The sequence below is a fragment of the Chiloscyllium plagiosum genome, unplaced genomic scaffold (assembly GCF_037043375.1).
Source record: "Chiloscyllium plagiosum isolate Xiang-an unplaced genomic scaffold, Cpla_swu_hap1 HiC_scaffold_5, whole genome shotgun sequence".
NCBI classification, from domain to species: Eukaryota; Metazoa; Chordata; class Chondrichthyes; order Orectolobiformes; family Hemiscylliidae; genus Chiloscyllium; species Chiloscyllium plagiosum.
In genome coordinates this window covers 67,607,472-68,143,965 of record NW_028270143.1, presented here as the reverse complement: position 1 = coordinate 68,143,965, position 536,494 = coordinate 67,607,472, and the positions used below count along the sequence as shown (strand labels likewise).

Below are 536,494 nucleotides of genomic sequence, written 5' to 3'. Positions count from 1 at the left end.
CATGGAAAATGTTGGCTGTCCCTGTCTTACCCTCCTTTCCCTCCTTCTCTGACCATGAGACACTCCTGAAAGTCCATCTAACAACCCGGGTGAGTGCTGGGAGTTGCTCCCTTTGGTTATCACAGATAGATTCCTATGGCTAGTGCTGGGCTAGTTTGCTCACTGCCTCAGACCATGTATGCTGTCCCAATTTTAAACTCATGGCATTAAAATAAAAGATGGGTTTTTGATTGCACAGTGAAGTAGGCCACAAGCTTGACAAAATGAGACCCAGCTGCCTTGTGTGCAGTTCCTGTCAACACTTATTCTCCCTGATCAGCTCGCATCTGTTTTCCATTATAATACGCAAAATTGTGATCTGTCTTTGTTTTCACCTGCAGGAAGCTATTTATTTGATACACTATAAAGGTATGAATTTTCATATGTTAGTGCTTGTAGAACGCTTGCAATAAATATATTAAATGCCTATTGTTTTGAGATAATGTTTATACCAAATGATAAGGGAATATTAAAAGCCCATCATTTGAAACAGCATTTTCAGCTTTGTCCAAATGCGATCATCCAGATTGCAAAGAAAATGTTACCTTCACTCTCTATCCTTCATCCATATCCTTTAAAATGTTCATTTATACATATTTCTTCAGTTATAAAAAGTTCTCTCAGGTGTGACTTGAACGCATGCTCATGACAAATGTATCCAGTGCAATGTCAATTGTATCTCTGCATCTGCCCCTGAATTTGAGACCAGCATCATATATCAATCAGGTGGAAGACAATGACCAAACCCTTCATACAAGTCACTAAATAAATAAAAGTTAGATTTGCTACTCTAGACTGAGTATTCAAAAACTTTCACATAAAAGCATTACATTGCATCATAAACTCATAGAGTTATTTACAGCACTGGATGTGACTTTTCAACCAATGAATCCATGCCAGCCCCACATAATGCAGTCAGTCCCACTCCCCTGCTTGTTATTGAAAAAGATATTTTCTAGATCAACCAGTCATGTTATTACACACCCCTGCAGCAGGTGGGACATGAACCCAGGTCTCCTAATGCAGAGGTAGGGGTACAACTACTATCATTCAAGTCTTTATCTAATTTTTGTTTGAAATCATTGTTCTTTTCTGTTTCGACCATCCTCATGGGCAGTGAGTTCCAAGTCAGTGCCATTCACTGCTTTCTCACATTCTCTGCATCTCTTGCCCAAAACCTTCTGTATGTGTCCACTGGTAGTTGTATGCTTGGACATTGAAAACAGTCTATTTCTTGTCTACCTCATTCATAGAGGAAGTACTCATTTAAAGTTATTCTTTCTAATGTTGTTTCACTTTAACATTGGTAAGTTAATGCTGTCTGTAATCTTGTGGAGCATGTGGAGATCCAATTTAACATACTTACCAGATGCAATTGGTACCATTTTGGTGCAGCCTCTCCTGCTTAGAGTCTTGGAGATCTACAGCACAGAAGGAGACCCTTTGGTCCATCAAGTCTGCAACAGTCAAAAACAATCAACTACAGATATTCTAATTTCATTTTCCAGCATTTGGCCCATACCTTGATGACTCCATTGTCTCTCTTGAATGAGAGATCAGACTATGGTCGTTTGAGACTATGACAACTTTTGAAAGATTATCACCAATACCTCCACTTTCTCTGGAGCTGCTTCTTATAAGAACGTAGGATATAGGACATCAGGGTGATGGGTCTGGCAGTTCCACGGTGGTACTGTCACTGGATTAGTAATCTAGAGACCCATGCTAATGCTCTGGGCTTGTGACTTCAAATCACACAATGGCAGATGGTGAAATTTGAATGAACAAATATGGAATTTAAAAAGTTAATTGATTGTTGTTAAAACCTCTGGTTCATGAAGGTCCTTTAACAAAACAAAAGGGCCAACTGGCACCAACAATGCCACACATAGCCCTACAGACACTGCAAAGTCAACATTACCAATAATTAGAGGCTTGTGCCAAAATTGGGAGATCTGCCCTATGGACTAATCAAATGACAGCCTGGTGTAATGACTCTCATGGGATCATACATTATAATGTCCCAGCCAACCCTGTCACCACTCCTGGGTATGTCCATAAGACGAATAGTTAAAGGGGATGACACAGTGGTATACAGTCAGGAGGAAGTGGAATGCCCAGGATTAACTCTAGAACCTAGGATTTCTCTTGGCATCAGGCCATTTGTTGACAAGAAAACCTCCTGCTAATGATCATCTCACACACTTGCCCCGATAAAACAATACTCCTCCATGTTGAACACCACTTACACCACTTGTAGGATGTACTGGTGTGGGCACACAATATGGTCTGGGTGTGGGACAATGTCCATCACCAAGAATGGCTCATCAGTGCCGCTATCCACCAAGCAGGCTGAGCTGTCAATTCATCCATTTTCTAATGAAGATGTGCATTTGCACAAAGAGCCTCTAAACTTGTCTTTCTACAAGTTTTCACTCTTCTTATTTGATTCACTAGTGCACCCTTTTTGCATCCACTACCCCTGGCTGTCACAATCTAGCTATTACCTGGGTTCCTATCCACGTGATTGTCTTGCCCTTACTTTCTTCACCAACAACTAAAGCCTCCATATATGAACCCTCCAGTCCCACAACGGCATCTCCACTATTTACTTTAAAACACTCTCTAATGTTCTAGTTATACAATTTATCAGGTCACAAGCTCCAGCATAGTTCAGATGAAGGCTATCCCAATGGTACACTTTCCCCAGCACTCACGCCTCTGAACCATAAACAGAAACAGATTTCTTCCACAGCAATTTACAAAGCATTCATTTTTCTATTCTAATTTATCCTATGTCAGTTTACTCATACCTTAGGTAGTATTCTAGAGATGAACACCTTTGTGATTTGACCTGTTAATTTAGCCCCAACTGCTCAGGCGAACTCAGCAGGATCTTTTTCTTAGTTCTATCGATGTCTTCGCTACTCACATAGACCATGGCAACTGGATACCTACCCTCTGACCCGAAGTTCCTCCAGCCCCAAGGAAATGTCCTTAACTTTGGAACCAGGCAGCTCCAAGGAACAGGACCATGGCCTGAACTCTCTAGGCCTTCAATACAGCTACTTCATTATTCTTCCTGTTTGCATTACATTGTTGTGGTCAATTCTCTATCGCACTTTTCAGTTACACTTCTCATCTACAAAAGCTTAATGAACCAATATATAAACAGTTGAACAACTGAGCTGCTCCATTGTTACCTTTCGGATCCCCAGACCTGTGTCACTTGCAGTCACATCCCCTATCCCTGGCCACAGATCATAGCAAAAATACTGTGAGTATTCTTTCAAATGACCACTTGCAGTATTTGCCAGCTTGACCAGTATTTGGTAACGAGGAAGGGTTTTGAAGTAGCTCACTGTCACCAATCCTCTTTTCTCTTGGTCTTAGCTAATGTTTCATGGCAGAGGAGAAACCACCATGAAATATCTATCAAAGAAGCACTGTTCTCAAGGAACAAGATTTATTTCATGCTTGCAGCTATATGTATATTTGATCAGACATAATTTCTAAAAGCTGATACAGGTACGCCTGCTCCTTTGGAAGCTATACCTCACCTCCAGCCACAGACATCAATAGAACGAGTGGTTCCAATGAAACATGAAAATTAACTCCTTCAGAATCATTATCTTGTGTAACTGTACCTAACCTAATGGGTGTGACTGCCTTCTGAAACAAATTGTCCAGTTAACTTGCTCTTCCTTTGAGTCATCACTGTCTGAAAGGTAGGCTCAAGTTCAGTTTTGAGTGAATGCTCCTTAAGCTGCAGATACTTCCTGTAGATGTGTTTGTTGTGGCTCCCACTTGCCCTGCCTGCTGACAGCACCTAATCCGCCATTTCTATTTTCTTATTTTTGCATTTTCAATTGGTTTATGCACAGTACATGCTTATGTTCAAAGATCAGAAAAGGTTTTTCATTTCTCAGATTTCAAATTTATTTAGATTGCAATAGGCCTTTAGTCAGTCCTTAGAAATGTCACCTCAGACAGAGGAAAGTCAGCATTTCAAGGCTGTGAAGATTCTAAGCCCAAGGATGTTCTGGGAATATTCCAGGAATTAGTATCCTTAGAATAGAGCCATCTGAATTGTAAGAGTCTGATGGAGGAAGTAGAAGGACTATTAAGTTGGGGTGGCAATGGTCTCGTGGTATTATTAGTGGAATATTAATCCCGAAATCCAGATAACACTCTGTGGACCCGAGTTTGAAATCTGCCATAGCAGATGTGGAATTTGAATTCATTAAGAATCTGGAATTAAGATGACCACGAAACTCTGTCGATTGTCGGTAAAACCCATCTGATTCATTACTGTCCTTTACAGAAAGAAACTTCCATCCTCGTGGTTTGGCCTACATGTGACTCCAGACCCACAGCAATGTGGTTGACTCTTACATGCCCTCTGGGATGGGCAGTAAATTCTGGCCGAATCAACGACACCTACTTCTTATTAATTAATTTTATTTAAAATGTACTTGCATTGTGTGAGTATAGATAGTAAACTGCCTGAACTGGTTGAAGTTGTCCAAGTTATCCAGTTGCCATTTGCCCATGAGTAACTGATCAACAGAAAGCTCACTAGGTTCAATGAGAGAGAATAGGGATTGTCTTCTTTCCTCAGAAAGTTTTCAAATTAACATGCCAAGCGAGCCAAAGCTCTTTGTGGTTCATGGGTGGTTGGTAATCTGCTTTGAAAGGTATTCAGAAGGTTTTGTATATCCATACAATTTAACTCCTCTGAGAGTGAGGTTGGATTTTGTTGTCTTCCAAACCTCACCACCATATTTCTCTGCTTTTCTTCCTACTCATCCTTCTCTAACATAAATAGAATAAAGAATGTAGTCCTCTTTGGGAAATTGATGCCTTGGCAGAACAACAAAGTAAGTTTTCAACTTGCTACTTAGATGGCATGAATCAGCCATCTTTTATAGAAACTATGATTATCGTTCCTGTTTTTGACTTTTATTTTAGCTTTGTTGGCATCACAAACCATCAAAATTCTCAGGCACACCAGTCTACCAAGTACTTCACTTTGTTTTCAAAGTAAGGACAAGATTTCTATGATTTTAACCTATGCATATATTTATTACTCCCTGCAGTTACAGTCAAGATATTCAGCACATATGGTCTTTATAAGATTATCAAGCAGTTCCAGAAATTGTTCCACATTTTCTTGCTGCCTTTGCTAGCAATTATGCAAGTCAGGGAGCAAAGGGTAAGTAAACATTGGCAGACACCATGTACTGCAACCTGTAACCAAAAACATGGGCTTTCGTGACAGTTGTTCAAAACACTAGTCCCAGTGCATCCTTTTTCCCTGTTAAATGCTTTTCCTGTGAAACAGCCTGGGGGATAGAAGGCAAGAAGGGAGAAGAAAGATTTCTATATGATAAGGCATTCCTCCACTGAAATCAAGTTGGCATTCAAGATCAAGATGAAGCTGAATAAAAGTTTCGAGCTGGCTAAACTTGGTACATTTAACCTCGAATGATGGAACTTAACTGCAAACTCATTTCACTTCTGATCAGAGTAGTGTGTGACATTATCATCCTGGAGTAGCCAGCAACATCAATATTATATACAAATTGGTGAGAAAAGGAAGTGTCTTTTAAGATTTTGGTAAATATTTGTAATCAAAGAAGAATAATGTCACAGGAAACCTACCCAAATGTACAGGGTATTCATGAGTGCTACATCAAGTGCTACATATAATTTTGGTCTCATTTTTTAAGTAAGTGCATTAGAGAAGGCTCATTCTACTAATGTTGGGGATGGGGTGGGGGCAGGTAGTTTATGAGGAAGCTTGGATAAGCTAGGTCTATATACATTGGAATTTAGAAGAATAAGGAGTGATGTTACTGGAACATATAAGGTTGTGAGGGCACTTGAACACCGAAAGGATGTATCCTCAATGTAGCACAGACTTAAGCACTTTTAAAAGGAGACAAGAGATTGAAGCTTTTTATCTTATACTCATCAACACTAGGATGCAAGAAAGACAGACTTGAAGAAAGGGACACCAACTTATACAGCGTGAGAAGAGACAGCTGATCGGTCGAATCATCATTGGCACAGCAGCAATAGGAAGCATTATCTGTCAAGGCAGGTAGAATCTGATTGGTCAGGGTGTTGCCATGGGAATGTAGCAGAAATTGGCGCAGTGCAAGGGACAATGGAAACTGCTAAACAGATAAATTAACAATGTGGAACTTAATCACAGCTATCTATTGCAACAAATATCACAGATTAATATTAAAAGATTATCACACAAAAAATGTGAACAGTGCATAAACTATTATATTAGTGTATAATAATCCTGACTGAATATTTGTTACATTCATCTTCTTCAATGAAGACACAAAACAATTCTAAATGGAGATGGGCTCAAATCTTCCTATCAAATAGTCCTGGGAATGCTTTCATTCTGAATCCATAGGAAAAGAATTGGGGAAAGAGAACCACGTTGTCCTTTTTAATTGCCAAAGAATATCTCAGGTTTATCTGGAAGATTGTAAATGTGCTTGTAATACCAAAAAAGTGAAAATGGAAACATTGAACCTCCTGGTGGTTCTTTGAGTCGTTCATTTGGACCTTTGTTTTTGGACAGCAGTTTGAAGGCTCTGGACTCAGTGGCAATTCCAACTAGTGCTGTTGTCTGACCAGGCTGACACCACTTGCTGTTGTTCACTTATTTACGCATCTGAAGGGCGAACAAAACTGCCACACCCAGCTACCCCATCAAACAACACTACCTATTGGCCCCATCATTTTTCTATGAACCCTTGACTAGTTGGCAGGCTAAGCTAATGATTTCAGATAGATTTTGGAAGTCCGGTGAGATGATACTTTGTTACTGTACCTAAGTATAGAACCTGAAATGTCTACAATCTGTTGCACAGTGCTTTAATGGCAACAGACTGTGTATGTTTGAACTAGTTCTCTGGATCGATCTGCTGTTGAGTTTCCTGCATATGTGCCTGGAACTGTCACATAACTCAGAGTGCATTGGAGCACTGAAAAGTCTTTCCTTGTAGTTCTAACCAAAATATTAGGCTGCCTTTTCTCTTTGGATGTTGACCAACCTGCAATTTAATTCCACATTTTGTGTCTTACTTTCAGCATTTAAGATTTCGCTTTACATTTATTTAATTAAGGGCCTGAATCTTCCAATCTTGGTCTGAATCCCTATGTCTGATTCAGGTCCAATTAAAAACTGGCAGCTTACTTTTGGTGCCATATTTTGGGTTCACTTTAAGGCAAGGAGCCTTCTCAGCTTTAGTAGCAAAGACGTAGTCAGGAGTTGTCACAGGCAGCTGATGAACTGGAGCTGATGAAGGGAGTAGATGATGGCAATGTGGTATTATACAGATTAGTAACCCAGAAAACCAGGCACTGATCTGAAGACGCATGTACAAATTCCACACTGCAATTTGAAGTAAAAAAAAATGGAATTAAAAGTCCAAAAATGACCATGAAATTATTTCTCTAAAAATCCATCTGGATGACTAATATTCTTCAGGGAATGAAATCTGCTCTCCTTAGCTAGTTTGGCCAATGTGTGACTTCCAACCGTCAGTAATATGGTTGATTCTTAACTGCTCTCCGAAATGATCAACCACTAAAACGCATCAAAGAAATGAAACCAGGCAGACTACCAGGCACCCACCTAGGCAGATAAAATGACAAAGGCAAAACTTAGTCCTGACATCTCTGCAAAGTCCTCCTTACTACTGGGAGCTAGTGCCAAACTGTGGTGAGCTTTCAAACAGACTAGTCAAGCAACAGCCTATTGATTCCACAGAATCATATCATACAACAGTGATCATAGTACATCATTGTCATAACAAACAGAGAATGCTGGGGAAACTTGGCAGGTCGCAGCATCTGTGGAGAGAGAAAAACAAAACAAGGCATTCCTGTTCCTGTACTCAAATCCTCTTACTATGGCGGTCATTATACCATGTACCATCTTCACTGCCTGCTGGTGTACAAGGCCACTCAGGTCTCATTGCAACTCCCTCTTTCCCAATCTATCATCATTCAGGTAACAGTTTTAATTTTTCTGACAATCCCTGCATTAGGACTTATGCACAGTCTCAACATGCAACTGTAATCTTCACTGCAGCCACAGCTAACTTACTATTGACAGACCTGAGCCATTATTCAGAGTTCAGTCTGAGCAATAGTGACATTTTTTGCCTCCGACAATTAGTTTACCGATATCAAGCAACAGCTACTGTTAGGGGCTGTGCAGCAAGACTGGGTGTGATTTGACTGAGAGTTCAGCAAGCATGCCAGCTAAGATATGGAGAACAGGCAGGATTCCTGCTTTATTGATAATCTTCAGGGTTGTATTTCCTTGAATTTAGAAGGTTAAGGAGTGATTTAATCCAAGTTTAAGATATCAAAGGAAGCAGGTAAGATAGGTAGAACTAAGTAATATCTGCTGATTGTGGGGTGTAGGGCATAATTACATAGACTAAAATTTAAAGTCTAATTTTTCAGAAATAAGGTATGTTTTACACAAATGGTGGCAGAGGTTTTGAACTCTCTTCTGCAAAAATAGTGGATATTAGAGATGAATTAATGGAATTCCATTAACCAAAGATATCAAAGATTTAGCTTTAAGATAAATCAAATAAATACTTAGGAGGATTGCCCTATTGACTTATATCCACTTGACACTGAATTGAAGATGCTGAAAATGTGTTGCTGGTAAAGGTCAGGCAGCATCCAGGGAACAGGAGAATCGACGTTTCGGGCATAAGCCCTTCTTCAGGAATGAGGAAAGTTTGTCTAGCAGGCTAAGATAAAAGGTAGGGAGGAGGGACTTGGGGGAGAGGCGTCGGAAATGTGATAAGTGGAAAGAGATCAAGGTGAGGGTGATAGGTCAGACTGGGGTGGGGGCGGAGAGGTCAGGAAGAAGATTGCAGGTTAGGAAGGCGGTGCTGAATTCGATGGATTTGACTGAGACAAGGTGGGGGGAGGGGAAATGAGGAAACTGGTGAAATCCGAGTTCATCCCTTGTGGTTGGAGGGTTCCTAGGCGGAAGATGAGGCGCTCTTCCTCCAACCGTCATGTTGTTGTGGTCTGGCGATGGAGGGGTCCAAAGACCTGCATATCCTTGGTGGAATGGGAGGGGGAATTGAAGTGTTGAGCCACAGGGTGGTTGGGGTGGTTGGTCCGGGTGTCCCAGAAGTGTTCTCTGAAACGCTCCGCAAGTAAGCGGCCTGTCTCCCCAATATAGAGGAGGCCACATCGGGTGCAGAGGATGCAGTAGATGATGTGTGTGGAGGTGCAGGTGAATCTGTGGCGGATATGGAAGTTTCCTTTGGGGCCTGAACTGTTCAACCTCCTCGTGGGAGCACGAGGCGGCGCCGATACAGTCATCGATGTAGCGGAGGAAAAGATGGGGGGTGGGGCCAGTGTAGTTGCGGAAAATGGACTGTTCCACATATCCTACGAAGAGGCAGGCATAGCTGGGGCCCATGCGGGTGCCCATGGCTACTCCTTTCGTTTGGCTACTCCTTTCATCTACCGCAACTACACTGGCCCCACCCCCCATCTTTTCCTCCGCTACATCGATGACTGTATCGGCGCCGCCTCGTGCTCCCACGAGGAGGTTGAACAGTTCATCCACTTCACCAACACCTTCCACCCCGACCTCAAATTCACCTGGACAGTCTCAGATTCCTCCCTCCCCTTCCTCGACCTTTCTATTTCTATCTCAGACGACCGAATCAACACGGACATCTACTACAAACCGACCGACTCCCACAGCTACCTGGACTACACCTCCTCCCATCCTGCCCCCTGTAAAAACGCCATCCCATGCTCCCAATTCCTTCGACTCTGCCGCATCTGCTCCCAGGAGGACCAGTTCCAAAAACGTACAACCCAGATGGCCTCCTTCTTCAAGGACCGCAATTTCTCCCCCGACGTGGTCGACGATGCCCTCCACCGCATCTCTTCCACTTCCCGCTCCTCCGCCCTTGCGCCCCGCCCCTCCAACCGCCACCAGGACAGAACCCCACTGGTCCTCACCTACCACCCCACCAATCTCCTTGTACAGCGCATCATCCGCCATCATTTCCGCCACCTCCAAACGGACCCCACCACCAAGGATATATTTCCCTCCCCTCCCCTATCAGCTTTCCATAAAGACCACTCCCTCCGTGACTCCCTCGTCAGATCCACACCCCCCACCAACTCAACCTCCACACCCGGCACCTTCCCCTGCAACCGCAGGAGGTGCAAGACTTGCGCCCACACCTCCCCCATCACCTCCCTCCAAGGCCCCAAAGGAAACTTCCATATCCGCCACAGATTCACCTGCACCTCCACACACATCATCTATTGCATCCTCTGCACCCGATGTGGCCTCCTCTATATTGGGGAGACAGGCCGGCTACTTGCGGAGCGTTTCAGAGAACACCTCTGGGACACCCGGACCAACCAACCCAACCACCCTGTGGCTCAACACTTTAACTCCCCCTCCCACTCCACCAAGGATATGCAGGTCTTTGGACTCCTCCATCGCCAGACCACAACAACACGATGGTTGGAGGAAGAGCGCCTCATCTTCCGCCTAGGAAACGTCCAACCACAAGGGATGAACTCGGATTTCACCAGTTTCCTCATTTCCCCTCCCCCCACCTTGTCTCAGTCAAATCCATCGAATTCAGCACCGCCTTCCTAACCTGCAATCTTCTTCCTGACCTCTCCGCCCCCACCCCAGTCTGACCTATCACCCTCACCTTGATCTCTTTCCACCTATCACATTTCCGACGCCCCTCCCCCAAGTCCCTCCTCCCTACCTTTTATCTTAGCCTGCTGGACAAACTTTCCTCATTCCTGAAGAAGGGCTTATGCCCGAAACGTCGATTCTCCTGTTCCCTGGATGCTGCCTGACCTGCTGCGCTTTACCAGCAACACATTTTCAGGTCTGATCTTCAGCATCTGCAGTCCTCACTTTCTCCTCACTGAATTGAAGATGCCCATTATTATTTTACTTGGGAAACTTTAAATCAGAGAAAAGCAACATTTACTCTCTATCAATCCGGCCTCTATTGAATCCTGTTCCTGTGTGAATGGATAGGATTCTCATTGCTGAACCCATTCTTCTGCCATTATTTTTATTTCTTAATACTGATATTATAATTTACTTTGAATTCATGATCAAATTTAAAAGTATTTTCATTACTTGATCATTCCCAGGTCATTAAAAAAATGCAGAACTGTGTGATGATCAGTGCTGAAGTTTACCAGCCAACAACAACACTTTGCTAAAAATGCAAAGAAATGCAGATGTAGGAAATTGGAAAATAAAACTGTAAAATGTTGGAAGTACTCAGCAGGTTAAGCAGCTTCAATGTAAGGAGGAACAGAGTTGAGTTTCAGGCTTTCATCAGACAATAATTTTGCCAGTTACTTTCATTCAAGTGAATGGACTTCAGAAGTTGTTTGCTCATCTGAAAATAAAGTTATTTTCGAGACATTGCCACTCTGCAAAAGTTTAGTCATTTGATGTGAAAGGACTGTTCTGATTTTCAAGGATCCATTTGAAAGGGCAAGCCTTTCAATAATTGTGCTCTTTCAAAAATGAGTACAAATAGGAGTATTTCACAAGTGTGTTTTCAGCAATGCTGCGTGACTGCATGCATATATTTTTAAAATCACTGGTTGATGAAAAATGCCTTGATATAATCTTCATGCATTACACTCAAAACCATTCTGGCACATTCTGGACATTGAAACATCAAAATAATGACTAAATCTGAAAGAATGTTCAGCATAAAAATAACTAAAATGAATACCATGTGTGTCCTCTGTCAATTTTAAAATATTCTGAATGAATTGGACATATATCACAGTTATTACCTCTTGCCTTTGATTAATGGCTTCTTAGAAATCCTGTTGCTTAACTACACTTTTATATCTATTCAGAAACTGAGATGAATGCTTTTAGAATTAATATTAGTATTGCCAAACTGGTGTTAGGAAAATGATTTACTTTACTTCTATTTGAAGCAGTGATTAAAGTGGCAGGGGAGGTCAAACTTGTATAATATGATTCCTTCCCTGTCTTCCTCAGTAAGATGAATTATTAGCCCTTACAGGTATGAAATGAGAGGTTTGTTTCTACCAGCCAACTGGAGAATTCTTGTCCTAACTTGGTGAGCTTATTGTTTCAGTTCACTTGTCCCCTACAAACTATCCGAACATTTTCTGGTAGATGCTAGCAATAAGGATTCTGGGAAATGGAAAAAAAGCATTAACCCAATAAGTTCACCTTTACTTGATAGCACTTCACTGCACCTAGTTAGAAGATATCACAATTTTTTAAGGGCAGATTTAGTCTACTTCAATATAAGAGAGAACTTGTCTTTCAATGGCTATCTTTCTGGATTAAGTGGTGATAGTTGCTTCATTTATGTGGTATTTGTATTACTTTTCCTGACATTCTACTGTGCAATAACAAAACCTGGAAGTCAGAAATAGTATCCTCCATTGTGACTTGAATTTTATGTTCTGTTTTTTTTCATGTAACTAACATCAACTAGAAAGTGTACAGAAATAACTAAATATCACATTCAGTTTTTGAAAAACATATAGGTTTGTCATTTTTAAGTTCAGAGACTCACACAGAGGGGTTTCTTCATTTGCTCTTGGAGGCTCATTAGTTCAGTCGGCTGAGAAAAATGGCTCCGGCTGAAGCACCAACAAATAATGCATCAAAGACCTTCCTAATATGGCAGAATACATATGCTGATGATGATGATGATGATGTTGATAATGATGACCCCATTCACTAAGTGATTCTTCAATCACACCAGTGGCAAAGATCGAGGAATCTCTTGGCTAACTTCTCTGCATTTGGTTTCTGGGATTAACTAAATGCTGCTGTTAAAGTGTCTCTGAGTGGTATCACCAGGTTACGATAGATCACACTTGTCCTCCTGGATCGAGATGTGAATGTTGTTCTGGTGTATCATGTCATGGGGCCAGTTTTCACAGTACTTCAGTCAGCTCACTGGAGAGGTACACTGTTCTGTGTCTCTTGAGTCAGTTTAGTACTTTCTCCACTCCTGGGAAAGCCTCTCTATCTCTTTCCATTTCTCCTTCAGAATGTTGACACGGTACTGTAGATCTGCTCAGGCTTTTTTTCTCTGAGGTTGTCTATTGCTGCTCAATGATCCAGAACGTTCTGAGTTCAAATCTCACTCAAAGAATTGATTACAAAAATCCAGCCTGATACTTCAATACAGTACTGTGGAGGTGCTATGTTTGTTGTGTAGCTCAACTTTCGCACTGTTTAGCCTCATAGGAGTGCATGGCTTACGTCCAAAGTCTTTTTTCATGCAAGAACTCTTTATTTACAGCTACATCTGTGCATGGTTTTACAGTAACTGCTTCCTTCAAGATCTCTTTATCTATTCATGTGTGATTATGACATTATTATCAGTTATGCCCCTGATATCAATCTCTTAACTCTACATACTATGCTGTTGGAGAGTCTACATTTTGATTGAGACATTATCAGAGGTCCTTTTCTCTTGGACATGAACAAAAGATTCATGACACTATTTTAAAAAAGATTATCTCTCAATCAAACATCACAGAAGTAGATATCAGCTTCACCAACTCAGTTGAAAGCAACTGGCAAAATTGGTTGTGTTCCTGACTAGAATCACCTCGATTTCTTGAATAGCATAATTAACAACTTCTAAAATATAAGGTCCTCATGCTGACCTTTTCTTCAGCTCAGGTATGAAACCCTGGAAATCTGAGCTGGGTACTACAGCTCAAGGAAGTTTGGATACCACCCAGTGGAAATTCCAAACACCTCTCTTCATGTATCTTCCAGTTTAGATGTTAGGATATTAAAATACGTCCTTATACATAAACTTTATTCCCACTTTATCCATATGGTTCAGACATGCACATCACACAAAAGTCCAGAATACCTGAATTAATGTACTCTCCAAGTCAGTAAAGCATCATATCTTTACTATCAGTCTTTATTGGTTGTAGGAAGGGTGAATGGCCATCATGTCTCAAGGTTCACCACTTAACCTGAATAAAACCTGTTGGCATCCTAAGATTCTCTAAGTTGTATTACATGGACTGTTCCTGGTTTAGTCCACAAGTCACTAGATGCACCCATTCATTGCACTTGTACCAACAGTACATTTTCCTGATTACTCCAGGATTTGCAGTAACACGTTATTGCAATCACAGAGACTTGGTTGAAGGAAGGGCATGATGATTAGCAATTAAATGTTCCATGATATAGATGCTTCAGACAGGACAGAATGGGAAGTAAAAGGGGATGGAGTTGCATTGCTGGTCAAGGACGAAATCGCGGCTGTGCTAAAGGAGCACACTATGGAGGTCTTCGGTAGTGAGGCGTTATGGGTGGAGCTGAGAAATAAGAAGAGAAATATGGGGCTGTATTACAGGCCTCCCAACAGTAAGCGTGAGGTAGAAGAACAAATCGATAAACAGATTATGGAAAGATGTAGAGGCAATAAGGTAGTGGTGATGGGAGATTTTAATTTTCCCAACATTGACTGGGATACACTTAACGTCTGGATAGGGTAGAATTTGTAAGAAGTGTCCAGGAGAGTTTTCTAGAGCAGTATGTCAATATTCCGATGAGGGAAGGGGGCATATTGGACCTGGTACTGGGGAACGAGCCAGGTCAGGTGGTAGAAGTTGTGGTGGGGGATTTCTTTGAGAACAGTGACCACAATTCTGTAAGTTTTAGAATACTCATAGATAAACAAAAGATTGGTCCTAAGGGAAGAGTACTAAACTGGGCCAAGGCCAATTATATCAAAATTAGGCAGGAGTTCAGAAATGTGGATTGGACACATATCTATTTGCAGGGAAGTCCACATTTCAGATGTGGGAGGCTTTCAAAGATAGTGCAGGATAGGCATGTCCCGTTGAAGGCAAAGGATAGGAAGGGCAAGATTCGTGAACCATGGATGACAGGAGAAATTGTACGACTAGCCAAGAGGAAAAGGGAAGCGTACATAAGGTCTAGGCAGCTAAGAACAGAACGGGCCCTGGAAGAATATCAGACGAGTAGGATAAGTCTTAAACGAGGAATCAAGCGGACTAAAAGGGGTCATGAAATGACTTTAGCGAGCAGAATTAAGGAGAATCCCAAAGCATTTTATTCTTATATAAGAAGCAAGCGGGTATCTAGAGAAAGGATTGGTCCACTAAAGGATAATGAAGGAAGGCTGTGTGTTGAACCTGAGAGAATGGGTGAGATTCTGAATGATTACTTTGTATCAGTGTTCACTGAGGCGAGGAACATGATGAATGTTGAAATTAGAGAGAGAAGTTTGATTAGTCTGGATAACATTGACATAAGTAGGGAAGATGTGTTGGGTAGGCTAGAAGTTATTAAGGTGGACAAATCCCCAGGACTGGATGGGATCTATCCCAGGTTGCTGAGGGAGGTGAGAGAGGAAACAGCTGGGGCCCTGACAGATATCTTTGTGGCATCCTTAAACACAGGTGAGGTGCCGGAGGACTGGAGGGTTGCTCATGTTTTCCCCCTGTACAAGAAGGCTAGTAGGGATATTCTGGGTAACTACAGACCAGTGAGCCTGACGTCAGTGGTGGGAAAGTTGCTGGAGAAGGTACTGAGGGATAGGATCTATTTATATTTAGAAAAGAATGGGCTTTGCAGTGATAGGCAACATGGTTTTGTGCGGGGGAGATCGTGCCTTAGCAACTTAATAGAGTTATTCTAGGAAGTGACCAAGTTGATAGATGAAGGAAGGTAGTTGATGTCATATGCATGGACTTTAGTAAAGCGTTTGATAAGGTTCCCCATGGTAGACTAATGGAGAAAGTGAAGTCATATGGGGTGCAGGGTGTTCTAGCTCGGTGGATAAAGAACTGGTTGAGCAACAGGAGAGAGAGAGTAGTAGTTGAAGGAAGTTTCTCGAAATGGAGAAAGGTGACCAGTGATGTTCCACAGGGGTCAGTATTGGGGCCACTGTAGTTTGTAATATACATAAATGATCTGGAAGAGGACACTGTTGGTATGATCAGCAAGTTTGCAGATGACACAAAGATTGGTGGAGTAGCAGAAAGCATAAGGGACTGTCAGAGAATACAGAGGATATAGATAGACTGGAGAGTTGGGTGGAAAAGCGGCAGATGGATTTCAATCCAGACAAATGTGAGGTGATGCATTTAGGCAAAACTAATTCTAGAGCGAATTATACAATGAACGGAAGAGCCTTGGGAAAAGTTGATGGGTAGAGAGATCTGGGAGTGCAGGTCCATCGTACCCTGAAGGTTGCTGCACAGGTGGATAGAGTGGTCAAGAAGGCATATAGTATACGTGCCTTCATTAGACGGGGTATTGAGTATAAGAGCTGGCAAGTTATGTTAACATTGTACAGGATGTTGGTTCGGCCACATTTAGAATACTGTGTACAGTTCTGGTCGCCACATTATCAAAAGGATGCTTTGGAGAGGGTGCAGAGAAGATTTACGAGGATGTTGCCTGGTATGGAAAGTGCTAGCTATGAAGAGAGGTTGAGTAGGTTAGGCTTATTTTCATTAGAAAAAAGGAGATGGGGGGGGGGACTTGATTGAGGTTTACAAAATCATGATGGGTATAGACAGGGTGGATAGAAACAAGCTTTTTCCCAGGGTGAAGGAGTCAATAACAAGAGGTCACGCTTTTAAGGTAAGAGGTGGAAAGTTTAAGGGGGATACACAAGGTAAGTACTTCACAGAGGATGGTGGGCATTTGGAATGCGTTGCCAGCAAAGGTGGTAGAGGCAGGCATGGTAGATTCATTTAAGATGCGTCTGGACAGATGTATGAGCAGGTGGGGAGCAGAGGGATACAGATGCTTAGGAATTGACCGACAGGTTTAGACAGTACATTTGGATTGGTTCAGGCTTGGAGGGCCAAAGGGCCTGTTCCTGGGCTATAAATTTTCTTTGTTCTTTGTTGTTCTATCTCATGATTTCATTCATTGCCCTTTACCATTCCTCAGCATCCCCTTACCTGGCTGGAGTTTTATCATCCTCAAATACAGTCCTGTTCTTTTGCCTTTATTGATTCAAGGTTGTGTGGCCTGGGGAATGTTAATCAGTTCCACTGCAGTGAGGTGTCTTTCCATTAACACAATTAACTCTACTGCATAAGCCAGGCTTCTTGCCCTACCATAGAGGACTGGCTAAATAATGGAAGACAGAGTGGGAACAAGGCGGCCATTTTCAGGATGGCAACCTGTAACTAGAGGAAAGCCACAGTGATCAGTGCCAGGACTGCAAGTACAGTATGTAAGTACAATATGGATTAATAATCAGGGTGAGGAAAATAAATGTACTATATCCAAGTTTGCAAAAGAAAAATAAGTGGGAAGGCAAGTGGTGAGGAGGCAAGACTGCGGAAGGATATGGACAGGTTAAATAAGTGTGCAAAAAGTTAGCAGAAGGAACATAACAAAGCAAAATGTGAGGTTATACACTTTGGCAGGAAGAATATTAAAGCTGAATATTTATTCAAATGGCGAAAGACAACAGAATGCCACAGCACAGAGGGATTCGGAGTTCTGATGTATAAATCACAAAAACCTAGCATTCACATTCAGCAGGTAATAGTGAAAGCAAATAGAAAGTTGGCATTTTATATTTCAAAGGGAATGGAATATTAAATTAGGGAGGTTTTGCTAAAACTATATAAGGCACTAGATAGATCACTGTTGGAATACTCTGAACAGTTTTGGGCCTTTTCTCTAGAGAAAGATGTACTGGTATTGGAGGCAATCCAGAGAGGGTTCATTATGCTGACCCCAGGTACAGAGTGACTGCCTTATGAGGAGAGGTTGAGTAAATTGAACTTGTGCTCATTAAAGTTTAGAAAAATGTGAGGTGATCTTATTGAAATATTAAAGGTTCTTGCAGACTTCACAGTCTAGATACAGAGACATTGCTTCTCCTTGTGAGAGAATGTAGGACCAGAGGGAATAATCTCAGAAGAAGGATTCACACATTTAAAACAGGGGAGGAATTTCTTCTTTGAGGGAGGAGAAAATCTCTGGAATTCTTTACAGCAGAGGGCTATTGATGTTAGGTCCTTAAGTATGTACAAATCTGAGAGAGACATTTTTAATCAGTCAGGGAATCAAAGATTATGGGTAAAATGCAAAGTGGAGTTGAGGATGATCAAATCAACTGTGATCTCAATGAGTGGCAGAGCAGACTCTTTGGGTGGAACAGGGGTAAGACCAGAAAATGTAGGAGCAGAAGCAGGCTATCCACCCATCGAGTCTGGATTAGAAGGGCTTGTTGATTAACAGGAGAAAGTGAGGTCTGCAGATGCTGGAGATCAGAGCTGAAAATGTGTTGCTGGAAAAGCGCAGCAGGTCAGGCAGCATCCAGGGAACAGGAGAATCGACGTTTCGGGCATAAGCCCTTCTTCAGGAATGAGGAAAGTTTGTCCAGCAGGCTAAGATAAAAGTTAGGGAGGAGGGACTTGGGGGAGGGGCGTCGGAAATGCGATAGGTGGAAAGAGGTCAAGGTGAGGGTGATAGGTCAGACTGGGGTGGGGGCGGAGAGTTAAGGAAGAAGATTGCAGGTTAGGAAGGCGGTGCTGAGTTCGATGGATTTGACTGAGACAAGATGGGGGGAGGGGAAATGAGGAAACTGGTGAAATCCGAGTTCATCCCTTGTGGTTGGAGGGTTCCTAGGCGGAAGATGAGGCGCTCTTCCTCCAACCGTCATGTTGTGGTCTGGCGATGGAGGAGTCCAAAGACCTGCATAACCTTGGTGGAGTGGGAGGGGGAGTTGAAGCGTTGAGCCACAGGGTGGTTGGGTTGGTTGGTCCGGGTGTCCCAGAGGTGTTCTCTGAAACGCTCCGCAAGTAGGCGGCCTGTCTCCCCAATATAGAGGAGGCCACATCGGGTGCAGAGGATGTGGCCTCCTCTATATTAGGGAGACAGGCCGGCTACTTGCGGAGCGTTTCAGAGAACACCTCTGGGACACCCGGACCAACCAACCCAACCACCCTGTGGCTCAACACTTCAACTCCCCCTCCCACTCCACCAAGGATATGCAGGTCTTTGGACTCCTCCATCGCCAGACCACAACAACACGACGGTTGGAGGAAGAGCGCCTCATCTTCCGCCTAGGAACCCTCCAACCACAAGGGATGAACTCTGATTTCACCAGTTTCCTCATTTCCCCTCCCCCCACCTTGTCTCAGTCAAATCCATCGAATTCAGCACCGCCTTCCTAACCTGCAATCTTCTTCCTGACCTCTCCGCCCCCACCCCAGTCTGACCTATCACCCTCACCTTGACCTCTTTCCACCTATCGCATTTCCGATGCCCCTCCCCCAAGTCCCTTCTCCCTACCTTTTATCTTAGCCTGCTGGACACACTTTCCTCATTCCTGAAGAAGGGCTTATGCCCGAAACGTCGATTCTCTTGTTCCCTGGATGCTGCCTGACCTGCTGCGCTTTTCCAGCAACACATTTTCAGCTTGTTGATTAACAGTCCATTACCAGCAACACCACAATCCTGCCTGGGGAGATTTGTCAGGATAAAGCAGTTGCTTGAACCTATGCCTCAAGATCTAGGTTGTCCCCTCCCATATGATCTAATGGAGCTTTTGTACGGCCCAACAGACCTCTTACAGAACTCTGGGTCTGCATGAGTTCTCTAAATTCGACCCCCAGAAGGATTGGCCTCTTTTTCTTTTTTAGAGATAGTGATCCCATTTCTGTTTTAGATTAGATTAGATTAGATTCCCTACAGTGCGGAAACAGGCCCTTCGGCCCAGCCAGACCACACCGACCCTCTGAAGAGTAACCCATCCCGACCCTTTTCTCTCTGACTAATGCACCTAACACTATGGGCAATGTTACCCCGTGTTTCATTGCCTTATGATCCCAGAAACTTCATTCCCTTAGAAATGGTAGCCCTTGAAGAATTCACATTCTAAACATCAAGCAAGGCCAGACAATCTGTCTTTCAATTTTTCCAAAACTGAGCATATTCCAGATTGTACTGTTCTTGAACCTCTCATTCTCGTGGCTGGGAAAAAAAATTACTAATTTTCTGATATTTACAGCTTCCTAAGCCAAAGGGCAAACATTACCTCTCTTGGCTGTGAAAGAAATTATAAACCCTACTGCACTTAGAGTCATAGAGTCATAGAGATGTACAGCATGGAAACAGACCCTTTGGTCCAACCCGTCCATGCCAACCAGATATCCCAACCCAATCTAGTCCCACCTGCCAGCACCTGGCCCATATCCCTCCAAACCCTTCCTATTCATATACCCATCCAAATGCCTCTTAAATGTTGCAATTGTACCAGCCTCCACCACATCCTCTGGCAGCTCATTCCATACACGTACCACCCTCTGTGTGAAAATGTTGCCCCGTAGGTCTCTTTTATATCTTTCGCCTCTCACCCTAAACCTATGCCCTCTAATTCTGACTCCCCGATCCCAGGGAAAAGACTTTGCCTATGTATCCTATCCATGCCCCTCATAATTTTGTAAACCTCTATAAGGTCACCCCCCAGCCTCCGATGCGCCAGGGAAAACAGCCTCAGCCTATTCAGCCTCTCCCTGTAGCTCAGATCCTCCAAACCTGGCAACATCCTTGTAAATCTTTTCTGAACCCTTTCAAGTTTCACAAAATCTTTCCGATAGGAAGGAGACCAGAATTGCATGCAATATTCCAAAAGTGGCTGAACTAATGTCCTGTACAGCTACAAAATGACCTCCTAACTCCTATACTCAGTGCTCGATCCAATAAAGGAAAGCATACCAAACGCCTTCTTCACTATCCTATCTACCTGCGACTCCACCTTCAAGGAGCTATGAACCTGCACTCCAAGGTCTATTTGTTCAGCAACACTCCAGGACCTTACCATTAAGTGTATAAGTCCTGCTAAGATTTGCGTTCCCAAAATGCAGCATCTCGCATTTATCTGAATTAAACTCCATCTGCCACTTCTCAGCCCATTGGCCCATCTGGTCAAGATCCTGTTGTAATCTGAGGTAACCCTCTTCGCTGTCCACTCCACCTCTAATTTTGGTGTCATCTGCAAACTTACTAACTGTACCTCTTATGCTCGCATCCAAATCATTTATGTAAATGACAAAAAGTAGAGGGCCCAGCACCGATCTTGTGGCACTCCACTGATCACAGGCCTCCAGTCTGAAAAACAACCCTCCACCATCACCTTCTGTCTTCTACTTTTGAGCCAGTTCTGTATCCAAATGGCTAGTTCTCCCTGTATTGCATGAGATCTAACGTTGCTAACCAGTCTCTCATGGGGAATCTTGTCGAACGCCTTACTGAAGTCCATATAGATTACATCTACTGTTCTGCCCTCATCAATCTTCTTTGTTACTTCATCAAAAAACTCAACCAAGTTTGTGAGACATGATTTCCCATGCACAAAGCCATGTTGACTGTCCCGAATCAGTCCTTGCCTTTCCAAATACATGTACATCCTGTCCCTCAGGATTCCCTCCAACAACTTGCCCACCATCGACGTCAGGTTCCCTGGCTTGTCCTTACCACCCTTCTTAAACAGTGGCACCACGTTTGCCAACCTCCAGTCTTCCGGCACCTCTTCTGTGACTATTGATGATACAAATGTCTCAGCAAGAGGCCCAGCAATCACTTCTCTAGCTTCCCACAGAGTTCTTGGGTACACCTGATCAAGTCCTGGGGATTTATCCACCTTTAACCGTTTCAAGACATCCAGCACTTCCTTCTCTGTAATCTGGACATTTTGCAAGATGTCACCATCTATTTCCCTCCAGTCTATATCTTCCATATCGTTTTCCACAGTAAATACTGATGCAAAATATTCATTTAGTTTCTCCCCCATTTTCTGTGGCTTTTAAAAAAGCCATTGATTACATAAGAAGCATCACTAAAAACAAGAAGTTTCACAGTGTTCGCATGTTCTAATGATGGAAACTTCAAAACATAATGCTCCATTTTTAATTGTCCATTGTTTTGTTCATTCAAATAATATTTTTCGTGTTGGGAGTTTTCACGATTGTACTCATCTCAAAAATTGGCAGCTGTCTTTGTTTTGATGCCCAGCCAATTCAGCTGTTCAATTAGACTTCACAATTCCTACATTTCAGGTTTTGAAGCCACTTTACCATTTGTGAGGCCCTACTTTGACTAACAGCAATTGAGATAACATTTTCCAAATAGCATAGTGTGAACATTGATCCATTCTGCCTGATTTCCAATCCTACATACCAAAAAGTCCCAGTAGTCTGTCTTCCAATTTAGAATTCTGCTCTAATCCCCAATTATGACACCGATTCCAAGATCATTCCTTCTACCCTTGAACATAATCTTCTATCTGCATCATAAAGATATCTGAAAGCAGCTCCTCCTGATGGCAGCAGGGTCTACATGCAATAAAGGCAGCCCAATGTTAATAAGACAGACCTTACTGAGAATTACAAAACTCCAGAGCATCATTTAGGCCCCAGACACATTTATTTCATTTCCAAAGTATTCCCGCTACATTTGGTGCTTCTTTTGGAAGACGAGGAAACATTTCCCTTTGGAGTTGCTCTGCCTGTAGAAATTCAACTTTACTATTAGTTGGTCCATACTACCAGACATTGGCTGCTAACAAAGCCAAACTTATTTTCAAACTTGCTTTTCAAACTAGTCCTTCCTGATGAAGGGTTTATGCCTGAAATGTCAATTCTCCTGCTCCTCAGATGTTGCCTGACCTGCTGTGCTTTTCAGTGCTACACTTTTCGACCAGGAATTGTTTTAACCTTTCCAATATTTGTTCTAGTGATGCATGTTTAACCGCAAAGTTAACTGTCATCAAAATTACAAGTCTGGCCATAGTTTTGGCACAGTCGAATAACTTAAATGCTGCCTGATCTGCTGTGCTTTTCTAGCACCACACTCTTGACTCTAACCTCCAGTATCTGCAGTCCTCACTTTCACCCAATAACTTAAATGCCAGCATGGACTGGGTAATTTCTAAATGACTTTTCTGCAGTCGTGCATAGAATCTACTGAATTCCATTATGTACTCTTCTATGGTACTATCCTCTGTCTGCCTAAATTTGTCAAAATCTGACCATATCTCATAAGTAGTCAATAAATCATCCTTTGATAAATTTGTTCATGAATGTTAACAATTTGTCTAAACCTTTTGCTGTGTTTAAATAATCAGGGCTCTAATTCCAAACAATAGACAATAGACAATAGGTGCAGGAGTAGGCCATTCTGCCCTTCGAGCCTGCACCACCATTCAATATGATCATGGCTGATCATCCTTAATCAGTATCCTGTTCCTGCCTTATCTCCATAACCCTTGATTCCACTGTCCTTGAGAGCTCTATCCAACTCTTTCTTAAATGAATCCAGAGACTGGGCCTCCACTGCCCTTTGGGGCAGAACATTCCACACAGCCACCACTCTCTGGGTGAAGAAGTTTCTCCATCTCTGTCCTAAATGGTCTACCCCGTATTTTTAAGCTGTGTCCTCTGGTTCGGCACTCACCCATCAGCGGAAACATGTTTCCTGCTTCAAGAATGTCCAATCCTTTAATAATCTTATATGTCTCAATCAGATCCCCTCTCAGAATTCTAAACTCAAGGGTATACAAGCCCAGTCGCTCCTGTCTTTCAGTGTAAGGTAGTCCCGCCATTCCAGGAATTGACCTCATGAACCTTTGCTGCACTTCCTCAATAGCCAGAATGTCTTTCCTCAAATTTGGAGACCAGAACTGCACACAGTACTCCAGGTGTGGTCTCACCAGGGCCCTGTACAGCTGCAGAAGAACCTCTTTGCTTCTATACTCAATCCCTCTTGTTATGAAGGCTAGCATGCTATTAGCCTTCTTCACTACCTGCTGTACCTGCATGCTTACGTTCATTGACTGGTGTACAAAAACACCCAGATCTCTCTGTACTGCCCCTTTACCTAAAATGATTCCATTTAGGTAGTAATCTGCCTTCCTGTTCTTGCTACCAAAGTGGACAACCATACATTTATCCACATTAAACTGCATCTGCCATGCATCTGACCACTCACCTAACCTGCCCAGGTCACCCTGTAATCTCTAACATCCTCATCACATTTCACCCTGCCACCCAGCTTAGTATCATCAGCAAATTTGCTAATGTTATTGCTAATACCATCTTCTATATCATTAACATATATTGTAAAAAGCTGTGGTCCCAGTACTGATCCCTGCGGTACCCGACTGGTCACTGCCTGTCATTCCGAAATGGAGCCGTTTATCACTACTCTTTGTTTCCTATCAGCCAATCAACTTTCAATCCAAGTTAGTACTTCTCCCCCAATACCATGCGCCCTAATTTTGCTGACTAACCTCCTATGTGGGACTTTATCAAAAGCTTTCTGAAAGTCCAGGTACACTACATCTACTGGATCTCCCTCATCCATCTTCAGTTACATCCTCAAAAAACTCCAGAAGATTAGTCAAGCATGATTTCCCCTTCATAAATGCATGCTGACTCTGACCTATCCTGTTACTACTATCCAGATGTGTCGTAATTTCATCCTTTATAATAGTCTCCAACATTTTTCCCACCACTGAGGTCACTAACTGGTCTATAACTGGTCCCACTAACTGGTCTATAATTTCCTGTTTTCTCTCTCCCACCTTTCTTAAAAAGTGGTACAACATTAGCCACCCTCCAATCCACAGGAACTGATCCCGAATCTATCGAACTCTGCATCCACACATCCACGATTTCTCGATACACCTCCTTCAGTACCCTGGGATGTAGACCATCAGGCCCTGGGGACTTATCAACCTTCAGACCTAACAGTCTCTCCAACACCAATTCCTGGCAAATATAAATTCCCTTAAGTTCAGGTCCTTCAGCCACTGCTACCTCAGGGAGATTGCTTGTGTCTTCCCCAGTGAACACAGATCTGAAGTACCAATTCAATTCTTCTGCCATTTCTTTGTTCCCCGTAATATATTCCCCTGTTTCTGTCTTCAAGGGCCCAATTTTAGTCTTAACCATTTTTTTGCCTTTCACATACCTAAAAAAGCTTTTACTATCCTCCTTTATATTATTGGCCAGTTTACCTTCGTACCTCATTTTTTCTCTGCGTATTTCCTTCTTAGTAATCCTCTGTTGTTCTGTAAAAGCTTCCCGGTCCTCCGTTTTCCCACTTATCTTTGCTATGTTATACTTTTTCTCTTTTAACTTTATATGTTTCTTAACTTCCCTGTCAGCCACAGCCACCCATGCCTCCTCCTAGGATCTTTCTTCTTTTTTGGAATGAACTGATCCTGCAACTTCTGCATTATACCCAGAAATATCCGCCATTGTTCCTCCACTGTCATCCCTGCTAAGGTATTGCACCATTGAACATTGGCCAGCTCCTCCCTCATAGCTCCATCGTTCCCTTTATTCAACAGAAATATTGTCACTTCCGATTGTATCCTCTCCCTCTCAAATTGCAGATTGAAGCTTATTGTACAAAAGAAATCTGCTTTTTATCCTCTGTATGGTAATGAAAGTATGAAGACAATGCCTCTTTTCCTCTTTGTGAATTAATTCAGGTCTGCAAAATAACTTCATTCTTCCTCTGGTCAGATGTTTATTTTCAGAAAACAAAAGGTAGGTAATTATGCCCCAAAACTTTACATTTTCATGCAACCATGTCTGCCACCTCTGCTACACATCACAAGATAACTGTATTTAAATAATTTCCAAATCACACTTTTAGTGGAAGCTTTATTTCAGTTAACCACACAGCATAAAATACCCTCACTAATTACTAGCTCCACATATTGATACAAACATTTTTACCCAGTTCACTCTTACCTAATGTATCTGTCATCTGTTCCTCGATCTCAGGAATCCCTTCAGACCTAATTTGATGCTAAAATATCAAATTAGGCAGATCTGGCAGAGAGGATTATAAATTGTTGACAAATCCATTGGATTGTCCTTCTACTAAACGTAATGGAAGAAAAATTTAGGGTGGCATGGTGGCTTAGTGGTTAGTACTGCTGCCTCACAGCACCAGGGACCTGAGTTCAATACCCACCTCAGGCAACTGTCTGTGTGGAGTTTGCATGTTCTCCCTGTGTCTGTGTGGGTTTCCTCTAGGTGCTCTGATCTCCTCCCACAGTCCAAAGATATGCATACTGTAGGGAATCTAATCTGATGGGTTTTGTGAAATCTGTCTTGTCAGATTTTCCCTTTGGAATTTTGCCTAAACAAGGCAATGAAGAAAAAAAAACTACCTTTGAATTTGGTCCTGGCCCTTCCAGTATAGCTAGCGTCTTTGAAGAATATAACAGACTTCATTCCAAAGAATGAAGCAGCATGGTGGCTCAGTGGTTAGCATTACTGCTCACAGTGCCAGGGACCCAGATTCTATTCCCGCCTCGGGCAACTGTCTGTATGGATTTTGCACATTCTCCACGTGTCTGTGTGGGTTTCCTCCCACAGTCCAAAGATGTATAGTTTAGGTGAATTGGCTATGATAAATTGTCCGTAGTGTTAGATGCATTAGTCAGGGTGGGTTGCCCTTTGAAGGGTCGGTGTGGACTTGTTGGGCTGACGGGCTTGTTTCCACACTGTAGGGAATCTAATCTAGTCTAATAACTCCATAGAACTGCAGTGGACCATTCAAATACTTATCACAAACTGAAATTGCTGGTGAAATTCAGCAGATCTGCCAGCATCTGCGGGAAGAAAGCAGAGTTAACATTTTGGCTCCAATAACTCTTCATCAGAACTCAGACCTTTACGCTCAAGCCACTGTTAATTTAGTTTTGACTGATCAATGTCATTCTAATTAGAGAACAATAAGTCAGGTAAATAGTTAAAACTGTTCATGTCTGCCAAGCACAAAGAAATGGACCATTTGAAATGTTAACTTCCATCTTATAAATGATAAATTAGCACAATGCCTAGAATAGAAAACATGGCACATTTCTGAACAGTTTATCGACATACCAATATGAACTATGGTTTTCAGCTGTTACAGCTGCTGACAGGGAGAATGATAGCCTGAATTTTACTGTTTGCACCTGCAACACATTTACTCAAACATTCTGGACCCATGAGGAGAGAATATTATGGAGTGCAGCAGCATTCAACGAGCTAATCACAGAGGAATGGCTTCTTACTGAGAAATCCCTGATTTATTTTAATCCATTGAGCATTAATTTTGGTCCAACTGGGGTTAACACATAATTTACAATTTGTGTGTGAACATGTGAATTGACATCTAATCTGTCAAAGATTATATGTCTCGATTTCTTTGTTTCACACAAGATGTCCTACAGTGCTGTTACTAGAATACATTTACCGAAGTGCCAGAAATCAAGACTATACAGCAGACTGTTTTATAGATCTAAACCCCCTGATAAATGGAGAGGTTTTGTATTTTATCTGTTCATAAAAATTGTAGAAGCTGTTTTTCATCCATACAAACTTATGGAGCAAACCAACTCTATTTTATGAAAAAATTGAAGTTTTATTATTTTTCAAATAATTTCTCAAAAGAAAAAAATAATATTCTCAAAAATAATGAACTACTGAAAGTTACATTGCAAGAAAGATTTCGGTCTGCCTCGAAGATAAAAGCAATCTTGCAACAGTAATAAAGCACAATACCATTGTGGTTCAAAACACAGAAGCTTACATTTCCATTGACAGTGCCAATGGACATCTGATAGAAAAGGAGGAATGTTTAGGTGTTGAAAGGAAACTATTCAGCACGTAGATACTCTGCAAAATGTGCTGTTTCCTTCAGAGCAGCACTAAATATTGAAAAATGTGTGCTGTGGCTTGAATGGTATGATGTGGCAGACAACTGTTGTGTGCGTTGCTATGTGTATATTCTAAGTGTATGGGTTTTTCTAGGACTTACATGGTCTAATGTGCGTGAGAGTAATCATCTTCTGTTCTAATGAAAAGCGTCTTGTGGAGTTAAGAATATGCACTTTGGTATATATCTGAGCCTGTTTACAGGACACAAAAATAAGCTATATATTATTACAAAGTTTGTTAAGCGTAACTAGTCTTAGGTATGACTCCCCTGAGATCTGATGTTTTATTCTCCCACTAAGTGCTGTTGACATCATGATAGTAGGTGGTGCTTATTGTACTGAATCAGTTCTTAACCCTTTCAGACCCTTATAGAAACGTAGGAACAGGAGAAGGTCATTCAGCTCCTCAAACCTGTTCCACCAGTCAAGATATCATGGCTGAACTGTGGCCTAATTCCATATACTTGCTTTTGGTCCATATCCCTTAATACCTTTGCTTAACAAAAATATGTTTATCTAAGATTTAAAATTAACAGCATACAATTGAAATGATCAAGATTGCTGAAGTCATCACCAGAGTTTGTGTGCAGGATAGTGTGCATATTTCAAGTCATTGCAGTTTAAAATGGGTGCAGAGCATGATGATGTGGAAAGCTGTAGAAAGGGAGGAAGAAAAATACAGCCACGTGCAGAAAGTAACCTGAGCAAGTGACAGGTGAGAAAACAATACATCATTGGAACATTGAAACAAGGAACTATTTGCATTCTAAGATAAGCCTGAACTCAAAACCAAGTACAGGATTCAATAATGTTTTATGCAGTGACTTAGGACATCACTGCTTTGTGGCAGATCAGGCTGAGTTAAAAAAAAACTTCTTTTCTCACTAATCACCACCTTCTCGAATATTAGTCACTATTAGATGCTTGGAATGTGTGTGCCAGACCACACTTGAGCTGAAGAATAGAATTCAATGCAAATGTGGAACAAAGGACAGAACTTGCTTTCACCATAGTCTTAGCATGAAACTTCCAGCTCAGCATTGGGGATAGCATTTATTCCTGACTTCTGGTAAAGCTCATAGGTCAGTCACCTTCTTGGCATAATGAAAAAGCTTCATAATTAAAAAACACTATTTTTTTCATTATTCACAGCTTAATTAAATTATATTCTCAGAAACCTGCCAGCCATTACTTTTGTTAGACAAATAACCTGGACAACCATCAAATACTTCGAGTCACAGAGTCATAGAGATATACAGCATGGAAACAGACCCTTTGGTCCAACTCGTCCACCCGACCAGATATATCCCAACCTAATCTTGTCCCATTTCCCAGTACTTGGCTCATTGTCCTCCAAACCTTCCGAATCATAAACCCATCCAGATGCCTTTTAAATGCTGTAATTGTACAAGCCTCTACCAATTCCACTGGCAGCTCATTCCATACTCGCACCACCCACTACGTGAAAAAGTTACCCCTTAGGTCTGTTTTATATCTTTCCCCTCTCACCCTAAACCTATGCCCTCTAGTTCTGGACTCCCCCACCCCAGGGAAAAGACTTTGTCTATTTACCCTATCCATGCCCCTCATAATTTTGTAAACCTCTGTAAGGTCACCGCTCAGTCTCCAACGCTCCGGGGAAAACAGCCCCAGCCTATTCAGCCTCTCCCTGTAGCTGAAATCCTCCAACCCTGGCAACATCATTGTGAATCTTTTCTGAACCCTTTCAAGTTTCACAACATCCTTCCAATACGCGCGAGACCAGAATTGCACATAATATTCCAAAAGTGGCCGAACTAATGTCCTGTACAGCAACAAAATGACCTCCTAACTCCTATACTCAGTGCTCAATCCAATAAAGGAAAGCATACCAAATGCCTTCTTCACTATCCTATCTACCTATGACTCCACTTTCAAGGAACTATGAACCTGCACTCCAAGGTCTCTTTGTTCAGCAACACCCCCCAGGACCTTACCATTAAGTATATAAGTCCTGCTCTGATTTGCTTTTCCAAAATGCAACACCTCGCATTTATCTGAGTTAAATTCCATCTGCCACTCCTCAGCCCATTGGCCCATCTGATCAAGATCCCATTGTACTCTGAGGTAACCTTTTTGCTGTCCATTACATCTCCAGTTTTGATGTCATCTGCAAACTTATTAAATATACATCCTAAATTCACATGATATATTCCAATTGCCAAATTTTGTGCATTCCCTTAAACTGGCCATATCCCCTGTAATCAGTTTATCATTCTCACCTCTGCCTTCCCACCTATTTTTATGTCATCTGTAAACTTGGTGATAGTACCTTAACCTCCCTCATCCAAGTCATAAATATATATACTACATAATTATGGTCACAGCACTGATCCCTGTGGCACACAACTAGTTACTTGTCATCCTTCAAATAACCCACTTCTCACAAATCATTGTCTTCTATAAATTAGCCAATTGTGCATCCATGTTTATATACTATCGCCAATAGCACTGGTCCTTATTATATTAAATAGCCTTACATGTGGTACCTTATCAAATACCCTTTGGAAAGCCAAACATATTACATCCAATGTTCTCCTTTAACTATCCTGTATGTTGGCTCCTCAAATAATTGCTTCTCAACTTGTTGCATTTCAGTCAGGAGAGGAAATTGTTGAGGAAGACCATTCCATTGGGAAGCTGATTCAGCTGTTGAAGGCCACTTAAGGGTCACGTTCCGCATTGCTACATGGCATTGTAGAAATGGCAGGGAGTGCCTGACTTTAGGAGGACCAGCAGAAGGTTTCTGCACCCCTTGTGCCTTTGGGCCGTTGAATGTAATCATGGTTGTTCTGATAATCCTCAATTCCACTTTCCTGTCTTTTCTCTGTTGGGTACCCTGGGACCCAGAATGAGAATCCCCCAGTGGCTAGCGCCAACACTGAAATACCTTGGCAACTATGGCATCACCCTTCTCTTGGCTGCCTGATTGATCCTGGTGATTTGATACTGCTTAGTTCGAGTCCGGGGCTGTTAGCTACAGCTGGCACCCCTCCCAGTAGCACACGGACATGCAAAGATATCAATTAGGAGCAGCAGAAGGCCCCTCAAGCCGGGTTCACCATTTGGTAAGGTCACAGCCAATCCGATTATGGCCTCAATGCCATATAGGTGTCTGTAGGTGACTTAACAGAGACATACAAGATGATCAGAGGATTAGATAGGATGGACAGTGAGAGCCTTTTTCCTTGGATAGTGATGGCTAGCATGAGGGGACATAGCTTTAAATTGTGGGGTGATAGATATAGAACAAATGACAGAGGTTCTTTATTCAGAGAGTAGTAAGGGCATGAAATGCCTTGCCTGCAACAGTTACGCCAAAGTTACGGGCATTTTTTGGAGCAACTGAAGAGCTACTCCAGTAATAAACATATGGATAATAATGGAATAGTGTTGGTTAAATGAGCTTTAGATTGGTTTCACAGGTTGGCACAACATCGAGAGCTGAAGGGCCTGTATTACGCTTTAGTGCTCTATTTTCTTGTCTTTGCCTCCCTAGTCAATCAAGTTTCTATTTAACTCAGTCTTGAAAATATTCAATTACCCTACCTCCACTCCTGTCCAGGGAACAGAGGCCCATGACTCTGGGAGAGAAAAAATTCTCATCTTAAATAGGAGATCTCCTATTTTTAACTTGTATCCCCTAGTTTTCATAGAATCCCTACAGTGTGGAAACAGGCCATTTGGCCCAACAAGTCTACACTGACCCTTTGAAGTCAAGATTAGAGAGGTGCTGGAAAAGCACAGCAGGTTAGGCAGCATCCGAGGAGCAGGAAAAATCGACGTTTCGGGCAAAAGCCCTTCATCAGGAATGTTAGGCACTTGTGGCGCATTGACAGCGTCCCTGCCTCTGATCTGAGCAGATCTTGACTTCAAGTCTACAGAAGCGCTTCACAGGAGGCTCCCAAGCACTGAGGATGTCACCTAGACAGGGGACGAAACGTTTGCAACAAAAATTTCCAGCTCGGTGAACAGAACCATAACAGCAGTAATAATCACTGAGTCACCATCTTGCCCCAAGTTTTAGTCTTAGCCACAAAGAAAAACATCATTTTAGCATCTTTACTGAACTGACATTAAATGTAGAGACTGCTATCCTGCACTCAACTGTGCAGGACCGACTCATGTTACACTGTGGACTGCCAGATATGTGTCAACACTGGACTACAGTGGGTTTTGCACAAATCAAGAATTTCAGTGCAGGCTCACTTACAACACCACCAATATTTGTAAACCCATGGCTTTCTCCCATTAATCTGCCCAGGAAAATGGACAAAAGTTACTCAAATCAAGGAGTCACTAAATGGTTGAATGTCAAGCTAAAACATTACCTTTCAATTATCCCCATCTGGAGACATGCAGTTTGTAATAAGCTCACCTCTGCCATTCCTATAAGTGCAAAAAACCTACTTGACATTCTTCAGTACTAACTGTAAGCATCCATACTTGAAATATTGTAACAAAATTTAATTTGTGAGAGTAAATTTACATTCTACTTTTACAAATTTATTCTTTCACAGTTAGTTGACATTGCTGGATGCTTCAGTAATTGTTGCCTTATCCTTGTTACCAATAATATCCAATACCTGAGAAAAAATGAAAGATTGGTCATTGGCTGTGGCAGGATGTTTTATTGTTGAAATGATTATTATCCCAGTGACATCAAAAATCAAGCAAACCTTAAACTTCAGATTCAATCGAAGTCATTTTGGATAAAAGGGAAAGACTAATGATAAAAACTCCAAACAGGAGTGGCGCCTACTTCAAACTCACAGAATCTTGAAAAGCTGACATTGACATAAATCTGTGACTTTATCATAGTGTAGGGACAGCATGGATGTGTCTAGATTTGGCTGAGCCATTGAAATCCCGTGGCCAAACGATAGAACTGTAAATTATATATACGGATGTAGAGCTACTGTAGAATGATATGTGTCTGATATGCTAAGTGGGATCAATCCCATTGAATGAACTATGCATCAGGGTAAGAGGTTGTTACAATATGTAAGAGGGCACTGATTTAGGCAGGGTTTGGGGAAATCATTGTGATGGGTATAATTTCATGGTAGTTTTAAGAAATATGGCATTGGCAGAAACACTGGCACAGTATGAGGTTTCTCTGAAATTAAATAGAGATTTAAAGTGGAGCAACTAAACCAAAGGATCAACAGTAACAGAAGCAACAACTTTTCAGAAGCAGCAATTCAAGGATTATCACAAAACCCAAGGCAGCTGATTGTGCTTCTGAGGTGGCAACTTAGCACTGAAGCTTTCACAGCAGCTTATGTTTTTTGGATATAGTTAAGCAACAACCCGAAAGGGAGATTCCTGCTGAGTAATGGGCACGGTGATGCACCAATGCTAGAGTTGGTGCATTTGTCTGCAATGCACATACCAAATATAGTGCATATGCAAGAAGACAATGGTGATGTGTGAAAGGGGATACATGTTGAATAGGGAAGATGGTAAGCTCCAGACAATTAGGGACTACTGCCACAGTCAGTCCAGGGGTTGGGCCATTTCAAGTTGGAGGGTTGGCCATGGTTAGAACGGTCAAGTTGCCAGTAGTAAAGCCAAATTTATCGAGTTAGAGTTAGGGTTAGATGTGGATTAAGTAAAGTAAGGTAAAGTGAAGTTAAATGAAATGAGTTAAAGTTGAGTTTAAATTAAATAAGAAGTAAATGTTGCAAGGAATGTATGTGTTATAATAACTATTGGTACTTGAAGAGTTAAAATAAAGAAGAGTTTGTTTCATTAAATTCTAACTTGGTTCCCTGCCTTTTGTCTGTCACACAAGGGAAGAATACTTGGATAAAAGGCTTGAGTACTCCTCTCAGACAATATCAGTCAGCTGGTTGGTCCAATTCAAGCCCAAAGCTCAGCAATGTTTCAGTCCAGGGATTAGGTCAGCGCCGGAAGTCAAACAAAATCAGTCTGGCTTTGCTGCTCAGCCAGTTGGACATAGATTGCAAATTAATTCTAGTGGGTGTATTATGGCCAGTTGGAGTGTTGTGCAAAGGCAGTAAGGGGGAAATAGACAACAGTTGAGGCTTAAAGCAGCTCATGTCTGGGGGTTAATCTGGTTGAAATTTGTTAAAGCCAAGAGGGTGGTGCTAGAAAAGCACAGCAGGTCAGGCAGCATCCGAGGAGTGGGAGAATCGATGTTTCGGATATAAGCCCTTCATCAGAAATGAGGCTTGTGAGCCAAGGGGATAGGCAGATATATGGGAGAGGGGTGGGGATGGGGGGAATGTAGCTGAGAGTGCGATGGGTAGATGAAGTTGGGGTAATGGTGATAGAGTCATAGTGCCATAGAAATGTACAGCACAGAAACAGACCCTTCAGTTCAACTCGTCCATGCCGACCAGATATTCCAACCCAATCTAGTACCACCTGCCAGCACCTGGCCCATATCCCTCCAAACCCTTCCTATTCATATATCCATCCAGATGTCTTTTAAATGTTGCAATTGTACTAGCTGCCACCACTTCCTCTGGCAGCTTATTCCACACATATACTACCCTCTGCATGAAAAAGTTGCCCCTTAGGTCTCTTTTATATCTTTCCCCTCTCACCCTAAACCTATGCCCTCTAGTTCTGGACTCCCCGACCCCAGGGAAAAGACTTTGTCTATTTACCCTATCCATGCCCCTAATGATTTTATAAACCTCTATAAGGTCACCCCTCAGCCTCCGACGCTCCAGGGAAAACAACCCAAGCCTGTTCAGCCTCTCCCTATAGCTCAAATCCTCCAACCCTGGCAACATCCTTGCCAATCTTTTCTGAACCCTTTCAAGTTTCACAACATCTTTCTGATAGGAAGGAGATCAGAATTGCACACAATATTCCAAAAGTGGCCTAACCAATGTCTTGTCTAACTGCAACATGACCTTCCATTCCTGTACTTAATACTCTGACCAATAAAGGAAAGCATACAAAACACCTTCTTCACTATCCTATCTACCTGTGACTCCACTTTCAAGGAACTATGAACCTGTACTCCAAGGTCTCTTTGTTCAGCAACACTCCCTAGGACCTTACCATTAAGTGTACAAGTCCTGCTAAGATTTGCTTTCCCAAAATGCAGCACCTCGCATTTATCTGAATTAAACTCCATCTGCCACTTCTCAGCCCATTGGCCCATCTGATCAAGATCCCTTTGTAATTGAGGTGTGTCGAAGAGGAGGGTGGAACAGATAGGTAGGAGGGAAGATGAACAGGTAGGACAGGTCAAGAGGATAGTGCCGAGTTAGAAGGTTGGATCAGGGATAAGGTGGGGGGAGGGAAAATGAGTTGAAACTTTATTGCTGGAACAGCACAGCAGGTCAGGCAGCATCTAGGGAACAGGAGATTCGACGTTTCGGGCACAGGCCCTTCTTCCTGAAGAAGGGCCTGTGCCCGAAACGTCGAATCTCCTGTTCCCTGGATGCTGCCTGACCTGCTGTGCTGTTCCAGCAATAAAGTTTCAACTTTGATCTCCAGCATCTGCAGACCTCACTTTCTCCTCGGAGGGAAAATGAGGAAACTGGTGAATTACACATTAATCTTGTGTGGTTGGAGGGTGCCAAGGTGATCTTCCTCCAGGCATCAGGTGTTTAGGGGTTGGCGATAGAGGAGGCCTAGCTCCTGCATGTCCTTGGTAGAATGGGATGGGGAGTTAAAGTGTTGGCCCATGGGGTGGTAGGGTTGCTTTGTGCATGGGTCCCAGAGATGTTCTCTAAAGCATTCTGCAAGTAGGCATCCTGTCTCCCTAATGTAGAGGAGACCACATCGGGAGCAGCGCATAGAGTAGGTGACGTGTGTGGGATTGCATTTAAACCTATAATGGATGCAAAAGGCTCCTTTGAAGCCTTGGGCGGAGGTGAAGGGAAAGGTGTGGATGCAGGTTTTGCACCTCTTGCAGTGGCAGGGGAAAATGCCAGGAGGGGAGGGTGTGTCGTTTGGGGGAGGGTGTGTTGTTTAGGGGAGGGGGGTGGGGGGCAGTGGAGTGGGGTGGGGAGGGGTGGACCTGATAAGAGAGTCATGGAGGGAATGGTCTTTGTGGAATGCAGATAGCAGTGGCAAGGGAAATATATCTCTGGAAGTGGGGTCCATTTGTAGGTTGCCGAAATGGCTGAGGATGGTGCGGTGCATCCAGATGTTGGTGGGGTGGAAGGTGAGGACCAGGGGGCACTGTGCTTGTTGCAGTTGGAGGGGTGGAAATCGAGGGCGGAGGTGCAGGAAGTGGATGAGATGCACTGGAGGGCATCATTGACCATGTGGGAGGGGAAATTGTGGTCTTTGAAGAAGGAGGCCATCTGGTGTGTTCTTGGTCGAACTGATCCGCCTGGGAGCAGATTTGGCTGAGGTGAAGGAACTGGGAATAAGGGATAGCGTTTTTAAAGGAAGATACGGGGTCAGAGGCATATTGAAGGCAAAGGCTTCCCAGGTAAAACAGGGACATTGATAGTTGCTTAATGGAGCACAATCAAAACAGGGAAAAGAATAAAGGATTAACCGGGAAACAAGGATTGTGAAATAGTGGGGACGATGCATAGGGCAATTTCATGGATCACACAGAGAGGCTGCAACACTGTAGCAAACACATGTTTTGAAACTCACAATTTTATCCAAAAATCAGATGTGCAATACAATTTTGATTTCAAGATGGCGATACCCAAAGTGGGAGTGGTAACCCTTTATTTTTCTGAAAGGGGTAGAGCTAATTGCTGGACAATGTGACTCCAGTAATGAGGAGTCCAGTATTTCAATGTTTATCTGCCTTCAATTCCCACTAACAAAACATGTCTACACTGCTCATGATCCAATCTGTGTCTATTGTGGTCTTGAGGAATTCATACTCAACATATACACTGGTGTGGTAGAAGGAGTTGGCAGGTCATGTTGTGGCTGTACAGGACATTAGTTAGGCCACTGTTGGAATATTGTGTGCAATTTTGGTCTTCTTCCTATCGGAAAGATGTTGTAAAACTTGAAAGGGTTCAGAAAAGATTTACAAGAATGTTGCCAGGGCTTGAGGATTTGAGCTATAGGGAGAGGCTGAACAGGCTGGGGCTGTTTTCCCTGGAGCGTCGGAGACTGAGGGGTGACCTTATAGAGGTTTATAAAATCATTAGGGGCATGGATAGGATAAGTAGTCAAAGTCTTCCCCCTAGGTTAGGGGAGTCCAGAACTAGAGGGCATAGGTTTAGTGTGAGAGAGGAAAGATATAAAAGAGATCTAAGGGGCAACTTTTTAATGGTCTGTTTCCGTGCTCTACATCTCTATGACTCAATGACTCTATGCCCTCGGTCTCCTTTCCATTTTGATTGCATCTCAGCCCCACAGTCTTGATCTCTGGTTGCCTCATGTAGAGGGCTGGGGTGGAGGGGTGGGGGGTGAATGATGGTGGGAGATGTGAATGGGAGTAGACCGATCAGTGATATCCTCATGAGGTTCAGACAATGGGAATTTGAGGGGATAATTGACCTTCTTTTCTCTGTCTTTTGCAGCTCCATACCTGTTTTTTTTTAGAGAGGGAGCATGACAGTATCCACTTTTCTGCTCAAAGCCTTCTGTGGCCAATGTACTCAGCGAGGACTGGACTGCATTATTATCCCCCAAAACTACATTTCATTTCAATATAGAGTCACAAAGTTATCGAGGTCTACAGCATGGAGACAGGCCTTTCGGCCCAGTTTGCCCATGCTGCACAGTTTTCGCAATTAATCCAGTCCTATTTGCCTGTGTTTGGTCCATATCCCTCCATACCCATCCCATCCACATAACTGTCTGAATGTTTCTTAAGTGACAAAATTGTAGCTGCTTCCATTTCTACCTCTGGCAGTCCATTCCAGAAACTCACCACCCTCTATGCGAGATAAATTGCCCCTTAGGATCCTTTTGTATCTCTCCCTTCTCATCATCAACTTATGCCCTCTAATTTTAAATTTCCCTACCATGGGGAAAAGCTGCTGGCTATCTACTTTATCTATGCCTCTCATGATTTGATTTTGTAAAAAGAGTTATCCCTCAAACAGGAACCACTGGCCACTTATCCCAGTGCTGCCTGTGAGAGCTTGCAATTCACAAATTGATTTCCACACACCCGGTTTTGATGCCCCTGTCCCAGCACCCCAGGCAGTCAGTGATGCCCCTCCCCAACCCCACCTCCAGTCTCCTCCACTCCAGGGAAAAACGCTCCAGTTTATCCAAATCTCTCCTTATAACTTAAACCTTCCAGTCCAGGTAGCATCCTAATAAATCATTTCTACGCTCTTTCCAGATCAATGATATCCTTTCTATAGGAGGGTGACCAACACTGTGGCCTCACCAATGTCATGCACAGCTGCAACAAGACGTCTCAATTCCTATACTCAGTGCTCTAACCGATGAAAGCAGGCAAGCCGAAAGCCTTCTTCACCACCCTGTCTACCTGCGACTCCACTTTCAAGGAGCTATGAACCTGTACCCCTAGATCTCTTTGTTCTATAACACCTCCCAGCATCCTCCCATTGACTGTGTAAGTCCTGCTCTGGTTTGGCCCACCAAAATGCAACACCTTGCATTTGTCTCAACTAAACTTCATCTGCCATTCCTCAGCCCACTGGCCCAGTTGATCAGGATTTCACTGCATTCCCATTCTTTACTGTGATCCACAAACTTACTAACCATATCTCCTAAATTCTCATCCAAATTATTTATATAAATGATGATTAACAATGGACCCAGCACCAATCCTTGCGGCGCACTGCTGGTCACAGCCCTCCAGTCTGAAAAACAACCTTGTACCACCACTCTCCATTTTCTATCATCAAGCCGTCAATATGTAATTTCATTTATTCAGTTATAGTGCCCTTTTATTTAATTTGGTTTAATTTGGCTCCATTGATTGAGTTAGATTTAAAGCTGCTTTATAAGAGTACCTCATTATCAAATTGTAACCTGATCTCATGAAATACTGAATTCAAGTGGTAATCTAATTGAGACCCAATGACCCTTCAGGTCTATAAGAGTCAATGCACAATAGACAGTCACTCAATGGACACAAGGTCAGTAAGCTGTGCCATCACGGCTGGAGTATCCTCATACACAAGAACAAAGGTGGGAGGATAGTCTGGTGTCGTACAGTTGGGAAGCAACTGGGGAGTTCTGGCTGCCTGCTCCATGCCAAGACCACCTTGACACTATTTTAAGGAAATATAAATTAGGTCAGTATTACTGTTGTAGATGGAAAGAGTAATGACAAATCATAAAATAATCCAGCAATAATAGATGCCTCTAAATTCCTGGGATATTGTGGCAAGAAGCTGTACTCTGAAGCAACACAGTATTGCAGAATAAAGAGGAGCACATGTCAGTTGGTGACTGGTCAAAGTGTGAGGCCAACCTCTCAGGCTGTAACGTAGAGCTTAATGGGGAAAGATGACAGGGCTAAAGCAAACCATTCAGTGGATTATGTGCTCTCATTTACTGTTATTACAGATCCCCTGAAAGTGAAGGGATCTTTGCATGGTAATGAAAAGACAAGCAGAGACCTGATATCCAACAGCATAAATTAAACCATAATGAGAAGAAAATATCTCTGGGTAGCTCCATCGCCCAGGAAGTGGGCTGGTACAAGGTTATATCTGGCCTCTCTGGTGAGGTGGCCCTTTGCTTTTCCTTCTTCATGCGTTATCTCACATTCTGAGACAGCTCCTTATACACCTTACTTCATCACTATCCTTGCAGTACTGTAGAATTAAATGAGCCTTAAGTGTATTCTTAAAACATATACATCCTCAGTGACAAAGCAAGGAGGTTTCAAACTTAACATCCCATTCTGCTCTGCAAACATGACAAATCGATATGTGATGTAGCCATTACCAACCTCATTCTCTTTGATTTTCTAGCATGATTTTGAGAACGTTATACCTGGGACAGACCTTTCCTTCCTGAGTTTTCAGATAGGATAGATTCTGCTATTTCTCCCATAACGCGCATTTGCAGGGTGCACCAATTGGATATCACAGGCTCTGGTTCCTCCTTCAAACCTTAGCAATAACCTCAGTATTTCCAAGATAATTCTGTAATTCCTTGACTCCCACCCTCAATGTATAGTGTAGGTTCTTCCCTTAGAGATGAGGTGAGCTAATCTTTTGATTAGTGAACTGTGCTGATTAACAGTGAGGTACCATGATATGACAAATGAAGATTAGCAATCCTTCCCAAGGCTATTTCTGAGAACATTCTCAGATCCTAATGGTATATTAAGACTACAAGGCCAGTTAGAACACTGGAAGTGAATTGATAATTTACAGAAGTGCTGAATATACACATTGCTGGAACTTCTGTGCCACCAGGGTCCCGTTAGAAAGGTTATTCCTTCCTCACCCTCACCACATCTCAGTGCTGCCCTGGCATCCACAGCTTGGGTGTAGATAAGACCATAAGACCATAAGACGTAGGAGTGGAAGTAAGGCCATTCGGCCCATTGAGTCCACTCCGCCATTCAATCATGGCTGATGGGCATTTCAATCCACTTACCCGCATTCTCCCCTTAATTCCTTGTGACATCAAGAATTTATCAATCTCTGCCTTGAAGACATTTAACGTCCCGGCCTCCACTGCACTCTGTGGCAATGAATTCCACAGGGCCATCACTCTCTGGCTGAAGAAATGTCTCCGCAGATCTGCTGAGTGCAAAGACCTAGTGACTTTGAAAATTGGTAGCTAAATTCTGGGGGCTCTGGACATGGAGGGCAGGAGTCTACTGAAAGTTTCCTGTTAAAGAGAACCATTACTATGGATTGAAGTTGAGTGCACATGTCTACACTGATGACACACAAGTCCAAGTGCATTTCTGGCAGCCACTGAGTGTTTTGCTGAACCTGGGTCTACAAGATGGCTGCCCCCTTTCCATAGAGGCAGTCATGTGCCTCCATGTCTGTGCCTCCATAGTAGTTGTACACTTTAGCAGGAAAAATATTTTTAAAAAGACAGTGTGAGGAACAGTGGAAAAAGTGCAGAATTCTGAGATACAGTGTGATTTACACACTCTAATTCATGAGTCACAGCAAGTAATTAAGAAAGCTAATGGAGCGCTTTCTTTATTATTGAATGTAAAATTAAAAATGTTATTCTATACAGCACTGGGGAGACCACATCTTGAATACTGTTTGTAGTTTAGATCTCCTTATTTAATGGAAGGTGTAAATGCATTGGAGATATTTTGATAATCGAATGGTGGAGCACTGTACCTGTATTTTATAATCTTATAATTCAGAAGCAGTTTACTAGATGATAACTGGAAAGAGTGGGTTGTCTTATGAGGATAGATTGAGTTTGTTTCCATTGGAATGCAAAATAGTGAGGAATGACTGAGATGAGGAGTAATTTCTTCTCTCAGAGGGTTGAGCCTTTAGAACTCCTTGCTACAGAGAGCTGTGGGACAGATACTTGATGTACATTTAAGGCTGCAATTGATAGATTCTTGATCAATCGGGGAAATCAAGGGTTAGGGGAAAGGGCAGGAAAGTGTACACAAGGAATGTCGAATCAATCATGATCTTATTGAACAGAGGAACAGGTTTGAGTGGCCAAATGGCTTACTTCTGTTCCTATTTCTGATGGTCTTATGGTTTTCTGGACTTGATTGAAGTGTGTAAGATTCTGAATGGTCTTGACAAGGTGGATATGGAAAGGATGTTTCCTCTGATAGATTAGTCGAGAAATAAGGAGCACTCATTTAAAATTAGAGGTCACACTTCTAGGACAAAGATGCAGAAATGTATTTTGTCAGCAGGTTGTCTGACTTCAGAAGGTCATGGAGATAGGGTCAATGAATATTTTTGAAGTGGAAACAGAGAAAGGTTTGTTAGGAAGAGGAATCAAAATCTATCAGAAGTAGATGGGAATGTGGAATTCAAAAGCAAACAGATAGGCACGATCTTCAATGTTGAATGATGCAGCAGGCTCAAAAAGCCAAATGGCCTACTTCTACTCATTTTTGTATGTTCGTACATCGACTGAAGATAAATGGATTCATCGGGGGTGGGGGGGGGGGGGGGGGGGGCGGGATAAACAGCAGCAAGGTATCTGGATAAAAACCTGAGGAGTGGGGCCCAAATCAAATAGGAGAGGAGCTGAGAGGGGCCAACCTGAATCCTGAGGCTGAGCTCTTGAGGTGATGTCAAGCTTCAAAGAGTGATGTAGGACAAAAGTATAGGCTACTTGGGACCCAGCTTTAGAGACTGAATGAGCAGTTTGGGAAGGGAGACACAGTGTAATATCCATTTTTTGTTGTTTGTAGTTTAAGAATTGATAGAGAGAGAAATCTGATTTAGTGAGTAGTGGGCAAGATTGAGTAATTAGTTCCTAGTTTATTGTATGTAGTTGATAAGGTTCACAATGGCAGGAGATCCTAGCCCTATGGAACACTCCTCCTGCAGTATGCGGGAATCAGGGGGGCTTCCAGTCTCCAAACATTTGTTCAGCTGCAGCTCCTGATTGACCACATGGAGTGGCTGGAGTTGTGGAAGGACTCATCTTGGAGCTTCCACAGCTGGGGACATCATGGATAGTACGTTTAATGAGCTGATCACACCACATTTCGGGGCTACGCAGGCAGAAGAGCATTGGGTGACCATCAGGAAGACTGGTAAGCTTGGGTAGGTAGTGCAGAAGTCCCATGTGGCCATTCTCCTCTCAAACAGATGTATCCTGTTGGATACTGTTAAGGGAATGGTTTCTCAGGGGAGAGCAGCAACAGCCATGTGTATGGCAATACAGTTGGCTCCGCTGTACAGCAGGGGATGAAAAAGACTGAGAGAGCTTTAATTATAGGGGACTCAATTGTCAGGGGAAGTTCTGTGACAGCAAACGAAACTTGAATGGTGTGTTGCCTCTCTGCGGCTAAGGTCAGGGATGTAGGACATTTTGAAGGGGGAGGATGATCAGCTAGCAATCGTGATACATACCAGTCTCAATGACACGACTGAAGAAAGAAATAAGGCCCTGCAACAGGAATTGAGAGAGTCAGTTGTAGATTAACGAGGAAGACTAAAAACATTGTGATATCTGATTATTTCCAGTATAGGAATAGGAAGATAGGTCAGATTAACACTTGGCTAAAGGGATAATGTAGAATTAGATTAAATTAGATTACAGTTTGGAAACAGGCCCTTCGGCCCAACAAGTCACACCGACCCGCCGAAGCGCAACCTACCCATACCCCTACATTTACCCCTTACCTAACACTACGGGCAATTTAGCATAGCCAATTCACCTGACCTGCACATCTTTGGACTGTGGGAGGAAACCGGAGCACCCGGAGGAAACCCACGCAGACACGGGGAGAACGTGCAAACTCCACACAGTCAGTCGCCTGAGGCGGGAAGTGAACCCGGTCTCTGGCGCTGTGAGGCAGCAGTGCTAACCACTGTGCCACTGTGCCGCCCACAAAGGGATGGCTTTAGATTTTTGGATGATTTCTGGGGTAGGTAGGACCTGTACAAGCTGGATGGTTTGCACCTGAACTGGAATGGGTCCATTTAAAAAAAAAATTGAATGGAAAGCTCACCAAGTGCCATGGTGGGACTTGAATGTGTGTTCCCAGCACATTAGCCCGTGAGTCTGGAGTACTGACTGGAAATCTGTCAGCAGTAGTGTTCTGCAGGAATAAGTGCTGGGCCCCCTGTTGTGTATAGTATATAAATGATTTGGAAGAGAATGAAGGTGATCTGATTAGTCAGATTGAGGGAACTGCAGACAGTGAAGAGGATTGCAGTAGGATCTAGATAGGCTGGACACTTGGATGGAGAAATGGCAGATGGAATTTAATCTGGACAAATGCGAGAAGACTTTAAATGGCAGAACACTTAGAAGTATTAAGACACAGGGGAATCTAGGCATACGGGTCGACAGTTCCCTGAAAGTATTGGGTGATCATTAGGAAGACTGGTAAGCTTGGGCAGGTAGAGGGATCTAGAGTCTAGATTAGAGTGGTGCTGGAAAAGCACAGCAGGTCAAGCAGCATCCGAGGAGCCGGAAAATCGACATTTCGGGCAAAAGCCCTTCATTAGGAATAGAGGCAGCATGCCTGCATAGTGGAGAGATAAATGACGGGGGGGGGGGGGGGGGGGGGGGGGGGGGGGGCGGAGAAAGTAGTATAGAGTACAATAGGTGAATGGGGGTGGGGATGAAGGTGATAGGTCAGAGAGGAGGGTGGAGTGGATAGGTGGAAAGGAAGATAGGCAGGTAGGACAAGTCATGAGGGCGGTGCTGAACTGGAAGGTTGGAGCTGGGGTGAGGTGGGGAAGGGGAAATGAGGAAACTGGTGAAATCCACATTGAAGCCAAGGGGTTGAACCACTTCTATTCCTGATGAAGGGCTTTTGCCCGAAACGTCGATTTTCCTGCTCCTTGGATGCTACCTGACCTGCTGTGCTTTTCCAGCACCAATCTAATCTAGACTCAGGTTTCCAGTATCTGCAGTCCTTATTTTTACCAGGTAGAGGGATCTAGACGTACGGGTCCACAGTTCCTTGAAAAGTGGCAAAACAAGTGGATAAGGTAGTTAAAAAGGCATATGGCATGCTTTCCTTCATTGGTCTGGGCATAGAGTACAAAAACTGCAACAAACATGTTGAAGCTGTCTCGAATTTTAGTTAGACTGCATTTGGACACAGTTTGCTACACTACCAGAAGGATTTGGAGGCTTTGGAGAGGGTATATAAAATGTTTACTAGGATGTTCGCTGATTTGGAGAGATTGAATAGGCTTGGTTTATTTTCACTTGAATGCCAGAGGCTGAGGGGGTGAACTGATAGAGGTGTACAAAATTACAGAATGGATGGTCAGAGTCTTTGTCTCAGGATAGAAACATCAATTACTAGGGGCCATGGATTTCAGGTAAAAGGGGGAAAGTTTAAAGCAGATGTGCAAGGCATTTTTTTTTACACCCAGGGTGGTAATTGCCTGGAATGCACTGCCACAGAAAGTGCTGGAAGCAGATGCAATAGCAACATTTCAGAGGCATCTTGACAGATACATGACTAGGCAGGGAATAGAGAGATATGGACCGCATAGGACCAATCATTTTTAGTTTAGAAAGGTGTCATAAGTTGTTGGGCTGAAGGGTACTGTTCTTTGTTCTACACATTCAGTGACATTATCGCTATGGCACTGCCTTTATACAGCACAGCTGTGAAAGGAACATTAATGCTGAAGGGGGTGCGTGGGTGGGTATCTAGACTGAAAGGTTGAGTCTACAACTCTGCGTAAAGTGCTGCATGTAGTTACCTTGCAGCCTCATCTAAAGCACAAATGTGGAATGGAAACTAAAACTGGCTGCCACCACAACTGGAGTGGTCAGAGCAAGTGATTTATTTCTGTCTGAGGGAGTGGGCTCTACGTGTGAGCAATGTAAGGCCCTTCAAGGGGCAATTACATTAATCAGGTACTGACAGTACAGAGCAAAGACATCTGTAATCACAGAATGCTGCAAGTGAGCTGCATTCAGTGACTAACTGTGTGGGATACAAATTCTGGTTATAAGCAATCTTGTCTAATTGGTCATTACAAATTGATCAGAGTCATCTCTGTGAAGCAGAAGTAATCACAGGCAACATTAAAGGTGTCATCTGAGGGCTACAAGTGACAAAGATGATCCATGGTCTCACAGGCTGCATAAGAGCATGGAGGAGATTTCCTCTCACCTTGAACTGTATGTATTTGCTGGCATGCTGTAATATGCAATGCTGCCTTTCTGAGGTAATGTGGAGTCTGGGGACTTAAGGTTTCAGCAATCTTACCGCATTTACAATTTCCTACTGTATTTGTATAGCATGGCTTATGTTGCATCCATCAGAATATTATCTACGATGTCAAAGGTCCATGTACACATATCCCATGATTCTCCTAATTAAAGTCTATCCTGTGTTACTGTATTGAAGACAATGCTTAGCTGCCACTTGCATGTGATGCGAGTGCTGACAGTCCACATTATTAAAAACCTGAAACAAAATCAAAACATGCTGGTGAAACTCAGCAGCAAGTGTAGAGTGAGAAACAGAGTGCTCAGGGTGACCTTTCTTTGGAGTTGACTTTTTTCACTTAGATCCTGTTGTGTTTCTGATAGCCCTCACACAGGTTCATTAGAACCATGTCCAAGGGATCCAGACACCGCAGTGGTCATCACTGCTATGGAGAAAGTGAGGACTGCAGATGCTGGAGATCAGAGTCGAAAAGTATGGCACTGGAAAGCACAGCAGATCAGGCAGCATCCAAGGAGCAGGAGGGTCGACATTTTGGGCATAAGCCCTTCATCAGGAATGTTGGGGAGGGGCGAAGGAGGGGGTGGGCCTGAGAGATAAATGAGTGGGTGGGGGTAGAGCTAGTGGAAGTTGGCTGGAAAAGTTATAGGTAGATACAGGTGGGAGGGGGGTGATGGTGACAGGTTACTGGGGTGGGTGGAGTGGATAGGTGGGAAGTAAGATGGACAGTTGGGCCAGTTCAAGAGGGCAGTGCTGAGTTGGACGGTTGGATCTGGGATGAGGTGGGGGATGAGGTGGGGGAGGGGAGATGAGGAAACTGGTGAAGTCAACTTTGATGCCGAGTGTTTGAAGGGTCTCAAGATGGAAGATGAGGCATTCTTCCTCCAGGCGTCGGGTGGCTTGGATTTGATGGTGGAGGATGCCCAGGACTTGCATGTCATTGCTGTGGTCACACTGCAAAGAAGATGCAGAGAGTTTGAGTAGTTAGTAAATGCAGAATAAGCAGAAATCTGCTGTGGCTGCTCAGAGCCCCCACAAGAAGACGTTGCAGTTGAAGATCCTCTCAGGTTGTGGACAGGAGGCCCAGAGCCTATTGACTGCAGTGCCATTTAGATTAGATAATGAGATTTTATTGTCACATGTAGTCGACTACAAGAGTACAGGAGTATAGTCAAAAGTGTACGGGGTTGTCAGTCTTCAGCCCCATCTTAGAATGTAGTTAGAATTAAATATAACAGCTGAAATGAAAGAAATAGAAAGGAAAAGAAAATATTCTGAAGTGTGAGGTGCAAAATTACAATTGTATGAGAGTGTCCCAGGACACAATCACAGAGCTGTGCTATCTAGTGGTGCAGGACTTAGATGTGAAAGTGTGAGTGACCATTCAATCCTGCTGGCATCAAGGTGGCAGCTGGGACATACTTTCATGCAATGAGTTGCTTCCAAGGATCCACTGGGACCTGTGTGGGATCTCTCTACCCTCAGCCCATGATCAAGGCAGTCAGTGATGCAGTTTGTACCAGGTCACAGTGCTTCATTCTTGTTTCCCTGTGACGGGATCAGTGCTGCAACCCGGGCAGTAGGCTTTGCTAACATAGCTGACATCTCTCAGCTTCAGGTTCCTATAGCCTATAAACACACCTCATTGAGAGGACCATAGCATAATGTGGCAGATGTCAGCAACAGAAAAGGATTTTCTTCAGCTCTGCATACAAATCATCTGTGTTCATTGATACCATACCCTTGCTGTCTGTATCAGGAATCCTGGAAGGTGCTATGATGCTTAATTCCTTGATAACTTCCAGGTTTCTGCTTCATTTCAAGGACTGAATGCCTATCAAGGCTGGTTAATGGGGGCTAAGGGCTACCTGCTGTCACAGTGGCTGATGACTCCATTGTGCAACTGCCTGACTAAGATTGAGCAAAGATAAATGCAGCTCATTGTCCCCCCAGGGCCACCATGGAGCAGTTGTTAGCTCTCTTGTAGATGTAGTTCTGATGCTCGGATCAGTCGGGAGCAAACACTGGTGTACTCTCCAAACAGAGTATGCTACATAAGCCTTGCATGCTGTGCTCTGCTCAGCTGCAGCAGGCAAAGAGAGGAGGTGGCTGATGCTGGAGAGTTGATGGTGCAGCAACAATCTTTTGAGGAGAAAGATGAGGACATTGAGTGTCAGGACCACCAGCTTCAGAATGATGGAGTGCTGAGTATCAGGCAAACAAGCCAGACAAGACTTCATTGACAATCGGTTCCAATAGATCTGTACTAGATGAAATCATTGGCTATAAATTTGTTGTCATTCAAAAAGTAAGCAGTCCCTGTTTCGTTCCAGAGTAAATGGAACTTTGTTTGATGATTCCAGTGAGCTGACAGGTAATGCAGGGCAAGGCTTGACATGGATGGTGTGAGCACACAGTTAGGCGTAAAATGAGTGAGTGCTAAGAGATCAAGTGAGCAGTCCTGAGATGCAGTCTGGTCCAACTATTGAACTGCCTTCCTATCCATGCATGCTAAGTGTCTCTGCTGCAGCGTCCTGAATGCTGTGTGCCCTGCTATTTCATGAGAGGCCTTTTGGTGCATCAAAGAGATACCATGGGTGGTTGCGATGGGTCGGCAGATTCCAGATGTCAATATCTGTAGATGAAAGGTATGCATGGCTAGTACCTGTGAACCCTGTAATGTTGTTGCCTGGTGTCCATTATGGACGGTGTTAAGCGGTGAGCTAAATCCACCAGATACATGCTCTTGTTTCCTTCTTGAGTCCTCCAGGGATCTTGCTTGTCTGGTGAGTTTAGCAAAATGGGAGGTTGAATATTAATTTTTTTTTGTAAATTGTGTTCTTAGAAGGCATTTAACAAGCACTAATCCCCGTCAATTGGCATCTCACTACTGTCAAGTGAGAATCTGGCTACATCACAAATTGAAAGGCGGCGCAAGATGATCTTGATGTTAAGATGCACTATTCACTCAGTTCTGCCACAAATTTCACCACTGGGTGTGACATTCAGATCCCTGTAATATTTCACCCACTGTTCTTTCAGTTAATTCTTATAAAGCATAATTGAAAAAGTATTTACAAATTAATTATGGGATTCAAATCACTTCTATGACTTGTTTGAATGGGAAAGAGAGTTTTAGAGGAAAGGTTTAACCCTAGCTGCAGCAGGAGTAGAGGTGGTAGGCAGTTACAATTAATGCAATGATTTACCATCTCTAATCCCACCGGATACCTACCAGAGATGATATTTTCAAGGCAGAAGTAGATCGACACAGAATATCAAGATTTTGAGGAGTGTGAGAGGTAGTCATGAATGTGGAGTAAAAGAGTATGATCTTATTGAACAGCAGAGGACAGTTCAAGGGGCCAAGCAGTTTACTCCTATTCCTAATTCATACATTAATTGTTTTTTGGTTGTATAGAACTTGATCACTTCTTCCACTTGCCAACCAATCAGCATCTGCTCTCATGCTTACTCAATTTTGGTTAATTCCTTGAGTATGTATTCTTGCAAAATGTTCTGATTAATTCAAGGTGAAAAGAACTTTGGACCCCTGGGAAAGTAGCAGAATCCTATTTTAAGTTTTCAGATGGAGCTCCAGCAATGTGGTTGACATCAGTGAATCCTCCAATATCAATTTCCTGATTGTTACCATTGACCAGAAACTGAACTGGAATTGCTATATGGGTCAGAGGCTAGGAATCTTGCAGTGAGTGACGCACCTTCTGACTTCCCAAAACCTGTCCAAAAATGGTGGGGAGTATGAAGGAATGCGTCCCGTTTGTTTAGATGCGGGAAATTCTGAAAACACTGACACTCAGTAGCAACGGTGTATACCACCTACAAGATGCACTGTAGAAATTCAACAAGCCTCCTTATACAGCACCTTCCAAACCCACACCACTTCCATTCATAAGGACAAAGGCAGCAGATACATGGGAAAACCACCACCTGCAAGTTCCCCTCCAAGAAACTCATTATCCTGACTTGGAAATATATCACTATTCCTTTACTATCACTGGGTCAAAATCCTGGAATTTCTTCCCTCACAGCACTGTGGGTCTAACTACAGTACACTGCAGCAGTTTAAGAAGGCAGCTCACCACCACCCTCTCAAGAACAACTAGGGAGGGCAATGAATGCTCGCCAAGCCAGCAAAGCTCCATCTCATGAACAAAGTTAAAAATCATACAACACCAGGTTATAGTCCAACAGGTTTGATTGGAAGCCATAGCTTTCGGAGCGACGCTCCTTCATCAGGTGATTGTGGAGGGCTCGATCGTAACAGAATTTATACAAAAATTTGCAGTGTGATGTAACTGAAATGATACATTGAAGAATTGATTATCTGTTAAGCCTTTCATCTGTTCGAATACAGTGATAGTTTCACTTCTTTCATGTGTAAATCACAAAACCCTTTCTTTAAAAGTTTTATTCTCGGGCTAACTGTTAACAATGGTGATAGCTAGACAATATGTTGACATTGTTAACAGCTAACCCGAGAATGCAACTTTAAAAAAAAGGGTTTTGTGATTTACACATGAAAGAAGTGAAACTATCACTGTATTCGAACAGATGAAAGGCTAACAGACAATCAATTTTTCAATGTATAATTTCAATTACATCACACTGCAAATTTTTGCTATAAATTCTGTGTTACGATCGAGCCCTCCACAATCACCTGATGAAGGAGCGTCGCTCCGAAAGCTAGTGTGCTTCCAATTAAACCTGTTGGACTATAACCTGGTGTTGTGTGATTTTTAACTTTGTACACCCCGGTCCAACACCGGCATCTCCGAATCATCTCATGAACAAATCAGTGTCAAGGATTCCTGATGAAGGGCTTATGCCCGAAACATCGATTCGCCTACTCCTCGGATGCTGCCTGACCTGCTGTGCTTTTCCAGCATCACATTCTCGACTCTGACTCTGATCCCCAGCATCTGCAGTCCTCACTTTCTCTCATGAACAAATAAAGAAGATCTCTGTGTTAAAGATATTTACCCTACTACTTCTTGACCAGTATGACAGCAAAGCCATTGCAGCAGTAATGTTATAAACCAGCACTACTTGGGAAACATCCATTGTTGTGTCAATGTACTAAATATATATGGCCCAGTATTAGGTGGAAGTAATGAAGAGCCGTAATCCTCTTCTGTCTAATTTATTATACATGTGAGCCCTTTAAACAGTTGAAGCAATTCTCTAAATATCTTGATCAGTGCGTGCAAGCTTCCAGATGGCCTGCTATATGTGTGGGAGTTCACCCTGAATGCAAACTTTAATTAATTCCAGACTTTCTGACAGGAATAGGCTTGTGTTAAAAGTCAGTGGGCTCTTCTACTACTTACCATTCCCATAAGAACTGGACATATCCAAGAAATCCTACTGAAAGAAGGCAGAATTTATTTCACATGTGGGCATCAAGAAAGTAACATTTCACAACACTCGTTAATGAGAATAAATAATTATTGTGGAGAATGTCACAAGAATCATGATTGAGCATCACTTATCACATACAAGATATCTACAGTAAGGCAATGCTGCATACTTAACATATTATGCAATCTAACGCCGTGACTCAGTCAACAGTTTTAGACTATAACAGATGTTACTTTACAATAATTACTGAGTGAATGTTCATCACAGTCAAAATGTGTTTCAGAGAATTTAGTGCGAATATCATTGGCATTGTGACTGGAGAAAATGTTATGAATGGATACTTAACCTCATTTTTTGATTCATTCACATGATGGGGGCATCGCTGGCCAGGCCAGCATTTATGGTCCCATGTGTAACTGCCCAGAGGGCAATGCTTCCCCTCCCTCTTCTGTGTACTGTTGTTTTGTTTCATTATGATAACTCTGCACAATTCAAAATTAATAAGTTTTGAGAAGATTTGTAGCTCAGGTTGAGGTTTTGGATGTAGGTTTGCTCACTGAGCTTGGAAGTTCATTTCCAGACGTTTTGTCACCCTACTAGGTAACATCTTTAATGGGCCTCAGGCTAAGCACTGCTGAAAATTCCTGCTTTCTATTTATATGTTTGGTTTTCTTTGGGTTGGTGATGTCATTGTGGTGAACTCACTTCCTATTCCTGTTCTCAGGGTGTGGTAGATAGGGTCTAACTCAATGTGTTTGTTGATAGATTTCCAGTTGGAATGCCATGCTTCTAGGAATTCTCGTGCGTGTCTTTGTTTGGCTTGTCCTAGGATGGATGTGTTGTCCCAGTCGGAGTGGTTTCCTTCCTCATCCATATGTAAGGATATTAGTGAGAGAGGATCATGTCTTTTTGTGGCTAGTTGATGTTCATGTATCCTGGTGGCTAGTTTTCTGCCTGTTTGTCTAATGTAGTGTTTGTTACAATCCTTGCATGGTATTTTGAAATTGACATTAGTTTTGCTTGTTGTCTGTATAGGGTCTTTCAAGTTCATTAGCTGCTGTTTTGGTGTGTTGGTGGGTTTGTGGGCTACCATGATGCCAAAGGGTCTGAGTAGTCTGGCAGTCATTTCAGAGATGTTTTTGATGTAGGGGAGAGTGGCTTAAGGTTTCTGGCCGTGTTTTGTCTGCTTGTTTGGGTTTGTAGCTGAGAATTCGGTGGACTGTGTTCATTGGGTACCCATTCTTTTTGAATACATGGTATAGGTGATTTTCCTCTGCTCTGTGTAGTTCCTCTGTGCTGCTGTGTGTGTTGGCTCATTGGAATAATGTTCTGATGCAGCTTCGTTTGTGGGTGTTGGGATGATTACTTCTGTAGTTCAATATTTGGTCCATATGTGATGTTTTCCTGAAGACGCTGGTTTGAAGTTCCCAAACAAAGACACGCATGAGAATTCCTTGAAGCATGGCATTCCAACTGGAACTCTATCAACAAACACATCGAGTTAGACCCCATCTACTACCCCTGAGAAAAGGAACAGGAAGTGACTTCACCACAGGAAATGACATCACTAACCCAAATAAACCGAAACATATAAATAGAAAGCAGGAACTTTCAGCAGTGCTTCGCCTGAGGCCCACTGAAGATGTTACCGAGTAGAGTGACGAAACGTCTGGAAATGAACCTTCAATCTCAGCGAGCAAACCTACATCCAAAAATTCAAAATCGTCAATCCTAGACACAATTGCACTACTTACACGGTACGTAACAAATGATACTAGTGATGCCTCAAATGAAGTTACAAATGCGCAGTGATCTTTAATTTCTTCATGGAATGGACATAGTGAGTTGTAGGAGCTAAGGTCTCTGTAGAATATGGACAAATTGGAGTTAAAAATAAAACTCTGGTACACGGGAAGGCAGCTGTATAATGGTGCTTATCAGTTGTTTGAGCAGATGCTTGCCAACTGGTATAAGTGTCTGGAATACAGTTGATTGTGTTTCATTTCGACCTTACACGTTCTCATCTTTCCCTTCATTCTTGTATTCTTGCTATTCAGACAGAGCACAGACAAGCCCTACCTCTTTTGGCATGTTGAAGTTGGTAGATCCAGACAGATTGATGTCAGGCATATAAATGTAGTAGTAGAAAATTAAAGAGAACAAGCAGAGAAGGAGAAATAAAACAAATGCAATGTCCTGGAAAACCTTGTATCAAAGGATTAAAAATAATGTTCTCAAATCTTAATTGCGTGATGATACTTATGTTGCTGTTTATAGGTAAGTAGCATTAAAGGTAATTTTCCAATATTACTTGCAGAAATTCATTTTTTCCTGACTTAGTGCTAAGTATCTGGACAACATTCAGATAATAGGACTCAAGGAAATCACTGAAAGCATTCTACCTAAACTGAGAAAATGATCTTTCTGATCGCTATCAAAGCAAAACTACTTATTTATCAAATATGCTACTTAACCGGTAAAAAGTAGAACATATTATTAATCTTTGACTGTAAACTGAATCTGACCTCTACCAATATTCAAATCTGTGCACAGAAATGAGGACATTATGATTAATCCAGCAGTTTTCCGGTCACATATTTCTATGGAAGTGTTTTCCAAATATTGAATTGGATTTATTTGGCTGAACGACTGTAAATTTTGAATGAAAACAGTTTGCAGAGCTCTTTCCCACAAGCATTACCAGGAGTTTCCATTATCATCATGGGAAATTCATCATTTTTCTTTCTTTTCACTCTACCCTTCAGTATCTGACTTATATCTCACTCTTTGGGCCATTTGTCATGTGTGAGACAGTTGTGGTTGGGTGCAAGGGCTGTTCACCCAAGAAGAGCTTTAGAATCAAGTCTTATTCTGGCCTGGCCAATTATTACATTTGCATACTTCCAACAAGAGACTCACAAATAGAGTGGGACATAAAAATTAGGACTATTTAATATGAAATATTAGAAACTGCAGGCAACATATAAATCTGGTTGGAAAATATGTTTGCATTTACTGACTAGGAAAATGATACCTTTCACTAATGATTATTTTTAACAGCACAAAGATAGTAACAGCAATTTATGATTCTTTCAGACTTCAGTGGATTCAAATTTTGCAGCAAAATCATCTTTAGCTGCAGCCAATAAAATTCATAGAATCATAGATGTTTGCAGCATAGAAGGAAGTTATTTGGCCCATTCAATGCACAGTCTAATACCACTGCTTACCTTTCACACCAGAACTCTTGTTTCCAGAGGCAGCCTGGCTTTACCCTCCTGCTGTCCCTATTAAATCTCCTCACAGCATTCTCTCCCTCTGTAGAAATAATAACAATAACCTGAAAGTCTTCTCAGAGCTGTGGATTCAAATTCCTGTCAAAAAATGTGGTGCTGGGAAAGCACAGCCGATCAGGCAGCATCCGAGGAACAGGAGAGTCGATGTTATGAGCGTAAGCTCTTATGCCCGAATCGTGAACTCTTATGCTCCTTGGATGCTACCTGACCATCTGTCCTTTACAAGAACCACACTTTTTGACTCTGATCTTCAACATCTGCAGTTCTCACTCTCTCCTAGCTTCAAATTCCTGTCAAAGTTCTGCTGAACTCTGATGTACACTTTAATGTCTTCCATGTAAATGGGTACCCACACAAAACCCAATGAATCATCTTGTGGACAAATTGTTTAAAAGTTAGTTGTTGTTTTCTTTCCCATGGTGTGACAGACAATCCTGATATCCAGAATATTCCATTATAATTCCACAGTTGTAATCATATATCATTATGTAATTTTCCATCTTCAGAACTATCTAAAGATCCATTATTTCAATTTCAAATATGCTGTTGGAAATTTCACTTGGCCTGAGAAGAACAGTTTCCCTGATTTGAAAACTGAAAACAGAAGTATAAAGTGCTAAATAATATTTATGGTTTTATTGTATGAAGTCCCATCCCACATTGCTTCATTTCATAATAATATTTGGTAAGACTTTCCAAACTTGTGTTTCCTTGCTACTTGTACACAAGCATTTATGAGTGAGGTAATTTGGCTGTGCAGTTACAAAATGTTGACGAGCTGTGTGAAGCTGGACTACAACTATATCCAGGAGTGAAATTCTCCAAACATATAGTTACTGACAGGTAACGTACACTAATCTCTCTCACTACGGAAAGTTGCCCAAGAGTAAGCATGCCTACTAAAGCAAAATGTTTTGTCAATTTGAGATCTGTTGTGTGTATAAAAGGTCTGAAAGGATTAATACCAAAGAGTGCGATAAGCAACACCCTCCATGACAAAGTCATATGAACATGTGGGCAGAACAACTGAGGATTTCGAAGGGCCGAGACGTAACATCTGGTCTACCTCAAAGTCACTCTAACAGCGTCTTTCATATCAATGTCACTTGTAACTATATGCAGTAAGCTGTACCTTGTTATCTATGAGAGCCTCTTGTAGTTAGACCAGGTACTCCTTTCCCACACCAGACCAGCAGCCCAGTAGTTTCCTGCACATGAAGAAGATGATGGCAGCAACCTTTATGATGGTCAGCAGCTCATACAGTGTAGCAAGCTGATGTACCCATACAATAAGCTCCTATTGGCCTAGATGTGATCAGGCCCAGAAACTGATTGAATTAAAATTGTCCACATAACTTTAGGAGACTTCTGTGCTGGAGGTTCCTGGACAGAGAGATCCTGTTACAAACCTGTCCAGGAATCCATGAGCCCAGTAATGTAAACATTCTTCATAGAACCCACACTTCCTTTTACAGCAGTAAGTATGCTGACTGTAAGTTAAATATCCAGCAGCATAGTCCAGCATCTCTAAAAGGGAAAGCTTGTCAGGTGAATATGGGTTTAGGGTGGCAGTCAGTTAAGGGGCTAGAGTGCTAGGTGGGTGAGGTGGGGAGGCTGCCAGGGAAGGTATGAGTGTTTAGGGTCAGCTGAGGTTTGAGTGGGTGTCAGATGTAGCACTGTGTTGGAGAAGTGATCAGGGCTGTGGTAGATCCAATAGGGGGAGGGGATTGCAATCTGGGAACCATCAGTGTAGCTGGAGATTGAGGTCTGAGCTATTGGGAGTCAGGCCAATGCAAGGATGGGGGCAGGGGGGGGGGGGGGTTGCCTCTGGGGGTGTGCCACCTGTAGTGGAGCATCCATGGTGAGTGTTATTTCAGATCCGGGGGTTGTCATGCACAGTGAGGGGAGAGGGAAATGTCAGACTGGGATCTAGTCATGGGGGATGGGTGCTGGTCCCACAGATGGGAGATGGTGTGAGTTACGGAGGAATCAGGCTGGACTACATGGAGGGGCTGTGGGGGTGGAGTTGATGGGTCAGACATGATTGAGTATGGTGTGGTTTGTTCCATGGGGTTGGGTGGAGGATGCAGTGTCTGGTTAAGTGGATAGTTGTTAGGGCTCCAGGGAGGGGAAGTAGAGTCAGGGGCCAGTAGAGTGTAGCTGGGGCTAAATAGTTAGGTGAGGGGTGGGTTTGATAGTTAATCAAGAATTAGACAAGTTTTTGATGTATAACTTTTCCAGATCACCACTGTGATTAAATGCGTCAATACTATCTGAATCCTCCAACTTGAGTGGACTTTTCCAGATGTTTCCAGATGCAGGGAAATTGCCTCTTGAAAAATTCAATTCATCATGTACTTCCCATGGAGTCAGCTGCATGAGATTCCACATGGTCCTGACAATCACCTCCAGTCTACACTGCTCCAACAATATTCTGGTTATCAGCGATCTCTGTGTCATTGTCACTACATTTTAAAAAATGCCTTGGTTGTGTTATGATCTGGTCACTATTTGGTTGAAAACTGCCTCTGTCTGTGAAAGTAAATGTTCTCAGTAATAACGGGGGTTTCAACTTACTAATACCTTCTTATCATTAAATCTGAAAACACACAAGTTCTTACTGAAATGCACAAGTGTCCATCAATTGCAAATCTGGCTGTGGACAGGTTAGCTGGCAATACTATTAGAGCTCAGCAACATCAGTAACATGGAATTACAACAATGTGCTATATCATGCGAATTTTTGAGTGTTGCCTTAAACTCTTAAACTATATCCAAGTTCTTGAAAAGAAGAAAGCCGATAGTAGTGATAGGACATTGTATCCAACCGTCTCCATTATTGATAACATTTTATCTTATGGAGTTCTGTCACCATTTTGATTTACCTCAAATTTACACAAACAAGCAGATAAAATCGCTTTGGCTGTTAATTATATTGTGTTAATTTCATGGAAGAGCTGCTCTACTCATGTTACGACATTGAGCAGTAAGAGCATGTCCTTCATCCTTCCCACCCAATCTTCAACTGCAAAGATGCACAGAAAATAGAAAAAGCTAAGCTATCAAGAGAATTTATAGTATCATGGTACAATAATTGGGCCTTAAGAGTAGAATTTTTAGGCCTACTCCTTGCATCAGAAAATCAGATCAGCTCCCTGAGAAACTGTGCTCAGTTTTCCTGTATTTGCTATGCTTCAGCATTCTCATGCACTCAAGTGTAAAAATATGAAAATCTCTCTTGTAAAATCAATCTTCTTGTGTTTGTGTGTGTGTGTGTGGGGGGGGGGGGGGGGGCATGTGTGTTGTTTAGTATCTTTGTGAGCATTATTACAGTTCAATTCTATTCAAAGTATACAAAATTAATATCATTAGCAGAATATAAAGAACCTACAATGATTAAAATGAACTGCGGCAGGGGAGGCTGCTGTGATTTGCAAAGTGGAAAGTTACTGGAGTCGCCTTTGTTTTGATTTTTTAACTCAGCATTCGACTGCCAGGTTTCCCAACTAATTAGAATCGGCAAGCATGATGATGATCTTCTCCTGACCATGATACTCTCAATGAAATGGGAGCCTAGTAGGCATCAAAATAAATGTTGTGTTGAACTGTTGGCAGAGGTTTAAACTGACAGTCCCTCATGAGATACTAACAGGTTTAGAACATAATTGCTAGTGGAGTTGGCTTGATATTGCAAATCAATCTGTTCACCCACGTTATGGTACACTTTTGGAGCAGATGGGATTTGATCTAATCCACAGATCAAGTGCCAAAACATTAATTTATATGGAGGATGCAGTATTAGAAAAGTTACAAAGTACATTGAAGGTGACAAAGGGGTAATTTAAAAGATTTTGTAAACAGATTCCAACAGAATATAGGAATCAGAAGAATTTTAAGACTGTGATAAGACAAGAACAGTCATAGGTTCAACCATAATTTTGGCAGGAAGATTTATTAAGAATGTAGCCACAAAGTTTTCCTCACAAAAAAAATGCACAAGGGGATATATACTTTTTATAGCCTGTAAAATTTGCAATATGCCTTTTTTTCCTGTGAAGAAGCAGGAAGACTTCAACTTGGTTGCAGAAACCAGCATGAAACCACCATTTTCAATAAAAAGTAGACAGAAGATTCCCAGCTAGAAATACATAGATGCTGCACTGTTATAAAGCAAACTTAAAAGAAGTAAAATATTACAGCATTGCCATAATACAGAATTGAAATCTGTACAAGAAGAGAATATTACACTGTCACACTAACCTAGATACTTAAAATTTGCAGCCTAATGAAGTGCTGTAACATTTCTACTTTATAGTTTAAAGATTTGAAGATGCTTTCAGACAAGACAATCAAATGTAATGATTTCATGCAAGGTCACAGTTTTAAAGCCATCAACATTTTCTCTATTGCAGAACCATTCAATCTTTAAGGTAAACAAACCAAAGCAGTGTTTAATTGCTTCTGATTCAAAATAGCTTGAAACAAACGAGAATAAATTGCAAAATTAGGAAGAAATAAAATGAGAAATAGCATTAACATCCAGATTAAATTTTACAGAAGGGCAAAACAGAACAAAGGATTGAACCTCTTGCAGAAAACATTTCTTAAGATAAACCGCAAGTTAAAGAAATAAAGTCACTATTATATTCAACAGTCTCTATCAATTATAACAGTTGAAATTATAAATCACTGGAATATAAAAAAAATCTTTTGAAGAAGATCTAATAATGCTTGATAATTACTTTAATCTGAGAATACATTTTATTTTCGAAAGGGCAACATTTGGCAGAAGGGAGCAACATCCAAAGGAATCCATAGATAACCTAATAATGGGAGAAAGTGAGGACTTCAGATGCTGGAGACCAGAGTTGAAAAATGTGATGCTGGAAAAACACAGCAGGCCAGGCAGCAACCGAGGAGCAGGAGAATCGATGTTTCGGGCATAAGCCCTTCTTCAGGAATCTAATAATGATCTGGACAGGATATTGGAGAACTGCAGCTATGCTTTGAAATCAGAATTCACAAGAGACAGAATTTTTATTAGGACTACTGATGTGTTTTTGCTATTTTGTTATAATCCGAGGAAGATTTGCCTTTGAGGATAAATATTTAAAATGTGCTGGAAGCAGAACCCAAAAAGAATCACATAAAAAATCCTGAGAATGGTAAGACAAGCTTATTGCAGAAGAGCAAAATAACCTATCTATTTAACAGACACATACAATAAGTCAATACAAAGATAGGCCAAATAGCAGAAAGAAGCAGTCTTTGGAACTGTGGAACAAAAAAGCCACACAAACACAAGTAGTTGGGGGATTCTCTAGTCCGAGGTACCAGGATCAAGGATGTCTCAGAGAGGGTGCAGAATGTTCTCACGGGGGGAGAGGGGCCAGCAGGAGGTCATTGTCCACATTGGAACCAACGACATAGGAAGGGAAAAGGCTGAGATTCTGAAGGGAGATTACAGAGAGTTAGGCAGAAATTTTAAAAAGAGGTCCTCGAGAGTAGTAATATCTGGAATACTCCCAGTGCTATGAGCAAGTGAGGGCAGGAATAGGAGGATAGAGCAGATGAATGCATGACTGCGGAGCTGGTGTATGGGAGAAGAATTCACATTTTTGGATCATTGGAATCTCTTTTGGGATAGAAGTGACCTGTACAAGAAGGATGGATTGCACCAAAATTGGAAGGAGACTAATATACTGGCAGGGAAATTTGCGAGAGCTGATCGGGAGGATTTAAACTAGTAAGGTGTGTGAGTGGGGTGGGGGGGGGGGGGGGGGGGGAGCCCAGGGAGAGAGTGAGGAAAGAGATCAATCTGAGACTGGTACAGTTGAGAACAGAAGCGAGTCAAACAGTCAGGGACAAGATTAGATTACTTACAGTGTGGAAACAGGCCCTTTGGCCCAACAAGTCCACACCGACCCGCAACTCACCCAGACCCATTCTCCTACATTTACCCCTTCACCTAACACGATGGGCAATTTAACATGGCCAATTCACCTAACCTGCACATTTTTGGATTGTGGGAGGAAACCGGAGCACCCGGAAGAAACACACGCAGACACGGGGAGAATGTGCAAACTCCACACAGAGAGTCGCCTGAGGTGCCCGAGTCTCTGGTGCTGCGAGGCAGCAGTACTAACCACTGTGCCACCGTGCCGCCCACAAGGTAGGACTAATAAATGAAACTGCATTTATTTCAATGCAAGGGGCCTAACAGGGAAGGCAGATGAACTCAGGGCATGGTTAGGACCATGGAACTGGTATATCATAGCAATTACAGAAACATGGCTCAGGGATGGGCAGGACTGGCAGCTTAATGTTCCAGGATACAAATGTAACAGGAAGGATAGAAAGGGAGGAAAGAAAGGAGGGGGAGTGGCATTTTTGATCAGGGATAGCATTATAGCTGTGCTGAGGGAGGATATTCCCGGAAATACATCCAGGGAAGTTATTTGGGTGGAACTGAGAAGTAAGAAAGGGATGATCGCCTTACTGGGATTGTATTGCAGACCTTCTAATAGTCAGAGGAAAATTGAGAAACAGGAAATTGAAATTGGTAATTGTAAATTTGTAAGGTGATTTCAGTTATCTGTAAGAATAATAGGGTGGTTATGGTAGGGGATTGTAACTTTCCAAACATAGACTGGGACTGCCATAGTGTTAAGGGTTTAAATGGAGAGGAATTTGTTAAGTGTGTACAAGACAAATTTCTGATTCAGTATGTGGATGTACCTACTAGAGAAGGTGCAAATCGTAACCTACTCTTGGGAAATAAGGCAAGGCAGGTGACTGAGGTGACAGTGAGGGAGCACTTTGGGGCCAGTGATCATAATTCTATTAGATGTAAAATAATGATAGACCAGATCTAAAAGTTGAAGTTCTGAATTGGAGAAAGGCCAATTTTGATGGTATTGGGCAAGAACTTTCGAATGCTGTTTGGGGGCAGATGTTCGCAGGTAAAGGGACGGCTGGAAAATGGGAAGCCTTCAGAAATGAGATAATGAGAATCCATAGAAAGTATATTCCTGTCAGGGTGAAAGGAAAGGCTGGTGGGAATAGGGAATGCTGGATGACTAAAGAAATTGAGGGTTTGGTTAAGAAAATGAAGGAAGCATATGTCAGGTATAGACAGGATAGATCGAGTGAATCCTTAGAAGAGTATAAAGGAAGTAGGAGTATACTAAAGAGGGAAATCAGGAAGGTGAAAAAGGGACATGAGATAGCTTTGGCAAATAGAATTAAGGAGAATCCAAAGAGTATTTACAAATACATTAAGGACAAAAGGGTAACTAGGGAGAGAATAGGGTCCCTTCCTGAAGAAGGGCTTATGCCTGAAATGTTGATTCTCCTGTTCCCTGGATGCTGCCTGACCTGCTGCGCTTTTCCAGCAACACATTTCCATCCCTCAAAGATGAGCAAAACGGCCTTTGTGTGGAGCCACAGAAAATGGGGGAGATATTAAATGAGTATTTTGCATCAGTATTTACCACGGAAAAGGATATGGAAGATATAGACTGTAGGGAAATAGATGCTGACATCTTACAAAATGTCCAGATTACAGAGGAGGAAGTGCTGGATGTCTTGAAACAGGTAAAGGTGGATAAATCCCCAGGACCTGATCAGGTGTACCCGAGAACTCTGTGGGAAGCTAGAGAAGTGATTGCTGGGCCTCTTGCTGAGATATTTGTATCATTGATAGTCACAGGTGAGGTGCCGGAAGAATGGAGGTTGGCTAAAGTGGTGCCACTGTTTAAGAAGGGTGGTAAGGTCGAGCCAGGGAACTAAAGACCAGTGAGCCTGATGTCAGTGGTGGGCAAGTTGTTGGAGGGAATCCTGAGGGACAGGATGTACATGTATTTGGAAAGGCAAGGGCTGATTAGGGATAGTCAACATGGCTTTGTGAGTGGGGATTATGTCTCACAAACATGATTGAGTTTTTTGAAGAAATAACAAAGAGGATTGATGATGACAGAATGATAGATGTGATCTATATGGACTTCAGTAAGGCGTTCGACAAAGTTCCCCATGGGAGATTGATTAGCAAGGTTAGATCTCATGAATACAGGGAGAACTAACCATTTGGATCCAGAACTGGCTCAAAGGTAGAAGACAGAGAGTGGTGGTGGAGGGTTGTTTTTCAGACTGGAGGCCTGTGACCAGTGGAGTGCCACAACGATCGGTGCTGGGTCCTCTACTTTTTGTCATTTACATAATTGATTTGAATGCGAGCATAAGACGTACAGTTAGTAAGATTGCAGATGACACCAAAATTGGAGGTGTAGTGGTCAGCGAAGAGGGTTACCTCAGATTACAATAGGATCTTGACCAGATGGGCCAATGGGCAGAGGAGTAGCAGATGGAGTTTAATTCAGATAAATGTGAGGTGCTGCATTTTGGGAAAGCAAATCTTAGCAGGACTTATATGCTTAATGGTAAGGTCCTAGGGAGTGTTGCTGAACAAAGAGACCTTGGCGTGCAGGTTCATAGCTCCTTGAACGTGGAGTCACAGGTAGATAGGATAGTGAAGAAGGTGTTTGGTGTGCTTTCCTTTATTGGTCAGAGGATTAAGTACAGGAGTTGGGAGGTCATGTTGCAGCTGTACAGGACATTGGTTAGCCCACTGTTGGAATATTGCATGCAATTCTGGTCTCCTTCCTATCGTAAAGATGTCGTGAAACTTGAAAGGGTTCAGAAAAGATTTACAAGGATGTTGCCAGGGTTGGAGGATCTGAGCTATAGGGAGAGGCTGAACAGGCTGGGGCTGTTTTCCCTGGAGCGTCGGAGGCTGAGGGGTGACCTTATAGAGGTTTACAAAATCATGAGGGGCATGGATAGGGTAAATAAGCAAAGTCTTTTCCCTGGGATCGGGGAGTCCAGAATGAGAGGGCAAAGGTTTAGAGTGAGAGGGGAAAGATATAAAAGAGACCTAAGGGGCAACCTTTTCACACAGAGAGTGGTATGTGTATGGAATGAACTGTCGGAGGAAGTGGTGGAGGCTGGTACAATTGCAACATTTAAGAAGCATTTGGATGGGTATATGAATAGGAGGGGTTTGGAGGGATATGGGCTGGGTGCTGGTTGGTGGGACAAGATTGGGCTGGGCTATCTGGTCGGCATGGACGCGTTGGACCGAAGGGTCTGTTTCCATGCTGTATGTCTCTATGACTCTAAGTAGAATTCAGCTCTGACAAAAGAATGCTGCATCTATAAAACAGTAGCCACTTCCAGAAGTTAAGCAGAAATAACAGAAGTGGTGGAAATTACACATGTAAAGAGCTCAATACAGTGGAGCAATTCCTGCTGGAATAAACGCCAAAGGCATTCTGAGGGAAAATTGGTGATTCAATGAACTTGCTTATGTCAAGTGGCATCTCAATAAAATTATGTACCATCACCTATGTCTCTCTTTCTATCAATGTTCAAAATGGATGGCTTCCTAACAGTCATGAACAGTGATCTTCACAACAAGATTATGTTTGAATTAACTTGACATAAATGAATTCATGGTTCTTGGGTGCATTATTGCTTCATCTAGTCCATAAATGATACTTCACATTCTTGACTGTATATGTTTATCTTGTCTTAGTAGAGAAAAAGTCATGACAAACAAAAGCAGGATTCAACCATGGCTGCTCGAGGTTGCTAATATCTGAAAGGGTTAATATTGGAGACAGCATTAATCTAATCTATTGGCATCACACAGTCTTGGATGGGGAAAGAGACCATAAGACCATAAGACCATAAGACATAGGAGTGGAAGTAAGGCCATTCGGCCCATCGAGTCCACTCCGCCATTCAATCATGGCTGATGGGCATTTCAGCTCCACTTACCAGCGTTCTCCCCGTAGCCCTTAATTCCTCTAGACAACAAGAATCTATCAATCTCGGCCTTGAAGACATTTAGCGTCCCGGCTTCCACTGCACTCCGTGGCAATGAATTCCACAGGCCCACCACTCTCTGGCTGAAGAAATGTCTCAGCATTTCTGTTCTGAAATGACCCCCTCTAATTTTAAGGCTGTGTCCACGGGTCCTAGTCTCCTCGTTTAACTGAAACAATTTCCGAGCATCCACCTTTTCCAAGCCATGTATTATTTTGTACGTCTCTATTAAGTCTCCCCTTAATCTTCTAAACTCCAACTAATACAATCCCAATATCCTCAGCCGTTCCTCATATGTTAGACCTGTCATTCCAGGGATCATCCGTGTGAATCTCCGCTGGACACGTTCCAGTGCCAGTATGTCCTTCCTGAGGTGTGGGGACCAAAACTGGACACAGTACTCCAAATGGGGCCTAACCAGAGCTTTATAAAGTCTTAGTAGTACATCTCTGCTTTTATATTCCAACCCTCTTGAGATAAGAGACAACATTGCATTCGCTTTCTTAATCACGGACTCAACCTGCATGTTTACCTTTAGAGAATCCTCGACTAGCACTCCCAGATCCCTTTGTGCTTTGGCTTTATTAATTTTCTCACCATTTAGAAAGTAGTCTATGCTTTTATTCTTTTTGCCAAAGTGCAAGACCTTGCACTTGCTCACGTTAAATTCCATCAGCCATTTCCTGGACCACTCTCCCAACCTGTCTAGATCCTTCTGTAGCCTCCCCACTTCCTCAGTACTACCTGCCTGTCCACCTAACTTCGTATCATCGGCAAACTTCGCTAGAATGCCCCCGGTTCCCTCATCCAAATCATTAATATATAATGCGAACAGCTGTGGCCCCAGCACCGAACCCTGCGGGACACCGCTCGTCACCGGCTGCCATTCTGAAAAAGAACCTTTTATCCCAACTCTCTGCCTTCTGTTAGACAGCCAATCCTCAATCCATCCCAGCAGCTCACCTCGAACACCATGGGCCCTCACCTTGCTCAGCAGCCTCCCGTGTGGCACCTTATCAAAGGCCTTTTGAAAGTCTAGATAGACCACATCCACTGGGTTTCCCTGGTCTAACCTACTTGTTACCTCTTCAAAAAATTCCAACAGGTTTGTCAGGCATGACCTCCCTTTACTAAATCCATGTTGACTTGTTCTAATCAGACTCTGCTCTTCCAAGAATTTAGAAACCTCATCCTTAATGATGGATTCTAGAATTTTACCAACAACCGAGGTTAAGCTGATTGGCCTATAATTTTCCATCTTTTGCCTTGATCCTTTCTTGAACAAGGGGGTTACAACAGCCATCTTCCAATCATCCGGGACCTTTCCTGACTCCAGTGACTCTTGAAAGATCTCAACCAATGCCTCTGCTATTTCCTCAGCCACCTCTCTCAGAACTCTAGGGTGTATCCCATCAGGGCCAGGAGATTTATCAATTTTAAGACTTTTTAATTTTTCTAGCACTATCTCTTTCGTAATGGCAACCATACTCAACTCAGCCCCGTGACACCCTTTAATTTTTGGGATATTACTCATGTCTTCCACTGTGAAAACTGACGCAAAGTACTTGTTAAGTTCTCCTGCTATTTCCTTATCTCCCATCACTAGGCTTCCTGCATCAGTTTGAAGTGGCCCAATGTCTACTTTTGCCTGTCATTTGTTTCTTATGTACTGAAAGAAACTTTTACTATTATTTCTAATATTACTGGCTAGCCTACCTTCATATTTGATCTTCTCATTTCTTATTACACTCGTTGTTATCCTCTGTTTGCTTTTGTATCCTTCCCAATCTTCTGATTTCCCACTGTTCTTAGCCACTTTATAGGATCTCTCTTTTTCTTTAATACATTTCCTGACTTCCTTTGTCAGCCAAGGTTGTCTAATCCCTCCCCGGTTAATCTTTCTTTTCTTGGGAATGAACCTCTGTACAGTGTCCTCAATTATACCTACAAACTCCTGCCATTTTTGCTCTACTGTCTTCCCGGTTAGCCTCTGCTTCCAGTCTATTTTAGTCAGTTCCTCTCTCATACCCTCATAATTACCTTTATTCAACTGTAACACCATTACATCCGATTTTGCCTTCTCCCTTTCAAACTCCAGACTGAACTCTACCATATTATGGTCGCTACTTCCTAAGGGTTCCCTTACTTTAAGATCTTTTATAGAGTCTGGTTCATTGCAAAGCAGTAGGTCCAGAATAGCCTGCTCTCTTGTGGGCTCCATGACAAGCTGTTCCAAAAAGCCATCCTGTAAGCATTCCATGAATTCCCTTTCTTTAGATCCACTAGCAACATTATTTACCCAGTCCACCTGCATATTGAAGTCTCCCATGATCAATGTAACCTTGCCTTTCTGACATGCCTTCTCTATTTCCCGGTACATGTTGCGTCCCTGGTCCTGACCACTGTTAGGAGGTCTATACACAACTCCAATTATGTTTTTTTTGCCTTTGTGGTTCCTCAATTCCACCCACACAGACTCCACATCATCCGACACTATGTCATTCAATACCATAGATTTAATTTTGTTCTTAACTAACAAGGCAACCCCACCCCCTCTGCCCACCTCTCTGTCTTTTCGATAAGTTGAAAAACCATGGAGGTTTAACTGCCAGTCCTGACCCCCCTGTAACCAAGTCTCTGTGATGCCTACTACATCATAATCATTCACTATTATCTGTGCCATTAGTTCATCGGCTTTGTTATGAATGCTACGAGCATTCAGGTAAAGTGCCTTAATGCTAACTTCCTTATCATTAGAGATGTTGGAAGTCATATGTCCTAAGTTATCCTTGCTTTTTACTGCATTCTCAGTCTGCCTCAATTTTAAATCCGCCTGGAAACATGCTATCCTGAGGAGTCTATCTCAAGAGGAGTCTATCTCAAGATCCTGATGCAAACAATGTGTCATAATGTCTCTTGATAGTCTGAAGTATTATGTCTAACTAGGCAATTAACTTGTGTGCATTGCGAACATGCAATAAACTTATCTTTTACTGTCACTCAATCACTATTCACCTAGTAGGTCTTCAGACTCAAAATGGGAAGGAGAATCTCTGAAGTACATCATTACCCTGGTCATGATATTTTGATTTAATTCTCATGTGTTTGATTGACATTTTGATTTTTTTTTGTTTCAATATCACATTATGAGCTGTCTAACCTGCTTAACTTTATTTAACAATACAAAAAAAGGGTTGGAAGACGCACTCTATTCCCTCCTCCCATCACAGGTATTAGCTTGTAATAGTTTATTCTGCAATGTAACATCATAGTGATCAGCAGTGGGCACTATTGCTTAAACTCTACAAGGTAAAAACCAGGGAAATGAAATCCCTGGGACTTAGGTGAAAAAAATTCAGACCACAAGTGTGTTTACCAATTTAAGTGCATTATTTTTAAGAATATATTCTGTCAGTCTAGTAGCTGCAAGGCATAGCAAGGCAGAAACATCACTTCAGGCTAAAATTTTCTCTTCAGACCTAGTAGGGAGTGTATGAGAAACAATGTGAATGAGTAAGAGCTTAAAAACTAGTCAATTACTGAGCAATTACTGAGTCCCCAGGAAGATAAATCTACTGGGGAAGTCTTAATTCAAGGTTTGGTGGGAGGCAAATATTTCAGATCTTTATGAATAAAGATAAATATGTCTGTTAGGCATAAAGAAAAACCTCAGATTAATGGTGCAAACGGTGAGGCTGAGAAAGATAGAGGTTAGGGAGGAAATACCATGTTTCAACTAGCATCATTAGTGAATGCACACCACAGGGAACTGCTGTAGCAGCAAAGTCAATCAGCTATAGATTTAATTTATACAAAAGCTGCAATGTCAGAAACATCATGGGGTAGATTCAATGCTACAAAAGAAGAACTGAAATGATAGAGAAGGTTGAGTCTAACAGTAAAAGAAAGTTAGATGGTTTTAAAGTCTGTGACATTAACAGGATTTCAATAAAAAATAAATCATGATTTTGGCAAAAAGATTTATTAAGGCCACAGTTATAACGATTTATTTGGAAAATTGCAGAAGGAGATGTGTATTGTGTCTTAAGCCAAGAAATGGAGCAATGTGTCCATTTTGTCTGGGAAAATGCAGGAAACATTCATCTTGGCTGCCAAAGATCAGAAACCACCATACTGATCATGAAAAGTAGGAAAAACTACCTAGTAAGTGGTACAGAGATAAGGCATTGTTACTTGACACAATTAATGGTTTAAAATAACAGAATAATGCAGCATTGCTATACTGAACACTTTAAAAGTTCAGAAAATAAAGCAGTTTAAACAGCACTGACTTACTGCAGCATTAAATGCTTTGAAACTCAAAGCACTTCAGAATTTAAAATAGTTTGAAAGAAAGAAGAATAAATAATCACATTAGGAAGACATGCAGGACAAATAATAATGTCACAGATATTTAATCTCAGAGATGAACTGAATAGAATACAAGACTGGACCATAATGCTAACTCTGCATAACTGGAGCAGGTAATAAGGGGATTTGATGGATGTTGAGAAACTGGGAGAATGGGAGCAGTCTTCCAAGGAGCAGGAATCCTCAGTGTGCATGACAGAGCTCAGCTGCTTAAGTGCTGCAACCCAGCAACAGATAAGAGCTGGGAGCAACAAAAAAATCCTTGCCTGAATAATAATTACTGGTGAACACACCCACAATGTGTTTATATTCAGAATGGATTTGTGGCTGCCGTGCTACTATGTTGATGGTGAAGGGAAGCGTTGGATTGCCAAGACTTGTACGGATGTTCAGGCAAGGTTCCAAGATGGTTTTAGTGCCAGTGATGCCAATGTATTCCAGGATATCCAAGCGGTAGCAAGTAGCTCAGGCTATAAGCGTGGCAGCATCTGGCTAGCATAGGATGAGAGAGGCACCATAGTGGTGGGGTAGGCAGTTAATGAGGTCACTTTGGGATAATTGTGCAAGAAAACCCATTCGACCTTGTGGGGAGAAACCCTCCATCAATACCAAGGAAAAAAAAATCATCACATTCAGCCCGAGGTCTTCTTTCTTCTCTTTCATTCTTTATGATGTCCCTTCAAAACTATCTTTTTGACCAAATCTTTGGTCATCTGACCTAATGGCCTCAATTTTCTGGTCAGTGGTAAGACCATGACAGTTGAAACTGTGGCTTTACCTTCAGCAACCCTGTAGCTGGGACTTGCTGCCCTAGCAGAGAAACTACACCATCTGTGGGGGGGACCATGAGGAGCAGTGGCAAGGTGCACAAGTATTGAGGTAACAACCAAAGGAATGCCCTTTAGTGGGCTGAGGTGTCTTAAAGCTTTCAAGCATTTTTAACTACAGGGCGAACCCAGTATCCATGGAATCATTTTCTGCTCTTTCAGTTATCCACGGTTTACTGCGGACAGAACATATTGGAGGGACCTTCCTGAACCAGGGACCAGGAGGCTGCCGGGGTTGGGGGTAGGTACGTTTCCCATTTAAATGTATGGGTTTGCTCCTATCTGCAGTTTCGGGCTTCCACGGTAGGTTCTGGAATGTATTCCCCGCCGGTCTGGGGGTGGACTGCTGTATATTTAATTCTTTAGAAACATCTTTAATTGCTTTGAGTTAACTTAATACAGGCAAGTGTGGGATAAGTTTTAAATTGAATTCTAAATTATTCAAAAATTGAGTTTCATTGAGGTTTATAGTTTACAGAAAAGATTATCGATTGCAACAGCTTCTCTGGCTGGTTTGAATGCTTTCAGTCTATAGTTTCCCTATTGAAAGGAGGGATGGTGGGAAGGCTGAGAGAGGTTTAGGATGTAAATGGATATTATGGGTTGGGAGAGTGGGCTTCTGGGGTGAAGATGGAGGCAACGCTAACTTATTAGCAGTTTAGAGGAACAGGATTTTTTGCCCATCCCTAATTGCCTGGAGGGTTACGAATCAACTACGTTGCTGTGGTTCTGGAGTCACATGTAGCCATTCCAGTTAAAGATAGTAGTTTCCTTCCCTAAAGGGCATTAGATTTTCTGACAATCGACAATGGCCCCATGGACATCATTAGACTCTTAATTCCAGAAAGCTATTGAATTCAAATTCCACCATTTGCTCGGAAGGTGGGTGGGAGTCCTGATGGGAAAGGTAAGCACGCAGGCGGAGGCGGAGGCAGTGAAAGAAAAGTTTGGTGTCGCGACACGTATTGAATTCATTGATCCCGGAGCTTAGTGGGATGAAGCTGAGGCCTTTACTGAGGTCTGATTGTTCATCCTCAGTGAGGGGGAAGTCTTCAGGGAGCTTCACCATCAACATCCAGTCCCTGTACACATCCATCCGCCATGATGAATGCTTCCAAGCTCTCTGTTTCTTCCTCTCCCACCGACCCAACCAAAATCCTTACACTGACACACTCATTCAATTGGGTGAAATGGTCCTCACCCTCAACAATTTCTCCTTCAAATTCTCCCACTTCCTTCGAACCAAACTGGTAGCCATGGGCCCTGCGTGGGCCCCAGTTATGCCTGCCTCTTCGACACATACGTGGAACAGTCCACCTTCCACAGACACCAGCACCATTCCCCACCTTTTCCTCTGCTACATTGGTAACTGTATCGGCGGCACCTCATGCTCCCATGAGGAGGTTGAACAGTTCATCAACATCACGAAACCCTTCCGCCCTGAGCTCAAGTTCACTTGGACCAACTCACATACTTCCCTCCTGTTCCTGGCCCTCTCCAGCTCCATTTCCGGTGACTGACTCAACACGGACATCTACTTCAAACTCCCACAGCTACCTGCTCTACACCTCCTCCCATACTCCCTCCTTTAACAATGCTATCCCTTACTCTAAATTCCTCTGCCTTTGCTCCATCTGCTCCCAGGAGGAGCAATTCCACTCCAGAACATTCCACATGACCTCCTACTTCAAGGACCGGAATTTCTCCTCCCACATGGTCCAAAATGCCCTCCAGCACATCTCCTCCACTTCCTGCACCTCTGCCCTTGAACCTCATCCCTCCAACCGCAACAAGGATAGAACCCCTGGTCCTCACCTTCCGCGCCACCAATCTCAAATACAACACATCATCCTTCACGAATTCCCCCACCTACAGTCAGGCCCCACCACCAGAAATATATTTCCCTCCCCACCCCTTTCAACATTACCTTCACTACACTCTCGTCAGGTCTAAGCCCCCCACCAACCCACCCTCCACTCCCAGCACCTTCCTTTGCCACCACAAGAGGTGTAAATCCTGTGTCATTACCTTTCCCCTTATCTCCATCCAAGGCCCCAAAGGATCCTTCCACATCCAGCAGAGATTTTCCTGCACATCCAAACACCTCTTTACTGTGTCCATTGCTCTTGATGTAGTCTCCTCTACACTGGGGAGACAGGACGCCTACTTGCGGAGCATTTCAGAGAACATATCTGGGACACACGCACAAAACAATCTCACCGTCCTCTGGTCATAAACTTCAACACCCACCCCTCCACTCCACCAAGGGGATGCAAGTCCTGGGCCACCTCCACCGCCAAATACTAGCCACCTTAAGCTTGGAAGAAGAGCACCTCATCTTCCACCTTGGGACCCTCCAATGACATGGGATCAATGTCGACTTCACCAGTTTTCTCATCTCCCTTCTCCCATCTTATCCCAGATCCAACCCTCCAATTCAGCACCGCCCTCTTGAACTGTCCTACCTGTCCATCTTCCTTCCCACCCATCTGCCTCCACCCTCCCAGCCCCACCTCCCTCCCATTTATCTCTCAGCCCCCTTGGGCTCCCCCCCAATATTCCTGATGAAGAGCTTCTGCCCAAAATGTCGACTTTCCTGCTCCTCGGATGCTGCCTGACCAGCTGTGCTTTAACAACTCCACACTTTTTGACCGTTAATCTGGAGGCCCAAGAAATGTTCTTGGGATGCAGGTTTGAATCCTGACACATCCAAATACCTCTTTACTGTGTCCATTGCTCTTGATGTGGTCTCCTCTACATTGGGGAGACAAGACGCCAACTTGCAAAACATTTCAGAGAACATCTTTGGGAAACACGCACTAAACAACCTCACTGTCCTGTGGCTAAACACTTTAACTCCCCCTCCCACTCCACTAAGGACATGCATGTCCTGGGCCACCTCCACCACCAAATGTTAGCCACCCCACGCCTGGCGGGAGAACACCTCATCTTCCACGCTGGGACCCTCCAACCACACGGCATCAATGTAGATTTCACCAGTTTCCTTATCGCCCCCCTCCGCCACTTTACCCCGGATTCAACCCTCCAACACGGCACCATCCTTTGAACTGTCTTACCTGTCCATCTTCCTTCCCAACTATCCGCTCCACCCTCCATTCCCATCTATCACCATCACCATCCTCCCACCTTCATCAACCTATTGCATTGCTAGCTACCTTCCCCCTAGCCCCACTCCCTCCTATTTATGTCTCAGCCCCTTCATCTCCCTCCCCAACCCCACATTCCAACACCTTCCCCCCCCACATTCCTGATGAAGAGCTTATGCTCGAAATGTCAACTCTCCTGCTCCTTCGATGCTGCCTGACCGGCTGTGCTTTTCCAGCACCACTCTTTTTGACTCTGATCTCCAGCATCTGCAGTCCTGACTTTGCCCTCTAGATTACCAGTCCCACATTAATACCACTTGGAAATGAATCTCTGCCCATCAGAAGGTTAAATCTTGCACATAAGTGCCACACATCATGATCTCCCCTGAGACCCGATGCACAACAGTAAATGTCTCAAAGTTTACCTCTAATTCCATTAAAAGATCTGTGACAGTATATCTTCAAGTGGCTCAATGTCATATTTGGTTTTGTAATGCTCCCGTGAAGTGCCTTGGGGCATTTATTATAGTAATTTGGTTTCAGTTGTAAAATCAAATCAATAAATAGTTGTTGTCAGCCAAGGTTGTACTAGTTTTTTTGTATTTTTTTAATTTCTCAGGGAAATGTATGTTTGTTGAGAATTGTGAAGGTTTCTTTTGTAAAAAGTATTTACCATGTTAATCCTTTTTTTAAACTAACATAGTAGAGCAGTGGCACCATTGCTCTCAACTTTACATTATGAAGTTAAAGCCCACATGTCTATTTCGAGGTGAATTAAAATGGGTAGAGAAAAGGATATTCCGTGAACAACCTTCATCAATTCCACCAACAGCCCATTCTTTCTGGGCCAGGGTAGAGGAGTTAAAATCAATCACACAGCTTCAGCTGTATTCTCATGCACTCTCCAGTTTGTCACTCCTTCTGCTCCAGTACTAACTCTCATCATCCTGTAACCAACAGCCCATAGCTCCTGGCCTTCCTGCCTGTTCCCCTAAACTGCACACAACAAGATCCAAACTGAAAACTCACATCTGCAACTTGTTTTGTGACCCTTGGACCACAACAGCACTGCAGGAGATCCCTTAGTAATACTTTGTTTCATTATATTCTAATAATTGTTCATTTTTAATGGCAGACAGCATGCTATTTCTCAAAAAAAGATTGTTTCACAGAGATTAGCATGGATACAGGATTGGCTAATTAACAGGAAGCAGACAGCCTGGGTAAGTGGGTTATTTTCAGATTGGCAAACTCTAGATTCTGGGGTCCACAGGGATTAGAGCTGGGGCCTCAACTATTTACAATCTATATTTGCTGATGATATAAGGATGGGGGAAAGCTTGTCCTATAGAATGCAAAGAGCTGGAATTTATGCTCCCTGATTGGCGGATTGAAGGCAGAGGTCACATAAAATCCAGCCGGTGGCCTTTCTGCCCATCTGCCCTGACCTGTCTGAACTGTTTAGGGGAAGCATCAGAAAGCTGGCCCATCATTGGGCCTGTTGAGGCCTTTAAGGGTTCAATTGATGTGAGAAACATGGTAGCTTTAGCTGTATGGGGTCAGGCAAGAGGGGGCATGCCTTTCTGAGGTTCTCTGTACTTATTTCACTCCCCTTTATCAGTCCCTGGCCCTCCATTTTTAGAACCTTGACCCTAGATTGCCCTGCAAGTGCCTTGATGCGGTGAGCTGTTTGTCATCTACAAGTGGCCAATGGTCCCAGCTGGCAATATTGGGATCACAGAGCCACCAACCAACCTGACCAGTCAGCAGACCTCTAGGACAGTTCCTGACAACTACATCTATAGGAAGTGTTTTCAATTGCAGCTCCTGTCAGATCACATGCGGGTGAACGCAGTTAGGAGAATGCAAGGGCATCATAGACAGGAACTTTAAAATGTGATCATACCCAAGGTTCAGGCAGATAGATGGCTAACCACAAAGAGGGTCAGGCAGACAGTGCAGGAGCCTCCTGTGGCTATTCCTCTCTCAACCAAGTAACCCGTTTTAGGTACTGTTGGGGGGGAGGGGTGGGGTGTGGGGAATGGCTATCAGGAAATGGTGACAGCAACTGTCAGAGCAGTGACACCACAGCTAGCTCTGTGGTACAGCAAGGAGGGTCAAAGTGCAATAGCGCAGTCATAATAGGGGACTTTATAGTAAAGGGTGATTCTATGGCTGCGAAAGAGACTCCAGGATGGTGTGTTGCTGCCCTAGTACCAGGGTCAAGGATGTCTCTGAGTGGGCACCAGGTATTCTGAAAAGGGAGGGCGAGTAGCCAGAGGTCATGATACACATTGATATTCACGACATCGACAGGAAGAGTGACGAGGTCCTGCAAAGGGAGTTAGCTAATATTTTGAACACAGGACCTTAAGGGTTGTAATCTCAGGATTACTTCCTGTGCCACATGCCAATGAGGCTAGGAATAAGTAGATAGTACAGTTTAATACATGGCTACAGAGCTGCTGTAAGAGGGAAGGGTCCAGATATGTAGACATGTCTTCCAGGCCAGGTGGGAAATGTAAACGAAGATGATTACACCTAAACTGGAGAGCCACCAATATCTTGGCAAGGAGCTTTGCTTGTGTCTCTCAGGAGGGTTTAAAGTCGTGAGGCAGGGGTGTGGCAACCATTAGGTAGCAAGTGAAATGACTGAGGAGGAGCTAGAGACTATCGTCAGTAAGGCTAAGAGGAAGAACAGATAGAGAGAGGTTACTGAACCCAGTAGGACTGGTGGTCTGATAAGTACTTTTTTAATGAGGAGGATGACAAGTAAGGCTGATGAACTTAGAGCCTGGACTATTACATATAACGATGATGTTGTAGCTAAAACAGACTTGGTTGAGAGAGGGATGAGATTGGCAGTTTAATGCTCCAAGATTTAGATATTTCAGGTGCAATAGAGAACTACGTAAAAGAGGTGGGAAGTTGTGTAAGTGATTTGGGAGAATATCACAACATACTGAGGGAGGACACTTTCCTAATCATTTATTTATTTCATAAACAATAAGGGACACAGAACTGATGCCTGTGGTATACCAGCCTTGAGTTACATAAATAGCTGAGAGTGTGGTGCTGGAAAAGCACAGCCGGTCAGGCAGCATCCGAGGAGCAGGAGAATTGACATTTTGAGCATAAGCCCTTCATCAGGAATGAGGCTTACGCTCGAAACATCGATTCTCCTGCTCCTCGAATGCTGCCTGACCGGTTGTGTTTTTCCAGCACCACACTCTCAACTCTGATCTCCAGCATCTGCGGGCTTCACTTTCTCTGTACATAAATAGCCTCCTACACCTCCCTCTGTCTCCTATCACTGGGCCAATTTTTGATCCACCTTGCCAAGTTACTCTAGATCCCAAGTGCTTTTACCTTCTTTAGCAGTCTCCCATGTGGGACCTTGTCAAAGGCTTTGCTGAAATCCATAAAAAAGACATCAACTGCACTACTCTAATCGACACACTTGGTGTCCCCTTTGAAAATTCAATCAAATTTGTTAGGCATGACCTCTCTCTCTTGCTGGATAATCAGAATGGCTTTGTCAGAGGGAGATCAGTATTTTTGACAATGATCACAAAAATCCTACCAACAGTTTTCAGATTTTAAAAAACCAACTTAAAGTGAAACAATTTCAGGATACACAAGATTGGGTTCATGTCACACTGGTAACATGCAGGTGAAAGAATTGACCAATCTAAAGGCAGGTATGGAATAGGATTTGACTAAACTTAGCTGAAAAAACAGAGGGAACTGATCATTGCCTTTACACCCACTAAATCATTCTGGAGAGCATGGATGAACCTGAGGAATATCCCATTGTCACACTGCGAGAAGATGGAGAGAAGTTTGAAGCAATTATAGCAGGTCAACAACATTAACAAATGCTCGTTTCAGGAGCAACTATTGCAGCCACATCTGATATGCAATGTGGCACCCACCATCACAGTGCCCAGCATTTTGTGACATATTCTAACTATATGTTCCACAAGTGGACATTGGTCTGAAATGTGCTGTAAGTTAATCACTTAAAGAAACTCGAAATACAACACAATACTTCACAGTAGCAAATGAAGAAGAACCAACCAAGAAATAATACTAAAGAAGCTTCCAATGTACCATCCATGGTAAACACAAGAATGTCAATCAAGTCCATAAGCAAGATTACAGCTTATAAACCCCAGTCAGATCATACATCTGATAAATTCGGCACACCACAGGGTGCCATCCAAAAAGCAGAAACTTCTACCTCTATCCAAATGATATATCTCAAAAGGAGTGGACAACATGCATTATGCAAGATTTGTGCAAGTGCAAGTATTATCCCTTTGCACATCTTACATGAGATGTACTTCGGGGTGTTCTGGTGCGGAGGGATCCGAGTGTCCTTGCTCATAAGTCACAGAAAACCAGCATGCAGGTGCAACAGATAATAAAGAAAGTGAATGGAATGTTGGCTTTTATAGCTAAACGAATAGAATATAAAGGTAAGGAAGAATTGTTGCAACTATACAAGACATTGGTGAGACTGCACCTGAAGTATTGTGCACAGTTTTGGTCTCCTTATTTGAGGAAAGATGTAATGGTATTGGAGGCAGCTCAGTGGAGATTAACTAGATTGATCCCAGAGATAAGGGGTTTGTCGTATGAAGAGAGATTGAACAGTTTAGGCCTTTACCCACTGGAATTTAGAAGAATGAGGGGAGATCTAATTGAATTATTGAAATGATAAAAGGTATGGATAAAATAGGTGTGGGGTGGATGCTCCTTCTTGTGAGGCATTCAGGGACGAGAGGTTACAGTCTTAGGATAAGGGGGAGGAAATTTAAAACAAAGTTGGGAAAAAACTACTTTTTCCAAATGGTTGTGAGTCTGTGGAATTCGCTACCCCAAAGTGAGATGGATGTTGGGACAGTGAGTAAATTTAATAAGGCGTTAGATTGATTTTTAATTGGTAATGGATTGAAGGGTTATGAGGAGAAGGCAGGAAAATGGGGGTGTGGAGCATATCAGCCGTGATTGAACTGAGGAGCAGACTCAATGGGCCAATTGACCTAATTTTGCTCCTATATCTTGTGAACTTATGAAATTAGTGCAATGTGTCACAGTCCACACAGTCTCATTTCAATGGTCTGATATCCCATTGACTGCCATTATCCATCTTATATGCCAATAGAGATCCTCAGGATGGAGATAGGAAGCTTTTTACAATATTGAAACAGATGGACCACTATTATTGATCCACCACCATGTACAGAGCTCCATATTCTTATGATCCACAAAGAGCTGAATCCATCACTTGCAACACCAAAGATTTCAGGCTATAACATCAGTCCCATTCCTTTTGACTAGAGCTGAGCAGGGCAGGTTCACCAAACTATGACAGATGAGGGCCAGCAGCAGCAGCAGCAGCTCAAAAAGATCATTGTCAGCAGGTGGACAGAAAACATGTAACAGGTCCACAAGGTAGCATGTCTTTTTGGCCATTCAGACATTGCTAAGACTCTCCAAGAATGTGATCTTTCAAGATAAAAAAAAGGTAATATTATTAGTTTACATCATGACATTCTAGGGGCCATCTATATAAAGGTCACATTGGTGCAGTAATATTCAAGAAATTGATGAATGATTAAACGGTGCAGATAATAAGGTCATTGATCAACTAATCGAGTGATGTGAGTCTCGTCAATACCATCAACTTCAACAATCAAAAGAACTTATCATTCCACACAATAGTTTTTCTGAGTCACGATGCAAGATTAACTCTGATATTTCTGTGTCCATAGAAACCATTACATTCTGGTGATTAAATATTCTACCAAAATTTCCTTTAGTGCAACTACTTAATTATGCCATTAGAGCAATGGTTGTTGGTTCAAATAACCACTTCATTCAGTATGTTAAGTGCACATCAACTCCACAGTACACTTGTGCACCCTTCAAAGACACACACAGGAAATGGAGTGTTCAATATATAACTCCTCTCCTCACCACCTTCAGTCAAACAGTTTTACAGTTTGTATCGTAAAATTCGTGATCACTAAATGCAAAGCGACTTGCCAAAACTTTTGGATAACCATGTTAAATCTATGTCCTACTCCTTTAAATAACTGTTTATCTTCACCAACAGCTGACATGTTTGGGAGGCATATTCACACAGCTCTTCCCTCCTCTACTCTCAAAACCTAACATCATGAGCACATTGTTTGAAAAAAGGGAGAAAACAATGTAATAACATGATCAACAAGCATGCAGACAACTACCTCAATTTGACTGAAGATAAAGCATGTGAGTTCAATACTTTCATATTCTCATGGGTTCATGGAAAGACGCACCATTGCTGTGCCTAACCTAGGTCACAATGAGCAATAGTCAAGATCTCAGAAGAAATAGGTAACATATCCACAATGGTTAGCACTGCTGCCTCACAGCGCCAGAGACCCGGGTTCAATTCCCGCCTCAGGTGACTGACTGTGTGGAGTTTGCACATTCTCCCCGTGTCTGCGTGGGTTTCCTCTGGGTGCTCCGGTTTCCTCCCACAATCCAAAAATGTGCAGGTTAGGTGAATTGGCCATGTTAAATTGCCCATACTGTTAGGTGAAGGGATAAATGTAGGGGAATGGATCTGGGTGGGTTGCGCTTCGGTGGGTCGGTGTGGACTTGTTGGGCCGAAGGGCCTGTTTCCACACTGTAAGTAATCTAATCTAATCATATCCAAACTGCATATCATCAGCCCCCATTTCACAGGATATCATACTCTGGCATAAAGTTACTTGCCTCATCTTCAGTTGCTCTCTATGAAATGGAGTCTGTAGTCAATTTTTAACATGTATGTAATGTACACTAACACCAGTAAGCATTGAATCCAAACTATCCATAGCTTTGTGATATCATGCCCTTGTAAACATATAGGATTGTAAATATACTTTGTGCGTGGGAAATCATGTCTCATAAACTTGATTGAATTTTTTGAAAAAGGAACAAAGAGGATTGATGAGGGCAGAGCGGTGGACAAGATCTATATGGACTTCAGTAAGGTGTTTGACAAGATTCTCCATGGGAGACTGGTTAGCAAGGTTAGATCTCATGGAATACAGGGAGAACTAGCCATTTAGATGCAGAACTGGCTCAAAGGTAGAAGACAGAGGGTGGTGGTGGAGGGGTGTTTTTCAGACAGGAGGCCTATGACCAGTGTAGTGCCACAAGGATCGGTGCTGGGTCCACTACTTTTTGTCATTTATATAAATGATTTGGATGTGAACATAGGAGGTATAGCTATTAGGTTTGCAGGTGAAATCAAATTTGGAAGTGTAATGGACAGCGAAGAAGGTTACCTCGGATTACAATGGGATCTTGATCAGGTGGGCCAATGGGCTGAGAAGTGGCAGATGGAGTTTAATTTAGATAAATGTGAAGTGCTGCACTTTGGGAAAGCAAATCAGACCAAGACTTATACACTTAATGGTAATACTGCTGAACAAAGAGACCGTGGAGTGCAGTTTCTTAGCTCCTTGAAAGTGGAGTCGCAGGTAGATAGGATAGTGATGAAGGTGTTTGGTATGCTTTCCATTATTGGACAGAACATTGAGTATAGGAGTTGGGAGGTCATGTTTGTACAGGACATTGATTAGGCCACTGTTGGAATATTGTGTGCAATTTTGGTCTCCTTGCTATCAGAAGGATGTTGTGAAACTTGAAAGAGTTCAGAAACGATTTACAAGGATGTTGCCAGGGTTGAAGGGCTTGACCTATAGGGAGAAGCTGAGCAGACTGGGGCTGTTTTCCCTGGAGCATCAAAGTCTGAGGGGTGACGTCAAAGAGGTTTATAAAATCATGAGGAGCATGGATAGGATAATCAGACAAGGTCTTTAGGTCTTTTCCCTGGGGTGGGGTTGTCCAAAACTAGAGGACATAGGTTTAGGGTGAAAGGGGAAGATTTAAAGGGACCTAAAGGGCAGCTTTTTTCACGCAGAGGGGCGGTATGTGTGTGTAGAATGAGCTGCCAGAGGAAGTGGCAGAGGCTGGTACAGTTGCAACATTTAAAAGGTATTTGGATGGGTACATGAATAGGAAGAGTTTAGAGGGATATGGGCCGGGTGCTGGCAGGTGGGACTAGGTTAGGTTGGGATATCTGGTTGACAATGACGAGTTGGACCGAAGGGTCTGTTTCCGTGCTGTACATCTCTATGACTCTATGTCTGACTCAACAGAAACCAACTATCCATGATTTCTATGAAATGAGCTAACATAAAGCCAACAATAGATGGCATCAATTTGCTCCTATAACAGGGACATTAGCCTTGCCTTAAAACAATCGATGTTGCACTCAGAGTTAATTTTCTGTAAGGCAGTCATCGACAGCGTGTGAGGCATCCTTTTGCATGACATTTTAGTCATTGTGATGTGCCTACAGAGCCCTGTTAAAACTAGCCCATAAAGCCTGCAAAAGTATAGAAATAATTTAAATGAAGTGAATCAGCAAAAATTTGGCAGATGAAGTATAATGTAAGAAAGTGAGATTATCTAGCTTGGTCCAAAGAATAAAACCTCAGATTATTTAAAAGGAAATAGACAGCAGAATATGTCTATGTATTGTGACCAGGTAATCTCCTACATCAAACACAAAGAGTAAGCTTGCAGTTCCTGGAAATAATTAGATTGGCAAACAGAATGCTGGCCTTTATTACAAGAGGGATAGAATTCAAATGAAGGGACATTTTACAGGGTTTTGTTGAGGCCACAGCTACAGCAGATTATACGCTTTGGTCTACTTACTTAAAAATGGATCTTTTCTGTTCATCCTTTGAGGAGAATGTGGCCATATTCTTCAGCTGGGGTGTTTGATATGGTTCCAGTGGCTACATAAATATCTGCTAAAGCCAACCTGTGCCTGGATGGTTCTGCTCAAATAGAAGTGGATACCACATACACACAGTTTTGGATATATTGCTGCTCAGGATTTCTTCTTCTTATGTCAAGGAGAGATACATTAGATTTGGAGACAGAACAGTGAAGGCTCACTAGATTGAAGAGATTGTGTTCTGACGAAATCCTGAGCAGGTTGAATAATTTGAGTTTAAGAAACTAAAAATGGTCTTATTGAAACAAAGAAGACTCTGAATGACCTTATCAGGGATACTAAGAGAATGGTTCTCTCGTGTCAGAGAACTTAAAATTAGGAGGCAAGTCTTCAATATAAGGGATCTCTCAAAAGATAGAGATGAAGAGAAATTTATGTGTAAGGATCATGAATCATTGAACTCTGTCACAAACAGTAAAATTACCTTTTACAAGTTCTCTGTTCGCTTTCAGTTGAAATATAGCGTCGTGTTCTGGGTATTGCACTTCAGGAAGGATGTAATGAGACCAGGGTTGAAAGACTTCAGAAACACAAAGAGATTACAGAGGCTGAGATGGTTTTCCTTGGATCAGATGATGTTGTTTGAAATTAATTTGCAATTTGTTATGATCTGGAAAGCATTGCCTGAAAAGGTCAAGGAAATAAATTTAATAATTACTTTCAAAAGGAAATTGGAAGGATATGGGTGAAGGAGAAATTTGCAGTGGTTTGGGGAAAGCGGGCAGCAGAACTAATTGGATAACTTTGTCAAAGAGCCAGAACAAAAATAATTGGCCAAAGAGCATTTTTCTGTGGTGTATGATTATATTAATTTATGTATAATGCCTAAAAATAAAAAAAGTGTGACGTGGATCAAATACCTGATCATTGCAAAATGTAGAATAAAAATAGAAAATGCTGAAAATGCTCAAACAATCAGTTATATCTCTGGAGAGAGAAACAGAGTAAACAGGTTGAACTTTAGCTTTAAAGTGAAATATGATTAGATTAGGACTGAATTGAATCTGTGGAATTCCTTGTCCAGTGAAGTAGTTAAGGCTTCCTCAGTAAAGTTTTTAAAGCTAAGACAGACAATTTTTTGACCAGTAAAGTAATTAAGGGTTATGGTGAGAGGGCAGGTAAATGGAGCTGAGGCTATGAAAGGCTCAGCCATGATCTTATTAAATGACAGAGCAGGCTCTAGGGGCCAGACGGCCTCCTCCTGCTCCTAGTGCTTATGTTCTTATGTTCTTATTGGGGAATGGGGAAGTGGTGTATAAGAGTCTGAGAATTCTGATTATTCAACCAAGCCTGGCTCCAACCTGTTCATTGCCACTTTTAACTGAAGATAGCAGATGGAAGAATGGTCTAAAGACAATGCAAAATGGCATATGATTGGGAAGGAGTTCCCTACACGTGCTCAACGTTGACTCCAAATCTCATGAAGTCATATGGTTTCAGGTCAAACAAAGGCAAGGAACCTTGCTGTTGATTACCACTTACCACACACCCCCTCAGCTGATAAATCCGTTCTCCTCCATGTTGACCATCATTTGAGGAAGCACTGAGAATGACATGGGTACAAAATGTACTCTGAGTGGGAGACTTCAACATCCACCAACAAAAGTGGCTGGGCAGCAGCACTGATTGAGCCAATCAAATCTTAAAGGACATAGCTGCTAGACTAAGCCTGCAGCAGGAGGAGAGGGAACCAGCAAGAGGGAGCAACATACTTGACCTCATCCATATCAATCTGCCAGCTACAGAAACGTCTTTTCCAGGTTAAACTCCATCTGCCACTTAACAGTTCTGCAGCCTGTCAATGTCCTGTTGCAACCTACAACAGCCCTCCACACTTTCCATAACTCTACCAACCTTTGTGTCATTGGGAAGTTTACTAACCCACTCTTCCACTTCCTTATCCAAGTTATTTATAAAAATCACAAAGAGTAGAGAATCCAAAACTGATCCCTGCGGAACACCACTGGTCCCCAAGCTCCAGACTGAACACTTTTCATTTACCACTGTCTCCTATGGGCCGGCCAATTCTGTATCCAGACAGTCAGATTTCCCTGTATCCCACGCTTCCTTACTTTCTGAATGAGCCTACCATGGGGAACCTTATCAAATATCTTGCTAAAATCCATGTACACCACATCTACTGCTCTACCTTCATCAACATGTTTTGTCACATCCCCAAAGAATTCAATAAGGTTTGTGAGACATGACCTGCCCTTCACAAAACCACATTGACTATCTCCAATCAAACTATGGTTTTCCAAATAATCATAAATCCTGCCTCTCAGAATCCTCTCCAATGCTTTGACCACCACAGATGTAAGACTGACTTGTCTATAATTTCCAGGATTATCCCTATTCCATTTCTTGGGCAAGGGAATAACATTTGCCACCCTCCAATCATCTGGAAATACCCCAGTAGATAGTAAGGACACAAAGATCATCGCCAAAGGTGCAGCAGTCTCTTCCCTCGCTTCCTATAGTAACCAAAGGTATATCCTGTCTGTCCCAGGGGATTTATCTATCCTTGTGTTTTTCAAAACTTGTAGCACATCCTCATTCTTTAAATTAACCTGTTCTAGCATATCAGTCTATTTCACGTTGTCCTCAGATCCCTCTCAGTAGTGAATACTAAAGCAAAGTATTCAGTAAGGACCTTCCCTACTTCCTCTGATTCCAAGCACAAATTCTCTCCACTATCCCTGATTGGCCCAACCCTCACTCTGGCCATCCCCTTGTTCCTCATGGAAGTTTAGAATGCCTTATGGTTTTCCTTAATCCAACCCACTAAAGCTTTTTCATGTCCCCTTCTAGCTCTCCTAAGTCCATTCTTCATGACCTTCCTGGCTACCTCGTATCCCTCTAAAGTCCTGTCTGCTCTTCGCTTCCTCAACCTTAAGTAAGGTTTCTTCTTGTTGTCTTCTGAGTTCTGTATAAAAGTGATGCTGTAAAAATTCTTTCAATAAAGCCTAAATTACATATAATGGCAATATAAAGTACAACTTACTTAGGCATCTTCCCACCACTTTTCTGATCAACATGGTTGTTTCCCATGTTCTATAGGCCCCCCCCTCCTACCTATCCCTCACTTTAGATAGATTTCCTACTTGCCCGTAGCGTTAGGTGAAGGGATAAATGTTTTCCTATATTTCACAGTCTAAAATATAATGCACAAACCTTTGCACAATCTTTTAAATAACCTTCAATTGCTGCAGCTTTAATAAACCTTTGCACCAAAATCATAGTTTCGATTCTGAGTGTTACTACCTAATCACAATTTTAAAATTCTTCTATCTTCTTCCATTAGACTCTGTCTTCACAACTTGCCTTAAATTACCCTGAAACTTTTCCAATGCTTTGGCCTCAGTATGAATTAATTTTCTAGCCCTTTTGTGCTATGTGGAGCCTGCTCCTGATTGCTGTGATGTTCGCTTTGAAAAGTAAGTATTCCTTTTCACTTCCATTCTTCCCACTGCACTATTCTTTTTCAAGGCTTTCCCCCTTGTCACTAGGGATTTCTAAAGTTATTCCTGAAGCTCTGAACTGCTCCCATATATCCTTCTTCTCTGAGAAATCTGTAGCTTCCAGTATGACACATTTCTACTCTCTTCCTTGTCTGCACATTTCTTCCTTGTACCTCTTTCCAGCTCTGAGATGTAAGTGCTCTTCTCGATTGCTGCTTTTCACCTGCTGCTGCTTCAGTGAATGCTGCTCAATGCTTGCCTTCATATGTGGCATCGAACTGCTCACACACTGACTGTAACTTCTTAAAGTGGTAGTGGTCTTAAAGTGGTAAACTCACTTGTCTTCTGATTTTTCTTCTCCTATGTCTAATGGGTTGTTTTTTACACCTTGAGGCATTCATGCAATGATCCCACTTCTGATCATCATATTGTACATTGTGATACCAAGCACTGATGGCTTGTGCCCAAGATAGAGTGCTGCCAGCAACTCCTCCCTTCATTGCTGGGTCTAAGGGTTAGGGTTAAAGTTAGGGTTTGTCTAATTAGCAGTGCTAGAAGATAAACAACTATTGAATCACAGCAAGAAGAGACACTTCTCAGAACATTGCATGATAACAAAAAAACACAAGTTATGTTGAGTAGTTAGGCACTTTAAATAAACTATCAGCAGACAGAGATTAGATTAGATTCCCGACAGTGTGGAAACAGGCCCTTCAGCCCAACCAGTCCACACAGACCCTCTGAAGAGTAACCCACCCAGGTCCATTACCCTCTGACTAATGCACCTAACACTACAGGCAATTTAGCATGGCCAATTCACTAATCTGCACATTTTTGGACTGTGGGAGGAAACTGGAGCACCCGGAGGAAACCCACGCAGACATGGGGAGAATGTGATTATTTTCATCAGGACCTTATCAGAAAATAATCATCTGATTATTTTCATCAGGACCTTATGCTGGACTGCTTCTTCTACACATGATATGGGGATATCATCAGTTTGGCTGGAGCTTAATGCAGTTTTAACATGAACTCTTTGAGAACCATAAGCTTATACAAAACAAAACAGGAAATTAAACACTGATTAGCCTAACCTTGGTCCTGGGTCAGATCCTGGAAGCCATAATGAAGGATGAGATTTCTGAATACTTGGAAGCGTATGGTAAAATAGGGCAAAGTCAACGTGGTTTCATCAAGGAGAGGTTATGCCTGACAAATCTGCTAGAATTGTTTGAGGATGAAATGAGCAGTTTAGACTAAGGAGAGTCAATGGATGTTATCTACCGGACTTCAAGAAGGCCTTTGACAAGGTGCCACACAGAAGGCTACTGAATAGGATAAGGGCCTGTGGTGCCAGAGGCAAGGTGGTAGCATGGATAGAAGCTTGACTGGCAGAAAGCAGAGATTGGGGATAAAAGGGTCATTCTCATGATGGCAGCCGGTGACAAGTGGTGTTCCAAAGGCTCAGTGTTGGGTCCACAACTTTTCACTTTATACATGAATGATTAGATGAAGAAACTGAGAGCATTCTGGCTAAGTTTGTAGATGATAGAAAGATAGGTAGAGGGACGACGGTATTCATGATGAAGGGCTTTTGCCCAAAACGTTGATTTTCCTGCTCCTCGGATGCTGCCTGAACTGCTGTGCTTTTCCATCACCACTCTACTCCAGAATCTGGTTTCCAGCATCTGCAGTCATTGTTTTTACCTAGGTAGATGGACACATAACATTAAGGAGGTAGGGAGGCTGTAAACGGATTTGGACAGATTAGGAGAGTGGGCAAAGAAATAGCAGATGGAGTACAATGTGGGAAAGTGTGAGGTCATGCACTTTTGCAGGAAGAATAGAGGTAGGGATTATTTTCCAAATGGTGAGAAAAATCAGAAGTCTGAAGTCCAAAGAGACTTGAGACTCTTCATTGCAAATGCAATGATGGCACTTATTTTGAGAGGACTTGAATATAAAAGCAGGGATGTACTTCTGAGGCTCTATAAGGCTCTAGTCAGACCACATTTGGAGCATTGTGAGCAGTTTTGAGCCCCATATCTCAGGAAAGATGTACTGGCCCTGGAACATGTTCAGAGAAGGCTCACGAGAACGGTCCCAGGAATGAAAAGCTTAACATATGAGGAAGGTTTGAAGATTCTGGATCTGTACTTGATGGAGTTTAGAAAGATGAGGGGGAATCTAATTGAAACATACAGAATCCTGAATGGCCTGGACAGAGTGAACATTGGGAAGATGTTTCCATTGGTAGGAGAGATTCCGACCCGAGGACATAGTCTTAGCATAAATGGAAGACTTTTTAGAACAGAGATAATGAGAAACTTCTTTAGTCAGAGAATGGTGACTCCATGGAATTCATTTCCACAGAAGGTTATAGTGGCCTGGCCATTGAGTACACTTAAGACTGAGATAGATAGGTTCTTGAGTAAACAAGGAATCAAGGGTTACGGGGAGAAAGTGGGAGAATAGGGTTGAGAAACTTATCAGAGTTGAAAAATGTGGTGCTGGAAAAACACAGCAGGCCAGGCAGCATCCGAAGAGCAGGAGAATCAACGTTTTGGGCATAAGCCCTTCTTCCTGAAGTTACAATAACTGACAAAAGAACTTCTGGGAATAATGAGAAGGAGCTTTGTACACTGTGAGTTAAGACAATCAGGAATGCACTGTCTTAAAGAGTGTGGGAAGCAGTATTTAATGTACACTTGCATTGTTCTCGGTGTTACAACTGATCCAAATATCATCTCATCAGATGCCAACCAAGAGTTGCAATCAGCATTAGAATGTTAATGCGCGTTGGGATCCATGAGGTTGACAGGTTTTTGTCTGAGACCAAATCCACTACAGGTCACCTGAAGAGTTCCCCATTCTACACATTTCCGTATTCATTAACTTACCAGTAGATCTTTTGTGAGCTAACTGCTCATTTCTTTAAAATAATGATTTTCTGAAATGATTGAACTGATTTCTTTTGAGAAACAGACACAATCCTTTGTTGCATGGACCCAAGAATCCTGTGACTAAATGTGAACAGAAAACTTCACTCTCTGCACAGATGTTCAGAATCTCTCTGTAGTGTACACTTTGAAGAGAAATGCTTTGGAATGTGGAGCTGGTGTTATAACCAGCAGCTAGACAATAACATTTCCACATTACTATTTTTCTTCTGTTTAATGGCACAGTCTTGCACAGAGCTGTCAAAATATACTTGAAGTGGAAAATACCTTAAAATTCTCTTTTATGTTGGTCCAATTCTACAACATGGTTTTGCAGCATTGCCCTGATGGTAATCATATTGGTTGTAAATAAAACTCAATATAAGTTGTGCCCTAAAAAGGGATGGTCAAATGGTTCTAAATGGCATTACACTTATTCATATTGTTATTGACATCTGTGGCCTATTGTTTACACAATCAAAGATTTATAAGATGTTGTCTTTTGGGTGGTCTCTGTATAGATTTGGGTGTAGTTTTCTAACTGTAACAAAGCAACCACCTCTTGTTTCTCATAGCTGCAGATTTTATGACTTTGTTTTTTCCAACATTGGAAAATATTTGGCACAGAGCCTTGACCACCACCTCAAGTTGCCCAACCAACCCCATCAGAAATCCTCAATGCCTTACATCCATCAGACTAGTTTTTCAAAATAAACTATTCATTATGATAAACCTCATGATCAAATTATAAATCTTACTTTCTCCTCTACGATTAATTATCTTAAACATTCCTTTGTCAACTTTGATTTCTTTCCATATATTCTTGAGCAAGTAATAGTTCCAAGTTTAGCTATCAGAACAAATTTAGAACAGATTTAATTCTTCCAGCTGAATAACAAGTCATTTTCACAGCTGAATAACATTATAACTTGTTTATAAGGAAATGCAAAGCTGTTTTTCTTCTCAATGTTTATTGTATTGACTGATAGGTATCTCTTTACTCTAGATCAGAAAAATGTTTAAGGTGTTATATTTTCTTTATAGAAGAGTTTGTAACAATGATTGTTCACTCCTATAATTGTCCCAAAGTTATTATGATCCTACAAAACTTTTGCAAATTCTTACATTGGCTCAAGCTTTAAATGCTTAACTTTGTGGCTTTTTTTCTCATAAATAAAGAGGAAGACAATGGAGAAATAATTTAAAGAAACCCCCTCGTAAAGAATAAAATGTACCAATATCTAGATTTGACATTCCACAGGAAATATGATAGTTTTTGGGTAAAGGAGCCTGGTCACTGAGTCACAGTTTCGAAACTTTGCTGAGCATTGTGGGAGTACCTACACATACTGCAACAGTTAAAGATGACTCAACACCATCCTGTCAAGTGAGTTAATAATGGGCATTGCCTTTAACGTCAACTGTCTGTGAATGAGTTTTTAAAAAAATTACCAACAATTTGCTCACAGTCAGGGTAAGTGGAATCAGCGAGAATAATTCAATTTAGGCTCCTGGATTGCATTAGTATTACTCAAAATCCAGCTCCTGGGACACTGGCAGGCCAGACTGGTCAAATAATTCAGTTCTATCTGAGTTTATATTTCTTACACACTACTCTGTACAGTCCAATTATTTGAGCTGTGCTGGTGATTAAGCCATAAATCAGAGCACCGTTGTCAGTTTGAACTATGTACACATTCATGGAAACATCGATTGAAGCTTTGCATGTGGCCCATCATGGTTCATGATTTGTAACTAAGGCATGGATCAAGACAAAGTGCTTGGACATTCCTTACTCTGAGTTACTTTCCATATTCTACTCATTCCCTTTGGCAACTAAATGCTGGGACCCCAGAAATACGCCAATGCAGACACACAAATTGCCACATTGACACACATATGTGCACTCTTACGCACACAGACACAGACACAGAGAGAGACACAGCTCCATAGTTTGTCACTTAAGTGTATGTCTGTTAATGATCCATTAAATCCTTTCGCCACTCTAATTTCCTGTTTCTGCCTTTCATCCCTTGCTCTTTTATATATCCAAAACCTCCCATTAGATATGTCAGTGCTTTCTGCATGAACCACTTATCTGGATAACAAAGGGAATAAATACAATGAGCTTTTCAACAGTGAAAGCCTGCCTGAGGATGTTAGGCAGGCTTTCAGGGAGCTAGGTTGGAAGCTCAAAGTTAGAACGAACAGAGTTGTCGTCTCTGGTTTGTTACCCGTGCCACGTGATAGAGAGTCGAGGAATAGGGAGAGAGAACAGTTAAATGCATGGCTACAGGGATGGTGCAGGAGGGAGGGATTCCGATATTTGGATAACTGGGGTTCTTTCTGGGGAAGGTGGGACCTCTATAAACAGGATGGTCTGCACCTGAACCTGAGGGGCACCAGTATCCTTGGTGGGAGGTTTGCTAGTGCTCTTGGGGGGGGTTTAAACTAACTCTGCAGGGGCATGGGAACCCAGACTGTAGCTTTAGGGTGCAGGACCTGGAGTGTAGGGACGTTAGGAACATGGCATCAATTTCAAAGGAGGGTGCCTGTAAACAGGAAAGTGGTTTGAAGTGTGTATACTTCAATGCAAGAAGTATGCGAAATAAGGTCGGTGAACTTGCAGCGTGGGTTGGTACCTGGGACTTCGATGTTGTGGCTATTACGGAGACATGGGTAGAACAGGGACAGGATTGGCTGTTGCAGGTCCCAGGGTTTAAATGTTTTAGTAGGGTCAGAGGTGGGGGTAAAAGAGGGGGAGGTGTGGCATTGCTTGTCAAAGATAGTATTACAGCTGTGGAAAGGACGATGGATGAAGACTCGCCATCTGAGGTAGTTTGGGCTGAGGTTAGGAATAGGAAAGGTGAGCTCACCCTGTTAGGAGTTTTTTACAGGCCTCCTAATAGTCCTAGAAACGTAGAAGAAAGGATTACGAGGATGATTCAAGAGAAGAGTGAAAGTAATAGGGTGGTTGTTATGGGGGACTTTAACTTTCCTGATATTGATTGGGAAAGCTATAGCTCAAGTTCGTTAGATGGGTCAGTGTTTGTCCAATGTGTGCAGGAGGGTTTCCTGACACAATATGTAGATAGGCCAACAAGAGGTGAGGCCATATTGGATTTGGTTCTGGGTAATGAACCAGGCCAGGTGTGAGAATTAGAGGGAGGTGAGCACTTTGGGGACAGTGACCACAATTCGGTGACTTTTACTCTAGTGATGGAGAGGGATAAGTGTGCACTACAGGGCAAGAGTTATAGCTGGGGGCAGGGAAATTATGATGCGGTGAGGCATGACTTAGGATGTGTGGCTTGGAAAAGTAAGCTTCAAGGCAAGGGCGTAATTGATATGTGGAGCATGTTCAAGGAGCAACTATTGAGTGTCCTTGATAAGTATATACCCGTCAGGCAGGGAGGAAAGGGTCGTGTGAGGGAGCCGTGGTTTAATAAGGAATTGGAATCCCTTGTTAAATGGAAGAGGGCGGCCTATGTAAAGATGAGGCGTGAAGGTTCAATTGGGGCGATTGAGAGTTATAAGGTAGCCAGGAAGGACCTGAAAAGAGAGCTAAGAGCAGCAAGGAGGGGACATGAAAGGTTCTTCGTTGGTAGGATTAGGGAAAACCCTAAGGCTTTCTATAGGTATGTCGGGAATAAAAGAATGACTAGGGTAGGAATAGGTCCAGTCAAGGATAGTAGTGGGAAGTTGCGTGTGGAGGCTGAAGAGATTGGGGAGACACTGAATGAATACTTTTCGTCAGTATTCAATCAGGAACAGGACATTGTTGTTGATGTGAATACTGAGTCACAATTAAGTAGAATGGATGGCTTTGAGGTATGTAGAGAAGAGGTGTTGGAAATTCTGGAAAGGGTGAAAATAGATGAGTCCCCTGGGCCTGATGGCATTTATCCTAGGATTCTCTGGGAAGCAAGGGAGGAGATTGCAGAGCCATTGGCCTTGATTTTTATGTCCTCGTTGTCTACAGGAGTAGTGCCAGAAGATTTGAGCCTAGCAAATGTGGTTCCCTTGTTCAAGAAGGGGAGTAGGGATAACCCTAGTAACTATAGGCCGGTGAGTCTCACTTCTGTTGTGGGCAAAATCTTAGAGAGAATTGTAAGGGATAGGATTTATGAACACCTGGATAGGAATAATGTGATCAAGGATAGTCAGCATGGTTTTGTGAAGGGCAGGTCGTGCCTCACAAACCTTATTGAATTCTTTGAGAAGGTGACTAAGGAGGTGGACGAGGGGAAAACGGTAGATGTGGTGTATATGGATTTTAGTAAGGCGTTTGATAAGGTTCCCCATGGTAGACTACTGCAAAAAATACGGAGGTATGGCATTGAGGGTGAGTTGGAGGTTTGGATTAGGAGTTGGCTGGCTGGAAGAAGACAGAGGGTAGTAGTTGATGGCAAAGGTTCATCTTGGAGTGCCGTCACTAGCGGTGTTCCGCAAGGATCTGTTTTGGGACCATTGCTGTTTGTCATTTTTATAAATGACCTGGAGGAGGGGTTAGAAGGTTGGGTGAGCAAGTTTGCGGATGATACGAAAGTCGGAGGAGTTGTAGACAGTGAGGAAGGATGTGGCAGGTTACAGCGGGATATAGATAAGCTGCAGAACTGGGCAGAAAGGTGGCAAATGGAGTTCAATGTAACTAAGTGTGAGGTGATTCACTTTGGTAAGAGTAACAAAAAGATGGGGTACTGGGCTAATGGTCGGATACTAGGTAGTGTGGATGAGCAGAGGGATCTTGGTGTCCATGTACACAGATCTTTGAAAGTTGCCACCCAGGTAAATAGTGCGGTGAAGAAGGCATATGGTGTACTGGCTTTAATTGGTAGAGGAATTGAGTTCCGGAGTACTGAGGTCATGTTGCAGTTGTATAAGACTCTGGTGCGGCCACATCTGGAGTATTGTGTGCAGTTTTGGTCGCCATACTCTCGGAAGGATGTGGAGGCACTGGAACGGGTGCAGAGGAGGTTTACCAGGATGTTGCCTGGTATGGTAGAAAGATCGTATGAGGAAAGGCTGAGGCACTTGGGGTTGTTTTCATTGGAGAAAAGAAGGTTTAGGGGTGACTTGATAGAGGTGTACAAGATGATTAGGGGTTTAGATAGGGTCGACAGTGAGAATCTTTTTCCACGTATGGAGTCAGCTATTACAAGGGGGCATAGCTTTAAATTAAGGGGGGGGGGGTAGGTATAGGACAGATGTTAGGGGTAGGTTCTTTACTCAGCGAGTCGTGAGTTCATGGAATGCCCTGCCAGTAGCAGTGGTGGACTCTCCCTCATTATGGGCATTTGAGCGGGCATTGGATAGGCATATGGAGGATAGTGGGCTAGTGTAGGTTAGGTGGGCTTGGATCGGTGCAACATCGAGGGCCGAAGGGCCTGTACTGCGCTGTATTCTTCTATGTTCTATGTTCTATGATATTTTGGAGAGGGCAGCTTGCCAGTTTCAGTTATGGTTTCAAAAGCCTCCAGTTTCTTTGCTACCTGAAATTTAAAATCCATTCATTCTAACCTTCTCCAACCCCATATCACCATCATCCAGCAGAGTTAAATCACACCCATATGTTTCAGTGAATTGTTTCCCATTCCCATTCAGTTATCTCTGGTGTCCCCCAAAATCTCTCCTTTGCCTCCTCCTACTATTCATGTTGTCCCTTGCTAACAAAATCTAAGAACGCAAAGTCAGTTTTCACACGTCCATTGATGACACAAAGCATATCCTTATCACTGCTTCCCTTCTCCACTGTCTCTACATTATCAGACCGCCTCTCTGATATTCAACAAGGAAGAAGCAGACATTTCCTCTAACTTTGGTTATGCTATTGACTATTGACTGTCTTTTTCTACAGCACTCTGGCAACTGCTTGGGATGGATTTCACTGGCTCTGTGTTTGGGATGGATTTCACTGGCTCTGTGTTTGGGATGGATTTCACCGGCTCTGTGCTTGGGATGGATTTCACTGGCTCGGTGATTGGGATGGATTTCACTGGCTATGTGCTTGAGATGGATTTCACTGGCTTCGTGTTTGGGAGGGATTTCAATGGCTCTATTCTTAGGATGGATTTCACCGGCTCTGTGCTTGCAATGGATTTCACCGGCTCTGTGCTTGGGATGGATTTCAACAGCTTTTTGTTTGGGATGGATTTCACCGGCTCTGTCCTTGGTATGGATTTCACCGGCTCTGTGCTTGGGATGGATTTCACCGGCTCTGTGCTTGGGATGGATTTCACCGACTTTTTGTTTGGGATGGTTTTCACTGGCTCTGTGCTGAGGATGGATTTCACCGGCTCTGTGCTTGTGATGGATTTCACTGGCTCTGTGTTTGGGATACATTTCACCGGCACTGTGTTTGGATGGATTTCACTGGCTCTGTGCTTGTTATGGATTTCACTGGCTCTGTGCTGAGGCTGGATTTCACCGGCTCTGTGCTGAGGATGGATTTCACTGGCTCTGTGCTTGATATGGATTTCACTGGCTCTGTGCTTGGATGGATTTCACTAGCTCTGTGCTTGGTATGGATTTCATTGGCTCTGTGCTTGCGATGGGATTCACTGGCTCTGTGTTTGGGATGGATTTCACCGACTCTGTGCTTGGGATGGACATCTCTGGCTCCATGCTTGGGATGGATTTCACTGGCTCTGTGCTTGGGATGGGATTCACTGGCTCTGTGCTTGCGATGGATTTCACTGGCTCAATGCTTGGGATGGATTTCACTGGTTCTGTGCTTGGGATGGATTTCACTGGCTCTGTTCTTGGGATGGGATTCACTGGCTCTGTGCTTGGGATGGATTTCACCGGCTCTGTGTTTGGGATGGATTTCACTGGTTCTGTGCTTGGATGGATTTCACCGGCTCTGTGTTTGGGATGGATTTCACTGGCTCTGTGCTTGGATGGATTTCACCGGCTCTGTGTTTGGGATGGATTTCACTGGCTCTGTGCTTGGGAGGGATTTCACTGGCTCTCAGCTTGAGATGGATTTCACTGGCTCTGTGTTTGGGATGGATTTCACTGGCTCTGTGCTTGGGATGGATTTCACTGGCTCTGTGCTTGGGATGGGATTCACTGGCACTGTGTTAGAGTGGATTTCACTGGCTCTGTGCTTGGATGGATTTCACTGGCTCTGTACTTGGGATGGGATTCACTGGCTCTGTGTTGGGGTGGATTTCAGTTGCTCTACGCTTCGGAAAGATTTCACTGACTCTCAGCTTGAGATGGATTTCACTGGCTCTGTGTTTTGGGTGGATTTCACTGGCTCTGTGCTTGGGATGGGATTCACTGGCATTGTGTTGGGGTGGATTTCACTGGCTCTGTGCTTGGGATGGATTTCACTGGCTCTGTGCTTGGGATGGGATTCACTGGCTCCGTGTTGGGTGGACTTCACTGGCTCTGCGCTTCTGAAAGATTTCACCGGCTCCATGCTTGGGATGGATTTCACTTGCTCTGTGCTTGGGAGGGATCTCACTGGCTCTGTGCTTGGCATATATTTCACCGGCTCTGTGCCTAGGATGGATTACACTGGCTCTGGGCTTGGGATGGATTTCACTGGTTCTGTGCTTGGGATGGATTTCACTGGCTCTGTGCTTGGGATGGATTTCACTGGCTCTGTGCTTGGGATGGATTGCATTGGCTCTGTGCTTGGGATACATTTCACTGGCTCTGTGCTTTGGAGGGATTTCACTGGCTCTGTTTTTGGGATGGATTTCACTGGCTCTGTGCTTGGGATGGATTTCGCTGGCTCTGTGATTGGGATGGATTTCACTGGCTCTCAGCTTGAGATGGATTTCACTGGCGCTGTGCTTGGGATGGGATTCACTGGCTCTGTGTTTGGGATGGATTTCGCTGGCTCTGTGATTGGGATGGATTTCACTGGCTCTCAGCTTGAGATGGGTTTCACTGGCACTGTGTTGGGGTGAATTTCACTGGCTCTGTGCTTGAGATGGATTTGACTGGCTCCGTGCTTGGGATAGATGTCACTGCTCTGTACTTTGGTTGGATTTCACCAGCTCTGTGTTTGGGATACATTTCACTGGCTCTGTGCTTGGGATGGATTTCACTGGCTCTGCAGTTGGGATGGATTTCACCGGCTCTGTGCTTGGGATGGATTTCACCGGCTCTGTGCTTGGGATAGATGTCACTGCTCTGTACTTTGGTTGGATTTCACCAGCTCTGTGTTTGGGATACATTTCACTGGCTCTGTGCTTGGGATGGATTTCACTGGCTCTGTGCTTGGAAGGGATTTCACTGGCCCTCAGCTTGAGATGGATATCACTGGCGCTGTGTTTGGGATGGATTTCACTGGCTGTGTCCTTGGGAGGGATTTCACTGGCTCTCAGCTTGAGATGGATATCACTGGCGCTGTGTTTGGGATGGATTTCACTGGCTGTGTCCTTGGGTGGGATTTCACTGGCTTTCAGCTTGTGATGAATTTCACTGGCTCTGTGTTTGGGATGGATTTCACTGGATCTGTGCTCGGGATGGGTTTCACTGGCTCTGTGTTTGGGATGGATTTCACTGGATCTGTGCTTGGGATGGATTTCACTGGCTCTGTGTTTGGGATGGATTTCACCGGCTCTGTGCCTGGGATGGATTTCACCGGCTCTGTGCTGAGGATGGATTTCTCTGGCTCTGTGCTTGGTATGGATTTCACTGGCTCTGTGTTTGGGATGGATTTCACTGGATCTGTGCTTGGGATGGATTTCACTGGCTCTGTGTTTGGGATGGATTTCACCGGCTCTGTGCCTGGGATGGATTTCACCGACTCTGTGCTTGGGATGGAATTCTCTGGCTCCATGCTTGGGATGGATTTCACTGGCTCTGTGCTTGGGATGGGATTCACTGGCTCTGTGCTTGCGATGGATTTCACTGGCTCAATGCTTGGGATGGATTTCACTGGTTCTGTGCTTGGGATGGATTTCACTGGCTCTGTTCTTGGGATGGGATTCACTGGCTCTGTGCTTGGGATGGATTTCACCGGCTCTGTGTTTGGGATGGATTTCACTGGCTCTGTGCTTGGATGGATTTCACCGGCTCTGTGTTTGGGATGGATTTCACTGGCTCTGTGCTTGGATGGATTTCACCGGCTCTGTGTTTGGGATGGATTTCACTGGCACTGTGCTTGGGATGAATTTCACTGGCTCTGTGCTTGGGATGGGATTCACTGGCACTGTGTTAGAGTGGATTTCACTGGCTCTGTGCTTGGATGGATTTCACTGGCTCTGTACTTGGGATGGGATTCACTGGCTCTGTGTTGGGGTGGATTTCAGTTGCTCTACGCTTCGGAAAGATTTCACTGACTCTCAGCTTGAGATGGATTTCACTGGCTCTGTGTTTCGGGTGGATTTCACTGGCTCTGTGCTTGGGATGGGATTCACTGGCATTGTGTTGGGGTGGATTTCACTGGCTCTGTGCTTGGGATGGGATTCACTGGCTCCGTGTTGGGTGGACTTCACTGGCTCTGCGCTTCTGAAAGATTTCACCGGCTCCATGCTTGAGATGGATTTCACTTGCTCTGTGCTTGGGAGGGATCTCACTGGCTCTGTGCTTAGCATATAGTTCACCGGCTCTGTGCCTAGGATGGATTACACTGGCTCTGGGCTTGGGATGGATTTCACTGGTTCTGTGCTTGGGATGGATTTCACTGGCTCTGTGCTTGGGATGGATTTCACTGGCTCTGTGCTTGGGATGGATTGCATTGGCTCTGTGCTTGGGATACATTTCACCGGCTCTGTGCTTTGGAGGGATTTCACTGGCTCTGTGCTTGGGATGGATTTCACTGGCTCTGTGCTTGGGATGGATTTCGCTGGCTCTGTGATTGGGATGGATTTCACTGGCTCTCAGCTTGAGATGGATTTCACTGGCGCTGTGCTTGGGATGGGATTCACTGGCTCTGTGTTTGGGATGGATTTCGCTGGCTCTGTGATTGGGATGGATTTCACTGGCTCTCAGCTTGAGATGGGTTTCACTGGCACTGTGTTGGGGTGAATTTCACTGGCTCTGTGCTTGAGATGGATTTGACTGGCTCCGTGCTTGGGATGGATTTCACTGGCTCTGCGGTTGGGATGGATTTCACCGGCTCTGTGCTTGGGATGGATTTCACCGGCTCTGTGCTTGGGATAGATGTCACTGCTCTGTACTTTGGTTGGATTTCACCAGCTCTGTGTTTGGGATACATTTCACTGGCTCTGTGCTTGGGATGGATTTCACTGGCTCTGTGCTTGGAAGGGATTTCACTGGCCCTCAGCTTGAGATGGATATCACTGGCGCTGTGTTTGGGATGGGTTTCACTGGCTGTGTCCTTGGGAGGGATTTCACTGGCTCTCAGCTTGAGATGGATATCACTGGCGCTGTGTTTGGGATGGATTTCACTGGCTGTGTCCTTGGGTGGGATTTCACTGGCTTTCAGCTTGTGATGAATTTCACTGGCTCTGTGTTTGGGATGGATTTCACTGGATCTGTGCTTGGGATGGGTTTCACTGGCTCTGTGTTTGGGATGGATTTCACTGGATCTGTGCTTGGGATGGATTTCACTGGCTCTGTGTTTGGGATGGATTTCACCGGCTCTGTGCCTGGGATGGATTTCACCGGCTCTGTGCTGAGGATGGATTTCTCTGGCTCTGTGCTTGGTATGGATTTCACTGGCTCTGTGTTTGGGATGGATTTCACTGGCTCTGTGCCTGGGATACATTTCACCGGCACTGTGTTTGATGGATTTCACTAGCTCTGTGCTTGGTATGGATTTCATTGGCTCTGTGCTTGTGATGGATTTTGCGGGCTCTGTGATTTGGATGGATTTCACTGACTCTGTGCTTGGGATGGTCTTCTCTGGCTCCATGCTTTGGATGGATTTCACTGGCTCTGTGCTTGGGATGGGATTCACTGGCTCTGTGCTTGGGATGGATTTCACTGGCTCCGTGCTTGGGACGGATTTCACTGGTTCTGTGCTTGGGATGGATTTCACTAGCTCTCTTCTTTGGATGGGATTCACTGGCTCTGTGCTTGTGATGGATTTCACTGGCTCTGTGTTTGCGATGGATTTCACTGGCTCTGTGCTTGGGATGGATTTCACTGGCTTCGTGTTTGGGGGTGATTTCACTAGCTCTATGCTTGGGATGGATTTCACTGGCTCTGTGTTTGGGATGGATTTCACTGGCTCTGTGTTTGCGATGGATTTCACTGGCTCTGTGCTTTGGAGAGTTTTCACCGGCTCTGGGTTTGGGATGGATTTCACTGGCACTGTGCTTGGGATGGATTTCACTGGCTCTCAGCTTGAGATGGATTTCATTGGCGCTGTGTTTGGGTTGGATTTCACTGGCTCTGTGCTTGGGATGGGATTCACTGGCACTGTGTATTGGGGTGGATTTCACTGGCTCTGTGCTTGGGATGGATTTCACTGGCTCTGTGCTTGGGATGGGTTTCACTGGCTCCGTGTTGGGTGGATTTCACTGGCTCTGCGCTTCTGAAAGATTTCACCATCTCCATGCTTGGGATGGATTTCACTTGCTCTGTGCTTGGGAGGGATTTCACTGGCTCTGTGCTTGGTATGGGAATCACTGGCTCTGTGTTGGAGTGGATTTTACTGGCTCTGTGCTTGGATGGATTGCACTGGCTCTGTGCTTGGGATACATTTCACCTGCTCTGTGCCATGGATGGATTTCACTGGCTCTGTGCTTTGGATACATTTCACCGGCCCTGTGCCTAGGATGGATTTCACTGGCTTTGTGCTTAGGATGGATTTCACTGGCTCTGTGCTTGAGATGGATTTGACTGGCTCCGTGCTTAGGATGGAGTTCACTGGCTCAGCGCTTGGGATGGATTTCACTGGCTCTGTGTTTGGGATTGGTTTCACCTGCTCTGTGCTTGGGATGGATGTCACTGGCTCTGTGATTGGGATGGATTTGACTGGCTCTGAGATTGGGATGGATTTCACTGGCTCTGTGCGTGAGATGGATTTGACTGGCTCCGTGCTTCGTATGGATTTCAATGGCGCTGTGTTTGGGTTGGATTTCACTGGCGCTGTCCTTGGGATGGATCTCACTGGCTCTGTGCTTGGGAGGGATTTCACTGGCTCTCAGCTTGAGATGGATTTCACTGGCTCTGTGTTTGTGGTGGGATTCACTGGCACTGTGTTGGTGTGGATTTGACTGGCTCTGTGCTTGAGATGGATTTGACTGGCTCCGTGCTTGGGATGGATTTCACTGGCTCCGTGCTTGGGATGGATTTCACTGGCTCTGTGTTTGTGATGGATTTCACTGGCTCTGTGCTTGGGATGGATTTCACTGGCTCTGTGTTTGTGGTGGGATTCACTGGCACTGTGTTGGTGTGGATTTGACTGGCTCTGTGCTTGAGATGGATTTGACTGGCTCCGTGCTTGGGATGGATTTCACTGGCTCCGTGCTTGGGATGGATTTCACTGGCTCTGTGTTTGTGATGGATTTCACTGGCTCTGTGCTTGGGATGGATTTCACTGGCTCTGTGCTTTGTTTGGATTTCACTGGCTCTGTGATTGGAATGGATTTCACTGGCTCTGTGCTTGAATGGATTTCACCGGCTCTGTGCTTACGATGGATTACACTGGCTCCATGCTTGTGATCGATTTCACCGGCTCTGTGTTTGGGATGGATGTCACTGGCTCTGTGATTGGGATGGATTTCACTGGCTCTGAGATTGGGGTGGATTTCACTGGCTCAGTGCGTGAGATGGTTTTGGCTGGCTACGTGCTTGGGATGGATTTCACTGGCGCTGTGTTTGGTTTGGATTTCACTGGCGCTGTCCTTGGGATGGATTTCACTGGCTCTGTGCTTGGGAGGGATTTCACTGGCTCTCAGCTTGAGATGGATTTCACTGGCTCTGTTTTTGGGATGGGATTCACTGGCACTGTGTTGGGGTGGATTTCAGTGGCTCTGTGCTTGTGATGGATTTGACTGGCTCTGTGCTTGGGATGGATTTCACTGGCTCTGTGTTTGGGATGGATTTCACGGGCTCTGTGTTTGGAATGGGTTTCACCGGCTCTGTGCTTGGAATAGATTTCACTGGCTCCATGCTTTGGATGGATCTCACCGGCTCTGTGTTTGGGATGGATTTCACTGGCACTGTGTTTGGGATGGATTTCACTGGATCTGTGCTCGGGATGGGTTTCACTGGCTCTGTGTTTGGGATGGATTTCACTGGATCTGTGCTTGGGATGGATTTCACTGGCTCTGTGTTTGGGATGGATTTCACCGGCTCTGTGCCTGGGATGGATTTCACCGGCTCTGTGCTGAGGATGGATTTCTCTGGCTCTGTGCTTGGTATGGATTTCACGGGCTCTGTGTTTGGGATGGATTTCACTGGATCTGTGCTTGGGATGGATTTCACTGGCTCTGTGTTTGGGATGGATTTCACCGGCTCTGTGCCTGGGATGGATTTCACCGACTCTGTGCTTGGGATGGAATTCTCTGGCTCCATGCTTGGGATGGATTTCACTGGCTCTGTGCTTGGGATGGGATTCACTGGCTCTGTGCTTGCGATGGATTTCACTGGCTCAATGCTTGGGATGGATTTCACTGGTTCTGTGCTTGGGATGGATTTCACTGGCTCTGTTCTTGGGATGGGATTCACTGGCTCTGTGCTTGGGATGGATTTCACCGGCTCTGTGTTTGGGATGGATTTCACTGGCTCTGTGCTTGGATGGATTTCACCGGCTCTGTGTTTGGGATGGATTTCACTGGCTCTGTGCTTGGATGGATTTCACCGGCTCTGTGTTTGGGATGGATTTCACTGGCACTGTGCTTGGGATGAATTTCACTGGCTCTGTGCTTGGGATGGGATTCACTGGCACTGTGTTAGAGTGGATTTCACTGGCTCTGTGCTTGGATGGATTTCACTGGCTCTGTACTTGGGATGGGATTCACTGGCTCTGTGTTGGGGTGGATTTCAGTTGCTCTACGCTTCGGAAAGATTTCACTGACTCTCAGCTTGAGATGGATTTCACTGGCTCTGTGTTTCGGGTGGATTTCACTGGCTCTGTGCTTGGGATGGGATTCACTGGCATTGTGTTGGGGTGGATTTCACTGGCTCTGTGCTTGGGATGGGATTCACTGGCTCCGTGTTGGGTGGACTTCACTGGCTCTGCGCTTCTGAAAGATTTCACCGGCTCCATGCTTGAGATGGATTTCACTTGCTCTGTGCTTGGGAGGGATCTCACTGGCTCTGTGCTTAGCATATAGTTCACCGGCTCTGTGCCTAGGATGGATTACACTGGCTCTGGGCTTGGGATGGATTTCACTGGTTCTGTGCTTGGGATGGATTTCACTGGCTCTGTGCTTGGGATGGATTTCACTGGCTCTGTGCTTGGGATGGATTGCATTGGCTCTGTGCTTGGGATACATTTCACCGGCTCTGTGCTTTGGAGGGATTTCACTGGCTCTGTGCTTGGGATGGATTTCACTGGCTCTGTGCTTGGGATGGATTTCGCTGGCTCTGTGATTGGGATGGATTTCACTGGCTCTCAGCTTGAGATGGATTTCACTGGCGCTGTGCTTGGGATGGGATTCACTGGCTCTGTGTTTGGGATGGATTTCGCTGGCTCTGTGATTGGGATGGATTTCACTGGCTCTCAGCTTGAGATGGGTTTCACTGGCACTGTGTTGGGGTGAATTTCACTGGCTCTGTGCTTGAGATGGATTTGACTGGCTCCGTGCTTGGGATGGATTTCACTGGCTCTGCGGTTGGGATGGATTTCACCGGCTCTGTGCTTGGGATGGATTTCACCGGCTCTGTGCTTGGGATAGATGTCACTGCTCTGTACTTTGGTTGGATTTCACCAGCTCTGTGTTTGGGATACATTTCACTGGCTCTGTGCTTGGGATGGATTTCACTGGCTCTGTGCTTGGAAGGGATTTCACTGGCCCTCAGCTTGAGATGGATATCACTGGCGCTGTGTTTGGGATGGGTTTCACTGGCTGTGTCCTTGGGAGGGATTTCACTGGCTCTCAGCTTGAGATGGATATCACTGGCGCTGTGTTTGGGATGGATTTCACTGGCTGTGTCCTTGGGTGGGATTTCACTGGCTTTCAGCTTGTGATGAATTTCACTGGCTCTGTGTTTGGGATGGATTTCACTGGATCTGTGCTTGGGATGGGTTTCACTGGCTCTGTGTTTGGGATGGATTTCACTGGATCTGTGCTTGGGATGGATTTCACTGGCTCTGTGTTTGGGATGGATTTCACCGGCTCTGTGCCTGGGATGGATTTCACCGGCTCTGTGCTGAGGATGGATTTCTCTGGCTCTGTGCTTGGTATGGATTTCACTGGCTCTGTGTTTGGGATGGATTTCACTGGCTCTGTGCCTGGGATACATTTCACCGGCACTGTGTTTGATGGATTTCACTAGCTCTGTGCTTGGTATGGATTTCATTGGCTCTGTGCTTGTGATGGATTTTGCGGGCTCTGTGATTTGGATGGATTTCACTGACTCTGTGCTTGGGATGGTCTTCTCTGGCTCCATGCTTTGGATGGATTTCACTGGCTCTGTGCTTGGGATGGGATTCACTGGCTCTGTGCTTGGGATGGATTTCACTGGCTCCGTGCCTGGGACGGATTTCACTGGTTCTGTGCTTGGGATGGATTTCACTAGCTCTCTTCTTTGGATGGGATTCACTGGCTCTGTGCTTGTGATGGATTTCACTGGCTCTGTGTTTGCGATGGATTTCACTGGCTCTGTGCTTGGGATGGATTTCACTGGCTTCGTGTTTGGGGGTGATTTCACTAGCTCTATGCTTGGGATGGATTTCACTGGCTCTGTGTTTGGGATGGATTTCACTGGCTCTGTGTTTGCGATGGATTTCACTGGCTCTGTGCTTTGGAGAGTTTTCACCGGCTCTGGGTTTGGGATGGATTTCACTGGCACTGTGCTTGGGATGGATTTCACTGGCTCTCAGCTTGAGATGGATTTCACTGGCGCTGTGTTTGGGTTGGATTTCACTGGCTCTGTGCTTGGGATGGGATTCACTGGCACTGTGTATTGGGGTGGATTTCACTGGCTCTGTGCTTGGGATGGATTTCACTGGCTCTGTGCTTGGGATGGGTTTCACTGGCTCCGTGTTGGGTGGATTTCACTGGCTCTGCGCTTCTGAAAGATTTCACCATCTCCATGCTTGGGATGGATTTCACTTGCTCTGTGCTTGGGAGGGATTTCACTGGCTCTGTGCTTGGTATGGGAATCAATGGCTCTGTGTTGGAGTGGATTTTACTGGCTCTGTGCTTGGATGGATTGCACTGGCTCTGTGCTTGGGATACATTTCACCTGCTCTGTGCCATGGATGGATTTCACTGGCTCTGTGCTTTGGATACATTTCACCGGCCCTGTGCCTAGGATGGATTTCACTGGCTTTGTGCTTAGGATGGATTTCACTGGCTCTGTGCTTGAGATGGATTTGACTGGCTCCGTGCTTAGGATGGAGTTCACTGGCTCAGCGCTTGGGATGGATTTCACTGGCTCTGTGTTTGGGATTGGTTTCACCTGCTCTGTGCTTGGGATGGATGTCACTGGCTCTGTGATTGGGATGGATTTGACTGGCTCTGAGATTGGGATGGATTTCACTGGCTCTGTGCGTGAGATGGATTTGACTGGCTCCGTGCTTGGTATGGATTTCAATGGCGCTGTGTTTGGGTTGGATTTCACTGGCGCTGTCCTTGGGATGGATCTCACTGGCTCTGTGCTTGGGAGGGATTTCACTGGCTCTCAGCTTGAGATGGATTTCACTGGCTCTGTGTTTGTGGTGGGATTCACTGGCACTGTGTTGGTGTGGATTTGACTGGCTCTGTGCTTGAGATGGATTTGACTGGCTCCGTGCTTGGGATGGATTTCACTGGCTCCGTGCTTGGGATGGATTTCACTGGCTCTGTGTTTGTGATGGATTTCACTGGCTCTGTGCTTGGGATGGATTTCACTGGCTCTGTGTTTGTGGTGGGATTCACTGGCACTGTGTTGGTGTGGATTTGACTGGCTCTGTGCTTGAGATGGATTTGACTGGCTCCGTGCTTGGGATGGATTTCACTGGCTCCGTGCTTGGGATGGATTTCACTGGCTCTGTGTTTGTGATGGATTTCACTGGCTCTGTGCTTGGGATGGATTTCACTGGCTCTGTGCTTTGTTTGGATTTCACTGGCTCTGTGATTGGAATGGATTTCACTGGCTCTGTGCTTGAATGGATTTCACCGGCTCTGTGCTTACGATGGATTACACTGGCTCCATGCTTGTGATCGATTTCACCGGCTCTGTGTTTGGGATGGATGTCACTGGCTCTGTGATTGGGATGGATTTCACTGGCTCTGAGATTGGGGTGGATTTCACTGGCTCAGTGCGTGAGATGGTTTTGGCTGGCTACGTGCTTGGGATGGATTTCACTGGCGCTGTGTTTGGTTTGGATTTCACTGGCGCTGTCCTTGGGATGGATTTCACTGGCTCTGTGCTTGGGAGGGATTTCACTGGCTCTCAGCTTGAGATGGATTTCACTGGCTCTGTTTTTGGGATGGGATTCACTGGCACTGTGTTGGGGTGGATTTCAGTGGCTCTGTGCTTGTGATGGATTTGACTGGCTCTGTGCTTGGGATGGATTTCACTGGCTCTGTGTTTGGGATGGATTTCACGGGCTCTGTGTTTGGAATGGGTTTCACCGGCTCTGTGCTTGGAATAGATTTCACTGGCTCCATGCTTTGGATGGATCTCACCGGCTCTGTGTTTGGGATGGATTTCACCGGCACTGTGTTTGGGATAGATTTCACTGGCTCTGTGCTTGGAATGGATTTCACTGGCTCTGTGCTTTGTTGGGATTTCACCGGCTCTGTGCTTGCAATGGATTTCACTGGCTCTGTGCTTGGGATGGATTTCACTGGCTCTGTGCTTTGGTTGGATTTCACCGGCTCTGTGCTTGCGATGGATTTCACCGGCTCTGTGCTTGCGATGGATTGCACTGGCTCTGCGCTTGGGATGGATTTCACCGGCTCTGTGTTTGGAATGGGTTTCACCAGCTCTGTGCTTGGCAGAGATAACACTGCTCTGTACTAAGGTTGGATTTCACTGGCTCCATGCTTTGGATAGATTTCACCGGCTCTGTGTTTGGGATGGATTTCACCGGCACTGTGTTTGGGATAGATTTCACTGGCTCTGTGCTTTGTTGGGATTTCTCCGGCTCTGTGCTTGCGATGGATTTCACTGGCTCTGTGCTTGGAAGGGATTTCACTGGCTCTCAGCTTGAGATGGATATCACTGGTGCTGTGTTTCAGATGGATTTTACTGGCTGGGTCCTTGGGAGGGATTTCACTGGCTCTCACGTTGAGATGGATTTCACTGGCTCTGTGTTTGGGATGGATTTCACTGGATCTGTGCTTAGGATGGATTTCACTGGCTCAGTGCTTGGGAGGGATTTCACTGGCTCTGTGCTTGGGATACATTTCACTGGCTCTATGCCTAGGATGGATTTCACTGGCTCTGTGCTTGGTATGGATTTCACTGGCTCTGTGCTTGGGATGGATTAACTGGCCCTGAGCTTGGGATGGATTTCACTGGCTCTGTGCTTGGGATGGATTTCACTGGCTCAGTGCTTGGGAGGGATTTCACTGGCTCTGTGCTTGGGATACATTTCACTGGCTCTATGCCTAGGATGGATTTCACTGGCTCTGTGCTTGGTATGGATTTCACTGGCTCTGTGCTTGCGATTGGATTCACTGGCTCTGTGTTGGGGTGGATTTCACTGGCTCTGTGTTTGCGATGGATTTCACTGGCTCTGTGTTTGGGATAGATTTCACCGGCTCTGTGCTTGGGATGGATTTCACTGGCTCTATGCTTGTGATGGATTTCACTGGCTCTGTGTTTGTGATGGATTTCACTGGCTCTGTGCTTGGGATGTATTTCACTGGCTTCGTGTTTGGGGGTGATTTTACTAGCTCGATGCTTGGGATGGATTTCACTGGCTCTGTGTTTGGTATGGATTTCACTGGCTCTGTGCTTGGGGTGGATTTCACTGGCTCTGTGCTTGGGATGGATTTCACTGGCTCTGTGTTTGGATGGATTTCGCCGGCTCTGTGCTTTGGTGGGATTTCACTGGCTCTGTGCTTGGGATGGATTTCGCTGACACTGTGCTTGGAATGGATTTCACTGGCACTCAGCTTGAGATGGATTTCACTGGCGCTGTGTTTGGGTTGGATTTCACTGGCTTTGTCCTTGGGATGGATTTCACTGGCTCTGTGCTTGTGATGAATTTCACTGCCTCTGTGTTTGCAATGGATTTCACTGGCTCTGTGATTGGGATGGATTTCACCGGCTCTGTGATTTGGATGGATTTCTCCGGCTCTGTGCTTGGGATGGATTTTAACAGCTTTCTGTTTGGGATGGATTTCACCGGCTCTGTGCTGGGTATGGATTTCACTTGCTCTGTACTTGGTATGGATTTCACCGGCTCTGTGCTTGGGATGGATTTCACCGGCTCTGTGCTGGGTATGGATTTCACTTGCTCTGTACTTGGGATGGATTTCACCGGCTTTTTGTTTGGGATGGATTTCACCGGCTCTGTGCTGAGGAGGGATTTCACTGGCACTCAGCTTGAGATGGATTTCACTGGCGTTGTGTTTGGGTTGGATTTCACTGGCTTTGTCCTTGGGATGGATTTCACTGGCTCTGTGCTTTGGAGGGATTTCACTGGCACTCAGCTTGAGATAGATTTCACTGGCGCTGTGTTTGGGTTGGATTTCACTGGCTTTGTCCTTGGGATGGATTTCACTGGCTCTGTGCTTGTGATGAATTTCACTGCCTCTGTGTTTGCAATGGATTTCACTGGTTCTGTGCTTGGGATGGATTTCACTGGCTCTGTGCTTGGGATGGGATTCACTGGCTCTGTGCTTGGGATGAATTTCACTGGCTCCATGCTTGGGATGGATTACACTGGTTCTGTGCTTGGGATGGATTTCACTGGCTCTGTGTTTGGGATCGATTTCACTGGCTCTGTGCTTGGGATGGATTTCACCGGCTCTGTGCTTTGGTGGGATTTCACCGGCTCTGTGCTTGCGATGAATTTCACTGGCTCTGCGCTTGGGATGGATTTCACCGGCTCTGTGTTTGGGATGGATACCACCGGCACTGTGTTTAGGATAGATTTCACTGGCTCTGCGCTTGGGATGGATTTCACCGGCTCTGTGTTTGGGATGGATACCACCGGCACTGTGTTTAGGATAGATTTCACTGGCTCTGTGCTTGCGATGGATTTCACTGGCTCTGTGCTTGGAAGGGATTTCACTGGCTCTCAGTTTGAGATGGATTTCATTGGCTCTGTGCTTGCGATGGGATTGACTGGCTCTGTGTTTGGGATGGATTTCACAGGCCCTGTGATTTGGATGGATTTCACCGACTCTGTGCTTGGGATGGACTTCTCTGGCTCCATGCCTGGGATGGATTTCACTGGCTCTGTGCTTGGGTTGGGATTCACTGGCTCTGTGCTTGGGATGGATTTCAAAGGCTCCATGCTTGGGATGGTTTTCACTGGTTCTGTGCTTGGGATGGATTTCACTGGCTCTATGCTTGGGATGGATTTCACTGGCTCTGTGTTTGGGATCCATTTCACTGGCTTCGTGTTTGGGGGTGATTTCACGAGCTCTATAGTTGGGATGGGTTTCACCGGCTCTGTGCTTGGGATGGATTTCATAGGCTCCATGCTTGGGATGGATTTCACTGGCTCTGTGCTTGTGATGGATTTCACAGGCTCCATACTTGGGATGGATTTCACTGGTTCTGTGCTTGGGATGGATTTCACTGGCTCTGTTCTTGGGATGGGATTCACTGGCTCTGTGCTTGGGATGGATTTCACTGGCTTCATGTTTGGGATGGATTTCACTGGCTTCGTGTTTGGGGGTGATTTCACTGGCTCTATGCTTGGGATAGATTTCACTGGCTCTGTGCTTGTGATGAATTTCACTGGCTCTGTGTTTGCAATGGATTTCACTGGCTCTGTGATTGGGATGGATTTCACTGGCTCTGTGCTTGGTATGGATTTCACTGGTTCTGTGTTTGGGATGGATTTCACTGGCTCTGTGCTTGGGATATATTTCACTGGCTCTGTGCTTGGGATGGCTTCCACTGGCTCTGTGCTTTGGTGGGATTTCACCGGCTCTGTGCTTGGGATGGATTTCACCGGCTCTGTGTTTGGGATGGATTTCACCGGCAATGTGTTTGGGATAGATTTCACTGGCTCTGTGCTTGGGATGGATTTCACTGGCTCTCAGCTTGAGATGGATTTTATTGGCTCCGTGCTTGCGATGGGATTGACTGGCTCTCTGTTTGGAATGGATTTCACTGGCTCTCAGCTTGAGATGGATTTCATTGGCTCCATGCTTGCGATGGGATTGACTGGCTCTCTGTTTGGAATGGATTTCACGGGCCCTGTGATTTGGATGGATTTCACCGACTCTGTGCTTGGCATGGACTTCTCTGGCTCCACGCTTGGGATGGATTTCACCTGCTCTGTGCTTGGGATGGGATTCACTGGCTCTGTGCTTGGGATGGATTTCACAGGCTCCATGCTTGGGATGGATTTCACTGGTTCTGTGCTTGGGATGGATTTCACTGGCTCTGTGCTTGGGATGGATTTCACTGGCTTCGTGTTTGGGGGTGATTTCACGAGCTCTATGCTTGGGATGGATTTCACCGGCTCTGTGTTTGGGATGGATTTCACTGGCTCTGCGCTTGGGATGGATTTCACTGGCTCTGAGCTTGGATGGATTTCACCGGCTCTGTGCTTTGGAGGGATTTTGCCGGCTCTGTTTTTGGGATGGATTTCACTGATTCTGTGCTTGGGATGGATTTCGCTGGCACTGTGCTGGGAAGGGATTTCACTGGCTCTCAGCTTGAGATGGATTTCACTGGCGCTGTGTTTGGGTTGGATTTCACTGGCTCTGTCCTTGGGATGGATTTCACTGGCTTCGTGTTTGGGAGGGATTTCACTGGCTCTGTGCTTGGGATGGATTTCACTGGCTCTGTGCTTTGGTGGAATTTCACCGGCTCTGTGCTTGCGATGGATTTCACTGGCTCTGTGCTTGGGATGGATTTCACTGGCTCTGTGTTTGGGATACATTTCACCGGCACTGTGTTTGGATGGATTTCACTGGCTCTGTGCTTGTTATGGATTTCACTGGCTCTGTGCTGAGGCTGGATTTCACCGGCTCTGTGCTGAGGATGGATTTCACTGGCTCTGTGCTTGGGATGGATTTCACTGGCTCTGTGCTTGGGATGGATTTCACTGGCTCTATGCTTGGGATGGATTTCACTGGCTCTGTGCTTGGGATGGATTTCACTGGCTCTGTGGTTGAGATAGATTTCACTGGCTCTCTGCTTGAATGGATTTCACCGGCTCTGTGCTTTGGAGGGATTTCACTGGCTCTGTGCTTGGGATGGATTTCGCTGGCACTGAGATTGGGATGGATTTCACTGGCACTCAGCTTGAGATGGATTTCACTGGCTTCGTGTTTGGGTTGGATTTCACTGGCTCTATGCTTGGGATGGATTTCACCGGCTCTGTGCTTGTGATGAATTTCATTGGCTCTGTGTTTGCAATGGATTTCACTGGCTCTGTGATTGGGATGGATTTCACTGGTTGTGTGATTTGGATGGATTTCTCCGGCTCTGTGCTTGGGATGGATTTCAACAGCTTTTTGTTTGGGATGGATTTCACCGGCTCTGTGCTGAGGATGGATTTCACTGGCTCTGTGTTTGGGATGGATTTCACTGGCTCCATGCTTGGGATGGATTGCACTGGTTCTGTGCTTGGTATGGGATTCACTGGCTCTGTGCTTGGGATGGATTTCACTGCCTCTGTGTTTGGGATGGATTTCACTGGCTTCGTGTTTGGTGGTGATTTCACGAGCTCTATGCTTGGGATAGATTTCACCAGCTCTGTGTTTGGGATGGATTTCACTGGCTCTGTGCTTGGATGGATTTCACCGGCTCTGTGCTTTGGAGGGATTTCACCGGCTCTGTTTTTGGGATGGATTTCACTAGTTCTGTGCTTGGGATGGATTTCGCTGGCACTGTGCTTGGGATGGATTTCACTGGCTCTCAGCTTGAGATGGCTTTCACTGGCGCTGTGTTTGGGTTGGATTTCACTGGCTCTGTGCTTGGGATGGATTTCAGTGGCTCTGTGATTGGGAGGGATTTCACTGGCTCTCAGCTTGAGATGGCTTTCACTGGCTCTGTGTTTGGGATGGGATTCACTGGCGCTGTGCTGGGATCGATTTCATTGGCTCTGTGCTTGAGATGGATTTGACTGGCTCCGTGCTTTGGATGGATCTCACCGGCTCTGTTTTTGGGGTGGATTTCACCGGCCCTGTGTTTGGGATAGATTTCACTGGCTCTGTGCTTGGGATGGCTTCCACTGGCTCTGTGCTTTGGTGGGATTTCACCGGCTCTGTGCTTGGGATGGATTTCACCGGCTCTGTGTTTGGGATGGATTTCACCGGCACTGTGTTTGGGATAGATTTCACTGGCTCTGTGCTTGGGATGGATTTCACTGGCTCTCAGCTTGAGATGGATTTTATTGGCTCCATGCTTGCGATGGGATTGACTGGCTCTCTGTTTGGAATGGATTTCACGGGCCCTGTGATTTGGATGGATTTCACCGACTCTGTGCTTGGGATGGACTTCTCTGGCTCCACGCCTGGGATGGATTTCACTGGCTCTGTGTTTGGGATGGGATTCACTGGCTCTGTGCTTGGGATGGATTTCACAGGCTCCATGCTTGGGATGGATTTCACTGGTTCTGTGCTTGGGATGGATTTCACTGGCTCTGTGCTTGGGATGGATTTCACTGGCTTCGTGTTTGGGGGTGATTTCACGAGCTCTATGCTTGGGATGGATTTCACCGGCTCTGTGTTTGGGATTGATTTCACTGGCTCTGCGCTTGGATGGATTTCACCGGCTCTGTGCTTGGGATGGGATTCACTGGCTCTGTGCTTGGGATGGATTTCACAGGCTCCATGCTTGGGATGGATTTCACTGGTTCTGTGCTTGGGATGGATTTCACTGGCTCTGTGCTTGGGATGGATTTCACTGGCTTCGTGTTTGGGGGTGATTTCACGAGCTCTATGCTTGGGATGGATTTCACCGGCTCTGTGTTTGGGATGGATTTCACTGGCTCTGCGCTTGGGATGGATTTCACTGGCTCTGAGCTTGGATGGATTTCACCGGCTCTGTGCTTTGGAGAGATTTCGCCGGCTCTGTTTTTGGGATGGATTTCACTGATTCTGTGCTTGGGATGGATTTCGCTGGCACTGTGCTGGGAATGGATTTCACTGGCTCTCAGCTTGAGATGGATTTCACTGGCGCTGTGTTTGGGTTGGATTTCACTGGCTCTGTCCTTGGGATGGATTTCACTGGCTTTGTGTTTGGGAGGGATTTCACTGGCTCTGTGCTTGGGATGGATTTCACTGGCTCTGTGCTTTGGTGGAATTTCACCGGCTCTGTGCTTGCGATGGATTTCACTGGCTCTGTGCTTGGAATGGATTTCACTGGCTCTCACCTTGAGATGGATTTCACTGGCTCTGTGTTTGGGATGGATTTCACTGGATCTGTGCTTAGGATTGATTTCACTGGCTCTGTGCTTGGGATGGGATTCACTGGCTCCGTGCTTTGGATGGATTTCACAGGCTCCATGCTTGGGATGGATTTCACTGGCTCTGTGCTTGGGATGGATTTCACAGGCTCCATGCTTGGGATGGATTTCACTGGCTTCGTGTTTGGGGGTGATTTCACTGGCTCTATGCTTGGGATGGATTTCACTGGCTCTGTGCTTGTGATGAATTTCACTGGCTCTGTGTTTGCAATGGATTTCACTGGCTCTGTGATTGGGATGGAATTCACCGGCTCTGTGCTGGGTATGGATTTCACTGGCTCTGTATTTGGTATGGATTTCACTGGCTCTGTGTTTGGGATGGATTTCATCGGCTCTGTGCTTGGGATGGATTTCACCGGCTTTTTATTTGGGATGGATTTCACCAGCTCTGTGCTGAGGATGGATTTCACTGGCTCTGTGCTTGGTATGGATTTCACTGGCTCTGTGTTTGGGATGGATTTCACTGGCTCTGTGCTTGGGATATATTTCACCGGCTCTGTGTTTGGATGGATTTCACTAGCTTTGTGCTTGGTATGGATTTCACTGGCTCTGTGCTTGGTATGGATTTCATTGGCTCTGTGCTTGCGATGGGATTCACTGGCTCTGTGTTTGGGGTGGATTTTACGGGCTCTGTGATTTGGATGGACTTCTCTGGCTCCATGCTTGGGATGGATTTCAATGGCTCTGTGCTTGGGATGAATTTCACTGGTTCTGTGTTTGGATGGATTTCACTGGCTCTGTGCTTGGTATGGATTTCATTGGCTCTGTGCTTGCGATGGGATTCACTGGCTCTCTGTTTGGAATGGATTTCACTGGCTCTGTGCTTGGAAGGGATTTCACTGGCTCTCAGCTTGAGATGGATTTCATTGGCTCCGTGCTTGCGATGGGATTGACTGGCTCTCTGTTTGGAATGGATTTCACGGGCCCTGTGATTTGGATGGATTTCACTGGCTCTGTGCTTGGGATGGACTTCTCTGGCTCCACGCTTGGGATGGATTTCACTGGCTTTGTGCTTGGGATGGATTTCACTGGCTCTGTGCTTGGGATGGATTTCACAGGCTCCATGCTTGGGATGGATTTCACTGGTTCTGTGCTTGGGATGGATTTCACTGGCTCTGTGCTTGGGATAGATTTCACTGGCTTCGTGTTTGGGGGTGATTTCACGAGCTCTATGCTTGGGATGGATTTCACAGGCTCTTTGTTTGGGATGGATTTCACTGGCTCTGAGCTTGGGATGGATTTCACTGCCTTCGTGTTTGGGAGGGATTTCACTGGCTCTGTTTTTGGGATGGATTTCACTGGTTCTGTGTTTGGGATGGATTTCACTGGCTCTGCGCTTGGGATGGATTTCACTGGCTCTGAGCTTGGATGGATTTCACCGGCTCTGTGCTTTGGAGGGATTTCGCCGGCTCTGTTTTTGGGATGGATTTCACTGATTCTGTGCTTGGGATGGATTTCGCTGGCACTGTGCTGGGAAGGGATTTCACTGGCTCTCAGCTTGAGATGGATTTCACTGGCGCTGTGTTTGGGTTGGATTTCACTGGCTCTGTCCTTGGGATGGATTTCACTGGCTTCGTGTTTGGGAGGGATTTCACTGGCTCTGTGCTTGGGATGGATTTCACTGGCACTGTGCTTTGGTGGAATTTCACCGGCTCTGTGCTTGCGATGGATTTCACTGGCTCTGTGCTTGGAAGGGATTTCACTGGCTCTCACCTTGAGATGGATTTCACTGGCTCTGTGTTTGGGATGGATTTCACTGGATCTGTGCTTAGGATGGATTTCACTGGCTCTGTGCTTGTGATGGATTTCACTGGCTCTGTGCTTGCGATGGGATTCACTGGCTCCGTGCTTTGGATGGATCTCCCCGGCTCTGTGTTTGGAATGTATTTCACTGGCTTTGTGTTTGGGATGGATTTCACTGGCTCTCAGCTTGAGATGAATTTCACTGGCGCTGTGTTTGGGTTGGATTTCACTGGCTCTGTCCTTGGGATGGATTTCAGTGGCTTTGTGTTTGGGAGGGATTTCATTGGCTCTGTGCTTGGGATGGATTTCACTGGCTCTGTGCTTTGGTGGGATTTCACCGGCTCTGTGCTTGCGATGGATTTCACTGGCTCTGTGTTTGGGATGGATTTCACTGGATCTGTGCTTAGGATGGATTTCACTGGCTCTGTGCTTGGGATGGATTTCACTGGTGCTGTGCTTGGGATGGGATTCACTGGCTCCGTGCTTTGGATGGATCTCACCGGCTCTGTGTTTGGGATGTATTTCACTGGCACTGTGTTTGGGATAGATTTCACTGGCTCTGTGCTTTGGTGGGATTTCACCGGCTCTGTGCTTGCGATGGATTTCACTGGCTCTGCGCTTGGGATGGATTTCACCGGCTGTGTGTTTGGGATGGATTTCACCGGCACTGTGTTTGGGATACATTTCACTGGCTCTGTGCTTATGATGGATTTCACTAGCGCTGTGCTTGGGATGGGATTCACTGGCTCCGTGCTTTGGATGGATCTCACCGGATCTGTGTTTGGGATGTATTTCACTTGCACTGTGTTTGGGATAGATTTCACTGGCTCTGTGCTTGGGATGGATTTCACTGGCTCTATGCTTTGGTGGGATTTCACCGGATCTGTGCTTGCGATGGATTTCACTGGCTCTGCGCTTGGGATGGATTTCACCGGCTCTGTGTTTGGGATGGATTTCACCGGCACTGTGTTTGGGATAGATTTCACTGGCTCTGTGTTTGGGATGGATTTCACCGGCTCTGTGCTTTGGTGGGATTTCACCGGCTCTGTGCTTGCGATGGATTTCACTGGCTCTGTGCTTGGAAGGGATTTCACTGGCTCTCACGTTGAGATGGATTTCACTGGCTCTGTGTTTGGGATGGATTTCACTGGCTCTGTGCTTGGGATGGGATTCACTGGCTCTGTGTTGGGATGGATTTCACTGGATCTGTGCTTAGGATGGATTTCACTGGCTCTGTGCTTGGGATGGGATTCACTGGCTCTGTGCTTGGGATGAATTAACTGGCTCTGAGCTTCGGATGGGTTTCACTAGCTCTGTGTTTGGGTGGATTTCACTGGCTCTGAGCTTATGATGGATTTAATGGCTCCATGCTTGGGATGGATTTCACTGGCTCTGTGCTTGGGAGTGATTTCACTGGCTCTGCTTGGGATACATTTCACCGGCTCTGTGCCGAGGATGGATTTCACTGGCTCCGTGCTTGGTATGGATTTCACTGGCTCTGTGCTTGGGATCGGATTCACTGGCTCTGTGTTCGGGATGGATTTCACCGGCTCTATGCTTGGGTTGGATTTCACTGGCTCTGTGCTTGGGATGGATTTCAGTGCCTCTGTGTGTGCGATGGATCTCACCTGCTCTGTGATTGAGATAGATTTCACTGGCTCTGTGCTTGAATGGATTTCACCGGCTCTGTGCTTATGATGGATTTCACTGGCTCCATGCTTGTGATCGATTTCACTGGCTCTGTGCTTGGAATGGATTTTACTGGCTCTGTGCTTGGGAGGGATTTCACTTGCTACATGTTTGGGGGGGATTTCACTGGCTCTGTGCTTTGGATGGATTTCACTGGCTTTGTGTTTGGGAGGGATTTCACTGGCTCTGTGCTTTGGACGGATTTCACTGGCTCTGTGCTTGGTATGGATTTTACTGGCTCTGTGATTGGGATGGCATTCACCGGCTCTGTGATTGGGATGGATATCACTGGCTCTGTGCTTTGGATGGATTTCACTGGCTGTGTGCTTGGAATGGATTTCACTGGCTCTGTGCTTTGGTAGGATTTCACCAGCTCTGTGCTTGCGATGGATTTCACCGGCTCTGTGCTTGGGATGGATTTCACTGGCTCTGTGCTTTGGTGGGATTTCACCAGCTCTGTGCTTGGGATGGATTTCACTGGCTCTGTGCTTGGGATGGATTTCACTGGCACTGTGCTTTAGAGGGATTTCACCGGCTCTGTGCTTGGGATGGATTTCACTGGCTCTGTGCTTTTGAGGGATTTTACCGGCTCTGTGCTTGGAATGGATTTCACTGGCTCCATGCTTGAGATGTATTTCACCGGCTCTATGCTTGGGATAGATTTCACTGGTTCTGTGCTTGGGATGGATTTCACTGGCTCTGTTCTTGGGATGGGATTCACTGGCTCTGTGCTTGGGATGGATTTCACTGGCTCTGTGTTTGGGATGGATTTCACTGGCTTCGTGTTTGGGGGTGATTTCACGAGCTCTATGCTTGGGATGGATTTCACCAGCTCTTTGTTTGGGATGGATTTCACTGTCTCTGAGCTTGGGATGGATATCACTGGCTCTGTGCTTTGGAGGGATTTCACTGGCTCTGTTTTTGGGATGGATTTCACTGGTTCTGTGCTTGGGATGGATTTCGCTGGCTTTGTGCTTGCGATGGATTTCACTGGCTCTCAGCTTGAGATGGATTTCACTGGCGCTGTCTTTGGGTTGGATTTCACTGGCTCTGTCCTTGGTATGGATTTCACTGGCTTTGTGTTTGGGAGGGATTTCACTGGCTCTGTGCTTGGGATGGATTTCACTGGCTCTGTGCTTTGGTGGGATTTCACTGGCTCTCAGCTTGAGATGGATTTCACTGGCTCTGTGTTTGGGATGGACTTCACTGGCTCTGTGCTTGGGATGGGATTCACTGGCTCCGTGCTTTGGATGGATCTCACCGGCTGTGTGTTTGGGATGTTTTTCACTGGCACTGTGTATGGGATAGATTTCACTGGCTCTGTGCTTGTGATGGATTTCACTGGCTCTGTGCTTTGGTGGGATTTCACCGGCTCTCTGCTTGCGATGGATTTCACTGGCTCTGTGCTTGGAAGGGATTTCACTGGCTCTCAGCTTGAGATGGATTTCACTGGCTCTGTGTTTGGGATGGATTTCACTGGATGTGTGCTTAGGATTGATTTCACTTGCTCTGTGCTTGGGATGGGATTCACTGGCTCTGTGTTGGCGTGGATTTCACTGGCTCTGTGCTTCGGTGGATTTCACTGGCTCCATGCTTGGGATGGATTAACTGGCTCTGAGCTTGGGATGGGTTTCACTAGCTCTGTGTTTGGGTGGATTTCACTGGCTCTGTGCTTATGATGGTTTTCACTGGCTCCATGCTTGGGATGGATTACACTGGTTTTGTGCTTGGGATGGATTTCACTGGCTCTGTGATTGGGATGGCATTCACCGGCTCTGTGATTGGGATGGATATCACTGGCTCTGTGCTTTGGATGGATTTCACTGGCTGTGATGCTTGGAATGGATTTCACTGGCTCTGTGCTTTGGTAGGATTTCACCAGCTCTGTGCTTGCGATGGATTTCACCGGCTCTGTGCTTGGGATGGATTTCACAGGCTCTGTGCTTTGGTGGGATTTCACCAGCTCTGTGCTTGGGATGGATTTCACTGGCTCTGTGCTTGGGATGGATTTCACTGGCATTGTGCTTTAGAGGGATTTCACCGGCTCTGTGCTTGGGATGGATTTCACTGGCTCTGTGCTTTTGAGGGATTTTACCGGCTCTGTGCTTGGAATGGATTTCACTGGCTCCATGCTTGAGATGTATTTCACCGGCTCTATGCTTGGGATAGATTTCACTGGTTCTGTGCTTGGGATGGATTTCACTGGCTCTGTTCTTGGGATGGGATTCACTGGCTCTGTGCTTGGGATGGATTTCACTGGCTCTGTGTTTGGGATGGATTTCACTGGCTTCGTGTTTGGGGGTGATTTCACGAGCTCTATGCTTGGGATGGATTTCACCAGCTCTTTGTTTGGGATGGATTTCACTGTCTCTGAGCTTGGGATGGATATCACTGGCTCTGTGCTTTGGAGGGATTTCACTGGCTCTGTTTTTGGGATGGATTTCACTGGTTCTGTGCTTGGGATGGATTTCGCTGGCTTTGTGCTTGCGATGGATTTCACTGGCTCTCAGCTTGAGATGGATTTCACTGGCGCTGTCTTTGGGTTGGATTTCACTGGCTCTGTCCTTGGTATGGATTTCACTGGCTTTGTGTTTGGGAGGGATTTCACTGGCTCTGTGCTTGGGATGGATTTCACTGGCTCTGTGCTTTGGTGGGATTTCACTGGCTCTCAGCTTGAGATGGATTTCACTGGCTCTGTGTTTGGGATGGACTTCACTGGCTCTGTGCTTGGGATGGGATTCACTGGCTCCGTGCTTTGGATGGATCTCACCGGCTGTGTGTTTGGGATGTTTTTCACTGGCACTGTGTATGGGATAGATTTCACTGGCTCTGTGCTTGTGATGGATTTCACTGGCTCTGTGCTTTGGTGGGATTTCACCGGCTCTCTGCTTGCGATGGATTTCACTGGCTCTGTGCTTGGAAGGGATTTCACTGGCTCTCAGCTTGAGATGGATTTCACTGGCTCTGTGTTTGGGATGGATTTCACTGGATCTGTGCTTAGGATTGATTTCACTTGCTCTGTGCTTGGGATGGGATTCACTGGCTCTGTGTTGGCGTGGATTTCACTGGCTCTGTGCTTCGGTGGATTTCACTGGCTCCATGCTTGGGATGGATTAACTGGCTCTGAGCTTGGGATGGGTTTCACTAGCTCTGTGTTTGGGTGGATTTCACTGGCTCTGTGCTTATGATGGTTTTCACTGGCTCCATGCTTGGGATGGATTACACTGGTTTTGTGCTTGGGATGGATTTCACTGGCTCTGTGATTGGGATGGCATTCACCGGCTCTGTGATTGGGATGGATATCACTGGCTCTGTGCTTTGGATGGATTTCACTGGCTGTGATGCTTGGAATGGATTTCACTGGCTCTGTGCTTTGGTAGGATTTCACCAGCTCTGTGCTTGCGATGGATTTCACCGGCTCTGTGCTTGGGATGGATTTCACAGGCTCTGTGCTTTGGTGGGATTTCACCAGCTCTGTGCTTGGGATGGATTTCACTGGCTCTGTGCTTGGGATGGATTTCACTGGCATTGTGCTTTAGAGGGATTTCACCGGCTCTGTGCTTGGGATGGATTTCACTGGCTCTGTGCTTTTGAGGGATTTTACCGGCTCTGTGCTTGGAATGGATTTCACTGGCTCCATGCTTGAGATGTATTTCACCGGCTCTATGCTTGGGATAGATTTCACTGGTTCTGTGCTTGGGATGGATTTCACTGGCTCTGTTCTTGGGATGGGATTCACTGGCTCTGTGCTTGGGATGGATTTCACTGGCTCTGTGTTTGGGATGGATTTCACTGGCTTCGTGTTTGGGGGTGATTTCACGAGCTCTATGCTTGGGATGGATTTCACCAGCTCTTTGTTTGGGATGGATTTCACTGGCTCTGAGCTTGGGATGGATATCACTGGCTCTGTGCTTTGGAGGGATTTCACTGGCTCTGTGCTTCGGTGGATTTCACTGGCTCTGTGCTTATGATGGTTTTCACTGGCTCCATGCTTGGGATGGATTACACTGGTTCTGTGCTTGGGATGGATTTCACTGGCTCTGTTCTTGGGATGGGATTCACTGGCTCTGTGCTTGGGATGGATTTCACTGGCTCTGTGTTTGGGATGGATTTCACTGGCTTCGTGTTTGGGGGTGATTTCACGAGCTCGATTCTTGGGATGGATTTCACCGACTCTGTGTTTGGGATGGATTTCACTGGCTCTGTGCTTGGGATGGATTTCACTGGCTCTGTGCTTATGATGGATTTCACTTGCTCCATGCTTGGGATAGATTACACTGGTTCTGTGCTTGGGATGGATTTCACTGGCTCTGTTCTTGGGATGGGATTCACTGGCTCTGTGCTTGGGATGGAGTTCACTGGCTCTGTGTTTGGGATGGATTTCACTGGCTCTGTGTTTGGGATGGATTTCACTGGCTTCGTGTTTGGGGGTGATTTCACGAGCTCTATGCTTGGGATGGATTTCACCAGCTCTTTGTTTGGGATGGATTTCACTGGCTCTGTGCTTGGGATGGATTTCACCAGCTCTGTGCTTTGGAGGGATTTCACTGGCTGTTTTTGGGATGGATTTCACTGGTTCTGTGCTTGGGATGGATTTCGCTGGCTTTGTGTTTGGGATGGATTTCACTGGCTCTCAGCTTGAGATGGATTTCACTGGCGCTGTCTTTGGGTTGGATTTCACTGGCTCTGTCCTTGGGATGGATTTCACTGGCTTCGTGTTTGGGAGGGATTTCATTGGCTCTGTGCTTGGGATGGATTTCACTGGCACTGTGCTTTGGAGGGATTTCACCAGCTCTGTGCTTGCGATGGATTTCACTGGCTCTGTGCTTGGAAGGGATTTCACTGACTCTCACGTTGAGATGGATTTCACTGGCTCTGTGTTTGGGATGGATTTCACTGGATCTGTGCTTAGGATGGATTTCACTGGCTCTGTGCTTGGGATGGGATTCACTGGCTCTGTGCTTGGGATGCATTAACTGGCTCTGAGCTTCGGATGGGTTTCACTAGCTCTGTGTTTGAGTGGATTTCACTGGCTCTGAGCTTATGATGGATTTAATGGCTCCATGCTTGGGATGTATTTCACTGGTTCAGTGCTTGGGAGGGATTTCACTGGCTCTGTGCTTGGGAGGGATTTCACCGGATCTGTGTCGAGGATGGATTTTACTGGCTCTGTGCTTTGTCTGGATTTCACTGGCTCTGTGCTTGGGATCGGATTCACTGGCTCTGTGTTGGGGTGGATTTCACTGGCTCTGTGCTTGTGTTGGATTTCACTGGCTCTGTGTTTGTGATGGATTTCACCGGCTCTGTGCTTGGGATGGATTTCACCGGCTCTGTGCTTGGGATGGATTTCACCGGCTCTATGCTTGGGATGGATTTCACTGGATCTGTGCTTAGGATGGATTTCACTGGCTCTGTGCTTGGGATGGGATTCACTGGCTCTGTGCTTGGGATGGATTAACTGGCTCTGAGCTTCGGATGGGTTTCACTAGCTCTGTGTTTGGGTGGATTTCACTGGCTCTGAGCTTATGATGGATTTAATGGCTCCATGCTTGGGATGTATTTCACTGGTTCAGTGCTTGGGAGGGATTTCACTGGCTCTGTGCTTGGGAGGGATTTCACCGGATCTGTGTCGAGGATGGATTTCACTGGCTCTGTGCTTTGTCTGGATTTCACTGGCTCTGTGCTTGGGATCGGATTCACTGGCTCTGTGTTGGGGTGGATTTCACTGGCTCTGTGCTTGTGTTGGATTTCACTGGCTCTGTGTTTGTGATGGATTTCACCGGCTCTGTGCTTGGGATGGATTTCACCGGCTCTGTGCTTGGGATGGATTTCACTGGCTTTGTGCTTGTGGAGGATTTCCCAGGCTCCATGCTTGGGATGGATTTTACTGGCTCTGTGCTTGGGATGGATTTCACTGCCTCTGTTTGTGCGATGGATCTCACCTGCTCTGTGATTGAGATAGATTTCACTGGCTCCATGCTTGTGATCGATTTCACCGGCTCTGTTTTTGGGATGGATTTCACTGGTTCTGTGCTTGGGATGGATTTCGCTGGCACGGTGCTTGCGATGGATTTCACTGGCTCTCAGCTTGAGATGAATTTCACTGGCGCTGTGTTTGGGTTGGATTTCACTGGCTCTGTCCTTGGGATGGATTTCAGTGGCTTTGTGTTTGGGAGGGATTTCATTGGCTCTGTGCTTGGGATGGATTTCACTGGCTCTGTGCTTTGGTGGGATTTCACCGGCTCTGTGCTTGCGATGGATTTCACTGGCTCTGTGTTTGGGATGGATTTCACTGGATCTGTGCTTAGGATGGATTTCACTGGCTCTGTGCTTGGGATGGATTTCACTGGTGCTGTGCTTGGGATGGGATTCACTGGCTCCGTGCTTTGGATGGATCTCACCGGCTCTGTGTTTGGGATGTATTTCACTGGCACTGTGTTTGGGATAGATTTCACTGGCTCTGTGCTTTAGTGGGATTTCTCCAGCTCTGTGCTTGCGATGGATTTCAATGGCTCTGCGCTTGGGATGGATTTCACCGGCTGTGTGTTTGGGATGGATTTCACCGGCACTGTGTTTGGGATACATTTCACTGGCTCTGTGCTTATGATGGATTTCACTAGCGCTGTGCTTGGGATGGGATTCACTGGCTCCGTGCTTTGGATGGATCTCACCGGATCTGTGTTTGGGATGTATTTCACTTGCACTGTGTTTGGGATAGATTTCACTGGCTCTGTGCTTGGGATGGATTTCACTGGCTCTATGCTTTGGTGGGATTTCACCGGATCTGTGCTTGCGATGGATTTCACTGGCTCTGCGCTTGGGATGGATTTCACCGGCTCTGTGTTTGGGATGGATTTCACCGGCACTGTGTTTGGGATAGATTTCACTGGCTCTGAGCTTGGGATGGATTTCACTGGCTCTGTGCTTTGATGGGATTTCACCGGCTCTGTGATTGCGATGGATTTCACTGGCTCTGTGCTTGGAAGGGATTTCACTGGCTCTCACGTTGAGATGGATTTCACTGGCTCTGTGTTTGGGATGGATTTCACTGGCTCTGTGCTTGGGATGGGATTCACTGGCTCTGTGTTGGGGTGGATTTCACTGGCTCTGTGCTTCGGTGGATTTCACTGGCTCCATGCTTGGGATGGATTAACTGGCTCTGAGCTTGGGATGGGTTTCACTGGCTCTGTGCTTGAGATGGGATTCACTGGCTCTGTGTTTGGGTGGGTTTCACTGGCTCTGTGCTTATGATGGATTTCACTGGCTCCATGCTTGGGATGGATTTCACTGTCTCAGTGCTTGGGAGGGATTTCACTGGCTCTGCTTGGGATACATTTCACTGGCTCTGTGCCGAGGATGAATTTCACTGGCTCTGTGCTTGGTATGGATTTCACTGGCTCTGTGCTTGGGATCGGATTCACTGGCTCTGTGTTTGGGATGGATTTCACCGGCTCTATGCTTGGGATGGATTTCACCGGCTCTGTGCTTGGGATGGATTTCACTGGCTTTGTGCTTGTGGAGGATTTCCCTGGCTCTATGCTTGGGATGGATTTCACTGGCTCTGTGCTTGGGATGGATTTCACTACCTCTGTGTGTGCGATGGATCTCACCTGCTCTGTGATTGAGATAGATTTCACTGGCTCTGTGCTTGAATGGATTTCACCGGCTCTGTGCTTATGATGGATTTCACTGGCTCCATGGTTGTGATCGATTTCACTGGCTCTGTGCTTGGAATGGATTTTCACTGGCTCTGTGCTTGTTATGGATTTTACTGGCTCTGTGCTTGGGAGGGATTTCACTGGCTTCATGTTTGGGGGGGATTTCACTGGCTCTGTGCTTGGGATGGATTTCACTGGCTCTGTGCTTGGAATGGATTTCACTGGCTCTGTGCTTGCGATGGATTTCACCAACTCTGTGCTTATGATGGATTTCAGTGGCTCCATGCTTGGGATGGATTACACTGGTTCTGTGCTTGGGATGGCTTTTACTGGCTCTGTTCTTGGGATTTGGATTCACTGGCTCTGTGCTTGGGATGGATTTCACTGGCTCTGTGTTTGGGATGGATTTCACTGGCTTCGTGTTTGGGGGTGATTTCACGAGCTCTATGCTTGGAATGGATTTCACCAGCTCTTTGTTTGGGATGGATTTCACTGGCTCTGTGCTTGGGATGGATTTCACTGGCTCCGTGCTTTGGATGGATCTCACCGGCTCTGTGTTTGGGATCTATTTCACTGGCACTGTGTCTGGGATAGATTTCACTGGCTCTGCGCTTGGGATGGATTTCACTGGCTCTGTGCTTTGGTGGGATTTCACTGACTCTGTGCTTGCGATGGATTTCACTGGCTCTGTGCTTGGAAGGGATTTCACTGGCTCTCACGTTGAGATTGATTTCACTGGCTCTGTGTTTGGGATGGATTTCACTGGATCTGTGCTTAGGATGGATTTCACTGGCTCTGTGCTTGGGATGGGATTCACTGGCTCTGTGTTGGGGTGGATTTCACTGGCTCTGTGCTTCGGTGGATTTCACTGGCTCTGTGCTTGGGATGGATTAACTGGCTCTGTGCTTGGGATGGGTTTCACTGGCTCTGTGTTTGGGTGGATTTCACTGGCTCTGTGCTTATGATGGATTTTACTGGCTCCATGCTTGGGATGGATTTCACTGGCTCTGTGCTTGGGAGTGATTTCACTGGCTCTGCTTGGGATACATTTCACCGGCTCTGTGCCGAGGATGGATTTCACTGGCTCCGTGCTTGGTATGGATTTCACTGGCTCTGTGCTTGGGATCGGATTCACTGGCTCTGTGTTCGGGATGGATTTCACCGGCTCTATGCTTGGGTTGGATTTCACTGGCTCTGTGCTTGGGATGGATTTCACTGCCTCTGTGTGTGCGATGGATCTCACCTGCTCTGTGATTGAGATAGATTTCACTGGCTCTGTGCTTGAATGGATTTCACCGGCTCTGTGCTTATGATGGATTTCACTGGCTCCATGCTTGTGATCGATTTCACTGGCTCTGTGCTTGGAATGGATTTTACTGGCTCTGTGCTTGGGAGGGATTTCACTTGCTACATGTTTGGGGGGGATTTCACTGGCTCTGTGCTTTGGATGGATTTCACTGGCTTTGTGTTTGGGAGGGATTTCACTGGCTCTGTGCTTTGGACGGATTTCACTGGCTCTGTGCTTGGTATGGATTTTACTGGCTCTGTGATTGGGATGGCATTCACCGGCTCTGTGATTGGGATGGATATCACTGGCTCTGTGCTTTGGATGGATTTCACTGGCTGTGTGCTTGGAATGGATTTCACTGGCTCTGTGCTTTGGTAGGATTTCACCAGCTCTGTGCTTGCGATGGATTTCACCGGCTCTGTGCTTGGGATGGATTTCACTGGCTCTGTGCTTTGGTGGGATTTCACCAGCTCTGTGCTTGGGATGGATTTCACTGGCTCCATGCTTGAGATGTATTTCACCGGCTCTATGCTTGGGATAGATTTCACTGGTTCTGTGCTTGGGATGGATTTCACTGGCTCTGTTCTTGGGATGGGATTCACTGGCTCTGTGCTTGGGATGGATTTCACTGGCTCTGTGTTTGGGATGGATTTCACTGGCTTCGTGTTTGGGGGTGATTTCACGAGCTCTATGCTTGGGATGGATTTCACCAGCTCTTTGTTTGGGATGGATTTCACTGTCTCTGAGCTTGGGATGGATATCACTGGCTCTGTGCTTTGGTGGGATTTCACCAGCTCTGTGCTTGCGATGGATTTCACCGGCTCTGTGCTTGGGATGGATTTCACTGGCACTGTGCTTTAGAGGGATTTCACCGGCTCTGTGCTTGGGATGGATTTCACTGGCTCTGTGCTTTTGAGGGATTTTACCGGCTCTGTGCTTGGAATGGATTTCACTGGCTCCATGCTTGAGATGTATTTCACCGGCTCTATGCTTGGGATAGATTTCACTGGTTCTGTGCTTGGGATGGATTTCACTGGCTCTGTTCTTGGGATGGGATTCACTGGCTCTGTGCTTGGGATGGATTTCACTGGCTCTGTGTTTGGGATGGATTTCACTGGATTCGTGTTTGGGGGTGATTTCACGAGCTCTATGCTTGGGATGGATTTCACCAGCTCTTTGTTTGGGATGGATTTCACTGTCTCTGAGCTTGGGATGGATATCACTGGCTCTGTGCTTTGGAGGGATTTCACTGGCTCTGTTTTTGGGATGGATTTCACTGGTTCTGTGCTTGGGATGGATTTCGCTGGCTTTGTGCTTGCGATGGATTTCACTGGCTCTCAGCTTGAGATGGATTTCACTGGCGCTGTCTTTGGGTTGGATTTCACTGGCTCTGTCCTTGGTATGGATTTCACTGGCTTTGTGTTTGGGAGGGATTTCACTGGCTCTGTTCTTGGGATGGATTTCACTGGCTCTGTGCTTTGGTGGGATTTCACTGGCTCTCAGCTTGAGATGGATTTCACTGGCTCTGTGTTTGGGATGGACTTCACTGGCTCTGTGCTTGGGATGGGATTCACTGGCTCCGTGCTTTGGATGGATCTCACCGGCTGTGTGTTTGGGATGTTTTTCACTGGCACTGTGTATGGGATAGATTTCACTGGCTCTGTGCTTGTGATGGATTTCACTGGCTCTGTGCTTTGGTGGGATTTCACCGGCTCTCTGCTTGCGATGGATTTCACTGGCTCTGTGCTTGGAAGGGATTTCACTGGCTCTCACGTTGAGATGGATTTCACTGGCTCTGTGTTTGGGATGGATTTCACTGGATCTGTGCTTAGGATTGATTTCACTTGCTCTGTGCTTGGGATGGGATTCACTGGCTCTGTGTTGGCGTGGATTTCACTGGCTCTGTGCTTCGGTGGATTTCACTGGCTCCATGCTTGGGATGGATTAACTGGCTCTGAGCTTGGGATGGGTTTCACTAGCTCTGTGTTTGGGTGGATTTCACTGGCTCTGTGCTTATGATGGTTTTCACTGGCTCCATGCTTGGGATGGATTACACTGGTTTTGTGCTTGGGATGGATTTCACTGGCTCTGTGATTGGGATGGCATTCACCGGCTCTGTGATTGGGATGGATATCACTGGCTCTGTGCTTTGGATGGATTTCACTGGCTGTGTGCTTGGAATGGATTTCACTGGCTCTGTGCTTTGGTAGGATTTCACCAGCTCTGTGCTTGCGATGGATTTCACCGGCTCTGTGCTTTGGTGGGATTTCACCAGCTCTGTGCTTGGGATGGATTTCACTGGCTCTGTGCTTGGGATGGATTTCACTGGCATTGTGCTTTAGAGGGATTTCACCGGCTCTGTGCTTGGGATGGATTTCACTGGCTCTGTGCTTTTGAGGGATTTTACCGGCTCTGTGCTTGGAATGGATTTCACTGGCTCCATGCTTGAGATGTATTTCACCGGCCCTATGCTTGGGATAGATTTCACTGCTTCTGTGCTTGGGATGGATTTCACTGGCTCTGTTCTTGGGATGGGATTCACTGGCTCTGTGCTTGGGATGGATTTCACTGGCTCTGTGTTTGGGATGGATTTCACTGGCTTCGTGTTTGGGGGTGATTTCACGAGCTCTATGCTTGGGATGGATTTCACCAGCTCTTTGTTCGGGATGGATTTCACTGTCTCTGAGCTTGGGATGGATATCACTGGCTCTGTGCTTTGGAGGGATTTCACTGGCTCTGTTTTTGGGATGGATTTCACTGGTTCTGTGCTTGGGATGGATTTCGCTGGCTTTGTGCTTGCGATGGATTTCACTGGCTCTCAGCTTGAGATGGATTTCACTGGCGCTGTCTTTGGGTTGGATTTCACTGGCTCTGTCCTTGGTATGGATTTCACTGGATTTGTGTTTGGGATGGACTTCACTGGCTCTGTGCTTGGGATGGGATTCACTGGCTCCGTGCTTTGGATGGATCTCACCGGCTGTGTGTTTGGGATGTTTTTCACTGGCACTGTGTATGGGATAGATTTCACTGGCTCTGTGCTTGTGATGGATTTCACTGGCTCTGTGCTTTGGTGGGATTTCACCGGCTCTGTGCTTGCGATGGATTTCACTGGCTCTGTGCTTGGAAGGGATTTCACTGGCTCTCACGTTGAGATGGATTTCACTGGCTCTGTGTTTGGGATGGATTTCACTGGATCTGTGCTTAGGATGGATTTCACTGGCTCTGTGCTTGGGATGGGATTCACTGGCTCTGTGTTGGGGTGGATTTCACTGGCTCTGTGCTTCGGTGGATTTCACTGGCTCCATGCTTGGGATGGATTAACTGGCTCTGAGCTTGGGATGGGTTTCACTAGCTCTGTGTTTGGGTGGATTTCACTGGCTCTGTGCTTATGATGGTTTTCACTGGCTCCATGCTTGGGATGGATTACACTGGTTTTGTGCTTGGGATGGATTTCACTGGCTCTGTTCTTGGGATGGGATTCACTGGCTCTGTGCTTGGGATGGATTTCACTGGCTCTGTGTTTGGGATGGATTTCACTGGCTTCGTGTTTGGGGGTGATTTCACGAGCTCTATGCTTGGGATGGATTTCACCAGCTCTTTGTTTGGGATGGATTTCACTGGCTCTGTGCTTGGGATGGATTTCACTGGCTCTGTGCTTTGGTGGGATTTCACCAGCTCTGTGCTTTGGAGGGATTTCACTGGCTCTGTGCTTGGGATGGATTTCACTGGCTCTGTGCTTCGGTGGATATCCCTGGCTCTGAGCTTGGGATGGACTAACTGGCTCTGAGCTTAGGATGGGTTTCACTACCTCTGTGTTTGGGTGGATTTCACTGGCTCTGTGCTTATGATGGATTTTACTGGCTCCATGCTTGGGATGGATTTCACTGTTTCAGTGCTTGGGAGGGATTTCACTGGCTCTGTCCTTGGGAGGGATTTCACCGGCTCTGTGTCGAGGATGGATTTCACTGGCTCTGTGCTCGGTATGGATTTCACTGGCTCTGTGCTTGGGATCGGATTCACTGGCTCTGTGTTGGGGTGGATTTCACTGGCTCTGTGCTTGTGTTGGATTTCTCTGGCTCTGTGCTTGGGATGGATTTCACCAGCTCTGTGCTTGGGATGGATTTCACTGGCTTTGTGCTTGTGGAGGATTTCCCAGGCTCTATGCTTGGGATGCATTTCACTGGCTCTGTGCTTGGGATGGATTTCACTGCCTCTGTTTGTGCGATGGATATCACCTGCTCTGCGATTGAGATAGATTTCACTGGCTCTGTGCTTGAATGGATTTCACCGGCTCTGTGCTTATGATGAATTTCACTGGCTCCATCCTTGTGATCGATTTCACCGGCTCTGTTTTTGGGATGGTTTTCACTGGTTCTGTGCTTGGGATGGATTTCACTGGCGCTGTGCTTGGATGGATTTCACTGGCTTCGTGTTTGGGAGGGATTTCATTGGCTCTGTGCTTGGGATGGATTTCACTGGCTCTGTGCTTTGGTGGGATTTCACCGGCTCTGTGCTTGCGATGGATTTCACTGGCTCTGTGCTTGGAAGGGATTTCACTGGCTCTCACCTTGAGATGGATTTCACTGGCTCTGTGTTTGGGATGGATTTCACTGGATCTGTGCTTAGGATGGATTTCACTGGCTCTGTGCTTGGGATGGATTTCACTGGCGCAGTGCTTGGGTTGGGATTCACTGGCTCCGTGCTTTAGATGGATCTCACTGGCTCTGTGTTTGGGGTGTATTTGACTGGCACTGTGTTTGGGATAGATCTCACTGGGTCTGTGCTTGGGATGGATTTCACTGGCTCTGTGCTTTGGTGGGATTTCACCGGCTCTGTGCTTGCGATGGATTTCACTGGCTCTGCGCTTGGGATGAATTTCACCGGCTCTGTGTTTGGGATGGATTTCACCGGCACTGGGTATGGGATGGATTTCACTGGCTCTGTGCTTTGGTGGGATTTCACCGGCTCTGTGCTTGCGATGGATTTCACTGGCTCTGTGCTTGGAAGGGATTTCACTGGCTCTCACGTTGAGATGGCTTTCACTGGCTCTGTGTTTGGGATGGATTTCACTGGATCTGTGCTTAGGATGGATTTCACTGGCTCTGTGTTGGGGTGGATTTCACTGGCTCTGTGCTTCGGTGGATTTCACTGGCTCCATGCTTGGGATGGATTAACTGGCTCTGAGCTTGGGATGGGTTTCACTGGCTCCATGCTTGGGATGGGATTCACTGCCTCTGTGTTGGGGTGGATTTCACTGGCTCTGTGCTTTGGTGGATTTCACTGGCTCCATGCATGGGATGGATTAACTGGCTCTGAGCTTGGGATGGGTTTCACTAGCTCTGTGTTTGGGTGGATTTCACTGGCTCTGTGCTTATGATGGATTTCACTGGCTCCATGCTTGGGATGGATTACACTGGTTCTGTGCTTGGGATGGATTTTACTGGCTCTGTTCTTGGGATTTGGATTCACTGGCTCTGTGCTTGGGATGGATTTCACTGGCTCTGTGTTTGGGATGGATTTCACTGGCTTCGTGTTTGGGGGTGATTTCACGAGCTCTATGCTTGGGATGGATTTCACCAGCTCTTTGTTTGGGATGGATTTCACTGGCTCTGTGCTTGGGATGGATTTCACTGGCTCCGTGCTTTGGATGGATCTCACCGGCTCTGTGTTTGGGATCTATTTCACTGGCACTGTGTCTGGGATAGATTTCACTGGCTCTGTGCTTTGGTGGGATTTCACTGGCTCTGTGCTTGCGATGGATTTCACTGGTTCTGTGCTTGGAAGGGATTTCACTGGCTCTCACGTTGAGATTGATTTCACTGGCTCTGTGTTTGGGATGGATTTCACTGGATCTGTGCTTAGGATGGATTTCACTGGCTCTGTGCTTGGGATGGGATTCACTGGCTCTGTGTTGGGGTGGATTTCACTGGCTCTGTGCTTCGGTGGATTTCACTGGCTCTGTGCTTTGGATGGATCTCACCGGCTCTGTGTTTGGGATCTATTTCACTGGCACTGTGTCTGGGATAGATTTCACTGGCTCTGTGCTTGGGATGGATTTCACTGGCTCTGTGCTTTGGTGGGATTTCACTGGCTCTGTGCTTGCGATGGATTTCACTGGCTCTGTGCTTGGAAGGGATTTCACTGGCTCTCACGTTGAGATTGATTTCACTGGCTCTGTGTTTGGGATGGATTTCACTGGATCTGTGCTTAGGATGGATTTCACTGGCTCTGTGCTTGGGATGGGATTCACTGGCTCTGTGTTGGGGTGGATTTCACTGGCTCTGTGCTTCGGTGGATTTCACTGGCTCTGAGCTTGGGATGGGTTTCACTGGCTCTGTGTTTGGGTGGATTTCACTGGCTCTGTGCTTATGATGGATTTTACTGGCTCCATGCTTGGGATGGATTTCACTGGCTCTGTGCTTGGGAGTGATTTCACTGGCTCTGCTTGGGATACATTTCACCGGCTCTGTGCCGAGGATGGATTTCACTGGCTCCGTGCTTGGTATGGATTTCACTGGCTCTGTGCTTGGGATCGGATTCACTGGCTCTGTGTTCGGGATGGATTTCACCGGCTCTATGCTTGGGTTGGATTTCACTGGCTCTGTGCTTGGGATGGATTTCACTGCCTCTGTGTGTGCGATGGATCTCACCTGCTCTGTGATTGAGATAGATTTCACTGGCTCTGTGCTTGAATGGATTTCACCGGCTCTGTGCTTATGATGGATTTCACTGGCTCCATGCTTGTGATCGATTTCACTGGCTCTGTGCTTGGAATGGATTTTACTGGCTCTGTGCTTGGGAGGAATTTCACTTGCTACATGTTTGGGGGGGATTTCACTGGCTCTGTGCTTTGGATGGATTTCACTGGCTTTGTGTTTGGGAGGGATTTCACTGGCTCTGTGCTTTGGACGGATTTCACTGGCTCTGTGCTTGGTATGAATTTTACTGGCTCTGTGATTGGGATGGCATTCACCGGCTCTGTGATTGGGATGGATTTCACTGGCTCCATGCTTGAGATGTATTTCACCGGCTCTATGCTTGGGATAGATTTCACTGGTTCTGTGCTTGGGATGGATTTCACTGGCTCTGTTCTTGGGATGGGATTCACTGGCTCTGTGCTTGGGATGGATTTCACAGGCTCTGTGCTTTGGTGGGATTTCACCAGCTCTGTGCTTGGGATGGATTTCACTGGCTCTGTGCTTGAGATGTATTTCACCGGCTCTATGCTTGGGATAGATTTCACTGGTTCTGTGCTTGCGATGGATTTCACCGGCTCTGTGCTTGGGATGGATTTCACAGGCTCTGTGCTTTGGTGGGATTTCACCAGCTCTGTGCTTGGGATGGATTTCACTGGCTCTGTGCTTGGGATGGATTTCACTGGCACTGTGCTTTAGAGGGATTTCACCGGCTCTGTGCTTGGGATGGATTTCACTGGCTCTGTGCTTTTGAGGGATTTCACCGGCTCTGTGCTTGGAATGGATTTCACTGGCTCCATGCTTGAGATGTATTTCACCGGCTCTATGCTTGGGATAGATTTCACTGGTTCTGTGCTTGGGATGGATTTCACTGGCTCTGTTCTTGGGATGGGATTCACTGGCTCTGTGCTTGGGATGGATTTCACTGGCTCTGTGTTTGGGATGGATTTCACTGGCTTCGTGTTTGGGCGTGATTTCACGAGCTCTATGCTTGGGATGGATTTCACCAGCTCTTTGTTTGGGATGGATTTCACTGTCTCTGAGCTTGGGATGGATATCACTGGCTCTGTGCTTTGGAGGGATTTCACTGGCTCTGTTTTTGGGATGGATTTCACTGGTTCTGTGCTTGGGATGGATTTCGCTGGCTTTGTGCTTGCGATGGATTTCACTGGCTCTCAGCTTGAGATGGATTTCACTGGCGCTGTCTTTGGGTTGGATTTCACTGGCTCTGTCCTTGGTATGGATTTCACTGGCTTTGTGTTTGGGAGGGATTTCACTGGCTCTGTGCTTGGGATGGATTTCACTGGCTCTGTGCTTTGGTGGGATTTCACTGGCTCTCAGCTTGAGATGGATTTCACTGGCTCTGTGTTTGGGATGGACTTCACTGGCTCTGTGCTTGGGATGGGATTCACTGGCTCCGTGCTTTGGATGGATCCCACCGGCTCTGTGTTTGGGATGTTTTTCACTGGCTCTGTATGGCATAGATTTCACTGGCTCTGTGCTTGTGATGGATTTCACTGGCTCTGTGCTTTGGTGGGATTTCACCGGCTCTGTGCTTGCGATGGATTTCACTGGCTCTGTGCTTGGAAGGGATTTCACTGGCTCTCACGTTGAGATGGATTTCACTGGCTCTGTGTTTGGGATGGATTTCACTGGATCTGTGCTTAGGATGGATTTCACTGGCTCTGTGCTTGGGATGGGATTCACTGGCTCTGTGTTGGCGTGGATTTCACTGGCTCTGTGCTTCGGTGGGATTTCACCGGCTCTCTGCTTGCGATGGATTTCACTGGCTCTGTGCTTGGAAGGGATTTCACTGGCTCTCAGCTTGAGATGGATTTCACTGGCTCTGTGTTTGGGATGGATTTCACTGGATCTGTGCTTAGGATTGATTTCACTTGCTCTGTGCTTGGGATGGGATTCACTGGCTCTGTGTTGGCGTGGATTTCACTGGCTCTGTGCTTCGGTGGATTTCACTGGCTCCATGCTTGGGATGGATTAACTGGCTCTGAGCTTGGGATGGGTTTCACTAGCTCTGTGTTTGGGTGGATTTCACTGGCTCTGTGCTTATGATGGTTTTCACTGGCTCCATGCTTGGGATGGATTACACTGGTTTTGTGCTTGGGATGGATTTCACTGGCTCTGTTCTTGGGATTGGATTCACTGGCTCTGTGCTTGGGATGGATTTCACTGGCTCTGTGTTTGGGATGGATTTCACTGGCTTCGTGTTTGGGGGTGATTTCATGAGCTCTATGCTTGGGATGGATTTCACCAGCTCTTTGTTTGGGATGGATTTCACTGGCTCTGTGCTTGGGATGGATTTCACTGGCTCTGTGTTTGGATGGATTTCACCAGCTCTGTGCTTTGGAGGGATTTCACTGGCTCTGTGCTTGGGATGGATTTCACTGGCTCTGTGCTTCGGTGGATATCCCTGGCTCTGAGCTTGGGATGGACTAACTGGCTCTGAGCTTAGGATGGGTTTCACTACCTCTGTGTTTGGGTGGATTTCACTGGCTCTGTGCTTATGATGGATTTTACTGGCTCCATGCTTGGGATGGATTTCACTGTTTCAGTGCTTGGGAGGGATTTCACTGGCTCTGTGCTTGGGAGGGATTTCACCGGCTCTGTGTCGAGGATGGATTTCACTGGCTCTGTGCTCGGTATGGATTTCACTGGCTCTGTGCTTGGGATCGGATTCACTGGCTCTGTGTTGGGGTGGATTTCACTGGCTCTGTGCTTGGGATGGATTTCACCAGCTCTGTGCTTGGGATGGATTTCACTGGCTTTGTGCTTGTGGAGGATTTCCCAGGCTCTATGCTTGGGATGCATTTCACTGGCTCTGTGCTTGGGATGGATTTCACTGCCTCTGTTTGTGCGATGGATATCACCTGCTCTGCGATTGAGATAGATTTCACTGGCTCTGTGCTTGAATGGATTTCACCGGCTCTGTGCTTATGATGAATTTCACTGGCTCCATCCTTGTGATCGATTTCACCGGCTCTGTTTTTGGGATGGTTTTCACTGGTTCTGTGCTTGGGATGGATTTCACTGGCGCTGTGCTTGGATGGATTTCACTGGCTTCGTGTTTGGGAGGGATTTCATTGGCTCTGTGCTTGGGATGGATTTCACTGGCTCTGCTTTGGTGGGATTTCACCGGCTCTGTGCTAGCGATGGATTTCACTGGCTCTGTGCTTGGAAGGGATTTCACTGGCTCTCACCTTGAGATGGATTTCACTGGCTCTGTGTTTGGGATGGATTTCACTGGATCTGTGCTTAGGATGGATTTCACTGGCTCTGTGCTTGGGATGGATTTCATTGGCGCAGTGCTTGGGTTGGGATTCACTGGCTCCGTGCTTTGGATGGATCTCACTGGCTCTGTGTTTGGGGTGTATTTGACTGGCACTGTGTTTGGGATAGATCTCACTGGGTCTGTGCTTGGGATGGATTTCACTGGCTCTGTGCTTTGGTGGGATTTCACCGGCTCTGTGCTTGAGATGGATTTCACTGGCTCTGCGCTTGGGATGGATTTCACCGGCTCTGTGTTTGGGATGGATTTCACCGGCACTGGGTATGGGATAGATTTCACTGGCTCTGTGCTTATGATGGATTTCACTGGCTCTGTGCTTTGGTGGGATTTCACCGGCTCTGTGCTTGCGATTGATTTCACGGGCTCTGTGCTTGGAAGGGATTTCACTGGCTCTCACGTTGTGATGGCTTTCACTGGCTCTGTGTTTGGGATGGATTTCACTGGATCTGTGCTTAGGATGGATTTCACTGGCTCTGTGTTGGGGTGGATTTCACTGGCTCTGTGCTTCGGTGGATTTCACTGGCTCCATGCTTGGGATGGATTAACTGGCTCTGAGCTTGGGATGGGTTTCACTGGCTCTGTGTTTGGGTGGATTTCACTGGATCTGTGCTTAGGATGGATTTCACTGGCTCTGTGCTTGGGATGGGATTCACTGCCTCTGTGTTGGGGTGGATTTCACTGGCTCTGTGCTTTGGTGGATTTCACTGGCTCCATGCATGGGATGGATTAACTGGCTCTGAGCTTGGGATGGGTTTCACTAGCTCTGTGTTTGGGTGGATTTCACTGGATCTGTGCTTATGATGGATTTCACTGGCTCCATGCTTGGGATGGATTACACTGGTTCTGTGCTTGGGATGGATTTTACTGGCTCTGTTCTTGGGATTTGGATTCACTGGCTCTGTGCTTGGGATGGATTTCACTGGCTCTGTGTTTGGGATGGATTTCACAGGCTTCGTGTTTGGGGGTGATTTCACGAGCTCTATGCTTGGGATGGATTTCACCAGCTCTTTGTTTGGGATGGATTTCACTGGCTCTGTGCTTGGGATGGATTTCACTGGCTCCGTGCTTTGGATGGATCTCACCGGCTCTGTGTTTGGGATCTATTTCACTGGCACTGTGTCTGGGATAGATTTCACTGGCTCTGTGCTTTGGTGGGATTTCACTGGCTCTGTGCTTGCGATGGATTTCACTGGTTCTGTGCTTGGAAGGGATTTCACTGGCTCTCACGTTGAGATTGATTTCACTGGCTCTGTGTTTGGGATGGATTTCACTGGATCTGTGCTTAGGATGGATTTCACTGGCTCTGTGCTTGGGATGGGATTCACTGGCTCTGTGTTGGGGTGGATTTCACTGGCTCTGTGCTTCGGTGGATTTCACTGGCTCTGTGCTTGGGATGGATTAACTGGCTCTGAGCTTGGGATGGGTTTCACTGGCTCTGTGTTTGGGTGGATTTCACTGGCTCTGTGCTTATGATGGATTTTACTGGCTCCATGCTTGGGATGGATTTCACTGGCTCTGTGCTTGGGAGTGATTTCACTGGCTCTGCTTGGGATACATTTCACCGGCTCTGTGCCGAGGATGGATTTCACTGGCTCCGTGCTTGGTATGGATTTCACTGGCTCTGTGCTTGGGATCGGATTCACTGGCTCTGTGTTCGGGATTGATTTCACCGGCTCTATGCTTGGGTTGGATTTCACTGGCTCTGTGCTTGGGATGGATTTCACTGCCTCTGTGTGTGCGATGGATCTCACCTGCTCTGTGATTGAGATAGATTTCACTGGCTCTGTGCTTGAATGGATTTCACCGGCTCTGTGCTTATGATGGATTTCACTGGCTCCATGTTTGTGATCGATTTCACTGGCTCTGTGCTTGGAATGGATTTTACTGGCTCTGTGCTTGGGAGGGATTTCACTTGCTACATGTTTGGGGGGGATTTCACTGGCTCTGTGCTTTGGATGGATTTCACTGGCTTTGTGTTTGGGAGGGATTTCATTGGCTCTGTGCTTTGGACGGATTTCACTGGCTCTGTGCTTGGTATGGATTTTACTGGCTCTGTGATTGGGATGGCATTCACCGGCTCTGTGATTGGGATGGATATCACTGGCTCTGTGCTTTGGATGGATTTCACTGGCTGTGTGCTTGGAATGGATTTCACTGGCTCTGTGCTTTGGTAGGATTTCACCAGCTCTGTGCTTGCGATGGATTTCACCGGCTCTGTGCTTGGGATGGATTTCACTGGCTCTGTGCTTTGGTGGGATTTCACCAGCTCTGTGCTTGGGATGGATTTCACTGGCTCTGTGCTTGGGATGGATTTCACTGGCACTGTGGTTTTGAGGGATTTTACCGGCTCTGTGCTTGGAATGGATTTCACTGGCTCCATGCTTGAGATGTATTTCACCGGCTCTATGCTTGGGATAGATTTCACTGGTTCTGTGCTTGGGATGGATTTCACTGGCTCTGTTCTTGGGATGGGATTCACTGGCTCTGTGCTTGGGATGGATTTCACTGGCTCTGTGTTTGGGATGGATTTCACTGGCTTCGTGTTTGGGGGTGATTTCACGAGCTCTATGCTTGGGATGGATTTCACCAGCTCTTTGTTTGGGATGGACTTCACTGGCTCTGAGCTTGGGATGGATATCACTGGCTCTGTGCTTTGGAGGGATTTCACTGGCTCTGTTTTTGGGATGGATTTCACTGGTTCTGTGCTTGGGATGGATTTCGCTGGCTTTGTGCTTGCGATGGATTTCACTGGCTCTCAGCTTGAGATGGATTTCACTGGCGCTGTCTTTGGGTTGGATTTCACTGGCTCTGTCCTTGGTATGGATTTCACTGGCTTTGTGTTTGGGAGGGATTTCACTGGCTCTGTGCTTGGGATGGATTTCACTGGCTCTGTGCTTTGGTGGGATTTCACTGGCTCTCAGCTTGAGATGGATTTCACTGGCTCTGTGTTTGGGATGGACTTCACTGGCTCTGTGCTTGGGATGGGATTCACTGGCTCCGTGCTTTGGATGGATCCCACCGGCTCTGTGTTTGGGATGTTTTTCACTGGCACTGTGTATGGCATAGATTTCACTGGCTCTGTGCTTGTGATGGATTTCACTGGCTCTGTGCTTTGGTGGGATTTCACCGGCTCTGTGCTTGCGATGGATTTCACTGGCTCTGTGCTTGGAAGGGATTTCACTGGCTCTCACGTTGAGATGGATTTCACTGGCTCTGTGTTTGGGATGGATTTCACTGGATCTGTGCTTAGGATGGATTTCACTGGCTCTGTGCTTGGGATGGGATTCACTGGCTCTGTGTTGGCGTGGATTTCACTGGCTCTGTGCTTCGGTGGATTTCACTGGCTCCATGCTTGGGATGGATTAACTGGCTCTGAGCTTGGAATGGGTTTCACTAGCTCTGTGTTTGGGTGGATTTCACTGGCTCTGTGCTTATGATGGTTTTCACTGGCTCCATGCTTGGGATGGATTACACTGGCTCTGTGCTTGGGATGGATTTCACTGGCTCTGTGTTTGGGATGGATTTCACTGGCTTCGTGTTTGGGGGTGATTTCATGAGCTCTATGCTTGGGATGGATTTCACCAGCTCTGTTTGGGATGGATTTTACTGGCTCTGTGCTTGGGTTGGATTTCACTGGCTCTGTGTTTGGATGGATTTCACCAGCTCTGTGCTTTGGAGGGATTTCGCTGGCTCTGTGCTTGGGATGGATTTCACTGGCTCTGTGCTTCGGTGGATATCCCTGGCTCTGAGCTTGGGATGGACTAACTGGCTCTGAGCTTAGGATGGGTTTCACTACCTCTGTGTTTGGGTGGATTTCACTGGCTCTGTGCTTATGATGGATTTCACTGGCTCCATGTTTGTGATCGATTTCACTGGCTCTGTGCTTGGAATGGATTTTACTGGCTCTGTGCTTGGGAGGGATTTCACTTGCTACATGTTTGGGGGGGATTTCACTGGCTCTGTGCTTTGGATGGATTTCACTGGCTTTGTGTTTGGGAGGGATTTCATTGGCTCTGTGCTTTGGACGGATTTCACTGGCTCTGTGCTTGGTATGGATTTTACTGGCTCTGTGATTGGGATGGCATTCACCGGCTCTGTGATTGGGATGGATATCACTGGCTCTGTGCTTTGGATGGATTTCACTGGCTGTGTGCTTGGAATGGATTTCACTGGCTCTGTGCTTTGGTAGGATTTCACCAGCTCTGTGCTTGCGATGGATTTCACCGGCTCTGTGCTTGGGATGGATTTCACTGGCTCTGTGCTTTGGTGGGATTTCACCAGCTCTGTGCTTGGGATGGATTTCACTGGCTCTGTGCTTGGGATGGATTTCACTGGCACTGTGCTTTTGAGGGATTTTACCGGCTCTGTGCTTGGAATGGATTTCACTGGCTCCATGCTTGAGATGTATTTCACCGGCTCTATGCTTGGGATAGATTTCACTGGTTCTGTGCTTGGGATGGATTTCACTGGCTCTGTTCTTGGGATGGGATTCACTGGCTCTGTGCTTGGGATGGATTTCACTGGCTCTGTGTTTGGGATGGATTTCACTGGCTTCGTGTTTGGGGGTGATTTCACGAGCTCTATGTTTGGGATGGATTTCACCAGCTCTTTGTTTGGGATGGACTTCACTGGCTCTGAGCTTGGGATGGATATCACTGGCTCTGTGCTTTGGAGGGATTTCACTGGCTCTGTTTTTGGGATGGATTTCACTGGTTCTGTGCTTGGGATGGATTTCGCTGGCTTTGTGCTTGCGATGGATTTCACTGGCTCTAAGCTTGAGATGGATTTCACTGGCGCTGTCTTTGGGTTGGATTTCACTGGCTCTGTCCTTGGTATGGATTTCACTGGCTTTGTGTTTGGGAGGGATTTCACTGGCTCTGTGCTTGGGATGGATTTCACTGGCTCTGTGCTTTGGTGGGATTTCACTGGCTCTCAGCTTGAGATGGATTTCACTGGCTCTGTGTTTGGGATGGACTTCACTGGCTCTGTGCTTGGGATGGGATTCACTGGCTCCGTGCTTTGGATGGATCCCACCGGCTCTGTGTTTGGGATGTTTTTCACTGGCACTGTGTATGGCATAGATTTCACTGGCTCTGTGCTTGTGATGGATTTCACTGGTTCTGTGCTTTGGTGGGATTTCACCGGCTCTGTGCTTGCGATGGATTTCACTGGCTCTGTGCTTGGAAGGGATTTCACTGGCTCTCACGTTGAGATGGATTTCACTGGCTCTGTGTTTGGGATGGATTTCACTGGATCTGTGCTTAGGATGGATTTCACTGGCTCTGTGTTGGGGTGGATTTCACTGGCTCTGTGCTTCGGTGGATTTCACTGGCTCCATGCTTGGGATGGATTAACTGGCTCTGAGCTTGGAATGGGTTTCACTGGCTCTGTGTTTGGGTGGATTTCACTGGATCTGTGCTTAGGATGGATTTCACTGGCTCTGTGCTTGGGATGGGATTCACTGCCTCTGTGTTGGGGTGGATTTCACTGGCTCTGTGCTTTGGTGGATTTCACTGGCTCCATGCATGGGATGGATTAACTGGCTCTGAGCTTGGGATGGGTTTCACTAGCTCTGTGTTTGGGTGGATTTCACTGGCTCTGTGCTTATGATGGATTTCACTGGCTCCATGCTTGGGATGGATTACACTGGTTCTGTGCTTGGGATGGATTTTACTGGCTCTGTGTTTGGGATGGATTTCACAGGCTTCGTGTTTGGGGGTGATTTCACGAGCTCTATGCTTGGGATGGATTTCACCAGCTCTTTGTTTGGGATGGATTTCACTGGCTCTGTGCTTGGGATGGATTTCACTGGCTCCGTGCTTTGGATGGATATCACCGGCTCTGTGTTTGGGATCTATTTCACTGGCACTGTGTCTGGGATAGATTTCACTGGCTCTGTGCTTTGGTGGGATTTCACTGGCTCTGTGCTTGCGATGGATTTCACTGGTTCTGTGCTTGGAAGGGATTTCACTGGCTCTCACGTTGAGATTGATTTCACTGGCTCTGTGTTTGGGATGGATTTCACTGGATCTGTGCTTAGGATGGATTTCACTGGCTCTGTGCTTGGGATGGGATTCACTGGCTCTGTGTTGGGGTGGATTTCACTGGCTCTGTGCTTCGGTGGATTTCACTGGCTCTGTGCTTGGGATGGATTAACTGGCTCTGAGCTTGCGATGGGTTTCACTGGCTCTGTGTTTGGGTGGATTTCACTGGCTCTGTGCTTATGATGGATTTTACTGGCTCCATGCTTGGGATGGATTTCACTGGCTCTGTGCTTGGGAGTGATTTCACTGGCTCTGCTTGGGATACATTTCACCGGCTCTGTGCCGAGGATGGATTTCACCGGCTCCGTGCTTGGTATGGATTTCACTGGCTCTGTGCTTGGGATCGGATTCACTGGCTCTGTGTTCGGGATGGATTTCACCGGCTCTATGCTTGGGTTGGATTTCACTGGCTCTGTGCTTGGGATGGATTTCACTGCCTCTGTGTGTGCGATGGATCTCACCTGCTCTGTGATTGAGATAGATTTCACTGGCTCTGTGCTTGAATGGATTTCACCGGCTCTGTGCTTATGATGGATTTCACTGGCTCCATGCTTGTGATCGATTTCACTGGCTCTGTGCTTGGAATGGATTTTACTGGCTCTGTGCTTGGGAGGGATTTCACTTGCTACATGTTTGGGGGGGATTTCACTGGCTCTGTGCTTTGGATGGATTTCACTGGCTTTGTGTTTGGGAGGGATTTCACTGGCTCTGTGCTTTGGACGGATTTCACTGGCTCTGTGCTTGGTATGGATTTTACTGGCTCTGTGATTGGGATGGCATTCACCGGCTCTGTGATTGGGATGGATATCACTGGCTCTGTGCTTTGGATGGATTTCACTGGCTGTGTGCTTGGAATGAATTTCACTGGCTCTGTGCTTTGGTAGGATTTCACCAGCTCTGTGCTTGCGATGGATTTCACCGGCTCTGTGCTTGGGATGGATTTCACTGGCTCTGTGCTTTGGTGGGATTTCACCAGCTCTGTGCTTGGGATGGATTTCACTGGCTCTGTGCTTGGGATGGATTTCACTGGCACTGTGCTTTAGAGGGATTTCACCGGCTCTGTGCTTGGGATGGATTTCACTGGCTCTGTGCTTTTGAGGGATTTCACCGGCTCTGTGCTTGGAATGGATTTCACTGGCTCCATGCTTGAGATGTATTTCACCGGCTCTATGCTTGGGATAGATTTCACTGGTTCTGTGCTTGGGATGGATTTCACTGGCTCTGTTCTTGGGATGGGATTCACTGGCTCTGTGCTTGGGATGGATTTCACTGGCTCTGTGTTTGGGATGGATTTCACTGGCTTCGTGTTTGGGGGTGATTTCACGAGCTCTATGCTTGGGATGGATTTCACCAGCTCTTTGTTTGGGATGGATTTCACTGGCTCTGAGCTTGGGATGGATATCACTGGCTCTGTGCTTTGGAGGGATTTCACTGGCTCTGTTTTTGGGATGGATTTCACTGGTTCTGTGGTTGGGATGGATTTCACTGGCTTTGTGCTTGCGATGGATTTCACTGGCTCTCAGCTTGAGATGGATTTCACTGCCGCTGTGTTTGGGTTGGATTTCACTGGCTCTGTCCTTGGTGTGGATTTCACTGGCTTTGTGTTTGGGAGGGATTTCACTGGCTCTGTGCTTGGGATGGATTTACTGGCTCTGTGCTTTGGTGGGATTTCACTGGCTCTCAGCTTGAGATGGATTTCACTGGCTCTGTGTTTGGGATGGACTTCACTGGCTCTGTGCTTGGGATGGGATTCACTGGCTCCGTGCTTTGGATGGATCTCACCGGCTCTGTGTTTGGGATGTTTTTCACTGGCACTGTGTATGGGATAGATTTCACTGGCTCTGTGCTTGTGATGGATTTCACTGGCTCTGTGCTTTGGTGGGATTTCACCGGCTCTGTGCTTGCGATGGATTTCACTGGCTCTGTGCTTGGAAGGGATTTCACTGGCTCTCACGTTGAGATGGATTTCACTGGCTCTGTGTTTGGGATGGATTTCACTGGATCTGTGCTTCAGATCGATTTCACTGGCTCTGTGTTTGGGATGGTATTCACTGGCTCTGTGTTGGCGTGGATTTCACTGGCTCTGTGCTTCGGTGGATTTCACTGGCTCCATGCTTGGGATGGATTAACTGGCTCTGAGCTTGGGATGGGTTTCACTAGCTCTGTGTTTGGGTGGATTTCACTGGCTCTGTGCTTATGATGGTTTTCACTGGCTCCATGCTTGGGATGGATTACACTGGTTTTGTGCTTGGGATGGATTTCACTGGCTCTGTTCTTGGGATGGGATTCACTGGCTCTGTGCTTGGGATGGATTTCACTGGCTCTGTGTTTGGGATGGATTTCACTGGCTTCGTGTTTGGGGGTGATTTCATGAGCTCTATGCTTGGGATGGATTTCACCAGCTCTGTTTGGGATGGATTTTACTGGCTCTGTGCTTGGGATGGATTTCACTGGCTCTGTGTTTGGATGGATTTCACCAGCTCTGTGCTTTGGAGGGATTTCACTGGCTCTGTGCTTGGGATGGATTTCACTGGCTCTGTGCTTCGGTGGATATCCCTGGCTCTGAGCTTGGGATGGACTAACTGGCTCTGAGCTTAGGATGGGTTTCACTACCTCTGTGTTTGGGTGGATTTCACCGACTCTGTGCTTATGATGGATTTTACTGGCTCCATGCTTGGGATGGATTTCACTGTTTCAGTGCTTGGGAGGGATTTCACTGGCTCTGTGCTTGGGAGGGATTTCACCGGCTCTGTGCTTGGGAGGGATTTCACCGGCTCTGTGTCGAGGATGGATTTCACTGGCTCTGTGCTTGGGATCGGATTCACTGGCTCTGTGTTGGGGTGGATTTCACTGGCTCTGTGCTTGTGTTGGATTTCTCTGGCTCTGTGCTTGGGATGGATTTCATCAGCTCTGTGCTTGGGATGGATTTCACTGGCTCTGTGCTTGGGATGGATTTCACTGGCTTTGTGCTTGTGGAGGATTTCCCAGGCTCTATGCTTGGGATGCATTTCACTGGCTCTGTGCTTGGGATGGATTTCACTGCCTCTGTTTGTGCGATGGATATCACCTGCTCTGCGATTGAGATAGATTTCACTGGCTCTGTGCTTGAATGGATTTCACCGGCTCTGTGCTTATGATGAATTTCACTGGCTCCATCCTTGTGATCGATTTCACCGGCTCTGTTTTTGGGATGGTTTTCACTGGTTCTGTGCTTGGGATGGATTTCACTGGCTCTGTGCTTGGATGGATTTCACCGGCTCTGTGCTTTGGAGGGATTTCACTGGCTCTGTTTTTGGGATGGATTTCACCGACTCTGTGCTTGGGATGGATTTTGCTGGCTCTCAGCTTGAGATGGATTTCACTGGCGCTGTGTTTGCGTTGGATTTCACTGGCTCTGTCCTTGGGATGCATTTCACTGCCTTCGTGTTTGGGAGGGATTTCATTGGCTCTGTTTTTGGGATGGATTTCACTGGCTCTGTGCTTTTGTGGGATTTCACCGGCTCTGTGCTTGCGATTGATTTCAATGGCTCTGTGCTTGGAAGGAATTTCACTGGCTCTCACGTTGAGATGGATTTCACTGGCTCTGTGTTTGGGATGGACTTCACTGGATCTGTGCTTAGGATGGATTTCACTGGCCCTGTGCTTGGGATGGGATTCACTGGCTCTGTGTTGGGGTGGATTTCACTGGCTCTGTGCTTCGGTTGATTTCACTGGCTCTGTGCTTGGGATGGATTAACTGGCTCTATGCTTAGGATGGGTTGCACTAGCTCTGTGTTTGGGTGGATTTCACTGGCTCTGTGCTTATGATGGATTTTACTGGCTCCATGCTTGGGATGGATTTCACTGTTTCAGTGCTTGGGAGGGATTTCACTGGCTCTGTGCTTGGGAGGGATTTCACTGGCGCTGTGCTTGCGATTGATTTCAATGGCTCTGTGCTTGGAAGGAATTTCACTGGCTCTCACGTTGAGATGGATTTCACTGGCTCTGTGTTCGGGATTGACTTCACTGGATCTGTGCTTAGGATTGATTTCACTGGCTCTGTGCTTGGGATCGGATTCACTGGCTCTGTGTTGGGGTAGATTTCACTGGCTCTGTGCTTGTGTTGGATTTCACTGGCTCTGTGCTTGGGATGGATTTCACCGGTTCTGTGCTTGGGATGGATTTCACTGGCTCAGTGCTTGGGATGGATTTCACTGGCTTTGTGCTTGTGGAGGATTTCCCAGGCTCTCTGCTTGGGATGGATTTCACTGGCTCTGTGCTTGGGATGGATTTCACTGCCTCTGTTTGTGCGATGGATCTCACCTGCTCTGCGATTGATATAGATTTCACTGGCTCTGTGCTTCAATGGATTTCACCGGCTCTGTGCTTATGATGGATTTCACTGGCTCCATGGTTGTGATCGATTTCACCGGCTCTGTTTTTGGGATGGATTTCACTGGTTCTGTGCTTGGGATGGATTTCGCTGGCACGGTGCTTGCGATGGATTTCACTTGCTCTCAGCTTGAGATGAATTTCACTGGCGCTGTGTTTGGGTCGGATTTCATTGGCTCTGTGCTTGGGATGGATTTCACTGGCTCTGTGCTTTGGTGGGATTTCACTGGCTCTGTGCTTGCGATGGATTTCACTGGCTCTGTGCTTGGAAGGGATTTCACTGGCTCTCAGCTTGAGATGGATTTCACTGGCTCTGTGTTTGGGATGGATTTCACTGGATCTGTGCTTAGGATGGATTTCACTGGCTCTGTGCTTGGGATGGATTTCACTGGCGCTGTGCTTGGGTTGGGATTCACTGGCTCCGTGCTTTGGATGGATCTCACCGGCTCTGTGTTTGGAATGTATTTCACTGGCACTGTGTTTGGGATAGATTTCACTGGCTCTGTGCTTGGGATGGATTTCACTGGCTCTGTGCTTTGGTGGGATTTCACCGGCTCTGTGCTTGCGATGGATTTCACTGGCTCTGTGCTTGGAAGGGATTTCACTGGCTCTCAGCTTGAGATGGATTTCACTGGCTCTGTGTTTGGGATGGATTTCACTGGATCTGTGCTTAGGATGGATTTCACTGGCTCTGTGCTTGGGATGGATTTCACTGGCGCTGTGCTTGGGTTGGGATTCACTGGCTCCGTGCTTTGGATGGATCTCACCGGCTCTGTGTTTGGAATGTATTTCACTGGCACTGTGTTTGGGATAGATTTCACTGGCTCTGTGCTTGGGATGGATTTCACCGGCTCTGTGCTTGCGATGGATTTCACTGGCTCTGCGCTTGGGATGGATTTCACCGGCTCTGTGTTTGGGATGGATTTCACCGGCACTGTGTATGGGATAGATTTCACTGGCTCTGTGCTTTGGTGGGATTTCACCGGCTCTGTGCTTGCGATGGATTTCACTGGCTCTGTGCTGGAAGGGATTTCAATGGCTCTCACCTTGAGATGGATTTCACTGGCTCTGTGCTTGGGATGGATATCACTGGCGCAGTGCTTGGGTTGGGATTCACTGGCTCCGTGCTTTGGATGGATCTCACTGGCTCTGTGTTTGGGGTGTATTTGACTGGCACTGTGTTTGGGATGGATTTCACTGGCTCTGTGCTTTGGTGGGATTTCACCGGCTCTGTGCTTGAGATGGATTTCACTGGCTCTGCGCTTGGGATGGATTTCACCGGTTCTGTGTTTGGGATGGATTTCACCGGCACTGGGTATGGGATAGATTTCACTGGCTCTGTGCTTATGATGGATTTCACTGGCTCTGTGCTTTGGTGGGATTTCACCGGCTCTGTGCTTGCGATTGATTTCACGGGCTCTGTGCTTGGAAGGGATTTCACTGGCTCTCACGTTGAGATGGCTTTCACTGGCTCTGTGTTTGGGATGGATTTCACTGGATCTGTGCTTGGGAGGGATTTCACCGGCTCTGTGTCGAGGATGGATTTCACTGGCTCTGTGCTCGGTATGGATTTCACTGGCTCTGTGCTTGGGATCGGATTCACTGGCTCTGTGTTGGGGTGGATTTCACTGGCTCTGTGCTTGTGTTGGATTTCTCTGGCTCTGTGCTTGGGATGGATTTCACTGGCTCTGTGCTTGGGATGGATTTCACCGGCTCTGTGCTTGGGATGGATTTCACTGGCTTTGTGCTTGTGGAGGATTTCCCAGGCTCTATGCTTGGGATGCATTTCACTGGCTCTGTGCTTGGGATGGATTTCACTGCCTCTGTTTGTGCGATGGATATCACCTGCTCTGCGATTGAGATAGATTTCACTGGCTCTGTGCTTGAATGGATTTCACCGGCTCTGTGCTTATGATGAATTTCACTGGCTCCATCCTTGTGATCGATTTCACCGGCTCTGTTTTTGGGATGGTTTTCACTGGTTCTGTACTTGGGATGGATTTCACTGGCGCTGTGCTTGCGATGGATTTCACTGGCTTCGTGTTTGGGAGGGATTTCATTGGCTCTGTGCTTGGGATGGATTTCACTGGCTCTGTGCTTTGGTGGGATTTCACCGGCTCTGTGCTTGCGATGGATTTCACTGGCTCTGTGCTTGGAAGGGATTTCACTGGCTCTCACCTTGAGATGGATTTCACTGGCTCTGTGTTTGGGTGGATTTCACTGGATCTGTGCTTAGGATGGATTTCACTGGCTCTGTGCTTGGGATGGATTTCACTGGCGCAGTGCTTGGGTTGGGATTCACTGGCTCCGTGCTTTGGATGGATCTCACTGGCTCTGTGTTTGGGGTGTATTTGACTGGCACTGTGTTTGGGATAGATCTCACTGGGTCTGTGCTTGGGATGGATTTCACTGGCTCTGTGCTTTGGTGGGATTTCACCGGCTCTGTGCTTGCGATGGATTTTACTGGCTCTGCGCTTGGGATGGATTTCACCGGCTCTGTGTTTGGGATGGATTTCACCGGCACTGGGTATGGGATAGATTTCACTGGCTCTGTGCTTATGATAGATTTCACTGGCTCTGTGCTTTGGTGGGATTTCACCGGCTCTGTGCTTGCGATGGATTTCACTGGCTCTGTGCTTGGAAGGGATTTCACTGGCTCTCACGTTGAGATGGCTTTCACTGGCTCTGTGTTTGGGATGGATTTCACTGGATCTGTGCTTAGGATGGATTTCACTGGCTCTGTGTTGGGGTGGATTTCACTGGCTCTGTGCTTATGATGGATTTTACTGGCTCCATGCTTGGGATGGATTTCACTGTTTCAGTGCTTGGGAGGGATTTCACTGGCTCTGTGCTTGGGAGGGATTTCACTGGCGCTGTGCTTGCGATTGATTTCAATGGCTCTGTGCTTGGAAGGAATTTCACTGGCTCTCACGTTGAGATGGATTTCACTGGCTCTGTGTTCGGGATTGACTTCACTGGATCTGTGCTTAGGATTGATTTCACTGGCTCTGTGCTTGGGATCGGATTCACTGGCTCTGTGTTGGGGTAGATTTCACTGGCTCTGTGCTTGTGTTGGATTTCACTGGCTCTGTGCTTGGGATGGATTTCACCGGTTCTGTGCTTGGGATGGATTTCACTGGCTCAGTGCTTGGGATGGATTTCACTGGCTTTGTGCTTGTGGAGGATTTCCCAGGCTCTCTGCTTGGGATGGATTTCACTGGCTCTGTGCTTGGGATGGATTTCACTGCCTCTGTTTGTGCGATGGATCTCACCTGCTCTGCGATTGATATAGATTTCACTGGCTCTGTGCTTCAATGGATTTCACCGGCTCTGTGCTTATGATGGATTTCACTGGCTCCATGGTTGTGATCGATTTCACCGGCTCTGTTTTTGGGATGGATTTCACTGGTTCTGTGCTTGGGATGGATTTCGCTGGCACGGTGCTTGCGATGGATTTCACTTGCTCTCAGCTTGAGATGAATTTCACTGGCGCTGTGTTTGGGTCGGATTTCATTGGCTCTGTGCTTGGGATGGATTTCACTGGCTCTGTGCTTTGGTGGGATTTCACTGGCTCTGTGCTTGCGATGGATTTCACTGGCTCTGTGCTTGGAAGGGATTTCACTGGCTCTCAGCTTGAGATGGATTTCACTGGCTCTGTGTTTGGGATGGATTTCACTGGATCTGTGCTTAGGATGGATTTCACTGGCTCTGTGCTTGGGATGGATTTCACTGGCGCTGTGCTTGGGTTGGGATTCACTGGCTCCGTGCTTTGGATGGATCTCACCGGCTCTGTGTTTGGAATGTATTTCACTGGCACTGTGTTTGGGATGGGTTTCACTGGCTCTGTGCTTGGGATGGATTTCACTGGCTCTGTGCTTTGGTGGGATTTCACCGGCTCTGTGCTTGCGATGGATTTCACTGGCTCTGTGCTTGGAAGGGATTTCACTGGCTCTCAGCTTGAGATGGATTTCACTGGCTCTGTGTTTGGGATGGATTTCACTGGATCTGTGCTTAGGATGGATTTCACTGGCTCTGTGCTTGGGATGGATTTCACTGGCGCTGTGCTTGGGTTGGGATTCACTGGCTCCGTGCTTTGGATGGATCTCACCGGCTCTGTGTTTGGAATGTATTTCACTGGCACTGTGTTTGGGATAGATTTCACTGGGTCTGTGCTTGGGATGGATTTCACTGGCTCTGTGCTTTGGTGGGATTTCACCGGCTCTGTGCTTGCGATGGATTTCACTGGCTCTGCGCTTGGGATGGATTTCACCGGCTCTGTGTTTGGGATGGATTTCACTGGATCTGTGCTTAGGATGGATTTCACTGGCTCTGTGCTTGGGATGGATTTCACTGGCGCTGTGCTTGGGTTGGGATTCACTGGCTCCGTGCTTTGGATGGATCTCACCGGCTCTGTGTTTGGAATGTATTTCACTGGCACTGTGTTTGGGATAGATTTCACTGGCTCTGTGCTTGGGATGGATTTCACTGGCTCTGTGCTTTGGTGGGATTTCACCGGCTCTGTGCTTGCGATGGATTTCACTGGCTCTGTGCTTGGAAGGGATTTCACTGGCTCTCAGCTTGAGATGGATTTCACTGGCTCTGTGTTTGGGATGGATTTCACTGGATCTGTGCTTAGGATGGATTTCACTGGCTCTGTGCTTGGGATGGATTTCACTGGCGCTGTGCTTGGGTTGGGATTCACTGGCTCCGTGCTTTGGATGGATCTCACCGGCTCTGTGTTTGGAATGTATTTCACTGGCACTGTGTTTGGGATAGATTTCACTGGCTCTGTGCTTGGGATGGATTTCACCGGCTCTGTGCTTGCGATGGATTTCACTGGCTCTGCGCTTGGGATGGATTTCACCGGCTCTGTGTTTGGGATGGATTTCACCGGCACTGTGTATGGGATAGATTTCACTGGCTCTGTGCTTTGGTGGGATTTCACCGGCTCTGTGCTTGCGATGGATTTCACTGGCTCTGTGCTGGAAGGGATTTCAATGGCTCTCACCTTGAGATGGATTTCACTGGCTCTGTGCTTGGGATGGATATCACTGGCGCAGTGCTTGGGTTGGGATTCACTGGCTCCGTGCTTTGGATGGATCTCACTGGCTCTGTGTTTGGGGTGTATTTGACTGGCACTGTGTTTGGGATGGATTTCACTGGCTCTGTGCTTTGGTGGGATTTCACCGGCTCTGTGCTTGAGATGGATTTCACTGGCTCTGCGCTTGGGATGGATTTCACCGGTTCTGTGTTTGGGATGGATTTCACCGGCACTGGGTATGGGATAGATTTCACTGGCTCTGTGCTTATGATGGATTTCACTGGCTCTGTGCTTTGGTGGGATTTCACCGGCTCTGTGCTTGCGATTGATTTCACGGGCTCTGTGCTTGGAAGGGATTTCACTGGCTCTCACGTTGAGATGGCTTTCACTGGCTCTGTGTTTGGGATGGATTTCACTGGATCTGTGCTTGGGAGGGATTTCACCGGCTCTGTGTCGAGGATGGATTTCACTGGCTCTGTGCTCGGTATGGATTTCACTGGCTCTGTGCTTGGGATCGGATTCACTGGCTCTGTGTTGGGGTGGATTTCACTGGCTCTGTGCTTGTGTTGGATTTCTCTGGCTCTGTGCTTGGGATGGATTTCACTGGCTCTGTGCTTGGGATGGATTTCACCGGCTCTGTGCTTGGGATGGATTTCACTGGCTTTGTGCTTGTGGAGGATTTCCCAGGCTCTATGCTTGGGATGCATTTCACTGGCTCTGTGCTTGGGATGGATTTCACTGCCTCTGTTTGTGCGATGGATATCACCTGCTCTGCGATTGAGATAGATTTCACTGGCTCTGTGCTTGAATGGATTTCACCGGCTCTGTGCTTATGATGAATTTCACTGGCTCCATCCTTGTGATCGATTTCACCGGCTCTGTTTTTGGGATGGTTTTCACTGGTTCTGTACTTGGGATGGATTTCACTGGCGCTGTGCTTGCGATGGATTTCACTGGCTTCGTGTTTGGGAGGGATTTCATTGGCTCTGTGCTTGGGATGGATTTCACTGGCTCTGTGCTTTGGTGGGATTTCACCGGCTCTGTGCTTGCGATGGATTTCACTGGCTCTGTGCTTGGAAGGGATTTCACTGGCTCTCACCTTGAGATGGATTTCACTGGCTCTGTGTTTGGGTGGATTTCACTGGATCTGTGCTTAGGATGGATTTCACTGGCTCTGTGCTTGGGATGGATATCACTGGCGCAGTGCTTGGGTTGGGATTCACTGGCTCCGTGCTTTGGATGGATCTCACTGGCTCTGTGTTTGGGGTGTATTTGACTGGCACTGTGTTTGGGATAGATCTCACTGGGTCTGTGCTTGGGATGGATTTCACTGGCTCTGTGCTTTGGTGGGATTTCACCGGCTCTGTGCTTGCGATGGATTTCACTGGCTCTGCGCTTGGGATGGATTTCACCGGCTCTGTGTTTGGGATGGATTTCACCGGCACTGGGTATGGGATAGATTTCACTGGCTCTGTGCTTATGATAGATTTCACTGGCTCTGTGCTTTGGTGGGATTTCACCGGCTCTGTGCTTGCGATGGATTTCACTGGCTCTGTGCTTGGAAGGGATTTCACTGGCTCTCACGTTGAGATGGCTTTCACTGGCTCTGTGTTTGGGATGGATTTCACTGGATCTGTGCTTAGGATGGATTTCACTGGCTCTGTGTTGGGGTGGATTTCACTGGCTCTGTGCTTATGATGGATTTTACTGGCTCCATGCTTGGGATGGATTTCACTGTTTCAGTGCTTGGGAGGGATTTCACTGGCTCTGTGCTTGGGAGGGATTTCACTGGCGCTGTGCTTGCGATTGATTTCAATGGCTCTGTGCTTGGAAGGAATTTCACTGGCTCTCACGTTGAGATGGATTTCACTGGCTCTGTGTTCGGGATTGACTTCACTGGATCTGTGCTTAGGATTGATTTCACTGGCTCTGTGCTTGGGATCGGATTCACTGGCTCTGTGTTGGGGTAGATTTCACTGGCTCTGTGCTTGTGTTGGATTTCACTGGCTCTGTGCTTGGGATGGATTTCACCGGTTCTGTGCTTGGGATGGATTTCACTGGCTCAGTGCTTGGGATGGATTTCACTGGCTTTGTGCTTGTGGAGGATTTCCCAGGCTCTCTGCTTGGGATGGATTTCACTGGCTCTGTGCTTGGGATGGATTTCACTGCCTCTGTTTGTGCGATGGATCTCACCTGCTCTGCGATTGATATAGATTTCACTGGCTCTGTGCTTCAATGGATTTCACCGGCTCTGTGCTTATGATGGATTTCACTGGCTCCATGGTTGTGATCGATTTCACCGGCTCTGTTTTTGGGATGGATTTCACTGGTTCTGTGCTTGGGATGGATTTCGCTGGCACGGTGCTTGCGATGGATTTCACTTGCTCTCAGCTTGAGATGAATTTCACTGGCGCTGTGTTTGGGTCGGATTTCATTGGCTCTGTGCTTGGGATGGATTTCACTGGCTCTGTGCTTTGGTGGGATTTCACTGGCTCTGTGCTTGCGATGGATTTCACTGGCTCTGTGCTTGGAAGGGATTTCACTGGCTCTCAGCTTGAGATGGATTTCACTGGCTCTGTGTTTGGGATGGATTTCACTGGATCTGTGCTTAGGATGGATTTCACTGGCTCTGTGCTTGGGATGGATTTCACTGGCGCTGTGCTTGGGTTGGGATTCACTGGCTCCGTGCTTTGGATGGATCTCACCGGCTCTGTGTTTGGAATGTATTTCACTGGCACTGTGTTTGGGATGGGTTTCACTGGCTCTGTGCTTGGGATGGATTTCACTGGCTCTGTGCTTTGGTGGGATTTCACCGGCTCTGTGCTTGCGATGGATTTCACTGGCTCTGTGCTTGGAAGGGATTTCACTGGCTCTCAGCTTGAGATGGATTTCACTGGCTCTGTGTTTGGGATGGATTTCACTGGATCTGTGCTTAGGATGGATTTCACTGGCTCTGTGCTTGGGATGGATTTCACTGGCGCTGTGCTTGGGTTGGGATTCACTGGCTCCGTGCTTTGGATGGATCTCACCGGCTCTGTGTTTGGAATGTATTTCACTGGCACTGTGTTTGGGATAGATTTCACTGGGTCTGTGCTTGGGATGGATTTCACTGGCTCTGTGCTTTGGTGGGATTTCACCGGCTCTGTGCTTGCGATGGATTTCACTGGCTCTGCGCTTGGGATGGATTTCACCGGCTCTGTGTTTGGGATGGATTTCACCGGCACTGTGTATGGGATAGATTTCACTGGCTCTGTGCTTTGGTGGGATTTCACCGGCTCTGTGCTTGCGATGGATTTCACTGGCTCTGTGCTGGAAGGGATTTCAATGGCTCTCACCTTGAGATGGATTTCACTGGCTCTGTGCTTGGGATGGATATCACTGGTGCAGTGCTTGGGTTGGGATTCACTGGCTCCGTGCTTTGGATGGATCTCACTGGCTCTGTGTTTGGGGTGTATTTGACTGGCACTGTGTTTGGGATGGATTTCACTGGCTCTGTGCTTTGGTGGGATTTCACCGGCTCTGTGCTTGAGATGGATTTCACTGGCTCTGCGCTTGGGATGGATTTCAGCGGCTCTGTGTTTGGGATGGATTTCACCGGCACTGGGTATGGGATAGATTTCACTGGCTCTGTGCTTATGATGGATTTCACTGGCTCTGTGCTTTGGTGGGATTTCACCGGCTCTGTGCTTGCGATTGATTTCACGGGCTCTGTGCTTGGAAGGGATTTCACTGGCTCTCACGTTGAGATGGCTTTCACTGGCTCTGTGTTTGGGATGGATTTCACTGGATCTGTGCTTGGGAGGGATTTCACCGGCTCTGTGTCGAGGATGGATTTCACTGGCTCTGTGCTCGGTATGGATTTCACTGGCTCTGTGCTTGGGATCGGATTCACTGGCTCTGTGTTGGGGTGGATTTCACTGGCTCTGTGCTTGTGTTGGATTTCTCTGGCTCTGTGCTTGGGATGGATTTCACTGGCTCTGTGCTTGGGATGGATTTCACCGGCTCTGTGCTTGGGATGGATTTCACTGGCTTTGTGCTTGTGGAGGATTTCCCAGGCTCTATGCTTGGGATGCATTTCACTGGCTCTGTGCTTGGGATGGATTTCACTGCCTCTGTTTGTGCGATGGATATCACCTGCTCTGCGATTGAGATAGATTTCACTGGCTCTGTGCTTGAATGGATTTCACCGGCTCTGTGCTTATGATGAATTTCACTGGCTCCATCCTTGTGATCGATTTCACCGGCTCTGTTTTTGGGATGGTTTTCACTGGTTCTGTACTTGGGATGGATTTCACTGGCGCTGTGCTTGCGATGGATTTCACTGGCTTCGTGTTTGGGAGGGATTTCATTGGCTCTGTGCTTGGGATGGATTTCACTGGCTCTGTGCTTTGGTGGGATTTCACCGGCTCTGTGCTTGCGATGGATTTCACTGGCTCTGTGCTTGGAAGGGATTTCACTGGCTCTCACCTTGAGATGGATTTCACTGGCTCTGTGTTTGGGTGGATTTCACTGGATCTGTGCTTAGGATGGATTTCACTGGCTCTGTGCTTGGGATGGATTTCACTGGCGCAGTGCTTGGGTTGGGATTCACTGGCTCCGTGCTTTGGATGGATCTCACTGGCTCTGTGTTTGGGGTGTATTTGACTGGCACTGTGTTTGGGATAGATCTCACTGGGTCTGTGCTTGGGATGGATTTCACTGGCTCTGTGCTTTGGTGGGATTTCACCGGCTCTGTGCTTGCGATGGATTTCACTGGCTCTGCGCTTGGGATGGATTTCACCGGCTCTGTGTTTGGGATGGATTTCACCGGCACTGGGTATGGGATAGATTTCACTGGCTCTGTGCTTATGATAGATTTCACTGGCTCTGTGCTTTGGTGGGATTTCACCGGCTCTGTGCTTGCGATGGATTTCACTGGCTCTGTGCTTGGAAGGGATTTCACTGGCTCTCACGTTGAGATGGCTTTCACTGGCTCTGTGTTTGGGATGGATTTCACTGGATCTGTGCTTAGGATGGATTTCACTGGCTCTGTGTTGGGGTGGATTTCACTGGCTCTGTGCTTCGGTGGATTTCACTGGCTCCATGCTTGGGATGGATTAACTGGCTCTGAGCTTGGGATGGGTTTCACTGGCTCTGTGTTTGGGTGGATTTCACTGGATCTGTGCTTAGGATGGATTTCACTGGCTCTGTGCTTGGGATGGGATTCACTGCCTCTGTGTTGGGGTGGATTTCACTTTCTCTGTGCTTTGGTGGATTTCACTGGCTCCATGCATGGGATGGATTAACTGGCTCTGAGCTTGGGATGGGTTTCACTAGCTCTGTGTTTGGGTGGATTTCACTGGCCCTGTGCTTATGATGGATTTCACTGGCTCCATGCTTGGGATGGATTACACTGGTTTTGTGCTTGGGATGGATTTCACTGGCTCTGTTCTTGGGATTTGGATTCACTGGATCTGTGCTTGGGATGGATTTCACTGGCTCTGTGTTTGGGATGGATTTCACTGGCTTCGTGTTTGGGGGTGATTTCACGAGCTCTATGCTTGGGATGGATTTCACCAGCTCTTTGTTTGGGATGGATTTCACTGGCTCTGTGCTTGGGATGGATTTCACTGGCTCCGTGCTTTGGATGGATCTCACCGGCTCTGTGTTTGGGATCTATTTCACTGGCACTGTGTCTGGGATAGATTTCACTGGCTCTGTGCTTGGGATGGATTTCACTGGCTCTGTGCTTTGGTGGGATTTCACTGGATCTGTGCTTAGGATGGATTTCACTGGCTCTGTGTTGGGGTGGAATTCACTGGCTCTGTGCTTCGGTGGATTTCACTGGCTCCATGCTTGGGATGGATTAACTGGCTCTGAGCTTGGGATGGGTTTCACTGGCTCTGTGTTTGGGTGGATTTCACTGGCTCTGTGCTTATGATGGATTTTACTGGCTCCATGCTTGGGATGGATTTCACTGGCTCCGTGCTTGGTATGGATTTCACTGGCTCTGTGCTTGGGATCGGATTCACTGGCTCTGTGTTCGGGATGGATTTCACCGGCTCTATGCTTGGGTTGGATTTCACTGGCTCTGTGCTTGGGATGGATTTCACTGCCTCTGTGTGTGCGATGGATCTCACCTGCTCTGTGATTGAGATAGATTTCACTGGCTCTGTGCTTGAATGGATTTCACCGGCTCTGTGCTTATGATGGATTTCACTGGCTCCATGCTTGTGATCGAGTTCACTGGCTCTGTGCTTGGAATGGATTTTACTGGCTCTGTGCTTGGGAGGGATTTCACTTGCTACATGTTTGGGGGGGATTTCACTGGCTCTGTGCTTTGGATGGATTTCACTGGCTTTGTGTTTGGGAGGGATTTCACTGGCTCTGTGCTTTGGATGGATTTCACTGGCTCTGTGCTTGGTATGGATTTTACTGGCTCTGTGATTGGGATGGCATTCACCGGCTCTGTGATTGGGATGGATATCACTGGCTCTGTGCTTTGGATGGATTTCACTGGCTGTGTGCTTGGAATGGATTTCACTGGCTCTGTGCTTTGGTAGGATTTCACCAGCTCTGTGCTTGCGATGGACTTCACTGGCTGTGTGCTTGGGATGGATTTCACTGGCTCTGTGCTTTGGTGGGATTTCACCAGCTCTGTGCTTGGGATGGATTTCACTGGCTCTGTGCTTGGGATGGATTTCACTGGCACTGTGCTTTAGAGGGATTTCACCGGCTCTGTGCTTGGGATGGATTTCACTGGCTCTGTGCTTTTGAGGGATTTCACCGGCTCTGTGCTTGGAATGGATTTCACTGGCTCCATGCTTGAGATGTATTTCACCGGCTCTATGCTTGGGATAGATTTCACTGGTTCTGTGCTTGGGATGGATTTCACTGGCTCTGTTCTTGGGATGGGATTCACTGGCTCTGTGCTTGGGATGGATTTCACTGGCTCTGTGTTTGGGATGGATTTCACTGGCTTCGTGTTTGGGGGTGATTTCACGAGCTCTATGCTTGGGATGGATTTCACCAGCTCTTTGTTTGGGATGGATTTCACTGGCTCTGAGCTTGGGATGGATTTCACTGCCTTCGTGTTTGGGAGGGATTTCACTGGCTCTGTTTTTGGGATGGATTTCACTGGTTCTGTGCTTGGGATGGATTTCACTGGCTTTGTGCTTGCGATGGATTTCACTGGCTCTCAGCTTGAGATGGATTTCACTGGCGCTGTGTTTGGGTTGGATTTCACTGGCTCTGTGTTTGGGATGGATTTCACTGGATCTGTGCTTAGGATGGATTTCACTGGCTCTCTGCTTGGGATGGGATTCACTGGCTCTGTGTTGGCGTGGATTTCACTGGCTCTGTGCTTCGGTGGATTTCACTGGCTCCATGCTTGGGATGGATTAACTGGCTCTGAGCTTGGGATGGGTTTCACTAGCTCTGTGTTTGGGTGGATTTCACTGGCTCTGTGCTTATGATGGTTTTCACTGGCTCCATGCTTGGGATGGATTACACTGGTTTTGTGCTTGGGATGGATTTCACTGGCTCTGTTCTTGGGATGGGATTCACTGGCTCTGTGCTTGGGATGGATTTCACTGGCTCTGTGTTTGGGATGGATTTCACTGGATCTGTGCTTAGGATGGATTTCACTGGCTCGGTGTTGGGGTGGATTTCACTGGCTCTGTGCTTCGGTGGATTTCACTGGCTCCATGCTTGGGATGGATTAACTGGCTCTGAGCTTGGGATGGGTTTCACTGGCTCTCAGCTTGAGATGGATTTCACTGGCTCTGTCCTTGGGATGGATTTCACTGCCTTCGTGTTTGGGAGGGATTTCATTGGCTCTGTTTTTGGGATGGATTTCACTGGCTCTGTGCTTTTGTGGGATTTCACCGGCTCTGTGCTTGCGATTGATTTCAATGGCTCTGTGCTTGGAAGGAATTTCACTGGCTCTCACGTTGAGATGGATTTCACTGGCTCTGTGTTTGGGTGGATTTCACTGGCTCTGTGCTTATGATGGATTTTACTGGCTCCATGCTTGGGATGGATTAACCGGCTCTGTGCTTGCGATTGATTTCACGGGCTCTGAGCTTGGAAGGGATTTCACTGGCTCTCACGTTGAGATGGATTTCACTGGCTCTGTGTTCGGGATGGACTTCACTGGATCTGTGCTTAGGATTGATTTCACTGGCTCTGTGCTTGGGATCGGATTCACTGGCTCTGTGTTGGGGTAGATTTCACTGGCTCTGTGCTTGTGTTGGATTTCACTGGCTTTGTGCTTGGGATGGATTTCACCGGCTCTGTGCTTGGGATGGATTTCACTGGCTCTGTGCTTGGGATGGATTTCACTGCCTCTGTTTGTGCGATGGCTCTCACCTGCTCTGCGATTGATATAGATTTCACTGGCTCTGTGCTTCAATGGATTTCACTGGCTCCGTGCTTTGGATGGATCTCACCGGCTCTGTGTTTGGAATGTATTTCACTGGCACTGTGTTTGGGATAGATTTCACTGGCTCTGTGCTTGGGATGGATTTCACTGGCTCTGTGCTTTGGTGGGATTTCACCGGCTCTGTGCTTGCGATGGATTTCACTGGCTCTGTGCTTGGAAGGGATTTCACTGGCTCTCAGCTTGAGATGGATTTCACTGGCTCTGTGTTTGGGATGGATTTCACTGGATCTGTGCTTAGGATGGATTTCACTGGCTCTGTGCTTGGGATGGATTTCACTGGCGCTGTGCTTGGGTTGGGATTCACTGGCTCCGTGCTTTGGATGGATCTCACCGGCTCTGTGTTTGGAATGTATTTCACTGGCACTGTGTTTGGGATAGATTTCACTGGCTCTGTGCTTGGGATGGATTTCACTGGCTCTGTGCTTTGGTGGGATTTCACCGGCTCTGTGCTTGCGATGGATTTCACTGGCTCTGCGCTTGGGATGGATTTCACCGGCTCTGTGTTTGGGATGGATTTCACCGGCACTGTGTATGGGATAGATTTCACTGGCTCTGTGCTTTGGTGGGATTTCACCGGCTCTGTGCTTGCGATGGATTTCACTGGCTCTGTGCTGGAAGGGATTTCAATGGCTCTCACCTTGAGATGGATTTCACTGGCTCTGTGCTTGGGATGGATATCACTGGCGCAGTGCTTGGGTTGGGATTCACTGGCTCCGTGCTTTGGATGGATCTCACTGGCTCTGTGTTTGGGGTGTATTTGACTGGCACTGTGTTTGGGATAGATCTCACTGGGTCTGTGCTTGGGATGGCTTTCACTGGCTCTGTGTTTGGGATGGATTTCACTGGATCTGTGCTTAGGATGGATTTCACTGGCTCTGTGTTGGGGTGGATTTCACTGGCTCTGTGCTTCGGTGGATTTCACTGGCTCCATGCTTGGGATGGATTAACTGGCTCTGAGCTTGGGATGGGTTTCACTAGCTCTGTGTTTGGGTGGATTTCACTGGCTCTGTGCTTATGATGGTTTTCACTGGCTCCATGCTTGGGATGGATTACACTGGTTTTGTGCTTGGGATGGATTTCACTGGCTCTGTGCTTGGGATGGATTTCACTGGCTCTGTGCTTGGGATGGATTTCACTGCCTCTGTTTGTGCGATGGCTCTCACCTGCTCTGCAATTGATATAGAATTCACTGGCTCTGTGCTTCAATGGATTTCACCGGCTCTGTGCTTATGATGGATTTCACTGGCTCCATGGTTGTGATCGATTTCACCGGCTCTGTTTTTGGGATGGATTTCACTGGTTCTGTGCTTGGGATGGATTTCGCTGGCACGGTGCTTGCGATGGATTTCACTTGCTCTCAGCTTGAGATGAATTTCACTGGCGCTGTGTTTGGGTCGGATTTCATTGGCTCTGTGCTTGGGATGGATTTCACTGGCTCTGTGCTTTGGTGGGATTTCACTGGCTCTGTGCTTGCGATGGATTTCACTGGCTCTGTGCTTGGAAGGGATTTCACTGGCTCTCAGCTTGAGATGGATTTCACTGGCTCTGTGTTTGGGATGGATTTCACTGGCTCTGTGCTTCGGTGGATTTCACTGGCTCCATGCTTGGGATGGATTAACTGGCTCTGAGCTTGGGATGGGATTCACTGCCTCTGTGTTGGGGTGGATTTCACTGGCTCTGTGCTTTGGTGGATTTCACTGGCTCCATGCATGGGATGGATTAACTGGCTCTGAGCTTGGGATGGGTTTCACTAGCTCTGTGTTTGGGTGGATTTCACTGGCTCTGTGCTTATGATGGATTTCACTGGCTCCATGCTTGGGATGGATTACACTGGTTCTGTGCTTGGGATGGATTTTACTGGCTCTGTTCTTGGGATTTGGATTCACTGGCTCTGTGCTTGGGATGGATTTCACTGGCTCTGTGTTTGGGATGGATTTCACTGGCTTCGTGTTTGGGGGTGATTTCACGAGCTCTATGCTTGGGATGGATTTCACCAGCTCTTTCTTTGGGATGGATTTCACTGGCTCTGTGCTTGGGATGGATTTCACTGGCTCCGTGCTTTGGATGGATCTCACCGGCTCTGTGTTTGGGATCTATTTCACTGGCACTGTGTCTGGGATAGATTTCACTGGCTCTGTGCTTGGGATGGATTTCACTGGCTCTGTGCTTTGGTGGGATTTCACTGGCTCTGTGCTTGCGATGGATTTCACTGGCTCTGTGCTTGGAAGGGATTTCACTGGCTCTCACGTTGAGATTGATTTCACTGGCTCTGTGTTTGGGATGGATTTCACTGGATCTGTGCTTAGGATGGATTTCACTGGCTCTGTGCTTGGGATGGGATTCACTGGCTCTGTGTTGGGGTGGTTTTCACTGGCTCTGTGCTTCGGTGGATTTCACTGGCTCTGTGCTTGGGATGGATTAACTGGCTCTGAGCTTGGGATGGGTTTCACTGGCTCTGTGTTTGGGTGGATTTCACTGGCTCTGTGCTTATGATGGATTTTACTGGCTCCATGCTTGGGATGGATTTCACTGGCTCTGTGCTTGGGAGTGATTTCACTGGCTCTGCTTGGGATACATTTCACCGGCTCTGTGCCGAGGATGGATTTCACTGGCTCCGTGCTTGGTATGGATTTCACTGGCTCTGTGCTTGGGATCGGATTCACTGGCTCTGTGTTCGGGATGGATTTCACCGGCTCTATGCTTGGGTTGGATTTCACTGGCTCTGTGCTTGGGATGGATTTCACTGCCTCTGTGGGTGCGATGGATCTCACCTGCTCTGTGATTGAGATAGATTTCACTGGCTCTGTGCTTGAATGGATTTCACCGGCTCTGTGCTCATGATGGATTTCACTGGCTCCATGCTTGTGATCGAGTTCACTGGCTCTGTGCTTGGAATGGATTTTACTGGCTCTGTGCTTGGGAGGGATTTAACTTGCTACATGTTTGGGGGGGATTTCACTGGCTCTGTGCTTTGGATGGATTTTACTGGCTTTGTGTTTGGGAGGGATTTCACTGGCTCTGTGCTTTGGACGGATTTCACTGGCTCTGTGCTTGGTATGGATTTTACTGGCTCTGTGATTGGGATGGCATTCACCTGCTCTGTGATTGGGATGGATATCACTGGCTCTGTGCTTTGGATGGATTTCACTGGCTGTGTGCTTGGAATGGATTTCACTGGCTCTGTGCTTTGGTAGGATTTCACCAGCTCTGTGCTTGCGATGGATTTCACCGGCTCTGTGCTTGGGATGGATTTCACTGGCTCTGTGCTTTGGTGGGATTTCACCAGCTCTGTGCTTGGGATGGATTTCACTGGCTCTGTGCTTGGGATGGATTTCACTGGCACTGTGCTTTTGAGGGATTTTACCGGCTCTGTGCTTGGAATGGATTTCACTGGCTCCATGCTTGAGATGTATTTCACCGGCTCTATGCTTGGGATAGATTTCACTGGTTCTGTGCTTGGGATGGATTTCACTGGCTCTGTTCTTGGGATGGGATTCACTGGTTCTGTGCTTGGGATGGATTTCACTGGCTCTGTTCTTGGGATGGAATTCACTGGCTCTGTGCTTGGGATGGATTTCACTGGCTCTGTGTTTGGGATGGATTTCACTGGCTTCGTGTTTGGGGGTGATTTCACGAGCTCTATGCTTGGGATGGATTTCACCAGCTCTTTGTTTGGGATGGATTTCACTGGCTCTGAGCTTGGGATGGATTTCACTGCCTTCGTGTTTGGGAGGGATTTCACTGGCTCTGTTTTTGGTATGGATTTCACTGGTTCTGTGCTTGGGATGGATTTCACTGGCTTTGTGCTTGCGATGGATTTCACTGGCTCTCAGCTTGAGATGGATTTCACTGGCGCTGTGTTTGGGTTGGATTTCACTGGCTCTGTGTTTGGGATGGATTTCACTGGATCTGTGCTTAGGATGGATTTCACTGGCTCTGTGCTTGGGATGGGATTCACTCGCTCTGTGTTGGCGTGGATTTCACTGGCTCTGTGCTTCGGTGGATTTCACTGGCTCCATGCTTGGGATGGATTAACTGGCTCTGAGCTTGTGATGGGTTTCACTAGCTCTGTGTTTGGGTGGATTTCACTGGCTCTGTGCTTATGATGGTTTTCACTGGCTCCATGCTTGGGATGGATTACACTGGTTTTGTGCTTGGGATGGATTTCACTGGCTCTGTTCTTGGGATGGGATTCACTGGCTCTGTGCTTGGGATGGATTTCACTGGCTCTGTGTTTGGGATGGATTTCACTGGATCTGTGCTTAGGATGGATTTCACTGGCACTGTGTTGGGGTGGATTTCACTGGCTCTGTGCTTCGGTGGATTTCACTGGCTCCATGCTTGGGATGGATTAACTGGCTCTGAGCTTGGGATGGGTTTCACTGGCTCTGTGTTTGGGTGGATTTCACTGGCTCTGTGCTTATGATGGATTTCACTCGCTCCATGCTTGGGATGGATTACACTGGTTCTGTGCTTGGGATGGATTTCACTGGCTCTGTCCTTGGTATGGATTTCACTGGCTTTGTGTTTGGGAGGGATTTCACTGGCTCTGTGCTTGGGATGGATTTCACTGGCTCTGTGCTTTGGTGGGATTTCACTGGCTCTCAGCTTGAGATGGATTTCACTGGCTCTGTGTTTGGGATGGACTTCACTGGCTCTGTGCTTGGGATGGGATTCACTGGCTCCGTGCTTTGGATGGATCTCACCGGCTCTGTGTTTGGGATGTTTTTCACTGGCACTGTGTATGGGATAGATTTCACTGGCTCTGTGCTTGTGATGGATTTCACTGGCTCTGTGCTTTTGTGGGATTTCACCGGCTCTGTGCTTGCGATGGATTTCACTGGCTCTGTGCTTGGAAGGGATTTCACTGGCTCTCACGTTGAGATGGATTTCACTGGCTCTGTGTTTGGGATGGATTTCACTGGATCTGTGCTTAGGATGGATTTCACTGGCTCTGTGCTTGGGATGTGATTCACTGGCTCTGTGTTGGCGTGGATTTCACTGGCTCTGTTCTTGGGATGGGATTCACTGGCTCTGTGCTTGGGATGGATTTCACTGGCTCTGTGTTTGGGATGGATTTCACTGGCTTCGTGTTTGGGGGTGATTTCATGAGCTCTATGCTTGGGATGGATTTCACCAGCTCTTTGTTTGGGATGGATTTCACTGGCTCTGTGCTTGGGATCGGATTCACTGGCTCTGTGTTGGGGTAGATTTCACTGGCTCTGTGCTTGTGTTGGATTTCACTGGCTCTGTGCTTGGGATGGATTTCACCGGCTCTGTGCTTGGGATGGATTTCACTGGCTCTGTGCTTGGGATGGATTTCACTGCCTCTGTTTGTGCGATGGCTCTCACCTGCTCTGCAATTGATATAGAATTCACTGGCTCTGTGCTTCAATGGATTTCACCGGCTCTGTGCTTATGATGGATTTCACTGGCTCCATGGTTGTGATCGATTTCACCGGCTCTGTTTTTTGGATGGATTTCACTGGTTCTGTGCTTGGGATGGATTTCGCTGGCACGGTGCTTGCGATGGATTTCACTTGCTCTCAGCTTGAGATGAATTTCACTGGCGCTGTGTTTGGGTCGGATTTCATTGGCTCTGTGCTTGGGATGGATTTCACTGGCTCTGTGCTTTGGTGGGATTTCACTGGCTCTGTGCTTGCGATGGATTTCACTGGCTCTGTGCTTGGAAGGGATTTCACTGGCTCTCAGCTTGAGATGGATTTCACTGGCTCTGTGTTTGGGATGGATTTCACTGGCTCTGTGCTTCGGTGGATTTCACTGGCTCCATGCTTGTGATTGATTAACTGGCTCTGAGCTTGGGATGGGATTCACTGCCTCTGTGTTGGGGTGGATTTCACTGGCTCTGTGCTTTGGTGGATTTCACTGGCTCCATGCATGGGATGGATTAACTGGCTCTGAGCTTGGGATGGGTTTCACTAGCTCTGTGTTTGGGTGGATTTCACTGGCTCTGTGCTTATGATGGATTTCACTGGCTCCATGCTTGGGATGGATTACACTGGTTCTGTGCTTGGGATGGATTTCACTGGCTCTGTCCTTGGTATGGATTTCACTGGCTTTGTGTTTGGGAGGGATTTCACTGGCTCTGTGCTTGGGATGGATTTCACTGGCTCTGTGCTTTGGTGGGATTTCACTGGCTCTCAGCTTGAGATGGATTTCACTGGCTCTGTGTTTGGGATGGACTTCACTGGCTCTGTGCTTGGGATGGGATTCACTGGCTCCGTGCTTTGGATGGATCTCACCGGCTCTGTGTTTGGGATGTTTTTCACTGGCACTGTGTATGGGATAGATTTCACTGGCTCTGTGCTTGTGATGGATTTCACTGGCTCTGTGCTTTTGTGGGATTTCACCGGCTCTGTGCTTGCGATGGATTTCACTGGCTCTGTGCTTGGAAGGGATTTCACTGCCTCTGTTTGTGCGATGGCTCTCACCTGCTCTGCGATTGATATAGAATTCACTGGCTCTGTGCTTCAATGGATTTCACCGGCTCTGTGCTTATGATGGATTTCACTGGCTCCATGGTTGTGATCGATTTCACCGGCTCTGTTTTTGGGATGGATTTCACTGGTTCTGTGCTTGGGATGGATTTCGCTGGCACGGTGCTTGCGATGGATTTCACTTGCTCTCAGCTTGAGATGAATTTCACTGGCGCTGTGTTTGGGTCGGATTTCATTGGCTCTGTGCTTGGGATGGATTTCACTGGCTCTGTGCTTTGGTGGGATTTCACTGGCTCTGTGCTTGCGATGGATTTCACTGGCTCTGTGCTTGGAAGGGATTTCACTGGCTCTCAGCTTGAGATGGATTTCACTGGCTCTGTGTTTGGGATGGATTTCACTGGATCTGTGCTTAGGATGGATTTCACTGGCTCTGTGCTTGGGATGGATTTCACTGGCGCTGTGCTTGGGTTGGGATTCACTGGCTCCGTGCTTTGGATGGATCTCACCGGCTCTGTGTTTGGAATGTATTTCACTGGCACTGTGTTTGGGATAGATTTCACTGGCTCTGTGCTTGGGATGGATTTCACTGGCTCTGTGCTTTGGTGGGATTTCACCGGCTCTGTGCTTGCGATGGATTTCACTGGCTCTGCGCTTGAGATGGATTTCACTGGCTCTGTGCTTGGGATGGATATCACTGGCGCAGTGCTTGGGTTGGGATTCACTGGCTCCGTGCTTTGGATGGATCTCACTGGCTCTGTGTTTGGGGTGTATTTGACTGGCACTGTGTTTGGGATAGATCTCACTGGGTCTGTGCTTGGGATGGATTTCACTGGTTCTGTGCTTTGGTGGGATTTCACCGGCTCTGTGCTTGAGATGGATTTCACTGGCTCTGCGCTTGGGATGGATTTCACCGGCTCTGTGTTTGGGATGGATTTCACCAGAACTGGGTATGGGATAGATTTCACTGGCTTTGTGCTTATGATGGATTTCACTGGCTCTGTGCTTTGGTGGGATTTCACCGGCTCTGTCCTTGCGATTGATTTCACGGGCTCTGTGCTTGGAAGGGATTTCACTGGCTCTCACGTTGAGATGGCTTTCACTGGCTCTGTGTTTGGGATGGATTTCACTGGATCTGTGCTTAGGATGGATTTCACTGGCTCTGTGTTGGGGTGGATTTCACTGGCTCTGTGCTTATGATGGTTTTCACTGGCTCCATGCTTGGGATGGATTACACTGGTTTTGTGCTTGGGATGGATTTCACTGGCTCTGTGTTTGGGATGGATTTCACAGGCTTCGTGTTTGGGGGTGATTTCACGAGCTCTATGCTTGGGATGGATTTCACCAGCTCTTTGTTTGGGATGGATTTCACTGGCTCTGTGCTTGGGATGGATTAACCGGCTCTGTGCTTGCGATTGATTTCACGGGCTCTGTGCTTGGAAGGGATTTCACTGGCTCTCACGTTGAGATGGATTTCACTGGCTCTGTGTTCGGGATGGACTTCACTGGATCTGTGCTTAGGATTGATTTCACTGGCTCTGTGCTTGGGATCGGATTCACTGGCTCTGTGTTGGGGTAGATTTCACTGGCTCTGTGCTTGTGTTGGATTTCACTGGCTCTGTGCTTGGGATGGATTTCACCGGCTCTGTGCTTGGGATGGATTTCACTGGCTCTGTGCTTGGGATGGATTTCACTGCCTCTGTTTGTGCGATGGCTCTCACCTGCTCTGCGATTGATATAGAATTCACTGGCTCTGTGCTTCAATGGATTTCACCGGCTCTGTGCTTATGATGGATTTCACTGGCTCCATGGTTGTGATCGATTTCACCGGCTCTGTTTTTGGGATGGATTTCACTGGTTCTGTGCTTGGGATGGATTTCGCTGGCACGGTGCTTGCGATGGATTTCACTTGCTCTCAGCTTGAGATGAATTTCACTGGCGCTGTGTTTGGGTCGGATTTCATTGGCTCTGTGCTTGGGATGGATTTCACTGGCTCTGTGCTTTGGTGGGATTTCACTGGCTCTGTGCTTGCGATGGATTTCACTGGCTCTGTGCTTGGAAGGGATTTCACTGGCTCTCAGCTTGAGATGGATTTCACTGGCTCTGTGTTTGGGATGGATTTCACTGGATCTGTGCTTAGGATGGATTTCACTGGCTCTGTGCTTGGGATGGATTTCACTGGCGCTGTGCTTGGGTTGGGATTCACTGGCTCCGTGCTTTGGATGGATCTCACCGGCTCTGTGTTTGGAATGTATTTCACTGGCACTGTGTTTGGGATAGATTTCACTGGCTCTGTGCTTGGGATGGATTTCACTGGCTCTGTGCTTTGGTGGGATTTCACCGGCTCTGTGCTTGCGATGGATTTCACTGGCTCTGCGCTTGGGATGGATTTCACCGGCTCTGTGTTTGGGATGGATTTCACCGGCACTGTGTATGGGATAGATTTCACTGGCTCTGTGCTTTGGTGGGATTTCACCAGCTCTGTGCTTGCGATGGATTTCACTGGCTCTGTGCTGGAAGGGATTTCAATGGCTCTCACCTTGAGATGGATTTCACTGGCTCTGTGTTTGGGATGGATTTCACTGGCTCTGTGCTTGGGATGGATATCACTGGCGCAGTGCTTGGGTTGGGATTCACTGGCTCCGTGCTTTGGATGGATCTCACTGGCTCTGTGTTTGGGGTGTATTTGACTGGCACTGTGTTTGGGATAGATCTCACTGGGTCTGTGCTTGGGATGGATTTCACTGGCTCTGTGCTTTGGTGGGATTTCACCGGCTCTGTGCTTGAGATGGATTTCACTGGCTCTGCGCTTGGGATGGATTTCACCGGCTCTGTGTTTGGGATGGATTTCACCGGCACTGGGTATGGGATAGATTTCACTGGCTCTGTGCTTATGATGGATTTCACTGGCTCTGTGCTTGCGATTGATTTCACTGGCTCTGTGCTTGGAAGGGATTTCACTGGCTCTCACGTTGAGATGGCTTTCACTGGCTCTGTGTTTGGGATGGATTTCACTGGATCTGTGCTTAGGATGGATTTCACTGGCTCTGTGTTGGGGTGGATTTCACTGGCTCTGTGCTTCGGTGGATTTCACTGGCTCTGTGCTTATGATGGTTTTCACTGGCTCCATGCTTGGGATGGATTACACTGGTTTTGTGCTTGGGATGGATTTCACTGGCTCTGTTCTTGGGATGGGATTCACTGGCTCTGTGCTTGGGATGGATTTCACTGGCTCTGTGTTTGGGATGGATTTCACTGGCTTCGTGTTTGGGGGTGATTTCATGAGCTCTATGCTTGGGATGGATTTCACCAGCTCTTTGTTTGGGATGGATTTCACTGGCTCTGTGCTTGGGATGGATTTCACTGGCTCTGTGCTTGGATTGATTTCTCCGGCTCTGTGCTTTGGAGGGATTTCACTGGCTCTGTTTTTGGGATGGATTTCACTGGTTCTGTGCTTGGGATGGATTTTGCTGGCTTTGTGCTTGCGATGGATTTCACTGGCTCTCAGCTTGAGATGGATTTCACTGGCGCTGTGTTTGGATTGGATTTCACTGGCTCTGTCCTTGGGATGGAGTTCACTGGCTTTGTGTTTGGGAGGGATTTCATTGGCTCTGTGCTTGGGATGGATTTCACTGGCTCTGTGCTTTGGTGGGATTTCACCGGCTCTGTGCTTGGAAGGGAGTTCACTGGCTCTCATGTTGAGATGGATTTCACTGGCTCTGTGTTTGGAATGGATTTCACTGGATCTGTGCTTAGGATGGATTTCACTGGCTCTGTGCTTGGGATGGGATTCACTGGCTCTGTGTTGGGGTGGATTTCACTGGCTCTGTGCTTCGGTGGATTTCACTGGCTCCATGCTTGGGATGGATTAACTGGCTCTGAGCTTGGGATGGGTTTCACTAGCTCTGTGTTTGGGTGGATTTCACTGGCTCTGTGCTTATGATGGATTTCACTGGCTCCATGCTTGGGATGGATTATACTGGTTTTGTGCTTGGGATGGATTTCACTGGCTCTGTTCTTGGGATGGGATTCACTGGCTCTGTGCTTGGGATGGATTTCACTGGCTCTGTGTTTGGGATGGATTTCACTGGCTTCGTGTTTGGGGGTGATTTCATGAGCTCTATGCTTGGGATGGATTTCACCAGCTCTTTGTTTGGGATGGATTTCACTGTCTCTGAGCTTGGGATGGATATCACTGGCTCTGTGCTTTGGAGGGATTTCACTGGCTCTGTTTTTGGAATGGATTTCACTGGTTCTGTGCTTGGGATGAATTTCGCTGGCTTTATGCTTGCGATGGATTTCACTGGCTCTCAGCTTGAGATGGATTTCACTGGCGCTGTGTTTGGGTTGGATTTCACTGGCTCTGTCCTTGGGATGGATTTCACTGCCTTCGTGTTTGGGAGGGATTTCATTGGCTCTGTTTTTGGGATGGATTTCACTGGCTCTGTGCTTTTGTGGGATTTCACCGGCTCTGTGCTTGCGATTGATTTCAATGGCTCTGTGCTTGGAAGGAATTTCACTGGCTCTCACGTTGAGATGGATTTCACTGGCTCTGTGTTTGGGTGGATTTCACTGGCTCTGTGCTTATGATGGATTTTACTGGCTCCATGCTTGGGAGGGATTTCACTGGCTCTGTGCTTGGGAGGGATTTCACTGGCGCTGTGCTTGCGATTGATTTCAATGGCTCTGTGCTTGGAAGGAATTTCATTGGCTCTCACGTTGAGATGGATTTCACTGGCTCTGTGTTCGGGATGGACTTCACTGGATCTGTGCTTAGGATTGATTTCACTGGCTCTGTGCTTGGGATCGGATTCACTGGCTCTGTGTTGGGGTAGATTTCACTGGCTCTGTGCTTGTGTTGGATTTCACTGGCTCTGTGCTTGGGATGGATTTCACCGGCTTTGTGCTTGTGGAGGATTTCCCAGGCTCTCTGCTTGGGATGGATTTCACTGGCTCTGTGCTTTGGATGGATTTCACTGCCTCTGTTTGTGCGATGGATCTCACCTGCTCTGCGATTGATATAGATTTCACTGGCTCTGTGCTTCAATGGATTTCACCAGCTCTGTGCTTATGATGGATTTCACTGGCTCCATGGTTGTGATCGATTTCACCGGCTCTGTTTTTGGGATGGATTTCACTGGTTCTGTGCTTGAGATGGATTTCGCTGGCACGGTGCTGGCGATGGATTTCACTTGCTCTCAGCTTGAGATGAATTTCACTGGCGCTGTGTTTGGGTTGGATTTCATTGGCTCTGTGCTTGGGATGGATTTCACTGGCTCTGTGCTTGCGATGGATTTCACTGGCTCTGTGCTTGGAAGGGATTTCACTGGCTCTCAGCTTGAGATGGATTTCACTGGCTCTGTGTTTGGGATGGATTTCACTGGATCTGTGCTTAGGATGGATTTCACTGGCTCTGTGCTTGGGATGGATTTCACTGGTGCTGTGCTTGGGTTGGGATTCACTGGCTCCATGCTTTTGATGGATCTCACCGGCTCTGTGTTTGGGATGGATTTCACTGGCTTCGTGTTTGGGGGTGATTTCATGAGCTCTATGCTTGGGATGGATTTCACCAGCTCTGTGCTTGGGATGGATTTCACTGGCTCTCTGCTTGGGATGGATTTCGCTGGCTTTGTGCTTGCGATGGATTTCACTGGCTCTCAGCTTGAGATGGATTTCACTGGCGCTGTGTTTGGATTGGATTTCACTGGCTCTGTCCTTGGGATGGAGTTCATTGGCTTTGTGTTTGGGAGGGATTTCATTGGCTCTGTGCTTGGGATGTATTTCACTGGCTCTTTGCTTTGGTGGGATTTCACCGGCTCTGTGCTTGCGATTGATTTCACGGGCTCTGTGCTTGGAAGGGATTTCACTGGCTCTCACGTTGAGATGGATTTCACTGGCTCTGTGTTTGGGATGGATTTCACTGGATCTGTGCTTAGGATGGATTTCACTGGCTCTGTGCTTGGGAGGGATTTCACTGGCTCTTTGTTGGGGTGGATTTCACTGTCTCTGTGCTTCGGTGGGTTTCACTGGCTCTGTGCTTGGGATGGATTAACTGGCTCTGAGCTTGTTATGGATTTTACTGGCTCTGTGCTTGGGAGGGATTTCACTGGCTTCATGTTTGGGGGGGATTTCACTGGCTCTGTGCTTTGGATGGATTTCACTGGCTCTGTGCTTGGTATGGATTTTACTGGCTCTGTGCTCGGTATGGATTTACTGGCTCTGTGATTGGGATGGATATCACTGGCTCTGTGCTTTGGATGGATTTCACTGGCTCTGTGCTTGGAATGGATTTCACTGGCTCTGTGCTTTGGTAGGATTTCACCAGCTCTGTGCTTGCGATCGATTTCACCGGCTCTGTGCTTGGGATGGATTTCACTGGCTTTGTGCTTTGGTGGGATTTCACCAGCTCTGTGCTTGCGATGGATTTCACTGGCACTGTGCTTTAGAGGGATTTCACCGGCTCTGTGCTTGGGATGGATTTCACTGGCTCTGTGCTTTGGTGGGATTTCACCGGCTCTGTGCTTGGAATGGATTTCACTGGCTCCATGCTTGAGATGTACTTCACCGGCTCTATGCTTGGGATATATTTCCTGGCTCTGTGCTTGAATGGATTTCACCGGCTCTGTGCTTGGAATGGATTTCACTGGCTCCATGCTTGTAATCGATTTCACTGGCTCTGTGCTTGGGGTGGATTTCACTGGCTCTGTGCTTGGGAAGGAATTCACTGCCTCTGTGTTTGGGATGGATTTCACCGGCTCTGTGCTTGGGATGGATGTCACTGGCTCTGTATTTGGGATGGATTTCACTACCTCTGTATTTGGGATGGATTTCACTCGCTCTGTGCTTGGGATGGATTTCACTGGCACTGTGCCTTGGATGGATTGCAATGGCTCTGTGCTTGGGATGGATTTCACTGGCTCTGTGTTTGTGATGGGTTTGACTGGCTCTGTAATTGGGATAGTATTCACCGGCTCTGTGCTTGAATGGATTTCACCGGCTCTGTGCTTGTAATCGATTTCACTGGCTCTGTGCTTGGGATGGATTTTCACTGCCTCTGTGCTTGGGGTGGATTTTACTGGCTCTGTGCTTGGGAAGGAATTCACTGCCTCTGTGTTTAGGATGGATTTCACTGGATCTGTGCTTAGGATGAATTTCACTGGCTCTGTGTTGGGGTGGATTTCACTGGCTCTGTGCTTCGGTGGATTTCACTGGCTCCATGCTTGGGATGGATTAACTGGCTCTGAGCTTGGGATGGGTTTCACTAGCTCTGTGTTGGGGTGGATTTCACTGGCTCTGTGCTTCGGTGGATTTCACTGGCTCTGTGCTTGGGATGGATTAACTGGCTCTGTGCTTGTTATGGATTTTACTGGCTCTGTGCTTGGGAGGGGTTTCACTGGCTTCATGTTTGGGGGGGATTTCACTGGCTCTGTGCTTGGGATGGATTTCACTGGCTTCATGTTTGGGGGGGATTTCACTGGCTCTGTGCTTTGGATGGATTTCATCGGCTCTGTGCTATGGAGGGATTTCACTGGCTCTGTTTTTGGGATGGATTTCACTGGTTCTGTGCTTGGGATGGATTTCGCTGGCTTTGTGCTTGCGATGGATTTCACTGGCTCTCAGCTTGAGATGGATTTCATTGGCGCTGTGTTTGGATTGGATTTCACTGACTCTGTCCTTGGGATGGAGTTCACTGGCTTTGTGTTTGGGAGGGATTTCATTGGCTCTGTGCTTGGGATGGATTTCACTGGCTCTGTGCTTTGCTGGGATTTCACCGGCTCTGTGCTTGCGATTGATTTCACGGGCTCTGTGCTTGGAAGGGATTTCACTGGCTCTCACGTTGAAATGGATTTCACTGGCTCTGTGTTTGGGATGGATTTCACTGGATCTGTGCTTAGGATGGATTTCACTGGCTCTGTGCTTGGGATGGATTAACTGGCTCTGTGCTTGTTATGGATTTTACTGGCTCTGTGCTTGGGATGGATTTCACTGGCTCTGTGCTTGGTATGGATTTACTGGCTCTGTGATTGGGATGGCATTCACCGGCTCTGTGATTGGGATGGATATCACTGGCTCTGTGCTTTGGATGGATTTCACTGGCTCTGTGCTTGGAATTGATTTCACTGGCTCTGTGCTTTGGTAGGATTTCACCAGCTCTGTGCTTGGGATGGATTTCACTGGCTCTGTGCTTTGGTGGGATTTCACCAGCTCGGTGCTTGCGATCGATTTCACCGGCTCTGTGCTTGGGATGGATTTCACTGGCTCTGTGCTTTGGTGGGATTTCACCAGCTCTGTGCTTGCGATGGATTTCACTGACTCTGTGCTTGGGATGGATTTCACTGGCACTGTGCTTTAGAGGCTCCATGCTTGAGATGTACTTCACCGGCTCTATGCTTGGGATATATTTCCTGGCTCTGTGCTTGAATGGATTTCACCGGCTCTGTGCTTGGAATGGATTTCACTGGCTCCATGCTTGTGATCGATTTCACTGGCTCTGTGCTTGGGATGGAATTCACTGCCTCTGTGTTTGGGATGGATTTCACCGGCTCTGTGCTTGGGATGGATGTCACTGGCTCTGTGCTTAGGATGGATTTCACCGGCTCTGTGCTTAGGATGGATTTCACCGGCTCTGTGCTTGGGATGGATTTCACTGCCTCTGTATTTGGGATGGATTTCACTGTCTCTGTGATTGGGATGGATTTCACTGCCTCTGTATTGGGATGGATTTCACTCGCTCTGTGCTTGGGATGGATTTCACTGGCACTGTGCTTGGGATGGATTTCGCCGGCTCTGTGCTTGGGATGTATTTCACTGGCTCTGTGTTTGTGATGGATTTCACTGGCTCTGTGATTGGGATGGTATTCACCGGCTCTGTGATTTGAATGGATTTCACTGGCTCTGTGTTTGTGATGGATTTCACTGCCTCTGTATTTGGGATGGATTTTACTGGCTCTGTGCTTGGCAAGGAATTCACTGCCTCTGTGTTTGGGATGGATTTCACCGGCTCTGTGCTTGGGATGGATTTCACTGGCTCTGTGCTTGGGATACATTTCACCGGCTCTGTTTTTCGAATGGATTTCACTTGCTCTGTGTTTGGGAGGGATTTCACTGGCTCTCAGCTTGTGATGGATTTCACTGGCTCTGTGCTTGGGATGGATTTCACTGGCTCTGTGTTTGGGATGGATTTCACTGGGTCTGTGCTTGGAATGGATTTCACTGGCTCCATGCTTGAGATGTATTTCACCGGCTCTATGCTTGGGATAGATTTCACTGGCTCTGTGCTTGCGATGGATTTCACTGGCTCTGTGCTTGGGATGGGATTCACTGGCTCTGTGTTTGGGAGGGATTTCACTGGCTCTCAGCTTGGGATGGATTTCACTGGTTCTGTGTTTGGGATGGATTTCACTGGCTTTGTGATTGGGGAGGATTCCCCTGGCTCTATGCTTGGGATGGATTTCACCGGCTCTGTGCTTGGGATGGATTTCACTGACTCTGTGTTTGGGAGGGATTTCACTGGCTCTGTGTTTGGGATGGATTTCACTGGTTCTGTGTTTGGGATGGATTTCACTGGCTCTGTGCTTGGGATGGATTTCACTGGCTTTGTGATTGGGATGGATTTCACTGGCTTTGTGATTGGGGAGGATTTCCCTGGCTCTATGCTTGGGATGGATTTCACCGGCTCTGTGCTTGGGATGGATTTCACTGACTCTGTGTTTGCGATGGATCTCACCTGCTCTGTGATTGTGATGGATTTCAACGGTTTTGAGTTTGTGATGGATTTCACCGGCTCTGTGCTTGGGATGGATTTCACTGGCTCTGTGCTTGGGATGGATTTCACTGGCTTTGTGCTTGGGATGGATTTCACTGGCTCTGTGTTTGGGAGTGATATCACTGGCTCTGTGTTTGGGATGGATTTCACTGGCGCCATGCTTTAGATGTATTTCACCGGCTCTATGCTTGGGAGAGATTTCACTGGCTCTGTGCTTGAATGGATTTCACCGGCTCTGTGCTTATGATGGATTTCAGTGGTTCCATGCTTGTGATCAATTTCACTGGCTCTGTGTTTGGGAGGGATTTCACTGCCTGTGTGTTTAGGATGGATTTCACTGGCTCCATGCTTTGGATGGATTTTACCGGCTCTGGGTTTGGGATGGATTTCACCGGCACTGTGTTTGGGATAAATTTCACTGGCTCTGTGCTTGCGATGGATTTCACTGGCTCTGTGCTTTAGATGGATTTCACCGGCACTGTGCTTGGGATGGATTTCACCAGCTCTGTCCTTGGGACTGATTTCACTGGCTCTCTGCTTGGGATGGATTTCACTGGCTTTCTGCTTGGGGAGGATTTCCCTGGCTCTATGCTTGGGATGAATTTCACCGGCTCTGTGTTTGCGATGGATCTCACCTGCTCTGTGATTGTGATGGATATCACTGGCTCTGTGCTTTGGATGGATTTCACTGGCTCTGTGCTTGGGATGGATTTCACTGGCTCTGTGCTTGGGATACATTTCACCGGCTCTGTGCCTAGGATGGCTATCACTGGCTCTGTGCTTGGTATGGATTTCACTGGCTCTGTGCTTGGGATCGGATTCACTGGCTCTGTGTTGGGGTGGATTTCACTGTCTCTATGCTTGGGATGGATTTCACTGGCACTGTGCTTTAGAGGGATTTCACCGGCTCAGAGTTTGGGAGGGATTTCACTGGCTCTCTGCTTGGGATACATTTCACCGGCTCTGTGCCTAGGATGGATTTCACTGGCTCTGTGCTTGGTATGGATTCACTGGCTCTGTGTTGGGGTGGATTTCACTGGCTTCATGTTTGGGGGGATTTCACTGGCTCTGTGCTTGGGATGGATTTCACCGGTTCTGAGTTTGTGATGGATTTCATCGGCTCTGTGCTTGGGATCGATTTCACCAGCTCTGTCCTTGGGTTGGATTTCACTGGCTCTGTGCTTGGGATGGATTTCACTGGCTTTATGCTTGGGGAGGATTTCCCTGGCTCTATGCTTGGGATGAATTTCACCGGCTCTGTGCTTTGGATGGATTTCACTGGCTCTGTGCTTGGGATGGGTTTCACTGGCTCTGTGCTTTGGTGGGATTTCACCAGCTCTGTCCTTGGGATGGATTTCACTGGCTCTCTGCTTGGGATGGATTTCACTGGCTTTCTGCTTGGGGAGGATTTCCCTGGCTCTATGCTTGGGATGAATTTCACCGGCTCTGTGCTTTGGAGGGATTTCACCGGCTCTGTGCTTGGAATGGATTTCACTGGCTCCAAGCTTGAGATGTATTTCACCGGCTCTGTGCTTGGGATGGATTTTCACTGCCTCTGTGCTTGGGATGGATTTTACTGGCTCTGTGCTTGAGATGGATGTCACTGGCTCTGTATTTGGGATGGATTTCACTGTCTCTGTGATTGGGATGGATTTTACTGCCTCTGTATTTGGGATGGATTTCACTCGTTCTGTGCTTGGGATGGATTTCACTGGCACTGTGCTTAGGATGGATTTCACCGGCTCTGTGCTTGGGATGGATTTCACTGGCTCTGTGCTTAGGATGGATTTCACTGGCACTGTGCTTAGGATAGATTTCACCGGCTCTGTGCTTGGGATGGATTTCACCGGTTCTGAGTTTGTGATGGATTTCATCGGCTCTGTGCTTGGGATCGATTTCAGCAGCTCTGTCTTGGGTTGGATTTCACTGGCTCTGTGCTTGGGATGGATTCCACTGGCTTTATGCTTGGGGAGGATTTCCCTGGCTCTATGCTTGGGATGAATTTCACCGGCTCTGTGCTTTGGATGGATTTCACTGGCTCTGTGCTTGGGATGGATTTCACTGGCTCTGTGTTTTGGTGGGATTTCACCAGCTCTGTGCTTGGGATGGATTTCACTGTCTCTATGCTTGGGATGGATTTCACTGGCACTGTGCTTTAGAGGGATTTCACCGGCTCTGTGCTTGGGATGGATTTCACCAGCTCTGTGCTTGGGATGGATTTCACCGGCTCTGTGCTTGGGATGGATTTCACTGGCACTGTGCTTAGGATGGATCTCACCGGCTCTGTGCTTGGGATGGATTTCACTGGCTCTGTGTTTGTGATGGATTTCACTGGCTCTGTGATTGGGATGGTATTCACCGGCTCTGTGATTTGGATGGATTTCACTGGCTCTGTGTTTGTGATGGATTTCACTGCCCCTGTATTTGGGATGGATTTCACTGGCTCTGTGCTTGGGATGGATTTCACTGGCACTGTGCTTTGGATGGATTTCACTGGCTCTGTGCTTGGGTGTATTTCACTGGCTCTGTGCTTGGGATGGATTTCACCGGCTCTATGCTTGGGATGTATTTCACTGGCTCTGTGCTTGGGATGGATTTCATTGGCACTGTGCTTGGAAGGGATTTCACTGGCTCTCAGCATGTGATGGATTTCACTGGCGCTGTGCTTGGGATGGATTTCACTGGCTCTGTGCTTGGGATACATTTCACCGGCTCTGTTTTTCAGATGGATTTCACTGGCTCTGTGTTTGGGAGGGGTTTCACTGGCTCTCAGCTTGTGATGGATTTCACTGGCTCTGTGCTTGGGATGGATTTCACTGGCTCTGTGTTTGGGATGGATTTCACTGGGTCTGTGCTTGGAATGGATTTCACTGGCTCCATGCTTGAGATGTATTTCACCGGCTCTATGCTTGGGATAGATTTCACTGGTTCTGTGCTTGCGATGGATTTCACTGGCTCTGTGCTTGGGATGGGATTCACTGGCTCTGTGTTTGGGAGGGATTTCACTGGCTCAGCTTGGGATGGATTTCACTGGCTCTGTGTTTGGGATGGATTTCACTGGTTCTGTGTTTGGGATGGATTTCACTGGCTCTGTGCTTGGGATGGATTTCACTGGCTTTGTGATTGGGGAGGATTTCCCTGGCTCTATGCTTGGGATGGTTTCCACTGGCTCTGTGTTTGGGATGGATTTCACTGGTTCTGTGTTTGGGATGGATTTCACTGGCTCTGTGCTTGGGATGGATTTCACTGGCTTTGTGATTGGGGAGGATTTCCCTGGCTCTATGCTTGGGATGGATTTCACCGGTTCTGAGTTTGTGATGGATTTCATCGGCTCTGTGCTTGGGATCGATTTCACCAGCTCTGTCCTTGGGTTGGATTTCACTGGCTCTGTGCTTGGGATGGATTTCACTGGCTTTATGCTTGGGGAGGATTTCCCTGGCTCTATGCTTGGGATGAATTTCACCGGCTCTGTGCTTTGGATGGATTTCACTGGCTCTGTGCTTGGGATGGGTTTCACTGGCTCTGTGCTTTGGTGGGATTTCACCAGCTCTGTCCTTGGGATGGATTTCACTGGCTCTCTGCTTGGGATGGATTTCACTGGCTTTCTGCTTGGGGAGGATTTCCCTGGCTCTATGCTTGGGATGAATTTCACCGGCTCTGTGCTTTGGAGGGATTTCACCGGCTCTGTGCTTGGAATGGATTTCACTGGCTCCAAGCTTGAGATGTATTTCACCGGCTCTGTGCTTGGGATGGATTTTCACTGCCTCTGTGCTTGGGATGGATTTTACTGGCTCTGTGCTTGAGATGGATGTCACTGGCTCTGTATTTGGGATGGATTTCACTGTCTCTGTGATTGGGATGGATTTCACTGCCTCTGTATTTGGGATGGATTTCACTCGTTCTGTGCTTGGGATGGATTTCACTGGCACTGTGCTTAGGATGGATTTCACCGGCTCTGTGCTTGGGATGGATTTCACTGGCTCTGTGCTTAGGATGGATTTCACTGGCACTGTGCTTAGGATAGATTTCACCGGCTCTGTGCTTGGGATGGATTTCACCGGTTCTGAGTTTGTGATGGATTTCATCGGCTCTGTGCTTGGGATCGATTTCAGCAGCTCTGTCTTGGGTTGGATTTCACTGGCTCTGTGCTTGGGATGGATTCCACTGGCTTTATGCTTGGGGAGGATTTCCCTGGCTCTATGCTTGGGATGAATTTCACCGGCTCTGTGCTTTGGATGGATTTCACTGGCTCTGTGCTTGGGATGGATTTCACTGGCTCTGTGTTTTGGTGGGATTTCACCAGCTCTGTGCTTGGGATGGATTTCACTGTCTCTATGCTTGGGATGGATTTCACTGGCACTGTGCTTTAGAGGGATTTCACCGGCTCTGTGCTTGGGATGGATTTCACCAGCTCTGTGCTTGGGATGGATTTCACCGGCTCTGTGCTTGGGATGGATTTCACTGGCACTGTGCTTAGGATGGATCTCACCGGCTCTGTGCTTGGGATGGATTTCACTGGCTCTGTGTTTGTGATGGATTTCACTGGCTCTGTGATTGGGATGGTATTCACCGGCTCTGTGATTTGGATGGATTTCACTGGCTCTGTGTTTGTGATGGATTTCACTGCCCCTGTATTTGGGATGGATTTCACTGGCTCTGTGCTTGGGATGGATTTCACTGGCACTGTGCTTTGGATGGATTTCACTGGCTCTGTGCTTGGGTGTATTTCACTGGCTCTGTGCTTGGGATGGATTTCACCGGCTCTATGCTTGGGATGTATTTCACTGGCTCTGTGCTTGGGATGGATTTCATTGGCACTGTGCTTGGAAGGGATTTCACTGGCTCTCAGCTTGTGATGGATTTCACTGGCGCTGTGCTTGGGATGGATTTCACTGGCTCTGTGCTTGGGATACATTTCACCGGCTCTGTTTTTCAGATGGATTTCACTGGCTCTGTGTTTGGGAGGGGTTTCACTGGCTCTCAGCTTGTGATGGATTTCACTGGCTCTGTGCTTGGGATGGATTTCACTGGCTCTGTGTTTGGGATGGATTTCACTGGGTCTGTGCTTGGAATGGATTTCACTGGCTCCATGCTTGAGATGTATTTCACCGGCTCTATGCTTGGGATAGATTTCACTGGTTCTGTGCTTGCGATGGATTTCACTGGCTCTGTGCTTGGGATGGGATTCACTGGCTCTGTGTTTGGGATGGATTTCACTGGCTCTGTGCTTGGAATGGATTTCACTGGCTCCATGCTTGAGATGTATTTCACCGGCTCTATGCTTGGGATAGATTTCACTGGCTCTGTGCTTGCGATGGATTTCACTGGCTCTGTGCTTGGGATGGGATTCACTGGCTCTGTGTTTGGGAGGGATTTCACTGGCTCTGTGTTTGGGATGGATTTCACTGGTTCTGTGTTTGGGATGGATTTCACTGGCTCTGTGCTTGGGATGGATTTCACTGGCTTTGTGATTGGGGAGGATTTCCCTGGCTCTATGCTTGGGATGGATTTCACCGGCTCTGTGCTTGGGATGGATTTCACTGACTCTGTGTTTGCGATGGATCTCACCTGCTCTGTGATTGTGATGGATTTCAACGGTTTTGAGTTTGTGATGGATTTCACCGGCTCTGTGCTTGGGATGGATTTCACTGGCTCTGTGCTTGGGATGGATTTCACTGGCTCTGTGTTTGGGAGTGATATCACTGGCTCTGTGTTTGGGATGGATTTCACTGGCGCCATGCTTTAGATGTATTTCACCGGCTCTATGCTTGGGAGAGATTTCACTGGCTCTGTGCTTGAATGGATTTCACCGGCTCTGTGCTTATGATGGATTTCAGTGGTTCCATGCTTGTGATCAATTTCACTGGCTCTGTGTTTGGGAGGGATTTCACTGCCTGTGTGTTTAGGAAGGATTTCACTGGCTCCATGCTTTGGATGGATTTCACCGGCTCTGGGTTTGGGATGGATTTCACCGGCACTGTGTTTGGGATAGATTTCACTGGGTCTGTGCTAGCGATGGATTTCACTGGCTCTGTGCTTTAGATGGATTTCACCGGCACTGTGCTTGGGATGGATTTCACCAGCTCTGTCCTTGGGATGGATTTCACTGGCTCTCTGCTTGGGATGGATTTCACTGGCTTTCTGCTTGGGGAGGATTTCCCTGGCTCTATGCTTGGGATGAATTTCACCGGCTCTGTGTTTGCGATGGATCTCACCTGCTCTGTGATTGTGATGGATATCACTGGCTCTGTGCTTTGGATGGATTTCACTGGCTCTGTGCTTGGGATGGATTTCACTGGCTCTGTGCTTGGGATCGGATTCACTGACTCTGTGTTGGGGTGGATTTCACTGTCTCTCTGCTTGGGATACATTTCACCGGCTCTGTGCCTAGGATGGATTTCACTGGCTCTGTGCTTGGTATGGATTCACTGGCTCTGTGTTGGGGTGGATTTCACTGGCTTCATGTTTGGGGGGATTTCACTGGCTCTGTGCTTGGGATGGATTTCACCGGTTCTGAGTTTGTGATGGATTTCATCGGCTCTGTGCTTGGGATCGATTTCAGCAGCTCTGTCTTGGGTTGGATTTCACTGGCTCTGTGCTTGGGATGGATTCCACTGGCTTTATGCTTGGGGAGGATTTCCCTGGCTCTATGCTTGGGATGAATTTCACCGGCTCTGTGCTTGCGATGGATTTCACTGGCTCTGTGCTTGGGATGGATTTCACTGGCTCTGTGCTTTGGTGGGATTTCACCAGCTCTGTGCTTGGGATGAATTTCACTGGCTCTGTGCTTTGGAGGGATTTCACCGGCTCTGTGCTTGGAATGGATTTCACTGGCTCCAAGCTTGAGATGTATTTCACCGGCTCTGTGCTTGGGATGGATTTTCACTGCCTCTGTGCTTGGGATGGATTTTACTGGCTCTGTGCTTGAGATGGATGTCACTGGCTCTGTATTTGGGATGGATTTCACTGTCTCTGTGATTGGGATGGATTTCACTGCCTCTGTATTTGGGATGGATTTCACTCGCTCTGTGCTTGGGATGGATTTCACTGGCACTGTGCTTAGGATGGATTTCACCGGCTCTGTGCTTGGGATGGATTTCACTGGCTCTGTGCTTGGGATGGATTTCACCGGCTCTGTGCTTGGGATGGATTTCACTGGCTCTGTGTTTGTGATGGGTTTCTCCGGCACTGTGATTGGGAGAGATTTCACTGGCTCTGTGCTTGGGATGGATTTCACTGGCTCTGTACTTTAGATGGATTTCACCGGCACTGTGCTTGGGATGGATTTCACCAGCTCTGTCCTTGGGATGGATTTCCCTGGCTCTATGCTTGGGATGAATTTCACCGGCTCTGTGTTTGCGATGGATCTCACCTGCTCTGTGATTGTGATGGATATCACTGTCTCTGCGCTTTGGATGGATTTCACTGGCTCTGTGCTTGGTATGGATTTCACTGGCTCTGTGCTTGGTATGGATTTCACTGGCTCTGTGCTTGGGATTGGATTCACTGGCTCTGTGTTGGGGTGGATTTCACTGTGTCTATGCTTGGGATGGATTTCACTGGCACTGTGCTTTAGAGGGATTTCACCGGCTCAGAGTTTGGGAGGGATTTCACTGGCTCTCTGCTTGGGATACATTTCACCGGCTCTGTGCCTAGGATGGATTTCACTGGCTCTGTGCTGGGTATGTATTCACTGGCTCTGTGTTGGGGTGGATTTCACCGGTTCTGAGTTTGTGATGGATTTCACCGGCTCTGTGCTTGGGATCGATTTCACCAGCTCTGTCCTTGGGTTGGATTTCACTGGCTCTGTGCTTGGGATCGATTTCACCAGCTCTGTCCTTGGGTTGGATTTCACTGGCTTTATGCTTGGGGAGGATTTCCCTGGCTCTATGCTTGGGAAGAATTTCACTGGCTTTATGCTTGGGGAGGATTTCCCTGGCTCTATGCTTGGGATGAATTTCACCGGCTCTGTGCTTTGGATGGATTTCACTGGCTCTGTGCTTGGGATGGATTTCACTGGCTCTGTGCTTTGGTGGGATTTCACCAGCTCTGTGATTGGGATGGATTTCACCGGCTCTGTGCTTGGGATGGATTTCACTGGCTCTGTGCTTGGTATGGGTTTCACTAGCTCTGTGCTTGGGATCGGATTCACTGGCTCTGTGCTTTGGAGGGATTTCACCAGCTCTGTGCTTGGAATGGATTTCACTGGCTCCATGCTTGAGATGTATTTCACCGGCTCTATGCTTGGGATAGATTTCGCTGGCTCTGTGCTTGAATGGATTTCACCGGCTCTGTGCTTGGAATGGATTTCACTGGCTCTGTGCTTGTGATCGATTTCACTGGCTCTGTGCATGGGATGGATTTTCACTGCCTCTGTGCTTGGGGTGGATTTTACTGCCTCTGTGCTTGGGAAGGAATTCACTGCCACTCTGTTTGGGATGGATTTCACTGGCTCAGAGCTTGTGATGGATGTCACTGGCTCTGTATTTGGGATGGATTTCACTGGCTCTGTGCTTGGGATGGATGTCACTGGCTCTGTATTTGGGATGGATTTCACTGTCTCTGTGATTGGGATGGTTTTCACCGGCTCTGTGATTTGGATGGATTTCACCAGCTCTGTGCTTGGGATGGATTTCACTGGCTCTGTGTTTGTGATGGATTTCACTGGCTCTGTGATTGGGATGGTATTCACCGGCTCTGTGATTTGGATGGATTTCACCAGCTCTGTGCTTGGGATGTATTTCACTGGCACTGTGCTGGGAAGGGATTTCACTGGCTCTCAGCTTGAGATGGATTTCACTGGCGCTGTGCTTGGGATGGATTTCACTGGCTCTGTGCTTGGGATACATTTCACCGGCTCTGTGCTTAGGAAGGATTTCACTGGCTCTGTGCTTGGGATGGATTTCACCAGCTCTGTGCTTACGATGGATTTCACTGGCTCTGTGCTTGATATGGATTTCACTGGCTCTGTGCTTTAGAGAGATTTCACCAGCTCTGTGCTTGGGGTGGATTTTACTGGCTCTGTGCTTGGGAAGGAATTCACTGCCTGTGTTTGGGATGGATTTCACTGGCTCTGTGCTTGGGATGGATTTCACTGGCTCTGTGCTTTGTTGGTATTTCACCGGCTCTGTGCTTGCGATGGATTTCACCGGCTCTGTGATTGGGATGGATATCACTGGCTCTGTGCTTTGGATGGATTTCACTGGCTCTGTGCTTGAGATGGATTTCACTCGCACTGTGCTTTAGAGGGATTTCACCGGCTCTGTGCTTGGAATGGATTTCACTGGCTCCATGCTTGAGATGTATTTCACCGGCTCTATGCTTGGGATAGATTTCACTGGCTATGTGCTTGAATGGATTTCACCGGCTCTGTGCTTGGAATGGATTTCACTGGCTCCATGCTTGTGATCGATTTCACTGGCTCTGTGATTGGGGTGGATTTTCACTGACTCTGTGCTTGGGGTGGATTTCACTGGCTCTGTGCTTGGGGTGGATTTTCACTGCCTCTGTGCTTGGGAAGGAATTCACTGCCACTCTGTTTGGGATGGATTTCTCTGGCTCAGAGCTTGTGATGGATGTCACTGGCTCTGTGCTTGGGATGGATTTCACTGGCACTGTGCTTTAGAGGGATTTCACCGGCTCTGTGCTTGGGATGGATTTTCACTGCCTCTGTGCTTGGGATGGATTTTACTGGCTCTATGCTTGGGGAGGAATTCACTGCCTCTGTGTTTGGGATGGATTTTACTGGCTCTGTGCTTGGGGAGGAATTCACTGCCTCTGTGCTTTGGATGGATTTCACCGGCTCCATGCTTGGGATGGATTTTTCTGGCTCTGTTTTTGGGAGGGATTTCATTGGCTCTGTGCTTGGGATGGGAGTTACTGGCTCTGTATTGGGGTGGATTTCACTGGCTCTGTATTTCACCGGCTCTGTGTTTGGGATGGATTTCACCGGCTCTGTGCTTGCGATGGATTTCACTGGCTCCGTGCTTGGGAGGAATTTCATTGGCTCTGTGCTTGGGATGGATTTCACTGGCTCTGTGCTTGGGAGGAATTTCACTGGCTCCGTCCTTGGCAGGGATTTCACTGGCTCTGTGCTTTGTATGGATTTCACTGACTGTGCTTGACAAGGATTTCACTGGCTCTGTGCTTGAATGGATTTCACCGGCTCTGTGCTTGGAATGGATTTCACTGGCGCCATGCTTTAGATGTATTTCACCGGCTCTATGCTTGGGAGAGATTTCACTGGCTCTGTGCTTGAATGGATTTCACCGGCTCTGTGCTTATGATGGATTTCAGTGGTTCCATGCTTGTGATCAATTTCACTGGCTCTGTGTTTGGGAGGGATTTCACTGGCTTTCTGCTTGGGGAGGATTTCCCTGGCTCTATGCTTGGGATGAATTTCACCGGCTCTGTGTTTGCGATGGATCTCACCTGCTCTGTGATTGTGATGGATATCACTGGCTCTGTGCTAGCGATGGATTTCACTGGCTCTGTGCTTTAGATGGATTTCACTGGCTCTATGCTTGGGATACATTTCACCGGCTCTGTGCCTAGGATGGCTATCACTGGCTCTGTGCTTGGTATGGATTTCACTGGCTCTGTGCTTGGGATCGGATTCACTGACTCTGTGTTGTGGTAGATTTCACTGTCTCTCTGCTTGGGATACATTTCACCGGCTCTGTGCCTAGGATGGATTTCACTGGCTCTGTGCTTGGTATGGATTCACTGGCTCTGTGTTGGGGTGGATTTCACTGGCTTCATGTTTGGGGGGATTTCACTGGCTCTGTGCTTGGGATGGATTTCACCGGTTCTGAGTTTGTGATGGATTTCATCGGCTCTGTGCTTGGGATCGATTTCACCAGCTCTGTCCTTGGGTTGGATTTCACTGGCTCTGTGCTTGGGATGGATTCCACTGGCTTTATGCTTGGGGAGGATTTCCCTGGCTCTATGCTTGGGATGAATTTCACCGGCTCTGTGCTTTGGATGGATTTCACTGGCTCTGTGCTTGGGATGGATTTCACTGGCTCTGTGCTTTGGTGGGATTTCACCAGCTCTGTGCTTGGGATGGATTTCACTGGCTCTGTGCTTGGGATGGATTTCACTGGCACTGTGCTTTAGAGGGATTTCACCGGCTCTGTGCTTGGGATGAATTTCACTGGCTCTGTGCTTTGGAGGGATTTCACCGGCTCTGTGCTTGGAATGGATTTCACTGGCTCCAAGCTTGAGATGTATTTCACCGGCTCTGTGCTTGGGATGGATTTTCACTGCCTCTGTGCTTGGGATGGATTTTACTGGCTCTGTGCTTGAGATGGATGTCACTGGCTCTGTATTTGGGATGGATTTCACTGTCTCTGTGATTGGGATGGATTTCACTGCCTCTGTATTTGGGATGGATTTCACTCGCTCTGTGCTTGGGATGGATTTCACTGGCACTGTGCTTGGGATGGATTTCACTGGCTCTGTGCTTAGGATGGATTTCACCGGCTCTGTGCTTGGGATGGATTTCACTGGCTCTGTGCTTAGGATGGATTTCACCGGCTCTGTGCTTGGGATGGATTTCACTGGCTCTGTGCTTGGGATGGATTTCACCGGCTCTGTGCTTGGGATGGATTTCACTGGCACTGTGCTTAGGATGGATTTCACCGGCTCTGTGCTTGGGATGGATTTCACTGGCTCTGTGTTTGTGATGGATTTCACTGGCTCTGTGATTGGGATGGTATTCACCGGCTCTGTGATTTGGATGGATTTCACTGGCTCTGTGTTTGTGATGGATTTCACTGCCCCTGTATTTGGGATGGATTTCACTCGCTCTGTGCTTGGGATGGATTTCACTGGCTCTGTGCTTGGGATGGATTTCATTGGCACTGTGCTTGGAAGGGATTTCACTGGCTCTCAGCTTGTGATGGATTTCACTGGCGCTGTGCTTGGGATGGATTTCACTGGCTCTGTGCTTGGGATACATTTCACCGGCTCTGTTTTTCGGATGGATTTCACTGGCTCTGTGCTTGGAATGGATTTCACTGGCTCCATGCTTGAGATGTATTTCACCGGCTCTATGCTTGGGATAGATTTCACTGGCTCTGTGCTTGCGATGGATTTCACTGGCTCTGTGCTTGGAAGGGATTTCACTGGCTCTCAGCTTGTGATGGATTTCACTGGCGCTGTGCTTGGGATGGATTTCACTGGCTCTGTGCTTGGGATACATTTCACCGGCTCTGTTTTTCGGATGGATTTCACTGGCTCTGTGCTTGGAATGGATTTCACTGGCTCCATGCTTGAGATGTATTTCACCGGCTCTATGCTTGGGATAGATTTCACTGGCTCTGTGCTTGCGATGGATTTCACTGGCTCTGTGCTTGGGATGGGATTCACTGGCTCTGTGTTTGGGAGGGATTTCACTGGCTCTCAGCTTGGGATGGATTTCACTGGCTCTGTGTTTGGGATGGATTTCACTGGTTCTGTGTTTGGGATGGATTTCACTGGCTTTGTGATTGGGGAGGATTTCCCTGGCTCTATGCTTGGGATGGATTTCACTGGCTCTGTGTTTGGGATGGATTTCACTGGCTCTGTGCTTGGGATGGATTTCACTGGCTTTGTGATTGGGGAGGATTTCCCTGGCTCTATGCTTGGGATGGATTTCACCGGCTCTGTGCTTGGGATTGATTTCACTGACTCTGTGTTTGTGATGGATCTCACCTGCTCTGTGATTGTGATGGATTTCAACACTTTTGAGTTTGTGATGGATTTCACCGGCTCTGTGCTTGGGATGGATTTCACTGGCTCTGTGCTTGGGATGGATTTCACTGGCTTTGTGCTTGGGATGGATTTCACTGGCTCTGTGTTTGGGAGTGATATCACTGGCTCTGTGTTTGGGATGGATTTCACCGGCACTGTGTTTGGGATAGATTTCACTGGCTCTGTGCTAGCGATGGATTTCACTGGCTCTGTGCTTTAGATGGATTTCACCGGCACTGTGCTTGGGATGGATTTCACCAGCTCTGTCCTTGGGATGGATTTCACTGGCTCTCTGCTTGGGATGGATTTCACTGGCTTTCTGCTTGGGGAGGATTTCCCTGGCTCTATGCTTGGGATGAATTTCACCGGCTCTGTGTTTGCGATGGATCTCACCTGCTCTGTGATTGTGATGGATATCACTGGCTCTGTGCTAGCGATGGATTTCACTGGCTCTGTGCTTTAGATGGATTTCACTGGCTCTATGCTTGGGATACATTTCACCGGCTCTGTGCCTAGGATGGCTATCACTGGCTCTGTGCTTGGTATGGATTTCACTGGCTCTGTGCTTGGGATCGGATTCACTGACTCTGTGTTGTGGTGGATTTCACTGTCTCTCTGCTTGGGATACATTTCACCGGCTCTGTGCCTAGGATGGATTTCACTGGCTCTGTGCTTGGTATGGATTCACTGGCTCTGTGTTGGGGTGGATTTCACTGGCTTCATGTTTGGGGGGATTTCACTGGCTCTGTGCTTGGGATGGATTTCACCGGTTCTGAGTTTGTGATGGATTTCATCGGCTCTGTGCTTGGGATCGATTTCACCAGCTCTGTCCTTGGGTTGGATTTCACTGGCTCTGTGCTTGGGATGGATTCCACTGGCTTTATGCTTGGGGAGGATTTCCCTGGCTCTATGCTTGGGATGAATTTCACCGGCTCTGTGCTTTGGATGGATTTCACTGGCTCTGTGCTTTGGATGGATTTCACTGGCTCTGTGCTTTGGTGGGATTTCACCAGCTCTGTGCTTGGGATGGATTTCACTGGCTCTGTGCTTGGGATGGATTTCACTGGCACTGTGCTTTAGAGGGATTTCACCGGCTCTGTGCTTGGGATGAATTTCACTGGCTCTGTGCTTTGGAGGGATTTCACCGGCTCTGTGCTTGGAATGGATTTCACTGGCTCCAAGCTTGAGATGTATTTCACCGGCTCTGTGCTTGGGATGGATTTTCACTGCCTCTGTGCTTGGGATGGATTTTACTGGCTCTGTGCTTGAGATGGATGTCACTGGCTCTGTATTTGGGATGGATTTCACTGTCTCTGTGATTGGGATGGATTTCACTGCCTCTGTATTTGGGATGGATTTCACTCGCTCTGTGCTTGGGATGGATTTCACTGGCACTGTGCTAGGGATGGATTTCACTGGCTCTGTGCTTAGGATGGATTTCACCGGCTCTGTGCTTGGGATGGATTTCACTGGCTCTGTGCTTAGGATGGATTTCACCGGCTCTGTGCTTGGGATGGATTTCACTGGCTCTGTGCTTGGGATGGATTTCACCGGCTCTGTGCTTGGGATGGATTTCACTGGCACTGTGCTTAGGATGGATTTCACCGGCTCTGTGCTTGGGATGGATTTCACTGGCTCTGTGTTTGTGATGGATTTCACTGGCTCTGTGATTGGGATGGTATTCACCGGCTCTGTGATTTGGATGGATTTCACTGGCTCTGTGTTTGTGATGGATTTCACTGCCCCTGTATTTGGGATGGATTTCACTCGCTCTGTGCTTGGGATGGATTTCACTGGCTCTGTGCTTGGGATGGATTTCATTGGCACTGTGCTTGGAAGGGATTTCACTGGCTCTCAGCTTGTGATGGATTTCACTGGCGCTGTGCTTGGGATGGATTTCACTGGCTCTGTGCTTGGGATACATTTCACCGGCTCTGTTTTTCGGATGGATTTCACTGGCTCTGTGCTTGGAATGGATTTCACTGGCTCCATGCTTGAGATGTATTTCACCGGCTCTATGCTTGGGATAGATTTCACTGGCTCTGTGCTTGCGATGGATTTCACTGGCTCTGTGCTTGGGATGGGATTCACTGGCTCTGTGTTTGGGAGGGATTTCACTGGCTCTCAGCTTGGGATGGATTTCACTGGCTCTGTGTTTGGGATGGATTTCACTGGTTCTGTGTTTGGGATGGATTTCACTGGCTCTGTGCTTGGGATGGATTTCACTGGCTTTGTGATTGGGGAGGATTTCCCTGGCTCTATGCTTGGGATGGATTTCACTGGCTCTGTGTTTGGGATGGATTTCACTGGCTCTGTGCTTGGGATGGATTTCACTGGCTTTGTGATTGGGGAGGATTTCCCTGGCTCTATGCTTGGGATGGATTTCACCGGCTCTGTGCTTGGGATTGATTTCACTGACTCTGTGTTTGTGATGGATCTCACCTGCTCTGTGATTGTGATGGATTTCAACACTTTTGAGTTTGTGATGGATTTCACCGGCTCTGTGCTTGGGATGGATTTCACTGGCTCTGTGCTTGGGATGGATTTCACTGGCTTTGTGCTTGGGATGGATTTCACTGGCTCTGTGTTTGGGAGTGATATCACTGGCTCTGTGTTTGGGATGGATTTCACTGGCGCCATGCTTTAGATGTATTTCACCGGCTCTATGCTTGGGAGAGATTTCACTGGCTCTGTGCTTGAATGGATTTCACCGGCTCTGTGCTTATGATGGATTTCAGTGGTTCCATGCTTGTGATCAATTTCACTGGCTCTGTGTTTGGGAGGGATTTCACTGCCTGTGTGTTTAGGAAGGATTTCACTGGCTCCATGCTTTGGATGGATTTCACTGGCTCTGTGCTTGGTATGGGTTTCACTAGCTCTGTGCCTGGGATCGGATTCACAGGCTCTGTGCTTTGGAGGGATTTCACCGGCTCTGTGCTTGGAATGGATTTCACTGGCTCCATGCTTGAGATGTATTTCACCGGCTCTATGCTTGGGATAGATTTCACTGGCTCTGTGCTTGAATGGATTTCACCGGCTCTGTGCTTGGAATGGATTTCACTGGCTCTGTGCTTGTGATCGATTTCACTGGCTCTGTGCATGGGATGGATTTTCACTGCCTCTGTGCTTGGGGTGGATTTTACTGCCTCTGTGCTTGGGAAGCAATTCACTGCCACTCTGTTTGGGATGGATTTCACTGGCTCAGAGCTTGTGATGGATGTCACTGGCTCTGTATTTGGGATGGATTTCACTGGCTCTGTGCTTGGGATGGATGTCACTGGCTCTGTATTTGGGATGGATTTCACTGTCTCTGTGATTGGGATGGTTTTCACCGGCTCTGTGATTTGGATGGATTTCACCAGCTCTGTGCTTGGGATGGATTTCACTGGCTCTGTGTTTGTGATGGATTTCACTGGCTCTGTGATTGGGATGGTATTCACCGGCTCTGTGATTTGGATGGATTTCACCAGCTCTGTGCTTGGGATGTATTTCACTGGCACTGTGCTGGGAAGGGATTTCACTGGCTCTCAGCTTGAGATGGATTTCACTGGCGCTGTGCTTGGGATGGATTTCACTGGCTCTGTGCTTGGGATACATTTCACCGGCTCTGTGCTTAGGAAGGATTTCACTGGCTCTGTGCTTGGGATGGATTTCACCAGCTCTGTGCTTACGATGGATTTCACTGGCTCTGTGCTTGATATGGATTTCACTGGCTCTGTGCTTTAGAGAGATTTCACCAGCTCTGTGCTTGGGGTGGATTTTACTGGCTCTGTGCTTGGGAAGGAATTCACTGCCTGTGTTTGGGATGGATTTCACTGGCTCTGTGCTTGGGATGGATTTCACTGGCTCTGTGCTTTGTTGGTATTTCACCGGCTCTGTGCTTGCGATGGATTTCACCGGCTCTGTGATTGGGATGGATATCACTGGCTCTGTGCTTTGGATGGATTTCACTGGCTCTGTGCTTGAGATGGATTTCACTCGCACTGTGCTTTAGAGGGATTTCACCGGCTCTGTGCTTGGAATGGATTTCACTGGCTCCATGCTTGAGATGTATTTCACCGGCTCTATGCTTGGGATAGATTTCACTGGCTCTGTGCTTGAATGGATTTCACCGGCTCTGTGCTTGGAATGGATTTCACTGGCTCTGTGCTTGTGATCGATTTCACTGGCTCTGTGCATGGGATGGATTTTCACTGCCTCTGTGCTTGGGGTGGATTTTACTGCCTCTGTGCTTGGGAAGCAATTCACTGCCACTCTGTTTGGGATGGATTTCACTGGCTCAGAGCTTGTGATGGATGTCACTGGCTCTGTATTTGGGATGGATTTCACTGGCTCTGTGCTTGGGATGGATGTCACTGGCTCTGTATTTGGGATGGATTTCACTGTCTCTGTGATTGGGATGGTTTTCACCGGCTCTGTGATTTGGATGGATTTCACCAGCTCTGTGCTTGGGATGGATTTCACTGGCTCTGTGTTTGTGATGGATTTCACTGGCTCTGTGATTGGGATGGTATTCACCGGCTCTGTGATTTGGATGGATTTCACCAGCTCTGTGCTTGGGATGTATTTCACTGGCACTGTGCTGGGAAGGGATTTCACTGGCTCTCAGCTTGAGATGGATTTCACTGGCGCTGTGCTTGGGATGGATTTCACTGGCTCTGTGCTTGGGATACATTTCACCGGCTCTGTGCTTAGGAAGGATTTCACTGGCTCTGTGCTTGGGATGGATTTCACCAGCTCTGTGCTTACGATGGATTTCACTGGCTCTGTGCTTGATATGGATTTCACTGGCTCTGTGCTTTAGAGAGATTTCACCAGCTCTGTGCTTGGGGTGGATTTTACTGGCTCTGTGCTTGGGAAGGAATTCACTGCCTGTGTTTGGGATGGATTTCACTGGCTCTGTGCTTGGGATGGATTTCACTGGCTCTGTGCTTTGTTGGTATTTCACCGGCTCTGTGCTTGCGATGGATTTCACCGGCTCTGTGATTGGGATGGATATCACTGGCTCTGTGCTTTGGATGGATTTCACTGGCTCTGTGCTTGAGATGGATTTCACTGGCACTGTGCTTTAGAGGGATTTCACCGGCTCTGTGCTTGGAATGGATTTCACTGGCTCCATGCTTGAGATGTATTTCACCGGCTCTATGCTTGGGATAGATTTCACTGGCTCTGTGCTTGCGATGGATTTCACTGGCTCTGTGCTTGGGATGGGATTCACTGGCTCTGTGTTTGGGAGGGATTTCACTGGCTCTCAGCTTGGGATGGATTTCACTGGCTCTGTGTTTGGGATGGATTTCACTGGTTCTGTGTTTGGGATGGATTTCACTGGCTCTGTGCTTGGGATGGATTTCACTGGCTTTGTGATTGGGGAGGATTTCCCTGGCTCTATGCTTGGGATGGATTTCACTGGCTCTGTGTTTGGGATGGATTTCACTGGCTCTGTGCTTGGGATGGATTTCACTGGCTTTGTGATTGGGGAGGATTTCCCTGGCTCTATGCTTGGGATGGATTTCACCGGCTCTGTGCTTGGGATGGATTTCACTGACTCTGTGTTTGTGATGGATCTCACCTGCTCTGTGATTGTGATGGATTTCAACACTTTTGAGTTTGTGATGGATTTCACCGGCTCTGTGCTTGGGATGGATTTCACTGGCTCTGTGCTTGGGATGGATTTCACTGGCTTTGTGCTTGGGATGGATTTCACTGGCTCTGTGTTTGGGAGTGATATCACTGGCTCTGTGTTTGGGATGGATTTCACTGGCGCCATGCTTTAGATGTATTTCACCGGCTCTATGCTTGGGAGAGATTTCACTGGCTCTGTGCTTGAATGGATTTCACCGGCTCTGTGCTTATGATGGATTTCAGTGGTTCCATGCTTGTGATCAATTTCACTGGCTCTGTGTTTGGGAGGGATTTCACTGCCTGTGTGTTTAGGAAGGATTTCACTGGCTCCATGCTTTGGATGGATTTCACCGGCTCTGGGTTTGGGATGGATTTCACCGGCACTGTGTTTGGGATAGATTTCACTGGCTCTGTGCTAGCGATGGATTTCACTGGCTCTGTGCTTTAGATGGATTTCACCGGCACTGTGCTTGGGATGGATTTCACCAGCTCTGTCCTTGGGATGGATTTCACTGGCTCTCTGCTTGGGATGGATTTCACTGGCTTTCTGCTTGGGGAGGATTTCCCTGGCTCTATGCTTGGGATGAATTTCACCGGCTCTGTGTTTGCGATGGATCTCACCTGCTCTGTGATTGTGATGGATATCACTGGCTCTGTGCTTTGGATGGATTTCACTGGCTCTGTGCTTGGGATGGATTTCACTGGCTCTGTGCTTGGGATACATTTCACCGGCTCTGTGCCTAGGATGGCTATCACTGGCTCTGTGCTTGGTATGGATTTCACTGGCTCTATGCTTGGGATCGGATTCACTGACTCTGTGTTGGGGTGGATTTCACTGTCTCTCTGCTTGGGATACATTTCACCGGCTCTGTGCCTAGGATGGATTTCACTGGCTCTGTGCTTGGTATGGATTCACTGGCTCTGTGTTGGGGTGGATTTCACTGGCTTCATGTTTGGGGGGATTTCACTGGCTCTGTGCTTGGGATGGATTTCACCGGTTCTGAGTTTGTGATGGATTTCATCGGCTCTGTGCTTGGGATCGATTTCAGCAGCTCTGTCTTGGGTTGGATTTCACTGGCTCTGTGCTTGGGATGGATTCCACTGGCTTTATGCTTGGGGAGGATTTCCCTGGCTCTATGCTTGGGATGAATTTCACCGGCTCTGTGCTTTGGATGGATTTCACTGGCTCTGTGCTTTGGTGGGATTTCACCAGCTCTGTGCTTGGGATGGATTTCACTGGCTCTGTGCTTGGGATGGATTTCACTGGCACTGTGCTTTAGAGGGATTTCACCGGCTCTGTGCTTGGGATGAATTTCACTGGCTCTGTGCTTTGGAGGGATTTCACCGGCTCTGTGCTTGGAATGGATTTCACTGGCTCCAAGCTTGAGATGTATTTCACCGGCTCTGTGCTTGGGATGGATTTTCACTGCCTCTGTGCTTGGGATGGATTTTACTGGCTCTGTGCTTGAGATGGATGTCACTGGCTCTGTATTTGGGATGGATTTCACTGTCTCTGTGATTGGGATGGATTTCACTGCCTCTGTATTTGGGATGGATTTCACTCGCTCTGTGCTTGGGATGGATTTCACTGGCACTGTGCTTAGGATGGATTTCACCGGCTCTGTGCTTGGGATGGATTTCACTGGCTCTGTGCTTAGGATGGATTTCACCGGCTCTGTGCTTGGGATGGATTTCACTGGCTCTGTGCTTGGGATGGATTTCACCGGCTCTGTGCTTGGGATGGATTTCACTGGCTCTGTGTTTGTGATGGGTTTCTCCGGCACTGTGATTGGGAGAGATTTCACTGGCTCTGTGCTTGGGATGGATTTCACTGGCTCTGTACTTTAGATGGATTTCACCGGCACTGTGCTTGGGATGGATTTCACCAGCTCTGTCCTTGGGATGGATTTCCCTGGCTCTATGCTTGGGATGAATTTCACCGGCTCTGTGTTTGCGATGGATCTCACCTGCTCTGTGATTGTGATGGATATCACTGTCTCTGCGCTTTGGATGGATTTCACTGGCTCTGTGCTTGGTATGGATTTCACTGGCTCTGTGCTTGGTATGGATTTCACTGGCTCTGTGCTTGGGATTGGATTCACTGGCTCTGTGTTGGGGTGGATTTCACTGTGTCTATGCTTTGAATGGATTTCACTGGCACTGTGCTTTAGAGGGATTTCACCGGCTCAGAGTTTGGGAGGGATTTCACTGGCTCTCTGCTTGGGATACATTTCACCGGCTCTGTGCCTAGGATGGATTTCACTGGCTCTGTGCTTGGTATGTATTCACTGGCTCTGTGTTGGGGTGGATTTCACTGGCTTCATGTTTGGGGGGATTTCACTGGCTCTGTGCTTGGGATGGATTTCACTGGCTCTATGCTTGGGATACATTTCACCGGCTCTGTGCTTGGGATCGATTTCACCAGCTCTGTCCTTGGGTTGGATTTCACTGGCTCTGTGCTTGGGATGGATTTCACTGGCTTTATGCTTGGGGAGGATTTCCCTGGCTCTATGCTTGGGAAGAATTTCACTGGCTTTATGCTTGGGGAGGATTTCCCTGGCTCTATGCTTGGGATGAATTTCACCGGCTCTGTGCTTTGGATGGATTTCACTGGCTCTGTGCTTGGGATGGATTTCACTGGCTCTGTGCTTTGGTGGGATTTCACCAGCTCTGTGATTGGGATGGATTTCACCGGCTCTGTGCTTGGGATGGATTTCACTGGCTCTGTGCTTGGTATGGGTTTCACTAGCTCTGTGCCTGGGATCGGATTCACTGGCTCTGTGCTTTGGAGGGATTTCACCGGCTCTGTGCTTGGAATGGATTTCACTGGCTCCATGCTTGAGATGTATTTCACCGGCTCTATGCTTGGGATAGATTTCGCTGGCTATGTGCTTGAATGGATTTCACCGGCTCTGTGCTTGGAATGGATTTCACTGGCTCCATGCTTGTGATCGATTTCACTGGCTCTGTGATTGGGGTGGATTTTCACTGGCTCTGTGCTTGGGGTGGATTTCACTGGCTCTGTGCTTGGGGTGGATTTTCACTGCCTCTGTGCTTGGGATGGATTTTCACTGCCTCTGTGCTTGGGAAGGAATTCACTGCCACTCTGTTTGGGATGGATTTCTCTGGCTCAGAGCTTGTGATGGATGTCACTGGCTCTGTGCTTGGGATGGATTTCACTGGCACTGTGCTTTAGAGGGATTTCACCGGCTCTGTGCTTGGGATGGATTTTCACTGCCTCTGTGCTTGGGATGGATTTTACTGGCTCTATGCTTGGGGAGGAATTCACTGCCTCTGTGTTTGGGATGGATTTTACTGGCTCTGTGCTTGGGGAGGAATTCACTGCCTCTGTGCTTTGGATGGATTTCACCGGCTCCATGCTTGGGATGGATTTTTCTGGCTCTGTTTTTGGGAGGGATTTCATTGGCTCTGTGCTTGGGATGGGAGTTACTGGCTCTGTATTGGGGTGGATTTCACTGGCTCTGTATTTCACCGGCTCTGTGTTTGGGATGGATTTCACCGGCTCTGTGCTTGCGATGGATTTCACTGGCTCCGTGCTTGGGAGGAATTTCATTGGCTCTGTGCTTGGGATGGATTTCACTGGCTCTGTGCTTGGGAGGAATTTCACTGGCTCCGTCCTTGGCAGGGATTTCACTGGCTCTGTGCTTTGTATGGATTTCACTGACTGTGCTTGACAAGGATTTCACTGGCTCTGTGCTTGGGATGGGTTTCACTAGCTCTGTGCTTGGGATGGATTTCACTGGCCCTGTGCTTGGGATAAATTTCACTGGCTCTGTGCTTGGGAGGGATTTCACTGGATCCGTGCTTGGGAGGAATTTCACTGGCTCCGTGCTTGGCAGGGATTGCACTGGCTATGTAATTGGGATGGTTTTCACTGGCTCTTTGCTTGGGTGGCATTTCACTGGCACTGTGCTTGGGATAGATTGCACTGACTCTGTGTTTGGGTTGGATTTCACTGCCTCTGTGCTTGGGTTGGATTTCATTGGCTCTGTCCTTGGTCGGGATTTCACTGGCTCTGTGTTTGGGATGGATTTCACTGCCTCCGAGCTTGGGATGGATTTCACTGCCTCCATGCTTGGGAGGAATTTCACTGTCTCTGTGTTTGGGATGGATTTCACTGGTTCCGAGCCTGGGGTGGATTTCACTGGCTCTGAGCTTGGAATGGGTTTCACTGGCTGTGTTTTGGATGGATTTCACTGGCTCCATGTTTGGGAGGACTTTCACTGGTTCTGCGTTTGGGATGGATTTCACTGGCTCCGAGCTTGGAATGGATTTCACTGGCTTTGTGTTTGGGATGGATTTCACGGTCTCTGTGTTTGGGATGGATTTCATGGGCTCCATGCTAGGAATTGGTTTCGCTGGCTCTGTGTTTGGGATGGATTTCACCGGCTCTGTGTTTGGGATGGATTTCACCGGCTCTGTGATTGGAATGGATTTCACTGGCTCCATGTTTGGGAGGGATTTCACAGGCTCTGTGTTTGGGATGGAGTTCACCGGCTCTGTGATTGGAATGGATTTCACTGGCTCTGTGCTTGTGAGGGATTTCAGTGGCTCCATGTTTGGGATGGATTTCACTGGCTCTGTGCTTGGGATGGATTTCATTGGCTCTGTGCTTGGGAGGGATTTCACTGGCTCTGTGTTTTGCATGGATTTCACTGGCTCTGTCCTTCGGAGGGATTTCACTGGCTCTGTGCTTGGGATAGATTTCACTGGCTCTGTGCTTGGGAGTGATTTCACTGGCTCCGAGCTTGGGAGTCATTTCACTGGCTCTGTGTTTGGGATGGATTTCACTGGCTCTGTGCTTGGGCTGGATTTCATTGGCTCTGTGCTTGGGATGGATTTCACTGGCTCCGTGTTTCAGATGGATTTCACCGGCTCTGTGCTTGGGATGGATTTCATTGGCTCTGTGCTTGGGATGGATTTCATCGGCTCTGTGCTTGGGATAGATTTCACTGTCTCTGTGCTTGGGAGTGATTTCACTGGCTCCGAGCTTGGGAGTCATTTCACTGGCTCTGTGTTTGGGATGGATTTCACTGGCTCTGTGCTTGAGATGTATTTCACTAGCTCTGTATTGGGATGGATTTCACTGGCTCTGTGCTTGGGCTGGATTTCACTGGCTCTGTGCTTGGGATGGATTTCACTGGCTCTGTGTTTCAGATGGATTTCACTGGCTCTGTGCTTGGGATGGATTTCAGTGGCTCCGTGCTTGGGATGTACTTCACTGGCTCTGTGTTTCAGATGGATTTCACTGGCTCTGTGCTTGGGAAGGATTTCACTGGCTTCGTGTTTGAGATGTATTTCCCTCGCTCTGTGCTTGGGATGATTTCACTGGCTCTGTGCTTGGGAGGGATTTCACTGGCTCTCTGTTTGGGAATGGTTTCACTGGCTCTGTGCTTGGGAATGGTTTCATTGGCTCTGAGCTTTAAATTGATTTCACTGGCTCTGTGCTTGGGATGGATTCCACTGGCTCTGTGCTTGGAATGGATTTCACTGGCTCTGTGCTTGGGATGTATTTCACAGGCTCTGTGTGGAAAGTTTGGAGATTGGGATGGCCATGAAGTGGTGAGGGTAAGCATGTCGTCTTCTCACTGTCATTCCACATTGCCAGCAGTGGGAATGGTGAAGGCTGACCTTTGAAATGGACAACAGCTTTGTTGGTAGCTACATACGTGCCTGACCCTTGTCAAATATGGCTGGGGATCACACTTACAGCTGGGTCAGTGTCACTGTCGCCTACCTATCTGTTGGCTGATCCCCATTGTGAATATAATATTCATCCTACTGACACTGATCCAGACTGTTCACAATGTTGATGTCATGTTTGCCCTTGAATGGGCAGCACGGTGGCACAGTGGGCGGCACAGTGGCACAGTGGTTAGCATTGCTGCCTCACAGCGCCAGAGACCCAGGTTCAATTCCTGCCTCAGGTGACTGACTGTGTGGAGTTTGCACATTCTCCCCGTGACTGCATGGGTTTCCTCTGGGTGCTCTGGTTTCCTCCCACAGTCCAAAAATGTGCAGGTTAGGTGAATTGGCCATGCTAAATTGCCCGTAGTGTTAGGTGAAGGGGTAAATGTAGGAGAATGGAGTCTGGGTGGGTTGCGCTTTGGCGGGTTGGTGTGGACTTGTTGGGCCGAAGGGCCTGTTTCCACACTGTATCTAATCTAATCTAATCTAATCTATGCCATCACAAGACCACAAATCTCTACCTCTGCAACATCACTCTAATCTACCCCTGCCTGATCTCTCTTATGTTGAAATCCTTGCTCATGTCTTTGTTGTGTCTTGACCTGACCATTCCAGTCTTGTTCTGGCTGGCCTCCAAAGTTCATAAGGTTAGGTGAAACACAATTCTGCCAAGTGCTAACTCACAGCAACTGTCACTCACCGAACACCCTGAGCTTACAGGTCTGCACTTGCTCCTGAATGTACAACACCTCAGTTTTAAATTTGCTTCCAAATTCCTTCATGGCCTCGCTTCAAATCTACAATCCTGTCAGAGATCTGCACTCCTCTAATTCTGGGCTCTTAAACATTCTTCATTTTAATCACTTCACTCAGTGATATTCCTTCAGCTGCTAAAGCTCTAAGCTTTGAAATTTTCTCCCTAGACCTTACGGCTTTTTGCCATCATTTACTTTTTCAAGATGCTCCTTAAAACCTACTACCTTGTGATGGCTTTTCTGTGTCAACGTTTGTTTTGATAACATCCCTATGAAGTGCCCTGGAGTTTTACATCAAATGGCCCATTTAACCGTATGTTAAATCGTCGTGAGGAACATGATTTTGATGGACTGGGGTGGACAAAGTTTAAAAATCACAGGTTATAGTTCAACAGGTTTATTTGGAAGCACTAGCTTTCAAAGTGCTGTTCCATCATCGGTGGTTGTGAAACAGGACCAAAGACACAGAATTTATAGCAAAAGATTACAGTCTCATGCAGCTGAAATGATATATTGAACACATCTAATAGATTGTTAAGTCTTTCATCTTTTAGAGTGGGTTTGCTAGGTTCGTTTCATTAATATGTAAATCCCAGAGCTTCTTTTAAGTCACATTCTCAAGATAACTTAAGGTTTAAAGAATTTGTATTTGCAGAATTATATTTGCAGTTACATTCTATTTTGCTCAAAGAATGCAGAACCTGCAGGTAGTTAGTGCAGGCAGTGAATCCATGTAATATTTGTAAATTCCACTTTGGAAATAGAACAACCTGACTCAAGATTGGGATACAGACAGACTCGAACCTCACACCTTTTAGGCATTGTCTGAGCTGCGACATCACTTTTTGTTATAAAACCTTGAGAATGTGACGTAAAAGAAGTTCTGGGATTTACATCAACCTATCACCTGATGCTGTGTGATTTTTAACGATTGTGAAGTTGATTATCTGAATAGTAACGATGAGTGTAATAATTTTGCACTGAGAGATACAAGCATGTGTAAAATGCAGGAAAAAGATCTGAATCGGATTACTCATAACAATTCTTCTCACAAAAATTACAAGGTGTAGATCATGCCAAATGCATGTACGAGAATCAGTTTTCTTCCCTCCTCCTTCACTGAGGAGTTGGCATTTCCCAGGCACAAAGCAGAGGAAAAGGGATGGAGAACAAATGAGTCAAATCACTGTCCCACCATTTTGCCCCTGGAATTCCTGGGGCTTTCCCATGATAAGCAACTGGGGTCTGCACCTGCAGTCGATACAGGGCCATACATCGGCATTTTAATTTTAACAGATGCTGCCTGACCTGCGGAGTGTTTCCAGCATTTTCTGTTTTTGTTTCAGAAAGTCGAATTTATTCTGTTTACTCAGATGTGAAAGTTGTTCTGTTTTAGTTAGTTTAAAGGTTCAGAGTTGGAGTTCATGTTTCAGTCTCTGGGTAGGAATAAAATGACACAACTTTTTCCAACTGTAATGTATTAACCACACACTATTAACATTTTAATAACCATTTAGGGAGTAACAGGTTCTTTATTGCAGGAAATAAGAGAGGAGGTTATTTTGAAATGATTTAAACATCATGAAGATTGCAGCTGTGTTTTTCCACATTACCTCTGGGTTTTTTCACAGCCCCCGCGTTGTAAGTTTTGAACAGATTATTTACACAGACGTTCAGATACATTGCTCACCATAGTTCACATCCATACTCTGGTATCTCAGTCTTCTCTCAAATGTTTTCAGAGTTCCACTCTTAAAACCATTGTACTGATTGGACAAAAGAAATCATGGTTACATCATACAAGAAGAACAATCAAGATCTCTGTTCAACATTTTATTGTTTATTTATTATCAATGTTATTAACTGTCTCTTGCTATCTTCCAATGGGATTCAGTTTCAATAAACTCCTCCCATTTTAATTCAGAATCTTCATAAAATTGTTTTGGTTCTGGGAGACCTCAATTATACTTTAATTGCTGTTCTGAAGGCAATGGTCTTTTTGGAACAAAACCAGAAAGTGCTGGAGAGACTCAGCAGGCCTGACAGCATCTGGAGAGAAAATCACAGAGTTGACATTGTTTTTTGTCTCTACAGGTGCAGCTGACATATTGTGTTTCTTCAGTGCTTTGTTTTTATTTCAGATTTCCAGAATCCATGGGGTTTTTTTTGTTTTATTTCAGTCTTTTATTTTTGGAAATGGGTCAGAGCAACATTCATTTTCAATATGCTGAGAGTTAGGTGATACAAGTGTTAAAGAAGAACATAAGGGTGGAAGAAACAAAGGCCTATTGAGCCCGCTGTTCCCTTCAACAAAATGATGGTCGATCTTTTATTTTAGCTTACTGCACTTTCTCATAAGCTTTTGTATACTTAGTGGCTAACAAGCTATCAGGAAAAGACAGGATAGACAAAGATAAACCATTTCCACTGATTGGAGATTCTAGATCCATAGTGGGGCATGGTTTGTGATTTAGGCCCAAGCCATTCAGGAGAGTTCTGAGGAAGTATTTCTACACAGAAAAGATGATAGAGGTCTGGAACTCTCTTCAAAAAAGGCAGTGAATGCAAGGTCAGTTGTTTATTTTAAATATGAGATAGATAATTTTTTGCCAAGCAAAGGTATCAAGGTATTTGGGCCAAAAGCTGTTGTATGGAGTTAGGCCACAGAACAGCCATGATCTCAGTGCAGCAGGTTAGAAGGGCTGAATGGCCTACTCCTGTTCCTAATCCATCCATCTCTGTGATGAATGTAATCAACAATCGCAGCTCTCTGTCACAGAGATTTATCCTTGCCTTGGTCCTAAATGGCCATCCCCTTACCCTAAGATTGCGTCCTGGTTCTAGTTTCCAAGTGAAAGGAAGAGCACAGCCGGTCAGGCAGCATCCGAGGACCAGGAGAGTTGACATTCCCGATGAAGAGCTCATGCTCAAAACGTTGACTCTCCTGCTCCTCAGATGCTGCCTGATTTGCCGTGCTTTTCCAGCACTACACTTTTCGACTTTGATCTCCAGCGTCTGCAGTCATCACTTTCTCCAAGTGAAGGAAAACATGTTCTTGTCACCAAAACTGTCAAACCTTCCAGAATAATATGTTTCAATGATGTCATCCTTCAATCTTCCTAACCAGAAGGAATATATGCCCAGTCTATTCAATCTCTCCTCATAGGGCAATCCCCTCATCACAGACAACAGTCTCGTAAACCTTCATTCCACTCCATTTAAGATAGTTATATAGTTCCTAAGGAGTCCAAAATTATACTTTATGTGAGGTCTCACCATGGAACAGAGAAAGTTACAGCAGAAAATAATGACGCAGTTTACTGCAAGGACGTTGTGATATTAGTTCCTTAGCTTTACAGTCCTATCCTAACATAAAATCAATTAATTAATCCTTATAAACAGATCAAATAACTTTTGAGTTCTTTAGTCAGCCGGTGTGGAAACTTCATTGTTTTTCTACTGTCATATCACAAAGGTCAGTAATTGACTGATTTGCCCTGAAGACCAAACAGACCTCTCGTTCCATGGTTCCATGAGACTTGACACAGTTGCCAAAAGGAAAGTTAATAATTATCAGAATTTGGCTTCAGTTTCATTTAGGTAAACTAGTGTGGAATGTTTGCTGTTATGCGTTGCTATGCCAACACCATGATTAAGGACAGTTGAAGGCAATAGTTAGTATTTATTTCAACAATTTTCAGACCTGAAAGCTATACTATTGGATTATGTAATGAAGATGCTCAACTTTCTTCTGGATGCTAATGATTTAATTGATTGCATTTCTGGAATAATTGTCCTTGAATTATGGATACCTTTTCCATAAAATGCTGAGCAACTCAGTCTTATAAACAGATACATGGCCTTCAGACCCATTATATAAAATATTGAAAAGAAAGGGATAATTTTGACCAATGTTCCTGAACGCATTTTGGTGAATTAAGGATGTGAGTTAATTCATAGTCAAATATTCAACTAGTCAAACAGATGCGACATTGTTCAAATATCCAGGGGCAGGCATCTTGTCAGCCATTGGGAATGTGTGTTCACCTGGTCCACTAGGAAGGAGGTCCTGTACCAGGAAGATGCAGATGTTAGTCATAACTTGTTGTGAGAACCTAAACTATTAGTGTTCACATACCGAGAGAATTAATCGTCAGCCTGCAGAAGCTGTGTTGAGTTTCTTGTCACCTCCTGACTGTGTGTAACTTTTCATTCCTTCCTCTGTGGTGATGGAGCATGCTCCTGAAGAAGAAACAGCTGGAGGTGGTGCTGCTGGTGTTGTTCGTGTCTGTAATGAGCATGTTATCTGATTTTGTTTAACAAAAACATGTTAAGAGGACAGCACTGCTTTAAACATCTGTATATTGGAAATTAAAGTTAAAAGAAGCTTCTTCAGCACCTAATGTCTGTTACAATGGAATATTTCTGAGCTGAATGAACCGTGTTTCAGTCTCGAGTTACAAAAGGGAGATTTTAAGACTATACCTTACTTTGGGGAACACAATGAGTCTTTCTAAGGTGTAAAGCAGTACTTCTGGCTGAATAGATATCAAAGTGCCATTCAAATTGACAACCACAGTATTTGAAAAGATGGTTCCCTTAGGTGAAAGATAATACAAGAGTCTAGCTCCACAGTCAGAAAGGTTATGAAACAGTCCAGAACAGACACTTTTACTATTTGATTCTCCATAAAATTGACTCTTCAGCCAACTTAGGATTCAAATAACAAGAAGCAGCCTCTGCAGACAAGAATCTTAGAGAAAGGGGAGTTTTGACCAAGTTGTGGGCAAAGGGAAAAGGTTTAGAGAAAACCAATACTCTGCTGTCTGGGGAAAGCAGGCATAAAGCCTGAAACCATGGAACTACTGAAGAATAAGGAGTTTTCTCCCCCTCCCAAAATCTGCTACTCTGAGGAACATTTTGAGGACAACAAGCAAAATGACCAAGGAGGTGTTAGAGACTAACACTAGTAAGGCTAAGAAGAACAGGTTACTGAACATGGCAGGAGTGGCAGTCTGTAGTGTATTTGTTTTAATATGAGGATATGATATGTAAGGCAGAAAATCTTGGAGCCTGGACTAGTACATATAACAATGATGTTGCAGCTATTAGAGAGACCTGGTTGAGAGAGGGACAAAACTGGCAGCTTAATGTTCCAGGATTTAGATGTTTCAGGTGAGATAGAGGGGGTGTAAAAGCTGGGGGAGTTGTGTTACTGATAAGGGAGAATATTATAGCTGTACTGAGGGAAGACACTTTGGAGGGCTCATCTAGTGAGGTCATATGGATAGAGGTCACGAATTGGAAGGGTGCAGTCATTTTGATGGGATTGAACTAAAGGCCTCCCAATAGGAATGGGTGATGAAGAAACAGGTATGTGGACAGATAATAGGTTGTTGTGGTGAGTGATTCTAACTTCCCTAAATTGACTGGGACTCCCCTAGTGCCAGGAGCTTGGATGGGGATACAGTTTCTGAGATGGGTCCAGGACATTTTTTGAAACAAATGTAAATAGTCCAACTACAGAAGGGACCATACAAGACCAGGTACTGGGGAATGAGCCAGGCCAGGTGATCAAAGTTTTAGTGCAGGAGCATTTTGGAACAGTGACTATGATTCCGTAAGCTTTAAGTTACTTATGAATAAGAGTATTCATAGAGTCATAGAGATGTACAACATGGAAACAGACCCTTTGGTCCAACTAGTCCATGCTGACCAGATATCCTAAATTAATCTAGTTCCATTTTCCAGCACTTGGCCCATATTTCTCCAAATGCTTCCTATTCACATACCCATCCAGATACTTTTAAATGTTGTAATTGTACCAGCCTCCACCACTTTCCTCTGGCAGCTCATTCCATACACGCATCACCCTCGTGAAAAAGTTGCCCCTTAGGTCCCTTTTAAATCTTTTCCCTCTCACCTTAAACCTATGCCGTCTAGTTCTGGACTTCCCTACCCCTTGGGTAAAAGTACTAAATTGGAGGAAGGCTAATTACCACAATATTAGGCAGGAAATGGGAAATGTAGATTGTGGGGGCAGGGGCGCGGCTGTTTGAGGCTACATCCACATCTCTCATGTGTGAATCTTTTAAAGACCAGTTGATTAGCATTCAGGACCAGTATGTTTCTGTGGAAATAAAGGATAAGGATGGATAGATATGGGAATGTTTGATGACAAGAGAAACTGTGAGCTGAGTTAAAAGAAAACGGGGGCATCCATAAAGTTTAGGAAACTGTGACAGACAATGCGCTCAAAGAATATACAGGTCATTCCACTATAATGCATGTTTCGTTAATGCGAATTCGCTATGACATGATTGACAAAATAGGGACACTGTTTCTAAAGTGCAAAGTTTAAACCGTACATTGCTTATAATGCAATTCTGGCCCCATTAGTTTAAATGGTGCTCCTATTACGTGATTTTCTTATAACATGGGCTTGTATGAGAATGGATCTACCATGTTATAGCAGAACAGATTGTCAACAAAGCAGAAAAGAACTCAAACAAGGAATTAATAGAGCTAAATGGGGCTATGAAATGTCCTTAGTAAACAGAATTAATGAAGATTTCAAGGTGTTTTATAAGTATCCAAGGAGCAAGAGGGTAGCTAGGGATAGGATGGGTCCACTTAATGACAAAGGATTGAATTTATGCATGGACCCAGAGAAATGGGTGAGGCCCTTAATGAATATTTTGCATTGGTATTCACAAAGGAGAAGGACATGGTGGATGGTGAGTCTCAAGAGGGGTACATTGATATTTTAGGGCATGTGGATATTACAAAGGAGGAGGTGTTTGGTGTTTTAAAAAGCATTAAGGCAGAGAAGTCCCCTTGATGGGATCTATTCCAGAATACTGAGGAGGGCAAGGGAAGAAATTGTTGGGGCATTGCATGAAATATTTGTATTCTCTTTTGTCACAGGTGAATAGCAGTGGAAAGGTATTTTTCAGATTGGAGATCTGTGGGCAATGGTGTTCCACTGGAATCAGTGCAGTGACCCCTGTTTGTTTGTGATTTGGAGGAGAATTTAGATGGTCTGACTAGTAAGTTTGTGGATGACACAAGGTTTGGAGAAGCCAGAGATAGTGAGGAGGATTGCCGGAGGATACAGCAGGATACAGATAGGCTGGAGACTTGAATGGAAAAATAGCAAATGGAGTTTAATCTGGACAAATACAAGGTGATGCATTTTTGGAAAAGGTAATGTAGGAGGGAAATATACAGTAAATGGTAGAGCTCTCACTAGCATCCACATGTAGCGGGTTCTATGCGCACAGGTCCACAGTTCCCTGAAAGTGGCAACACAAGTAGCTAAGATGGTTAAGAAGGCATATGGCATACTTGCCTCCATGGCATAGAGTATAAAAACTGGTAAGTCATGTTGCAGCTGTATAAAGTTCTAGTTAGGTCGTATTTGGAATATCATATACTGTTCTGGTCACCACACTACCAGTAAGATGTGAAGGCTTTCGAGACGGTACAGAAAAGTTTTACCAGGATGTTGCCTGATTTGGAGGGAAGACAGACATTTTTGTAGCCATAGACAGGACTCCAGGATGGTAAATTGCTCTGTTTATGCTGGGGTGAAGGATGTCACAGAGCAACTGCAGGACATTCTTCTGGGGGAGGCTGATAACCAGAAGATGTAGTCCACATTGCATGGCAATATAGCTGGGAGGTGAGGGGGTGGGTTGTATTCCTGCAGTCAGAATTTCGGGAGCTAGGTAGATAATTAGTAATCAGGACCTCAAAATTCGCAATCTCCAGGTACTCCCCATACCATATCAAAGTGAGAAATAGAAGGATAAGACAGATGAAAGCATGGCTGGAAAGATGGTACAGAAGGAAGGGCTTTAATTTGTTGGGACTGGGTTCTAAGGCAGATGGCACTTGTACAAGCAGGGCAGGTTGTACGGCCCAAAGTTGCGTCTGAGTTCCTTGTGAGGTGTTTGCTCGTGCTGTATAGGATGCTTTAAACAAATACTGTCGCAGTGCTGAAAACTGGAAAGAATATTAGAGAATCACATCAGGGTGCACAAAATCCTGGGAAAGACATATCAGTAAGATAGAGACTTTTGTTTTAATTCACTTGTGAGATTTTTAATTCACTCGTCATTGGCTGGATCAGCATTTGTTTTCCATCCTTAGTTGCCCTTGAGAAAATGGTGGTTGAGTTGTTGGTGGTGAGCTCCTTATAGTAACTTAACAGCTGGAGTCAGAGTGAAGGAGAAATTCAAACTTTCAAAGTCTGGGTTACACTGCATGTGTGTAAATGAATGAACTATAGCAAAGAAGAACAGAGAGTTACAGGCATAGATTGCTATGTGGAATATGATGTTGTGGCAATAACAGAGATCTAGCTAAACAAAGGGCAGCTCTGGGCTTTAAATATTCATGGTTACAAAGTGTTCAGGAAAGATAAGAAGGAATCAAATGAGGAGGGGTGACAGTACTGATTAAGGAGAGCATTGCAGTGCTGGAGAAGGAGGATGTCTGAGAGTGTACAGGGTCAGAATCAAATTGGATGGAGCATAGGAACAAGAAGAACGGGATTGCATTGTTGCAGTCTACAGGCTGGGAAGGATGTAGAGGGACAAATCTGCGGGGAAATTACAGGGAGGTGTAAATGATAGAATCGTTATAATGGGGTGCTTCAGTTACCTCAATATCGACTCGGACAGTGGTAATGTAAAAAGTAGGGAGAGGCAACCATTCTTAAATTGTGTTCAGTAGAATTACTTACAGCAGTACTTGTCCAGTCAAACAAGAAAAGAGACACTACTAAACTTGGTTCTTAGGAATGAGGTGATTAAGTCAATCAAGTATCAGTAAGGAAACATTTTACAGTAAGAAATCATTGATCATTATATCATAATATTTAGAATGATGGCAGAAAATGACACTGGTCAATCCAGACTAAGAATAATTTACAGAGAGGCCAAACCTAATGGTGCAAGAACAGTACTGATCCTGATAGACTTAAAAAGTGGGAAAAACTGCACTCAACAATAGGATATCTTCAAAAAGCAAATGGTAATGGATACAGTCAAGGTATGTTTTTTTCAAAAGTAAATGTAAAATAGGGCTGAGTCAGCATGGCTTCTTCAAAGGGTGGCAATGCTCAACAAATGTGATCGAATTTTTTGAAAAGGCAACAAGCAATTAGACAAAAGAGAGCCAGTGGAAATGATCTATTTGTATTTACAGGAGGTCTTTGACAAGGAGCCGCACAGGAGGCTGTTAAATAAGACAAGAGGCCATGATGTTAGGAGCAAGGTACTGGCATAGAAAGAGGGATAGGCAGACCGGTAGAAGGCAGAGAATGGGGATAAAGGGGTCTTGTTCAGGATGGCAGCCAATGATTAGTAGAGTTCCAAGGGGTCTGTTTTTGGACCACAACTGTTCACAATATATGAAGGAATTAAGGGCCTTGTTGTTAAGTTTGTGGATAACACAAAGGTAGATGGAGGGACAGATAGCATTGAGGAAGAGTGAAGCCTGCAGAAGGGCTTGGATAGACTAGGAGAGTGGGCAAAGAAGTGGCAGATGGAATACAATGTGTGGAAGTGTGAGGCCGTGCTCTTTGGTCGGAAGAATAGAGGGGGAGACTATTTTCTGAATGGGGAAAATTTCAGAGGCACAAAGGGACTTAGCAGTCTTGGTTCAGGACTCTCTTAAAGTTAACATGTAGGTTCAGTTAGCAGTTGGAAAGAAAAATGCAATGTTCACATTCATTTCAAGAAGGCGAGGATACAAGAGCAGAAATGTACTCCTGAGGGTGTATAAGGCTCTGTTCTGATCACTTTTGGAATATTGTGAGCAGTTTTGGAACATATATCTAAAGAATGCCTTGCAGGGTGTCTACAGGATGTTTACAAACATAATCTTGGGGAGAAGGGCTTGTCATATGAGGAGCAGTTGAAGACTATGGGTCTGTTCTCAGTGGAGTTTAGAAGGGTAAGGAGATATCTGATTGAAACTTACAGAATACGGAGAGGCCTGGATAGACTGGATGTGGAGAAGATGTATCCACTAGTAGGAGAGACTAGGAGCTGAGAGATCAGCTTCAGAATAAAGAGGTGACCCTTTAGAACTGAGATAAGGATGAATTTCTTTAGTCAGAAGGTGGTGAATCTGTTGAGCTCATTCTTGCAGGAGGCCAAGTCATTGAGTGTATTTAAGATCAAAATAGATAGATCCTTGGTTAGTAAAGGCATTAAGGGTTACAGGGAGAAGGCAGAGGAATGTGGTTGAGAAACATATCAGCCATGATCAAATCACAGAATAGCCTCGATGGGCCGAATGGTGAAATTCTGCTCATATGCTGTACGTTCTTATGGAGGGAAAACAAATCCAGAGCTTCATGGATGAAAAATAAGATAGGAATTAAAATAAATATGAAAAAGAATAATAAAGACAGGTGTCAAAATGAAAAATAAAATTGGGAACCAAACCAAATGCAAAATGGTTAGAAGAGAAGTGAAAAATCAAATATGTGAGGCAAAGAGGGATAATGAAACTGATAACTGACATATTAGGAAATGTTAAAGTCTTCTTTAGGCACATAACCAGTAAAAGTGTTGTTAAAGGAGGAATTGGACTACTTATTATCCAAAAAGAAAATGTTCACATAATGGTGAGAGACATGGTTGAAAATTAAATGAATATCTTGCATCTGTCTTTACCAAGGAAGCAGATGTTACCCCGGCCATAGTGACACAGAGGAAACTAAGTCACTAAAGAAATTCAAACTTGAATAAGTGGAAGGCACTGAATAAGTTGTTGGGTTTTGGAACTGACAAGTCCCCAGGACCAGATGAGATACATCGAAGAATTAAGAAGAACGTGAGCGTGAACATTATCAGAGGCACTGTCCATGATTTTTCAGTCTTCCCCGGACATGGGAGATATTTCCAGAAGAATGTAGAATTGCAAAGCTAATGTTTTTGTCAAAGAAAGGTTGTAAGAATTACAACAGCAATTACGTGAGTCAGATAGATTTCAGTAGTGTGGAAATTTCCAGAAACCATAATTCAGGATAAAATTAATAATCATATGGACAAATAAAAATAGAGAGCAACGGCATAGATTTTTAAAGAGAAAATTATGTTTAATTAAACTTGAAGTTTTTTGAGGAATTGACAGAGATGTTTAATGATGGCAATGCCTTTGGCATGGCATACATGTACTTCCAATACAGTGTCACACACCAGCCTTTTGATCCATGTTATAGCTCATGGAATAAAAGGAGCAGTACAAATATGAATGCAAAGTTGGCTGAGTGTCGGGAAGCATAGAGTACTGGTTAATGGATACTTTTCAGGCTAGAGAAAGGATTGTAGTGGGGTCAGAGGACAGTATTGAGACCCTTGCTTTTCCTGATTTATATTAATCATCCAAATCGTGCAGAGAAGAATTTTAAAGTTTGCCAATGGAACAAAACTTGGGAGCATTACAAAATGTGAATAGGTCAGGGTCAAACTTCAACATAATATTGGCAAGTTAGTGGAGTGGGCAAATGGGTGGCAGATGATGTTCAAGGTGAAAAGATGTGTGTGAAGAACGTAGAGAGCCTGTGTAAAATAAAAGGGTACTATTTTAAAAGCTGTGTAGGAGCAGAGAGAGCTGAAACAGCACAGCAGGTCAGGCAGCATCCAGGGAACAGGAGATTCGACGTTTCGGGCACATGCCCTTCTTCAGGAATGAGCAGAGAGTGTTCAGCAGGAGAAGATAAAAGGTAGGGAGGAGGGACTTGGAGGAGGGGCGTTGGAAATGTGATAGGTGGAAAGAGGTCAAGGTGAGGGTGATAGGTCGGAGTAGGGTGGAGGCGGAGAGGTCAAGAAGAAGACTGCAGGTCAGGAAGGCGGTGCCGGGCTGGAGGGATTCGGCTGAGACAAGGTGGGGGGAGGGGGAATGAAGAAACTGGTGAAGTCCAAGTTCATCCCCTGTGGTTGGAGGGTTCCCAGTCGGAAGATAAGACGCTCCTCCTCCGACCGTCGCGTTGTTGTGGTTTGGCGGTGGATGAGTCCAATGACCTGCATATCCTCGGTGGAGTGGGAGGGGGAGTTGAAATGCTGTGCTACAGGGTGATTGGGTTGGTTCGTCCGGGTGGCCCAGAGGTGCTCTCTGAATCGCTCCGCAAGTAGGCGGCCTGTCTCCCCAATATAGAGGAGGCCACACCGGCTGCAGCGGATGCAGTAGATAATGTGGGTGGAGGTGCAGGTGAATCTGTGGCGGATATGGAAGTTTCCTTTGGGGCCTTGGAGAGAAGTGAGGGGGGAGGTGTGGGCGCAAGTGTTGCACCTCCTGCGGTTGCAAGGGAAGGTGCCGGGAGTGGAGGTTGGGTTGGTGGGGGGTATGGATCTGACAAGGGAGTCGCGGAGGGAGTGCGCTGTACATGGAGATTGTTGGGGTGGTAGGTGAGGACCAGTGGGGTTCTGTCCTGGTGGCGGTTGGAGGGGCGGGGCTCAAGGGCGGAGGAGCGGGAAGTGGAGGAGATGCGGTGGAGGGCATTGTCGATCACGTCGGGGGGGAAATTGCGGTCCTTGAAGAAGGAGGCCGTCTGTGTTGTGCGTATTTTGAACTGGTCCTCCTGAGAGTGATGACGGCGCATCATCCGCCGTCACTTCCGCCACCTCCAAATGGACCCCACCACCAAGGATATATTTCCCTCCCCTCCTCTATCAGCTTTCCGTAGAGACCACTCCCTCTGCGACTCCCTTGTCAGATCCATACCCCCCACCAACCCAACCTCCACTCCCGGCACCTTCCCTTGCAACCGCAGGAGGTGCAACACTTGCGCCCACACCTCCCCCCTCACTTCTCTCCAAGGCCCCAAAGGAAACTTCCATATCCGCCACAGATTCACCTGCACCTCCACCCACATTATCTACTGCATCCGCTGCAGCCGGTGTGGCCTCCTCTATATTGGGGAGACAGACCGCCTACTTGCGGAGCGATTCAGAGAGCACCTCTGGGCCACCCGGACGAACCAACCCAATCACCCTGTAGCACAGCATTTCAACTCCCCCTCCCACTCCACCGAGGATATGCAGGTCATTGGACTCATCCACCGCCAAACCACAACAACGCGACGGTCGGAGGAGGAGCGTCTTATCTTCCGACTGGGAACCCTCCAACCACAGGGGATGAACTTGGACTTCACCAGTTTCTTCATCCCCCCTCCCCCCACCTTGTCTCAGCCGAATCCCTCCAGCCCGGCACCGCCTTCCTGACCTGCAGTCTTCTTCTTGACCTCTCCGCCTCCACCCTACTCCGACCTATCACCCTCACCTTGACCTCTTTCCACCTATCACATTTCCAACGCCCCTCCTCCAAGTCCCTCCTCCCTACCTTTTATCTTCTCCTGCTGAACACTCTCTGCTCATTCCTGAAGAAGGGCATGTGCCCGAAACGTCGAATCTTCTGTTCCCTAGATGCTGCCTGACCTGCTGTGCTGTTCCAGCAATAAAGTTTCAGCTTTGATCTCCAGCGTCTGCAGACCTCACTTTCTCCTCGAGGAGCAGAGAGAGACCTAGGTGGCAATGTACTCAGTCCTTAAAGATGGCAAAATGGCTGGAGAAAGAAGTTGATAAAGCGTTCAGTATCCTGGTATTGATTAATAGTGGCATACAGTGTAAGAGCAAGGAGGTTATGCTGAACCTGTCTTATCCAAAAATTTGACCTCAGCTGAGGTATTGTGTACCATTCTAGATGCCACACTTTTGGAAGGATGTAAACACATGGAAGAGAGTGTAGAAAAGTTTTAACAGAATGATTCCAGGGAGGAGAAACTTTAGTTCCAAAGATAGATTGCAGAAGTTGGGACTGCTAAGAGAAAATTTGATTGAAGTTTTTAAAATCATGAGAGGTCTGGGAGAAACTGTTCCACTCATAAAAGGATTGGTACAGGATGGTACAGATTTAAAATAGTTTGGAAAGGAAGTAAAAATGATGTGAGAAAAGAAAAAAATGTCGAACAGCAAGTAGAAAATAAATCACACAGCAAGTAGTTAGGGTCTGAACGCACTACTTAGAACTGTGATAGAGACAGGTTCAATCAAGACATTCAAGAGGGTATGAGATGATTGCTTCAAAGAAATACTGTGCAAGGTTACAGGGAAAGGGTGAAAGGATGGCAGTAAGTCATCATACTCATTTGAAAAGTGGTGGATAGGCCAAATAGCTTCCTACAGCACTGTAACGAGTCTGTGAACCTTACTCACTGAGCAGTTGCTGTTAGAGTCTTTAGCCTTCCCTATCTTAACCTGTTCATTTTTATCCACATCTCTACAATGTTCTGTTGTATTTTCCTTCCTCCTTGGATTTCTAACTCTCTCTTCACCTGAACAACACCTTCAACCTCCTCCCCTCTACCCACTGTTTGTTTAAAGTTTAAAGTGCCATCCACAGCCCTGTCTATCTCAAGCACCAGGACACTGGTCCCAGTTTAAATAAGGTGGAAGCCATCCCAATGGAAAATTGTCTCTTTTCTAAGTAGACACATCAGTGTTCCAATAATCAAAACCCTTCATCCCATGTCACTCTGAGACATCCATTTAATTTTCTAATCTGCTTGAGCCTCATACAAAAAGGCATATGGCTCAGTTAACAATTCAAAATAATTATCTTTCATGTTTTGTATTCTAAATTGGTTCCAAAACCTTCAAACTCACTCAACAAATCAGCATTCCTACTTTACCTACACCTTTGGTTCCCACAGAGATCATCAGTTTCGTTGATCAAAACTTTCCCAATTTTTCAGTTTCACAGAACCTCACTTTCACAGAAACCCGAGCACTCACCTCTGTAATCCTGGGCAGGTTGAGAAGCAGATGCCTTCACTTGTTTTCATCTAGAACTGAAAGTTAAAGACAGCACTCAATTACCTTTTATAATGCATAAATGCCTTACCCAGTAGAGATTCCCTACTCATTTTCAACTCAGCCCAGGCAAAATCTGGAAGAGAGTGGCATGGTATTGGGATCCTGACTCAACAATTGCTGAAGGATTTAAATCACCCATGTATCTATGCGCATCTCCCCTTGTCTGAGAAAACTGCATCCTAGTGCACTTACATTGTAACTGTGAAGTTAAACTACTTTACATTGACACTGCAGTTGCAATATAAACGCAGGTTGAATTTAGTCAGAGTCCAAACTAACCCCAGAGAGGTGGGAGAATCCCTGGAGGGGATACTTTCACTCCAATTCATTCGAGTCAAAGCTAATATCATAAAGCTATAATAGACCACAATTACCATTTGCCTTCTTATATCGGTTAACTTTATGAAAACAATAGCAAAAATCTAAAGCTTCTAGTGGTACATTAACTGATTCTTTAGAATTGAATCAAATTCATCCAAAAGAAACCCGTAAGAGAAAAAGATGTTAGAACTAAAAAGACACAACTAGACACAAACACAAAAATGATGCTATTCTTTCAAAGGATGGCCAGACATTCTCTAAACAGAAGAAAAGCAAGAAAGTGGCCAATTAAAATAAAGTTGCCTCAAAGAAACAAATAATATTGGACTCAAGTCAGGACCACTCAATGAGAGGAGAGATCCTCTGCCAAATCATTGTCAGCACCTCATTTGTCACCACAGGATAAAAATATTCAAACCAGTGATCAGAAGCAAAAGAATAATTGCATCAAATGTTGGATCAATAATACAGACTGCATCCATAATAGTATTATTTATGCAGAATATTCAACCAAAACTAATATTAAAAAGATAACTCAAGTAAGCTGCAGTTTTGATATATATTGAAAAGCTGAGAGGTTAGTCATAATTTCCGGAAAGATTTGCATAGATCACTGCAGAAAGGCATACATAGATTTCACTTTATAGACAAGGTAGGGAGGTGGGATAATTTCCCCCTTTACCCACCTCTTAATAGAGTTCACATTTTGTATTTTAAAGGACTGTCTTAACCCCTTGAATGCTGTGACTCTTAAGAACAAGCATAAAACATTCTTTCCTGTAAATTTAAATCAAAAGAAAGAATTAGAAACTATTTTCACAATGCCCAAAATGTAATTGTAATATGCATGTGTGCCTGCACACGCGTGTGTAGAACATGCAGCAAGATTATTTACAGGATCAAAGACAAGGGTACAATCTTACAAGTGTTTGGCTAATTGTCACTGTCACTGAGTTTCTTGGAGGGTTCTGTCTGCAAGGCCCAATGAAATCACTCACTTCAGATAGAAACATAGAAACATAGGAGCAGAAGCTGTGATGTTGATGCACAGCAAGATGTACGCTGCCTTGGCCAAGGATTGCTGAACAGCAAGGCCTGCTGCCTGGTTGAGTGACTGTGTGAATTGACACAGCAGAAAAGGCAAAGGTGAGCATGGGAGTAGGTGCTAAGTGAGCATGCACTAAGAGAACAAACAAACAGCCCTGAGATACAGTCTCGTTCAGTCCCTTTCAAGCCTCCTCATTAATGATCATGGTTGATCATCCAACTCAGTACTCTGCCCTGCTTTCTTCCCATATCTTTTGATCCTAACTGCCAAGTGCAATATCCAATTTCTTCCAGAAACCATACAAAGGCTTCGACTGCTTTCTGTAGCAGAGATTTCCATCGGCTCACAAACAACTTCCTGGGTGAAGAAATTTCTTCTCACCTCAATCCTCAATGGTTTATCCTGTATCCTTTATCCTGTGACCACAGGTTCAGGACTCTGTCATTGGGAGAATCCTTCTTATATCTACCCTGCCTGATCCTGTTAGAATTTTATAGATTTCTATGATAGCCCTACCTCGTTCTTCTGAACTCTAGCAAATATAAATCCTAACTGAGTTACCTTCCTATGACAGAGTTCCCTCTTGTACCCTACTCATTTTCCCCAGTTTCTCTGAACAGAATCTACATTCTGCTTGAGTGCCCTAACCACACAGCCCTGGACACAGTACCCAGACCCTTGATTGATGCCTATACATTTCCCCAACCTCATTTGCCCTACACGCCAGAACTCACCACTATGGAGCCACAGGACTCCCCACATTGCAGGGTCAATGACCCCCTGGTTTAGAGCACCCCAACCAGATGGCTAACTGTGGCCAATGCCCTGGACTGCTTTCAGAGGCTTCCCTTCAATTCTTGAACTTGGAAACCTGCCCTTCAGCTGACTGCATGGAATTCAGTGAGGACTACTCTCCTAAGCCTTTTGAGACATGGCTGCTTGTCTGTTGCAGATGCAGTGTGTTTTCCATGGTGAAGCTGTGAGATTGATGCACAGCAAGATGTATGCTGCCTTGGCCAAGGATTGCTGAACAGCAAGGCCAGCTGCCTGGTTGAATGACTGTGTGAATTGACACAGCAAGAAAAGGCAAGGCAGGGATTCTGTAAGTATGAGCATGTGCTAAGAGAATGAATGAGCAGCTCTGAGGTATAGCCTAGTCCAGACCCTGAACTGGATGCCTGTCCCTGTGTGTCACTGTAGCCTTTCAATGCCAGTTGCCGCTGTGCCCTGCAATGCAGGTCTCAATTTCCTCAGTGTTCTACAATTGGATCAGAGAGGGGTTGGTCATTATGGGACATCAGTGTTTGAGGATGAGGTGTGCATGGATCTGATGCCTGTGGATCATGCCCTGAGATGCTGTTTTTGGGGTGACCAATGGGGAGGTTCATTGCAGACAGTGCTGAGCTGAATGGATCAGGTACCTTCATTAATTTCCATGTGGAAAATTTTCAACATCTAGTTGACTCGCCGTGGGTGGTGGGATTGGAGACATCCCATTCGTGAGTGCGATTATGTCCTTGAGAAGCAACTGTTAATCCTATTGAGAATCTTGCCTCAATGCCAGGAACCTAATAAAAGACAAGATAGACTTCGTTGGAGTTCTCATGCGATTCTGCCACATTTCTCAGGACAGCCCACTTTGTTGAGGCCCCTTGGAAAATTCAGCCTGTAGAGTCTTCCATTATCTGTCCCCGTGATGGCAATACAAAGATTAAGGCCTTCTTTAAAATGCTGGGTAGGCCATCATTGATCATCTCTCATTGTCCTGGAGTAGGTGGTGGTGAACTCCCTTCTTGAACTGCTGCAAATGTTGGAGAATAGGGCCATCCATGATAGTACAAGGTAGGGACTCCTAGGATTTGAATCTGGTAACAATGAAGGAACATGACATAATAACAAATCAGGATGGCATATGGCTTGGAGGGAAACTCAAAAGTAGTAATGTTCTCATGCTTCTGCTGAATTGTAAGGTTTTATTGGAAGAGCTTTGATGAATTACTGCAGTGGCGACGGAACACACTGCTTCTCCTGTTGGTCAGTGGTGCATATGCTGGATACTGGAGCTGATGGATGGGTTGCTAATCAAGGAGGATGCAGTGTCCTGGATAGTGTCAAGCTTCTTGAGTTTTGTTGGAGCTGCACTCATCCAGGCAAGTCATGGGTATTCCATCATGTGCCTGACTTGCTTTGCTTGCAGATGATAGACAGGCTTTGACAAGTCAGGAGGTAAGTTACTTGTTACAGAATTCATAGCTTCTGACTTGCTTTTGCAGGTACAATGTTTATTTGACTTGTACAGTTCAGTTTCTTGTCTATAATAACTCCCAGGATTTGATAGTGAGGGATTCAATTACAGCAATGCCATTCAACATCAACGAGCAATGATTAGATTCTCACTTCTGGGAGATGGCCATTGCCTGACACTTGTAAGGCATGAATGTTACTTGCCTCTTTTCCAATCAAGCCTGGATATTGCCCAGGTCATGCTGCATATGGTTACTGACTGCTTTAGTACTTGAGGAGTTGCAGATTATGCCAAACATTGAGCAATCATCAAAAAAATTCCCCTTATTGACTTTATGATGGAGGGAAGGTCATTGATGAAGCAGCTGAAAATGGTCAGGCCGAGGACACTTCCCTGAGGACCTCCTGCAGAGATGTCCTGCAGCTGAAATGACTGATCTCTAGCACCTCAACTATCTTTCTTTGTGCCAGGCTTAGGACCAACCATCGGAGAGATTTTCCCCTTATTTCCTTTGACTCCAGTTTTGTTAAAGCTCTTTCATGCCATATTCAGTTAAATGCAACCCTAATGTCAAGTGCAGACATTGGTGAATTGAAACGAAACCCTTTCAGTTACGGAACACACCCTATAAATTTCACCTCTCTTTATCTCACCATAGGAAATACTTCAACACACAGCCACGAACCCAACAAATCACAACAGGAGACAAAAATCTTTTAACTTATACTTTAACTACTACCATGTGGACAAAAATCATTTTGTTATCAAATAACATAGGAGGTGCAAAAAAGTCTCAATTATTCAACAAAGTTTGTGGAACTTATACATTAATGATCTGATAAAGGAACTGAGGGTATCATTGTTTATTTGCAAATAACACAAAGAAAGGTGGAGAGACAAGTAGTATTGAGGAGGCGGGAGGGTGGAGAAGGACTTGGATAGGCTAGGAGACTGGGCAAAGAAGTGGCAGATGGATTACAATGTGGGAACGTGTGAGGTCATGCACTTTGGTAGGAAGAATAGAGACATAGAACAGTTTCCAAATGGAGAAAGGCTTTGGAAATCTGAAACAGAAATAGACTTAGGGGTCCTCATTTACATGCCGGTTCCAGTTGGCAGTTAGGAAGGCAAATGTAATGTTAGCATTCATTTCAAGGGGGCTAGAATACAGGAGCAGAGATGTACTGCTGAGGCTGTATAAGATTCTGGTCAGGCCACATTTGGAATATTTTGAGCAGTTTTGGGCTCTGTACCTAAGGAACCATGTGCTGGCATTGGAGGGGATCCATAAGAGGTTTACAAGAATGCTCCTGAGGATGAAGAGCTTGTTATATGAGGAGTGGTTGAGGACTATGGATCTGTACTTGGAGTTTAGAAGGATGAGCAGAGAATCTCATTGAAATTAATAGAATGCTGAGAGGCCTGGACGGTGTGGATGTGGAGAAAACATTTCCAGTAATAGGAGAGGCCAGGATCCTAGGGAACAGCCTCAGAGTGAAGCAATGATGCTTTAGAACTGAGATGAGGAGGAATTTCTTCAACCAGAGCGTGATGAATCTGTGGAAGTCATTGCTGCAGAAGAATCTGGAGGCCAAGTAATTTACTATATTTAAGACAAAGATAGTAAGGTTCTTGATTAGTAAGGGATCAAAGCTTATGGGGAGAAGGCAGGAGAATGAGGTTGAGAAACACACCAGTCATAATCAAATGGCAGAGCAGACTTGATGGGCTGAATGGCTGATTCTGTTCTTGTATTTTATGGTCTTATAGAACTTTGTAAGTACTTGAGCAGTAACCTATGTAGTCATAAGAGTTCTACTTTTTTTATTATCAAAGATTATCACAGGGGCTAGACTGCCTCACTGGCTCTGATAGTGTAATCAAAATTGGATTAATGATATTGGAATTGGAGCGTATATAAAATAATCAGTCAAAACCATTTATGCAGGACATCATCCAAACTGCAGATAGAGCAATAAGCTCAGCCAGAGGCAGCAGTCATCTCGTTCATCAAGTTATTAAAGAACAAGATTTTATTTGCATACAATGCCAGAAGTGAAGACATTAATTTATAGCTGTAACTCTTTGCAGATGTAACAAGACTTAACTCCAAAATTCACAGGAGAGATGGCCAATCTTCAGTTTAACAAATCCCTCCAGACAGCCAGTAGCTCAAGTTGCTGATAGTTGTAATATTCTTGATGACAAGGTTTGTTCCCGGTAGTGCCTACTATACAAGTCTTCTGGCCTAATAAGTGAGTTTTACCAGCTCTGGACTCAAACAACTAAATGCAGCATTCAGCCAAATCACAACATTTCATATCAGAGAAAGAAACGTTGACATGGTCCAGATCAGTGGTTTTGGATCATATGTTCTGATCACAGAAGATTTTTGGATGGATCAGAACCCAAATTAAAACCACCGTACTTGTGAATGAACTTGATCATAGAAGAAATAGGTTTCACATGTTGAAAATCAGAGGAACAGAAAATCACTTTGACACAAAAAAACACGTAATGGCAGGCTTTAAACAATTAGAAGGTGTTAGATCTCATAGTTTCCAATGAGAGTCCAAGTCACGGGGTGGTTTCAGGTAACTTTTATTGCAGCTGTATTTTCAGGATAGCTTCATTTCTCCAGAAAAATAAGGCACAGAAAAAGCTTCAGAATGTCTTACATATATAGTTTAAACTTAGAGTGCACATGTCCCCCTCTTTGATTGGTATTGGTCAGCAGTGCTGAGTTATCCCTTCTGTGCTCTTTCAGCACCACTGATCCAGAATCCTTCAATATTGGCTGTCTAGGTACGCTGAAAATGTGTTGCTGGAAAAGCGCAGCAGGTCAAGCAACATCCAAGGAGCAGGAGAATCAACGTTTTGGGCATGAGCCCTTCTTCAGGAATGAGGAAAGTGTGTCCAGCAGGCTAAGATAAAAGGTAGGGAGGAGGGGCTTGGGGAAGGGGCGTTGGAAATGCGATAGGTGGAAGGAGGTCAAGGTGAGGGAGATAGGCCGGAGTGGGGGTGGGGGCGGAGAGGTCAGGAAGAAGATTGCAGGTTAGGAAGGCGGTGCTCCCCCCACCTTGTCTCAGTCAAATCCCTCGAACTCAGCACCGCCTTCCTAACCTGCTGAATTTATTTAGAGACAAAAAAACTGCAGATGCTGGAATCCAAGGTAGACAAGCAGGAGGCTGGGGTCCTGAAGAAGGGTTACACCTGAAACGTCGACTTCTCCACCTCCAGATGCTGCCTGACTTGCTGTGTTTTCCCAGCCTCCTGCTTGTCTTCCTCAGCAATTTATTTGACCAAGTTTAACTGCTAATAGTCCTAAACCTGAAGGAAGTACTGCTGCACTCAACAATTTCCAATTAAGCTAATCATAGCTCTGGGCAGCACGGTGGCTCAGTGGTTAGCACTGCTGCCTCACAGCGTCAGAGACCCGGGTTCAATTCTCCCTGTGTCTGCGTGAGTTTCCTCCGGGTGCTCCGGTTTCCTCCCACAATCCAAAAATGCGCAGTGAATTGGCCATGCTAAATCACCCCTAGTGTTAGGTGAAGGGGTAAATGTAGGGGAATGGGTCTGGGTGGGTTGCGCTTCAGCGGGTCGGTGTGGACTTGTTGGGCCGAAGGGCCTGTTTCCACACTGTAAGTAATCTAATCTAATATATATCTCAGCAGTGACAAAATGACAAGCCCAAATATCAAAATAAACCAAAACAGAAATTGCTGGAAAACTCAGCAAATCTGGCAGCATCTATGGAAAGAAAGCAGAGTTAATGTTTCAGGTCCAGTAACCCTTCTTCAGAACTAACAGGAGATGGGCATACATGCTGAAAGCAGGAGCTCAGTCATGGAGTGTGTGGGTTTCAGGAAGTGATGGGAAAGGAGTGAGCGGAGACAGAGCCCAGAGAGATACAAAGACAGTTAGAAAGACAAAAGGATGGATGATAGTGTGCTGAGGAGAAAGGAAAGCTGATAATGTTAATAAATGGGATTATAATTAGATGAAAACAGATTGGCTGGGATGAAGGCAGACCGTGTGATGACAGGGCATAGGGTGCAGGTGCATAAAGGACATAGAATGACGTGTTCAGATTCTAAAACCATGAGTTCAATAATGTTAGAACGTGAACACCTTCCTCCAGAACTTTGTGGTGAGTGATTCAAAGGGCATCCTCTGCCCCTAAAGGCCATCCAGCAACACTGTCAGGCTTATATCCAGGATCTCCCTCACTGATGGGTACTATCAAGACACCCAACATCAGGAGCTAAGAGGTGTGCGTGCTGAAATCCACTCCCGAATTCTTGCTTCGGATTCCCTATCCTCCCTACACTCACTCACCTGGATTCGGGTTCTGCCTGGGACCGCTGTTGGCAGTAGCCAGCACTCACAGTGGCACCTCTGGCAATGCAACATTGCTGGTACATTTAATTCAAGTAATAGAGTCATAGAGTCATAGAGACGTACAGCATGGAAACAGACCCGTTGGTCCAACTCATCCATGCCGACCAGATATCCCAACCCAATCTAGTCCCTGCCAGCATCTGGCCCATATCCCTCCAAACCCTTCCTATTCATATACCCATCCAGATGCCTTTTAAATGTTGCAATTGTACCAGCCTCCACCAATTCCACTGGCAGCTCATTCCATACACGTACCACCCTCTGCATAAAAACGTTGCCCCTTAGGTCCCTATTATATCTTTCCCCTCTCACCCTAAACCAATGCCCTCTAGTTCTGGACTCCCCCACCCCAGGGAAAAAACATTGTCTATTTGTCCCATTCACACCCCTCATGATTTTATAAACCTCTATAAGGTCATCCCTCAGCCTCTGACACTCCAGGGGAAACAGCCCTAGTCTATTCAACCTCTCCCTGTAGCTCGAATTCTCCAACCCTGGCACCATCTTTGTAAATCATTTTTGAACCCTTTCAAGTTTCACAACATTTTTCCCATAGGAGGGAGACCAGAATTTCACACCCTATTCCAAAAGTGGCCTAACCAATGTCCTGTACATCTGCAATATGACCTTCTAACTCCTGTACTCAATGCTTTGACCAATAAAGGAAAGCATACCAAACGTCTTCTTCACTATCCTATCTACCTGCGACTCCACTTTTGAGGAGCTATGAACCTGCACTCCAAGGTCTCTTTGTTCAGCAGAAACCCTTTGGAGATCAAGTTATTCCACATCAAAGGGCTTTTTACAACCAAATAGGTTTGTCACTTCTTCATTAAAGTTATCGCGATTGGTCAGGCAGGATCTCCTCCCACGGTTTATGTGCTAATTTTTGTCAGCTGGCTATATACTTATAGCACAGACAAAGGCCACAAGGCTGAACATGTCTCTACTGATCTCTGTGTCTCCACCAACGTCTGTTCAACTAATTTCATCCATGTATCCCACTAAAGCATTTCTCTCTCAGGTGTTTATCTCAGATACCTTTATGTGGGTAAGATTCTCATTACATTTAAAAATAAGCTGCTGATTTTATTTGGAGTACGTTTGTCTGAAGGAAGTCAGGGATATTTATTATTTTATGTTTAGTTCAAGTTTCAATCTTTCCTTGCTTACTCTCTTTTTTATTCATTGCTATGTTCGTAACCTGAGCTGATATACTTTTTCTTGGAAGCTGTTGAAGTAGACAGAAAATTATGTTTCCAAAAAGGTGACAACATAGAATCAGCATGGACATTTAATGAAAGGGTGTGATGTGTACCCGATCTCCGCCTCTGTTGGAAATTACCTCAGGTGGCAAGGTCCAAGGTCGATCTTTCCACTGTACCACCAATTGAGGTCCTTAAGGGGCCCACTTCTGTTGAAATAAACCCGGGCCTATTACCATACGGTGTGCTCAGCAGGTTAATCTCTTCAACTGCCCACTTTAAGTTGGTTCTCAGTGTGGTTGTAGCACACTCAGAACTGCTCCACAAGTGCTGCACAATCTCACGTTAGATGTTTGATTAGATTCCCTACAGTATGGAAACAGGCCCTTTGGCCCAACAAGTCCACACCAACCCTCTGAATAGTAACCACCCAGACTCATTCCCTTGACTAATGTACCTAACACTATGGGCAATTTAACACGGCCAATTCACCTGATCTGCACATCTTTGGATTGTGGGACGAAACCCGAGCATCCAGAGGAAATCCACGCAGACACTGGGTGAATGTGCAAACTCCACAGAGACAGTCGTCCAAGGCTGGATTCGATCCCGGGTCTCTAGTGTTGTGAGGCAGCAGTGCTAACCATTGAGCCACTGTGCCACTCTAAGCCACTGTGCTGGTTCTGTTTTGGATTTTGCAAGCACAGACTGGTTAAATAGTCTGCTCATTTATGATACAAATAGTTCAAGGGTGGGGGGAGCAGGAGTTTGGTGCAGTGGTGGTGGTGGGTTCAGTTGCATGGAAAATTATGGAAAGGATTAAAGAAGGGAGGACTCAGCAGAGCTTATTAAAGTCTCCAGGACAAGTAAAAGGACAGAGAGTATGGAAAGTGTCAGGTATCTAACTTCAGGCACAGAAGAAAAGGGGTCAACTATGAGAAGGGATGCAGTCAATGCAAGACTAAGGGTTTTGTACCTAAATGCACGCAGTATATGAAACAAGGTAAATGAGCTGGTAGCACAGATTGAAATTGGCAGGTACGATGTTGCAGGCATCATAGAGATGTGACTGTAATGGGATCAGGACTGAGAAATGTTTTTTCTTATTCATTTATAGAATGAGGGTGTCATTGACTAGGCCAGCAGTTAAGAGTCCTCCATATTGCTGTATGTCTGAAGTCACATGTAGGCCAAAGCAGGTAAGGATCGCAGTCTCCCCTCCCTAAAGGACATTAGTCAACCAGATGGGTTTTTCCCAACAATCGTTTAATGATCATCATCAGACTCATAATTCCATTTTTTTTAGTGAACTCGAATTCCACTATTTGCTGTGACAGGAATCCAACTTGGTCCCCAGAACATTATCTGAGTCTTTGAATTAACAGTCCAGCAGTAATACAATTAGGCTGACACCTCCTCCAAAGATCAAAAGATACATGTCCTATCGAAAAGACTGGCAGATGGACAGAGGGGGTGAGGTTGTCTTGTTAGTGAGAAATGAAATTAAATCAATAGCAAGAAGCAATATAGGCGTAGAATCGGTGTGGATAGAGTCGAGGAAATGTAAAGGGAAAAAGACAGTGATGTGACTAATATCTCAGCCTCCTAGTCAGGATGTGGGGAAGAAAATAAGTCATGAGATAGAAATGGAATGCAAGAAAGGCAATATTGCAAGAACATAAGGAGATTTCAACATGCCAGTGGACTGGAAAAATTGGGTTGGTAGAAGATCTCAAGAAAAGGAGTTTGTAGAAAGTCTACAAGATGGTTCTTTGGTGCAATTTGTGGGAGACCCAACTAAGAAACAGGCACTTCTGGATTTGGTGATGGGCAATGTGACAGATTGATTAGGGAGCTTAATTTTTTAATTTCAAAAATATACTTTATTCATAAAATTATTTGGTTCTGTATACAATTGGTCATGCCATTCTTGTGCACACATTACATTGCTTTATATACAGACATCGAAATGTATTTTTCATATATACAAGTCTGTACATTTACTATCCAGCTCTCATTTGTTTGGCCGAACTGGTCTTCACCCTTAACAATTTCTCCTTCAAATCCTCTCACTTCCTCCTGACGAAAGGGGTAGCCATGGATACCCGTATGGGCCCCAGCTATGCCTGTCTCTTTGTCGGCTACGTAGAACAGTGCATCTTCCGTAGTTACATTGGCACTACTCCCCACCTCTTCCTCCGCTACACTGATGACTGCATCGGCGCCACCTCGTGCTCCCACGAGGAGGTTGAGCAGTTCATCAACTTCACCAACACATTCCACCCCGACCTTAAATTTACCTGGACCATCTCTGACACCTCCCTCCCCTTCCTGGACCTCTCCATTAATGACGATCGACTTGGCAGTGACATTTTTAACAAACCCACCGACTCCCACTGCTACCCAGATTACACCTCTTCCCCCCCCCCCACCTTCTGCAAAAATGTCATCCCATATTCTCAATTCCTCCACCTCCGCTGTATCTGCTCCCAGGAGGACCAGTTCCACCACAAAACACACCAGATGGCCTCCTTCTTTAAAGACCGCAATTTCCCTTCCCACATGGTTGAAGATGCCCTCCAATGTATCTCATCCATATCCTGCACCTCCGCCCTCAAACCTCACCCGTTCAACCGACACAAGGACAGAACACCCCTGGTCCTCAACTTCCACCCTACCAACCTTCGCATAAACTGCACCATCTGCTGACATTTCCGCCACCTCCAAACAGACCCCACCACCAGGGATATATTTCCCTCCCCACCCCTTTCCTCCGTGACTACCTGGTCAGGTCCATGTCCCCCCAAAAACCCACCCTCCCCTCCTGGCACCTTCCCCTGCCGCTGCAAGAATTGCAAAACATGCACCTACACCTCCCCCCTCACCTCCATCCAAGGCCCCAAAGGAGCCTTCCACATCCATCAAAGTTTCACCTGCACTTCCACCAATGTCATTTATTGTATCCATTGCTCCCGATGTGGTCTCCTTTACACTGGGGAAACTGGATGCCTACTCGCAGAGCACTTCATCTCCAGGGCACCCTCACCAATCAACCCCACCACCCCGTGGCCAAACATTTCAAATCCTCCTCCCACTCTGCCAAAGACATGCAGCTCCTGGGCCTCCTCCACCGCCACTCCCTCACCACCCAAAGCCTGGAGAAAGAACGCCTCATCTTTCGCCTCAGAACACTTCATACCAAGGGCATCAATGTGGACTTCACCAGTTTCCTCATTTCCCCTCCCTCACCTTACCCCAGTTCCAACCTTCCAGCTCAGTACCATCCTCATGACCTGTCCTACCTGCCAATCTTCCTTCCCATCTATCCGCTCCACCCTCCTCTCTGACCTATCACCTTTATCCCCACCTCCATCCACCTATTGTACTCTTGACTACCTTCTCTCCACCTCCACTCCCTCCCATTTATCTCTCCACCCTGGAGGCTCCCTGCCTTCATTCCTGATGAAGGGCTTTTGCCCAAAACGTCAATTTTCCTGCTCCTCGGATACTGCCTGACCTGCTGTGCTTTTCCAGCACCACTCTGATCTAGACTCTGATCTCCAGCATCTGCAGTCCTCACTTTTGCCTATATAAGGCTCTAGTCAATATTATGAACAGTTTTAGACAGGAATCTAAGAAAGGATGTGTTGGCATTGGAGGGGTCCAGAGGAGGTTTACAATAATAATTGCAGAGATGAAAGGCTTGTAATATGAGGAATGGTCGAAAACTCTATGTCTGTACTCAATGGGGTTTAGAAGGGTGAGGAAGGATCGCATACAGAATATTGAGAGGCCTGGATAGAGTCGATGTGGAGAAGGTTTTTTTCATAATAGGTGGGACTAGGACCCAAGGGCACAGCCTCAGAGTGAACACGCAGCGCTTTAGAACTGAGGGGGAGTTTACTCAGCCAGAGGATGGTGAGTCTGTCGAAGCCAAATCATTGAGTGTACAGAAGAACCTCGATTATCCAAACAACACGGGCAGGGAGTATTTTGTTCGGATAATCAAATGCCAGATAATTGAATGCTGGACAATGGAGTTTAGCCAAGCCAACTTTCAATCTTGCTGGATCATCCGAAATTTGGATAATCGAATGCCGGATAATCGAGGTTCCTCTGTATTTAATACGGAAATAGATAGGTCCTTCATTATTAAGGGGATCAAAGATTTAGTCGTGAGTTCATGGAATGCACTGCCAGTAGCAATGGTGGACTCTCTCTCTTTATGGGCATTTAAGTGGGCATTGGATAGGCATATGGAGGATAGTGGGCTAGTGTAGGTTAGGTGGGCTTGGATCGGCGCAACATCGAGGGCCAAAGGGCCTGTACTGCGCTGTATTCTTCTATGTTCTATTACGGGGAGGAGGCAGAATGAGTTTGAGAAACACATAAATCAGATTCGACAGGCCAAATTTTTCTCTTGTAATGCATGGTCTAATGGTCCCAGATAAAGAGCCAAACTGAGGTTGAAGAATTGGACAGAAGTTGATGCAAGTCAAAAAATGATCAGACTTTCAAACTTGAGTTTTAAAACCTACTGGATCATAACAGAAAGTGGTACCATTGTTTTGGATTCCTGTGAAAGAATGAGTTAAAATAAAGTATCAAGGTGTTATGACCTTTTGCAATGGAGCTAAATATTGGATGCAGGAAGGAAGAATTATGTATAAGTTAACAAATATGAAGCTGTCAAAACGAGGAAAGTTCAGAAAAACTATGATAATTCTAGCATTGGTAAGAGATTAGCAAGAAAGTTACAATCGGGAGAAAAGCATTAACTACCAGATCAACTAATGGTTTATTTCATCCTGGCAGCATTAGCAGACACAGAGCACTACACTGAGTGCTCAGTAAAAGTTTAAAGGTTGCTTGGATTTGTGAAAATTTACAACTCATTGCTGATTGATTTACAGCCTTAAAAATGGGCTTTGCTTGTCCATTACATACTCATGCAGTCAAAAGGTGAATCGCACAATCATTAAACTTTCCACCTCCTTCACAGACATTTGAAACTTTACAACAGTCCTGCAATATTTCAATAAAAACACTCAATTAAACTTCTAATGGCTGTTGCAAAATGTAACCGTATCTTCATGCAATCTAATACTAAAAAATAGTCACTAACTTCAGGATTTGCAGCAATAATGGACCTTATTAGTTCATTGGAACATACATTTTCTTATAAATCCATTTCCATTTTAAAAGTTTTGGATGACTTGTGATTAATTTATTCATTTGCCATTGGATAGGAGTCATGTGCCACTTTATCTCCTTACATTTATTACAGATACTTGTATCCAAATTTGTGGCTTGTTTAAAGCTAAAGAATGATGCACAATTTTGTGGTTTTTCATCCCCTTCCACAGAGGATTCCAGAATGTTCCTTCCACTAGGAATTACACTAAAATGTTAAGACAGTTTTATATAGACAAACGCTTTGCAAGATATCATAAACAACTGTGAGATAAATAGTTATTAAACTACATTTGAGGTGCAAATGTTGACCAAATTAGCAGTAGAGACGACTCCCTGATCCTCCTTGTGTGTTGCCATGAATATTAATATTTTTTCAAACTACTGAAACAGGTAAACAGAGCTTAGATTAGATTCCCTACAGTGTGGAAACAGGCCCTTCAATCCAACAAGTCCATAGTGACCCTCCGAAGAATAACCCACCCAGACCCATTTCCCTCTAACTAATGTACCTAACACTATGGGCAATTTAGCACGGCCAATTCACCTGACCTGTACATCTTTGGAGTGTGGGAGGAAACCAGAGCACCCAGAGGAAACCCACACAAATGCAGGGAGAACATGCAAACTCTGCACAGACAGACACCTGAGGCTAGAATCAAACCTGGGACCCTGATGCTGTGAGGCAGCAGTGCTAACCACTGAGTCACTGTGACTAGTTTTGATGAATTCAAGTAAATGGATACTAGACCTTAATTTCAGTGATAGCACCAAAGAAGGGCGCTGATGAATTTAAACACGCACACAAATCAAGTTTGGGGCACACCCCTTTCCCACCTGTGACATCGTACAACAATGTTGAATTTACATGCCACGTATCGCTGCAAAGTTCTAAGACCTGCACTCCTGGCAGATGCAGAGCAGCGTGGCACTAATAACTATAATTCCTGCTTGTAATAAAGTAATTGCAGTAATCATAGGTGACTTTAAATTATGTAAAAGGAAAAAGCAGATAGGAGTGACATTCAGATCATCCTTAACCTCTTCAACATCCTTTCTCAAATCTAAAATAAAAACAGAAAGTACTGGAGAAACTTTCTGAATCTGTGGACAGAGAAACAGAGTGAATTTTTCAAGTCTGATGTGAGTCCCCTCAGAGTGAGTTGACTCAAAACGTTCATTCTTTTACTCTCTCCACAGATGCTATCAGACCTGCTGCATTATTCCAGCACTTCTTGTTTTTATTATGGAATCAGGTGTGTGAGTGCAGTCTTCCAAAAATAATGCAACTCGATTTTCAACAACAGAGGTCTCTATAAGAGAGCAAAGGTTTGGGTCTACAATGCTTTTGTTCCCACTATCCTCTATGGTTACAGTGAAGCATGGGTCACCCACACAAGGTCTCAGTAGAGATCAATAAAAGAAATTCAAACTTACAATTGAAATATGAATAGATGGTACAACACTTCAAGTTTTAAGATGTGCTAATACTAAAAATAAAACTGCTATTGACAAAGCAATATTCTTAAGGCAATTTTTCATCAAACTGCAAAACAGAACATATAATAAAACCCAACAACGTCAAAATCAGGTATATATTACATTCACCATTAAGGAGACAGTCCTTGCTTGTAGAACAAACCAAACTGATTCTTAGTTCCTGAGGTTAACCTCCAATTGTTTTTTTCTTTTCACAGCCTGGATGTGTTTAACTCTAAAATTGTGTTGCACAATATGAGTTTTTCTTGAGCCTTTTCCCTCCTGCTGATGTCAGGCATATCTTCCAGTCTTGTTTTAACTCCACATTAATTTGGTCTTTCCAATTCAAATGCAAGCTTTCAATTGCATTCCTGTGTGGTAAACTGCAGAGACTTCTGTCCCCAGCTACTTCCTCTCTGTTGCCCCAGAAAATGAACTTACCTGTGAGTTTTCATGGATATCTTAGAAATCCTTCCTCCCTCAAAGCTTGTCTTTCTGATAATATGCATTTCTTGTGTCTTGTATCCAGGGAGAAGTGCTAATTAGCTATCCTTGAAAACAAACCTCTCTTTTATCCTTGAGGTAAATGGACAAGTTAAAGCACAATTAATTTAAAATCTAATGTCCTCAACAATGTCTGAAACTTTGGAGGCTTCACATGACTTGTGCAACATGGGTCAGCTGGGAAAATATGGTGACTTCAGAAAACTGAGATTTGTGACACAGGGAAAAGTCAAATTCCGGAATCAAATTTTGGACGACAAGATGAGAATGCCACAACTAAGTGGTGAGAGCCCTTTTGGCACACACATTCATCTCATTAATATCTAAGCTGGCCTGTTTGATATGCAGTTTCCCAGTCTCCCAGAGACTAGATGGTGACGGTGCCCAACATGAGAGTCAGAATGATGAGTCAGCTCCAATTGGCCAATTTCAGGGCAGAGCAACAGTCCTCAATATCTCCAGTTTTGCATCATGGGAAGTGACAGCCTGCAGCTTCCTTCCACGGAGGTTGGTACAGGGAATGAACCAGCCTCACTATGTCCTTGTGACTCATCTCCAGCATCCTCGGTGAAGACAAGACGGACTATCATCCAGGAGGTCCCACTACAGTCAGTCAGAATATAGTTCTCCACTGCTGAAGAATGCTGCTCTTTCCCATTAGAATTCTGCAGCCAGCACTCTTAACATACAGAGATTTGCACCCACCTTAAGGATTGGACAAGGGTCAAGTCTTAAAAGCTCATAATACTTCTGTCTTGCCTTAAGATTTAATATAGTCACAAAGCCAAGGTAACCTGTCATGGTTGTCAGAAGTGATCAGTCAAGGGGGTGAACATGTTGCTGTACTGCACCTTGCTACATCAACCTCACACTGACATCATGTGGGCGGCACGGTGGCGCAGTGGTTAGCACTGCTGACTCACAGAGCCAGAGACCTGGGTTCAATACCCGCCTCGGGCAACTGTCTGTGTGGAGTTTGCACATTCTCCCCGTGTCTGCGTGGGTTTCCTCGGGGTGCTCCGGTTTCCTCCCACAGTCCAAAGATGTGCAGGTTAGGTAAATTAGCCATGCTAAATTGCCCATAGTGTTAGGTGTGGGGGAATGGGTCTGGGTGGGTTGCTCTTTGGAGGGTCGGTGTGGGCTTGTTGGGCCAAAGGGCCTGTTTCCATACTATAAGTAGTTTAAATCTAAGCAGCTTAGGCAGAGAAACAAATGAATGTGCTTCAAACAAAATGGTCATGTCTCTAAGCCTAAGAGGAATCGTCCTCAGTCATCCAGGAAGTCGCACTACAGTCAGTCAAAGGCAACATCTGTTCTTAGCCCAGGAGGTTGGACATGGGCAGTCGGCCATTTGGGGTGGTGAGGGAAAGCAGTTCCATATAACTACAATCTGGGAGTGAGCCACAGACAATGCTGCAGGTGCAAGGTAACTACTTCTGGGAAGACAGTGGGGAGTGGTACAGAGATCAGTCAGAGACCTGGTCACTCAGCAGTCAGGGCTGTCCTCCCAAGTCACCTACTTGCGGAATGCTTCAGGGAACATCTCCAGGATGCATGCACGCACGAAACAACCCCACCGCCCCAAGGCGAAAGTGGGTACTGCAGATGCTGGAGATTAGAGTTTAGATTAGAGTGGTGCTGGAAAAGCACAGCAGGTCAGGCAGTATCCAAGGAGCAGGAAAATCGACATTTCAGGCAAAAGCCCTTCATTATTCCTGATGGACACCCTAATAGCACAGAACAGAAACAGCTAAGCTTTGGTCCCTATGAATAGATCTCAACTGGGCCAACATTGACGGTGATACAATTAACTTCAAAGCTCCTTGGATAGACAGTGGAAAAAGAGTGAAGGATACTACTTCTGATTGCTTAGCAATAACTCCTGCTGAAAACTATAAAATAGGATCACAGTTAACCATAATGCTGCTATAATATTCAATAACTTAGTTGACATGTGCATATTCACGTCTGCAGGGCCCAGAGTAAGGACAGAATTACAGAACCCTGGAAATGTGTTGCTCAGATATACACACACTCAGACCATTGTGCATGTCCTGGCTCTTTGGAAGAGCTGTCCAATTACTGCCATATTCCCCTAGTCTTTTCCTCAAACTTCGCAAAGTTTACCTTCACAAATAAATATCCAATTCTCTTTTGAAAGTTCCATTTGAAACGGTACTCATCCTTGCTGGCAGTGCATTACAGGATTATTGAAATAAGTATGAGCATGAGTCAATACTTTTGGGAAAGGAAGGGAAAAAAGGAGGCAAAACATATGGAAAAAACATGGTACAATGTGTTTGCCTTTTAATGCTCAGAATGAAGTGGAAAGGAATGATTGCACCTGTCTGTTGCTGCCCCCTGGTGTGTTCTTCAACATAACAGCAGGATGGTCCTCAATTTTATTAATATGCATGAAATACAGACACTGTGACAGTAAGGGATAGATCCATCAATAGCTGTAAATTCTTCACCAGGGCCAAAAGCAAATAAATAAGCAAATGTTTTAGTGAGGTTAGGACAGAGTGGAGAAAATTGTGGAGTGCGAGGGAGGAGAAGTGTAAATTCTCAAATGAGGAAAAGGCCAGTTAACAGGTTGAGTGACCTACAGTGTGACAACACTGTGCCATAATACAAAATAGCTACAGTGAGGCTGTCGTCTTCCATTGTGATGGATGAGTGAACAAGTGAGACTTTGCAATGATTCAAAGAAACAAAAGAATGTGCACGTGGATGGAACTGCAAGGATATAATTCCTTGGATAGGTCCAGAAAATAAGAGAGGAAATGGGAGGGGAAAGGGGGTGGGGATATAGGTGTGGGATGCCAGGGAGAACTGTCAACACCAAAGGCTTGATTTGCTATTGCCCTTGATGGCAAGGTCAGACATGGCCATTGTTTGAAAGTAGTGCTCCCAGATTGTGTACCAGCCTTCCAGCAACATGCTCATCTCCAATTAACTAACTGGTAAACTGTTCCAGAGCTTGTTAACTGGTTAGAGGAGGACAGCATCACATTTTCAAAGATAAGAAAAGGACAAATGAACAATATGGATCATATGAGCATTTGTTATTGGGAGAACAGCAGGGAAAGCATTATAAATTATAGCTGCTAATGTACAACCTTGACAGAAAGTGAAATTGAACTGTATTCACGCAGTGGCACCAAGTTGCCATTGCCTAAACAGAGCAGAATAGATACCTGACAAGTGAAGCATTTGGGCACTTGCTTGACCTCAGAGATTTCTGGCCTTGTGATGTTCCATCTGCTCCATTCCTCCTCCCTCATAGCACTGTATCTACACCAAATCAACTGCAACGATTCAAGAAAGCAGCTCGCCATCACCTTCTCAAAGGCAACCAGAGATGGACAATAAATGCTGTCCCAGCCAGTGACACACATATTCTCTGAATGAATAAAATAAAATGTAAGTCCAGTTGTGGGTTGCTGCTGGTTGCCTTTGGAAATTACCCTCCAGTTCCTGTCACCACACAGCTGTCAGCTTCCCAGCTTGCTCCCAGTCCAAATAAGGCCTTTGGACTTGAAAATTGCATTTCGTCACTGAAGCTGACACAACACAGGATATGGACACAGAAATTATCCAACCTTTGGGTTCTCAACTACAGATTGACAAATTTGAAATCAAAAAAGAAATGTTATAAAAACATGCAATGGTTAACTACGAGTTGTGTTGAGGTATCTCTGAAATGAAGCTGAGCATTGTATATTACTAAATGCATCTCATTAACCATCTGCCCTTTTCTAATGGTGTGCCTCATGTCCAAATCGACCACCATATTACTGCATGCTATTACAGAACCACTCACCACTCAGAGGGCCTCAGGCTAAAAGACCAACAGCCATTGAGCCCGGGCCTTCTTTAAGAAGCTGCTGTACACTCGGACGAGCACTGGCACTCTGAAACTTTTCAGTCAAGGACATTTCAGAAAGATGTTGGAGAAGGGGAAGATTACCTCATGATTCTCCAACAGGGAACTGTTAGAGGGCCTGGACGAGAAGGTACTGCAAAGGAGAGGTCTCCTCTTCCCTGAGTAGCAGCACAGGAGGCTATGCCACACAGAATGGCACTACAAGATAAAATGACTAAGCTAACCAACAGCAGAGAAGACAACAAGACTGGGTTAGAAACCTCTCCAACAGACAGCTTACAGACACAGAAAAGGCTGTACCAGCCAAGAGACTCAGCTACAACAACAAGGATGTAAAAACCACAGACTTCCTAGCTGCACTAGAATTTATGCTCAGAATTAACTGACTAACCGAAGAGACACAGCAAACAGTCAGACAAACTATTGTCCCCTTACTAATAAAGAAAAGACAAACAACCTCAACACCAATGAGAGCGAAGCCCTAAAAACACTCAAAAATCACAAGAACATAATTATTAGTACCAGTGAACAAGGGCAGAATGACTGTTATCATGAACAAAACCAAACAGAGAGGAACCTCGATTATCTGAAGGACGTGGACAGGGAATATTTTGTTTGGTAAATCGAATGCTGGATAATTGATGCCAGATAACATAGTTAGCCATGCATCGGGACTTTGCGATCATGTTCAGATCGTCCGAAATTCAGTTCATCGAATGCCGGATAATCAAGGTTCCTCTGTATACAGTATTCAGAAAGCAAAGAAACTACTTGCATATACCGATACCTACCTATAGAGGGAGTTTGACCCCATGCCATAGCTACAGAACCTTCTAGAAACAGACTAATAACCAGGATTGACCTACAAAGGATGAAACCAGAAAGCAACAACACTCCAAGATTTTATGGATTACCCAAAGTACACAAAGCAGACATAGCACTCAGACCCCTTGTGGCCAGGAATACTATCACATAAACTGATAAAAGAACTCCAACAAAAACTAAAACATCTTATTAGTGGATCTGAACACGCCATACAATCATCACAGGAATTCCTAGACAACATCAAGAACATAAACATAGACAAGGACGAAGCAATTGTCATAGAACATAACAGCACTGTTCACTTCAATTAACAAAACTCGAGCCAGAGAGACAATAGCCAACCTCCTGGACAGGCAGAACAGACAACACAACAGGGAACCCATCAACAAGGACTAGATACTCAAACTACGAGAACTGTGCTTGACGACACACTTCACATATATGAACATATCAATGGAACACCTATGGGCTCACCCATCTCTGGGGTCAAAGCAGAATCAGAGATGCAAAGATTGGAACAAACAGCCCTACCACAAATTCAACCCAAACCCTGGATCAGATACATGGATGGCACTTTTGTTATCATTAAGAGAATAGAAATCAAGAACGCGCACCAGATTATCAACAACATGCTCACAGGGATCAGATTTACGACAGAGAAGGAAACCAACAATCAACTCCCATTCCTAGATATGATAGTAGAAATAATACAGAATGGTGACTGCACCACAAAGGTGTACAGGAAACTCACACACACGACCAGGTCCTGAACTATGGCAGCAGCCACCTGAACACACAAGAGAAGCTGCATTAGGACAATGTTCAAAATGACTACAATGTACTGCAGAACACCTCGACAGAGTATTCACCAAGAACAGATATCCTCCCAACTTCATCCGCAAATGCCTAGCAGACAGACAACGTGACGAGGACGTGCCACGACCTAACTCACTAGCCACGCTACCTTACATAAAAACATCTCTGAACTGACCGTCAAACTTCCCTGACCACTGCGATTCATGACAGCTCATCAACTGACAACCACGCTCCAACTCAACAGGACCAAAGAGTGCAAGACAAACATAATTTACAAGATTCCATGCAATAACTGCACGCAGTACTATATGGAGCAAACAGGCAGACAACTAACAATCCGCATCCATGAACACCAACTCGCCACGAAACGCCATAACCAGCTTTCCCTTGTAGCCACACACGCAGATGATTGGGACAACACAACAATTATAGGACAAGCTAAACAGTGGACAGCCAGAGAATTCATAGAAGCATGGCACTCATCCATGGACTCTATCAACAAGCATATTGACCTGGACCCAATATACCAATCACTACAACAAACAGCTGGAACTAGCAACCGGAAACAGCAGGAACAGAACCAAATAAATTCTAGAAGACACAGTACAAAAGCGCTTTACAGGAAGCTCCAAAGCACAGAAGATGTCACCTTGACAGGGGGCGAAATGTCTGCAAATCAACTTCCCAGCTTGGCGAACATACCCATAACCACAACAACCCAGCTCTATAAAATTCCTCCCAAAGCATCTGTCTGGCCTATGTTAAAGATCATTACTGCAGGTTGTGTAACTGTTCATAACTTTCTTTTAAACTCAAACCAAATAATTTTCTAATGTAAATAGCACCTTTCATGATTTCAGACATAAATAATTTTAACCAATTAAGTACTTTTGATATATTCCAAACCCACGACCGCTGGCATTAAGAAGCAAATACATAGAAATATCATCACCTGCAAGTTCCCCTCCAAACCACTGACCAGCCTGAATTAGAAATATATCACTGTTTCTTCACTATTGCCAGTTAAAAATCTTCCTTTCCAAAGGCATTGTGGGTCAACCCACAGCAGGTGGACAGTAGTGGTTCAAGAAGGCAGCTCACCACCACCATCTCAAGGGCAACTAGGGATGTCAATAAATGCTGGCCAGCCAGTGATGCTCATGTCCCACAAGAGAATAAAAATAAGTTTCCTTTACATAGACTCTCAATTTTCCTAGAATCAATCCAGAATGATTACTACCTCCTGCGATATTATTCCTGTTTTTAATCTTTCAAAGTTGAGTGTTGTTTTTTTCCCTGGAGATTCCTCCTATAGCCCAGGTTAAGTGACTCTCCTAGCTCCTTATCTTCAGTGATATTCTAGAAAAGCTTTTAATCTGATGTTCACACATCAGATTATGTTAAAAGGAATTATTACAGGTTGTAACTGTTCACAATTTTCTTTTAAACTCAAACCAAATAATTTTCTAATGTAAGTAGCATCTTTCATGATTCCAGACATAAATAATTTTAATCAATTAAGTACTTTTGGCACCTTCCAAACCCACAACCACTGCCATCAAGAAGGATAAAGTTAAAAATCACACAACACCAGGTTATAGTCCAACAGCTTTATTTAGAAGCACTAGCTTTCAGAGCACTACTCCTTCATCAGGTAGCTAGTGGAGCAGGATCATAAGATAAACAATTTATAGCACAAGATTACAGGGGCATGCAACTGAAATGATATATTGAACAAACCTAGATCACTATTAAGTCTTTTATCTTTTAGAATGGGTTGCAGTTTTAGTTCATTAATATGTAAATCTCAAAACTTGTTATAAATCATATTCTCAAGCTAACTAAAGGTGTTATAAAAAAGGTTAAAAATCATACAACACCAGGTTATAGTCCAACAGGTTTAATTGGAAGCACTAGCTTTCGGAGCACCGCCCCTTGGTGAGGTGTTTATCCAATCACCCCAGTCCAACACCGGTATCTCCAAATCATAAAAAATGGTGACATCTCAGCTCAGACAATGCATTAAATGTGTGAGGTTAGAGTCTGTCTGTGTCCCAATCTTGAGTCAGACTGGTTCTAGTTCCAAAGTGAAATTTATAAAATATTACATGGATTGACTGCCTGCATTAACCACCTACAGGTTGTGCATTTTTGAGCAAAATAGAATGTATCTGCAAATTTAATTCTGCAAATGCCAATTCACCCCATAGATTTATATGTGAGTGTGTGCATGAGAGCGAGAGAGAGAGAATGAGTGTGTGCATGTGAGTGTGAGTGCGCATGAGAGAGTGTGTGTTTGCGTGTGTGCATGCTTGGTAAAGTGTGTGTATGAGTGTGATGGAGTATAAGCTTGTGCGAGGGTGTATGCATGGGTGTGAGTGAGAGGGGTGTATGTGCGTGTGCATGAGGGAGCACGTTTGTATGAGAGAGGGTCTGTGTGAGTGTGTGGGTATGTAAGAGTGTGTGTGTGTGCTTGTGTGTATGTGCTTTTGCGTGTGTGTGAGAGTGTATAGTGTAGAGCGGGGTCACCTGAAGTGTGACATGAACCCAAGGTCTTGGTTGAGGCCATCCTCATGTGCAGCAAAGATGTGCAGGTCATGTGAATTGGCCATGATAAATTGCCCATAGTGTTATGTGCATTAGTCAGGGGTAAATGTAGGGGAATGGGTTTGGGTTGGTTACTCTTCGGAGGGTCAGTGTGGTCGTGTTGGGCTGAAGGCACTGTTTACAAACTGTAGGGAATCTAATCTAATCTAATTTAATCATGGGTACCGAACTTGACTATCTGCCTCTGTTTAGGCACACTGCATTCTTGCGTACCTCGAAGTCCACCTTGGAGGATGGTCACCCAAAGATCTGAGGCTGAATGTCCCTGACCGCTGAAGTGTTCCCCGACTGGGAGTGAACACCCCTGTCTGGCGATTGATGTGTGGTGTCCATTCATCGTTGTCATAGCATCTGCACGGCCTCGCCAATGTACCATGCCTCGGGGCATTCTTGCCTGCAGCGTATGAGATAGACAACATTGGCCGAGTCACATGAGTACCTACCGCACACATGGTGGGTGGTGTCCCAATGTGTAATGGTGGTATCCATGTTGACACTCTGACATGTCTTGCAGTGGTTGCCATGATAGGGTTGTACGGTGTTGTGGTCAACATTGTCTTAAAGGCTGGGCAGTTTGCTGCAAACAATGGTCTGTTTAAATGGTCTGATGAAAGAGCAGTGCCCTGAAAGCTAATGCTTCCAAATAAACCTGTTGGACTATAACCTGGTGTTGTGTTATTTTTAACTTTGCAAAAGTGAGGACTGCAGATGCTGGAAACCAGAGTTTAGATCAGAGTGGTGCTGGAAAAGCACATTAGGTCAGGCAGCATCCGAGGAGCAGGAAAATCAATGTTTTGGGCAAAAGTCCTTCATCAGGAATAGAGGCTGGAAGCCTCCAGGGTGGAGAGATAAATGTGGGAGTGGGGGTATTGGGGAGAAGGTAGCAAAGAGTACAATAGGTGAATGGGGGTGGGGATAGAGGTAATAGGTCAGAGGGAAGGTTGGAGTGGATAGGTGGGAAGGGAGATTGGCAGGTAGGACAGGTCATGAAGACAGTGCTGAGCTGGAAGGTTGGAACTGGGGTAAGGTAGGGGGAGGGAAAATGAGGAAACTGGTGAAGTCCACCCCAGTAAAACACTAGCTCCTCCACATCATCAAGAAGGATGGCTTCCTTCCACATGGTAATAAGAAAAAAATTGCTATGCACCTAAGTAGAAATCATAATTACCTTATTCTTGACCACAGCTATCTTTCATCTGAGAAGTAAATGGACTGTTTACAGCACAACTGTTTAGAGCCTAATACTTCCAACATCTTTCTGGGACATTGGGATGCTTAGAGTCAATCTATTGTGAATACAGGAACTGCTGCCATTGTCTCTAACCATTAGTACCTTGCACCATTGTCTCAGTAATATAGTCTGGGTTTCCCTTTGATCTTTAAGGCCCAAGCTGGTTCTCAAGCAGCCTTCAAAACAGTTTACACAATCCCCTCCATTTTACTTTACAATAAAGACATTTCCAAAGCATAACAATCTTAGAAACTTCATAACTGCCTGGCAAGTTTTGTTAAAAGTCCTCTGGATGGCCTATTCACAAGAAAACACATTTATAATTCAATTCCTCTTTCTTTGGCTCCGAATGGAGCACATTGCAAAAGTATGAGATTTCATCAAAGAAAATAGGAAAGTTGAACAGGATTAGCCGTGCCTTAAAAAGCTGAATGTAGAGCAGCCTTATGAGTAACAGGGGAGGACCAGATTCCATACCGCCTGTGCTGGCAGCCAAAACAGGAAGGGTGGACAATTTTAGATAACAATGGAAATATAAGCACAGGAACATAAATCTTTTTATGAATTAAAAAAAATGTTTTGCAGCTGAAGGGCCTCTGTGGATTATTTGGAAATCAGCTACTTACAATTTCAGCCGAGTACATCTGGCTCAACAAAAATGATGCTGATTTATGTTGATATAAATATATAAAATCATTTGCTTTTTGCATTTCTTTAGAAGTTTTGGTAATTTGTTTTGAAGAATCTTTCTCAAATGTCACTTTGGTTTTATGAGAGGGGCAAATAATCTGATCAAGAGCAAGTTATTCAAGTCAAAATTCAGGTTATGGCCTCATTGTACTGAGTTCAACAAAAATAACATTTTGTTGTTATTTCACATTATTTCCCATCTATCAGATACCTTTCTGTTAAATCAATTAACGTCCAACGCTCTCATCAATGCAGAGCAATCTGCATTATAATCATTGTGTTGTCACACCAGATAACTTGTTTTGTTATTTTTACAACCATAGTGCTCCCATTATGTGGCCAATATCATTCCATACTCTGTTCATTTATTTTTAGGTAATAAAAGTATGCACAAGATAAAGTAGGGAAATAAAGTGTTTACACGCTTTGTTCTTTGGTTGGTTCCCTTTTGTACATTGTGCAAAGCACATTCTAAAGCCAAGATTCAAACCACTGAGCAAAATGATAGCAGCCGCCTCATGGTGACACTGCCACTTACAAGTTCCTGTCCAAGCCACAAAGCATCTGACTTGAAACTATATCTCCATATTTTTCACTGCTGTCATGCAGATGTTTAGGGCAACATTTCATCACCACTTTCCCAAGGACAATTCAGGATAGGCAATAAATGTTGGCATTGGCAAGAATTGCATGAAAACATTTTTAAAAATCTGAGATTTTCAGATATCATAATATAAATTATAATGTTACTGGATGGAATTTCTGGTCAGTAGTAATGCAGAGAGGTTCATTGTTAATGGTGTGAAGTTGTATAGCCCAGCCTTAACCCAAGACTGTAGCAGGAACTTGTTCTTCGGATTGCAGTGTATATCCAGCAACAAAGTCAGGCCTGAAGCCTAGCAGCATACTGCATTGTTGGCAAAGCCATATTCTCATTTGATGTCACAAGCTCCAGACATACACCATGAGCTCTGGATTTGGAAGGTAAAATAGAAAAGTGGTAAACTATTTAAATAGCCATCTGAAATCTGCCATCCTTACCTGGTCTGGTCTACATGTGACTCCAGACTCACAGCAACATCATTGACTCTTAACTGCCCTCTGGGGAATTAGGAATGAGCAATAAATATTGGACAGTGCTATTCACATCCTGTGAATGAATAAAGAGAAACTCAGCTAGCCCTCTGTCACTCACTCACTCATTCACTCACTGAGCACCCGTCACTCACTCACTCATTCACTCAAACACTCACTCACCTCTAGAGTCACTCACTCACTGATTAAATTACCCATCACCATCCCTCAGTCACTCACACACTCATTCGCCCACCCACCGACTCACTAATCACTGACTCGTTCACCTCTCATACACCCCTCCTAATGGCCAACTTGATTTCTACCCCATCAGCCCACCTATTTCATTTTCCTCCTGCCCTCTTGACAATCCCATCCCCACCAACCCCACCCCCACCCCCACAGTGTCACCCCCACTAACCAGTCTGTCCTGCTCAGCAACCAAAATTTCATTCTCTTCATCCCCTGCAGAGGTTTGCCATTGTTTCCTCCACTGCTCAAACCCAGAGATTCCCTGAAACCTTCCACATACAACTGACTCACTACTGTGGCTCCAGGCTTCAAGCAGCGTGTAACCACTTGTATTGTACAACCCACTGCTCCTCCAGAAACAGACTGCCTCTCTCCTACATTGGCAATCATGCGAGATAACTGGCATCAGATTGGAGAAACTCCTGAAGAATCTTCCAGTTACATTTACACGGATGAATATTTACATTTCAGAAGGAGTTGATGTATCTGCATCGGTCCATACAGTCCTATTAATTATCCCTGACCAAATATACTGTACTTATTGTTATCATACAAAACTTATTCTTGTTATCCAAGAACAAGGATTGAATTGCAGGTATTCTGTAGAGGTGCATCCTCTATCACTAATCAATAGACAGATCCAAGACTAAGCTAAGAGAATTGGTGGCAGCAACTACCTGGAACAAATACCACATCCTGGTAGAGGTGCAAATACCACAAGGCGCCAGCAGTGATCACCTGGGAAAATACCTAATAGCCCATTTGTTCTACCACCTTCTCTATCCACATTATGTCCCACATGCTTTGGTTCTCTAACTCCCCCAATCTGTTCGGACCATCTTTGTTAAATTAACAGCTGAGGCTTTAGCTGCCTTAGCCCAGCTGCAACTTCCTTCCTAGGTTTCACACCTCCATGCTTTAAAAATCTTCTTAAGACATACCTCTTCAACCTTTCTATATTTAGCCCACTGAAGATTTTATTCAATTCAAGTTGCTGCTCTTGGCTTGACTGTATGGCAATTATCAATAGAGATCAGATAATATCCATTTGTCATTTTGACTTTATTATTTTTTTCTATACCGTTGCTTCTCTTTTGATGTCCTGCTTTACTTTTACTTTCTTGCACTATGTCTGCCACTTGCCTGGAGACAGCACAGAGCATATTTTATTGAATTCATCTTTTAGATTGCCAAGAACTGTAAAAGGAAAGTAGGTCATGTCAGTGCTGATATTCAGCTTTTCTTTTTACTGCTTCACCATAACCAAACAAAAGGTATCACTAAATTATTCCATAATGTCTTGAGACAGTAAAACATTCTCTGTTCACTAGAGAATGAACAAAAATATATTGTGCTGCAGGAAACAGTGAACCCAGAGCCAAAGGATGATGCTATTTTCAGCCTGCAATTTATTTTAGGTGTTCTTTTGTATAACACAATGAAGAAAGTGCTGGGAATTCATTGTGGGTCAGAAAGCACTTGGCTCTATTACACATGGAGGAGTGTTAAATTCAATAGCACTATATTAAAACCTATAATTAAATGCAATTTAAATATGTTACTCATAATAGACTGAAATCAGAATGTTTTATTTTGAAAAATAGAATTGCTTCTTTCTAGTTAATGAATCAAATGACTACCTACGTTACCTATGAGTAGCACCATATAATCTTTTATTCATAGAGTCATAGAGATGTACAGTATGGAAACAGACCCTTCAGTCCAAATCGTCCATGTCGACCAGATATCTTAACCTAATCTAGTCCTATTTGCCAGCACTTGGCCCATATCCCTCTAAATCCTACCTATTCATATACCCATCCAGATGCCTTTTAAATGCTGCAATTGGATCAGCCTCCACCACTTCCACTGGCAACTCATTCCAACGCACCACTCTCTATGTGAAAAGGTTGCCCCTTAGGTCCCTTTTATATCTCTCCCTCTCACCCTAAATGTTGACCTCTGCTTCTGGACATCTCCACCCCATGGAAAAGACCTTGTCTATTTATCCTGTTCATGCCCCCATAATCTTACAAACCTCTAAGGTCACCCCTCAGTCTCCAATGTTCTAGAGAAAACAGCCCCAGCAGATTCAGCCTCTCCTTATAGCTCCAATCCTCCAACTCTAGCAACATGCTTGCATTACAAACATTTCATTCTAACTTGTCTTTAGTGCTAAAAAAAAACTTTATCAGGAATCTTACTCTTTTTAAAAAAAAATGACTATTTAAAACATACTTGGATCCTTTTGCAGAAACATGAGGTAGTTATTTTCCAAGGTAAGAGTTTTTAATCTCATCATATGCTAAATGAATGATCATATATCGTGCTTTGTACAAACTGCTGAGCATTTCAGTTTAAAAGAAATTGTGAGTCTTTTGTGGCATAAGTGAATAAATATTTCCTGTTCAATTCTGCTTCTACTGACCAACAGCTTCTTTTATACTTTCATGATATTCATATTCAAAAAGATATAAATTGCAATGCATACATGCCATTCCTTCACCAGGCATTTCCTCAGAGTGATCTTTTAAGCTAAGACTTTATAAGAATTTATACCTTTCAGTTTTTGACTGTTCCAATTTAAAAAATAACCATCAACAAAGCTTTAGTCTTAACTAAGATAAAGATGGACTGAGCAGAACAGTTCCTTGGAGTGAGTGCATGATCATTTGTTTTAGCAGATCAGGATGTGGCCCATAGACACATACGAAATGTTAACCTTGATAGGTTGGTTTACTGCAGCAGTCGTGCATACCTTCCTGTTTCCCTGTTGAGAAGCAGTGACTCCTTCAAGACATTTCTCACATGTTATCTGTACAAATGGCTTTTACAATCTGCCTCGTTTACAACTAAAGCAAAATGGCTCTTTTCATGATGGATTCAATCACAGCTGGCTTTGGCTCCTTTTCCAATGGACACAATCTGAACATGTGATTCCATTTATCATGACCCACGTCAGGCACCTCTTTAGTGAACTGTCTGTGAACAAAGAATTAGTATAAGCTCATACGTAATTGTGGCACAGTAGCACATTGGCCAGCATTGCTATCCCACAGCGTCGGGGACCTAAGTTAGATTCCAGATGTGCAGCCTAGGTGGATTGGCCATGCTAAATTACTCATAGTGTCCAGGGATGCACAGACTAGGTGGGGTTAGCTGTGAGAAATGTGGAGTTACAGGGATAGGGTGGGGAAGGCTGGTCTCCCTGGATGCTCTTCAGAGGGTCAGTGTAGATCAATGGGCTGAATGGCCTCTTTCTACATTGTAGGGATTCTACATATGGCCCCTTTTAGTTTTTGAGTGTTTCAACTTAAAAAATAATGAGCAGCAAAACTTTAATCTTAAACAAAATAAAGATTAGTCTGTTGGAAACTACTGCAGTAGTCATTCAAGTTAGTGATAAGATTATTACATAAAAATACATGCATAAGTGGTAACATCACCAGACTAGTGATGCAGAACCCTCGGCTAATGTTCAGGGAATATGAATATGAACCAGATCATGGTAGATGTCAAAAATTGCATTCAGTACAAATCAGAAATAAATAAAATAATGTAATGGTGATCATGTGACCACTGTCAACTGTTTTAAAATCCCATCAGGTTTACTAGTAACATTTATGGAAATAAATCTCTCATCCTTACCTGGTCTGGCTTTGCATGTGATTCCAGAACCCCAAAAACATGGTTGACTCTTAACTGTCCTCTGGGCAATTATTGACAAGCAATAAATTCTGGGCCCAGCCAGTGATGCCTATATCCTTAAACGAATACATTTTTACAAAGGATTAAAAGTAGGTCATGATAAAAGGGATGAGAGTAAGATCTGTCTCTAAGATCTGAAGTTTCTATTTCCAAAGTGAAAGAGTGACCTGAAAATAGATTCAGAAATTGAAATCACTTCTGTACTTGAATAATTAAAGTTTATTTGTAAGGTAGACTCAGCAAATCAGTAGAAATTGAAGAAGAGAGAGGGTTTCTTGTTCCACGAGGTGCTGTGGTTATGGCACTTGCAGACTGCCTGGACTCTTTAGCACAGTAGGAGTTAATTGTGATTGCCTTCCATCTTGTGCTCTCTTTTGCCAACAACCCTCTTTGATAATGTCTTCGAGAGTTCTTCCGAGGGATTCTGCGGAAAATGCATTTGTAAGCTGTCTCCCAACCAAGACAAAATGACTGCCTTGTTTTTATTCACTTGTGGGATGTGGGCGATGCTGGAGGGCCAGCATTTATTGCCTGTCCCTAGTTGTCCTTGAGAAGGTGATGGTGAGCTGCCTTCTTGAACCACTGCAGTCCACCTGCTGTGGGTTGACCCACAATGCCTTTGGGGAGGGTATTCCAGGACTTTGATCGAGCAACAGTGAAGGAACAGTGATATATTTCCAAGTCAGGAATATCTTGAATATCTTGGAAGAGAACCTGAAAGTGGTGGTGTTCCCATCTGTCTGTTGCCCTTGGCCTTCTAGACAGAAGTGGTCATGGATTTAGAAGGTGCTGTCTGAAGATCTTTGATGAATTCCTGCAGTGCATCTTGCAGATGGTACACACTGCTGTCATGTCGAGTGTTGATAGAGGATGTAATGCCAGTCAAGCAGGTTGCTTTGTCCTGAATGTTGTCAAGGCTCTTGAGTATTGTTGCAGCTGCACTCATTTAGGCAGCGCCTTGTAGATAGTTTTGGAGAGTCAGGAGCTGTATTACTCACTGCAGTATTCCGAGCCTCGGACCTGATATTAGAGCCAGTGTTTATGTGGTGAATCCAGTTGAGTTTCTGGTGGGCTGCTTTGTCCTGGATAGTGTCAAGCTTCTTGAGTGTTGTTGGAGCTGCACCCATCCAGGCAAGTGGGGAGATTCCATCACACTTGTGACTTGTAGATGGTGGACAGGCTTTGAGGATTCAGGAGGTGAGTTACTTTCCGCAGTATTCCTAGTTACTGACCTGCTCTTGAAGCCATTGTCTTTATGTGATGAGTCCAGTTGAGTTTCTGGTCAATGGTAACCTCCCGGATATTGATAGTGGGGGATTCAATGATGGTAACACCATTGAATGTCAAGGGGTGATGGTTAGATTGTGTCTTATTGGTGATGGTCATTCTTTGGCGTTTGTGTGACGTGAATGTGACTTGCTACTTGTCAGCCCAGGCCTGGATATTGTCCAGATCTTATTACATTTGAACACAGACTACTTCAGTTTCTGAGGAGTCGTGAATGGTGCTGAACATGGTGCAATCATCAGTGAACATCCCCACTTCTGACATTATGATGGAGGGAAGGTCATTGATGAAGCAGCTGAAGTTGGTTGAGCTAAGGACACCACTCTGAGGAACTCCTGCAGAAATGTCCTGGAGCTGAGAACCTCCAACAAACATGACCATCATCCTATGTCAAAAGGTGTGGCGCTGAAAAGGCAGACAGCATCCGAAGAGCAGGAGAGTTGACGTTTCAGGCATAAGCTGAAAAATGTGTTGCTGGAAAAGCGCAGCAGCTCAGGCAGCATCCAAGGAGCAGGAGCCCGAAACGTCGATTCTCCTGCTCCTTGGATGCTGCCTGACCTGCTGCGCTTTTCTAGCAACACATTTTTCAGCTCTGATCTCCAACATCTGCAGTCCTCACTTTCTCCTAGTTTCAGGCGTAAGCCCTTCATCAGGAATGTGGGGGGGGGTTGGCTGAAAGATAAATATGAGGCTGGGGGTGGGGATGGGGAGAAGGCGATAGGTATATGCAGGTGGGGTGTTGGTAATAGGTCAGAGGGGAGGGTGGAGCGGATAGTTGAGAAGGAAGATGGACAGGTGGGACAGTTCAAGAGGGTGGTGCCAAGTTGGAGGGTTCGATCTGGGATGAGGTTTGGGGAGGGGAGATTTAAAATTAGTGAATTCAGTGTTGATGCCATGTGGTTGAAGGGTCCCAAGGCAGACAATGAGGCATTCTGGGGCTCCAGCCAGTGGAAAGTTTGCCCTTCTGCTACCCATTGATACTAATTTTGCTAGGGCTCCTTAATGTCACACTTTCAAATTGATTTTAAATAAAAACAGAAATTGCTGACGACATTTAATATGTGTTTGGAAAAATGATTCTGAGCTTCATGTTGCCTGCCACTTCAATATACCACCATGTTCCCTGGACAACATCTCTGTCTCAGGCTTGCTGCAGTGCTCCAGCAATGCTCAGCACATGCTGGAAGAACAGCATCACATTTTCTGCTTGGGGACCCTGCAGTCTTCAGGACTCAATACCGTGTTCAATCATTATAGAACCTGAACACTTCATTCCATGTCCTTTATCCACCCGCACATCCAGGCTCTGTTATCCCACGGGTTGCTTTCATCACAGTCAAAAAGGTGTGGTGCTGGAAAAGTACAGCCAGTCAGGCAGCATCCGAGGAACAGGAGAGTCGATGTTTCTTCATTAGGAACAGGCCAATTGGCTTTCATCACTGCCAAGCTATTATCATCTACTAATGGCCCCAATATCAGATGTTCTTTCTCCCTGGCTCACCATTATCCAACCCTTCGACTACCCAACTGATGTTCCCTCTCTCTGGGTTCCATTGCTACCTATTGTTTACTCCTTTACCCCATCACCCCACATGCCACCCCCTGTCTCCAGCATATATACCACCTTTTTCTAGCCACACCGAGTTCTGAAGAAGTGCCACTGGTCCTGAAACATTGACTTTCTCCAGCAATTTCTGTTTTTGTTTCAGATTTCCAACATCTGCAGATCTTTATTTTTTGTTTAATTCAAATAAGCCTGGTTTCAAACCTTATTCAAGTAAATGAATAAATTGAGTCAAACTCCTTTACTCTCTCTTGCTCTCTCAGAACTTTGAATTCCCAATCCTTTAGAAAGATCAAATGTGCCGGCAAAGGGTTATTTGAATTCTAAATGTCTCCCTTTGTATTTGATGCTAAGATAACAAAGCTCAATATGTTTTAAAACAGACTAACAGATCATTGCTGCTATTTCCATCTTGAAAAGACAGTTTTTACAATTTATCTGAGAGCCTTTCTCCCCAGAGTTACAGATTTTAAGGCAGAAATATTATTTAAGCATTTTTTCTGTAAAAATCTTCATTATCATAACTGCAAAGTTGTGACATAAATGCACAGAAACACTTAAAATATTTTAATTGGAAGGGGTAACAGAATCCTCCAGAAGGTAAAAGAACTTAATTGGATGATAGTTAAAAATTCAGCTTCACTTCAGTGGGATCAACCTTTACATTAGCTCCCTAATCTTAAAAGGCAGGTCAATCTACCCACCTAGAGGGGTCAGGACTCTTCTGCATCTAGAGTCCTCACTCTCTCCTCGAGGTGTCAGGAAGCCTATCTGTTGGCATTTGCAGCTCATTAAAAACACAACGTAATTAAGTGATCGCTCCCAATTAAGTTCGACCCAATTGGGAAATTCATCTCTTCAGCTACCCAAATGCATATAAGAGCCATGTTTCTAGTGACCTTCAATTCTTCATGGACTTCAAAGTAGGGTAAGTTCTTGCAGCTCTGGCTTTGTAGCAATACAGCTTAACATTGTAAAACAAAGAACTGCGAATGCTGAAGATTTGAAATAAAAATAGAAATTGTTGGTGAAATTCAGCAGGTCTGGCAACATCTGTGGAAAGAAAGCAGAGTTAACGTTTTGAGTCCAGTGATCCTTCTTCAGACCTGGCAGTTCTTATTTTGTTTTATTTTAGCGTTTAACTCATTGCCACACCTCTCCTAGATATGTCCCCCTTGAAGAAGTTTTGCTTTTCTCACTGACAGGATTTCTACTCTATCTTCTTGTTCACTGAAATTTCGTTTGCTGTCAAAGCTGGTGTTTAACAAGGTATTGGCCAAAACTTGCTTCCACAGCCACATCTCATTCCTCAGTGACTATCTCCAGCTCAGGTTTAGCCTACGTAGATTTTAACTGATGCTCCACCCTTGGTGTTTGAATCCACCCATGATCACAGGTATCTCTGTGACACATATCGTTCCTCAGACAGCTGTTCTTGCTGCATCTGGAGATCCACATTCAGTGCTATGCACCACCATATGCACACTGTCAACCTCTCTGACCAACAGTGCCACCTTATGCTATCTCAGTGTTGTCCTACCCATGCGGTTCCATTTCATCCTCCTGCTTGTTCGATGCTCCAAATTTTTTTTTCTCTTCCTTTCAGGATTGCAATGAGCAATGCAAGCTGTAACAACCTGGAGATACCCATGTCCCTCTGGAACCTTCCTCTCCTTCCCTTCCTCTATCTCCATCCCTTCTCCTAAGCCAACCTCTTGTCAAGTATTTACTATCCCTTCTGACTTTCCGCCCTCTGATGCTGCATGTTCTAAAGTCAGTGAAGTCTTAGTTTTATTCCTCTGTGCCCCTACCTCTTCAAATATTGGGCATGATGTGGCTTTGTTCCATTGCCTTTGCCTGCATGCTCGTTTGTTTGGACAAGAGTCTTCTCTCCATCTCCCAGATCCCTTCACTTTCCACCCTCCACCCACACCCTCCCTCCATCTGTACCCCTCCCTCTGACCTTTTAGCTGCACTCAAACTGTTCATCGAGAACCATTGATGTGATATTGGTTATTTTAATTTCTCTGCCACCTCCATCCCCGTCTCCAATCCCCAACCCTCATCCATTCAAACCTGTCTCCCTCTGAACTGAGTGCAATTCATGCTCTCAGATCCGACCCTGACTTTGTTATTAAGCCTGCCAACAAGGGTGGGGTGCTGTTATCTGATGTACTGCTCTCTACATTGTACAGGTTAAGTGCCAGCTGTCTGACACCTCCTCCTATCTCCACTGGACTGTTACCCACCATTGAACACCAGGCTATAATCACTAATCTCATTTTATCTGGGGATCTCCCTCCAACAGCTTTCCAAGATCATAGCCTGCCAACCTCTATAGAGCCTTCTCCCACCTCATTTCCAAAATCCACAAACAGGACTGCTCATTCATGCCTGTTCCATATTCCACAAACTTTATCTCTTCCTACTAGTTCTGAAGAAGGAAGACTCGAAACATTAATTCTGCTTTTTCTCCACAAATGCTGCCAGACCTGCTGAGTTTCTGTTTTTATTTCAGTTTTAAATTATGGTTGCTTCAAGTTAAAATACAAGCAGAGTGACAGAGGAGGGAGTGTGGCAGTGATTCAATGTGACAGGTCAGGGACAAAATAGCAAAGCAGACAGAGGGTCTCAGTCTTACTAGGATGGGATGGAGCACATTAGTTCAGGAGAGGGAGAGTCAGTGCTCTGCCTGTCAAAGTTGTGACCCTGATAGCAGTCGAGAGTGTGATGCTGGAAGACCACCCGCAGGTCAGGCAGCATCCGAAGGGCTGGAGAATCAACATTTCGGACATAAGCCCTTCATCAGGATCTCCAGCATGTGCAGTCCTCACTTTCTCTACTCTAGATAGCAGACCCACCAAGGTGAATGTCTCTGAACTGGTGGAGAGTGTGCGTGAATGTCGTGCTAAAGCATCATATGAGATTTCAGAGACATCACGCTCAGAGATGGCAACAGTGCTGCTGCTGAGAAAAACTTAGCATCTTGTGCTTCTTCCCCTTCTGGTGACTGCTGTTACCCTGTCATGTAGAAATGCAAGAAATTGTTACTGAACCTGTACCCTCTCTTAAATCAACAACGGTGTCTGACCATCTGAGAAAACCGAATGGACACGTTCTTACTGGCTTCTTTGACAGTAATTCAGAATCCCAGGCAAATTTTCTGAGGGTAGAAGGTATAAAAGTTTGTATATGTACAGAAAGATTCAATAATAGCTTCTTCTTCACTATTATTACACTTCTTAGTGGACTTATAGAGTCATAGAGATGTACAGCACGGAAACAGACCCTTCGGTCCAACCTGTCCATGCTGACCAGATGTTGATCTCACTCTCTGAGTCCCTTCTCCACAGCCGCATGTATTGTATGATCTTCCTATACTGTAAACAAAACAACACTTTTCACTGTACTTAGGTACATGACAATAATAATAAAACAATTTTTTATTTCATTAAAGGAGTGGCACTGTGGCTCAGTGGTTAGCACTACTGCCTCACAGCGCCAGGGGCTCAGGTTTGAGTCCAGCCTTGGGTGACTGTCGGTTTGGAGTTTGCACATTCTCCCCGTGTCTGCATGGGTTTCCTCTGGGTGCTCCGGTTACCTCCCACAGTCCAAAGATGTGCAGGCTAGGTGAATTGGCCAAAGCTAAATTGCCCATAATGCTCAAGGATATGTAGGTTAGATACATTAATTAGGGGAAATGTAGAGTAACAGGGTAGGGGAATGGTTCTGGGTGGGATAATCTTCGGAGGGTCGGTGTGGACTTGTTGGGCCAAATGGCCTGTTTCCACACTATGAAATAAATTAATGAAGTGGTGAAATTTGAATTTATTAAAAATCTGGGTTTAACGCTAGCCTTGCTGCAAACATGTAACCAATGTTAATTGTTGTAAGAGGTTAAATGTCCTTAGGGGAAGGAAATCTGTCATCCTCATCCCATCTGGCCTACATGTGACTCCAGGCCTACAGCAATGTGATTGACGCTGGGCAATTAGAGTTGAACTATATATGCTGGTATGGCCAAAGACATCCACATCCCATGAACAAAGAAAACAAAAGTGTTCTTATCTATGATGCCACATTCCCTCCATTTTGAAGGAGGATTTTGATGCCTTTTTTGTTTCTTATGGAACTTGGTCAGCTGAGACATCTGTTTCTGACAGCAGATGGTTAAGTTACGTGCAGGGAATCCGCTCTGTTTCACACAGGAATATAAAGGCACTCATTTCTCAAGAGTATCCCATGACTCTCACCAGAATTAACAATGGATGTTTGTGCATTCTTTTCTTTCTTGCATGTGCTGTCTTGAACATTTTTCTTTCTTGCAATAATACACTGCAGCCTGAAATGACAACATAATTCTTTAGCTCAGCCGTCTTCCAAGCAGTTGTTACAATTTTGCAGCCTGGTATTTAGACTCAGAGCACTCACTGCAGTGGCAGTTGTCATGGCGACGCATAGCAATGCTCCTTCTTCTCACTCTGATCCGTGCATGGTCATTTTACAGATGTTTACCCATGGTATTCTTCATTCTTGCAGCAACTCACCATGCTGCTTAGGAAGTTTTTATTTCTTCTACACCCATGGAATTCCAGTACTGCACACCAACTTCACTTGTACACTCTCGTTTCTCATGGAAAATCACTGGCATGCTCAGAACAGCCATTTGTTTCAAGTCCATTTTGTTTTGGCAAAGAACAGTAATGTAATGCTCTCATAGGAATTCAGCATCACACTCCTGTCTGACAGGGGTTTACTGCAGCATCTTTGGTTCACACCGTAAGTTACACAGACTGTCTTGTCTTTTGTTTCTCATACCTATTCTTCATTGACATTTCAACTCCTGATGTTCTCATATCGTTCATGTTTACTAACATGTCCTTAGGGTAACAATGATTTACCAGGATTAATCTTGATCACAGTAAATATAACCTTGGAAAATACCACATAAATAGGTCAGTGTTTCCTCATTTGAAATTAATTTCCACTAATAACACATTGCTTTATACAATTTTATAAAATTCCTATTTCCCACTGTTATTACCCTGTTTACTTTGAGTGGGTTTAGGGAAGTAATTTTTGCAACTGCAGTAATCATCTGATATTCCTGAAAGTAATTCTACTTCTTCTCCTGTAACAAACTGCTTCTATGCAAAATTCTCACTGTCTGCCTGCCAACATTCTTCTCTATCTCTAACCTGCTCTAGTTCTCCCATTTAAAACATGGGTGGCACAGTGGCTAGCACTGCTGCCTCACAGCGCGAGGGACCCTGGTTCAATTCCTACCTCTGACAACTGTCTGTGCGGAGTTTGCACGTTCTCCTCGTGTCTGCGTGGGTTTCCTCCGGATGCTCTGCTTTCCTCCAAAGATGTGCAGGTTAGGTGAATTGGCCATTCTAAATTGCCTGTAGTGTGTTAGGTGGATTAGTCAGGGGTAAATGTAGGGGAATGGGTCTGGGTGTGTTGCTCTTCAGTGGGTCAGTGTGGACTTGTTGGGCTGATGGGCCTGTTTCCACACTGTAGGTAATCTAATCTTTAAAAAAAATCACTTTATTCTAGACCAGCAAACTGTCAGGTCTGCAGTCTTCCACTTCATTTTTTTCACTCTCACCCTTTCAAGATGTCTGGCCTTTCCTCTATCGCTTCTGTCTTTTGAATGTCTTCCAGTATACCTGCATTTCTCTCACATGTTGTTTGATTGGTATACTCCATTTTCAATTCTTAAATGAGAAAGAGTTTAACTACTGTCACCAGGTAGGATGGAGTAGCCTGTGGCTTGGAGGAGCAGGAAATCAGAACTGCTGCATGTGAGGAGGTAGGAGGAAATATCTGCAATCTGGAATGGATTTAGAGTGAAGTACTGGGGGGAGGTGGCACCTGGACATGCTGGATATTTCTGAGCAATCAGTGGTTGATGCCTGCAAGTATTTTATGGGAACTTTGATCTGAATATTCATATGGAGGAGGGCTGGAGACTGGAGCACCAATGTGAGTTCTGTGGAGGGCTTTGATGCCTGTTGGTGTTTAGTAATGGGTGGATGGAAATACTTGGCGAGGACTTGGAGATAACAGTGCTCAGAAGAGCAGGCAGAACCATCCCAGCTGGTTTTGGACACTAGAAGCATCTTGGAGGTTGGGTGTCTTCACTGAATAGGGAAGCTGATATGATCAGAATCCTGGTGGGGTAGTGAGATTTTCGCTGCTGGAATCACAGAGCACTGATGGACTGCTGGCCTCTTGAAACAGGGAGCTGGATAATAGGAATATTGTGTCCCATGGATGTGGGAGCACCTGAAAACTTGGACAGCTTTGGAGGTGATTGTTAGGGTATGGAAGTACTGCAGAGAGTGGTTCTGGGTGCACCAGCCTGGGTCTGGAAGTACTGATGAGATGTTAGGAGCTGGGAACAATGGCATCGCACTGCAGGCTGCAAATACTGAAGGAGGAGCTGGAGTCACTAAACACAAACAACTCAGCCTCATATTCCTGGGAGTGGTTCTGGTCAGTAGCACTGTCGATATTTTTAATCAACTTGTTCAGAATTGCTATGGCACACCTCTAAAGCAGGTGTGATGTAACAGGGACATTACCACTGCACCACAAGAACCTAATCTATTATTAGCATTGTAAAAGGAACAGGCCTATGCAGGTCACCTAGACCAAAAACAGTGAGAGTTGAATTCTGAAACGCATCTTTCAAAATCTTGTTGTCATTTGGCAGGCAGCTGCCTATGTGCCAACTTTTCTTTTACTGCTCTCGGATAAGGCAATAAGCTAGTTTCTGAACTATGTAGTTGAAATGTTTCACTTTCAGAATGGCAGTTTAAACATCCTATTTTAATAACAATTTATTATAAGTACATGTTATGATAAATTGCACCTTCTAAGACAGCCCACCAATGGACTTTTAAACGCCAGACAGTTAAATGTTTATTTTTCTTTTCAATTCTTCAAAGTGAGAGGCAATGGCCTGGTGGTATTATCACTGCACTGTTAATCTAGGGGACCCAGGATCAAGTCCAACTATGGCAGATGGTAGAATTTAAATCCAATAAAAAACTGGAATTAAGAGTCCAATGATGACCATGAATCCATTGCCAGTTGTCAGGGAACAAAAAAAATAAATCTGGATCAGTAATGCCCTGCAGGGAAGGAAACTGCCATCCTTACCTAGTCTGGTCAACATGTGACTCCAGACCCTAAAACAATGTGTATGACTGTCAACTGCCCTCGGGGCAACAAAGGTTGGCCTTGCCAGTGATGCACTCATCCAATGAATGAATATTTGTAAAAAATTAAAGGGAAAGTACAAAAGGAAGACAGTAAATTGGTCAAGAAATAAAACCCTGTGTGCATAAAGATCTCCACTGATTCTAAGGAAATATCCTATGCTGCAGAAATCCAAATCTAATGCTATTCTCTCCACGGAGACTTTTTATCTTGTGTCATGGTAAAGAAATATATCCATAACTCACTCCTTATTTGTTGTGTAATCATTTTAGTGGACACTGGCACTTACTCTCTAAAATAACTTTTCTTTAACATGTGTTGCTGGAATATCAAAACCCTAGGTAAAAATAATAGTTTACTTCCCTTAAACACATTAATGACCAATTTTATATTATAACAATTTAATAACTTTATGTCTACTTTTTTTTCAATGTTACCAGATTTTTATTTTTAGTGCCAGAATCTGTATATAAACCAGCTTTTTTTTTTGCAGAGGATGCAGAGATAGTTCAGCGTGGTTTGGACAAGTTGAGTGAGTACATGGCAGAAACAGTATAATGTGTATAAATGTGAGGTTGTCCACTTTGGTTGCAGAAGAGGCAGACTATTATCTAGATTAGGAAAGAGGAAGGCACAATGAGACCTGGGCACCAGTCACTGAAAGTAAATGTGCAGCTACAGAGGTGGTGAAGAAGGAAAATGGTATATTGGCTTTCATAGCGAAAGGATTCAAGTACAGGAGCAATGATGCCTTGCTATAATTGTACAGGGCCTAGGTAAGACCACACCTGGAGCACTGTGTGCGGTTTTGGTCTCCTTCTCTGAGAAAGGATGTTGTACTGTAGAAGGAGTGCAAGAAAGGTTTATCATACTGATTCCTGGGATGGTGGGACTGATGTACGTGGAGAGATTGGATTGATGAGAATTATATTCTCTGGAGTTTAGTAAAATAAGGGGTATCTCATAAAAAACTTAAACAATGCTATCAGGGCTAGGCAGGAAGGATGTTCTGATAATTGGGAAGTCCAGAACCAGGGATTACAGTTTAGGGATATGGGGTAGGCCATTTAGAAATGAAATGAGAAATTTCTTCACCCAGAGAGCATTGAGTCTGTGGGATTCTTTTCCACAGGAAGTGGTTCAATTTAAAACATTGAACATTTTTCAAGAAGGAGTAAAATATAGTTCTTAGGGATTGAAAGGTATGGAGAGAAAGTGGGAACAGGGTACTGAGTTGGCTGATTAGCCATGGTCATATTGAATAGTGGGGCAGGCTTGAAGGGCCAAAGAGCCTACTCCTGCACCTCTTTTTTTAATGTTTCGATGTATTTCATCACTCCACCACCTCTACTAATCTGTTCAGAACCAGTTTGATTTCTGCAATTATTTCTATCAATTGTTCCATGTCCACCATTTGTGTAGGGAGGATGTGGGGAGATGTGTGTAACTATAGGTTTATCCCATGATCTTGTGGTCCTTTGCACTCAGCTTGGCAGAACCATGCTCCACTCAGGCCATCTCTAGTTTCTTTAGCAGCCAAGTGAATGATTGCGGTCTATTTCTCTTTCTCTTCACCTGAGGATGTAGGGCTGTCTATACTTTCTTCTTCCTCTACTGAAGTAGTTTGCTTATCTCGATCTATTTGCTAGTTAAATCCCCAATTATAAACACTCCGATTTTGCCATCTGATTGCCTAATTTCTGCATTTTTGTAGTCTAGTATTTCACAGTTGCTACTGGGGCCGATACACAACTTCCTTACAATCTCAATCATTTCCCATTTCTTATTTCTGTGCACAACGTCTCAACATCCTGCTTACATCTTGTTTTAATCACTCTCTTAACATGGAAGTGATTTAACATTAATCCTAAGTTACAATCTTCCTCAACCGTTATTCTTTTCTTCTTGTAGGCATTTTAACCAAGTATATTTAGTTCCTGTTCCTGATAATGACCACCATATCATACCACTAAACTGAAATGCACCAGCAATTAATTTGGCTTATTTCTTATACTTTGTAGAATAAACACATATCTTAAATTATCCTTCTGCTCTAATGTTATTCTCACACATTTCTTATTTCTCTCTCCTGATTTGATCACTTTTGATCATAGCTTTTCCAAGAGTGTCCAAAGCACATTTTTCAATGGTTATTATACTTTCTTCCCCTTTTTTTTGTTCCCAGACTATTATTTATACAACCATTTCCACCTGAACCTTCCTTCCTATTTAACAGCTTGAAGTCCTCATGACAATCCTATTTATTCTTTCCATTTCAATCTTCATCCCAGTTCAATCAAGTGGAGTTTTTAACCAATGGTACACTTCCTCCATGTCCCAGTGATGGAGCTACTGCCCATGAAATGATACTCTTCTTTTCCATACTATTCCTTCAGCCATGTGATCACCTCCCTAAATGACTTAAAAGATTTCAAATTTATTCTTTTCAAAATTTGATTTATTGCATTTCTATCAGGTGATGAATATATTGCTAGCTGTATTTTATCAGTGACACTATGTAATGTGTCTTTATTAAGATAGCAGTTTAAGATCATCTTAAAAATGGCCATTGACCAAAAAAAACATGATTTGTTTATGACGAATGCAAGACAGATTCCAAACATTTGATTTCATAGATCGGTTTTTGATGAATTGTCCTCTTATTCATGATAAATGGGGAATGCAGCATTTTTTTTCTGAATGGATTGCTATGAGTCCAGCAAAATGCTGAAAGTTCCAATCCTTGAAAAGCACTGTGGCAGGTAATATTAAATACTATTAAAATATTGTTACATCCACTAGAAACTCACTTCAGACAGAAGCCTTTCTGACGCCTTTTGGCTATCAGTTGAAGCTAGATTCCGAAGATGGAAATTTAGTGGATGTAGTCACTATTTCCCCATCATAGACATTTAACATTTTTGAGGGGAAGAAGTAGAAACAATGTGTTACATGTAAACTGCAAAATGTTGTAGAACGTTTTCATTACGCTATCTTGATTATTTATTCAAAGGATTTGTGAATCCAGATTTGAAAAGTTGCCAGCAGATGGCAGCAAGAACTCAAGAAAGTAAATCGCAATCCTCCTGTTAATTAACTAATTTAAATAAAGTTAGAATATTTTAGCCACTTGTGGAAATAGGCATTGCTGGCCGGCCAGCATTTATTGCCCATCCTTAATTGCCCTTGAGAAGGTGGTGATGAGCTGCTGCTTGAACCTACAGTCCATGTGCTGTCGGAGACCCACTATGCTTTTTGTTCTTCCAGCTCTGTTACCTTGTGTATTTTCCCACCTTCTCTTCAGTCTATCCCCTATCACTCAATTTTCAGTCATTTAAGTCACACATAGTGGAGCTTCTTCCTAAATCTATGGATGGCACAGTGGCTCAGGCGTTAGCATTGCTGCCTCACAGCGCTTGGGACTCACATTTGATTCCACCCTTGGGTGACTGTCTATGTGGAGTTTGCACATTCTCCCCATGCCTGCGCGGGTTTTCTTCAGTTGCTCCGGTTTCATCCCACAGTCCAAAGGTTAGGTAGATTGGCCATGCTAAATTACCCATAGTGTCCAGGGATGTACAGGCTAGGTGGATTAACCATGGGAAATTCAGGGTTACAAAGATGGAGTGGGTCTGAGCGGGATATTCCTTGGAGGGTCAGTGTCTACTCAATGGGCTAAATGGCCTGCTTTCACTCTGCAGGGATTCCAAAGTAGTTCTCTACTTTCCAAAGAAATTCTCAAAATTTAACTCTTTGAACACGTCTTTGGTGACTTCCTCAACCTTTCTCCTATCACTGTTCAGTACTCAATACTCGCATTTTGAACAGCCCAAAGTGCTTTAGTTAAAGTTAAAATCTATATTGTCTGCAGTGAGGAACACTTTAATATACTTCCATTATTTATGAGAAATGCAATTCCATAATCATTTTAAACATGGAAAACTTATCTTTACTTTAAATCACCATTACAAATCAGTCATCCTTGAGAAAATGTTGCAAGCAATAACTCTAGAAGCAACAATTTAAATCACAAAAGACAAGGTACAATTTAAAAGATTGCCCACTGTTACTTCATCAAAATAGCTGTTCCTCATAAAATCATTACTTCGATCCTAATTCAGTCCCATTCACCATCTATAAACGTGCTCTTTCAAGCAAGTATCAATGAATGCCCTCAGGTCCTTTCCATCAGTATGAGAGACTACAATCTGAAGGCATAGTCTCAAAGTGAAGGCACGATTCTTTTGAAGTGAGATGAGGAGTAATTTCTTCAGCCAGAGGGTGGTCAATCTGTGGAACTCTGCCACAGAAGGCTGGGTAGGCCAAGTCTTAGCTCAAGAGGGTGGTGATGGAGGGTTGCTTTTCAGAGTGGTGGCTTGTGACCAGTGGTATTCCAAAAGGATCGGTGCTGCATCCACTTGTTTTCATCATTCATATAAATGATTTAGATATGAACATAAGAGGTATAGTTAGTAAGTTTGCAGATGAGACCAAAGTTGGAGGTGTAGTGGTCAGCGAAGAAGGTTACCTCAGAGTACAACAGGATCTTGATCAGATGGACCAATGGGCTGAGGAGTGGCAGATGAAATTTAATTTAGATAAATGCGATGTGCTGCATTTTGGAAAAGCAAATCAGTGCAGGATATATACACTTAATAGTAAGATCCTAGGGAGTATTGCTGAACAAAGAGCATTTAAAGCATTTAAAAAGCATCTGGATGGGTATATGAATAGGAAGGGTTTAGAGTGATATGGGTCAAGTGCTGGCGAATGGGACTAGATTACGTTCGGACATCTGGTCGACATGGATGAGTTAGACCTAATGGTCTGTTTGCATACTGTATGTCTCTATGACTCTAAGCATATTGAATTGCAAAGCACTTAATGGGTCAAAATGCCTAATTCTACTCTATATCTTATGGTCATGTGTTAGCAATGTAGTTTATTTTGTATTCACTTTACTGCACCTTGGAGTGCAGGTTCATAGCTCCTTGAAAGTGGAGTCGCAGGTAGATAGGATAGTGAAGAAGGCTTTTGGTATGCTTTCCTTTATTGGTCAGAGCATTGAGTATAGGAGTTGAAAGGTCATATTGCGGCTGTACAGGACATTGGTTAGGCCACTGTTGGAATATTGTGTGCAATTCTGGTCTCCTTCCTATAGGAAGGATGTTGTGAAACTTGGACGGGTTCAGAAAAAGGTTACAAGGATGTTGCCAGAATTGAAAAATTTGAGCTGTAGGGAGATGCTGAATAGGCCGGGGCTGGAGTGTTGGATGCTGAGGGGTGACCGTATAGAGGTAGTAAAATCATGAGGGGCATGGATAGGATAAGTAGACAAGGTCTTTTCCCTGGGGTGGGGGAGTCCAGAACTAGATGGCATAGGTATGGGGTGAGAGGGGAAAGATATAAAAGAGACCTAAGGGGCAAATTTTTCAGAGGGTGGTACGTGTATGGAATGTGCTGCCAGTGGAAGTGGTGGAGGCTGATACAATTACAGCATTTAAAAAGCATCTGGATGGGTATATGAATAGGAAGGGTTTAGAGTGATATGGGTCAAGTGCTGGCGAATGGGACTAGATTACGTTCGGACATCTGGTCGACATGGATGAGTTAGACCTAATGGTCTGTTTGCATACTGTATGTCTCTATGACTCTAAGCATATTGAATTGCAAAGCACTTAATGGGTCAAAATGCCTAATTCTACTCTATATCTTATGGTCATGTGTTAGCAATGTAGTTTATTTTGTATTCACTTTACTGCATATATCCAACCTTGTCAATTAATTTATTTTTGTGTGGCCTTTACAGACAGAAGTACACTGTTTTATTACAAAATGAGCTGTATTCATCACAGAGTCCCAGATTGGATTGCAATTCCTCTAGTTCCCACACAGGACACAGAATTTATGAGTAAAAGAGAAAATGTCATACAACTGATGTGATGTACTAGACAAACCAGGCAGTTGTTAACTTTGTAATGACTTAGAATGGAAATGCAGGTTTCATTTGGATTAATATGCAAATTCCAGAATTTCTTTCAAGTCACAATCCCCAGCCATCTGTCTCAGGCTTGTTGCGGTTCTCCATCGAAGCTCAGCGCAAGCTGAAAGAATAACACCTATTTTCCACTTGGGAATCCTGCAACCTTCTAGAATTAATATTGAATACAACAATTTTCGGGCCTGAACACTTTCTCTCATGCCCTTACCCCAACCCCCACACACATCGGGCCTTGTCATCACAGGGGTTGCTAACACACATTGCATCAGTTGTATGACCCTTTGATCTTTTACATATAAATTCTGTGTCCTACGTATCGTGCCAACTAGCTACCTGATGAAAGAGCAGCACTCTGAAAGCTTGTATTTTCAAATAAATCTGGTGGACTATATAACCTGGTGTCATATGATTTTTAATGACATTGGGGAAACGAAGCTCAGACTGGGTGTCTGCTTTTCAGAACACCTCCAGTCTGTCTGCAAAAAAAGATCTTGAATTTGCAGTTCCTGACAATGTCAATGCACCACCCTGTTCCCTGGCCTTTGTCTCTGTCTCAGGCTTGTTGCGGTTCTCCATCGAAGCTCAGCGCAAGCTGAAAGAATAACACCTATTTTCCACTTGGGAATCCTGCAACCTTCTAGAATTAATATTGAATACAACAATTTTCGGGCCTGAACACTTTCTCTCATGCCCTTACCCCAACCCCCACATACATCGGGCCTTGTCATCACAGGGGTTGCTAACACACATTGTCAGCTACCAATCAACCACATTAGCAGCTATTCATTTCCCCAGACTGATCTTTAACCATCCCTTTGTCTGCCTGACTGTGTCTCTCTCTGGGCTCTATCTCCACCTATCATTTACTGTCCCCCCGGCTCACCTCATCTTCTGCATAAATACCAACCTTTTCCTTGCTACCATCAGTTCTGAAGAAGGGTTACTGGACCCAAAACGTTAACTCTGATTTCTATCCACGTATGCTGCCAGACCTGTTGAGTTTTTCCAGCAATTTCTGTTTTGGGTTTTGTTTTTGTTTTCCAGAAGTTCTTTCGTTTTTGTGATCAGAAAGCTTAAATCAGTGTTTATAAAAATAATCAACTGACAAATATAAATAGCAAAATTCTTGTTTTCAACTCTGGAACTGGCTAATTTAATAAAATGCTCCTTTTATTTGTGCTTATATATTCCAATGCTTCTTATCATTCAACGTTGGCATATGTCCATTTACAGCAGCTACCAGTGAACAATGAACACAAGCAGAAAGTCCTGACTATTTTTCCACTCTTTAATCTGGAGTTGCCCAGCCTAACATTAGCAACCTATACCAATCCAGCTAAAACCAGCTAACACAGCATAGGTTTGGAACTGAACTTAGAAACTTCCAGGTTTATATTGCTGAGTTGCTCAATGATTAGAAAAGCCAATAGCAACTTTCATAAACTGCATGTGCACTAAGAGGCTGTCAAACATTGATAGAGTTAAAACAGAGGTAGGCATTATTCTGGGTGACCAGAATGTTCCTGTCACCTGCAAACTATTCAGAAAAATAGTTTCCCTGGTGATCACTTCCCTTTAACTGCATTTGCTACAATATAGTCAGTTAATTTGGTTCTCATTAGGTTTTTATGGTAGATATGGTTGTTTCACATAATATAAACATTCACAGCAGAAGATCTAAGCAGCCACATTTAAAAATAAATTTGTTTATTTATGCATATATTTCAAGTAGCTGATTCTAATAAATCCAATTCTTGATTTTTTTTCAGGTAGCACCAATATCAGCCTGTAGTATTCTGGCTTGAGTGCATTTGCTGCCACCACTCCTTCCTCGGTGCTAAGTCTAGGCCTTGTTTATTGCTGGTAGATGACAGACCATAGCCTAAACTGAAAAGGCACCTAGGGACCAAGGTTGCATGATAACAATAGGTACAGATCATGATAACTTGCTCGGGATAGAAGAACAGAAATTGCTGGAGAAACTCAGCAGGTCTGGCAGCATCTGTGAAGAGAATGCAATTAGTTTCAAGTCCAATGACCCTTCTTCACTGGACTCAAAATGTTAATTCATCTCTTCACAGATGCTGCCAGACCTGGTGAGTCTCTCCAGCAATTTCTATTTTTTCCATCGTGTACAAATAGCTGGAAGCACTGGTCTAGAAGCTATGTTGTTTCAATATTTGAAAAATGCTAAAGTAACGAGTTGCCATTTTAATTTTGTTTTGAGATCAGGGAAAGAAATATGATTCCGATACTTTTCCATTACATTTGTACATGTCTAGCTAATAAACATAACTCTTGAAATGGATTGGCATGGTGGTTAACACTGCTGCCTCACAGCACCAGGATCCCGGTTTAGGTGACTGCGTGGAGTTTGCATATTCTCTAAATGTCTGCATGGGTTTCCTCCTACAGTCCAAAGATCTTCAGTTTGGGTGGATTGGTCATGTGAAATTGTCTAGTGACCAGGGATTAGCCATGGGAAATGCAAGGTTACAGGGTTAGGGTAGGAAGGGGGGTCTGGGTGGATGCTCTTAAGAAGGTCAGTGTGGACAAAGGCATGAATGGCGTGTTCCTGCAGGGATTCTACGATTCTACATGCTGAAAATCATGAAGCCTTTTTGAAAACTTCTCAACACGCTGGGGTAGAATTTCCACAGCTTCCAATTTCCTGCTTAAGCTTCAGTGACAAAGAAATGTGAAAAACATGGCAGAGTACTCGTATAATTGGTAATTTGCGTTGTTTCTCTCGAATATTATTGATCTTTCAGTAATGTTTTAGTGGGACACTAGAATACACAGTAGATTATTGCTAGGCAGCAACGAATTGTCTATATGGGGGGGGGGGCGGGGGGAATTATTGCTTGTTAACAACCTTATTAACTGCCATGGATACTTTAATGGCTTTTTTCTGTTCTTTAAGTTTCTCGTCGTTGCATGTGCACACCACACAATGAAGCAGACTGTCCCGCAATTTAGTCCTGGTAAACCGCCAAAAGAATTTTCTTTCCCAATGGGTGTACAGTTTCGAAACTTAAATAAGATAAACCAAATATTAACAATTAGCTACACTTTCAATTATCACATGTCATTACTCTTTAAGATACACTTTGTGTAAAGTGTTGCTAAATTGCTGTCTGGAAGCTGTACATTATTCTATCAGTCATTCTTACTGAAAACAGGCTGTTTTTAACTCCCTTTGCCTTTTTGATATTTAATCTCTCCCACCCTTTACTCTATCCTATACCTTCCCTTCTGTTCTTCCTATCCCTCCTTCCTTTCCGTGGTGTGCAATTAATCATATTTTTACCTTCCTCAGTTCTGAAGAACTCATACTTGAAGCGTTAATTCTGCATTTCTCTCGACAGACGCTATCAAACTTGAGCGATTTTGTGGACTCTTTTTAATTGCAGATTTCCAGTATCAGCAATGTTTTTGCTTTTATTATTTTGCCAAAACAGATGTCAATATTGCGGCGCCATAGAAATGGTTGTCACGGTTTCAGTTTATGACTAACTGGATCATCACTCAGACAACTGAATCAGGAAGGCTGTGCGAAATTCTTATTGCTACGTGTTCCCGTTGCCAGTTTGCTGCATTACAAGTGAGCATTTCCCAAGGTATTATGTAAATCCATATCCAATGAGACCATTAACCTACTTTCTGTAAGTTCTTGATACCCCTCCGACACCTCTTTGCATCTGTTTTGTATCTGCTACACTGAAGGGTAGGAATGTAATGTGAAATAGCAATCAATGAATTAGCACAAAAAAATGTTAGACATTTTCTTAATCTGTTGTAATTGTTTTCAATGACACGGAACCAATACTTTTCATTAAACATAAGACACAACACTTTAAAGATAAAGTGACTCTGAAAATAAAAGAGGGCATCTTAAAATTAAAGAAAAGAGAATACCCTATATATCTAAAATGGTGAGAACACTAAAAGACATAAACGCACAATACTCTGAGGAACAGGTCTGCATTTAATAAGTGGATGAAAACATTTAGCATCCTGATATAGCTAGGTTCAGTTTATAAAATTAGAATAGCATAGATCATTTAAAAAAGGTTAACAGGAACATGAAAAGAAGGATATCATCTGCACGTTCCCCACCAAGGTACACACCATTCTGACTTGGAACTATGTCACCATTCTTTCACTGTTGCTGGGTCAGGACCCTGGGACCCCCTTCCTTACACTACAGTGGGTAGACCTATTTCAACCAATTTAAACTATTTAAAAAGTCGGATCACCAAGGTCTCAATTAGGGATGGGCAAAAATGCTAACCTAGCCTGTGATGCCCACATCCCATGAACAATTTTTTAAAAAACAAAAAAAGTGAATAAATTATAATTTCCTGATAACAGACAACAGAAAATAGCTGTATACTACTAAAATTGAGGGATATGATTAGAAGATCATCTTTACAATACACTGACGCACTAAAATAACACGACATAAAATTGCAAATTACAGTCTAATCCTTATGATTTGCCTACAACGCATTGTATGAACAAATAGAGGACAAGTCAAAGTGGTTCCTCTCCCTTAGTTTTTAGTATAACTCTTCAAGTGTAGGAGGAACATTGTTTAGAAAAATATTGCATGTTTTCCCTCGTGATTTCATAATTGTACATACCAGAAAGAATATAAAATGAGGAATAGCAGGATGCATACATTATTGATTTTATTTTAAACATATGAATAACAAGATAAAGAAGGTAAACAAAGATATTCAGTGTGCAATTATCTCGTAGGAGACAAGCTCTAATTCACGCATTCTGTCCATTTTTAGTATGGTATAAGCCCCACTTTTCAGGATGATTGGACTGCGTTTTCTTTAGACTCCAACTGTCTGATTTCCCAGCATCTGTAAGTGACCTAGATAAGCATTGATATTGGTTCTGTGCAGTGAACTTGTGCATCTGGATGTGCACTCAGCAAAATCAAATAAAATAGACAAATGCGATAATCGTGCAATGTTTGGTCAACCATTTGAAGTCGAATATGTTTGAGGCAAAATCATACAACATTTTTAGTTGAGGTTAAAAATTGCCAGTGAATCCAAATGAAATTATTGCTTTAAATCTGTGCAATATATAATTTTCTAAAAATACTCATACTTTTATTTCCTCCATTGTCATTACACATTTTGTTTCTCTGTGTAATTCCTTAATTTTAAATCCCATCTCCTGCTGTTTCAACTGGTTATTTATGCCTGTTCAACCGGTGAGCTAAATGCATTTCCCTAACCACCAGCAAAAATACGGTATATTGCAGTACAATATACTTTAAAAGAATTGTATATTGCAACATTAGGCTCTTACATGCATCTTCTGTTAATCTCAAAGTCTATACAAATTTCACTCGACAAGTTATGATTTACGTGGATTACATTGGGTCAGTTAAGCCTTTTTGTCATCTCACTTTATACAGAGGCATTTGCACTAACATAGGAAAATATTGCCTGCCTGTTTACTTGGGTAAGTCAGAATTGTACATGGCAGAGGCAAAGGGAATGAAGAGGTGATATGGCTAATTTGATTGACTCTCACCTTGATAGCTGCAGTACAGTTTTTGCTTCTCTACCTCAGAGCGGCTTGGGAGAACATGAGAGGAAATATCGACAGTGAGGTGTGCAAAAGAACAAAGAGAGACAGACATAACAAGGAGCAAATGTGAGAAGCATTGCCAGAGAATGCCAGTAAGGAGGTAATAATACCCAGACAGCATACGCAGAAAGATGGGAAATGAGGATTTCATACCTACATAAAAAGTGACAGGTTATTTACATTCCCATTAATATGCAACTTGGGTGCTATTGCTTCCTACAGTCCCTTGAGGGTTCCAATGGTGCATAGGTAGTACCCCACCTCTGAACCAAGAGGCCTGGGCTCAAGTCCCACGTTCTCTAGAGGTGTGTGATAACATCTCTGAACTGGTTAATTAGAAAATATCTAAAATGTGACAGGTATTCACAAACAGGAAAAGACAAGCAGAGTTTATACAACTGAAAACCTGAGAACAATGGAAACAAATAGAAGCCATGAAACACAAAATATAAAACAGGGAGAGACAAAAGGAAGCACAAATGAGTGAATTTTAATTTGTAAGCAGATAGCTGGTTAGGGAACCTTTTCATGAGAGTCTCTGATTTCTCCTAAGGCATCCAGAGGAACATATTTGGTTCTGGATGTAGGTTTGCTCCCTGAGCTGAAAGGTTCGTTTTCATACATTTTGACACCATACTAGATAACATCATCAATGAGTCTCTGGATGAAGCACTGGTGGTATGGCCGCTTTCTATTTACGTGTTTAGGTTTCCTTGGGTTGGTGATGGCCCTTTCCTGTGGTGACATCATTTGCCCTGAGAAAAGGAAATGTTGTCACCACAGGAAATGGCATCACCAGCCCAAGGAAACCTAAAACACAAACAGAAATAGGGCCAAACCACCAGTGCTTCAATCGGAGGCTCACTAATGATGTTACCTAGTCTGGTGACGAAATGTCTGAAAATGAACCTTCCAACTCAGGATTCAAACCTACATCCAGAACCTCAACCTGAGCTACAAATCTTCTCAAAACTCGCTAACATTTTGGTCCACAGGCAAGCATCGTCCTGTTGCCTCTAACACATTCAATGCATTATTATTCTCAGTCCTTGTATGTTTGGCAATATTTTTAATCACAGCTGTTGCAAGGGTCTATAAGGCAACTGTCATCCATGATTCTTTTTATGTTGATAATTCAGCTTCTTCTGATACTGCACAATGTGAAAACATCAATATGAGCAATTCTTAAAATTCTCATGTCAATGCTTTCATAAGTCAAATCAATCATTACATATGCTTATAAATATAATCTACTAAAATGTACATCCCCCAAGATTTAGTTTTAGATAACATATGTAAGAAACATGATGCGTATGCAATTCATTCAGCTTTCTTTTCAAACTTCATCCCAGAAATTGTAGGTTTGAATCACTGGCTGAAGACAAGATTGCTGACTCCCATGATTGTTAAGGAAATTTTAAGGAAATGTTTCAACGGATCGATTCTCTTTCCATGGTGTAGCATAACCCTCAAATTCAGCAACAATTGGCCTAACGGTGGCCCTCATGAGATGCTGGTATAAAGTAAAAAATTTAAGTGTTACAGTGGGCAGAATTTTGCCAAACCATTGGCTGGTTTTGCCTTCCAGTTGGAGCTCCAGTGAGAGACTTGTACTACCTCTTCCAATGTAGACCTGTTGATTTACCCACCAATCACAACTGGTGAGGACACGAGTGGGCTTTTACCTAGAATCAAGGTCCTTCAGCAGAAATCCCACCCAGTGAGAGCTGTTGACAATCAGAGGCTAGGAGCTCTTGCATTCATCAATGCCACAGAAGATGCCATGGCGGCTTTTCGAAGAGCACTTTGGACAGACCAAATTTGTTTAGTGCCCAGGATAAAAGTACATGATGGGTAGGTGAGATTCTTACAGGTTGCAGGGACAGGAAGCCAGTGCAATTGCAAGCAAAGACCAGGATGACACCCACTAGACAGCTCCTGCTCAATATCTATCCCCTTGATTAGACACTAATTGCCATTGGCCATGAACCATCCCCGCAGGTTGGCACGATTAGGAATGGCACATGGTGACAAGCTAAATTGAAGCTATTAGTACAAACCACATTGGATGAGGCCCTTAATTGGCTATGTAAGGGTTTCAATTGACAGTGAGGTACAAAAGTCAAAACATGGACCTTCTCACCCGGAACATTTCTGGAAGACACAGGTGTTCAGGTAAATCACCAACCCACTTAATAAAATGTCCGTTCTGCCTCCAAACTCTCTATCTCTGGGAATAGAAAGTCCTGCTGCTTTCCACTTCGGAAGATGTGACAACCAACCTCCACTGGTCTGCTGGTTAATCTGACCTGATCCAATTTAATGTAGATGTTGGAAACTGTACTGAAAACAAAAAGTGCTGGAAATCACAGCGGGTCAGGCAGCATCCAGAGAGTGTGCAAACTAACATTCCGAGTCTGGATGACTCTTAAGCAGAGCTCTGAGATTCTGAGTTGTTAATGGTGTGTACATACATTATAAATGCAACATTCCTACAATTGCTGCAGATTTACTTTTACTTGAAAGATGAGAAAATATTGCCAAGCAATTTATTTTGTAACGTAATGAACATAAGGCATACTTAAGAAAGTTAGTTTGCTTAGTACTGAGGGTTTAACTGTCCATTGGTTCATTTTCAAACTGAATAGAAAACTGGAAGATGCTGAAAAAAAGGTAACTATTTTGATCATATAACAGTAAAATATCATATCCATCTTGCTGCTGAAACAAAATGCAAATCATGGGAATTTTTTCATCAACCAATGCATCTCCAAATCTATTTTGTGTATAATTTAATGCTTTTGATTTATACTTTGTATTAATTCATGGAATGTGGATATCATAGCAAGACTGACATATTATTCAGAAGTAATTCCTCTTCAGTAGGTAGAAGTGACTTTTTCCCAAAAGTTACTGTAGTCCACATGCTCTAGATACATACGCATGCTGTTAGGGAAGAGTTTCAGGGTTTTGTCCAGCAACAGTGAAGGCATGGTGATTTAGTTCAAAGTGAGGATGTATAAAACTTGGTGAGATATTACAGATATTCATGTTCCTTTGCACCTTCCTAGTACTGGTTCTTCCAGTGAATGTCACAAGTTTGAAACCTGCTGATGGAGCAGTGCGGCTGGTGAAGGTTAGTTTGTACAGGGCAGCTTGTAGATGGTGCACACAGTTGCTATTGTGTGCTGTCATTGAGGGAGGAAATTTTATTGGTACAATTCCAGTGGGCTGCTTTGTCCTGGATGCTATCAAATTTATTGAATGATGTTGGAGTTGCACCCATCCAGATGGAGTATTCCATCACACTCCAGATTTGTGTCTTTAGATGGCAAACAGGAATTGGGGAGTCAGGGGCGAGACACTCATTGTAAAATTCCAGCCCTTGACCTGTATTTGTGCTAATTTTATTTAATACTATTTAACTGGCAAGTAAAACAAATAAAGTTATGATAACACTCCAAATCAGATCAATAATTTTAGAAGAGACAACAGAAATAGTTAATAATGTCCTTGTGGGTGTAGCATTAAAGCAGTACTGATAATTGATCTTTCTGGTACGACTTCATCTTTGAGCTAGATTAAGATCATCTTCATAACATCATTTGACTTTGACACCCTTATGCATGCCTTGTTAGCTCTAACCCTGACTCTTCCAATGTGATCTTCCACATTTTTCCCCATAAAGTTGTACTGAATCACTTCAAGTCCTATTCCCCCCTTTGCTTGTCAAGTACATTGTCTCCTGGTCAAACAACATCTTGATTTTAAGTGATCATCCTTGGTTATAATTTTTTTCATGGTACTGCCCTCCTTATTTGTACAAGACCCTCCACAACCATCACCACCAACACACACACACACCCCTACAAAATATGTGCAATCTTCAAATTCTGTCCACTTGAGCATCCAAGATTTTAATCACTCCAGCATTGGTTTCCATTGTTTCAGTTGCTCATGTCTCTTTCATCCCTTCATCTCATTTTCATCCTTTAAGATGGACCTTAAGACTTAACCTCTTTGAATAAGCCTTTGGTTGACTGATGCTAGTTTCTTCATAACTGCATCCTGTTTTGTTGTAACATGTTCTTGTGATGCACTTTGGGATATTTTATCACAACGGCACGGTGGCTCAGTGGTTAGCACTGCTGTCTCACAGCGCCACGGACCTGGGTTCAATTCCCGCCTTGGGCAACTGTCTGTGGAGTTTGCACATTCTCCCCGTGTCTGTGTGGGTTTCCTCCGGTTTCCTCCCACAGTCCAAAGGTGTGCAGGTTAGGTGAATTGGCCATGCTAAATTGCCTGTAGTGTTAGGTGCATTAGTCAGGGGTAAATGTAGGGGAATGGGTCTGGGTAGGTTGCTCTTTGGAGGGTCGGTGTGGACTTGTTGGGCCGAAGGGCCTGTTTCCATGTTGTAGGGAATCGTATTCCACTAAAGATGCTGTGTAAAGTTGAGTTGCTTTTGCAGTCAAACTATTGAACATTGAGAAAGTAGATAGCATGACTTAAGTAAAATTATGATACTACGACTATTATCGATCTGAAATGAAAATAGACAGCACAATAAAATGCTGTGCATGTCAGCCTGCATCTGTGCAGAGAGAAACAAAGTTAACCTTTCAGGTTGGTAATCTTTTTTCCAGAACTGATGAAAGATCATTGAGCAGAACCAATAATGTTTCCCTTACCACATATGCTGCCAGACCTGCTGAACATGTTGAATCTTTAATGGTTCATCTATTTCCATTGCTGGATTCTGATTCATTTCCAACCATCAGTTGATGTGGTATTAGTAAACATAAGGACAACAAACATACCCTGAGACTACTTCCTTTCCAGTTTTTGTCAGTCTTATAAAGCTCAATCTTCTCTTTGATGCATAGATCTATATAGTTTCACTTGAGGGCTCAGTCCTATTATGACAAGTTGGAAGAGCTGTACACTATTCCACTCTGTCTCATATTTTTGTTATTTCCTGCCTTTTGTTCCTCAATTCCAAACATCTCCTTTTCCTTCCAATATCACTACCAACAAGTGAGAAGCATCGGACTATGTTTGAAGCTATCCATTCAGCCATCTCTACTGTTATTCCACTTCCCCTTGTGTAACACTTCCCCTTCTTCTGCAACCAAGTTCACCCTACCTTACCCTTGAACCCACTTCTTTCTCTTTATTTCTAGTTTCTCCCTTTATGTAATCTTCAAGCTCAGGTTGTCCATGCAACTTACTTTCACCTGCACCCTGCAGTTCAATTGCCTGGCCTCTCATTGCAAGATGGCATTTTTCTGCTTCCCATTGAGTAAGCACATGGTGCCAGTGATGGATGCAGCTTAGTTGTTAACATCAGGCTTCCAACTGAATGGTCTTCTGGGTCTGTCTTTCCATATCCACCAGTCTCTCCATTGCAGAAACAATGCACTCTCACATTTGAGATATGGCAGAGATTTTGAATGGACTGCTTCATCACCCACGTCTTTTCAGCACCTTCCACAGCTCCACTACGTTCTCCTGTTTTGCCTCTGCCACCTCAGCAGGCTGGTGTGATCTTCATTATGGGCCCATCTTCAGCCTGAGGCACAGCGTAGGCTTGGCTTCCAAAATCTTTGCCAGAGTTTGACCCAAAATGGATTTGCAAATGTCTCCCAATGAGGCGACTGTATCAGCGCTGTTACTGGGTACAGGGATATTGGGACTTTCACTTTTAGACTAGAACTGCTGAGGTTCAATGGTGGACTGCTAATACGTGGAAATTGCAAGGGAATCACAAACACTATCAGCTGACTGTATTGCCCACTCACAAATATACTCTGTGTTTCAAGCCAGAGTTAATATATGGATGCAGAGCCTCCTCACTTGCTATGCTCACCACTGAAGACTCTACATTGGCAATGGAATGACCTCCATTTCACATCCGGCAGAGATTTCCCTGCACATCCATACAGCTCATCTACTGTGTCCGTTGCTCTTGATGCGGTCCCCTCTACATTGGGGAGATAGGATGCCAACTTATGGAACGTTTCAGAGAATATCTGTAGGACATGTGCATCAAGCAATTCCACCACCACGTTGCTGAGCACTTCAGCTCCCCCTCCCATTCCACCAAGGACACCCAAAGTCCTCCATCGCCAAATCCCAGACACCCGATTCCTGGAGGAAGAACGCCTCATCTACCGCCTTGGGACACTCCAACCACATGGCATCAACGTCGATTTCACCAGTATCCTCATCTCCCCTAACCCCACCTCTTCCCAGATCCAATCCTCCAACTCAGTACCGCCCTCTTGAACTGTTCCACCTGTCCATCTTCCTTCCCATCTATCATTCCGACCTATCACCATCACCCCCCACTGCATCTATCACCTTCCAAACTACCTTCCCTACAGCACCCCCCCAATTTATCTCGCAGTCCCCTTCCACACTCCATCACCGCCCCCACATTCCTGAAGGCAGGCTTATGCCCAAAATGTCAGTTCTCCTGCTCCTTGGATGCTGTCTGACCTGCTGTGCTTTTCGACTCTGATCTCCAGCATCTACAATTCTCACTTTCTCCTATTGGAATGACTGCACTGATTCACCAGCAGCCTCTATCTCAGCAGTGGGCAATGGTTAGATGACTTGCAATATCCTCCTTCACACGCTTGATATACAGCCTTCAGCCTCTCCTCATCATCTGTCTGGCAGGTAGAGGCCTAATGAGGCTGCAAGTGGTACCTTAGAGAGCCACTACTACCAGACAGCCCCCATGTTCAAAACTTGCAATTTGCATCATTCGTGTTTTTTATTTGGAGAGGAAGCAGCACATTCCCATAATGTGCACACACTCATATATCCTGTCACTGGAGGAACCGGCAAAGCTGCACTGCGTACTGATCAATGCCAATAACTGACTCTTTTTCGATCCTGTGCTTTCTACTTTATTTCAAATTTTGCTACTCAATCAATCACACCCTTATGGTCTAAATAAAACCATTCATCCTTTTCCTGCAACAGACCCTGTCCCATGGCTGCACACTGCTACTGCTCATCATTGCTGTGATCTCTGCCTCGTTTAATTTGGTCATCCTAAATGGCTTCATGATTCTCAAAGAATTTTCTTTTATTCCTTCACAGGAATGAGGGCATCACTGGTTAGGCAGTAAAGAGTCAGTCATTGCTGAGGGTCTGGAATCAAATGCAGTCATGTAGAGTGACACAGTGGTTAGTGCTGCTGCCTCAGAGAGCCAGGGACCTGTGTTCAATTCCAGCGTTAGGTGACTGTGGAGTTTGCACATTCTCCATGTGTCTGCGTGGGCTCTAGTTTCCTCCCACAGTCTAAAGATGTGTAGGTTAGGTGAATTGGCTATGCTAAATTGTCTGTTGTGTCTACTGATGTGCAAGCTATATGGATTAATCATGATAAATGTGGGATTATGGGGATAGGATAGGGAGCAGGGACTGGGTGGGATGCTCTTCAGAGGGCCAAACGGCCTTTTTCCACACTATAGGGATTCAATGATTCTCATCCAGACCGGGTAAGGATGACAGTTTCCTTCCCTAAAGAACATTAATGAATCATTAGACATTTCTCAACAATGGTTTCATGGTCACCATGGTGGGATTTGAACCTAAGTCCCCAGAACATTGCTGAGTCTCTGAATTAACAGTCCAGCGATAACACCACGAGGCCATCACCTCCTCGAGAGATGCTGGAGAAGTCCTGCAGTTTATTCTTCCTGAACATTGGGTAATCCTCTGGCTTTACTGAGACTTCAGAGCCAACTTCAGGTGGTTTGCCAATCAACAGAAGAATTGATGGTTGTAGTTGACGATTCTCATTGGCTCGCACCCTGTCTTCTGTTGGGTATTTACACAGCTTGCAAATAATTGCTGTTTTTACAGAAAGGCTGACTGTAGAATCCTCACAGAGACAGGACTGGTTGGTGTTTAACTATGGAGCATCGTCTTGCTTGAGATCTGACAGGAAATCTAAATCACATCACCAGGTTCAGCCAGGTACCATGAACTTACACCAGGTTCCTAATGGTTTCAATTCTTGCCGACAGAAACACAAAATTCAGCCTTCTGGATTTGTGGCACACGGATCAAGTCCAGGAAAGAGCTTTGGAGCTTGGGGTAATGTCTCAGGAGCAGGAAAAAGAAACACCATTGTTGATGATATCACTGCTGGTGACAGAGCAGATAAGAATGCAACCAGGTGAAAGCGGTCTCACTCAGCTGGATGACAGTGGAGAGAGAGGAACACATTGTGGTCAACCATGACCAACATTGCCAACAGGATCAAAAGATGAAAGGAGAATAGTTTCACTGGATATTATTTGCTACTTCAATTACCTTATCTCCACCATGTTCAGCACCATTCATGACTCCTGATACTGAAACAGTCCGTGTCCAAATGCAGCAGGACTTGGGCAATATCCAGACTGGCTGACAAGCAGCAAGTAACATTTGTGCTACATAAATGCCAGATAATTACCATTTCCAATAACAGAAAATCTAACAGTCATCCCTTGACTTTCAAGAGTATTACCATCACTGACTCCCCCACTAACAACAATCTGGGGGCTAGCATTGATCAGAAACTCGATTGGTCTAGCCATATAAACACAGTGGCTATAAGGATACGTCAGAGAGTAGGAATCTGGCAGTGAGTAGGAATCTGGCAGTGAGTAACCCCCTCCGCCTTGACTCCCCAAAATGTTGCCACCATCGACAAGGCACAAATGTATGATGGAATATTTCTCACTTGGCTGGATGAGTGGAGCTCCAACAACACTCAATAAGCTTAACACCATCCAAGACAAACAATTGAGTTGATTGGCATCACATCCACTCCTCCACCAATGATGCTTAGCAGTAGCTGCGTGTACAATCGACCAGATTCATTGCAGAAATTCACCAAGGCTCCTAAAAGACAGTACTTTCCAAACTCACAACTACTTCCATCTCAAAGGATATAGGAAAATCATCACCCACAAGTCCTCCTCAAGCCAGTCACCATCTTGACTTGAAAATATATTGCTGTTCCTTGGATGTTATTGGGTCAAAATCTTGGAATTCTCTCCCTAATGACTTTGTGGGTCTATCTACAGCATATGAATAGCAGCAGTTCATGAAGATAGCTCACCATCACGTCCCTAAGGGCATCGAGTAGTTGGCAATAAATGCTGGCCTAGCCAGTGACACTCATGAGTGAATAAAAAACAAAAATGGACAGAGGAAAACATAAATTATAACATCTTATACCTGACAGAAATCACTCCCAGTGTTTGATGTAAGTTAATTGACTTGGTTTCAGTCATTGTCGTACATGTCAAATCAGTAACTATCTTATGCACAGTAAATTCCCACAAATGACAATGTGATAATTGTTTTTGATGGCATGTGAAAGCTGAGACTAAGAAAATTCCTTCAAGTTTAAAGTGTCACCAAATCTTTCAAGTCCTCCAGATGGCCAAGAGAGGGAATTGATTTTTATTTTAAGTGATTTATTTAGATTTATTCAAGCTATAATAGAAATGCTAGTTAATATAGCTATCTAAAACTAGATTGGCTTGGAGCTAATAAATCTGTTGTGCAGCTGTAACTCCAGCATTGTGTCAGTTTCAAGCAATTTAAAAAAAATGGATCTATAGCCAATAATCATTCTCGCTAACAATTCTAAAATAGCACTTTTTATTTTGATTACATCAGTGTCATCGGGGCTTATGAATAGGACAACTTGGACTATATTCCATGCAGCTGGAACGATATCAGTGAACAAATGTTTTGTGTGTGTCACTACTTTGGCTGTGAAGCCGCTTTCTATTTAAGATTAGCCTTCAACTGAACTGAGCCCTTTTGATTTGGGGAAAGTCAAGGCCACAAAAGTCGGCTTTAAAAACAAATCAACGTTAGTTTTGAAATCTAAAGGATATGGTTAGGAAATGTTTTAAAAGATTGTGTTGAATCTTTTTGGACTAGAAACCTCACTGCACACGTAGTCTTAATCAACAATCTCCTGCACTCGAAAGTTCAAAATATTTGCACCATAATTGCTTGAACTGACGGATATAGCACCAAGGATAACATGCCTCCGGTATCATAGAACCGGACAGTATGGAAACTCGTCTATGCTGAGCAGATATCTTAAATAAATCTAGTCCCATTTGCCACCATTTGGCCTATATCCCTCTGAAACTTTCCTATTCGTATACCCAACCAGATTCCTTTTAAATGTTGTAATAGCCTCTACCACTTCCTCTGGCACTTCATATACACACCATCCTCTGCACGAAAATGTTGCCCCTCAAGTCCTTTTTATATCTTTCCCCTCTCATCTTAAACCAATGCCCTTTAGTTTTGAACATCCCTGTCCCAGGGAAAAGATCTTGTCTATTCACCCTATCCATGCCCCTCATGATTTTGTAAACCTCTTTCAGGTCATCCCTCAGCCTCCAACACTCCAGGAAAAACAGTCCCAGCCTAATCAGCCTCGCCCTATGGATCAAACCCTTCAACTCTGGCATCGTCCTTGTAAATCTTTTCGGAAAACCCATTCAAATTTCACAACATCCTTCCTATAGCTGAGGGACCAAAATTGCACGCAGTATTGCAAAGCTTGATGGTATGAACAGTATATCTCCTGAACCAACGCAAGTTAAGAACCAAGAAACAACTATAGGTGAAGAGACCAGGGAAGATGTAGCTTAAAACACTTGAGGATTCTTCTCAAGGCACGCCAAGTGATGGCAGGAGCTGACTAAAGCCCAGAAAAGATTTCTGCACAACAGCAGATCAGTGGTTGCTCAGTGCTGTTAAAGGCTGGAGCACATCCCGATGGCCTTGGTGAAGTCGCCTTCCCTCTCTCCCATCTCCACACTCCATTGCCTCTCCTCTCACACCCATCTTCATACACCACTCCTTCACCCCCAAACCCCATCCCATAAGGCCCCTCCCACAACCTCCTTCTTCCCTCACACCCAATCTCCCCTCTCCAAACACACAACTTCCACTCCACTAACCTCCACACCTCACAGAAAACCCCCTAACGTACACCACACCCCTGCCCCTCCCCTCCCCAATCCCCCCTCACACCACACCCCTGCCCCTCCCCTCCCCAATCCCCCCTCACACCACACCCCTGCCCCTCCCCTCCCCAATCCCCCCTCACACCACACCCCTGCCCTCCCCAATCCCCCCTCACACCACACCCCTGCCCTCCCCAATCCCCCCTCACACCACACCCCTGCCCTCCCCAATCCCCCCTCACACCACACCCCTGCCCCTCCCTTCCCCAATCCCCCCTCACACCACACCCCTGCCCCTCCCTTCCCCAATCCCCCCTCACACCACACCCCTGCCCCTCCCTTCCCCAATCCCCCCTCACACCACACCCCTGCCCCTCCCTTCCCCAATCCCCCCTCACACCACACCCCTGCCCCTCCCCTCCCCAATCCCCCCTCACACCACACCCCTGCCCCTCCCCTCCCCAATCCCCCCTCACACCACACCCCTGCCCAATCCCCCCTCACACCACACCCCTGCCCAATCCCCCCTCACACCACACCCCTGCCCAATCCCCCCTCACACCACACCCCTGCCCCTCCCCAATCCACCTCACTACACCCCTGCCCCTCCCCAATCCACCTCACCACACCCCTGCCCCTCCCCCAATCCCACTCACACCACACCCCTGCCCCTCCCCCATCCCACTCACACCACACCCCTGCCCCTCCCCCATCCCCCTCACACCACAACCCTGCCCCTCCCCCATCCCCCTCACACCACTGCCCTGCCACTCCCCCTCACACCACTGCCCTGCCCCTCCCCCATCCCCCTCACACCACTGCCCTGCCCCTCCCCCAATCACACCACTCCCCTGCCCCTCCCCCATCCCCCTCACACCACTCCCCTGCCCCTCCCCCATCCCCCTCACACCACTCCCCTGCCCCACCTTCTTCCCATCCCCCTCACACCACTCCCCTGCCCCACCTTCTTCCCACCCCCCTCTCCTCCTTCCTACCCCCCCTCCCCCTCTCCTCCTTCCTACCCCCCCTCCCCCTCTCCTCCTTCCTACCCCCTCTCCCCCTCTCCTCCTTCCTACCCCCTCTCCCCCTCTCCTTCTTCCTACCCCCTCTCCCCCTCTCCTTCTTCCTACCCCCCCCGCCTTCTTCCTACCCCCCCCCCCTTCTTCCTACCCCCCCCCGCCTTCTTCCTACCCCCCCCCCGCCTTCTTCCTACCCCCCCCCCGCCTTCTTCCTACCCCCCCCCCGCCTTCTTCCTACCCCCCCCCCGCCTTCTTCCTACCCCCCCCCCGCCTTCTTCCTACCCCCCCCCCGCCTTCTTCCTACCCCCCCCCCGCCTTCTTCCTACCCCCCCCCCCGCCTTCTTCCTACCCCCCCCCCGCCTTCTTCCTACCCCCCCCCCCGCCTTCTTCCTACCCCCCCCCCCGATCCCCGTGCCCGAATTCCTACACACACTGACCATGAGGGGTGTGATGGTGCTGACTGTTACCTCACGCGCTCTCCGAACCTGATCTCCCTCTCTCTGCTGTTTCTCAGGTGAAAGGGTCAAAGGGCAGCGCTGACGTCCCTCGAGCTGCTGCTCCAATGGTTGAGGTTGTTGTTTGCGGTGCCCGTGGTGCCGGGGCCAATGGCCGTGCAGATTACTGCGGGGTGCGGGTGGCGGTAATGTTGTGAGTTTGGGTTTTTTTTAACGTTTCTGATTTTTCGGCATTTGCGGAAAATCGAGGGCGGCCTCGGTCTCGGGGTTTGTCCGGTAACCGCCGAGGCCAGCTCAGCACAAGCCGCCGCGGGGCCATGGTGTTCCTCAAGCTGCGGGACCAGGTAAGTGCCAGGCGGAGAAGCCCCGTCTCACAGCGTGGGGGTCGGAGCGGAGCGGGGCTGAGCTGAGCAGGGCGGGGGGGAGGTTAGTGAGTGAGTGGGCCGGGCCGGCATGGCCTTCCCCCCGCCCCCTTCCTCTCTCCCGCTGGCACTAGGGGTTCAGCTTCAGTTCTGGGGCACGCAGCGCAGCCTGTGGGCGGTCAGGCTGAGCCCCGGGGGCCTGGTGTGGGACCCCCTACCCTCCTCCTCACACGTGCTGCCCGGGGCTGCTTCCTCCCGGAGCCTGCAGCGGGTGGCGGATTCAGGAATTGGCTCTACCCTCCTCCCCGATATAAGGCCAGAGGTTTTCATGCGGGGAGAGGTCGTGAGCCTTTTGTTGGTGGCGATCAGTAGTCACTTCTCCAACATGTTGATGGTGGTAACAAAGTCAGCCTAATTTCTGAATCTGCTCTGCTGTAGTTTCAGTGCTTTTGGAATCACATTCCTATTAGCCTGGTTCTTTATAGTAGCTAATGACGAGTCTCCCTTTAACCTTCTGTGTTCTAACAACGACCCCCAGCATTTTTACATTTCTGAAGTCCTTCCCCCTCTCAGTAGTATTCCAGCAAATCTGTGCCGTACTTCTCCTCGGCCTTGATTGCTTCAATTGCAATCTAACTGGTGATTTATAAATACGTATATAGTGCAACTTAATACCGGTTTTATATTCAAGGCCATGTTTTTTGAAGGTTAAGATATTCATTTTTAATGATTTATAACTTGTTCACCCACTAAGTTCTTTTTAAAACACATTTAAAAATAGTGTTTTTCCTCTTCTTTGCTATGGTTTTAGTTTAGCTGCATTCCCACACTGGTAAAGGACAATGTTTGCCAATCATATTCCATTTAATGTCAAAGTGTGGTGCTGGAAAAGCATAGCTAGTCAGGCAGCATCTGAGGAGCAGGAGAGACGACGTTACGAGCATAAGCTCTTCATTCCTGATGTTGGAAATGTTGACTCTCCTTGGATGCTGCCTGACCGGCTGTGCTTTTCCAGCACCACGCGTTTTGATTCTGATTTCCAGCATCTGCAGTCCTCATTTTCTCCTGTGTTCCATTTAATGGCTGGTATATGTCATAAGTATGCAAAAATGATCCAAAATGTGTTGCTATTCCTGCAGTGTGAAATCCTCTTATGTCACAATACAGATGAATGTGTGCAATGACAGGAACGAACTCACATTTTCATCCTCAGCTGTGTAATGCTGCAGCTTTATTACATTAAATTCCCTTACTGCTCTAACTTCTGTAACCTTTCCCTATATGTTAGGGCCTGTTATAAAGATATGGTGGTGTCTTGCTACAGGAATTGGAAGTGTATACTTGTTACTTTTCCAAGTCAATGGAAAATGTGTTGAAGATGGTTTATCCTTGGAAGGAATTGGTGAATGCAGTCCAGCCCTTGAATTGAGATTTAATACATCGTTCTTTATGCATAGCTGTACGGTGATTGAGAGATGTCTTTTTTGCTGATGTCTAAGTCTCATAGAGTCGTAGAGATGTACAACATGGAAACAGACCTTTCGGTCCAACCTGTCCATGCCAACCCAACCCAATCTAGTCCTACTTGCCAGCATCCGGCCCATATCCCTCCAAACCCTTCCTATTCAAATATCCATCCAAGTATCTTTTAAATGTTGCAATTGTACCAGCCCCCCACCACTTCCTCTGGCAGCTCATTTCATACACGTATCACCCTCTGTGTGAAAAATTGCCCCTTAGGTCTCTTTTATATCTTTCCCCTCTCATGCTAAATCTATGCCCTCTAGTTCTGAACTCCACGACCCCAGGGAAAAGACTTTGTCTATTTATCCTATCTGCCCCTCATAATTTTGTAAATCTCTATAAGGTCACCCCTCAGCCTCCGACGCTCCAGGGAAAACAGCCCCAGCCTGTTCAGCCTCTCCCTATAGCTCAAATCCTCCAACCCTGGCAACATCCTTGTAAATCTTTTCTGAATCCATTCAAGTTTCACAACATCTTTGCGATAGAAAGGAGACCAGAATTGCACGCAGTATTCCAACAGTGGCCTAACCAATGTCCTGTACAGCCGCAGCATGACCTCCCAACTCCTGTACTCAATACTCTGACCAATAAAAGAAAGCATACCAAACGCCTTCCTCCCTATCCTGTCTACCTGCCTCTCCACTTTCAAGGAGCTATGAATCTGCACTCCAAGGTCTCTTTGTTCAGCAACACTCCCGAGGACCTTACTATTAAGTGTATAAGTCCTACTAAGATTTGCTTTCCCAAAATGCAGCACCTCACATTTATCTGAATTAAACTCTATCTGCCTCTTCTCAGCCCATTGGCCTACCTGATCAAGATCCTGTTATAATCTGAGATAACCTTCTTCACTGTTCACTACACCTCCAATTTTGGTGTGATCTGCAAACTTACTAACTATACCTCTCACTCTTGTCCATCTTGTGCAGTCTTCAAATTAATGTAATAACTAAGTTTTAAGCTATCTGTCTTTTTATTTAAAAACAATACATAACTCAATCCAGTTTTCAATAAGTTTACTTTGACCACCACACACAATGTGGCTTTTTCCTGGCACCAGGTTTCTCAGGAAGTAAGATCTGGTGTGAATTCTGTCTCTCTTTGGGGTTTCTGCAGAGTTGGACTGAGGCAAAGTGGTAATTTACTAGGGCAGTTAAGCTAATTGAGAACTCTTACCACTCAATGTTCAATTTCCCAGCTACCGCATCAGTTTTCTAATGTACCAACAGCTCACTCAGAACCACGAGTTGGACAGGCTCAGAACCACGAGTGAACCTTCATGGCCAAATGAGAGAGCTTTCAAAGCATTTCTGAGAAAGAGCTTGACAAGTGATTGCCAGCTTCTTGGGGAGAATTCACCTGTCCTATACTTCACTCACCTTTACTTCACCTCCCTGTTGCTAGCCTTGATCATGGAATGGGAGAAACTTGAGTTACTTCACCTTGCACCTCTGAGAGGCAGAAGCAGTACCACGTCCACCAGTAGATGTGCTAACTGCCTATTCCTCCCAGGCACAGCCTGGACAAGAGATCCAGCTAGAAGGAGGGGAGACCTTCAACCAAGTGTCTGCAGACTAAGACAATTAATTAATCTGATATCAGTGTCTCAGGAGGTGTACACTGATGAAAATTCTCTGCTGATTGAGGGGCATAGAAAATGAAGACCCCCAACCCCCACCTAACTTCACTGGGGGGAGTCCATGACTGGAGATATAGATTTAAGGTAAGGGGCATCGGCTTAAAGTAGATGTGAAGATTCTTTTGATGCATTGTTGCCAGGTTGGAGGGGTAGCGCTCAGCTAATGGTTTCTCTGCCACGTCTTTCCACATTTAACTTGATTGGAGAGACTGTCATCTTTTTCTTGCCTTTGTCAGAGTTCACCTCATTGTGACCTCTTAGCACTAATAAATGGCTAGGTAAGAGTGAGAGGTGGGGGAGTCTTCCCAAGTTTCACACCATTCTGGTTATTGATTCAGTTTTGACTGCTGAGTATTTGATAAACCATGCTGTAATCTCTTTAATGAGAAATGCTTTGTCTGAATGGATATGTCACTGACTCCTTGATTGAGGGATCCAGAGTTAGGCAAACGATACACATGGCAATAGAAAGAACTGGGGGGAAACCCAATCCTCCTGAATTCAGAATTCTTACCTGCAAATGGTCCTGATACTCCAGTAGAAACCAAGTAGGGGAGAATCCACTTTCTGAATCATGACCTGTTGAGCTAGACATCTTAAATCTTTTGTGCAACCCGAATATTTTGAGACTCAGTTTATCATTGATTTTTGTCTCAAATTCTACAGAAGTTTGACTATTCTTTTGAAAACTTAATTTGATGCAAATTGGATGGTCCTCCTGTAACAAAATTAATAATTAAAATGGTTTTTGATAGATTGCCAACCTGAAACATTAACATTTTTTAATCCCTTCCTCAATAAACTGCCTGATATGATGAAGCTTTCCATTGGCATGGACTAGTTGGACGAAAGGGTCTGTTTTAGTGCTGTATAACTCTGACTCTATATATTTCTTGTTTTCCTTTTGACCTCTGCCTTTTTTAAAGAAGAACTCATTCTACCAATAGCTGCTGCATGATGAGATTGCATCCTGTTCAGCAATCTGCCATACAGTCGATGATGAGCTCTTAGATATTAGAAATTAGCTCCTTTGTTTTTCAGCTCAGGTTGACTGCTGATGAAAATAACATTTTCTAATCGGAATGTTTTGATGCCATAATTTACCTCAAGGGTATGAATGTATGTATTAACATTGCAAAAGACAGAAATTTGGAAATTAGGCAATGGGTTAACTTTAGTTTGAATCATTGGAAGAAATTCAGTTTTTTGTGATGCATGCACGTCATTGAAACTGAAAGGTTCTACAAGAAAGTTGTGAGACTGCCCTTGTTATATACATTACAAACATGGGCAACGTCAAGAAGAGAGGAACAATGATTGGATATTCAGGGGATGGGGATACTGAAGTGGATGTATGTATTACTGCAAAAAGCCTAAAAGGGAACAAGCACATCAGGGATCTGTGAAAATGTGGAAGTGTTGAAGAAAGGTGCTGAGAAGAGGTTGTGGTGGGTTGGTTATTTGTTGAGAGAAGGAGAAAATTTGGTGAAGCTAATGATTGAGATGGGACTACCAGGAAGAAGATTGAAGCCGAAGATCAGATGAAAAGATGTAGTGATAAGACACACATTAAGATTGGAAGGACCAGGAATGCTTTAAATGGGTTGGTGGTCTTCTGTGGAAAGGTCAGTCAAGCTAGAATTGTATCTATTGGTATTTAGAACAGTGAGTGATTTTTTAAAAAAATTCATCTTCGCTGTCAACCGCAAAAGCGTCTGTCTGTTCCTCCGACTAGAGAGCCCCCTATCACAATTGATCACTTGGAACTTGATGGACCCCTCATTATGTTAAGGCCAACCTCAGTAACAGAAACTTGGCTGTTCATGCTACATTCCCCTGAGAGTCCATCACCCCCTACATTTTCTCATAAAATACACAAGCACATCACCAGCATTTATTGCCTATCCCTAATTGCCCAGAGGACAGTTAAGAGCCAACCACATTGCTGTGTTGTTTGGAGTCACATATAGGCCAGACCAAGTCAGGATGGCAGATTTCCTTCCCTAAAGGACATTGGTAAACCAGATGAAACATTAAGATCCTGATAGGTCTTGACAGGGTGCATGTGGAAAGAATATTGCTTCTGTGAGTGAAACTAGAAGAAGGGGGTCACTGTTGAAAAGTCGAGTGTGTGGTGCTGGAAAAGCACAGCAGGTCAGGCAGCATCCGAGGAGCAGGAGAATCAACACTTCGGGCATAATGATGAAGTGCTTATGCCCAAAACATCGCTTCTGCCTCTCCTTGGATGCTGCCTAACCTGCTGTGCTTTTCCAGCAACATCTCTCGACTCTGATCTCCAGCATCTGCAGTCCTCACTTTCTCATAGTTTACTGTTTAAAAGTCAAGGTTTGCCTTTGCCTTAAGATAGGGATAATGAGAACTTGTTTTCTCACAAAGGATCTTAAGTTTTCTGAACTCTCCCTCCAAAGATGGTGGAACCAGAGTCCTTGAATATTTCAAGGCAGAAGTAGATGAATCTTTGATAAGTGGCCTAATCTTAGTCCTAATTTGCATGTTTGTATTTAAAAATTGCTAGCTGATAGGTGATGGAGAAGGGCGTTTAGTAGCAGCATGGCAACCCTAGGTAAAATGAGTGAAGCTGAAAGGGCAGGGAAGATCATTTTATGTTATTGACTAATCCTTGTCCGCAACTTAAATTAATTTTCGGTTCTTTCTTCCATTGATTAGACAGTTTAGCACCTAAGAAGATAGGTATAGATTCCCGGTTGTGGATCAGGGTTGTGATTTGTATTTTGAATTTTGCTTTCTCTTTTCTCATACCACAGCAGCTTGGACCTGCAAACTGAGCTAAAGAGCAAAAGCATTAGCTTGCATTTCCTGTCCTGATCTTCATTCAGTGACTTGTTCTGGGTGATGTGCTTGTGTATTTTAAGAGAAAATGTAGGGGGTGATGGACTCTCAGGGGAGTGTAGCATGAACAGCTAAGTTTCTGGTACTGAGATTGGCCTTAACATAATGAGGAGTCCATCAAGTTCCAAGTGATCAATTGTGATAGGGGGCTCTCTAGTCGGAGGAACAGACAGTTGCTTTTGTGGTTGACAGCGAGAAATCAGAATAGTGTGTTGCCTCCCTGGATATCTTGGAGAGACTGCAGAATGTTCTAAAGGTGAGAGGGACCAGCAGGAGGTCATTATACACATTGGAATTAACGAGTAAGTTTGCAGATGACAGCAAAGCAGGTTACCTCGGATTACAATGGGATCTTGATCAGATGAGCCAATGGGCTGAGGAGTGGCCGATGGAGTTTAATCTAGATAAATGTGAGGTGCTGCATTTTGGAAAAGCTGGGGCTGTTTTCCCTGGAGCAGCGGAGGCTGAGGGGTGACCTTATAGAAGTTTATAAAATTATGAGGGGCTTGGATAGGGTAAAAAGACAAGGTCTTTTCCCTGGGTTGGGGGAGTCCAGAATGAGAGGGCATAGGTTTAGCGTGAGAGGGAAAAGATATAAAAGAGACCTAAGGGGCAACTTTTTCATGCAGAGGGTGGTGTGTGGGGATTGGGCTGCCAGAGGATGTGGTGGAGGCTGGTGCAATTGCAACATTTAAATGGGTATATGAATAGGAAGAGTTTGGAAGGATCTGTGCCGGGTGCTGGCAGATGGAAGTAGATTAGTTTGGGATATCTGGGCATGGATGAGTTGGACTGAAGGGTCTGCTTCTGTCTTGTACATCTCTATGACAGAGGAAGGGAAAAGAAAAAGATTCTGAAGGAAGAATGTAGGAAGTTAGGCAGGAATTTAAAAAGGAATCCTTGAAGGTAGTAATATCCAGATCGCTCCCAGTGCTATGAGCTAGTGAGGGTAGGAATAAAGGATAGAGCAGATGAATACTTGGCTAAGGAGCTGGTGCAGGGGAGAAGGGTTCACATTTTTGGATCATTGGAATCTCTTCTGGGGTAGAAGTGACCAGTTTAAGATGGATGGATTGCACCTGAATTGGAAGGGGACTAATAAATTGGTAGGGAGATTTGCTAGAACTGCTCGGGAGAGTTTGAATTAGTAAGGTGGTGAGGGTTGGGGGGCGGGGGGGGGAAGAGGGAGGGAGGGAGATAGGTGGGTGGGGGTGTGTGGGGAGACCCTGGGAGATAGTGAGGACAGAGATCAGTCTGAGACTGGTACGGTTGAGAAAAGGAGTGACTCAAACAGTCAGGGTAGGCAGGGACATCACAGAGAACAAGGTAGAACTGATCAATTAAATTGCATTTATTTCATTTCAAGAGGCCTAACAGGGAAGGCAGATGATCTCAGAGCATGGTTAGGAAAATGGGACTGTGATATCATAGCAATTACAGAGATGTGGCTCAGGGATGGACAGGACTGGCAGCTTAATGTTTTAGGATACAATTGCTATAGTAAGGATAGAAGTGGGGGAAGTCAAGAGAGGAGGGGGACTGGCATTTTTGATAAGAGATATTGTTACAGCTGTACTTAGGGAGGATATTCCTGGGAATATGTCCTGGGAAATTAGTTAGGTGGAACTGAGAAATGAGAGGCATGATCACCTTATTGGGATTGTACTATTGACACTTCAACATGTTGTCCTGTTTTCCCCCCTGCCCCCAGTCGAAGCAAAACGCTTAGAGACACAGTATAGTTTTACCTCCTTCATCTTTATTCTGGGCCTGAGAGGGAGACAGAATGATCACCCATGCGCACAGAGACATGAGGTCACAGTCTTCTCTGGAAGATCAGATTCTTCATTAACTATATAGTCATTTTACAGGGAGGAGCATGAATGAGATCTGTCTGAACTTCAGTACAGCATTTGATAAGGTTCCTCGTGGTAGACTGGTTACCAAGATTAGATCACTTGGAATACAGGAAGAACTGGCCATTTGGATACAGAACTGGCTTGAAGGTAGAAGACAGAGGGTGGTGGAGACTGGAGACCTGTATCTAGTGATGTTGGATGTGAACGTAGGAGGTATAGTGAGTAAGTTTGCAGATGACACCAAAATTGGAGGTGTAGTGGACAGTGAAGCAGGATACCTCAGAGTACAACGGGATCTTGATCAGATGGATCAATGGGTTGAGGAGTGGCAGATGGAGTTTAATTTAGATAAATGCGAGATGCTGCATTTTGAAAAGGCAAATCAGGATAGGACTTATACACTTAATGGTGAGGTCCAGGAGAGTGTTGCTGAATAAAGAGACCTTGGAGTGCAAGTTCATAGCTCCTTGAAAGTGGAATTGCAGGTAGGTAGGATAGTGAAGAAGCCGTTTGATATGCTTTCCTTTATTGGTCAGAGTGTTGAGTACAGGGGTTGGGAGGTTATATTGTGGCTGTACGGGACATTGGTTCGGCCACTTTTGGAATAGGGTGTGCAATTCTGGTCTCTATCCAATGGGAATGATGATGTGAAACTAGAAAGGGTTCAGAAAAGATTTACAAGGTTGTTGCCAGGATTGGAGGATTTGAGCTATAGGAGGAGGTTGAATAAGGCTGGGCTGTTTTCCCTGAAGCGTCGGAGGCTGAGAGGGAACTTTGTAATGGTTTATAAAATCATGAGTAGTTTGGATAAGGTAATAGACAAGGTCTTTTCCCTGAGTTGGGGGAGTCCAGAACCAGAGGGCGTAGGTTTATGGTGAGAGGGGAAAGATATAAAAGAGACCTAAGGGGCATCTTATTCATGCAGAGAGTGGTATGGAATGAGCTGCTAGAGGAAGTGGTGGAGGCTGGTACAATTATAACATTTAAAAGGTTTTTGGATGGCATATGAATAGGAAGGGTATAGAGGGATATGGGTGAAATGCTGGCAAATGGGACGAGGTTAGTTTAGAATATGTAGGAGAAAGTGAGGTCTGCAGATGCTGGAGATCAGAGCTGAAAATGTGTTGCTGGAAAAGCGCAGCAGGTCAGGCAGCATCCAGGGAACAGGAGAATCGACGTTTCGGGCATAAGCCCTTCTTCAGGAATGAGGAAAGTTTGTCCAGCAGGCTAAGATAAAAGGTAGGGAGGAGCGTCGGAAATGTGATAGGTGGAAAGAGGTCAAGGTGAGGGTGATAGGTCAGACTGGGGTGGGGGCGGAGAGGTCGGGAAGAAGATTGCAGGTTAGGAAGGCGGTGCTGAATTCGATGGATTAGACTGAGACAAGGTGGGGGGAGGGGAAATGAGGAAACTGGTGAAATCCGAGTTCATCCCTTGTGGTTGGAGGGTTCCTAGGTGGAAGATGAGGCGCTCTTCCTCCAACCGTCGTTTTGTTGTGGTCTGGCGATGGAGGAGTCCAAAGACTCCTGCATATCCTTGGTGGAGTGGGAGGGGGAATTGAAATGTTGAACCACAGGGTGGTTGGGTTGGTTGGTCCAGGTGTCCCAGAGGTGTTCTCTGAAACGCTCCGCAAGTAGCCGGCCTGTCTCCCCAATATAGAGGAGGCCACATCGGGTGCAGAGGATGCAATAGATGATGTGTGTGGAGGTGCAGGTGAATCTGTGGCGGATATGCAACTTCCATATCCGCCACAGATTCACCTGCACCTCCACACATATCATCTATTGCATCCTCTGCACCCGATGTGGCCTCCTCTATATTGGGGAGACAGGCCGGCTACTTGCGGAGCGTTTCAGAGAACACCTCTGGGACACCCGGACCAACCAACCCAACCACCCTGTGGCTCAACATTTCAATTCCCCCTCCCACTCCACCAAGGATATGCAGGTCTTTGGACTCCTCCATCGCCAGACCACAACAAAACGACGGTTGGAGGAAGAGCGCCTCATCTTCCGCCTAGGAACCCTCCAACCACAAGGGATGAACTCGGATTTCACCAGTTTCCTCATTTCCCCTCCTCCCACCTTGTCTCAGTCTAATCCATCGAATTCAGCACCGCCTTCCTAACCTGCAATCTTCTTCCCGACCTCTCCGCCCCCACCCCAGTCTGACCTATCACCCTCACCTTGACCTCTTTCCACCTATCACATTTCCGACGCTCCTCCCTACCTTTTATCTTAGCCTGCTGGGCAAACTTTCCTCATTCCTGAAGAAGGGCTTATGCCCGAAACGTCGATTCTCCTGTTCCCTGGATGCTGCCTGACCTGCTGCGCTTTTCCAGCAACACATTTTCAGCTCAGTTTCGAATATGTAGTCAGCATTGACCAGTTGGACTGAAGGATCTGTTTCCGTGCTGTACGTCTCTGACTTTGTGATACTGAGACAGTATGCCCCTCGGGCTCATAATCGTAAAATGGCCTGGTAACATCTATGCTGCTACAAGAAGAAGAATGACTTTTTGTGCTACCACAAAGTAATTTGCATGGCATTGTGAATCAGTGCCTTTGAGATGAACAAGCCCTTTTTATTCCGGAACATGGGGATAACCAGATTATTCATAGAACAGAGGGATCATAAGAATGGTCCAGTTTCAATTATAGTTTATTTTGAAAGTTACTGTAATGTAAGATCACATTTGAGATTCATTTATTTATCAATTTATTCATTTACTGGTCAAGTGTTTAGAGTCATACAGTCACAGTGATGTACAGCACAGAAACAGACCCTTCAGTCCAACTCGTCATGCTGACCAGATGCCCTAAATTAATCTAATTCCATTTGCCAGCACTTGACAGCATGTATCCTTCTAAACCCTTCCTCTTCATATACCCATCCAGATGCCTTTGAAACAATATAATTGTACTGGCCTCCACAACTTCCTCCAGCAGCTCATTCCATAGATGCATCATCCTCTGCGTGAAAATGTTGCCCTTTACATCCCTTTTAAATCTTTCCCCTCTCACCCTAAACTTATGCCATGTAGTTCTGGACTCCCCCATCCAGGGAAAAGATCTTGTCTATTTACCCAATCAATGCCCCTCATAATTTTATCAAGCTCTACAAGGTCACCCGTCCGCCTCTGACGCTCCAGCCTAATCAGCGTCTCCCTATATGTCAACCCTGGCAACATCCTTGTAAATCTTTTCTGAACCCTTTCAAATTTCACAACATCTTTTCCATAGGAGGGAGACCAGAATTGCACACACTCTTCCTAACCAATGTCCTGTACAGCTGCAATGACTTCCCAACTCCTGTACTCAGTCCTCTGACCAATAAAGGAAAGCATACCAAATGTCATCTTCTCTATCCTATCTACCTGCAATTCCTCTTTCAAGGAGCTATGAACTTGCACTCCAAGGTCTCTTTGTTCAGCAACACGTCCCAGGACCTCACCATTAAGTGCATAATTCCTACCCTGATTTGCCTTTCCAAAATGCAGCATCTCGCATTTATCTCAATTAAACTCCCATCTGCCACTCCTCAGCCCATTGATCCATCTGATTAAGATCCCATTGTACTCTGAGGTAACCTTCTTCGCTGTCCACTCCACCTCCAATTTTGGTGTCATCTGCAAACTTACTATACCTCCTATGCTCACACCCAAATCACTTATATAAATGATGAAAAGCAGCACTTTTTCCAAATTTTTTGCATCCGTTTTTCATTTTAAATAACCGTTAAATGAATTGTGATGTTTTACTTATAGATTTTTCAATCTTCGTCACTAGTATTAATTTATTTGTTTTTTGGTCTTAGTGACCACAAAATCTTTAATATAGCATCAGCCCTGTTGATTATGCAATATTTGTTATTCCATTGCCAGTAAACTGTGGAGGTCACTGCAGTCCTGTTTTCTTTTCATCCAATTACTTTCAGGGATCTGTTGTTGATGCAGTCTGCTGCATGCAAGCGCACCTCCTGGGTGACTGGGACCTGGCTTGTCAAGACTGCCATTTATGTCCATTTTGAAGAGGCCATTCAGACAGAGGTGTCAGACTTGCTTTACTGTCTGGATTCTATTGGTATGGGGAGTCCTAGATTGCACAACCACCTTGAGGGCAAGTAAGGATGCACAGTAAATGTTGGTGATGCTCTCATCCCATTAACAAATCAAAAAAGGATTGAGGCTTCCTCAGGTCAGCCTAGATTATTTGTCTTTGAGAAGGGATTCCACTCCCTTGAAATTCATTTTATAAATGTCTGCTGGGCGTTTATTATCTGTGTCTGCAATGTATCCTAGAAACTGCGGTGATGATTCACTTCTTCCTTCTGTACCAGTCACATCTTCCACAGGTATTCCTGCCTCTAGAAAGAGAGTAGGTAGCTTCCTGGAGATTAAACTTACTCTCAGAACCCATGTAATGACTTGTGTAAGAATTTCTGTTACTGATGCAATGGAGTGGTATAGCGATTGCTCACGTGACCACAAGGGCAAACATAGAAAAATGTATTGGTTGTGATTTTGGTTTTCTCACTAGAGTGGGGTGCTCTTCTACATGACCCACCTCCAGAGTCCTGGGTTACTTTGCCTCCAATTCCTTTTGTAAACCTGCTGTAATGAAGGGTTTCACAATTTGGTACACAAATAACGTCATGAAAGATGTATTTCATGTTAGAGGCAGATGGATAGAGGAAAGGGAAGACCTTTAGGACAGAAATAAGGAGAAACTTCTTCAGCCACAGAGTGATGAATCTATGGAATTCATTGCCATAGAAGACTGTGAAGGCCAAGTCATTGAGTGTATTTAAGATGGGGATAGATAGTTTCTTGGTTGTCAAGCAGATCAAAGGTTACAGGGAGAAAGTGGGAGAATAGAGCTGAGAAACTTATCAGCCATGATTGAATGGTGGAGCAGACTTGATGAGCCGAATGGCTTAACTTCTGCTCCTATTCTTCAAAGGTCTTATGGTCTTAAGTCAGTTCTGATATGTCTGTTTTTTAAAGGTGTGAAACTCGAATCAGAATTATGACCTAAATACATCAGTTTGTAAGATGTTGACTGCAGTTGAGTGCCTAGCAGAACTCGTGTAGTTTTATTGGATAAATTGTTTATCCATCTGGGCAAATGATGGACACAGTAAACTTATTAAAGCCATTAGTTTCGTTTTGAGTGTTCTGAAGTTTTAGTCCAGAAGAACCTAGTGTACAGGTTAGACAGTAGGTTAGTTTGTCCTCAAATCATTTCAGGGCAACTAGTTACCTCAAGTGATTTCCAGTCCGGAGCTTCCAAATGAGAAAAATTTGAATAAAATTTCAAGTTTTTGGTACAGAGAAAGTTTAGATTATCAGAATTAAGAGAGGTTCATGCCAGCAAACTATAAGAAATCGTAAAGTTGTCTCCGCAACTAAGAAAGAGAACTAGGGAAGATCAGTTAAGATGTAAGAACATAAGAACTAGGGGCAGGAGTAGGCCATCCACCCCTTCGAGCCTGCTCCACCATTCAATATAATCATGGCTAATCTTTTCATGGACTCAGCTCCATTTACCTGCGATTTCACCATATCCCTTAATTCTTTTATTTTTCAAAAAGTATCTACCTTAGCTTTAAAAATGATTACTGCAGTTGTGTCAACTACTTCCCTGGGCAAGGATTTCCATAGATTAACACCCCACTGGGTGAAGAAGTTCCTACTCAGTTCAGTTGTAAACCTGTTTCCTCTAATCTTGAGGCCATGCCCTCTTGTCCTAATCTCACCTACCAGTTGAAACATCCTATCTATTTCTATTTTATCAATTCTCTTCATGATTTTATATGTTTCTGTAAGATCCCCCTCAATCTTCTAAATTCCAATGAATATTATCCCAATCTACTTAGCCTCTCCTCATCAACCAACCATCTCACCTCCGGAATGAACCTCGTGAACCTCCTCTGCACCCCCTCCACTGCCAGTCCATCCTTTCTTAAGTAAGGAGACCAAATCTGCAAGTAGTACTCCAGGTGTGACCTCACTACCACCTTGTATGGCTGTAACATAACCTCTCTGCTTATAAACTCAACGCCTTTAGCAATGAAGGACAAAATTCCATTTGCTTTCCTAATCACTTGTATCTGTAGACCAACTTTCTGCGATTCATGCATAAGGACACCCAGGTCCCTCTGCAAATCAGCATGCTGTAACTTTTAGCCATTCAAGTAATAATCTATTTTGCTGTTACTGTTACCAAAATGTATGACTTCACATTTATTAATATTGTATTCTATCTGCCAGACCTTTGCCCACTCACTCAATGTATCTATGTTCCTCTGCAAAGTTTCACAGACCTCTGCACACTTTGCCATGCCACTTGCCTTAGTGTCATCTGCAAATTTTGATACCGTACAGGTGGTCCCCAACTCCAGATCATCTATATAAATTGTAAATAATTGTGGTCTCAACACCGATACCTGAGGCACACCACTAGTCACTGAATGCCAGCCAGAATAACACTCCTTTATCCCCACTCTTTGCTTCCTGTCAGTCAACCAATCCTCTATCTACACTAATACTCTACTCCTAACACCATGCATTCTTATGAAACAGCCTCATGTGTGGCCTTTTGGAAATCTAGGTACACATATCTTCTGGGTCTCCATTGTCCACCTTCCTTAAAATGCCTTCATAGAATTCAAAAAGATTTGTGAAGTATGACCTGCCCTTAATGCGCCCATGCTGCGTCTGTACAATGGGACAGTTTCTTTTGAGATGTCCCGCTATTTCTTTCTTGATAATAGACTCAAGCATCTTCCCCAACACAGGGGTTAAGCTCACTGGCCTATAATTCCCTATCCTTTGTTTACTTCCCTTTTTAAACAGTGGCGTAACATTTGCTGTTTTCCAGTCTGCTGGTACTGCCCCAAAATTCAGCGAATTTTGGAAAATTACCACCAGTGCACTTGCTATTTCTCCCACCATCTCTTTTAGTACCCTGGGATCCCTTCCACCAGGGCCAGGAAACTTGTCTATCCTTAGCTCCATTAGCTTGCCCAACACTAATTCTTCCATAATAGTAATTGTTTCCAGGTCCTCACCTACCTTCATCTCTTTGTTACTTACTGGCATGTTATTAGTATTCTCCACTGTGAAGACCGATGCTAAGTACCTGTTCAATGCCTCAGCCATTTCATCCTATTCCATATCTGCCCCTTCTCATCCTCTAAAGGACCAACATTTAATTTAGCCACTGATCTTCATTTTATATTTTTATAGAAACTTTGACTATCTGTCTTTATATTCCGTGCTAGTTTTTTCTCATACTCTATCTTATTTTTCTTTATGGCTCTTTTTGTGGCTTTCTGTTGACCTTTAAAGTTTACCCAATCTTCTAGATTCCTGCTATTTTTGGCCATTTTGTATGCCTTCTCTTTCACTTTGATAGCCTGCCTCATTTCCTTAGACACTTATGGCAGATTGCCTCTCCTCTTACAATCCTTCCTTCTCACTGGAATATACTTTTGCTGAGCACTTTGAAAAAATTCTTTGAAGGTCCTTCATTATTCGTCAGTGATATAGAAGTGGGATTGGGTGTCTCGTGGATAGTGTTGAGAACAAGTTTCAACTTGTAGAATCTATCAAGCCAGATTTAGTTCTGGGACCTGACCTGTCCAGCATTACCATCAGCTGGGATCATAACAGCATCCATGTTACTTCTCTCTTTGCCAGGTTCTGTCCTGATGCGCAAATGTAGAGAGTGCAGAGGAGTCCTGTGATGGTACAAGCTCAAAGCTGATCCTTCTGTTAAGAAATCTTTGGCTGCCTCTTCTGTTAGCCTTGAGGCATCTGCAGAGACAATGGAAATGAATTAGAACTGGTGTGTGAAGGGGCCAAAATCATGACATTTTGTGAGTGGTGAAAATGGTTGAACATGAATGAGAGGTATTGCCAAAATGACTGTGATACATAATACTGTCACCAGGTATGTCACTCCATCCCCCATGCCTATGAGCGATGTGACCTGTCTTTGCTGAGAACCTTCGTCTGCAACAAGCCATGACAGGGCAACTCTTGGTATATGCATTCTTTCAGTAATGAGAGAAATCTCAAATCTGAGTGCGAAGTAGATCCTGAAAATGGGATCAAGCAGTGCAAAGGTAGCTGAAACAAATGGGATCCTGACCTGGTACCAGCAGCCACCATTATCTTGCCCCTCCCCCACCCACCCCACTCCTTGAAAAAAAAACAATAGCTTAAGAATAGATGCAGGGACAGGCTATTCAGCCTTTTATGCTTTTCACCATTTGATAAGATCATGTCTCATTTGATTTATGGCTTCAACCCTACTTTCCTATGTACTCCTATACCCTAAGACTCTTAAGTTGATAAGGGATTTAGTTTAACTTCAAATTTCAGTGGCCCTACCTACACTGTTCTGAAAGAGAATCCCACAATTATTCTGAGGAAGAGAATTTCTCATTGTTTTTACTGGACGCCTCCTTATTTTTAAACTGGCTTCCCTTGTTCTAGCTCCTTACGTAAGGAAAGAATCCTTGTAACATTCACCCTGTCAAATTCTCTCAGGGCTGACCTGTTTTAAGAGGAAATTCCATTCCGTGTTGAGTGAGCAGAGCCTTAGTGTGGAGGAGGTTGGTTTAAAATAAATTGTAAGAGAGATTAGATTCCCTACAGCATGGAAACAGGCCCTTTCGCCCAACAAGTCCACACTGATAACCACCCCCAGACCCATTCCCCTACCCTATATTTACCCCTGACTAATGAACCTAACACTATGGCCAATTTAGCACAGCTAATTCACCTGACCTGCACATCTTTAGATTGTGGGAGGAAACCGGAGGAAACTCATGCAGACATGGGGAGAATGTGCAAACTCCACACAGACAGTTGCCCGAGACTGGAATTGAACCTGGGTCCCTGGTGCTGTGAGGCAGCAGTGCGAACCATTGAGCTACCATGCCGCTCTTTAGGGAAGGAACAATATTTTTTGTAAATCCATGTTTGTATTTTTGAGCCAACATGAGTAATGCCTCTGATTGCAACCATAGTGCTTGAGGTGTCAGTTCTACACTAAATATAAGTCTGTTTGGGTTGCGTTTTGGATGTTTTGGTTTTAGGAATATATAAATGAATGAGTTTGGCTTGTATGTTGTAATATAAGAAAAAGTGCTGAAAAATTCAAGTTCAGTGATCACCCAACTTTGAATCTTCATTATTTTGTATTTTAAATCAAGTAACTGTCATCAGTTTTCTTTTATGGTGCAAAAATGTGATTTGTAATGGGTGCTGTGAAACAAATCTCAAGCAAGTCCTACAATTAGTATGTGTGCTGAGAATTCATAATAGATGGAGGAACTTATGAAGTTTCAAATACTGACACAAGAATATTTCCTTTATTCTTCACTGTATTTAACTGTCTTTTGTGGTAAAGACGGGAGAGTGGAAAGGGAGATTTCACTGTTCTAATATATGGCGAATACGTTTGCAGATGGCATCAAATTTCACCTATTTTACGACTCTGAGCAGTTGTGTGTGTGCAGAGTGGAAGCTATTTTAATATAAATGGTTTACATGCTGCTTGGATTAAATGAGCCAGAAATTTTTGCCTTGCTTATAATATAAAAGGTCAAGGTGCTGGTTGCAGGAGTATAGCAGGCTTTAATGGTAATATCTGAGGCCAGCCTGAACTGTATTTTTTAAAAGTTTGCATTTATGCAATATCTTTCATGAATTCAGGTTGTTCCAAAGTTTCTTACAGCCAATTTGGTACGTTTTTGAAGTCTAGTTGCTGTAGAAAGTGCAGCAATAATTTTTTTGTAAAGCAAACTCCCCTAAGCAATGATGTGATAATGACCAGATGATATAACTTCATGATGCTGACCAAGGGCTCCATATTGACCAGGACAGTGGAAATGCCACTTCTGTTTAAAATAGTGCCATGGTATCTTTTACAACTAGTCCTCAATTAAAGTTGTGGTCATGTTCCTGAAAATTGTGACTTAAAGGTTAAACAACTTTGATTCACTTAATGTTAAAGACTGCAATTGGTTCCTTTGGACATTGTTTCTTCCAAGTGATAAATGTACAAGTTAAACAGTTACAGAGGAACCTCGATTATCTGAAGGACATGGGCAGGGAATATTTCCTTTCAGTTAATCCGATATTCGGGTAATTGAATGCCAGATAATCAGGGTTCTTCTTTGTATTGTATGTGTGCAGCACTGCTAATTCCCAACTGTAATAACTTACAAACTAAAATGTATTACTTAAATATTGAGGTGCATTTAAAAGAAACTCACCATGCAGTACTTCAATTTCGATTGACCATCCTTCATTTAGTGGCAGGAGTTGGTTGGTTCAGGTATCTGCTGAGATCTGTCTATATTTTAATGTGAAGAGACTACTTGCATTGACCAGCTTGTATTAAATGGAAACCAGTGTCTTGTGAGTTCCAACCATGTGAAACCTGGAGCAATAGCAGCAATCAAGATCAGAACAGTGGACCCTAGGGCAAGGGAAGAAGTGAGTGTGGGAGAGAGTGGAAGAATTGGAGCAAGGTCATGTAACTATGCAGGCCTCAGAAAAGGACATTTGTGGCAAATAACGTTTAAATTAAACTGACTGTACTAAATATTTACAGTGACAGTTAACAATGTTAAACAAAACATTATTAAATAAGTCAATGTTAAACGTGTACTTAATGTATTGAAAAAGAAAACTACAAGATAATCTAACATCTTGTTTTGCTAATTACAGGTGAGAAGTTTATTTTTTCCCCAACCACACTATATGATTCAGAGGTAGAATTCCAAATGATTCAACAGTTTAAACCAAGTTAACTGTAAGCAAGCACAATTTTAAAGTAACTGAATTTAAAAAAAAACCCCAAAGAACCGTGAATGCTGGAAATCAGAAACAAAGATCGAAACTGCTGGGAAAATTCAGCAGATTTAGCAGCATCAGTGGAGAGAAAGCAAAGTTAATTTTTGGGTCCTGAGACCCTTCGTAACTGGTTTGGAAGCTGATAAGGAAGAAAATGAAAAACAGCATTACTGCATCTTTACTTTTCTATATATATTACTGCTGAGGTGCTTGCCTCTGCAATTGAAAATAAATCAAGTAGTCTGGTGTGGAAGTGATGCCTGCTTTTCATCTGTATATGGTAATTTCACTTGAGATGGAATGAATGTTGGTAATGAGAGGGAAGTAAATGGAGAGTAAAAGCATGTTTAGGAGCAATGATAAATCTGTAGGCCTGAATTCAAGTTTAGTGGAAACTAAATGGTTCCAAGTTGATTTTTTTTTGAAGATCTTTTTCCTATTGTCATTGAGTATTATTGAAATATTACTCTGTTAAGTTAAGTTTCTTATGATACGTATCTGAGAATTTTATCTAATAAAATCACAGATTTACTGAGAAGAATTATTCGCTACCTACCATATTTCTCTAAAAGTAACCCACCACGGTTTGTACTGCCTTCCTAAATTACCCTTTTGGTCTGCCATGCTTTGTGAACTATCGAGTTCACTGCACACAGTGCATTGCTGGTTGCTGCTAAGCCTTCAGCTTTTGATCAGTGAGGTGTAAAGTTCTCAATGGCTGTCCTGCGCTGTTTACTGAATGTATTTCTTTGCTGTAACTAATACAGTACATTTTTGGAATTTCATCTTAATCTTGTGTTGGATATGAAAATTCTTTATGTTAACCGCTGTTATGGATCTATTTTTATTTCTAAATAGCTCCCATTTACAATCTTCATACGTGCTGACCATTTACTAGCTGTATTGCTCAATCATCTTTTTGTTGTATCAAAATGACAAGAATCAGTACTGGGGCTTAACTATTTCCAATGTATATGAATGACTTGAATCAAGAGACAGATGATCTTGTTGCCAAATACAAATATAAAAGTAAAATCAAGTTGTGAGAAAGATATAAAGTCTGCAAAGGGATATACTGTACATAGGTTGTGAGTTATCCTAAAGTCACTTTCTCTATGATGAATGTATCAATGTTTTGATTTGAAATGTTCCTCCTACTGGCCACATTAATCATCGCATGTGGTTTTGTTGTCAAGTCCTATAAATCACTGCAAACTGTTCTTTAGTGCTGGTTCACCTTGCATTTCTGCATGATAGTTGCTTCATGTACAAGAAATACAGCATTGCAGTGAGTCCGAGAAGATTCACTAGTCTGATGCAAGGTATCGAGGAACTGTCTTATGAGGAGAGGTTGAATAGATTGGTCCATACTCATTGAAATATAGAAAATTGACAGGTGATCTTATTGAAATACAAAAGATTCTTAGAGGATATGACACAGTAGATGTTGAAAGTTTGTTTCCCTTCTGGGAGAGTCTAGGTCCAGAGGGCATAATCTTAGAATAAGGGCATATACATATAAGACAATTGAGGAAGAATGTTTTTTTTCTGAGGGTTATTAACTTGGGGAATTCTTTACCACAGAGGGCGTTTAGGGGTTGGTCATTATGTATATTCCAAACTGAGACAATAGGGGACTCCACAGTTATGGAGAAAAGGCAGAAAAGTGGAATTGAGGATTCAAATTCCATATCACGTCTTTTACTCCTCCAACTTCTATGTAGCTGGAAGTAGTGCTGCGGACCTGGCCTGTCCGTACTGATTGGAGGAACTGTCACCTTCACCAGTGTTCAGATCAGAATACCTGCTGCAGTGTAAGATGTAATCCAGGAGCTCCTGCCAGATCTTCCTTTATTGCTTGGTGGTCATTCATTCCCTCTCTACCTGCACTTTATTAATGTGTGAAGTGATTCTATCCAGAAGCATGAAATCCACAAAACTCTCAACCTTGCAAATGCGTGTCATGATGTGGTGTTGGACAGGGATGGAAAAAGTCAGAAGTCACACAACAAAAGATGTGACTTTAGGATAACTCGCAACAAAAGCTCCAAAAGCTTTTGATTTCAAATAAACCTATTTGACTGTAATCTGGTATTGAGTGACTTCTGAGTTTGCAAATGCACAGCGGGGACTCAACTTGCCAGCCCAAGCTTTGAAATCCAAAGCTCATATTGTTCTTACTGGCAACATTTCTTAAATGTATAGTCATTCAGGACTTTCTAGATGCATTCAAGTGCATTCCACAGGGCTGAAACGCTCGGCCATATCTTGCTTCATAGTTTATTAACCAGAAAGACTTGACCAGCTACTCACCAATCAGTTGATTTTGACATCATTATCAGCTGGTTTGCAGTTGTTTTAGTTATTGTTGATTTCACTGGAGGCTCTCTTATTCTGTTTAATTCCTGAGCTACAGTGTTCAGCTATTGCTCAGATTTGCTGCTGTTCTGGTGAAGAAGTGAGGACTGTGGATGCTGGAGAGTCAGAGAGAGATGTACAGCACAGAACAGACCTTTCGGTCCACCCATCCATGCCGACCAGATATCCTAAATTAATCCAGTCCAATTTGCCAGCATTTGGCCGATACCCTTCAAAGTCCTTCCTCTTCAAAAAACCATCCAGATGTCTTTTAAATGTTGTAATTGTTCCAGCCTTCACCACTTCGCCTGGCAGCTCATTCCAAACATGTACCACCCTCTGCATGAAAAAGTTTGCCCCTTAGGTCCCTTTTAAATCTTTCCCTTCTCACCCTAAACCTATATCCACTGGTTCTGGACTCTCCCACCGCAGGGAAAAGACCTTGTCTATTTACCGTATCCATGCCCCTCATGATTTTATAAACCTCTATAAGGTCAACCCTCACCCTCCAATACTCCAGGGAAAACAGCCCCAGACTATTTAGCCTCTCCTCATAGGTCAAATCCTCCAACCCTGGTAACATCCTTGTAAATCTTTTCGAAACCCTTTCAAGTTTCACAATATCCTTCCTATAGCAGGGAGACCAGAATTGCACACAATATTCCCAAAGTGACCTAGACAATGTCCTGTACAGCTGCAACGTGACCTCCCAGACTTCTACACTCAATGCTCTGACCAATAAAGGAAAGCATACTAAATGTCTTCTTCACAACCCAACTACCTGAGACTCTAAAGGAACAATGAACCTGCACTCCAAGGTCTCTTTGTTCAGCAATACTCCCTAGAACCTTACAATTAAGTGTATAAGTCCTGCTCTGATGTGCCTTTCCAAAATGCAGCACCTCCCATTTATCTAAATTAAACTCCATCTAAATTAAACTCCAACCTGTTGGCCCATCTGATCAAGATCCTGTTGAACTCTCAGGGAACCTTTTTTTGCAGTTGACTACACCTCCAATTTTGGTGTCATCTGCAAACTGTTGGACTTTGGCTCAATCTACCAGCTTACTCTCCTCTATGTGTGAGCCGAGTCCTGTGTGTTCTTTCAATGAAGCAATAGGAGAAGATATTCGGTCTCAAACTCTTAGTTTATTTTAGCAGTAAGTGGATAAAGTATTCAGAGCTCTGGGTCTAGGTCTTCCCGTCCCTGACAAATAGCAAAGTGTGTCAGTTCGCGAAGTCCGACGCATTCCTGTCCCTGACCCAGTCTTTTATGTAGTACAGAACATCATCCAATCACTGAGGTGGGATTGTCTTCTGATTGGGTGTTGATCTGACTCCATTCTCTGCCTTCTCGGGTTCCCGGATGTCTAACCCCATGTGACCTCCTCTTGCCTGTGAAACAGTCTCCACGTGATCTCCTCTTGCGCGCGAAACAGTCTAGCACATTCTGATCTGCGTTAATGGTTTTTTTCTATTACAAGTCCCCCTTTTGGTCTCATGAAAATGAGACCAACAAACCAGTTTTATACATTACATTCGCTCTCCGATGCATAGTCTTCTCTTCCTGCCAGATCCATAGTTTCCGTCTCCATCTGTAACATCTGGTAGGGCGGGGGAGCCTTCCCTTCAATTGCTGTGATGATAACCCTGTTTAACAGAGATCTAATACAGGGGATACAACAACATCCACACAACACTAATGCAGTCATCATACCAACAAGGGGCATAAATACAGACACAATCAATCCTTTCCATTTCCCAAACCATGAGTCGAAAATGCCTCCTAGAGGGTTATCAATACCTGAATGTTCATGCATTTCTTCAGGAAAGGTTCTTAGTCCTTCCAGCGGTCTGGTTACCGAGCCATCAGGTGCTGTATTGTTGGGGATGAACGTACAACATTGATCTCCGAACATAGAGCACACTCCCCCCTTTTCTGCTAACAACATATCTAAGGCCATTCTATTTTGTACTGTCATCAATGAGGTCGCTACCAGTTGTTCAGAGAGTCCCACCACCGCATCTCTAGTTCTGTTGGCTAGCCTGAGTACATTGTAATGTACATAGTTAATTCGGTCGATGTTTTTATTCAGCGTGACTGGGAATAGAACACCGATAATTGGGAGATTCTCAAATCCTGCTGCTACCTGGTCTGCCAATTTATATTCTTCAGGTACACCGTGGGGAACACCTATTGCATCCATGTAAGTGGTTGAGCCAGAAGTGACATCAAACAAATCCCTGCGTTTTCGTGCATGCGGATTTATTCCCTGTTGTCGTTCTCCTAAGAGGAATAAGGGTAACCCTAGCCTGACCATTGCACAGGTTCCAGACCAATCTGGAGGTAGACTAACATGCAGTGTTCTATCTCCACAGTACCAAAAAAGATCAGCTCTGGCCCAAACCATTGTGCTAGCACTCTGCCAGCCAGTTACATCAATTGTTCCTGACACCAGTCAGCGGGCATGTCTCCCAAGATTGTATTAGAACTTCGAGCAAAACAAGTGTAATTGTTGGCCCTTGGGGTAAACACTGGAGGTAACGTGGAATTCTTTACAGGAGGGAAAATAGCACTTAGTGGTACAATTTGGAGGGTCCGCCTGCATGGTGAGTGCCATCATGCAGTGAAATCCTGCTGGGTTTATATTAGGGAACAATGGGGCTGGGGTAGTAAATAGGGTTGGCCTGGCCGAGGAACACGCGACGCAATTACTCATATTCATTGAGGTTGCAGTAGCTGTCATCCAGTCCAGCCATAGGTTCTTATCCCCGTACCTGGTGGCTAATTTAATAATGTCCCTTCTCGTGAGGTTGTTGTAGTCTATTACCACAACTCCTGAACTTGGTTCTACCACCATACTTGTTGTGTTTTCGGTTTGTGGCTGGTTCGTAGGAAGGTCCACTAAGGTTACCTTCACTAGTCCCATGGTATCCACTCCTGATTGATCTACACCTATTACAAAATAAAAACTTCTGTCATAAATCCCACAGTAAATCTGTACCTCTTTCGGACCAGGGTTAATGTCGAATCTTGTCAGGGTTAACAAGAGTGGATTTTTTAGCTCTGAGGAATGATCGAGTTGCCCCTTAGTCAGGCTCACATGGTCTCGAACTTTCCATCTATTATCCAAGGGTGACGACTTCTTGGGTGTCCATCGTAACCCAGTCCATGTTAATACATGATCCCAAGACAGGCATGGGTCATAGTAAATGGCGTAGATGCAAAGATCTACATCATACCCCCTCCAGCTCCCGGTATCTTGGCCACAGTCAATTACTTTGCATAAGTCAAACTGGTATGTTGTACCACGCTTTTTATCATGTCTGATGTGTACCCGACTCCCTGCCTCCCTTAAACATTTGTCGGCCTCTTGTCCTGTTGATCTTTTGTTCCTGGGACTTTCTCCCTCACCTGTGTTTGTCCCTCATGGTTGATACCCTTATTAACAGCAGCATAACACTTATACATAGCAAAAACTCCCAACCACAACAGCCTAGGGTAGTGTGGGCTCCTTACAGAGATAAACATTATGTCCTTTACACAACTTTCCTATATGTTTTAAACAAAATCTTCTTGTGTTCCGGTCCTGTCCTCACTTATGCTCTCCAGAAAAATCTTTCCTTGGAGATCTTTAGAACCTCTCCCCCTTTTTCCAGGACCCTCTTCCTGCAAAAGTTAAAAGTATAAGACCCTTCTACTCTTTTTCTGTTCTTATTTGTTCTAGAGTTCTCGTTGGCGGTTCCGTGGCTGCACACTGGCTCCAGTGGTGCCAGCTTTCTCCTGTAGTCTGACCGCATGAGATGTCCTCTCCACACCTTGTAAGGTCCTATCCATCTTGGCTCTGACCACTTCCGTTTGATCACCTTCAGCAGGACCCAGTCTGTGGTAGATGGCGCCTGGCTCTGTAGGTCCCCCTTTGCCGATCCAACCTGTTTGGAGAAAGCTGACACCAAAGCTGTTAGTTGGTCATAGTAAAGTTTGTACCTTAGAGAGGCTCCTCCTCCCTCTAACATCTGTATTCCAGCTCCCGGTCCCGGGAGCTGCTGCCCTGTTGTTAGCTTGTACGGTGTGAACCCTGTGATAGAATTTACTGAGCTTCTAATGGACATTAAAGCTAAGGGTAGGGCATCCACCCAGCTTAACTTTGTTCGTGCACACACTTTTCCTATTTTTCCTTTTATGGACTGATTCATTCTTTCCACTTTTCCCTGTGACTGAGGATGGTACACTGTTCCAAATGCATGTTTCAGTCCTAAAGCTACTTCAACTTCTTGCAGGTCTTTGTTCTTGAAATGTGTGCCATTATCTGACCTGACTCTCTTTGGAAACCCATGCATTGGAATGTATTGGTTTATCAAGAATTTGATCACTGTTTTTGCGTCTTCCTTTTTCGCAGGTATCGCTTCTGGCCAACCAGTGTATGCATCCACTGCTCCAAAAGGTACCGGTATCCGTTTACTCTCTCTATCATGTCAGTGTAGTCAATCACTATTTCCTGACCTGGCATTCTTGGGAGAGGGAATTTTCCCTCGTGTGGTTTCACTGTTGCTTTTACATTGTATTCTGTACACATTTTACATTCTCTGATGTAATTTTCAATCATTGCTGGCAAGAATGGATGCCACCAATGTGTCAAATACCTCTGCATCTGCGTTTTTCCACAGTGTGTCAACCCATGAGCTTCCTGGAGCATGGAAGCTATCAAACCTGGGGGTAGGACTGGTCTACTGTCCGGTGAGCTTCAAATCCCTTCTGACTCTGTGGCCCCTCTCTCTCTCCATACTGTCAGTTCATGAGGAGAGGCTTTCTGCTGCTCTTTTATTAACACATTTGCATCGCAGGTGGGCAGCAGGTCATACACTGTTCTCTCTGTTTGCATCATTATGTACTGGGGTGCATATCCTGCTGCTTTTTTTGCTGCTAAGTCTGCTTCCTGATTGCCCTTAGCTATTGTTGTATCAGTTTTGTCATGTCCTCTACACTTGACCACTGCCACTTCTGCAGGTTTTATTAGGGCCTCCACTAATCTTTTCACATCTTTTTCATGTTTAATTGGCATTTTTGCTGCTGTTAAGAATCCTGCTTTGATCCATTGACTGAGTTCTACCTGTATAGCCCCTACCATATATGCAGAGTCGGTGTAGATGTTTACTGTTTTTCCCTCTGACCATTCTAACACAGCTATCATTGCCTGTAATTCAGCCAACTGGGCTGATTCTTTGCCTGTCACTTTTCCTGTCAACACTTCCTCAAATCCCTCACTTGTCTGTCGCACCACTGCATAGGCTGCTTTAAGTCCTTCAGTTGGATGTCTGTAACAGCAACCATCTGTGAACAGCACTTCTTCTGGGTCTACTAATGGAATTGCCTGTAAATCTGCCCTAACTTTGACGTCTCTCTGTACCCTTTCCTCACACATGTGTGGTTCTCCTTCTCCCATGTTGTCAGCCATGTTGATTCCTTCGTGTGTGAAAGTTATATGTGGTGCATTCAGGATTTTCTCTAACCTGGTTTGCCGCAGTGATGTCATTGTAAAGGCTGTTGAGTTCACATAGGCCACTATACTGTGTGTCGTCAGTACCATTAGTGAGTGGCCCATGACTATATGTGCTACCTTTTGGAGAATTTTTGCTGTCCCTGCTGCATGTCTTGTACATGGCAGGTGTCTGTCCTCTACTGGGTCAAGGGTAACGCTTACATACATCAGCACCTGCCTGCCTCCTGCTTTTTTCTGAAAAAGAACACCATTTATTGTGTGTGATTTTTCAGAAACATTGAGGAAAAATGGCTCTTTGTAATCCAGGACCGCTAAATCAGCAGCCCGCGTTAGGGCCTGTTTGAGAGAGATGAAACTTTCGTCTGCCTCCATGGTCCACTGCAAATGGGCCGACAAATTTCTCATGCCTTGCTCATTTACCATGGCCCTCAAAGGGAAAGTGAGCTCCCCATATGATGCAACGAATTGTCTGCTGTATCCTGCCAACCCAAGAAATGAGAGCATGTCTTTTACAGTGACTGGTTTGGTATGATGCAGAATGGAGGATCTATGGAATGGAGACACACCTGTTCCTTTAGCGGAAATAACTTTACCCAGAAAAGACACCGTTTGTCTGCAGCATTACAATTTAGCCCGTGAGACTTTGAAACCGACGTTACACAGGTGAATCAGCAACAACTTTGTAGCTGCCAGACAAGAAATATGGTCGGGTGCCACCAGAAGAATGTCATCCCCATACTGAATCAATACCAACTCCTTTGGGAGCGTCAGGTCCTTCAGCTGCTGTTTCAGTACCTGATTAAACACCCCCAGCGACAAGATGAACCCTTGAGGGACCCTTGTGTAATGTAATTGTTGGCCTTTGTAGATGAACGAGAAAATGTCCCTCAAATGATCAGCTAGGGGCAAACAGAAGAACGCGTTGGCCAGATCAATGCACGAGAACCACTTATGGTCAGGGGTCAGCACAGACATCGCAGTGTAAGGGTTTGGAACTGGAACTGTTGGAGTAGAAACTACACGATTGATCCGTCTAAGATCATGCGCCATCCTATATTTACCTGTATTCAGCTTCTCTACAGGTAAGATAGGAGTGTTCCAGGCTGACCGGGAGGGTTCTAGCACCCCTGCTGCTAACAATCCTTCAATTGTGTTGGCAATGCCGGCTTCAGCCTCTGGTTTGTGTGAGTATTGTCTCTGCCAATTCGGAGTGTGGTCTATTAAATCGAATGTGATTGGTGTAACATGTTTGCAGTGACCAACGTCCGTTGGACCTGCTGACCACAAGGTATCTGGTAGAGTGTCCAGCATTGCTGCAGTGTGTGGATGGTCTGTTTTTTCCCTGCCGTGAAACCTTTCAATCTGCCTATGTTCCAGCAGTACCTTGTCAGTTGTCCTGTACATAATTCTGTAGGCTTCCTCTGATGGTGAATATTGTAAACCGGGTAGCTGAGTCCAAACCCAATCAGTTAGCGCCATCAAACGTTTGGACATAGGTCCCAGATCCTTGACCTGATATTTAGCATGCACGGCCAATGTGACATGAGGTATAGCTTCTTCAGACATCTCATACCATTCCAACTGTTCTGCAGTTAGTTCAACAACACCTGCCACACCTTCTTTCCCTATCAGAATACAACTAGAGGAAATATCCCATTGAGTCCCTTCTAGGTGCTGATAGAATGCATGCTGATAGATTTCATTGTCATCTCTATCATAATATAGGGTAACATGGAGGGGATCTGCAGGAGGAGCATAGGGATGCAGCATATGAACCCAGGGTCGCCATTAGTTGTATAAAGACTGTATGCCGTGTTCTGCCTGTTTTCGGGTTCTAGGAGTCCCCAGTATATATCTGCCCACTGCCCTTCTGCCGTTGGTGATGTGTCCGCTGATAGCATCATTTGGGATCCAGAGTGAATCATTGTCATTGTCATGGAGTAGCCATTCGGAAAGGTCACTACCAGTCCGTCTGGTCCGCACAGAACCGAGGCCCCGCATCTCACCAGCAAGTCGCGGCCCATCAGATTGACAGGGCTTGCAGGTGATGAAATATACCGGTGACGGAAGGTCTGTCCAGCCACTCGTGATCAGTGGCGATGTCAAAGGCAGATTTTATGGTTTACCCGAGAACCCTAATAACTGGACGCTGGAGTATGACATGTTTGACCGAGGTATGTCACAAGTGATGGTAGAAAATCTTGCACCTGTGTCAACCAAAAAAGACAGATTCTTGTCCATTACCCTCATTTGCATGTAGGGGTCTGCCATGTCCCTGAATCCTCTGGCCCTGTCGATATTCGTACCCCTGCCCTTCCGGCATAGTTTGGGGTACTGACCTTGCACTGGGGCTGCAGCTGCATTTGGGGCTTGGTAAGGCTGAACAGCCTGTTGAGAAGGAGGCTGACTTGAGTGGACATACTGTCCTCGGATCGATCACTGGCTTCCATGGGATCCCCACAGCATGGGACAATTTCTTCTCCAATGTCCGGGTTGGCCACATTCAAAACAGGTGTTGGGTGGCTGACCTCTGAGTCCTCCGCGGCCCCTTCCTCTACCACGCATTCCTCCTGCTACGCCTATAGGCCTGCCCCAATGGTGGGGGTGGTATGGCATCCAATCAGGTGTTGGGTCTAGACTCGGGAGGTTGTTTTGTGGCAACGGCTGCTGAACCATCTGATTAGTCGTCTTTTGGGAGGCCTTCTTTGTATCATTAGCCTTCCTTCTAGCCTCATCAAGCTGTAACTTCAGCAACTGCACTTGAGCTGACTCGTTGCTCTGTTTATCTTCATCCTGTTTTGTCCTGTGGGGCTTCATGTGATGCGTCAAGTGTTTTTCCCACTTCTGTAGAACAACCTGGGATGTCGGGATTACTCTCCATTGCCTCTTTTACTTCTTTAGGCATCCCTGCCATAACGGCATTTCTAAATAACGTGGTCTGTAGCTGACCCGTCCCTGGATGGCTCCCCGCAGTATCTGTCCACGTGCCCTTACATCTGGCAAAAAGGCAGGCATATCCTCACCCTCCATGTGAAGGTGAGTGAGTGCATCGCTCCCGGTGGAATCAGAAATCTATCCCTCATTACCCTTCCCACACAGGTGGCATGCTGCGTGAACGGGTCTGAATCAGGTAGTAAGGTGGTCCCCGCAGACGCTTCAATCTGCTGTATTTCCCACATACTCAATTGCTTGCCCAACAATGCTCTCCAGTCGCCCATAGCTAACTTGTGGCCTAGTGTATATTGGCAAAATTTAGTCATCCAGGGCCCACCTCCCTCCGTGGGTGGGGGCATTTTATCCAGGATGCAGTTCATGTCAGTAAATGTAAAGGACTGATAAACATCCCCCATATAAGAGCCTCTGTAAATTAATGGCATTTGGTGGTGCTGATACTTTATGGGTTGTCGTAATGTGTCTCTTTGACGCAGATTATATCTTGTTTCAGGTAGGGGCTTCAGTGGAGGGCCGTGTTCCATGTGCATTGTGAGTGAGCCTGTGAAAGTGACGGGGTATGTGTGTGTGTGGGTCATCATCTGTCAAGGATTCTTCGTCCTCAATTTCCGTACCATTTTGAGACTCCTCCTCATCCAATTTCTCTCTGTCTCTTTCTTCCCTCAACTCTCTCCTTCTGTCTGAGAACCCGTCATCTAGTAACTGACCTGAGTCATGTAATCTTCCCCTCTTTTCACTCTCAGCACTATACGGTGTCGAGTGAGAATCTGGCTCTTGCACTGATGAATGTCTCCCCTGTTTTGGCTGTTCTTTGTTTCTGCTGTGCGTCATTATCACCCTGCTTGCATCCTCCGCTTCCTTAACTGTCTGTTCGGCTTCTAGTCTTAGTTTTTCTACTTTTCTGATGCTTTCTTCTACTGCTTCCGCCAGTCTCTCTTTTGCTACTTTGTACTCTCTTGTTCCTACTTCTTGCACATCTAACACCCTTTCTTGAACATACGTGAGTGGCATTTGTGTTACAGGATATGGGGGCGGTGGTTGTATCCCAGGCAGTTTAGGATATAATGGCACGGATGGTCCTGCCTTTTCTGTCTCCTTTGCCAGTTCTGTTTTAGAGGTACCACCTACTCTCTTTTGTAATGTTTCTACTGGTACACAGGCTAATGTCATGTTGTGCAGATGAATCCTCTTCTCTTTTTTTCTCCTCGCCTTCTTTCGTCCACTTTCTTCTAACCAATATTGACCCTTTCTTTCCCTTCATGTGCTCTTCTACTTCTCGTTTAGCTTGCTCTTCTGCTTTTCCTAAAAATAGCAACAATTTCTTCCTCTCCTCATCTTTAGGGACTTTGCCCTGTTTTTGTAATTCTTCCCAAACCTTGTCATATTTCTCCATCATTGTTTTTTGTTTGTTCTTTGCGAACCCACTGACTAGCTGACTTCTGGCTTTACCCCACTGATGTTTTACGGGCAACATTAAGTTGGAAGAACATTCTCTGTATACTTCACACTCTTTATCAAATTCCCCTTCCATTTTATATGTTTTTTTTAATCCTCCTGTCCAGTAGTCAGTTGGTTTGGATGTAATATAACCGAGCAACCAACCCAATCAGAGCCAAATCCGGTGGTCAGTCAGTTTGTATGGAGTACACCCGAGCAACTGACCCTTTCAGTGAGAATTATCAGCAGTTTCGTTGTCACCGTTAGGTTTCCACTGCCGACTCTCTCTCGCTGAGACACCACCGTCTTTGTCTCCAAGACACTGCTGGCTTTTCTGCCACCCTCCGTACGTTCCCCAATATAATTTTAAAACTTACAACACATCAATCATAAACCAAAATTTGTGAGCGTTGCTTTTATGAGATCCTGCTCAATGGACTTTAAACCTCCTCACACTTACGTACCTTGTTGCTTTTATGAGGACTCTAACCCCACGGGACTTTAAACCTGTACGTATCAAACTTTGTTGCTTTTATGGGGACTCTAACCCCACGGGACTTTAAACCCGTACGTATTATATCAATACTTTATCCACTTACTATTACTCGGACACTTGCAGTATAATGACAACAATCAATTTGGTATCTCCAATTGCAGAACTTCAATATAAACAGGTGTCTGCTCACCTGTTTATGCAGCGCCGCTTGTTGTTGTCATCAGATGTCAATTGTCCGTTGTTTCTATTTTTCTCTCTTTTCCGTCACTTCTCCGTCTTTATCACGTCGGGGTCACCAAATTGTTGAACTTTGGCTCAATTTACCAGCTTACTCTCCTCTATGTGTGAGCCGAGTCCTGCGTGTTCTTTCAATGAAGCAATAGGAGAAGATATTCGGTCTCAAACTCTTAGTTTATTTTAGCAGTAAGTGGATAAAGTATACAGCTCTTGGATCTAGGTCTTCCGTCCCTGACAAACAGCAAAGTGTGTCAGTTCACGAAGTCCGACGCATTCCTGTCCCTGACCCAGTCTTTTATGTAGTACAGAACATCATGCAATCACTGAGGTGGGATTGTCTTCTGATTGGGTGTTGATCTGACTCCATTCTCTGCCTTCTCGCGTTCCCGGATGTCTAACCCCATGTGACCTCCTCTTGCCCGCGAAACAGTCTCCACGTGACCTCCTCTTGTGCACGAAACAGTCTAGCACATTCTGATCTGCGTTAACGGTTTTTTTCTATTACAAAACTTACTAACTTATACCTCCTATGTTCATGTCCAAAGCGTTTATATAACTGACGTAAAGCGGTGGACCCAGCACTGATCCTTCTGGCACACCACTGGTCACAGGTCTCCAGTCTGAAAAACAACCCGCCAACACACCCTCTGTCTTCTACCTTCGAGCCAATTCTGTATCCAAATGGCTTTATTTCCCTGCATTCTGTGTGTAACCTTGGTAACCAGCCTACCATGAGGAACCTTGTTGAACGCCTTCCTGAAGTCATAGGGTCATATAGATGTACAGCATGGAAACAGACCGTTCGGTCCAACCTGTCCATGCCGACTAGATATCCCAACCCAATCTAGTCCCACCTGCCAGCACCCAGCCCATATCCGTCCAAATCTTTCCTATTCATATACCTATCCAAATGCCTCTTAAATGTTGCAATTGTACCAGCCTCCACCACATCCTCTGGCAGCTCATTCCAAACACATACCATCCTCTGTGTGAAAAAGTTGCCCCTTAGGTCTCTTTTATATCTTTCCCCTCTCACCCTAAACCTATGCCCTCTAGTTCTGGACTCCCCGACCCCAGGGAAAAGACTTAGTCTAATAATCCTATCCATGCCCCTCATAATTTTGTAAACCTCTATAAGATCACCCCTCAGCCTCCGACGCTCCAGGGAAAACAGCCCCAGCCTATTCAGCCTCTCCCTATAGCTCAAATCCTCCAACCCTGGCAACATCCTTGTAAATCTTTTCTGAACCCTTTCAAGTTTCACAACATCTTTCCAATAGGAAGGAGACCAGAATTTCACGCAGTATTCCAACAGTGGCCTAACCAATGTCCTGTACAGCTGCAACATGACCTCCCAACTCCTGTACTCAATACTATGACCAATAAAGGAAGGCATACTAAACGCCGCCGTCACTATCCTATCTGCCTGCGACTCCACTTTGAAGGACCTATGAACCTGCACTCCAAGGTCTCTTTGTTTAGCAACACACCCTAGCACTTTACCATTAAGTGTACAAGCCCTGCTAAGATTTGCTTTCCCAAAATGCAGCACCTCACATTTATCTGAATTAAACTCCATCTGCCATGTAGATCACTTCCATTGCTCTGCCCTCCTCGATCTTCTTCGTTATTTCTTCATAAAACTCAATCAAGTCAGTGAGATATGATTTGCCATGCACAAAGCCACGTTGACTATCCCTAATTAGTCCTTGCCTTTCCAAATACATGTAAACACTGTCCCACAGGATTCCCCCCATCAACCTGCCCACCACTGATGTCAGACTTACCAGTCTATAGTTCCCTGGCCTTTCCTTACCACCTTTCTTAAACAGTGGCACATGTTAGCTCCAGTCTTCTAGCACCTCAGCTGTGACTATCAATGATCCAAATATCTCAGCAAGGGGCCCAGCAATCACTTCCCTAGCTTTCCAGAAATTTCTGGCGTACACCTGATCAGATCCTGGGAATTTATCTATCTTTGTGCCGTTCAAAAAGTGTGGTGCTGGAAAAGCACAGCAGGTCAGGCAGCATCCAAGGAGCAGGAGAGTCAATATTTCAGGCATAAGCCCTTCAGGAATGTTCCAATAGGACAAACAGTTGATGCCTAATCAGACTAAAATCAAATTAAACTTTTGAGAGTTTATCTTTTATACCAATATTTTTACTATAAAAACCATTGGTACAGTTGCCTTTTTGACTGGGTTTGAATAAAAATTGAAAAGCTGGAAATATACAGGTCATGCAGCACCAATGAAGGGAGAAAGAGAGTTGGCATTTTGTGTCAATGATTTTGCATGGAATTTCTTGGAAAGTTATTGACCTGCAATGTTACATTTTTTCTACTTCCATGACTCTCAGACTTGTAGAAATATTTTGATTTTCTGTTTCATTTTGGATTCTCAGTATCTGCAGTATTTTGACTTTCAGGTGTAACTGAATTTTTAACATCATTCTAATTTCATGCGTGGTGAACAGCCTCACTTGCTCGTCAGTACTGTTCTGGGTTTTGAAAGCGTAGGCTGGTTGAGCAGATGCACACAGTCACAGGAAAGTGTTGTCCCATTTTGTTTCAGTCATTTTTGTGTATAGCCTACACACCTGGTCTCGAACATTAACTCTATTAACTCTGTCTTTCTCTTTCCAGATGTTGTCAGACCTACTGAGTTTCTCTAGCACTTCCTGTTTTTGTTTCAGATCTTCTGTATCCATAGATCTTTGTTTTATTATACATAACTATAGGAATAACCATGACATGTGATTGTACATGTGGAGGGCAAGTTGAAGAGAGTTATATTGGATTTGAGTAAGGGTTGTGACTTGCCAGGTGGTAAAAATGATAGGATTTGACTCCTGGCTCAGTGCTGATGCATGTGGAGGTTGCCAAAGACCCACAAGCCATGTCCCTGAGTGCCCTAGATAATCTGTGACATGTTCTGCACAACACGTTTACACTATGAAGGATTCTTCCACTTCTGTTAGACCACAGAAGACCTATATATCAAAAGTAATATCTTATCCCTGTACTATTTTGACCTTGCTAGTCCATTCACTGACCTACCACTGAGTCGACATTATGTTGGCACTAGGTTACCATATTATGTCAATCTAGGTATGCCCAGTCTGAACGTGTGTTCATCAAACTCATGAACATTGCAACTGTGTAATTGAATTCAATTTCAATGGCATCACTGTAGTTTTGCATGAGATTTCCTCTGGGCCCATTTCTGATGAAGGGCTTTTGCCCAAAACATCGATTTTCCTGCTCCCTGGATGCTGCCTGACCTGCTGTGCTATTCCAGCACCAGCATCTGTAGTCCTCACTTTTGCCCATTTAAGCTAATATCTGGTTACCATGAGAAATATATCTGCAATTAAATAACCACTAATCTTCTACCTTTGAAGACGTCCGGTGTGTAGATAAGACATTTGCTGCATTTAAATCTGCAGTTGCATCTAAAAATTTTCTCACACATCTTTAGTACATTCTATGCTCAAACTCATCTTTGAAATAGTCCAGTCAACCCGCCTCCCTTTCCTTAATATATTCATTGAGAAAGGTGCCAGTGGGATTTATGTTGCTTTCCACTGCAAGCTAGTGCTCAATAGTCAATATATGCTTTTGATTCTTAAAGCTCTTTGTGTTACAAGATCAGTTTTATAGACAATCCTGCAAATAGCGCCTTAGCTAACTGCTCACCTTATAGGCTTGATGCTGATATTGGTCATTTCAAATCCTGTGTAATAATGGCTCCTATGGTCAAGTCATCACTAATATACATTGTGCAAACTCAAAGGGTCTAAAACCCTTTAAGATACCCAGTCTACCTCAGATATCCTGGAAGAGGAAAATGTATCAAAAGTTTGAGCAACGAGTGAAGCTGGCCATCTCACACGACCAGTTTGCAGGAAGCTTGCATGAATCACAGAAGGTTGGTCTGCAGGTACAGCAAGTAGTTAGGAAAGCAAATTGAATTTTGTCCTTCATTGCTAAAGGGATTGAGTTTAAAAGCATGGAGGTTATGTTGCAACTGGATGGGGTGCTGGTGAGGCCACATCTGGAGTTCTGTATGCAGTTTTGGTCTCCTTACTTAAGAAAGGATGTACTGGCACTAGAGGGGATACAGAAGAGGTTCATAGGTTGATTTCAGAGTTGAGGGGGTTGGCTTTTGAGAAGAGACTGAGTAGACTGGGATTATATTCATTGGAATTTAGAAGAATGAGGGGGGATCTTGTAGAAACATATGAAGGGGGTGGATAAGATCAGTCTAGAGAGGATGTTTCCATTGGCAGTTGAGACCAGGACAAGAGTGCATAGCCTCAAAATTAGGGGCAACAGATTTGGGACTGAATTGAGAAGGAATTTCATCACCCAGAGGGTTGTGAATCTGCCCTGGTGAAGTAGTTGACATAACTTTAAAAACACTTATTGAAGTAAAGATAGAATGTTTTTGTGCAATGAAGCAATTAAGGGTTATTGTGAGAGTGAGGGTAAGTGGAACTTAGGGCACGAAAAGATCAGCCATGATGTTTTTGAATGGCAGAGCAGGTTGAAAGGGCCAGATGGCCTGCTCCTGCTTCTTGTTCTTATGTTCTTCTGTAAATACACGTGGTTTTCTCTGGTAACAGGATGCTGTCATCAAGCTAAAAAGACCTTTTGTCTGCTGAGCAAATTAATTACATGACACGTGTTTCAGTGCACCGGTGATTCAGGAATAGAGGCCATACATCCTCCTGACTAACAGATTTTATCAAACATTACATCTCTTTGACTCTGCATTGGACAGTTTTCCATCTTTCATCAACCAGCCAATGTTTGCAAGTTATGAAATGTTCAATATTAGTTGTGATTCTGTTATTGGTCAACAATTGATTTTTAAAAAACTTGACGGTACTCGTCATTGCACCAGAAATCAACTCAAGATTATCAGTTGTATTCATTACGCAACTCATTTGTGTGTGCCAGAAGCCACATTTATACTTGTACAGAGCCCTGTTCTTTGTATGTGAAAGGAATATGTCCAGATACAGCCTGTTCCTCAGTGAAAATGCTGCAGTGAAGGCAACCAATCCCTGCTGCATCCCTTTGGCAACCCCTGACCAATCAGAATTGACTTTTGAATTGAATTTATTGTCACGTGCTGAGGCACAGTGAAAAGCTTCGTCTTGCAAGCAATGCAGGCAGATCACAGAGTTAAGTAGCATAGATAAGTCAATAATAGGCAAACAGCAGCAAAAACAAAAACACAGGTACAGGCGAGTGTTAAGAGTTTGAGTCCATTCAGTATTCTAACAACAGTAGGGTAGAAACTACTTCGAAACCGGCTGGTGCGTGTGTTCAGGTTTCTGTACCTTCTCCCTGATGGTAGAGGAATGTAGCAAAGCATTGCCAGGGTGGGATGGATCTTTGAGAATGCTGGTGGCCTTTCCTTGACAGCGGGCCTGGTGGATGGATTCTATAGATGGGAGGTTGGCCCTTGTGATTGTCCAGGCTGAGTTTACCACTCTTTGTAACCGTCTCTGATCTTGAATGGTACAGCTCCCATACCATTTAGTGATGCATTCAGACAGAGTACTCTCGATGGCGCACCTATAAAAGTTGGCAAGGGTATTCACCATCATGCCAAATTTCATCAGCTGTCTGAGGAAGAAGAGAAGTTATTAGGCCTTTGTAACCAGTGCGTCCACATGAAGAGTCCAAGAAAGCTTGTTGTGGATGACCACTCTCAGGAGCTTGACAGTCTCCACTCGTTCCACCTCTGCTATTAATGTGTAGGGGGAATGAGTAACATCCCGCCGAAAATCAATAATGACTTCCTTAGTTTTTTCCGGCATTGAGAGCTAGGTTGTTCTCAGTGAACCATTTTTCCAAGTCTTCCACATCCCGTCTGTAGTCTGTTTCGTCGCCATCTGAGATTCGATTGACTATGGTGGTGTCATCAGCGAACTTGTAAATGGCATTCGTCTGATATTTGGTGACGCAGTCTTGGGTATATAGTGAGTACAGTAGGGGGTTGAGCACGCACCCCTGGGGGGCTCCAGTGTTGAGTGTTAGTGAGGATGAAATATTGTCCTCAATCTTCACTGATTGTGGCCTGTGGGTCAGGAAACTGAGGATCCAGTTGCAGAGAGTGGGGCTCAGTCCGAGATCACTAAGTTTAGTAATCAGTCTCGAGGAGATAATAGTGTTGAAGCCTGAACTGCAGTCAGTGAGTAAGATTCTACGTAGCTGTTCTTGGTGTCAAGATATTTTAGGGAGAAGTGAAGAGCAAGTGGATCTGTTGGTCCAATAGGCAAATTGGAATAGGTCAAGAGCAGTGGGGAGGCTGGAGTTGATTAATGGCGTGACAAGCCTTTCAAAACACTTCATGACCACCGAGGTTAGGGCCACTGGGTAGAAGGCATTGAGACATACTGCATGAGCCTTCTTAGGCACAGGGATGGTGTTGGCCCTCTAGAAACAGGGAGGGACAGTGACTTGCTGCAGAGAGAGGTTGAAGATATCCGAGAAGACGTCTGCCAGTTGATCTGCACATGCCCAGAGTGCACGGCCTGGTACTCCGTCTGGTCCCATCACTTTCCTTGGATTCACATGAAGGAAAACTGATCTGACCTCTGATGCAGTGACTGTTGGGATAGGTTAATCAGGACTTGTCAGAATAGGTTTACATTTCCTTTGAAATTTTGCTCAAAGCGAGCATAGAAGGCATTGAGACGATTTGGGAGGGAAATGTAATCGTCTGCTATTTTGCACTGTCTGTTTTTAGAACTTGTGATGTCCTTCAGTCCTTGCCATGGTCACCGGGTGTCTGTTTGGGTCTCTAGTTTGGATTGGGTAATGGTCCTTAGCTGTCTTAATGGCTGTGCGAAGGATGCCTTATATTTGAATGGGTCTCCTGAACTGAAGGCCTCACACCTGGTTTTTAGCAGGTTCTGTATGTTCTGATTCATCCAGGTTTCCTGTTGGGGAAACCCGGATTGACTTCCTCGGTATGCAGCCGTCCAACACACTTGTTGATAAAGTCTGTGACGGTGGTGGCGTACATGACACAGGTACCTTGGACGATTTTGAAAATGGTCCAATCAGCTGATTCCAGACTAGGCCGGAATTGATCCTCTGTCTCCTCTGACCAGCACTGGACCTGTATCCGCGAGGGGAGTCTCCTGCTTGTGCTTTAGCCTGCAAGCCGGGAGAAAATCACAGCATTGTGGTCGGAGTTCCCGAAATGAGGGTCGGGGTGGTGGGGTAGGCATCTTTCACAGTGGTGTGGTGGTGGTCTAAAATGTTGGGATCCCTCCTGGGGCAGGGAATGTTCTGGTGGTGCTTGGGCGACACCTTCCTTAGATTGGCTTGATTGAAGTCGCCAGTTACAATAAACAGCGCCTCTGGGTGTTCCGTTTCCAGGGTGTTAGTGGTGGAGTACAGCACATCCAGAGCTTCCTCAACTTTTACTTGTGGCGGTATGTACACAGCAGTTAGTATAGCAGCGGGTCACTTCCCATGGTAGACAGAAGGAGTGTCATTTTCTGTTTGAATTCATTCAGTTAATTTAAGATGATTAACAATTCTGCTGCATCTCCTTGCCAACGGTAGTCCAGCTATCACCCTCTTTCCATACTGTGTAAGTTATAGTTTCCTTTCTACAATTGGTTTTCTTGCCTCTCCATCCTGATTCTAGACAAAAATCCTTTGCCTTCATGTCTCGTTTTAGCAATGTTTGAGTTCTGCCTTTGCATGCAACTAACTGAAAGAGGTTTCATCTGGATTGACCAAAAGAGATATTAAGGCACATTACAGTAAAGTGCTGGATGTGTTGAAATGCATAAAAATGGATAAATCCCCAGGACCTGACCAGGTGTAACTTAGAACTCTGTGGGAAGCTAAGGAAGTGATTGCTGGGTGCCTTGCTGAGATATTTGTATCATTGATGGTCACAGGTGAGGTTCTGGAAGACTGGAGGTTGGCTAACATGGTGCCACTGTTTAAGAAGGGTGGTAAGGACAAGCCAGGGAACTATAGACCAGTGAGTCTGACGTCGATATTAGGCAAGTTGTTGGAGGGAATCCTGAGAGACAGGATGTACATGTATTTGGAAAGGCAAGGACTGTTTAGAGATAGTCAACATGGCTTTGTACGTGAGAAATCATGTTTCACAAACTTGATTGAGTTTTCTGAAGAAGTAACAAAGAGGATTGATGAGGGCAGAGTGGTGGACATGATCTATCTGGACTTCAGTAAAGCGTTCAACACGGTTCCCCATGGGAGACTGGTTAGCAACGTTAGATCTCATGGAGTACAGGGAGGACTCGCCATTTGGATACAGAACTGGCTCAAAGGTAGAAGACAGAGGGTGGTGGTGGAGAGTTGGTCTTCAGACTGAAGGCCTGTGACACAAGGATCGGTGCTGGGTCCACTACTTTTTGTTGTTTAGTTAGTAAGTTTGCAGATGACAGTGAAGAACGTTACCTCAGATTGCAATGGGATCTTAATCAGATGAGCCAATGGGCTGAGGAGTGGCCGATGGAGTTTAATCTAGATAAATGCGAGGTGCTGCATTTTGGAAAAGCCAGGGCTGTTTTCCTTGGAGCAGTGGAGGCTGAGGGGTGACCTTATAGAAGTTTATAAAATGAGGGGCGTGGATAGGGTAAATAGACAAGGTCTTTTCCCTGTGGTGGGTGAGTCCAAAACATAAGTTTAGGATGAGAGGAGAAAGCGATATAAAAGAGCCCTAAGGGGCAAACTTTACACGTAGAGGGTGGTATATGTGTGGAATGGGCTGCCAGAGGAAGTGGTGGAGGCTAGCACAATTGCAACATTTAAAAGGCATCTGGATGGGTATATGAATAGGAAGGGTTTGGAGAGATATTCCTGAAGAAGGGCCTGTGCCCGAAACGTCGAATCTCCTGTTCCCTGGATGCTGCCTGACCTGCTGTGCTGTTCCAGCAATAAAGTTTCAACTTTGATCTCCAGCATCTGCAGACCTCACTTTCTCCTTTGGAGAGATATGGGCTGGATGCTGGCAAATCAGACTAGATTGGGTCGGGGATACCTGATCGGCATGGACGAGTTGGACCGAATGGTCTGCCTCCGTGTTGTACATTGTTTTGACTCTGACTCTGTAATTTTTGATCTTCAGGTGATTGCTTAGAAAAAAGTTAACTAGCTGCCAGTAGAGGGCCTACTAAGATAGTCAGTCTTCCAACTCGATGAAATTAAGTAAACAGTGCTGTTTTTGCAACTGCTTCTTTGATTTGTAATTTGAAGAGGTAGAAGAAAATTATTTGTGACTTAGTTACTATACCCATGTCACTTTGGTTACTCTGGTTTAAAAATAATTTTTTTAAAGCTAGCATTGATATTGTGGTTTGTCTTTTTAATGTGAAGTAATGTGAGATAGAGATGATTGTTGGCTACAAATTTTGTACTGCCATTCCAAACTCCAAACAGAAAGGAAAGGTCCGTGATTTTTCCAATCCATATATACTTTTCGTTTCCTGATTTAAATAAAAGTGCTGATTTTCACTTAGTGCCTTCCTTTACTCTGTGTTTAAGAAAGGTAGATATAGGTTTATTTTGCAGGCACTTAACGTTTGAGGATGATATAGTTTCTTTAGCATACATTTGCTTTGTTGAGCTTTTAATGTTTTAAATTGAGCTGCATGATCGTAGTTATCACTCCCATTAGGGTTACAGGGGTTGCCTGCAGAGTTTTGAAGTCTTGCTCCTTCAAAGTCTCAATAGTTGATTGTGTAGAGGGAACTCTGTCCGAGCACACCTGGATTCACTGGTTTAAAGCCAAACAGCGAGGACAACTCTGAACTTCAAGTGCTATTTAGCTTTGGGAGCAATGCTTCGATGTTTGTGCAGTCAGAGGTTGGTAGTATTTGTGCTGAACTGGGAAGGTTTACAATGGCTTCAAATTTTATTATATTTCCATTCTTGTTTCATTTCCACAGGATATCCACAATACTTGGAACCTGCAAGTCAACTGAAACTGGGGAGGAGAAGTGAGGCTGTTAAGTATCTTTGGAGGGTTGCAGATTTGGGAACAAGAACTGCCAAGAGAGAGTGAATGAGTAAGGAGGGATTGGCGATTGTCTGCTGAGTAACTCTGGGATAGAAGGCAATGAGGGAAAAGAGTTGCTGATGAACTGCTAGTTGGAGGAGAGAACTGGGTTTGGGAAATGGGCCTATAGGGAATGAATGGGGGCAGGAAGGTTTGGGAAGAGAGGTTACTGGGCGATTGAGTTTGCAAGAGGCAGGGAGTTTTGAAAGATGTGTTGAGTGAATGTTGGGAGAGATACTTCTGATTGAGCAAGTTGACAGAGAAATTTTGGGAAAAGGGACTGCTGATTGAGTGAGACTTTGGGTATTGGGGAGAGGGGCTTTGAATGCGTGTTGGATGTGGATGCTAGTGAGATGGTAGGTAAGCACAAGGAGAGCCCTATCGCTGTTGAGCAAGGGAAGTGAGGAGGGGAGGTCCGACCCGGTTGAGAGCCCTGTCAACAACGGTGCTGGGGGTTCCTCAAATCAGGAAGAAGATGGACATTTCGGAAGCTCCCTTGTTGCAGTTGACATCATTGGAGAATATGCGATGGAGATGGAGGAACTAGGATATTGGGTTAGAGTCTTTACAGGAAGCAGGGTGCAAGGATGTATAGTCCAAGTAACTGTGGGATTTGGTGAGTTAACAGTGGATATTAGCAGCCAGTCTATCCCCAGAAATAGAAAACGAGATGTTGAGGACGGAAAAGGAGGAATTAGAGATGGACAAGTGAAAATGAGGATGGGGTAGAAATTGGAAGCGACATTGATAAACCTTTCCAATTCTGGACAAGAGAAGGAAGCAGCACTGATGATATCATCGATATATCAGAGAAAGAGTTGTAGTCACCACATTCCAAAGCATCCACATCCTTTTGGTAGAGGGTGCAGAGGAGGTTCATCAGGATGTTGCCTTGTATGGAGGGTGCTAGTTATGAAGAGAGGTTGAGTAGATTAGGAATATTTTCATTTGAAAGTCAGAGGTTGAAGGGGGACCTGATTGAGGTGTATAAATTCATGAGAGGTATAGACAACACGAACAGCAAAAAGCTTTTTCCAGAGCAGGAGACTCAATTACTAGGGGTCTTGAGTTCAAGGTGAGAGGTGCAGAGCGTGCTGGATCCCTGGAACATATTGCCAGCAGAGATGATAGAGGCATGCATGATAGTGTCATCTAGACAGATACATGAATGAACAGGGAGAAGGGGGATACAGATCCTTAGAAAAAAAAGGGGACAGGTTTAGATAGAGGATCTGGTCTGGTACAGGCTTGGAAGGTCGAAAGGCCTATTCCTGTGCTGTAATTTTCTTTGTTCTTTCTCTTTGTGGGTGGGGGCTGGAATAGGACTGGAACAAGGAATGTAACAAGGAATGTTCCACAAAGAGACAGGAACTAGGGTCCATGTGGGTGTTCATGGCCACCCCCCTGTACTGAAGAATATGAGAGGAGTTGAAAGTGAAGTAGTTTAGGATGAGGACGAGCTCGGCAAGGCACAGAGAGATGATGGTAGGTGGGGACGGTTCAGATCTTTGTTCAAGGAAGAAGCAGGGAGCCCTGAGACCATCCTGGTGGAGGATGCCTGTGTAGAAGGGTTTATCCAGGTTGAACTCCAGCTGCTACCTCTCAGCCCATCTCTGCCTCCTGTCAATGTCCTGCTGAAGCCTACAACAGTCCTCTATACTGTCAACAACACTTCCAACCTTTGTGTCATCTGCAAACTTGCTAACCCATCCTTCAACCCCCTCATCCAAGTCATTAATAAAAATTACAAACAGTAGAGGCCCAAGAACAGAGCCCTGTGGAACACCACTCACCACTGACTTCCAGGCAGAATGCTTTCCTTCCACTACCACTCGCTGTCTTCTGTTGACCAGCCAATTTTGTATCCAGACAGCTAAATTTCCCTGTATCCCATTCCTCCTGACCTTCTGAACGAACCTACTATGGAGAACCTTATCAAATGCCTTGCTGAAGTCCACATACACCACATCCACCGCTCAACTCTCATCAACTTTTCTAGTAACATCCTCAAAGAACTCGATAAGGTTTGTGAGGCATGACCTGCCCCCCTCAAAGCCGTGCTGACTGCATTTAATCAAGCCATGCTCTTCCAGATGGTCATAAATCCTATCGCTCAGAATCCTTTCTAACACCTTGCAGACGACAGACGTGAGACTGACTAGTCTGTAATTGCCAGGAATTTCCCTATTTGTTTTCTTGAAGAGAGGAACTACATTTGCCTCCCTCCCGTCCTCGGGTACAACTCTGGTGGAGAGTGAGGATGCAAAGATCTTTGCAAGCGGCGAAGCAATCACATTTCTCGCTTCCCAAAGCAGCCGAGGACAAATCTGGTCTGGCCCTGGAGACTTGTCAATCTTAATGTTTGTCAAAACTTTCAGCACATCAGCTTCCTCAATCTCTATCCGTTCCAGAATGCTTACCTGCTCCTCAATGGTTTCGTTCACTACAAGGTCCTTTTCTTTAGTAAAAACAGAAGTAAAAAACTGATTTAGAGCTTCCCCTACCTCCTCAGACTCTATACATAAGTTCCCTATGCTGTCCCTGATCGGCCCTACTCTTTCTTTGATCATTCTCTTATTCCTCACGTGTAAAATGCCTCTGGATTCTCCGTAATCCTTCCTGCCAAGCCTTTTTTGTGCCCCCTCCTGGCTCTCCTCAGACCATTTTTGAGCTCCTTCCTCGTCTGCCTGTAATCCTTTAGAGCTGAGCAAGACCCTTACTTCCTCCACCTTACGTAAGCTGCCTTCTTCCTTTTGACAAGAAGCTCCTCTGTTCTTGTCATCCAAGGTTCCTTTATCTTACCCCTTCTTGCCTGTCTCAGAGGAACACATTTATGCATCACTCACAACAACTGTTCCTTAAACAGTGTCCCAGTATATAGTGCCCTTTCCATGGAGCAATTGCTCCCAGTCCATGCTTCCCAACTCACGTCTGATAGCATCATCGTTTCCTTTTCCCCAATTAAATATCCTCCCATTGTGCCTGCTTCTCTCCTTCTCCATAGCTATGTAGAATGTGAGGCAGTTGTGGTCACTATCACCAAAATGCTCTCCCACCGCAAGATTTGACACCTGCCCCGGCTCATTGCCGAGCACCAAATCCAAAATAGTATAGAGGAGTGTTGTAGGCTGCAACGTGACATTGACAAGATGCAGAGATGGGCTGAGAGGTGGCAGATAGAGTTCAACCTGGATAAATGCGAGGTGATGCATTTTGGAAGGTCGAACTTGAAAGTTGATTACGGGATTAAAGTCAGGATTCTTGGCAGTGTGCAGATACATAGATCCCTTAAAATTGCCACCCAAGTGGACAGGGTTGTTAAGAAAGCATATGGTGTTTTAGCTTTCATTAACAGGGGGATTGAGTTTAAGAGGCGTGAGATCTTGTTCAAGCTCTATAAAACTTTGGTTAGACCGCACTTGGAATACTGTGTCCAGTTCTGATCGCCCAATTATAGGAAAGATGTGGATGCTTTGGAGAGGGTTCAGAGGAGGTTTGCCAGGATGCCCGTCTGGAATGGAGGGCTTATCTTACGAAGAGAGGTTGACTGAGCTCAGACTTTTCTCATTGGAAAAAAGAAGGAAGAGAGGGGACCTAATTGAGGTGTCCAAGATAATGAGAGGCATAGATAGAGTCGATAGCCAGAGACTTTTTCCTAGAGCAGAAATTGTTAACATGAGAGGTCATAGTTTTAAGCTGTTTGGCGGAAAGTATAGAGGGGATGTCAGAGGCGGGTTCTTTACGCAGAGAGTTGTGAGAGCATGGAATGCGTTGCCAGCAGCAGTTGTGGAAGCGAGGTCATTGGATATTTAAGAGACTGCTGGACATGCATATGGTCACAGAAATTTGAGGGTTCGTACACTAGGTTTACCTTACATGAGGATCAATGGTCGACACAACATCGTGGGTTGAAGGGCCTGTTCTGTGCTGTACTGTTCTATGTTCTGTATGTCCAGGAGGCAGATGGAACCTGCAAACTGGAAATTCCGGAACTGATGTAAAGCATCAGAGGAATGGCAGATATAGGTAGGTAGGGACTGGAACAGGGGAGAGAAAACTCAGTCAAGATTGAAAGAGGTGAGCTCTGTTGGGCAGAAGCAAGTTGAAACAATAGGTCTACACAGGTAGTCCATTTGTGTATTTCTGGAAGTAGGTGGAAGTAAGCTGTATGGAGTTGGGATAGAATCAGCTTTGAGGTAATGGCGTGGGGGTCTCTGGAAGGAATTTCCTCAAGATCATTTCTGCCACATCCAGTGAGCTGCCACCACCAGACACACATTCCTCTCCCCTCCCTTGTCTGCATTAAGAAGTGCACTCCTCCTTCACGCTCGACATTCCCAATAGTCCCATGGCACCTTTCCCTGCAACCGCTGAAGGTGTAACACCTGCCCATGTACATCCTCCCTCCTCAATATTCAAGGGCCCAAACATACTTTCAAGGTGAAGCAGCACTTTACTTTCCCTTCACAAAATCTAGTCTGTTGCATTCGCTGCTCACAATATGGTCTTCTCTACATTGGGGAAGTGAAGCGTAGACTGGGTGGCCACTTTGCAGAACACCTGTGTTCTGCCTGTAAAACAGACCCTGAGCCACTTCAATACACCACCCTGTTCCCTGACTTAGGCTTGTTGTTCTAGTGAAGCTCAGTGCAAGCTGAAAGAACAACACCTCATTTTCCACTTGGGGATCTTGCAGCCCTCTGGAGTCAATATCAAGTTCAATAATTTTAGGGCTTAAACTCTCCTATGAACTAGCCCCATCCTCCACACATCGCGTCTTATCACATTGTCTGCTATTACATACAATCCATTGTTAGCCACTGAAAGTCTCTGTTGTCAGCTATTCACCCTCCTAGCCATATCATTATCCACTCCTTTGTCTGTCCAACCGTTCTTTGGGCTCTATCCCCACCTATCGTTCACTTCTTACCACACTTCTTCTGCATAAAAAACATTTTCCTCGCTACCATCAGTTCTGAGGAAGGGTCACTGGACCCAAAACATTAACTCTGATATCTCTTCTCAGATGCTGCCAGACCTGCAGAGCTTTTTGAGCAATTTCTGCTTTTGTTTCTGATTTGTAGCCTCTCCAGTTCTTTTGGTTTTTACGTTAATTCTGTTATTAAGTTGAAGGATCAAGAGATGAACAGCATTGATTGAGTACCTTGAGCACATATAAAGAGAGACTTCTGTAATGATGACTATTTGGGAAGAAAAAGGCATCTGTAATGTTCCATTTTGTAAATAGATGGGATACCCGATTCGCGAATGCTTGTACTAGTAGTTCTTGGATAACACATGTTCCAGCTGTGTGATTTGCCTATCATGTTATTGAAGAATTTGGGAATGGTGTTTTCAAGAATGCTTATCTCTATTTGCAACAGCACATTTCCAGTGCGGACCGGATCGAGCACTTCATGCTGTGCATGTGCTGATGTCCATGCCAACGTCACGGCAAAACTGCCATGCCATTTTGAACATGTGTAACGTCTGCACTGAAGTCTCCGTGCCGTTCTGTGCATGTGCAATATCAGCTGCATTCTGTGAACACAGAAGAGCAGCTTTCTGTGAGAGGTACTGTACACGTTCCTGATGAAGGGCTTATGAGCAAAACATTGACTCCTCCTTGGATGCTGCCTGACCTGTTGTACTTTTCCAGTGCCACTTTTCGACTGTACAGAAAGCAGCTTTCTTACATTTTTTACATGTACCGTGTTAAATTTACTTTTATTTTATTAATAAATATGATTTCAATCTTCATTAGGCTATGCTATACAGTACTTTGCGTTAGAATTTTGGGTGATCTTTGAGAGATCATGAGTGATTTTTTGCTGGTCTGCTCCCCCCACACCCCTACTTTTCCCATAGGCCCCGTTATTTACATTGTGTTTTTTTAAGCGAGCTTAAAGGCAACTATGGTATTATGTGAGAACTGCGTGTATTTATGAGTGTGATCGAGTATAGGGATGAGACTCCTGTTCCAGAGACTTGAGTTAAAGGAATTGTCTGGTGATGAGTTGCATTATATTAGGCCTCCAGAGTTTAGAAGAAAGAGCAAGTATCTCAAATGAAACATCTAAAATTCTTGACGGTAAAATTCAATGGATTGTTTTGTTACAGCCATTATCATCAGCATCATGCCACGACCAAAACCTTTGCTCTCCTTTCAGCATTCCAAAGGTACTACTCCCTTTGTAATTCCCTGGTACACTGGTCCAAGGGAAGCCTCATCAATAATGATCATGAAACAATTATCTAGCCTTTAAAAACTCTCATGGTTTTTTAACCTCTTTTTGGAAAGAAAATCTGCGATGGGCTTAGCGTCAACCCTAATCCTCACCCTGACTCTATCACAAGAAATCTGCTGTCCTTACCTGGTTTAGCCCACATGTGACTCCAGACCTACAGCAATGTCATTGACTCCTGCTTTCTGATATAGTAAAGCAAGTCACCCAGTGGCAAGGTAGAGATGGGTTTTTAAAAAAATTGTTGGCCTTGTCAGTGTTGCTCACATCCCAATAGCGAATTTTAAAAAAGCTTGAACAAATTTCATCTGTAAGATTTGAAAAATTCAGCAGTAGGCCAGAGACACAAATGTAAGTGTCAGAGCTATATGAGGAGGTCAAATTACAGGCCATGGAAAAGTTGGAGTATTCTTGCTGACTGAATGGGGGGATATTTTAAAGGTAGAGAGGGTTCAGAAGAGATTTACCAGGATGTTGCCAGATATGGAATGTTTGAGTTATAAAGAAAAGGCTGGGACATATTTCACTGGAGTGAAGGAAGTTGAGAGGTAATCTTACACAGGTTTATAAAATTATGAGTGGTATAGATCGGGTTAAAGATAGGAGTCTTTTCCCTATTATGAGCAATTTCAAAACAAGGGGGCATATTTTTAAGGTGAGAGAGAGATTTAAAAAAAACATGAGTGACAAAGTTTTTACACAGAGGGTAGTTTGTGTGAAATGAACTTTCAGAGGAAATGGTGGATGCAGGCACAGTTAAAAGACACTTGGATAAGTACATGAATAGGAAAGGTTTGGAGGGATGTGGTCAGGAGCAGGCAGATGGAACTAGTTCAATTTGGAATTACATTTGGCATGGACTGGTTGGACTGAAGGATCTGTTTCCATGCTGTATGACTGTATAACTATATAACTTGATATTCTATGATGTGGAGGTACTGGTGTTGGAGCAGGGTGGACAAAGTAAAAAAAAAAATTACACAACACCAGGTTGTGCTCCAACAGGTTTATTTGGAAGTACTAGCTTTCGGAGCTGCTTGTACTTCGATAAACCTGTTGGACTATAACCTGGTGTTGTTATTTTTAATTTTGATATTCTATGTGCGCAGTAACATCAGTGTGCACTGTCTACAAGATGCATTGCAGTGGGTGACTAAAGCCCCAGAGTCAGAAGCTTCCAAACTCGTGATTCTATCACCTAGAAGGACAAGGCATGCAGACCCATGAGAACGCTACTTGCAAGTTCACCTTCCAAGTCACTCACTTGGAGCTATCTTACCTTTCCTTCATCAATTGAATCAATAATCTGGAATCCTTCTTCATAAAAGTGAGTGTGTCCAGACACCAGGTACACTGCAGACGTTCAAGGGCACTTAGAAGTAGGTAATAAATAGCTAAAGTTGCCATTCCAAGAATGAATTTAAAAAACTGGTATAACCATTTTTCTGTGAACTTGCTTTGCTGTTATGTTAGCATTTAGCCAGGAACAGCACGAGGCATACCTAAAAATTAGGTCTCTATGTAGCGAAGCCACAAAACAGGATTGCTTACCTGTTGACAGCATAAGTAGCAAATGATAAACAGAGCAATCTGATTCTGAAACCAATCAATCAATGCACTCATGGCAAATGCATTCAGGAGCAATGGTGGACAATTAAACAATTCACTGGAGGATGAGATTCCACAAATATCCTATGTCTTTTTTTTCCTGGTCATAGATGTTGCTGGCTGTGTGTTTATTGCTCATCCCTAATTGCCTTTTGATGTAAGTGGTTTGTTTGGGCCATTTTAGTGGCTAGTTGAAACTTAACCACATTGCTGTGGGGTTTGGAGTCACATAGGTTAGATTAGGTAAGGATGACCATATTAGTGAACAGAGGTTTTTACAAGAATTTTTAAAATGGCTACATGGACACCATTTAGCTAGCTCAATTCCAGATTTTTGTTAAATTTAAATTTCACTGTCTGCCATGGTGGGTTTTGAGCCAAGACCACAGAACTTTATCCTAGGTTTATGGATTGCTAGCTGAGTGACATTGCCACCACATCATTTACCCTTCCTTTATCATTTTAAATTTATTTTCTTTGATGTTTGAGTGTTATATTTTAAAAAAAGACAGGAGATGTAAGATGAAATAAGAGGGTTACTGCATGAGAAAAGGTTACTGATTGGTTGGCATGTTAATGGTGCTGCTTTTGCCATGGAAAGTGCATCAGGAGCAGTTACTGCCAAGTTTTTGTCTTAATTCAAACCAGGCAAGGCAACTCTTTTTTTATTAAAACATTCCCATTGGGAATTCAGCATGGAATGGCTACCATAAAGCTTTTATATAGCTGAAAGGGTGCAATGTGTGGACAAGTTATTTCTGTTTGCAAAGGACAGGGTGTCGCATATGACTATATGTAAAATAAGTGAACCACACCACAAGTCTGACTGATAGCTTAAATTTTGTGTAATGCTGAGCACATTGAGAATCTTTCAACAGATCTTGTCCAATCGCAGAATCATATCTAGTGCTGGATACTGTTATGAGTCTTGCAAGCGTGTGCTGATTCAGTATGGTCAGCCTTCTGCCTTTGTGAACAACTGAAGGGATGTGCTGTTTTACCTGGTATGATGCAAAGGATATAGGCCATACGCCCATAATTGCAAGACAAAAAGGTTTAACAGTATATCCTTTTTGGTTCAGCAATATTGAAGTATAGGAGTGCTTTGATTATTCTGACCGCTCAGTTTTCTTCATTGTTAATATTTGTTAAACAGTAGTACAGTTGAGCATGCTTTCCAAGTTCTATTTAGTTTTCCAATTTACTCCAGCGGATAAATGAATTAAAATTTCTTCAGAAACATAACTTCTATGTTTCTACTCTTCTGAGACTGCAGATTTCTTCTGCTATTTCTCTGCCACAATTTAATAGTCTTAAATTGACCGGTACTGATGCAAAAATATAGTCTCCAACTATATTAACTGCCACTACTCCTTCCTTGTCCACATCAGTCCTCTCCACTTGCCACTCTATTTTCATTCTCTTAGATGTCGTCCATCCATGTAGAGTAACACCCAATCAGTTTTAGGCCTGGTGCCAGTTTTGTTACATTTCTCATAACTCTGTATTTTTAGCTGCATATTGCTTCTCTTGCTGAATGAGAGAAAAAAAATTATTGACAGCAGTTCAGCAAAATACTATTGGAATTGGGGAAGGGTACACCATTTTCATAGCTCATTTTAGGCCCTATATTTTTCCATATTTCTATATATTTTTGAATTTAAATATTATAGTCGAAAGCTTAGAGAAGCAAAGTAAGCTGGAACAACAGTTAATATCTATGTGCGTTTAATGCACAGCAATAATGGTATGTTTTCATTGTGTGTGTGATTGTTTTTTGTTTGAAATTAAGCAGTAATTTGTGCTTTGAAAGGCAATTGCAGAGAAAATGTGACTTTGGTTTGTTTAGTTTGATCATATGCAACATCCTGGCTGCATAGTGGGCATTTTGCTCCAATTATTGAATTTTCTGCTTGTCTTGTAACTGTGTGATCATGTTTGTCAGTTAGAAAAAGATACAGTTCTTAAATAACTCCACAGAGGCCAGTGTTGCTTCACCACGTCTCCCTTTATTTACACGTGGGAAGTTCATGACGTTGATCTAGCTTCCTCAGAACCAGCTCTTTGTGAACAGAACCTCTGACACTCCTATTTATATCTGTCAGCCAGGACTCCCTGATTGAACCTGATTAACAACTCTCGTCAGGTAACTCATGAAGTCCACCTGGTTGACCTTATTACAGTCACTACAGTTCTATCATGTATGTCATAAATTAAAACGGACTTTTACATTTAAAAAAATATGCTGTCATATCTTGATGTTTGGGGGAAAAAGCATGGCTTTTGTGTAAACGCAAAATCCTGCAGATGCTGGAAATTTGAAGTAAACACAGTGCTAGAAAAACTCAACTGGTCTGGCAGCATCCTAGAAATGAATAGCGTTAATCGAACATAGAACGTTTCCACTCTGGAATGATCTCTTCAGAAAAGGCTTTTATGTCAACAAAGGTCACAGCAGTGCTCTATATTGTTCTTCTTGTGAATCCATAACACAAAATTAACTAAGTATTTGTCTTGGAATGTGTACGTTTTCACCACTTTTATTAATCAGAACATCAAAATAAACAATTAGGTGACACCTCTTAAATTTGGGAAGACTTTACTTAATTAAAACAGTAGAAAACACCCGCTAGGAACAGTGTTGCTTTTAATAAAGATTCTCAATGCAAAGGTTTTTTTGACTTCATGTGCAGATTGCAATGCTGTTATGCCTCCTTGGAGTAACACTGGAAATCAAGTTCTGCTATTCCCCATGACAGTACAAAGTGAAAGATTTTATAAAAATATATAAAATTTCCCAATTTATCTGTCCTTCACCATGCAGACTCATTCCTGCATTTAACAAGGATTACTAATAACTACAAATAGATTCTAGCTGGAGGTAAACAATAACGATCAGTTGACATTTAACTATAAGAATTTAATTCTAGCTCCCTTTATAAAACTGCCCTCTACAACCACACAGGCAACTAAATAGACACGAGACAAAGCATGGGTGACATTGGTGGTGTGAAAGACTGGGAAGGCTATTCAATGATCCTTGTTTTTTTCGGTTTGAGATACTTTCTTCTGTAGAGAAGAGACCACTCCTTCCTTTGAGTTTGTGAAAGCTTCTGCCCAAACATTCACTCATGCAAGTTGCTTGGCTAACTCGGAAGACAATCACATCATTGTTGGCAAGCAGAAGGCCTTTGTCATCGATAACTGGTCACCATTCCCCATACAAGTCAGTGACTTTATTGTTGCCGAATCTCCATTTTTATTTACACTTTGTTCCAGTGATCCTGCAACTAAACAAACTGCAGTGTAAACAGTGGATATCAGGCAAAATGTGTAGCATGCCTACCACAATACTTTATTTTTAAAACTGTGCATTTTCCATTTTAGTCTGCCATCAAAAATACAGAAAAATAAAATGACAGTTTCTTTGCAAAACTAAGTTTTGATATTGAAATCTAGACTTCAGAAGCTAGCAATCACCTTACCCAAGGTTTTGCCATGACACTGGTGGTCAATGGTAGTGTCCCTACCTCTGAGCAAGGAGGCCCAGATTCCTATCCGAACTGCTTCAGTGGTATGTGTAAATAATATCTCTGAACAGAACAATTAGAAAATATTTCTGACTTCCCAAGACTTCTCAATGTCCATGCTTCTCTGTGCTCATTAGTCATTGATCATAAATCCAACTAACTTTCTTGTTGAAGTGATTTGTCATCAGTAGAACCACATTTTGTGCAGATGAAGTCCTTGCTTTAGTAAAGGTCCTTCACTCAGAAACATTAGGGGCAGAAGTAAGCCTTCGAGCCAGCTCCACTCAGTAGGATCATGGCTGGTATTTTGAATTTCATATTTTCTTGTACCCCCTATAATTATTGATTCTTCATGGGTATTGAAACCAATCTATGAGGAGAAAGTGAGGTCTGCAGATGCTGGAGATCAGAGCTGGAAATGTGTTGCTGGAAAAGCGCAGCAGGTCAGGCAGCATCCAGGGAACAGGAGAATCGACGTTTCGGGCATAAGCCCTTCTTCAGGAATGGGGAAAGTTTGTCCAGCAGGCTAAGATAAAAGGTAGAGAGGAGGGACTTGGGGGAGGGGCGTCGGAAATGTGATAGGTGGAAAGAGGTCAAGGTGAGGGTGATAGGTCAGACTGGGGTGGGGGCGGAGAGGTCGGGAAGAAGATCTCAGGTTTGGAAGGCGGTGCTGAATTTGATGGATTTGACTGAGACAGGGTGGGGGGAGGGGAAATGAGGAAACTGGTGAAATCCGAGTTCATCCCTTGTGGTTGGAGGGTTCCTAGCCGGAAGATGAGGCGTTCTTCCTCCAACCGTCGTTTTGTTGTGGTCTGACGATGGAGGAGTCCAAAGACCTGCATATCCTTGGTGGAGTGGGAAGGGGAATTGAAATGTTGAGCTACAGGGTGGTTGGGTTGGTTCCGATATGGCCAGGAAGAACTGTTTGTTTAGTTTATGGATCCTTCTGTGGATGAAGAACAGTAGAGGTCCTTTACAGGTCTGTGAGAGTGTTGTCCTGAGCTGGGGTAGGTCGAGTTGCAGGGAATGTAGGTAGCGGCGCATGGCTGCAAGCGTGGAGCGAAGGATCCGGAGGGAGGTCTGTTGCTGGAGGCTTCGTATTTGTTGTAGGTACTGGTTGTCCTGGTTGGGTCCATGTTTTGTTGGTTCCGATATGGCCAGGAAGAACTGTTTGTTTAATTTATGGATCCTTCTGTGGATCCAAAAACGCACAACCCAGATGGCCTCCTTCTTCAAGGACCGCAATTTCCCCCCCCGACGTGGTCGACGATGCCCTCCACCGCATCTCTTCCACTTCCCCCTCCTCCGCACTTGAACTCCGCCCTTCCAACCGCCACTAGGACAGAACCCCACTGGTCCTCACCTACCACCCCACCAATCTCCATGTACAGCGCATCATCCGCCGTCATTTCCGCTACCTCCAAACGGACCCCACCACCAAGGATATATTTCCCTCCCCTCCCCTATCAGCATTCCGTAAAAACCACTCCCTCCGTGACTCCCTCGTCAGATCCACACCCCCCACCAACCCAACCTCCACTCCCGGCACCTTCCCCTGCAACCGCAGGAGGTGCAAGACTTGCGCCCACACCTCCCCCCTCACCTCCCTCCAAGGCCCCAAAGGAAACTTCCATATCCGCCACAGATTCACCTGCACCTCCACACATATCATCTATTGCATCCTCTGCACCCGATGTGGCCTCCTCTATATTGGGGAGACAGGCCGGCTACTTGCGGAGCGTTTCAGAGAACACCTCTGGGACACCCGGACCAACCAACCCAACCACCCAGTAGCTCAACATTTCAATTCCCCCTCCCACTCCACCAAGGATATGCAGGTCTTTGGACTCCTCCATCGTCAGACCACAACAAAACGACGGTTGGAGGAAGAACGCCTCATCTTCCGGCTAGGAACCCTCCAACCACAAGGGATGAACTCGGATTTCACCAGTTTCCTCATTTCCCCTCCCCCCACCCTGTCTCAGTCAAATCCATCAAATTCAGCACCGCCTTCCTAACCTGAGATCTTCTTCCCGACCTCTCCGCCCCCACCCAGTCTGACCTATCACCCTCACCTTGACCTCTTTCCACCTATCACATTTCCGATGCCCCTCCCCCAAGTCCCTCCTCCCTACCTTTTATCTTCGCCTGCTGGACAAACTTTCCCCATTCCTGAAGAAGGGCTTATGCCCGAAAAGTCGATTCTCCTGTTCCCTGGATGCTGCCTGACCTGCTGCGCTTTTCCAGCAACACATTTCCAGCATTGAAACCAATATACCCCCTCTGGAAAAAGTATTTAATGACTCCACTTGCACTGTCTTTTGAGGCAGAGTTCAAGAGTTGCACACCCCTCCAAAGGAGCAAAAATTCCCCACATCACTGTCCTAAAAAGGTGACCTCTTACTTTTAAACAGTGTCCTTTAGCTCTAGACTTTCGCACAAGAGAAAACATTTCCACATCCACCTTGTCAAGCATAGAAACATGAATGTCTGTCAAATGACCCCTCACTTTTTCACTATAATGCTGTTTGTTTATAGATTTCATGTTTTTGTCATAATACATCACATACCATCTTTATGGCATATAAGAAATTTGATTCATATGCAACTATTCAAAACGTTTGGATAGATATCTCCTTTCTCTTTCCACCTATTGCCTGCACATGCACACTGTCCCAATCTGAATTTGTGCATTTGTTATTATGAGTAGTTGAAATATATTTATGCTGATCTAAATAGTCCATTGAAATATTTGATTTTATCTCTGCAGGCTTGAGCAAAATTAATATAAAATGAATGCAGAAAATGTAATGCTTTTTGTGCAATACTGTGTGTTGTTTATCATTGTAGTTCAACTTACTGCTTCAGCACAGTGCATCATTTAAATATTTAGCACTAGCCAAGTGTCGTTTTCTATCAAGTTTTGAAAACTATTTCCAAGGTTTTTAGTCAGTAGATTTTTGGAGAGAGATGTCATTCCATTTTATCTTATTAATGGATTGACTGCTACTTTCTTGTCAGTGGACTGTTGCTCAATTAGTTTTAGATTTTTGACCACAATCTGGATCACCTTTATGAGAGCAGTTGACCCACCTGATATTTAAATTAGTATGCAAAATGAAACTGAATTCCCTGTTAACAAAGTATTAATCTTTGTTTCTACACCAATTTTTAACTTAGATGCCAGTCACAATGTGGAGGTGCTAGTGTTGGACTGGGTGGACAAAGTCAGAAGTCATACTCCAAAATGTTGTGATTTCAAATAAACCTGTTGGACTATAATCAGGTGTCGTGTGATTTCTGACTTTACCTATTTGCTGCAAGAGTACTTTTTAAGTCATTGTGTCTTTGTTCTGTGCTACATGTTGTGCTCCTGTAATTAAATTTGCTATGAGGAAAAGATGCGTTCATTTGATTGCTCAGTGGGTTTTTTTTTTACTCGAGGTTTGATACTGAAAAGGCAAGTTCATCAAAACCAAACTTTGTTTTCTGAGATGGATGTATTCCTAGAAGATGATGGTCCCAACAGCAAAGAGCTTTTTGTACATGTTTATCTTGATTTTACAGTAGCAAGAGTGGTTTAGTTTTCTTCCTAGTATTTTAGAGATCACTAAAGGAAAACAAAACCCAAAAAACTGTGGATGCTGGAAATCAGAAACAGAAATTACTGGAAAACTCAGCAAGTCTGGCAGCAGAATGTTGTGAATCTTGAAAGAGTTCAGAAAAGACAGGGATGTTACCAGAGTTGGAGAATTTGAACTACAGAGGAACCTCGATTATCCATAGGACACTGGTGGGCAGTATTTCGTTCGGTTAACATAGTTTAGCCAAGCATCGGGACCTTGCGATCCTGCTGGATAATCTGATATTTGGATATTTGAATGCTGGATAATTGAGGTTCCTCTGTAAAGGGAGATGCTCGAGAGGCCGAATAAGCTGTGGCTGTTTTCCCTGCAACATTGGAGGCTGAGGGGTCACCGTATAGAGGTATATAAAATCACAAGGGGCATGAATAGGGTAAATAGACAAGGTCTTTTCCTGAGGTGGGAGAGTCCAGAACTAGAGAGCATAGGTTTAGGGTGAGAGGGGAAAGATTTAAAAGAGACCTAATGGGCAACATTTTCACGCAGAATGTGGTACTTGTGTGGAATGAGCTGCCAGAGGATATGGTGGAGGCTGGTATGATTACAACATTTTAAAAGGCATCTGGAAAGATATGTGAATAGGAAGGGTTTGAAGGGATATGGGCCAAGTGCTGGCAAATGGGACTGGATTAATTTAGGATAGCTGGTCAGCATGGACGAGTTGGACTGAAGGGTCTGTTACTGTGCTTTACATCTCTAAGACTGTATGATCTGTGGAGAGAAAGCAGAGTTCATGTTTCAAGTCCTGTGACCTTCGCACAGAACTGATTGCAGTTAGGAAAAGTTTGATTAGATTACTTAGTGTGGAATCAGGCCCTTCGGCCCAACAAGTCCACACCGACCCGCCGAAGCGCAACCCACCCATACCCCTACATTTACCCCTTTAACCTAACACTATGGGCAATTTAGCATGGCCAATTCACCTGACCCGCACATCTTTGTAACTGTGGGAGGAAACCAGAGCACCCGGAGGAAACCCACGCAGACACGGGGAGAATGTGCAAACTCCACACAGTCAGTCGCCTGAGTCGGGAATTGAACCCGGGTCTCTGGCGCTGTGAGGCAGCAGAGCTAACCACTGTGCCACCGTGCCGCCCACGGTGTTTGCTCGACTGTGACATCTAGGAATGGCAGTTTGTTGTTGTTTTCCTCCTCTTTAGTGAATTTTATGCCAGTAAGGGTATTATTGATGGTCTTGAAGGTTTCCTCTAACTTGTTTCGTTTTGTGATGACAATGGTGACATCCATGTAGCGGACCCAAGTTTGGGTTGGATGGTTGGCAGAGCTGTTTGTTCGAGTCTCTGCATTATTGCCTCTGCTAAAGAACCCTGATATCGGAGATCCCATGGGTGTTCCGTTGGTTTGTCTGTACGTTTTGGTGTTGAAGGGGAAGTGTGTGGTAAGGCATAGGTATCCTAGCTTGATGATACTGTCTTTGTTGATGAAGTTAGTGGTGTTTGGTGTATGTGTCTTTGGGTCTTCTAATAGTGTAGTCAGTGTTTTCTTGGCCAGGTTAATGTTGATTGATGTAAGCAGGGCTGCTACATCAAAGGAGACCATTATTTCATCCTATTCTATCTTAGTATCTTTGGTCTTCAGGAATTCTTGGGTGGAGTGGTGTGAGTCTCCTACCAAGTGTTTTAGTCTTTGATGTAGCTCCTTGGCCAATCTGTAAGTGGTGTTCCAGGTAGTGAGACAGTGGGTCGGGGGAGGGAGGGAGGGGCTCCTGGTTTGTGAATTTTTGGTAATCCGTAGAAGTGTGGTGTGCTGGATCCGTCTGGTTTCATTCTTTGGAAGTCTGTCTTATTTATTTCTTCAGATTTCTGAAGTTTTTTGAGTAGGGCTATGATTTGGTTCTCTAGATGTAAGGTTGGGTCTATCGCCACTTGTTGGTAAGTGTTGGTATCTGTAAGTAGTGAGTACGCTTTTTCAATGTAGTCTCTTCGATTTAGAATTACTGCCAAATGTCCTTTGTCTGTAGATAGGATAACAATGTTTTCAACTTTTTTTAGTCTTTCCCGTGCTTGCTTTCTTGTGTATTGAGTGTGCTTCCTTTTTTTCTGCTTAATGTTGGTGCGACTACCTGTCTGATGGTTTGCTGGGTTTCTTCTGTGAGTTGGTTGTCTTTTAGTGTTGTTTCTAATACTGCTAAGGAATCTTTCTTGTCCGCATCCGGGCAGTTGTAATTTAATCCTCTTACTAAGACGGCTTTTTCAGTGTCTGTTAAGGGTCGGTCAGATAAGTTTTTTTTTTAATCCATGCTTCTGTATTGTCAGTGTTGTTATTTGGTGTAAGTTTGTCTAGTTTTTTCTGCAAGTCTAGTTTTTTCATTTTCTGTGTTTGTCGCTGTCTAATATGTATGGCTTGTTGTATTGTGTCTATCTATTCATGGTCTGTTGCATGAGTGAGTAAAGATTTTTGGTGCAAAATTTCCCGGTTGTATTTACAGAGTCTGTTGTGGGCATCATTAATTATTTCTCTGAGCATTCTGAGACCGTTTTGCTCTACAATTCTTTTGGCTAGTGGGGTGTTAAGGGGAGATTTGTATTTAAGGCATTTAGGTAATACCTGTTTTCTTAGGCATTCGTGCAGGAAGTACAGCTGTTTGCAGGTGACACTCTGTCGAATGGCATTTGTTTCCCATTTTCGGGCCATTTTTAGCGTATTGTGCCCATGGGTCTTAGCGAGTTTTGAGAAGATTTGTAGCTTCGGTTGAGGCTTTGGATGTAACTCAACCTGAGCTTGAAGGTTCCTTTCCAGACATTTCGTCACCCTACTAGATAACATCTTCATAAAATTCACTAAAGAGGAGGAAAACAACAACAAATTGCCATTCCTAGATGTCACAGTAGAGCAAACAGCCAATGGGGAATTTCAAACCAGCGTCTTCAGGAAAACAACACATATGGACCAAATATTGAACTACAGAAGCAATCATCCCAACTCCCACAAACGAAACTGCATCAGAATATTATTTCAACAAGCCAACACATGCTGCAACACAGAGGAACTACGCAGAGCAGAGGAAAATCACCTATACTGTGTATTCAAAACGAATGGGTACCCAATGAGCACAGTCTGCCGATTTCTCAGCAACAAACCCAAACAAGCAGACAAAACACAGCCAGAAACCTTAGCCAGTCTCCCCTACATCAAAGACATCTCAGAAATGACTGCCAGACTACTCAGACCCCTTGGCATCATGATAGCTCACAAACCCACCAACACACTAAAATAGCGGCTAATGCACTTGAAAGACCCTATACAGACAACAATCAAAACTAATGTTATTTACAAAATACTGTGCAAGGACTGTAACAAACACTACATTGGACATGCAGGCAGAAAACTAGCTACCAGGATACATGAACACTAACTAGCCACAAAAAGACATGACCCTCTCTCACTAGTGTCTTTACATACAGATGAGGAAGGACACTACTTCGACTGGGACAACACATCCATTCTAGGACAAGCCAAACAGAGACACCCATGAGAATTCCTTGAAGCATGGCATTCCAACCGGAACTCTATCAACAAACAAATCGAGTTAGAGCCCTCTACCATCCTCTGAGAAAGGAACAGGAAGTGACTTCACCACAGGAAATAACATCACCACAGGAAATGGCATCACCAACCCAAAGAAACCCAGACATATTAATAGAAAGCAGGAATTTTCAGCAGTGCTTCGCCTGAGGCCCACTGAAGATGTTACCTAGGAGGATGACAAAACATCTGGAAATGAACCTTCCAGCTCAGTGCACAAACCTACATCCAAAACCTCAACCTGAGCTATAAATCTTCTCAAAACTCGCTATTACAGTGAATGCCTCTGCATCCTCAAGGTATTCCAATGTATTTAAAGCAAATGAACTTTTCAAGTGTAATCACGATTCTGTGGACAAATTGCACACTGTCTTTTTGTTCAGGAATATATACTATTTAATGCACTCAGATAAGTCCCAACTCTTTTTTGAAAAGGACCTTTATGCTCGCAGATGAGATTGTGAAAATCTTTTGCAGTACTGCATTGATGCGCTGGTTGGTAAGCAATTCCCAGGCTTTCAAATTCTCACCCTTTTTATCAAACTTCTCTGTGGCTGCAACCCGCCTTATACCTGTACCCTGCAGCCCTCTAAGATATCTGGCAGTTGTGGAAAACACGATAAATGTAAGCCCCAACCTTTTCTCTAAGTGAGAGAATGGCAACAAACAACTTGTGGTCTTGGTTATACAACAAATCTCTCATGACAGTTTCAGAAATACCCTATGCCAAAAGAACCATGCCTAGGAGTAGGTTTGGATCAATTTCCACATTTTTGATGGAGACAAGCATACTGTAGTTATGAGTGTTCATGCTCCACCCTTCCAGGAAAAAAAATAGTGGTCTGTGAATCAGTTGGCGCTGTGTTCTCAAAGGCCTGATTTAAATAAGCAAAGTTTTCCTGCCAGAGGAAAAATTGTGTTGCTGGCAGAACTAAATCTCTCATGCTGCCTTCGTAAACAGCTGCATTTGTTTTATTGGGCAGGTACTCAAATACAATATATTTTTTCTTAGATGATTTCACTTCAATCTCTTGTGTTTGCAAATGTACTTCAATTTTTAAGATTGTGAAATGTTGCACCCCAGCAAAATATTTTCCTTCAAAATTCTTCATTAGAGATTGTACAAAGGGCTAAAATTAACATTCACGTTGGCAGAACATCTGGTACAGGATATTTGAAAGGCCAGTAGCCAGTTTGCTTTGTTCCCTCTGACTTAAAATGATTAGATCAGCAGAAAGAGCCTTACTTCCCTGTTATATTTTAGCCTTACTTCCCTGTAGGAAGTCCAGCAGTATGACATTGGAGGAACAAATGAACTTGTGGTTTAATTAAATTAACTACTTGAACTATTAAAGGTAGCACGCAATTTACTTCATTTTGCATGTAGTCGGCAAACTGTTTACCCTCCCTTTCAGGTATTTTTGTTCCTTCACTGGTCTAGTCCCTTTCTTTTTAACCTGCCATATTGATTTTTAGCTGTCCTTTCTCCAGCACCATTCCTCCCATTTAATAGAATTCTTTGATCATCTTTCCTAGCCATTATGACTCCTTGAAAGGTGCTCATTTATTATTATGAAATAAATATTGTAATTTTTCCTTTTTCCTTTCTAGCCTCTTCTCTTAGTGTATTTCAGCTGTTTTGTACACATTTCTGTTTCCCCCTCATTATCATTTGTTTGCATAGCTCTGTATACTCTGGATTCCTTTAATGTGGAAAATTAGCTCAATGTCTATCAGCTAATTACTTTCATGCATTTGAATGTTGCTGTTAAATACATCTTGTTGGTCTTGAACAAAAGAAAGTATTGATCTTGTACTTCATTTAAGATTAGGTAATTCTGACATACTTCTTTCAGTCGTTGACATTCCTGATAATTATGCATTTGACTATATTTCCTAAAACTAACATTAATTGATGCATTATACAATAATCAAATCCTTTGCTTGACTTAATTGAGTACGGTTCCAAGCACATTACTGTAGAATTTGTATGTTGCTGTGAACTTCGCATCACTAACCAAAGAAATTGCTGGAAATCTGATTTTTTTTTCAGCAATTCAGTGTTTTTTCAGAAGTTCAAAAATCATATTGCACAGAATCACAGATTAGAATTCAAGAGTGATATTCATGGCAATGTTCATTGTCCATGCCTTGCCCAAACATCGAGCGATACAGTGTTTTGTTCATAAATTCTTATTCAGCATCCCATGTTTGATAAATGTGCATGCTTTCTGCTCAGTCGTTGGAATACTATTTGCTGTTAAACTGCTGTTTGTGTAGGCTTTTAATTCAGAATCTGGAACCCAGCATCAGTCAGTTGGCTGTTCATAATATTTTCCATGTTTAATGGCAGGCTTGTAGACTAAACTGAATATATTCAACAGTCCTGAGAGAACTAGGGAAGATATTGTGGAAGCCTTCGAATTTATTTAAGGATTTTAATAAGTGTGAATGAGTGTCAGACAGGTGAGTTTCAAACCCAGGTCCCCAGAACATTACCTGGGTCTCCGGATTGTGTGTCTCGAAATAATACCATTAGGCCATCACCTCCCTGTAATGCTCCACCATTCGTTTAGATCGTGGCTGATTATGGCCTTGGCTTCATTTTTCTGGCTGTCTCTAATACCATTTGATTCCCTTGTTAGTCAAGAATTGACCTACCTCTGACTTAAACATTTTCAACGACTGTCTCTGTCACTTTGTGGAAAAGAGAATTCTGCTGGTTAATGACCCCCTCAGAGAAAAGATTTCTCATCATTTCTATTCTAAATTGGAAATCCCCTGTTTTTAAAGTGGACTCTAGAGTTCTTTACTCTCCTGGAAGGACAAAGACCCTTTTGGCATCCACACTGACAATGCTCCTCAGAATCTTCTGTTTCAATAAGTTCTCACCTCTCATTGCCCTAAACTGCCAAGGTCCAATCTGGCTAACCAGTCCAGTACCCTGTGCAAGTGCGTTATGATCTGATTTTAACCTATCACTACAATCCTGCATGTTCCTGATAACTCTTTCATGTCCTTGGTAATCAAGAACTTATCTGCCTCTGCTTTTAAAATATTTAAAATCTTCATCCATTGCCTTTTGAGGAAAGGAATTGCAAAGACACTCAACCCTCAGAGAAAAATAAGTTTCCTCATCTCTGTTTTAAGTAGTGCTTCCCTTTTTTAAAAATTATGACACATGTTCTATACGCTCTAACAAGAGGAAGTGTCCTTTCAGCATCCACGTGCTCAAGCCCCTTCTGGATCTTATATGTTTCAGTTAAGTCATCTTTGACTCTTTCAACCTCGAGAGGATACGAACCTAGCCTGTCTAGCCTTTTCTCATAAGGCAATCCGCTCATTCCAGGTATTAGTCTAATGAACCTTCTCTGAACTGCTTCAAATGTGGTGATCACCATAAATATGGTGATCAGTACTGAACAGAGTCATCCCAATACAATATCACTTAGATGACTGAGGCATTACCTCCTTGTTCTTAGATTCAGTTTCCCTCACAATAAGCCATTACATTCTATTAGCTTTCCTGACTACTTGCTGTACTTGCTTGCTAATCTTCCATGATTCATGTAATGCGACACCCAGATTTCTCTGCACTTCAATGTTTTGCAACTACTCCCTATTAAGACAATATGCTACTTATTATTTTTCTGCAAAATGGACAGAATTTACATATTGTATTCTATTTACCAAATCTTTGTCCACTTACTTAAGCCATATTATTTCTGTAGGCTCCTTTCTCTCATCTTTGCAATCACTTTCTTGTGTATCTTTGTGTCAGCAACAAGTTTAGTTACCATACCTTTGATTCCTTCATCCATATAATTTGTGTAAATTGTAAAGTGTTGAGGCCACAACACGGACACCTGTGGTACACCACTTTTGACATCATGCTAGCCTGGGAAAGACCCACTTATTCCTACTCTCTGCTTCCTGTTAATAATCCAATCTTCTCTCTTTGCCAATATTACCCCCTATACCATGAGTGTTTATTTTCCACAATAACCCTTGATATGGCACCTTATCAAATACTTTCTGGAAATCTATAAATACAAGCCCTCTTTTGATATTCCATTCCTTTTATACGAAATAACAATATTCCATTTGCCTTCTTAATTTGTACCTGTACTCAAACATGTTGTCATTCATCTACTAGGACATCCAAATTCCCCTGTACCATAGAGTTCTGTAATGTCTCGCCTTTGAATTAATGTGGTGCTTTAAGCTTTGTAAATCCCATTGCAGGCTCCTTGTGTTGTCTTTAGAGTTTGCTGTCCTATCTCTCTAAGTGTCATCTTCAAATTTGGCAATCATATATTCAGACTCCTCATCTGTCATTGATATAAGCATTGGGCAATAGCCCTGATCCCTATGCATTCCACTAGTTGCATCATGCCAACTTAAAAGTGACCCATTTATTCTTACTGTTTCCAGTTTGCTTGCCAGTCATAGAATCCTTACAGTGTGGAAGCAGACCATTCAGCCCATTGAGTCCACATTGACCCTCTGATGACCAACCCACCCAGACTCACCCCCCCTCCTTATCCTTGTAACCCTGCATTCCCCTTGCTAGCCCACCTAGCTTACACATCCCTGGACAGTAAGGACAATTTAGCATGGCTAAGCCACCTAATCAGCACATGTTTGGACTGTGGGAGGAAACTGACGCACTCAGAGCAAAACCATGCAGACACTGGGAAAATGTACAATTTTCACACAGAGAGTCACCTGGCGCTGTGAGGCAGCAGTGCTAGCCATCCATTTTCCTTTAAATTATGGAATTAAGAAATGAGTTATAATTTGGATTTACAACTGCTTAGAAATCCGAAAACAAAAGGAATTATATTGGTAACTCAGTGTCAATTGAAGTAGGCTTGAGATGTGGCTAGTTCTGGAGTACAAGTCAATGATTCTACTGCCAAGATGTTTGCAGTATATCGTCAAATTTTTCTGAGTTATGTGGCATCCTTTTGATTATAGTGAGACATTATTGTCACATGGGATTCTGTCTTTGCAGTTTGCTTTTCCAGATGAGCTAGATTTCTGTCAGTGGTGAACCTGCATGATCTCTCATTCCTCTTCGATTTTGAAGATGATATTTGAGACCCCTGAGATTGAAACTGGGGACCCACTCTTCTGTATGACTTTGTTATTTAGAACCACTGAGGTGTTCTGTGACTTCAGGATTTAATTAGGCAGGATCATGCTCTAATGTAAAATTGTTCTCATCTGTCATTTGATAAATATCATTAAACATTTTACTGCATAACCTATTATTCAGTTGGTGAGTTCACAGATCGATTTGAACACACTATTTAAATATTAACCTTGTCTGAGTCACTCCTGTTGGATTTTATCAGTCAGCCTGTTATATATACAGCAGCATGCACAATGTCTTGCTTTAACATACATTAAAACTGGGAATTGAAACATTCCCCTTCAGTTAGGTTTACTTTGGGCATACCATCATTTTAGTTTAAATTAAAGAGCAGTTAACTACTAGTTAAGCTACAAATGTACTTTTATTCTATCACCAGAAAATTATAGAACGTTTGATCTATTGGTTCAGTAAAAGGCTTCACATGCTTGCTTTCATCAGTTAGATCATTAAGTATAGGAGTTGGGACATCTTTTTGCAGCTGTACAAGATGTTCATGAGGCCACATTTGGAATACTGAGGGCAGTTCTGGTCACTCTACTATAGAAAGACTATTATTAAACCAGAAAGAGTGCAGAAAATATTTACCAGGATGCTCCCTGGACTGGAAGGTTTGAGTTATAAGGAGAGGTTGGATGGCTGGGAATTTTTTTCCCTGGCGCATAGGAGACTGCGGAGTGACCTTTGGGTGGCACAGTGGTTGGCACTGCTGCCTCACAGCGCCAGGGACCTGGGTTTGGGCGATTGTCTGTGTGGAGTTTGCACATTCTCCCCACGAATGCATGGGTTTCCTCTGGGTGCTCCGGTTTCCTCCCACAGTCCAAAGATGTGCAGGTCAGGTCAATTGGCCAGGCTAAATTGCCCACAGTGTGAAGTGCATAGGTCAGGGGTAAATGTAGGGGAATGGTTGTGGGTGGGTTACTCTTCGGAGGATCGGTGTGGACTTGTTGGGTCAAAGGGTCTGTTTCCACACTGTAGGGAATGTAATCTTATAGATGCCTATAAAATCATGAGAGGTATAAATAAGGTAGATGGCCAACAGCTTTTCCCCATGGTAGGGGAGTCTAAAACTAGAGGGCATAGATTTAAACTGAGAGGGGAGAGATCTAAAAGAGTCCAAAGGGGCATTTTTCTCTGAGGGTGGTGTGTGTTAGGAATGGGATGCCAGAGGTAGTGGTGGAAGTAAGTACAATTTTGTCATTTAAAAAACATTTAGACAGGTACATGGAAGAGATAGGTATGGAGGGATATGAACCAAATGCAGATGAATAGAATTAGTCTAATTGTGAAAACTGGGTGACATGTCTAAGATGGGCTCAAGGGCCTGTTAGTATGCTGTAAGACCTCTATGACTCGAAATGGGGTGCATTTTTTTGAATTAAGTCAGGCTGATTGAATGATGTAATTCATATGACAGTAAAGATGATCTGTGGTAGTGACGAAGGTCTACTATTTAAGTAACAGGTGATTTTATTCTAATATCCAGTTAATCATTTAATTTTAAATATATTTTACACAAAATGTAACTATGGAAACATGGAATTGTTGTTTCGAGTTCCTTTACTTAAATGAGCATGTTCATAGAAGAATGGCACTACATAAAAAGGGTTTTACAGTGAATAGATTAATATTGTTACTGTACAGTGGCAAATGCAGAAAAGATTCCTGCAAACAGGGTCCCAGAAGTGGCAAATTAATTTACTGATGCGTTTGCCAATTTTGATTGGGTTGAATTTGCCCAAATCGATTATTTTTTTATCACAATTGGTTTAGCTCTTTTGAGTTGTTATTATAAAGCTTAAATACTTCATTTATTCATTTATATATATATTATATATGTATCAATTTTGAATACAACATATGAAAATGCAATCTTGGTCTTTAGGTTTTTAAACTTTTAAAAAGGTGCATGTTATGTGAAAACGTTCTGAGTTGCTGTTTGGGATCTAGTTTGTATCTGTAGCATTTAACATGGTGACAAGTGTTGAACGTAGTACTATTAAAGTTTTTTTTTATTTCTGTGGTGGATACGCTCTTGAGTTTATTGGCACCTGTCACTCCAGTGTGCAGGTTTCAATGCCCAGATCTGTATCCTCAACGTGCTGGAGTTAAATTGTGCTAATGTTATAATCTAGAAAAATACTTAAATTTCTGAAGAAGGGTCACTGGATGTGCCATGTTAACTCTGATTTCTGTCCACGGATGCTACCAGATCTGCTGAGTTTTTCCAGCATTTCTGTTTTGTTTTAAATTTCTAACAACTGACGAAAAGAATCACATGACAAGATTTCAAGTTTGTTGGTTTTTTAAAAAGTCATTAAAGGAACATTGTCTAAACACTCTCTCCAAACTGTAGAAAATTAACTTTTAAAACAGCAGAAAATCTTTCTACATGCATACACTTTATTCTGTCCCATAAGTAGTGAACACTTCATTTTCCAGGGACTAGTTCAGTGGTGTTCACAGTACCTGATAGCTTGCTTTCTTTTGTCCTAGTCAAATAACATCTAATCCCTGATCTAACATAGACAGTGATGCCTGAATTGGAGAATATTTCCCTGTAGGCAAGTTGGAAGAATCCTTGAATCTTGTTTAAATCCTCAAGAACTTGGTCTCTTCATTCTAACTGTATTGGTCCTCTTAGTAAACACTTCTCCTTTATTTGGCATCGGACTAGCTTCACTTTAGGATTCTGCTGTCACTGCTTCCCAGATTCTTGCTGATTGACCTATGAAGTCAGGGGTATCTTAACAAAACCCCTGTACTGTAACTGGATGCTCCAATGGTTTGCGATGGACTCTTTATCCCTTCTTAAAGCCCAATACTGTGTCACCCTGAATCACACAAGTCCTCTATCCAGGTAGGAATGCTAACTAGCCAACCTTTAGACCTCCAACTTGCCAGCGTACCTGCTGCCACTATCCCCTAATCTTTAGCAGCCAAATCACTCAAGCCAATCAGAATCGAAAAGAATGGCACTGGAAAAGCACCCGTGAAGGGCTTATGCCTGAAATGTCAACTCTCCTGGTCCTCAAATGTTGCCTGACCTGCTGTGCTTTTCCAGCGCAACATTTTTCGACTCTGATCTCCAGCATCTACAGTCCTCAATTTCTTCAAGCCTGTTATCAGTCTGAATTTTGAATGGAATCATTTCCTCCACTGAACCCTCAGTGAACAAGACAGTTTCAAGTTTGAAACACTAATGTACTTGCATGTTCACAACATTCCTCAGATTATGCTGTCTGCCCCCTTGATGTAACTCTGTTTTGATGTAACGCAATAATTCCGTTCCCACGATTCCACATCATCAGAAAGTTGTATTATAGCAGCACCATTCAAACCAATGGGATTGGAGTTGCATTAGAGCCAATACATATAAGGAAAGTTTGTGTTCTACAAATAATGGTCTAAATTCTTCAGTTGCGTTACAGCCAATTTGCCCTGAAGAAACATGCGTTATATCAGAATTGACTGTACAAAGATGCGATGTGTCTTTGTTCCCCTCTGTTCTTCCACCTCTTTTTGAATGCACACTAAGATAACAATGATTCAGATCGGATTATTGTGGATCGTTGAGCTACTTTATTTGACAGCAGGTAATTGAGCTTTTAAAGGTCATCCAATATTTTTTAAGAAGTGAAATTGGTATAACTTATTTTTGAAATAATACAAGAGAATACATCTCCCCTCATCTGTTCATTGTCTTATCTGACAGCAAGTCTTTCCAGCATTTCAAGCCAACTTCCATCAACAAAAGCTATTCTAGCTTTCCTTTATAATAAACCTGATTACCCTTGTGACCTTTCTGCCTCAAAAGGCTTTTTCCCCTATCCCGTGATCCAGTTTCTATTTGTATCTCCCCTTTTAGACTAATGAGTGTTGTAGTCTGATAGTTATACTTGCCTAATAATCTAGAAGTTGAATTCAGATCCCAGCAGAGCAAAATGTAACATTTAATTCAATTAATCTTATAATTTGTAGGTTTACACCACAAAATGACAATGAAAGTTGTTTGATTATTCTAAAAAAGCAACTGACTCAATTCCTTTGAATCTATCACATCACTCTGGTCTGGTATACACTGTCTACAATCACATTTGGATGAGCAGTAATTACAGCATTGCTGACGTTGCGTGCATCCCAGGAACGATTGAAATGAGAATAGATTAAGTGAAAAAGGTGTGAGATATTTTTGAGCATGCAGACAAGCTTAACAATTTAGTTATTGCTTAGGACAAACTAATTTCATTTAATAATCCTCTTTTAATTTAATTTATTAAGCTCTGAAACTAAAAGGTAGCCTCAGTAATAGTATCAATGAAACTAGGGCTGTTGTAGCGCAGTGGTAGTGTCCCTATCTACGAGCTGAGAGGTTCTAGTCTCACCTACTTCAGAGGTGTGTAAAATGTCTTTGAAAAGGTCGATTAGAAAATATCTATGAAACTATCATTGCTGCAAAGCAAATTGCTGCATTTGGTTTATTAATGCCATTTATGGAAGAAAGTATGTTTTCCTTAACTGGTCTGGGCTATGTCTGACTCCAGTTCCACATCAATGTGGCTGGCTCCTAAAGGCCTTTAGAAATAGCCTAACAAGCTACTAATATCAAGCATTTTTAGAATAATTAACAAATGCTGGCATTGTCAGCGATGTCCACACCCCATGAATAATTATCACAAACACATTTTATATTGCCCATTTTGTGAAGCTTTTGTTTGGAAAAGTGACTACCTAAAATCCCATTTATACCAGTATAGAATTAAGTGAAGCTAAGATAGTTTTGGGTATTAATCTATGTCCCATTAAATAACCTTAGATTTGAAGCATTTAGTGATATTTCATTATTTTTACATTTCTATAAGCAACTTTACATCTAAGTGTAAAACTGACACAAATGTTTTCTTTATATCATGATAGGATGCAAATATCATTGCTTTTCTAAAAGCACAATGAATGTCTGCTTGAAGATTGGCTGAAATGGGTTCTTATTCTAAAACTGATATTATCGCAATGTATTACATCCCAATTTCTCCACAGCATCATGAAAACAATTGTCTAATCTATGGGTATGGAGCTGTATTACTCATTCAGCCTATAATTTGTTGCTATTAGAATGCCAGAATTAATACAGTTTGAAGTTTTGTGAGTTAGAGCAGCACATTCATTTTTCAACTGCTAAATTCCAATTCTGAGGGGTTTGGAAACTCTCAAAGTATTTTCCATACTTCGTGGTTGAGATCATCAATTATGGGGTTTTCCTAGTCATCTGAGTCACACGTATCACAGATTTTATTCCCAGAAACAAATCAAATTGTGGAGGATGTAGGTATATTTATTAGATTATTTTACTTATTTAGGCAGAACATTTTTAGCTTAACTAGAAATTTGGAAATTGTAAATTCAGCTTGTGTGGAATTGGGATTCCTGATTTATTTTCGCAAGATAAAATGTAATTTATTATGGAGTTAATTTGATTTGGAAACTCTCATTAAAAATACATGTGTAGGTAATATTTAACAGAAGGTGAATCATACAGCTGGGAACTTTAACTGTTTTCCTAATGTGCATGTTGGTAAAATGTTGTCAAAGGCCTAAAATTCAAAATAGCCTTGTATCAGCCTCATGTTGCACAGAACGTACATTTTTCTTCAGTATCTTTTTCTCAGAATGTGGGTGTCACTGGTTAGGCTAGCGCATATTGCTAATCTCAAATTGTTCTGAGGAGGTGGAGCTGAACTAACTTCTTGAACCACTGCAGTCTATTGCAGTGTCAGTACACCCATGGTGTTGTTATGGAGGGAGCACTGAAGACTTGGTTTATAATTTCTTCCAGATTGCTGTAATATAGTGGCCTTACACTGAAGTTTGCCATTGACTGCATGCACTTCAGAAACTTGTGGTGCATCAATGTAATGGAAGCTTGCCATTCGTACCATATAATTTCAAATTTACAATTGATTGGAAACGAATCAGTACTTAAAGCTGTTTAATAACTCTACCAGATTGAAATCTATTTTTGGTGTGATGAAAGTGGACTTGGTATAATCATCTTTTACAAGCAGTATAAGCCATTGTAGATGTAAAATCTATGGATTTGGAATAGGAAGCTGATATCTGGTAGTTTTGTCATTTCCTATTTGACTGAAATTGATCAAAATGAATAATTGTCCATGCTTCCACTGCAGTTCTTGGCTACCTGCACCCTACCCTTAACTAAACTACCAGTAGGAGAGGATATTGTCTATCACATAGTGAGAAGACCAAAAAATTTGCAACATAAATTTCTGCGTCCGAGAATTTGTTCAAATACAGCCCAGGGAAAGTGAATGAAATCTTTGCAAGCATTCTGTGTAATGAATTCAAGCAGTCTTATGTCTTTTCTAGATGACTATAAACTTTGGGGCATAAACATAGCAGGAGTAGGTTGTTCAGCTCCTTGAGCCTGCTCTGCATTTGATAGGATCAAGGCTGACCTAATTGTCATCTCAACACCACTTTTCCCTCTGCCCCTGACACTCTTGTCTATCCAAAATACAGCAAATGTTTTATTAAGCAACACCCATGTGACCAGGAATGTGTCAATGGACCAAATATTTTGGTTGATCAAGGGGTCGATGTAATCAATGTAAAAACGTAACTAAATAATAGAAACATAATGTAGGGACTATAAACATCACTGTTATATGTTATTTACACCATAAAACATTAAATAATACAACTTTGCCTTATATGAAACTTACCAGCAGAGAGCCCTTTCACGCACCCTCAACTGACTATTCCCACATCACGGTATTTGCGGAGCAATTGATTCAAAATTGAATCAACTATTAATATTTTGTGTGGTCATTTGATTGAACAGGTATATTTACGTAGTCATACAGCATGGAAACAGACCCTTCAGTCCAACTTGTCCCTGCCAAACAGAGATCCCAAACTGATCCAGTCCCATTTGCCAGCATTTGGCCCACATCTCTCTAAACCCTTCCTATTCATGTATCCATCCAGTTGCCTTTTAAATGTCATAATTATACCTGCCTCCAGCATTACCTGTGACCGCTATTCCATACACGCACCACCCTCTGAGAAAAAGTTACCCCGCAGGTCCCTTTTAAATTTTTTTCCCTTTCACCTTAAACCAATGCTGTCTAGTTTTGGACTCTCTCCACCCTGGGAAAAATCACTTGGCTATTCACCCTATCCATGCCCCTCATGATTTTATAAACCTCTATAAGGTCACCTCTCAACTTCTGACACTCTAGAGGGGATAAAAACCCCAGCCTATTCAGCCTGTCCTTGTAGCTCAAATCCTTCAGTCCCGACATCATCCTTGTGAATCTTCTCTGAACCCTTTGAAGTTTAACAACAATTTTCCTACAGCAGGGAGACCGGAATTGAATGCAGCATTCTAAAAGTGGCCTCATCAATGTCCTGTACAGACGCAACATGACCTCTTAACTCCTATATTTAAGAAATTAGTAAAGGTGTAATTTCAATATGAAGGATTATTCAAAACTAATGACTTTTGAAAAATAAATCTGAGAATAATTCAATAAATAACTGTCAATTTTTACCAAGGAAAAGAGCAAAGATGTGTTTTATATATTCACCTGATGCATTCGGGGCAGAAGCAAAGCAAGAGAATATGTAATAAAAGGGAGTATACTGAATTCAAGATTAACAGCAGTTTGATCTTGGAGTCCAGAGATCATTGAAGATGTCAGGACAGGAAGGAAAACTTGCCTCTATTTGTCGAAGCACTTAATTTTAATGTCAAGGAAATTATCCTGAAACTACATGTAACTCCTCACAGCTGCAGTACACAAATGCAGTTTTGGTAACTATTGCAAGAGAAATATGCTTGCCCTTGGGAGGGTACCGAAGAAATTTACAAAGTTTTTGCTTGGATTGGTGAATTTTGTTTGAGGAAAGATCAGAATGACTGGGATTGTTTTGAACATAGGAGCTTAAGTGAAAATGAAATTTGTGCCTTGTTTTATGTTTCTGACACTTTAGCTGAAATTCTTATGATATGTAGTCCCAATCTTGCTTTATGCATATTTGGCCTTTAATTTACATATGCTTACATGTTTATTTCAGGTTCCTTAAGGCTGCACATCTGCTTCCTAAGGATATTTGTAATGTTATTGGCAAATATGTAAATAACATTTTCTAATTTGACTCACCATTTTGAGAAGCCAGTGTTGTTAAGCTACTGGCTACTACCGTATACTTAACTGATAAAAAAATTCAAGCAATGTCTTGGGAGGTATCCAAGACTGGTAAAGATGCAGTTTTGTGTTGGATTGTGTGGAACCGTTCAATGACAGGACCAATAGCTGACATGTTTCATGCTTTATTGTAAATTTTGAGACTAGAAAAGCATACTTGTCTATAATGAAGTCAATATTAAATTGTGATATTAAATTTTTTGTTAACTAGAGAGAGTACGTTTCTGGAATTGTAAGTACGATTCAACTTCCTTTGTGAATTGGGTTAGCTACAATGAATAGGGATTGTAATTAATTTAATCAGACTTTGATATTGAAGTAGTGATTTTTGTTTAATATAAAATGAAAATTAATTGAACCAACTATAAAATCTAATGTGGCATTTAACATAGCAACTGAAATGGTTTAGTGAGATTAATGACTAATTTAGTATGTGTATACAGGTCATTCTGCTATAAAATGACAGCTGTGTTCCTCTGCAACCTGGCACTATAGAAAGTCACACCATGGAAAACTGCTATAGAAAATCGTGTGGTAAAAGATTGCTACCAGAAAAATTCAGTAGAAATTTTGTGTTATCCAAACAACATCCACAATTCATCAATTGTGTTATAGCCAATTTGCCTAACAAAATGTGAACTATAGCAGAATGACCTGTATGTCCACTTGTTAAGAGGAAAGTTAGTTTTCAGGGTCAGATTGGCTGATGGAGCTTTCTGATGCCATGATGGACTACTCTCTTGACTGCTTAGAAAGGCAAACAGTACAGCAAAAGTAGAGGAAGCTACACCCATTTTTCTATGATGAGAAAGAAATGTCCATTCATTGTATGATTTTGCCACCATCTATTCAGTTGCTCCCATACAACAGATTAATTTAAATTAAACTTTGCTCCACAGTGTCATGTTTACAGTATTATATTTACATGTTACATGCTTAAAAATAGCTTTTCCCAGGTATTTACATATCAAAACTGGGGTGAGGTTAAAGTGTTTGCAGGTTATGCAAGGCCCTCTTTATTTAAATCATATTTCTGAACCAATTCTCTATCCATTATCAAGACTTCAAAAAAAATTATGAGGTCCTCTGTATTTAGAATTTATTAGACTAGTTGCACAAAGTATTACATGCCAAATATCTGTAAGAAACTAAGTTTTATTTGCTGATTTTCAGCAGCAGCCATACTTTTATGTGTACATTGAGAGTTTCTGACATTTGAGCAATTACTGAAGAAAGGTTAACCATTTGAAGTCGTCCAAGCTTGCGTATTCTTACACTTCTGGGAACTGTATGGAAGAAGAAGTACCGTTAATTGCTTTTTTAAAAACATGAAACACATAAAGGATTACTCATAATGTCGGGTCCTCCCTGTAGTAGTGTGAGTCAGCAAAGCCAGCGACCAGTTTTCCATGAGGCTTTGAATGGAAACTGTTAAATTGCAGCTATTCTGCAATAAAGCTGCTTTAACGTCAGACTTGTAATTTATTCACATCTCTGGCATGCAGTTGAAATTGCAAGGGCAGCCAGAAAGCAGTACGCTAGAAGAAGCTACCAGAATTCTGCTGCTGCTCTGTCTGGGATCAGTATACATAATGCTGAAATGGTGGCTATGCACGGATATCTGCTGACTGCTTTGTAATGTTATGGATTGGATTCGGTGAAACAATAATTGATGCCTAAAACAGGAAATTAGCTGTTCTGGATTGTAAACTTGAACTGGCAGACTGACAGAAGCTTGACTTCAAGCACATGGGAAAATACACAGACGGCGGCATTTTCTTTACTGCAGTCACAGGATTGAAGATTAAAGCTTCAGTATTTTAGTCAGTTACCTGAAGGAAATTAAGTGTCTGCTGCCTTGGGAAGTCTGTATTCAAGATTTTTCAAGATATTTCCAGTTTCTTCTTTGGTGCTGTTGAAGTGAACTGGCCTGCACGTTTCCAGCTCATTGAATTTCTTGTCGGAGTTTCTGCAGTGACTAGCTGTTGGAGAAAAGTGACTGCTTGGCACAGTACAATCGCCAATGGAGTAATAGATGTGCTTTGTTTCTGGGTCACACTTGCATATTCCACATTATTTTACGAGCTGTGCTATCTTTTTTGTGTTCATGGTTTCTTTCTCTCTTTTTTCCTCTTTCTCTTTGTCGCTCTCTTGCTCTCATCTGGCCTGTGTTTGATTATACTGCGGTGGAGTCAATTAAATGAATCTTCATGTGAAATTGTTTTGTACTTTCTCCTGGGTTCTGCTTCGGCTGATGAAAACCTATTGATTAGGAATATAAATTTTGAAGCCTTCTGATATGGAAAATGCACATTTCTCTATGTTTAAAAATCAGTGAAAATCTAAACCACATGATTTGCCTGCTTTTCTGTTTAAGGAATGGTGTCATGTCACCCATAACAACAGCTACGCTGCATAGAGGATACTCTGTCAAATAAGGATACCTGTTCAGCAGTATTAGTTGGCACTAGCATTGAGTTTACACTCGGAACTACTTATGTAAACCATATTGATAAAACTGGCACACAATTTCCAGCATAGTCACTTGTTCTCAGTGACAAGATAGGATTGTTGTTTTCCATCAAAAAGTGCAGGTGTTGTCTGTGAATCAAAGGTTATAAAAGTAGTCTGTAAACAGGGGATCGGATGAGCCGAGTGTGTATTGTTGTTCTGGAGGAGGTGGACGATGAATCTCCTATTACTACTTCTAAAAAGCGTCAGGAAAAGTACGAGGATGTGTCAAAGTCACTTCCACCTGAAGATGGAAGGGTGAGCATATCTCAGCTTGTCTAAATATATCTGTAACTGTATGGCGTCAGCTTCAATCTGAAAAAATATATAAATCCAGTTTTATCTGTTTTCTTAATATGTTTGTTACTTGAAAAATAAGAAAATGTGGAGAGTCCTAACAATTGCGTCTTAAGGTTTGGCATCCGAGGATAATAAGCTGAATAAGTTGCATGTATCAACATTGTTTAATCAAATTGTGTAACAGCAGTTTCCAGAAGTCTTGACCATATTTCAGAGTAAATTCATACTGCATATTACATTTCCCATTGACATTTGAATGTTAGGGACCCTACATACAATTGCTATTATGTATGTGATCCATATTTGTCAATTAGTGATGTCTCAGTCATATGGTGAGTTATTTTTATGTGTATAATCTTAACTTTCTTTCAATATTGCAGCCACCACTGGTTCAAGCTATTTTTAATGGAGATCCTGATGAAGTCCGCAGTCTAATTTTCAAAAAAGAGGATGTTAATGTCCAGGTAAGTGTAATTTGATTGTTTGCCAGAGGCCAACTCCCACTGCAGTGACCATCCTCTCCAACACCCCCTCAGGTGTCATTGTGCATCACGAAAGTGTTTGTGGACTCTTGGTCTTCAGTTGCTATAGAAGTGACTTGAAAAGCTAAAAGAGATCATCAGTACTTGGGTCTGAATTCTACATGGTGTTACTATCAATGATCAAAATTAATGAAATTTTCGGGTGAATAACCGAAATTCTGTTTAAAACATAACCGCTCTCACCAAAGTATACATGTATCTGCAGTCTCTTTTCCTTTTATTTTACCTATTTCCATATGTTCCAATGGTTTAGTAGGCTAGTTTGATGTGCTAACAAGTGTTGTTGATTATTGATCATGATTAAACCATTGGGTATACCAAAATCTGTTTCCTTACTCTGTCCTTCAGTTCCTTCCTATATTTAAGCAGGTGAGGAATTTGGTCACTGAGTCTCATCAGGATACTCAAGGACTTTTTGTCTCTTGCTAAAGGATTGCCTGTACCTCCTGTTGAAAATATACCAAATATCCTAAAGGAAATTACTTGTTTGAAAAGCCTTTAAGTTAAATGTTTGCCATTTTTAAGGCTAATTGTTGCAGTGATACTGGCCAAAATTCCAAACTGGTCAACTGGAGACCAGTTTTTAAAAGCAAGAGTCATCTATTCAAGTTCAACAGTCAATATTAAACTTTGTATAAATTATTCATTCTTTTGTTTCCGGTTTTTATATAGAAGTGTTTGGGATGAGGTTTAAATATGATTTCTGGAAATACCAGTACTAATTCTGTAGTTACTGTTTTTGCAACATTTATCAAGCTGCAAAAAAGTATTTTGTAATGTTTGGGAGTATTCTGCTTTTATGTCTTTAACTCCTTTATAAAGACCAATGGACATACAGACCAGGACAGCTTTTTATGCATCCATCTGCTAGTATTTTATTTAACATCGAACATTTCTTGTTTAAATTTTTTGTGCTTTTACATACAAAGAAAAATTGTGGTATTTAATATTTTGAACACAGACTTTTTGATTCTCTACAGCATGCATTTATTTAGTCTTGCTGGGGAAGGATACACGTCATGCCACCATCATCGCTTTGACCCCTTATTAATAAGTCAGTTTTGCTTCACCTCCTTGAAAAAGCTGAAAGGATTCTATTTAAACTTAGTATTAACTCATAATGTCAGTGATTAGCATGAAAATAAATCCTTCAAGAGGGACCAAATATGCCATTTACTTTAGCAATTTTACCTAATTGTTGAATTAAATAAAATATTACAAACACACTTTTTTTTATTGATAAATTTAGGCAATTTCTTTGTGAATTACTTACTTTTCTGAATTTAGTTAAGAATTCCTTTTTAATTATTTTTGGGAGATTAGAGATTTCCCCCTTATCCCGTGAATTAATTTAAAGTCAGAATCCACCTTTGTTTTCTGCTTAAGCTGAGTGCGGGTGAGAGTCATGACAACTCTGACTCTCTCTAAGTTGGCATTAAATTCAGATAATCAAGTATTGGAATAGGGAAGGCAGACTAATAGGTGGCTCCTATATAAAGTGTTCGAAACAATTTATGTACAGAGATAATTTTCACTTTCGTAATATTGAAACTTTTTCGCCTTTTTTCCCAGTCAGCTTCAGCCTGTTTGAAAAGCCTGTCATTCTAATCCAGTCAATCAATATTTTGAGTTTGAGCATTTAATTCTAAATTTTATTTTCATTTTTTGAAGAAAATGAGTAATTACAATGGTAACCATAACAAGGGAGCAGGTATGGCATCAATGCATAGAGTGGTCTTATTAGTCTTATATTTTCTTTTGAATTGACTGACTATGAACTGCTAAATTCAGCTTTGAGTTAGATTGTATTCGTTTATGGATATATTAGTACCGACATTTTGTTTTTTCATGTTCATAGAACATAGAAAAATACAGCGCAGTACAGGCCCTTTGGCCCTCGATGTTGCGCCGATCCAAGCCCACCTAACCTACACTAGCCCACTATCCTCCATATGCCTATCCAATGCCCGTTTAAATGCCCATAAAGAGGGAGAGTCCACCACTGCTACTGGCAGGGCATTCCATGAACTCACGACTCGTGAGTTCATGGAAATATAATTTCCTCGATAATGCTGCAACTTTTACTTTACCCGAATAAGTTTGTTCCAGCCAGGCCTTGTACAGGTTAGAATTGATCAAGTATCTGAATTGCTGGTATTTCACTCTGTTCCGATGGCCTTTGACTTTAGCCTGCTCCACTTAACAGATGGGAAGGCTCTCTGCTGGAAACCTTTATTCACTGTACAAATCAGGCTCAGGATTCTCGGGATCTTTCTCCTATTTTAACAATAGACCTGAGAAAGGAACCCATTGTTGCTTTCCCTTCAGGTCCATGAAGTGAGAGAAGCTGGAGTCAAACAAGACCAGCAACTACATTTTAATGTTTTATACAATGTATAAATTTGTGGGACAGGTGAATTAGAACCTCTTCAAAACCTCTTTCTACAAGTTATCTGTGTATTAGGATCAATTCCTTTGGTTCCTGGAAGTGACTCCCACTGCTTGAGATTTCCCATTCATCTATTTGGATGTCTGTTGCTGTTTGGCACTCCCACTGATCTCCCCAAATTTTAGATGGCAAACTGGCATGGGGCATGCAGGGGTTAAAATTGCTATTTAGGGGACAGTTTGCAAACCACCTCAGTTGCACAAATTTGAGCGGCACTGTGGCTCAGTGGTTAGCACTGGTACCTCTCAGTGCAGGGATCTGGGTTTGATTCCACCCTCAGGTGACTGCCTGTATGGAGTTTACACATTCTCCCTGTCTCTGTGTGGGTTTCCTCCCACAGTCTGAAGATGTGCAGGTTAGGTTGCTTGGCCAAGCTACATTGCCTGTGGTGTCCAGGGATGTGCAGGCAAGGTGGATCGGCCATGCGGAATGCAGGGTTACAGGGATAAGGTGGAGAGGTGTGTCTGGCTGGGATGCTCTTCGGAGGGTCAGTGTAACTTGATGTGCTGAATGGCCTGCTTCGACACTGTAGGAATTCTATGAAATTAACATCTGGGCATTTTGTTTTAATTTCTTCTTTCCGATTCATTCTTCTAAATTATTTAATTACATACAGTGCTTTACAAAGCTTGGGTAGCTGCAAACCTTTAGTTTATTAATAATGCTACGACATAGATATTTGAAACGCAAAGTCAGACATCCTCAAGTAACCTGTAAATTCCAGTGCTGATGAACACACATCAACTGAAAATGCAGATTACAAATCTTCTAAACTTGTTTGCATATAAGTGCAATTATTTACAAGCATCATCAAACATGGTACATGTTGCTATATTTTTACCACAATTTGACTGTATCAGTTGGCTTACTGCCCGTGAGAAAGATACTTAAAGACGAACTAGAAAAACAACTAGAATGGAATTATAATGCACATTTCAGAGTGGTTATGCTTTTTCAACTTTACTTGTCTAATTATTTTATAAACAATAATGTAGTATTTGTAACCCTTTTTGGATTTTCCAAAAGACTTCAAGGTGGAACTGCACAGCAGGCTAATGATGTGTCCAATCATGTGGAGTCATGAGACAGACCACAGAATGTTTTGTAGCTAGCTGCTATTCAATGTAATATATAGGGTAGCTGGTGTCGAATCAGCACTGACTGCTTGATAAATGATTTTCATCTTGTGAATTGAAAGTAGTTTTACAGCATTAGGTAGTTAGAAGGGAATAGAATAAAATGTTAATAGGTTAGATGAAGAGGAGTGAATCATAGACCAGTTGAGTTCAATGACATAGTCCTGTGCTATATACTTGGATGTACCACAAAGAGACCATGAGCGATATTATAAATATGTGATGGAGAGCTAAAATGTAGATTTTGTCACTAAATATATGGAAAGCAACTTATTTAACTTTAGTCATAGGACAGTATAATGACTCTCGACAACCCGAAGCACCTGAACAATATGTATAGAATCATAGAGATTATAACATGTGAGAAAACTAATTTCGCTATGTGTACAATTCCCTATGTTAACGCAATGATATTAGTTTAAACCAAAGGTGGCGTTCTTTGTCTTCCTCTGCTTCAAATATAGATTCAATTCTGAAAATATGGAATAATCTGCCTCAGTCACTTTAAGACTAAGCATTTCATATTTTAGCCTGCTGTTTAAAAACAACTGTACTAGATTTTAGACATTAATAAATTGCTGACATAATTTATGTGGAAAATTTTCTTTCTCTTTTTCCAGTATGAACGCTTCAGAATTTTAAAAATGTTTGGTTAAATCACCTCCAATTTTCCCTGCCCTTTCACAATGCACAAACATCACCATTTTCCTCTTAACTAGGTTCCTATTCTGCAATCGTGCAGGTGCGACAATGTTGTTTGGCTTTAATGTTTTTTTCTATGAAGGGGTTCAAACAGAACACAATTTGTATGTTTCTTTCAGGATTGAACTTTTTTTTAACACGAGTATTTCACCATTTATTCTAAAACACAAAATTATGGAAATTATGTTGAAATAGCTCCACAGATGCCAGTATCCCTTCACCGAGTTACCTTTTATTTACATGTGGTGAGTTCCTGACACTGATCCAGCTCCCAGAGCCAGCTTTGAGTGAATAGGATGTCTGACACATCTGATCTTGTCTGTCAACCAAGGCTCCCTGATTGGACTAGATTAACAGCCCCAATCAGGGAGCTCATATTCTGAGGCCCACCTAGCTGACCTTGTTACAATCACTTCATCCCTCCCCTGAGTCTGAGGATGTAGACGAGTTTATTTTTTGTAGCTCCTTCTGGGAATTTTATCACTGGGTCAGGTTCCTCCAACTCTGCCTCTGATAGGGGCAGCACGTAACACACAGTAGCTCAGTTCTTGGGGCCCGGAGCATCTCAGAAGAGATTCTCTGTTGAGGTGGCAACATCTGCAGTGTCCATTTCGGATTCTGAGGTACCTTCAGCGCTTGATGGAAAGGAGCACCCACTTTTCCAGACAGTTAGAAAGACCGTCAAGGAGCTGGGCACGTTTTGCCGCCTCATTGTTTGATGCCATTTCACACATGCATGCCTCCCTGCTCCCAGGTGGTCCAGGAAGATAAACATTTAACCTAGTACAAAGTCTTTTCCTCATTAGTAGCTCTGCTGGAATTATTCCTGTAGTTGCATGAGGGGTGGTCCTATAATCAAATAGACACTGGGATAGTTTGGTGCCTAGTGAAGCTGATATCTAGTTAAGCCTGCATTCAAAAATTGGACTTCTCTTTCTGTCATGCCGTTGGATGATGGATGGTATGGAGGTGTCCTTGTATGTCAACCTTGGGAAATACGCAAATTTCTCACTGGTAAACAATACCCCTTTAGCTGTGACCAACACATCTGCATTGCAAAAGGTGCTCGCAGGTTTTTCTATTGTCATCCCCATGTTTGATGAAAGAACTCAAATGCATATCCAGCCACTTTGAGTGGGTGTCTATAATGACTAAGAGCATTGAGCTCATCAAAGGGTTTAGATTAGATTAGATTACTTACAGTGCGGAAACAGGCCCTTCGGCCCAACAAGTCCACACCGACCTGCCGAAGCACAACCCACCCATACCCCTACGTTTACCCTTTACCTAACACTACAGGCAATTTAGCATGGCCAATTCACCTTACCTGCACATCTTTGGACTGTGGGGGGAAACCGGAACACCCGGAGGAAACCCACGCAGACACAGGGAGAATGTGCAAACTCCACACAGTCAGTCGCCTGAGTCGGGAATTGAACCCGGGTCTCTGGCGCTGTGAGGCAGCAGTGCTAACCGCTGTGCCACCGTGCCGCCCACAACATGCAGTTGAGTCCATTGTTTATCCAGCCGTTCCCACAAATGCTACTGTTGGTAATTTTTGTCCTTGCTGGCACTCAGGGTAGTGCCCCACCAATGTGCCTTTGTCTGCATCCAACCCTGGCTACAAGACATAACTTCTCACTAATGTCTTCATTTTGGAAATCCCAGGATAACTTTGGGGGAGTTCAGCCAGTATCTGGCGGCAATCACTTCGGGCAATCACTCTTGCTCCCCATAATAATGTGCTGTCCTCTATTGTGATCTAATCTGTCTGGCTCCACAAAGATTGCATTTCTGGTTGTGATGGCCCTTGTCATTCCCCCATTGCCACCAGCTATTTAAGTTTTGCCAGGACTGGATCTCTGAGTCCAAAATCTGACGTCGTCAGCTATGACTAAAACTGTGTCCAGTGTGCTGTGACCGCTGGTATATTTGCTAGTGGGAGGCAGCTCAGTGCATCTGTGTTTGTTACTTGGCCTCCTAGGTGGTGTTCCAATTTGAATTATTTACATTTACAATTACAGCTCACTGCTGAATTCGGTCTGATGCCATGGTCCTCTTTATGTAAGTCTAGCAGGGATTTATGGTTCATAACTATTACAAATTTGCATTCATAAAGGCATTGTTGGAACATCCTGACTTCAATTATGGCTGCCAAACTTTTTTTCTCTATCTGGGTGTATTTACACTCTGCATTAGCCAAAGTCCTGGATGCATACACTATGGGTTTTTCTCTCTTTGGACCCCCTCTGAGCTAATACTACTGCGATGCCATACAGAGAGGTATCGCATGTCAATACCAGATTTCGCTTGGGATCATGCCAACACCTTAGAGAATGAAAACTCTTTCTTCACTTCCTTGAAAGCTATGGCTTAGCTCCCTGACGTTTTCTAAGGCTTACCTTTTTTTTAAAAGAGTTGATGCAGAGGTACCAGGATGGAGGCCAGGTCATATTTGAACTTACCATAAAAATTCATCAGTCCAAGGAAAGACCTAAGATCTGGTTTGGATGTGAGAGTTGGGGCACTTTTTGATCACTCACTTTATCTTCCAAGGGGTGTAACCCAGTTTTGTTGACTGTGAAGCCTAAGTAGATCACTTGGGGTTCCAGGGATACAGATTGTTGCCTTCTCTAAGGCCTGCACTCACCTGGGAGAAACATTGAAGGGCTATGTCCAAATTCTCTAAGTGCTCCTTATTGATCTTCTCTGGCACATCATCTAGATAAACGGTGACCTGGGAAGACCTCAGTGGACAATGTTCTCCATTGTCCACTGAAAAATTGCACAGACTGTCGATATCCCATGTGAAAGTTTTGTGTATTAGTATAAACCCTTATGGGTACTAATTTTAGCATACTTCAGGGAATCCACATCTAACCACAACTGCATTTACGCATGGCTTATGTTCTGCTTAATGAAGGAAAGCAACCCCCACCCACCGGCCCCTAAAACTGCCAGCTTTGCATATAAAAATCCTCTGTGCAAAGGATTAGGTATTTACCAAAGCTGCAAAAAGCAGTTTTCATTTGTTTAAAATCTTCAAACAGGCGAACCAATCCATCAGGCTTCACAATCGGTACAACTGGTGCTGCCCTTGCCGCAAACTGGACTGGTTTGATTATTCTTTACTTCCCAGTCTTCTGATTGCTGCCCATAAAGCAAATGGCACTCATATTCTCTGATGTCTACCTGGCAGACTTTGTTGAAATCAACACACATTTGGCTTTCTTTTAATGCAATCTCACATTTGACTCTCAGCAAACTTGAGATAATATGTTGCTGTCTATATCCCAACATGTAATAAGTCCTGTTCATTTATCAACCATGTGTTCACTGACCTGCACTAGCTTATTATGGTTAAGTAATGCTTTAACTTTAATATGTTTGTGTTTAACTTCAAATCCTTCTGTGTTCTTTCCTCTCCTGAACTTTAACTCCTGTAGCCCTGCAACCATCAATGATTTGTGTGATCCTTTTATTCTGACCTCTCAACACCTCCGATTTTAATTGCTCTACCAATTGTAGCCATGCCAACAGTTACCTAGGCCAAAAGTTCTGGAACTTGCCCATTCCACACCCTCCCAATCTCTTTCCCCCTTTCTACTTTGCCTTTGACCTGATCAGGCACTCCATAACTTACTACTTGGTCAAAGCTTTGGTTATCTGACCCAATTCCTCCATATGGTAGGTTGTCGTCTTCTGTTTTATGCTGCTCCTGTGATGGGCCTTATGACATTTTATTGCTTTAAAGTACAATATAAATATAAGTTTTTATACTTTGGCTAGCAGCAAATTATGCTGAGACCACTGTTCATTCATGTACTAATGCATGCACACTTTAATTCTTTTGATTTTCTTCTCAAAGTGAACACCAAACAGTGCTAAAAATTACACAACATCAGGTTATAGTCCAACAGGTTTAATTGGAAGCACACTAGTATGCTTTAAATTAAACCTGTTGGGCTATAACCTGGTGTTGTGATTTTTAACTTTGTACACCCCAGTCCAACACCAGCATCTCCAAATCATGACTATACAGTGCATATTTGTTATCTACCTATTCCACAATCTGCACTTATATAGTCCTTCATGATCACCTCATTGCTTTTAACATCTGAATTGACCACTTTATGGGTTTTTTTTGATGTCCTTGTGCCCTTAAATATTTTAAATAGTTAATATTTGGTTTTACCATCTCATAACCATTGAATTTTGATTGCTACTGAAAGCTGTTAAAAATGGGAATTGGGGAACATCTGCTTGTGATATTTTATTGGTGCAGGTTGAAAAGTATGTCTTAGAACAAGATGAATTTCAAAAAATTGATAGTTATTGTGATTATCCCTGAGTGATCTGAGAAGTTAAGTACCTCCAAAATAGGCAATTAGAATTATTTACATAAATGGGAAAAGTGATTTGATGTATTGAATTTGATTTTTAATTTGATATTTTGCATTAAGTAACAAATTAAATGCCTGCTGTTATTTCTTTTGCTTTTATTGGGTGGATTTTTAAAAAATAAGTATGGTTTTATATTTGCATCTGTGTTTGTTTGCATCAAACAATTTTTTATTCTAGAATAATGCAAATCATGGATACGCCCAAAAAATGTACCTCAAAACCAATTTAAGACGAGCAAGAATAGTGCAAAAATGTGACTCATTGGTTGGCCAGTCCAACCTATGGTGTCTCAAAGTCTGTCAGTAATATTTAACAATTGGTAATTTGGTGCAGTGGAGTCTATACTCCATAATTAATCCTAAACAAATTCCAAGACTTTGATATCACCAGTTCAGACTGGTTTAAGACTATTTATGATCTTGGTTCTAATTACTCATCAGAAAATGATTGTTAAATAATTACTAATCAGAGATAATTTTGATACTTGTATTTGGTGAGCAACAGATTGTTGAAACTGCTGCGTAGGCAAACCCAATGTTTTTGAATAGTAGATGTACGATTGCTTTGAAGATTTTTTTTTAAATTGCATTATAATGGTTAAGTGCTGGCATTCAAGTAGAGTAAGGAATTTTATTTGTATATGTGTGTTCTGCTCTTAATGCCAAGCAGTTTAATTTAATCATCAAAGTCAATTTTGTTAGCACTAATTTCTAGTTTCATGTTTTGTCCATCATTTCATTTCCATTTCCGGAATATTTTCATGTTTGTTTTGAATTTTGAGGAATGGATTTTCTCACTAACTTCAGTCCTGTGTAAACCAGGAAGGTGTGAGCAGATTACACCAAATTTCAATTTTGCAAAGTAGATATTAGAAATATGAATTTTGGAGTCCATTGTGAAGGATGAGATTCCTGAATACTTGGAAAAAATGCTATCGTAAAGTAGTGCAAAGTCAGCATGGCTTCATCAAGGGGAGGTCATGCCTGACGAATTTATTGGAATTCTTCACGGAGATAATGAGCAGGTTAGACCAAATGAGTCAATGGATGTTATCTATCTGGACTTTGAGAATGCCTTTTGATAAGGTGCCGCACAGGAAGCTGCTGAGTAAGGGTCCATGGTGTTAGAGGCCAGATACTAGCATGGATTGGCTGTCTGGCAGAAGGCAGAGAATGTGGATAAAAGGGACCTTCTCAGGATGGAAGCCGGTGGCTAGTGGTGTTCCACGAGGGTCGGCTTTGGGACCACAACGTTTTACTCTATACATTAATGATTTGGATGAAAGAACTGAAGGCATTCTGATTAAGTTTGTAGATTATACAAAGATCGATGGAGGGGCAGGTAGTGTTGAGGAGGTTGCAGAAAGATTTAGACAGGCTAGGAGAGTGGGCAAAAAAGTGGCCGATGAAATACAATGTGGGAAAGTGTGAGGTCATGCACTTCAGTAGGAAGAATAGAGACGTGGGGAGAAAATTCAGAAATCTGAAATGCAAAGGTACTTGGGAGCCCCAGTCCAGGACTCCCAGAAGGCAAACTTACAGGTTGAGCCGGTAATTAGGAAGGCAATACAATGTTGTCATTCATCTCATGAGGACTGGAGTATAAAAGCAGGGATATATTTGAGGCTTTATAAGGCAAGGTCAGACCACATTTAAAGTATTGTGAACAATTTTGGACCCAGTACCTCAGGAATGATGTGTTGGCCCTGAAGCAGGTCCAGAGGAGGTTCACGAGAATGATCCCAGGAGTGAAAGGTTTAACATTTGAGGAATGTATGAGGACTCTGGGACTATATTCGATGGTGTTTAGAAGGATGGCAGAGATCTGATTGAAACTTAAAGAATACTAATGGCCTGGACAGACTGGACGTTGGGAAGGTGTTTCGATTGGCTGGGGAGACGAGGACCCGAAAGCACAGTCTTAGGGAAGACCTTTTAGAATGGATAGAATAAGGAGAAATTTCTTTAGACAGAGAGTGATGAATCTGTGGAATTCATTGCCACAGAAGGCTGTGGAGGCCAGGTCATATAGTTTATTTAAAACTGAGATAACTTCTTGATTGCCAAGTGGATCTAAGGTTATGGGGAGAGGGTGGGAAAATAGGGTTGAAAAACCTATCAGCCATGATTGAATGGCAGAGCAGATTTGATTGGCTGGATGGCTTAATTTCTGCTCCTATGTCTTATTGAATTTTGAGGTAAGGAAGGAAAATAATTGTTCTTTGATTCTACTAAGAATGAATGAGTCAGTTAGAGACTGTTGAATCTTTGTCAATGCACTGTTTATGTGGAGAGGCAGAGGAAGCACTGAAAGGAGAAAAAAGAAAAAGTAAATTTAAAGAGCACTGGAAGTATTAATCCATTAGCAAAGGGTGAGTGTGTTTGTTGTACAGATTGGTAGGAATTGTATGAATTGACGGGCTTTTTTCTAATATCCTGTTCATGTATACAAAAGAAATGTTCAGAAGTTGCAAAATTTTCATCATATTTTATGGAGCACGAGGAGTAGGTGAGAGTTAGATGTTACTTTGGATTAATCAAGTAGCTAAGAAATGTGGAGCGTGCAGTTTTGATGCTGAACTGTGAGCAGCTAATTTTCCTTACAAATAATGGTTCTCTTCATAAAATATGCCATTTTCATAGTTGCCCTATTTTCTTAAATGAAATGATGGAAGTAGGTTTGAGTTACAAAGCATGGAAGTAGGTTTTTCTTAAATTTCATATAAAAACCTGACCAGTGAAAGGTTTAACATTCACTTTGTATGTGGTATTTTGAAAATACTTGGATGAGGAAATTGGTCATTTATAATTTGAATAATAAATAGACATTGCCTTTTTTCCTTCTTAATATCTCGGGCATATGTTGTGTGTTTTTAAAAGTCTCTGTTTTAATTCAGAATTTCCCTGCATTGTATATCCTGATGATGACTGTAATAGCAAGTTGTATTTATATTATGTCTTTAGCATAATAAAATACTTCATAAAAACATTGTAAAGCAATGTTTGACATTGAGCTAGGTTGACTGAAAATAGTGACCGTGACACAGCTGGCCTGAAGGGCTGAATGGCCTACTCTTCCTCCTATTCCATATGTTGTGTCTTAGAGGAGCAAATAAAGATGGAGAGGCTAGGGAAGTAATTCTGGAGTTTAGAACAGGTAACTGAAGGCATTGTTACTAAAGTTTGCATGATTAAAGTCAGTGATGCTCAAGACTGGAATGAGAGGAGTCCAGTTATCTTGGGGCAGTCAGACTACAGGGAGATTTGAAAACAAGGACGAGAATTGAAAATTGAGGTATTTCTTGACTGTGAGCCTATTTGTAAATCAAAAAGCAAAGTGCTGATCGTTGACTGAGATTTCTGTCTGAACTTGGCAATTGCTGTAGACTTTTGGATGACCTCAGGTTTACGGAAGCTGGAAGCCAGCCAGGATTCTTTAGAATATTCAAATTCAGAGGTAGGTTAACATTGAGTAAAAATTGAATTGAACCAGCCGGATAAGGCTACAGAGCAGATCAGAGGTTAGAAATTCTGATGCCAGTATTATAGCCCCTGAAGAAGGGCTTATGCCCGAAATGTCGATTCTCCTGTTCCTTGGATGCTGCCTGACCTGCTGCGCTTTTCCAGCAACACATTTTCAGCTCTGATCTCCAGCATCTGCAGTCCTCACTTTCTCCTGACTTCTCAAGCCCTGTGTTCTGTTTACAAGGCGTAAGTTGGCAGTATGATAAAATACTAGAATATACTTAGTGAGATGATTGCAACTCAAATAACACTTGGAACCTGACACCTTACAGGGCAAAGTAGCCAGCTTAATTGTCACCTCCTCTGTCATGTTCAACATACACTCCTTTCACCACTGGCACACGATGGCAGCAGTGTATGCCATCTATGAAATACTGCAACACTCACCAAGGTTCCTTCTAAAGCCATGATCTTTACCATCTAGAAGGACAGGGGTAACAAGTATAAGGAAGTGCCACCACTCTCTAGTTCCCTTCAAGCCATGCACAATGCTGAGTTGAAACTGATGTGATGCATTCTTGAAGATCAGCTACAGATGGAAATTATACAGTGAATAGCAGAATCCTTAAGATATACAGAGGCATCCGGGTGTGCAGGTCCACAAATCGCTAAAGGTGGCAGTGCAGGCACATAAGGTAGTTTAAAAAAAAGCTTATGACATGCTTTTTGGAAGGGGATTTAAGTATAAGAATAGACAGATTATGGTGCAACTTAAAACTTTAGTTAGGCTGCACTTGAAATATTGTGTACAGTTCTGGTCACCACACTACCAGAGGATGTGGATGCTTTGGAGAGCATACAGAAAAGGTTTACCAGGATGTTGTCTGGAATAGGGGATTTTAGCTGTGAAGAAAGTTTGGAAATTTTGGGTTTGTTTTCACTGGAACACAGGAGGTTGAGGGGTGATGTGATAGAAGTTTATAAGATTGCAAATTGCATGGATAGATATGAAGCTTTTTTCCAGGATGGAGGGGTCAATTACGAGGGGTCATGGGTTCAAGTTGCAAGGAGGTGGTGGTGGTGGGGGGAAGGTGGGGTGGGGGGGTAGAAGGTGCTGTTTGAAAGAGATGAGACACAAGCTTTTAGTACAAAGGGTGGTGAGTGCCTGAAACATATTGCCAGAGGAGATGTTGGAAGCAGACACAATAGCAGCATTTAAGAAGCACCTGGACAAATACATGAGTAGGAAAAGAGTAGAGGGATATGGATCCTGTAAATGAAGACCGTTTTAGTGCGAAAGGGCAAAATGTGTCAGTGCGGGCTTGGGGGCCAAATGGTCTGTTCCTGTGCTGTGTTGTTCTTTGTTCTATGCAATTTCTTTATTATCGCTGGATCAGATACTGTTCTAGGAGAAAGTGAGGTCTGTGGATGCTGGAGATCAGAGCTGAAAATGTGTTGCTGGAAAAGCGCAGCAGGTCAGGCAGCATCCAGGGAACAGGAGAATCGACGTTTCGGGCATAAGCCCTGAAGAAGGGCTTATGCCCGAAACGTCGATTCTCCTGTTCCCTGATGCTGCCTGACCTGCTGCACTTTTCCAGCAACACATTTTCAGCCCAGATACTGTTCTATACAATTTCCGTCCTTCTCAAAAGCATTGCGGGTTTCTGCAACCCATTGTCTACAGTAGTTCAAGAAGACATCTCAAAGCCATACTCTGAAGGACAATTTGGGATAGGCAATAAATGCTGGTCTTGATAGCTGAAACAGCCAGTGCCCATGGACAACATTGCCTGGATGACATCAAAGGTTGGGCTGCCATGGAAACTAGTTTTTATGACATACAAATGCCAGGCAATTGCCTGCTCCAACAGGAGAGACTCTGATCGTCTTCCCTAATATTTAATACTATAACATGAAAACATAAGAAATCGGAGCAGGAGTAGGCCATCTGGCCCCTTGAGCCTGCTCTGCCATTCAATAAGATCATGGCTGATCTTTTTGTGGACTCAGCTCCACTTGCCCGCCTACTCACCATATCTCTTAATTCCTTCACTGTTCAAAAATCTATCTTTGCCGTATAAAACATTCAACAAGGTATCCCCAACTGCTTCTCTAGGCAGGGAATTCCACAGATTCACAATCCTTTGAATGAAGACGTTCCTGCTCAACTCCCCCTTACTTTGAGGGTTTGCCCCCTAGTTCTAGTTTCACCTACCAGTGGAACTACCTCTTTATCTTATCTGTTCCCTTTGTAATTTTATATGTTTCTATAAGAACCACTTCATTCTTCTGAATTCCAATGTGTATGGTTCCAGTCTACTCAGTCTCTCCTCATAAACCATTCTTCTCAACTCTGGAATCAACCTGGTGAAACTCCTCTATACCCCCTCCAGTGCCAGTATATCCTTTCTCGAGTTGGGAAACGAAAACTGTAAGCCATACTCGAGGTTTGGCCTCACCAGCACACTGTTTTTAAACTCTATCACTCTAGCAGTAAAGGACAATATTCCGTTTGCCTTCTTAAATACTTCTAGCACCTGCAAACCAACTTCTTCTGATTCATGCACAAGGACACCCAGGCCCCTCTACACAGCAGCGTGCTGCGATTTTTCACCATTTAAGTAATCCATTTTGCTGTTACTCCTACCAAAATGGATGACCTCACATTTACCAACATTGTACTCCATCTGCCAGACTCTTGCCCACTCACTTAACATATCTATGTCTCTCTGCAGACTTTGTGTCCTCTGCACACTTTGCTCTACCACTTATCTTAATGTCATCTGTGAACTTTGGCACACTACACTTGGTCGAGGGTGTGGTACTGGAAAAGCACAGCAGGGCAGGCAGCATCTGAGAAGCAGGAGATTTGAGCAGGGATTTTCTATGGTGGAATTGGTCATCCTGGGAACAGGTGGAGGAATTGGGAATAAGGGATGGCATTTTTACAGGAGGCAGGGTGGCAGGAAGTGTAGTCCAGGTAGCTGTGCGAGTCTGTGGGTTTGTAGTAGATGTCCATGATTAGTTGGTTGCCAGAGATGGAGAGGCCCAGAAAGGGGAGGGATGTGTCTGAGGTTGTCCAGGTGAATTTGAGGTCGGGGTGAAAGGTGTTAGTGAAGTTGATGAACTGTTCAACCACCTCATCGGAGCACAAGGTAACTTATAGTCTTCGATGTAGCAGAGGAAAAGATGGGGAATGGTGCCGGTGTAGCTGCAGAAGATGGACTGTTCCACTTACCCAACAAAGAGGCAGGCGTAGCTGGAACCTATGTGGGTGCCTATGGCTACCCCTTTGGTTTGGAGGAAATGGGAGGATTGGAAGGAGAAGTTGTTAAGGGTGAGGACCAGTTCAGCCACGTGTCAAGGTATGCAGAGATGAGAGCAAACTGAGATAGTAGGGCGACTGGGGAAGTCAGGTTTGTGAATCTTCAGTAGGAGGTAGAATCGGGCGGCGCTGGGTTCATGGGCGATGAGGTTGGAGGCTGTGATTGGGAGATCCCCAGTGTGATGAGGTTGCGGATGGTCTGGGACATGATGGTTTGGTGATGGGAGGTGAGATCGTGGTTGAGGTGTCTGCAAGTTCACGCTTGGCTTCAGCTGTGTAGAGGTCAGTGAGCCAAACTATCACAGCTCCCCCCCGCACCACCACCACCACCTTCCCATTCCTATTTATCTCTTAGTCCCCCTCTCCCACCGTGGCTCACAATCCCCATTCCTGATGAAGGGCTTATGCCCAAAACATTGATTTTACAACTGCTTCAATGCTGTCTGACCTGCTGTGCTTTTCCAGCACCACACTCTCGACTCTGATCTCCAGCATCTGCAGTCCTCACTTTCTTCCAGTTAATTTTAACACTACACTTGGTCCCCTAAATTATCTATGTGAATTGTAAACAATCACTGAATCCCCCTCTATCAACATCCAGGGGGTGACATTAACCTGAAACAGACCTGGATTAGCCGTGAACATATAAGTGGATGGGATTTCTGCAGTGAGTGACTTGCTTCCTAACTTCCCAAAGTCTGACTTGTATCTATAAGGCAAAAGTCGGGGTGTGATTATAATACTGTCCAGTTGGCTGGATGAGTGTAGATCCAACAACACCTAAGAAGCTTGACACTATCTGAGACAAGACAACCTGCTTGATTGACACAGCATCCATTGTTTTCAGCATTTATTCTCTTCTATCAATGATATACAGCCCCTTTTCCTGTTAGGAATGTCTAACCTCTATGTAAACCATCTCACTGTGCTGGCCTCTCAACTTAATTGATTGTCATGATAATCTTATTAAGTATTCCCACAGCAACTCTGTCCTGCAATAAATCTCATTTAGCAGTCATTATTTTTCTCAATGATGTACACTGTTGTCTAATTCCTCAGTATCTTGCATTTTAAGTTCCAATAGTCTTGAGAACTTCAACTGTAATTTCCTCCAGCCATGAATATTTTCATTCTAAATATGCCATTCCTTCTGTGCATCTTCTATCCCAACTTCCAACTCTGAGTAACTACTGGTGATTATATCTTGGGCTCCTCGGTTCGTCTCTGTGAAATTCCATTTGTTTTCCACCTGTGCTTCCTTTCTTGTGAGAGTTTCCATAACCGCAACTTTTGGCCAGAATTTAGTCACCTTCACCTTTTATCTTCTCTGCTTTGCCTTGGTGCTCATTGTTTTGCAGTTCCAGAATGTACTTTGAGATCCTTTTCTATGTGACAGGTTTTAAAGAAGGAAGATGCTATTGTATCATGTCTTTCTCAAACTTGAGAAAGCTCAATGTTTTACAAGCAATGAAGGGTTTTTTGAAAAATTATCGCAATGCAAGGGATGAAGAAATACTTTTCAATGGTATGAAATTTCTCAAAGGACTTAATAACCTGTGAAGTACTTTTGAAGTGTAGTCCCTGTTGTATTTTAGGAAATGCAGCAGCTGATTTGCACGCAACTTGCTTCCACAAATAGCAAAGTGATAATGAGCACGTAATCTATTTTTTTTGTGAAGTTGATTGAGGAATGAATATTGGGCAAAACACCAGAGATAATTCCCCTGTGGTTCTTAATGTAAAGCCTGAGGATGTTGATCTGCAATCTTTTTAAATACAAGACCACTTTTTGAATTTAAGTGCAACCCAAGATGTACCCTGAAAAAAGAATAAACAGTTTATTTTTAGTGTGATGTAAGTATTGAACCAACTATATTTTATTTCCTCTACTCGCCAAGTTTCAAAGTGACTTGTGTCTGTACACTCTGCCAATGTCTTGAAGTTGAGGTTCTAGTTTGAGTGTGCTAATTGCCTACAGTCCATTAAGTAGGTATCTATGAGAGGGTTACAATACTTGGATTTGAATATCTTTATGTTGGAGAGCAATGTCCTTGATTTGCTATCTTGATTTGACTTATAGCTTAGTCTCATTTAGCATATAAATTATTTCCATATCAACTATTTTAATAGACTTTGGTAGTCAACCCAACTTGAAGGAATGGATTTGACATCAACATAATAATTTGTTCCATCACATTTAATTCATGAAACTGTCTTTTGAATTCCTCTACTGACCTTCTCAGGCTTGCAGACATTTTCAGATGGAACCATTTTCCTTTGTTTTTTTTTCCCCTCTAGTATTTTCTCCTTACTCTGGAAGTGTTGCCATGTTTTATTTTTTAATTGGGAGGTCTACAGACCCAGTTTCAGGTTGAATGCATTCACAGCACTGATCACATGCGCTAAGACTGGCTTTACCCTGCAGTTTACTTTTCAGCTCATTCAGCTTTAATATTGTTTCTATATGGGTGGCTCACTGCATGCTTCATTCCTTGATTTAAGAAAAGTGATGGGTTTCAGGCATCAAATTTAAAAATCTTTGCCAGACCATCCTTTAACTTAATCATCTTATTAACATGGAGGATTAGTTCACCATAGAGCAGCGTTGAGTTTGTGGAATAAGAAACAGGAACAGGGGTAGGCCATTCAGATCCTTGAGCTTTTTCTACCATTCAGTGAGAATTCATGGCTGATCTCTGGCCTAGCTCAATATACTTTACCTGCCCTTGGCCCATGTCCTTAAATAGTTTTCCTTAAGAAAAAATTATCTCTCAAATTTAAAGTTGACAACACATCCAACGTCCAGTGCCATTTGTGGAAGAGAGTTCCAAACATCAACCATCCTTTCTCAGTAGAAATGCTTCCAAATATTTATCCTGAATAGTCTGTCCCCAAATCTCAGACCACGTCCTGTAGTTCAAGAAAAACCCAACCAGTATGAATAGTTTATCTTTAATTACCCTGTGTGTTGCTATTAATATCTGAAAGTCTTCGATCAGATCAATCCTTATTTGATTTTCTGTATTCTGGAGAAAACTGACCTAGTTTGTATAATCTCTCCTCATAGCCTGAATTCCAGATATTATTCCTGTAAACCTACATTGCAGTCTGTCTGTGGCGAATATGTCCTTCCTTAAGGTGTGGCATCCAGATCTGCTCACAGTACTCCAACTGTGATCTAATCAGGATTTTGTATAATTGCAGCATAACTTCTGCATTTTTGTACTCCAGTCCTGTAGATATAAAGACCAGTGTTCCATTAGCTTTCTTGATTACTTTCTTCACTTGTCCGTGACATTTTAAAGATCTGTGCACATTAACCTCCATGTCTTTTTGGGCAACCACTGTATTGAACTCCACGTCGAGAAAATACCCGGATTGTCCCTTCTTCAGTGCAAAATGAATAACTTCACACTTGCGAAAATGAACTCTATCTGCCACAGTTTTGCCCATCAGTCTATCAATATCTCTTTGTAATTTTATGCCATCATCTATATTGCCTTTCTTGCCTCCAAATTTTGTCGTTAGCATATTTGGATATATGCCTTTATGCCATTATCCAATTCATTAATAAATAATGTGAATAGTTCAGTCCCAAACACAGCTCCATGTGGGATACCACTGCAGGCATTCTGCAAATTTGAGTACCTAGCTGTTATCCCTGCCAACACCAATTTCCCAGTAATGCCAACATCCATTACTGATATGTCAGTAATGAACACTCCATTCCATGGGCTTCTACCTTAGTTAACAGCCCTTATGTGGGACTTTATCAAATGCCTTCTGGAAGCCCATATAACTAACATCCATCGACATTCCTGTGTCCACTACCTTTGTCACTTTTTCAAAAAGTTCAGCAAGGTTTGCCAGGCGTGATCTACTTGTCATGAATCCATGCCTGATTACTGAAAAGTTTCAAGCTGTTCAGTTATCCCACCTTTGATTATAGACTCCACCAATTTCTGTATGACAGATGTTAAGCCAGTTGGTCTGTAATTCCTCGGTTTTCCTCATTCATCTTCTTAAAAAGTTCAGTGATGTGCAGTTTTTCAATCCACAATGAGGACTTCTGTATCTAGGAACTGTGAAAGGATGTAGGTGGGATGTTTACAATCTGCTCCACGACTTTTTTTCGCAGCCTTGGATGGAAACCGTCAAATCCCAGGGATTTAGCTCACTTTCTAATACCATTAATTTTATCATTACCGATGTTTTACTTGTGTTAATTTCATTCAATCCCTGTTCCACTGCTAATTTCGTTTAGACTTCCAGCAAACTATCCTTTTTACCTGGCGAAGGTGAGGACTGCAGATGCTGGAGATTAGAGTCTAGATTAGAGTGGTGCTGGAAAAGCACAGCAAGTCAGGCAGCTTCCGAGGAGCAGGAAAATCGGCATTTTGGGCAGGAGCCCTTTATCAAGAATATTTTCCAACACCACTCTATCCTTTTTACCGTACATACTGAGGCAAAATAATTTTTTCAAATGGTGTCTACCATTTCCCTGTAGCCATTGACAGTATCCCCACTTTCAGTTTTTAGTCGGCCAACATTGCTCCTGACCAGCTTATTCTGTTTATGTAACTATAAAGTTTCTTCTTATTGATTTTGATGGGCTTGGCGAGTTTCTTTCCATAATTACTTTTAGAAGCTCTTAGAAGTTCTGTGACACTTAGCTGATCTTTGCATCTTTCATGCTCAGCAGGATCTGTGTTTTTTTTTCTGAGAGACCTTTTTTTTTCGTTTTAGACCATAAGACATAGGAGCGGAAGTAAGGCCATTTGGCCCATCGAGTCCCCTCCGCCATTCAATCATGGCTGATGGGCATTTCAACTCCACTTACCCGCATTCTCCCCGTAGTCCTTAATTCCTTGTGACATCAAGAATTTATCAATTTCTGCTTTGAAGACATTTAGCGTCCCAGCCTCCACTGCACTCTGTGGCAATGAATTCCACAGGGCCACCACTCTCTGGCTGAAGAAATGTCTCCTCATTTCTGTTCTGAATTTACCCCCTCTAATTCTAAGGCTGTGTCCACGGGTCCTAGTCTCCTCGCCTAACAGAAACAATTTCCTAGTGTCCACCCTCTCCAAGCCATGTATTATCTTGTAAGTTTCTATTAGATCTCCCCTTAATCTTCTAAACTCCAATGAATACAATCCCAGGATCCTCAGCCGTTCCTCATATGTTAGACCTACCATTCCAGGGATCATCCGTGTGAATCTCCGCTGGACACGCTCCAGTGCCAGTATGTCCTTCCTGAGGTGTGGGGACCAAAACTGGACACAGTACTCCAAATGGGCCCTAACCAGAGCTTTATGCTCTCTTTAGTTGATCTTGGCTGTTTCCTTTTGTAGAGTAAGAGTTTAAACAAGTAGTGGTGAAGTGCTCTTGCTCAAATCAAGTTTGCAATCTTAACAGCTTTCATTACATGAGAAAAATCTATACCTTTACGTGTCAGTGCTTTCTGGTGGTTTACTCATTGATGAAAGTTATCAAATACTTTATGGTCTTTCTTTTCTCAAAAATAATCATTTGCATTATCACATGGGTGGTAGGATGGTATATCTCCATTTTATGAATTTGTTTGTCATTATACTCTCAATTGACATACTGCACAAGAGATGCTATGCATGGTTTCCCTGGTATTGTAGAATTTGTACCTGATGTTGGCTGATACTGTGTTTCTGGCTGGTGATGTTGCTGTTGTACTACTCATGTACGACTGTGGACCCTGAGGTTTACCAACAATTCTTGCTGGCTTGCAGCTTTTCATTATTTGTCTTCAACAACTAGGGCAAAGATTTGACATATTTCCTCAGGTTTTGACCCCCCCGCCCCCAACACACATGTGCAACCACCAGTTTCTTTCTTCCTCCTGGTAAATTGTAGGCTGAATCTCATTGACAAAATTGTCATCTGTATTTTTTGCCATTGCGTAGTTCAACAGACAATTTTGCGTCAGTTTTTAGAGATGCATCTTGGAGTGGTGATAAGGCCAGGGTCTTCCATTTGTCTTCCAGCACTTTGTGAGGGTTTCCGTTGCCATCTAGATGTGTCCTTCTATAAAAGTGAGCTTTTGGGTAGTGTGGTGATGTTAAACCTACATTGTTCAGCAAATTCCATGAATTGGGTTCCATTCTTCCTGCCCTTAAGGACTCTCTTGCTTAGCAAATGTAATTCATGCTTTTGAGATGATTATTTATAGTTCTCGATTTTTATTTCTTTTCTGATAACTGGGAACTTTGAGTAGTAGTCTGTTTACTATGTGGTGCTATTCTCGATTAAATGTGAATAAATTGTTTCTCCAGCATGCCTAGTCTAGTTCTGTTTCGCTAGCTATTATTTCCTCTTTCTATTGTGATTTTCTACATTTCTGGCATGCATGACATGTAGATACCATTCTTTTTGTTTATTTATAGAAGCCCATCCACTTCAAAGCTGTAATGTCTCGGAACTCTCACTGTTATATTGCCATGTAGCCTTCCTTTCTTTTTGATGGTCTTTCTACATTGTTTGGATTCAATGATTCTGGATCCAACCAACTAAATGTCACCTACGAGTGCGATGTCATCTCTGACAGACCAGCACAAGTTGTTGTGACCAAGATAGGAGGATGCATCAAGTTCTTTCAAGTCCTGTTTCTTCACCTGTCATTATGAATTTGAAATTTAATCAGAGTGATAGTAAAATCAATTATGTAGGTTTAAACTGCATCTGTTTCAGTACTTGAAACAAATCAGCAAGTTTATTTTGTCAACAAAGAATAACAAGTTTATTGCAAATTAAATTTGCACAAACAAAACTACAAAAATTATTTACATAAAATGGGTTAGACTGTGCAACAGTAGATAAGATATCCTAGACTATGTGTAACAGATAAACTGGTCAAACATTCCGCAGAACACATCAAACAGCAAATACAATCAATCTGGATTTCTTACAACAATTCTCTTTTTTATATATATCTCTCTCTCACACACACACAAATATATATATGTGTGTCTGTACACACATGCAACCCACGCACCCATGATCCGATAATGACACTGTGGGTCACCAAATCTCATTTTAACTTTACAACAGTTTACAATGTTTCACCTGGCATTGAAATGTCCTCAAGCCACTTTGTCGTGGACTGCCTCAGCAGCTGCTCATGTTCTGGTAGTTCACCTTCCTTTCCTGAGACTTCATTCCACTGTACTCTTGGTGACTGCCCTCTAGCATTTACTTATAGGTGTAGCTCTAGTTTTCTATCAGACTGAGCTTTACTAAGGTGATGCTTTCTTTGGGGGTTAGTTTTCCAAGCTCTAATCTGACTATTGTACAAAGCAAATGCTGATTTGTGGGTTTCCTTCATTTGTGATCCAGTTGCACTGAACTATTAGAAGCTTTTTCTGAGCCAACATCGTTCTCTCAACACTTAGAGTCTTAACTCCAATACATAGTTCCCAAAAATTCCCAAAAACTAATTTCAAACTGTACAGAGCTGTCCTCATGCTCTTGACTTCTCCACGTCCCCAACTACACATTACCAGTATAGTTAAATTTCAAAGGTGGAGCTCAACTGTTTCTTTCTGCACAGCGCTTTCTTCTGTCTTTGACATCTTTTCCAACTGATTGTGACATGGAAACTGCTTTTTGGTGACAACTGGAATAATTTTAATTGACTTGTTGAAAACCTTGCAACATGCCTGCCTTTTTTCTTGGCAAAATTAAACCTAACTAATATTTGGAACAGTTAAATGTAAATCAGCAGTTGGACTTAAATATGACGGTCCCTTGGAATTGTGTCTCCCCTGAAAGTTACAATATTCAATGAGTGCTGACTTCAACAATTCAAAAATGCATACAAAGAAAATCATCACAATGTATTCCTGACTTTGTTTGCTGTATCTAATTAGGAAACCTTAGGATCATTTGATGAGAGAGCATCTGAACCTTATCTATACTAATCATGTCTCTGATTTTACTCCATTTCAGAGGTATAATGTTGCTAGCTGGTGTATTTTTACATCTAAATCTTATGGATCATGATTTTCATGTGGCAATAGACAAATGGCATTGAACAAGATCATTTCTCTCCATGGATTGCATTAAGGTGAAATTATAACTTTCAAGTCCCAGTGTAAACTCTGCTTTCTTGATTTTATTTCATAGACCTTTTTCTTGTAGATTTGCTCCCATGGATGATGACAAGTCTCCACTATAGCCTTTCTCCTTTGGAAGTATGTATGGAACATCTCATCTATGCACATTTGATTAAAATTATTCTTTGTCGTATCTGCTTTAGCAGATGTTGGAGTCGTATATGGCTCAGCAGATTTTGGAGTCATATCTGGCTCAGCAGATGTTAGAGGTTTGGATGCAAATACTGATATTTTTAGCAGGCCAACACCCAGTCTTTTTTGTGAAAAACATTTACTTGTAGAGTGACAAGTACTTTTTTTAATATGACATATATCTCCTTCCATACAATTTCCTTAAGTTTGCTGAACTCCCTTCTTAACTCGGAACTTTGGTACTCAACATCCTGTCTCCTTTCTGAGGTTTGCTGTGTTTTATGATGCGAGATATGAAAGAACTTATGTACTGGATCAAGCTAAGAAAATTTCATAGCTCTTCCTTGTCCTTTGGAGCTTTAATTTATGAGATAAATTAGATTAGTTAGTGTAGAAATAGGCCCTTCGGCCCAACAAGTCCACACCGACCTGCAGAAGCGCAACCCAATCAGACCCATTCTCCTACATTTGCCCCTTCATCTAACACTACGGGCAATTTAGCTCCGCCAATTCACCGAACCTGCACATTTTTGGATTGTGGGAGGAAACCGGAGCACCCGGAGGAAACCCATGCAGACACGGGGAGAATGTGCAAACTCCACACAGAGAGTCGCCTGAGGCGGGAATTGGACCCGGGTCTCTGGCGCTGTGAGGAAGCTGAGATATTTTTCTGGACACTGCTTGACGTCATAAATTGTGCACCCTCTTCTGAAGAATTGACATTTACCTGCATTTAGCTCATCCCAGCTTTCTCTCCACGGTTTTATGTAGGTGGTAGTCTTGATCTTTTTCATCCATTTCATATCTAAATATCATCAACTGTGTATCATTCCAGTCACACAATACCAGAAGGTCTTTGAAAATCTGAAAAAAAAACTGCTAATTTGTTGCCAAACATGTTGTTCAAGTGATAGAGAAATCACTACCATATACCAATATTGGAGGAGATCATGCTAATACTGGTAGGACCAAACCTTTTCAGCAAACCTGATGCTAGAAACAGACACAGGAACATGTAGCTTAGATGAGGAATCTTGGTTGTTGTCGACATTCACCATACCCCTTAGATGATGTAACTTTGTGCATCTACCTTTTGACTTTAAAATGAATCAGGATATCATCCAGCAGAACATGGATGACACATTCAAGGGATGCCTTGTTTCTTGGCAAATATTTGGAACAGTTAAATGTAAATCAGCAGTGGGCTTGAATTTGACAACCCCTTGGAATTGTTTCCCCGAGTGTTACATTATTTAGTGAGTGCTGACTTCCAACAATTCAAAAATGCATACAAAGAAAATCATCATAAAATGTATTCCTGACTTTGTTTGCTGTATCCTATTAGGAAATCTTAGGATCACTTGCTGACAGAGCTTCTGAACTGTGTCTTTACTGGTCATGTCTCTGATCTTACTCTATTTCAGAGGTGCAATGTTGCTAGCTGATGTATTTTTACATTTAAGCCTTTTCGATCATGATTTTCATATGACAATAGAGAAGCATTAAAGCAAATTTATGGTATTCCATTTGACATCTCTCATTCAGTATGATGAAACTTACCTAATTTGTAAGCTGCTACATTGGCAATTACTTTCTGTCCTACCATCTCATGGAGCCTTCCTTTCAGTTCTGTTAATACGTTGCATGGGTTAGGGAGGTTGAAGTGGGAGATGAAGTGTACATAGACAGGAATGGGTCACAGGTTTCTTCTCTGCATTGATACTCATCCAACCATTCACCAAATCAATCTGAATAAACTGAACCAGATTTTTTTTGCTTCTGATCAGAGAACACTTTTCAGTCATTGTACTACCTTCAGCATTCAGTGGCACTTCCTTCATTTCATGCTTTACCGAGATCAACTGCAGTTTCCAGCAACTTTTCAGCACCACTGTAAGTAGCACAATCTGTTTTAGGAACAGACCATATAGTTATCATCTTTCTTTTGTGTGTCATTCTGATTTGAGTTGTTCCTAGCTGTTGAATCTCAGTTTGACCATATACTATCAACAGAACACTACTCAGGATGATGTTTCTCTGTGATACAGGATCTAGCTCAGCTTCACATTTATGGTTGTGGCTTATTTCTTGCTGTCTTCCTGCCCTGATAAGTGTGAATTTCTTTACCTAGTAAATCTCATCAAGACATTTCATGCAGTTGTATTCTTATTGTCATCTACCAGAGTTATTGGTGATTTGGTTTCTTTTCTTTCACATTTCCCTGATGCTCTGTTTATTCTGCACACCTTCTCTCAGTGATTGGGCTTTCCGCAAGTGTTTCATTGGGAGCCCAATGCAGGACTTTTCCTTCTCTCTGTAATGTCATATGGTTGTTCAGAGCTCCTGTTCTTTTCTTTCTATCGGATGTGCATTATTTAGCTGCTATTTCATGCATCAACCCTGTTGTCTGTCCCTTGACTTATTTGAAGTCCAGTCACTTGGGTAGTCAGTGTCTTCATCTGTCTACTTGTTACTTCATGTGCTCCTGCAGTGTCTACATCCTGTGAAATTGTAAACTGGCCATCCAATCAGCTTTTTGTTTGTTGTTCTGCAGACCCTGAAGCCCAAGCTGCTCTACCAGTCTTTCCTGCATTTCTTTGCATATCCACTTGCTGGCTTCATTTCTCAAGCAACCTTCTGCAGAATGAGAGTTTATTTGCCATAACTTAGAGTAAGTAATCATAATCGCAAATTTAGAACCCGGTATCATTATTAAGTCTACGACACAAATCTGTAAAGCTTGAAGTGAAAACCACTCCTCTTATTTCATCAATGGAGTTATTGTGCTGCAGAGAATGGATGTGGCAATAAACATTTGATTGTTTCAGAGTGTATGGAAAGTTCTCTGGCAGCAGAACAGTAATCCACTGTCTCTTGTAGGCTCCGCATGTGAAGATCGTCTTGTAGTCAAGCCAGACTATAAAACTTAATATAACCAAGATGATTGTTTTGAAATGTTTTTGTTCAGGTAAACTGGATGAACGTACAATTAAATAACCTTACTGAAATTGAGAGCAAAGAATCCATATTTTAACTTGATGTAATTAATATTTAATATTAATTATATGTTGATATTTAATATACTGAATTTACAATAATACAGGTAATTGGTCACAATCACAGCAATAAAAGACATTTGGTTTACAGGATTTCATTTGGAAGCATGGAAAATTTAATAGGTATTATTGAGAAAAAAGAATAAACCTTTGTTGATAAAGCATCTTTTATAACCTCAAGATGTCCACAGTATTTCACAATTATTTTTGAGTTGAGGACTTACATAGCTGATGGTGTGAATGCCAAAACTGGTCTAAAGTTAGAGGAGAATACACAAGAATATCAAAAACAAGACAGGCAGCATGCATATAACAAGCTTCCATTAACAGCATTTGAGATAAATATTCAGATGATCTCTTCTAGTTGGTTGAGAGATAAAGGTTGGCCAGGGCAATCAATGAACTATTCTGCTCATCTTTGAATAGAACTTTATTTAATGCTCACATGAGAGTTATTGTCTTGTTTGTGTTTTGGCAATGCAGCCCTTTCCAGTACTGCATTGTGATGACTCAGTTGATTTCCATGGGGCATGCAAATATTTTTTTAACACATTTGTGTCCCTCAAAGCTGACTTGCTATGCAAGAATAGACTGTCCTGTCCTTTATCTCTCAGCTTCTCTTTACTTTTTTTTAATGTTGATTTTCATGTATAAATAAAATGGTAAAGAGCACATTTCAGGATAATAAGATTGCACGTGCAGAAAGAAGAGAGCCTGAAAACTAATATATCCAACACTATCACCACAGTGAGTGAATGATAAGTATGTCGAGTGACAGAAAAATGAGACTACCTGGTCAGGTCAACGCCCGCCCGCCCCCCCACCCCCACCTCCAACAACCCACCCTCCCCTCCTGGCACTTCTGCCTGCCACTGCAGGAATTGCAAAACCTGCGTACACACCTCCGTCCATAGCCCCAAAGGAGCCTTCCACGTCCATCAGAGTTTCACCTGCACTTCCACAAATGTCATTTATTGTTCCCAATGCGGTCTCCTTTACACTGGGGAGACTGGGTGCCTTCTCGCAGAGCGCTTTAGGGAGCATCTCCAGGACACCAGCACCAATCAATCCCACCGACCTGTGGCCAAACATTTCAAGCCCCCCTCCCACTCTGAGGACATGCAAGTCCTGGCCTTCCTCCACTGCCACTCCCTCACCACCCGACGCCTGGAGGAAGAACACCTCCTCTTCCGCCTCAGAACACTTCAACCCCAGGGCATCAATGTGGACTTCACCAGTTTCCTCATTTCCTCTCCCCCCACCTTACCCCAGGTCCATCCTGCCAGCTCAGCACCATCCTCATGACATGACCTACCTGCCAGTCTTTCTTCCCACCTATCTGCTCCACCCTCCTCTCTGCCCTGTCACCTTCATCCCCACCTCCATCCACCTATTCCACTCTTAGCTACTTTCTCCCAAGCCCCACCTCCCTTCCATTTATCTCTCCACCCCGAAGGCTCCCAGCCTCATTCCTGATGAAGGGCTCCTGCCCGATTTTCCTGCTCCTTGGATGTTGCCTGACCTGCTGTGCTTTTCCAGCACCATTCTAATCTTGACTCTGATCTCCAGCATCTGCAGTCCTCGCTTTCGCCTAGGAGACAGAGCCTGTCAGCCAGGGAACAATTTATGCATTATTGCCAATTATCGCTAAATATTCATTAACCATTACTTGCTGTTTCCTGTCATTCAGCCAGTTTTGTATCCATGTTGCTACTCTCCTTTAGTTCATAAGTCTATTGTGCTCAAGTTCATCACAGGTCTTCTGGAATTCCACGTGCTCAACATCAACAGCATGCACTTGTCAATCCTCTCTTCTAATATTAAATCTCTTCTTAAACTCCGCTAAGTTAATCAAACATTGGGCTGAATTCTCCAAGCAATGGCTATCTTTTGCAGATTGGATGGATCTGGAGCAGGGGATGTTTGATGGATTGGGTATGTTAGAAGAAAGGGATGGGACGGTCAGGTCCAGCAGGGATTGGGGGATGTTCATGTAAGGGTCCAGCAGCATTGGATCGTACCAAGGTGGGGCTAAATGATCTGGTCCCAGAGGGGCGTATGAAGTCAAGATCTGAGGAATGTAAGTGGTCTGAGAGAGATGTAATTGAGTATGGGAAAGGTAAGTATAGGGTCACTTCAATAGTTATTCAGAAGTTAGAGAATTTATTTCATAGTCTAACTTCCCCGAATAACTCTTTTACTGAATTTCATCTGAACCTTCTAAAGTCTTCAGTTTTTATCGAGACTTTGGAGAGTTCCTGGTGTCAAAGAATTACCCTGCAGTAAATTCAATCTCCAGGGCAATTCCTTCAGAGTATGTTGCAATGGGTTTTCCACAAAGTCCCCAAGACAACTCCTATCTATGTTGGAATAACAACTCCTGACCAGTGGAAAATCTATTTTCCCTTAAACTAATTCTTTAATTAATTTGCATTTGTATATGCATCTTGAACAAGCTTTTACGATGTCAATTGTGCATCCAAACATTCTTTCAAATTACTCCTACCTTGCTTGTCATCTTCGCCCTTCAAAACCTTTGTTCCATCCTGGTTCTTGAACACATCTTATTTGTAATTAGCCTGTTCAGTCATGTAATGACACACCACTTTGGCAGGAGGGACTTGAACTCTGCCCTTCTCACCTCAGGTTGAGATATTTCCAATGTGCTGCAAGAGCCTTTAGATAGATATTTTTAATCAACCTCTATAGCCATTTATGACACACCTCTAGGGCACGTGAGACTTCAGCGTGGGCAAAGAGAATCTCTATAATGTAATGGCATCACCTATAAAGACAAATTTATGTTTGAACATAGAATATAGAACAATGCAGCACAAACAGGCCCTTCGGCCCACTATGTTGTGCCGTACATTTGTCCTAGCTTAAGCACCTATCCATGTATCTATCCAATTGTCGCTTAAAGGTCACCAATGATTCTGACTCTGCCACTCCCACAGGCAGCGCATTCCATGTCCCCACTACTCTCTGGGTAAAGAACCTATCCATGACAGCCCCCTATACCTTCCACCCTTCATCTTAAATTTATGTCCCCTTGTAACACTCTGTTGTACCCGGGGAAAAAGTCTCTGACTGTCTACTCTATCTATTCCCCTGATCATCTTATAAACCTCTATCAAGTCACCCCTTATCCTTCGCCATTCCAATGAGAAAAGGCCTAGCACTCTCAACTTATCCTCGTACGACCTATTCTCCATTCCAGGCAACATCCTGGTAAATCTCCTCTGCACCCTCTCCAAAGCTTCCACATCTTTCCTAAAATGAGGCGACCAGAACTGCACACAATACTCCACATGTGGCCTTACCAAGTCCAGTACAGCTGCAACATCACCTCACGACTCTTGAATTCAATCCCTCTGCTAATGAACGCTAATACACCATAGGCCTTCTTACAAGCTCTATCCACCTGAGTGGCAACTTTCAAAGAGCTATGAACATAGACCCCAAGATCCCTATGCTCCTCCACCTTACTAAGAACCCTACCGTTAACCCTGTATTCCGCATTCTTATTTGTCCTTCCAAAATGGACAACCTCACATTTGACAGGGTTGAACTCCATCTGCCACTCCTCAGCCCAGCTCTGCATCATACCTAAGTCCCTTTGCAGCCGGCAACAGCCCTCCTCACTATCCACAACTTCACCAATCTTCGTATCATCTGTAAATTTCCTGATCCACTCTTCGACTCCCTCTTCTAAGTCATTAATAAACATTACAAACAGCAGAGGACCCAGAACTGATCCCTGCGGAACTCCACTTGTAACTGGGCTCCAGGCTGAATATTTACCATCTACCACCACTCTCTGACTTCGACCAGTTAGCCAGTTCTCTATTCAACTGGCCAAATTTCCCACTATCCCATGCCTCCTGACTTTCTGCATAAGCCTACCATGGGGACCCTTATCAAATGCCTTACTAAAATCCATGTACACTACATCCACTGCTCTACCCTCATCCACATGCTTGGTCACCTCCTCAAAGAATTCAATGAGACTTGTAAGGCAAGACCTACCCCTCACAAATCCGTGCTGGCTGTCCCTAATCAAGCAGTGTCTTTCCAGATACTCCTAATTCCTATCCCTCAGTACCCTTTCCATTACTTTGTCTACCACCAAAGTAAGACTAACTGGCCTGTAATTCCCAGGGTTATCCCTATTCCCTTTTTTGAACAGGGGCACAACATTTGCCACTCTCCAGTCCCCTGGTACCACCCCTGTTGACAGTGAAGACGAAAAGATCATTGCCAACGGTACTGCAATTTCCTCTCTTGCTTCCCACATAATCCTAGGATATATCCCATCAGGCCCGGGGGACTTGTCTATCCTCAAGTTTTTCAAAATGCCCAACACATCTTCCTTCCTAACAAATATCGCCTCTAGCTTACCAGTCAGTTTCATACTCTCCTCTTCAACAATATGGTCCCTCACATTTGTAAATACTGAAGAAAAGTACTCATTCCGGACCTCTCCTATCTCTTCCGACTCAATACACAGTCTCCCACTACTGTTCTTGATCGGACCAACCCTCGTTCTCATCATTCTCATGTTTCTCACATATGCATAAAATGCCTTGGGGTTATCCTTGATCCTATCCGCCAAAGATTTTTCATGCCCTCTCTTAGCTCTCCTAATCCCTTTCTTCAGCTCCCTTCTGGCTATCCTGTATCCCTCCACTGTTCTGTCTGAACCTTGTTTCCTCAACCTTATGTAAGCCTCCTTCTTCCTCTTTACAAGACATTCAACCTCCCTCGTCAACCAAGGTTCCCTCACATGACCATCTCTTTCCTGCCTGACAGGTACATACATATCAAGGGCACGTTGTATCTGTTCCTTGAAAAAGTTCCACATTTCCACAACATCCTTCCCTGACAGTCTATGCTCCCAACTTATGCTCCTCAGATCTTGTCTTGCAGCATCGTATTTACCCTTCCCTCCAATTGCAAAACCTACCCTGTTGTACGCACCTATCTCTCTCCATAACCAAGGTGAAAGTCACAGAATTGTGGTCACCATCACCAAAATGTTCACCCACTAACAAGCCCATCACTTGTCCCGGTTCGTTACCAAGTACCAAATCCAATATGGCCTCCCCTCTGGTCGGATAATCTACATACTGAGTTAGAAAAGCTTCCTGGACACACTGTGCAAACACCCCATCCAATCTACTTGATCTAAAGAGCTTCCAATCAATATTTGGGAGGTTGAAATCGCCCATGACTACTACCCTGTGGCTTCTGCACTTTTCCAAAATCTGTTTCCCAATCTGTTTCTCCACATCTCTGCTGCTATTGGGGGGCCTATAGTAAACACCCAACAAGGTGACTGCTCTTTTACTATTTCTGACTTCAGCCTATACTACCTCCAAAGGCAGATCCCCCTCGAACTGCCTTTCTGCAGCCGTTATACCATTTCTAATTAGCAATGCCACCCCCCCCTCTTTTTTTACCACCCTCCCTAATCTTACTGAAACATCTGTCACCAGGAACCTCCAACAACCATTCCTGTCCCTCTTCTATCCACGTTTCCGTGATGACCACAACATCGTAGTTTGGATGCTGTTAACTCTAATAAGGCATGATAGAGATGTTTTACGTAATTTGCTGGGGTATTAGTGTAAGTTTACATCAATAGGAGCGAGATTTAATAACTGCATGAAATTCAGATTATTTTCTCCATTCAGATCCATACATCCTCTTAAAGTAATGAATTACTTTTTACCTCTGACTCATGCATTACACATTTCCTGTGTACTCTTTGTTGTCTTTTTAAAGTTACAGGGTGAGTCACTTTACAACCCACAAAAATCTCCCATGGAGCGGTGGAAATATACTTTAAACAAACCATATTGGTTCCCAGACTAGGCTCACTCGCTCCCTTTTTTAAAAAAACTACACAAACACAGAAAGAGGTCACATTGTAATCATTTCATCCATTACCTTTTATTTAAAAAAAACGCAAAAATAATTACTTTTCAACAATTTTGCTACTGCTTAGCATGCAATTAATAGATGTGAGCTAAGTGGTGGGTGTAACTGGAGCTATATTTATCAATGAATGATTTGGTGAAAAGGCTGGTAAAGGAGCAATGGTTGCTGAGGATTAAAGATCCTGCTATTACAGATAATCTAACCAGTAACAGCAGGTACGTAATGTTCACCTATAACAGTGTTAATGTTTAGAATTTCTTGAGAATGTAGTCTATAATTTTCTTGTGTTGCTCTTGCCTCACCACACTCAAATCTGGGCTGTTTCTTACATCTCTGTCATTACATAAACTGAGGTCAAATACCTTTTTGCATACCATGGTATTGAACTTCCTGGTCACGATTTAGTGATTGCATAAACTTACTTAGCCATTGGGGAAATCCGTATTTTTTTCATCTCATTTGTAATTTTGAGCATCTGTTTTTAAAGAATTGAGTGCAGCCCTTTTTTTATTTTAGCTGATGAAGTATTTGTAGTCTTTAGTCATTCCTGTATTTTCTGCCCTAACTCTTTCAGTTGCAGGAGTTGCTGTGAAATCTGCTGTGCTTCTGTTGTTTTGTTTTACTCACTTATGGGTGTTGCTAGCTAGCCAGCATTTATTGCCTATCCCTAGTGTCTCTTGAGAAGGTGGTGGTGAGCTGCCTTCTTGAACAACTGCAGTCCGTATGCTGTAGGTTGATGCACAATGCCGTTGGGGTGGGAATTCCAGGATTCTTATCCAGCAAAAGTGAAAGAATAGAGAAATATTTCCAACTCCGGATGGTAAGTAGCTTGGAGGGGAGTTTGTAGCTGGTGGTCTTCCAATGTATCTGTTGCCCTTGTTCTTCTGGATGGAAGTGGTCATGGAGGGAAGGTGCTGTCCAAGGATCTTTAGTGAATTTCTGCAGTGCATCTTATAGATTGTACGTACTGCTGCGACTGAACGTTGGTTTTGGATGTGGTACCACTCAAGAAGACTGCTTTGTCCTGAATAGTGCAAGCTTCTAAAGTGTTTTTAGAGCTGCACCTATCCAGGCAAGTTGGTAATATTCCATCACACACCTGACTAATACCTTTCAGATGATGGACAGACTTTGGGGAGTCAGGAGATGAATTACTCACCACAGTGTTCCAAGCTTCTGCCCTGCTGTTGTAGACACTGTGTTTATGTGGCGAGTCCAGTTCAGTTTCTGGTTAATGGTGAGGGATTCAGCAACAATAACAGTACTGAATGTCAAGAGTGGTGGTTAGCTTGTCTCTTATTGGAGATGGTCATTGCATCGCATTTGTATATGTGAACGTTACATGCCACTTGTCAGCCTGTCAGTATTGTCCAGATCTTATTGTATTTGAGCATGGACTGCTTCAGTATCTGAGGAATTGTGATTGGTGCTGAGTATTGTGCAATCATCGGCAAATATCCCCACTTCTGACCTAATGGTGGATGGCAGGTCACTGATGAAGCAGCTGAAGGTAGTACTGCTGAGATCAGTGACCTCCAGCAACTATAACCATCTTCCTATGTGCCAGGTATGGCTCCTACCAGCAGAGACTTTGCCCCCAGTACCCATTGGTTCTAGTTTTGCTGGGGATCCTTGATGCCACACTTGGTCCAATACAGCCTTGATGTCAAGAGCAGTAACTCTAACCTCAACTCTGGAATTCAGATCTTTTGGTAAAAACAAGGTCTGCAGATGCTGGAAACCAGAGTCTAGATTAGAGTGCTGCTGGAAAAGCACAGCAGGTCAGGCAGTATCTGAGGAGCACGAAAATAGACATTTTGGGCAAAAGCCCTTTATCAGGAATAGGCTATTCCTGATTAAGGGCTTTTGCCCGAAACGTCGATTTTCCTGTTCCTTGGATGCTGCCTGACCTGCTGTGCCTTTCCAGCACCACTCCAATCCAGAATTCAGATCTTTTTGTTCATGTTTAAACCAAGGCTGAAATGAGGTCAGGAACTGAGTAACCCAATCTGGGCAACACTGAGCAGGTTATTGCTGAGCAGGTGTTGATTGCTAGCACTGTTGATGACATCTTGCGTCACTTTTGTGATGATTGAGAGTAGACTGATGGGGCAGTAATTGTTCAGCTTGGATTTGTCCTATGTTTTTGTGGACAGACCATACTGGGCAATTGTCAGGTAGATGTCAGTATTGTAACTGTACTGGAACAGCTTTGATATGGAAACTGCAAGTTCTGGAGCATAAGTCTGAAGTACTATTGCTGGAATGTTGTCAGGGTCCATAGCCTTTGCACTATTCAGTGCCTCCAACTGTTGCTTGATATCATGAGGAGTGAATCGAGTTTGCTGAAGACTGAGATCTGTGATGCTGGAGACCACTGGAGGGCACTGAGATGGATCATCCACTCAACACTTCTGGCTGAAGATTGCTGTAAATGTTTGAGTCTTTTTTTTTTGCACTGATTTATTTGGCTCCACCATTATTGAGGATAGCGATATTTGCGAACCGTCCTCCTACACTGACGTATCTCATTGATCAACACCATTCATGATTGGATATGGTAGGATTGCAAAACATAGGTCTGTTCTGTTGGTTGTGGGTTCACTTAGCTCTGTCTATCACTTGCTGCTTATGTTGTTTGGCAAGCAAGTATTCCTGTTTGGTAGCTTCACCAAGTTGACACCTCAGTTTTAAGAATGCCTAGTACTGCTGCTATCATTCCCTTCTGCACTCTCCATTGAACCAGTGTTGGTCCCCTGGTTTGATGGTAGTGGTAAATATGCCAGTCCATTGGTTGCAGAATGTGCATGAATACAGTTCTGCTGCTCATCGCTCACAGTAGGTCATGGATGCCCAATCTTGAGTGACTCGATCTGTTAGAAGTTTGTCCAATTTAGCATGAGGATAGTGGCACACCATAAGATAGAGGATGTTCTCTATGTGAAGATGGGACTTGGTCTTTCCAAGGATTGTGCAGTAGTCTCTTTTACCAATGTTGTCATTGAAAGATACATCTACAGCCGGCAAATTAATAAGGATGACATTATGGTGGGTAAGTTGTTGGAGGTGATTCTGTGGGAGAAGATTTACATTCCTTTGGAAAGGTAAGGACTGATTAGTGAGAGTCAGTATGGCTTTGTGTGTGGGGAACTGTGTCTCACTAACTTGATTGAGTTTTTGGAAGAAATGACAAAGAAGATTGAAGGCAGAGTGGTAGATGTTGCCTATATTGATTTCAGCAAGGCGTTCGATAAGGTTCCGCATGGTAGACTGAAGGTTAGCAAGGTTAAGTCACATGGAATCCAGGAGGAGCTAGCCAACTGAATGCAAAATTAGCTTGAAGGTGGGAGACAGAGTGGTGGATTGTTTTTCAGGCTGGAGGCCTGTGACCAGCGGTGTGCCATAAGGTGCTGAACCCACTGCTTTTCATCATTTTGATGTAAATGACTTTAGTTTGAAGATTGGTAGTGAAGTTGACAGTGAAGAAGGTTACCTCCGAGTACAACGGGATCTTGATCAGATGGGTCAATGTGCTGTGGAGTGGCAAATGGAGTTTAATTTAGCTAAATGTTAGATGTTGCATTTTGGTAGGGCAACTCAGGGCAGGATTTGGACAATTAATAGTAGGGCCTTGAGGGTGTTGCAGAGCATAGGGAGTGAGGAGTGCAGATGCATGATTCCTTGAGAGTGGGATTGTAGGTAGGCAGGATGGTGAAAAAGGCATTTGGCATGCTTACCTTCATTCGTCAGTGCATTGAGTCTAGAAGTTGGGATGTCATGCTGTGGCAATGCAGGACATTGGTGAGATGATTTTTAGAATATTGCATTCAATTCTGGTCTCCTTGCTATGGGAAAGATGTTAAACTTGAAAGGGTGCAGAAAAGGTTTATAGGGATGTTGTCGTGGTTGAAGGGTTTAAGCTATTTGGCAAGGCTGAACGGGGGGGAGCATTTTTGCCTAGAATGTCGGAAGGTGAGGGGTGACCTTGTAAACGTTTATAAAATCATGAAGGGCATTGATGGGGTGAATAGCCAAGGTCTTGTTCCCCAGGATAGGTGAGTCCAAACTAGAGGGCATAGGCTTAAGGTGATTTGGATAAAATTTCAAAGGCATCTGAAGGGCAACGTCTTCACACAGAAGGGATGTTGTCGTAGTTGAAGGGTTTAAGCTATTTGGCAAGGCTGAATGGGGGGGGTATTTTTGCCTAGAATGTCGGAGGGTGAGGGGTGACCTTTCAAACGTTTATAAAATCACGAAGGGCAACATCTTCACACAGAAGGTGGGGGTGTGAATGGCACAAACTGTCAGAGGAGGTGGTGGAGGCTGGTACATTTACAACAATCATACCTTACTGACAGTGTCAAGCTGCTGCTTGGCTAGTCTGTTAGATAGCTCTCCCAATTTTGGCACTCATCCTGAGACGTTAGTAAGGAGAAGTTTGCAGGATCGACGAGGCTGTTTCTGCCATCACCTTTTCTAGTGCCTTGTTCAATTCCAAGCGGTTTACCCAATTTCTTTCTTTGTTGAGACGTGAGAGTGATTGGTACAGCTAAGTGACTTTCAAGGCTATTTCAGAGGACAGTTTAACATCAAACCACATTGCTGTGGTCCTGGAGTCACAAGTCGGCTGGGCCTGGTGAGGATGGCATTAGTAGCCAGGTGACTTTTTCTGAGCAATTAGTTTTTCAATTAGCAATGGTTTTATGGTCATGAGTAGATTCTTAATTCAAGATTTGTTTTATTGAATTCAAATTCCACAATCTGTCAGGATTTGAACCCAGGTCCCCAGAACATTAGCTGGAATAATTGAATAGTGATAATACCTCTAGGCCATTGCCTCCCCTACTGCCACATCCAATTATGCTGCTGGCCTCTCTGATTCAGATTTTGTCACTATTTTGACTATCTCTATATTTAGAATGATTTCTTCTACAGATATTTATCAATAAGCTCTGCACAATTCCAATGAACCTAATTTCAATTCCAATTTATCCTAATTGATTGAGGCTTCACAAATCCTTTTTGGTTTAGTTTTCCTCTGCTTGATTTTTTGCTGATTCAGGAAGGTTTGGATATCCGATGTGAGTTGGTGAAAAGTTCTGAAGACAACAAGCTTTGATGGAGTAAGGATTAACTATTCTATTGGTAGGAATGTTGATAACCACAGGACACATTTTTAAGATAATTAACAAAAGGACCAGAGCAGAGTTGAACTTTTTACAGGAGAAAGTTATAATCCGGAATACACAATCTGAAAAAGTGATGAGTAGGTTTGACCAGCTTTCGAAAGGGAATTGAGACACAAACTTGAAGAGCTAAAGCTTTCAAGCTTATGAGGAAAAGATATAGGAGTTGGGATTTTAAAGGAATAGCTCTTTCAAAGAACTGCCACGGGTAAGATGGCCTGAATAATGCCTCTTCTGCTGTAAGAATCAAGGAATGAACTGTGTGTCCTGGACTTCAGAATTTGAATGGAATGTTGTTTTACTGTTAGCTACAACTGTCGATACCAGGTTGCTACTTGGCTTTAAATTTGGAGTGATGTGACAAAGGCTACTGTTGTAGGCATTGTCACTTTGATACAACAAAGAGACTTACTGTAAAATTATTTTTTCTCTCATTGTAGGATGCTGAGAAGAGAACTCCTTTGCATGCTGCTGCATATCTAGGAGATGCTGAAATTATTGAACTCCTTATTCTATCAGGTATACTTCAACTATGTACTTCAACTAGCTTATAGAAAGGTTGGTGTTTCCTGTGGGGTTTCTGCAAAATCTTTTTGGGTTGCAACAGGAGATCAGAACAGCCCCCGTGGAAATACCAGACAAATGTTAACAATTTGGAGTTTGTGTTTTCACTTTCTGTATCTGTCTGTATGAAATACTCTGAAACCTACTGTACATCTCATTTCAATGGTGCAAACTAGCCAGACTCTCATAATGCTAGTTTACAGAGCCATTTAAGAGCTTTTATTTGGCTGGATTGTCAGCATTATTTTTATAAAATGCAACTCAATTGCTTGCCGTTTGTTAGCTGAGATCGTGAAAGAACCAAATAAAAACAGGATTCAACAAATCACGTCAACTTAAATGTGCACTCATACTTAACTGTTCAGGCGAAATGAATTAAAACTCCAGTCATCCCACTCTGCTGACCAAGTGAAGGTGATGTGTCCCCAAACCTGAAGACATCTCTATACCAGTCTGATACGATGTCTGTAAATTTTAGGCTGGGTTTTGCTTGCCCAGTCCACTAACCTCAGTGGTTCCATTGCATGCTGGCCAGCCCACTATGGGTTGATGAAAACTGTGATGGTCAAGCATTGGAAAATGTCAGTTTTCACGTTAATAAAGATAATCTTTTCCTTCTGAGCTTGATGACCTTTTTCTACTGAGCTTCTCAGCTCTTTGAAATGACTTTCGTGGAAATCATGTCAGTTCTGGGCTGGCACGAGTTTCAATGAGGCCTTGTAAGGTTGTTCTGGGAAGAGTTGCCAGCTAGATTGGGGGTTAGAGCTTTATTCTCCATTCCTGACTGTTGTGTTGGGCTGAAAATTAACCCATGACCAACTTCAAATTTCAAACCTTTGGTACTACCTGCAGCAAGTACTACCCGATGTCAAATGAAGAAAACATTTCACTTGCATGTCAATTTTTTCACTTCATCCTGCTTTTGTGTATTGGGTAGCCAGTCTTCCAAGCTACAGAACGGATGCTTGAAGGCAATTGTGATAAGAATTGTTCTACAAAGTGCTTAAAACCAAATTGCTTGGATTTTCTTAAGTTGCCTTCAATCAAACAGGCAAGCTGTGTTCATCTTGTATTTTGATCTTCACTTCCTCAAATCTTTATCAGATTCATATAAACAGTTGTACATTTGTTAATTTAACATTTTTAATTTCTTTTAAACTGGTCTTGACCAACTCTGTCTTTTAATTGAAAAGGTTAATTAAGTTTTGCTACTAGCAATGGACTTCCTTGTTTTAGGTCAATATTGCAAGTCACTTTACTCATTCTTGCTAATCCACTGAACATTGTGCAGAAGCATTTAAACTAAATTTCTCATCCTTCACTATCATTGCAATTATATTAAATTGGTGTAAACATTTGGTGCAGATCATCACTAAATAGCAACATTATTACTTGTATAATTTTGTATTTGTAGGAGCTAGAGTTAATGCCAAAGACAACAAATGGTTGACTCCTCTGCATCGTGCTGTTGCTTCATGCAGTGAGGTATGTGTAAATGACTTTGAACTTGTTATTGTAGAATTAGAAAATTTAACCTTAAAACCCTGCATAGAGGTGATTTTGATTTTTCAGTATTGCATAAGTCAGAGTTCCAAGTATTGGAAATAATCACCTCAGTCAATCTTCTTGACTGCAGTGGTGTTGCAACCAGGAATAGTCTTAATTTAGAAAATAAAATTCACTGCCAGGGACCCGGGTTTGATTCCAGCCTCAGACGACTGTGTGGAGTTTGCACATTCTCCCCCTGTCTGCGGGGGTTTCTTTGGGTGCTCCAGTTTCCTCCCACATTCTAAAGATGTTCAGGTTGGATGAATTAACCATGCTCAAATAGTGTTCAGGGATGTGTAGGTTAGATGTATTAGTCAGGGTAAATGTAGAGTAATAGGGTAGGGGAATGGGTCTGGGTGGGTCACTCTTTGGAGGGTCAGTGTAGACGTGTTAGGCCAAATGGCCTGTTTCCACACTCTTTCCATTCTATGATGCTAAGACATTTGAAAATGTAAACAAATATCAGAATTTTGCACATTATACAGTTTAGTTGTTCAGTATTTGTAATCATATAGTCACACGGCCCAGAAATAGTCTCTTTCGTCCAACTTGTCAAGCCGATCAAGTTTCCTAAACTAAACTAGTCCCATTTACCTGTATTTGTCAGATATACCTTTAAACCTTTTCTATTCATGTACCTGTCCAAATGTCTTTTAAATTTTGCAACTGTGCCTGCATCAACCACTTCCTCTGGCAATTCTTTCCTCATACAAATCACCCTCTGTGAAAGCGTTGCCCCTCAGGTCCCTTTTAAATCTTTCCCTTCTCACCTTAAACCTATGCCAACTAGTTTTGAACATACTACCCCACAGAAAAGATCTTTGCTATTCACCTTATCTATGCCCATCATGATTTTACAAACCCCATAACCTCCTATGCTCCAATGAAAACGTCCCAGCGTATGTAGCCTTGCCCTTCTACACGAGCTTGGTGTATATTCTAGTCAGTATTTACTATTGAAAATTGTCAATGTTGCAGCTAATAACAGCTGATGGCCTGTTTGAATTTGACTTTAATTTCTGTGAACTTTTAAGACTTTAATCAGACTGATTTTGGTATTCCATCTCCAACAAAAATCTTTTTTGGATTGGCAGTCCTAAATGACTTCGTAACCCAAATAATGATAACCATACTTAATAGATTAAGTATGGAACTAATGTGCATCTTGACATCATTCTGTGCATTTTAAATGTCATATTTAAATGTAAGTTTGTTAAAGCTGACCAGAAATCAAGCTTGTTTACAGGTTGGACACTGTTGCAAAACTACTTTTCCTGCTAGGCTTAATCTTTCTGCAGTCCTAATAGAAAACTGTAAATTAAAACTATATACATTGTTTTTTAAGCTTATTTGAATTGATTAGTTGTAGCCAAAAGGCATGCAACATTTTGAAGTCTTTCTATGTATTTGTATCAATAGGAGCAGTTGACTTTACAGGCAGATTATGGGTAATACAACCTGTGTTTTTGGTGGAGGTTTTTAGATTAGACTAGATTAAATTCCCTACAGTATGGAATCAGGCCCTTCGGCCCAACAAGTCCACACTGACCTTCCGAAGAGTGACCCACCCAGACCCATTCCCCATATTTACCCCTGACTAATGCACCTTACACTATGGACAATTAAGCATGGCCAGTTTTATAAGTATGACGTTTATAAAATGTTTATGCTTTGGAACTGTTTCTAGTTTAAGATAAAATGAAGTGATGGTGGGTTTATGTGACCTGAATTCTACTTGTTAACAAACTTTGGTGGCTTGGTTGTTATGCAGCCATAAGGCTTGCTGAGGAGCTATAACATGCTCATATGTGTATAATGGCTAAACCATCTGTGAGTAGACTATTGATCTTTGCTCATAGAGATGTTAAGAATGTCAACTTGTATAAATAATTATACTTTAAACTGTTCATTTCTAAAACAAATGAAGTTGCAAGTATAGAAGAACATTAATCAGATATAGGATCTGTTTGATCCACATTGCCATGGAAATATGCTTTGGAGGGGGGAATAATTCACAGAAAGTGATTTCAGTAAGAGGTTGCATGGTTTTCGTGCCATAATTTTATGTCACAAAATTGGGTCAGAAATGTAGATATGCAGGAGACTTCTTGTGTCTTTTGTTTTATTTTAAGCTTAGTTTGTAGTTTTCATAATAATTAGCAGAAATTGTTTACTTGTATTGAAAAAGTGCTGACCTCAGTTGCTGCTCCTGAGTGCAGCCACTGAGTGCCAGTCTTGCAGGGGATAACAGGAGATAGCTATAGCTTTGAGGGTGATGTGTCTGTGGTGGCCTGTTACCAAGGTGTCATGCTAGACAGCTCCTTATTTCAGCTAGGATAGTAAAAGAATAAGATAGAATACCTGAAAATACAACAAGAAATACTATCAGCCACTGATAGTTCATGATGGATTTAGTTTATTGTCACCAATTCTCCTTTCTGCGCTGAGTCTAAAGGAAATACCTAATTATCAATGGTAGAGGATAGACTTTCATAGTGCCTTAGCAGAAGAGGTACTTGTCTAACATAACAAGGTATTGTTTATTGCATGCAAGCATTAGGTACAATTAACATTAGCTAGGCATAGTTACTCTGTCAGATTACATAACAGAGCTAGGAGAAGGTGAGGATTGCAGATGCTGGAGATCAGATTTGAGAGCATGCTGCTGGAAAAGCACAGCAAGCCAGGCAGCATCCGAGGAGCAGGAAAATCGATGTTTCAGGCATAAGCCATTCATCAGGAATGAGGCTTGTGGGATGGGAGTTTGATTGATAAATGGGAGGGAGTTGGGGCTGTGGGGAAGGTAGCTGGGAATGTGATGGGTAGATGAAGGTTCAGGGTGAAGGTGATAGGCCAGAGAGGAGGGTGGAGCAGAGAGGTGTGAAGAAAGATTGACAGGTCAAGAGGGCCAAGACTAGGATAAGGTGGGGGGAGGGGAAATGAGGAAACTGGTGAAATCCACGTTGATCCCGTGTGGTTGCAAGGTCCTGAGGCTGAAGAAGGGGCATTCTACCTCCAGGCATCGGTGGTAAGGGCTTGGCAATGGAGGAAGCGCAGACCTGCACGTCTTTGGTGAAGTTGGAGGGGGGAGTTAGTGTTCGGCCATGGGGCGGTGGAGTTGGTTGGTGTGGGTGTCCCAGAGATGTTCTCTGAAACTATCCACAGGTTGACGTCCTGTCTCCCTGATGTAGAGGAGACCACACCGGGTGCAAGGAATACAGTTTGGAAGTACGGGCAAATTTCTGTCGGATGTGAAAGGATCCTTTGGGGCCTTGGGCGGAGGTAAGGGGGGAGGTGTGGGTGCAAGATTTGCACTTCTTACATTGGCTGGGGAAGGTGCTGGAAGTGGGGTGTGGGGGGGCCAGTGGGTGGCATGGATCTAACAAGGGCATTGCTGAGGGAATGGTCTCTCCGAAATGCAGATGGGGAGGGAAATATACCCTTAGTGATGGGGTCTGTTTGTAGATGGAGGAGGATGATGCAATGTATCCGGAGGTTGGTGGGGTGGAAGGTGAGGACCGGCGGGGGGGTTCAAGGGCAGTAGTGCAGGAAGTGGAGGAGATACACTGGAGGGCATCATCGACCATGTGGGAGGGGAAATTGTGGTCTTGGAAGAAGAGCTGTGGAGCATCTCTTCCAAGCTTGTGAAGCGGTCTGACGTCAGGAATTAGATGCCACATCTGTCTATCAGGCCTTCTAACAGACTGACAGTCTTTGCATGGAGAAACAATGTGACATTAGTGTAGTGGGTAGAGCACAAGGCAGCTAAATATTAATTTTGCTCAGAGCCATTACCTTGTATAACATCTCCCTCCAAGTATTTTGACATTTAGTTAAAGATTTTAGGTATTTATGTGTGTATATAACTACTTATACATTTGCCACTATCTTATCAAGTTCTACCACGTAATGGTGTCATCAGCAGGGAAATATTGTAGTTAGGTCACCATATTTTAATTGTTGGACATATTGGTATAAATGTCAGCAGCATTTCTACTGGCGATATATCCACAAGGATATACTGTAGTAAAGTTTTGCAGATCTTGCCAAGCCTGCTAGAGATTGGGGGAATCCTCAGCCTGTAATAAAACCTGCTGTCTTGATTCCAATGCTGGCTTCTGGGGAACTATTCAGTAAGTACTAGTGAATCCTGTGGGACCTCTGCCCAAAACAAAAGGGATCTGTCGCAATGTCCTGAACATCGTGATGTGGCTACCTGATTCTCTGAAGCTTTACCCCTGAGAATTGTATACTCCACCACAGTGATGAAGTAATTGACCCAATTTTTCACCCAGTGAGGTCCACCCACTTGAGTTGAACCATGGTGCCTATTTCATGTCCAGAATCTGGGAAAATCTTTGGCATATAACCCACAGTCATGGGGGCTCTTGAACAATAATATTAGACTGAAAAGAACAATGATCAGGGCATAATGCCACTGGTACCCCCAATGACTAGGGTAAGGAGCTTTTGTTTATAATCTGGGATTCTTCTAATTCATCCATTTTACTCCATTTGAGTTAATTTAAAGGCACTGAGTGTGAGGGCCTCTGAAATTAATCAAGGAGAGATGTTTGGAACAGAAAAAGGAAGTTTCCATGATAGACTACATAACAGAGCTCCAGAGCAATTCTTCCATGCTTGTGAAGTGGTCTGACAATACTTAAAAATCTCCCAAACCGCGGTGAATCAAAAGGCAGTTAAAAATGCCATGCCTGAAACCTTCCAGCCAGGAGACAATGTGTTAATGCCCTAGCAATATCAGGTGAACCCCTACAAGTCCAGTTCAGTGTCTCATCTAGAGTAGTGAAGTACATCAGGAAATAAATTTTCTAATTAAGACCCAAATCAGGGTAAGGAAACAAAGGCTAGGTCATTTCTCATGATTAAAGCAATTCCACTACCAAGTAGGGGACAAGCAGGGAAAAGATCTGTCTCATTGCCACTTACATAGAGGCCACCGGTAGTAGTGGGGATGGATTGAGTAGAGACATGGGTGAGGAGCACATTGAACCCCTTATTACCCAGCTAACTTTACAGAATTAGGAGCAACCGTAGACTCCTTATGTGCCCGCCTGGTGCAGGATAACGAGCAGACTCAATGAGGCAGCTCATTACATTCAAGGATGAATGCAGGTATTAGGCAGGCTGCATTATCCTAGGCCTATGTAATATAGATGTGAGAGAGGCCTATCCTATAAAGCAACATCTCTATCAAGCAGTCCTTGAAAACTGGGCCCAGGTTCAGAGATCAACCAGTAGAACCTACCAGCAGTTGCGAGAGTTCCCCTGTTGTGTTTGTGCCCAACGCGGACAGCTCCACAGACCTCTGCATTGCCTGCCAAAAGGTTAATATGGTAACTAAAGCCGACCCCTACCCAATACTCTATCTGGAAGATTGCTTAAGCAGATAAATAAAGCTGGGTGAAAGTGAAGACTGCAGATGCTGGAGATCAGAGTCAAGACTGCAGTGGTGCTGGAAAAGCACAGCAGGCCAGGCAGCATCCGAGGAGCAGGAAAATCAACGTTTCAGGCAAAGGCCCTTCATCAAGAATGAGGCAGGGAGCCTCCGGGCTGGAGAGATAAATGGGAGGGGGTCAGGCTGGGGAGAAGATAGCTAAGAGTACAATAGGTGGATGAAGGTGACAGGTCGGAGAAGAGGGTAGAGTGGATAGGTGGGAAGGAAGATTGGCAGGTAGGACAAGTCATGAGGACGGTGCTGAGCTGGCAGGTTGAAACTGTGGTAAGGTGGGGGGGGGAGGGAAAATGAGGAAACTGGTGAAGTCCACATTGATGCCCTGGGGTTGATGTGTTCCGAGGCGGAAGATGAGGAAGATGTGGGAGGATACAAAGGAGAAATTGTTGAGGATGCGGACCAGTTCAACCAAACGAATGAGTGTGTCAGTGGAAGAATACTGGTGGGATCATCGGGAGAGGAAGAAATGGAGGGCTTGGAGATCTTGGTCATAGCAGATGGAGGTGTAGAGGGATTGGATGTCCAATAGGTACAGCCAACTGCATTAACCAGATAGATTTACTTGAGATGTATTGGCATGTTCCCTTGACTGTCTCTGTTAAAGAAATTTCCCCTTTGTAATCCAGATGGACTGTATCACTGTCGAGTCATGCTGTTTAGATTCTGTAGTGCCCTAGATGCTTTCTAAAGGATAATGAACCAGATACTGGCAGGCTTAATTGTGTGGTGTACCTAGATGGTCTGACTATTCACAGTGACACCTGGGAAATGCACTTTAACTGGAAGCTGTCTTCCAAAGAATACAGATAACTGACCGAGTGATCGTTCTCACACATAGGTTCATTAAGGCCTTGGTAATCTATCTAGAACAGGTCTTTGACACACTCTGTATTGTCCCAGTTGAACTGGTGTCCCTCTTTGCCTGTGTGTATGGGTACCTGTGCTGCAAAAGTAGATAGCGTACCTTAGTTCCTCATTCACCGAAATGTTCATCACCAAATCACAATAACCATGCTACTGATAGGAGTACTCCAAAAAGCAAAGTATGGATTGAAAAATATAACTCTGCTTTCGCAAAGTTGTGGCAAGTTTAACAATATTGAGTATAGGAGTTGGGATGTCATATTGTAGCTGTGCAAAGCATTGGTGAGGATGCTTTTGGAATACTGCATACAATTCTGGTCACCCTTTCTTAGGAAGGATGTTATTAAACTTGAGAAGGTGCAGATAAGATTTACAAGGATGTTGTCTGGACTGAAGTGTATTGAGCAACAGAGAGAGAGGATTAGTAAACTGGGGCATTTTTCCCTGGAGTGTTGGAGACTGAGGGGCGCCCTTATAGGTTTATAAAATCATGAGGGGCATGGATAGGGTGAATAGACAAGATCTTTTTCCTTAGAGTGGGAATGTCCAATACCAGAGGTCATAAAAAAAATTCAGAATCTGTGCACAAGAGCTTCAATACGATGAAGTAAGTTCAAGTTAAATGTCTATATGGAAGCAGTAACCATTTTACCAAAAAGATTCCTCAGTGATCAGTCAAATGAAGAATTCAAAGTATCTTGCCATATATATAGAAAACTGAGATTTTGAAGAAGATTTGTAGCGTAGGTTGTAAGTTTGCTTGCTGAGCTGAGCAGATATTTCGTCACCATGCTAGGTAACAAATTCAGTGAGCCTCCAGTGAAGCATTATTGATCTGTCCTGCTTGCTGTTTCTGTCTGGGTTTGTTGTGGTGGGTGATATAATTTCTGGTTCTGTTTCTGAGAGGTTGGTAAGTGGTGTCCAAATCTATGTGTTTGTTAATGGAGTTCTGGTTTGAATGCCAGGCTTCTAGGAATTCCCGTGTATGTCCTTTTTTGGCTGTCCCAGGATGGATGGATTGTCCAAGTCGAACTGGTGTCTCTCTTTGTCTATATGTATGGATACGACATAGCTGTGTGTATGGAAAGAGGAAGACACAACACACCCAGAGACACTAGCCACCCTACCATATATGAAAGACATCTCAAAGATGGCGACCAGACTACTTCGACCTCTAGGTACCATGGTAGTCCACAAACCTACCACTACACTGAAATGGCTCTTGATGAATTTAAAGACCCTGCACAACACCCAGCAGAACGAACATCATATACAAAATACTCTGCACGGACTGCAACAAACATTACAATAGGACAGACGGGCAGGAGGCTAGCCACCAGGATACATGAGCACCCACTAACCACCAAAAGATATAACAAACTATCACTGGTATCTCTCTGCTCTTGAAGTAGCCAAAGCAAAAGGAGTTGGCTTTGTTTTGATTGCAACCTTCACCAGCGAAGTAATGCCTTGGCATTAAATAGTGTGCTGATGTGAGCCTTGGATTCATAACTGCCTGAACTAGAATCAGACCAATAACTGAGTCAGTTTGAGTCCTCCTGAAAATTGGCAGCAAATCTATTACTTTTTGAAAGATTTTGAAATAACTTGCAAAATAAAATCCCATCCACTCCCTATAACCAGTTATTGAGAGGCAAGGAAATCAAGGTTCTTTGTAGGCAGGTGAGAATGTGGAATTAAAAGCACATCCATCAGCCAAACTTTTATTGAATGGTGGAGTATGCTTATGGGGTTGAATGGATTACTGCTTCTCCTATTCCATGTGTTCATAGCAAATCAAATTCTGTGACATTAAATCCTGAAACTGTGATAAAAAAGGAGATTTTAAAAATGAAAGATTTGTTTCACTGGTTAATGAATAAGCAAGAACAAGGTATATCAAAATGACTAATTGTATCAAGAGACAGTCAACGCAATTATAAAATGTCTCTGTCAGGAGAGCAAAGAGCTTAGTTTGGTATTTCATGCAAGGTTTATATCAACATAAGGTGCTTTGCAAGAAGTGGTGGTTATTGAAGCTTCACTAAAATATAAAATGATGCAAGCAAATTGGATGACTCCATTTGAAGTTTAGCCAAATTGACTCTGGTGCTGTAATTACTATGGTAAATCAAAATAGACATGTAAATAAGTCCAACAATGTAGCTCGGTCTGATAAGATTATAACTGGATCATTTAATTTTGTTGTTTTTATATTATTGATTGACCCACTGTGGTTATATATAGGGGTGAACTTAGGTTATTTAGCTTAAATAAATTAATGCAACTAGTTTCTGTTCAGTCGTTCGAATTGATGCTAGTTTGGTGCCTGCTCTTTTTGAAATGATTATTCTATTGCTGCATTTTGTTTTAATTTCTAGATTAAGTGGTTTTGCTATGGGTTTAAGTTATGCATTAGAATAAGATCTATACCCATCCATGGAACTAAACATCTCCTTGTGCTTAAGGAAATGATATTTTTGTTAAAAAGACTGATTCCTTTTTATGTAAATTATCTGTAAATAATTCATATGGGACCACTGCTGTTTGTCATTTTTATAAATGACTTGGACGCAGGCATAAGTGGATAGATTAGTAAATTTGCAGATGACACTAAAGTAGGTGGACAGTTTGGAAGAATGTTACAGGTTGCAGGGGGACTTGGATAAACTGCAGAAGTGGGCTGAGAGGTGGCAAATGGAGTTCAATGCAGCTAAATGTGAGGTGATGCACTTTAGGAAGAATAACAGGAAGGCAGAGTACTGGGTCAATGGAAAGATTGTTGGTAGGGTGGATGTGCAGAGGGATCTTGGAGTCCATGTGCATTGATTCCTGAAAGTTGCCACCCAGGTTGATAGTGCTGTTAAGAAGGTATACAGTGTGTTAGGTTTCATTGGTAGAGAGATTGAATTCCAGAGCCGCAGTGTCATGCTGCAACTATACAAAACGCTAGTGCGGCCACACTTGGAATATTGTGTACAGTGCTGGTCGCCCCATTACAAAAAGGGATGTGGAAGCATTGGAAAAGGTGCAGAGGAGATTTACCAGGATGTTGCCTGGTCTGGATGGAAAGTCATATGAAGAAAGGCTGAAAGACTTGGGTCTGTTCTCATTGGAGAGAAGAAGGCTAAGAGGGGATTTGATAGAGACATACAAGATGATCAGAGGATTAAGTAGGGTAGACAGTGAAAGTCTTTTTCTTAGGATGATGACATCAGTTTGTACGAGGGGATAGTGTAGGGGATGAATAGTTCACAGGTCAACATTGAGGGCCGAAGGGCCTATTCTGCGCTGTATTGTTCTATGTGCTATGAGTGACTTCTGTTTATTTTACATGCTTCTACAATGTCGAGTTGATTCAACTTCCAAATGCTAACCTTATAAGAAAAGGATGAGTACATAATATTTCAGTTACTTTGATAAAGGGTTAATTATTTCAATTCCGTATGTTGTGTCTTTTCTTCTATAATTAGAAAAGAAATAAGAAATTCCCCAGTGTTCTCAAATAATTTGAACAGATGCATTAGCTACATCGCATTCTTAAAGAGCTAAATTCTGAATTTAAATTAACTTGGTGCAAAGTGCTATTATACTTTACTAATGATTTAAACTCATGTTTTTCGGGAAGTCAGATATTGGCTAATATATCTGTACTATTCGCCTTTTTCCATTATTGCAGTAGCTCAGTGGAAATTTTAGGAAATGTATTTACGACTTTGCTATCTGATCTACCTGGAATGTTGATCTTAAAAGCTTGATTTCAGGTGAAATAAGTCAGCGAGGAGGGAGATCTTCTCCTACAGATGTTGAAGATTTTGAGAACAGTAGCTGTAAGGGTGAAAAAAGTGTTGAAAAATATTTTTAATATTTAGCCTAAGTGATCAGCTCTACATATATGTATGTTCTAGTGGTTTTACTTCGCTTACATATTGTATACTCTAATTCTCTGTTTAATTATTTATTTTGATTTAGGATGCAGTTCAGGTGCTTTTGAAGCATTCAGCTGATGTAAATGCTCGTGACAAAAACTGGCAGACTCCTTTACACATTGCTGCTGCAAACAAGGCTGTGAAGTGCGCCGAAGCTCTCGTTCCCCTTTTAAGTAATGTAAATGTCTCCGACCGAGCAGGGAGAACTGCTTTACACCATGCTGCCTTCAGTGGACATGTAGAGGTATTCTATTATAGCTATTTTAAAGTAGGTTGAAGTTGAATCGTTGGGATTACTTGTCTTTTTCCTTAATTAAAAGTAACATCTTTTTCACGTTGCAAAATATCTAATTCATAAATTATTTATTTTAGAATGTTATTTTTGTTCTAGGATTTATAATTTTAGCTGGTGCCTACTCTATATCCACCCAGATGCCTTTTAAATGAGCTTCCTCTAGTAGCTCATTCCATTCACACACCACCCTCTTTTTGAAAAGGTTACCCCTTAGGTCCCTTTTAATTTTTTCCCCCTCATCTTAATTCTATGACCTCGAGTTCAGGACTCCCCCCACCCCAGGGAAAAGACCTTGTCTATTTACCCTATCCATGCCCCTCATGATTTTATAAGCCTCTATAAGGTCACCCCTCAGCCTACGACGCTCCAGGGAAATCAGCCCCAGCCTATTCCGCCTTTCCCTATAGCTTAAATCCTCCAACCCTGGCAACATCATTGTAAATCTTTTCTGAACGCTCTCAAGTTTCACAACATCCTTCCGATAGGAGGGAGACCAGAATTGCATACAGTATTCCAAAAGTGGTCTAACCAATGTCTTGTGCAGCCACAAATGACCTCTCAACTCCTATACTCAATGCTCTAACCAATAAAGGAAAGCAGATCAAACACCTTCTTCACTATCCTAACTACCTGCGACTCCACTTTTAAGGAGCTATGAACCTGCACTTTAAGGTCTCTTTGTTCAGCAACACTCCCCAGGAAATTAGCATGACTGCTTTTGTTTTCTATGTTACATGGCCAAGACAAGCTGCCAATAAGAAATATATCAGGATGTATAAGCACCAGCGAGATGGAAAACAAACATTAAGCAACGGCAAGATGATGAAAAGGGTCAAAGAATCCTATACAAGGTGGAATAGAAAGAGAGAAACAAATGATTCAAGAAAATTTCTAACCAGGATTCAAAACTTTCACTGAATTGGTTACAGATATTGAGCATTAAAGCTCTATCACAAATGATCTATTATGTTGGAAGAAAGAAACAGATTTGTGACAGTATTTTCCACATAAAGAGGTCAAAGGCAGAAATAATGAACTTGATTGACACCCCAAAAGAAATGGATGAAAACAACCATTCAGTAACTAGTTAGGTTCAATATGGCAACTTAGCATAATACAGTGACAACAAAGGCATTACATATTACATCCATCATGCAGTAAATGCCAGGATGTGATACATGTTTTTTAAAATAATAAAAATTAGATTCCTTTAGAAGAAATACACAATTTAAATTATGGCTTTTGTTGTTGTTTCATTTCATAGTGATAGTGTTGAGTGTTTGTGATATGAAGATGAGCAGACCTACCATTCCATATTTCTTTTTTAAACAAGGGATGACATGGTCTCAGAACTGTAAGTGCACAAGCAAGGCTAAAGGTTGTGTGTGGATTGCAGGAGCAAAGAGTAAGGAGACATGAGGGAGAGGAAATGGTGGGAAAGGAAGGGAGAGCATTGGAATGAGAGAGTAAGGAGAGAGTGTGACATATGGAGGGTTGAGGAGCAGAGGAATAAGGGGCAAGATAATGGGGAATGGGATGCTGAAGAGAGGCACTTGAACAGACGTGAGGCAGGAGAGAAAAAGAAGCAACAAGTTAAATAAGTGAATGAGAGAGAAAAAAAAGGCGGAGAATTACAGCAGAGGAGTTCCTTCATGAAAGCATATTTATGTAGTACCTTTAACAAATTAAACCATCTCTTGCCACTTCCCAGGAGTATTATGAAACAAAATATGTCACTGAGTCAAATTAGAAAATTTTAGGTCAGGTGACCAAAAGTTTGCTGTTGTAAGAACTCATGAGATGGTGGAACGAAGATGGACTCTCTTTCAGTTGTACCTTTTTTATTCTGAGATATTCAAAATGGTGCCAGATTGAGGCAACACCTGAAGCTTTTGTCATGATGATGCTCCTTTAGCAAGGTTATGCTGTCCTTGGCTTTTTTTTTCCAGAGAGTTTGCTAAAGCAGTCATTCCGAAAAGTCTAGGTTTGAAGGGTTTTAGGGCCAGTTTGTTTATAGCTAACAGATACTGTCTCAGACAAAAGGCCTTCATGTTTTAAATAAAACCTGTACAATGAAAAGAGAGTAGCCAGTTCTCCCAGCTCAGCTTTCTCTGGTTTGGTTTGGTTTTTAGCAGTCTCGCTGTTCAGTGAAAGCAGTTAGGCAGTTTTGAGGCTGCTGGTCCAAGAAACAGATACATGGAAGAAGGTGTATATAGCCAAAGAATTAAAGACATGTAGTTTGCATTTGTTCTAGTAAAAGATGAGTTGCTCATCTGGTTTTACAGAATTAAGCAGCTCCTTTGAATTGATAAGCAGTTATTTTTTATTTCTCTACCTTAGAAATTTTCATTACCGTGAAAATGGATGGTGCTTAGCGAGAGTCATAGTTTTGAGCTTTTTCTGTGAATTCAGTTCAGATTTAGTCAGCAGATAAAACTTTGTAATGTTTGGAAAAGTAGTCAAGAGACTGTCAATTTGACTCTTGTAGAGCTTGTAGTTCCTTGAAATTTGAAAGATAAAGCAACATCAACACCTGAAATATAGCAAGTGATGGATATGTTGTCCATGATGCAGTCCGCCTTTGGGAACTAGTATTCGGTATGAGACTCAAGTTGGAATGGGCAAAAAAAAAATTGGAAGATTTATTTAGTTGGAAACTAAAGAACAAATTCTGCTGTTATCCTCAGTGAAAGATGCTTAACCTTGTGCATTTGGAAATTGGTTGCAGTTTGAAGCCATATCAACAGGACACTGGAAATCAAGTTCTGTAGAAAGGTCACTGGACTCAAAACGTTAACTCTACTTTGTCTCCACAGATGCTGCCAGACCTGCTGAGCTTTGCCTGCAATTTGTGTTTTCTGATTTTCCGCATCCACATTTCTTTGCTTTCCAGTACTAAACAAAAACAATGGTGTTTTCTGATATTGTAAGTTTCTTCATGGCACCACATAGAGGTTGTGCTGAAAGCACAAAATCAAGAGGTCACTAAAGAAACTGGACAGTCATTTAGCTAAAAGCAATTAGAAGAACTACCTGTGAAATCTCATAATTTGGAGAAAGTATAGAATACTAAAGAGAAATCAGAATGAACGTTGAGAGCTTTAATTTACCTTTTCAGTTCATTCAGGAAAGCCTTTTGTAATTTCATAAGATAAGTGGAACTCCTGGTTTGTGTAGGGGGCAAGTGAGAGAGAGTCAATAATGGAACCAAGGTTATGGCTTTGAGTCTTTATAAATTGCTAAGGTGTTAGGTTAATAGAATTTAATTTGTTTACTTTTGATATATAACAAAGTTTATTTTTTGCTAATGAAAGTAAAGTGTGGCGTCGGTCTATTGGTTTATTGCTGGGTCATCCGATTCCTTTTTTTTCCCAAATTTTTCCAAATTTCTTACTGATGTGTTGGAAGCATTGATGCTATTATTTAATTGAACAGGCTTGTATTTAATGCAATAAATATCTGGTTTGAAGTACATAATTGTTTGAGTATGACCTTGTTCAGTAAACATTTGAAGTAATAGAATCCTCAAATAAGTCAGTATTGAAACAGTATGTCAAACGTTCAAAGCAGTGGTAAAATCACTTTTTTAAGGAGAAGTCTCAGCATTGAGCCCTAGTTCAGATAATATTGAAATGCAATTTTAAAAGTGTAAATGTTAACAATTCAAATTTTACAAGGCCACACTCAGAATATTGCATATTATAATTTAGGTGTTATAGAAAAATTGTTTTTTTGCACCAGCCTTTTTTAAAATTCATTCTTGGGATTTGGATGTTGCTGGTTGGGTCAATATTTATTTCCCATCTCTAATTGCCCTTGAGAAGGTGGTGGTCAGCTGCATCTTGAACAGTTGAAATCCTTGTGGTATCAGGATTTCCACAGGACTGTTAAAGAGGAAGTTCTAGGATATTGACCCAGCAACAGTGAAGGAAGATTTTTAACATACGACTTCACTGTCGTGATGATTCGGTTTTGAAAATACCACATGCTGGCTTCATGAGCCATGGTTGTATGTGCCAATTACCCTGGACATTTCCCCCATATTTTAATTTTGAAACTAATTTATCAATAGGTTATTATAACTATGTAAGATAAATTCTGAAGGGGGGGTGGCCTCTTGTGGCACGGTGGTAGCATCCCTACCTCTAAGACAGGAGACCTGGGTTCTAATCCCACGTGCTTCTGAGGTGTGTCTCAGCCTGTCTGAGTAGGTAGAATAAAAGTATCCATAAGATGAATTATCATGTCTTCCAGGACACACTGTCTCAGAAGTGAAGGAGCTTAAGTACTGATTTCCTCAGATGACTTTGGAAGTTGCACTTCATGTTTTGGACCCATAGTACTTGATGGAACACTTTAATTGTTTTCCAAATTGAAAAATATTGCAGTTCTGTTGAAAGGATCATTGATTATATATTGAAGCATTCTTAGTTATAGAACAGATGTTTGCAAATTATTTGAACTAAAGTTAACTTGAGAAAGCATTACATACTGTGTAAGAAACAAACTTGAATTCAATAAAAAATGTTTTCCAGATGGTTAGCTTGCTTCTATCCCGAGGTGCCAACATCAATGCTTTTGATAAGAAAGATCGACGTGCAATTCACTGGGCTGCGTACATGGGTATTGTACTGTTTTTCATATTCTGTTGATTAAGTTTTCACAAGTATTATTCTGTTTGCTTTTAAGTCATAGTTTCTTGTAAAAATTGCAGAAGTGCAACAGTTTGGGGGGTGCTATTGGAGGGGTTTGAAATGATGTAGTTAGGCAATCGAAAGAATTATATGTTTCAAGGGTGGGCGCAGCAGGGTTATGAGTAGGTTACCAGCAGAACTCTAGTAAATTGTGCTCCAAATAAATATAATTGTGTAATTCAAGGTACATGTTGAGTTGCTTTTCCTTTGTATGTCAATAATAAAAATGATGATTGGTCACCATTGTGCTTCCATGTGGCTTTGGGTGTAATATGAGTCATCATTCTATTATAATCCTACTTTCTCTCCCTTCAGCTAATCCAAAATGATTAGAATTTTTTTTAAAATTCCCTTCAAATGCTTATCTCAACTAAACAGTACGAAAATAAAAAATAAAAAATCTCAAGGTCTCTTGGTGAGATTAAAAGCAAATTCAGCAATGCATATCTGCTTTTAAATCTTTACAAGTGATCATTGCTCAAGTGAAGTACATCTTTGAGATAGGGATGTCATTTAAAAACTACATCTCACCCTCAGCTTGGAAGTGGGAACTTTGTCTTTTCCCTCCACAGAAAAACTCAGTAGCCACAACATGGAACATTGTGAACTTACCTTGATTTTGTTTTTAGAATTAGCTCAAAATTGTTTCAATAATTAATATGACAATTAACATTGAGAGCACCCACAAACAATATTGATACTTCAGATAAATGTGGACTTTCAGTATATTCTCCAACTGAATTAATATGACTTGAGACTTGTGAAATTCTGTTGGAGAATAATTTTAAGGCTCAGTAATCTTTATAGATTTGATGATGAGATGACGGTGAGAGTTGTAATATTGATGAAAAGCAGTACGTCAGTGCTTGGATGTCATTCTTACCCTGCTGTTTTGTGTAGGCCACATCGAGGTGATCAAACTGCTGGTAGCACATGGAGCTGAAGTGACATGCAAGGATAAGAAAGCTTATACACCACTTCATGCTGCAGCTTCCAGTGGAATGCTTAGTGTAGTCAAGTACCTGTTGGATCTTGGAGTTGATGTAAGTTAACTTAGTTTTTCACTTGAATCTTTAAAAATTATCCAGCTCTGTGTTTATTTATCTTTATGTAATGCATTTATAGATAAGAATTTCTATTGCTATTGATATTAACATAATGCTGCACCAAATTTTAATGAAACTTGTGAAGTATGTTCCTCAAAAGGTACTAGATTTCTTTTTTTAAAAATAAACATTAGCAGTTATCCATGAACATTGTTTACATATTTCTCAGAGGGAATACCATCTCAGTGGGATCTTTTCTCAGTTGAGTTTTTCACAAGACTGATTTTCTTGCTATCAGTTTTTTGAAAATGGTAGCTATGACCAAACATTAGGATCTATGTCTGAACATGAGTCTGTTATTTAGGTTCGTCCTTTTTTTCTCATTTGGTTTTTAAAACCTTTTCGAAATGTTACCTGTTTTGATGGTGAAACTTGAAATTGACAGTTTGTATCATCGACTCTGAGATTTAGCTTAAATTTTAATATGGGAAAATATTATATTTGGTTTATTTTGTATTGTGTTTGCATGAAAATATTTTGTTTGTGGTAGGCCCCTCTCGATCAATAAGTTGTATGTGGAAATTGCTTCATGCTTGCTGTTAACTCAGATGCAAAAAGCTATGCAAACCTTTATGTGGTTTAATACATATAGATCAAAATGCTGAAAATCTGACTTTTGCTTTATTATCTCAAGGGAATGTGAGCAGCACTAGATAAGCCAGTGTTTATTGTTCATCCATAATTGCCTTGGAGAAGGTGGCTTTGAGCTGCTGCCTTGAAGTGCTACGGTCCTTCAAGTGTAGGAATCCTCAAAGTGCTGTTGAGAAAGGAGTTCCCTGGTTTTGACCCAGTGACAATGAAGGACTGAAGATATTGTTCCAAGTCAGGATTGTATATGACTTGAAGGGAAAATAATTGGTCTTCTAATGCATCTGCTGCCCTGGTCCTTCTCAATGGTAGAGGTCATGGTTTTGAAATGGATTTGCAGAGGAGGGTTGATGAGTTGCTGCATTGCATTTTGTAGATGGTACACAAAGCTGCTGTGCATCGGTGTTGAAGGGAGTGAATGCTTAAGGTTGTGAATGAGGTGCCAATCAAGTGGGCTGATTGTCTTGAATGGTGTCAGGTTTCTTGAGTATTATTTGAACTGCACCTATCCAGGCAAGTGGCGAATGCTGCATGACAGTCCTGACTTGTGCCTTGTAAATAGGTACCTGTGTGGACAGGTCCTCGGGCAACAGGAGGTAATCTCAAAATTTCTAGCCTCTGACTTACAGCCATAATATGCATATGACAAGTCCAGTTTCTGGTCAGTGATATTCCCCTTTCCATTGGGATATTGATAGTGGGGAAATTCAATGATGGTAATCACTTTGAATTTCAAATAGAAACTCTGAAAGTCATCAATTAAAAATATTGACTCTGATTCCTTATCCACAAAATCTGCCTGATTAGCTGAATGTTCCTTCTGTAAAACAGCAATAAAACATATTTGAATTATATTTGCAAATATCTTTGAAAAGAGACTTAGAGTTATATTCAAGTACTGGATGATATGAGTGTGTGCTTTCCTTTACACAGTTTTCCATTGTTTCTTCTTTCTGGAGATCTCAACCAATCTAAACTTTTTATTTTGCTTTATTTAATTGTCATTCTTTAAATAGCTGCATATTTCCCCAGGCCAATTTGAAATGTCCAACTTTTTTCCATATTTTTGTATAACTTAACATCGATAACTTGCAGATAATCATAATATCCAATAAAATAAGAATGGAATTTACAAAATAAATAGTTTGAAATAAAATATAACTGCAACTATTAAATTAGATTAACATTTCCCTAGAAAGTTAGCAGTTCATTGGACTGCACAATGAATTGCTAACACAATTTGCTGATAGTGCAAATATTTCTGATGATTTCTAAAATTTTATATCTGTTTCTTTAGCACCTTTAGACATGATATTTTACAGGCTTTGCCACCCTAATCCCGCAGCCTCCACATCAGACCTTCGCTGTACAATGGGATGTTAAATATATTTGATGCACCAACGTTTTAAAAGTAAAGACCTCACCTTAACCTGTATCAATCACATGCCTAAATGGATGACAATTTCCAATTGGACACAAAACACTCAATTTAGGGGACCTAATCTGGGTAAAGTTAACAAAAAGTATTATGCATGTTGATTGATGCAGAACTACCAGATGCCACTACAGGGAAAACCAAAATTACTCCAGATTGCGGACCAGAGTATGCCAGATTAGGGATGTACCACCTGTAATAGCAATGCAAGTATATTGATTGATAGCACAGTGCTTAATTACTGTTATGTACTTCCACAGATTAATGAACCAAATGCATATGGAAATACTCCTCTTCATGTGGCCTGTTACAATGGCCAGGATGTAGTTGTGAATGAGCTCATTGACTGTGGAGCAAATGTTAACCAAGTGAATGAGAAAGGCTTTACCCCACTGCACTTCGCTGCTGCTTCAACACATGGTGCACTGTGTTTAGAACTCTTGGTCAGTAATGGGGCAGAAGTGAACATTAAGGTAAGGGGGAAAAATGTGCAATGTCGGTAAATAAGAATAAAATTTACCAACTTTTTAATACTGAGAACTGTTAAATTAAGTGGCTCATTTGATAAGAGTAATTTCCATCCTCCTACATATAGAGGGTACATTTTTCATTTTAAATCTTATTCTTAAATGAGGATCGGATGTCTGAATTGTAAATATAATTAGCTTTCATGGATCAGTGCAAATATCTGTGAAAGTTAACTGCAAGTTGTCAAGTCTTTATTTTGTTTAAGGTTGTGACTAAAGAGGATCTACTTTTGTAATTCAGTAACATATTTCATATCCTTTAAAATAGGTCAATCGATACATTGTTTAATATATTGTGTTATGATAAATATTGGCAACAGTTATACTTCAGTTTTGGAATCAGCAATGGATCTGTAAAAAGTCGAAAAGGTCCCCTCAGCCTCCAATTTCTGTAAACACAAATTCTTCATTAACCTTTTCCTTTACAAGATTTTTATGCAGATTATTTCCACTCTACTGCACTCACCTCTCCCAGCAAAGCCTATTTAAATATGGGTTCCAACTCATCCACGGGACAGTATTGGTCAAAAGTTATCAATACTGTTTAATATTCTGTTTTCATTTTGGCAGTATTGACAATTTCAGTATAGTCCAAGGCTTCCACTCTGTGGCATCATCTGGTTTGCTATTGCTCAGCTGCAATGACAGCTGAGATGTTATATTTTGGTAGGAAGAATATAGCGGTTAAATATTCCCTGGTACATAAATCCAAATAGAGTAGAGAGATAAAGTGATTCAGGGATACATAGAAAAATCACTAAAAACAACTGTGCTTTTTAATAAAATTATAAACTGGGAGACCAAGCACAGCAGTTCATTTAGAGTCATAGCACAGAAAATGACCCTTCAGCCCATTGAGTCTGCACCAGTCAATATCAAGCATCTAACTGTTTTAATCCATCATCTCGCACTTGACCATAGCCTTGCATGTCTTGGCATCGCAAGTGCACATCTAAATACTAATGTTACAAAGGTTTCTGTCTGTACCACCCTTACAGTCAGTAAGTTCCTTGTTCCCACCATCTGAGAGAATAAGTTTTTCCTCATATATCTCCTCTAAGCTTCCTGCCCCTTACTTTAAATCTGTGCCCACGATCATTGATCCCTCGGCATCAAAAGGTTAAGTTCTTTTTTGTCTATCCTATTAGAAATAGGAATAGCAGTAGACTATTCAGCTCTTTGAGCCTGCTCTGCCATTCAGTAGAATCATGGCTGATCTCTGTCTCTCATAATTTTACACATCTAAATCCTATCTCCCCTCAATCTCCTCTGCTCCAACAAAACAAACCCAGTCTGTCTAATCTCTGTTCATAAGGAAAACTCTCCAGCACAGGTAATATCCTGATAAATCTCCTCTGCACCCCTCTAGTGCAGTCGAATCCATCCTATGTTGAGGATTCTAGAACTGTGCACAGTATTCTAGCTTTCTCTTTTATGGTTCCAACATAACATCTCTGCTTTTAAACTCTATGCCTCAGCTAATAAAAGCAAGTATCCCAAAAGCCTTCTTTAACCACTTTACCTATTTGCTCCCCAACAGGACTGGTGCACATGCACACCACAGTCCCTCTGTTCCTCTCTGCTTTTCAGGGTCCTTCCATTTATTATGTATTTCCTTACCTTGTTTATCCTGCTCAAGTGCATCACCTCACATTTATTTCTGGAGAGATGGAATTGAAAAGCAGATACAGTATATTGTTGAATTTGATTCTAACACTGTACAGACCATATCTGGGGAGTACTGGATACAGGTCAGAAGCCAAGAACCTTGCAGCAACTAACATACCTCCTGATTCCACAAAGCTGATCCATCATCTACAATGCACAAGCCAGGAGTATACTGGAATACTCACCGCTTGTCTGGATAAATGCACCTCTAACAACACTCAAGAAACTTTACACCATCCAGGACAAAGCAAGCTGCTTGATTGGCACCACATCTACAAACATTCAGTCACTCCACCACTGACATTCAGTTGCAGCAGTGATTACTATCTACAAGATGCAGTGCAAAAATTCACTAAGACTCTTTGACAGCACCTTCTAAATCCATGACAACTACCATCTAGAAGGAAAAGGGCTGCAGATACATGGGAACACCACCACCTGCAAGTTCTGTTTAAAGCTATTCACCATCCTGATGTCGAAATATATCTCTGCTCCTTCAGTGACACTATGTCGAAATCCTGGGGCTCCTTCCCTATTGAGGGTCCACCAAATGGGCTACAACAATTCAAAAAGCCCACTTACCATCAAATTCTCAAGGGCAGTTAAGGATGTGCAACAAATGCTGATCCAGTGACATTAGGGAATGAATAAAAAATTCTGTTCTCCATGGAAGAGAAAGGATAATGAGTTGCAGAGTAGGTGCACAAAAATGGGATGACGTAATCTTTCAGTTCTAATGTTTATCAGGAAAGGTGACTAGGCTGGGGCCTGAGTCTCCATACTACTTTCTCCCTTTATAGAGACACTGTTTCGAGTTGTTAGATGGAGGTTGGAAACCAAAGCTAGGGACTAATAGAATAGTCACAAATAAATCCAGTAGGGAATTTTAGAGATGAGCAGAATGTGGAACTTGTTACCACCAAAGTAGTTGAACTAAATAGCAAAGATGCAATCAAGAGGAATCAGGGCAAACTGAAGAGGAAGTAAAAGAGCAGAGTTAAATGAAGAGAATGCTGGAATGTGAGTGTGGTGCACAAATGTCACCATAAACCATTGATGTGAATGGCCTGTTTCTGTGCAACAAAATCTGTGTAGTCAACAGGCTACCAAAATGTGTTCCTATTCAATATCCACACATTGACCGTCGCCATGTTGCGAGGTTCCACCCTTATATTTCTCCTAATCCTCAATTTTGAGCTTCCTATCAACAGTGCTTGCTGTTAATATAGAGCCAACTTCCACCCAGCTTAACCATTACATTGCAATCATCAGCTCCTTGACTAATGTTATTATGCTTGTTTGCTATTGCTGTGAATCATATAGAACTTTATTAAACAGGAAGTATCTTTGCTTCTTGATTCCTTCCCTTCCTCAAACTGAAATCCACCGTGCTTAGCTGCACATTCCCTTTTTGTTTTGAGCTGATCTTCAAAGCTCAGGTGCAGTCCATCCTCTGATATCCAGTTCCAATTTGAACTTTAGGACCTGTATGAATTCATGGTTTCAAATCTTGTACCTTTCAAGACAAGCTCTAATTATGAAGTAAAACTGACTCCCAGTTGCTAAGGAAACTAAGACGGAAACTGAAATTGCAAATAAAACTTCTGGTTGAAATCATAGAAAAGCTCTCAGAGCTCAGTAGGTAATGAATCCAGAAGACAAAGGCTAAGTGCAGAAGCAAAGGGTAAGCAAAGATATCGTTGCTGTAAGTGTTTCTGTTACTTGAAGGTAGGATTGTATTGAAGATACCATCCAGACTGTTATAAGCAGAGTTAGTGAAGCTCTGCAGACATGTCCCGTTTTTGGCGAAGTCTGTGCCTGGGCAGTCCAACTTGGCTATGTGCTGCTCTCACTTAAAGATCATGTTAAATCACTGAAGAAGAATTGAAAACATTTGTGAGGAAGACAGAGTTTTGAAGAATGTTGTGACTGGGTTTGATGACATTTGGCTGAATGGACTACAAGCCAATTCATGAGATCCGCCTTAGTTCTGTTTGGCATTTAATTTACAGTTTACAGTCGTCCATATTTTGCCTGATAATTTATGCTGATTCTACTGTATAGAATATAGTTACCTAAAATTGAATATAGCAAGGCCTTGGAGAGTAAGGCACACAAGGTGCAACACACTGGGGCCTGCCCCAGAAGTGGGGAAGGTAGGCTCAAGCTCATTTCAAAGATAATTTTTGCTTTTACTAAGCAAAACAGAAATGGTCTTAGTCTTTGGAGAGAAAATTTACTCCATATACTTCTGGACAAATCCCAGAGCTGTTTTAAACAAACATGAGCCCTGTGTCCAGTGCAGGTAGGTTTAGATTGTTACTCAAATACTGCTTTTCCGTGAATCAACAGGCTCTGGGCATAGGCTATTTATGACTTCACAGGAAACAGATGGGACACTACTGTCTGGACAGATGTTCCCCAATTGGTCGAGCTCCATCATAAGGCCCTGACCCTGTTAGAGCAGATGCAAATGCACACAGATAGGTCTGGACTAACTCCAGGGATAATGATAAAGCTGCAGAGAGCACACTTCAATGTGATTATGTGACACTTGGGTTTGAGCAGTGCCAGAGTGTTCTGTGTCATTGAAAGGAGCAATGGAACGGGTGAGAAAGCGAGATCAGCAGAAATGGCAATATCACCTTGCTATTTGTGAAAGTGGGACAGTGTGGGTAACATCCACAATTGATTTTTCTTCCGGGATGGCATTTGTTAGTGGTACGGGTGCAGGAATAAGGGTGCTAGGAAGAGGGGAAGGACTGGAGCCTGTGATCTCTCTCCCAACCCTGCTATTTAGTTTTTGCCTTGTTTGACTCTTGTGTAGTAGGATTCTTTCATTGTTAACTGCAAAATCTTAGTACTTCATCCTTTTAGTACATAATTGGGAGTTTGGATTTCTTTTTGACATAACAAAAGGTCGAGCATAACAACCTATAGAGCCTCCATTAGAGTACAGCTCCACCAGAACCAAAACTCTACTTCACCTCAAAGCTTGATTTCACTTAAACTGTAACTCATCCAGTACTTGACTGCCTCTATCTTAGTTTAGACCAGAGTGGTGCTGGAAAAGCACAGCAGGTCAGGCAGCATTCAAGGAGCAGGAAAATTGACGTTTCGAGCAAAAGCCCTTCGTCAGGAATCCTTCATCTTATCTTATTTTGTATGGTTGTCCTAAAAACATAATTGTGCATATATTTAAAATTGTAAATTTGATAATTCTGTGAAGGATGTCAGTATTGAGCCAGGAAATATTTGTTGAATGTAGCATAGAATTGATGTTCCTTTGCTTTGCTGCAGCAATATCTCAATTCCAACTTTTGATGCGTTTTGTAATTTTACCAGGCTGAATTTTCAGTTTCCTCCAGTAGCTATTAGTGTCAACTTGTGTTGAGGGTTTTTCATTTTGTTTTATGAAATCCTTGGTTGAAACCAGATTGAAAATATTTAAACATAATGTGAGGACAGAGATAAGACTTGAATCTGTGGCCTGAAACTGAATCAAAACTTTAGTCCTAAAAATGGAAACAGTGAGATAAAGCACCAGTTCTTGTATCTTGTGTTTGCTTAAATTTAAAAGCAAAATCAATTTATTTTGTGTTGAAAATTAAATCGATGTAATTAAAAAGAACAATAAAACTTTCATTATGTAACCTCTTTCATTTCTTCAGGGTGTGTGAAGCACTTTGCACCAAATCGGTTTATTTCTCAAATAATGTTACTTTAATGTTGGCAAACACGGGAGCTAAGATAGACCAACAAAAACAGCGGTCAATATCAACAACAGCAAGATAACGAATGACTGAATAATCTATTTTTAATAAAGCTAGTTGAGGAAATGCCAGCACTCCATAAGATCTCCCTGTTCTTTAAATAGCCCATAGGATCTTTTACATTCACTAAAATGCAGTGTCTTTGACAATGCAACAATCTTTGAATGAGTTGCCAACACAAATTATGTAGTCAAATCTCATAAGAATGAACGGATAAATGAAATATAAAATTACCACCATTGATCTAAAGCTTGCATCTGATTTAATATTAAAATCTTATGTCTAGCATGCATCTATTATATGTCTGGTAGCTGATTGGTTCTTCATATCCGTTAGTGGTTAAGTCTGCTCTTCCCAACAGCTGCTATGTTGAAATCAAGTATGGTTTATGGTTGCCGATTCTGGTTTATTTTGTTTCCCAACACTTAAACACTTTTATCAGCCTCAGTCTTCACTTCCATCTTCAACTTTTAAAATCCAAACTTATCTTAACAACTGCTACTTTAGTTATCTTGAGTTCTCTTACTCTTATCAATCTTGGCAATGGTTTTCCCTTAAGGTTTAGACCTTTCTCAATTGCACAAAAAATGAAACTCTGCCCTGAGATTAACTAATGCAGCGTTGGTTTAAATTAATTTCTTACCTGCTTTGTATATTGTGCTATTCCTGTTATGAGTTTTATAAGATTACTGTTTTTTGGGACACAACTCTATTTTAGGATAAAATGGACCTGTTCCATCATGTGACCTATTCTGACATCTGCCTGAAACAATCTTGGTTTATTGTTAGAAATTAAAGTGTGTCCCCATTGTTGAATGGTATTGTAAATATCTAAATTGTAGTGTGTGTGTGTTTCTTTTGTTTTAGGATTAAAAGTTTTAAGCAGAAAATACATTAAACATAACTGAAGCACTTTGAAGTCTATTATACTTAAAAGGCTGGAGTTATATTGATTTAAGAGGTTAATAGTTGGCACGGTAAAGTAATTAAAATACTGGGTTTTAATGATTGCCAGAACACCTAAAACAAATGACAATTCAGATGGTAACCATGTTTATCTAATATAACCTGAATAGAAGAAAGTTATAAATAAGCAGGTGTGTAGTGTTTGAGAGGTTTGTAGTACTAGCGGTCCAAAGGGAGCTATAACTAATGTAGCTTAAAATCACCACTGAGGTCATTTTAAGGAGCCTGGAGCAGTCTATGTTGTCATGGTGATGAGTAGAATTTAAGAAAATGCTTTGGATTCAGTTTATCTGGGAATTCAGCCAGTGCTGAAGCAGAAGAGGTCATGCTGCTAAGTTAAGACTTGGGGAATATCTGTGGGTGTGGTTGCATGCTGTGGAAAAAGGTTAGGACTTAAAGGAAGACCTGGGAATCATGGACGGTTCGTTTCTGCTCAGAGTGAGCTGAAGGAAGTTATTAAGCAGTATTTTCAATTTAGTATCGTTGGTTTCTCTTCCAAGCTGTGGGAGCTTGTAGCTTTATTTTCTTTGTAAGTACCTGGGACCTTGAACTGTGACTACTTTAAACAAAGAAAAGATTACTGGCCCTTAATCAAATCGAAACATAAACTTGCCAACCTTGTTTATACAAGAGAGAGAATGGCAGAAATCTGTGTTCTAACAGTGAATAGACTGACAGCTTCCAAAGTTCCAGAAGAATATTGAGGATATTGGGTCGTAAGCAGAAGTATTTGAAATTGTCTATTTATTTCCAATATAAGAAAGAATTGAGGTTTCGAGGATAACTAATCATCATTCCAACTGGATATAAAGCTTTTTGTAGTTCATTTTACCCTGGTGATGAACTTTTGAGATGCAAAAGTACAGAGGAAGCCATTGTGATATCAGATGACAACCTTTGGTCTTTGTGGGTAGCAGTACTAGTCAACTGTGACTCAGAAGTAGGAGTCTGATTTTGCAGCACTATATGGATGGAGTCCTATACTGTCACAGATATTAGCTTGGGACTTCAAACCAAGGTCTTCTTTATACTCTGTGGCTAACATACAAAGTTCCAACAACACCACTGCAATGACTGGTAAGGTAGTTAGCATCTGTGCCTTGGCCAATATTTATCTCTCAATCAATATCACACAAAAGCAGATTATCTAGTGATTAGCACTTCTCGATTTGAGAGTTTTCTGTGTGCAAAGTAGTTGCAGCATATCGTGTTCTGGTTTGTAATCAGTAATTTTCTGATTTTTAAGTGATTCAAATCATCCCCAGATCCCGGATCTAGACATTGGACCTATTTAGGGAATGTGAAATGAAGAAGATAGTAGACAGATATTTCAGGACAAAAACATCTATGCATTTATTTACAGTACAAAAGGTATGTATAACATAAGAAATATAGGTAAATGCAATAAGCAAGGAAATTGACACAAACAACTATACACAGGGCAGCAATACTATTAAATACACGTATTAGCTAGATTAAATGCTATTAGAACCTAGACAACAGTTTTAATTACAGAATCTTTAGTCAGACTTCCTAACCTTGGGGTCCCAATGCATTGTCACCACCTGTCTACCTCTCCCTGCTAATGAGATCGGAACTTTAGGGTCTTGAGAGTTTCAACTCACCACTTCGGAAATGACAGTTTTTAAAGTCCGCCCAGTTACTGAGGTTCTTACCCTCCGTTTTCTTGGTTTGGAACAGGCCTGTGTCTGGTAGCTGTTGTTCGGGAAGCTCTGGTTCGCTTCTCCCTCAAAAATGTCTTTTGTTCCAATGAGGACTTTGGTTCAGGTTCCCTGCTTTTGGTTCTTGGTTTGGCCTTCGTAGTGGTTGGTTCCGAAGCTGCTTATCAGGGCTGGAAGCCCATGTGGGAGGCTGTTTGTGTGGAAGGTTGGTGTTGAAAAAGACTCTCCGCTTGGGTGAGATCAGGGCTGGCAGTTATATAAACTGTTTGCCTCATTATCTCCCATCAAATCTGTGGTGTCAGTTGTGTTTCTGGTGTTTCTTCTGAAGTCCATTGGTTTCCTGATCTTTAAGTATATGCATGAATGGATTTTGATTTAAGTGAATGCCTGGTGTCTCTGAATGGATTTCGACTGAAGCTGAATGTCTAGTCTTTCTGTAGGTCCCATAGTGTCTGCGCTAGGTAGCCCGCAGTGTAAACGTTAGTTTCAGTTATTGCAGCCTTACAAGGTGTAAATTAGAATTCCAGGTTGAACAATGGTTCCAGACAGCCATCTCAGTTCTGAGAGTTGTTTGTGTATTCTTCACAGAACTCTTTTGTGAAGATATTGATTGCTTTTGTGTGATATTGATTGAGAGATAAATATTGGCCAAGGCACAGATGCTAACTACCTTACCAGTCATTGCAGTGGTGTTGTTGGAACTTTGTATGTTAGCCACAGAGTATAAAGAAGACCTTGGTTTGAAGTCCCAAGCTAATATCTGTGACAGTATAGGACTCCATCCATATAGTGCTGCAAAACCAGACTCCTACTTCTGAGTCACAGTTGACTAGTACTGCTACCTCTTAAAAGTTTTGGAAAGTCAGAGCTTTTGTTCAGTATTTAAGATATTGGAAAAAATTCAGAGTCTAATCCAGTATTTTAGATGTTCACTCGATTTTTACTCAATCCTACAAGCATTTCTGATATTTAACAGGTATTTCACTTGTAAAGTTCATCTTTGGCTATAGACTGTTTTATGATTTGGTAACTCTGAAAGGTGAAATATGGATGTTTTATTCGGGTTATGTTTGTCTACTAAACCCTTAAACAGCCTTTTTCATTGCTCAGATCAAACATTTTTGTTTAGAATTTTCCTTGGATCTATTTTTAATTAATGTAAATGTAAACTCTAGACTACCAATGTAATGAGTGGCTGTATGACAAAGATGATGCCTAAAGTATAGTCAAACCACCTGTCATGATGCATGGCATTGTCTAAAAAATGTGGGAAGGAGTTGGTGTTTTCACTGTCTGACTGCTGACAAATTTAGACATTTATTTGTTTAAGTAAAATGTTAGAGGAAAAGTTCCATTTAAATTAGAATTGTAGGATTTAGTGAATAAAAAGGAACTGCTTGGTGCATAAAACATGCCAGATTTCTGAAAGAGCCATCCATTTTGTTCCATTATCCATCAATTTTGTACATTAATCATCTTGAAATTTTTGATTTGTTCACTCAGTGCTAATATTAGTTCTGCTCCCACTACTTCTCTAAGTAGGGAGTTGATGTTCTAATATCCCTCAAAGAACTTTTCCTAACCTCCTTGATTTTTTTAGTTGTGATTTATTGCTATTTGACAATTTTTTCCAGTTTACCTTATCAAAGTCCATTAAAAAAAACTTTGAACACTTATCGAATTTACTTCTATCTAAGAAATATGGCTCAGTTACTCTAAAACTGCTTAGTCATAGTAGCTTTTAAATAAGTCTTTACTGCATCCATGCCACCATTTTGAAATAATTTCTAAAGTAGGATTCAAAGACTGAACATAGTCATCCATAATTTTTCAGGGATTCTCAATCACTCTGAGTAGATTTAGCAGACACTTAGCTAGCAGCCTGGCGAAGCACCAATAAATATTTTTCTGGGGCTCATTCTGAATTCAAAATTGAGGAATCCCTGTAGAAATTCTACTTATGTTATAACTTATTATTTATATAGTTCTAACATTCCATTTGTATACTATATCATTTTTAAGAAAACAATGGTCTGATATTGTAACATTTTCATAACTTCGTCTTTCCATTCACAAAGATTTTATGTAACTGTGGTTTTCATTTTGTTATTGATGGGGTATAGGCTTTACTGGTCAGGCTGAATTTCTTAGGAGGTAAAAACAATGACTGCAGATGCTGGAAACCAGATTCTGGATCAGTGGTGCTGGAAGAGCACAGCAATTCAGGCAGCATCCGCGGACAGGCAAAATCGACGTTTCGGGCAAAAGCCCTTCATCAGGAATTCCTGATGAAGGGCTTTTGCCCGAAACATCGATTTTGCCTGTCCTCGGATGCTGCCTGAATTGCTGTGCTCTTCCAGCACCACTGATCCAGAGGCTGAATTTCTTGCCCATTCCTAGTTGTCCTTGAGAAGGTGGTGGTGAACTGCTGCTCCCAACACTGCTGGGGGCGGTCCACAGTTCTTCCCAAAGCCTAGTACTGAGGGGAAGTTCTCAGATTTTGACCCAACAACACTGAAGGAATGACAGTATATTTCCAAGTTAGAATGTTGAGTAATTTGGAGGGGAAATTGCACATGGTGGTGTTCCCATGTATCTGATACCCTTATCCTTTGCGAATGTAGTAGTGGATTTGGGTCTGTGTACGGAGTCTTGATGAATCTTTGCAGGCCATCTACTGCTAAATGTTAGTGATGGAGCAGTTTTCCATCTAATTCCTAGTTTCTGCCTAACAGATTGTGAACAAGCTTTGGGAGTAGAGGTGAATTACTCATTGCAGGTTTCCTAGTCCCTGACCTGCTCTTGTGGCCACTATATTTATATGGCTAGTCCATGTCAGTTTCTGCTCAGTGGTAACCCCCAGAATGTGATAGAGACATCCAAAATTTCTGTTAATGTTTTACTATTTAGTGTATAATTGTTGACTGTCAAAGTTTATTACTCTGTCTCTTGCTATTCTTTCATAATGTGTCAAAGCTTTTTCTAACATAATGAGTGATCTGTATTGCAGTATCTGAAAGAGAGGAGGGGCTGTAATTTTAATAGTAAAACAATGTAACCTCTCAACCCAGAATGCTCGACAATGAGTCATTTCACAATTATAGAACATTTGTGGTTTGAATGCCTAACCATAGGTATGTGAAACAGAAAACCCCAAAGATATAAATATTTAAATCAAACATTAAAAGGTGATGAAGTATTATAAAGCAGTAATAACAGCTGTTTTACTAACTCAACTACCATATCTTCTATGTTTCTCCACCCTTCATAAAATGCTGATGACCCAACTGCTTGGGTCGTTTTTGTTTTAAAAAAGCAATTTCTGACAACTGATGTTTCTGACCAGTAAACTTTCGACTGAAAATATTGCCATGCTTTTAAAAGAGAATGAAATAGACTTGAAGGGAAAACGTTATGGGATCATGGGGAAAAAAAAGCATAAATTGTTAGGTCTACCAAAAACTAGTAGATGCCTAATGCATATACCTTGAGGTATCTAGAACCTATCTGCTGCTTCTGTTAGACTGTCAAACCTTTCCCTATTTCTGTATAGAGTGTTACATTAGAAATCATCAAGACACCTGGACCAGCTTTCATATCCTGAGATGATTAGGCTGATCCTCTACGCTATTTCTCTCTGACATTCCTCATATCATTTCATAATGCCATAATTATTCTAATGAACTGTATCATAGAACATAGAACATAGAACAATACAGCACAGAACAGGCCCTTCGGCCCACGATGTTATGCCAAACATTTGTCCTAGCTTAAGCACCCGTCCATGTACCTATCCAAAATTGCCGCTTAAAGGTCACCAAAGATTCTGACTCTAACACTCCCACAGGCAGCGCATTCCATGCCCCCACCACTCTCTGGGTAAAGAACCCACCCCTGACACCTCCCCTATACCTTCCACCCTTCACCTTAAATTTATGTCCCCTTGTAACACTCTGTTGTACCCGGGGAAAAGGTTTCTGATTCTCTACTCTATCTATTCCTCTGATCATCTTATAAACCTCTATCAAGTCACCCCTCATCCTTCGCCGTTCCAACGAGAAAAGGCCTAGCACTCTCAACCTATCCTCGTACGACCTATTCTCCATTCCAAGTAACATCCTGGTAAATCTTCTCTGCACCCTCTCCAAAGCTTCCACATCTTTCCTAAACTGAGGCGACCAGAACTGCACACAGTACTCCAAATGTGGCCTAACCAAAATCCTGTACAGTTGCAACATCACTTCACGACTCTTGAATTCAATCCCTCTGCTAATGAACGCGAATACACCATAGGCCTTCTTACAAGCTCTATCCACCTGAGTGGCAACTTTCAAAGACCTATGAACATAGACCCCAAGATCCCTCTGTTCCTCCACCTCACTAAGAACCCTACCGTTAACCCTGTATTCCGCATTCTTATTTGTCTTTCCAAAATGGACAACCTCACACTTGGCAGGGTTGAACTCCATCTGCCACTCCTCAGCCCAGCTCTGCATCATACCTAAGTCCCTTTGCAGCCGACAACAGCCCTCCTCACTATCCACAACTCCACCAATCTTCGTATCATCTGCAAATTTACTGACCCACCCTTCGACTCCCTCATCCAAGTCATTAATAAAAATTACAAACAGCAGAGGACCCAGAACTGATCCCTGCGTAACTCTACTTGTAACTGGGCTACAGGCTGAATATTTACCATCTACCACCACTCTCTCACTACGACCGGTTAGCCAGTTTTCTATCCAATTGGCCAAATTTCCCTCTATCCCATGCCTCCTGACTTTCCGCATAAGCCTACCATGGGGAACCTTATCAAATGCCTTACTAAAATCCATCCACTGCTCTACCCTCATCCACATGCTTGGTCACCTCCTCAAAGAATTTAATAAGACTTGTAAGGCAAGACCTACCCTTCACAAATCCATGCTGGCTGTCCCTAATCAAGCAGTGTCTTTCCAAAGATACTCATAATCCTATCCCTCAGTACCCTTTCCATTACTTTGCCTACCACCGAAGTAAGACTAACTGGCCTGTAATTCCTTGGGTTATCCCTATTCCCTTTTTTGAACAGGGGCACAACATTCGCCACTCTCCAGTCCCCTGGTATCACCCCTGTTGACAGTGAAGACGAAAAAATCACTGCCAACGGCTCTGCAATTTCCTCTCTTGCTTCCCACATAATCCTAGGATATATCCCGTCAGGCCCGGGGGACTTTTCTATCCTCAAGTTGTTCAAAATGTCCAACACATCTTCCTTCCTAACAAGTATCTCCTCTAGCTTACCAGTCCGTTTCACACTTTCCTCTTCAACAATACGGTCCCTCTCGTTCGTAAATACTGAAGAAAAGTACTCATTCAAGACCTTTCCTATCTCTTCCGACTCAATACACAGTCTCCCACTACTGTCCTTGATCTGACCTACCCTCGTTCTCGTCATTCTCATGTTTCTCACATATGCATAAAATGCCTTGGGGTTATCCTTGATCCTATCCGCCAAAGATTTTTCATGCCCTCTCTTAGCTCTCCTAATCCCTTTCTTCAGCTCCCTTCTGGCTATCCTGTATCCCTCCACTGTTCTGTCTGAACCCTGTTTCCTCAACCTTATGTAAGCCTCCTTCTTCCTCTTTACAAGACATTCAACCTCCCTCGTCAACCTAGGTTCCATCACACGACCATTTCTTTCCTGCCTGACAGGTACATACATATCAAGGACACGTCGTATCTATTCCTTGAAAAAGTTCCACATTTCCACGATATCCTTCCCTGACAGTCTATGCTCCCAACTTATGCTCCTCAGATCCTGTCTTACAGCATCGTAATTACCCTTCCCCCACTTGTCAAACCTTCCCCTTTGCACGCACCTATCTCTCTCCATAACCAAGGTGAAAGTCACAGAATTGTCACCATCACCAAAATGTTCACCCACTAACAAGCCCATCACTTGTCCCGGTTCATTACCGAGTACCAAATCCAATATGGCCTCCCCTCTGGTCGGACCATCTACATACTGAGTTAGAAAAGCTTCCTGGACACACTGCGCAAACACCGCCCCATCCAATCTACTTGATCTAAAGAGCTTCCAATCAATATTTGGGAAGTTGAAATCGCCCATGACTACTACGCTGTGGCTTCTGCACCTTTCCAAAATCTGTTTCCCAATCTGTTTCTCCACATCTCTGCTGCTATTGGGGGGCCTATAGTAAACACCCAACAAGGTGACTGCACCTTTCCTATTTCTGACTTCAGCCCATACTACCTCCAAAGGCAGATCCCCCTCGAACTGCCTTTCTGCAGCCGTTATACAATTTCTAATTAGCAACGCCACCCCCCCTCCTTTTTTACCACCCTCCCTAATCTTACTGAAACATCTGTAACCAGGAACATCCAACAACCATTCCTGTCCCTCTTCTATCCACGTTTCCGTGATGGCCACAACATCGTAGTCCCACGCCTTAAGTTCACCCACCTTATTTCTGATACTCCTTGCGTTGAAGTATACGCACTTGAACCCATCTCTGTGTCCACAAGTATTCCCTGTCAGTGCTACCTTCTTCACAGCCTCCCTACATTCTTGGACATCCTGACAAACAGCTAGCCTACGTGCTGGACTACAAGTCCGGATCCCATCCCCCTGCCAAATTAGTTTAAACCCCCCCGAAGAGTGCTAGCAAACCTACCCCCCAGGATATTGGTGCCCTTCTGGTTCAGGTGCAACCCGTCCTGCTTGTACAGGTCCCACCTTCCCCAGAATGCAGTCCAATTGTGCAAATACCTGAAGCCCTCCCTCCTCCACCATCCTTGCAGCCACGTGTTCAACTGCACTCTCTTCCTATTCCTTGCCTCACTGTCACGTGGCACCGGCAACAACCCAGAGATGACGACTCTGTCTGTCCTAGCTTATAGCTTCCAGCCTAACTCCCTGAGCTCTTGAATGACCTCCCAACCCGTCTTCCTACCTATGTCGTTGATGCCAACATGCATCACGACTTCTGGCTGCACGCCTTCCCCCTTAAGGATTCTGAATACACGGTCCGAGACGTCTCGGACCCTGGCTCCCGGGAGGCAACAAACCATCCGAGAGTCTCGCCCATGTCCACAGAACCGCCTGTCCGTCCCTCTAACTAGAGAGTCTCCTATAACTAGCGCTCTCCTCCTCTTCCCCCTTTCCCTTCTGAGTCTCAGAGCCAGACCTCATGCCACAGACCCGGTCACTGCAGCTTACCCCTGCTAAGCCGTCCCCCCCAACAGTATCCAAAGTGGTATACTTATTGTTTAGGGGAACGACCACAGGGGATCCCTGCACTGCCTGCTTCCTCCCCTTCCCACCTCTAACTGTTACCCAGCTACCTCTGTTCTCTGGCGTAGCTATGTCCCTGTAGCTTCTGTCTATCACCCTCTCAGCCTCTCGAATAATCCTCAGTTCATCCAACTCCAGTTCCAGTTCCCTAACTCGTTCTGTGAGGAGCAGGATCTGACTGCATTTCCTGCAGATGAAGTCGGCAGGAGTATCGGTGGTCACTCCTACCTCAAACATCCTGCAGGAGGAACATTCCACTGCCTGCGCTGCCATTACTCTACACCTCGTCTCCAAAACAAGAACACTGAGTAGCTTACCTGTGGACTTTAAAATTAGGTTAGAGGAGGAGGATGGAAGGGAGGCCCTACTATGTAGGGCCTGGGGTCTAGAACACACCCACTCAAATATCAATCACTTACCTTCCCGACCAGCTCTGCGCTCCAACCTCACTTCCGCCCAGCTCGCGCTGCTATCACTTCATATAATCTCTGCCTTGTTTACTAGACCTGAAGGCTTGATTGATTTTAATTCTGATACTGACCCCAAGACTGTTTGGATGTTGAAAGCTTTACATTCTTTGGACAATTTAAGACCATAAGCCAATGAAAAATTTGAATCCAGGAATTCAGTAAATGGATTCCGCCCCCCCTCTCAATTGAATTTTCTCTTACAGCAACTTGATTTCATCATGTTTTATGGATATAACCATTTCTGGGTTTTTTTTTTAGGCAGATTTAAACTTAATTGTTTGACATAAAGTAGATTTAATTCTGTCAATGACACCTCTTACTTTCAGAAGTAGTTAATATATGAAGAATATATGATGAATGTAAGAGTTAATGTGGAGGTTCAATGTCATGGTTTTGTCTGTTATTGGCATTTAAAGTTCTGTTTGTTAATTAGTCCTGAGGCCAATATGTGCACAGTTTGTCAGTTCTTTAAATGCATTGCTCACATCCAGTAAATATCCTCCAAGTTGTTTTTATTGGTGAAATCTAAGCAGTCTATTTTAATGTAAAGGCACTGGAGATTTTTGCAATGGATGAAGTGAGACAAATAAAACTAACAGGAATATGCATCTGTTCATAGTAAAATGCAGCATGACCTCAAAATATAGGTCCCAATGGTGTGTAGTAGAACCTAGAAACATCTCATGTGGAATACCTGACCTACTTAAGAATCTCTCTTGTGGATGGGTAATTCACTGCGCATTGAGCTTTCTTCATCGCTGAATACCATCCTTTTTAGTTGAATGGTTACATTACATGGATTACCCTTTAGATAACACAGTTAAAGAAAAAAAGCTGACATTTGATTCTGTACAATATAAAGAATGAATAAACTGTCAGTTTAAATTTTCTGGTCATTATCTATGCTAAATGATATTTAAATAATTTGTGATAATGGAAAAATAGATTGTACAGGCTATTATGTGTGTTGATGTGTATTGCTGGCAAGTGATAATGCATTTTCATTTAATTCTGATGTAGAGTAAAGACGGGAAGACTCCATTGCACATGACTGCAATTCATGGCAGATTCTCAAGGTCACAGACCATCATTCAGAATGGTAACTGACCCATTCATTAAATTAGTTTCAAGATTTTAGTTGTCTATATAATCTTCCTCTGCATTTTAAGTTATTCTTTTTGTATATTTAATTTTAATCTGGTATAGAGGTGATGAACAAATTGGTTCCTTATAAAATTGAGACCAGTAAGGCAGAAGAACTAGATTAAATATAGGGCCTGAGTCAGTGGCAAAGCTTTCGGTCAATTAATGCAGAGGGGTTGAGCAAACCGATTTGCTGCAGTCAATATTTTTTTAAAAATACAAATATATAAAATTCTAAGAAAAAACATTGAATATCTGGTTAATCTATGCTAACCATGTGATAGCAATCAGAATAGTAGGCTCATTACTATATTATAGGTCAAAACACAGTGAATGTCTAACCTTTTAAAAGGCATGATATAATGATGCAAGATTTTTAGTGATATAAAATATTATGTTACTACTACCAGTGGTGAATATGTCCAGTTTTACTATGTATGCAATCACCTCTGAATTGTTTCACAAGTGTTATTACTGGAATGATACCTTGCCCAGCTTTAGTGACCACTGCTGCTGCCAAAACCACTCATAGCTCAAGAAAAAGAAATAATTTGCCCTATCCGACATGTATAAGGATCCTCTGATTATTATTTATAGGTGACATTTCCACACACAAGCTTGTGTTTCCTGACCACTTACAGCACAAAGATATCTGCAAAGTCACATTCCCTCAATGAATAATAAAGAACTTTATTGATGACGTGCAATAGAAATGATAACCAGGTTTCTCTGAAAAACAGACCAACAGACACTGATATGTTTTCTTTAATTTACTGCTATCACCAATCTAATCTCCTTAGCAAAATTAAAAGCAAAAGCTAATTTCTCAAAACAAGCCATAGGAGTGCTTTAAAACTATTTCAAAGTGCATATATAATACTTGTCGTACAGAATGTGAGTCCAAAGGAAAGCATATTTTTGAAGTTAGCTAATAAATGTTTCCATTGCCTTACATTTATTAGTTGCCAAAAATGATCTTGAAGCAAGGCAACAGTTGTATCCTTACAATTTTGAGATCTGATTGGAAATAAAAGAACATGAAAACCGTAGCTACCTTCAATGAATTGGAGCAATGGATATGGAGTTATGGGATAAAATTAGAATAGGTAATTCTAATTAGCTACAAAAATAAAAGTTGCTGGAAAAGCTCAACAGGTCTGCCAGCATCTGTGAAGACAAATCAGAGTTAACATTTCAAGTCTGGTGACCATTCTTCAGAAATGATGGTAGCTATTTGGCAAGGTAAGGTACTGTAGAACAAGGAAGTGGAGGTATTGGGATTTACAGAGGGAGACCAAAATGAAGTGACATAAATGGTCAGTGAAGCTGGGAGGCATGAATGGTGAGGTATGTGGTGATAGTCAAAGAACTAAACAATGCACAAAGCCAAAGGATGTAAAGCATGACAAGATTTAAAAAGAGAAGCTGTCAGGGATTGAAAGGCAAGGATAATGATTTTAAATTTAATGCATTAGTTTAAATATAGCTCATAGGTGATAAGGTAAGTAGTGAGCAAGACTTACCATAGGTAGGAGGGCTTTTTTTGGGAAAGTTTAGTTTGAGGCTGAGCAATGAATCACTAGTAAGGAGAGATTAAAATAAATCAGGTTTGAAATTATGAAAGGATGAGTACTAGTTTCAACGGAGTTGAGGCAGTCGGAACACAGGTAAAAGTGTAGATGAGCAGTACTATGCAAATGAAAGTCGGCTGGTTTGTTGGTATGAATCATGAGATTTGGTTTTGCTAATGGTAAACAGTGCCAAGATTGAGTATAATTTGCTAAGTTGGAAGAATTGATGAGGAAGGAATTGTGATCATTTTCTGGATAGAAAAACATCCTACAACTAAATAAAACAACCAGTCTCATGTTTATTTATATTTATGCTCATGAATTATTTTTTCTTCTGAAGGTGCAGAAATAGATTGTGAAGATAAGAATGGTAATACTCCATTACATATAGCTGCTCGATATGGACATGAACTTCTTATAAACACTCTAATCACCAGTGGAGCAGATACTGCAAAGTGAGTAACAGTAATTGACTTTTCTGCTAGATAGTATCCGCCCAAATGCCTTTGTATGTGAGCTAAATAGAGTCAGTAGGTAGTTCAACTGTAGAAGTGTCAGAGCTGAACCCAAGTTTGTCTTCATTTGAAATTTCTGTGTGGTTCAATCAGGTATACCTGGACAGTGATCAAGGTCTCTCACTTTGCCACCAGGTGAGGTATTTTGTACCTTTGCCACTGTCGTGGTTACAATTAAATAGCTCAGCATAGATTCAGTGTCTGAAGTTGACTGTCGTGTGGTTGACGTTGCCAAGAAGAGTACTAAGATCTGGGTTTTGACCTGATTTTAAATAACTAATTAGCATGGTAGAGGTATCACTCACTATTGTGGACATCTGAGTAATCCTTTCTGCAATTCTTACAGAAATTCAATTTAATAAATCTTGTGCCATAATATAAGATTCTAAATCCAAGAATGACTCTGTTAATCTTACTGTGTTAATATTCTTAATAAAGTTGTGTCTAAAATTATAGACATTTCTTTTGAACATCCCCTCACAGGTTACAGTGCAGTAGAATCTGTAGGATGATGGATTATGTATGGTTGACAGAATGGCTGAGTTTGGTGGGAACTGTTTATTTTTCCTGTCCTATGATTTCTCATTCTAATGTTGTGTATACAATATTGAAAGAATTTCATTTTAATTTTTAAATTTAACTACTTAACAATTGTAGATTTAGTCTTGACTAGATTACTTGCAATAATTCCACTGCTTTTCTAAGTTTTCACTAAGTGTGATTTCCAACAGAACTATCGTTCAGCCTGTTTCTAAAATGAAAACTCCAGATAAAATAAGAGGAAAAGAATAAAAAGGAAAAGGCAGTATGATGGGAGAATTAGTAAAGATAACAGAACTAGTAAAGATCGAGGACAAAGGAGCCAACTTGATTGGCACTACATCCACAAGCATCTACTCCTTCCACCACTGACTCTCAGCAGCAGCAGTGTGAATTATCTACAAGATGCACTGCAGAAATCCACTAAAGATCCTTAGACAGCACCTTCCAAATGCACAACCACTTCCATCTAGAAGGTAAAGGGCAGCAGGTACATGGGAACACCACCACTTTCAAGTACAAAAATAGAAATTGCTAGAAAGGTTTAGCAGGTCTGGTAGCATCTTTTTATTTATAGAATCTTGACAGGGTGGAAACAGACCAACCCTCCGAAGAGTAACCCTTCCAAACCCCTACTACTCTACGTTTCCCCTGACTAATGCACCTAACCTACACATCTCTGAACACTGGGCAATTTAGCATGGTCAATTCACCTAACATGCACATGTTTGGACTGTGGGAGGAAACCAGAGCATCCAGAGAAAACCCATGCAGACAGGGGAAAACTCCACACAGAAAGCCTCCAGAGGCTTGAATCGAACCCAGGTCCCTGGCAATGTGAGGTTTCAGTGCTGACCATTGAGCCACTGTGCTATCCTATGGAGAGAAATCAGTGTGAACATTTTGCATCGAGTAACCCTTCCTCAGAACTTCAAATTCTTCTCCAAGCCACTCAGTATATTGCCGTTCCTTCACTGTTGCTGTGTGAAAATCCTGGAATTCCCTCTGTGGGTAAACCCACAGCAGGTGGACTGGAGCGGTTCAAGAAAGCAGCTCATCACCACCATCTCTCGGGCAACTAGGGATGGGCAATAAATGCTGGCCAGCCAGCAATGCCCAATTTCCCATAAATGAATAAAGAAAAACAAAACCTTTGATCAAAGTTATAGGCTCTGGGAAAGTTCTTAAAGATTTAATAAAGGAAAGGAGAGATTTGGAAAGCACCTCCAGAAAATGGGACTGGCACTTTGAAGGCTCTCTCATCTAATGTTGGGGGTAAATTTAATACAAATACATAGAACATGTTAGTCTCAGTATATCTAACTGATCATTCATTAATCCAAAAATGTCTGTAAAACGTTGTAAGTAGAGTCAAAGCAAAAGGGAGAACTATTAAATATGGGATTGGTTAGCTCATTTGGCTGGCTGACGGTTTTGCGATACAGAGTAATATCAACAGCGCAGGTTCAGTTCCCATACTGGCTGATGTTACCATGAACATTTCACCATCCCAAACTCTCCCCTCACCTGAAATGTGGTGGCTCTCAGATTAAATCAGCCCTAGTTGCCCCTCTTTAAAGAGAGAGCAGTTGTATAGTCCTCAGACTGTAGCGACTTTAATAATGATAAATAGACAGTGATAGGAATGGATAGAGAGTATAAACCTAAAAATCAAACAACAGATGAAACTGGAGTTTACACTGAGTAAAAGGATAAAATTAGAGGCTTTGTATGTGAATACATGTGGGACATGAAGCAGAACTGATGAACTGAGTGTGCAAAGAGAAATGAGTAAGCACATTCTGGTAGCCATTACAGCAATGGAACTAGGTGGACATGAATAAGGACCTGAATCTTGATGGATAAAGGACATTTAGGAATGATAGGAAAGTAAGTAAATAGTGTGTGGTGCTGGAAAAGCACAGCAGGTCAGGCAGCATCCGAGGATAAGGAGAATCGACGTTTCAGGCATAAGCCCTTCATCAGGAATTCGGGCTTAAGCCTGATTTTCCAGCACCACATTCTCGACTCTGATCTCCAGCACGTGCAGTCCTCACTTTCTCTGAAGTAAATATTGTGGGATGGTTCTGGTAAGTAGCATAATTGCAAGAATTGAATTCTTAAGTTCAGGAAACCAAGATATGGGAACAGATGAGAAATGATAAAGGCAAGAAGTCTCTGTGGGAGTGGTGTATCGGGCCATGAACAGAAACAGAATAAAGGAAGAAATGAGAGCGGCACAGCGATTATCGTGGGAGACTCTATCTATGTATCAGGTGGAAAGGTCAGGTGAGCAAAGGTAGTCTAAATGAAGACTCATAGAATTTATTGAGGATAGCTTCTCAGAATAGCATGCTCAGTCGCTGACTGGAAAGCAGGCTATACCAGGCCAGGTGTTGTACAGTGAGAGTGGATTAATTATTGATGCCACAGTGAAGGTGCTACTAAGTAAGAGCAGCCATGACTGAATTTTGTATTCCGTTTGAATGAGCAAAGTGTGGGTACAAGATTTTCAAAAAATTTCAATAAAAACAGTTGTGAGAGCATGAAAGCAAAATTCACTGAAGTGAATTGTCAAATTAAGTCAAAGGAAAGGTTTATAGGAACAGTATCAGACATTTAAGGGGATTTCAGAATATAGAACATAGATGCAATCCAACAGGTAAGAAAAGTTTCAAAGTACCAACCCACTTCCTATGCCAGGTGATTTCATTAAATTATCAATTCTATGTTTCTGAAGTCAAAGATATTTGGAGGTGCTATTTACTGAGGATTGTTTGGACAGCTATTGCTGCAAGGTTTATTACCCCTGAAGAAAAAAGTTACTTTTCAGAATTGTATATAAAGGTATCCATGGCACTTCACATATATTGATTGTTGCCAGCAATTGAGGCAGTAAGCAAGATGATCTAAGAACTGAATGCTGAGATTTCATTCCTCCAAAGGTTAAGGACAAGTTGTTACTTTTCCAATTGTTTATTAATCTTCAGCTGTGTGTTGAGTAGTGTGCATCTAGTCATCCTTATTTTTCTGTTTTAATTTATATATTTTGTCAACATATATTTGATTTATTATTGTCACATGTACTGAGATACAGTGGAAAGTATTGTTCTATGTGCTAACCAGAGTAATCATATCTTACACAAGTGCATCAGGGTAACAGAACAGAATACAGAATGTAGTGTTACAGCTACAGAGATGTAGAGACAAATCAAAGCTAATATAAGAGGTCCATTCATTAGTCTGATAACAGCAGGAAAGAAGCTGTTCTTAAATCTGTTGTGTTTTCAAATTTTGTTTGCTATCTTTTGCCCAATAGAAGAGAGTGGCTAACTATTGGGATAGAGCAAAAAGTCAGTGTACAGTAATTTAAAGCATTTGTTGACACGATGGAATTTGATATTTGAATGGCAGTTTTTAATGCTGTAACTAATTCTGATTCTGCCAAAAAGATTTTTTTTAGATTAGATTACATTACAGTGTGGAAACAGGCCCTTCGGCCCAACAAGTCCACACCGACCCGCCGAAGCGCAACCCACCCATACCCCTACATTTTCCCCATACCTAACACTACGGGCAATTTAGCATGGCTAATTCACCTGACCTGCGCATCTTTGGACTGTGGGAGGAAACCGGAGCACCCGGAGGAAACCCACGCAGACACGGGGAGAACATGCAAACTCCACACAGTCAGTCGCCTGAGGCGGGAATTGAACCCGGGTCTCTGGCGCTGTGAGGCAGCAGTGCTAACACAATCAAGATTGTTTACTTGATTAGAATTTTTGTATTTATTGATTCCATGAATAATGTGATGATGAATAACTTAAAGCATTTCGCAATTCTGTTTCTTTCCCTCTAGTCGGGGTGTTCACGGAATGTTTCCACTACATCTAGCAGCCTTAAGTGGGTTTTCTGATTGCTGTCGAAAGTTGTTGTCCTCAGGTATTTATAATTAATTTGTAACTAAAAGTTTAACTTTGTGATCAGACCCTAGTGAGAATAATTATTTAGTCTCTACTCCCTGTCTGGCCATTCCCTACTGCTGGCTCATGAAGCAAAGACATTTTGAGATACACCAGATATGGGGATAGAAATTCACTTCAGGCAGTGATGCAAAATATTAGATCAGTAGCAAACAATATAATGTTTAATAAAATAATATTTAATTCCATTGGACTATAGCCAGCACTTATCTAATAATGCCAGTTGTATGCCACTGCACAAGATGACTTCCTAACCCATGATCTGTGTGCATTACCATTTAGGGTCATAGAGATGTACAGTACAGAAACAGACCCTTAGGTCCAACCCGACCATGCCAACCAGATAACCTAAACTAATCTAGTCCCATTTACCATCACTTGACCCATATCCCTCCAAACCCTTCCTGTTCATATACCCATCCAGATGCCTTTTAAATGGTGCAATTGGACCAGCCGCCACCACTTCCTCTGGCAGCTCATTCCATACATACACCACCTTCTGCGTGAAAATGTTACCCCTTAGGTCCCTTTTATATCTTTCCCCTCTCACCTTAAACCTATGCCCTCTAGTTCTGGACTCCCATACCCCAGGAAAAAGACTTTGTCTATTTATCTTATGCATGTCCCTCATGATTTTATAAACCTGTATAAGGTCATCCCTTAGCCTCCGACTCTCCAGGAAAACAGCCCAAGCCTATTCAGCCTCTCCCTATAGCTAAAATCCTCCAACCCTGGCAACATCCTTGTAAATATTCCCTGAACCCTTTCAGGTTCAGCAACATCCGATAGGAAGGAAAACAGAATTGCATGTAATATTCCAAAAGTGGCCTAACTAATGTCCAGTATAGCCACAACATGAACTCCCAACTCCTGTACTGAATACTCTGACCAATATAGGAAAGCAAACCAAACGCTGCCTTCACTATCCTATCTACCTGCGACTCTACTTTCAAGGAACTATGAACCTGCACTCTTTGTTCAGCAACACTCTCTAGGACCTTACCATTAAGTGTAAGTCCTGCTCTGATTTGCTTTTCCAAAATGCAGCACCTCACATTTATCTAAATTAAAGTCCATCTGCCACTCCTCAACCCATTGGCCTACCTAATCAAGATCTCATTTCTTGAAAACAAAATTCTAATGCTCTGGTAACCTCCCCCTAAGGGGAGGCAAAGGCCTAATGATTAATCCAGAGACGCAGGTAATGTTCCACAGACCCCGGGTACAAATCCCACCATGGCAAAAGGTAGAATTTGAATTCAATAAATATCTGGAATTGGGAATCTAATTGCGACATTGCCAGTTGTCAGAAAAACCCATCTGGTTCACTAATGTCCTTTAGGGAAGGAAATTGCCATCCTTACCTGGTCTGGCCTACGTGTGACTCCAGACCAACATCAAAGTGGTTGACTTTCAGCTGCCCGCTGGGCAATTGAAAAACAAAGAAATCACCTTGTTTATTGTTGTGCATTGGATCCTTAATTCTGTTTGTTTCAGCACACAACAGTTGATTCAAGAATGAACAGGTGATCATTTTATGGTGAAAAATCATGAACCAACAGAAACATCTGCACCCTTTACTGTTACCTGATTTATCTTCCTTAGGCTTCCACACTCCAAAATTGCGTGCACATTTTTGGTTGTTATGTAACATAAAGGTGGATTAAAATAAAAGATAAATACAAAGATAAAAAGTATGAGCAAGTATGGCTGATTATTGTATGAAATGCAAATACTTAATGCATTTGAATTTCTTGTGTTATGTAAGCAAGCTAATGGACTGCAGGGACTTGGTATTATCACTTCCTTGCCATCATAAATTGGGGATTTCGTGAAAATAATATCCTCTTGACTGGAACAATTATTGTATACTGATTTAGCTTAATATAAATCATTTTCTTTCTAAAGTTGAGACAAGTGATAACATCACTGCCCTAATCTCTCAACATTCTATTAAAAGTTCTGTATCGTATATATTGTGACATAATGTTAGATTATGTTAAATGAAAGTAATTTGCGAACATGATCCCATACAGGGATGTAATTTTAAAGACTTGACATATGAACATTTCTTCTACTTACGAACAGGTGCTTTACATTGTCTTGCATTGTGTTCAACTTGCAAACAGACTCCAGAGCAGAACCCATTCGCAACCTGGGGACTGCTTGTACCAGACTATCAGTCATGTATGGATAGGAGTTGTCACTTGATTGTTTCAAAGATTTGGTGTGGTCAATTTTCTGTGTTGTTTACCAATGCAAAAAAAGTTACTTTCAGTTTGTTAAGTCTGCATGCACTGGTTACAGCTTTAAAAATTCTAGTAACAGTTTGGCAGAATGGATGGATTCCTTTTATAGTTTCACAAACATCTTAATCATTGCACAGGTTTTGATATAGACACCCCAGATGAATTTGGCAGGACCTGTCTTCATGCGGCTGCTGCTGGAGGGTGAGTAATGACCTTGTGCTTTTTGAGTCAATAGCACTGAACACTCAACAGTACTGTCGTGATCATAATTATATCCCTATGGCTCTCAGAGCAGCAGTTGGAACTTACAAGTAACTAGCACCATTATCTGTGTGGGAGAATGGCTAATTACAATGCAAATTTAAATGAAGTACTGCTGTCAAACATGACCTTGATCAGAAAGCATTTATTAAGACATCTTGCTGTATACCATTTTGCTGTTTATTCCTGTTAAGTACCTTTGCCGTATTAGGAGGTTATACTTGCGCAAAAATAGACTTAACCTTGAAGACATTGAAATTCATTCTGCAAAATCTAGAAATAGTCTGAATATCTTGTGAAAGGGTGGTTTCCCAATGATTGAGTTATTAAGTCACACATGAGTGTATCAAGCTATCGTTTTTGATCTCTGGTCTGTGCTCAACAGTCTGATTTTTAACCAGAACAAAAATAGGTTGTTTTGTTGGCTGTAGTTCAAGAGGGACGTAGATAGAATTCCCACTCGTGATCTCAATTCAGCAATTCTTGCTGAGGGAATCACCCTGTTCTGATTTAATTATGGATATTGGCCATTTAGACAGAGTGCTTGTTTGAACCTCATAGAAATTACAGCTAGGAAACAGACCATTCAGCCCCACCAGTCCATATGTTCTGTCATTAAAGATCTGTGTATATTTACTGCAAAAATCCCTCTGTTACAACCTAGCATTGAGGCTGCTTTAATGTAGAGTATAATTATTGCCATTTAATTTATTCAAAATGCCATCCTATTCGCATATAACAATACTGATTCCATGTCCCAAGTTTAGGTCATCTGATTTAATCAATGTCATGTCTTTTGAATAATTAACAAAGTTCTTGCTAACATTTGTAAGTTTGATCCCATAGAGCTGTATCCCATCAGGGAGAAAAGGGTGTTTCAAAACCTATTAGACCTGTAAGTCTTAGAAGAAAGTGATGCTTTAGTGACTTTCTTTTTCCCTAGAATCCTAATGTAATAATTGGTAATGGCAGCGCAGGCAACTGTTATACTTGCTAGAAACAATTGTGCTTGTACAGTTAATGATTGTTATTTAAAGTGCGATCAGTATGTGTGCGGAATTTGAATATAGTTTTACAACTTAGTTTTTCTGTATATTATTTTCCAGAAATCTGGAATGTTTGAATCTGTTGCTTAATAGTGGAGCTGATTTCAACAAAAAAGATAAATTTGGACGGTAAGAGATGAAATTGATTTCTAGAATAATTCATTAAGCAGCTAAGTGTAGAATTTAGAATTCATATAAAGGACTTTCCCAGGAAAAGATTATGTAGGTGTGTCTGCCTCATTATAGCTGCCCGATCTTACTTTTGGTTCAAATTTCCTCATACTGGGTTTTATTTTTGGTTTCTTTTTACGTTCAAATGAACTGATGTTGCTGTTAGCATGGGACTTTAGGTCCAATTTGCTAATACTGTTTTGCTGGGCTATTTTCATAATATTTTAGTGGCACCTCTCTGTAATTCTGTTTATTTTAGTACATTGTGACACACTTTTAATTCAGGTGGTCTTATTGTCCTGAAGTTAGGTTTTCTGCTTCACAGAAGAGAACTTGATATTCCTTTACATTCATGATCACCCATTTAGTACTAGTATACTCAATGTATTACGAGTGCTTCTGGCTCTTCAGAAAAGGGCTTGTGATTTTATTTCCCTCAAGAATAAATGAAAGGAAATATTAGAACTTCTGAATATGATGCTTGAAGTCATGACTGCTTGACACATAAGGCACATCTTTTGCAATGGAATTTTCCCAGTATTTCCAGTTCTCTGTCACATACATTAAACTGTTTAAAGCAAGATATAAAGAAATTAAGTATATCTGTGTATAATATTTAGGTTGCTATGTAACTGTTCTTTGAAAATTGCACACACATTGACGTCAGATTTAGTGTCCAGATCTGTGCTTGTATAGAGGAAACAAATCAGTGTCTTTCATAACTTTATTATCTCAGCTGCTATGAGGAGAGGATGATTCCCAGTTATCAGCAAAAATATCTTCCTCCTTTACTTGAAACAAGTGTAATTTATTAAGAACCTCAGTTCTGTTTTTCTGCATGGTTCTGTCATAAGTAGAAATTGGTCAGATGAGCAAGAACATTTGACTATCAGCCTTCCTCTTTTTGTTTTAATTGCATAGTCCTCTATCAGACATCAGTTTTCTCATTTCCTTGTGTTTTTTTTGTTTCCTTCAAATTTCAAATAAGTTGACATTACTGCTAGCATGTGTCATACTACTACTTTTCAAAAGAGTTTGGGTGTTTTATTAATTGTCTCATTTACCTACTGGAGTCCTCATCTTGTGATTTGATTTAAGTATGGAATCACGTATCTCATTTTCTCTGTTACGTTTGATCAGTCACCTATGTAGTTGAGGTTTGCTCAATTGATTTCCCTTATATCAAAATCTGATTTTATACCACACCGCCCCTCTTCTACTTCACTGCAATGATTTAAAGGGCCATCTTTGCTTTACACATGCAGAACTGCATAGCTATTCAACTCCTTCCGAGCATTGGCCTTCATTCAATTTATTTCTCTTGCCTATAATCCCTCCTGCTTTCAATGTCCAGAGAGACAGATTACCAGTGCTCTCGTCCTGCACCCAGGAATGGTAGACTCCCCTTGAGCTTGAGGCAAGAAAGCGACTGAAATTGAAAAGATGGGACCTATGCAGGAGACCTGATAACTAAATATCAAAACAGGAGAAGATCAACTGACTGATATGATGTATACTTGCTAGTTATTTTCCTCACCATGGTAATTCTGACCTTTTGTAATTTTTGCAAATGACATTTAATCAATACACAAGTCCATCATCCGAGTACATCTCTCAATGTTCTCTCAATAAGGAATTACAAATGTAATATACAATTTAATTTCTCCCCTGTTCTTACACATTTGAGGAAGAACTGGAAAAAACATTATTCCGAAGAATATTTTTTTCAAAATAAGTGAATGCTGATTTTTTTTTTAGATTAGCTTAGATACAGTGTGGAAACAGGCCCTTCGGCCCAACAAGCCCACACTGACCCACCAAAGCGCAACCCACCCAGACTCCATTCTCCTACATTTACCCCTTCACCTAACACTACGGGCAATTTACCTCGGCCAATTCACCTAACCTGCACATTTTTGGACTGTGGGAGGAAACCCACGCAGACGCTGGGAGAATGTGCAAACTCCACACAGTCAGTCGCTTGAGGCAGGAATTGATCCCGTGTCTCTGGCGTTGTGAGGCAGCAGTGCCAACCACTGTGCCACCGTGCCGCCCACTTTGTTACATATCCCATTGATATTTATGAACTATTTATTTGAAATTATTTATTACATTTGGTATACTTTATCATTCTCTGCACTTGCTTCTTTGACATTCATTTTGAATGAATTGGTAGTTCTGTAATGACTTAATTATTAATAAGAGCTAATTTCATTTCATGCAATCTGATGACAATGAAATTTATTTAAAGGAAGATAAGGAAAGAAATTAGGATTGTCTTTCACAGGTGTGAAAAAAATCAGATCTAAAAAACTATATGTTTTATTCACTCATGGCAAGTGAGCATTAGTGGCTGGCCAGCATTTATTGCCTATCCCAGCTGCCCATGAAAAAAACATAATGAGCTGCATTCTTGAATTGCTATAGTGTCTGTCCTGTTAGTTAGACTCACAATGCTATTAGAGAGGGAATTCCAGAACTTTTGACTATTTTAATGCTCCATTTCCTTCTGACCTTTTGCAACTTGTGCATTTGCACACCCAAATCCTGCTATCCATTTGAGATAGTGTTTTTTTTTAATATTTATCCTGCTAAAATGTACAATTTCACATTTTCCCACATTGTACTCTATTTACGAAGTCTTTGTCCACTCACCTGGCCTGTCTTTATCCCTTTGTCAACTTCTCCTGTCGTCTTCACAACTTTCTTCCTATCTATCTTTGAATAACCGCAGGTATAGCTGCCATTTCTTAGTTCTTTACTCCAAATCATTTATACAAGTTGTAGAATTGAGGCCCCAGCACTGGCCCCTGTGGTGCATCAGTTATTAGAACTTTCCAACCAGAAAGTGATCCATTTATGCCTCCTGTCAGTTTCCTGCTAACTAGTCAATCTCTTATATGTGCAAGTATATTACCCTTAAATCATGAGCTTTATTTTCTGTAATGATCTTTGTTGTTAAAACTTTATCAAATGCCTTTTGAAAATCTCAATACAGTACACTAAATTCAGTGCCTTCCATTCACAGCACGTTACTCCTTCAAAGAACTCCTATACATTGGTTAAACCTGATTTCCCTTTCATAAAAGGTATATGGTTTTAGTATTCAGGCCCGAATGAATATCATCCTGCAGCCATAATAGCAATTAACTCATACTACTTTGCCTTGATTTGTACTATCGGTTTATCTGTTCTGTTTTGATCGCGCATTCGTTACAGAATTTCAAGTTTTATTCTTTTGTTGTTTTTCATACTTGAAGTTTTACTTGCTGAGTTACTCTTAGGTCTATACTCTCTATCCCTTCCTGTCCTACTTTGTAAATTTCCCACATTAATAGCTTACTCTCTTAGCTTTTCTGTACTCTTTGATTTACCCATGTTTAGAGTGAGAGGGGAAAGATATAAAAGAGACCTAAGGGGCAACTTTTTCACACAGAGGGTGGTACGGGTATGGAATGAGCTGCCAGAGGAAGTGGTGGAGGCTGGTACAATTGCAACATTTAAGAGGCATCTGGACGGGTAAATGAATAGGAAGGGTTTGGAGGGATATGGGCCGGGTGCTGGCAGGTGGGACTAGATTGGGTTGAGATATCTAGTCGGCATAGATGGGTTGGACCGAAGGGTCTGTTTCCATGCTGTACATCTCTATGACTCTTAAGTACAGTAATTAATTCATGATAGAGTTAAGCTAAGCTGATGGTATTTAAAATGTTGCACATGCCTGCTACTAAATTGTGTAATTACACCTCTGATTCCTGAAGAAGGGCTTATGCCCGAAACGTCGATTCTCCTGTTCCCTGGATGCTGCCTGACCTGCTGCGCTTTTCCAGCAACACATTTCCAGCTAATTACACCTCTGAACAGGTTGATAAGAAAAATAGATTAAATAAAAATTTTAACTATTTACTTGGACAAGGTGTTTGGCAAGAGCTGTATCCAAACAAAAATCACTGCTTTCATGAAAAAGGAATAAAACAAAAATATGACAAGGCAGTTAATGGAACTTTAAATCATGATGTAGCTAAAAATAATAACCAAGTAGAAAGATATTTATTGATTTTTTTTTTCTATTCTTGTAAGGACCTCACTGCATTATGCTGCTGCGAACTGCAACTACCAGTGCCTGTTTGCCCTTGTGGGATCTGGAGCCAGTGTAAATGACCTTGATGAAAGAGGTTGCACACCACTTCACTATGCAGCAGCATCGGATACAGATGGAAAGTAAGTAATGGCAGGCAAATTGGAAATGGTAGGAAATTGGCGGTGACCTAGCCTTATTGATCCTTATTTGTATACAGAGGAACCTTGATAATCTGATGGACACAGGTGGGGGGTATTTTGTTTGATTAATTGAATTCTGGATAATCGAATGCTGGATAACAGTTTAGCTAAGCATCGGGACCTTGTGATTTTGCCGGATAATCCGACATTCGGATAATCAAATGCCAGATAATCGAGGTTCCTCTGTATGTTCTGCCACTTGAGGCTACAATTATTCACTCCCTGCAGAGGGTGAGGGGTGACCTTATAGAGGTTTACAAAATTATGAGGGGCATGGATAGGGTAAATGGGCAAAGTCTTTTCCCTGAGTCCAGACTAGAGGGCATAGGTTTAGGGTGAGAGGGGAAAGATATAGAAGAGACTCCTAACCCTCCCCAAAACATACACTAACGCTACCAGTTTTATAAATGTTGAGCATTTTTGAATGCTAGTTAGAAATTGGAAAATATGTTTGCAAAGTTATTTTTTGAAGGTTTATATAATTTTTAACTGATGGATCTTTGGAAGGGACAAATCAAGGTTAAACAATGTCATTTTCTTTCTTTTTCCTCAAAGTATTTTGAATTTCATCTCTTTTCATTTAAGTTTAGTTGCTTGGATTGTGGGTTTGTGCAACACAGTAATTCAAAGGTAAAATGGAACGTACAATGGTAGCATTTTATAGCAGAAATTGTTTGGATAATTTGAACTACAATGATACTGAGATATCAGACTATGTTCTTAATGATCTTGAGCTCCCAGATTGATCAGTTATTAAATATTTCATTGTGATTTGTAAAGGTTATCCAGCTTGGACTCCTTATTCCTTTTTTTTGCCAAATGTGGGAAACAACTCTATGCTTAGTCCCATTACCTTTCCTTTTTTCTGAATACTTTATAATGTATTCAAATATTGCCCCACATCACTTAAAACACAATTGCATTTAAGAATGTTCTGTGTGCTAACACCTTTAAAAAATACACAAATACTCTTTTGCTTCTTTTATTTTGCTGTTTAGATAGACAATAAAATCTGTTCATTAGACTATTTATTATCAAAATGTCTTGAGCATCTCTAACATAATTTCTCTTACATTTCTGTTAATATTTCAAAGCCTCTCTTTCTAGTATCCTAGAACAGACCTCTAATATGTCCTTTCCATGCTATTGATATCCTTACTAAGGCAGATGGCCCAGATCTTTCAGTCTCCAGATAATTGGAGACTGGATACATTGAACAGATTATCAATTTATCATGTCTTTCTTTTGAAAGTTTATGTATCTGAACCCTTAAATCTCTGCTTTGTCTTTTTACAGTTATGCCATTTACATTATAATTCCTTAATTTCTGAAAGTACATACTTCATATTTCTCTGCATAGTGTTTCATCTGATCTCTTATCAACTAATCCTCCCAATTTGTAAAATAATTTGAAAAATTAACCTTAAAAGCCCATCAATAATTACAGATGAATAAAATAATTCACCTTCATTTTTGAGTTTTTCTGTCTTCCTGTTGTGTCACAAGGCACTCCTTTTTTTTGGCAATTTGTGTTTTTATTGGCAGCTGCTATTAGATTAGATTAGATTACTTACAGTGTGGAAACAGGCCCTTCAGCCCAACAAGTCCACACCGACCCTCCGAAGAGCAACCCACGCAGACTTACTCCCCGACATTTACCTCTTCACCTTTTTTTTTGGACTGTGGGAGGAAACCGGAGCACCCGGAGGAAACCCACACAGACACAGGGAGAATGTGCAAACTCCACACACACAGTTGCCTGGGACTGGAATTGAACCCGGGTCTCTGGCGCTGTGAGGCAGCAATGCTAACCACTGTTCCACCGTGCCGCCCTCAATAGTTTGGAGGTCTGCACTGTTTCCACTCTTATTTCCTACCATTTTAAATATCTTGTCATGTGTGCTTCCAAAACATGTAGAAATTATTTCATTATTTATATTGTACTTTTCCCTTTAACTCAAAACGTCTTCAAAAATGTGTGGTTTACTGTTTTGTATTTGAAAATACTGAATGCTTGATTGAACATCTTGTCTAAAGTGCAACAGAGATTTGCAAATAGTTATTGTGCAAACTGCAGTATTTTTTAATTGAAAATCAGTTTCAGTTCAACGCAAAATATCATGCTTGTACTAGGTCAGTTCAAACTGATTCCTTAATGAGATTTTAGGATGCCTGGGAGCAATGTACCAAGTTGGTTTTACATTTCGCATTTTCTAATTGCCTCTTCAAAAGTTCCTGTAGATAAACCAGCAGTTTGATTTGACTTTCTGTAATATAATAGCTACTTTGTGTGCAAGCTGGGTTTTAAGGATGATTTTATGCTAGTGTTGTGGAAATGGTAGTTTTGTGAGTATTGATGTCCTATTGTGAAATCTGTCTTTCCTGGTCCATAGAAATATTTGAAGCCCACCATTGTTATGACTGACTGAGTCATTTGCTTTATTGCTGTTGGCTTACTGTATTATATATCAGTGTGTTGAACTGCTTTTATTTTGACTCCAACAACATAATTTTAACTCACTTTCTTAAACATTAACTCCAAAATGTAAATGTATTTTACCACACAAATTGTGAGGTGAATGACAAGTTTCCTTTTGACTGTTTGTTAACTTGCTAGTTGTAAAGCAACTTCAAAAGGCCAGCTTAATTTATGTTTAAAATTAGATGATTGAATTGTTTTACAAGAAATGGGTTTTAAGAGTTCAAGAACAAAATGCTTTCATTTGACATCTGAGTACATAGAGTACTTCTAAGTCAGTAATAGCTTCCAAGTCTTCGTAGCTGTCTTTTTGACAGGGGTATGATTCTTGCTTTGGGGTTACTGATTGAAGTTTGCTAGAAATGTTGAAATGTTACACCAGTCCTTATATTGCCATCAGTACAAGATGGTCATTAAAAATCCAATAGGGAGTTCAAGTGAAGCATTTAGTAATAGTAGGGAGAGATTGAAATGATTGTATAGGTGCATTTAAGAGGATTGCTGCAAGCATATGAAGGAAAGGAATAAATAGTTGTAATAATAAATAGGTTTAGATGGGAGGATTTGTGAATTGAGTATAAACACCGACCTGTGCAAGTTGAAGAGTGTGGTGCTGGAAAAGCACAGCCAGTCGGGCAGTGTCCAAGGAGCAGGAGAATTGACATTTCGGGCATAAGCTCTTCATCAGGAATGCTCAAAATGTCGACTCTGCTACTGCTTGGATATATCTGACCACCTGTGCTGTCCAGCACCACACTCTTGGACTCTGATCTCCAGCATCTGCCGTCCTCACTTACACCCTGTACATGTTGACCTGAATGATCTCTTTCTATGCTATGTTACCTATCTAATTCAATGTAGGGCAAAATGTTAGGTACAGTAGATTTATCAATATTTCAAAAGTGTTTAACTTCAACCTCCTGATTCATTATTTCCAATTCCCGATGTGGCCTCATTGATGATTTAAAACCAATTTATGAGATTTCATTTGCTAAGTCTTGCCTTCCCTTTCAAAATGTAGTTTCCACTTTGTTTATAGTTGAGTTTGCTTGGGTGAATTTCAATCACCACCTCTGTAGCAAATAATAATAACAAGTTTTGTAATATTGTTTTTTAAAGATTAAAGCCCCATCTTGTGGAGGATAAAATAATAGCAGCTGTTTGTGAGCCAAGTACTTGAGGACAAGTCTGCGATATTAATGCATATTGGAGTCGGTATTGGCTCAGGAATCAAAGATTGAAATTTGGTATACAGCAATTCAGAGAAGAAGATAAGAAACCAGTCTTGTGTCTTGGGAAGACTGGAGGGTGTCATAGGAGCAGAAGTAAGAGAGTTGATCCCTGAGCATGTTCAGCCATTCTGTGAGGTCATGACTGATCTGTGACTTAACTCTAATGTATCTTTCCCAAAGTGTGGTACCCTCACAGTCTCCGTATGATGGGTGTAACCTATGCAGGGCTTTGTATCCTGCTTCAGAACAGGTCTCAAGAAAAGCTAACATAACATGAAATGATGTAAGATTTGTTTTATACCATTGTAGGCAAGGAAGAAATTAAAATCCAGGAGATTTGTGAATTTTATTCATAATGTCCCTGCTTTTTTTTGATAAATACTAATGATCTGGAAGTTATTTGTTGACGATCTATGGCATTTATTTCTTTGAAGTAGAATGCAGCACTTATTCATTTCTTTATTTTACTGGATTGCTGATTTTCAGTGATGATTATTTTGTAAGTAGCTACTGATGTTTACTTCTGAGCTTGTCCTCATGACATGAAATGATTGCTGCTGTACTGTAACACACTTCCCTCAACACACCATACTCCAAAAGAACACAGCCCAGTAAGATGGAGACTGAGCTTTGTACCACTAAATCACATGCCACAATAAAGTGATGACATCATATGAGTGTACCTTGATGGTGTATCAGACATCTGTAATGAGACTTCCTGTGCAACACGTGTGATTTATCAGAAAACCAGCTTATAGTTAAGTATGGGTAAGCAATGGGAAATGCAATAAAATTTGGAGGTAATCTAGCACACGCTTTCAGATCAGTGTGAGCCACTGGAGGAAACCTACCTTGGAGAAGCTGTGGAGCAAAGCTAATGGATACCGCAGGAAAGAATGGTATTGAGCAGTTCTTCGGAGAACTTAAGTAAAAACAAAATATTGTGAATGTTGAAGATCTGAAATAAAAAAAAGTTCTAGAGTTTTGAAGTGGAGTAACATGCAACTTAGCATGCCTGACAGCATCAGAGGCAAGAAATAATGTTCTATGTATTTTCAGAACTTCCTGTTTTTATTTCAGATTACTTGCTAATTTGTAGTTTGCTATCCATTGTTAAAATAAGTAAGATTCTCTTTCTTTTTGTTTTTGGCATCAGCCATGAATTCATTGCCTTTATTCAAAATGTTCTGGGAGGATAGGCTTGGTTGGGGAAGTGACAGGTTGAAATTGTTTGCAGTTGAAAGCTACTAAAGCAGAAGTTATCCAAAAAATAAAAGCGATGTCTGAGGTATACAGTTAAAGACTTTTCTATCTGTAACTTAATATAGTAATATGCCTTGTTGCAGTTGGCTCTGTGGTTGTTAGTACTGCTGTTGTTGAATGAAACCTTAATAATCCCCAACGACATGAACCTGTTGAGATGAGATTGAAATTAGGATTAATATTTTAACACATGAAATGGCCACTGAAGAGGATGTAAGGAGTAATCTGCGGGGAGTGCATTGAGTCATTGTCAGTTTCTTTAATTTGTAATTCTGAAAAGACATTGAGAGTTGAGAGGGTTGACGCCCATTATGGCACAAAATATAGTCCAGTGAAATGCTTATCAATTACAGTAGCATTTTAATTGCATTATGACCAAATATATTTTTTAAACCTCACCCACAACATTAGTCAGTGCTTAAATGTGCTTTCTGTACAACTCAAAACTTAAAAATTCCTGAACTTTCCATGAATAAATAATCTAATAAAAGGTCATTGACCTGAAATGTTAACTCGTTTTCCACTCAAATATCAACTCATGTCAACTCAAATGCTGCCTGATGAAATTTTCAATATTCTCTGCTTTTATTATATGGAAACGCAATATTCTTGCATGTGCTTTTTAAGGTGAAGTGTTGGTGTTCACTCAACTCATGACTTTTTCTCCATGTTCAGGTGCCTGGAGTATCTGCTCCGCAATGATGCAAATCCTGGAATTCGAGATAAACAGGGCTATAATGCAGTGCATTATGCAGCTGCTTATGGGCATCGTTTATGTCTTGAACTTGTAAGTCTATTCGATTTTCTTAATTGAGAAACTAACCTCTAAATGTTTTGGTCGATGTGATAGAACTGAATGATAAAGTAATTTGGAGGTAGCAAATGTGTTAAGTTCCATATTCCTCTTTGTTATAGAATAACTTTGATCTCTTATGTAGACTTCAGTACGATTGCCAACAGAAATGTATCGCATCCAGCATTAAGGATTTTTCATTATTTATACCCCTAAAGCTCTTCCCAGCCAGTGAATTTCCATGAATTGCAGTTGCAAGAGGAAATAAAAGAAATTAATGAATGATTAATCTACGTTCGTTGAGAGAGGAATATTAGCCAAGATAGCAGAAGAACTGTTACTTTTGAAATATAACCATGTGAAATTTTACATTTTATAACTGTAATTTTCATTTAATAATGTGTTGTTCAGTATATTTTCACAATAATTCACTAAAGTGCTATTCTAGATTGAGGTTCGGATCTCAAGTGGTGCATTAGCCCAGAACCTTCTGAACTAGTGACCAACTAAACTAAGTAGATTCTATATTTCAAAGCCAGAGCTGTAATCAGGTGAATAATCTGACTTGTCCATTCTTTTTCACCTAATTTGGGGCCGGTCAACCTGTTTGTATTTTATGAGCAGACATATTGAATCATGCACAATATATAGCATCACCACAGCTATTCAATCCACCTATTTTGCTACTCCACACAAGAGTCATGATTTCCCTTCCCATGTACTTACCAGATATCAGTATTTCACCATATCCATTCTTTCACACTTGCTCTATCTCGTTTCCTTTTGAAAGCACCTAAACTACTTGTCTTGGACCATTTTCAGTAATGGCAAATCCTGTATTTTAAATGCAATATTCCAGTACATATGTTTCTCCTTATTTCCTAAATGGATCATTATTGGCTAACTGTCTTGTATTTGTGGCATCAGGTTTTGGTATCGTCTACATGTGGAAACATTATTCTCCCCACATCTCTCCTGTTCATAAGGATAGAAACCTTAACCTTTTCAATCTTTCCCAATAGCTGCAATCTACAAATTCCAGTAATATTTAGCAGGTATAGTAAACCTAGATTTCCAAAATGAGCTGCGGTGTCTCACTAAAGTTTATGGACTCATTGGTTTGGGGTAATATAATAAGAGGATTGGTTAATATACAGGAAGCAGAGTGGGCAGAATTAGTGTATTTTCAGATTGCAGACTGGGACTAATGGATCAGCACTGGGTCTCAGCTATTGTTAATCTCCATAAAGTCATAGAGATATACAACATGGAAACAGAGCCTATGGTCCAACTTGTCCATGCTGACTCGATATCCTAAATTAATCTAGTTCCATTTGCCAGCACTTTGCCCATAACCATCTAAACCCTTCATATATCCATCCAGATGCCCTTTAAGTGTTTTCATTGTACCAACCTCCACCAGTTCCTCTGGCAGCACATTCCATACACACACCGCCCTCTGTGAAGAAGTTGCCCCTTAAGTCTCTTTTAAATCTTTCTCCTCTCACTCTAAACCTATGCCCTCTAGTTCCACCCCATGGAAAATACCTTGTCTATTTATTCTATCCATGCCCCTCAAGATTTTATCAGCCTCTGTAAGGTCACCCCTCAGCCTCCGACGCTCCAGGGAAAACAGCCCCGGTCTATTTAGCCTCTCCTTTTAGCTCAAATCCTCCAAGCCCGGCAGCATCTTTGTAAATCTTTTCATGTTTCACAACATTCATCCTCGATGAAGCGATGGATAGTAATATATTCAAGTTTGCTGATGATACAAAGCAGGTGGGAGAGTGACCTGAGAAGGAAACACAGGAGGCTGCAAAGGTATAGCCAGATGAAATGTGTGGGCAACAAGTGACAGATGAAGTTTGCTATGTGTAAGTGTGGGGTGAAGGGGGGAACGCAGGGAGGAGTAAACAATAAGTGGAGCTGGGGTCAGAGAGACAGTAGAGCAGACAAAGGCATGGTGAGTCGGGCTAAAAGAAAAGCTTGTTAATGAGCACCATTTGTGGTTGAAATTGCATTGACTGTGATGAAAGCAGCTCACGTGATAACAAGGCCTAGTGTGTGGGGGTGAGGGAAGGGGATGGAAGAAGGAACTCAAGCCTTAAACTTATTGAACTTGATATGAGTCCTGAAGAAGTCCTAATTTTAAAACATCTCATTTTCCACTTGGGGACACTGCAGCCTTCAATACTTAATATCGGGACTGAATGCTTGGCATTCTCTTGCTTTGCTGTCCATACCTTGGTCTGCCTGCATGTGACTGTAGACAAACAGCAATGTGACAATCATCTCTTAAATGCCCTTAATAGCTCTTAAACGTAACACAAAAAGGCAGGATAAATATAACTCCGCTAATTACAGCCACATCACACTACCCTCGATTGTCAGGTCAGTTGTGGAAGGTATTATCAGCAGTGCTGTTAAACAATACTTGCTTAGTCATAACCTATTCTCTGACTGTCCAAATGGGTCCCACCAATGCCACTTACATTCGACCTCTTACAACCCTAGTTCAAACATAGACAATAAAGCTAAATTCCAGAGGTGACATGAGTGTGACTGTCATTGACGTCAAGGTTACATTTGTCAAAATGTGGCAGCAAGGTACCCTAATAAATCTGGAGTCAGTGGGAATTGGGGAAAACTTGCTGCCAGTTGGAGTCATACCTAGTAGTTGTGGTTATTAAAGATTAGTCATCTCAGCTCCTCGAGCATCTCCACAGGAGTTCCACAGAATAGTGTCTTTGGCTCAACCATGCTCAAATATTTCATCGATGACCTTTCTTCCACCATAAAATCAGAACTTAATGGTAAGGTCCTGGGGAATGTTGCTGAATTGTATCTTCATGCAAAGGACAGCCACATTCTTCTCTGATTAGCTCTTTTGTCCAGGGTTAATCTGAAGCTACATGATTGAGTGTAACCAAACTGAGCATTGTTGAGGATATTACTGAGTGAGTAGGTTCTGCTTATTGATGACTCCTGCCTTCTGACCTATCTCGACCTTCATAAACCATTGAGAAAAATTCATAAATGGAAAATAGTCATGTCATTCAAATGTTTCAGACAGTTTACATCAATAAGACACAAGTCTGTACTTATTTGTTGTTAATACTCTGACATTCCCCTCCTTTTGATAAAACAAAGATGAATTTGGAACACAGGTTGCCAAAATTAGTAGGCCAGTTTTAATTTGTAATAGTTTTGTGAAATATGAGAACAACTGTTAGTAAATATTTTACATCCTTTAAACAATGTATTGCACACTGTTCTGAGAACATTTTGAGCAATAATTTGCCAGGTAGCTGCCATTTCTAATCTGAAGAGTAAATGCCTTTCTAAATATTCTGAAAATGATTTTAAACCCTAATGCATGGCAAGATCAATGAACAAAGTATAATGTTAAAATTTTGCTTTCACTGTGTTTTTCACCAAGTCTGCACAATGGAAATGATTAATGTGTCTTCTGCCATCAAACCCATTGTATGGGGAGAAAACAGTCCTGTTTGTACTTGAAGTTTACTTTAGTGGAAGTGAAATTGCATGTTCTCCATAGATGTTTCTTGATTAACTTGACAATTTACCCTACTATTGTTTCCGAACAGAATTGCTAGCCATGTTTAGTTGGTAAAAAAAAGTAGATTGCCACTTTTTATGAAATTCTAATAATTCACCTGTGAGCAAGGCAGTGAATATTTTGAATAAGCCTGTGTTCGTTTCCTGCACCAGTATTTCTGATAACAAATGAGGGGCTTTGTCATGGTATAATTAGTAAATGAATAATGAGCCAGCCAAGTTTTGTAAACAGTCTAATGGTGCATCGATATTTATCTGAAAGAAATCATGATGCTATCAAATTCAACTTGTGATTAAAAAGCAAATGTTCAGTACAACCATTAAGATTCTATACTTAGTTAATGTTGACTTCAGTGGGATCAGGTAAAGACTGTCCACAGTCAATTGGTCAAGTCTGCTGCTGGGCGAAGGAAAAGAAAATTAGTGAAATTGTTCTTTTAAAAAAAACTCCCAGTTTATATGCCATCAGAGAAAGAATTGGACTTGCCAAAGCAAAATACACTGACACCAAAGAAGCAAGGAACAAATTAAAACAACTAGATCCTGGCAAAGGCGACTGAATGAAGACCAGCAAAGGATGATTGAACTACAAAAAGATCATGGAAAACACTCAAGGGATGTCAAAATCAACATTAAACTGATTTTGCAATTACATTTAGGAGGAAGAGGGTGGTCAACAGCATTATTAGTCTTTTGACAACTGATGATGCTCATGTTGCCAGTGGAAATAAAGAAGCAGTAGATGCATTATTATTTTAAGTAGGTATTTATAGACACTGAAGAGTCTGCATCCAAGGAAACTAATGTTGCACCAAGGACAGGGCTCGATCCGAAATAAGTATGAGAAAAGTATCAGTGATGAAAACTACTGGCACCAAAGAGTGACAAGTGCCCAGAATTAAGCAATATATTTTTTATGCTGTGCATGCATGCATGCATTAAATATCTGCTCATGTAAAAATAAATTAAACCTGTGTTTCATTTTATTTTTAGATGTGTGTAGAATCAAAAGGATGCTTAAAACTTTTGAGCTTTTACCATTTAGTAAATTGGGTTTTTTCAACTTTTTCAGATTGCTAATGAAACTCCTCTTGATGTAGTAAGTTATTATTACATTCATTTCATATCTTGCATCCTAACTGTCATTTAATATCATAGCCTTTAATACATGGATGAGAGTTTGTGCTAAATATGTTTGTTTTGTATGTTTAAAACCCACTTAATTTCTCCCCTATTTAGTTACTATTTTAACTTTGAATATATGAGTCAGTTCAATCCTATATTTTTCGAGAATGAAGATACTTTAGTTACCTTACATACGATATCAAACAATGCAACATATATTTTACATCACTTTTCACATTGTGTAAAAAAGATGCACTAGCATTGCTTCCAAAATGTCTGTTAAAGGATACAGTATCCTTTGATTTTTACATGTATAATTACAAATCTTAAAAGGGCGAAAAGACTTTAAAGTCACTCCCTTAAGTGCATCAGGTGACCATAATGAAAAGGTTGTGTGCTGACTTCCACATTGTTGACAAAGCAACTTGCTGGAGAAAGCAAAATATTAGATCTGCCTGAAAGTCAGGATTTCTTGATCCTAAATATTTATGAAATTATTCAATAGCCCTTAACAAAATCTATTGACATTAGTTTTGCCATCTCCCCTGAAGTTTATCCCATGAAGCTTTATATTAGCTCTGTACTGATATTTTCCTACCTAAGATTGAATATATACTGCCATGCTCAAGAACTTTTATCAGTTGTCTTTGTCCACATAATATTTATTTTCTAATGTATTTTATCTATTTTCTTAGTTGATGGAAACATCAGGTACGGACATGCTGAATGATTCTGATAACAAGGCACCCATCAGTCCTTTGCATTTGGCTGTGAGTATAAAATGTTTATACAAATGCTTTTGTAGAATATCTGTCTAAAGTATATCTGGATTATATACAAACATTTCAGTCAAATCACGAGTTTTTCATGTCCAGAAATGGATTGTAACTGTTGTACAATCTGGAATGTATTTAATCACCTATGTAACTGTTTTATTCTAGCCATAAAGCTAACCTGTTGAACATAATGTAATTTTATAAATTTTTTGAGAAAGCTTTTTCACATATTTTTGACTTATTGCAGCAGAAACTTTATGATGTTGAGTGGGGAATATGATTTTGTTTACCAATGTGGGATATAAATGAATTAATGTTATTTCTGCAAGTATAAATTCTGATACAGAACAGGAATGAGAAAATACATATTCAGCAAAAAGAAAGGATATGTTAGCATGAGACGTGAATACAGAACAATGGTGGATATATGGGCAAACAGGAAAGCATCTGTTCCCCCCTTACACGCGGACACAGGAACAAACCCTAATCAAAGAGGTCAAAGTGGCCTCTGAATGGAAATAGATGCTGATAGAAGAAAAGATATGCCTAATCAATAATCTACAATAGACTGACGTCAAACACCCTTATGGGAGTCAGAGATAAGAGTTTGTCACGGACAAGACAGGATAAACAGAAGTTGTGGGATAAGTCTTAAGGAAATCTGTGACGTAAGCGAAGCAGGGAACAGACAATGGAATAAGGAAAACATATGGGAAAAAACAGTATAAATTGCAAGGGTTTTTTGGGATATACTGTGCATTTTGTCATTGCCTTACCTGGTAATTAGACAAAGCACCCACCTATAGGTGTATAAATAAAACGACGCTGTTGTTCAGGTATTTGTCTCGGACTGAAATTATTAAAGTGAGTGAGCTTTTGTTTCTCACACCAACTACATTAAAACCACAAGCAATATACAAACCCGATTATAGTTTGTAATTCTAAATATAAGCTAATTTGCTGTTGATTTAAACAGTGCACAATTTGATCTATGTCATTCTCTAAAGTGATTTTACTGATTTCCCATTGGAAGTGAATCTGAACTTTTGAACATTAAGGATTAATTTCTCCTGCAATATTTGGGAGTGCGGGTTTTGTCATATAATTTTACAATATTCAGTTTTACTTCTTTTAATGTTTATTCAAAATGCATTTTTTTGTGCTAAACAAACCTCTTTTCTACATTTTCAGGCTTACCATGGACACCACCAGGCACTGGAGGTACTGGTACAGTCTCTCCTAGATTTGGATGTGAGAAATAATAATGGTCGCACACCGTTGGATCTAGCAGCTTTCAAAGGACATGTAGAGTGTGTGGATGTATTAATCAATCAGGGAGCATCCATTCTTGTTAAAGATTTTGTGACTAAAAGAACCCCAATTCATGCTGCAGGTATGTGTAGATTTTGTTACAATATTGCACCAAATGAATTTAACCAAATTTTCATCATGTTTGTGCAAAATCTACATTAATGGTGTAATGTAGGAAGTTGCTGCAGCATGGGACTTAAGAATTGTAGCACAGCAAAGGCAGTTTGCATATACTGAATCCAACCATCTGGATCTGGTGTAAATATATGTGCTGTCTCCTTACCTTTTTACCATACAATCTCGTGAAGAAGTATAAGGCAAAATAATTGGCGGAAGGGTTAGAGAATTTGATATTAACTTACAAAAACATCCAGAAAATTTCTCTATAATTCCCAAATGCAAATCATCAGCTGTGCCCACCCTTTAGCCCTCCTTATCCCAGATAGCTAATAACTTACGGTGAATACCTACCACTCAGGAACTTATGAGGTGCCTTTTAACAGAGGTGAAACGAATCCAGATGCTTTGAGTTGCTGAATTTCTCCAGCATTTTTGCTGGTTATATTTCCTTTCCTTTTCTGCTGAAATATTCTCATGTATGACTTTGTGACCTCCTCGATTTGTCTATTCCAGCACAGTTCAGGCTTGTCTCCCAAGTTCTAGCCTCTATAAGCTTAAGATAATCTAAAACTCTGCCCAGTATCCTAACTTGTGTCAAAACCCTACATCCATTAGACCTTGTTTGCTGCCCGACACTGGTATTTAGTTAACTTACCTCTTATCAACATATAGTTATTAAAACTGAAATGAGGGAAAATTTTTGGAATTCTCTAATCCCGATGACTGTGGAAGCTCAGTCATTGAATGTGTTTGAGACAGAAATGACAACTAATGATACTGAGGCAGTAGTGTGAAAAGTGGCCTTGAGTTAAATGGTCAGCTAAGGTCTAATTGAACAGCAGAGCAGGCTCAATGGGCTGAATAACTCATTCCTGTTCCTCTGTGCAAATGCCCAAGACAACAGCATCCCTTCAGGATGCAGTCCTTGAAGAATCCCATTAAACCCAGCCACTAAAACCAGACTTGGTTGTTGGTGGCAATATTACCTATGCAACTTAGTCTCCGATTTGGTTCAACGCTTGTGTGAAGTACCATGCAACATTATACTTCAGAAGTCTCTCTCTCTCTCTCTGTCTCTGTCTCTGTCTCTCTATCTCTATTTCTATCTATCCCAATCCCTCTCTCTCTAGCTCTCTATCTCGTTATCTCTTTCTATCCAGCTCGCTCTGGCTCTTGTTCATTCTGGCTGTTGCTCACTCTCCCACTTTGGCTTGTTGCTCATGCATGCTTCCTCCCAGTGCTGGTTGTTATGACAACTGCAGTAAATTGCCTGTTGTTGCATTCGGCTTGTTTTAACTCACCATCAAAAATTCAAGGATGCATTTCAACAGGCAGGTCATGAAGATTTTGGGAGGTTCTAAATTGTTTTTGTAGCTGTGCATGAAGTGATGAAATCTTTAATGTTAGCAATGCAGAGCTAATTGGTAATATCACAACTTTCCTTATCCTAGGATCCCTACTGTGTGGAAACAGGCCATTCAGCCCATAAAGTCCACATCAACCCTCCAGAGAGGATCCCACCTAGACTTATCCCTCACCCTATCCCTGTAACCCTGCATTCCCCAAGGCTAATCTTTCTAGCTTACACATCCCTGGACATTATTGGCAAGTTAGCATGGCCAATCCACCCAGTCTGCACATCTTTGGATTATGGAAAGAAGCGAAGCACCCGGAGGAAACTCGCACAGACACAGCGAGAACACGCAAGCTCCACACAGGCAGTCACCCAAGAGTGGAATCAAATCTGGGTCCCTGGCACTAAGGCAGCAGTGCCAGCCACTGAGCCACCTTGCCAAATGTGCCCTTGAATCTGCATCTGTTAGTGGAGCACAAAGATTAATTTAATTACCCACTATTACTTTCAACAGCGAAGGAACTTGATGGATGCATCAGAGATTCCATAGGCTTTTTTTAAGATTATGCCACTGAAGCAGTTTTCGTTTTGACATCAGAATGTTGCAGGGAAGTGGTTCATAAAACACAATCTCATTGATCCATGCAAATGACATGACATGACCAGAGGAAAATATGTATGAAAATTTGTGCTTTCATTTTTACATGACCCAGATCTTCCAGGGAATGGCAATTATTGTCAGGTTGACACTCTGCCTGAATGTTCCCCCTTGATACCGCTCTGCATTTCGTGCTTGGGCTTCCAAGCCTGGCTTTACTAACATCGTCAGAGCTCTAGTGTAGAATTGTGCCTTTTTTTTTTAAACAACTTGAGCTGCAAGACAGTAAGTTTGAAGATCCAGTTTGAATGTTAGTGAAGGGGTGAGTTGATAAGGTAATAATTTGTAGGGGGATAAGTGAGATGGAGTGATAGATGGCTGGTGGCAAATTGAAATGCCCTCAATTTTCTCACAGGTCAGCATATCAAGACATTCTCAGAGACTCAGTGTGCATCTCTATTTATATGTCCTCTCTCCAATGATCTAAAGACAAGAAGATTTGGACTATAGTGAGCACATGGAAAAATAGTCACCTGATCCATGCTACTTTTTCATTTCAAGGTTTAAAAAGTTGTAAGCATACAAGTAAATGGGAGAAGTAAATAATTATTTCAAACTAATTTGCTGGTAGGTGCGAAGTGTAAAATAAGGGAAACTTCTCAGACTGGAAATATATATATATATAAAGTGATTTTCAGCAGGCAGGTACTGCTCTTCATGCTCCTTCAGGGAGCAGTTTGAACTTTATTGAGAGAACAACATCTGTTGTTAAAGCCACTAAATTTGGAAGGATAGCAATTATAATGAGGATTGTGGAAAAGTTTCAACAGTTGTAGAACTAGCAAGAGTTTAGGCAAGAGGTGTAGATAATTGTGAGGAGAAAACCTTTTAAGCAGTAAGAGGCAATGATTTGGAATTAATCTTTGCTATAAAATAAAACATTTTTTTGGAAAGAACTCAATCACAAAATTCACTTTTTTTTAAAACTGCTTCTAAAAATAGCAAATAAAGAAAAAGTTGTTCATTTCTGGAACTTACAGTTCAACAATCACAAATTTCAGTGGAACTCATTTATTTCAAGCCTAATGGTTGTACAATCTTCCTCAACCATTTTACCTTCTTTATCATAATTCGTAACTAGTCAGGCTCATCAATGACATTTTAACGGAGTATGGGATGGAATAGCAAGCGCTCTGCTACTTCAAACTTAGCAAACTACTTCCGGGGTCTGTATGTTAGCTTAACGTGCAGCCTTTTTAATACATCAGTAGTTACACCTAAATTAGCTATACATACACAGTTAAGATCTAATTTAAGATGCATTTTAATCTGATCGAATGAGTCAACATTAAGAGCATATTCTTTGCTAAAGCACACAATGTTTAAGAAATGTTTGAAATGATATAGAATCATAAAGAATTATGTAGATGAGTTATGTAGTGAATCCCTTAATACAAGTTCTCAGCCTGTGCCTTTCCCAGGACATGTTTTATGGTGATGCTATTGAAAATCCAGGCAATTTGTTGGACTGTTTATTTAATTATGAAAATGATGATTGCCCAATATTTGTCTTGAAAGTTATGGCGTAAGCTGGCTCAAGTCTGGATGTTGTCCAGACATTAAATTTCTTCATTTTCCAAGTTGTGAATGGAGTTGGACATTGCAGGATTTATTTTAATTGACAAAGATACAAGCTTTTCCTCATAAATTATTCCATTCACTTTATTTTTTTTAAGCAACAAATGGTCATTCAGAATGCCTGCGGCTCCTAATAGGTAATACTGACCTCTACACGGCAGTGGACATTCAAGATGGAAATGGACAGTGAGTAAAATATTTTAATGGAATTTCTACAGAAAAAATTGATACTTTTGTAATGTTTAAGGGGAAGTTTACTCTGGAAGTAAGGGGAAACAAATTATGTTTAATGTAAGCTGTTTTCTTCTTTATGACGATTGATTATATGTATTTTTAATGGCTCAGTTTACAAAATGACCATATAGAAGCTGGGAGCAGGCCAACATTTATCTGCTCTTACTATAAATGTTCAGTAAGTTATTATTTGAAGCTACTAACTGCTTGAAGGAAATTTTTGTACTCCCTAGATATTTGAATTGATTAAATCATTGAGTACCTGAGCAATGCAGACTGCAACAAATCATGTCTGGTGGGGTGGAGGTTGGGAGATTTGAGAAGTGACCTTTGCCCCCAATGGCAATGTAGTTCAGTGATCCCTGTTGGAAGTTAATGTGAATAAGTATTAGGAAATAATGCCACCTTTACTCCCAGCTGTACTGCAGCAAAGCATAACAGCTTGAGGAGGAATTACAGGGAGAACAGAAAATTTGACTGCATTTTTAGATATATTAGTGGAAATGTCTAAAGTTTAGTTGGCAGTTTAATGGTCAAAGAAAATTCTGCATATACTGACAATAGATTTACAACTCTCTCAGCAGCTTGCTATTAATGTAGAAAATGTTCAGACCAGTTCATAGCATTTTATAATCATAAATCATATTTAATGCTTATAAGTTGAGAGATATAGGATCGCAATAATGATGGCTACCTCTGAAGTAAAGTTATTGTAATAATTAAATCACATGATAAGCAGTGATGGATTCTATCTGTAGTACATTTTAATTACTCTATAAATTTGAAATTAAAAGAAAGTGTTTCCCCAGTGTCTATCACTCTCCGCAAATCCATATTTTATTTTCCTCTCCATTTTACTTTTTATTACTTATATCCATAATCCGATACATTGTGTTTAATTCTCTTATACTAAATATTTGCTTTAAAAATTGCTGGAACATGTAAATTTGTCATATATTTATAATTTGAATTGTTTTCTTTATTGTAGAACTCCTCTGATGCTCTCTGTTTTAAATGGACATACGGACTGTGTATGCTCACTTCTTAAGGGTGCAAATGTAGATGCCAAAGACAAATGGGGGAGAACTGCATTACACAGAGGGGTTAGTGGATTCTAATGGTCCTGCTTCTAATGTATTGTATGAAGAAATCTCGGGTGCCTTTGAAAGAGGCTAATGTTGCTGCCTAAAATTGAACTCCAGCCTCAGCAGCTCATGCATGGATTGCATTTTTCAGTCTCTGTTAGCTGCTGATCACAGAGCAGAGATAGAAATGATGAAGCAAGGATATAATAAATCTAATAACAGAAATGGATTCATTGTAACTGTATGCACAAAACTGATTTTAATAATTAGATTACTTACATAGATTAGATTACTTACAATGTGGAAACAGGCCCTTCGGCCCAACAAGTCCACACCGCCCCGCCGAAGCGCAACCCACCCATACCCCTACATTTACCCCTTACCTAACACTACGGGCAATTTAGCATGGCCAATTCACCTGACCTGCACATCTTTGGACTGTGGGAGGAAACCGGAGCACCCGGAGGAAACCCACGCAGACATGGGGAGAACGTGCAAACTCCACACAGTCAGTCGCCTGAGGCGGGAATTGAACCCGGGTCTCTGGCGCTGTGAGGCAGCCGTGCTAACCACTGTGCCACCGTGCCGCCTACATTCATAATATGTTATGAATATTTAAGGTGTATAAAGTCTAGAAATCTGGAAATATTCTTGTGGAAAAATGCACAATATATGACATGTAGATGTTTAAAAAGACACTGCATGGTTCTATCACTAAACAGAAATGTGCATGATTGTCCATATCACAGTTGAAAACCATCTGATGACATAGAACATATAACAGTACAGCACAGGAGCAGACTCTTCGGCCCACGATGTTGTGCTGAGCATGACGCCAAATTAAACTAGCATCCAAGGAGCAACGAAATCGACATTTTGGGCAAAAGCCCTTATGAAGTCGATTTTGCTGTTCCTTGGATGCTGCCTGAACTGCGGTGCTCTTCCAGCACCACTAATCCAGAATCTGGTTTCCAGCATCTGCAGTCATTGTTTTTACCTCGCCAAATTAAACTAATCTCTTCTACTTGCCCTTTGTCCACATCCCTCCATTCTTTGTATACTCATGTGCTTATGTAAAAGTTCCTTAAAACACCGCTGTGGTATCTGCCTCCAGTACCATCCCTGGTAGTGCGTTCCAGATGCCTACCACTCTGTTTAAAAAAAGACTTGCCCGTCACATCTCCTTAAAACTTAACCCCTTTCACCTTAAATGCATGCCCCCTAATATTAGACATTTCAGCTCGAGGAAAAAGATCTGACCATCAATGTAATCTGTGCATCTCAAAAGTTTATAGACTCCTATCATGTCCCCGCCACTCCAGTGGAAAAAGTCCAAGTTTTTCCTAGACTCTCCTTTATATCTCATATCCTCGAATTCGGACAGCATCCTGGTAAACCTTTTCTGCATCATTTCCAAAGCCGCCTCATCCTTACTGTAATATGGCGACAAAAATTGAATGTGTGGCCTATCTAAAGTCTTATAAAGACATCTGACTCTTGTCTGCCATATTGGCTGTAACCACCGAAATAGCTCTTGGTTTATTTGCCTGTGCTTACTGAGGTACCAACTTAATGACAGTTCTTTAAAAAGAGTAAAAGTTCATTTGTTCACTTAGAAAAATGTAAACCTAAACAATCTTTTTAATGGTTTATCATTGAATTTACTATCAGCAAAGTAAATTTAATTATATAGCAACTATATACATTAGGCATGTAACTTACCCTCTGATTCATAAGCAGCGTAATTGTATATTTTACAAAATTTGATTTGTTACTTTAAACATTTTGATTTGCAGGCAGTAACTGGTCACGAAGAGTGCGTGGAAGCTTTACTTCAACACAATGCTAACTTTTTAATTCGGGACTGCAAGGGCCGCACGTCCCTGCACTTGGCAGCTGCTTGCGGGCATGTAGGAGTACTTGGGGCATTGCTTCAAGCTGCATCCTCAATGGATATTGTTCCTACAGTTTCAGACAATCACGGTTACACACCTCTGCACTGGGCTTGTTATAATGGTAAATAAGGCAGTTCTACAATTAATTTCTTTATAGGAAATATATCCTTTTTGCGGCTTGCCCTTCTTTTTATTTGGAAATTACATTTTATGGAAGCTTTGTTTCTTTATATAAAATATACATTGTTAGTTTTTCTCTGCCACCTTATTTTCATCCATTATTTTCTAATAGTATCTGCACAATTATGATCATGGCTGATCCTTCAACTCAGTAGCCTATTCCCACATTTCCCCCATATCCTTTCATCACTTTAGCCCCAGATGCTATATCCAACAACTACTTAAAACCACAAAATGTGCTTGAGTGCTTTCAGTGGTAGCAAATTCCACAGGCTCATCATTGTCTGGATGAAGCCATGTTTCCTCATTTCAGTTATAAGTGGTTTACCCTATATCCTTAGAATTTGACCTCTGGTTCTGGACTCCCCTGCCATTGGGAACATCCTTCCTGCATCTCCCTATCTAGTCCTGTTAGTATTTTATGGCTATCTATGAAATCGCCCTTCATTCTTCTGAACTATAGTGAATATAATCTTAACCAATTCAACCTCTCCTCATACATAAATCTCGCCATCCCAGGAATCGGTCTGGTAAACCTTTGCTACACTCACTCTGCAGAAAGAATGTCCCTTCTCAGATAGGGAAACCAAAATTGCACACAGTATTCCAGGTGTGGTTTCACCAATGGCCTGTGTAATTCCAGCAAATCACCCCGAAACATTCACTCAAATCCTCTCAGCATGAAGACAAATATGCCAGTTGTCTCCTTTACCACCTATGCACTTGAATGCTTACTCTCAACTACTGGTCTATAAGGACACCCAGACCTCATTGCAGAATTCTCCTCCATGATGTTTACAAACATTTTCCTCTCATTTTAAATATCTACACAAAATGGAGTAGTGCTCTCTTGTTAAAGGGATAGTACTTGAGTAATTGTATTTTCTAGGTGCTATCATGTGCACTTTTATAAACAAAAATGGCATATTAGAAATGGTTCAATGTCACATTTTCCACAAAGAGACACAAAAAATTGTTTAAACTTCTTAGTAAACCTATGTAGTCAAGAAGCTGTTACTTAAAAATTACAATTAAAACGGTCATTGAAATTTATCAAGAAACTAAATTGAGCATTATCAGTTTAAATGAGCATTTTCATGAGTGGTTCATTTCCCCACTGGAAAGTCCACATCACAAACAAAACCTTATCCAACCAACAAGCCATAGGAATAAGAGTAGGCCATTTGGGCCTTGAAGTCTGCTCTGTCATTCAATGAGATTGTAGCTGATCTGATAATCCTCAGCTACAGTTTCCTGCCTTTTGTCCATAATTATTGATTCCTGTACTTATTAAAACTCTGCCTGTCCAGCCTCGATAGAGCTCACTGGTTTAAAAAAAAATCCACTCATTGTCTCTCCTTCGAGAGAAAAGTTCCTCTTCCATTCTGTCTTAAATAAGCATCTCCTTATTCTGACATTATGCCCTCGATCCTGGACTCTCTGTCTACTCTGTCAAATCCCCTCATAATCTTAAATGGTTGAATAAGATGTTCTTCTAAACTTCAATGAGTACAAGCCTGAACTACTCCGCCTTTCCTCACAAGAAAATCCCCCCATGTCCGAAATTAATGTTCTTTGATCATTTATCATCCACATCAGCCATCAAATCATACCTCTATGTCTTAGAAAAATGAAATTTCTCCAAATAATTTTTATACAGGCACTTAGCTGTGTATCAAGAGATGCAGACTTGAGCATCTCATCTGCCTTTAGTTCACTAAATCCTCCACTAAATATTTGAACAACATTTAAATATCACTGAACCTAATTCTCTATTGTAAATCTAATCACTGTTCCAGGATCTTTATGGAGAACAATGATAATCTCAGATTCCTTTACTACCTGCCTCCTTTGGACTTCATGAAATCACATATAACAGATTTTGATTTTTCATTATAGAAGAAGTTTCCTCCTCCTCACAGAAGTTCGTTCTGCCCCAGCAAGGAGTTTAAATGATTATTTTAATGTTGGTGCTTAAAATTGATCTCTTGATTATCACTATATCTATAAAACCCAGTTAATTTTAATATTTTGTGGATATTTTGTCATTTCTTAAAAACTGTTATATCCCTTTGCACAATATTTTATTCCTCATCCTGCAGGAAATACACACAAAATAGTTGAACAACACATTTTCCCTCTTTTATTTGGCCATTGGATTCGCGAACATAAAACTAAAAATGGACTTGTAATTGCAATGTCTTGTGCCTAATACTTCCTTGAGAGACTACGACTGGAGTATTTCCATAAATTGAAACATGTGTAAAAGTACAAGGTGGTATAAAGAGCTTTCTTGTCTTTTGTCAGGTCACGATACCTGTGTAGAACTTCTGCTGGAACAGGAGGTTTTTCAAAAACTGGATGGTAACTCTTTTAATCCATTGCATTGTGCTGTGTAAGTTTTTTTATAATCACTATAATCTGAATTATTAGTAAGTGTCCAAATAAATGTATGTTTCATCTAGTACTGTTTTTTTTCTCTCCTTTCAGAATAAATGACAATGAAGGTTCAGCAGAAATGTTAATAGATGTTCTAGGTGCTAGTATTGTAAACTCTACAGATGGAAAAGGAAGGTAATGAAATTTGTTTTCATATTTAATCCCTGTATACCCCATTGAAAACAGAGTGAATCTTGGTGACTATTAAGTGTAACCAACCAATCTTCACTTTGATTCTCAAAGTTCTTGCACACAAAGATTCAGCAGAAAGAAGACAATGTTAGTATTCTAAGGGGGTATGAAATGGTTGAAGAGGCTATGCCAATCCAAATTAGTGACATAATTCAATATCGTATGTAAAACTGTCTTTTACTTTGGTGTAAGAGTTATTGGTCAAGATTTTGAGGAGAACGTATTTAGAATGAATTAGTTTTTAAACCCAAACAGCCAAGCTTAACTTTAACCAATTTAAAAAATAATACATGCATGCAGCTCTCAAACAGCAAAGCAATTCCAATAACACTTTTTATAGTGGCCGTGAACAGTTCTATATTTCTTTCTGCAGCTAAACTTTTTAATGTCAGAATTTCATATCATAAATTTTTACAGATTCATAATTACGAATTTTGCCTTTATTCAGTTGGCAGCACTCTGATGCGTCAAAAGATTATATGCTTTAGCTCTGTACTGGAACTTGAGCAAATAAATTGACACTTCAAAGGAATATTGGATTGAACGAGTATTGTGTTTTAGGTATAGCACAGAAAGAGACCATTCATTCCATTGGGCATTTGCTGGCTTTTCGAAAACGTAGTGGTGCTTTGGCCTGTTTTCCATTTTTAATTGAAGTTCCTCATTCTCAAGAACCTATCCGATCCCTTTTTAAAATTATTCATGGAATCATGATTATCAATTTTTAAGATGGACTGTTCCAGATGGAAACAACTGAGTGGAAAACAATCTTCATCTCTCTTGGTTTTTGCAAAATTGTTTTAAATCTATGACTTGTGGTTAATGATGTACTCACCGGAGGGAATAGTTTTCTCCTAAAATATACCAATCCTCTAAATATTCAGGTGTGTAAGAATTTAGAACTGTTTCCCTTAAAGCAGAGATTCCTTATCCTTGATTACAACATGATAATCCTTCTGTATACCCTTTCTAATGCCTTTACATCTTCTGAAATGTAATGCTCAGAATTGTCCATGGTACTCCAATTGAAGCCTAACTAATAATTCATAAGTTTTAGAATGATCTCTTTATTTTCATGATCTATTCTTCAGTCTACCAGACCATAAGACATAGGAGTGGAAGTAAGGCCATTCGGCCCATCGAGTCCACTCCGCCATTCAATCATGGCTGATGGGCATTTCATCTCCACTTACCCGCATTCTCCCCGTAGCCCTTAATTCCTTGTAACATCAAGAATTTATCAATCTCTGCCTTGAAGACATTTAGTGTCCTGGCCTCCACTGCACTCTGTGGCAATGAATTCCACAGGCCTACCATCTCAGGCTGAAGAAATGTCTCCACATTTCTGTTCTGAATTTACCCCCTCTAATTCTAAGGCTGTGTCCACGGGTCCTAGTCTCCTCGCCTAACGGAAACAATTTCCTAGCGTCCACCCTTTCCAAGCCATGTATTATCTTGTAAGTTTCTATTAGATCGCCCCTTAATCTTCTAAACTCCAATGAATACAATCCCATGATCCTCAGCCGTTCCTCGTATGTTAGACCTACCATTCCAGGGATCATCCGCTGGACACGCTCCAGTGTCAGTATGTCCTTCCTGAGGTGTGGGGACCAAAACTGGACACAGTACTCCAAATGGGCCCTAACCAGAGCTTTATAAAGTCTCAGTAGCACAACGGTGCTTTTATATTCCAACCCTCTTCAGATAAATGACAACATTGCATTCGCTTTCTTAATCACGGACTCAACCTGCATGTTTACCTTTAGAGAATCCTCAACTAGCACTCCCAGATCCCTTTGTACTTTGGCTTTACGAATTTTCTCACCGTTTAGAAAGTAGTCCATGCTTGTATTCTTTTTTCCAAAGTGCAAGACCTCGCAATTGCTCACATTGAATTCCATCAGCCATTTCCTGGACCACTCTCCCAAACTGTCTAAATCCTTCTGCAGCCTCCCCACTTCCTCAGTGCTACCTGCCTGTCCACCTAACTACGTATCATCGGCAAACTTCGCTAGAATGCCCCCTGTCCCTTCATCCAGATCATTAATATATAACGTGAACAGCTGCGGCCCCAACACTGAATCCTGCGGGACACCGCTTGTCACCGGCTGTCATTCCGAAAAAGAACCTTTTATCCCAACTCTCTGCCTTCTGTCAGACAGCCGAACCTCAATCCATACCAGTAGCTCACCTCGAACACCATGGGCCCTCACCTTACTCAGCAGCCTTCCATGTGGCACTTTATCAAAGGCCTTTTGGAAGTCTTGATAGACCACATCCACTGGGTTTCCCTGGTCTAACCTATTTGTCACCTCTTCAAAGAATTCCAACAGGTTTGTCAGGCATGACCTACCCTTACTAAATCCATGTTGACTTGTTCTAATCCAACCCTGCTCTTCCAAGAATTTAGGAACCTCATCCTTAATGATGGATTCTAGAATTTTACCAACAACTGAGGTTAGGCTAATTGGCCTATAATTTTCCATCTTTTGTCTTGATCCTTTCTTGAACAATGGGGTTACAACAGCAGTCTTCCAATCATCCGGGACTTTCCCTGACTCCAGTGACTTTTGAAAGATCTCAACCAACGCCTCTGTTATTTCCTCAGCCACCTCCCTCAGAACTCTAGGATGTAGCCCATCAGGGCCAGGAGATTTATCAATTTTAAGATCTTTTAGCTTTTCTAGCACTTTCTCTTTTGTAATGGCAACCATACTCAACTCAGCCCCCTGACTCCCTTTAATTGTTAGGATATTACTCATGTCTTCCACTGTGAAGACTGACGCAAAGTACTTATTAAGTTCTCCAGCTATTTCCTTATCTCCCATTACTAGGCTTCCAGCATCAGTTTGAAGTGGCCCAATGTCTACTTTTGCCTGTCGTTTGTTTCTTATGTATTGAAAGAAACTTTTACTATCATTTCTAATATTACTGGCTAGCCTACCTTCATATTTGATCCTCTCCTTCCTTATTTCTCTCTTTGTTATCCTCTGTTTGTTTTTGTAGCCTTTCCAATCTTCTGATTTCCCAATGCTCTTGGCCACTTTATAGGATCTCTCTTTTTCTTTAATACATTTCCTGACTTCCTTTGTCAGCCATGGCTGTCTAATCCCTCCCCGGATAATCTTTCTTTTCTTGGGGATGAACCTCTGTACAGTGTCCTCAATTATCCCCACAAACTCCTGCCATTTTTGTTCTACTGTCTTGCCCGCTCGGCTCTGCTTCCAGTTGTCACATGCAACTTTTTAAAAGTACCTTATCAATTTGTCAGGTCACATATAAGGATTTGTATGCATCTGTACTCTTCTAAATTATGCCCTTTGCTGCATAGCGTCTCTCCCCTAATGGGCCACCTGAAGTCCATCACCTCACATTTCTCTGCATTGAATTTCATCTGCCAGATTTCTGACCATTTCACCATTCTATCAATCATCCGAAGTCTGCAACTATCCTCATTGCTATATACAACATTGTCCAGTTCTGCAGCATCTACAAATATTGCAGTGCTGTCCCTCCACCCAGGTTTAGATCATACATAAAATTTTAAAATGGACCCAAAATTGATATTTGGCCACAAAGACTGATCAACCTGTCACTGAACCAATTCTATTTTCGTATCTGAACTTAACCTTCCAAATCCATTAGCTTTGATCTTTTTCATAAGTTACTATTTTGAAGAATGCCTTCTGAAAGTCTATTTATATATCTACCTTGAACAACGTGGTCTGCTCGTTCAAAGAATTCAATTGTACTAGTCAATTTACCTTTAACAAATCCAAAAAAAGGTTTCCGGTATTGGTGTTGCTGTAAATGTTCTGAGATATTCAGAATCCTGATTAGATCATCCTTGAGTATGTGTTCAGGTCTGTGTAACAGACCTGAGAAAGGATAGCCTGTATTGGTCTGAGTAGGCACACAGAGCAGATTTACCTAAATGATAGCTTGACTTGGGTAGACAGGATGGTGAAGAAGTTGTTTGGCACACTTGCCTTCATTGATCAGAGCATTGAGTATAGGAGTTGGGATGTCATGTTGCGCCTGTACAAGATATTGGTGAGGCCACTTTTAGAATACTGCGTACAGTTCTTGTAGCCCTTCAATTGGAAGGATACTGTTAAACTTGAGGGTACAGAAAAGATTTACAAAGATAATGCCAGGATTGGAAGGTTTGAGTTATAGGGGGAGGCTGATTAGGCTGGGGCTTTTTTTCCCTGGACGATGAGAGGCTGAGGGGTGACCTTTATAGAGGTTTATAAAATCATGAGCATGGATAAAGTGAATAGCAAGGGTGGGGGATATCCAAAACCAGACGGCATAGTTTTAAGATGAAAGGGGGAAAGATTTTCAAAGGACCTGAAATGTAACTTTTCCACTCGGAGAGTGGTGCAGATATGAAACATGCTGCCAGAGGAAGTAGTGGAAATGGGTATGATTACAACGTTTAAAAGGCATGTGGATGGGTATATAAATAGGAAGGGTTTAGAGGGAAATGAGCCAAATGCTGGCAAATCGAACGAGGTCACATTAAGATGTTTGGTCAGAATGGACAAGTTGAAGCGAAGGGTCTGTTTCTGTGCTCTATGACTCCATGCTGGCCCATCTCAATCCATTTCTTTTGCAAGCGAAAGTTTATTTTATCTCTGGTAATGTTCCAGGAGCATCACTTTGCTCTTGGTTTCCTGGTTCCTTTTGTAGAATAATAATAGCAACCCACCCCTTCCTTGTTCCTCTATAAGTTCTCTGAAATTACTCCTGTATCTAATGATAGTCGAAGGATTGTGATCAATGCCTTTGCCATTTCTACTTTGGCTTCATTCAACAGCTTAGGATACATTTTGTCTGAACCGGATTACTTATTAAGGTTCAGTTCTTGCATTAGACATTATATTTGTTTCCCTGTTTCAGTGATTCAAGTCTTTACAAATTGAAGAGCAGCAAAATTTTTTGACTAATACTCCTTCAATACCACAAAGACAGATTAACTAGCAATTTATCTCATCAGCAGAATAATTTGTATGAAGTAATTGCTTACACTTGGTATACGGTTTATTGAGGTGTTTCTAAAATACTTGGAAGTACTATATAAATCAAATTCCTTTTGTCTGAATCTATTTTCACTAATTCCGTAATAGATGGGGAAAATCTAGGAAGAGATAAGATGTTATAAACTGTATTCAAATATTTTGTGCATGGAATAACAGTGATTTAAATTGCAACCCAGCATGTAACTTAGCTTTTCTAATGTTGGAAGGAACAAAATAGACCTTGTGAAACAATTGTAACTTTGTTGTTTTATTTACTACAGAACACCTCTTCATGCAGCAGCTTTCACAGATCATGTTGAATGTTTACAACTTCTACTCAGCCATAATGCTCAAGTAAACACTGCAGATTTAACAGGGAAAACGCCAATAATGATGGCAGCGGAAAATGGGCAAACTAATGCAGTTGGTAAGTCCATTCATTATTTCTTTCAATAATGATGGACATCAAGAAGGCATAGACTATCATGGTAGGTGAGATTATTGCAGAGTAGTGCAATGTAATATATTTTGATGGGAGGAAAGAGAGGTAATATAAAATAAAGATGATGTGGGAATAGAGGGATGTGGAGGTACAATATTGACAGTGTGGGTTGACAAAGTGGTTGGGAAAGTGGAACATAGAGAATTCTTGTGCTGTGTAAGTCTATGGCTGTCAGAGTGCAAAAACAAGGACATTATGATAAACTTGTGCTACGCACTGGTTTGGTCCCAACTGGATCGCTATGCCCAATTCTGGGCATCACGCTATAAGAAGAATATTGAAGGTCTTTGAAAGGATATCGGAAGGACCTTTACTAGAATAGTTCCAGAAATGAGGGAGTTAAGATAGGTAGGTCGATAGATTGGAGAAGCTGAGGTTGTTGTCTATAGAGTAGAGGTGGTTTGAAAAAAAAACAGGTTGATGTGTTCAAGATTGTGAGTGACAGAATTTTATCGAGAGTTTCAGGACAAAATGAGAATTCCGACATTGGGACTGATTTGGCAGCTTTACCATGTGGCCTTCTAATGGAGTTGAAAAATGTGGTGCTGGAAAAACACAGCAGGACAGGCAGCATCCGAGGAGCATTAGAATCAATGTTTCGGGCATAAGTCCTTCAGGATTCCTGAAGAAGGGCTTATGCCCGAAACATCGATTCTCCTGCTCCTCGGATGCTGCCTGTCCTGCTGTGTTTTTCCAGCACCACATTTTTCAACTCTGGTCTCCAGTATCTGCAGTTCTCACTTTCTCCTAGGCCTTCTAATGGACCACCTTTGGGCTATCTGTCCAATTAAAGGCATTAAGGCAGGTTCCCATATTGCCAGCTTAATCAGAGGGCGTGTATTTCTAAACCCTCAGCTGCCTCATTGAAAGAGGTGTGCAATGTTGAGGCCGTGTGGGGATTGAGAGGAGCATAATAATGTTAAACCCTCTAAGATAACATTAAATAATCCCTCTGGGAAGCAGAGTGAAACCACAGGATACGCTTCACTCCCATCTGAGTAATAGTGCTTCTTTCTCTGATGCCCAGACAGTTACAGCATGGCCATAGTCATCCCATGTGGCAGGAAACAGCTTTGCTGTTGGTAAATTAGAGCGGTGTGCGAAAATTATTCTTGTAATAGTCGTTAGATAAGACCGAACTTGAATATTTCTGAAAAAGGACTTTTTTTGTGCACACATCAAGACAATTTGTAAGAAATACCACTGTAAATAGACTAGATCATTTATAATACATCAGAAGAGACTAAAGAGAAGTTTTTTTTTCAGCTGTACTCTAATAAGGGCTTCATTATTTAAATAGGCTGCTCATTTCCATTTTGTGGGCAGCTGATTGGCATTGGTCCTGCTGATAGGGAAACTCAATCACAGATGCAAATATCACAGAGCCATCCTGTTGCAGCACCCTGTTGTTTTCATTGTCACCACTGCCCAGTCTGCAACCTCAGTGCCAAAAACATCTTGCCAGAGGTGTCTAGACAGGAGAAAATGAGTTCCACTGGCAGGAGGAAACTAGAACCAGGGAATACTGATTTCAGGTAAAAGGCAAAAGAATCAAATGTGACATGAGGCTAAACTACTTAATGCGATAGTGGTTATGTTCGGATATCTGCCCCACAGCTAGGTAGAGTGGACTGAATTGATACTTAAAAGGGAATTAAATAAATGCTTGAAAGGGAAGAATTACAAAGCTGTGGGTGAAGGTCTTGGGGAGTTGGCATCACTGAATTCTCTTTGCGGAAAAATGTTAATCTGTGCTCTTGAGTAGCAAAGTTTGATATACTATTCATCTTCAGTACTTCATAGAAATTTTATTGTTTCTACATTTAACTCAACTGTTGATGCTTCCTAACTCAAGATGTGGTAAATAATAATTAATACACATAGTTATCAGGTCTAAAGGCAGTATGTCCACCCTGAACATCCTGAAGTATGCTGTAGGATTGAACGTGTAAATGCTTCTGCCCTTTTAAATGATCTAAAGAAGGTAGAATCCAATGTAATAAGTGGGACTCTCATGGGAGTTTCATTGTAAGCTGAAAATTAAACTAATTTGCTTTTGCTGTTTTATTGTAGAAGTACTGGTCAGCAGTGCAAAGGCCAATTTGACCCTTCAGGATATGAACAAGAATACAGCCCTCCACTTAGCTTGTAGCAAGGTGAGTGTCAAACGTGAAGGACCTCACATATGAAACAAAACTTTTCAATTTTATGGCATTAGTTATTGGCACTTGTTCATTTTGTTAAATAAATTAAATATAATTTAAGCGTTCCCTGGTCACTCACTGAAGCTGAACCAGACTTTGTGGGTCCTGTATCTGAGGAAAGATGTGCTCGCCACAGCGGGGTCAAGAGGAAATTTACAAGAATGTGCTTGGGAATGAAGGACCTGTCATATGGGAGCAGTTGAGGACTCCGGGTCTGTACTCAATTGCATTTCGAAAGATATGGGGGGTCCCATCGGAACTAACAGAATTCTGCGAGGCCTGGATAAAGTGGATGTGCGGAAGAATTTTCACGAAGAAGAGAGACTAGAACCTGAGGGCATAGAATCTTTAGAACTGATTAGGAGGAATTTGTTAAGCTGATGGGTGGCTAATTTTTTGGAATTCATTGCCACAGAAGGCTGTGGAGGCCAAGTCATTGAATGTATTTAAGACAGAGATGGATAGGTTCGTGATTAGTAAGGGGATCAAGAGTTATGTGGAGAAGGTAGGGGAATGGGTTGAGAAATATGATTACAGAATAGACTTGATGGCCGAATAGCCGAATTCTGCTCCTATATCTTGTGGTCTTATGGTTGCAGCCTGACTATTTGCTAAGTGAAAAGGGTTTTCCCTCTTTTTTTTATTTGTTTCATTTACCTATTGTTGATGTAAGGTGTCATTAACCATGCTATCAAGCAGCACCTGCTCAGTGACACCCAATTTGGATTCCACCAGGGTCATTCTGTTGCTGACCTCATTACAGCCTTGGTTCAAGAATGGACAAAAAGAGCTGAACTCCAGAGATGAAGTGAGAGTGACAGCCCTTGATATCAAGACAGCATTTGACTGTGTGTGGCATCAAGTAGTCCTGAGGAAACTGGAACCAATGAGAATTGGGAGCAAACATTATGCTGGTTGGTGTTATATCTGACAGGCAGGAAGGTGGTTGTAATTGTTGGAGTTCAGTCATCTCAGCTCCAGGACACTGTCCTATGCCTAGCCATGTTTAACTGCTTCATCGATGTCCATCATAAGATCAGAAGTCAGGATGTTTGCACAATCTTCAGCACTAGTCGCAACTCCTCTGATACTGAAACAGTTCAAATGCGAGGCAGTGACCATCTCCAGTAAGCAACCACCGCACTTGACATTCAATATATCATCATCACTGAATTTCCCATGATTATCAATGAATAAAAAAATAACTTAGTTTAAATCCATGCCCCCTCATTCATGATCCTTTCACTAATACAGCATTTTTCATCATTTTCCCTGCCTACATCTCATGCCTTTAAATACTTTAATCAGATCTCCTTTTAGCCAACACTTCTTCAAGGAGATCAGTCCCAGTGTCTTCAACCTATCTTCGTAACTGAAATTCCTCATCCCTAGACCAATTCTTGTAAACTCTTCACTCTCCAACACCTTCACATTCTTTCTAACATGTGCTGCTCCGAACTGGAAGCAGTATTCCAGCTGAGGCTATGTCTTTTGTAAGCATAGCCTCTTGCTCTTGCTCGTGTATATTCTGTACCCCTCTTAATAAAGTTGGTTTACTACATGTTGTATTAACTAATGTTTCCATCTGACCTGTCACCTTTAATGTCTTATGCACATAACACAGCTCCATCTGCTCTTAACCCTTTTTAGAGTTGTGCCCTCTATCTTGTCTCTCCTTGTTCTTCCTACCAAAGTATATTACCTCACACTTAGAATTGAACTTTATCTTCCACCTATCCATTTATTCTATCAACTAGACTTGTGTTCTTTTGATTAGGAGAAAGTGAGGACTGCAGATGCTGTAAATCAGTCGAAAAGTGTGGTGCTGGAAAAGCACAGCAGGTCAGGCAGCATCTGAGGAGCAGGAGATTCGACGTTTTAGGCATAAGCCCATCATCTGGAATGAAGGACTTATGCCTGAAACATTGACTGTCCTCCTCAGATGCTGCCTGACTTGCTGTGCTTTTCCAGCGCCATACTTTTCAACGATATCCTTTTGATGTTTTACATTAACTTGTAATTTATAGTGTTTCCTGGTTTTCTATCAATTTTTAAAATCGTGTCTTGTATCCCAAAGTCTAGATCATTATATGTCAGGAAAAACAAGAACGCCATCACAAACCTTCTCCCAGTCTGAAAAAGATACATAGTTATTGTTTCTTACCCCACAAGTTTTGTATGATGCTGCTATTGTTCCTTTTATACCATGAGATTTTGTCCACAGGTCTGTGCAGCACACTATCAATGTCCATGTACAGCATGTCAACAGCATTACCCTCATTAACCCCCTTAGACTATCAAAAGGATCCAGTAAGTTAGTTAGATATGATTTTTTTCTTAAGAAACTCATGTTGTCCCTTCTTCATTAACCCACAATTTTCCATGTGATTATTAATCTTGTCCTAAATTATTGTTTCTAGAAATTTCCTAATCACGGAGTTAAATTCATTGGTTTGTAGTTCCTTGGTTTTTCCTTGCACCATTTCTTTGAGCAAGGGTTTAAATGATGTAATTTTCAAGTAGGAGAGATATACAGTATGGAAACAGACTCTTCGGTACAACTCGTCCATGCTGACTAGATATCCTGAATTAATATAGTCCCATTTGCCAGCATTTGGCCCCCATCCCTCTAAACCCTTCCTTTCGTTTACCTATCCAGATGCCTTTTAAATGTTGTAATTGTACCAGTCTCCACCACTTCCTCTGGCAGCTCATTCCATAACATGTACCACCCTCTGCGTGAAAAAGTTGCCTCTTAGGTCGCTTTTCAATCTTTCCCCTCTCACCCGAAACCTATACCCTCTAGTTCTGGACTTTCCCACCCCATCTCCAGGAAAATACATTGTTTATTTACCAAATCCATGCCCCTCATGATTTTATAAATCTGTATAAGGTCACCCCTCAGCTTGCAATGTCCCAGTGAAAATAGCCCCAACCTCTTTAGTCTCTCCTTATAGCTTAAACCCTCTAACCCTGGCAACATCCATGTAAATCCTCTCTGAACCCTTTCAGTTTCACAACCTCCTTCATCTCTGAGGGAGACCAAAATTGCGTACAATATTCCAAAAATGGCCTAACCAATATTCTCTATAGCTGCAACATGATCTCCCAACTCCTATAGTCAATGCGCTGATCAACAAAGGAAGGCATACCAAATGCCGCCTTCATTATTCTATCCACCTGCGACTCTACTTTCAAGGAGCAATGAACCTGCACTCCAAAGTCTCTTTGTTCAGCAACACTCCCCAGGACCTTACCATTAAGTGTATAAGACCTGCTCTGAATTTGCCTTTCCAAACTGCAACACTTCCCATTTATCTAAAGTATTCTCCACCTGCCACTCCTCGACCCATTGGCCCATCTGATCAAGAACCCATTGTAATCTGAGGTAACCTTCTTCGCTGTCCACTACATCTCCAATTTTGGTGTCATCTGCAAACTTACTAACTATACCTCCTATGTTCAGATCCAAATCATTTGTGTAAATGACGAAAAGCAGGGGACCCAGCATCAATCCTTGTGGCACACTACTGGTCACAGGCCTCCAGTCTGAAAAACAATCCTCCACCATCACCACCCTCTGTCTTCTACCTTCAAGCCAGTTCTGTATCCAAGTGACTCATTCTTCCTGTATTCCATGTGATGTAACCTTGCCAATCAGTCGACTATGAAGAACCTTGTCAAATGCCTTTTGGAGTCCATATAGATCATGTCTACCATTCAGCCCTCATCAGTCCTCTTTGTTATTTCTTCAAAAAAACTCAATCAAGTTAGTGAGACATGATTTCCCATGCACAAAGCCATTTTGACTATCCCTACTCAGTCCTAGCCTTTCCAGATACGTGCAAATCCTGTCCCTCAGCATTCCCTCCAACAACACACCCACCACCGATATCAGGGTTACCAGTCTATAGTTCCCTGGTTTTTCGTTACCACCTTTCTTAAATACTGGCACCACGTTAGCCAACCTCCAGTCTTCCGGCACCTCACCTGTGACTATCGCTGATACAAATCCTCTAAGGAAGAGTGAAAATTTATTGCCATTGCCTCCCATACTCCCATTCTCACTTCCCTCAGTATACTTATAAGCATTTAACCAGTCCCAGTGGCTTGTCAACTTTAAGTACGATCAGTCTATCTCTCCCAGTTGTCTGTGCACCTTGGTATTCCTGTCTGATATTGTCTCCTGATTTCCATACCCTCACGAAATTAAAATAAATTATCTTCTATAAAACCCCGCATAGCACAGTACCTGCATTCTTGAAGTTGGAGTATTCCTACAATTCTTTTCTTTATTATTTAATCTTGTCATTACTTAAAATAGCCAAATGAATACCAATGAACCATACACCAATAAATAAAGCCTTGCAAGTATGATAAATCTGAATAAAAATTAGCAGACTTTACTCCTGGCCATAAACTTTAAAGCACTTATTTTTTTTCCGCACCAAACACCTCCCTCTGGTGCAATTCTGATTTCTTTTTCCCCATATTTCGACACCCACTTTTTACCCAAGTATCCCTTCGTCTACAACCACCACTCGCTCCCTAGTTCCATGAGGTCTCTGAGATCCCTGGCAGACCTATGAGGTGATAACAGATTATCCTTCTCTCAAAATGGTATCCATCCACAAAATAATACAAAATTTCAACATATTTTTCAAAATGGCTCTGTTATGGTTTTTTTAATATATATATATATATATATATATATTAAAGTTCCAAAGCTCTTCTCCAGTATTTCTCATAGCTTCTTAGATCTTGTTCCTTTCTTCATTAAGCAAATGATAATTGACTATTGCTGTCCACCTATTTTAGTTTGGAGATTTCTCATTCTCCTCCATGTTTTTAAGCTATGATATCAATCCTGTATTTTCTCATTGGTACATTTTGTTGAAAGTATATTATCCCATAATGATTTATTATCAATGTAGCATTGATTGTATGATATTGCTGTGTAATCCCTTTTGAGAATGCCCTTCAATATTTTCATTAAGAAAAACACCATATCTGTCACCTCAACAAGGGCAAGAATTTTCACTGCTAAAGTACTTTTTACTACTCTTCTGATCTTTTTGGTAAAGTGCAACATGTGCCTCCTATTCTCAAAAGAAAAACTACAAACTTTCCTGTAGGTTTGCAGAGGAGACTTTTTTTTTAAGACTAGATTACAGTGTGGAAACAGGCCCTTCGGCCCAACAAGTCCACACCGACCCGCCGAAGCACAACCCACCCAGAGCCATTCCCCTACATTTATCCCTTCATCTAATACTAGGGGCAATTTAGCATGGCCAATTCACCTAACCTGCACATTTTTGGATTGTGGAGGAAACCGGAGCACCCGGAGGAAACCCACGCAGACACTGGGAGAATGTGCAAACTCCACACAGAGAGTCGCCTGAGGCAGGAGTTGAACCTGGGTCTCTGGCGCAGTGCTAACCACTGTGCCACCGTGCCACCAACATCATTTGAGCCAATAAGTTTCATTTTCCTGGCATCTCCCAATGTGGAAATTTCAAAACTTCAATGCTGCATTTTTAATTTCTTAAATGTTTTGTTTGCCCAAATAATGTCTTCCACCTTGGGATTTTTTTTTGTATTCGTAATCAACTGTTAAGACCTCAAATGTGTTATGTGACCTCATTTGCGTGCCCAACTCATTCAGCTGTTCATTAAACTCCATTTTGGAAACTGGTGCATCTTTTTGTGAGGCTTCACTTCGTGTAACAGCAATTAGGCTAACCTAATGTTTTCCAAAAATGTTACTGATGAAAAGTGACAGTCCATTCATTCCACCTAATTTCCAATCCAATACATATAAAAGCTCTTGAAGCTTGATTTGCAATTTTGAATTGCTTAGCCCACTTATTTGTTAGCCCAGTTATGATCATGTATGCAAATTTGCTGCTCCAGTCACACAAAAAGAAAACATCGATGTACAGCATTAAGGTGCCTGAAAGCTGACTTCTTGGTGACATTAAAATATGGCAGGTCTGCTTTCAACTGGAGATAACCCAGGTTTAAGAAAACAAAACTTACTGAGAGGTACCAAACTACAGAAGGATCATTCAGGTTAAATAGATATGTTATTTGGGGAGTGTTCCCATTGCTTTTGGTTACTGTTTGAGGGAGAGGGAGTGTTTTCCTTTTGAGCTGATCTCCCTGCAAAAATGCAGCTTTTTAACATCAGTTGTTCTACATTCCCAAGCATTTATTGATAAGGAAACCAAGAAAATCTTCTCACTTGCATTTTCCAGCCTGTGCATGGACAACCCTTGCTCAAGCAGCTGAGAATTCACAGTTTGGGTGATTTGCTGAAATTTTCTGAACCATTTTGTCTACTTCTGTGTAGTTACTTTCTCACATCCCATTGCTAGAAGTGTCTTCTGCTGTCATATTCATGCTGATAATGTTCATGTTTGTATAGATCTCTCTCAATTCATCATTAGGAAACTCTCAACCATCCCTGGCAAATTACTGCGCTGAGAATGTTTTCTATTGCTTTAAAAATAGTTTCTCTCCACTTCTACATTATCCCCAATTTGGTCTAAATGTGACTCCAAAACCAGCAAAGTGTGGTTTATTCTGAACTGCCCTCTGAAATGGTTTAACATGCCACTCAGCTGCGAAGTCTCAACAAAGTAATGATATTAAGCAAATCACATAGGGCAGAAACAGCCCTGTCAACCCAGCAATTTTGTCCTCTCTAACATCTGGGGACTAATGCCAAAATTGGGATAGTTGTCTCACAGACTAGTCAAGCAACAGCCCGAAGTAGTCATACTTTCAGAATCGTACTTCACAGCCAATGTGCCAGACACCTCATCACCATTGCTGGATATGTCCTGTTCCACTGGCAGGACAAACCCAACAGAGGTGATAGCACAGTACAATACAGGTGTTGCCCTGGGAGTTCTCGACAGTGACTCCGGTCCTCATGAAGTCTCTCCATTTCAGGCTTTCAGATTTAAGCTATGTTTATTATTGTCCGAATTTCTTTTGTTTACATCTGACAATTTACACTTTTGATTACATTTAGGGCCATGAAACTAGTGCCTTGTTAATACTGGAGAAGATTACTGACAGGAGCCTCATAAATTCAACAAATACTTCATTACAAACGTAAGTATTTTAAAATTTATTTTTAGCAAGCAAGCAAATGCTTTACCTACATAAAGGAAGACTTAGGCAAGATATTTTGTCCATATATTTGAAGCTTTTTCCTCTCATCTCACGCTGAGCAGGAAGGTTCACTTTCAGACGTTTCATCACCATACTAGGTAACATTATCAGCGAGCCTCTGGTGAAGCACTGGTGTTATACCCAGCTTTCTATTTATGTTTTTAGGTTTCCTTGGATTGGTGAAACCATTTCCAGTCCAAATCAATGTGTTTGTTAATTGAGTTCTGGTTGCAGTGCCATGCTTCCAGGAATTCTCATGCTTGTCTCTGTTTGGCTTGACCTAAGATGGATGTGTGTCCCAATCAAAATGGTGTCCTTCTTCATGTGTATGTAAGGATGCTAGTGATAGTGGGCCACGTCTTTTTGTGGCTATTTGATGTTCATGTACCCTGACAGCGAGCGTTCTGCCTGTTTGTTCAATGTACTGTTTGTTACAGTTTTTGCAAGGTATTTTTTAGAGAACGTTTGTTTTGATTGTTGCCTGAATAGGATCTGCTGTTTTAGTGTGTTGCTGGGTTTGTGGAATTAGGGTACGGATCTGTCATGATTTCACTGAATAGCAACAAGGCTTGAGGGGCTAAATCGTCTATTTCTGCTGCTCTGTTTTGTTGTTCCATCTGAGGAGAGAGAAGCTTAAGTTTCAGATTGGCTGTTCATCAGAAATGGAAAGGTTATGCATGTTAGATGGTATAAGCAATTATAAAGGCAGGTTGGAGCTGTGTATAGGTCAATGAGAATGAAAAGGAAGGTCCGTGCGAGGAAGAAGGAGCGAGAGATTAAATGGCTACAAGGGATGGTAATGAGACAAGAAACAAAGGGTCGAGGAGACATGTCAATGAGATGGCAGAATCATTGCAAGTTGCTCTGTTCAAAACATGAAGACTCTAGGCTATGATCTCAAAATCAACAATTTGTTCACTTACAATACTGGAATGATGGATGCTCAAAATGAGAAACAAATGCAGATAGCTGGAGAAACTTAGCAGGCCTGGAGGGAGAAACAGTTAACATTTCAAGTCCAGTATAACTGATCACAAAAATAAATGCCCATGTGATCCAAGACAAAGTGGCAAATTTGGTGCATAAAAGGAGTAGTTATTTGATTGTGTTTTTGAATTCTTCTTTGTGTGGTTCCATATGCTCAGAAGAACCAGGAGGAGACATGAGAAGTTGTTGGTGGATAGGATCAGGGTAAACCCTAAGGCTTTCTATAGGTATTTAAGGAATAAAAGAATGACGAGAGTAAGATTAGGGCCAATCAAGGATAGTATTGGGAAGTTGTGTGTGGAATCCGAGGAGATAGGGGAAAGCACTAATGAATACTTTTCAACAGTATTCACTCTAGAAAACGACAATGTTGTCAAGGAGAATACTGAGATACAGCCTACTTGACTAGGTGTGATTGAGATTCACAAGGAAGAGGTATTAGAAATCCTGCAGAGTGTGAAAATAGATAGGTCCCCTGGGCCGGATGGGATTTATCCTCTGGGAAGCCAGGGAGGAGATTGCCGAGCCTTTGACATTGATCTTTAAATCATCGTTGTCTACAGGAATAGTGCCAGAAGACTGGAGGATAGCAAATGTGGTTCCCTGTTCAAGAAGGGGAATAGAGCCAACCCTTGTAATTATAGACCAGTGAGCCTTACTTCAGTTGTTGGTAAAGTGTTGGAAAAGGTTATAAGAGATAGGATTTATAATCATTTAGAAAATAATTTGAATAGGGATAGTCAGCACGGTTTTGTGAAGGATAGGTCATGCCTCACAAGCCTTATTGAGTTCTTTGAGAAGGTGACCAAACAGGTAGATGAGAGTAAACTGTTTGATGTGGTATATATGGATTTCAGCAAGGCATTTGATAAGGTTCCCCTCAGTAGGCTATTGTACAAAATGCAGAGGAATGGAATTGTGGGAGATATAGCAGTTTGGATCAGTAATTGGCTTGCTGAAAGAAGCAGAGTGTGGTGGTTGATGGGAAATGTTCATCTTGGAGTCCAGTTACTAGTGGTGTACCGCAAGGATCGGTGTTGGGTCCATTGCTGTTCGTCATTTTTATAAATGACCTGGATGAGGGCGTAGAAGGGTTAGTAAATTTGCAGACGACACTAAGGTCGGTGGAGTTGTGGATAGTGACGAAGGATGTTGTAGGTTACAGAGAGACATAGATAAGTTGCAGAGTTGGGTTGAGAGGTGGCAAATGGAGTTTAATGCGGACAAGTGTGAGGTGATTCACTTTGGTCGGAGTAACCGGAATGCAAAGTACTGGGCTAATGGTAAGATTCTTGGTAGTGTAGATGAGCAGAGAGATCTTGGTGTCCAGGTACAAAGATCCTTGAAAGTTGCTACCCAGGTTGACAGGGTTGTTAAGAAGGCATACAGTGTTTTAGCTTTTATTAATAGAGGGATCGAGTTCTGGAACCATGAGGTTATGCTACAACTGTACAAAGCTCTGGTACAGCCACACTTGGAGTATTGTGTACAGTTCTGGTCACCACATTATAAGAAGGATGTGGAAGCTTTGGAAAAGGTGCAGAGGAGGTTTACTAGGATATTGCCTGGTATGGAAGGAAGGTCTTATGAGGGAAGGCTGAGGGACTTGAGGCTGTTTTCGTTGGAGAGAAGAAGGTTGAGAGGTGACTTAATAGAGACATATAAGATAATCAGAGGGTTAGATAGGGTGGACAGGGAGAGCCTTTTTCCAAGAATGGTGAAGGCGAGCACGAGGGGGCATAGCTTTAAATTGAGGGGTGATAGATATAGGACAGATGTCAGAGGTAGTTTCTTTACTCCAAGAATAGTAAGGGTATGGAATGCTTTGCCTGCAACGGTAGTAGATTCGCCAACTTTAAGTGCATTTAAGTCGTTGTTAGACAAGATATGGACGTACATGGAATAGTGTAGGTTAGATGGGCTTCAGATTGGTATGATAGGTCGGCGCAACATCGAGGGCCAAAGGGCCTGTACTGCACTGTTATATTCTATATGATTAGTCCTTTATATTTTATGGCATTTATCAGTGATTTAGACCTGAATGTAAGGGTTATTGTTAAGTAATTTGCAAACAATTCAAATATTGACAATGCAGTTAGTAATGAAGAAAGCTGTAAATGGCACGAAGAAATCTGTGGACTAGTCAGATCGTGGAACACTGACAAATGGAATGTAATCTGTTGAAATATGCGACAATGCAATTGGGGAACGCTAACATGGCCAAGGAATGCAGAACAAATGATAGGATGTGAAGTGGAAAGAAACAAAGGGACTTTGGAGTGCATCTCATCAGATCCCTGAAGGTGACTGGGCAGATGGATAAGGTGGTCAAGAAGGCATAAGCGCTCTTGCGTTGCTTAGCCATATGAAATACTAGGTAGGCTCAGCTGTTTCCTGGACTGGAGAATTCTCTGTCTGAAAGATCAAATAAGCTAGAATTCTTCTCTTTGAAATGGAGCAGGCTAACGTCATAACCTAAAAAAATTAGGTTAGGTGTATAACGTTGAGGGGTTATTTCCCTTCGCTAAGGAGAATTCTTTTAGAGCAATAGTTAGGAGGTTTCAAAAGGAAGTATTTTTAACCCTGTTCCATCTTTCTGAAATGTCATAGACAGTTTTCTGATTTAAGGGTACCATATAAATATCAATTGTTACCATAATAGCTCCAGATACAGTTTATAATTTTTTTTTGTTCTCACAGGCCACTGCATGTTGCTGCACGTAATGGGCTAACGGTAGTTGTGCAAGAGCTTCTGAGCAAAGGAGCTAGTGTACTTGCTGTAGATGAGAATGGTAAGTTTGTTTTTAATTCATTTTTTAAGATCTTCAGGTGAAGTCTTATCAGGTCCTAGCAATTTGTTAGGTTCTAGTTTTCATAACTTTTCAGCATCTTTTCCTAGACGATTGTCTTTCACCTCTGTATTTGCGGTTTCTTTTGGGATATTGCCTGTACCATTAGCGGAGACAGATGCTAAATATATGAACACAACAATTAGGAGCTGAAGTAGGCTATTCAGCCCTTTAAGCCTGCTCTGCCATTCAGTAAGATTATGGCTGATCTGTTTGTGTTCCGAATTCCACATTCCCATCTGCCCCAATATCCCTTGCATAACAAGAATCTATCGCTACCTTAAAAATATTAAGTGATCCCCTGTCTACCACCACCGGGGACACTGTTTCAATGTTGCACAACTCTCTGAGAAACATTACTCCTCATCCCTGTCCTAAAAGGATGACCACAATTTTAAAACACAACCCCCACAACCGAAAACATCTTTTCCAGACCAAACTTGTCAAGACCTTTCAGGATATTAGACACTCCTGTCACACCATTCCTGTTCTAATGTCCAGTGGAAACAAGTCAGACTTTTTACCCTATCCTGTCAAAACAATCCACTCATTTAGCTATCAATCCAGCACCCTATAAATTCTTCTGTGAATACTTATTGGTTCATCTGTCATTTCTGTAACTTCCATAGACACCAAAGAGGACCAAAGCTTACTCTACTTTTTAAAAATATCTGTAGAAACTTATTACTTTTTGTTTCATATTTCTCAGTAGCTTTCCCTCATACTCCTAATTTATGTCTCATTTTGATTTTTTTTCATTCTTTGCTGTTCTTTTAGTACTCTGTCCAGTCTTCTGCCATCCATCTTGTGAAATTGTATACTTTTTCATTCACTTTTGTACTGTCACAGTGTTTGGGTCTTCCCAGAGTCTTTCTCACTGGAATGTAACTTTGCTGAGTGTTATGAAACTCAGGACCTTCCAATCAATGTGATTTCACCAGTTTCCTCATTTCCCCTCCCCGCACATTACCCCAGCTCCAACCTTCCAGCTCAGCACTCCTCATGACACGTCCTATCTGTCCATCTTCCTTCCCACCCGTCCACTCCACCCTCCCCTCCAACCTATCGCCTTTAGCCCCACCTCCATCCACCTATTGCACTCTCAGCTACCTTCTCCCCCCCCCCCCCCCCCCCCCACCCCCAACCAGACCCACAGTCCTCCTATTTATCGCTCTACCCCCAATGCTCCCAGCCTCATTCCTGTTGAAGGGCTTTTGCCTGAAATGTCAATTTTCCTGCTCCTTGGATGCTGCCTGACCACCTGTGCTTTTCCTGTACCATACTCTTGACAACATTCCATAAATGTCTACTACTGCACCCCTTCATATCCTATATCCTTTAACCCACTTTCCTAGTTGAGTTCAGTCAGCTCTGTCTTCATGCCTTTGTAAATGCCCTTGTTTAAGTTTAAAACAATTGTCACACACTTGCTCTTCTTATCTCTCTAACTGCCTCTAATTCTTTCCTCAGATTAGAGCCACCACATTCTTCCTTCAGTCTTACAATGATGTGCCAATCTTGCTTAAGTGTATACCTCAGTGCTGGTTGATCTCATGTAAATGTCAACCCCTGACATATAACCAAAATCAATCAAGGATTTTTCATAAGGAGGAGATAGTGGTGCAATGCTCATGTCACTGTGCTAGTAATCCAGAGCCCCAGCTGAATATTATGGGGGTATGTTTTAAAATCCCACTGTGGTAGATGTTAAAATTCCCATTCAATAAAAATCTGGAGTAAAAGGTTAGCCATGTAGCCACTCTCGATTGCCTACGATTTGACTATTCTGTTATAGTAGCAGTAGGAGAGACTAAACTGCAACCTCTCCAAAATATTGCTCATGCAAACGTTGAGTTTCTAAGACCAGAATTTTAGCCAACTAATACAGAGCTGTTAACTTTTAAACCTGTGGACATGGTCCATGTTGTCAAGTTTCTCCAGTGGAACTTAAAATCTCAACCTCTTGACTCAGGTGAGAGAACTATCATTGCTCTAAGGGTAGCTATATTCACCAAAGAGTGGTTATAGATTCTTGTCTGGTTATTTCTTCATGTAGTACTTGATTAGAAACTTGCTTGAAATTTTAGTTGTTGCTGGGCGTATAAACAGCTATAACTTAAGGAACCTTAAGATGTTTTATATTGACATTGCCAGCAACAAAACTGCAATAGATTTAGATATAGTTCGAAGAGGAAAATCTTTAAGTAGAGGTTGTTTCCTTCACATGCTGAGACTGATGCTCTACCCCTCAACAAGAAACTAAATGTACTTTTGTGCTTTCCTCCTCCTGTCGACTGCATATTGTTAAGATAGTCCTTATCAATGTTATAGTCTTGTTTTTAAATATTTACATCACAGCTCCGTGCTTTTATATCTATTTACCAATATGAGCTATAACGAAATTTCATATGTTTCAAGTATACTAATTTGTTAAATCAAAATGACTTTTCATAACTGTCCATTAATTATACTGAATTACCGTTTGTATAAGGGTAGAGTAATCTAACTAATGCGACTTTTAAAACTTGCTGTTTTAGGATACACACCTGCCTTGGCTTGTGCTCCAAATAAAGATGTGGCAGACTGCTTAGCCCTCATTCTGGCCACCATGATGCCTGTTTCATCCAGCAGCACTTTACCCACTCTCAGCTTTAATGCCATTAATCACTACAATAATCCTTCGAAGACTGTGTCCTTTGACTCTTTACCAATAATGAGAAGTGATCATAGCTCTTTCTGCAGTTTGAACAGTATAGGAAGGGAAGATGGTTACCCTTATACTGAAGATGACGAACTAAATGATTCTGATTCAGAGACCTACTGAAGACACTGACTTGAACTTTCATGATGAAAGCCCTTGAAGCATGCCCATAGATCGATGGGTTTTTTTTTAGATGAACGCCTTCTGAACTCCCTCAGCCAAGTGGAGGAATTACATTATAGGTTTAAAGTTGAATTTATCAAAAAAAAGACACAGAAGAATGCAGGTCTATGGAACAAGAAACAAGCAGCTCCGAGCTTGTAAACAATGTAGGAAACTATGGACAAAGTTGATGGATGCCAATGTTGTGTTATTTTAATGCTCTTTATTTCCAGTGCCAGGATCCATTTCAACAGCATACACTGGTTAATGGTTTGAATGAGAAGACTTTTCAGTGCTGGGTGAAATAGCACTACTAAAATTAATGGGGACGTCCAATCAAAAATTCCCAAGTCTTATTGAATTTAATAAAGAAAATGGTGTAAAAAGATTGGTGTATATCACATCATTCGCTTGCATGATGATTTGCCAAAGGGACCAAACAAACTGACTTTAAAAGAATAATCTTATGTAAAAACAAAATACAAATATTAGAGAGCTGTAATTCATTCTCAACCTGCAAGTTTAAAAACTTTGCTTTAACAGTATTAAAGTAAACCGTTCAGAGATTTTGATGTACATTTGTTGATCAATTCTAGATCTTACTAGATTTGCATGAGTATAGTAAAGGCATTGTGTTAGAGTAGGGAGGGAAAGGGAAGAGAAAACTGAAACCTATTTTTGAACCAACAGAAAATGCCCCTTTCCTACTTTTCTAGTTTGGCATAAGACCAACAGACATGGTGCAGTTAGGGTGATGGTTAATTAAATATTAAAATCAACCAAGTTGTTGTGGAGAGCCACCCATTCTTTTTGCAATTTTTCAAACCCAAATTTTACCAGTGTATTTTATAATATAATTGGTATTTTAAAATAGATTTGTAGGTGTGGAAGCCATCTATACCACAAGTCTCAGAAAGTAAGATTTCCTGGACTTTGCAATATACTGGACTTTAGTTTTTAATTGACATTCACCTTCTAGATGGTTAACTGTATTACAGTTATTTCAGCTACATTTGTACAACTGTTTGTTTGGTTTTCAATTTTTTCAGTGCCTTCATTGTTGTCTGTTTCATAGTTATGGATGTACATCAGGGAGGAGACATATGAAGTCATTATAATTGAGACTTCTTTCCATGTTGTGAACTTACTTTTCAGTACCCATTTGGCATAGCTAAAATGTTGCAGCTCTTCAGTAATTTGCTTCAGGATACTTTGAACTGGTTTGACAGGTGTTTAGGCAGAACTTATCCAGTATTTCATGACAGGCATATATTTTCAGTTGAAGCAGGCAGTATCTTCATACTGTGTTGCACGATTGAAGTATGATAGCCCTGCATTTGGTTCTGTAAAGTCAGAATAAGCTGTGTCTGAAGGATTTCTACCTGTTACTTGTCAAAATGAAACTACTTTTTTTTTTTAAGTACACTACTTGGTACAAATTAATTTTGTTAATATAGTGCTCCTGAAATGTATTCATTCCAAACAGCAGGCCTGGAGTGCACAATAAATGGCTGATTTTGATTCAGTTTAGTCCTTTTAAATCACTACATTCTTAACAGTTTATTGTTGCATTTCATTCAGCAGTTTCTTTACTTAGTTGTTTAATGTCAACTACTGTGTGACTTTTACCTATTTTGGCACTTTTTCAGTTGGTGTGACTTTCAGCAGTCTTGGATAAAGGCCCTTAAAAACAGTTCCATCAGACCATGGTATTTTAATAACTGGAATCCTTTAAAGTGCAAACTGATTTCTCAAAGTTTTGAAATATGAAATGGGACAAAATCTGTGCTGTTTTAATGTATTTCTGATTTGTTTTATTTCTTTTGAAGAGGTTAAGATTATAGCATGTATATAGAAATTGTGACTGCTTGGTTACCTACCTGCATTCTTTAAATACTTTGCTGAGATTATTGTATATTTTATGGATAATAAAACAAAAATGTGAGTTGTATGTAATTAAGTGTTGCATTCTGTGTATTTGTTAAGATCCCAGGTGATGTTATTATTGGACAAGTCAGATCCTAGACTGAATCTGGCTTGATAGATCTTTTTTTTTAAGCAAATTAGAATAACCATACTATTTGGATATGAACGCATGTTTAAAGATGTTGAAACACATGGGTTAAAGTGCAATTCCATTAATCCCAGCCCTACCCAAATGAGTCATCGTGCCAGAGAGTCCCATACAGAGTTTGAGTTAGCTGTGGCTTCCATTCCCTCTCATAAGAATCTGATAGCCTCTACTTTAATTTCTCAGTTTCCCCTTCAAGGTTTTAACTGTTTTACACATTCATCACCCAATACCTCTGCAAATCTGCCTAAGCTGAAACTAAAAGGTTTTTTTTTCCAAATTCCAAGTGTTTTCCCCAAGTTCCAAAAAAAAGTCCAGAATCTTCGATCTGAAATTCCTACATTACATTGATTATTTCATTCACTCAAACTGTCCATAAGGTCTCTCTAATACCTGTGTTTCAAAAGAACTCATCATTGTTAAAGAGGTACTTGCACATTAATCATTAAACCCCTTCAGACAGAGAAAACTCATTTGCCACTAGTACAAAATTCAAAATCCAAAATAAACAATATTTAAACATTTATTAAGCTTACATCACAATATTTGATGTGTTTTAGAATATTAGCTAAAATTGAATCCTCAGTGCTTTGATAAGTAAACTGACAACATCTAGCTTTACTATTCGCTTATCCTTGATTCATTATTTGCAGCTACATTGTCCACCTGCCTTTCTGACATTGCTTGAACTAAGATTTGCTTTGGTACCACATTGACTATCTTGACAATTCCATTCTCTATCCTACAGAAGCTCTCCTAACACTTGGTTCTTATTCCAACCCCTTATCTCTAATTTCTCAGAATTAACCTTACAATATGTAATGCCCTGCCAGTAGCAGTGGTGGACTCTCCCTCTTTATGGGCATTTAAACAGGCATTGGATAGGCATATGGAGGATAGTGGGCTAGTGTAGGTTAGGTGGGCTTGGATCGGTGCAACATCGAGGGCCAAAGGGCCTGTACTGCGCTGTATTTTTCTATGTTCTATGTGCTTGCTTCTAACTCAGCACGTAGCTCTCTTGAACCGTTGTGGTTTATGTAGTGCATGTACATTTGCAGTGCAGTTAGGAATAAAATTCTAGATTTCTGATTCAACAACAAAACCAAACAGTGATGGTTACAGGTCAGGATGGTGTGTGATTTGGAGGAAAGCTTGGGAGGTAGTGGTGTTCCTGTGCACTTGCTGCCCTTGGTCAAAGTAATGAAGATTCTAGGTTTTAAGGTATTGTCAATGGAAATTTATTAAGTTGCTGCAGTGCATCTTGTAGATGATGCACATTGCTGTCACTATGTATTGCTGATGGAGAGAATGAATGTTAAAGGTGGAGAATGGGTGCCAGTCAGGCAGATGCCTTATCCTGGATGGTGGTGAGTTTTTTGATTGTTGAAGCAGCACTCGTCCAGGCAAAATGAAGAGTAGTCCATTCCCCTCCCAACTTGTGCCTTGTAAATGAAAGCCAGGTTTTAGAAAGTCATAAGGTAGGTCACCACAGAATTCCTAGCTTCTCATCTGTTCTTGTAACCACAGTATGACTGACCCAGTTAAATTTCGGGTCAGTGGTAACCCCCAGAGTTATTGGTAGGGCGATTCAACAACGGGAATGTGTGGAATCCTGAAGAATTTGTTGAGGGACCTTGTAGTGCAGTGGCAATGTCCCTTCCGCTGCGTCAGGAGACTCCAGTTCAAGTCCCACCTGCACCAGAGGTATGTAATACTATCTCTAAACAGGTCAGTTAGAAAATATTTATCCTGAGGAACTCTTGCAGTGATGTCCTTGCTCTGAGATAATTTACCTCTGACTACACCTAACTTCCTTTGCATTTGGTATGACTTTAACCAGTGAAGGTTCCCTCTTCCCCCACCCCCAAATCCCTGTGAGTGACCCCATTGCTAGGGTACTTGATGCTACACTGTGTCAAATGCTGCCTTGCTGTCATTGTCATCTCACCTCCGACCCAAAGATTAAAAGAATAAGTGGTAACTTGATTGAAACATTTGAGATCCTGAAAGGTAGTGAGAGGCGAGATGTTGGGAAGAGATTTCCACTTCTCGGAAAATCGAGAACTCGGGATCACTGTTTTAAATAAAAACTGCCCATTTAAAACAGATGAGGTGACTTTTTTTTCTCTGAGGATCAGGAGGCTTTGTAGCTCTCCTTGTGAAAAGGTGACAGAAGCAGAATATAGATTCTTGAGAAGCAAGGGGTTCAAGGTTATCAGGATATGGAAAGTATTTTGGCACTTCATTTTTAGGTTGACCCAGTGCTACCCCAGAATGTCCTCTTGCTCAAAATCGTAGATGATAATCAGCAATCCTCAATAAAGGATTGAAAGACTAAATTTAATGTCAATGATGTTGAAAATAAAATCTCACAATTGGATCTTATTACTGAATATTACTGAAATAGTAGTTTTTTTGAGCAGTTCAGATAACTGGCTAATTTTCTTCTTGATTTAACTGTCTGTTCACATCAAATCCATTTTGTGACTCCTTGACTCATTTTTGTTGTTCCCCCTTAATACAGAATTACTTTTTCATGGAAGTGTAAACACTGGAAACTTATTTCTTTGGGACCATATAGGCCAGCCTACTAAATGAGCTTAGAGTTTTGAGGGCAATGAAATGAAAGTAAGGAAACACTGTGTCCTATGGACTATTCTCTGCCAGGCATCCTTTTCCAAACACTTTCCCTATGGGTCATTGGTCTCTGACAAGACCTAATGTCCATGATGATCAACTACACTCAAATAACTTTTTCTCATATTGAAAATGTTATCTCCTATAAAGTGATCCATTGTACCTGTTTCCAGAGTTCAATCTTAAAATATTTCTGGAAAACTTGAGGCAGTTATAAGTTTTAGCTGATTTGTTCAAGACTGAAGTCTGTTTTTCTCAGTTCATGATCTGTCATGTCCCTGATTTCTTGTAATGTGACTTCTCTGCTTGCAAACAGCTTGCATGAACAAACTCACAATTCATATATTTTGCACCTTCCTGTCCCTGTTTCGAATGGAACACAGTTTTAGTCTATTTGGCATCCTTTGCTTTAATCTTTGACTTATCGTTGGTTATGAGACACTTGTGAGCAGAAAAGCAAATTAAAAAGTACGAGGTGATGTTTTACCAGTTTGTGATAATTTCTAACAAGAATTTTTTCTCAACATGAAGAATTCATCAGTGTCTAGAAAGGTCAAAATTCTTCAAAAGAGGTCAGTTCACATACAAGATAGCACCCAAGCAAACACTTGCATAGCCAGTGAGTATTTTACAGTATATTGTTTGAAAATGCAGTTTGATGGTGACGCTTGCAAAATCTAATGTTTTCAGTTCTTGACCTTCTCAAGTGTGGATCAGTGCAAGTATCTACCATAATGTCCAGATTTCCTTGCAATTAGGTCATTAACACACAGACAGATGGGTGCCTTCCATCTTTAAAGCCTAAAAAGTTGTTGAAGAATCTCCAAAATTCTATATTGCCCTCCTGAACAGTGCTGACAGCAATATTGGAAAATACATAGCAGTAATGAAAGAAACATTGTCCATTATTATAAAGACAGAAGTGCTGGAGAAGCTCAGTGGGTCTGGGAGCATCTATGGAGAGAGAAACAGTTAACATTTTGAGTCAAGTGACCTTTCTTCAGAACTGAAAGTAGCTGGGAAAAGGTATTTATGCTCATGATGGGGGTGTGGGTTGAGGAGGAGAAAGGAGACACATAGATGAAGACAGTGCCCAGAGAGAGGGAGACAGGAAAAAGTGCAGATCAAGGGGTTGCTGATAGTAAGCCAGGAAAAAGGTAACTGCTGAGTAGGTGCTAACGGGAAGTGTGAGTTGTTGAATACCAGCCACTGAAACAGGACTTGGAAATATAGGTCACGGTTGTTGTTGCTATTCTTACATTCCGTCTTGAGAACAAGACCCAACATTCCTTTAGTCTTCCTGATTAGCTGCTGCACCTGTATGCGAGCTTTGTGTTTTGTGCACAAGGAACTCCAACTGCATCTTTCTGCAGTTTCTCTCCATTTGAACACTTGTTTTTTTGTTCTCCCTTCCAAAATGTACATCACATCTTGCCACATCATTCTCCAGTTACCAACTGTTTGCCCAGTTAAACTATCAATATTCTAAACATTCTGAAATGGCTAAACTCAATGCTGCCTCCCGAAGGCTGTTAGGTGCTTAAGTAGAATCTGGATTAGTGGTGCTGGAGGAGCACAGCAGTTCAGGCAGCATCCAAGGAGCTTCAAAATCGACATTTCAGGCAAAAGCCCTTCATCAGGAATAAAAGATGAGATGATGTTCCTCCACTTGCATTGAGCCTCACTGGATACTGCAGCAGACCTGAGACAGAAATTTGGTGTGGGAACACAATGGTGTGTTGAAATGACTGGCAACTGGAAGCTCAGGGTTATTTTGATGGACAGACTGTGTAGGTGTTCTGCAAAGCAGTCGCCCAGTATAGAGTACTGCCCACTACATTGTGATGTGGAGGAGCCGGTGTTGGACTGGGATGGACAAAGTTAAAAATCACACAACACCAGGTTATAATCCAACAGGTTTATTTCAAATAAACCTGTTGGACTATAACCTGGTGTTGTGTGATTTTTAACTTTGTCCACCACATTTTCAGCAGTGAATATAGTCAACTAGATTGAGAGAAGTGCAAGTAAATTGCTATTTCACCTGTAAGCATGCCGGATAGGTTGGGGTACAGTGCTAGAATGCTAGCCAAGAAGAGATCAAAGTTCCAACTGTGTTGGAGGTCTGGTGCAAGGCGGCGGCTAGTGTTTAGATTTGATCAGGCAGGGCTGGAGAAATCAGGTTTAGCAGAGGAGGGGGAGACTAGGTATTGGGTCCATGTTCTGGTTTGGTCCAGATCTGACATGGGAGAGCGCGAAGAGGGCAGAGGAAACAAATGGGCAGGTCCAGTGGTAGAGATGGGAGTTGCAGGAGGTGGGGCCTGGTCAGGTGGTGGAGGCATGGGGAGGGGAGTTCAGGTACAGCTCAGGCCAGGGATTCCACATCCTAGCTGGGGTGGAGTTCTGGTTCCAGGGGGTTGTTGGATCACCAAGAAATTGTCATGTCATGCTCTGATGCTGAAGGGGTCTGGGACTGTGGGTGAGATAACTATTGGCTCTGTTTAATAGCTGTTGATGTGTTAGAGTATGTATTTAATAGTTTAGCATTTCCTGTAACTGTTTTACTTAATTTCATCAGAACCATCCAAAGTCTCCCATTTCTCGGGACACTTTCAGATGTGGTAGAATTGCCCAGCAGGAGATTCGATTTCCGAGACAATTTCTTTGGCAAATACTGCAATAGGGATTCTCCAGGATCACCAAGAATAACTCCCATCTCTACCCACGTAACAACTGTCTGACCAGTGGAAAATCTGCCCAAGTTTCTTGGGATTGGCAGTGTGGATACATACAGGCTGTTACCCCTCATGTGAGAATCTCTGACCAGCGAGCATAATCCCAGAGTGTGGGGGTGTCCAGTTAGGACAGAGGTGAGGAGGAATTACTCCTCGCTGAGGATAGTGAGTCTGTGGAATTCTTTACCACACAGGGCTGCAGATACTGGCTCATTCAGTATATTCAAGGCTGAGATTTTTTTTAAATTAGGATGGGAAACAAGGGTTATGGAGAATTAGCAGGACAGTGGAGTTATCAGATAAACCATAATCTCACCGATTGATAGAGCAGAATGGTCATCTTGGCCTCCTATATTATATGGCCCTATGCTCTTGTGCTGTTAAGCCAAAGAGATGTTCTCGGCGAAAGTGAGGACTACAGATGCTGGAGATCAAAGTCAAGATTAGAGTGGTGCTGGAAAAGCACAGCAGGTCTGGCAGCATCCAAGGAGCAGAAACATCGACATTTCAGGCAGGAGCCCTTTACCAGGAAGGTGATGAAGGGCTCCTGCCCGAAACGTCTATTTTCCTGCTCCTCGGATGCTGCCTGACCTGCTGTGCTGTTCCAACATGACTAATCAAAGAGATGTTCTGTACATTGCACAAATAAGTAATGTGGTATATGTTCATTTCAGTGCCAGACTGGTACCAACAATATAAGGCCAATGTCTCAATGATTGGCAGATTGTACCAAACAGTAAACCCCTTCATCTGTTTGCAACAAGGTACTGATTTTATCAAACCAGCCTGCTCTTGGAAAACTCACAACATAGTGTCCAACACTAGATGTGATTCTGAAATCAAACTTTAGTAAAATGGGATTATTTGAGAGGTGATTATGAAACATCGGCTGCATTTGGAGTACTGTGTGCTTATATACAGTTAAGATATAAAAACTATATTTGTGTGGCAGCTTTAATATGTTGATATTCATAATAAAATGTTATAGTTATGAAAACTTGAAACGATCTGATCATTTCTCTCTAACAGTCCAAAGCTGTTCAGTTATTCAAGAACCAATCACATGATCATTGTCAAAGGTCTTTAGCCTATCACTGATACCTGGTCACTTGTCTAGTTCTTGTTGTAAACCAGAGCTCCATCCGAATATAAAACCCCTCAGCTTCAGTTCATCTGCAACCACTTCAATTATTGCTTGTTCAAATTGCCGTATAGTTGATGGTTTCCAGCAGGGTCTGTTTACTCACTTCTTCAAAATGTGCAGCAATCCTTGCAAAACACTGTTAGACTCAAAATGATTATAGATGTACAGCACGGAAACAAACCCTTCAGTCCAACTCATCCGTGCTGACCAAATATCCCTAACCTAATCTAGTCCCACCTGCCAGCACTTGGCCCGTATCCCTTTAAACCCTTCCTATTCATATACCCATTCAGATGCCTTTTAAATGTTTCGCAGCTTGTTCCATATACGCACCATGCTCTGTGAAAAGTTTGCCCGTTAGGTCCCTTTTAAATCTTTCTCCTCTCAACCTAAAAATGTACCCCCTAGTCTTGAAATCCCCTATCCTATGGAAAAGACCATTACCATTACCATTACCCTTTTGAATCTTTCCCTTTTCACCTATGCTCTCTTGTTTTGGACTTCCCTACGCTGGGGAAAAGATCTTGGCTATACACCCTGTCCATGTCCCTCATTGAGTCATACAGCACGGAAACAGACTCTTCTGTCGAAACAGTCCATGCCAAACATAATCCCAAACTAAACTAGTCCCACCTGTCTGCTTCTGGTGCGTATCCCTCCAGACCTTTCCTATTTTGTACTTATCTAAATGTCTTGTCTAAACATTGTAATTGTTCACCACTTCCTCAGGAAGTTCATTCCACATACGAACCATTCTTTGGGTAAAATAAATTGCCCATCATGTCCTTTTTAAATCTTTCTCCTCTCAACCTAAAAATGTACCCCCTAGTCTTGAAATCCCCTATCCTATGGAAAAGACCATTACCATTACCATTACCATTACCATTATCTATACCCCTCATGAGTTTATAAACCTCTATAAGGTCACCCCTCAGTCTCCAATGCTCCAGGAAAAACAGCTCCAGCCTGTTCAGCCTCTTCCTGAAGTTCAAGTCCTCCAACCCTTGCAACATCCTTGTAAATTTTTTATGAACCCTTTCAAGTTTCACAACATCCTTCCTATAGCAATGAGACCAGAATTGTGCATTGGTTAGGCCACTTTTGGAATACAATGTTCTGTACAGCCGCAACATGACCTCCCAGCTCCAATACTCAAATGCACTGACCTATTAAGGCAAGCATACTAAACATCACCTTCACTATCCTGAAACACTTCTCTCATTTCAGAACCCAATTTAAAAAGCACAACAAAGGCAGATTAGGTGGGAAACTAACATTTTACGATTTTAATTTCGTTATAATCTCACAATTAAAGTATATTTATTGATTAACCTAATATATTATTCTGCTCAACTAAAGCCAATGCAGATCTTCACACTGTGACATCATGTGACTCTGCTTGGTTTCACTTGACAAAGAATTGCACAATGGGATTGTGAATAAAGTGAAGACAGTAACCTAATATTATAGAGTTACAGCTGTAAGCTGAAGGGCCTCTAAGTTAGCTGATGTAATCAGACTTCCAAGGTTGTATAAGACAAAGTACTATTAGCGCATTAGCCCTTAACAAGAAATCATACATGTAGCTGTGCCCTTGTTCTAGTGTGTTTTAATTTGTTCAGAAGGGCATCTTTTGCTTAAATGCAACATCTATATTTGAGTTAACTTTGTATCACATTGTGTAAGTTTGCAGCTCTATTACCTTTTAGACTTTATCATACCCTGTATGAGAATTTGTTGAGATTCGTATTTTCTGTTATTTTTTATGTAGCTCTGATATTCTAACTTTTTCCTTTAAAAGATAAAAGTAAAATTCCAAGCATTCCAACACAGTGAAAAAACTAATTAGTTGATGACAATGGGAAAAACAAATGGTGATTGTTAAATGTCTGGTGTCATAGGAACTTTGCTAGAATTAAGTGAGGATTGAGACATGAGCACAAACTAACAATCTTGCAGTGCTGACCACAAATGCTCCTTCCTTTAATGAAAATGTAAAGAACATTTCAAACCCATGGGTAATTGACACCTTAAGGAGCTGGTCAGGAGAAAGTCAGTCACTGTCCATCACCCATTAGAGCCAATTAGAGATTGATCAGGGGTCCCTTAAACCAATTAACTTTGCCGAGCGTAGACCAATCCAAATAGAATGATGTGATTGATCATGCTGTGGCTTCTAAGTTACTTTTCAGTGACCAAGGTGTATGAGATGTTTGAAGTTATCCCACTTCCAACTGGAAGCAGAATGCACGGGATAGAGACAGGATGTCAGCCTGTGTCCGAAGCTGAAATGGAAAACAAGAGCCATAGTATATCACTGAAGTTACTGCCCAGCTCAAATTGGAATTATTTAGACCCTAAGATTGGCTATGATATGATTGGCTATATCGAAAACTGGATGAAATACTTGTATTCAGGTTGTGACTCGAAAAGTAATGAGAGGGGCGGTGGACTTCTGTCTTAGTTATAGTACCCTTGTCTGTGTGCTGTGTAGGTTTCTGAGTTGCATGAGAGTTTATCCATGTTTAACAATACAGAAACTTGCTAGCCCATGACATTTGAATACTCTTTTAGCAATATTTGCTCAGGCCAGGCACTTGGTAGGGTTAAGTGCCTGGAACAGTGGGATAAATGTAGGCAACTGCCAAATATTTAAAGCAGCAGCAACAGCTGTCAAAGTCAGCAGCTCCTAACTGTTCTCCAAAAACATCAGCCATCTAACAAACCCTTGCACAGTAACAAGATACTGACCGGCCGGGCTGCTTTCAACCACCTCCAATCTTCTGACTGGCGACAATACAACACCAAGTGTTACGTCATCATCTTGTAGCTGAAACTCTTTCTCTCTCCCTGATCACTGTCTGATTCTGTCCAGCCTGTTTACAATCTTGATTCCTATTTTACACAGACCTGAGCTGCATCCTCTCTGGGAGAAAGACTGCTGATGCCTACCACTGTCACATCACTTTCCTCTGCTGCTGAAATGCTGATCTGTGCCTTTATTATATCCACATACAACTATTCTCACCCACTCCTCTTTATGCCACCCACACTCTACCCTCTATAAACCTTGAACTTATCCATAACATAGCTGCCCGCTTCCTAGACTCTCACTAAACTTGTTCAGTAATCACTTGTCTTCCGATTAATGCCTCAACAATGAAATATTCACTCCTACTTTAAACATCACCCACCGTCTTGCTTTTCACTATTTCAGTAATCCCCTTCAACATTCGAACATGTGTCACTCTCATTTTTCCAACTTGGGCAGCCATTCCTTCAAATGTCTGAGATTTCAAATTCCCACACTCAATGTCTCTCCACCTCTGTCCTTCTTTAAAGACTCCTGTTAAAACCTCTCCCTTTGACAATTTAGGTTACCTGTTCTAATGTCTCCTCAAAGGACGTTTCCTGACCTGCTGTGCTTTTCCAGCGCATATCGACTCAAATATTTCAGTGTCACTCCTATGACATGTCTTTCAGAAGTTTTGCTGTTAAAAAGATACCAGGTGGAAAGCCTCCGCACTGCTCTGAGAGCCACAATGTTATTTCGGCCAATCCCACAAAACCTTGCCTCAGTGGTGACTCTGCCAAGTCAGTGATGTCAGTTGACCAAGCAACGTTCATGCATCGAAGGGTAGGGCTGGTGGTTTGGCTTTCGCTTGATGATCATCCAGCAATAGCAGAGAATCTAGCGGGCAAATGTTACCTGCCAGTTCTCAACGTACATCTGGATTTTATCCAAAGCCTGTTTCATTATCATAAGACAGTTACCAACTAAACTGGAATTATCAGCGAAAAATCTCACTCCTGATCTTGTGACAAGGGCATATCACCGATGAAGCAGCGGAATACAGCAGGGAAAGGAGTAATCACAACCCCTTCTTGTTTCATTTGACAAATGGGCCTTAGCCTGAGTTTGTTGCATATGCCAATAATTCACATTCCCTTCACTCAGGCATCCTGGAGGAATGTGTAACATGTTAGACGTGATGCCAAAATGCTTGTCACAGGAAAACTGTTCCCATTGCGCTTGTATTCAATTTTGTACTATTTATGTCAATATTTTGTTGCAGTATTATGGCAAATGTTTCCATTTATCTCCAAAAATTAAATGAAAAATAAGTTCCCCAGAGAAATAGGTCAGTGAACCTATTTCCTGAACTTTACTGTAAGGTACCTTTTCTTCTTTAAGAAAAACAATGCAGGAGATGATGCTACAACATTTTGGGAAGTGTTTATCATTACAGCTTACAAGTCCTATTGGTATCCATTGATTTCCCCTGGTTAAGCACAGACATGGATCACATATCTTTCCCATTGTAATAAAAACTAATTTGCTGAAGCAAAACTCAGGCAAATCTATCTGTAGGCGTGTCAGAAAATCTAATTCTTGGTCAAAGCTTACATTTCACGCGCTCCCTCCAACACAAGCCGAGGTGAAGTATCTTGGCAGTGAGTTAAACATATAATTAGATGCCCGATGGTTTCATGCAGATGTAAGCAATGTAAGATATTAGTATTTGTATGTATTCACTCTTTGAAAGGCCTGTCTTTGATGTTTCCACACTTTGATTCCAGAAATATATTCAACCCTGGCAAGATCAATTTCCAGAAGCACTCAAATACAACTGGAGTGGTAAAATTGAAAAGATAAAAGCAACACATTTATCATGCAAAAAGACATTTGCTTTGAGGATTTACCTGTATTAACAATAGAATATTTACCTCATTCACTTATTCATATCCTGAGCTCAGAAGGTAATAAGTTGTATAGTTGTATACTATTTCCTGCCTCTGCTTTGTAAGTACTGAAAATGTATTGGAAATATTTAAAGTTATCACAGCACAAAAGCATAAAGCCTGTACAAGCTGTTTACAATTATGCTGTTTAATTGACTTTATAATTTCTTTCAATCCTAAGCATCAGAGGACACAGTGACAGGAGTAGGACAGTCAATCCTTCCAGTCTGTTCTGCCCATTCATTTAGACTGTGGATGATGTGTATCTTAAGTCCATCTTTTTCATCTTGAAGTCTTGATAGCTTACCTAACAAATATTGAGTGTAGTTAAGACAAAGACAAATAGGTTTTTGATTAGTAAGGGCATCAAAGGTTCCAGGGAGAAGGCAGGAGAATGGTGTTGCAAAACTTAGCCATGATCGAATGGCAGAGCAGACTCAATAGGCTGAATGGCCTAATTTGCCTCCTATATCTCATGGTCTTTTTAATCAATCAGAATTTTGAAATTTTCAGGTGACTTTACCTTTTTTGGGGGGAGTTTCATACTTTCTCACTTCTTTCTGTCAAGATTTCTTCCTGACATGACGCCTGAACAGCCTGCCTCTAAGGTTATGATTGTGTTGCCTTGTTCTGGGTACCACCAGCAAAGGAGGAAATATCTTATTTCACTTGATCTAGTCTAACAGTCCTTTTAAATGATCTTAAACATTACAATTACTTTGCACCTTCATTTTCTAAATTCAAAAAGAATACAAAGTTTGACAGTACAATCTATCCTCATTCTTTAACACCATTAGCACCAGCACCAGCACCATACCTCCTGAAATAAAAATATATCCTTCCCAAGTTATCGCTTAGGAAAGTTGGCAGGACTGTTAATGGGGTAGAGTCAGGGCAGTATGTAATAGGACTATTATTTCCATCCTTGATATTCCACAAACTTTGAGATAACGGTCAACATTCCATTGGCCTATTACATGTTTTGGGACCTGTCCACTGGCTTTTTAATGTTTTCTGTACTTGGGACTCCTAAACATCCCTGCTTTCAGTTAGTAAATATTCTGTCAACAGTATAGGATGCAATTCTCAACCTGGATGAGGAATACTCAGAAACCCCTTTTTTGATCACTTCATCGTAAAATGATATGTAAGATTCCTGTATTTTAGTGAATTATCACTAACAGCTACATTCAGACAGAGAACTCAACAACAACAATCTTTCTCATACCACCTTCCATAGAGTGCTGCAGTGACAAGACCTGCTGACATCCCCTTCTTGGTCATATAATAATTACTGTCAGCCCATCCTCTGGTATCTGCACGATAAATTTTCATCTTATCCGCCAATATTTCTGGATAAATATGGGTTGTGCTGAAATTCCCCCATAATCCAAAGTCTATGATATCAGAGGCAGTTGTAACACTTTGTCCACACGTGTCATAACTGGAGCCTGCACACTTCACCAAGGTACACACTTGTGTGTAATAAGTGCCATGCCTTGTGTGAAGCCCATCATAGGCTCCTAATACATACAGATTACCGTCTGTATAACTGCTACGTTTGTAGGCTACATGGCAACAGAGGGTATTGGAACAGATGTGCAGATTACCTTTTAAACCTGTCAAAGAGATAAATGTGTAATTATCATACATCATGATATTATGAAAAATATCACCAGGATCATTTCTTTCCATTGGGCCAATTTGTTCCTGCTTTTCTCCCTTCTTCTGAAGGACAAAAGCTTCAAAATAATTGTCCCCTTCAAGAAGCGCTGCCGTCACCTCAGGTTGTAGGCTGTGATTTTGACGGGATGTGATTATAGGGACCTCGGCTACAAGAAGTTTACCTTCACTGCTCTCGGAGTTGTAATAATAGGGGAAATCTAATGGGGTGTAGATACCACTTCCTGTCATATTGTATTCCGGATGATGCTGATTGGCTGCAAAAAGATTGATCCCAAATGCAGTAGCAAATGCTTGATGAAACTGTACGGCAGATAAGAGGGGCAACTGGTTCATCCAGGCTGTAGGGAATACAATTTGTTTTACACCATAATTCTCAATTAAACTTACTGCTGGCTCATAGAACAATATATCAAAGCAAGTAAAGATGCCAAATCTTCCAGCAAATGATGTATTAAAGATGACGTGTTGCACTGTTTTGGGTGTGTCATAAGCATATTCAAAGTAAAGGTTCCATTTCTGGTATTTTGCAATGAGAGTGCCTTCAGCATCAAAAACCACATTTGTGTTAAAGTGATATCTTCCATCGGGTGGACATTTGGGATCGCTTTGCCCACAGGTTTGTCTCTCTCCCATGTTTGCAACCAAGTACATACTGCCATTCCTTGCCATACAGCTCAGCTGATGAAGCACCTACAATAGATATGAAAACATTGGTGAATTTTAGAATAAATGTACATTTTACTTCAACAGAATTAAAGAATAAGAAACTATTTGATGCTTTTCTCTGTGAAAAAGACCTCTCATTCCTTGCCAGAGGGTATTTAAGGCTATGGTTTACTTAACTAAACAGTGACTCAATCCCGTATTAAGCTATAATTCAGAGAATACCAGAGCAAATTTCAGGTGGATCGCTGAAAGAATAGGGAAAGTGGATTGGAGGAGCAGTTAAACACAATCTTACCTTTCAGATCATGCTTTCTGATGCTCTGGATGCAGATACTCTTCAAATCAACCTGTTCAGCGATGTTGTTATAAACACACCTCTGGAGCAGATCAAACTCGAATCTGGATCTCCTGGGTCAGAGTTAGGGTCACTACCACTGTGCCACAAGAGACTAAATTCTCAGGAGAATCATGCCTCACCAATTTATTTGAAGTCATTGAAGAATCTGGGTAACCCAAGCTGGAAGACGGGAAAAATTTCTGGCTGTAAGAGCTGCTCCTTTTTTTTGAGGTATCTTAGGGGTTGGAGGTGATTTCCTCGAATTCCAGGAGCAGCAATTACTGTTTTATATGCTGCTGCATTGTTTTGGAACTTTGGGGAAAAAAAGTCAAAACAACAGCAGTTTAAAAGGGAGAACAGCAGACAAAGGAAGCACATGGTGAGGACAGTGCAGGAGAGAGAGAGAGAGAGAGAGAGAGAGAGAGAATGAGAACCTGCACAGTTACCGCCTTTGCTGTTTGAATTTGTGTATCGCTGGACATCGGAGTGCATCTGGGAAAATTAACAAACCGTGAAATTCACAACTAATCTTGGAGGAACTTTGGGTGAAGTTCACATCACAGAATCAGATAAGTTAATTGTTGTTTTAAGTCTGTCCAAGAGAAAGGCTACAGTAGTGAGTATAGTGGATTCTTTCTTGATTATATGTTTTTGGAGATAAGTCTCTTGATTAAACTTAAAATTTAAGCCATAGTTATTAATTTAACCTGGGCAGTGTTTGTAGAGGAATAAGACCACAGAAACATCTGTCTGTATCTCTGACTACAGAATCCCCTAATATAAATGATCTCTTGGAAGCTGACCTACCCCTCATTGCATTAGAGCCAGTCTCAATACCAGAAACTTGGCTGTTATTTTCTGTAGATTGTGAAGGAGCAAAAATGACCTTTGCAGTGATATGTACTTCTTGTCAGATGTGGGAGTTTAAAGAGAGTTTAAGGGTTACTGCGGATTATATCTGTCATAAATGCTGTTGGATGCGAATCTTACCAGATCGAGTGGGTCAGTTGGAGAGACAGATAGAAGTGATGAGGAATTTGCAACAGCAACAGTATGTGATGGATGGCAGTTATAGGAAGGGGGGAAAGATTCAGATACAGTCACATAGATGGGTTAACTCCAGGAAGGGTAAGAGAGGTAGGCAGCTAGTGCAGGAGTCATTTGTGGATATACCCATTTCAAACAGGTATGCTGCTTTGGAAAATGTAGGGGGTGATGGATTCTCAGGGGAACACAGCACGAACAGCCAAGTTTCTAGTGTTGAGACTGGTTCTAATGCAACGAGGGGTATGTCGGCTTCCAAGAGATCATTTGTATTAGGGATTCTGTAGTCCGAGGTACAGACAGATGTTTCTGTGGCCAGCAGAGAAAAAGCAGAATGGTGTGTTGTTTCCCTGGTGCCAGGATCAAGGATGTCTCAGAGAGGGTGCAGAATGTTCTCACGGGGGAGAGAGGCCAGCAGGAGGTCATTGTCCACATTGGAACCAACAACACTGGAAGGGAAAAGATTGAGACTTTGAAGGGAGAATACATAGAGTTACACAGAAATTTAAAAAGGAGGTCCTCAAGGATAGTAATATCTGGATTACTCCCAGTGCTACGAGCTAGTGAGGGCAGGAACAGGAGGATAGAGCAGATGAATGCATGGCTGAGCAGCTGGTGTATGGGAGAAGGATTTACATTTTTGGATCATTGGAATCTCTTTTGGGGTAGAGGTGACCTATACAAGAAGGACGGTTGCACCTAAATTACATGGGGACTAATATACTGGCAGGGATATTTGCTAGAACTGCTTGGGAGGATTTAAACTAGTAAGGTGAGGGGGGGGGTGGGACCCAGGGACATAGTGAGGAAAGAGATCGATCTGAGACGGGTACAGCTGAGAACAGAAGCGAGTCAAACAGTCAGGGCAGGCAGGGACAAGGTAGGACTAATAAATGAAACTGCATTTATTTCAATGCAAGGGGCCGAACAGGGAAGGCAGGTGACTCAGGGCATGGTTAGGAACATGGGACTGGGATATCATAGCAATTACAGAAACATGGCTCAGGGATGTGCAGGACTGGCAGCTTAATGTTCCAGCATACAAATGCTACAGGAAGGATAGAAAGGGAGGCAAGAGAGGAGGGGGAGTGGCATTTTTGATAAGGGATAGCATTACAGTTGTGCTGAGGTAGGATATTCCTGGAAATACATCCAGGGAAGTTATTTGGGTGGAACTGAGAAATAAGAAAGGGATGATCACCTTATTGGGTTTGTATTATAGACCCCCCAATAGTCAGAGGGAAATTGAGAAACAAACTTGTAAGGAGATCTCACCTATCTGTAAGAATAATAGGGTAGTTATGGTAGGGGATTTTAACTTTCCAAACATCGACTGGGGCTGCCATAGTGTTAAAGGTTAGATGGAGAGGAATTTCTTAAGTGTGTACAAGACAATTTTCTGATTCAGTATGTGGATGCACCCACTAGAGAAGGTGCAAAACTTGACCTACTCTTGAGAAATAAGGCAGGGCAGGTGACTGAGGTGTGGGGGAGCACTTTGGGGCCAGTGAACATAATTCTATTAGTTTTAAAATAGTGATGGAAAAGGATATACCAGATCTAAAAGTTAAAGTTCTAAATTGGAGAAAGGCCAGTTTTGACAGTATTAGGCAAGAACTTTCGAAAGCTGATTAGAGGCAGATGTTCGCAGGTAAAGGGACGGCTGGAAAATGGGAAGCCTTCAGAAATGAGATAACAAGAATCCAGAGAAAGTATATTCCTGTCAGGGTGAAAGGGAAGGCTGGTAGGTATAGGGAATGCTGGATGATTAAAGAAATTGAGGGTTTTGGTTAAGAAAAAGAAGGAAGCATATGTCAGGTATAGACAGGATAGATCGAGTGAATCCTTAGAAGAGTATAAAGAAAGTGGGAGTATACTTAAGAGGGAAATCAGGAGGGCAAAACGGGGACATGAGATAACTTTGGCAAATAGAATTAAGGAGAATCCAAAGGATTTTTACAAATATATTAAGGACAAAAGGGTAATTAGGGAGAGAATAGGGCCCCTCAAAGATCAGCAAGGCGGCCTTTGTGTGGAGCCACAGAAAATGGGGGAGATACTAAATGAATATTTTGCATCAGTATTTACTGTGGAAAAGGATATGGAAGATATAGACTGCAGGGAAGTAGGTGGTGACATCTTGCAAAATGTCCAGATTACAGAGGAGGAAGTGCTGGATGCCTTGAAACGGTTAAAGGTGGATAAATCCCCAGGAGCTGATCAGATGTACCCAAGAACTCTGTGGGAAGCTAGAGAAGTGATTGCTGGGCCTCTTGCTGAGATATTTGTATCATCGATAGTCACAAGTGAGGTGCCGGAAGACTGGAGGTTGGCAAACGTGGTGCCACTGTTTAAGAAGGGCGGTAAAGACAAGCCAGGGAACTATAGACCGGTGAGCCTGATCTCGGTGGTGGGCAAGTTGTTGGAGGGAATCCTGAGGGACAGGTTGTACATGTATTTGGAAAGGCAAGGACTGATTTGGTATAGTCAACATGGCTTTGAGCATGGGAAATCATGTCTCACAAACTTGATTGAGTTTTTTGAAGAAGTAACAAAGAAGATTGATGAGGGCAGAACAGTAGATGTGGTCTATTTGGACTTCAGGAAGGTGCTTGACAAGGTTCCCCATGGGAGACTGATTAGCAAGGTTAGATCTCATGGGGTACAGGGAGAACTAGCCATTTGGATACAGAACTGGCTCAAAGGTAGAAGACAGAGGGTGGTGGTGCTGGAGGGTTGTTTTTCAGACTGGAGGCCTGTGACCAATGGAGTGCCACAAGGATCGGTGCTGGAACCTCTACTTTTTGTCATTTACATAAATGATTTGGATGTGAGCATAAGAGGTACAGTTAGTAAGTTTGCAGATGACACCAAACTTGGAGGTGTAGTGGACAGCCAAGAGGGTTACCTCAGATTACAACAGGATCTTGACCAGATGGGCCAATGGGCTGAGAATTGGCAGATGGAGTTTAATTCAGATAAATGTGAGGTGCTGCATTTTGGGAAAGCAAATCTTAGCAGGACTTATACACTTAATGGTAAGGTCCTAGGGAGTGTTGCTGAACAAAGACACCTTGGAGTGCAGGTTCATAGCTCCTTGAAAGTGGAGACGCAGGTAGATAGGATAGTGAAGAAGGCATTTGGTATGCTTTCCTTTATTGGTCAGAGTACTGAGTACAGGAGTTGGGAGGTCATGTTGCGGCTGTACAGAACATTGGTTAGGCCACTGTTGGAATATTGTGTGCAATTCTGGTCTCCTTCCTATCGGGAAGATGTTGTGAAACTTGAAAGGGTTCAGAAAAGATTTACAAGGATGTTGCAAGGGTTGGAGGATCTGAGCTATAGGGAGAGGCTGAACAGGCTGGGGCTGTTTTCCCTGGAGCGTCGGAGGCTGAGGGATGACCTTATAGAGGTTTACAAAATTATGAGGGGCATGGATAGGATAAATAGACAAAGTCTTTTCCCTGGGGTGGGGGAGTCCAGAACTAGAGGGCATACGTTTAGGGTGAGAGGGGAAAGATATAAAAGAGGCCTAAGGGGCAACTTTTTCACGCAGAGGGTTGTTCATGTATGGAATGAGCTGCCAGAGGAAGTGGTGGAGGCTGGTACAATTGCAATATTTAAGAGGCATTTGGATGGGTATATGGATAGGAAGGGTTTGGAGGAATATGGGCCAGGTGCTGGCAGGTGGGACTAGATTGGGTTGGGATATCTGGTCGGCATGGACGGGTTGGACCGAAGGGTCTGTTTCCATGCTGTACATCTCTATGACTCTAATTAACAAGTACGATTGATAAAGGGTAAGCAGTGGACGTAATATATTTGAATTCTCCGAAAGAAGGAATTGCACATAAGGCTATTTAATAAGGTAAGATCCTGTGGTTTTGTAGGTAATATATTAATGTAGATAGAGGATTGGCTAACTGACAGAAGGTAGTATTGAGATTAATGGGGGACATTTTCAGGATGACAACCTGCAACTAGTGGACTGCTGTAGAGATCAGTGCTGGGGCCACTATTATTTTCAATATACATTAATGACTCATATAAGCAAAGTTAATATACTGTAGCCAGGTTTGTGCATGACACAAATATAGATGGGAAGGCAAGTGGTGAAGAACACACAAAGAGTCTGCAGAGGGATATAGACAGGTTACATGACTGATCAAAAACTTTGCAGATGGAATATAACGTCAGAAAATGTGAGGCTATGCACTTTGGCAGGAAGAGTAGAGGAGCTGAATATTATTTAAAGAAAGAAAGACTGCAGAAAGTTACAAAACAGTTTGACTTGGGAGTCCTTATGTATGAATCATAAAAAAGTGAACATCTAAGTTCAGTGGGTAACAGGGAAGGGAATGGAAGGTTGGTCTTTATTTTGGAGTGAATGGAGTATAAAATTAGTGAGGTTTTGCTAAAATAACCCAAGCAATACTCAGACAACAGCTGGAATATTGTGAACAAAGAGTATTGGGTTCCTTATCTAAGGAAGGATATACTGGCATTGAAGGCAGTCCACTGAAGCTTCATTTAGCCGATATCAGATATGGAAGGACTGTCTTTTGAGGAGAGGTCAAGTAAATTTTGGCTTCTACTGATTGGAAGTTAGAAGAATGATAGACGACTTTGTTGATTCAATGACTTGACAGGATAGATGCGGAGAGGTTATTTCCCCTTTGGGACAGCTGAGCAGCAAAAGGCATCATCTCGGAATAAGGGATAACACATTCAAGATAGAAAGGAGGAAGAATTCTTCTCTCACAGGATTGTGAATTTGTAGAATTCTTTGCCACAGAGGGTTGTTGCGGCTGGTTGTGAAAGATATTGAAGGCTGAGGTGGAAAGAATCAAGGATTATGGGAGAAAGCAAAAAGCAGTCAAGGGTTATGTGATCAGCCATGATCTTGTTTAATGGCAGGCAAACTCGATGGCCTGAATGGTCTCCTTCAGCTCCTGCACCTACATCTTTGTGGTTGTAAATGAAAAGAAACGGGTATTTCTGAATTGGTGGCACTTAATTACTAGCATTTTCCTTTATTTGAATTAATGGGACCGAACACTGTTCTTTGCACTCACCTGGGTTTGATCGGAAGCAGACTGTGAAGTCATAGTCAGGAAATTATCCTGTAGCTGTCCTAGTGTATAAGACTCTGGTGCGGCTGCATCTGGACTATTGTGTGCAGTTTTGGTCGCCATACTCTCGGAAGGATGTGGAGGCACTGGAATGGGTGCAGAGGAGATTTACCAGGATGTTGCCTGGTATGGTAGGAAGATCGTATGAGGAAAGGCTGAGGCACTTGGGGCTGTTTTCATTGGAGAAAAGAAGGTTTAGGGGTGACTTGATAGAGGTGTACAAGATGATTAGGGGTTTAGATAGGGTTGACCATGAGAACCTTTTTCCACGTATGGAGTCAGCTATTACGAGGGGGCATAGCTTTAAATTAAGGGGTGGTAGGTATAGGACAGATGTTAGGGGTAGATTCTTTACTCAGCGAGTCGTGAGTTCATGGAATGCCCTGCCAGTAGCAGTGGTGGACTCTCCCTCTTTATGGGCATTTAAACGGGCATTGGATAGGCATATGGAGGATAGTGGGCTAGTGTAGGTTAGGATCGGCGCAACATCGAGGGCCAAAGGGCCTGTACTGCGCTGTATTTTTCTATGTTCTAGTGTTACAGGTAAAGACCCTCTCTCACCAGAGTGCTGTGACCCAGTTTGACAAAAGGAAACAGGAGAATAAAGGACTCTGTCTCACCCTGAATGCTGAAATTCAATTATGGTCAAAAGGCTTCAGAATTAGAAAATCTCAACTAAAGAGAGAATCTGCAAAACTAAAAGATCATGAAGACCACTGTTCGCCAGCATTAACATAACCAATCACCTCCACACCCCCATCAGGACATTCCTGATGAAGAACTTCTGCTCAAAACGTTGACTCTCCTGCTCCTCAGATGCTGCCTGACCGGCTGTGCTTTTCTAGCATCACACTTTTTGACAATAACCACCAGTGCAAGAGCTGCAACATTCAACCATCCCTTCTTCATGAATAATTCAGAGACTGATCTGTCTCTGTGCTTTTTAAATCCTTCTTTTTGGACTCGCCTCTTATTTTTAACTATATGAAATGTTACTAATTCTTCTTATATTTAATAAAAAGTGTAATATTATTAATTATTATTCAAGAAAGGAACACAATTTTATTTGGATCTCGAAGTCCCAGACTTGTTACTGAGAGTTGATGAAGACCTCTGTTCCAGGACTTGCTACATATTAACACGAAACAGTTAAAACAAAAACTGCTGAATCAAGCGCAAAACATAAATAATAATTTGATGCATTAGCAAAATTGCAATTATTGTAGAGAAAAAATGTGATCATGATAGTAGAAATTGCAGGGTTAAAACTGGACATCTGATTTATACCGTGTCTAAAATGAACATTTTTAGGATGGCTAAACATTAAAGTGCATCTCTACAAATTATGGATTACTAAAACCACTTTTAAAAGGATGCTTTTTAAATGTAGCACTGCCTCATTCTTCCTGTCTTGGAATTGGGCTGGGATGTATGAAGTTGTGCAATGAAATTCTCATCCTTCACTGCATTCCCACTTCATTTCTGTGACAGGGCATGGAACCAATGAGACTCAACCCGCGTCAAACCAAGTTAATGCCACTTTCAAAAAATAACTTGACAACAAATTGAATAGGAGAGATAAAATCCAAAACTTGAGAAATTATTTTTATAAAATTGGTACATGTTAGCAATCTAAAATTTAAAACAAGAGAATTGCACTATAGTCAGACCTCGTGGAAAGAGAGTAGGAATGTTAATTTTTTTGAAGGTGAATATTCATTCATTTGTTTGAAAGGCTTTTACTTATGCTAATGTCCTTAGCATATTGTTCTTCTATTAATAATTAAATCGTTGGACCAAATTTCCTGCTGCAAGTGCATATTGGAACTTCTGTAATGTTTCTATCCATTATGGAAGGGTGTGCACCTTAATGCCCAATGCCCAATGCATATTCCTAGCAAGAAAGCTCGCATGCCCGTAGCATGATTTAGCAATGTTACCCCATCGAAATCAATACCATTGTAAAATTCCAAATGTTAATCATCACAGGGTAGAAGGAGAGAACTGAAACACACTGTTTACGATCATTTTGAATGGCAGAGTGGGCTGAGTGGGGTGAATGGCTTACTGCAGCTCCTAATCTTTCTGTTTCTGTAGAACTAACATCAGTGAAACTGTACAATACGAAGTTCCATATCAATATGAAGTAGCTCGATGAACATGTGTGTCACGAGGGATGGGAACTAAACTAAACCACATTAAAACTGGAAGCAGTGCAATAATTGCATATCTTGGCCTTTTTCTTCAACAAAATCTGGTAAATCATCCTTCTGCATGTGTAGGCCCTCTCAAAAAGTCATAGGCTCCAACAAGGAATTTCTATAGAGACTGTCCTGTAAAATTTATAGACATTTATAAAGTGAATTTAGTATTTCAAAGTTAAAAACCTCACAACAGCAGGTTATAGTCCAACAGGTTTATTTGGAAGCACCTGACAAGGAAACAGCACTGCAAAAGCTTGTACTTTCAAATAAACCTGTTGGACTATAATTTGGTTTTTAACTTCATCCACCCCAGTCCAACACCAGCACTTCAAATCTTAGTATTTCAAATAATACATGCCAACCATTTGCAAAGTTTCCTTGATAAAATAGCATCAGTGTTGTCCACTTATATGTAATAAGAGTTCCATAAAAGCTGTACAAAGTTAAAAATCACACAACACCAGGTTATAGTCCAACAGGTTTAATTGGAAGCACACTAGCTTTCGGAGCAACGCTCCTTCATCAGGTGATTGTCCTGAGTCAGGTGACAATCACCTGATGAAGGAGCGTCACTCCGAAAGCTAGTGTGCTTCCAATTAAACCTGTTGGACTATAACCTGGTGTTGTGTGATTTTTAACTTTGTACACCCCAGTCCAACACCGGCATCTCCGAATCATAAAAGCTGTAAGAATTCATAAGATGTAACAAATTGATCTTTGTACAGCTCCTACCTCTGTACCATTATATACAGTTGGATGCAGGCAGGGATTCCAGTGAACAACATTAGGATCTGGAATAGGTTCCAAATACGGAAAAATGGAAGTCCTGTTGAACTGAAAGCCTTGGAGACCATCCTCTGGAAATACAATTATCTTGGCTCCCTATAAATCATAATAATAATTTGATGCATTAGCAAAATTGCAATTATAAAGAACACTCTAAAATACAAATTTCTTAAGCATCCATCTCCTGCAAGTTAACATAAACCAGAAATATAACTGGACCAGCCATGCAAATATATCATTTCTAAGAGCTAGAGATTCAGAGGCTAGGAACCTAACTCACTTCCTCACCTCCTGAAGAAGGGCTTATGCCCGAAACGTCGATTCTTCTGTTCCTTGGATGCTGCCTGACCTGCTGCGCTTTTCCAGCAACACATTTTCAGCTCTGATCTCCAGCATCTGCAGCCCTCACTTTCTCCTCACCTCCTCATTCCCTTGAACCTGTCCACCTTCTACAGGGCACGAGTCAGGAGAGTGATGGAAGACTCCCCAGTTGCCTGAATGGCTGCAGCTCCATTGACAGTCATGAAGCTTGACACCACCCAGGGGGAGTGCCTGCTCGATTGCTTGTAGATATGATGCCATTCACTTCCTCCAGGCCAGCATATAGTAAAGCAGGGTGTAACATCTCCATGATGCACTGCAGTAAGTCACCAAGGCTCCTCCAATAGCACAAACTAAATCTAGCAAATATTTATCACCGAGAAGGACCTTCGGCTTGGTATTAATACCACCTGAAAGTTTTCTTCTATGCCACACACCATCCTGAATTGGAAATATTCCTTCACTGTCATTAGGTCAAAATCCTGGAACTCCCTTACAGTAGGTGCCCCTAAACTCCAAGGACTTCACAAGTTCAAAAAAGGTACCTCACTACCACCTTCTCCAGAGCTATTAGCAATGGGCAATTAATGCTGACTATGCCAGTGATGTCCCCATCCCATGAACAAACAAATAAAATTGGTAGGATGGTGCTGAGGTTATCCAGAGATTGCAAGACCTCTGTCCATGCCAAATAAACTATTATCATATTCATTTGTAGAAAGCTTGATAACTTCCTGCCCAACAGGCAACAGTGCAAAATCAATGCACATGGGATTGGTGATAGTATACTGAAATGGATTGAGAACTGGATAGCAGATAGGAAACAGACAGTAGGAATAAATGGGTCATTTTCAAAGCGGAAGGAAATGACAACTGGGTTACTGCAGGCATTGGGTCCTAGTTATTCACAAAATTTATCAATGGTTTAGACGAGGCAATCAAGTGCAATGTTTCCAAGTTATCGATGACTCAAACCTCGGTGGGAGTGTAAGTGTTGAGGAAGACCTCGAGAGACTTCAGAGAGAGTGGACAAATGCGCGGCAGATTCAGCGCAACAATTAAAAATGTGAAATGTTATCCACTTCAGGAGGAAAGGTAGATTGGCTGACGTTGGAATGTCATTATACAAAGGAGCTGGGTGTCTTTGTACACTGATCATTAAGATGCAGCAAGCAGTTAGGAAGAAATAGTACATTGGCCTTCATTGCGAGAGGGTTGGAGTACAGGAGTATGGATGGCTTACTGCAGTTCTTGGTGAGTCTACACTTGGGGGATAGATAAGTACAGCTAAAAGAAAGGGAAGAAATGGGATGGGTTCACAACTCTCCCTTTATTTTAGCTTAACTTGTTTCATTCTCTGTCATCAATGTCCTCTCTCACCTCCACCAACTCCAGTGTATTTTCTTTCCAAGTTGACAGTATTGTTCTGCCATTCTCGCATTCCAAACATTTAATCTGCACTGTCAACACCATTTCTCCCCCGGAATTCCACCCCTTCCCCCAGCATTGCAAAATGTCGTCCCCTCCACACTTCACGTCAGCTTTGTTAAACACTCACCTGGACTCTCCACTGTTCTCCAGCATTTTTTTGTTTTCAGATTAGATTCCTCTACAGTGTGGAAACAGGTCATTTAGCCCAACAGGTCCACACTGACCCTCTGAAGAGTAACTCACCCAGACCCATTTCCCTCTGACTAATGCACCTAACACTATGGGCAATTTAACATGACCAACAGGTCAGATTCTAGAATCTTCAGTAATTTGCTCAGACATTTCTTCACTCAGAGCATGGTCACCCTGTGGAATTCTCTATCACAGAAGTCTATGGACATCCAGTCATTGAATATATTTAAGAAAAATAATAGGTTTATAGCAGCTAAGGGATTAATGGGGTCTGAGGAGAGCAGGAACATAGATAGCAGCAGAGTAACAGGGCTGAGCCTGGGGCTTGTACATTGCTGTCTGCTTTCTTTCCTCTTTGAGATTAAAATCAACTCAGTGAAAGTGAGGACTGCAGATGGTGTCTTCTTTGTTCTTTCCTTCTTTTTACTATTGCACTTTCTCTTCTTCTTTCATTAAAACCAGGAGAGTGGCCGAGGGAAGGATGAAGAATGAAGCATCCAGTAGCAGCAGTGCCCAGCAAGTGAGGGGCAGGTCCTGGCCTGAAGACTGTAGTTGTATGGAGAGACTAATGAGGCTGGAGTTATCTCCTCGGGGCAGTGAAGTTCAGAGTAAGGTGTTCAAAATCTTGACAAAGTTTTATACAGTGAAAAGTTAAAAAGAATTCCGCAGGTCAAAAAAAAAGACTGAAGAATTGTGGATGCTGGAAATCAGAAACAAAAAGAGAATTTGCTGGAAAATGTCAGCAGGTTTGGCAACATTCGTGGAGAGAAAGCAGAGTTAATGCCAGTGACCCTTTGATTTCTCTCCACAGATGCTGACAGACCTGCTGAGCTTTCCAGCAATTTCAGTTTTTGTTCCTATTTCTAGTAGGAGGTCTGTAGCTAGATGACACACATTTAGAATAATTGGCAAAAGACAAGGCATTCACCACAAAACAAGTTACATTGCGTTTCAGATCAAAGCACTATCTGAAAGGGAGCAATCAAATAACCACCTTCAATATAGTTATCAGATAATTAATCCAAGGTGAAAATTGCAATAAACATATTGGAGGAAGAGCAAGGGAGTTAGGCGAATTAGAATCAATCCTTCAAAGGGTGTAATGAATTAAATGCATTTTTGTCGCTGCATTACAGTATTCTGTGATCATACAAATAAATTTCGTGCACTGCTGAATACAGAGTGAGACAGTAATTCAGGCCCCAGTAAAGACACCAGAGGAGACCAAAGTTGTTCTCCCGGCATCTTGCTGATATTTTGCATTGAGCAATAAACTTCATTTTTCCTTGGACGCTGTCCCAGAGGCAACCCTAATATGGACGCAAAGTTACATTAAATATTTTACAATGTGAAAGTTTGGCTCAAATGTTGTTATTCTTCTCAGAATATTTTGCTATAACCGTCTGCATTTGTTTCACTGACCCCTTATTATTATCGGAATATGATGAAGCCACGACTTCAAAGGCCAGAAAATGCTTTAGTGTTGGGGCGAAGGGATCAAACTCCATTTACCTGTTTACTTGCTGCAAAGACTTGTTCCCGATAGATATCCAGGTTTTTCTTCACGTGTCTCAGCGCCCCCTGGCGTGTGGAAGGGATTTTGCGGGGTGGATTCAACACTGCTGCATGCTCATAGACCGCTGCGGTGTAACCAGCCAGCCCCCACACCGGCAATACCAAACACTGCCACCCCAATAGCAAGCTCCTCAAGGCAAATACCTCCATACCTGAACGTGGAGGTTTTACTGCAACGTTACACGGAAGTACGAGACTTCGATTTTTGCACCTTAAAACGTTGCTCAACAGTCACGTCAAATATGTACAGTATTCTGCGAAAGAGGCGGGGTCGGAAATGATCAGCAAACACTCATTAGTCACTGTGCACAATTGGACTGTAGTCTTTAAACGAGAATACCATTTGGACTGTGGGAATACCGTGTGGAACAGCTACTGGTGCTGACTAGTAAACGCAGTCTACATGTCGCGCTTTGCTGCAGTATTTTAATAGTTTCCTAATGGTTATTCAGTTAATGAGTGAAAGAGTAATACGTATTATTTACTTGGGTTTAACATCAAATCATGAGAACTGTTGCAAAATATAAAATGCATTTGTTGATGTTCTATATGATAGTTATAAATGACAAGCAGCATTTCGTCAATTTTTTTGCCAAAAGTCTTAGCTTCAATATTCTAAATGCAATGCTTCTGAGTTCAGCTCAAGGTTGCCACCCAGGTTGATAAGGTTGTTAAGAAGGCATCTGGTATGTTAGCCTTTGTTAGTAGGGGGATGGTGCTTCGGAACCATGAGGTCATGCTGCAGCTGTTCACAACTCTGGTGCGGCCACACTTGGGAGTATTGCATGCAGTTCTGGTCACCACATTATAGGAAGGATGTTGAAGCTTTGGAAAGGGTTCATAGGAGATTTACTAAGATGTTGCCTGGTAAGGAGGGAAGGTCTTACGAGGAAAGGTTGAGGGACTTTATCGAGAAGAAGGTTGAGAGGTGACTTAATTCAGACATATAAGATAATCAGAGGGCTAGATCAGGTGAACAGTGAGAACTTTTTTCCTCCGATGGTGATGGCTAGCACGAGGAGGCATAGCTTAAATTGACAGGTGACATATATAGGTCAGATGTCAGAGGTAGTTTCTTTATTCAGAGAGTAGTAGGGGTGTGGCATGGTCTGCCTGCAACAGTTATAGACTCGTCAACTCTCCGGGCATTTAAATGGTCATTGGATCGACATATGATGAGAATGGAATAGTGTAGGTTAGTGGGCTTCAGATTGGTTTCACACGGTGGTGCAACATCGAGGGCCAGAGGGCCCGTAATGCGCTGTAATGTTCTATGTTCTAAGGTTGTTGGCAGGTTATGGGAGTCAGTGCTAAAACTGGAAAGTGAAATGGGAGGAAGCGAAGCTTCAATTTTAAAAGCTTGGCAAATTTTGGAAGAAACACACCAATATTGCAAAACTTAAAATAAATATATAATATGACTCTCAAAGTATTAAGTGACCACATTAATTTGCTGTCACTTTCATAAACAATATCATACTTTAGAGTTTGGAAACAGCCTTTAATCCAAGTCATCAGTACTCACTGCATAGTCTTCCAATAAGATTTATTAATCAGAGCCATTCAGGATCCAGTGATCAATCACACAAAATGGTAGGTCTACATAAATCAGAGCTGAAAATGTGTTGCTGGAAATGCGCAGCAGGTCAGGCAGCATCCAAGGAGCAGGAGAATCGACGTTTCAGGCATGAGCCCTTCTTCAAGAAAGTCCTCACTTTCTCCTACATAAATCAGAGACATTTTGTTTCCTTCAAGTGAGACTTTACTATCAGTGTCTGTTCAGTTCCTGTCCTTAACTCCAAACCATTTTGTTTTACTAAACTTTGCCAGTATAATAACAAAATAAACTGGGTCTTGAATGACAATCCTGAAGGAGATGGTTAAATACGATAGTTGGAGTTTTGTAGGCGCTAAGGGACCAGAGCACATGATTTCTCTCTCAGAGTCTGAGTACAGGAAAACGACATTAAGAAGAGGATCATCCATGATCTAGTTTAATGGCAGAGCAGGTTTGAGGAGTTGGGGGAGAACAATGTGTTCTTGCTGTTATTTTCTATGTTTCTGACCTCCCTTTTTTGTGCTTTTTGATGGTTTTCATTTTAGAAACAAATTTAGCAACTTATGCATTTGGTAAATTTATCCAAGTCAACAATATAAACACAAAAGCATAAAAAGGAAATTTGAGGCACCAACAAGCATCCCCATAGCCCTCCAGTCATTAGAGCTGGTCCCTGCTACTTCAATTAGATTAGATTAGATGACCTACAGTGTGGAAACTAGGCCATTTAGCCCAACAAGTCCACACCGACCCTCCGAAGAGTAATCCACCCAGACCCTGACTAATGCACCTAACACTGTGGGCAAATTTGCTTGGCTAATTCACCTCACCTGCACATCTTTGGATTGTGAGAGGAAACTGGAGCAGCCGGAGGAAATCCACGCAGACACAGGGAGAATGTGCAAACTCCACACAGTCGCCTGAGGGGGGAATCAACTAGGGTTCCTGGCGCTGTGAGGCAGCCATGCTTACCATTGAGCCACCATGCCGCCTGGCAATCTATTTGGCACAGCTCCATTCTCACCCTATTGAGCTTGGCTCTCCCGCAGTTAATTTTTCCCTGAGACCTGTAACATCTGTTAGCCTAAAAGTGCAAATCCCCAATCCTTTGATCACTTTCTCTTAAGTAATGCCTCCCCTCTCTGTACCCAACTCAGACAACCCTCCCTTTTTTGTGCTTTGTGATGGTTTTCATTTTAACTATCTAGGTCCTATTCTTTTGAATTTTCACCTTAAAACATCCCCTTATCCTCTTTCAAAATCCTCATCTAAACTAACATCTAAAGTGTCTGATCACCTTTATTATCTTCATGTTTTCATACTCACATTTATACAACATTTTTAAGCATACTAAAACATTTTGCAGAAGTCTAAGTCATTGTTGTCATCAAACGTCGACATTACCTACACCTTCAAATATAAAAGGAAATAATGATTTTGAGAAGAAGGTAGCGTAAGAGAAAGTAATTGCTAAGGCAAATAATTACTTTGTCCTCAAATTTATCCCTGCTCCCTGTTTCCCACTGTACTGGAACAGCTTGGTTAGGGGAGCACAAGTCCTCAGTATTATTGCTGGAATGTTGTCAGGGCCCAGAGCATTTGCAGACACACTACTGTTTCTTGATATCAGATGGAGTGAATCGAATTGGCTGAGGACTGCTGTCTGTGATGCTGGGACCTTTAGAAGAGGCCAAGGTAGATTATCCACTCGGGCCCATTTGGCTGAAGATTGTTGCCAATGCTTCAGCCTTATCTTTTGCACGGATTTGCTGGGCTCGTCCAGCACGCTTTTGAGATATTTATAGTGGCTCCTCCTCCAGTGCGTTACTTCATCTTATGTGACATGTATACTGTTCAAAGTCTGTTTTTTAATGAATTTAAACGTGAATTAATCTCTTCACCTGAACTATCTCTGTTCCTTTGCTTTGGTAATACTTTGTTTCAGAGTTAAACAAGTTCAGTAGATTTATTATAAATAGGCTGAGAGCACGTATTTGTCCCTTTTGTTTGTTCTTGGTTTCCAATCCATGCTGGCTTCATATCAGGCATTAAAATTAGATCAAAAGCCTTATTTTCAGCCTAATTGCAGTCTATCCTCAAGTGTCTCTGGGCAGAAGTTTTGGATCTGTCTGGGGAGAGCTTAATGTCAGGGAGGTATTTAATCATACAGGAAAGTGGCAGGGTAGGATTCTGCACCCTCCTACCTACACCCTCCCTCTGTTGCATTTCTGATAGGAAGGCTTAGTGACAACTCCATCACCAACTTAAGGGACTCAGCCAGCTGTTGCTGGTCAGCAGGGGCATCCTTGCTTGCAGGTTCCCAATGTTTGCTTGTTCCAAGGCACTCAGGGAGGGAGTTGGCATCAGGAAGGGGCCAAGGGGCCAAGTGACATTACTGAATGTCACTTCCATCCTCCTTTCCACATCTCCTCCAGCCCGTGGCCCTATTTCCCCATCACTTAACTGTGCTTGAACCCCAACTCGAGTGGAGACTGCTGGAGTATGTGATGCAAGTGATAGTCGTCATCTCCACAGTGGCACTGCTGAGAACAAAATCGCTGCAGGCCTCTAACACGCTGCTTCTCTCAACAGGCAAGAGGGGTCTTTAAATGGGGCCCGTGCTCCTGGGGAGGGCCACAGCGGACGGATCAAAACCCCGAATGGTAGAAGATTGTAGTGGACCTTCTTGAGAAATGGTGGTACAAGGATCTCACTGGCTTGAGTTGCCTCTATAGACTGCCATATGATTCCTGATGAAGGGCTTTTGCCCAAAACGTCGATTTTCCTGCTCTTCGGATGCTGCCTGACCTGCTGTGCTTTTCCAGCACCATTCTAATCTCGACTATGATTTTTTTTAACTTCACTAGGACACTTTTGTAATTAATTCTTGTCTAGCACTCTGTCAAATTTTAAAACATGTTTTCTACTGCTACTTTCACTTTTGTAGCATTGGACTAATGAGTAAAAGTGATCAGGCCATCACTGCCAACTAATTCCAATCATAGATATATGATGGTATTCCAATCTCTTACCGGGAGGAATCACACCCTACTGCAGGAATTTAGTTTTGAATTTCATGATTGTTCTGGATCAAAGTGTACGAACTGTCAAGTCTCAGTAACTCCACCAAGTGTGTTGTCATGAGTAAGATGTCACACCAAACTGAGACACAGGCTAACATCATTGTTTAACTCACCTCCTACAACAGACGTATTTCCAAGTTAGGCACTAATCCTAACAAGCAACCTGTCAATACACTTCATCCCTAAAATTGCCCAGAAAAGAGGTACTGATTCTAAGATATTACTATGAAAGTGTTAGGCTTCAAGTGGACAGTTAAATATGGACTTGAGAAATTCTCTGGATCTCTCAGGATCTGTCTTTCCTCGGTCTTGCTAATTGTTATTCAGCCTAGCTCTCAATTGTCCCCATGCAAATTTTGTATCCTTTATTATTTAATGTCATTTTCCCTAGTTATTACCAGTTGTGTTTACTAATATACAAATTGTTTTAAAGTCAGTTTCTCCATGGAATATGTGGCAATGCTTTAGTAAAGTAAAAAAAAATGTTCTCATTCCATTGACCCTATTAATCAATTCATATAATGTAGTTATACAGTCATGGAATCACAGAGATGGACAGCACTGGAACTGACCAATTGGTCCAACTTGTCCATGCCAACCAGCTGTCCTAAATTACTCTAGTCCCATTTGCCAGCACTTGGCCCATATCCCTCTAAACCCTTCCTATTCATATACCCATTTAAATGTTATAATTGTACCAGCCACCACCACTTCCTCTGGCAGCTCATTTCCTACACGCACGACCCTTTGTATGAAAATGTTGCCCCTTAGGTCCCTTTTATATCTTTCCCCTCTCAACCTAAACCTATGCCTTCTCGTTCTGGACTCCCCCACCGCAGGGAAAATACCTTTTCTATTTATCCTATCCCTGCCCCACATGATTTTATGAACTTCTATAAGGTCACCCCTCAGCCTCCGACGCTCCATGGAAAACAGTCACAGCCTTTTCAGCCTCTCCCTATAGCTCAAATTCCAACCCTGGAAACATCCTAGCAAATCTTTTCTGAACCCTTTCAAGTTTCACAACATCCTTCCTATAGGAGGGAGGCCAAACTTGCATGCAATATTCCAACAGTGGCCTAACCAACGTCCTCTTCAGCTGCAACATGACCTCCCAACTCCTGTGCTCAATGCTGTGACCAATAAAGGAAAGCATACTAAATGCCTTCTTCACTATCCTATCTACCTGTGACTCCACTTTCAAGGAGCTATGAACCTGCACTCCAAGGTGTCTTTGTTCAGCAACACTCCCCAGGACCTTACAATTAAGTGTGTAAGTCCTGCCCTGATTTGCCTTTCCAAAATGCAGCACCTCACATTTATCTAAATTGAGCTCCATCTTCCATTCCTCAGCAGTTGTTCAGTAACAGGGAATGGTTGCAGCCTCTTCTTCAATAAAAGATCAGGAAGTGTCTCTGCATGGTATTTGTTTCACAGGGAATAAATCACATGTGCACTTGGGTTTGGTACGTTTTGGCGCATCCGTTTGGGTGCCGGCGTTTTGGCATGGCCATTTGGGCGCCAAACCTATTTGGCGCCAGCCCATTTGGCGACGGATATTTTGGCGCTAAAAACATTTCTTTATTTGTAAATCTGTCTGCATGGACAGCTTTAGTGTTACAAAATTACAATATATCTGTTATATAACCATCTGTTATGTTGAATAACCAAGTATGTTTATCAAATGGTGTAGATAAGTTTAATTTCAACATAAATATACTACTTGTACATATGAACATATAATTGCATGCATTTTTTTGTACTAAGTGTTTTTGTATATAGTAGTTGAGCATGCAGCCTCGAAAAGATCAATATGTATGTTGCTGTTTGCACTTCCCTTGTATTCCTTTGTATAAATTAAGCTAGTACGCATTTGGAAACAGGAAAACTAGCTCTCTCTTCGTTTAGCTGTTTGCTCAGGCTACAGTTAGTCCTTAGCCTCAGTTGAGTTAACTGTGGGTGTGCTTTCACAAGTGTTTCGTTCTTTTGCCATCTTTTTTTTATTGTTTTATGCATATGATGGCTGAGGAAGTATTAACAAAACATGGTAAAGAAAAGTTTGCGCATAATGGACTCCTCTACGTCTCTGACAAAACAAGCAAAGTTGACAGCGACTTGAAATTTTGGCGTTGTGAGCAAAGACATCGGTGCAAAGCACGGCTCCATACTAAAGCTGGAGAGGTGGAGAGGGAGCTGAACAGCCATTCGCATGAAGCTTCTGCTGGACAAGAAAGCAGAGGAGACTCTTGAGTCACCGACTGTAGTTGTTAATGAATGTTTGACAGACATATCCCAAGATGCTGCCTGAACTGCTGTGCTCTTCCAGCACCACTAATGCATATCCCAAGCTAGTCTAAACATCATTCCTAATATGTCTGCTTTGAGGAAAATAATTCACAGAAAGCGTACTTCAGTAACGAACGCCCCCACCAATCCAACTGATTTGCAACAATTATTTATGCCAGAATGCTACAGAATATATGTCCCTCAACCAGGTGTGAAAGAAAATATTTTACTGTGTGATAGCGGACCAGGTCCCGACCGGATATTAATCTTCGGAAGACAGAGCTGGCTCCAACACTTAGTGACATGTGGTTTGCCAATGGCACATTCAGTATTGCTCCCAGCCTCTTTTCTCAGATTTATGTAATTCTGGCAAAAAAACACAAAGGTGTTCACCCTCTAGTGTATGCTCTTTTGTCCAACAAGCAACTCACCACATACGTGAGAATGTTCGAGTTATTGAAAGAAATTGAACCCAATTTGAAACCCACTTCAATTGTCTGTTATTTTGAACAAGCTGCGCTCAGTGCTGTGAGGGACATATTCCCTGATGTTCAAATAAAATGATGTTTTTTTCATTTAGCTCAAAATATGCAAAAACATTTCGCTAGATTGGGGTTCACTAGTTTGTATGACACTGATCCTGATTTTGGGTTAAAAGCTAGAATGATTATTGCCCTTGCTTTTGTACCTTTGAACAAGATCGATGAATATCTGGATGCTCTAGCGACTGAACTGCCGCAAGAACTTCAAGATTTACTCAACTGTTTTTGAAGATACATATGTTGGTCATCAGAACAGATGAGGAAATGGAAGACGAATTCCTCTATTTCTCCATGAGGTTTGGAACCTTCATCAGAGAACATTAATCGTGGAAAACTACACAAAAAATCATGTGGAGGCAGCCCACCGTCGATTACAATACGAACTTAGCATGCACCATCCCACCATATGGAAAGTAATAGATGGCCTGCATACAGTACAGAAAGCTAGAGATGCATATTATGAAGGGTTACTAGCTGGGCATGAACCACCACAGAAACTAAAAAAGTATAGAGATGCAGATAGAAGAATACATGAAACTGCTCTTAGATTTGAAAATATGGATGTTATCGAGTACTTAAGGAGCCTTGCTCATAATTACTAAATGAACTAAATAAAGCTACGTTACAGTTTTTCGTGATTAACAGATTTAATGTTTTTAGTGATTAACAGATTTAATGTTTTTAGTGATTAACAAATTTAATGTTTTATTTTTCAATGAAGTTACAGCTTTAAAACTTTTTAAAGTTCTAATTACTAAATGAACTAAATGAAACTATGTTACAGTTTTTAGTGATTAACAGATTTAATGTTTTTGTATTTCAATAAAGTTATGGTTTTAAAACTTTTTAAATTCTACCTTTGAATGATGATGAATCAATCAACATTTTTTCCTAGCGCCAAAATGTCTGTCGCCAAACAGGTTGGTGGCAAATCAGCTGTCGCCCAAACGGTCATGCCAAAACACCGGCGCCCAATCGTCCCACTCTGTGTGCACTTTTATAATTCCCAATTACATGCAAATTCCCTACTATCAGTAATCCTATCAGATCAAGAAAATTGTCTCTCTCCTTAGCTACCCTGGCATTTGCCCATTATATCATATTGTGGCCAGTCTATTATCAGGCACAGTTATCTTGAAAATGTCCACAGGAAGGATACAAGGGATAGCTATCAATTTTCTCACCTCATCTACTTTGCCTTTCACTAAAATTTTCTGGACTTCTTGGAAATTAAATCATAAATTAATACAACAGTTTGAATTCAGATTCTGCCAAAGTTGTTCTGAATTTTTCGTAGGGTTCTTTTGTTATCTCACACATCAGGCTGATTTAATTTTAAAGATACCATCTCATTGCATTCACTGCGGTAAAATACCCAAACCTCAACTAATCCTTTCAACTTTCCATGGGAGTTGAACCCTGCAAATCATTGGGTGTACACTTGTTCACTCTACTATATGATACCTATTATTCAAACACACTTTATTCCCAAAATATTTCCTAAGAATTTTCTCCCTCTCATTTGGTGTGTGATTTTCTTGCCTTGATCTTCTGTCCCAAGGTGAGCACATCTGATTCTATCTCAATCTCAAAAGGACTCTGATATTGGCACAATAACTGTTCTTGTTTGTTCTGTATTTTGGATGATGTTTTGCTTTTTCTAAAATAAGGTACTTAATTGTGCTGAACATTTTATCATTTCAAAATTCCCCCAAGTTAAACAACAATGTTATTTGATAGATGCTTGTGTTGATGTTCAATTTTATTCCCACATACCGACACCTTGCTAAGCAGATGCTATTGAGACTGTTTCACTTTTTTTAGTTTCTTTAATTGAAAATTAAATTGTCCACTTAAACATCAGGTGAAATGATCATGAAAAAGTAATTCAAATCTCTTTATTTTGTTAACTCAAACATCAAAAACATAATTATTTGTGCTTTAATATGTTACACGTGCTCTATAAAATCAGAGACCGAAGTGTTTTTAGCTAGTTTACTGATTATGTCCAGATCGCCGTGTCTAAGCACCCTGTCTTGGAAGATATTAAATGGCCTAGAATGGATTAGGCAGAGACTTCAAAGACAATCCTGCAGTTAAAATGCCATGATATTTTAATTTTTGCACATCAGTTTTCACTTTCTTAAAGCCGCTGCATTTTTTACTGCTATATCAGCATTTATATAGACCTGGTAAATTTGTCACTAAGGAAAACAAATAATCCATTATAGTTCTGTCAGATAACCCCATATGACATCCAGTGAGAATCATATTGAAGATCTGTGTACACAGACACAATTTGGTATGAATGTGGCAGCGTAGAAACGCTGCTTTGTAAGCTAACTTTGTAGCCAGCGTCTGCTTGCAGTTGGAAGTTTCCAGGTGCTTAGCAGTAATTGGAGAAGTCAAAAAGGTCAAATGGCTTTACCTGAAGCGGTCTCACCTACATCCAAAAGCAGAATCTGTCCTCATGATGTTACTTAAAATAGGCCCAGTGAGAATTCAGGTGACGAATGTGACAGGCAGCCTTTGTCTTGCCTTTTGGGGGAGTATATACTGTCACTCTGTTATTTTTTTTGTAAAAAATTGGCCAAAATTCAAGATTATAACATATAATGCAAAAATATTATCATTGTAAATTATCTGAAAATCATTTGAAATGGTGCTATTATATTTAATTCAAATCACACTTCGAAATAATCTGCAGCTAATGCTAATCTTTCTCATACCACCTTCCATAGAGTGCTGCAGTGACAAGACCTGCTGACATCCCCTTCTTGATCATATAATAATTACTGTTAGCCCATCCTCTGGTATCGGCAGGATAAATTTTCATCTTATCCGCCAATATTTCTGGATAAATATGGGTTGTGCTGAAATTCCCCCATAATCCAAAGTCTATGATATCAGAGGCAGTTGTAACACTTTGTCCACACGTGTCATAACTGGAGCCTGCACACTTCACCAAGGTACACACTTGTGTGTAATAAGTGCCAAGCCTTGTGTGAAGCCCATCATGGGCTCCTAATGCATACAGATTACCGTCTGTATAATTGCTACGTTTGTAGACTACATGGCAACAGAGGTTGTTGGAACAGATGTGCAGATTACCTTTTAAACCTGTCAAAGAGATAAATGTGTAATTATCATACATCATGATATTATGAAAAATATCACCAGGATCATTTCTTTCCATTGGGCCAATTTGTTCCTGCTTTTCTCCCTTCTTCTGAAGGACAAAAGCTTCAAAATAATTGTCCCCTTCAAGAAGCGCTGCCGTCACCTCAGGTTGTAGGCTGTGATTTTGACGGGATGTGATTATAGGGACCTCGGCTACAAGAAGTTTACCTTCACTGCTCTCGGAGTTGTAATAATAGGGGAAATCTAATGGGGTGTGGATACCACTTCCTGTTATATCGTCTTCAGGATGATGCTGATTGGCTGCAAAAAAATTGATCCCAAATGCAGTAGCAAATGCTTGATGAAACTGTACGGCAGATAAGAGGGGCAACTGGTTCATCCAGACTGTAGGAAATACAATTTGATTTACACCATAATTCTCAATTAAACTTACTGCTGGCTCATAGAACAATATATCAAAGCCAGTAAAGATGCCAAATCTTCCGGCAAATGATGTATTAAAGATGACGTGTTGCACTGTTTTGGGTGTGTCATAAACATTTTCAAAGTAAAGATTCCATTTCTGGTATTTTGCAATGAGAGTGCCTTCAGCATCAAAAACCACATTTGTGTTAAAGTGATATCTTCCATCGGATGGACATTTGGGATCGCTTTGCTCACAGGTTTGTCTCTCTCCCATGTTTGCAACCAAGTACATACTGCCATTCCTTGCCATACAGCTCAGCTGATGAAGCACCTACAATAGACCAGACATGAAAAGTCATTACATTTTAACATAATTAAAGTACAACTGATCATTTATACATTTCTCTGCAAAACAATTTCCTCACTCCCAAAGGGTATCTTAATGCAGTGGTTTATTTAATGTATTGTTGGTTGGAACCTTATTGGGGTATGAGTGACATGGGCACATGAGTGAGATATGTAGCAGAATCAGACAACAAGTCCAACAAAGGTACACTCCAATGGAAGCATTTTGCACAGTTCTTCATGATTTTTATAAGCGGTGAAGCAATTTTCAAGGAAGACATGTGGTAAAATAACCTGCAAAAAGTCTCAACAGAATTCTCACTTTGCTAAATAGAACATGAGATTCAGCCAATGGTGAATTATTCTCTCCATGAGTTGTTATTAAAAGAACTTTATAATAAATAGAAGGTAGATCCCTCAGGAAAGGAAGAATAGAGAATTGTCAGTCTAAATATGAAACAGCTGGGGAATGTTTAATTTTATTCAAGATTGATCATTGCTTCATTTGTCTGAAAGACCTTTCATAGGGCAATGTCCTTAACACAGTGCTCTTCCCTTAATTGATAAAATATTTGAGATATTCTTACAAAATTACATTCAGCAAAAAGCTTCACCTGCTGTGAGTGCATATTGGATTTTCTGTGATGGGTTTCTGTCCAGTAAGAAATGGGTGAAAATCGGTGGAGGGATTACAACCCAATCCCCAATTCACACTCCTTATCAGATGTCTCCATATCAGGAGTATGATTCAACAGCATTAACTTGTCAAAATCATGATGTGAAGGTGCTGGTATTGGACTGGGGTGGACGAAGTTAAAAATCACACAACACCAGGTTATAGTCCAACACGTTTATTTGGAAGCACTAGCTTTTGGAACACTGCTCCTTCATCAGGCAGCTACCTGACTTCTAACTTTGTCAAAATCAGCACCATTTTCAAAATTCAGATGTTAATAGTGATACAAATCTAGTTCCATAGACACAATGCTTTAAATTGTAGAGAAATTTATCACGTAAAATTAATTTTGCATTCCAAACAATGGCTGTCAATCTTTTTGTAAAGCATTCTGTATAAAATAGAATCAGTGTTGTCTAAATGGTTATAACTGAAAGTTCCACAAAAAGTTACAAACATTCTTAAAATGTAAAAACAAATAAACAAATTCAAACATTGTCTCGCTCCTACCTCTGTATCATTATATGCAGTTGGATGCAGGCAGGGATTCCATTGAACAACATTAGGATCTGGAATAGGCTCCAAATAGGGAAAAAGAGCAGGTCTGCTGAAATGAAAGCCATGGATACCTTTCTCTGGAAATACAATTATCTTAACTCCCTGCAATATAGATCATAAATAAAAATTAGTATGACCACAATTAGTATGACCACAATTAGTATGACCACAATTAGAAAAGCAAAAAGCAAATTCAGATATAAAACATCCAAATGGAAGTGGACTAACCTCAGGGTTGAAAATAGGTCAGGGCCAGGTGAATGGTCACAAAGATTGGCAGGTAAGATTGCCAGGATGTCACCTGGGATGGAGCAGTTTAGCTATAATGTGGAGGTATAACTTTAAGGAGAAGGGCAGGAGGTTTAGGGGGCTTTACGAAAAATGTTTTCACTCAGAGGAAGGTGGGAATCTGGAATGCACTGCCTGGAGGGTGGTTGAGGCCAGAAACCTCACACTTTTAAAAAGTATTTGGACGCGCTGTTGAAGTGTCATAACAATCAAGGCTATTGGCCAAGAGCAGGAAGGTTGGATTAGTTTAGATAAATCAGTTGTTTTACCTGTTTACTTGCAGCATGGACTTGCTCTTGGTAGATATTCAGGAATTCCCTCATTATATTCAGTGCCTCTGAACGTGTAGAAACGATAGATACGTTTATCTGAAGGTATGATGGGTGTTCAAAGACTGCCACAGTGTAAAAATCCAGTCCCCACACTGGGATTACAAAGCATTGCCAACACAACAGCAACCCTCTCAAGAAAAATGTCTCCATAACTAAATGATGTTTCAGTGCAACAGTTAAGTAGCAGCACTGCAATCAAAGTTTGTCTGGATATTTGACTCTATTACTATTTATACCTCAGTCATTGCACAACAATTAATATCTAATGTGTACTCCAGAAGGAAACTGAGGTCAGAATGACCTGAATGATGCAACACCTCATCATCATCCCTTATCCATTGTACAAAGTTGGACTGTATTGTAGTAAACATCATATTACCTTGATTTCCTGAACGGCACATGGAACAGCTGTTTGTGTTCACTTTGCTGCACTATTTAATAGTTTTGCCATGCTTACTCAGTAGAGTTTCTAGTCACTGTGATGTTCCAGGTATACAAGCTGATGAAGATAACTGTGTCTATTTTTATTATTGTTTGTAGTTGTACAGCAGAACCTTTTCAGTATGTTTTGCTATAAACAAAACAGAACAATAGATATTCATTATTATCATAAGGTGTAACATCAAATCTTGCTGCAGTGGCTGAGGCCAGCAACAGGATTCATCAGAAACAAATAGAAGTTACAATGGGACATCAGGTTGACAGTCTGGAAAGGTGAAATGAACACAGTCGGCTAACATCCTCCATCACCTAACCAATTTCATTCTCCTGTCAAATTAATTTAGAAGAAACTTTACCCGACAAACAGAATATTCTCTGCCATTGTTGAATGAGGAAATTCTTCTGGATTCAGATCAATAGCAATTGAATCTGTAAGAGTTGGAAATTATGTTTCCACAGGGATTGGTTTAAATGGTAAGATTAATGGATACATGGAAGGGCAAGGATATTCTGCACAATTATAACCTTCATGGTGTTGTGCAGATAAAGTTACCAAAATAATGCTCGTGTTGTTCGATTAGCACACCCAATAAACCTTTCTTGTTTCCAGACTTGTTTCAAGATACTTCTCAACTATCCACTTTTTATTCCAATATCCTGCCATCAGACAGTGCAGCTGCAAAACATCCTGTGTATAACTTCATAATGAAATGTCAACTGGATCATTGTATCTACAGCATAATAATCTCAAAACCTACCAGCTGAGCATCACATTAAAAAATACATTCTTCATACTTGAGTTCAAAAGTATATTAATGCGCTACTTTGAAAATTATTTATTCTGAACATTAATTCAGAGGACTTCAGATTTTGCTGAATTAGATCACCTTCCGTACTTTGATTAAAAAAAATGTTGTTTAAATATTTATTTATTCATCTCTAAATAAAATATTCTTTCACTATAACTATGTTTTCATAGGAAGTGGTTCCATAATTACAATTATAAAACTGGCTAGCTAATGACTTCCATTATTTTAATATAATTTAAAATTGTAATGGCAGTATTCTTTAATTTGTATTTATACCTTCAGTTAACAATGTCACTTTTGCATAAATTAGTTAGTGACGTACACTACAGCATGTTCTATAAAGCATGTTCTACAAAGACAGGTAGAAAAAAGTCTGAGATTTTCAAAGTGTTATGCTATCTGATCGAGGTATCTGTAAATTGTATATTGTCTGTGCTCAGTAAGTCGTTCTTTCATTGAGAGATCGGAGTGGGTTGGAGAGAGAGTATAAATTGGGGAGATTCTATAGATTGAAGATCAGAGGCAGCAGCAGAGCTTTCAGTAATACACAACTTTCAATCGTCTACACAGGTAACAAACAGTGCCGGGAATCTGCTGCCATTATCTTTATATTACAACTGTCTTTCTTGCTTATGCATATCTTATTTCTATCAATATTTCTGTGCAAAAAATCAATATTTTTAATAGCACATCTTCTCAATGTAAAATGCAATGTTAAGTATATTTTCATTGACCCTTATGAAACATTTGTTTATATTTATACCTTTTATTACTTTGTGTTTATTCACTTGCTTATGACATTGCCTATTTGTTCACTTGTATGCTGCATTGTGATCTGGCAAACATTTCATATTGTTTCAATTCACTTTCTCTGCTTTATCAGTACAGTGTGGTTATATCTTGTAGATGTGATCAATCTGTAAATGTGTATAATCCCAGTCTTGTTGAGAATATATTGTCCAGGATGTGTTGCTATTAATTTGAGTAATTTACTAATAGTCAAATTTAATTCACAACATTACTGTTCCACAATTGGCATGCTACAATCTGAATGAAAAAGTTCAGCATTATATATTTTGTTCATTAATCT

The 536,494-nt window shown here is 43.0% G+C and overlaps 3 protein-coding genes across 7 annotated transcripts; 1 reads left to right on the top strand and 2 right to left on the bottom strand.

Annotated features, from left to right (window-relative positions):
• The first annotated feature begins 280,439 nt into the window (after nt 1-280,439).
• On the top strand, nt 280,440-494,192 carry LOC122547144 (serine/threonine-protein phosphatase 6 regulatory ankyrin repeat subunit A-like). 5 transcript variants are annotated; one of them, XM_087987261.1, is made up of 29 exons: nt 280,440-280,608; nt 306,148-306,192; nt 357,585-357,668; nt 396,131-396,209; nt 397,669-397,739; nt 408,115-408,315; nt 412,902-412,989; nt 413,961-414,103; nt 416,450-416,662; nt 433,593-433,671; nt 435,627-435,741; nt 440,201-440,283; nt 442,711-442,774; nt 443,941-444,009; nt 448,132-448,272; nt 453,982-454,093; nt 458,751-458,777; nt 459,499-459,573; nt 460,771-460,972; nt 464,699-464,786; nt 465,823-465,937; nt 467,716-467,935; nt 470,302-470,389; nt 470,485-470,568; nt 475,931-476,076; nt 478,225-478,307; nt 485,395-485,477; nt 489,225-489,316; nt 491,911-494,192. In XM_087987261.1, the coding sequence occupies exons 1-29, from the start codon at nt 280,582-280,584 to the stop codon at nt 492,195-492,197; spliced, it is 3,204 nt and encodes a 1,067-aa protein (XP_087843387.1). In that variant the 5' UTR covers nt 280,440-280,581; the 3' UTR covers nt 492,198-494,192. The 5 variants fall into 5 exon arrangements, 4 of the variants coding, with proteins under 4 accessions (XP_087843387.1, XP_087843388.1, XP_087843389.1 ...); XM_087987262.1 differs by lacking the exon at nt 306,148-306,192; XM_087987260.1 differs by lacking the exons at nt 280,440-280,608; nt 306,148-306,192 and adding an exon at nt 355,742-357,162.
• An 11,503-nt stretch (nt 494,193-505,695) lies between these two features.
• Nucleotides 505,696-521,163, bottom strand: LOC122550296 (biotinidase-like). The gene is made up of 3 exons (XM_087987259.1): nt 520,878-521,163; nt 517,368-517,517; nt 505,696-507,942 (listed from the first exon to the last, which is right to left on the bottom strand). The coding sequence occupies exons 1-3, from the start codon at nt 521,088-521,090 to the stop codon at nt 506,770-506,772; spliced, it is 1,536 nt and encodes a 511-aa protein (XP_087843385.1). The 5' UTR covers nt 521,091-521,163; the 3' UTR covers nt 505,696-506,769.
• A 9,091-nt stretch (nt 521,164-530,254) lies between these two features.
• LOC122550256 (biotinidase) lies at nt 530,255-534,304 on the bottom strand. Its single transcript, XM_043691009.2, has 3 exons — nt 534,092-534,304; nt 533,487-533,636; nt 530,255-532,286 (listed from the first exon to the last, which is right to left on the bottom strand). The coding sequence occupies exons 1-3, from the start codon at nt 534,302-534,304 to the stop codon at nt 531,123-531,125; spliced, it is 1,527 nt and encodes a 508-aa protein (XP_043546944.2). The 3' UTR covers nt 530,255-531,122.
• Nucleotides 534,305-536,494: the final 2,190 nt, after the last annotated feature.

What these genes read in the sequence shown, in the direction of transcription:
- LOC122547144 (XM_087987260.1), top strand. Translation starts at nt 357,040, where the DNA reads ATGAGCCGAGTGTGTATTGTTGTTCTGGAGGAGGTGGACGATGAATCT. An exon ending in TTCCACCTGAAGATGGAAGG is followed by an intron (nt 357,163 to 357,584) that starts GTGAGCATATCT and finishes TCAATATTGCAG; the next exon opens with CCACCACTGGTTCAAGCTAT. An exon ending in GCACTGGGCTTGTTATAATG is followed by an intron (nt 467,936 to 470,301) that starts GTAAATAAGGCA and finishes GTCTTTTGTCAG; the next exon opens with GTCACGATACCTGTGTAGAA.
- LOC122550256 (XM_043691009.2), bottom strand. Translation starts at nt 534,304, where the DNA reads ATGGAGACATTTTTCTTGAGAGGGTTGCTGTTGTGTTGGCAATGCTTT. An exon ending in TCCATGCTGCAAGTAAACAG is followed by an intron (nt 533,637 to 534,091) that starts GTAAAACAACTG and finishes TCTATATTGCAG; the next exon opens with GGAGTTAAGATAATTGTATT. An exon ending in CTGCATATAATGATACAGAG is followed by an intron (nt 532,287 to 533,486) that starts GTAGGAGCGAGA and finishes GGTCTATTGTAG; the next exon opens with GTGCTTCATCAGCTGAGCTG.
- LOC122550296 (XM_087987259.1), bottom strand. Translation starts at nt 521,090, where the DNA reads ATGGAGGTATTTGCCTTGAGGAGCTTGCTATTGGGGTGGCAGTGTTTG. An exon ending in TCTTTGCAGCAAGTAAACAG is followed by an intron (nt 517,518 to 520,877) that starts GTAAATGGAGTT and finishes TATGATTTATAG; the next exon opens with GGAGCCAAGATAATTGTATT. An exon ending in CTGTATATAATGGTACAGAG is followed by an intron (nt 507,943 to 517,367) that starts GTAGGAGCTGTA and finishes TATCTATTGTAG; the next exon opens with GTGCTTCATCAGCTGAGCTG.